We start from the raw sequence: 576,716 nt of genomic DNA on the forward strand, positions 1-576,716 counted from the left end.
CCAGCCTTTTCCACGCCGCCCCCTCTCCCTCTATCATCCACTTGTGGATCATCGCCACATTGGCGGTCCAGTAATAGTCGCCCAAGTTCGGCAACGGCAGTCCCTTTCTGTCCCTGCTACGTTGCAGGAACTCCCTCCTTACCCTCGGGGCCTTCCCTGCCCACACAAAGCTCATGATGCTCCTATCTATTTTCTTGAAAAAGGCCTTAGTGATCAATATGGGGAGACATTGAAACACAAATAGAAACCTCGGGAGGACCATCATCTTAATCGCCTGCACACTGCCCGCCAGTGACAGCGGCAGCATATCCCACCTTTTGGAATCCTCTTCCATTTGCTCCACCAGCCGAGTCAGATTGAGTTTGTGTAAGGTTCCCCAGCTCCTGGCTATCTGAATCCTCAGATATCGGAAGTTTCTTTCCACTCTCCTTAGCGGCAGGCCATCTATCCCTCTACTCTGGTCCCCAGGGTGTATTACGAAAATCTCACTCTTTCCCATGTTAAGCCTATATCCCGAGAACTCTCCAAACTCCCTCAATATCTGCATAACCTCTGTCATCCCCCCCACTGGATCCGCCACATACAGCAGTAGGTCATCTGCGTAGAGTGACACTCGGTGTTCCTCTCCCCCTCTAACCACCCCTCTCCATTTCCTGGAGTCTCTCAGCGCTATGGCCAGTGGTTCAATTGCCAGCGCGAACAGTAATGGGGACAGAGGGCACCCCTGCCTTGTTCCCCTATGTAACCGAAAATACTCCGATCTTTGCCGATTTGTGACTACACTTGCCATTGGGGCCCCATAGAGGAGTTTAACCCAGCTGACAAATCCCTCCCTGAACCCAAACCTCCTCAGCACCTCCCATAAATACTCCCACTCTACCCTATCAAATGCCTTCTCTGCATCCATTACCGCCACTATCTCTGCCTCCCCCTCTGCTGGGGGCATCATTATCACCCCCAAAAGCCGTCGCACGTTGACATTCAATTGTCTCCCCTTTACAAACCCTGTCTGATCTTCGTGCACCACTCACGGGACACAATCCTCTATCCTCATTGTCAGCACTTTCGCCAACAACTTGGCGTCCACATTCAGGAGCGAGATAGGCCTATAAGACCCGCTTTGCAGCGGATCTTTATCTCGCTTCAGGATTAGTGATATCGTCGCCTCCGACATTGTCAGGGGTAAAGTCCCCACTTCTCTGGCCTCGTTAAAGGTTCTTACCAGCAACGGGGCCAACAAGTCCACGTATTTCCTGTAAAATTCCACCGGGAACCCGTCAGGTCCCGGGGTCTTCCCTGCCTGCATGTTCCCCAGCCCTTTGACCACCTCGTCCATCCCAATTGGCGCCCCCAGGCCTGCCACCTCCTGCTCCTCCACCCTCGGGAACCTTAGTTGGTCCAGAAACTGCTGCATCCCCTCTTTTCCCTCCGGGGGTTGGGAACTATATAACCTCTCATAAAAGGTCTTAAACGCCTCATTTACCTTCCCTGCTCTCCGCACCGTAGTTCCCGTTTCATCCTTAACTCCCCCTATTTCCCTCGCCGCTGTCCTCTTACGAGGCTGGTGGGCCAACAGGCGACTCGCCTTTTCCCCATATTCATATCTCATCCCCTGTGCCTTCCTCCACTGTGCCTCTGCCTTCCCTGTGGTCAGCAGGTCAAACTCCATCTGGAGTCTTCGCCTCTCCCTATATAGTCCATCGTCCGGGGCCTCCGCATATCTTTTATCCACACTCAAGATCTCCCCCAGTCATCTCTCCCTCTCTTTGGCCTCTGTTTTCCCCTTGTGAGCCCATTTGGAGATCAACTCTCCCCTGACCACCGCCTTCAGTGCTTCCCATACTACCCCCACTCGGACCTCCTCATCATCATTGGCCTCCAGGTACCTTTCGATACATCCCCACACCCTTCCGCAGACTCCCTCATCCGCCAATAATCCCACATCCAGTTGCCAGAGTGGGCGCTGTTCCCTCTCCTCTCCTAGTTCCCGATCCACCCAATGCGGGGCATGGTCTGAAACAGCTATGGCCGAGTACTCCGTTCCTTCCACCCTCGAAATCAATGACCTTCCCAAAACGAAGAAATCTATCCGGGAGTATACCTTATGGACATGGGAGAAAAAGGAGAACTCTTTGGCCAGCGGCCTAGCAAATCACCACGGATCCACTCCCCCCATTTGGTCCATAAACCCCCTAAGCACCTTGGCCGCTGCCGGCCTTCTTCCGGTCCTGGATCTAGATCTATCTAACCCTGGGTCTAGCACGGTATTGAAGTCCCCCCCCATTACCAGGTTTCCTACCTCCAGGTCCGGGATACGTCCCAGCATCCACTTCATAAATCCCGCATCATCCCAGTTCGGGGCATATACATTTACCAGCACGACCTCCATTCCCTGCAGTCTGCCACTCACCATCACATATCTGCCCCCGCTGTCCGCTACAATGTTCCTAGCCTCGAACGACACCCGTTTCCCCACCAATATGGCCACCTCTCTATTCTTTGCGTCCAGCCCTGAGTGGAACGCCTGTCCCACCCATCCTTTCCTTAACCTAACCTGGTCCGCCACCTTCAGATGCGTTTCTTGAAGCATGGCCACGTCTGCCTTCAGTCCCTTTAAGTGCGCGAACACTCGGGCCCTCTTAATCGGCCCATTTAGGCCTCTCACGTTCCACGTGATCAGCCGGACTGGGGGGCTGCCCACCCCCTCCCCTGTCGATTAGCCATCACCCTCTCTGGGCCAGTCCCACATCCAGGTCCCGTGCACCCACCAATCCCCCAGGCGGCGCATTCCCGCCCCGACCACCTCTTGTCTTACCAGCTCCCTTTCGATCCCAGCAGCAGCAACCCAGTCATCCCCCCCTCACCGCCGCCCCCCCCCCCCCCCCCCGCTAGATCCCCATCTAGCATGGTTACTCCCCCCATATTGCTTCCGAAAGTCAGCTGACTTCAACTGACCCCGGCTTCTCCTGCTCTCTCCTTGACCCCCCCAGTGTGTGGAACTCCCATCCTCCTTGCGCCTATCTTCCCGCCCCCTATGGCGCAGCTCCCCCTACAGCCCCATTCCCATTCCCCATCCCCCGCCTATGTCTCTTTTCCCCCCCCCCCCCCACCGGCACCCACATTTCTCAGTGTCATCCCCGTCAAAGACCGTCCCGATACAGTGAACCTCCCTTTCCCCAATTTACATTTCTATACATCGACATTGTCGTTTCCCCTCCAACATCAGTCCCTCAGTTCTGGTACAGTTTCTCTATTTGGATGAAGGTCCATGCTTCTTCCGACGTTTCAAAATAGTAACGTCTATCACGGTACGTGACCCATAATTGCGCCGGCTGCAACATCCCAAACTTTACTTTCTTCTTATGCAGCACCTCCTTGGCTCGATTGAAACTCGCTCTCCTTCTCGCCACCTCCGCGCTCCAGTCCTGATACACTCGTATCACCGCATTCTCCCACCTGCTACTCCGTACCTTCTTGGCCCAGCTCAAAACAACCTCTCTGTCGTTGAAGCGGTCATTGCTTCGCTGAGCATCGCCGCAACCAGATGACCCTTCTTGAGTACTGAGGATCCTCACTTCAATGGATGAAATATTCAATGGAAATTAGATAAGCCAGCTGCTCTAAATAGAGGAATGATTTGTACTAGGCGGGCGGGGTGAGGGGTGGCGGAGTGTCAACATACGGTTAAAAATATTCTTCAGAGCTGAAATGCTTTGAAAATGTTTTAATGTTAAGAGTGACAAGACAAACATTCAGCGATGGATGTTATGAGGCAAGCTGGCTCAGTGACAGAGTCATAAACGCTTTATCTTGGCCTACAGAGAGCTTGCTGAAAAGAAAATCTGTGCCATAGTTAGAATGCTGACTTCAGCATCTTGTTATAGCACAATAAGAACAAAGTCTTCAACACCGGGACCAGCTCTATTAATAGAATACTCTGAAGAAAATGGGAAACTTATTTTATGTCCTGTGTTATTTTTGGATGAGAAACAAAACAGCTACTATTCTCATTTTGATTCGGGGGAGAAACATAGGTTGGGCACGCAAAAGTGTATTTCCGGATATATTTATAATATTTAAAATAAAATTCAGTGTTATAATATATTTCTTCATTAAATTAGATGGGCATATCAGCATACTCACTACATGTGTACATATATCTAAAAAATGGAAATCTGTGGAAATCGCTTGTCAGCACAATTATTACCTGGTTCAGGCATTATCTTCATATTAAATATTGACATGGTTACATCTACAGTGCAACTAAGTGGTTCACTCAAACAACAGTAATATTGTTTACAGCGAGTTGGTGGGTATACTGACAGGGATTCTCCGGTTGTTGCAACTCACTTTTCCTGCCAGCAGCGCTCCCCCGCCCATGGGTTTCCCAAAGGCCGGCGATGTTTCGCTTGGAACCGTTTGCGTTCCACGTGGCGATGGTGCTAGCCCATTTAGAGTTGTTGAATCGGTGCACCTGTTACGCTGTTTTTGCTGGAGTAAAACACCACTGTTTCCACGCTGGCGTCAGCACTTAGTCTCAAAATCGGAGAATCCAGCCCTATGAGTTTGGAAGCCATTGGGGGAAGGAATCCTGAGGAAATGAGATGCTAACGGTGTTGGAGATAGTGGCTTGATGTTCAGTGGTCTGGTCATGGTCCAGGGGGAGGTAGGAGGAAGTATCTGAGAGTTGACGCTCCGCCTCTGCGAGGTAGAGGTCAAAGCGCCAGATGGCAACAGCACCCACTTTGTCGGCAGGTTTGATGACAAAGTCGGGGTTGGACCTGACGGAGTGAAGAGCAGAAAGTTTGGAAGGCTTTCGATGTCTTGCAAAGGAATCCACCAAACACCTTGACCAAACCAGGATCTTTATTGAATCACACGTGGTAAGATAGCAACCTGTTACAGAGCACGTTATCATGCCGTTTCTTTGTACTCCTCTGGAACTACACCTAGCAAGACTGTTCACCCTGTAAGTCTTTCAACCATTTCCTACAACGATCTTGTGATGACCGGATGTGCCCCACTTGTATTGGAATCACTTGTCACATGATCACTATCTTGAGACCGCATGGTATGTCTGCACTGCCACCTACTGGTTGGAGGTCGCACACCATCCATCTATGATATTGCTTACAGGCATATCACCACATTCCCCCTTCCTCCAGAAGTCTATGCTGACTGCTCAGTGCCAGGATTTGGGACATCTGCTTTAGGCTGCTGAGGAATTTGCAATGAGAGGGTCTGGATCTAGTTGTTGTGGTCTACGTTGGAACCAATGACATAGTTAGGACGAGGAAATAGGTACTGCTAGAGAATCTGAGCAGCTAAATTAAATTTAAAAAGCGCAGCCACAAATGTATCAATGGCATTAACAAATTAAAGTCGGGTAAAGGAGATTAGAGGGATCAATGCGTTGTTTAAAGATTGTTGAGGGAGAAATGGGCTTTGATTCATGGGGCAGTGCGAAGGTCATAGCTGTACCATTGGGATTGTCTTCACCTGAACTGCACTGGGACTAATGTACAAGTCACATAACTAGGATAGTAGAAAGTGTTTTAAATGAAATAGTGGGGGTGAGGAATCAGGTGATGAATCAAAGAAAGTGGACAAGGCAAGTGAAGAATTTGTAATAAGGGAATTGGCATGAAGGGACAGAGAATACAAACTTAAGAATGTGCCAGCACATAAGAGGTTATGAAATTCTAGAACTAGATTCTAATGACGTTCCATTCTAATCTCATTGTGAAGGAGTCTCTCGGGAAAGGTGACGATCATATTGTCATGGGAGTGTCCGTTTAAGAAAGGTTTTGTATAATTACATGGCTTTAGTGATGTCATTGGTGGAGCTGGGTTGTGGCTCTGTGAGCTGTTTTTGTTTCGCTTTCAGATTTGACTGCTGTGAACTCAGGGAGAAAAAAGTGTTTTGTTCCTGTCTCTCTATTTTCATTTTAAATGTCCGTTCCAGTAAAAATCCCATTGATTATAGCTACCTGCTGCTTTGGTAACTTAAAAGATATTGTTTGTTTTCCGGAAGGGTTTAAACCTGCTGGTGAGATGGGGTCAGAATCTCAGGAAAAGACAGTCTTATTCAAGTAAAAATGCAGTGTGCTGGGTTTTTTGGTTTATGAGATTTTGTTTTTGAATTGGAACAGTGAAGGGGGAATTCATTAAGTGTTATCCATAGATTACTGAAGCTCTGGTGTGTCTTTATGTTTGTAATTGATAAAAAGTCTTGCCGTGTGCTTATATAAATGTTAACTAAGTTCCTAGAATAAAGTTTATTTTGTTTAACGTGTCTAGGAAGTCTGATGAATCACACCTCAAGTGAAGGCTCTTGTGCCCTTCCTAGCCAAATTCAACAAAACGTTATAGGTCAGATGAACTCCATAATACACTTTGGAGTTTTTAAACCCTGGCCCATAACAATGCGATAGAAATTTACATTTAAATTGATAGTGATGCACTTCAATCCGAAATGAGGGTCTCGAGTCGAAACGAAGGAAAGTACAATGGTCTGGGGTAAGGAAAATTGGCTGTGGTAGGTTGGGGAACTACATTAAAAGGTATGACAGCAGTCAAGCAAAGGTTAGCATTGGAAGAATTAATACATAGATTCCAAAATCATATGAGAAATGCAAATTATTGTGAATGCTGGAATCTGAAACAAAAACAGGAAATGATACATAATCTCAACAGATCGGGCAGCATCTGTGGAGAGAGAACAGAGCTAACGTTTAGAGTCTGGAGGACTCTGTCAAAGTTGGGATCTAAAATAGCTTTGATGAAGAGTCATCCAGACTGGAAATGTTAACTCTGTTCTCTCTCCACAGATGCTGTCAGACCTGCTGAGATTTTTCAGCATTTTCTGTTTTTTCTCCCCAACTCTTTCATTCCTTTGAGGCACAAAACCCAGCAGGAAAGGTGATCCAACCATGGCTAACAAGATAAATTAAGGATGGTATTTAATCAAAGGAAGAGGCTTATAATGTTGCCATAAAAATAGTAATTGGGAGGAGAATAAGTTCCGATGCGAAAATCGCAGCGGGTGCCGATTTGACATCAAATTGCAATTCTCCGACACTTTAACAGCAGCATCAATGCATTCCGGAACGACGTACAGTACCACCATTTGCATATCATAAGCGGGCCTGACCCGGTATTCTCCGGGGTCTCCACGATTCTCCTCCTACGATGGGCCGAGTTCCTGATGGTGTGGTTCACTTGCGAATTTTAAAAACATGAAACTGATGTCGTGGCTGCTGAGGAAGAGGCAGGGGGTACGAGAAGTGTCCAACATGACCATAGTTTGCCGACAGTTGAGCCGCTGGCCGAGGGCTTCAGCCAGGGAGGGGGGAGTAGTTGCGGGTGGCCAGGAGGCGGGCTGTGGGGTAGGGGTGGACGGGCATGGAACATCATTGCTGCGCACGCCGCTGACAGCCCAGTGTGAACTTAGGGCCACGTGTCGTATGGGTGTACCACCCCCCCCCCAGGCAAGCCACCTAGATGCCCTCCGGCGCAAGCCGACCCATCAGCTGTATGGGCACACTCCAGCGCAACCAGTGCCACCTTGTTGGCTGGGATGAGTGGAGATTGTAACGTGTATGTGCGGCTGCAGCTTGTCAGCCTCCCGAGTGTCAATCATGGGCCCAGCGAATCCTGCACCATTTTTCATTGGAATCTATTGTGTTCCATGTGGCGCTAGTGCTAGCCTCTACACAGACGTGAACCGATCCAGGTTCGGCACCAGTTTTGCTGTTGTGAAAGTCCACGAATCCTCCACCGGCGACAACACTTAGTCTGAGGAACGGAGAATCCAACCCAATGGCAGCGATTTAATGTCCTTGTTAGCTGTGGCCGCAAATCCCGTAATGGCCACTAAATCTTGCGAGATGCCAAAAAGCTGAAGATTTTGCTTTGCGATCTTCCCAACCTCCCCTCTGATGACGCCCACAGGTTCTCACCCAGGAAAGGCGGGAACCTGATTTGCATGAATTATCATCTCATTAGCGGGTGTCACAATGGAACATCCACCCTCTTTGTAGCTTCCCACCCAGACTAAACAACATAACGGGCTACAAAGCGAAGCCGAGAAGTATCTCCGGCAGCAGTGCACCCCTCCCCGATGAACTCAATGCATTCTATGCTCGGTTCGAGCAGGTAACCAACAATCTGCTGTTGAGTGCCCTAGCAGCCCACAACTCACCCATACCCACCATCACAGCTTCCGAAGTCAGATCGGCCTTCCTGAAAGTGAACTCTCGGAAGGAGGCGGGCCCGGATGGGATCCCTGGTCGTGCACTCAGAGCCTGCGCGGACCAGCTGGCAGAGGTGTTCGCGGACATCTTTAACCTGTCCCTACTCCACCCCGAGGTCCCCACCTGCTTCAAGAAGACCACCATCATACCGGTGCCAAAGAAGAACCAGGCAATGTGCCTCAATGACTACCGTCCGGTAGCCCTGACTTCAGTCGTAATGAAGTGCTTCGAGAGGTTGATCATGAAGCACATCACCTCCATACTCCCAGAAAGCCTTGATCCACTGCAATTCGCATACCGTCGCAACCGGTCCACAGCAGACGCCATTACCCTGGCCCTACACTCATCCCGAGAACATCTCGACAACAAGGACTCCTACATCAGACTCCTATTTATTGACTACAGCTCTGCCTTCAACACCATAATCCAAGCCAACTCATATCAAAGCTCCCAAACCTAAGACTTGGCTCCCCACTCTGCACCTGGATCCTCGATTTTCTGACCAACAGACCACAATCAGTAAAAATGAACAACATCACCTCCTCCACAATAGTCCTCAATACCGGGGCCCCATACTTAGCCCCCTACTCTACTCCCTGTACACACACGACTGCGTGGCAAAATTTGGTTCCAACTCCATCTACACGTTTGCTGACGATACGACCATAGTGGGCCGGATCTCGAATAACGACGAGTCAGAATACAGGAGGGAGATAGAGAACCTAGTGGAGTGGTGCAGCGACAACAATCTCTCTCCCAATGCCAGCAAAACTAAAGAGCTGGTCATTGACTTCAAGAAGCAAAGTACTATACATACTCCTGTCAGCATCAATGGGGCTGAGGTAGAGATGGTTAACAGTTTCAAATTCCGAGGGGTGCACATCTCCAAAATTTTGTCCTGGTCCACCCACGTAGACGCTACCACCAAGAAAGCACAACAGCGCCTATACCTCCTCAGGAAACTGAGGATATCCGGCATGTCCACATTAACCCTTACCTTCATCAAGTAGCATTGCTGGTAGGGTATAGAAAGGAGGTGCTGCTAATTGCATATGAGGTACCAATGGGAGGTCATTTGGGAATAAGGAAAACTCAAGCTAAAATCCAGAAACATTTTTATTGGCCTGGACTACATAAAGATGTTGTTAAATTTTGTCAATCTTGTCACACATGTCAAGTGATAGGGAAACCTCAAGCAGTGATAAAACCAGTGCCCTTAATACCCATTCCAGCATTTGAGGAACATTTTACAAGGGTCCTAATCGATTGTGTAGGACCGCATCCTAAAAGAAAACGTGGGAATCAATATATTTTGACTGTAATGGATGTGTCTACTAGGTTTCCAGAGGCCATTCCAGTACATAATATTACAGCTAAAAGGATTGTGGAGGAGATACTTAAATTCTTTACTAGATATGGACTACCCACAGAAATTCAATCGGATCAAGGAACAAATTTTACTTCAAAGTTATTCAAAGAAGTTATGGATAGCTTAGGAATAAAACAATTTAAATCAATTGCGTACCATCCAGAATCGCTGGGAGCGTTAGAAAGGTGGCATCAGACATTAAAGACAATGTTGAGGGCGTATTGTCAAGATTATCCAGAGGATTGGGATAAAGGAATTCCATTCGTATTGTTTGCAATTAGGAATGCACCTAATGAGTCTACCAAATTTAGTCCTTTTGAACTAAGTTTTGGTCATGAGGTAAGAGGACCACTTAAATTGAATAAGGAGAAATTGGTGGGTGAGAAATCGGAAATTACACGATTGGATTACGTGTCAAATTTTAGGGAACGATTAAATAGAGCAGGTGAATTGGTTAGACATCATTTGAAAGTTGCACAAAATGTGATGAAACGGGTAGCGGACAAGAAATCCAAAGTTCGTAGTTTTGCCAGCGGAGATAAAGTTTTAGTGTTGTTACCAGTGGTAGAGGAGCCTTTAAAAGCTAGGTTTTGTGGACCGTATCAGATTGAAAGGAAATTAAGTGAGGTGAATTATGTGTTAAAAACACCAGATAGAAGGAAGACACCCCAAGTGTGTCATGTGAATATGCTTAAAAGGTACTTTGAAAGGGAAGGAGAGAAAAAGGAGGTTTTAATGATTCTAACTCAAAGTGATGAACCAAACCCAGATGACTGTGAATTTGACATACCTCAAATTAAATTGGAAATGAGGATGTTCTTAAAAATTAGGATGAATTGTTAAAATTGGCACAGGTTAACAAAGAGATTGAGAGTATGCTTAAAAATGGCATAATTGAAGTGGGTTGCAGCCAATGGAGCTCACCCATACTGATGGTACCTAAACCAGACGGTACCCAACGGTTGTGTGTGGACTATAGAAAGGTGAATGCAGTTACAAGAACGGACTCTTATCCTGTCCCACCATTGAAGGATTGCATGGAGAAAGTGGGACAATCTGCTTTTATTTCCAACTTCCAGGCATGGAAAGAACATTTAAACCATCGTATGGAGTTCTTCGATCGACTTCAGGTGGCGGGTTTGGTGATGAACCTAGCCAAAAATGAATTTGGAGAAGCCCAAATCACTTTCCTTGCAGAGTTTCCGTTATCCTCAAGACGAAGGGAGGCAATGCGATCTCTTAACATGAATGAATTTGATCGAACAGCTGTGCAAATGTTTTGTGGCGTGATTACTCCACTGATGGACCTGCTAAATAAACCTAAAATATTTCAATGGACAGCGGACTTTCAACAGGCATTTGACTGCCTGAAAACTGTGATCACCAATGTTCCTGTATTGGAGCATTGCAAGGGTCTCTGTGGTCAGATTGAACTAGAGTATCTGATTCTAAAGAGAATTGCCGAGGAGTACAGGACTGGATGGATCGTGCAAAGACTTTGTTCAAAGAGACTGTCAATCGAGAAGGATTTCGGTTGGAGGAAGAAGAGCAAAGAAAAATGGAGATATTATTATACCTGTTTGCATGTGTTGTTTTTTTTGAAAAACGAAAAGGTATATTTACTGTGTACATTTCTTAGTGGATGGTGCAAAAGTGAAAAATGAAACCATCTTGAAGTTGATGGTTTATTTTTTCTTCTTGGGGGGAGGTGTCATGCAAGAATGCCTTTAAGAAATGGATGTGTAAGCAATGTACCTTTAAGAAAACAGTGATGTCAGAGAGTGGGTGGGTCAGCCATTTTGGCAGGTTTTTAGTTTCAGTTTTGAAAAAGAGCTGGTGTGTGTTCTGTGTGTTTCCAGAGAGCTGCAGTTAGTTTGAAAATAGCTTGTGAGTGTCTGGATTTTGCTGAGAGCAGTTTAAAAGTGCCTGGCTGTTTTGCTGGAGCTGAAGGCTACCAAGCTAATATATCTTTGCCATTCTACAGAAACAATATATATCCTTTAACCTGATGTGATACTGTTTAAAGGTGTTAAGTCTCTTGGAAGTTTGAAGGAACATTTTAAGGAATTATTTGCTGTTGCAAGATTTTCTGAGTTATCTTTGAAGTAAGGGGTGTTAAGAGATCCAATGTTTATTTAAGATGTTAAGTTGAGTTTCTGGAATAAACAGTGTTTTGTGTTTAAAACCCCACGTGTCCATAATTGTAATACCACACCTCGGAAAAAGCCATGTGCTCGGAAAAGCAACAAATCCATCAAAGGGTGAGGTTGGTTGAACTCCATGATACATTTTGGGGTTCTGAAAGGCCTCGCCCATAACAGCAGTAAGGGAGAAAGTGTAAGGCAGAGAAGCCATAGTCAAAAATCTAAAAGGGCAACGGTACAAGGTACAGTGACTGAGGGGAGCTCAGTGAATAGTTCCAGTAATACTAAAAGGAATAAAACGGGAAGTAAAAACATCAATGGAAAGCGACGCGGCAGGTTGTTACATGAAGATATGGGTTCAACGACAAAGAAAATTAGGAGAAAATTTAAGAGAAAAAATAACTTAGGAGAGGTTACTGATCAAGGTGTTAAGATTCAAAACAGAGGTATAAAAGCCAACATAAGTGTACTTTACCTGAATGCTCGTAGTACTTCAGTCAATGAGTTGATGGCACAAATCATCGTGAATGACTATGATTTAGTGGCCATTACTGAAACATGGTTAAAGGATGATCACGACTGGGAGCTAAATATCCAAGGGTATCAAACTATTCAGAAGGACAGAGTGGACGGTAAGGGAGGTGGTGTAGCTCTGTTATTTAAGGATGACATCCGGGCAAAAGTAAGGGATGACATCGGTGCTATGAAGGATAAGGTTAATCCATTTTGGTGGAAATCAGGAATAGTAAGGTGAAAAAGTCACTGATAGGAGTAGTCTCTAGGCCACCAAATAGTAACATTATGGTGGGGCAGGCAATAAACAAAGAAATAACTGATGCATGTAGAAATGGTACAGCAGTTATCATGGGGGATTTCAATTTACATGTTGATTGGTTTAACCAGGTCGGTCAAGGCAGCCTTGAGGAGGAGTTTATAGAATGTATTCGCAATAGTTTCCTAGAACAGTATGTAATGGAACCTATGAGGGAACAAGCGGTCCTAGATCTGGTCCTGTGTAATGAGACAGGATTGATGAATGATTTCATAGTTAGCGATCCTCTCGGAAGGAGCGATCACAACATGGTGGAATTTAAAATACAGATGGAGGGTGAGAAGGTAAAATCAAGCACTAGTGTTTTGTGCTTAAACAAAGGCGATTACAATGGGATGAGAGACGAGCTAGCTAAGGTAGACTGCGAGCAAAGATTTTATGGTGAAACAATTGAGGAACAGTGGAGAACCTTCCAAGCGATTTTTCACAGTGCTCAGCAAAGGTTTATACAAACAAAAAGGAAGGACGGTAGAAAGAGGGAAAATCGACCGTGGATATCTAAGGAAATAAGAGAGAGTATCAAATTGAAGGAAAAAGTATACAAAGTAGCAAAGATTAGTGGGAGACTAGAGGACTGGGAAATCTTTAAGGGGCAACAGAAAGCTACTAAAAAAGCTATAAAGAAGAGTAAGATAGATTATGAGAGTAAATTTGCTCAGCATATAAAAACAGATAGTTAAAGTTTCTACAAATATATAAAACAAAAAAGAGTGGCTAAGGTAAATATTGGTCCTTTAGAGGATGAGAAGGGAGATTTAATAATGGGAGATGAGGAAATGGCTGAGGAACTAAACAGGTTTTTTGGGTTGGTCTTCACAATGGAAGACACAAATAACATGCCAGTGGCTGATGGAAATGTGGCTATGACAGGTGAGGACCTTGAGATGATTGTTATCACTAAGGAGGTAGTGACGGGCAAGCTAATGGGGCTAAAGGTAGACAAGTCTCCTGGCCCTGATAGAATGCATCCCAGAGTGCTAAAAGAGATGGCTAGGGAAATTGCAAATGCACTCGTGATAATTTACCAAAATTCGCTAGACTGTGGGGTGGTACCGGCAGATTGGAAATTAGCAAACGTGACACCACTGTTTAAAAAAGGAGGTAGGCAGAAAGCGGGTAATTATAGGCTAGTTTGCTTAACTTTGGTAGTAGGGAAGATGCTGGAATCTATCATCAAGGAAGAAATAGCGAGGCATCTGGATGGAAATTATCCCATTGGGCAGATGCAGCATGGGTTCATAAAGGGCAGGTCATGCCTAACTAATTTAGTGGAATTTTTTGAGGACGTTACCAGTGCGGTAGATAACGGGGAGTTAATGGATGTGGTACATCTGGATTTCCAGAAAGCTTTTGACAAGGTGCCACACAAAAGTTTGCTGCATAAGATAAAGATGCATGGCAGTATGGGTAAAGTAGTAGCATGGATAGAGGATTGGTTAATTAATAGAAAGCAAAGAGTGGGGCTTAATGGGTGTTTCTCTGGTTGGCAATCAGTAGCTAGTGGTGTCCCTTAAATGATAAAATATTACAACATGCTGCTGTGCAGAGAGACCTGGGTGTGCTAGTGCATGAGTCACAAAAAGTTGGTTTACAGGTGCAACAGGTGATTAAGAAGGCAAATGGAGTTTTGACCTTCATTGCAAGAGCGATGGAGTTTAAGACTAGGGAGGTTCTGCTGCAATTGTATAAGGTGTTAGTGAGGCCACACCTGGAGTATTGTGTTCAGTTTTGGTCTCCTTACCTGAGAAAGGACGTACTGGTGCTGGAGGGTGTGCAGAGGAGATTCACTAGGTTAATCCCAGAGCTGAAGGGGTTGGATTACGAGGAGAGGTTGAGTAGACTGGGACTGTACTCGTTGGAATTTAGAAGGATGCGGGGAGATCTTATAGAAACATATAAAATTATGAAGGGAATAGATAGGATAGATGCGGGTAGGTTGTTTCCACTGGTGGGTGAAAGCAGAACTAGGGGGCATAGCCTCAAAATAAGGGGAAGTAGATTTAGGACTGAGCTTAGGAGGAACGTCTTCACCCAAAGGGTTGTGAATCTATGGAATTCCTTGCCCAGTGAAGCAGTTGAGGCTCCTTCATTAAATGTTTTTAAGACAACGATAGATAGTTTTTTGAAGAATAAAGGGGTTAAGGTTTCGGGCAGGAATGTGGAGCTGAGTTCACAAAAGATCAGCCATGATCTCATTGAATGGCGGAGCAGGCTCGAGGGGCCAGTTGGCCTACTCCTGCTCCTAGTTCTTATGTTCTTTTGATGAGAGGAGATTCAGGGCAGTTGACGAAGCATGTGGGATTTTGAGTGGTGGAGCCAGCGAGGTGGCAGAAAGTAGGGTCCAAATGGCATAGTGAGGAGTGTGTGAGTGGGAGAGTGGTGAGATAAAACAAAAGGCACTTACCCTGACAGCACAGAGGAAGTCATTCATTTTGTTCTTGCACTTCACTCCCATCCACTTTTGAAGAGTTCCGGCACTACCAGCATGGCCACCATCGCCTTGCAAGGTTGGTCACCTTAATGGAGGGTCTCCTACCCACCTGCGCGTAGATGATTGCCCTCCTCTCCTCCTAAAATCCATGTCAGGGTACTCTTTGTGAACCTTGGAGCTGGCTTTCTTGCTGCCATCCACAGCTAGCAAGAACTGTGGAACTGCTCAGAAGACCCCGAGGCAGGCAAATCAAATCAGACAGAGCGCCATGAGCACGGCATTATTTGTATGACAATTTGTCTAACAATTCTGGTCGAGACGATGCCAACGGGGCCAACAAGATACACACCGGTTTTTGCACCGAAAATGACATTAGCCAAATATTGGGAAGGTTTTGGCCTTTGTGTCCGTCTTCACGCAGGAAGAGGCAAAATTACCTCCAAGGAATAGATAACCAAGGGCCTCGCTTGAATGAGGAACTGAAAGAATACAGATTTAGTAAAAAAGTAGTACTGGAGAGAATAATGGGATTTAAAGTTGATAAATCCCCAGGACCTGCCAATCTACATCCCAGATGTTGAAAGAAGTGGCTGGAGAGATTACAGATGCATTGGTGATAATCGAGCAAAATTTCATAGTTTCTGGAACAATTTCTGTTTTCTGGGATGTATCAAATGTAACCTCACTAGTTAAGATAGGAGGGTGAGAGAAAATGGGGAACGATGGATCTGTAAATCTGATGTCAATAGTACTGGAAATAACATCCTATAACAAGATACTTAGAAAATAATGGTAGGATTAGACAGAGTCACCGTGGAGTTATGAAAGGGAAATCATGTTTGACAAACTGGTTAGCATTTTTTAAGGATGTAACTAGCAAAATAGAGGAATGTGGTGCAATTTGATTTTCAGAGGTTTTTCAATAAGGTCCCAAAGAGGAAGCGCGGGATGCTCCGTCCCGCCACGCCACATTTCTGCTTCACCTCACCGGCGGGATGCTCCGTCCCGCCACGCCACATTTCTGCTTCACCCCGTCGGCGGGATGCACCGTCCCGCCACGCCACATTTCTGCTTCACCCCGTCGGCGGGATGCACCGTCCCGCCACACCACATTTCTGCTTCACCCTGCCGGCGGGATGCTCCGTCCCGCCACGCCACATTTCTGCTTCACCTCACCGGCGGGATGCTCCGTCCCGCCTCGCCACATTTCTGCTTCACCTCACCGGCGGGATGCTCCGTCCCGCCACGCCACATTTCTGCTTCACCTCACCGGCGGGATGCTCCGTCCCACCTCGCCACATTTCTGCTTCACCTCACCGGCGGGATGCTCCGTCCCGCCTCGCCACATTTCTGCTTCACTCCGTCGGTGGGATGCACCGTCCCGCCCCAACACATTTCTGCTTCACCCTGCCGGCGGGATGCTCCGTCCCACCACGCCACATTTCTGCTTCACCTCACCAGCGGGATGCATCGTCCCGCCACGCCACATTTCTGCTTCACCCCGCCGGCGGGATGCTCCGTCCCGCCAAGCCACATTTCTGCTTCACCCCGTCGGCGGGATGCTCTGTTATGCCGGCCAGTCAATGGGGTTGCCCATTGTGGGGCAGTCCCACGCCGTCGGGAAACCCCCGGGTTGCCGGCAAAACGGAGCATCCCGCCGGCGGAGAATCCCGTCCAAGGTTTGCAAAATTAGAGCACATGGGATTGGGGGTAAATTTCTGGCAAGATAGGATTTGGTTAATGGACAGAAAACAGAGAATAGAATGAAATGGGTCCTTCTCAGGTTAGCAGTCTGTGGGTATTGCAAAGCTCAGTGCTTGAGCCTTGATAGTAATCAACTATTCCCTGGTAGATCTGATAGGTAAAAGAAGGCTACTTAGTGTAAATATTAAGCCCCAATTTTAATACCCATTTTAAAATGAGGATTTCAGCACTCATAACCTCAGGTCATGATAAAACACATAGCTTCAACAGAGACACACAAAGCCTGACACATGCATAAACTAATTGGAGATATAAACATTTTCACTAAGCAAGATGAAAAAGCTATTGTTCGAATAAATATATTTTCAAAGACAGTTTGACATTAAGAAATGAGCTGGACCAGTGATCAGATCCAGGACGAAGCAGGCACCATAGCAACATGAAGGCACCATTGTTCATAATGTGGAGAAAGCAAAATCAGCAGAAAACCAGTAGAAAATTAAATTGTGTCCAAGTTACTTCCCTTTAAGTCCTTTTGCTAGCCGGACTTTATTGAGAATAGATTTAAGTTTCTCCTAATTATAATCAAATAGAGGCAATTAAGATACTTGTTTGCATACGAGAAGTTTAACTCAAATTTCTACTGAGTTTTAGTGTCGCAAGACCTCACTAATTCCGCAAGGTAGATCTCATCAGGCCTCAACTCTTCTCAATCTGTGTCAATGATTTGGATGTAGAAACCAAATTCAATATTTCCTAGTTTGCTGATGACACAATACTAGGTGGGAATATGAGTTGTCAGGAAGATACAAAGGGGTTCCATGGGGATTTAGACAGATTATGAGTCGGCGAGAACATTGCAGATGGAATATAATGTGGAGAAATGTGATGGTGTTGTGCGTTTTCTCTTTACTATGCTCTTTACTCTGGCTCTGTTCCAATTAGGGCAATCAGTGAATTTGCCTTCTTTCTATATTGTCTATGTCCGAATGCTTAGAGTCGCCAGGTATCGAATGATGCCACCACAAGTTTCAACCGGCTATCGATCAAAGAGCCAAACACCAGTTAGTTAGTTCAAGGTCAAGGGTACTTTATTTACACACAATCAATGATGCAACATAAACACTACTAGTTAACTACACCTATAACTAAGACAACCTGTACTTAACTTCGGGAACCCGGTTTAGGTCAGGAAACAGTGGCCGCTGTTCAGGATCTCTTGGGTTCAAAGTGGTAACTGCTGCTCGGCTGGGCTCGTCCTTCTGGTAGTGGGCGTTTAACTCGAACTTACTTCTGGTGTTGCTGCAGTTGGAAATGGCCGTGACCGGGGGACCAAGGCCAAAAGAGAGCGAGGATATGGCGAACTCTTCCTTTATACTTGGGGGCTTTCACGCTCTTTTGGGCGGTCCTTCGATTTGGGCCTCACTAATTGGGTGATCCCTGATCATTCCGTTCGAGTCCTTAGCCAATAAGTGGGCGGGAATCTGTATGATTGGGCGTGTCTCAAGTAGTCATTGACCCTGTTGTTTGTGTTTCCCTTGGACAGGGAGTGGTGCCGAAATGTCTGGGACTGTCCCGCTAGCTGGAGTACCAGCCCTTTGTGTTGGGGAGAAGGGCCATCACCTGCTAATCAGCCTGATTAACATACCAATGGGACGGGGTTTTGATACCGTCTGGGCTTTGCTGACGAATATGCATTTCAGGCTCTGAGCCTGCCTGACTCTTGGCTTGTCCATTTTACCCATCGGTCTTTGCGAGTTGCTCTGTGCTTAGTTGGAAGTGGCCATGTCAGATGGCTACAATGGTATCCACATCGAGATAAAAACAGAAATGCAAAATATTTCTTAAATGGTGAGCAGTGTTGATAGCCAATTCTTGGAAGTGCAGGTTCGGATTAGGACAAGTCAGCATGGATTTAGTAAGGGGAGGTCGTGCCTGACAAACCTGTTAGAGTTCTTTGAAGAGATAACAAATAGGTTAGACCAAGGAGAGCCAATGGATGTTATCTATCTTGACTTCCAAAAGGCCTTTGATAAGGTGCCTCACGGGAGACTGCTGAGTAAAATAAGGGCCCATGGTATTCGAGGCAAGGTACTAACATGGATTGATGATTGGCTGTCAGGCAGAAGGCAGAGAGTTGGGATAAAAGGTTCTTTTTCGGAATGGCAACCGGTGACTAGTGGTGTCCCGCAGGGTTCAGTGTTGGGGCCACAGCTGTTCTCTTTATATATTAACGATCTAGATGGCGGGACTGGGGGCATTCTGGCTAAGTTTGCCGATGATACAAAGATAGGTGGAGGGGCAGGTAGTATGGAGGAGATGGGGAGGCTGCAGAAAGATTTAGACAGTTTAGGAGAGTGGTCCAAGAAATGGCTGATGAAATTCAACGTGGGCAAGTGCGAGGTCTTGCACTTTGGAAAAAAGAATAGAGGCATGGACTATTTTCTAAACGGTGACAAAATTCATAATGCTGAAGTGCAAAGGGACTTGGGAGTCCTAGTCCAGGATTCTCTAAAGGTAAACTTGCAGGTTGAGTCCGTAATTAAGAAAGCAAATGCAATGTTGTCATTTATCACAAGAGGCTTGGAATATGAAGGCAGGGATGTACTTCTGAAGCTTTCTAAAGCATTAGTTAGGCCCCATTTAGAATACTGTGAGCAATTTTGGGCCCCACACCTCAGGAAGGACATACTGGCACTGGAGTGGGTCCAGCGGAGATTCACACGGATGATCCCAGGAATGGTAGGCCTAACATACGATGAACGTCTGAGGATCCTGGGATTATATTCATTGGAGTTTAGGAGGTTGAGGGGAGATCTAATAGAAACTTACAAGATAATGAATGGCTTAGATAGGGTGGACGTAGGGAAGTTGTTTCCATTAGCAGGGGAGACTAGGACCCAGGAGCACAGCCTTAGAATAAAAGGGAGTCACTTTAGAACAGAGATGAGGAGAAATTTCTTCAGCCAGAGAGTGGTGGGTCTGTGGAATTCATTGCCACAGAGGGCGGTGAAGGCCGGGACATTGAGTGTCTTTAAGACAGAAGTTGATAAAATTCTTGATTTCTCGAGGAATTAAGGGCTATGGAGAGAGAGCGGGTAAATGGAGTTGAAATCAGCCATGATTGAATGGTGGAGTGGACTCGATGGGCCGAATGGCCTTACTTCCGCTCCTATGTCTTATGGTCTTATGGACCGGGTATCCTTATTTATTAGTCACTGAAAGCTAACATACTGGTGCAGCAAGCAATTTGGAAGGCAATTGTTAGTCTTTCATTGCACAAGGATTTGAGACAGGAGTAAATAAGTCTTGCTGCATTGTGTAGAATCTTTGTGAGACCACACCTCAAGTGTTGTGTGCAATTTTGGTCTCCTTACCTCATGAAGCATATTCTTGCCAGAGAAGGAGTGAAATAAAGGTTCACCAGAATGACAAATGCAATGTTAACATTCATGTCAAGAGGGCTAGAATACAAGAGCAGGGATGTACTTCTGAGGCTGTATAAGGCTCAGGTCTGACTCCATTTGGAGTATTGTGAGCAGTATTGGGGCCCATATCTAAGGGAGGATGTGCTGGCCTTGGAAAGGGTCCAGAGGAGGTTCACAAGAATAATCCCTGAATGAAGAGCTTGTCATATGAAGAGCGGTTGTACTGAGTCTGTACTCATTGGAGTTTAACAGGATGAGTGGGGGACCTTATTGAAACTTACAGAATACTGAGAGGCCTAGGCAGAGTGGACATGGAGAGGATGTTTCCACTAGTAGGGAAAACTAGAACCCAAGGGCGCAGCCTCAGACTAAAGGGACAATCCTTTAAAAGAGAGGTGGTGAATCTGTGGAACTCTGCCACCGAAGGCTGTGGAGGCCAAATGACTGAGTGTCTTTAAAACAGAGAGAGGTTCTTGATTAATAAGGGGATCAGGGGTTATGGGGAGAAGGCAGGAGAATGGGGATGAGAAATATTCGCCATGATTGACTGGCGGTGCAGATTCGATGGGCCAAATGGCCTAATTTTACTCCTATGTCTTATGGTCTTATGGATTCCTGGGATGGTAGGTTTGTGCGATGAAGAGAGATTGAGGACACGGGCCTATATTCTCTAGAGTTTAGAAGAATGCAAGATGATCTCTTTGAAGCATACAAAATTCTGACAGGGCTCGACAAGAGTAGATGCAGTAAGGGTTTCTTCCCATGGCTGGGGTGGAGGCGGGGGCATGTCTAGAACCGGGGACAGAATAAAGGGTAGGCCATTTAGGACTGAGATGTAAGGGCATTTATTCAGTCAGAGGGTTGAGAACCTTTGGAATTCTCTATTCTAGACGGCTGTGGATGTTCAATCATTGAGTATGTTCAAGACAAAGATCAATAGATTCTAGCTATTAAAGATGTCAAGGGATACAGGGGTAGTATGGGAAAATGACATTGAAGTAGAAATCAGCCATGATTTAGCTGAATGATGGAATAGGCTTGAGGGCCTAAATGGCTCATCCTCGTTCCTGTTTCCTATTTTCCTTGTGCTCCCCTTTCACCCTCTGAGAAGAGGACCTCCCTTCACTCCCTCTCAGCCTCCAGTATTCGATTGAGGAGGCATTGATGAAGTAGCCCCACCTCAGGTGCAAGGCCTCTGGCTTCCTTGTGATGTCTCACTTCATTCTGGTGCCTAGATATCATCAGCTTTTTAATTTTAAAACAGTCAGCTGCCTGACTGTTGGCTGCCATAGGGAGTCAATTCAATCCCATACGTCATCTGATCCACCTCGCTTCCTGCTCCCACTGGCTTTGTGTGGACAGCAAATCCATCTCCATATCAATTAAGAGCTTACCCTCATGAAAATCTTAACTTTAATCAGCTCCTTCCACTTCCCCCAGAGGTAGGTTCCTGACTCAAAATCAAACCCAGCTTCTGTTTCCCTTTAATTTGCACTTATTAAGTCAATACGGGGTTTTATTGGATGATAAATTGGGATTTCCACTGATATATTTGCAATCAAAAATATCTATTTATTTATTACCAGCAGACCTCCTTTGCGTCAACCATGACTCTGAAGCATCACTCTCATCGCTGTGTCAGAAAGTGAGGATGCAGTCGGGGGCCCAACAATTGGTTTTACGCTGGTGTGAGTTTCCCACGGGATTTTCAGCTGGTGCCCGCCATGTCAGATTGGGAAACCCGCTGGTGGCCGATGTGAAACTGATCTGAATCCCGCTAATGTGATGCAGATGAAGGCCCAACTGAAATCTTTCCCCCCCCCACCCCCGATTCTCTGAAAACACAGGACACGTCTGGAACAATGTTGTTTGCAGAAGTCGGACCTTATCTGAAAAACGGCTGGGGATGCCTCCACGGTTCAGGATGGAGGCTGCCAGTGATACTGGCGCCTTGGACACCACAGCAGTGGATGGGGAGAGCATCTGTCAGGTGGCTCTTCCAGCCTCGGTGTCACCGAGGAGGCCCATCTTTCAGCCTCAGAGCATTCTTGGAGATCGGTCCCCTTTTTCAGGCGGTCCATCTTTTTCCTTCAACAGTTTGGCAGTGATGATGAGCACCTTTTAAATTTGGCGTCCTGGAACTGAGGAGGAAACCTGAATTGGGCAGCCTGTGGTGGGGTTGATCATAGTTTAGTTTGATAAATGTTTGCTCAATGAGGGCATTAAGTCAAATGTTTTTGACCTGAAAGTATGAACATCATAAGTAGCCATGTATTTCTGAAACATTTACCTGAAAAACTTACAGAATAATTATTACTTTGATTCATAAAGGACTTGCATTTATATAACTTTCACCACCACAAGGCGTCCTAAAGTGCAGCCAGTAATGTATTTGTGAGGTGTAGCCATTGTTGTACGGTCGGAAATGTGGCAGCCAATTTGCTCACAGCAAGCTGCCAATATGATGCTGATTAGATAACCTGTTCTACAATCTTGATTGAGTGATAAAGATTCCTTATTTTTGATTTGTTCCTGAGTTATTTTGAATCAATCACCAAAAGTATAACTCCAGAGCATCATATGTGGGAGAGGATTGTCCGTTTCAGAGACTCAGTGCTGATGCCGGGACTGAATCGTGTGGGTTCTACGGCCCCGAAAGTGGTGCCGGTCCCAGACCGATTCAGGACATTGAACAGCATAGAACATACAGTGCAGAAGGAGGTCATTCGGCCCATTGAGTCTGCACTGGCCCATTTAAGCAATCACTTCCACTTTATCCCCGTAACCCAATAACCGCTCCTTACCTTTTTGATCACTAAGGGCAATTTATCATGGCCAAACCACCTAACCTGCCCGTCTTTGGACTGTGGGAGGAAACCGGAGCACCCGGAGGAAACCCACACAGACACGGGGAAAACGAGCAGACTCCCACACAGACCCAGCAGGGAATCGAACCTGGGACCCTGACGCTGTGAAGCCACAGTGCTAGTCACTCGTGCTACCATGCTGCCCACATCCTAATGGACTAGCACAGGCACCACGTGGAACTAGTGCAATTCCAACGAACGCTGGGGTGTGATTCGCCAGGGTCAGGATTGGCATTCGAGAACCTGACAAGCAGAAGCTGTATTTAGTCACTCCGCTCCCCACATTCCCTCATCTCTTCCAAGAAAATGGCACTGGTTGGGCTAGGAGCACTCCCATCCTATTGGTGGGTTGGCTGGAGCCAGAGGGTACCTAAGGGGTGGCCTGCGGAGGCACCTAAACGCCCCGTGGTGCTAAGCGCAGGCTCAACATGCTTCTATTTTCTATGTTTAAGTTCACAGTGGGTAATAAACAGCATACGCAGGCTGCGGCAATGGTGTTCCAAGCCCATCCACCCCAACCACACTGCCTACCTCCTGGCCGCCCCCTCTACTCCCCCCGGCCTTGGCCGAAGCCCCCCAGCCACCGGCACAATTGTTAGCACATTATAATGATGTTGGACATTTTTTGTACCGCCTCCCTCTCCCTCAGCAGCCACAGCGCCTGATCCCTGATTTTAAATACCACAAGTGAACCTCACCGTCAGTAGTTCCTTTTGGTGGAGTTGGAGGCCTGGAAATTGACTGGTCGGACCCGGTAATGATATGCCAACGGCGTTTATTGTAAAATTTGTATGCCTACTCCGGCGTGTGGCGTGGAATGCATTCACACCATTGTCAAGGCGCTGGAGCACGGCATTCCGTTGGGCACCAGCCTCAATTTTCGGCTGATGCCCGATTCTCTGCCCGGTTGTGTTTCCTGATTTTAGCATCGCTGGCGGAGAATCCTGCCTGCTAAGATTGGAAGTGCAAGCAGGTGAACCAGTTTTATATGGGGTGGGGAGGGTTTGAATAGGTGAAAATGTGCGATTGGATATAAAAAATAAAAATACTGTTAGATCAGAAACCTACTAACTGCCCTGGCTTGAAACAATTCACACCTCGATTACCTGTGATTATCCCTCTCACCGCTCACACTCTCTGTTCCTGTAAAGATTTGTTTACCTGTTAAGACTCGCATTCCAACCATTCTTCACATTCCAATCTGTAATTATCTTGCAATTGTGTCTCTCCTCTCTCTGCTGTGATTGTGAATCTGCCTCCACTTCACCTGATGAAGGAGCAGGGCTCCGAAAGCTTGTGATTTCGAATAAACCTGTTGGACTTTAACCTGCTCTTGTGAGACGTCTTACCGAGATCAAAAATTGACAGAATATGAGGAATAAAAAGGCACCACATCTCTAAACGACATTATATTTTGGCAGTTACTATAATTATTTTCCTTTAAAAATGTAAAGGCAGTTATTAAAATATAAATCTCTCATTTCTTCCCTGCTCTTTTCTCCCACCGACCCTGGAGAGGTTGAATCTTTCTGGTGCACTCTTTTACAAGGGTTAACTGTTCTTTGTCACTTTACCCAGGCTGTCATTTCATTGTTTATGCATAAAGCACTGCCTGAATTTTGGCAGGCTAGTCAATCGCAGTAGTTATAACTGACCTATCTAAACCCCCCGTCACCTACAGCAATATTCCTTTCACCCCAATGTGTGAATACCATACTGAATTTTGCTCCATAGATCTCTGGAAAACTTGAGGCTGACTGGTTCACTCCTCTTGCCTCAGATTTAACATCCACAATGTCTACCTGCACACCCAAGAGCCATAAACATTTTCTCACAATGATATCTTCACCGCTTTCCTCCCGCAACCTCTGCACTTAGTGACTGATGATTTCAACCTTCATCTAAACTCATTGTGCTGTCTCTCTACTGCCTCCTCACCTTCCTTAATGCCATCCTCTACGTGAACTCCCAACCTATTTTCACAGCCACCCCCTTGATCTCACATGGTCTCAGTACTCCCATCATAGATGTCCCATCTCTGATCACTTCCTTGGATGGCCTTCAAAGACATCTCTCTTCCATGACTCAAATTTACTTCTTCTGTACCCCCCCAGTGGAAAATCTATCCCCCCATCAACTTACAGCTGCACTTTCAAAATCCCAGCCGGAATTCTCCGGATGTTTACTGGCGATGGAATTCTCTGGACCCGCCAGCAGCGCACCCTCAGCCGTGGGCTTCCCAGCAGCTTAGGGTGGCTTCAGTGGGAATTCCCATTGATAGTGGTGGGACCAGACAATCCCACCGCCAGTGAACAGTGAGCTGCCCCCTGTGGCTGGGAGGCCAGAGAATCCCACACCCCAACTGTCCAGCCTTTGGCCCTTCACTCACTATAATATTTCTGCAGCTACTGGTTTGCTCAACGTCACCTCTATCTTTGATGCCACGGTCCCCACTAAAGCCATGACTCTTTCTCACCCTGGTCAGTGCAGCCCTCGTTTCTGCTCACCTCAAGTTCAAGAGATGCAGGTTTGAAACAATAGGATGGAAAACTGTGTTCGCCATTGACTACCATATTTGGCTGGACCACATCAAGCATTATTGGGTCCTACCCTCATCTGGTAACCCTGCTCACTATTCCAGGATCACCCTGGAATACAAAAATAACCTCAGTTTATTTTCTGCAAATAAATTCTTAAACCCTCCATCATTGCCTCCAACAATAGGTGTTTGTCCCGTACTTCATCTAATCATAGAATGATCACAGATCAAGGCCATTTGACCCATCATGTATATACTAGTTTGCTGCGACAGTAATTAACCTAGTCCCATTCCCCTTCCTTTATCCCTTAGCCTTACAAATTATTCCTCTTCAGATAATGATCCAATTCTCTGATAAAGTCAATGGGAATTTGGAGAAAGTTCTCTGGTTGGAATCATACCAAGCATAAGGGAAGATGGTGGTGGTTTTTGGAGGCCAATCTTCTCAGTCCCAGGTTATCATTGAAGGAGTACCTCAGTGTAGTGTCCTAGGCCCAATGATCATCAGCTGCTTCATTAATGACCTTTCTTCCATTATAAGATCAGAAGTGAGGATGTTCACTGAAGATTGTACAATGTTCAGCACCATTCACAACACCTCAGATACTGAAGCAGGCCATGTACAAATGCACAAGATTTGAACAATGTACAGGCTTGGGCTGACAAGCGGAGAGTAATTTTCATGCCATCCAAGTGCCAGGCAATGACCATCTCCAACAAGGCAGAATTTAACCATCACCCGTTGACATTCAATGGCATTACCATCATTGAATCCCCCACTATCAGCACCCTGGGGATTATCATTGACCAGAAACTGAACTGGACCATATAAATACTGTGGCTACAAAAGCAGGTCAGATGTTCGAAATCTTGTAGTCAATAACTCACCTACTGACTCCCCAAAGCCTGTCCATCACCTACAAAGCATAAGTTAGCCGTGTTATAGAATACTCTCCACTCGCCTGGATGTGTCCAGCTCCAATGACATTCAAGAAGCTTGATACCAACCAGGAAAAAGCAACCATATGATTGGCACCCCATCCATTATCTTCAACATTCACTCCCTCCATCTTTAATGCACAGTGGCAACATTATGTACGATTGGCAAGATGCACGGCAGCAATTATCCAAGGGTCCTCTGACAGCACCTTCCAAATGCACAACCTCTACCATTGGCAAATCTAGAAGATGCATAGGAACACTACTACCTACAAGTACACCTCAAAGTTACAGCCCATCCTGACTTGGAACCAAATCTCTGTCGCTGGGTAAAAATACTGGAGCTCCATTCCTAACTCTGTGGGTGTACCTACACCATGTGGACTGTGGTGATTGAAGGCGGTTCAGCATCATCTTCTCAAGGGTAATTAGGGATGGGAAACAAAAATGGTGGTTTTGTCAGTGACGCTCGGATCCCATGAATGAATTCAATAAATTGAGAAACCACAGCACCTTTGAATATGGTAGTTCTTTGGTGCTTTCTCCAACAACCATTTTTCACAATCTTCACGAGATGTGGGGCAAAGGCAGGTTCATTGGGTTGTGGTATAGATCAGGCCTGCTCTGGTTGAATGGCGGAGCAGCCAGGGGATGAATAACTTACATCTGTTCCTAATATCTTGGTACCACAGTCTGAACCACTGGGGAATGCTTTGCTGATGCACTTTGAACAACCAGATTCCTTTACAATGATCACGCACAAGTCTGTCATTGTGGAATGAAAACAACAGTGTTCAGAGGAGAATAAAGCAATGAACAGACTGTACATTTTACAGTTCACAGAACTCCATTCTTTATTATCACAGCTTGCTCACAATGACATACATGAAAATACCACTAATGAAGATTAGAATAAGCAGGCAGCAACCTTCTTAGGTAATAACTTTGACAGATGGAACCAATTGCTAGGGTCTTGGGTGCTCTTAGTGACCTGACTTGGCACAATCCCCCCCTCCCTCAAAAAGACCAGTACAACGCCCTGCTCACAGATCAACGGGATTTGAACAAATAAAAAACAGACCCAGTTGCTTGAGAGTGAAGGGTCAAGGCCAGCGTGTGTTGTGGAATACAGAACATGGCAGTCCTGGGTTGACTTGTACGCAGAATTCACTAGCACCATTGACTATCTGACCTTGATATTCCTCAGGTTCTCCCTATATACTGATGAGTACAGAGCTTCCAAAGAACAGATCGAGCAAAGTTGTGTCAGTGAAAGGAGACAACATAAAGAACCTGTTGCAGGACGCAGTTAGATATGAAACAGCTTGTATCACGCCAGACTCAGATTGTTAACAAAAGAGTTGGTATTTACAAAACAAAGACCCAAGTTGTGTTTCCACATCAAGCAAATCATTTTGCAAATTGATTGGTTCACTTTTCTTTGTGTAATTTTTTTTAAACTAAAATTTTGATTATATTAATTGACTTATTGATTTTTCTTAAACCATGTCTTATGACACCCATACTAATGTATCACTATCCAGAATATACGGGCGGAAGGCTTTGTTCAGGATGATGAAACGCATCAGACATCAGCTCTCAGCCGGAGATCTCCTCCCGAAGTTCCTTGTTCCTGCGGACCTCTGTGGCATGCCTCTCCTGTGAGGGTAATGAGACATGTTTACAAAGTGCAATGCAAACCTGTATTAATGATAATAGTGCAACATGATCTTCGCCTGTCGAATGGGACACAGCAGCAGACATTACATCACCCTCCGCCGCCCTTATTATGAGGCAAATTGCATCCCAGGTGTAAGTAAAGTAATTACAGGGAAAAACGAGGCACAAACAAAAGAAATATCAGATAATAATAAATAACCCGAAGCAAAGAATGATCAATGAAGCTATAGAACACTACAGTGCAGTACAGGCCCTTCGGCCCTCGATGTTGCGCCAACCTGTGAAACCACTCTAAAGCCCATCTACACTATTCCCTTATCGTCCATATGTCTATCCAATGACCATTTGAATGCCCTTAGTGTTGGTGAGTCCACTACTGTTGCAGGCAGGCCATTCCACGCCCTTACTACTCTATGAGTAAAGAACCTACCTCTGACATCTGTCATATCTATCTCCCCTCAATTTAAAGCTATGTCCCCTCGTGCTAGACATCACCATCCGAGGAAGAAGGCTCTCACTGTCCACCCTATCCAATCCTCTGATCATCTTGTATGCTTCAATTAAGTCACCTCTTAACCTTCTTTTCTCTAATGAAAACAGCCTCAAGTCCCTCAGCCTTTCCTCATAAGATCTTCCCTCCATACCAGGCAACATTCTGGTAAATCTCCTCTGCACCCTTTCCAATGCTACCACATCCTTCCTATAATGCGGCGACCAGAATTGCATGCAATACTCCAAATGCGGCCGCACCAAAGTTTTGTACAGCTGCAACATGACCTCATGGCTCCGAAACTCAATCCCTCTACCAATAAAAGCTAACACACCGTACGCCTTCTTAATAACCCTCTCAACCTGGGTGGCAACTTTCAGGGATCTATGTACATGGACGCCGAGATCTCTCTGCTCATCCACACTGCCAAGAATCCTACCATTAGCCCAGTACTCTGTCTTCCTGTTATTCCTTCCAAAATGAATCACCTCACACTTTTCTGCATTAAACTCCATTTGCCACCTCTCAGCCCAGCGCTACAGCTTATCTATGTCCCTTTGTAACTTGTAACATCCGTCCGCACTGTCCACAACTCCACCGACTTTAGTGTCATCTGCAAATTTACTCACCCATCCTTCTACGCCCTCCTCCAGGTCATTTATAAAAATGACAAATAGCAGTGGCCCCAAAACAGATCCTTGTGGTACAGCACTAGTAACTGGACTCCAGTCTGAACATTTCCCATCAACCACCACCCTTTGTCTTCTTCCAGCTAGCCAATTTCTGATCCAAACTGCTAAATCATCCTGAATCCCATGCCTCCGTATTTTCTGCAGTAGCCTACCGTGGGGAACATTATAAAACGCTTTACTGAAATCCATATACACCACATCAACTGCTTTACCTCATCCACCTGTTTGGTCACCTTCTCAAAGAACTCTATAAGGTTTGTGAGGCACGACCTACCCTTCACAAAACTGTGTTGACTATCTCTAATCAAATTATTCCTTTCCAAATGATTATGCATCCTTTCTCTTATAAACCTTTCCAAGATTTGGCCCACAACAGAAGTAAGGCTCACTGGTCTATAGTTACCGGGGTTGTCTCTACTCCCCTTCTTGAACAAGGGGACAACATTTGCTATCCTCCAGTCTTCTGGCACTATTCCTGTAGACAAAGATGACTTAAAGATCAAAGCCAAAGGCTCAGCAATTTCCTCCCTAGCTTCCCAGAGAATCCTAGGATAAATCCCATCCGGCCCAGGGGACTTATCTATTTTCACACTTCCAGAATTGCTAACACCTCCTCCTTATGAACCTCAGGCCCTTCTAGTCTAGTAGCCTGAATCTCAGTATTCTCCTCGACAACATTGTCTTTTTCCTGTGAATACCGACGAAAAATATTCATTTAGCACCTCTCCTATCTCCTCGGACTCCAAGCACAACTTCCCACTACTGTCCTTGACGGGCCCTACTCTTACCCTAGTCATTCGTTTATTCCTGACATATCTATAGAAAGCTTTAGGGTTATCCTTGATCCTACCTGCTAAAGACTTCTCATGTCCCCTCCTGGCTCTTCTTAGCTCTCTCTTTAGGTCCTTCCTAGCTAACTTGTAACTCTCGAGTGCCCTAACTGAACCTTCATGTCTCATCTTTACATATGCCTCCTTCTTCCTCTTGACAAGTGTTTCGACTGCTTTAGTAAACCACGGTTCCCTTGCTCGACCACTTCCTCCCTGCCTGACAGGTACATACTTATCAAGGACACACAGCAGCTGTTCCTAGAACAAGCTCCACATTTCCATTGTGCCCATCCCCTGCAGTTTTCCTCGCTATCCGATGCATTCTAAGTCGTGCCTCACCGCATCATAATTGCCTTTCCCCCAGATATAACTCTTGGCACTGCGGTATATACCTATCCCTTTCCATCACTAAAGTAAACGTAATCGAATTGTGGTAACTGTCACCAAAGTGCTCACCTACCTCCAAATCTAACACCTGTCCTGGTTCATTACCCAGTACCAAATCCAATATGGCCTCGCCTCTCGTTGACCTATCTACATGCTGTGTCAGGAAACCCTCCTGCACACATTGGACAAAAACGGACCCATCTAAAGTACTCGAACTATCGCGTTTCCAGTCAATATTTGGAAAGTTAAAATCCCCCATAACAACTACCCTGTTGCTTTCGCTCCTATCCAGAATCATCTTTGCAATCCTTTCCTCTACATCTCTGGAACGTTTCGAAGGCCTATAGAAAACCCCTAACAGGGTGACCTCTCCTTTCCTGTTTCTAACCTCAGCCCATACTACCGCAGTAGACGAGTCCTCATCAAACGTCCTTTTTGCCACCGTAATACTGTCCTTGACTAACAATGCCACCCCTCCCCCTCTTTTACCACCTTCCCTGCGCTTACTGAAATATCTAAACCCCGGCACCTGCAACAACCATTCCTGACCCTGCTCTATCCATGTCTCCGAAATGGCCACAACATTGAAGTCCCAGGTACCAACCCATGCCGCAAGTTCACCCACCTTATTCCGGATGCTCCTGGCATTGAAGAAGACACACTTTAATCCACCTTCCTGCCTGCCGGTACACCTCCTGCAACTTTGAAACCTTACTCATGACCTCACTACTCTCAACCTCCTGTATACTGGAGCTACATCCTCCCGAAGAGCATTAGCAAATTTCCCTCCCAGGATATTGGTACCTCTCTGGTCCAGGTGTAGACCATCCCGTTTGTAGAGGTCCCACCGACCCCAGAATGAGCCCCAATTATCCAGAAATCTGAAACCCTCCCTCCTGCACCATCCCTGTAGCCATGTGTTCAACTCCTCTCTCTCCCTATTCCTCGTCTCGCTATCACGTGGCATGGGTAACAACCCAGAGATAATAACTCTGTTTCAAAGGAAGCTTAAATACATTCAGTCATATTTAAGAAGCCTTTTAGCTTAATTATGAAAATGAAATGAAATGAAAATCGCTTATTGTCACAAGGAGGCTTCAAATGAAGTTACTGTGAAAAGCCCCTAGTCGCCACATTCCGGCGCCTTTTCGGGGAGGCTGGTACGGGAATTGAACCGTGCAGCCTAATTATTTTATTGTCAGCAGGATTGCTAATATAGCCAGTTTGTAGATCTATTAAATCTTAAAAATAATAGGTGGAGCACAATATTCGATTTCAAAATGCATTGGAGAAGTCAGATGTGAACCTAGTCCTCTTGACATTTCAATGTAAAAATGGCCCTGATTTAACTGCAATATGCACTATACCTGTAGATGGCACTGTGATAGGGGTTTTGATGGGTTTTGTCAGTAAAACTGTGATTCCTTGGCCATGATTTAATGGCTTTGTCGCGTCAGACTTGGTGAGGCCCCTTGCGAGACTCACGATGCTCAAAACCTCTCGTGAGATTTAATGGAATCTCATGAGACGTCGGGATCTAGACCTCGCCCTCACTGGGTGTATGGAATTGGGAACAAAATTAGAATGGGAGCATCTTCTCAAGAATTTTGTCTGTTTCATCTCTTAGAGCATCTTGTTTTTTGTGTTTCAGGAGAGGGAAGAGATGCACCAGGAACAAGACCAACTGTGTGCCTGTTAGGCAGTATGGTGACAGTAACACAGGTTCAACCCATTATTCAACTCCTGACTGCCACTTCAGCTAATATTGAAGGAGGTGGATTGGCTCTGTCACCGATAGGCTGCAGAAATAAAAATACTTTGCAGAAGACTGAGAGCATATTCACAAGAGTTCTTTTAAAGAAAAGCCTTAAAATCGTCACCACCCCTGCCTGAGCCACGAAGACAGGCACAGAATCAGTTTTATATTCAGTTCTCCATTCTTTCTCTGTATCATGCTCCACCTAGTGGTGTGTTGTAAAGTAACACCACAGCCAAGCAGGTTGAGAGATAGCAGGCATTAAGAATATAAGGACAGACTAAATAGTAACAGGAGTAGGTTATTCAAGCCTCGAGCCTGCTCTGTCAATCCATTTCATCATAGCTGATTTGATCTTGGCCTCAACTCTACTTTCCTGCTGGCTTCCCACAATCCCGACACAAACAGATTGGACAGATAGGAAGATTTTTGGTCCAAAAATCTGTTTATCTCAGCCTTGAATTATTCAATGATTCAGCCTTTACAGCTCTGTGGGGAAGAGAATTCCAGAGATTCATAAGCTTTGGAGAAAAGAAACCTGATCACTGTATTAAATGGGAGATCCCAGACTTTGACACTGTGCTCTATGATCCTAAACTCCCCCAGGAGGGGAAACACCCTCTCAGCAGCCATCTTGTCAAGTGCCTTCATGGTCTTGTATATTGCAATTGGATCACCTTTCATTCTTCTAAACTCCAAGAGTAAAGGCCAAATCTGCTTAAACCTTTCCTCATAAGACAAACCCCTTCATCCCAAATGAAGCTTCTCTGAACTGCTTCCAATGCAAGTTTACCCATCCTTGAGTAAAGAGAACAAAACTGTACTGTAGGTGTGGAGTCACCAATGCCTTCTGCAGTTGTAGCAAGACTTTCCTATTTTTACATTACATCATCTTGCAATAAAGGCTAACCACAGATGCTGTTGGCTGCTGAGGTGGGTTGTTTAAAAAACCCAACTCGGCGCTGGGGGACTTTGTCCCAGTTCTAATAAAAAACAAAGTAAGGCCCTCGAGCCACACTCCCCTCTCAATGAAGAATGCATAATGAGGTTTGGCTAAGAGCCCAGGCAACCATTAAACTTTGAAACAGTCTAGGGAAAACATTGCTTGATTGGCAGCTAGGGCTGTCTGATACGTGCTGTCAATTGCACAATGTTTATTTACACAAGATGAAACAGTTTCAAGTGCTTGTAGTTTCTGGTATTGATATTTTAAATGATCTAGATGATTGACACTTTTATTGGCCTGCAGCGAATGGATTTTTATTTTTAAGGAAGTAAAAAGTAATGAATGAATTACTTTTAAAGCTTTATTTTCAAATACTTTCTTTCAGGTTCATTTGTTCTATGCAGTGCATAGTGGTGAATGGTCATAGAAGTGCCATAGGCTGACATGAGGGGCCATGGGCGGTGGGTGAAAGGCATAGCTTGCGATGGAGGTCATGGGGAGGCCCTTTTGAAATTACCTTTCAAAAACTTCCCTCATCCAGACTATGGTTCATGGCCTCTTGAGGTGCTGTGAAAAACTCTGAAAAGCTGGCCTAGCTCCATAAACATTGCAGGGAACTAGGACATGTCCATCTCTGCTATGGAGCTGGCCAAGTTGGGAGCAAGGTGCAGGCTTGCAGCCTGAACCAGCACACACCCATAAAAGGGCACTGGTGAAATCAGAAACCCCAAGAATGGGGTCAGGAATCCTTCCAAAGAGTCTCCCTGACTTCATGTAAATCCAGGCCTTTGTGTCTTCCTCATCAACTTGTTTTCCAACCTATCATTTGGTTATAATTCACTCGGTCCGTTCAACCAAGTCATTGACATAAATTGTAAATAGTTAAGGTCCCAGCACTGATCCTCATTATTGAACAAAAGCATCAGGCCAGCTCTCTGCATCTCATACAGGATTGTGTGGTTTGATTCCTGCATTAGTTGCATATTATATAAATACCTCTTTCTATAGATGGCATTTAAGGAGAGTTCTAATATGGGCAATGCCTGGGGAATTTTGATATATTCTGTTGGATCACTGCTCATTGTTGTTGCTTTTCAAAGAGAAAGATATAAGTTGGAATGGCTGCCTGGATAGAATACCTATTACCTTATGAATATAATGCTATCCTGTGAAATGACTATGCACTGGGAGTGGCATGACACAAAGGGGCAAGTTTAAACTACCCTGTCCAATGGGAGGTAACTGGATCGGATGAAATGCTGAACTTAAACCCAAATTGATTTAACTCTTCATTGGCCTCCATGCAATGCAATATTGGATGGGCTGTACACCTGCCTGCCGATTTCGGTTAAGATTGCCCCCAAGATTCTGCGCAGTGATCACATTAACAACCGATAAGACCTTGCTCCTCATAGAAATGGGCTTCTCGTCTATCATCAGCATTCTGATGAATTGCTTCATGGAAAAACATATAAACCAAATGAAATAGACACAACTATATTGAAAACAAACATTTTCACAGATGCAGGAAGAGAGTTTTAATTTCTCCACAATGCATTGTAATTGACAGGTGACCTTTTCGGTGCAGCTCACGAGAGCCACAGCCAAAAGTCACCTTCTGAATAAATCGCCAGAAGCAGGGCAGCATGGTAGCACAGTGGATAGCACTGTTGCTTCACAGCGGCAGGGTCCCAGGTTCGATTCCCAGCTTGGGTCACTATCTGTGCGGAGTCTGCACACTCTCCCTGTGTCTGCGTGGGTTTCCTCCGGGTGCTCCGGTTTCCTCCCACAAGTCCCGAAAGACGTGCTGTTAGGTGAATCGGACATTCTGAATTCTCCCTCTGTGTACCCGAACAAGCGACGGACTGTGGCGACTAGGGGCTTTTCACAGTAACTTCATTGCAGTGTTAATGTAAGCCTACTTTTGATAGATGATTATTAAAGGCGAGAAAGATTTTGAACAATGGTTTCCTCAATGTAATAGCCACCACTAGGACTGTTCTTACTGTCACGTATATGTTGCAGTATTTCTGATCCTGGTTTTGGTTGTGGAATGGGGCAAATTGTGAGCAAAGCCTATCCACATCCACCAATTTCCTTCCATTACAGTTAATGGTAATGGTGAATGGTGATGTTTCTGGCTGACAGATTTTGATGGCCATATGACGGAGACTGAATTGCACTGGATATTGCAGTAGCAATGATGCAAACTGTCAACAGTTGCTTTCATTAGACCATGGAAATGGGCAGCAACATCTGGAGACTGCATATGCGCCGAATAAGAAGAAAATCCAGAAGGTGCTGTCAGTCATTTTACACTTTTCCAGAGAAGGTGCTGCACACTGCAATCAATGGGATTGATGAGAACTTCCACTGTTGCAACAAAGAGGCGAGGATTTGGCAAAAACCATTGAAAAAGTTACAGCTAGTTGAATGAACTATAACTGGGTTTTTAACTGTGTACTAATTTCATAATTACTGATAAACACATTCACAGGCCCTGGAAATCTAATATTGTATTTGCACAATGTTAAATTATTCCATCATTATAAGCTGCCGTCTTAATCAATCATAATCATTTATTTTGTCTGAAATAAAAAATGAAGGATTTTAAGTGCTTTAACTGCCTTGTTAGTTGTGTGCGTTAGTTCTTGGTATGATTGGGTTGCATTGTTGTCGATATGATTAGTTATTATTTGCTGTCATCACTACCGTTGCATCCCCTTGACTCAGTGCTAGATATAAACTGCCATCAGGCAAGGGGAAATAAATCACATCACAGAGACAACCAAATTATTGTGGGCAGCTTTCTTTAGGGGCAATGGCAAGTGTCCATGTTTCACCACTGTCTGCAAAAACCCTTTGTCTTCTCTCTTCAGCACCACACAACCAGCCATTAAATAGGCAGTTTAGAAAAAGAAAATCCATACCTAGGTAATCTCCTTGAGCCCTATCTTCTAGATAATACCTTGTTTACTTCTGTGACATGTCCGCCCCCCCCCCATCCTTTCTTCTGCTCTGCCATTAATGAAAAACCTTCAGCCCTGTACTCTTTAAAAAAAAAATCAATCTATCTTATCTCCGTCTATCCCACCTACAAATCCTTGTCAACATTTTCCTCTTCTGTCATGACTGTGATCAGCTTCCATAATGGCTGCACTGCTCTGTTTCTTCCACTATTCTGTAAAGTGATTTGAAAGGTACTGTATAATGTAAATTGTTGGGCAAATGTGAATGTGGAGCAACATTGCATGACAACGCGATTGTGGGATGAATGACCTCCTGAAATTTATGAATACGTGCTAAAGTTTTCAAAAAAAAAGTGTTGAGAAGTATTTGAATTTAGATGTGAGCAAAATTAATATCAGGCAGAGTATGTGATACAGACAGGTAACTTTCAACTTCAGCAGCTGGGCTGTAATGTGGAAGAGGTGGATTGCCTTTTCACAATGGGATGAAGATTAGATGAGGTTGACAATAGTTGGTCGATGTAGTCTGCCACACTCCCTCCTAGGCAATGCAGCTGAACATGGCCCCACCATAAATGAAAGTATAGATGTAGATGGCATTAAACAATTCTCTGCTCAATATTTACCCTCTCGCGGAGACGTTCCATAAGAGCAGCTAAATGAGCCTCGCGGTTTTCCTTGTTCAGTTCCATCTTTATGATCAGTTTTTCCTCTGCAGTCCTGCTGAAATTATTATTCTCTTCCAAGGCCTTTTGCAAGACCTCTCGCTCATGTTCTCTCTTTTCTGCAAGCTGCTTAAGAACCTGGGCCTCCTGGGACTGCAGACAACAGAAAATATACAAAAATATAGCCACTCTGTTTGATCGCTTGCGCATGTGTGCATGTGATTGAAACGATACTGCAAAGTGCTAAAATTCTACTTTCCTTTTAAAATGATCACACCCATCTTCTGTGTGCTGTGATTTACTGAGCGATTTATTAAGTATTCTGATTATATAGCTTGATTTTGCAGAAACATCAGTGTACAGATGAAACAGCATTAATTTCATTACAAAACAATAGTTAATAGTTAGTGCAGGACACTATCATAGAGATGCTGCCACATTTATTTGGAAAAATGCAGCAAGCGAAAGAAGTCTCAATACTTTTTATGGATCTTTTTTAATCAAAATACACCATTTCATCCCTTGGGATGCAGTGATTACAATATAATTAGGTTCTTTGTGAGAACTGAAAAATAAAATGTCAAAGACTTTGATTTGTAAAAAGCAAATTACACAGCAATTAAAAAATAACCTTCCCCAGATGAAAGGGTAGGAAAATTGGTAAACAGGGCAGCAATGTGAGGTATCCAAAAAAGCAATTGGAAAGAGTGAAAATCATTAATATTCAGACAAGAAATGAAAAGGAATGTGGTGAAGGGGCTGGTGAGTAAGATGCTTATTGGGTAATACAATGGCAGGAAGGATGAAGTTTATATGACACTGTAAAAAGGAAATCTCTCAAGAGAGAGAAAAACCCAGAGGACAATAAAACTGCCCTTTATAGGAACATTAATAATAAGAGTGGTCAAGATAAAGCTAGGACTGTTAAAAATAAAGTGGGAAAGTTGTAACAGAGAGTGAGAGAAGTAGCAGAAAAACTAAATAAATACTGGAGGTGAATTTCCTCAGGGATTCTTCATCTGGATGAAGCAGGGAACTCCAGGAAAACAGCAGAAACACCATTACATTTGATACTCTCTTCAAAACAGAAGCCAGGGATAAATTGGGAAATTATAAGCCAGCTTTTACTTCATTGCTCCTGAGAGGAAAACCATGGACTGTGGGTACATTCCCTATATGCTATATTTTACTAATGCTAGCTTTGACATGGAAGCACTTGACTAAGCAGAATTGAAGAGAGGGAACTTTATTTTCTACCTAATCTGTGTCACATGGTGCTTGGGGCATTTGATGCAAGCTGTAGTGCTGTCGAATGATAGTTTGTCAGGAGGAATACCCAAACATTCTGGCTCTCTAAGACTAGTCGATCTCCTGTGGTATTCCTCAAGTAAGAAGTAGAATTAGCAGGTTAATGGGGGGGGGGGGGGTTGGGTGGGAACTGTTTTAAATTAAGTCATGGGATGTGGATATCGCTGACCTAGGCCAGAATTTATTGCCCATCACTAATTTCCATTTGCCTTTGAGAGGGCTTTAAGAGTCAACTGTGTGTCAGGGGGTCACATGCAGCAAGACTAGATATGGACGGCAGATTTCCTTGCCTAAAGGATATTAGTGAACCAGATGTGTTTTGACGACAATGGTTTCATGGTCATCATTAGATTTTAATTCCAAATTTTTTGTTGAATTCAAATTCCACCACCTGCAGTGGTGGGATTCAAAACCTATACCCCCCAGAGCATTAACATGGGTCTCTGGTTTACTAGTCCATCAATTGTGGGACACCACCACCTCCCCAGAACGGTATCATGATAAACATTGTGTTACAATGAGGGATATAGAATCCTTATTAACTATGTGTCACATTGAGCACCCTCTGCATTCTTATGAACAATATGTTACTGTATCCCGATGCTAACCTTGAATCACTGAAACTTAAAGTCAGACTGACAAAGTATGGCAGCATGTGTGAAGCTACCGATTTCTCGTCACTTACATAATAAATGCAGCATCATATTCCCAATGGTCGAGTCTATTTATTTTCAAGTATTCATGAAGGCTAATTATGACAAAAGCAGTCATTAAACATGTACTTACCTAATGTGCCAAATTGGAACAAAAACATTGTGAACCTAACCTAATAAGGTATTGAAGCTGTAATGTTCTACCAGTGTGCTATTCATCCTACTTAACATTTGGTGCACAGCTTCTTTTTATGAATACAAATCAAGCAAGTGAAAACACTGCCGATGTGAATTTTTCAGGAATTTGTTTTAGAAACCTTCCTGAAGGTTAATAGAATTCTGCATATTTCTGACAACTGGCTGAACAAAAATAAATTAAAATGTACATGACATGGGATTCAGGGTAGGAGGAATGGAGCCAAAATCATGTTATAGTGAGGGATATGTTGCAAATAAAGTGTTTATGTTTTGCATTAAAGAGATAATTATGACAAACATGTAGATTTGTGAAGGTGTCAGGATATGAATTGGTCTCATCTTCCTTGGCCTAAGGAGAATCGTCCTGACCGCTGGAAACAAGGTCCTCAAGGAAGAGGGAAGAACAAGTTAAAAATTGTAGGCAATGCCCCCATTATCGAGTTTACTTCCAAAACTCATTATTCAGGCACATAGATGAATAAAAAGGACCTTGCGTATTTTTCTTATCAGCAACATCGGAAACACAGATACACAGCAGAAACCATGTCGGATTTGGCAATAATTGGTACAAATTGAGCAGCTTCACTCAGACATCTACAGGGTAGTTTAAATCTAACTAACCCAGTGGAATCAGGGAGCGTTTCAGTCAGATGCCTGTTTTCTTTTACCTTGCCTGATTGTATGCTTCATGGAGTTTGGAATAATGAGGTCCATTTTACACTATCACTACAATAGGTAAATTGAATATTGGCTTCAATAGCATTCTGTCCTTGATGGCTTGCATCAAAGTTGTTGCCATTTTGACTTCTTTGAAAAAAAATTGATTTATGATTTTAATTAACAATGAGCTGGCATTAAATATTACATAGAAATATTGAACGTTTGGTCGCCTCACTTTGGGAATATAAAAGCATTGCTTTGCTATCAAAACAAATAAAGCATTGAGAATCATGGCTGTGTAGCACAGGCCCTTTCTTGTTACGGCATTGGACCTTCAGCGCCAAACTTTAATTTATGACGTTGGTTTCATTTTTTTCATTATATGTGATGCATGGTCTAATAACACATAGCTCTCAGTCAAAACATTAATCTGGAACTATGATATGCAATGTGATTCCCAAAACTGTTATATGTTGATGCACAATGGCAATTGGCATTTTTCTTCCTAAATTCACTATAATCGTAAACATTATTCAATGATGAATGGACCTGATATCTTCATAAATAGATTATGGGTACAGCTAAAGGCAAGGTCAGATTGGTTGAGAACTCATTTTACTGAGACTCAGGTTTTTTCCCCTTTGTTGTGTTAAAGTTGCATTTGACTGAGCAGCCTTAAGCACCAAAAGCAATTGAATATAAACATTTTAATGAAGATTTAAATGACAAACTGAAAGTACTACAGGTGGCAGTCATCGACTGGAAGGTGTGCAATTGACACCGACTTGCTTTATACACAGCACACATCGACTTGTCTTTCAGTACCTGAATCACGAGATTTAAATGAATTCTGTAGACTTTATAGATAAAATATAGAGTCTGATTGTTCCTGATTGGTGGCTCTTGCTAAGTTATACGATTAAATTTCAATTTGAGTTAACACAAAATATCACTTTTCTTAAATCCTTACTCCCCTCTCTCCATTCTCCTGAAGGCACAATCTCAGTAAAGAGACTGTTTCAAATTTCCAATGGTTGTCCTATATCTCATTCAAATAGTCATGTTGGAATCTGGATAGTGAGTATTGGTGAACTTCCAATCATGGGAATCATGTTAGGCCATGCACATCCTGACATCCACATATGTATACGGGTGATTGCAACAAACACATTGCTAGCTGGCTGAGATGAACTAACCCCGCACAGACTAGGGATTGAATTCTCATTCGTACCGCCACATGCAATCACCAAAAGAGGCCCTTCATTTTGTTTTGCAAGTTGAATTATATTTGCTCTGATCCAAAGCATTTTTTTTTTTACCTTCCTCCTGTCTTCAGCAGCCTCAAGCTTCTTCTGGATCTCATCCAAAGAGAGATCCTTCTTTGGAGGTGACAGAGGGCGATCCAGTGCTGGTGCTGCTTCTGGAGAAGGCGGCTTTAAGATCACCTCAAAGGACTGACCCGAGGCACGCTTGTTGATTTGTTTAACTTGCATGTCTGAAGAATATTTAATGTAATGTAAACATGTGCATTTCACAATAACTATTTTGCATTAATTGCTAACGATTAGAAAAAATAGACCCTGATGATTCCTGAGCACAGCCATAATGAATAGCAGCCAACAAAATGTCACCTTCTGAATTGAGTGAAACGTCAATTTATTTCTTACTTTGTCCTAATGAGCCCATTTTATTTTTATACAATTTAGTTGACTTTACTGTGCATATTTACCTTACACAATAACATTTTCCAGGCTTTATCACATTATTATACTGACAAGAGAAAGTGCTCTTTTTAGGAGTGTTGTTATCGTTACTGAATGATTACTTCTGAGAGCAAGTTAATTGGCAGAGGAACAATAACTTTAAGGGAAGTCAAAATGGCTCCATCTGAACTATCGTGAGAAACATAAAATGCATGTTACTGTAATTGGCTCGGTCATCTCTTTATAGCTGTTAGGAGTAACTGCTTCCGGTTACATTGATCAAACAGAGATTTCAAATCATGAAGAAAGACTCACCGTCATAGTTATAGAATGTGGCAGCATGTGGTTCAGAGTAGAAGCAGGAACATATCAGAGAGAGCATAGAGAGCTCCTTCATTTTCTCCTTGTATGCTGCAAGAAAACAAAAGCAGGTGAGATTAATTTGTGGTTTCTGTACATAATGCCACATAGATGGCTGGCAGAAGTTACATGGGTTGGAATTCTCCGGCCGTTGGAATTCTTGCGCGTTTCCTGGTGGTGTGGGGTGGCTTAAATGGGAAATCCCATTGTCAAGCGGTGGAAGATAGAATCCCACCACCAAAGAACAGCACGCGGCTCGGAAATATGCTGCTGGGGGACCGGAGAATCCCGTCCATGGTTAAACACAATGGAACTCATTGAGAAAGGACAGACTAAAATACAATTGTGTATCAGAATTACATACGTGGCTTTTTTAAAATGCATTCATGGATAGTGGACGGCGCTAGCTGGGCCAGCATTTATTGCCATTCTTGATTGCTCTCTGCTGTGGATCTGAAGACACATGAAGGTCAGACCAGATAGGATGGCCGATTTCCTTCCATAAAGGGGCATTTGTGAATCAACAATGATTTCATGGTCATCATTAGATTTTTAATACCAGTTTATTTCAAATTCCACCATCTGCTGTGGTGGGATTCGAAGATTTTCAGAGAATCACCCTGGGTCTCTGAACTAATGGCTCGCGAAAACACTACTGCGACACTGCCTTTCTCCTGTTATGACAACTGCAACAGACTAAGATTTGGTTCAATAAGAACTTTTGTATTACATGTCACTTAAACATTTATCTAGGGAAATATCTCATGCTTATCATACAATCATAGAATCCCTACAGTGCAGAAGGAGACCATTCAGCCCATTGAGTCTACACCGACCCTCTGAAAGAGCGCCCTACCTAGGCACATTCCCCCGCCCTATACCTGTAACTCCACCTAAACATTTTGGATACTAAGGGGTAATTTAGCATGACCAATCCACCTAACCCGTACATCTTTGGACTGTGGGAGGAAACCGGAGCACCTGGAGGAAACCTACACAGACACGGGGAGAAAGGTCATACTCCACACAGACAGTCTCCCAAGGCCAGAATTGAACCTAGGTCCCTGACGCTTTGAGGCAGCAGTGCTAACCACTGTGTCACCATGCCACCCCATATTTATTTAAAATCAACTTAGGCAGAATACTTCAACTGAAGTTGCCACTTTATAATCAGTACTGGGTGAGATTTTATGACCTCACCATGGCGTGTTTCTTGGCAACGTGAGGCAGCTCACCATTGGCCAGCTGGTCTTGCCGCTTTTAATGGGATTTTGCATTGAATCAACCCCATGCCAATGGGAAACCCAGAGCGGGGGTGCACCGTTAGCGGGACCGGAAGATCCCGCTGGTGTGAACAGCCGGAAAATCATGCCCAATATCTAAAAAAAATGTGAAGACCCAGATCCTCCTCATTGTGGCAAAAATATGGATGGGTTCGGAATCAGGCTGGGATATTCATACATGCATAGTTTATGGAGGCAGCTGGCCATTTAAATCACCAGCTTTCTCCACTGAAGTCAAATTTTGATAGGCTAGGAGTGTGAAACCTATGTGCAAATTACATCAGGTAAGAGCTGGTCTGAATTCAGTTTCAATGCTGGTGGAGATGAGTTTTGATACCAAACTTTGCAGGATCAATTTTTCATTCCTTAAAAATATGCACCCAACAGGTTATAAAGCTTTGCAGAATGCTGAAAGGGCTCAAGGCCCATAGTGCCAAATTTATGATGCGGGGCTTCAGTGGCCATTCTCTCCTGTTTCTAGCCTAATGGTTATATAAAGCTAATTTCTATGGATATTTTGCTCTACAATTAGAGAGGTTCTGTTCTATATTTAATAATCTAGCTTCATCCTGCAGTACTGCACTGATAAACATCTACCATTTTCAACAAAATTGGTTTCCTTTCCTTACTGTCAGTTTGGGAGGTATTAAGTTGCTCTACCACCTATAAGATCAGTCGGGATAACAAGCATAGAGTAACATACAGCGCAGACTTAGATGTAAATCTAATCAGCATACACAAGTAACAAAGTTCCCCCTTATTTAAAAGTGTACGGAGTTTTGGAAAGATTATGTAAACCTCACAACCTATAGCAGAAAATGAATGTGGTTGTTCAATTTCTCGTTCAGATAAAAACAGGGGGCTGAATTCTCCGCCGTCGTGATGCTCCTTTTGCCGGCAGCCCGGGGGTTTCCTGACAGCATGGGCTGCCCCACAATGGGAAACCCCATTGACCAACGGGCGAAACGGAGCATCCCGATGGTGTGCTAAACCAGAAATCTGGCGCGGCAGGACGGGGAAACCCGCCCAAGGTGTTGTCAGGGCCAGCCTGTTATAGGACTATTCTGTCGCAGAGTTGAGACAGTAGAGAGTGCTGTTCTATTCATGATAACCAAGTGGCGAGTACAACTGGCGTCTAATCTTTATGCACTTCTAAATTTTTATTTACAGAGACATAAATTACAAACATGCACCTCCAAACCCAACCACCACAGTTTCAATAATCTGATCCTAAAAAGAGGAACACAAGTGAATTCCCAGTTTATCACCAAAGGCTGAATACAATCAAACGTTCAATTCATATGCAATCAACAGATTTTAATTAAAATTAGACTTTCTATGTACAACCAAAAATTAAAAACAAAATCATTTCTCTCCAGCATTTGTTTAAAGTTAGCAAGATCAAACTGTAACCTTTTCTCACTCACCTTTTGCAGAGTGTACATTATCCCACAATGAACAATTATCGACACAGCATTCAATGGATCTTCAGTGTGCCCATTGTACAGAATATTACTTAAAATATTTGACAAATAGAATCTCAAATTCAGTGTCTCCACAAGAGTCTGTGCTTCAGCAGCCAGAGTACGCTCAACTACCCTTTTTACTTTCTGAACTTAACAAGCTAAAGATCTTTTACTCATCTATTAGAAATACCAGAGGCAGAATTCCCCCATGCTGGGATAGGTCCGGTGGTGGGTCCAGCAGGCTGGCTGGGAGACTCCCAACGGGTTTCACATTTTTGGCCTTACACACAATTCACCGGACCATTGGAATTCCCTCCACTGGCAAGTGGTCCTGGGGAATCCCAGCCATGGTCATAAAGTGGCCATGGCTGGGTCGTAAATATTAAAGGATACTTGACATTTCAAGAGGACAGGAAGGAAGGAGAAGGAGGTGGCAAAGCTCTGTTAATAAAGGATGAGATCAGTAGTGAGAAATAATTGTGGTTTGGAGAAGGGTGGAGATATGAAATAACAAAGGAAACAAGTCACTGGTGCGAGTGATTCATCGGCTCCCTGACATTATAGCTACACTATAGGATGGAATATAAATCTAGAAATAAAGGCCACTTATAAAAAGGTATTGAATAATTGTGGGAAGTACTAATCTTCATATAGATTGGACGAATATATTGGCAAAGAGGATGAGTTCATAGAGTATATTCAGAACAGGCTCTTGAAATAAATCTGTAGACAACCAGTGAAAATATTATGTTAGACCTGATAATATATAATGAGTAAAAATTAATTAATGATCTCATAGCAAAGGATATTCTAGGTGAGAGAATTTCATATTTTGTTTGAGGGTGAGAAACTTGGATCTGAAACTAGTGCTTTAAACCTAAATAAATAAAACTAAAATGGTGAGAAAACAGAGTTGACTAAAGTGGAATATGAAAATAGGTTAAAGTTAAGATGGAGTGTTTCTACAATCATGCCTTTAACTGGTAGTTTGATCCCTTCCAGGCCTATACTCTTTACGCAAAGAGTAGTGAGGCCGTGGAATGCCCTACCTGCTACAGTAGTGAACTCGCCAACATTGAGGGCATTTAAAAGTTTATTGGATAAACATATGGATGATAATGGTATAGTGTAGGTTAGATGGCTTTTGTTTCGGTGCAACATCGTGGGCCGAAGGGCCTGTACTGCGCTGTATTGTTCTATGTTCTATGTTCTATAATGGTGTGTTGGTTGTCCTCAGCCAGAAGTTGGCTAGCCATGGTTCTCTATTGGTCAGGACTGTCACACTTGCTCCAGTGCCTAATTAAAAATTAATGTGCTCATTAACCCATAATTTTGAATTCCAGAAGGCATATCTGAGATCTTTAATCTTGCCTCGGAAGGGTTCTTCTTCATCATCTTGGTGCGACTCTTTTATTTTGTTGATGGATTTTTGTGCAAAGATTTCCTGGTGATCCTCTATACGTTTAGAGGTTTTTGATCTGCACATTTCCCCAAATGTCCCAGTATTTACAGGGAAGCATTATGCTGTGCTTGCAGGATACTGTTCACGCCTCTGTTTACTGCCATCTGAGTTTTAATTGCATACGGTCTTCTTTTCCCCTGAGTGCCTTTCACATTTAGTTGTTTAATGAGCTGTATATCTTCCACTCTTAATAAGGATCTATTTTGCTGACAGTCCTCAGATTCACAGAAAATCTGTATCCTCGCCTCCAAAGTTAGAGCTTCTTTGATTGAAGCAGGTCAGGAAGGGTATTGTCAGTCACCCAACAATTTTGTGGTTTTGTATCAGCACAGAATAATGATAACCATATTCACAGTCTTCAGCCAACCGATACAAACCATTGATAAAAGTGACCACAGATTGCCCGGGGTTTGGACATTTTTGTTAAACTTTGCTCTTTCAAAATGTTGTTACTCTGAAGATTAACGTCACTCACTGTCAAAGGATTCTATGACCTCCTCAAATTTGTTAGATGATTCATTCATGCCTTTTCTGGCTATCACACTGTCAGCAATTGAACGAGTTGAATACAATAATATATTAACTTGCTCAGCCTCCGATTTATTACTTAATTCTGGTGCAATTCTGAATTTAAAATGTTTTACTTCTCCATCGTGCCCAGTTCTGAGTCTGATCTGGCCCTTCCATCTGCCCAAATCGTTCTGGCAAAGTAAATTTCGAATCTATTGCTGCTTTCATCTTAGGAAAAGCTTGCCTTAAATTTTTTGAATGGTGCTTGCAGTAATCAAATTTTCTTGCACTGATCTGGGTTTTTCAGATACCCACCACGGTTAGTGAGTCATTTCAAAAAAATTGATAAAAGCCTGGCTCCCTGTGTGTAAAACGTTCAAATGTGCAGAAACGATAAACTAATTGTAGGAACTCCTAGAACTGGAGGATTATCACACAACACAGAAGGCAACTTGGGATTTCACCCATAAGAATAATTGATGAAGACTATATCCTTAAATCATCTGTAGTGAATCCTTTGCAAGAATTGCCCATGCCAGAGCTGTTGTCAATCTATAGTCTAGTCGATGAGCTAAAATGTTTGGCACCATTTCATCGATCACAGCATGAATCCTTTCAGAAAGTGAAAGATGAAATTACTCTCAGTTTCTGCATTCAAAATAATATACTTGTTTTCAAAAGCATCTCTGAACTTATCGTTCACATTCACCTCCATTATCAGTCAGAACGTTTGATGGTGACTGAAGTACAGTCCCTATCCATTTATTCATTATTTTGTCTGTACTATCCCTCTATATATTATTGTAGAAATACAAAATCTTGTAATCAAGTCAGCAAAATATAGGATGAAAATATTTATTTGTTCTATACCTTCAAATCCAAGACAACCACTTGTTGAAGTCACACACAAATGGAAAGCTTACAAGAGGACATGGCCTCTGTAAGGGCGTTTCTTGTTTATTCCCTTATTTCTTATTTATTTAACTTTGTCGTTATCGTTTTTGGTCCATGGATCTTCAATGGAGAAGCACCTTTAAGTTGAGCAGGGTAAGTGAGGAACTCAAATGTCGCAAATTGGTACACTGTGCTATGAAGATTTAGATTAGAAGAACTCAGACTTTATGGCACCCGAAAGATTGGAGGGATTCAGTTCAATTGGTTGATTGGTGGCCAGTGGATTGGCCAGGGACCATATTCTGCCCGGCAACAGACACCAATTGGGTTCTGCCAGGTGGGGCTTTTTCAGAGGACCCAGCAGAAAGCTCCTGGACGTTGAGAGGTGAAGCTGTGTGTTGCTCTCTCTCCCTCTCTTTCTCCCAAATGTTTCCTGCCTGCTGTTTCTGAGTCTGCAGAGAAGTCTCGAGACCCTGCTGAGTCAACGGTGACAATCATTACATACGGAAAGCAAAGACACCCAACTGGAGGCCTAGACTGGAAGAATCTAACTGGAAGACATCTATCTGAAACAGAGACTCTTATCCTTTTACTTTTAGCATTATTTCCACCCCTCTTTCCCCTCTATATTTATCTGTCTTGTATGTGTGTGTGTGTAGAGGATGGGGTGAGTTAATGAGGGGTGGTTAGAAATTATATCATAGTTAACTAATTATATTTGCTGCCTATTTAATTGTAGTTACTGTTATTAATAAAAGTTAATTGTGTTTAAATTTACAAAGCTGGTGACTGCAGTTATTGGGCAGCCAAACCCCAAAGACGTTGGGTATTTTTAAAATGAAAGGGGGTGGGAGGATTTGAGCTCAAAGGTGATTTAAAAGCAACAGTTTAAATATTACGCTAAATGGGCATAAAAGACACATGACCCATAACAGAGTGAAAATTGTTTACTGGTTCCAGATTGGCCAAATGTATTGCAAAAGCAGAGGATGCGAATCTCCATGGCTGGTGGCGGCAGTCTCCTCAGAATGGTTTACAGGACCCAGATCAGACAAATGGGTGGTTGAAGCTGATCTCTATAGCTGGTGGTGGCAGCCCCTTCTGCTCCCAGTCTTCCTGAGCTGAAATGCAGTTCTTACTCGATTTTCCTCTGTCCGAAATAGACTAAGTAAGTCCCTCCCAGACACTTGTTTATTTGCTTTATTTCTACAGGTTGGTGGGTATCCCCCATCAATTAGTTGTTCAATCCCATTTATCCAATCACTGAGGGATAGGCATTCAAAGTAAACCCCTCCTCTGCCCATGAAGTCATCTTGTGACTTGCTGCTTACAAACCTTGACTCAGACACTGAGCAGAATCCTCTGTCCATTGGGATTCCCTTTACCTGCTGGCAGTGCAACCCCCGTGCCCCCCAGGCCCTGCCATGGGTTTCCCGGCAGCATGGGGTGGCTTCAGTGGGAAATCCCATTGATAAATGGCGGGAGGAGAGAATCCCACCGCAAAACGTGGAGTGCCGCCAAGAAACACTGTGGGACCAGATTCCTGCCCTTGGTTTAAATATGGGTCATGAGATCCAACCTTATTAAGTTTAGGGATGTTTTATTTCAGAGCCTGTGCTAGAGTCATATTCTTGAGAGATATGACTTGAGAGATACGCTGTCCTTTGCTTGTCAGCACAGCAGGCTGGTCACTCTCACTCCACTCACCTCTTTCGAAATGATATAATTCTGTACCCCCTTCCCAAGTACAGTAAAAAATTTAACAGCGAGATACCTTCACTGCTTTCCTCCTTCAGCCTCTGCGTCAAATGGCTTCTTGTCCTTGTGAGGTCAATCTCCATCTTAACTCATCAGGCTTTCTGTCCTCTGTGTTCACTGCCCTTGTTTCCTCCCTAAAATCTCTTTCATAATTAACTTACAATTACCCTATGTAACTTTTAGCCTTCTGTTCGCCATAACATTTCTGCAGCTACCTATTTATTCAACCGCATCCTTATCTTCATCTTTGATGTCCTGGTCCCCAATAAAACCATTACTCTCTCTCAGCTGGGCTTTTTGTCCTGGTACGGCCATCATCTCTGCTCCCTTAAGTCGAGAGAATGCAAACTTGAAAGAACATGCTGGACAACTGGTTTAGCCATCGTCAACCTGATATTGCCAGTCCATTCAATACTCTAACATATCTTACTCTTGTCTGTTAAAACTACTCACTATTCCAGGATGATCCTGGAATAGAAAGATAACTAGTGCCTTCTTTTCTCAACTACAAATTGTCTTCGTAAACCCCTCTCTCCTGTACCAATAGGTGTGAGGAAGCCTTGAACCTCTTTGTCGTTAAGATCGAGTTAATATGATTATCCGCCTCCTTTCCAGGAGCTACCTGGTCAAACTTCCTTTCATGCTCCTCAATTCCGAGCCCTGAACTCACAACTTTCTATTGTTTTTGCACTTTCTCCCTTCTTGCCCTCTCTGAGCTCATCTTGTCCAAAAGGCCCATCTCCTGCTCTCTTGATCATATTCTCACTAAACTGCTTATCACTCTGCTGCCCCTCATGGCCCTAATGATTGAAGACATTGTAAAAAGTTCTCTCTCTTCAGGTGTTGTCCCTCTCTCCTTTAAATCTGCCATCATCACTCCTCTCCTCAAAAGGCCAGTCCTTGACTCCACCAAGTTGAAAATTACATTCCATTTCCAATCTCCCTTTCCTCTCCAAAATTGTTGAATGTGTTAACACTCCAAATCCATTCCCATCTGTCCTGGAGCGCCATATTTGAAATCCTCTAATCAAGTTTTCACTTCTGCCACGCTCCTGAAACAACTCTTATCAAAGTCACAACTAAAATCCTATGTGACTGTGACAAAGATTAATTTTCCCTCTATGTCCTTCTCAACCTGCCTGCAGCCTTTGACATGGTTCACCATGCCCTCCTCCTCTAATATCTCTCCACTCTTGTCCAGCTGGACAGGACTGCTCTCACCTAGTTCCATTCTTGTCTACCTAATTGTATTTGGAGAATCACTTGCTTCTCCCTCTGCTCCTGCACCGTTACCTCTGGTGTCTCCCAAGGATCGATCTGTAGCCCCCTCCTATTTCTCATCTACCCTTGGCCTTGGCAGCATCATCTGAAGCCACAGTATTAGTTATCATATGTATGGTGACAACACCCAACTGTATCTCATCTCTCTCCCTTTTGATTCCTCCACTGTTGATAAATTATCAGACTGTTTATCTGACACCTATTGATGGATAAGCCAAAATTTCTTCCAATTCAACTTTGGGAAGACTGAAGCCATTGTCTTCAGAACCCCCTCCAAACTCTGTTGCCTCGCTACTGACTCCATCCCTTTTCCTGGCAAAAGTCTGAAAATTAAACAAGTCTGTTCTCAACTGTGATGTTACATTTGATACTGTGATACATTTGCTACTTCCGACCTCATATTCAGATCATCGCCAAGATTGCCTCTGTATACCTTTAACATTGCCTGACTTCAACCCTATCTCAGCTTATTTGCTGCCGGAACCCTCACTTTTGCTTTCGTTACCTCTAGTCTCAGCTATACATTGCATTCCATTCTGTCTCCTTTCTACCCTCTGTAAACTTGATGTCATCCAAAACTCTGCTGCCGTATCTTACCTCACAACAAGTCCCATTTCCCTATCACCCCTGCGCCTGACAATCTACATTGGTCCCGGTCAAGCAACATCTTGATTTTAAAAGTCTCTTGTTTTCAAATCTCTCCAATGCTTTACTTCTCTGTGTTCTCCTTCAATCTCACTACCCTCTGAGACTCTGAGATACCTGTGCTCAGAGTAGTAGCAATTAAACTTAATATACAGCATTGGATAAGGAAACAAAGGGAAGCTATGGCAGATATTGAGATATCAAAACAGCAGAAGCCCTAGAGGCGTATAGAATGTGCAAGAGGGAACTTAAAAAGGAAATTAGAAGAGCAAAAAGGGGACATGAAAGGATACTGGCAGGTAAAATAAAGTAAGGTGCACTTCTCTTTTTGGAGGCGAACTCCAACCTCCTGAAATTCCTTTAACACCCCTTCTAAGTTTGCTGGGTGCTCCAGTTATAAAGACATCGTCAAGGTATACTACAACCCATGGTAACCGCTGTAGCAAACACTCCATCGTCCTTTGAATATTGCACATGCCGAAGACACGGCAAAAGGTAGGCTCGTGTACTGGAATAGGCCTTTGTATGTGATTATTGTGACATACCCCTGGGAAGCATCATCTAATTTGAGTTGCTTGTAGATGTGACTCATATCCAGCTTTGTGCAAGATTGCCATCCTTGCAGATTTGCATGCAGATCTCCAATTTTCGGGATTGGAGATTTATCCAGCTTGGTGGCCTGATTAACTGTTATCTTATAATAACTGCAAATGCGGATGGTCTTGTACAGTTTCATTACAGAGTCAATAGGCGCTGCCCATTCCGAGAACTGAACCAAATGGATGATGCCCAGTTCTTCCAACCTCTTTAACTTTGTATCCACTTTCTCTCGTAAAGCTAATGGCACCGATCCTGCCCCCCAAAATTGGGGAGTTGCTTCTGGATCAATGCATAGCTTAGCTTCTAACACTTTGATTTTCTTTTCTAATTTGTCACTGTTAAGAGCCCCACTGATGTTGAATGCAAGGGTATTCGAAAACCCAGAATGGTAACTTGGAACACTGGTTCTTAGTGGTGTATATTTTCAATTCGGTATAATGTGAGGAAAGATATGCAAACCAGTGAGGAACAGTCAAGTCTTCTTGTATCAATTAATAAAGAATATTTACTAACTTACAAGAAATACAATACACAACTGCAATATACTTAACTCCACTAATGGCTATATGCACACAGTATTCCATGAAGGTAACCCTCGTTTCCAACTACCGATGTTTCCTGAACTCTGAGAAATGCCCTTTTTCCCAAACAACAGCCAACGTTATTGAACTCTATGAGCTAAATCCAGCAGATAGTTACCACCCACGATTTCCTAGTCTGGGAAAACCTTTCTTCAATTCAGTGCAGCGTTTCGTCTCTTTGGGAGTTTTTAAAACAGCAGCTTTTAGAAACGATTTTTTTTCGGTAGAGCGTGTGTTCTCTAGCTGGGCATAGCTGTGATAGTAGCTGCCCCTCTGCCTCCATATTCAGTTGTCCTGGTATAGAAATATGATTTCTCTCCTTTGATGTTCCCCTAACCAGATTACCCATGGATCAACCTTTTAGCATAAAGGTGCAAGTTATTTCCTTATCTCTCCACTTTGAACTCATCTCTTCTACAGTTCTAAAATTTATTTCTATACACCATTGTTCACCCCCTAGTCACTTAGGTGAACAATTGTTTTCCCACTGCTACGCTAAAACGCATATCAAAAACACCCCTTCAGCCAGCTGCACACATTGGTTCCCTGTCTATCCAATTCTTTGCTTTATTTTACCCAATTTTATTTTTAATCCCAATTTTACAAAGGTGTACAGGTTAGGTGTATTGACTGTGCTAAAATTGTCCCTTAGTGTTCAAAGTTTAGATGGGGTTACAGGGATAGGGTGGGGGAGTGGTCCTAGATAGAGTGCTCTTTCAGAGGGTTTGTGCAGAGCCGTTGGGCCAAATGGCCGCCTTCTGCAATGTAGGGATTCTATGAATTCTATACTCGTTTCTTGAATCTTCCTTGTATCTTTACAGTCACAGAAAATATTGTCATATTTTCTGAACAATTCTGGCAGTCTCCCTTCCTGCACTTGAAAAATCTCAGCCCAATTGAACTTGATTCCTTTAAGCCAATTATGGCTGAGAAGATTTGGTCCTTTACCCATCACTCTTATCACTGGGAGCAGGGTAGACTGCTATCAGAATTTACAGGTACCATTGTGGTGCCTATTATTTCTATTACTTCTCCTGTGTAATTCTTCAACTTGGCAGAAGTGCTCTCCAAGTACAATGGTTGGGCTCCCTGTCCTAGGTACTGAAATGGGCCACAGTGGCTGATGTCCCCGAATCCTTTCCTAACTTAAGAACTTCCCACTTACCCAGAGCATTGCAGCAGTAAGATATGGCTTGCCTGTTTTAGATTAAAAAGAGTGAATACCAGAATAACTGGTGGCAGCATCTTTCACATTGTATACTTGTGACATCTTGGTTGATCGATTAACCAGGGGATTTGGCTTAGCTCTGCACTGCTTTTCCAAATGCCCTCTTTTGTGACAAAACTCAGCTGCCTTAAACGACATGATTCAGGAGCACTGTTATCTCCACATCGCTAACAGTCCACTTCAAGCATTACTGTCTGATTGCCTGCACTGTAGATTTTTGTTTTGTTGGCGGCTGAAATTGTTTCCTGCTTTGTGGCTGCTTCAGGGGTTTTGCAGGTACAGCTGCCTCCAGATCCCTGCCCTAACTGGTAAACAGCCCTATTGTGTGCGCTCTTCAGCTCTTGTGCACCTTTTTCAGCACTTGCCAATGCTATCTCTGTTGCTCATTTAAAGATTATATCAACTTTGACTTACCTATCCCATAACATGTTGTTTAGAGTCACTCCAAAATCACAATGCTCCGATAACTGCTTCAGTTTCACAATGGAAGTTGCGATCAAGTCACCCGGGGCTTTCGCCCTTTAATTAAATTTTAATCTCTGGAGTATGACTGATGGTTGAGTTTGCAATTGAGCCTTCTCTAAATCCAAAAGCTCACTGAATGATTTGGAATCGGGTGCGCTTGGGGCTGGAAGACTGCGAATAAGGCTAAAGGTCTGACTTCCACAAACACTTAGGAGAATTGTTTTGCATTTTTCCTCCTCCCTATTTTGTTTGCTTGGAACTACTATCTGAGGTGTCCGATGTATTGTGTCCTGTCTTCCATGGAGGGGTCAAATGGGTCCATTTGGCCAAGCAAAGGCATTCTGGTGAGTATATTTCTTTCTTTTTCTCAAGACTTCAATTAAAATAGGGTACTCACAATTTATCCTCATTGCTAGATGTAATGATGCACTTTCAGAGACTTCATTAGTAAAGAAAAAGGGATTTATTTACAGAGATCTTCAAGAGCAGCATGTTTGTAGCTAATTTTAAAATATCTCTGCCCTAGGTGAACTCCTCCCACAGAGGTGATTCCTAATTCCAAGTCCCAATTGGTCACCCAGGTCAGGTTACCCTTACTCTGCTGTGTTGCCCTTTTACAGACAATCACTGATCTCACTTTTCCTTTATGACTTGGAAAAAATCTTTGTTTTGCAAAGCAATTGTGAAGTACCTTGGGATGTTTCACTTTGTTAAAGGTGCTGTAGAAAGATAAGCTGTTGTTATTATTTTTGTTGGATGCTCTCATAAATCTATAGACAAGTATAAGTGCAGCTCAGTACTTAAATACCTCTAACTGATATTAAGGTGGTGCTGCATGAGATGCTCAGGAGGAATGTTTTCCTCAGTGTCTTGCCACACCACAATCGCACAGATCTGTACTGCAGCAGATCTGCAAGAAAGTTCATCCAGGTTTTAGGCCATTGGTAGCCATTATTGTTCCTGCACAAAAGTGCAGGCACAGTATGAGGCATTTTAGTGGCAGATGTCTTTGCAGGCAGAAGGCAAAACTTGGCATCTTCCCAAAAGTTGATTCAGACTCCAAGAAGGTGGTCACCGGTCACCGTCTGTGGCAAAAAGGAAATGATAGTGAGGGGTGGGGTATGAGGGTCACTGGGAGGGAAAATAAAAAAACAAGAAAAGCCTTTAAAATGCCTAATGCGGTTACCATATTAGATGATGTGCCTTTGAAAGATCTATCTCAGATGTTGTTTTTACTAGGTTTCACTGGGGATTGTGGATAATGTACCTCCAGAAGAACATGCACCAGAAATAGTGTGGCACTCATTTCTGTATTGTTTCACATCCTATAAGAAGCTCCCATATGGATGAGAATTTCAGACTCCTGACCCAGGACTGATTGTAAGATAAAGCTGGGCCTCAAACTAGAAGGAATCTGGTGGGGAAAAATTCAGCTAGATTTTTAGCTCTCTGCTGTTTCACCAGCTCCTCAGATGGAACACAAGGAAGAGAAAAAATGGCCCCCTATTATCTAACTATCAAAGCAAACAATTATCTCTGAAATTTTTAATATCCTATCTGAAGGTACTTTCCAAATGTTAATTACTCTTTGAATGATCAGCTGGTTCCTGATCTCAGTCCTGCTCTTGCCATTTGCCAATATGCACCCGTATCGCCTTGGCTTTCAGCTGTGGTTCATCTTACAGAAAATCTGCAGCACAGGAATAGCTCATCATCCCAATATAGGCCACGCCTATTTTTATACCTCAAGAGCATTTCCAATTTAATAGATTCTCCTGCTCTTCCTTGGTATCCCTCTGTTCCATTCTTATTCATGTGTGCATTCAACCACTCTTTAAATTCAGCAGTGTAATTTGCTTCAGACATTCAATGTGCCAGTAAATTCCAGAACCCCAGGGCAATTGGTTTAACAGCTTCATCAATGAAGGGCCTGCACAAAGTTTGGAGTTAAAAGATGAAAATCCATATAAAACTGCCAATGCATGAGAACTGCATCTTTCCAATACTTTTGCATTATTGTGAAACACGAATGTCACAACCCTGTAAGAACTTCATATGAACTGTTAGACGTGACTACTGAGAATCAGATGGTTTACCTTTGACTGCAGTACAGATGTCATGACAAGAATAGGAGTTAAGAAGGTTGAAATTGTGGTTAATCAATTCTGCTGAGTGCTCTTTGTTTTTGCAACCCTATCTCGTAGATAAAGGGGTAAAAATTTGTTAAGGTCCATTTTTGGGCATGAGTGTTGCGAATCATGATTTGCCCATGTCCTCCAGTTGAGGTAGGCAGCATGCAAACTTGGTGCTGCTTCGGTGTACACATTAATAATGTTGGCCCGAGTGGGCTCTGCATTGTTGACTGCCTGCGCACTCAGCAGGGTGCTGAGTAGCGTACGCTAATATCACATGGTGCAGCCAGCCTGGTCCTCTCAAAGGCTGTCTGCCCTTCTTAAAGAGAGAAGGGAGCTGGTGCTGCCTGCCTCTACTGACACTAGTTGAATAAAAGAGTGAACAAATGAGCCCCCAGGATGAGTGGCCTCCTAGGCTTATGGATACAGTGGTGGAGGCCTTTCTGGTGCAGGTTGACAGCAGGCGAAAAATCATGTATTCTACAGGAGGCCCTCAAGGCAAACCCTAAGAAAGAAATGGAAGCAGGTGGCTAGGATCAATTCCCAGAGCCTGGCCCTGTTAACCTGGGAGCAATGTCACAAGATGTCCAATGGCCTCACTGGGATGGTCAAGACCAGTGAATATATCTTCATATGACATCTCCTCCCTACCACACCAGCAAACTCTCAAATTGCTCAATGTGTCACTCCCTCATTACTCACCCATTAGCTCGACAACGTGGAAAACATCCCAAATATATCCTGTCCAGTAAAAGCAGCACATATCAAATCTGGCCAATTACTGCTCCATTTGTCTACTCTCAATCATCGGCAAAGTAATGGAAGTTGCCATTGGCAGGGCTGAGCCACACTTAGTCAGGCCGAACATGTAGGTACTCCACCTCACACTCACATACATTCCAAAATGTCCCCAGATAACCTGAATGATATCAGATCATTAATGATCCAGCAGATGGTCGGAATGAAGTGTGTTCATAGATGGTTGATGCCCAGGAAATCTGTTGTCCTAGTGTAATTGACTGGTTGCTCTCCTACTGCTTGAGACATTGCAAGCTACATTTTTGCCTTCACTGCACTTAGGGACTAAATTAATCTTCTGATTTTATTATATCGAAATCAATGGAGTGAAAAGCGACAGGTTTTGTCATGAGTGGATGACCTGCTAATTCACATTACTGACCATGCAAAATGATGAAAGTTGATTGCAATAGATTTGAAGATCAGGTTCCATGTATAACCAGTGTCTGATCCATACCAACCGTTTAATGCCACTGCCCTAACCCAATCTCTACCAAAAGTGTCTCCTGGGTGCTTAGCTGCCTTTTGCGACCAGTTTCTGTTGCCACTTCATCATATTATGCCATTTTAGTTCAATTTGCTTTGAATTTTGCTTTAAAATATCAGCTGGATAGCCCTATCCTTCCCTTTTTAAAGTGAGCTTTTATTTATGCCCTTGTGGTGCCAAGCTTATCAGGTTCCAGGCTTGTATCTGTGGGAAATGCATGTTCACTGTTTTAGGTTTGAATAGAAACCTTTCATTTAAGACTTTATTTACAATTATTCTCAAATCTAGATATAATACATAAGGCACCATGTCATCTAATTGTAATTTCAGTTGCTCAAAAATACTGAAGAATTTGGTCAGGTGGAACTGGTCACTTTGGAAACTATACTGACTGCCATTTACTAGGGTCTCAAAAACAGAATCAATTATAATTGAATCCAGACCTTATAATGTACTGAACAAGGCCCTTTTCATTATCTGTTGTGTATAACACATCTCTACTTGTGAGTTTGAGAATTATACTTTGTTTGTTTCCATGAAATTCAATTTGCAGAGAGCTGCAGTTTTCTCTTGTTAGCCTCTTTAATGTTAGTCATTGTCCTCTTTTACCATTATGCCTCATGCACAATGTTAGCCATCTTTCCTATTCAGCAACATCCCGGCAGGAGTTCCTCAGTGTAGTGTTCTGAATCCAACCATCTTCTGCTGCTTTATCAATGACTTTCCATCCATTGTAAGGTCAGAAGTGGAGTTGTTTGCTAATGATTTCACAATGTTCAGCACAATTCGAGACCCCTCACAAATTGAAGTAGTCTGTGTCCATATGCAGCAAGACCTTGTCAACATTCAGACTTGGGCTGATAAGTAGCAAATAACATTTGTACCATACAAATGTCAAGCAATGACAATTTCTAACAGGAGTGAATCTAACCCTCTCTCCTTAATGCTCAACGGCATCACCATTGCCGAATCCTCACCATTAACATCCTGGGGGTGGGGGGTCACCATTGACCAGAAATGGAATTAGACCAGCCATATAAATACTGTGGCTATAAGAGCAGGTCAGAACCTGAGAATTCTGCAGCAAGTAACTAACACCCATCCTAACTCCCCAAAGCCTGTCCACCATCTATCTACAAGGCACAAGTCAGGGTTATGCTAGAATGCTCTCCTACTTGCCTGGATGAGTGTGGCTTCAACAGCGTTCAAGAAGCTCAGCATCATCCAGGACAAAGTGGCCCAATTGATCAGCACTCCATCCAGCACCTTAAATACTCACTCTTTCCCACCACATGGACTGAACGGTTCAAGAGGTTGGCCCACCCATCTTCTCAAGGGCAGTTAGCGGTGGGTACAAATGTTGGCCTTGCCAAAGATCCTCACACCCCATGAATGATTAAAAAGAATTAAAAACTGCATTTAGCACTATTGTTCCTTAAGTCCTTGCTTCATAAATAAAGGTATAAGAAAAATGTTATATTAAACCTTTGTAGAACTCTGGTTAGACATCCAGCTAGAACTGTGATACAAAACCTCATTATCACATATATACCTGCATACACACTGGACTGTATAAATGCACTGCCACACAATAACTTATATAATTTTTGTTGTGCAATTTTCCTTTTTTCTTGGCTTTAAATGTGAAAAAAAATGACACAGGCATTGTGTTCTCCATGGAGAAGCTATAAATAGCTTTGAATTTCAGTTCAAGTGTGTTAGTGCTGCACACTCGAGCCTTTTTCTCATGAGAAATTCTGGAAGCAGATGTGGCCATCTCATGTCGTGCAATTGAGCAATAAATGAAATATATAAAACTGCCTGTATCTGCTGCCTTGAGGACGGTCAGATTCGCCGATCAAAACGCAGGCTTTCCCAGAAGTATATTCAAACGTATGATTTCATTCCAAAGTCTAATGGGAGTTAAAATACATCTCAGTTTTGACAAACGGAATGCCAAATCACTAAAACACGCAATTATGTTTAGTTATTTATTATCTAAATGCTGCACTGACGTGTGTAATGCTTTTGCAGATCAGAAATCCTCATAACAATTCACTTCCTGAGAATTATTTTAATCACCTGCAGAAGAGACCTCAGAGATTTGAAAACTCTGAATAGACTAAGAAGAGTTTACATTTAGGGCTTTGTATATGATTAATGGTGCCACAATTTAATGATTACATCACATTACCTTCTGCTATATAATTGTTTATGGTGTACATGTAAAATCATTCAGCGCCATAGCTGAAGCTCCACTTTTACTCAAGAAGGGTTACCAGCACAATGGTGTAAAAAACGCAAACAGGTTTGACCGCAAGTACACTTATGTATGCAGACAATTTACAAATGGAATTGCTTCTAATTGTTAAAAAAAACTATTTTCAGTTATCTTTTAATGACCCAAATTTTATTTGGAAAATAATAGCAATTTTAATGTGCTTGCCGTTATTAGGGGATAAACTGTCCAGCAATTTATAGTGAAGAAGAAATATCTTGTGATTTGCAAATTGCAATAAATTGCTGGGTGATTTGTGCCACTGCGCTGTTAGCTTCACAGAACTTCTCTTTTGGCAATATCTTTTCTCTCTTTCGTCTTTTTCCCCCAATTCCCATATCTCCTTCTGTGCTTAATTTGCCTCTAATCCACACCATTTCTTTCTCTGTTTCTTTCTTTATTTCCAAATTTCAGTTTATGGAGATAGACTGTTTATTCTATTGTTCACCAAGATCCCTGTTTCCCTGCTGCATTTGACACACCTTTGGAAATTCGTACTTACAGCGGTTTATGGCGCAAAGAATCTTCAAGCTGAAGGATGAGGAATAAAGTCTAAATGTCAGGTGCACAGAGATGCCTTATGCCAGGAAACTCTGGATCAATCTATATCAGTGAAAGCCCATTTTATAATCTGTACCCTGCTTAAAGCTTTTGAACAAACCTGTGATTTAAAAAGAAGTTTCTCACACTATTTAATTTCTTCTTTATTGACGCTGCATTTTAATGTTGGCTTTTCAAAAAACAATTCTGAAATCAAAATAAATTCATTTATACAGGAGGCAGTGACTGCATCCCCCAGTGCAAATGTCAGGGGCAAGCCCATCTCTGTTGGACAATGACCCATTTTACAGCTGCCTCGCCTTTAAATGAATTCAGACAGTACTTCTGCCAGAAATGGCTGGCAGCTCTCTGGTCCCAGCAGCGCCACCAGGAGCAGTGGCCATTGCTGGGACTTCAATCTGCCCATAAAGAAGAGGTGCTGATGGAACCTGGATTAAGTCACGTCCTGCTTGGCAGGCCCCCAGTGAGGGGTTAAGGAGGGTGGGTTGGCAGGGCTGGGGGGGGGGGGGGGGTGTTGTAAACTCAAAGGAACACAGGAACATAAGAAAGAGGAGCTGGAGTAGGCCACTTGGCCCCAAAAGCCTTCTCTGCCATTCAAGACGACCATGATTTATCTGATTGTGATCTTAACTACACTTTCCTGCCTGGCTCCCAACACCTTGACATTTGGGTAGATCAAACATCTGTCTAAATCAGCCATGAATATATTAAATGACCCCACCGCCAGTGCTCTCTGGGGTTGTGAGTTCCAAAGAGGAATGATCCTTGATGTGTTGGGTGCTTTGAATCCGTGGAACACATAGTGGCTACGAACACTTAAAATAGAACAGCACTATTTTATTAAGCTAGAAACTGTTGAACATACTTTCACTGTGGGTTAACATGATGTCAGATTAAACTAAAGACCTATGCCTATCCTAACCAGCCTATGCATTCAGCACATGGTGAAGATCTGTGCTGTAAGCTGTAAGTTCTGTCCTTCTGTGAGGCTGCATCCCGAATGAGCGGGAAAACTGATGCCCTCTGTCTTTATAGTGAGTGTGCTCTAACTGGTGATTGGCTGCAGTGTTGTGTGTGTTGATTGGTTTTGCTGTGTGTCCATCAGTGTGTGTGTCTGCACCATGATATACTGGTGTATATTATGACAATCCTCTGAGAGAAGAAATTCAACCGCATCTCTGACTTAAATAAGAAACTCCTTTTTATTGGAATTAGGGGAATGGGGGGAATACCTTGTCCTAGGGTGGGGTGGCATCCAATTGAACACAGGGTCACACCAAGTTCCCAGCTCCGAATCCTGAACTCTCGGTGCCAGCCTCCCATCCACCCCGGGCAAAATCCTAGTTGCAGTGGGAGGGAGCCAGGATAAGCAACAGGCATGTATCGCCACCATGGAACCCAATTTTACCCTCCCCCGTTGCCAACCCAACCCCCTCCCCAGAAATCCCTGGCCATTATGCCCATTTCTTCTTTGTTTGTTGATTACATTTTTTACAAATATTTTTATTGCCATTTTTCAGTTTTTAAACAGCTCAATCTATGATGCGCCTGGTATTTAAATATAGAGTCGCTTCTTATTTATAGAGATTTTTTACATGTGTTTCCTCCATCTGCTCCCACCCCCCATTGATAGTCTGTTTTCCCCCGGTACTCACCTCTGCCCTGGTGTCACACACTGTGCTCTGCTCCTTTCTGTTGCGGTTTTAGTTGTTGTCCTTGCGGGATTGGGGGGAAGGGTCTTCCTGGCCCCCCCCTCCTCCCTTCTCCTCGTTTCATTCTGTGACTCCCTTGGGTTTTCGTTCTCTCCCCTTACCCCTCTACTCCTCTCCATTGTGTGTGCTCTTGTTTGTTTTTCTCCATCCCCCCCCCCCCCCCCCCCCCCCCCCAATCCCCCCACCCCGGTTCTCTTCCTAGTCACAATTGGCCTCGAACACGTCTTGGAACAGGTCGATGAATAGCCCCCACGCTTTGTGGAAGCCCTCATCCGATGCTCGGAGGGTGTACTTGATCTTTTCCAGATGGAGAAATTCCACCAGGTCTGCCAGCCAGTCTGCAGCTGTGGGTGGTGCTGCTGATTGCCAGATGAACAGGATTATCCGGCATGCGATTAAGGAAGCAAAAACAAGGGCATGGCTCTCTTCCCCATATGTAGTTTTGACTGGTACGATACGCCGAAGACTGCCACTCTCGGGCACAGCTCCACCCTCACCCCCACAACATTGGACATCGCCCCAAAGTAGACAGTCCAGAACCCAAGTCTGGGGTAGGCCCAGAACATGTGGCTGTGGTTGGCTGGGCTTCCCTGGCACCGTTCGCATTTATCCTCCACCTCCAGGAAGAACCTGTCATTCGGGTTCTAGTTAGGTGTGCTCTGTGCACCATTTTAAACTGCATAAGGCTTAGCCTAGTGCAAAAGGAGGTGGATTGGCCCTACTCAGTGCTTTGCTCCAGAGCCCCGAACCCACTTCTGTCCCCAGTTCATCCTCCCATTTTGGCCTGACTCCGTCTAGTGGTATTCTTGCCCTTTTCAGCAACCATCTGTAGATGTTCCCACAGTTCCCTCCCCCTCCTTACTGTCCGTGTTTATTAGCTCCTCCAGTAATGTGTCCCTTGGGCCCAAGGTACCTTGCTGTCTCCATGCGTTTTCCTGGAAATATAAATATTTAAATCTCCTGGGGCCTGGAACTAACGGCCTCGCCTCGGAGACCTCGCCAGGGTGCTGTTTAGTACTGGTCCCCACAACTTGGGCAAGGCTAATGGCACCATGGGGGGTCTTCCAGGCCACTAGAGATCCCCAGGTAGTCTGGCATTGATCAGTGTGTTACCCTGGCACTCCCGCTGATACCTGTGCACCTTGGCTCTGCCATCCTAGCACCATGGTGCCAGGCTGGTGGTGCCTAGGTGCCCGGGTAGCAGGTTGTCCATGTCAGGGATTGGGCTTGAGTGTGCCTTGCCCTTAAGAGATGGAGTGAGGGGGGCTCAAGGACTCCGTAAGAGGTCATTCGGGGCAGTGAGGTGATCTGGAGGCTGCGGTGAGGGGGCTGAGGGGGGGATTGAAAGATTGGGGCAAATACTCTTCCTGCGTGGCGAGCTGAGTTCCCCAGCAGGAAATTACTGTAATTGCGGCCTTGGCAGGTCACTCCTCGCTGAGACAATAAAAAGTGCAAAATGTCATTAAAGAGTGGTGTCATTTGCACCGAGAAACACCCCGCTAAATGTGCGCATAATGGGACTCTGTTTCTATCCCATTAAATCGAGCCCACAATATGGTAAGGTTAATGGTAAGCCACGGGATTGAGAAAGTTCTAAAAACCAACTAAGGTTGACCAAAAATAATAAAAAACTGGAGAAGATAAACTATGAGCGTAAACTAGCAAGTAATATAAAAATGGACAGTAAGAGTTTCTTTAAGTATATAAAATGAAGAGCAAGGCCAAAGTGAACATTAGCCCCTTAAGATAATGAGACTGGGGAAATAATAATGGGGAACCAGCAGTTGGCAGAGGAGTTCAATAAATATATTGCATCTGTCTTCATAATAGAATAGCATTCCAAAATTACAAAAAAATCAAGGGGCAAAAGGGGGGTGGGGGAAGGATATAAATACCAAAGCTATCACTGGAAAAAATGTACGAGAGAAACAAATATATATTAATGACTTGGTCAAGGGAAGTGAATGACTATTGCCAAGTTTTTTTAAATTAAGGGACAATTTAGCGTGGCCAATCCACCTGGCCTGCACATCTTTAGGTTGTGGGGGGCGAAACCCAGGCAAACATGGGGAGAATGTGCAAACTCAACACGGACTGTGATCCAGAAACGGGATCGAACCTGGGACCTTGGCACCGTGAGGCAGCAGTGCTATCCACTGCGCTACCGTGCTGCCCTCCAATTTTGACTATTGGCAAGTTGAAGATGACACATTGGGCAGGATTCTCCGGTTGCCGACGCCGAAATCGTGTTCGGCGATTGGCCGGAAAATCCATGTTTGCGCCAAAATGGGGGCGGCTCCGCCCCCTCAAAAAGGGCATACTCGAAGAGTGGGCTTCACGCCAATGAGGCGGCCTCGGGCATCACCTGAGGCCCTCCCCGATGCTCCACCCCTGATGGGCTGAGTTCCCGACGTCGTAGAAAACTTATGATTTATTTTCGGGAACCTTGCATGGCGGCTGCGGACTGAGTCCAGCGCCGCCACGGTCGCAGGGGGGGAGGGGGGGGGGGAGAGCCGTTTCGCTGGCAGGGGGCCCTTCATTGAGGGCTGTGGGGACTGATGTGGGGTGGTCCGGGGGTGGCAAGGCTGGTTTGAGGGAGGCAGCTTATGGCAGGCCAGGTCCATGCCCAGCTGGGGCAATATTGCAAGGCGTGCGCATGCGCGGCCATGGACCCGGAAATTCTCCGGCCGTATTTGCAGGTGCTTTACGCTGCGCGGCTGTTAGCCCCCACCAGGCGGAGGATTGGTGCAGCTTTTGTGCTGTAAAATGCCACTGTTCCCACGCTGCATCAGCACTTAGTCTGCAAATGAGAGAAACCAGCCCAAAGAGTCAACAGAGGAATATAGGCAGGTTAAGTGAATGGGCAAAAACTTGACAGATGGAACATAATTTAGGAAAATGTGAAGTTATGCACTTGCTGGAAGAATAAAAGAGCTGAATATTATTTAAATGGAGAAAGATGGCAGAAAGCTTTAACACAGAGGGATTTGGAGGTCCTCGTGCATAAATCACAAAGCTAGCATGCAAGTTCAGCAGGTATTAGGGAAGATAAATGGAACTTTGGCCTTTATTTCAAAGAGAATGGAATATAAAAATAGGGAAGTCTTGCTAAAACCATACAAGGCACTAGTTAGACTGCATCTGGCATTCTGTGAACAGTTTTGGTCTCCTATCTAAGGAAAGATATACTGGCATTGGTTGCAATCCAGTAAAGGTTCACGAGGTTGATCCCAGGTAAGGAGGGATTTTCTGATAAGGAGAGATTAAGTAGGTTGGGCCTATACTCAATAGAGTTTAGAAAAATGAGAGGCAATCTTTTTGAGACATATAGGATTCTCAGGGTAGATGCTAAGAAGATGTTTCCCCTTGTGGGAGAGTCCAGGACCAGAGTGCATCATCTCAAAATCAGGGGTCACCCACTTAAGACAAAGGTGAGGAGGAATTTCTTCTCTCAGAGGGTAGTGAATCTGTGGAGGTTTTGTGGTTAAGCATGTTCAATGCTGAGATAGACAGCTTTTTAATCAGTAAAGGAATCAAGGGTTGTGGGGATAAGGCAGGAAATTGCAGTTGAGGATTATCACATCAGATCAATAATGATCTCATTAAATGGCGGAGCAGACACAATTGGCCGAATGGCCTACTTCGCCTCCTATGTCTTCTGGTCTAACCGTAGATATGCCATGGGCGGAATTATCTGGTCCCCCAGCTGTGTGTTTCTCACTGTCGGGCCATTCACAGGCGGCAGGATTCTATCTTCCCGCCGCTTGCCAATGGGATTTCCCATTGAAACCACCCCATGCCGCCGCGAAACCGGTTGGCGGGGGTAAGCTGCCAGCGGGAAAAGTAAACCCCGACGGCCGGAGAATTCTGGCCTTTGCGTAAAGCAAGAACAGTAGCACTGAAAAGAATGATAAAAACAATCACAATTAAATGAATTTCCTGCTGGCTTAAGTTAATGTTTCATGCCTGGTGAGCTTGATGTGGAAGAAGTTTATCTTCACATAAGGAAGAGGAGAGCGGATACCAGGTGGAGCTTCCAGTTTGTGACTAATGGGCGGCCTGTTGGAGAGATCTGTTAATCCAATAACGGGTGTCTCAAAGGTTCTGGACCTCGGGTTAACAATGAATTGTCTTTAATGCATTGTTAACAGAACTAAAATAGAGAGTAGCACTGTAAAACATAAAATCCAACAACGATATTCCAACTACAACTGTAGTGCTATGGATATTGGGATGGATTTTCAATCTGAATTGGGACCCGATACCTGGAACATTTACCAGGTTCTATGTTCCCTCTAATTTTTTTCATCCAAGTGCAGAATTCATTTTGTTGTGTGCACCAACATCAAGGGAATGTGCAGATGTGCACATTAGGAAGTGGGAAGTAGGGAGAGAAAATCTACATACGTTTTTACAAAGTTACCAGAGGTATGGAAGAAGAAGAATACCACTTTCAGCCATTGACTAGGTAACGTGCTGGTCTACAAATGACCAGATTTACTGAATTCAATCTTACATTTACTGTGGTGGCATTTCAGCTCATGACCTCTTCGGTTTTAGGTTCAGTAGCATAACCACTGCAACAACTGTACATGAGAGGCTCATTTGTTAGTTTTTATATTGTAGCTTGTACTTCAGTCATTTGGCAGAAGGAAAGTTGAATTGATGGTGATAACTCAAGATGTTTCAATTTGACAAACTCAAAATAGAGAGAGCCAAGGAGGCTTGTCTTTTGAGTTGATAGAAAATGTGGAACAGACAACTTTTGTTCTTTCTGCTGACTGAGCATTTTCTTTACTTAAAACTGCTATGAATAGTGAAAATAGCTCAGCAATTTCTTCACATCAACAAATATAATCAGACCGAGGTAAAGTGTCTCTTGTGAACTGGAGGGTGAAGGTCAGAGAGAAACACCATCCCTGTAAATTCAGTGAACGTTGGAGGAGACTGGGAAGTGGGGAAGAGATTTGTGGTCAAGACAGAATGGAATCTTCCCCAGGGGGAAGAATGACAGTTGAGGTTGTTTTGGGGGAAATAGTGGCATTTATTCCACTTCAGATTTTTCTAGATTTAAAATCTATGAATTGTGAAGTAATAAACCGGTTCACGATTTTGAAAGTAAACTGTCCCTCACAATGCAAACAGAAGTGAATTGGGGGGTTGGGGGGGGAGGTAGTATTTGAAAGTGTGCATGTTTTGAAATGTCGAATAAGATAACCTCACAAGAACAATTGCATTATTATTTGGAGATCTGGGTTAGGAATCCAAAACGTTTCACAAACCCCCCTCTTTTTTTCAATGTGTCGCATGTCTTTGGAATGAATCTTTCCTTAATAGTTTAGCGGGATGTCTAGATGGGTGGTATCAAATGGCTTAGAAATCCTCTAGTTTACTTTCTACTTTCTCTTCTTGGCGGCCTGTCTTCCCCTCACCACCTCCCTTCTTGGGCCCTCCCCTTCACTGGCTCAGCACCTCCCCCCGCCCCCCCCCCCCCCCTCCGCTGTGTGGGTGCTTAAGACTTCAGGGGGATGTTTGCTGGCTATTTAATTTCAGGGAATCGGTTGGTGTGCATGAGTCAGTCAGGATGAGTGATAGCTTCAGGTACCAGGAACTGACAGGAGTGAATTCTGCCTGTTCATTCCACCTGATTAAACAGTCATGTCAGACTTGGCTCATATCCATTAACTTCCTGCTATGGGAGAGTTTACCAGATCTTTGCTCGTGGACTAGAGTGGCTGTAAATCTTATTTAAACATCAGGTTGCGTGTGGCTGCAATAATTAAGTGCACAGCCCTTAAATGGACAGTTACATGACCGTTCAGGCATGTAATCCAGAGGGAACACTGGTCCTGATCCCATGTCATGTCACTGTCGCAACATAATTTCCAACTGTAATGTGTCTAATTGACCCGTGGGCTGTCCATTAGCTCAGGAGATGGCACAGGAGGGTTTGCAAGATGCCAACATTGGCACGGGCAGTGTTCACAGCTGGCCCCAAGGACCACTGATGAATCAAGGCAGATGCTGAGATGTGAAAGGTAGTGTTCTGAGCATCAGATAGAAGAAATCTGCCAGCAACATGATGGAGGTGCTCACATAAATCAGCCATAGAGTTATGACCAGGAGGATGTGGAATCCAATGTTCTGAAAGATTCACCGATCTGATAAATGGACAGGGAGCTGGCAACTGACACCTGGGTGACAGCTGTCCAGCTCTATATAAACTAGCATGCACACGAGCTGAGCTGACAGAGTGCCCATTGATCTCCCAAACACTGACTGAACAAGTGGACAGTTGCATCTCTGAAAGAGTCAGCCACGCTCACATATGGGGTGTAATTGAGCGGGAGGCATCGCTGAGGAGTGCGACAGATCATGCCGATGACAAGCTGCAATAAGTGAGGGCGGCCAGACTACTCCAACTTGATTCTGCTGGAGAAACGGGCGCACAATAGTCGTGAGGTGTCTCAAAGTAGTGGGGGTGCAGCAGACCTGGATAACCTGAAGTTGATAATGGGGGTCAGCGTTGGACATTGAGGCATGTCGTCGGCAATGACAGGATTGGAGGCTGCAGAAAGCGGGATGAAGGGCATGAAGAAATCTCCGGCCTAGTGCATGTTGTAGCTCTTTGACTGCTGTCATCTATTGGGTTTGTTGAGCTGAGGCACCTGCTGAGTAGCCTGAGCTCTCTTCACCACCTTCTTGTGTTTCTCAAAGGGCGAGCAAAAAGGATGGAGCTGAATGTCTCACCACTTTGTTGCTGAGCACTGTGGGTGAGAGACTACACGGAGCCTGTACTGCCACATCATACGTCTGTACCGAGCGCCAGCGCAGACACCCTCAGCTCAGTTGTGCTTAAATCTACCTCAGAACGAGGAGCACTGAGAAAGCAGCATATCATAAAATGAGTTGGAGGAGAAGAATGAGATTGGTGCAATTTTATGGCTGCACTGCGCCTGAAAAGCAGCTCACTGCAGTGCAGTGTGGCCATCAGAAGCCAGGAGACCCTGATCCCGGGGTCAACGTGGTTCGCGATCTTGCAAGACGTCACGATGTAAATCCCATCGTGGGCGGGATCAGGGGCTGGTTTAGCACACTGGGCTAAATCGCTGGCCTTTAAAGCAGACCAACCAGGCCAGCAGCACGGTTCAATTCCCGTACAAGCCTCCCGAACAGGCGCCAGAATGTGGCGGCTAGGGGCTTTTCACAGTAACTTCATTGAAGCCGACTTGTGACAATAAGCGATTTTCATTTCATTTCATTTCATTTTTTAACAAATATGCATATTACAGTGAGACAGCAGTTTCCCGAGGTATTTGAGACATTAGGATCAAATCACTTTGCCTCAGAGGCCTTAGGCGAGTGTCGTTCAGTAATGGTCTCCACAAACATGACCGGACAAATGGTACTCGTGCGTGGGGGTTCCCCAGGCGATCCGAGGGACCCAGGTGCATGACCTTTGGGCAGGATGGTACCCCTGGCACTGCTTCTGCCACCTGGGAACCCTGGCATTGCCAGCCTTGCACCATGGCAGTGCCACCTGGGCGACAGCATGGCACTACCAGGTGCACTGCCAGACAGCAGAGGCACTGCCACCATGCCATGCTCGCATCTTTTGCACGGTGGTGATTGAGCGGGGTGTGCCCTGTGTGGGTGATGGTAGGGTGGCCGGGGACCCTCCCATCGAGCATTGGGGCTTGGGGGGTCGGAGGTCCAGTGTCTAATTGACCCGTGGGCTGTCCATTAGCTCAGCAGGTGGCACAGTGGCATCCTGATCTCTCGTTGCACAAAATGGGGCTATGTGTTGCCTTGGCTGCGTATTGTCTGCTGAGGCTCCTTACCTAATGCAAGTGCCATTTTATAACATTGTGTTTCGGGACGCTGCGAGCACAGGAAAACACGCGACTAAATGCGCTCGCTATGGGAAGTTGTTTCCATTTAGTTAAATATTGCCCAGAGTCAGCAGTGGGTCATCCCCTTCAAAGGACGGTGGACAGACACAGCCATGCTCTACTGGGCAAAGAAGCTGGCTTTGGTTTTCACTCACAAGTAGGGTCTTCCTGGAGCAAAGGCAGATGAGTTCCTAAATGTCAAAGATCCTGGCCGGCGGCATTGCAAGGCCGTGGGCAGACAATGGTGGAATCCATGCAGTGCTCGTGTACCTTATGAACTCCTCCATTGAGAGAGTAGCCAACCTCTTGGAGAGCCACCACTCTGTGTGAATGCAGGAGCAGCATGTTGAACTGCAAAGAAAGAGTAAGAATCTCTGTAACTTTGGTTGCTAAGTATCACTGATGGCACAAAGATGCTTGGAGTGAAAGCCAGCTGTGTCCCAGCCATTGACCTCATCCAGCATGTAGGGGCTGAGACAGTCAAAGAGGCTTGAGGTGACTACTCCTCATGGTGACCCTGCAATGACACAGTACAGCAGCCTTTTGAGGACCGCATCCTCAGCTGCAGTGTGTCGTGTAGGGTGTTCCGCTATACAAACGAACCAACACGGTTGTAGATGGTGCAATTCTGTTTTATTATTCTTGATAACATCTACTGTATACTTCTGGCTGTGGTTCGTTCTTTACCCTTTAACCTGTGGACCCAGCCCTAACACTATCTTAGAGAGGCACACAGCACATGGTGTATGTCTGAGTGGCACGCTGTGAGCTCTGTGCTCTGAGCTATCCCCTGCTGGAATGAGCGGGAACGGTGGTGTTCCCTGTTTTATAGTGCGTGTGCTCTCACTGGTGATTGGCTGTGATGTTGCATGTGTGTTGATTGGTCCGTCGATCTGTCCATCAGTGTGTGTGTGATTGCACCATGATATGTTAATATGAATATCATGACATCCCCCCTTTTCACAAGAATATGTGCCTATATGGTAATTAAAAAAAATGTTTTAAAATTGCTTATTGTCACAAGTAGGCTTCAGTGAAGTTACTGTGAAAAGCCCCTAGTCGCCATATTCCGGCACCTGTTCGGGGAGGCTGGTACAGGAATTGAACTGTGCTGCTGGCCTGCCTTGGTCTGCTTTCAAAGCCAGCTCTTTAGCCCTGTGCTAAATCAGCCCCAAATATTGGTGTGTAGTGAGTGCAGCTGAATATGTGTGCGCAATATCTACAACATGTACATGAGGCTAAACTATATACATAGGAAGGTGTCAGGTGCAACATAGCAACGAGGTTGTACCACAAACAAAACAAGTGCAATCATCAAATATCGAAAGAGAACTCCTGGAACAACAAAAAGAGAAAAACATTAACATTGTTGCACAACAATTCAGTGAGTCCAATGTGCAAACAGGCTCATAAGGCCAGCCTAGTGGGTGGGCGATGAATTCGGGTTGACCGCCTCAAGGGTGGGTCAGGATCCACCGGCTGAGGAATGGGCCTGGCCATGGGCGATAGAGGAATAGGCAGAGTGGCAGGCAGCTCCACGAAGTTGACATCAGGGACAACAGGAGGGCGTGGCAACGGTGCATGATCACGTAGCGAGCGCAGAAGCTGCCGAAGGGCCCGCCGATTACGCCGGCGAATGGAGCCATCAGGCATGCGAACCAGGAATGAACGAGGAGCCACGTGGCAGAGAACCTCGGCGGTTACCGACCAGCCACCCTCTGGTAGGTTTATGCGGACGTTGTCTCCAGGCGCAGGGCAGGAAGATCAGTTGCCCGAGTGTCATGTGCCACCTTCTGCTGAGCACGCTGCTGTCGCATCCTTTGCAGTACTGGAGCATGGTCGGGTTTAGGAACATGAATGGACAGCACAGTGGTCCTGAGGGCGCGACCAATCAACAGCTGTGCTGGTGAGAGGCCTGTGGACAGTGGGGCCGAGCGATAGGCCAGCAGGGCTAAATAAAAGTCAGATCCGGCATCAGCAGCCTTGCAGAGGAGCCGCTTCACGATATGGACGCCCTTTTCCGCCTTGCCATTCGACTGGGGATGCAGGGGGCTGGACGTCACGTGTGTGAAGCCATACGAAGCAGCAAAAGAAGACCATCCTTGGCTCGCAAAACAGGGCCCAATGTCCGACATGACGGTAAGCGGAATGCCATGGCGAGCGAAGGTTTCTTTACATGCTCTGATTACAGCTGATGATGTCAAGTCGTGCAGGCGTAAGACCTCCGGATAATTTGAAAAATAGTCAATTATGATGCCATTGTCCCTGCCGAGCGCATGAAAAAGGCCAAAACCCACCTTCGCCCAGGGGGACGTGACCAACTCATGGGGCTGAAGCGTCTCAGAGGGTTGCGCCAGCTGAAACCTTTGGCACGTGGGGCAGTTGAGCACCATGTTGGCGATGTCGTTGCTGATGCCCGGCCACTATACAGCTTCTCGGGCCCTCCGCCTGCACTTCTCAACCCCGAGATGGCCTTTGTGTAATTGTTCGAGGACCAGCCTGTGCATGCTGTGTGGAATCACAATCCGGTTCAACTTTAGGAGGATTCCGTCAATGACGGCCAAGCTGTCCCGGACATTGTAGAATTGTGGGCACTGTCCTTTGAGCCACCCTTCCATCATGTGACGCATCACACGTTGTAGAAGGGGGTCAGCCGCAGTCTCACGGCGAATACGGGCCAGACATGCATCATTAGCTGGCAGATTGGCCGATGTGAAGGCCACATGCGCTTCGACCTGACAGATGAACCCCCCCGATTCGGGCGGTGTGCTCACTGCTCTGGACAGGGCATCCGCGATGATGAGGTCCTTTCCCAGGGTGTAGACCAGTTGGAAGTCGTACCTCCGGAGCTTGAGCAGAATGCGCTGGAGGCGAGGGGTCATCTCATTAAGGTCCTTTTGTATGATGCCGACCAGGGGCGATGGTCAGTTTCCACGGTGAACTGAGGGAGACCATACACATAGTCGTGGAATTTATCTATGCCGGTTAACACACCCAGGCACTCCTTCTCAATCTGCGCATAGCGCTGTTCTGTGGGGGTCATGGCCCCCGAGGCATAGGCGACCGTGGCCCATGATGCAGTGTTGACCCGTTGCAGGAGTACCGCCCCAATGCCAGACTGGCTGGCATCAGTCGAGATCTTTGTATCTCGAGTAGTGTCGAAGAACGCCAATACCGGGGCTGTGGTGAGCTTAATTTTGAGCTCCTCCCATTCCTTCTGGTGTGCGGGCAGCCACTGGAACTCCGTAGTCTTCTTCACCAGGTGGCGAAGAGCCGTTGTGTGGGAGGCAAGGTTGGGAATGAACTTCCCCAGGAAGTTGACCATCCCGAGACAGCGTAGCACTGCCTTCTTGTCTGCCGGCTGCGGCATGGCTGTAATAGCTGTCACTTTGTCTGCATCCGGACGCACCCCTGACCGGGATATGTGGTCCCCCAGAAACTTCAGCTCTGTTTGGCCAAAAGAACACTTGGCTCGGTTGAGGCGCAGGCCGTGTTCTCGTATCCGAGCAAAGACGCGTTGGAGACGACTGATGTGCTCCTGTGGTGTGGTGGTCCAGATGATGACGTCGCCAACATAGATGCACACCACTTCGATGCCCTCCATCATCTGTTCCATGATTCGATGAAACACCTCCGATGCCGAGATGATGCCAAATGTCATCCTATTGCAGCAATACCTGCCAAAGGGAGTGTTGAAGGTGCACAGCTTCCTGCTGGACTGATCCAGTTGAATCTGCCAAAAACCCTTTGAGTCATCAAGCTTTGTAAAAATTTTAGCCCGGGCCATTTCGCTCGTGATCTCTTCCCGTTTGGGTATGGGGTTATGTTTCCTCATGATGTTATTGTTCAGGTCTTTCGGGTCGATGCAGATCCGGAGTTCGCCAGAGGGCTTTTTTACGCACACCATGGAGCTGACCCATGGCGTGGGCTCCGTGACCCGGGAAAGCATTCCTTGGTCCTGGAGATCCTGCAGCTGCTGCTTGAGGCGGTCCTGGAGTGGTGCTGGGACTCTACGAGGTGCGTGAATGACCGGGGTGGCGTTCGGTTTGAGCCGTATTCTGTAAGTGTAGGGCAGTGTGCCCAAGCCCTCGGAAACCTCCTGGTTGTGGGCGAGGAGCGAGTGGAGCTGTGCCCTAAAGTCTGCATCCGGGAAGTCGGACGTGCCTTCTGGATCCAGAGTGTGTACCCGCTGAATGAGGTGGAGGATCTTGCACACCTGTGCGCCTAGCAGGGAGTCCTTCGATGATCCAACTATCTCAAAGGACAGTGTGGCTGTGTATGAATTGTGTGTAACCTCGAGCTGGCAGGATCCCATGGCCGGGATAACATTACCGTTGTAATCGACCACCTGACAGCGGGATGGCCGAATCGGTGGTTTGACCTTCAAAGCGTAGAAGGCTGACCATGCAATGAGATTGGCAGAGGCACCAGTGTCTAAACGAAATGTGATTGGTGATCGGTTGACCATTAGGGTGGCACACCATTCATCACCCGGATTAACGCTGTGCACTGGCATTGGCTGGTGGGTCCTACTGGGGGACATCCGATTTCTGTCAATTACTGCAACGCGGAAGGCTTCCTGGTTGTCGGTGTCACCCGTCTGTACGTCGTCAGGGTATGACTCGGTGTATGGAGGCTGAATGTCCCGCACGTCCCTGCGAGGCTGGCGGAATTGGGAGCGTTGGCAGATTGAGCTGCTCGACAGCAGGCAGCATAGTGGCCCATCTTGCCACAGCGGAGGCATTGTCGATTGTTCGCTGGACATTGCCGCTTTAAATGTGCGAATCCACAGTTGACGCACGTCGTGACGTCATGGCGTTCGTTGCGCCACGGCGCATGCGCAGTTCGGTCCTGCGTAGAGCGCGCCTGCGCGTCACGTCCCTCTGCGTCGATGTCTCTTTTGGCGCGTACAAGCGCGGGAGGCCGCGGAAAGCGCGTGAAATGGCCGCCCTCGTCCGGGCCGCGGGCCAGGAGGAACTTGATGGAGTGGACCCGCTCGGCCTCGTGGGATCCCTGCCATGCCGATTCGGCCGCCTGGAATTGGGAGTACCGGCTGGTCACGTTTTCGTGGAGGACGCAGGTTTCGATGGCGGTGGCTAGGGTGAGGCCCATTATTTTGAGGAGATGCTGGTGTAGGGTGCCCGAGGTGACCCTAAAAACTATCTGGTCCCGAATCATGGAATGGGAGGTGGCCTCATAGCCGCAGGATTGCGCGAGGATACAGAGGTGTGTCAAAAAGGATTGAAAAGGCTCATCCTTACCCTGCAGGTGCTGCTGGAAGAGGTACCTCTCGAAGCTCTCATTCACTTCGACACTGTAGTGTTGCTCAAGTTTTAGAAGGACCGTCTTGTACTTCATCTTGTCCTCGCCTTCCGCGAATGCCAGGGAGTTGTAGATGTGGACGGCGTGTTGCCCCGCCGTGGAGAGGAGGAGGGCGATCTTCCTGGTGTCCGATGCATTCTCCCTGTCTGTGGCTTCTAGGAAGAGCTGGAAGTGCTGTTTAAACAGCTTCCAGTTGACGCCGAGATTTCCAGCGATTTGGAGCAGCTGCGGCGGGCTGATGGTGTCCATGGCGCAGGATGGCGGATCTCTGAAGATGTGCAGGTAGGTCTGACAGTTGCTGGGTTCCAATCCTGGTACTATGTCGTGTTGGGTGTTCCGCGATACAAATGAACCAACACGGTTGTAGATGGTACAACTCTGTTTTATTATTCTTGATAACATCTACTGTATACTTCTGGCTGTGGTTCGTACTTTACCAGTTAACCTGTGGACCCAGCCCTAACACTATCTTAGAGAGGCACTCAGCACATGGTGTATGTCTGAGTGGCTTGCTGTGAGCTCTGTGCTCTGAGCTATCTCCTGCTGGCATGAGCGGGAACTGTGGTGTTCCCTGTTTTATAGTGTGTGTGCTCTCACTGGTGATTGGCTGTGATGTTGCGTGTGTGTTGATTGGTCCGTCGATCTGTCCATCAGTGTGTGTGTGTGATTGCACCATGATATGTTAATATGGATATCCTGACCCAATGAGAGCACAGCTTAGCTGTAGGTGAGTGTGCAAGGAACCATGCTGTTAGTTACAATTAATGAATCACCTGAATGAAGCTCTCTATATTTGTTGGGCCATTCATTTCTCGGATAGTAATTATAATTGATGATGAAATCAAATCAGGTTTATGTGTTTTTGGGGCTTGAGATTAAAAGTGAGATGAGGGTTGAGGGACAGTGGGGGTGGAGTAGGGGGAGGGTTCCTGGGCTTGATGTAGTTCCACGTTCTGTGATGTGAAACGACTGTGGCAGTGGAAACTCCAATCTCAAAGTTTTTGGGTGGCCTCGGAATTATTTGAATGTTATGTGCTTGTTGGAGGTTCTCTTCCTGATGGAAGAGGAGTTACAGTATCATCTCTCATAAGTACTGAGAGTCGTTCTCAAGTGAATATTTGCTGAATCATTGTGGCCCTTGTGGCCATGCCAGCCGTCTGGTCACTCTGAGGCTTGGGAGAGCCACGGTTGTTTCCCTCCAGTGTCTGGCACTGGATTACTCGACAGCAATAACTTTATCTTCCTCTTTCTCTTCTTTTCCTTGGAAGAGGTTAGGGAGCAGGAAGGAGTGGTGTTGAGGTCCTATCCTCATCCAGCTCCTGACCCCTTTGCACATACAAAGAGACCACAGTGTGCAGGTGACTACAATACATGACACACTGGAGTGCACCACACAACCAGTGAAAGCAACTTAAGAGTATCCTCAAAATGCCAATTGTCTGTTCAGTGTCGGCCCTGTTAGTAGATGGCTTCAGTTGTCACTGTATAAGTACTGGATGGTGTCAACAGCTAGGGATAACCCTCATTCCACAACAGCCACCCAGAGTCTGGATGTTGGCAGAAAGTGTTGTGAAATCTGGGACTCCTGCAGGGCAACATCTCATCACAACTGCCTGGGAACCAAGCACAGACCAGCAATGCGGTCTTCTTGTAGTCACAGACCAGCACAGACCAGCAATGCGGTCTTCTTATAGTCACAGACTAGCACAGACCAGCAATGCGGTCTTCTTATAGCCACAGAGCAGCAATGCGGTCTTCTTGTAGTCACAAACTAGCACAGACCAGCAATGCGGTCTTCTTGTAGTCACAAACTAGCACAGACCAGCAATGCGGTCTTCTTATAGTCACAGACCAACACAGACCAGCAATGCGGTCTCCTTATAGTCACAAACTAGCACAGACCAGCAATGCGGTCTTCTTATAGTCACAGACCAACACAGACCAGCAATGCGATCTCCTTATAGTCACAGACTAGCAAAGACCAGCAATGCAGTCTTCTCATAGTCACAGACCAGCACAGACCAGCAATGCGGTCTTCTTATAGTCACAGACCAACACAGACCAGCAATGCGGTCTTCTTACAGTCACAGAGCAGCACAGACCAGCAATGCGGTCTTCTTATAGTCACAGACCAACACAGACCAGCAATGCGGTCTTCTCATAGTCACAGACCAGCACAGACCAGCAATGCAGTCTTCTTGTAGTCACAGACCAGCACAGACCAGCAATGCAGTCTTCTTATAGTCACAGACGAGCAATGCAGTCTTCTTATAGTCAGAGACTAGCACAGACCAGCAATGCGGTCTTCTTATAGTCACAGACCAGCAATGCAGTCTTCTTATAGTCACAGACAAGCACAGACCAGCAATGCAGTCTTCTTATAGTCACACACTAGCACAGACCAGCAATGCAGTCTTCTTATAGTCACAGACTAGCACAGACCAGCAATGCGGTCTTCTTATAGCCACAGAGCAGCAATGCGGTCTTCTTGTAGTCACACACTAGCACAGACCAGCAATGCAGTCTTCTTATAGTCACAGGCCAGCACAGACCAGCAATGCGGTCTTCTCATAGTCACAGACCAGCACAGACCAGCAATGCAGTCTTCTTGTAGTCACAGACCAGCAATGCGGTCTTCTTATAGTCACAGACTAGCACAGACCAGCAATGCAGTCTTCTTATAGTCACAGACTAGCACAGACCAGCAATGCGATCTCCTTATAGTCACAGGCCAGCACAGACCAGCAATGCGGTCTTCTCATAGTCACAGACCAGCAATGCAGTCTTCTTATAGTCACAGGCCAGCACAGACCAGCAATGCGGTCTTCTCATAGTCACAGACCAGCACAGACCAGCAATGCGGTCTTCTTATAGTCACAGACTAGCACAGACCAGCAATGCGGTCTTCTTATAGCCACAGAGCAGCAATGCAGTCTTCTTGGAGTCACAGAGCAGCAAGAGCAGCAATGCGGTCTTCTCATAGTCACAGACCAGCACAGACCAGCAATGCGATCTTCTTATAGTCACAGACTAGCACAGACCAGCAATGTGATCTCCTTATAGTCACAGACTAGCACAGACCAGCAATGCAGTCTTCTTATAGTCACAGACTAGCACAGACCAGCAATGCGATCTCCTTATAGTCACAGGCCAGCACAGACCAGCAATGCGGTCTTCTCATAGTCACAGACCAGCACAGACCAGCAATGCAGTCTTCTTGTAGTCACAGACTAGCACAGACCAGCAATGCGGTCTTCTTATAGTCACAGACTAGCACAGACCAGCAATGCGGTCTTCTTATAGTCACAGAGCAGCAATGCAGTCTTCTTGGAGTCACAGAGCAGCAAGAGCAGCAATGCGGTCTTCTCGTAGTCACAGACCAGCACAGACCAGCAATGCGATCTCCTTATAGTCACAGACTAGCACAGACCAGCAATGCGGTCTCCTTACAGTCACAGACTAACACAGACCAGCAATGCGGTCTCCTTATAGTCACAGACTAGCACAGACCAGCAATGCGGTCTCCTTATAGTCACAGACTAACACAGACCAGCAATGCGGTCTCCTTATAGTCACAGACTAACACAGACCAGCAATGCGGTCTCCTTATAGTCACAGACTAGCACAGACCAGCAATGCGGTCTCCTTATAGTCACAGACTAACACAGACCAGCAATGCGGTCTCCTTATAGTCACAGACTAACACAGACCAGCAATGCGGTCTCCTTATAGTCACAGACTAACACAGACCAGCAATGCGGTCTCCTTATAGTCACAGAGCAGCACAGACCAGCAATGCGGTCTTCTTATAATCACAGACTAGCACAGACCAGCAATGCGGTCTTCTTATAATCACAGACTAGCACAGACCAGCATTGCGGTCTTCTTATAGTCACAGACTAACACAGACCAGCAATGCGGTCTTCTTATAATCACAGACTAGCACAGACCAGCAATGCGGTCTTCTTGTAGTCACAGACTAACACAGTCCAGCAATGCGATCTCCTTATAGTCACAGAGCAGCACAGACCAGCAATGCGATCTCCTTATAGTCACAGACTAACACAGACCAGCAATGCGATCTCCTTATAGTCACAGAGCAGCACAGACCAGCAATGCGATCTCCTTATAGTCACAGACTAACACAGTCCAGCAATGCGATCTCCTTATAGTCACAGAGCAGCACAGACCAGCAATGCGGTCTTCGTATAGTCACAGACTAGCACAGGCCAGCAATGCGGTCTCCTTATAGTCACAGACTAGCACAGGCCAGCAATGCGGTCTTCTTGTAGTCACAGACTAGCACAGACCAGCAATGCGGTCTCCTTATAGTCACAGACTAGCACAGACCAGCAACGCGGTTTTCTTGTAGTCACAGACCAGCAATGCGATCTTCTTATAGTCACAGACTAGCTCAGACCAGTAATGCAGTCTTCTTATAGTCACAGACTAGCACAGACCAGCAATGCGGTCTTCTTATAGTCACAGACTAACACAGACCAGCAATGCGGTCTCCTTATAGTCACAGACTTGCACAGACCAGCAATGCGGTCTCCTTATAGTCACAGACTAGCACAGACCAGCAATGCGGTCTCCTTATAGTCACAGACCAACACAGACCAGCAATGCGGTCTTCTTACAGTCACAGAGCAGCACAGACCAGCAATGCGGTCTTCTTATAGTCACAGACCAGCACAGACCAGCAATGCGGTCTTCTTATAGTCACAGACCAGCACAGACCAGCAATGCAGTCTTCTTGTAGTCACAGACCAGCACTGACCAGCAATGCAGTCTTCTTATAGTCACAGACGAGCAATGCAGTCTTCTTATAGTCAGAGACTAGCACAGACCAGCAATGCGGTCTTCTTATAGTCACAGACCAGCAATGCAGTCTTCTTATAGTCACAGACAAGCACAGACCAGCAATGCAGTCTTCTTATAGTCACACACTAGCACAGACCAGCAATGCAGTCTTCTTATAGTCACAGACTAGCACAGACCAGCAATGCGGTCTTCTTATAGCCACAGAGCAGCAATGCGGTCTTCTTGTAGTCACACACTAGCACAGACCAGCAATGCAGTCTTCTTATAGTCAAAGGCCAGCACAGACCAGCAATGCGGTCTTCTCATAGTCACAGACCAGCACAGACCAGCAATGCAGTCTTCTTGTAGTCACAGACCAGCAACGCGGTCTTCTTATAGTCACAGACTAGCACAGACCAGCAATGCAGTCTTCTTATAGTCACAGACTAGCACAGACCAGCAATGCGATCTCCTTATAGTCACAGGCCAGCACAGACCAGCAATGCGGTCTTCTCATAGTCACAGACCAGCACAGACCAGCAATGCAGTCTTCTTATAGTCACAGGCCAGCACAGACCAGCAATGCGGTCTTCTCATAGTCACAGACCAGCACAGACCAGCAATGCGGTCTTCTTATAGTCACAGACTAGCACAGACCAGCAATGCGGTCTTCTTATAGCCACAGAGCAGCAATGCAGTCTTCTTGGAGTCACAGAGCAGCAAGAGCAGCAATGCGGTCTTCTCATAGTCACAGACCAGCACAGACCAGCAATGCGATCTTCTTATAGTCACAGACTAGCACAGACCAGCAATGCGATCTCCTTATAGTCACAGACTAGCACAGACCAGCAATGCAGTCTTCTTATAGTCACAGACTAGCACAGACCAGCAATGCGATCTCCTTATAGTCACAGGCCAGCACAGACCAGCAATGCGGTCTTCTCATAGTCACAGACCAGCACAGACCAGCAATGCAGTCTTCTTGTAGTCACAGACTAGCACAGACCAGCAATGCGGTCTTCTTATAGTCACAGACTAGCACAGACCAGCAATGCGGTCTTCTTATAGTCACAGAGCAGCAATGCAGTCTTCTTGGAGTCACAGAGCAGCAAGAGCAGCAATGCGGTCTTCTCGTAGTCACAGACCAGCACAGACCAGCAATGCGATCTCCTTATAGTCACAGACCAACACAGACCAGCAATGCGGTCTTCTTACAGTCACAGAGCAGCACAGACCAGCAATGCGGTCTTCTTATAGTCACAGACCAGCACAGACCAGCAATGCGGTCTTCTTATAGTCACAGACCAGCACAGACCAGCAATGCAGTCTTCTTGTAGTCACAGACCAGCACAGACCAGCAATGCAGTCTTCTTATAGTCACAGACGAGCAATGCAGTCTTCTTATAGTCAGAGACTAGCACAGACCAGCAATGCGGTCTTCTTATAGTCACAGACCAGCAATGCAGTCTTCTTATAGTCACAGACAAGCACAGACCAGCAATGCAGTCTTCTTATAGTCACACACTAGCACAGACCAGCAATGCAGTCTTCTTATAGTCACAGACTAGCACAGACCAGCAATGCGGTCTTCTTATAGCCACAGAGCAGCAATGCGGTCTTTTTGTAGTCACACACTAGCACAGACCAGCAATGCAGTCTTCTTATAGTCAAAGGCCAGCACAGACCAGCAATGCGGTCTTCTCATAGTCACAGACCAGCACAGACCAGCAATGCAGTCTTCTTGTAGTCACAGACCAGCAATGCGGTCTTCTTATAGTCACAGACTAGCACAGACCAGCAATGCAGTCTTCTTATAGTCACAGACTAGCACAGACCAGCAATGCGATCTCCTTATAGTCACAGGCCAGCACAGACCAGCAATGCGGTCTTCTCATAGTCACAGACCAGCACAGACCAGCAATGCAGTCTTCTTATAGTCACAGGCCAGCACAGACCAGCAATGCGGTCTTCTCATAGTCACAGACCAGCACAGACCAGCAATGCGGTCTTCTTATAGTCACAGACTAGCACAGACCAGCAATGCGGTCTTCTTATAGCCACAGAGCAGCAATGCAGTCTTCTTGGAGTCACAGAGCAGCAAGAGCAGCAATGCGGTCTTCTCATAGTCACAGACCAGCACAGACCAGCAATGCGATCTTCTTATAGTCACAGACTAGCACAGACCAGCAATGCGATCTCCTTATAGTCACAGACTAGCACAGACCAGCAATGCAGTCTTCTTATAGTCACAGACTAGCACAGACCAGCAATGCGATCTCCTTATAGTCACAGGCCAGCACAGACCAGCAATGCGGTCTTCTCATAGTCACAGACCAGCACAGACCAGCAATGCAGTCTTCTTGTAGTCACAGACTAGCACAGACCAGCAATGCGGTCTTCTTATAGTCACAGACTAGCACAGACCAGCAATGCGGTCTTCTTATAGTCACAGAGCAGCAATGCAGTCTTCTTGGAGTCACAGAGCAGCAAGAGCAGCAATGCGGTCTTCTCGTAGTCACAGACCAGCACAGACCAGCAATGCGATCTCCTTATAGTCACAGACTAGCACAGACCAGCAATGCGGTCTCCTTACAGTCACAGACTAACACAGACCAGCAATGCGGTCTCCTTATAGTCACAGACTAGCACAGACCAGCAATGCGGTCTCCTTATAGTCACAGACTAACACAGACCAGCAATGCGGTCTCCTTATAGTCACAGACTAACACAGACCAGCAATGCGGTCTCCTTATAGTCACAGACTAGCACAGACCAGCAATGCGGTCTCCTTATAGTCACAGACTAACACAGACCAGCAATGCGGTCTCCTTATAGTCACAGACTAACACAGACCAGCAATGCGGTCTCCTTATAGTCACAGACTAACACAGACCAGCAATGCGGTCTCCTTATAGTCACAGAGCAGCACAGACCAGCAATGCGGTCTTATTATAATCACAGACTAGCACAGACCAGCAATGCGGTCTTCTTATAATCACAGACTAGCACAGACCAGCATTGCGGTCTTCTTATAGTCACAGACTAGCACAGACCAGCAATGCGGTCTTCTTATAATCACAGACTAGCACAGACCAGCAATGCGGTCTTCTTGTAGTCACAGACTTACACAGTCCAGCAATGCGATCTCCTTATAGTCACAGAGCAGCACAGACCAGCAATGCGATCTCCTTATAGTCACAGACTAACACAGACCAGCAATGCGATCTCCTTATAGTCACAGAGCAGCACAGACCAGCAATGCGATCTCCTTATAGTCACAGACTAACACAGTCCAGCAATGCGATCTCCTTATAGTCACAGAGCAGCACAGACCAGCAATGCGGTCTTCGTATAGTCACAGACTAGCACAGACCAGCAATGCGGTCTCCTTATAGTCACAGACTAGCACAGACCAGCAACGCGGTTTTCTTGTAGTCACAGACCAGCAATGCGGTCTTCTTGTAGTCACAGACTAGCACAGACCAGCAATGCGGTCTTCTTGTAGTCACAGACTAGCACAGGCCAGCAATGCGGTCTTCTTGTAGTCACAGACTAGCACAGACCAGCAATGCGGTCTCCTTATAGTCACAGACTAGCACAGACCAGCAACGCGGTTTTCTTGTAGTCACAGACCAGCAATGCGATCTTCTTATAGTCACAGACTAGCTCAGACCAGCAATGCGATCTCCTTATAGTCACAGACTTGCACAGACCAGCAATGCGGTCTCCTTATAGTCACAGACTAGCACAGACCAGCAATGCGGTCTCCTTATAGTCACAGACTAGCACAGGCCAGCAATGCGGTCTTCTTGTAGTCACAGACTAGCACAGACCAGCAATGCGGTCTCCTTATAGTCACAGACTAGCACAGACCAGCAACGCGGTTTTCTTGTAGTCACAGACCAGCAATGCGATCTTCTTATAGTCACAGACTAGCTCAGACCAGTAATGCAGTCTTCTTATAGTCACAGACTAGCACAGACCAGCAATGCGGTCTTCTTATAGTCACAGACTAACACAGACCAGCAATGCGGTCTCCTTATAGTCACAGACTTGCACAGACCAGCAATGCGGTCTCCTTATAGTCACAGACTAGCACAGACCAGCAATGCGGTCTCCTTATAGTCACAGACTAGCTCAGACCAGCAATGCGGTTTGCTTATAGTCACAGACTAGCACAGACCAGCAACGCTGTTTTCTTGTAGTCACAGACCAGCAATGCGGTCTTCTTGTAGTCACAGACTAGCACAGACCAGCAATGCGGTCTTCTTGTAGTCACAGACTAGCACAGACCAGCAATGCAGTCTCCTTATAGTCACAGACTAGCACAGACCAGCAATGCGGTCTTCTTGTAGTCACAGGCTAGCACAGACCAGCAATGCGGTTTCCTTATAGTCACAGACTAGCACAGACCAGCAACGCGGTTTTCTTGTAGTCACAGACCAGCAATGCGGTCTTCTTGTAGTTACAGACTAGCACAGACCAGCAATGCAGTCTTCCTGTAGTCACAGACTAGCACAGACCAGCAATGCAGTCTCCTTATAGTCACAGACTAGCACAGACCAGCAATGTGGTCTTCTTGTAGTCACAGACTAGCACAGACCAGCAATGCGGTCTTCTTGTAGTCACAGACTAACACAGACCAGCAATGCGGTCTTCTTATAGTCACAGACCAGCAATGCGATCTCCTTATAGTCACAGACTAGCACAGACCAGCAATGCGATCTTCGTATAGTCACAGACCATCACAGACCAGCAATGCGATCTCCTTATAGTCACAGACCAGCACAGACCAGCAATGCGGTCTTCTTGTAGTCACAGAGCAGCACAGACCAGCAATGCGATCTCCTTATAGTCACAGACTAGCACAGACCAGCAACGCGGTTTTCTTGTAGTCAAAGACCAGCTGCCGATTCACTGAGTGGAAGTGGTTTTGTTGACAAATCTGTCTGTCTGGTCTGTTGCCAACTTGATGGCTATGTGGGTGCAACTGATGCCCCCCTGTATCTGAGGGAATCCATAGATGCTGGCAACATCTATTGTCCTCTGTGCCTGTTCCGACCCTTCAGCTTCAAAATGGATGCTGCCCCCCACTCTCAAGAATAAGGCAATCGTGACATGCCTGAGGATGTGATGATTTGCTAACTGCAAGATGTCACCCATAAATGACCCAGGAGCATACAAATTCGGTACTATGGTGATATTGATGGCTTCAGGCAGGACGCTGCCTTCTGGGGCCTACCAGGTCATTGCACGCCGCAGCACAAATGTCCAAGACCAACTGCCTGGACAAGCACAGCCTCCAATGGCACTGGGGCTCAGCTGCTGTTAGCCAATGATTGGGTGGTGTACCCGATGTCTTGGTTAATGTCATTTTTCACTTTGAGCCCCTCACTGTACTCCTCTGGTCCTCCCCTGACTAGGAGGATGTCCCCACTGAAACTCCTCACTTCTCTGTCATAGTAACATGCTGCCATTTGCACTCTCTCAGCTGTTGGCCATTTATTTACCAGGGATTCTTATACCAACCCCGGCTGCCCAATTGCTGCTGGTAACCTAACATCTCTCTCAGGAGTCCCACTAATTACTGTTCAGAAACACAAGCCTCTCAGTACCTGCAATGGGACTTCTCTGCCACTGATTGAGCAGCTCAACATTATTCCCTGCTTATTAAATACGCTGACCGACGAATACATTAAGCCTCATGGCTCCCATCTGCATCCATGACGCTGCACCTTGATGCATCCCGGACCCTCCATTTTCTTGCACCTCCTGATTAAAAATAAAAAGGCCTCAGAAGAACCAAGTCACAAGAGATTGTCAACGAGTTTGCCAGCCAGCTAATTAGAGTCATGTAGATGGCTGGTTGTCCCCCTTCTGACATCAAGACATTGACCTGAAATGTTAACTCTGGCCAGAATTTTCTGTCCCCACCATGACAGGCTCCCCCGTGGAGGATGTGGCAAACAATCAAATGCGAGGGGCTGGAAAATTTAGTCGATGTTTCTCTCTCTGCAGATATGATGGGCTGAATGGCCCCCTTCTGCACTATAAAGGTCTGTGATTCAGAGGCTGCGAGAACTGCTGAGTATGTTTTTAATTCAGATTTCTAGCATCTGCAGAACTTTGTTCTTGTACGAAGGAGGTTTTGGAATGGGGGAGTTGACCTGAAGTGTGGTCAAAGAGTTTTAAAGCTTACAAGTAAAACAAAAGAAACGGCAGGAGGTGGAGTGCAGGCAGATTTGGAAGAGATGCAAAGCGGGTGCAGAATGATACACATCACAATGGGGGACTCTCACCTTCAGCCAAAGGCATGTACGGTCTTCAGCATGTGTAAGTGGAGCAGTGAAAGTTGTGCAGAAAGTCTCTGTGGTATTTATTCCCTCGGAGCACAGGATAATTAATTTAACTCACTTCACTCAAAACGCAGGTTTTTAAACACACAAGCCTACTATTGGAAGCTTAAGGGGTTTAACAAAAAAATGAGTCCCGTTTTGGGCATTATTAGTGGGGTGGTGCAAATAACCTTGCACAGTAAAACTTGCTATTAGTTTTTCGGGCCTCAGCAGGTCGCATTTCCTGCACTGAGGATCTCTGATCGCCAGTGCAGAAGAGATTGAGGCGCCATTTTAAAATGGCGGCCTGATCTCTCGAACCTCCGATCTGCCCCCACGCCCAATGCCCCTGTTGGGGGGGGGGTCTTCGAGCCTGCCCGCATCTACCTCAGGTGGGCAGGGCACCCCCGAGCCTGATCCACAGCATGGGCAAATTTCCATCTGAGCACCTTGGCACTGTCAGGCTGGCATATGGGTGGCACTGTCAGGGTGTCCAGGTGGCTCTGCCAGGGTGCCAGGCTGGCAGTGTCACAGTGCCTAGGTGGGATAAGCAGTGCCAAGGTCCCACCCTACCCAGAGGCCAACCACCCTGGTGCCTCCGATTGCCTGGGAGACCCCCCCACCAAGTGCTGTTCTGAATGATTCCTGATTGTGGAAACAAGTGAAAAACGGCGCCCGTCTGAGGTCTCCTCAGTGAGGTAGATAGATCCCGGGGACTGGTTAGTTCTGGCGTAGGCATAGTTAACTGAGCACTGAACTATGCAAGTCTGGATCCTGTAACATCTCGTGGGATCTCATTAGATTTCACAAGGCGTAATGACCGTCAGGAGTCCTGGAAGAGGCCTCTCGAGGGATTTACCGGCCACGGCCCGTCTCAATTCCGGCGGGAAATCGCGCTGGTCTCAGTTTGAATCTGGATGTGGGGGTGCCACACAGTTATGAATTAAATAGATATTTTTGTTGCAATGTGTTTTCTTTGCTGCACAGTGGTTGGATAGAATTTTTTAATGCAATACAATCGGAGAGAAAATTGAAGGGAAAAGATGTGTGAGTAATGAAAGTCGAAAATCACCAATTAGAAAGGGGAAAATCGGGGAGCTAACCATTGAAGCAGAACATTGACTGCCACTTGATGTAGGCAACATACTCAGTCGCTCAGTAGCTGTGATATATATATGACACACTCAATATAGATGATGACTCTAGGCATGTTACAAAGGTATTAGGAACAGGCTGAGAAATCGAAACTAACTCATTCATTTGATTAATGCAAAGTTAGGAAAACATATCAGCTGAACTAGCTATCAATATATTTGATAGCATTTCACATTTAGTATGATTGTTTTTCCAATAAGTAGTAGCTAACAGAAAAAGAACTACATATGGCAGCTAGTCAGTCTTTGAGCCCAAAATGATGAAATCAATATTTTTCAATGGGAGACTATGTGGGAAACTTGTCATGGTGGACATCTGTGGTTTCACAACGTACCAACATTGGCCATATTTCACACATGGAAAAAAATTCCGACCTTTTTAATGCAAGCAAAAATTACCCCAGTCTTTAAAATGTTTAACTACCACTAATACGATAAAGCTCACCATAATTCAATTGGATTCCTTATCTAAGCAGTTTCCAATTTTTGTAAAAGCAGATATGGATTTTTCAGAGTAGATAAATTGTCACAGTAAGCAATAAAACGTCCTAGTGTGAGCTTTTGGAACTGGAGTTTATTTATTTAGGTACAATGTTGTTACGTACAGAGATTGGTAAAAAAAACATTCCTTCGCTTAAACCAGATAGGTCAGCTCAAATCTTGTCATTTTATAAGCTTAACTGTCTATGTAGCTATAAATGTCTTTAATAAAAAACCTGTTGCCTTTAATTAACAGGATGAATATGCAACGGGGAGACTGTAGCAGTTATCTAAAAAAGACACAAGTACGCACAATATTTATTTTTTGAGTTTAGTACAAATTAGATTCTGGAAAAGTTATACAACATTCTGTGCATTTAAATGATTTATACATCCTTTTGAGAATGTAATATTGTTTAATTCTTTTCCAATCAAAATTTGAAAGATATCCATTTATCTTCTCAATAGAAGTTAGATTCCTTTAGTCAAGTGGGGGAAGGCTTTTTTTTCCCTGGTACAACAGGTTTTATGTTGAAGATTTATATCCTATACAGTGGCAAGCTCATTTTGAGAAGGGTCATAAACTCTAATATGCTGAAACATTGTGAGAGAATGCTTTTCAAATATTAACATGTCAATACAGAAAATGGTCAGGTAGAGCAAAGAAAATTTATTTGCAAAACTTCTGAGGAAGGAAAATATAAGTCAATGACTGGCCTCTGACAGGATGGCTGAATGGCTCTGGTCGCTATTATTTTTTAAAATTTATTCATAACATATGCAATAATGTTTCCACATCTGAAAACCCAGTTTACTATTTAGGAAATGGGAACAAAGATCTATTCTGATTTTTTTTTATGTGGAATTACTGATGAAGTGGGTAGTATTCCATTATGTAAGTTCAGGTTAGAGAATCCAGTGAAAAGTGGAGAAGTGGTGGTATGAGTAATAGAGAAATTACCTTTTTCAGTGATACAGTTAGACCTGGGTAATGATATACCTGTATCATAGGTGGGAGTGATGCCTATTGTGGTTGAAAATCTGGTGGAAAGTAAAAGCATTGAGGTGTTCCAATAAGCATATCCTGGGGTATTTCCAGATCGTGTGGTAACAAGATCACAAAACCACAGGTTGAGACAGGAGGAAAAGAAATCAAAGAGCAAAGATAGGGAGGCTGAGGTTCAGTTATCAGAAAAAATCTTTGACCAGATGGTTGATAAAAAACAAGAGCTGATATCTTTAGTTTAGGAAAACTGGTAGAATTATAACAGAAGGATTCAGAGATAAAGCAGTTGTATCAGAAAGCATACACAGAAGTAGAATCTGAGAGTAACGGGAGTGTTATTACATTAGGAATAATATATTAATGAGGAAGTGGAGACCTTTACATATTCAGGCAAATGAGAAATGGGACGAAGTTCATCAAGTTATATTGCCATATAGAAAGGAGATTTTGCGGGTAGTGCATGAGGTTCCAGTAGGGGATCATTTAGGAGTAAGGAAAATTCAAGCAAAAATACAAAAGCATTTTTATTGGCCTGGATTGAATAAGGGTGTAGCTGAATTTTGCCACACATGTCATACATGCTCGGTAATAGGAAAACCTCAAGCGGCAATCAAACCAGCACCTTTAAAACCTATTCTGATATTTGAGTAATCATTTACTGGGGCCCTAATTGATTGCCTGGGACCCCTTCCTAAGACAAAAAGTGGAAATCAGTATTTGTTAGCCATAATAGATGTGCCTACTAGATTTCATTCTACTAGAGGCCATTCAATTGCAAAATATTCCAGCTAAGAGGGTTGCAGAGGAGTTAACTATTTTGTTTACCAGATATGGACTACCTAAAGAAATCCAATCAGATCAGGGATCCAATTTTATGTTGAAGTCATTCAGGGAAGTTATGGATAGCTGGGGATTAAAGTGATTTAAATAAACTGCATGTCATCTACAATCACAGGGGTCTTAGAAAGGTAGCATCAATCTTTAAAGACAATGTTGAGGGCCTATAGTCAGGATTATCCAGAGGATTTGGATAAAGCAATTCCATTTGTATTATTTGCAATTAAGGATGCACCTAATGAATCAACTAAATTTAATCTGTTTGAATTGATTTTTGGTCAAGAGATAAGAGGACCACTTAAATTGATTGAAGAGAAATTGGCGAGTCAGCATTCTGAGACTACCTTGTTGGACTAAGTTGCACTCGAGCAAGAGCACAACGTGACCAGTGAATCCCGGAGAGCCCTCCTGTGGGCTTCCCGGCAGCCTCCATCCTTCACGGGATTCACCCAAGTCCCGCGAGGTGTCAGAATCGGAACTCCGCTCAAAAGGGGCGGGACTAAACAATGCATGCTGAAGTAGGTCTTAAATCTACTTAAGGCCTACCTACCCAGGATCTATCGGCCTCCCTCGATTCACTGGCCTCCCCAGGAAGGCTATAGCCAGCTGCTGACCAATGATGGTCCACGAGAACCTGGGTGGTCAGGGTCAGTGCAGAGTGGCTTCCCGATCCTTTTCCTGGAATGTGGGTATCTTCGTACTGCCAAGCTGGCAGAAGTACTGCCTGATACCAGGGTGACTGTGCAAGGGGTCTCATGTACCAGGGTGGCACTGCCAGGGGTCCAGGCATGAGGGGGGCCATGCCCATGAAGGGAGGGTGAAGGGGGAGCTTGAAGGTTGAGGGGGGTGAGTGCCGGGCATGTAAGCAGGGGCCTCCAGGAGGTTGGGGAGGTGACGTGTCGGAGTCCTGGAAGGGAGGGTGATGTTGGGCCTGAAGAAGGGGGCTCCCTGGGGCCCCATAGCTGGATGTCCACACTTGGGGGGGTGTGGTGTAGCGCCCATGTGTGTGGGTGATAACATTGCCCATGGGTGGGGGTGTGGGGGACCCACAAGCTCACTTAGAGATCAGGGCACCCTTTCAAAATGGCAGTCTGATCTCTGAGTTCAGCTCCCAGCGCTGAAACAAATTCTAAGTGTGGGCTAAACTGGTGAGAAACTCCCCAGTGTTTCAAATAAAGTGATTAAATGTCATTGGATAGGGGTGGGGAACTCACCAGTAGAGCTTGCGGGAAACTCCCTGAAAAACCCACCACAAATGAACTTAGAAATGTTTTCGGAGTATCGCGCCCTATATGTCAACCTTTAGGGAGAGATTAAATAACGCTGATGAGTTGGCTAGAAAGCATTTAAAATTGTCACGGCATGTGATAAAAAAGAGGCAGTTAAGAAATCAAAAACTTACAGTTTTGTTAGTGGTGAGAAAGTATCAGTATTGTTACCAGTGGTTGGTGAACCATTAAAAGCAAGATTTCGTTGGCCTCATCAAATTGAAAGGAAATTGAGTGAGGTAAATTATTTGATAAGAATGCCAGATAGAAGGAAAGCTCACAGAGTGTGTCATATCAATATGCTCAAAATGTATTTTGATAGGGAAGGAAAGAAAGAGGATATGTTTGTGGTTATAATTCAGAGAGAAGAAAAAATTCCAGATGACTCTGAATGTGAAATTCCTCAAATTAGATTGGACAATGAAGAAGTAATAAGAAATTTGGATAAATTACTGACTACCTTCTGGAGGAAAATCAGAGTGACCTAAAAGAGTTATTATAGTAACACAGAACTATATGGGAACAAATTAGGCAGCACAAAAGTAATTAAACATGATGTTGATGGAGGAAATTCTATTCTAATTAGCAACATCAACATTGATTCAATGCAAAGTTGGAACAATTACAAAAGGAGATCGAAAGCATGCTTAAGCATTATATCATTGAAGTGAGTTGCAGCAATTGGAGCCCACCTACAGTGATGGTACCAAAACCAACTGGAACACAATGATTGGGTGTGGACTAAAGGAAAGTCAATGCAGTTACGAAGTACATACATATCCTATTTCTCGCTTGGAAGACTATTGAAAAGGTGGGACAAATAATGTTTATTACCAAATTGACTGACATAAAGGATACTGGCACGTACGTTAAGTAGAAAGGGTGAAGGAAGTTTCAGCTTTTGTAACACCAAATGGTCTGTCCCAGTTTAAAGTTGTGCCATTTGGAATGAAGAATGCGGCCAAAGATTAACCAAAGACTAACCAACAAGGTCATTTATGGACTAAAGAATTGTGCAGTGTACACAAATGATCTGGTGGTGGACAGTCAAACATGGAAGAAGCATTTGGAACATTTAACGGAATTGTTCAATCAACTACAGGAGGCTGGCTCAGTGGAATACTTGTCTAAAAGTGAATTTCAGAAAGCCCAAGTCACATTCTCAGGCCATACTATTGGGCATGATTAGATGACCTCACGGAATGTGAAAATTAAAGCAATTGGGGAGTTCCCAATACCATCAACGAGAATAGAAGTTCTGAGATTTCTGGGCATGAGTGGTTGTTACAGAAAATTCATGCCAAGTTCCAGTAGTGTGGTTGCTCCACTGACTAAACTTTTAAAACAGAACCAGAAATTTAATTGGATGTCAGAATGTCACCAGGCATTTGATAATCTGAAAACTAATAACAATTGCACCAGTTTTGATGAATAATGAAAGTGATGTGGGCATTGGTGGTGTAATGTTACAAGAAGATGACCAAGTATAGAAAGACCTGTTGGTTATTTTCCCCAAAAACTAAATACTCATCAAAAGTATTCAACCATTGAGAAGGAGACATTAGTGTTGGCGTGGACATTTATGTTGGCAACAATTCAACCATAATCCATTAAATTTTTTGGAAAAGTTTAAGGATCGAAATTGAAGACTGTTTAGATGGAGTTTATTAGTAAAACCATTAAACTTGAAAATTATACATGTAGCAGGAAGAGAAAACGTGATTGCTGATGGTTTATCACGACTTTGAGATGTAAGAAGAGTGGGATGTTCAAAATAGGGAAAGAAAGACTGAAATGGACTATGCTGATGTTTAAATATGCATGCATAAATATGATGAGATATGTATCATATAATGTAATAGTAAGTGTTTAGGGTCATTAATAGTGTTTAACATTTTCCTATTGCTGGTTTATTTTTCTGAAGGGGGAGCTGTGATGAATGTAAGAAATTTAAATATATTAATATTTCATATTTGTGGCAATAATGTTATTAAAAACCCTGGTTTGAAATACTACAGTAGTATATCTGCTCAACCTGTAATTAAAGAGTCATAAAAGGTGGGATAATGATTGATTCCATCCACTTGCTTGGTTGCAGACAAAGAACTAATGAAATCATGATTTGATTGTTTGAAATTCCCTGGAGTGTAGATAATTTATGAGGGAGTGGTGTTTAGTCCTAGCTAAGCAGGTCATGGAACTGAGTGGAATACACATGATGTAATTAATGGGAGGAGCCAGGTCTGTCTGTAGTTTTGCAGTCTGCTATACGATCTTTAAGTTGAACAGCAGTTTTTCCAAATGCTGTTAGGTTGAGCAGAGGTGTACTGGATCTGCTCTCGAAAGGAACTATTTCCAAAGGTCTGCACAGCTAAGCAGGTAACCTGTTTTGTTAACTTTGTTTATAAGTGGCATTTGAACTACATTGGGTTGCTTAATTCGAGTTAGTAGCATGTGTAGATAGTAAGTTCAAACTTTTCCTTTTATTAATAACTGTTTAACTGATAATTGAGAAGCTATTTCTTCGATATTAATGCGTTAATTCTATGTGTAAATTTGTTTTAACATAAAAGATACCTATTGGTCAGAGTCATCACTCCTGGTGTGATGTATCCTTTCCTCATAGTTTTACAAATAGAAAAATTGTTCAGGGTTCTCATCTGGCATCCTAACAAACATTGGGATCTGGTCCGTTATCTTACAAAGTTAAATCATAAATGCTCTATGTTATTGCTTTCTCTTTTACATCTGGAGAGACTGTTTACCTATTGTGGGACCTAGTGTGCAAACTAGCTGCCACATCTGCCGAAATAGGAACAATCTTCACTTCAAGGTAGATCACAACATGTGAAGTGCTCACAGATGTTTTTAACTAGACAAGGTACTCCATGAAAATGAGTGTGTCTTTCTTTAAAACCTAACAATTCAAATGACATAGTTGATGGGTAGCTAGAAGTCTTAAAATCAACAGATGCTCAATCGAAGTAGCAGTTGATTTCTGAAACGTTTTACACAATTTATTAGTAGTCAAGGAAACAGGGATATTGTAGAGATCTCAGGAAGAAGAACGATGACAACTTCAGGAAGGATAATAATGGCAGTGGCAAGAAGAATAAATATTGCACATTCACGAAAAAAAAAATGATGGCAGTTTTGGGCAGGATGATAATAGCAGCCTCAATAATGATAAACTGAAAAGTTCCTGAACGATTTTGCCCAAAGCCTGTAGGAAGATAGAATCAACATCTTGGGGCAGATGTTGATGGCAATCTACAGAAATAATTGCTGCAGTTGTCTACAAAAAGGAAAGAACAGATTGGCGATGGGATCAGGTATGCCAGAAATGGGCCAGAAATTTTAGAATCAAGATAGGAGAATGTTATGGTGAAACTAATTATAATGGCTTAAACTAGAATTCAGAGCATTTTTCAGTGTCCTTAAGCCACAACATAAAATATGCTGCTTTCAAAGACAGCTTCCTTCTTGGTGCTTACATTGGTGAATCACCATTATCATAACGTATCCCACTTCAGTACGGGTTTTAAAATGAAAATATTTAGAGAGAAACATTATGACTCCGAGTAGCCGTGGGTTCCATGGGGATGAGCTTTTTCAATATATAAGAACAGCAAGATGTGACTTGTCTGTTGAGCAGGTACTAATCCATAATAAAGTTCCCGCATACTATGAATATAACTAAAAGTTCAATAACATATAGAAGAGAAATATGAAGGGATTTTGTAGCTTGAATTGTAATAAACAACCTAAAGGAGAACATATCAAGTTGTATAGAAATATTAAATAATGCCAGGTGTATCCCCTTGTGTGTTAATTAGATTTATGTCCTCCATTCCAACATGGAATCTGTGCTTCCCAAGATTGTACCAAGATCAAACAGGATACTAAACCAAACATTTTAAGAGGAGCTCTGAAACAATATTCTGAAATCTATATGCCATTATTTTTCATAGTAACTATTAATTCTTGTCAATTATAATAATCTTTTAGACCATAGTCCGACTCTGAAACAGGATCCTGTATAATATATGGGGTAAGAATCTCCACCATGCTAACAAATTTCTGTCTGGATTTCTGATAAATCTTGTCAATATTGTGAGAACCTTCAATTTTCTTTTTTTTAAGCAATGCACATTTATTGATTTCTCTCTCTTCTTGAAAGCATCAGATGACGAGAATAAAATTACTGTTAGCTATCAGTCAAAGATCATTGCAGTTTTCCATTGTCTTATTCCAGTGGAATCTTCTAGAAGATCAGCAAACTATCACTTGTGTAATAAACTCCAGCAATTGACCAACATACAGAAACAAGCATTTTTTGCATCCCCCCCCCCCCCCCCCAACCCACTGTTTTCCTCACTGTGGACAGTTTAATTATTTGATGTTTAAAATCACTGAATTTAATGCTGACAACAAAACTTGAATTGACAGAACTCTTCAAACCTTTTTGTCCAATTCCCCTCCGTGTTGAGTATTTTCTTTGCTGATAAAGGTTGCCTGCAGAACGGAATGATTTAAAATCAAAACGGTGGGTAATGGAAAACAAATTGCTGTTTTCAGGGCTTGGCAGCGCCACTCGTAATCTGTTGATTCAGGGAGACGCAGCTGAGTTGACTTTACTTTTCCATTTCTTTCCTTGATGTGAAATACTGTAGAAATGTGATTTGCGAACTTACCTCATGGGGAATCTCAGGTGCAAGGATAAATCCTGGCACCCTGAGGCATAGCGCATTTGAGAAGCGACTTGCTGTTCCACAAGCCTGCTCCTTTTGTACTTGCTTCCAAATAAATGCAGAAAAAAGAACTGCAGTTTTAAGAAAAATACAGTATTGGACACATTAAAAAAACATTGCTTTTATTCCTGCCTCCCACAGCCACTTCCAGCCATTGTCTTTTCTGCTGTTCTGAGAGTAGTGATTTGTGATTATATTCTGGATGCTGGTTAAGCCTAGGAGCCTGCCAATCTCAGCATGCCATTTAACCAATGGCAATCTCATATCTGAACACACCTCTGTCCAATTGCTCACACTTATGCATTTCCCGACAGGCGATCACAATAGGGTTGTCAACTTTGGTTAGACACAGTCCAAGAGGTTTCATCACATAACCTCATACATCCAGTTGTCTCACCATCTACCTATGCCATATAAACATTTGTGGCAAATGTAGTGGAATTACCCGACTATTGCAAGTCCCATCCGAAACACAGCACATTCCATTTTCATGGGGGTGCGGGGGGGGGGGGGGGGGGGGGGGGAGGCGGTGGTTGGTGTGGTGCACAAACACAATTTACGGAGTGGGTGGCTATTTCAAACACCAGCTGCCTCCACTGGAGTAGATTTTGTTACCCTTGGCGTGTAAAGCCCCAAGTGTTCAGATAAGACCAGGTGAAAGCAGACCTGAACTGTGTGGATTCATTTGGATAGCCAGGGTACTCATTTGCAGAGGTAAGGTATCCCTTTTGGGTGGTCTCCCAGGATACCTTTGGTGGAGGTCAGATGCCCTTTGGGTAGGTAAGGTGATCTTTGGAATTGTTAAATGTTGGCATAAAAGTGCGTAAAATTGCATAAACCAATTATTGTCCACTTCATTGGAACTGTCAACCAACTGTCAAAACCAACTGTCAAAACCATCAGGGACACTTAAATTGTGAAAAGGACCTGTGAGAAACACCTTTAAAAGGGAACTCTTTGAGTGTTTAAAAGTCCTGCCCTTTAAATCTTTGCAAAAATATTTGGATTGTTAAAATACATGGTTGCTATTTCACTATGATGACATAAACTGGTTTCCATTACAGAATTAGTGCTGCATGATTGATATCACAGCCATCCATTATCACAGTTGGGTGCCTGTCATTTCATAGTTTGGTTGACAGCTTCAAGGGGTGTGACTATGAATTCCAATGTTTGTTGTTATAAGTGATTGTGCACTTGAATTAAATGTTTGTTGTTATGGGGCTTTATTTAGCTGAAGGAATGTTAATGTAAATGACTTTTTATGGACGGAATATTTTCAAAATAGTGAAGTCTGCAATAGACACTTAGAACTTTATTCTATCTCATCTCTGCATGGTCCATGAGGTCTGCCAATGATGGATACCAGCTGAGGTGGCACAGTCTGAGTAAGGGCAAATGTTGGTGGCACAAGCTGGCAAAATGTAAAGGGCCATAGAAGGTGGGTTGAATGCCATGGGGGGGATAAAAGGCCATGGATGGGCTGGGAGGAGGGACATAGTTTAGCTTTGTAACTATGAAGAATCATGGGGAGGGTTGGGGAATAGGTTGGTATGAGGGACATGAGGAGCAATTGGGATTGTTTAGGGTGCATAACGTGGTAGCTTGTGTTGGGGCCACAGGAGTTGTTTTCAGGGCATATCTTGGAATGGGGGATATGACAGACCATAAGGGGTACATGAGGGCATAGCTTGACATAGGGGCAATAAAGGACCATGGGAGTGGAGGTGGAGGGTATAGCTTGGCAGAGAGGTTATGAGGACCAATGGGGATTGGTGGGGGTGCATAGCTTGGCTTGGAACATGAGTGCCATAGGATTGTTTGGTGGGGCATAGCTTGGCATGGGGGCATGAGATTGGGTTGCGTACATAGCTTGGCAAAGGGCCATGAGCTGAAATGGATTGGTATACATAGATAGAAGATAGGCGCAGGAGGAGGCCTTTTGGCCCTTCGAGCCTGCTCCGCCATTCATCACGATCATGGCTGATCATCCAACTCAATAGCCTAATCCTGCTTTCTCCCCATAGCCTAGGCATGGATAAGTTGGGGCGAGTGTGAGGGATGAGAGCTGTTTTACTTTGTAAATTATATTTTAGACATAGTGCTGGATATCTGAGGCAGACCTTCCACCCAGCTGGAATCCACCTCAGTTCTTCTGGGATCATCTGCCCTAACTTCCAACCTAGCCCCTTCCCCGGCCTGAAAATCCAATGTCTTGGCAGCCATTTTTAAAGGTCAGATTCGAGGTGTCAGGAATTCTCCCTTCTCTGTACACCCAACCCGCAAGTGGAAAATGGAAAGTCTTTGTTACCCACACATGATTACATGTCAGTCTTTTTGCACCCCCCGCCCCCCCCCCACCATTTATAAACAAATAAATTAAAATGTTAAAAGAAAAAGAAAAAACACGGTATTCCTTTCTGTCACTTTCGTTTTTTGGGATTTTGCAGCAGTTTACCAGGAGCTTCATTTTAAATTTCTGAAAGCTTCAGGATAAACCTGGAGATTTCCCAACCTGAGGTCACAACTTCATTTGTTACGGCTCTACTGCAGTGATCCTACTGTCATACTTGCTGAACTGTGTTATCACAGCACAGACCAGGGATTAGCACTTGGATCTTCCTGGACAGTATGACATTGCATCACACTGTGCTATACACAAGCTATAACACTTTGCTATATTTTACTGTAATCATTTTAATAACAAAGAAGGTGAAAGTGGCAAATAGAGAACAACATAATTGAAAATCATTTTAAATGTAAGATAAACAACTCTTTGCATTATAATGTAAATATAATTCACGTTTGTATCAAATATCAGTGAATTTCCTGATAGTTGTAATAACTCACCCTGTACTGACTGGTAAGATCAGGTCCTACATTCTCTGTTCAGGGGCTCAGATCAATTTTGATGAGGGGAAAATGACAGGTAATTGATTTAAAATTTCCCCATATATATTCTTTGTGAGAACCTCACCCTCCAAGGAATGGCAGACCACAGAATTGAGCCTGGATTTGAATGGTTTATTTACAATTTACATTTTCTAATCATTACAACTAACCTTTACTATTTGGTTTCCAAGGTTAGATCTATTGGATTGCCAAATAATTGTAATTTCTATAAATGTAGTTACTGAGCTCTCTCAATCATCCCTGTATGTAAGCAGATGTTTTATGTAGAAGACCTTCTATGTGACCCAATGAAATTCCACTCCAGATTATATTCCTGGCCATAGTCCCGCCATGCCATCAATGGAAAAGAACTTTCAGGCTGTTATACAAGATGGAACTCATTATGAAAAGATACTTTTCTCAATGCATGCTTCGAGCACAGAGCATAGCAACATTAGGAAGTCACAGATATACCTCCTGTGTGGTTGGAAAATTGTGGGAAGTGCATCCTTATAACTTATATCTAGAAACCTCAGCAAGAAGCGTGAATATACAGTTGAATCAGTCCTAAAATGTCTGTCTCCAGGCTAGCTCCAACTAGAAGTTCGAAAGCAGAGAAGAGAATTATGAAGGTGTGCTGGTTAACAGTCAGGTTTATGGGGCAATCAGAATTGACTACATGTCTGCAATTTGTTGAACTGAAAGTAATTCTGTTCAGTTTCTATCATAGAAGTCCATAGAATCCCTACAGTGCAGAAGGAGGCCATTCAGCCCATCAAGCCTGTTCCGACCCACTGAAAGAGTACCCTACCTAGGCCCACTCCCCTGACGTTTTCCCATAACCCCACCTAACCTGCACATCTTTGGACACAATGGGGAATTTTTTAGCATGGATAATCTGCCTAACCTGCATACCTTTGGACTGTGGGAGGAAACTGGAGCATCCGGAGGAATCCCACGCAAACACGGGAAGAACATGCAATCTCAACACAGACAGTTACCCAAGGCCTGAATTGAACCATGGTCCCTGGTGCTGTGAGGCATCACCTTCCAGCTCTCCATTCTTACTTTACTCGATCGTTGGTGGAAAAGCATATAGCCTCTTTCTCCCCACATTTCAGAACTTTTTGCTAAAGCTACCTGCCGTACACATCTCTTGCTACTTTAAAAAGCCACCTTAATATGTACCTACTGCTTCAGCCATGCTGTCTACCAAATTTCCCCCTCCCCCCACCTGCCCCATAGTTTCTTGCTGTTCCTGCTGGAGGTGGACCTACAGCAGTGAAGCATCTTGGAACATTTTCTCAAGCTAAAGCCACCCAAGAACTGATGAAGTAATTGACCTAATATATTTCCTCTCCACAGATGCTGCCTGATCTGCTAGTTATTTCCAGCAGTTCTTGTTCTTATTTCAGATTTCCAGCATCCAGAGCATTTTGCTTTTGTTCTACATAAATGTAGTTACTTATTGATTTTGTCATGAAACATATTTTACCTTTTTTTTCCTTTCAGTCATAACATTAAAAAAAATGTATCAATGCTTTACTTCCTACTCTGTAATTTCCTTTGGTGAAATTAGTGACAGAATTATCTTCACGGAGAACATCAAATAAATTAAAAACTTACTTTCATTAAGGCAGAAATATTATGTTAAATATTTAATATTTCTTAATGTTGCACATTACTATGTTCCATCTAAATCACTCTTGCCTTATTCATGAGAACTAAACTCATTGCTTCCTATATATATTTACTTACAAAATGCCTCAGAAGAGAATTGTGTCTATGTCAATAGCTATATACTCCTGAATCCCATCACAAGAATGATTTCATCCCTATATTTTAATTCATGATGTCACTGAGGAGGAGTAATAAGATATCGGTTTCATTGCTACTATGGAGCTGGAGGTAATAAGGGAAGTCAGAGACAAGGCACTTCAAAATGTTTGAGATTATGTGGCAATTTAAATGAATCCAGTTCTCTGTTAAGGTTTGATGACTAAAATAAGGAATTAATTCTCACGGTCTGGGCATTGTTTGCAAGATGAACAGCTATTGCTCATCCCTCATTGTTCTGAGAATGTAATGGATTCACCCACAGAAGTTTGATGCATTTGATTGACTTACTAAATCACAAAATTTTCAGGGCAATAAAGAGTCAACCATATTGGAAGGGAAGTATTTGACACAGAAATGCAGTGTGGGAGTACATTGATATGTATACATATACAATATTCTCAGATTAATGTCCCAACAACAAAATGGCAAGTGCATTGATCAATCCGTGGCAAACTATATGTGGCCCTCAAGTTTTACATCAGCAGATGTGTTTAGGCATTGACTGATCAATAGTATTCCTGAAACATTCTTTGATATTTCATTATTTAAGTTCCAGCAGAGATTGCGATTTCTGGAGCAATATTTCTGAATTGCAGTCCAATAAATCTGGCTTTCTTTTTCTGAATTACCATCAATAATTTCATTTTGTACCTGAAATGAGTGCAATGCAAATGGGATCCAATTCCTCCCTTATCATTTTAGTATTCATGACATGCAAATAACTAAAATAAATTACCCCAACATTGATTATTTTGAGTAAACATAAATGAATGTGTTGACAACATTGTGATAATAGAGAAAATGGGAACTTGGGAGGTGAGGACTAAACTGTGAAACGGAGTCAGATTTGAATTATGCGCTTAAAAACGACGACCTCTTTCCAAGGTCATACCAATGAATACGAAAATGTCAAATGTGCAAGAATTGGTGCAGAAATCTGCTTTTTAAAACACTGATCAAAATTAGATTCCAATTTATACTAGTCCAGGGATTGATTTACAGCCAAAAGGTGAGCGTTTCAGTCAAGGGGCTGCCTACCATTTGAAATCACCTTCCTCAACTAGATGAATTTTGCCCACTAGCAGCCAGTGCTGAAGAGTGAACACCATGTGGAAGGCTGGTGTCCTGTCTTGAATGAGGGGAGGGTTCATTTGAGTCTGTATTGCTTATCAGGCTTAAATTGCACTGCCTGGTGGATGGCCATGGTAAGACATGGCAGTGATATTTTAAAAATCAATACCCCAGTTCACTTTGCCCTCCTAGTTAAATGAGGGTCTAGGGTTTGTAAGGAAAGGTAAATAAATGAATGATGGTATATTGAAATTGTGTAAATTGCATTTAATGTACAACTTTGTTAATAGGATACATTCTTCTGCTCCATGTCAGGAAGCAATCTAATGTAAAGACTTGTATGTTTTAATTTAGTATGATTACAATATGATATGTTTTGGATTTATATATTGTATTCTCTGAAATTAAACTGGTAAATACAGAACATGGTAATAACACAGGAAGGAGGAATAGAATTAATTACTTTCCAGAAAATAAAATCTTCAGAATGCCTGCAATGTTGTTACACTAATGAGTTGGCAAAAATTATAGTTGAATGTAAAGATTAAAGTTCAACTGAGCCAAAGGTATTACACTGAGGGAAGTGGGAGGAAGATTTAATTCCTGTCAAACTGTACCTATAATAGCGATGTAAACAATATACAAAGTGATAATGATGGGGTTATATAACCCTGTGACTTCTTTCCTCCTAGACACCACCTGAGGCTTGTTGTGGCTATCAAAATACAAAACATGTCTGGTGTTTCTGTTGCTTTGAACTTTGATTCACATTGGTGGCCTTCTTTCGTTTCTGGTCCCAGCAGCCTTGTCTTTAGCCAAAACGTATGTTTGTCACGTATGAATTGCTCATTAATCAATTGAAGGAGGGCTTTCCATGGCAACAGTATTAATAGGGCTTTCTGCAGTGATCAGTCTTTCAACACCCAAAATTTATCAATACTGGTTACTAGATTGGTGCAGTGTGTGTGTGTGTGTGTGTGTGGTGGTGGGGGTGGGGTGGGTTGTTATTGTAAGCACTGCAGGGCTGGCCGGTCTCCCAGAGTTTAGTCTCCATGCATTTGCATGCAGCTTCATTTTAGATTAAGCACCCCACCCTTTCCACCTTGTTCTTTGCTATTCACTGTATACTTGATTCCCTCCTTTCCGCATCTACATTCACTGAACAAGCTTAGATGGAGACATCTGTCTCTAAAGAGGGAACTAATTCCAGAGATGAGTTCATATTATTGAAAATCCCAGATGGTAGTATTTAATAATAGCAGAGAACCTTCTCATTAGCATCTGGTAGTTTTCTAACACAATGTCTCTCTGCATCTTTTGCCCTTTGAGTTCCAAGCCATTGCTAATTTGAATAACAAGAGAATTGCAGCATTTGGATAATTTGATCTTTGTCTTTCATACAGTTTCTCACTTATTAAATGGTGGTCCACTAATTTTGCAGACACTTGTTCACCTTTATTAATCTGAAATTTCATGTTGTTCGGTCCTCACAACTTATTTTTATTTTGGTAAAATCTGCAATCTCTATAATATTGGTCCTCATCCCTCCCACATGAAACCTCAGCCAGGTAGCATTAAAACTGATGAATTTTAAATGGTATCTCAACGCTGAAAGAATAGCCACATGGGTGGGGTCTGCCTGCATTGTGCTGTGTTCTGTCAAAAAAACGTAGCAAGCACACAACTGCAAATGCCCAAATGTACTTTTATTCTCTGAAGACGTGAGGATTTTACAACCATTAAGGAATAAAACATAAACCAATCTTACAAAAGAATAAGACAGACATTGCATAAGGTTAATCTTTTGTTAGACTGATCTCTTACATCTAATTGAGCCTTTAGAACCTCAAAAGGTTTTCTTTATGGGTGATAGAAATATATATTTAAAATTTACAACTAGAACAGTTACCACAAATTACAAATAATAGAACTAATTGCAATAATTTTCAAGGTGCTACTCTCATGCCTTGTCTGGGTAATTTTGAATGCACTTTACTACGAGAACAGATATTTCAGAAGAAAAACTGAAAATAGATTCATTTAACCAGTGATAGATTTAATAAGTTACATAATCTTTATCAAAATAATATAAGCCCACCATAAAAGTAGAGATTTGATTATTATTTTTAAAAATGGATATATTTTGAATACGCTACATTTTCTGCTGAGAAAAAAAAATCGCCGTGTATTACAAAAGTAAGGAATTCTTACCGATTGCTGTTTTAGACATGGTGGAGGATGCAAATGCTCAGAAGCTGGAAGGGAAAGGGGTCCAGCTACAGCAGCGTAGAGAGAAATGACTGAATAAGGCACTGAGTCAGCAGTGTGGAGCTCTGGAAAGGAAAGAATACAGGCGACTTCTATGAATAATAATCACCTGCCACGCAAAGCAGATTGGCTGAAGAGGTCCCTTGACATGACTGGTGCATTCTCTGGATCTCCAGGCGTTAAATATTGATCCACCAATGATGCTAAAGCACAAAGTGCCAGTATGCAGTTTGAAATGCAAATCAATATTGAGCCACCCCTCTTTATCTAGTGGCACATTCCATGCAAAATGTTAAATGTCTTTCAATAATTGATGTTTTGGAAGCAGCAAATTTTATAATACCTGAGAATTCTTCTAAGTGTTTTGTCCCCCTATGCGCTGTCCTTGGTGCTGAACCGCAATTGTCGAAAATCGGACATTTTCAATAGGTTTGCTGCAATGTTCCAGCTCACAGGGGGAGAGGGGGAGCGACAGCCGCGCCCTTAGTTACATGCATTAGATTCTGCCTTAAAATCAAAGTCCAAAGAAACACTTCGATTTTCAGTGAATCCATTGTGAGTACAGCTATTAATTGTAATTGCATTCATTGTAATAATGGCTTGGTTCTGCAGGTCAACCTGAAACACTGGCAGATGCTTCAAACGAGACTTTCATTCAGCTAATTTACTTTTATCATTAAAAAAAAGTGGCGTCAGCAGATTGAAAGCACAGAGAAATGAACAAGAAAGCCTCATGGGTGCTGGCAGGTGGCAAATGGAAAGCCCTGGCAAATTCTAAGCAGCAATTTTGTGCTGTAATGATTGGTAACTGTATGTGGAGACACTTCCTCTTAGTTTCAGCTAATTTGCTTCACTGCCTCTAGCTTTCAAATATTAATGGAGCCAGGAGGCTAAAACCTAGGTCTGCCTTCCTTTTAGCTGCTTATCCACTATTTGATGTAAAGCTTCCATCGATCATTTGCTTAAGACCTTATTTATTGCAAAATGTACATTTTATCTATTTAACCCTGGGTTTGAAAGTGTGTCCAAGAATCTCACAGGATGACTGAACTCACCATCACCACCACTTTCATCACCGCCATCAGTCGTTTGCTCTCCTCTTACCACAGAAACTGCTTGCATTGCCACAGTAAATACTGTTGAATATGATTATTCAAAGAGCACTTGGCTCCCTATTGCAGTTGACACAGCATAAAAGCAGATAATGTCATTCGTCCAGTCCAACCAAAACCAATTTGAACTGGATTCCTAGAAATCCCACACATATTTTACAAAATATGAATGCAACCTTAATAGATTCAAATACTGGTCTGCATTTATTTCTTTACACACTCACCTTAATGTAAAAATAAATTGGTACTTTCACCATTCTAGGATCTGACTACTCAAATCTAACTGAACTGCAGTTAGATGAACATGTCTTGCTATTATGCTAAAGCCTTTTTATTGATCCAGTTGGTTTAGACATTAAGTGAGTATCATTTATTCCTATAATTAACATGAGTATTAGTATTTGAGAGAAAAGTTACCACAGTGTAACCCAGTTAATCATGACGCTGGTAGAGGTAATATGAAGTGCTAAGATTTTAAAACTGGGTTTTAGCTGCAGTGCTGCTGTTTGTGGGTGGAGTAGTGTGATTGCAGTCTTGACTCGGAGAAGCTGGAGCAGTTGATGTTGCTTTTAGTGTCTCTGAGGTGCCTGTGAATCTGTGCTTCAGGGGCTTCATCACCCATAGTTCTGGTATAGGGAATGATTTCCCACCTGTCACAGCATAAAGCTAGCTTTAGGATTTAATCATAACTGAAAATTTGAGTTGAATTAAATACAGAAACAAAATTATTCTGCAATACTGAATATACAAAGGCTAAAATAAATCTACATGGCAACAATACATTTGTGCACCACAACTTTCATTAAATCAATGGATATTGATTTTTGTTTGACTCCTTATCCCACTGCAAGCTTGACTAACATAATATAATCATTATCATATTGAAGCTACTAACTTCTACACAGCATATATTTATTTAACATTTCCCTCAGAACTGCATTCCTCCAGCCATTTATAAATGAGCTCAAGTCTGAATTGGTGTTTTAAATCAATTGTCAATTTGAATCATATTTCACCAAGAACTGTTTGTAATATATCATGATCCATTAATAAAATATTTTTTATTTGCTCAAATGAAGAGCTAAATGTATGAATTGTCTTCACTAAAACAATTATATCCTATCATAATTTACAGCTAAAGTCACACATATCAGCTTGGCAAAAATGGTGTTTGTCATTGTTTTTTGATATAATTGGGAAAACAATGCAAATGTTGGCAATTTGTACCAAAATCTGAAATACCTGGAATGTTTGGATGCGGCCCGTACAGGAAAATGTTGGATCTAATTTAAATGGGATTTCTTTGTGTTAAATGAGTAGTTAGTTGTACCACTGTCCATTTCACTGTATTTTGAAATGGTAGGTCCTAATATTTTTTTAAAATTACAGTAAAAACATTAAATTCTCAGTATGTGCTGGTTAAGGTATTGATTAAATTGTATTGTACCACAATATATATTATACAAAATTGGAACGCATCAAGAATGAAGCTAAACGCCAATGAGCAAGAAAATACGATCATTTGAACTCAATTTTGTTTGGGTTCTATGATTGCCCTTAGAACATCGCAATTTCAAATGGAGGGTGAATATATATATTATTTTGGTAAATCACATTGCTGATGATAGTGTTAATGTGTGCAATGTGAAAACTCCCTGGAAATATGCAAAGTGGACGGATCATGATGTCAAGCAGTGTGCAACACTGAATTGACACCAGCAGTGCTGTTTTAGCATCAGCTAACACCCTCTCTTAACCTCACACAGCTGAACATGCATTCAGCAGCAGGAAGAAACCAGCCCCAATAATATTTTATGGAAACATCAACTGCTTGCAGGTTAGTTACAAATTTCACAGGGAGTAGCGTGTCAGATGTTCCAGGAGTTTTTGCTGATATCAAAGATTCTACATATGCTGGGTGCTTCCAGACATGGTTGCACTATTAGGCATTAACCTTGGATTCAGCATGACTTGTAAATCAACAGAAAGCACGCAGAGCAGGACAGTCTGCTGAAAGAAGGAGGAGGAAGAGGGGAGGAAGATTCTCCATGGGAGGCCATACCCATTTAAAGTATCAGGGAACAATTCTCTCAGCTAAAGCTCAGCAGGGAGGAATCTATGAGCTTAGCAAAGATGGCCACATTGAAGTCTACCAACTGCTGCAGTAGCAAGTAGAACTCCAAAGTAGGACAAGAACTGCATTGCCAGTGGCTGTGAGGCGACCCAGACAATAGACTTTTATGTGCCTGGGTTAACCCAGGTTGCAGTTGGAGATATTTTCAACATCTGGCACTCTGCCGTCACTGAGGCTACATACTCAGTGAGAGTTATATTTCATTGTCTCTTGCCAGAAAGCAGCAGGTAGAGCAAGCATATGGATTTTCTAGGAACGGAGGCCTCCCAAAGGTGCAGAGTGTCACAGATTGCACACATTGTAAACTCCGCCCCATACTGGGACCAAAAGGGATTCCACTCCTTCAATGTCCCTTTGCTGTGTGGCCATATCCAGTGAACCATTCAGGTTAATGCCACATGTCCTTCATTTTGTGGCGGTACACTGTGGCAGCTTCCTTTGCGCCATCATGGCAAAATAGAAAATGGCTGCTCGGTAACAAAAGCTATCAGATGACTGACGGCTCTGGTGCACAAACTGCGCTCATGTGCACTACATGCATACCAGAAAGCCAACCTGGCACATCAACTGTGATAGGGCAGACGATTGGTGTTCTAAAATAATGTTTCCACTGCTTGGACTGTTCTGGGTATGCAATATTCCGCAGAGTGGGTGTCAAGATTTGTTACCTGCTGTATACTATACAACCTTGCCTGTGTGAGTAGATAGCTCTTGCCACCAATTATAGGCCAGGAGAAGGAGGAAGAGTGGAGGCATCCAAGACAGCCCCTTTCTGGCTTCTCTTGAAGAACTCTTGAGTGCTGTAACAGTAACTGAAGGCTCAATTTACCCATTCTCCAAAAGTTGCGTACCTTACCTCCTGCCTGTCACTGACCATCACAACATCGACTTGGACACAATACAAAATTGAAAACCAGCACAAATAAACATTTCCAACCAAATTTATGACTGAAATCATGCCATATTGCATACAAAAGTCAATAATGACACTTGTCCATTTCTCTAGTACCTGTAACAGGCCTTTGCCTGTCCCAGTACTCCTATATAGTGCTAATCCAGTTCCGCAGCTTGGGGTGCAAGGCCACTGATTTTAAGTGGGAAGCTACAGATAGATGTGAAGGACAGCCTCGAAGGCCCAGATGCGGACTGCACAATCTCAGCACAGGTAGCAGCAGTCTCAACTGGCTGGTGACCTGCAACAGTAAGTGCACCGGTAGAGTGGCAAAGGTGGAAGAATAAGCGCTATTTTTCTGAGAGAAAACCTCAGGTACATGCTCCTGGGAACCACTGCCACTGTCCCAGGGTGTGCCTCAGCGATCCAAGTAATCTGTTGGAACATATATCGCTGGACTGCTGTGAAATCCTGCAAGTCTGTTCGCACATTCTAATCCATAGCTCGGCTGGCAACAATCTGAGCTTTCCAGGCTGCAAACTGACCTAGAGGGTGGCATGGTGGCACAGTGGTTAGCACTGTTGCCTCACAATGCCAGAGACCCAGGTTTGATTCCAGCCTCGGGTGACTGCCTGTGTGAACTTTACATGTTCTCCCCTTGTCTGTGTGGGTTTTCTCTGGGTGCTTTGGTTTCCTCCCAGAGTCCAAAGATGTGCAGGTTAGGTGGATTGGCCATGCTAAATTGCTCTTTTGTGTCCAAAGATGTGCAGGTTAGGTGGGTTGGCCATGCTAAATTGCTCTTTTGTGTCCAAAGATGTGCAGGTTAGGTGGGTTGGCCATTCTAAACTGCTCTTTTGTGTCCAAAGATGTGCAGATTAGGTGGCGTTGTGGAGTTAGGGTGGGGGAGTGGATCTAGGTAGAGTGCTCTTTCAGGGGGTGGGTGCAGACTTAATGGTCTGGGTGGCCTCCTTCTGCACTATAGGGATTCTATGGATAGTTTCTATTGCAGCACTTGGAGGTGGTATCTTGGGCGTGATTCAATGGGCAAAAGTTAAAGTCCGGTTTTGGGCGCCTGTATTCAACGGCAATTAGAGCCTAAATTAGCCTCCACCGAGAATCCCAACATTACTGGCTCCCTCGCCGCCTGATACACCTCTGAGTCGCCCTCTGGCACCCAACAGCACAGCCCTTTCATGTCTAGGTGCAGTGCCCAAACATGCCACCTGTTATAGACCCCACTGACCTCTCTTTGTCCCCACTGGAGAAGATAGCCCATAATAAGCAGGAAAGGGCCAAGACAGGGGGAGGAGTCCCAGAGATTCGAGTCCTCGCCCTCTGTGAGGAAAGGGCCCTGGAAATTGTGGGGTTGCCCGGGGAAAGAGCAGTCACCGTCAGTGAGGTTGGCCTGTGCTAGAGAGGTGAAGATCCATTGCCCCTTCACCCAAATGAGCTGTCGTTAGTTGTTCACGTCTGACAAAATGATCCTTCCCTCTCACTGACTACTTGTCCATTGTCTTGCAAGATCACCACCTTATTTTTTAAATTCGTTCATGGGACGTGGGCGTCGCAGGCTGAGCCAGCATTTAATGCCCATCCTAACTGCCCTTGAGGAGGCAGTTAAGGGTCAACCACATTGTTGTGGATCTGGAGTCACATGTAGGCCAGACCAGGCAGATTTCCTTCCCTAAAGGACACAAGTGAACCCGATGGATTTTTACGACAATGGTTTCATGGTCATCATTAGATGTTTCATTCCAGATATTTATTAAATTCAAATTTATCTATCTGCAGTGGCGGATTTGAACCTCGGTCCACAGAGTGTTACCCTGGGTCTCTGGCCTATTAGTCTAATACCACTATGCCACCGCCTCCCCATATGAGGTGGGGCCATCCAGAGTCATGCCCCCCAACCCGCTACCTCAGAGAACACCTTGGAGGAGAGCTCTGAGAGAACCACAGGTGATGCGTCACTGCATTCACCTGCATCTTCCACCAGCGCAGAGGCACCTCGATGGGCGACATTAATGGTCAGGCTTCGGGGGCACAATCTGGTGAGCACCACACAGCTGCTGATGCACATCAGGTAGAGGTAGAAACATCCAAGGGAGACAGCAGTCTGTGATGACCATGGCTGAGGGCCTCAACATCATGTTCCAGTCGATGAAGGACATGTCCCAGATGCAGGAGGACATTGCTGAGGCACTTGAGAGCACAGCCCAGTCACTGAGGAACATTACCGAGGGCGTCGACACCATGATGCAGACAATGGGGAGCCTCTAGGACTGGCAGAGCAAGATGACTTAGAGGCTTCAGAAGCTGACTCTAAGCTGTCCCTCTGTCCCATGGTGTTCTCCAAGGGCTCTACGTGGGGGGGGGGGGGGGGAGTCCTAGAGGCCAACACGGGGACTTCCACCAAGCACATCTCATGGGCAGCGGGCAGAGCAGTGTGGCTTGGCGATGCCAGTGGTACCGATAAATCAACCAGGGCCCTCCAGCTCCTGGCCTCCAGAGGACGTTCGGCAAGGACATCAAAGGCCACAGGGCATGGAAAACAGCAGGCTGCCTCCACCTCTGAAGTCCATCCTTGGGACCATGGAATGTCAAAAGAGTGAGGAGCACTGAGTGGGCACTGGTGAGAGGTCCTGAGGAGCATCAGAGCTTTCCTCACAGTGAGTGATCATCACTCTCCTGCCTTGTATCGGGACCCGCTGACAGTGCCAACACAGGCCCATCACCCTGGAATGATGTGACACAGACCTTCGCATGGGGGAACATTGTGGTCAGGAAGCGGGAGATGTGATGTTGATGGATGCGGCCTCGTTCTAGTAGAATCTGGAGACCATGAGGGTCTCGCTGGTCCTCCCCACATGTCCGACCCTCGCCGCAGTCTGGCCTCTGCACCAGCACCATCAACCATGTCCTCAGCGGGTACCCCTTATTCCCAAGAGCCAACCTATCATCTTGGGGTGGTTCTTGAAGACACTGGGGATCTCTGAGTGCCCCAGGCTGTAGTTGCCATCCACACTCCCAGGGTAGCGAGCACATATGCATGATCCCGAGGCGGTGGTCGCACACAATCTGAACATTCAGGGAATAGAACCCCTGTTAATATAGGGAATGCCCTGATGCCCCCGTGCTCGCAAGGCGGCATGTGTGCCATCGATCGGCCCCTGGATCTGGGGCATCCGGGCAATGGCAGCAAATCCTGCAGCCCGGGCATCCTGGTGGGCCTGGTTCAGATCAAAGTTAATATATTCTGATGCCTGGGCATACAGGACATCCATCACCTCCCGGCTGCACCACTGGGCGGAAGATTGGGATATACAACACATGTCCCTGCTCGAGCAGTTTTTCTGAATGGAAGGCTGTGACTAGTGGTGTTCCACAGGGATCTGTGCTGTTGTTTGTAGTATACGTAAATAATTTGCAGGAAAATGTAGCTGCTCTGATTAGAAAATTTGCGGATGACACCAAGGTTGGTGGAGTGGCAAATAGTGTTGAGGATTGTCAGAGGATACCGAGGACATAGATAGGTTAGAGACTTGGTCAGAGAAATGGCAAATAGAGTTTAATCCCGACAAATGTGAGGTAATGCATTTTGGTAGGTCTAACATAAAGGAGAAATATACGGTAAATGGCAAAACGCTTAGGAATATAGAAAGTCAGAGAGATCTGGTGTGCAGGTCCACAGATCTTTGAAAATGGCAACACAAGTGGAAAAGGTAGACAAGAAAGCATACGGAATGCTTGCCTTCATTGGACGGGGCAACGAGTATAAACACTGACAAGTCATGTTGCAGTTGTATAGAACCTTGGCAAGGCCGCACTTGGAATATTGCGCACAATTCTGGTCGCCACACTACCAGAAGGATGTGGAGGCTTTGGAGAGGATGCAGAGGAGGTTTACCAGGATGTTGCCTGGTCTGGAGGGCAGCACGGTAGCATTGTGGATAGCACAATTGCTTCACAGCGCCAGGGTCCCAGGTTCGATTCCGGCTTGGGTCTCTGTCTGTGCGGAGTCTGCACATCCTCCCCGTGTGTGCGTGGGTTTCCTCCGGGTGCTCCGGTTTCCTCCCACAGTCCAAAGATGTGCAGGTTAGGTGGATTGGCCATGGTAAATTGCCCTTAGTGTCCAAAATTGCCCTTAGTGTTGGGTGGGGTTTACTGGGTTATGGGGATAGGGTGGAGGTGTTGACCTTGGGTAGGGCGCTCTTTCCAAGAGCCGGTGCAGACTCGATGGGCCGAATGGCCTCCTTCTGCACTGTAAATTCTGTGTGAAATCTGTTAGCTATGCGGAGAGGCTGAATAGACTTGGACAGTTTTCATTCGAACAACGGAAGTTGAGGGGTGAGCTGATAGAGGTCTGCAAGATTATGAGGGGTATGGTTCGAGTGGATGTGCAGGCACTCTTTCCTCTGGTGGAGGGGTCAGTCACCAGGGGCCATAGGTTTAAGGTCCGTGGGGCAAAGTTTAGAGGAGATGTGTGAGGCAGGTTTTTACGGGTGGTGAGTGCCTGGAACTCTTTGCCAGGGGAGGTTGTGGAAGCAGAAACATTAACGCCGTTCAAAAGGCATCTTGACTAATACATGGATAGGATGGGTATAGAGGGAAACGGCACAAGGAAGTGCTGAGGGTTTTGGCCAAGGTTAGTATCATGACCGGTACAGGCTTGGAGGGCCGAAGGGCCTGTTCCTGTGCTGTATTGTTCTTTGTTCTTCAAGCCCTAGAATAACCCGGTGGCATCAATGTTTAGGGTTGCAGTGCCTTTCATGGCCACCTCCTCCACCATGTGCCATGTCCACGAAGACATGGAATAGGTGCTGCACTGTCTCTCTGCTGAGATGCAGTCTTCTGTGGCATATGCTGTCTGTCAGCTCAAGAAATGACCAACGACACCTGTACACCATGGGCCATGGCTGGCCTCCCCTTCTGGCTCCCTCCTCAGCCTCAAGGACGGCTAGGTATTCAGGGTGTGTGGCGGCCCCCTACACATGGGGTGGCGCCTCCAGCCTCTGTTGGCATTGCTGCTGTCTCCGGCATCTGCCCACCTCACCTGCCCCAAGCACGGCGTGGGCAACCTCCGTGGGATCCACACCAGTAAACATTGTTGATCGGGAAACAATTGGAGAAGGAGAGAAACCGACAATCAGTTAGGGCTTCCATCCCGGGATCTTCATATCCCCCAAGCGTCCCCCACCCTTACCATGACTGTCCCGCCTTCTCTCAGAGTGCCATCCAGCGAGCCAGTTATGACGGCAAACCTTGATCTGCACACTCACCCCTGGCCACATCAATAGTCCCTGGACCCCAGATCTCTGCTGGGAACTTTAGGGAGGCCAGGTTCAGCTGCCCTCAGCTCATCCTCACACTTCTCCTTCGGGCGTTAAGAGGGTCCTCAGTGGTGAAGCCCAGCTCTTTACTGTTTGATTGTTGCCAGCTGGCTTTATGGTGCTGACACTCCTAGAGTTCAGGCTCAATGTTCAGTCATAAAAGGTTGCAGGACGTGGAGTGCAATCATCATCCTCTGAGACATGCCTTTGAGGAGACACTTGAGAGTTGAGAATATTTTGTTTATTAAACATTCAACAGTAACAAAGATTTGAAAATCAACAACGTACCATTCCACATATCACTCTAACCAGTAAACAACGAGGAGACATCACCGTTCCATATTGCAACCAATTCAAAGCTATAGCAGCTCATTTTCACAAAAAAAACAAACACACGATATCACCCCTCACAGGTTCTTCAACAGAAACAGAGAATATGTTATCATGTCCAGAACCTAGTCGTAAAAATGATGTGTCCAGCAATATGTGACATGTTACAGTGCAATTTTCCATCTAGAAGCTGCGGCTGTGCAGGCCCGCCCACACGGCCCAACCTCACCGGAACCAAATCCTGGCATCCACATATTCCACTGGCACTCAGGATGCAGATGAACATCCTTGACTTCCAGTATGTTTAACCCGTGGTGACGTGCTGGTTACATGCAGCACTCAACACACCAGCACCAAAAGCATTAACAATCTGCAAAAGCATTTCTTCAACGGCATCATCAGGTGGTCCATTTGGAACAATGTCACGCACCAGGTCCCACAGCGTCATCTTGCTTCAAATCGGGTTGCCTTTTGGACTCACACGTCCTCGTGAGCCCGGTGTTCCAGGACCCAGGTATCTTAAAAAAATGTTGTCCTTCTTTCCGGCTACAGAAAAGGAGGGAAACAGCAACAGCAGCTGGCTCCAGGCATCTGCCGCCACCAGCAGGAGCAGCAGCAAACACAACCTGCAGCTGTGAAGTGCTCTCCCAACTAACAAGGCCAATTCCTCATTTGAAATAGCCTTCAGCTGTGAAGCTAGAGGCTGCTCACAGTCAGAGAGGATGAACTTGACTTTCAGGCGAGAAGCAGCAGGGCTCTGTCTGGAAGAGTTTAGCAGGACAGACAGGCTGCAGCTGTGGATCATAATGACCCATTTCCATCTATTCAGCGGGCCCGGCGCCCTGTCCTCTGGCCTCCCATGATTCTCCGGTCCCCACAGCCAGGAATCACGTGGGTGTGGGTACCTTGTGGTTTTTACCAGCATGGCCCTGGTGTGGTGGACCCCGCGGTGGACCTCACGGTGTCATTGGCTGAACTGCGGTCTTTGGGCCAAGCCCACCTGTTTTTGAAAACTCACCACTATTCTTAGAAGTCCCCCTATACCAAAAAGGGCCGACATTCTAAATGGTGATCAGGGATTCTCACTCCCCGACTCCGATGCAAGCTTCAGTGGGTGCTATTAGGTCAAACTATATTTTCAAGTTATCCCCCGGTATAACCCATACCTTCACCGAAGATTTCATCTACTTACCACTTAGTAGCATCGATCCCGCATTGCTAAGTAAGTAAAGTAGACTAATACCCACTGTTTCAGGTTAAAACTTTAAACTTATTTTATTATTATATATTTTTTCCTCTTTTTAAAAGATGCAATCACTGTCTTTACTGAAAAGTAAAAAGATCTTGCTTCTGGATCCTTCTGGTTGGTTGAAGGGACCTTCAGGCCCAACTTGACAATCAATCTTCTTTTTAAAATCTGGTCTTCCTTAGATGTATTAGCTATTTTAGCTCGGCTGCTTTGCCCTGTACCTTTCCCATGGCCAAGCTGAATGTAATCTGTCTCTGCTTCTCCCCTCTCTCTCTCTCTCTCTCTCTAAGTTCTGTTTCTGTTTATGGTTCAACTTCTGCCTGCTATCCCCTTTCTTCGGGTTTATATTCTCTTTCTAACAATTACGTTTTTATGACGTTATTGTAAAGTAACTCTTATTTTCTTTGATTGTAAAAAGTATCTTTAATCTAAACCTTTTGATCCAACTAAGTATTCATTTTGACATGACTTCATCTCATAGATCTGATTACATTGTTTCCTTTGTGGTGTTCAAAATGTTTTGGTTTCAATAGAGGTGTGAATTTTAATTCCTGTCATTCCTATAGTTTTATTTTCCAATTGTGTCCTCAGCTCAATTTTGACTTTGATTTTGGCTTTGAATTATGTTTCTCGTAGACTGATAGTCTCCAGTTTTCTTTAATTTACCTGGTATTAGCAAATTTTCACACCTAGAATTCTCACCAAATTCAACTGAACCTCATCCATTCTTTTCCAGATCCTTACTAAGATAGTTACTTTCAATGAAGGTGTGAGCCATTGTTGTTGGCTTCATTCAAAATCCTGTTTGTCTTGTTTGCTAAGTCTGCTTGACCAAGGATATCTGCATTTTACAATCCTTCCCTGACAGCTGCTGTTAACCCTTTGTGGGATCTTTCCCTGTATTCTCTCATGTTTCTCTCAGACCAGATATTGCCAGGCTTCCATGTTTCAAATGACACATCTTTCCATATTTTGAATAACACACCCTTGCACCCTTCTGACAAAGCACCGAGGCAGGTCATGACATTGTACACATGTTTTTAGTGTGTAAAAATATATACAGATTTGTGCCCGAGCCCCTATCGCTACACTGTGCTCTGCACCCGTGCCAACTTAACTAATGTCTAATTTTCTGGCCTTAGGGGCCCTAACGCTATGCCTAGGTGGATCCCCAGATGGTACATCAGGAGTGGAGGTGGCCTGCTATGATTCCCGCCCTGTGACCTGGGTCCTCTGAGGCAGCCGTCTTCTAGGGCGACAGGGCCTGGATGGGCGTGGCAGCTGTTTGGGTGTCCCAGGTGGTGGGGTGCTGCCCTGATCTTTTTTAAAAATAAATTTAGAGTACCCAATTCTTTTTTTTTCCAATTAAGGGGCAGTTTAGCATGCCCAATCCACCTAACCTGCACATCTTTGGGTTGTGGGGGTGAAACCCACTCAGACATGGGGAGAATGTGCAAACTCCACATGGGCAGTGACCCAGGGCCGGGATTCGAACCCGGGTCGTCAGCGCCGTAGGCAGCAATGCTAACCACTGTGCCATGTGCCGCCCCATGCTGCCCTGATCTGCCGCTGCCCATCTGATGCAGCAGGGACAGGGGTGGGGGAGTCCGAGGTGCTGCGGTGTCCAGGCACCACCCCTGTGAGAGTCACCGGCACAGACCCCATCACCTCCTCCATCGGGGTGCCCAATGGCCCGGGCTACTCCATGGGATGGGGTTGCGAGCGGAGCTATCCCCTGAGTCACCCCCGCCACCTGGTGCTGCCAGTTCTGGAAGCCCACTGCCGTCTTGACCAGGATCTGTATGCTCGCAGCCATGTAGCACAGGGAGTGGACCACCTGTGTCTGGGACAACGCCACCTCACGCTGTGACTTTTCCCCCACCTTGTGGGTCTGTACCACACCTGCCAGTGACTGTGCCATCTCCCTCTGGGCCTAGTGATCCAAGCCGTCGGGAAGTTGGCCCATCGGGGGTGGACCACCGGGGGAGGGCCTTCAGGCATACTGCCCCCAATTTCGGCGTCAAAAGGGAATTTGGAGGTGCTACCCCCAATTTCGGCGTCAAAAGGGATTTTCCGGCCAATCGCCAAATGCGATATTGGCATCGGCCATCGGAGAAGCCCGCCCGTAGCCTTGGGAATTGAGAATCCGGCCCATAGTCTCCCAAAACCGAGAATCCAGCCCGAGGCCTTTTTTTTCTGGGGGGGGATGTGAGAATTTGGATCTCTCTTCTTTAAAAGATGATTGAGCAGAGACTTTGAAAAACCTTAAGGCAGAAGTAGATTGATTATTGGTCAGTAATGGGGTGAAAGGTTATCAGGGATAGAAAGCAATGTGAATTTGAGGTTATAATTAGATCAGCCATGATCTTATTGAATGGTGGAGCAGGATCGAGGGGCTGAGTGATCTCCTCCTGCTCCGAGCTCGTATGTTCGTAGTAACAGCAAAATTATCCAAACACAAAACAAGACATCTGTGATTTAAATGTATCACAGACAATTGGATCATTCAATAAAATTGTTTTTTTTCAGTAATAAAATGTTAAAAAATGTGAATATTTAGGGGCTTCCAGTGACGGCGGGTGGGAGGCAGCCGCACATTGGAGGGCTCCCGTTCGGGAACGGCATTTTCGGAGAGTAACGCCCGGTCCTAGGGCCAGCGACGGCAGTAAAAGTCGGGAGATAGCGCAAGGAGAAGAAGGATGTCGAAAAACATCAAAAAAACGGCCGGGAAAAAAACGGCTGAAAGTCCGTTGGCAAGGGGAAAGGTCACCGCGGGGTCAACAAAGAAAATGGAGGCTGGAGCACCAGGGGAGGCCGCAGTGCTTACGGCTGAAGAACTAACTAAGGTGATGGCTGCGGAATTCCAAAAGCAGTTGGCGCAGATTGAGAAATGTATGGAGATGGTGAGGAAGGAGATGAGGGAGGTTTTGAATGTGCTGGTGGAGGAGGCGATTTCCCCGGTGATGACGGCGGTGGCGAGCGCAGTGGCGGAGGTGCGAGAGCAAGGGGAGGCGCTGAAGGAAGTGGAGGAGACGGTATTGCAGCACGGTGATCAACTTGCCTCTATGGGGAAGGAGATGCGGAAGGTGATGGACACGAACAAGAATCTGCGAGGAAAAATGGAAGATCTGGAAAACAGATCCAGGCGACAGAATTTGAGGGTCGAGGGGCTGCCCGAAGGAGTTGAAGGACCGAAGCCGACTGAGTATTTTGCCGCGATGCTGGCAAAACTACTGGGGGAGGGGGAGGACCCCTCCCGATATGAACTGGATCGGGCTCATCGGTCATGGAGGCCTGTACCAAAGGCGAGTGAGCCGCCAAGGGCAGTGACTTTGTGCTTCCGTAGGTACAGTGTGAAGGAGAAGGGCCTGAGCTGGGCCAAGCAGAAGCGGGTGGTGCAGTGGGCTGGAGCTGGTATACATGTATACCAGGACTTTACGGTGGAGCTGGTGAGGAGGCGGGCTGCCTTCAACCGGGTGAAGAGGGCACTGTACATTGGCAAGGTGTAGTGCAGCATTGTATATCCAGCGAAGCTGAGGGTGACTTACAAGCTCAGGGACTTTTATTTTGGAACGGCGGAAACAGCGGAGGAGTTTGCGAAGGCAGAAGGACTGTGGCAGAACTGACAAATTGAGGAATGGCCATGTGCCGATGTAACCTCATGACTGTATTTTCTTCTTTTTTTGTATCACTGCGCGCGGGTGTAGAGGCTAAAGGAGCCAATGTTGCATATATTTGGACAAGGGAAGGGATGGGACTTTCACTCGAAAGGAGGGCTCTTTGGGGTGTAGGTGGATATGCGGGGTTTGTGTGCTAAAAGGGGATCTTTGGGCTTTCCCAGGGTCGGGCAAGGGGGAAAGGGACCCGGGCGGGGGCCTCCACGCTGGCCGGTTTAAGCCGGCCAGTGAACGGGAGTGAGGTGAGGGGAGGGGCTGCGGCCATCGGAGCCTGGCAGAACAGGCTAGTACCATGACACCTGACCATGGTCAACTGCATCGTAATTATGGTCAACCAAACTGCTTGAACATTCTGATACCAAATATTCACTTTTTTTTTTTTTAATTTATTCTCCTTTTTCACGTTTTCTCCCACATTTACACCCATCAACAATAAACAGTAATCAACAAGATATGTCAATCCCCATAATAACAATGATCCCATCCGCCCACCAACCCCCAAACAGGGTATCATGTACGGTACTCTCTTAGAGGCTGGATGGCGTTGGTTGGGGGATGGGTGGGGGTGGGGGGGGGGGGGGGGGGGGGTGGAGAGCCGTGTACATTAAGGGTGACTACGGGTAATCCCTGATTCCTTTTTGTCATTTGTTTATGTAAACATGCGGGCTGATGTTTGGGGGTTGGTGGGCGGATGGGATCGTTGTTATTATAGGGATTGACATATCTTGCTGATTATTGTTTATTGTTGATGGGTGTAAATGTGGGAGAAAACGTGAAAAAGGAGGAGAATTAAAATTAAAAAAAAAATAAAACAAAAAAAACCAAGTGAATATTTGGTATCAGAATGTTCAAGCAGTTTGGTTGACCATAATTACGATGCAGTTAACCATGGTCAGGTGTCATGGTACTAACACTCATTCCTTCATTAATAGCTGAACAGACTGCTTTATCGTTCTTATAACCAGAAGCACATTAACCATTGTTGTTTGAAACAGAATTTTTTGCAATTTTATTCAATGATTGAAAGTATCTGAAAGATAAGCAATACAGCCTGGGGAGTGCCCACCAAAATAACCACAGGAAGAGCAATTCTGATACCAAATATTCACTTGTTTAAGGAACTTATCGCTTTTAACATTTTATCACTGAAAAAAAAAGCAATTTTATTGAATGATCCATTGTCTGCGATATATTCAAATCGCAATCGTCAGCTGTCACTACTTGTATTGACCTACTACATTTCATTTAATTGTACCAAGTCATAAACATTTAGACTGTGTTGTAGTTTTTTTTCCATAATTAATTTTTTCAGAGTGTAAGCTATTCCTTTTAGATGTATAGATAGCTATAAAGCTACAAAATACATTTTTGGATTTTAGCACCATGTTATGGCCTGAGAAGTAATTGTGTATTTGTGAAGAGCACTAATCTATTAGAAATGATATAATCACCGTCTACAAAAGCCTCCTATCATAGAACCCTACAGTGCAGAAGTAGTCCATTCGGCCCATCGGGTCTGCACCGGCCCTTGGAAAGAGCACCCTACTTAAGCCCGCGCCTCCACCCTATCCCCATACATTAACACCATGCCTGTAATTTCTTTGTCCTGCCATATTTCCTACCTGCCATGCTATGTTGGGCCCTACTCTGCCTTCAGTGCAAGTTTGAATGTGTATTTCTGAGAAGCAGTATGACAGCACTGGAATGCATTCTACAAAATTTTGTTCATTTTACTGGTTCTTTCTGTGACTGCCACAGGGTAAAATCTGTAGACTCTAATCAAAGCAAAATAGTGCATCAATACTTAGTGCTGGTCTGTTTTTGATTTTTGCTGTGAATACATTCCTTTCTTTTCCCAGATTTTCCCCCCTTTCAAGCCCTCCTTAGATTTATAAGTTCTGGTTCAGGGAGTGGCGAGGTATTTAACATGCTGTTAGCTGCTAACAGAAGAACTATTAAATTGACCCAGTAGGACACCTCCACCTCTGCATTGCCCACACGTTTTATTTTTCCACGATGCATAATTTCATAAATTTCTGTCACAGACTCCCAGTAGTCAGATGTTCCAAAAAGCTTCAGTAATTTGTTTTTCTGCCCCGTTTCAGTTCTGTACGATGTGCTGATTATCCTTTGCTTCTAGTAGATGGAAAGAAATCGCCATTCTGTTTTTCCTCACACACTGTGTGACCACATTGTTCTCTGTGACAAGTGAAATTGTGGAACAGCAATGCTAAAGCATGTCAAAAATAAGTTGGAGTTTATTTGGTGGCAGGAACCGGTGCTTCGACTGAATAAAACATAATTTCCACAGCACAGATGGACTAAAACGCACAGAAAGCCGATTTAGCCCTTAAAATGATTGAGTCTGCAGCTATCTAGTACATTACATGTGGGCTTCATTAATGTATTGAAAAGTGCATGAATAGATTCCTGATTTAATAGAACATAAGGAATGGGATCTGTGCCAAGGCAACAAATATATGCAAATGGATCAAATAGATTGTCTACAAAGAGCTGACTGATTAAATGGTTGGTTAAACGACTATCCTCTTACATTTTCCATTTCACTCAGGCACCCATTTCCATCCAATTCTATCTTATTTCCCTACTATTCTTCCCAACTTCCCACTCTCCATCCTGCTTGAGTAGCAATCTTTCCCTTGCCAGTTAGACATTGGCTTTCACCTTCCCTTCTCTGTCTGATCTCTTTGGTCCACCCTGCAATATCTATCATCAGGTCTCTTTCTTTCTGTCCTCCTTATCTACATTCTGACTTACAGTTCTTCAGGATTAATTCCCCTTCATATTATGTCCCTGTGCCTCCCATCTTTTCTCTATGACAATGAAAACTGGGACCAAGGCCTGATGCCAGCTGTACTACAGGACTGCACAGTTATTTTAAGTCTGCACTAATCCATTACATTTCAACGAATTGACACAATGTGTAGGATAAAATATATGGGCCGGGATTCTCCGACACTGCGGTCCCCCGGGGGAAGGCACAAATCCCGCCCCGCCGCCGGCTTCCTTAATCTTCGGCAACGTTTTTCAGGGGCCGGCAGGATTTCCGCCATGCCGGTCGGGGGCCGTTGACAGCGGCCCCTCCGGCGATTCTCCGGGCCCCGTGGGCCGAGTGGCTGCCACGTTTTGCCCAGTCCTGCCGGCGTGAATCTCTCACTTCACGCACGGCGGGACCTAGCAGGTAAGTGTGCAGGGGCCGTCCTGGGGGGGTGGCGGTGGGTTTCGACCCCCGGGGGGGCCCCCACGGTGGCCTGGCCCGCGATCGGGGCCTACCAATCTGCGGGCAGGCTGGTGCCGTGGGGGCCTTCTTTCCTCTGCGTCGGGCCCCTGTAGGGCTCCACCATATTGCCCGGGGGCCGGCGCGGAGAAGGGAGTCCCCGCACATGCGCGGAAATACGCCGACCGTTCTGCGCATGCGCAGACATACGCGGGCCAGTCCGTGCATGCACGAGGTCACGCCGGCTGTTCTGTGCATGCAGGAACTCGCGCCGGCCCTTCAGCACCGGCTGGAGCTGCGGGAACCACTCCGGCAGCAACCTAGCCCCCGGGAAAGTGGAGAATTCCTCACTTTCGGAAGCTGTTGACGCCGGAGTGGTTGGCGCCGGTTTTCACGGCAGGGTGGGAACATAGCCCCATTATTGCAGAATCCCATCCATGATTTCAATGTCAAGAAAGTATTTACATAGGACTGAATTTTCATTCCCAGGTCGGAAAAATTTCCAACTCCGCAAGTTAGGGAGAATGTGTCCTGAATCGATGAATTTTGTTATGGTGTGCTAACAGAGGTTGGGTCCAGCGACCGGGAAAGAGTTTGGAAGTAGCCACAAGGGATGCCGGCTGCTGAGGTGGGCTGTTTAAAAATCCCACTTTGGTGTGCTGGGACTTTGTTCTCGGTATAATAAAAACAACAAAACAAAATCAGAACTGTAGCCTCACCCCGCACCCCTTCTCACACTCCCCATGCTCCATCCAAGCCAATTAATAACACCTCATGATCCCAACCACCCCATGGTCCCTCATACCTTCCATGCTGACCTATATTGTACACTCATCTTCGTGTCCCTCAATAATCGCAATGCTACCTCAGTGCCAACTCATACCAACCCTTTCTCCCCATCGTCATCCTTTGCTCTTACACCTGCCATGCCAACTTACCCATCGGGAAACCCACAGGCGTGAGTGTGCTGCTGGTGGACCGGAGGCTCCCGTCGACAGAGAATTCCACTGCATATTTATCAATAACATTTAAATCTCTTTATGTATTTAATCCTTTTTGAAAACACACATTTATATTCATAGCCCCAAATAAAAGACAGTTAATCTCTTTATAACTTCTCGGATCAGGTGACATTTCCAGGCTTGGAGGGACACTGCCAGGGTACCAGGCTGGCAGTGCCAATGTGCCCAGGTGGCATCATGCTCGTGCTGGGGATCGGGTCCAGGACTGCCCATGTGAGGTGTGGTGCAGGGGGCTTGATGACCCCCTTATTGGTGAGTTGGGATGTTGGGGGCTGCGGTGGAGGGGTCTAGAGATTGGCACACCATTTAAAAATGGTGCCCAATCTCTTCCTGCAGTGACGAGCGGAGCTACATTTTGGCCCCCTATCCGTAGGTAGGAAGGGAATTTAGAACTTAAGATCTTGGCAGCTGAAGGCATGACCACCAAAAGTGAAGCGATTAAAATCAGGGATTCTCAGGGATTCTCAAGAGGCTGGGAATGGGGGAGTGCAGATATCTTGGAGGGAGGTCGGGCTGGGGGAAATTACAAAGAAAGGGAGGAGCAAAGTCTTGGAGAGATTTGAGAAGAGAGTTGTGGAGAAAGTCACCACAAAGAGTGTAAATTACATCATCTACTCACCCTTTGGATCACCACATTTTGTGGCCCACTGTTCTCTTCAGGTTCCTTGTTCCATAAATCATTGCTTCTCTGTCATTTATCCTCTGTTTTACGATGTATCCCTCCTCATTCAATTTAATTGGAGCTTTTATCATGCATTGTTTGAAAAATAATTTTTTGCAAGGTTGAGATACCACAAAAGCTTTTAGATTTGATAGTTCTAATTGCCCAGGGAGCAATAAAACATAAGCCTCTTTAATTCCGCACTCTTGGTGGGACAATTTTGACGTGAGGTTTCAGGATGGCCTTGGGGGTTCGCTGCACTATTAGGAAAAACAGAGGAGAATATAACTGGCTGTAAAAGAAAGTAACATCTATTGAAGGCTGCCACATATATCATGTATTTAGGCACTTACAACATTACGTAGAACTAAAAAGCAGAGACATTATGTTGCACTTTGATTAGTTAATATTTAAGGGTGCTGTAAATATTCTGGTCTCCATATAATAGGAAAGATATGAAGAAGGTGCAAAACATAGGAACAGGAGTAGGCAATTCAGCCCCTTGAGCCTGCACCGCCATTCAATTAGATCATGGCTAATCTGTGGCCTAACTCCATACACCTGCCTTTAGCCCATATCCCTTAATAATTTGCTTGACAAAAATCTATCTATCCCTGATTTAAAATTAACAACTGATCTGGCATCACTTGCCAGTTGTGGAAGAGGGGCAGCAAAGTAGCACAGTGGTTAGCACTGTTGCTTCACAGTGCCAAGGTCCCAGGTTCGATTCCCGGCTTGGGTCACTGTCTGTGCGGAGTTTGCACATTCTCCCCGTGTCTGCGTGGGATTCCTCTGGGTGCTATGATTTCCTCCCACAGTCCAAAGATGTGCGATTAGGTGGATTGGCCATGATAAATTGCCTTTAGTGTCCAAAACGATTAGGTGGGGTTACAGGGATAGGGTGGTGGTGTGGGCTTGGGTAGGGTGCTGTTTCCAAGGGCTGGTGCAGACTCAATGGGCCAAATGGCCTCCTTTTGCACTGTAGATTCTATGATTGGCCAGGAGTCTCCAGGAATTGAAGGTCAATCAATCTCCAGGGCACTGCCGTGTGCGATCCTGGAGAAAGAATCATCAGTACATTAAAGAGAATTCCAAACCTCTACCAACCTGTGTGTGTTGAAGTGCTTCCTAATATCTCTCCTGAATGGTCAGGCCCTAATTTTTAGACTATGCCCCTAGTTCTAGAACCTTCGACCAGTTAAAGACTTCAATGAGATCATCCCTTAACCGTCTAAATTCGAGAAAAAGGAGGCCTAATTTGTATAATCTCTCCTCGTAACTTAACCCCTGACGTCCAGGTATCATTCTTGTAAACCTTCGTTGCACTCCCTCCAAGACTAAAATATCCTTCCTAAAGTGTGGTGCCCAGATTTGCTCACAGTACTCCAAGTAGAGTCTAACCAAGGTTTTGAAAAGCTGCAGCATAACATCTGTGTCCTTATACTTCATCTCTCTAGATATAAAGGCCAGCATTCCATTAGCCTTCTTGATTACTTTCTGCACTTATTCGTGGCATTTTACAGATCCACACACCTGAACCCCTCTTTGGACATCCATTGTATTTAGCTTAATACCATCTAGAAAGTACTCTGATCTATCCTTTTTTGGTCCAAAATGAATAACCTCACACTTGGTTATATTGAAATCCATCTGTCACAGTTTTGCCCATTCACCTCGTCTATCAATATCTCTATAACTTTATGCTGTCATCTATGCTATCTACAATGCCACCAACTTTGTGTCAGCAGCAAATTTGTATATATGACTTTCTATGCCATTATCCAAGTTATTCATGAATAATGTGAACACTTGAGACCCCAACACAGATTCTTGTGGGACACCACGAGTCACACTGCCAATTTGAGGACCTACCCATTACCCTTACTTTCTGTTGACTGTCACTCAACCAATTTCCCAGCCACGTCAGTAATTTATCCTCAATTCTGTAGGTTTCTACCTTATTTAACAGTCTCTTTTGTGGGATTTTATTAAATACCCTCCGGAAATCCATATGAACAACATCCATAGACATTCCCCTGTCCACTATCTTAGGCACCTCTTCAAAACATTCAATGAAGTTTGTCAGGCATGACCTACCTGTCATGAATCCATGCTGGCACATCCCTGATTAACTGAAAATGTCCTAAGTGTTCAGTTACCCTATACTTGATTATAAACTCCAACAATTTACCCAGCACAAATGTTAGGCTAACTGGTCTGTAATTCCCTGGTTTTCCTGTTTTGCCCTTCTTTAAAAATGGAGTGACTTGAGAAATTTTCCAATCCCGAGGGATTACTCCAGAATCTAGGCAACTCTGAATGATTATAGTTCGGGCCCCGACAATGTGCTCCTCTACTTCCTTTAACACCCTCAGTTGGAAACTGTCAGGACCTAGGAATTTGTCAATTTCTTCAAAATTATGAGAGGGCATTACAGGATAAATGAAAAGTAGATGTTTCTACTGGTGGGCGAGACGAGAGCCAAGGGGCAATAACTTTAAGGTATTCACTAAGACATCCAATTGGAAAATTAGGAGAACCTTGTTTTCTCAGAGGGTGGTTAGAACACGGCACTCACCTTGTCAGAGAGTGGTTCAGGCGAATAACACAGAAGCATTTAAAAGGATGTCAGATAAGTACATAAGGGAGAAAAGGATAGAAGGTAGGATGGTAGAGTAAGATAATGAGCAGGGGGAGTCTCATGTGGAGCATCAGGATCATGGATCTGTTGGGCTGAATAGCCTGTTTCTGTGCTGTAAATACATACTTTATAATTCCATGGAGTCCTGTCATTAAATTTGGTAGGATGTCTGTGCCTCTGGCCTTGGCATGTTTCCTGGTCATTTTTGCCCTCGCTGCTACCCTGTCATTCTTGGGCCCAAGAATTGTTTATTCTGTCTTGCGCTACTCAAAGATACTTTTGACTTCACTTAGAGGGCTGCCTTTCCTTTTATGCTACCTTTTACTGACTAGGGCATCTGCGATGGGCACCCTATTCAAAAGTCCCTTAAAAATCCCTTTGGGCAGCACGGTAGCACAAGTGGATAGCACTATGGCTTTATAGCGCCAGGGTCCCAGGTTCAGTTCCCCGCTGGGTCACTGTCTGTGCGGAGTCTGCACGTTCTCCCCGTGTCTGCGTGGGTTTCCTCCGGGTGCTCCGGTTTCCTCCCACAGTCCAAAGACGTGCAGGTTAGGTGGATTGGCCATGCTAAATTGCCTTTAGTGGCCAAAAAGGTTAGGAGGGGTTATTGGGTTATGGAGATAGGGTGGAAGTGAGGGCTTAAGTGGGTTGGTGCAGACACGATGGGCCGAATGGCCTCCTTCTGCACTGCATGTTCTATGTTCTATGTGTTCTATGTTCTAAAATGCCACCATGATCCTAATGACATCCAAAGTACCTAATTGGAATGTACAAATGAGCTTGCTATCTGATTCAGGTAGATCAACTACAAACAACACGGTCCCAATTTAGATAGCGGCAGTCAGGAATCTAGTCTTCACAATAAGTGACAGGCACGGTAGAAGTGACAGAATACGGGCAGCACGATAGCAATGGTGGCTAGCACTGTGGCTTCACAGCGTCAGGGACCCAGGTTCGATTCCCTGCTGGGTCACTGTCTGTGCGGAGTCTGGTCTGCACTTTCTCCCGTGTCTTCGTGGGTTTCCTCCGGGTGCTCCGGTTTCCTCCCACAGTCCAAAGACATGCAGGGTAGGTGGATTGGCCATACTAAATTGCCCTTAGTGTCCAAAAAGGTTAGAAGGGGTTATTGGGTTACGGAGATGGGGTGGAAGTGAGGTCTTAAGTGGGTCGGTGCAGACTCGATGGGCCGAATGGCCTCCTTCTGCACTGTATGTTCTATGTTCTTTAAGTCTTCACAAAGAAATTTACTCATTGAAAATCCTATTCTTATCCCTGGTCACGATAGTGCAACAAAGAACAGTACAGCCCAGGAACAGGCCCTTCGGCCCTCCAAGTCTCCGCTGATCACGTGTCCGATCTAGACCAACCGCCTATATCCTTCTATACCCCGTCAGCTCATGTGTTTATCTTGATAAGTCCTAAAAGTCGCTAATGGAACTGCCTCAACCACCTCACTTGGCAGTGCATTCCAGACCACCACCCTTTGTGTAAAAAACTTCCCCCGCATATCTCCACTGAATCTATCCCCCCTCACCTTGAACTTGTGCCTCTTGTAATTGTCATTTCCGCCCTGGGATAAAGCCTCCAACTGTTTACCCTTATCTATCTATACCCCTCATAATTTTATAAATTTCTATCAGGTCACCCCTCAGCCTCTGTCTCGCTAGGGAGAACAATCTCAGTTTATTCAATCTCTCCTCATAGCTAATACCCTCCATACCAGGCAACATCCTGGTGAATCTTTTCTGTACTCTCTCCAAAGTCTCCACGTTCTTCTGGTAGTTTTGGATCAGAATTGGACACAGTATTCCAAATGTGGCCTAACCAACGTTCTATATAAATGTAACATAATTTGCGAGCTTTTATACTCGATGAAGGCAAGCATGCCATATGCTTTCTTCACCATCATTTCCATCTGTACTTCCACTTTTAAGGATCTGTGGACCTGTATGCCCAGATCTCTGTGCGTCTATGCTCCTGATGGTTCTGCCATTTATTTTATAGTTCACACCTGAATTGGATCTACCAAAATGCATCACCTCGCATTTGTCCGGGTTAAATTCCATCTGCCATTTCTCCGCCCAATTTTGCAGCCTATCTATATCCTGCTGTATTCTCTGATAATCTTCATCGCTATCTGCAGCTCCTGCAATCTTAGTATCATCTGCAAACCTGCTAATCAGACCAAGTCATTTATATATATTACAAACAGCAGAGGTCCCAGTACCGATCCCTGCGGTACTAGTTACAGCCCTCCATTCGGAAAAACACCCTTCCATTGCTACCCTCTGTCTTCTATGGCCAAGCCAGTTCTGAATCCATCTAGCTAGTTCACCCCTGACCCCATGTGATTTAATCTTTTGCACCAGCCTGCCATGAGGGACCTTGTCAAATGCCTTACTAAAGTCCATGTAGACAACATCCACAGCCCTTCCCTCGTCAATCGTTTTTGTCACCTCTTCATAAAACTCAATTAAATTAATGAGACATGACCTCCCTCGTACAAAACCATGCTGTCTGTTGCTAATCAGACCACTCACTTCCAAATGTGCATAGATCATATCTCTGAGAATCTTTTCCCACAATTCCCTATCACTGACGTCAAACACACTGACCTGTAATTACCCGGGTTATCCTTGCTACTCTTCTTAAATAACGGGACAACATTGGCTATCCTCTGGGATTTCACCTGTGGCCAACGCGGAAACAAAGATTTCTGTTAGAGGCCCAGCAATTTCATCTCTTGTCTCTCTCAGTAATCTGGGATAGATGCCATCTGGCCCTGGGGATTTATCTATCTTAATGCTTTTTAACACACCTAACACTTCCTCCCTCGTAATAACGACCTGTTCTAAAGTATTTACAAATCCCTCTGAGACACCACCAAACAACGTGTCCCTCTCATTTTTGAATACCGATGCAAAATACTCATTAAGGATCTCCATTACTTCCTTTGGCTCTACGCATAATTTCCCTCCTTTGTCCTTAAGTGGACCAACTCTTTCTCTAGCTACCCTCTTGTTCCTAATATATGTGTAAAATGCCTTGGGATTCTGCTTAATCCTGTCTGCCAAGGACATTTCGTGACCCCTTTTTGCCCTCCTAACTCCCTGCTTGGGCTCTTTTCCACATTTCTTGTATTCTTTAAGTGCTTCATCTGTTTTTAGTTGGTTATACCTCACATATGCATTCTTTTTCTTTTTGACTAGACTCGCAATTTCCCTGGTCATCCACGGTTTCTGAATCCTGCCTTTCCTGTCTTTCCTTTTCATCGGCACATGCCTGTCCTGCACTCCCATCAACTGCTCCTTAAAAGACTCCCACATGCCAAATGTGGATTTACCCTCAAACAGCCTCTCTCAAACAACAGCCTCCAAATCCTGCCTAATCTGGTTGTAGTTAGCCTTCCCCCAATTTAGCACCTTAACCCTAAGACAACAATCGTCCTTTTCCATGAGTACCCGAAAGCTTTCGGAATTGTGGTCACTGTTTGCCACATGTTCCCCCACTGCAACCTTGATGACATGGCCGGGCTCATTCCCTAGTGCTAGGTCCAATATAGCCCCCTCTCTAGTTGGACTATCCACACATTGTTCCAAAAAACTTTCCTGGACACACTTAACAAATTCCTCACCATCCAGACCCCTAGCCCTAAGGGATTTCCAGTCGATATGAGGAAAATTAAAGTCTCCCAATACAACACCCCTATTATTTCTACATCTATCCAGAATGTGCTTCCATATTTGTTCATCAACTTCGCATTTTTATCTTAATTTCATTTTGCCTTGTGTGGGATCTATTTTGATTAGTTCAGTAGCAAGTAGATGTGGGTGTCCTGTCACCAGTTTCTTAAGCTTTAAGGCAATTGGCATTTGCACTTATTTCTTAAGTTCCTTGGTATCTGGGTTTCACAGCTGTTAGTCCTATGGAAATGCGAGATTCACTTGTACTATATATCTATTCATTACAACCACTGTGTCAACTCATTACATCCAGAACTCACTAGTAAATCTCATAAAGGAGAAGTAAGGGCAGCTGGTTTCAAAGCGGCATCACCTTTCCTCCCCCTCCTTTCTTTGACAATCAGCGTACTGTACAATACAAAGGGAAAACCACAGATTCCTGACATGCACGGAAACCCATCATCAATCTTAAGGGTCACCAAACCTTCCAAACGACTGAGAAATTCACTTATGAAGATATTCCATTTGCCTGATATAGAGTACAAACTGACTGCAGGGACACATTCTATTGACTAAGCTGCAATATTCTTAGCTGCAGGTTGTAAAGAGATAAATCTTAGCAAATTCAAAGATTGCTGAGGGGTATTGTTGGAATTTGACTTGCTAAAAATGGGCAGTGACATGCTAACTGCTACATTCTCTCTAGAATCACCTTATCTATTATTACATCGGCCTCCAAAGTTATCTTGAGCCAAAAGAGAAGAATCACAGTCCCAAATATTACTTCAACCTTTCAGGTTCAACCAATATGGCAAACTGCCTGATCAATTATCAAACTCACCCATGTATCCTGTGGACTTGTTTGGCTAAGGTATCATTGAGGCTGCCCCAGAAGATTGATCCAGCTACAGGGGCGTCATTCTCCGACCCCCCACCGTTGGCCGCCGTGAATCCCGCCCCCGCCCCCGCCGAAGTCTCCGCTCCCGGAGATTGGGCGGGGGCGGGAATCCAGCTGCGCCGGTTGGCGGGACCCCCCGCTGGATTCTCCGGCCCGGATGGGCCGAAGTCCCGCCCAGGAATTGCCTGTCCCGCCGACGTAAATCAAACCTGGTATTTACCGGCGGGACCAGGCAGCGTGGGCGGGCTCCGGGGTCCTGGGGGGTGGCGCGTGGCGATCTGACCCCGGGGGGTGCCCCCACGGTGGCCTGGCCCGCGATCGGGGCCCACCGATCCGCGGGCGGGCCTGTGCCGTGGGGGCACTCTTTCCCTTCCGCCTCCGCTACGGCCTCCACCATGGCGGAGGCGGAAGAGACTCTCCCCACTGCGCATGCGCGGGAAACTTTCAGCGGCCGCTGACGCTCCCGCGCATGCGCGGGGAAACTGACAGCGGCCGCTGACGCTCCCGCGCATGCGCCGCATTTCCGCGCCAGCTGGCGGGGCAACAAACGCCATTTCCGCCAGCTGGCGGGGCGGAAATCCCTCCGGCGTCGGCCTAGCCCCTCAATGTTGGGGCTAGGCCGCCAAAGATGCGGAGACTTCCGCACCTTTTTGCCGGCGCGATGCCCGTCTGATTTGCGCCGGCTTTGGCGCCAGTCGGCGGGCATCCCGCCGTTGGGGGAGAATTTCGCCCCAGATTCCCTTAGTTGTGTCAGCCATGGCCCATTTGGTGACAATCTGACCTTTGATTCAAAAGGTTGTTGGTTCAAGTCTCAGTTGTCCAGGGCTTCAGCACAAGATAATCAAGGTTAGCACTCCAGTGCGGTACCAAGGAAGTGCTGCATTATTGGAGGCACTGGCCTGCAACTTCCTGCTAGTGGCAGGAAGTCACGGGCCGCCGATTTTAAAAGTGAAATCTGCACACTTAACTGCGCTCCGATGATGCATCCAACCTTCCTTTCTCTTCGGCAGCCTCGGTCTGCACAGGCTCCAATGCAGCACAGGATAAATGCAGCCCTGCGCCCTTATGGCGTGGCCAGCTTGGGAATGCCCATTGAGGGCAGGTATTTAAATAGTAGATTTAGATAAAAAAAACAACAGGCAACTATTTTAACAAGTGTTTTGAAGTTTTGTGGACTTTTTAAAACATTTTTTTTTGCTCTTTTAAACAGGCATTATTATTGTTGTTGATTCTTTTAAAATAATTTTTAAAAATATGACTAAAGATGATTATTTATAAGTGAACATCGGTTTGGTTATTTGTTTTAAATCTGTGAAACTATATTATTATATAATTTTACATATGGCATGATTAAAAATGTTTGTTTGTTTTAATTTAGATTATGGTTCTAAGATTTTAAAATTGCCCCAGGGCTTTTTGCTATCACTGTCCTTGTAACATCTGATTTTTTAAAAATTAGTGTTTGTAGAAGAAAGCCATTCGGCCCATCAACTCTGCACTGACTCACAGAAAGTGTACCCTACCCAGGCCCATCCCCCTGCCCTATCCCCAAAACCTAATCTGTACATCCCTGGATACTAAGGGGCAATTTAGCAAGGCTAATGCACCTAACCTACACAGACACAGTCCAAAGATGTGCAGGTTAGGTGGGCTGGCCATGTTAAGTTGTCCCTTAGTGTCCAGGGATGTACAGGTTAGGTTTTGGGGATAAGGTGGGGGAGTGGACCCAGGTAGGGTACTCTTTCAGAGGTTCGGTGCAGACTTGATGAGCTGAACGGTTTCCTTCTGTGCTGTAGGAATTCTATGGTTCTATTCCATGGTTCTAGGAAACCCATGCAGACACGGGGAGAATGTACAAACACCACACAGTGACCTGAGGTCCGAATTGAACACAGATCCCTGGTGTTGTGAGGCAGCAGTGCTAACCAGTGTGCCACCGTGTTAAAATATGTTTCTGCATTGTTTACTTAAATTATCTTATTTGTTTATAAGTATCTCAATTAAATGTTGTGTTCTGATTTTTCAGTGAGACATTTGTAGAAACTTGTAAAGTTTAATGGAAAACATTTACGAACAAAAATAATTTTATAAACACGAAACTTTGAAACCGGTTTACATTTAACTTTAACTTTATCAGCTGAACAATAACATAAAACTGCCTCAACGTTTACAAATTTCTTGCAATAAAATATATTTTCTCGCTTAAACACAATAATCCTGTCTGTTTGTAAACGGGAGGGAGGGGAGGGGGTGGGGGAAAGGGAGTGTTCTGACAATTGTTAATTGACAAGCTCAACCCCTTCCCTCCCTCCCCTTTACAAATAGACAGGATCATTGTGTTGAGGCAGTTTTATGTTATTGTCTCTACTTTTTTTGTAATAGGTATCATCTAATCATCAATTCCTACTAAATATATCACTCTTTCCATTGTGAACAGTCAATAGTTGACTATTGGATAATTAACAAGTGTACTATGGGCCTCTGTCAGACCACTATAGCTCCAGATGCCAATTGAAAGCTTTCTTTGTGCATACACAAAATGTATGCATGTGACATCATCAAAATAACATAATCAAAATATGCCTGTAAGCCAAAACTCCTCTTTGCTGGAACTAGTTTGAAAACCCACCTCTGCCTGCATGCAGTGATGTTCTCATGTACAGGTGGTTGCACGGTGACAGCATCACGTTCCGATGTTTGTTCGGTCCCATCACTTCCCAAGGTTGTTTTAGCTTCTCCTGTCTACATCTTGGATATACACTCTACAACATCCAACAGTGACTCCATCAGTTGGAGTTGTGAAGCATCAGTGAGAGCAGCTTATCCCTCTACATCTTTATATCATACACACTAAACAGTAGATATACCAATGTGCGATTATTATACCTAGCCTTGAATACACTTTAGAATAATAATAATCTTTATTGTCACAAGTAGACTTACATTAACACTGCAATGAGGTTACTGTGAAAATCCCTGAGTCGCCACACTCCAAGCAACTGTGCTAACCTTTTCAACTTTCTTTAGTTTCTTAATCTCTATCCAACCATCCTCGCAGTTCAGACTTCTTCCAATGCCTGTGCTGCGATGAAGCCTCTATCCATTTCAGAAAACCTTTGTTTGGAACATCCTCTCTCAGTCTTGGATAATTATATCTGTAGTTAATAGATTAGAGGAGTAGTCATAGTCAAGGTGTGAGTGTGTGACCTAAAAAATATAACATCACTTGAATGAATGGCTGAAACAGTGGGTCACTTTACTCCTAAATGAAGACTATAAGACGTAGGAGCAGAACTAGGCCATTCAGCCCATCGAGTCTGCTCTACCATTCAATGAGACCATGGTGGATCTGATAGAGGGCGCGATTCTCTGGAAAGAATTCTAAGTGTGGTATCGAGTGGGAACTGCCGTGAGCTTTCCGGTCCTTGGCTCGGTAAGGCCGGCAATGCAATTCAACGTTAATTTGTGCACATAATGAGGGCCAAGGGCTTCACGTCGCAAATGAAGGCTCGCCAGCCAATTTGCCGGGACCGTGCTCCCCAGCCCCTCGCTAACAAGGTTGAACAGCACTTAAACAGTACGTGCACAGCGGACCCCACTCAGCTCGCAGCCATGGCGCCGAATTGATAGGCCCCAAAGTTTGGAGACAAGGACCTGGGGAGGCTTTTAGAAGTGGTCGAGTGCAGAAGGGATGTCCTGTTCCCCCGAGAGCCGCTGAGGGTGAGCCACAGGGCAGACAGTGCCGTCTGGGTTGAAGTGGTATTGGCCGTCAGCTCGGGAAGGGTGAACAGAAGGAGTAGCCTCCAGTGCCGCACGATGGTCATGTGCCTACACCGGCAGCATGGGTGAGTTGGCACCGCCCCTCAAAATCCCCTGCGCCCCCAAAGTGACCAGCCGCCCCAATCCATCATTTGCATCCCCACCCTTCATCATTCCCCTTCACCCCTCAACCCACCTTTATCCCGCCCATCCCTTCACCCCCCTCCCTCCACCCCCTCCCATCACCCCTCTCCCTACACCCCCTCACCCCAACACTCCCTTCACCCCCCTCCATTTCCCCTCACCCCAACCCTCCTATCACCCCAACCCTCCCTTCACCCACCTCCATTCCCCCCTCACCACAACCCTCCTATCACCCAATCCTCCTATCACCCTCCCCTCACCCCAACCCTCCCAGCACTCCAACCCTCCCTTCACACCATCTCTGTGAACCGCACATGTGGCTAATGATGCTGTCTCTGTCTCCCCGCAGCAGAAGCTCTCCCACAATCGCCGGGAGAGAGCCGAGACTGGCTGAGGGTTGCCAGACCGAGGAATCCTCATGACCTTCGAGGAACAGGCCCTGGAGGTTACGAGGGTGGCCGAGGACAGAGCGGTCACCAATGCAGAGATCGGCGCACACCGCAGAGGTGAGGATCCACCGAGCCCCACCCGGATGGACTGTCACACGTGAGTTGTTATCGCCACTCAGACTGATCCATCCCTCCCACTGACCAAGCGTTCATTCTCCTGCAGGTCCACCAGCCGACGGCGCTGGCCCATCCATGGTGGCCCCCTCCCCTGCCTCCCATGAGACCACCTCAGAGGCGAGCTCCTAGGATGCCATCGTTGATGTGTCACAGCTGTCATCCCCACCCTCCACCAGCGCAGAGACACGCACCTCGGTGAGCAACGTTAGTGAACAGGCTTATGGGGCACAATCTAGTGAGCACCACACAGTCGCTGATGTACATCAAGTAGAGGCAGTAATGCCCAGGCGAGACAGCAGTCAGAAGGCTGCTGTATCCCAGGACCAATCTGGCCTGATGCTGAGCCTGTGGAGGAGGTCATCCCGGAGCTGATGGAGACGTTAGAGTGCAGCCGGGATATTCAGAGGGAGATGTCAGCGACACTCCAGCAGGTCCATAACAAATTGGAGGAATCCCAGAGGTATAGGTGCAGGAAGTGTCGCCGGCAATGCGTGGCACCGAGGCCAACACTGCTCGGGTGGCGACCGCAGTGGAGAGCCTGGTGCACAACGTCGGCAGCATGAGTGAAGATGTCTATGGTGTTGTGCAGTCGGTGACGGCCATGGCGGAGGGCCTTGGTAGACTGACAACTCAATGGGGGATGTCTCCCAGTACCAGGCTGACCTTGATAAGGTGCTGCAGGCCATGTCCCGGTCTCAGATGGGAATGGCCGAGGCACTGCGGAGCTTGTCCCAGTCGCAGATGGACATTATCGAGTCATTGCAAAGCATGACCCAATCACTGAGGAACATCGCCGAGAGCCTTAACACCATAGAGCAGATATTGGGGAGCCGCCAGGGCTGGCAGAGCCAGATGATGCAGGGGCAGCCGGGGCTCGAACCAGCTGCCTCTCCATCCCGAGGTGAACCCCAGGACCCTATGGGCACCGATCGGGAGATGGGGGTACTGGGTGGCAACCCGGACCCATCCTATGGCCTGGCGACAGTGGCCACCAGCTCCCTTGAGTTCCACCCCTCTGATGATGACGCGCCTCGCAGCCAGCACACGGAACTGGGCGGCATGGCTGTGCGTGTAAATCTGAGAAACTATTTCCTCAGGTGGGGAATCAAGAATGAGAGGCGATAACCTCAGGATTAGAGCTCGGCCATGCAGGAGCAAAATCAGGATGCACTTTCTCACACAATGAGAACTGGAAACTTGAATTTATCTCCTTAAAAAACTATTAACCCTCGGATAATTGGAGCTTTCAAGTCAGAGACTGACCAGATTTTTGTTGGGTAAGGGTTTCAAGGAATATGGAGCAAATGTGGATAAATGGAGTTGAGTTAAAGATCTGTCATATGATCTAATTGAATGGTGGAGCAGGCTTGGAGTGCTAAATGGCTTCCTCCTGTTCCTATGTTGTCATGGGAGTATTACTGTGTGCAAATTGTTTTCAGCATTTCCTATATTACCACAATGGCTACACTTCAAAAATACATGAGTGGCTAAACAGCATTTTGGGTCATCCTGAGGTCATGATAAGTGCAATGTGAATACAATTCTTTATTTCTATTTTCTTATATGAAGTAAAATGTACACTAGATGACAAACACTATAGCAAATGTTCTATCAAACACAACTTTGCGTAGGTTGCAGGAGTTGCTCTGTACTAAAGCTACAATTAGACTAAGCTTTAAATCCACTTTTGGATGGCTTAAATTCTTTTCTGTAACATTACAAGCAGCCATGTCTGGGCTGTTTGTGCCAATTGGATTGGCAGTGAAAGCAAAATAGCAACTGAAACTATAATCGCTGGAGACAAAATAATATTTTCCAAAATGAGTTACTTTATAGCAAAGCAATTGGCTGTGTTAAAATACTGACTGTATCTGTCTCTCACACTGCAATGCTAAATGTAATTAGCTTTGATGTGTATCTACCCAGAATGTACTGCATACAGTGTGGCAGAGTTCCTGACATGAAGATCTTTTGCATACAGGAATTGTTAACATCATTTTTGCATTCCATCAGCTCATAGATTGTCTTGGCAGGAATCCGAATTGATATTGCCTTGGTTTCATGCACTCCACGTGGGAAACAGGTCTGGGAGATCATTTTGCATAACCATTAGGATATCAATGATGTGGGGGTGGGGGTAATGCCGGGGGGGGGGGGGAGCAGGATGGCATGGCTTGCTCTTTCAATAAGTAATCAATTTTAGAAGCAAAAACCTTTTATTGCACAGGAGATAAATGCAATTTATGGCTTTCACAAAGATTGTGTCAGAGGATTGGGTGTGCAATATTTCAGAAGCTTGTTGTCTCACCTCTGGGACTTGGGTTCAGATGCGACAAGGATCTTGTTTCTCTGATCACTCTCAAGGCTTCTCGGATGAATCTGGTCAATTTTAATGCAATTCCCTGCGGATGTAAATCTATGGCGCAAAGCTATCTTCATCACTCATACTAATTGGTAAGAAGCGCAGCCACACAGACAAACAGACGTATCCAAAATAGTTGGGCGTGATCAGTTCAGAGAAAATGCTAAGATTTTTGCTCATTTAATTTGGAATAAAATACATTTAAGATTTATTTTGGAGAGTCGCAGAAGATTTGATTTTTCAATATAAAATTGCTTTCTCATTAAAGTTGGTGAAATGCATTGAGGAATACATGAGATTTAGGCTTTATTTACATTGGGCAAGTTAGTAACTTATGCAACCTTGTATGGTTGAATTCTTTTGGTTAAACCTTCATATAAACACATTTGAATCTGCCTGAAGACAGATTATTGAGAGAAATGGGGCGCGATTCTCTGATGCCGCGCCGTTTGGGAGAATCGCCTGGGGCGCCATTTTTTCCCGCGATGCCGGTCTGACGCCCTCCCTCGATGCACCCAAGTGGCGAGATCCGCACTATGTAGTTCTGCGCGGCACAGTCTGGTGAATCGCCCGAGACACCCAAAATGGCGATTCTCCGACACCCCCGCTATTCTCAGGCCCGGATGGGCCGAGCGGCCTGCCCAAAACGACAGCTTCTCGCCGGCGCCATCCACACCTGGTCGCTGCAGGCGGGAACAGCGCGGGAACGCTGTGGGGGCGGCCTGTGGGCGGGCGAGGGGGGTTCTTTCACCGGGGTAGGACTCAAAAGGGGTCTGACCCATGATCGGTGCCCACCATTCGGCGGGCCGGCCTCTATGAAGGAGGACCTCCTTTCCTCCACGCCCCGCAAGATCCATCCGACATCTTCTTGCGGGGCAGCCTTGGGGAGGACGGCAACCACGCATGCGTGGGTTGGTGCTGGCTGGCGCCGGCCAACCCGCGCATGCGCAGGTGATGCCAGTTAGACGACGATTTACACGGCGCCGCTTTTATGCGGTGCCAATGCCTGGCGCGTGCTGACGACGCTGCTTTAGCGACACGGCCCCCGAGTTTCTCGCGGCCCCGATCCTATCCCATTTTCAGGCCCTGAATCGGTCGAGATCGGGGCCGTTTCGCGCCATCGTGAACCTCGACGGCGTTCATGATGGAGTGGGCACTTAGTCGCGGGAGCGGAGAATCGCGCCCATGATCTCTAATTGCTTATAAGCAATTGAGTTCTATTCAGCTCTGTGTTTGAAGCCCAGGGATTTTTTTTCATACACAATATGCTGAATGTGCTAATTTCTGTAACTTACAGGGCTCTTTTCCAAGCTGCTTTCTCTTCCTTAGTTAAAAGGACACTCGGCAGTGGGGACTACACCATGGAGTGTAGGATGGGCCTTGCTGTAAATCAAGTTCCTGGTCTCCACTGTACCAGCAGGGTACATACCAAGGGTTACAGAGGCTATTGCATCAAGAAAATTAGAATACTTTGAGATAAATCACCTTCACCGGGTAGCTATTGTGCAGCTCTGAATGCTTAGTTAGAGCTGTATTAATAAAGGCTTGGGCACAAAATTCATTCCATTATTTGACATGATTTTGAAGTAAAACTAATACATCTGCAGTTTCCTGTTTCAGATTTGTCACCTCTTATGAAACAGAGCACCAAATCAGCCTGTTTCCAATCAAATGATCAGTGACTACATTATCATAACACTCAATGCCTTACAAATCTCATCTTTCTGTACTAGAATAAATGCTGCCTATCCCACGACTGTTTAACCCTTTTAGCCTGTAAAGTATTTCATCTCGAGATGATCAACCTGAGGAAAATACATCTCAGCTCCATAAACATAGCTGTCAGCTGCAATAAAAAGGTTTTTTTTAAGATAATGAAGGGACTAGAATCTGTGTGTGTCGATGGTCTATTTGAATTAGGTATGTTGGGGAAAATTAAAGGAGTTGTGAATAAATTACATAAGTATAGAACTAGGTTAGATTCAGGAGATTCTTTGTTTTTGTGGAGAGTCATTGACCTTTGGAACAGGTTGCCATGAGTGTGGATTCATTGCCAGTGTCCAAAAGGGAGTTGGATGGGTTCCTGACTATAGCTAACATCGCACAGAACAAATGTTAGTGGATATTGCATGATGTTTGGGTTGTGAAATGTAAATAGTTTAACTGACATCTCAGGCTTTCGGTAGTCATGTGACCATGCCATGAGTCTGCCTCTGGAGGCAGACATCTTAAGCTCAGTTCAATAAAAGCCTCTCACAGAAACACACTAATGAAGACTGCTGTCCTTATACTTGCAATATGGTGTCAGCCAGTGGACAAAAATAGATTTTTAAACTCTGCGAAAGGAGCAGAGACGACACTGAGAACCCAGAAACTCAGAAAGGTTCAAAATCTGCAAAAGAGCTCTTGAAAAGAATAAAGGAAAACAAACAATGGCTGCAATAGATAAAAGAAAAACACACATAGGCTGCAAATGAAGTTACTGGCTGCAGAGAAAAAGGGAACACAGGCAAAGGTTGCAAGTAAATTACTGAGTGATTAAAAATGACTGCAATAAATTTTCCAATCCCATCTCCAGTAACATTGGATGGTGATGCATGGTAAACCTAGCTGTTTTTACATTTACAATGGCAAAACTATAAGATTGCAACAGACTTAATGAACAAGCCTGAACCGATGAGTAGCCACGCTGTTAACATTGCTGGGGAGGAACAACTACAAAGTGTATACCAATCTAAATCTAACAGACGAGCAAAGAAAAAAGATGACAGAGATTTTTGAAAGCCTTGAATACTCATTTTGAACCCTGAATTAATGTTACATGTGGAAAATATGTATTCAACACTAAAGTTCAGCGTGAACACAAGACAATTAAATGTTACGTCACAGTGGTAATGCAGCTGGCAGAATCATGTGAATTTGGACAGCTTAAAGATGATCTGATGAAATGTAGATTGGTCCTGGGAGTGAGAGACCCCATAGTGAGAACAAGTCTACTGAAAGATGATAAACTGATCCTAAAGAAACTGATGATGTGTGTCAAAATGCAAAAATTGTGAAACAACTGCTAGAACATATATATATGGCTGAGCAGACCAGGAGATACATTATGCTGAGACACAGTCCAAACCAAAAGTGCTTAGAAATCACAGAGAGGATTTAAATTTTGTAGAATACAGCATATCCAGGAGAAAAAGAATTGCCCAGCATTGAGAAAGCAATGTTTTAACTGCAAGAAGCCAATTCATTTTGCACACAAGTGTTTGACCAGATAAAAAGCAAAACAAGCTGATGCAGATGACCACTGGCGCAGATGAGTCTGATGAGGAACTATCTACCAGACAGCAGGTTAATTCAGTCAAATCTCTAGGCAACAAGCAGTTGATGACTGTTCCTATGAGGATTGCAGAGGGCAATTTTCAAATGAACAAGAAAAGTCAGAGAGACACTGATGTGTCATGCAACATAATGACATTCACAGTTCTGTGGTTATCTAAAAATAAAACTGGGCAAATAAGATTGAGGCTACATGATAGCACAGATGAATACTGAGAAGATAAATTGGTCTGATAGTTCAATGCAATGGCAAGAAGGAAGATCTGGAGTTCCCCAGATCATAGATTGGACACAACTGCCACTCCTCTCAGTTGGAGAAAATCTGAAGCTTGGGCTGGTAATTCTGAATGTCCTGTCATGATATTTAGATCAGCATATCATGGTGCAATCAAACACACACTGATGGACATGCAGTAGGACCAACCAACACACACATAATATGAGAGCACACGCACTATAAAAACAGGGGACACGACAGTTCCCGCTCATTCCAGCAGCAGCCAGCTCAGAGCACCGAGCTCAGAGCCTGCCACTCAGACATTCACCATGTGCTGAGTGCCTCACCCAGATAGTAATAGGACAGGGTCCACAGATTAGCTGGTAATGCATGTACCCAAGTTAGCAGTGTGCTGTTGCAGTTAAGTAGTTAATAAAATTGAGTTACACCATCTCCAGCCGTGTTGGATCGTTTGTACATCAGAACACCCAACACGACATATCCCAACAGAGAAAGGGCAGATAAAGACTCCAGAGAGAGAGAGCTGGAAGACCCCAGAGAGGGAGATAGACACCCCAGAGTGGGAGGGACAATATTCCAGTAAACGACAAGATGGTTGTTGACCATGTCAGTGCAATGACATGCACGAGCCAAAAGTAAATGTTCTGCAGGAAAATGTTCACTCTGGAGCTGAACTGGAAGAGTCGACAGGCAGATTCCAGCTGAGTATATACCTTTTGAAAATGCAAAATATACTGAAGTCTTCAATTAACCAAGCTGTGTGAGATCTGGCCAAACAAATTTCATGGACAACTCAAAGGTGCCAGGAGGAAAGAATGATCCACAATTGGCTACTCGAAGCAGGAGTTGAAAAAGCCCAACCAGATACATAGGCACAACCACAGGCATATTTGCTCAACTAGAGAAGCTACTGCTTCACAGCAATCGGACAGACAGGGAAAGGGGATCTCACCAGCAGTACTGAGGATCTAACTACCTTCAATCCCAGAAGTCTATGTGTCCCAACAACTGCAATCGAACAACAGCAGTCACCAATGAAACAATGGCCATGGGAACAACACTCTCCTGAAAAAAAACATAATCTAGAAGAACAGTCAACATGCACTCATTTCATTATTAGACCTGCATGTTTTAAAGATTATGGGCGGGATTCTCCCATAATCGCCCGGCGACCTGAGATCCCATCTGAGGTCAATGGAGTTCTCCATTGTCCGCCTCTCGCCCGAGGCAATCTTGCGACAGGCGGGGTGGAAAAATCCCGCCCTGCGGGTGGGATGTTCCACATACCACACAACATGTTTCACGCCGGGGAGGCAGCCGCCTTTGACCAACCCGCCAGCAGGAAATCACTCTAGGTGCAGCCTCCGTGAAGAGGAACTCCCTGAGGCTAGGTGCCGTTGAAACACTCCGCTAAATGCGCCCGGCAGTGGACGTAGTTTGAATTCCGCTGAATCATGCCAGCTATGTTAGTTGTGTAAAGCTCTGGTTAGACCATCTGGATCCTATTTTCAGTTCTTCTAACAGCAACTCAGTAAAGATACATTAGTCCTGGAAGAGGTGCGGCACATATCTTCCAGAATGATACCAGTTACATTTAAAAAAAAATTATTTACTGGAGGTGGTCCTCGCTTTTTTTGAACAGCATTTATTGCCCATCCGAGTTGCTCTTCAGAAGGTGGTGGTGAGCTGCCTTATTGAACTGATGCAGTCCTTGTGGTGTAGGTACACTTATTGTGCTGTTAGGGAGGGAATTCCAGGGTTTTGACTCAGCTACAGTGAAGGAATGGTAATGTATTTCCAAGTCAGGATGGTGAGTGACTTGGAGGGGAACCTACAGATGATGGTGTTCCGAGGTATCTACTGCTCTTGTCCTTCAAGGTGGTAGTGATCATCGATTTGGAAGGTACTGCTGAAGGAGATTTTGTGAGTTCCTACCGTGTATCTTGTTAGATGGCACACATGGCTGCTACTGTGTGCCGGGAGTGGAGGAGGTGAATGTTTGTGGAAGGGGTAGCAAGCAAGCGGGTTGCTTTGTCCTGGATGGTGTCAAATTTCTTGAGTGTTGTTGGAGCTTCACTTATCCAGGAAAGTGGAGAGTATTCCATTACATTCCTGCCTTGTGCCTTAAATGGTGAACAGGCTTTGGGCAGTCAGGAGGTGAGTTACTCGCCACAGAAATCTTCGTCTTTGAACTGCTCTGGTAGCCACAGTATTTATATGGCTAGCCCAGTTCAGTTTCTGATCATTCATAACCACAGGATATTGATTGTGGGGGACTCTGCGATGGTCATGCCATTGAATAGAAGGGTCAATGGTTCATAGAATCCCTATAGTGTAGAAGGAGGCCATTCGATCCATTGCGTCTGCAGTGACCATTTGAAAGATCACCTGACACAGATCTAATCCCAGCCCTATCCCTGTAACTCTACCTAACCTTTGGACACCATGGGTCAATTTAGCATGACCAATCCACCTACCCTGCACATCTTTGGACTGTGGGACGAAACCGGAGCACCCGAAGGAAACTCACGCAGACACGGAGAGAATGTGCAAACTCCATACAGTCACCTTAGGTTGGAATCAAACCTGATCCCGGGCGTGTGAGGCAGTAGTGCTAACCACTGTGCTACCCCAGGTTAGATCTTCTGGAGATGGTCATTGCCTGGCACTTGTGTGGCACGAATGTTACTTGCCACAAGTCTAGATATTGTCCAGCTCTTGTTGCATTTGAACATGGACTGCTTCAGTGTCTGAGGAGTCATGAATGGTGCTGAACATTGTGCAGTCATCAGCAAATATCCCCACTTTTGATCTTATGATACAATGAAGGTTATTGATGAAGCAGCTCAAGATAGTGGAGCCAAGGACACTACCCTGAGGAACTCCTTGCAGTGATGTCCCGGAGCTGAGATGTTTGACCTCCAACCACCACAACCAGGTATGTAACTAGGTTTGTGCTAGGTATGACTCCAACCAGTGGAGGGTTTTCACATGATTCCCATTGATTCCAGTTTTGCTAGGGCTTCTTGATGCCATGATCGGTCAATCCAAACTGATGGACGGAACCCAAACTGAACGTCCATTATGTGGGCCGATGGCATTGAGTAGGCATGTTTTCCCTTGAGTGCAGAAGACAAAGGGATGATCTAATTGAGGTTTTTATGATGATTAAAGGATGTGATAATTTCTTTCTGCCTGCCCTATTTATTCACAATCAGTTGTAAACAGTTCAGATGTATTATCATAAATTACTTCTTCACACAAAAGGTAGTGGAAATTTGGAACTCATCCAACAAAAAGCTCCTGTGACTTGGGCAATTACAAATGTTAAAACTGAGATTGATGATTTTGTTTTGTGAGGTAAGGATATTAAGGAGTACGGAGCAGGTACCAGGGGTTATGCTCCAAATCAGCTATGATCTAATTAAATGGTGGAATAGGCTCGAGGGGCTAACTGGTTCACTCCTGTGCCTGTGATGTCCTTTGCTGATTCTGTTTTTCATTTTGAGCTCTGCCAAGAATTTACGAAGCAGTCACCAAAAATGCATTCACTTAAGAGAAAGGCAGCGAATACTTAGCTGTGGACAGACAGATAACTGCATGTTGAATGAATGTACGCCGGGACTTTTTACAAGCACGGTGCCTGGAAAGCTCTGGGCAGATTTCCATGGATTGAACGAAAGAAGATGAAAAAACAGCTGTTAACTCCCTCGATTTTATTGCAACTCTTGTCGGTTTAATAAATTTAGTTGGCATTATTGTTGCAACCAACGCTGAGCTAGAAGGCAGCTGGCAAAAATATTACACATTATTATATATCCATTAATCCTTGCCCAATAATTCATATACAAAATAAAGCAGGCTCTCGGGCACCTAATATTGAACTAATGACAGAGTATGACCCATTTTAAAGGAATATTTGTTGCTGCTATAGGATGACACAAATCTTAGAAATGGTCAGTGTATTTTTTCCCACTGATGTCACATGCAAATGAAGCAATATAATTTATTTGCTGAGATGTTTTGATGGTGTGAGCAACTGTTCTTTTGGCACAAATGATGTCACAAAGTCAGAGAGAAAAAACTTTATTTATAATTTTATGAGACAACATTGCCCAATAAGAGTTCTTTATGAAAGGAAAACTTGTCTCCTAAGTGGCTGTGTAAATGTAGGGAATTAATTCTCCTGTTGGCACTGGCTACTTGAATATGCTGCTAACTCAGTGGTCTTTCCTCTTGGGCCCTCATTAGCCATATATAATGGTTAGGAGAGGTCATATCACTTTTGACCGGGTTACCATCACTAGTTGGGGGAGTGGTGGGCAGAAACAGGATGGAAACTAAGTACTGCTGGAGGCCATAAAAAGCTGCACCTATTGAATGGAAGTCATGACTTTAACTGCAAGAAATATAACCACACAATAAGAGACAATGGCTGGAAAAAAGAAAATGGTTGAAAGATCTTGGGCTGGATTCTCCCAAAATGGGGCTACGCCCCCATGCCGGCTTAAAAACACTGGCGCTGCACTCCTCAGTTTCCTGCAAAAAATAAAAGTCAATTCACTTACCTTCTGGGGACTAGCAGGAGCCCTGGGAGCTTCACGCAACTTTGGCTACAGATACAGGCCCCCCCACTTGTAGTTCCGAGTCTGCGCATGTGCACGGCGGCGGCCTCCAGCGGCCGCACCGACCGTCATGGCGGACTCGGACTGCAGACCAACACCAACAAACTAGGCCCTCCGGATCGGCCACGCGTGCGAGGATCCTTCCGGCCTGATTGGCCGACTCAGTCTGCAGCCGCCACGCAAATCTCGGCCGGCCGGGCGCGGAGAATCGCTCGGAGGGCCTCTGGCAATGGCCCCCCCCAGCCGCACGGAGTAATTTTGTGTAGGGTTGCTTGAGGGCTCCCAGGAAGGGAGGCGTGGTTCTCTTGTTCGATGGCACTCATTGGTTGCTATTTAATGCAGCCAATAGGCCTCTTGCTCGCCTGCTGGAGAGCGCCACCTCTTTTAGGCATACTAAGTGCCCCTCATGCACTTAACTGGATAGTGGTGGGTTTTCCCTGGTATCATGGACATAAAGGGCTCTCAGATAGGCTGGCAGCTCTCATTTGGCAGACTTCTGACTCCTTGATCCTTAATCCTGGGGCAGGCCCTCCGCTGTTCAGTTAAGTGCCTGAGTGTCACTTAACACAACAGACCTTTCCTAAAAGAGGTGACAGGGGGCTCCCATCAGCTCTCTAGCTGATGGATGGGATCCTGATTGCCTCCACTTAATATTACCCTTGCTTCTTATATTCTGCATCAGATTGCTGAATGGATAAACTGAAAGGAAATTATAATTGTTATGGGCGGGGCATGTTCAGAACCCCAAAATGTATCATGGAGTTCAACCAACCTCTCCCTTTAATGGATTTGTTGCTTTTCCTCGCACACGGCTTTTTCCCTCGGTGTGGGATTACAATTATGGACACGTGGGTTTTTAAACACAAAACACTGTTTATTCCATGAACTCAACTTAACATCTTAAATAAACATTGGCTCTCTTAACACCCCTTACTTCAAAGATAACTCAGAAAATATTACAACAGCAAATAACTCCTTAAACGGTTTCTTTAAACTTCCAAGAGACTTAACACCATTAAACAAGATCACATCAGGTTAAAGGCTTTACTTTAAATCACCCAAATGATCCAGAGATAGTCTTTCATGGTAGAGATCCAGCTCACTGCAAAAAACAGACACTCCCCAAGCTCTTTTCAAAACTTGCAGCTCTCTGGAAACACACAGACATACACACTGCTTTCTCAAACTGGCTTTCTACTTTTAATCTGCTCTCAGCAAAACCAGCCAGGCACTTTTTAGCTGCTCTCAGCAAAACCAGCCAGGCACTTTTCAAACTGCTTTTTAAACTGAAATTAAAAACCTGCAAAATTTCTGACCTAAAGCCCAGCTCCACCCACTCTCTGACATCACTGTTTTCTTAAAGGTACATTGCTTAGGCATCCATGTCTTAAATGTACCCTTACATGACACCTCCCTCCAAGAAAAAAAACCCATCAACTTCAAGATGGTTTCATTTTTCACTTTTGCACCATCCACTAAGAAATGTACACAGTAAATAAATTTTTTTCTTTTAAAAAAAAAACGTCACATGCAAACAGGTATAATAATATAGTCCATTTTTCTTTGTTCTGCCTCCAATCAAAATCCTTCTTGATTGACAGCCTCTTTGAACAAAGTCTCTGCACGATCCATCCATTCCTCTACTCCTCGGCATTTCTCTTTAGAATCAGATACTTTAGTTCAATCTGACCACAGAGTCCCTTGCAATTCTCCAATTGAGGAGCATTGGTGATCACAGCTTTCAGGCAGTCAAATGCCTGTTGAAAGTCCGCTGTCCATTGAATATTTTTACGTTTCTTCAGCAATTCCATCAGTGGCGTAATCACGCCACAGCTGTTCGATCAAATCCACTCATGCTAAGAAATCGCATTATTTCCCTTTGTCTTGAGGGTATTGGAAACTCCACAAGGAAAGTGATTCGGGCTTCTCCAAATTCACTTTCGGCTAGGTTCACCACCAAACCCGCCTCCTGAAGTCGACCGAAGAACTCCATACGATGTTTTAAATGTTCTTTCAATGTCTGTAAGTTGGAAATAAAATCAGGTTGTTCCACTTTCTCAATGCAATCCTTTAAACGTGGGATAGGATAAGAGTCCATTCTTGTAACTGCATTCACCTTTCGATAGTCCACACACAACCGTTAGGTACTGTCTGTTTTAGGTACCATTACTATGGGTGAGTTCCATTGGCTGCAATCCACTTCAATTATGCCATTCTTCAGCATACTCTCAATCTCTCTGTTAACCTGTGCCAATTTTAAAGGTTAAGTCTATATGGATGTTGTTTGATAGGAACAGCATTTCCCACATCTACATCATGAATAGCCATTTTAGTACTTCCCAATTTATCTCTACAAACTTGCCCATTTGATATCAATAACTCTTTCAGGTAAGTTTGTTTTTCCTCTGGAAGGTAAATTAACAATTCATCTCAATTTTTAAGAACATCCTCATTTTCCAATTTAATTTGAGGTATGTCAAATTCACAGTCATCTGGATTTGGTTTGTCACTTTGAGTTAGAATCATTAAAACCTCCTTTTTCGCTCCTTCCCTTTCAAAGTACTTTTTAAGCATATTCACAGGACACACTCGGTGAGTCTTCCTTCGACCTGGCGTTTTTACCACATAATTCACCTCACTTAATTTCCTTTCAATCTGATACGGTGCACAAAACCTATCTTTTAAAGGCTGCCCTACCACTGGTAACAACACTAAAACTTTATCCCCACTGGCTAAACTACGAACTTTGGATTTCTTGTCCGCTACCCGTTTCATCACATTTTGTGCAACTTTCAAATATTGTCTAGCCAATTCACCTGCTCTATTTAATTGTTCCCTAAAATTTGCCACGTAATCCAACAGTGTAATTTCCGATTTATCACCCACCAATTTTTCCTCAATCAATTTAAGTGGTCCTCTTACCTCATGACCACAAATTAGTTCAAAAGGACTAAATTTGGTAGACTCATTAGGTGCATCCCTAATTGCAAACAATACGAATGGGATTCCTTTATCCCAATCCTCTGGATAATCTTGACAATACGTCCTCAACATTGTCCTTAATGTCTGATACCACCTTTCTAATGCTCCCTGCGATTCTAGATGATACGCAGTTGATTTAAATTGTTTTATTCCTAAACTACCCATAACTTCTTTGAAGTAAAATTTGTTCCTTGATCTGATTGAATTTCTGTGGGTAGTCCATATCTAGTAAAGAATTTAAGTAACTCCTCCACAATCCTTTTAGCTGTAATATTACATACTGGAATGGCCTCTGGAAACCTAGTAGACACATCCATTACAGTCAAAAAATATTGATTCCCGCTTTTTGTTTTAGGAAGCGGTCCTACATAATCGAGTTCCTCAACTGATGGAATGGGTTTTAAGGGCGCTGGTTTTATCACTGCTTGAGGTTTCCCTATCACTTGACATGTGTGATTTGATTGACAAAATTTAACTACATCTTTATGGAGTCCAGGCCAATAAAAATGTTTCTGGATTTTAACTTGAGTTTTCCTTATTCCCAAAAGACCTCCAACTGGTATCTCATGTGCAACTCGCAACACCTCCTTTCTATACCCTACCGACAATACTACTTGATGAACTTCTGCCCACTTTTCATCCGCCTGCATATGTACAGGTCTCCATTTTATAACATAGAACAGAGAACATTACAGCGCAGTAAGGCCATTCGGCCCTCGATGTTGCGCCGACCTGTGAAACCACTCTCAAGGCCATCTGCGCTATTCCCTTATCGTCCATATGTCTATCCAATGATCATTTGAATGCCCTTAGTTTTGGCGAGTCCACTACTGTTGCAGGCAGGGCATTCCACGCCCTTACTACTCTGAGTAAAGAACCTACCTCTGACATCTGTCCTATATCTATCTCCCCTCAATTTAAAGCTATAACCCCTCGTGCTAGACATCATCATCTGAGGAAAAAGGCTCTCATTGTCCACCCTATCCAATCCTCTGATCATCTTGTATGCCTCAATTAAGTCACCTCTTAACCTTCTTCTCTTTAACGAAAACAGCCTCAAGTCCCTCAGCCTTTCCTCATAAGATCTTCCCTCCATACCAGGCAACATTCTGGTAAATCGCCTCTGCACCCTTTCCAATGCTTCCACATCCTTCCTATAATGCGGCGACCAGAATTGAAAATGAAAAATGAAATGAAAATCGCTTATTGTCACGAGTAGGCTTCAATGAAGTTACTGTGAAAAGCCCCTGTGAATTGCACGTAATACTCCAAATGCGGCCGCACCAGAGTTTTGTACAGCTGCAACATGACCTCATGGCTCCGAAACTCAATCCGTCTACCAATAAAAGCTAACACACCGTAAGCCTTCTTAACAACCCTCTCAACCTGGGTGGCAACTTTCAGGGATCGATGTACATGGACACCGAGATCTCTCTGCTCATCCACAATGCCAAGAATCTTACCATTAGCCCAGTACTCTGTCTTCCTGTTATTCCTTCCAAAATAATCACCTCACACTTTTCTGCAATAAACTCCATTTGCCACCTCTCAGCCCAGCATTGCAGCTTATCTTTGTCCCTCTGTAATTTGTAACATCCTTCCGCACTGTCCACAACTCCACCGACTTTAGTGTCATCTGCAAATTTACTCACCCATCCTTCTACACCCTCCTCCAGGTCATTTATAAAAATGACAAACAGTAGTGGCCCCAAAACAGATCCTTGTGGTACACCACTAGTAACTGGACTCCAGTCTGAACATTTCCCATCAATCACCACCCTTTGTCTTCTTCCAGCTAGCCAATTTCTGATCCAAACTGCTAAATCACCCTGAATCCCTTGTCTCCGTATTTTCTGCAGTAGCCTACAGTGGGGAACCTTATCAAACACTTTACTGAAATCCATATATGCCACATCAACTGCTTTACCCTCATCCACCTGTTTGGTCACCTTCTCAAAGAACTCAATAAGGTTTGTGAGGCACGACCTACCCTTCACAAAACCGTGTTGACTATCTCTAATCAAATTATTCCTTTCCAGATGATTATACATCCTATCTCTGATAAATCTTTCCAAGATTTTGCCCACAACAGAAGTATGGCTCACTGGTCTATAGTTACCGGGGTTGTCTCTACTCTCCTTGAACAAGGGGACAACATTTGTTATCCTCCAGTCTTCTGGCACTATTCCTGGAGACAGAGATGACTTAAAGATCAAAGCCAAAGGTTCAGCAATCTCCTCCCTAGCTTTCCAGGGAATCCCAGGATAAATCCCATCTGGCCCAGGTGACTTCCTATTTTCACACTTTCCAGAATTGCTAACACCTCTTCCTTATGAACCTCAAGCCCTTCTAGTCTAGTAGCCTGAATCTCTGTATTCTCCTCAACAACATTGCCTTTTTCCTGTGTGAATACTGACGAAAAATATTCATTTAGCACCTCTCCTATCTCCCCGGACTCCAAGCACAACTTACCACTACTGTCCTTGACTGGCCCTACTCTTACCCTTGTCATTCTTTTATTCCTGACATATCTATAGAAAGCTTTAGCGTTATCCTTGATCCTACCTGCCAAAGACTTCTCATGTCCCCTCCTGGCTCTTCTTAGCTCTCTCTTTAGGTCCTTCCGAGCTAACTTGTAACTCTCGAGCGCCCTAACTGAATCTTCATGACTCATCTTTACATAAGCCTCCTTCTTCCTCTTGACAAGTGTTTTGACTGCTTTAGTAAACCACGGTTCCCTTGCTCGACCACTTCCTCCCTGCCTGACAGGTACATACTTATCAAGGACACGCAGTAGCTGTTCCTTGAACAAGCTCCACATTTCCATTGTGCCCATCCCCTGCGGTTTTCCTCTCCATCCGATGCATCCTAAGTCTTGCCTCATCGCATCATAATTGCCTTTCCCCCAGATATAACTCTTGCCCTGCGGTATATACCTATCCCTTTCCGTCACTAAAGTAAACGTAATCGAATTGTGGTCACTATCACCAAAGTGCTCCCCTACCTCCAAATCTAACACCTATGCTGGTTCATTACCCAGTACCAAATCCAATATGGCCTCGCCTCTCGTTGGCCTATCTACATACTGTGTCAGGAAACCCTCCTGCACACATTGGACAAAAACGGACCCATCTAAAGTACTCAAACTATAGCGTTTCCAGTCAATATTTGGAAATTTAAAGTCCCCCATAACAACTACCCTGTTGCTTTCGCTCCTATCCAGAATCATCTTTGCAATCCTTTCCTCTACATCTCTGGAACTTTTCGGAGGCCTATAGAAAACCCCTAACAGGGTGACCTCTCCTTTCCTATTTCTGACCTCAACCCATACTACCTCAGTAGACGAGTCCTCATCAAACGTCCCTTCTGCCACCGTAATACTGTCCTTGACTAACAATGCCACCATTTCCCCTCTTTTACCACCTTCCCTGAGCTTACTGAAATATCTAAACCCGGGCACCTGGAACAACCATTCCTGTCCCTGCTCTATCCATGTCTCCGAAATTGTCACAACATCGAAGTCCCAGGTACCAACCCATGCAGCAAGTTCACCCACCTTATTCCGGATGCTCCTGGCATTGAAGAAGACTCACTTTAAACCACCTTCCTGCCTGCCAGTACACTCCTGCAACTTTGAAACCTTACTCATGACCTCACTACTCTCAACCTCCTGCACTGGAGCTACAATTCAGGTTCCCAAGCCCCTGCTGAACTAGTTTAAACCCTCCCGAAGAGCATTAGCAAATTTCCCCCCCCCAGGATATTGGTACCACTCTGGTCCAGATGTAGACCATCCCATTTGTAGAGGTCCCACCGACCCCAGAATGAGCCCCAATTATCCAGAAATCTGACACCCTCCCCACTGCACCATCCCTGTAACCACGTGTTCAACTCCTCTCTCTCCCTATTCCTCGTCTCACTAGCATGTGGCACGGGTAACAACCCAGAGATAATAACTCTGTTTGTCCTAGATCTCAGTTTCCACCCTAGCGCCCTGAATTCCTGCCTTACATCCCTATCCCTTTTCCTACCTATGTCGTTGGTACCTATGTGGACCATGACTTGGGGCTGCTCCCCCTCCCCCTTAAGGATCCCGAAAACACGATCCGAGACATCACGCACCCTGGCACCTGGGGGGCAACATGATGATTTTCTCATCAAGACATCATTTTTACGGTAATACCACTCTGGTATACTCTCAGATTCCTCTTCCGAATATTCTTTCTGATATATCCGTTTTATTTCTACATCTTTCTGTTGTAACTCCGCCAATTTTCCTGAACTAAAAATATCCGCCTCATCCTCCACCTGTTCTTGTTCTTTTTCAAACATCTGATCAAAAATCGTTTCTGATAATTGCACTTCAACTTCATCTTCACTCTTTGATTTCTCCTCTTGTCTTAACCTGTGACTTTGCAACCTTGTTACTACACAATCCAGAAAAATCCCAGGATATTCGTCCTTCAACACTTCAGTTGACTGATTTTCCAATGGCTTATCAACCACAGTAGGCATCACTCCCACCTGCGATCCAGCTATATCATTACCCAAGATAAACTGTATTCCTGGACAAGATAGTTTATCTATTACTCTTACTACCACTTCACCACTCTATAATGGACTTTCCAACCTTACCTTATATAATGGAACGCTACTCTTCTCACCCTGAATTCCACATATCACCACCTTTTCTGGCAACATTCTTCCCAAACTACATAAGTCCTCATCTCTTACCATTAAAGATTGACTAGCCCCTGTATCTCTTAAAATTGTGACTTCTTTACCTGCTCCTCCTGATACACATGAGTAAACTTTACCCACACAAGTAAATTCTTTAAAGACATCTGGCACCTTCTTAACAATTACTTCTTGAACAGGCTGTACAATCATTTGCACCTCCTTCGCTTCCCTTGGGCTTTCCTTTACCACTCTAACAAACCCCATTGGCTTATCCTGTTTTACTACATCAGCCTTCCCAGTGCCTTTCTTCAACCACCAACACTGTGACTTTACATGGCCTAGTTTATTACAGTGAAAACATTTGAAACTTTTCATTTCTTTTCCACCCTCCTGGATTTCTTTGTTAATCTGAGGTACACTCTCTTTATTGTCTCCCATCAGATCACCTTTACCTTTACCACTTGAGTATTTCTCATGTCCCCAGTTTCTATCCCTCACTGGCTGAAACTGATGTTGGAAACCAATCTTTGATTTATGAACTAATTCATAATCATCTGCCATTTCCGCTGCTAATCTCGCAGTTTTAACCCTCTGTTCTTCTACATGAGTTCTCACTACATCAGGAATTGAATTTTTAAACTGCTGCAAAAGTATAATTTCTCTGAGAGCTTCATACATTTGGTGTATTTTCAAAGCCCTTATCCACCTATCAAAATTACTCTGTTTGAGCCTTTCAAACTCCATGTATGTTTGACCAAATTCTTTCCTTAAATTTCTAAACATTTGTCTGTAAGCTTCAGGCATTAGCTCATATGCACTTAAGATGGATTTCTTCACCTCCTCATACATTCCAGATACCTCCTCCGGTAGTGATGCAAACACTTCACTAGCTCTACCTACCAGCTTTGTTTGAATCAGTAACACCCACATGTCCTGTGGCCATTTCATTTGTTTAGCTACCTTCTCAAATGAAATGAAAAAGGCATCCACTTCCTTCTCATCAAACCTTGGCAATGCTTAGGCATATTTAAATAGATCCTCACCACATCTTCGACTACGACGCTCTGTCTCATTATCCTCATCCATCTCCTCCAAATGTACGTGTCCCTTTACGTCTGCCAATTTTAACTGATTGTCATGTTTCATGGACATTTTTTGAAGTTCAAACTCCCTCTCTTTATCTTTTTCTCATCTGTATCTCCCTTTCGTTTTCTTTTTGTTCTGCTAGGGCTATTCTCTCTTTACTCCTTTCTTCTCTCTCCTTTTCTTTTTCCTCTCTCTCTCTTTCTCTTTCTTTTTCCTCTCTCTCACGCTCGTATGCAAGCCGCTTTAATTCTTTCTCATGTTCCATTTGTTTAATTTGCAACTGAATTTTTGCCATTTCCAATGAGTCAAACTCTATTTCAGGCAACTTTAAATGCTTAACCACCGCCATAATGTCCTCATCTTTACGCATTTTGTCAGGTAAGGTTAACTGCAATGGTTTTGCCAAATCTAACAGTCTGCGTTTCGTTTCTGTCCGTAAAGTAGTACGTGTGACATTCTCCACCCTCAAAAACTTCTGAGCCTTTGAAAGAGCCATTGTTCACAACACTCTCCCCACTTAAATTAAAATACCACACCGGAAAAGCAACAATCCTTCACTGTCTTTAATTTCACAAAGGCCAATCCAATAGATAGACTTTTATCCCCCTCGAGCCCCCAATTGTTATGGGCGAGGCGTGTTTAGAGCCCTAAAATGTACCACGGAGTTGAACCAACCTCACCCTTTAATGTATTTGTTGCTTTTCCGAGCACACGGCTTTTTCCCTAGGTGTGGGATTACAATTATGGACACGTGGGTTTTAAAACACAAAACACTGTTTATTCCATGAACTCAACTTAACATCTTAAATAAACATTGGATCTCTTAACACCCCTTACTTCAAAGATAACTCAGAAAATATTGCAACAGCAAATAACTCCTTAAACTGTTCCTTCAAACTTCCAAGAGACTTAACACCTTTAAACAAAATCACATCAGGTTAAAGGCTTTACTTTAAATCACCCAAATGATCCAGAGATAGTCTTTCATGGTAGAGATCCAGCTCACTGCAAAAAACAGACACTCCCCAAGCTCTTTTCAAAACTTGCAGCTCTCTGGAAACACACAGACATACACACTGCTTTCTACTTTTAAACTGCTCTCAGCAAAACCAGCCAGGCACTTTTTAGCTGCTCTCAGCAAAACCAGCCAGGCACTTTTCAAACTGCTTTTTAAACTGAAACTAAAAACCTGCAAAATGGCTGACCTAAAGCTCAGCTCCACCCACTCTCTGACATCACTGTTTTCTTAAAGGTACATTGCTTAAACATCCATGTCTTAAAGGTACCCTCACATGACATAATGGTCTAGAAATTCGATCACACTGTGACCATTTTGCAGCTGTAATATAGGTACATATGTATCCAATAAGGTGTGTGGTTCATTACCTTCCTCAATGTAAAATGTTCTATATATAGCTCCCACATTGCATTTTGCGCTCTCTGTCACAGTCCTGTCACCTTTCATAAAAGAAAGCCTTTTCATTCCTTCACTGTCTATCTTGTTTGAGATCACAGGTTACCCGGAACCCTGACTACTCCTGCAGAGCCAGCCTACAATGAGGGCCATGCCACTGTCAGAAACATGACTAAGGAAACAGCCAGCAACAGTCCAAAATCGCTGCTGTTGTTTGAACGAGTGGGAAGTACCATTGCAGCACAGCCCCGAGTGGTTGTGTGAATGGTGCAAAGTATTCTCATCATGGGTGCGCAGCTTTTCCCACCCACTAGTTGGGGAAATGAGAAATTCCAGAGAAAGAGGAGCAGGAAAAGGTGGGGCAGCATGAACAGTTATATGGAGAGCCTTGAGAAACTAGAGTTGTTTTTCTTAGAGCAGCAATGTGGAGATTGAATAGAGATGTTCAAAATCATGACATATTTTGGCAGAGTAAATAAGTCGAAACTGTTTCCTGTGACAAAGGTTTGGTAACCAGAGGAGGAGATGAGGAGAACCTTTCTCTTTAAACACAGCGAGTAGTGATCTGGGATGCATTGCCCGAAAGGCTGGTGAAAGCAGAATCGTTAGTAACTTCCAAATGGAATTGAAGAAATATTGAAGAAACAGAATTCTGAGTCATATCATCAAACGATATTTAATGAAAACTCAAACAGAACAAACATCACCCAGGTGATCCATTAAGTACAGCTATCAGTGAGGTACCTTGTACTCACACCCACTCCTCCACAGTGCTGTGGCTGAGGATGATGTACAGACAGCTTCTTCCATTGTACTTCCAGCTGAGATGCCTGTGGTTTGCATCCTTGTCTCGGTTGTCAATAGGGATTCCTCCACAGGCTGCTGTGCATGCGTCATTGCCTCTGTCACTGGGCCTTATGGCATGCTGGTTTCTGATTTGGAGGGGTTGAGGAGGTGAGGGACGTTACCAGTGCCCCTGAGGGATGGTTCCTTCATCAGCCTCAGTCCTTTTATTTTGCCATTGGTATCTTGACGAGATGTATCTACTTCTGCTATCTCTGCGCCATCAAGGCCACTAAGCGTTCAGTGCAACAAAGAATGTCACTATTTCTGTGCATATCATTTCTGTGACTCAAAACCCTGAGTCATCATGGAGAACATACACTGCATGGACTCCTCCGTCGGGTGAATCATTCCAAAGTTCATCATAGGGGGCAATTTGCGACTACGTCTGCCGTCGCGTAAACAGCAACATGGGCACAAAATTCCACGGGAACCCGGAAATGAGATTCTCGCTGGCGAGATCCCGTTTCCCGATTTTCCATACTCTCGCCAGTGACACAATGAGGTTCCCGCCCCTAAAAGGTGGGGACCTCATTTAAATATCGATGCACGATCAATGACTACGAAAGCGAGGTTGTGGTCCAACTGAAGGCTTTAATAAGCTAGATGTTTCCCCCAGCAGCTCAGATACAGAAAGAAAGCTGCTGGGGCGGCACGGGCTCTTATACCCCGCCTTGCAGGGCGGAGCTACCATACAGCTTGACCAATGGGGAACATACATTATCTACCAATGGTGTTCCAGCATTACTAGGTACTGTAATACCTCTACACAGACTACATTCACCCCGTTAAAAAAGAGTCCGGCGGGGGTGGTGGCCTGATATTACAACATGGTAACGTGGTAGAAGTTATAGTAATACCTCCGCACAGCGTTTTGTCTTATTATCGTAACTATTTACAATTTCACAATTAACTATATACACTTTAAAATGAACCAATCAGTCGATCCAATCCTGGTCGTCCTCTGTGATCGTCGAAGCTTTGGTGGTGACGCCGGTGGAGGTTTGGGCGCCTGTGACTCTGGGAGCGTGGTTTCCATCTCTGTGGCAGCTTCAACACCCCTAGACGGCGATGGTGAGGACGCCGATTGACCTGGAAGGGAGCGTCTGCGGGGTGCGTCGGTGGGCGGGGGGGTCTAGACGGGGCCGGCAGAAGAACCGATCCTCCTGGGAAGGGGGTGGCTGTAAGGTGCACCGGTGAGAGGGAGGGTGGGACTGGTGGCTGGGATGTGCGTGGGGATCCGGCGGGCGCCAGGTCTCGTAGGGAGACCGTATCTTGTCGGCCATCGGGGTACGCCACGTAGGCGTACTGGGGGTTAGCGTGGAGAAGATGGACCCTCTTGACCAACGGGTCCGACTTGTGCGCCCGCACGTGTTTTCGGAGCAGGATGGGTCCGGGAGCTGCCAGCCAGGTCGGGAGCGAGGTCCCAGAGGAGGACTTCCTGGGGAAGACAAGGAGACATTCGTGAGGTGTTTGGTTGGTCTTGGTACACAGCAGTGACTGGATGGAGTGGAGGGCATCTGGTAGGACTTCTGCCAGCGGGAGACTGGGAGATTCCTGGACCGTAGAGCCAGTAGGACGGTCTTCCAGACCGTTCCGTTCTCCCTCTCTACCTGTCCGTTTCCCCGGGGGTTGTAACTGGTCATCCTGCTCGAGGCAATGTCCTTGCTGAGCAGGAATTGACGCAGTTCGTCGCCCACAAAAGAGGACCCCCCTATCACTATGTATGTAAGCGGGGAACCCGAACAGCGTAAAGATGCTATGGAGGGCCTTGATGACGGTGGTTGCGGTCATGTCGGGGCAGGGGATGGCGAATAGGAATCGGGAGTACTCGTCAATCACATTCAGGAAGTACGTGATGCGGTCGGTGCAAGGGGAGGGGGCCTTTGAAGTCCATACTGAGGCGTTCAAAGGGACGGGAAGCCTTTATCATGTGCACGTTCTCTGGCCTGTAGAAGTGCGGTTTGCACTCCGCGTAGATTTGGCAATTCCTGGCGGCTGTCCTGACCTCCTCGATGGAGTAGGGCAGGTTGCGGGTCTTGATAAGATGGAAGATGCGAGTGACCCCCTTGTGGCAGAGGTCCTCGTGGAGGGCTCGGTGGCGGTCCACTTGTGCATTGGCACATGTGCCGAGGGGCAGGACATCAGGAGGCTTCCCGGGATGATACAAGATCTCATAGTTATAGGTGGAGAGTTCGATCCTCCACCGCAAGAGCTTATTGTTTTTTATCTTGCCCCGCTGTGCATTATCGAACATGAAGGCGACCGACCGTTGGTCAGTGAGGAGAGTGAATCTCCTGCCGGCCAGGTAATGCCTTCAATGTCGCACAGCTTCTACTACTGGCGGGCCTCTATCGACAGGAGAAAAACTGTGGATTGGATCAGGGGACGGGCCTTGTCAGCATAGTTGGGGACCCACTGGGCATAGTAAGAAAAAAAGCCTAGGCAGCGCTTCAGGGCCTTGGAGCAGTGAGGGAGGGGGAACTCCATAAGGGGCGCATGCGTTCAGGGTCGGGTCCTATAACTCCATTTCGCATTACGTAGCCGAGGATGGCTAAGCGGTCGGTGCGAAACACGCATGTATCCTTGTTATACGTAAGGTTAAGGATCTTTGCGGTCTGGAGGAATTTTCGGAGGTTGGTGTTGTGATCCTGCTGGTCGTGGCCGCAGATGGTGACAGTATCGAGATACGGGAATGTTGCCCGTAAACCGTACCGGTCAACCATTCGGTCCGTCTTGCACTGGAAGACCGAGACCCCGTTGGTGACACCGAAGGGAACCCTTAAAAAGTGGTAGAGCCGCCCATCTGCCTCGAAGGCAGTGCACTTGCGGTCACTAGTGCGGATGGGGAGCTGATGGTAGGTGGACTTAAGATCCTCCGAGGAAAAGACCTTGTAATGCGCGATCCTGTTTACCAGGTCGGATATACGGGGGAGAGGGTACGTGCCCAGCTGTGTAAACCTGTTGATGGTCTGACTGTAGTCGATGACCATCCTATGCTTCTCCCCAGTCTTTACCACCACTACTTGAGCTCTCCAGGGACTGTTGCTAGCTTCAATGACTCCTTTCCTCAGTAGCCATTGGACCTCTGACCTAATAAAGATCCGATCCTGGGCATTGTACCATCTGCTCCTGGTGGCGACGGGTTTGCAAACCGGGGTGAGGTTCACAAACAGGGAAGGCGGGTCGACCTTGAGGGTCACGAGGCTGCAGACAGTGAGAGGGGGTATAGGGCCGCCGAATTTGAAAGTTAGACTTTGGAGGTTGCACAGGAAGTCTAACCCTCGGAGTGTGGCCGCGCAGAGGTGGGGAAAGACGTAGAGCCGGTAATTTTTAAACTCCGTTCCCTGGACCATGAGGTTTGCTACACAAAACCCCATTACTGAGTGGGAACCGGAGGCCAGGGAGATTTTTTGATTAACGGGGTGGACGGGAAGAGAAGAGCGCCTTACCGAGTCGGGGTGAATGAAGCTCTCCGTGCTCCCAGAGTCGATTAAGCACGACGTCTTGTGCCCGTTTATTAGTACCGTTGTTGTAGCAGTTGAGAGTGTTCGAGGCCGAGACTGGTCCAGGGTCACCGAGGCTAATCACGGCAGCAGCTGGGTGTCCTCGCCGGCCGGTGTGTGGTCATCGGCACCGAGGTCCTGGGAGTCCATCCAAAATGGCGGCGCCCACTGGTCGCACATGGCTGTGGGTGCACAAAATGGCGGCGCCCATCTATCACACATGGCATCAGCGGGACACGATGGCGGCGCCCGGAGGCCACACGTGGCCCTGGGGGAGAGAGATGGCGGCGCTCGCTGGCCGCACCGGATCCGTGTGGAGGGTTGTGGTGGCGGCCCGCATTCGCTTCTGGAGACCTCAGCGACCGCCCGGGCCTGGCATACCGCCACAAAATGGCCCTTTTTGCCACACCCTTTACATGTGGACGAACGGGCTGGGCAGCGCTGTCAGGGGTGTTTGGCTAGCCCGCAAAAATAGCAGCGGAGCCCCCGGTGTTGCCGGGCCGTCTTGCAGCGCAAGCTTGTGGGGGGATGTGGGATGCCTCGGAGTTGGCTGCAGGGGGGTTCCATGCTGCCCAGGGGGCTGCCGCGGGCCCGTGCCTCCTTGAGGCCTAGAGTCTCTTTCTCCAGCAAATGCTGGCGGATTTGAGAGGACAGCATACCCGCAACGAAAGAGTCCCGAATCAACAGTTCAGTGTGGTCGTTTGCTGAAACTTGCGGGCAGCTTCAGTTTCTCCCAAACACCAGGAGCGCACGGTAGAATTCTTCCAGTGACTCATCGGGAATTTGTCGCCTCGTCGCTAGTAGATGCCGGGCGTAGACCTGATTTACAGGGCGAATGTAGTGTCCTTTCAGCAACTCCATCGCGGTATCGAACTCGTCCGTGTCCTCGATGATGGTGTAGACTTCTGGGCTCACCCTCAAGTGCAGGATCTGCAGTTTCTGTTCTCCTGTGGGTGTGTTTTCTGCCGTTCTGAGGTAGCAGTTGAAGCACGCCAGCCAGTGCTTGAAAGTCGCCGTCGAGTTTACTGCGTGGGGGCTGAGTTGCAGACACTCCGGCTTGATTCGGAGCTCCATTCTTTAAATCTAGCTTATTAAATTGATGCACGATCCATGACTACTAAAGCGAGGTTGTAGTCCAACTGAAGGCTTTAATAATTTAGATGTTTCCCCCAGCAGCTCAGGTACAGAAAGAAAGCTGCTGGGGCGGCACGGGCTCTTATACCCCGCCTTGCAGGGCGGAACTACCATACAGCTTGACCAATAGGAAACATACATTATCTACCAATGGTGTTCCAGCATTACGAGGTACCGTAATACTTCTACACAGACTACCACAAATATATTTTAATAAATTTCAATATAATTAACAGACCTCCCTGCCAAATGATACCCACTTACTAAACATTCAAACCTTACCAATGCGATGTCACGTCAGCGAGGTTCACACAGGTATTTAAAGATGGGATTCATTTCAGGGGATCCTGCCCGGGGCATTAATGTATGTGTAGTTCCCTAGGGGAGCGATACATGCCTGGACAGTGCCCTGGCACTGCGCCCTGGCACAGGGTGACAGTGCTGACATGGCAGTGCTGACCTGGCAGTGCCAACCTGACAGTGCCAACCTATCACTGCCAACCTTTGCAGGGAGCTGTCCTGGGACAGGCCCACTAGGGAGCCCCATTAGGCGGGTATCCCTTATGTGTGGTTGCAGGGGAGGGCCAATGCTATTGAAGGGCAGGGGAATTGCCATTGAAAGGGAGGGAACCTGCGAGTGAAGTGGGGAGGGGGGCTTGCCATTGTTGGGGAGGGTGAGACTTGCCTGTGAGAGGAAAGTGCTTGTGATACTGTGGGGGGCGGGGAAGAGAGCCTCCGATTCTTGTGCGGTTAGGAGAGGAGTGGGAGAGCATGGTATCTTTGTGGTGAGGGTAGGATCTCCCCAATGCTCTTTGGAGGGTCCTCTGTGTCCATGGTGGGTATGTGGGGAGTTTAAGTTCATTGCTGATTGGGGTGCCTTTTAAAGATGGTGCCCCGATTATGTGGGGCCGGCTCTGTCAGATCTTGCCCCACCAGACTGAATGTGGAAACCATACCCCCAGATTTATTTTGTCAGAGTGGCTGAAAATCATGGTGCAGACCATGGAGGACCTCTAGGACTGGCAGCACCAGATGGTGTAGAGGCTTCTGGAGCTCAGTCCAGCTGCCCCTCCATCCCATGGAGTAATCCAGGGGCCTACGAGCCCCAGGAGAGAGGAAGAAGTGCTGGAGCACATTCCAGGGTCTTCCATCCAGTAGAACCTGGGAATGATCAGTCTTTCTGAATCCCCCCTTCCTGTTACCGACCCATCTCAAGGGCAGCAGGCAGAATAGGTTGATGTGACAACATCAGTATCACCCAAAATTAGGCTGGGGCCCTCCAAATCCGGGCCCACCGGAGGACACCTACCAAAGGCATCTCAGGCAACAGGGCGGGAAGGCAGCACGCTGCCTCTACCTCGCATGTACACCCTGGGAATACATCACGACGTAGTTGGAGGGTTCATAAGAGTAAGGAGCGGCAGGGGCACAGAATGGTCACGAGTAAAGTAAGATAATTGGAGGTCATAGTGAAATGTCACAAATGCACTTGTTACTTTATTAAAACCTCTTGTTGTTCACAACATGAAGGCCTCACTCTCTTTGACCCTCCTTCCACTGGGCTATGGGACAATAGGATGTGGCCCTGACCTCGCTTGTACATGAGCCGGTGAGTCAGTGTGCTGGCAGCAGACAGGCGGGAGTCAAACTCTGAGGGGCATCAGAGATTCCCTCACTGTGAGTTTTTGTCACCCTCCTGCATTGACAGGCTCAGCAGGCACAAGGACTTCCCCAGGCCCAGGAACCTGAACACTTGTTTTCATGTGGACATTCCCCCTTGGTCGCGCAGGGATTATGAGATTCGGGGTGGGGGCCGGGGGTCTTTTAGAGCTGTCACACAACATTATGCTGTTATTGAACGAAGTGGGAAGGGGTCAAGGCATCCCTGGATCGCCTGACCATGCGAACCCTCAACTCCACCTGGCCTCTATTCTCTGGCTCTTCTCTCACCTCTCCCTCCACTCCCTCCTGGACTTTCTTCTCATCAGAGAAGACATTCCGCTCCTCCTGGTCATCATCTAGGATGTTGCCCCTCCGATGAGCCAAGTTATGAAGGGCAATAATGTGGGAGAGCCTCTGGTAATTGTCCTGCATGGCCCCACCAGATCTGTCCAGACAGCTGAAGTGCATCTTAAGCTGCCCGCTGCACCACTCAACCACAGACTGGGTGAAACTTTGAGCCCCGTTGTAACAGGCCTCTGATTCGGTCTCAGACCTCTGCACTGGAGTCATCAGTCAAGACCTCAGTGGATATTCCTTGTCCTCAACAAGCCATCCCTGTAGCCTGGGGTGACCCTCAAGTATCCCAGAGATTTGAGATCACCCAAGGATGAAGTTATCATTCATTCTGCCTGGAAAACTTGCACACTGTTGCATGATCCTCATCAGGTGGTTACAGACCATTTGGACATCAAGGGAGTGGAACTCCTTCCTGTTTGTGAAGGGAACTTCCTGAATCTACAGGGCATGTAGAGCCACATGAGTGCAGTCGATCATCCCCTGCACCCGTGGCAGACCAGTGATGGGAATGAATCGCAAAGCCCTCTTGTCCTGATGGGCCTGGTCTGGGTCAAAATTTATGTAGTCCGATGCCCTGCCATGACTTCGCGGATGCATTTGTAGATGGAGGACTGCGAGATATCACGCAGGTCACCCATTGAGCCCTGGACCAATCCCGTGGCATACAAATTTAGGGCTGCCATGACCTCCACGACCACAGGGAGTCGGTGACCTCTTCCTTCACGTGGTGCTAAGTTGGCTACAATGTCACACAGGTGCCGCACTGTCTCCCTGTTGAGGCGGAGTCTCCTGCGGCAAATGTTGCCTGACAGCTCCATGAAAGACACCCGGGCCCTGTAAACCCTCGGTCTCTTCGTTTGCCTTCGAGTCCTCTGGTTGACTTGTGCTGTGTCGGGCCTTGAGCCTGCCCTCTGGCCCACTGGCCTCCAGGCACTGGGCCCTCCTTGATTGTTCCTGTTGGAATCTGTGCTCTTCCAGTACTGTTATGAGAGGAATTGTCAGCTACACTGGTTCCACTCTGAGATATCTCAGAAAGCTGCGAGGGATGAGAGAGTCAGGCTGGTGCCCCAGCTGGTTAACCTGAGACCTTTTCCTCACCCATTGTCCTCCAGATCCTGGAAGCAGCCATTCCTATACTTTATCCAGCAGCTAGCACTCACTCACATGTCTGTTGCCCTTCCCACTTCATTGCTTGACCGGCTCCGATCAATGCCCTCGCCCCTTCAGAATCGCCTGAGGCCTCCCATCTGGCTCCCCCCTCCCTCAATAGATAAATCACTAGGGGTTTTGACAGGCAGCTTAACTGTTCACCTATCCCTCTTGGCAGGGTCAACTGGACACATATGTAAACCTTGATGGCTAATGGGTCCGCTGTGGAAACGCTGGAGTTCTGCAATTATGCTTACACATTTCCCTCTCGATCCCCTGCACTCAACCTTTTGATCTTGAAACATGAGTTTTCACCCATATTCTTGGCTTTGAGAGTGTGAGCACCTGACATTGTTAAGGGTTATCTCATGATGGCCAATTAGTTTGATGAGTAATGTTAGAGGGCATAATTCCTTTCCAAATCCGCACGACTAAGAGCCACCGTTCTTCCTCAGGCTGCATCTTCCCGAGATCTCACTGCTATCAGGCCTGTATACTAAAGACTCCTAGACAGTCACTGCATGACATTTAAATCCTTGCCCCCACCCTCCGCCCCCCGTACTCAAAGATGCCCCGTTTAACATGGATAAGTGTGAGGTCATCCACTGTGGTTGGAAAAATGGGAAGGCAACTTATTATCTAAATGGGGAGAGACTTTGGGGTGCTCCGATGCAGAGGGATCTGGGTGTCCTCATGCATGAGTTGCAGAAAACTAGCATGCAGTTGCAGCAGATAATAAAGAGAGCGAATGGAATGTTAGTGTTATAATCTGCCTGTTTACCACTAGCTGGGGACTAATGGCAATCCCACAATCCTTTGGGAGGATGAGCTTCCCCAACGAGGGGATGCAGATTCCCTGCATAAATAGAGCTGGCCAGTTTGGAACCAGCTAGAGAGGAGTGAGCAGCAAGGGAGTTACCGCTGCTGTTGTGTATATATATGTTATTGCAAATAAATGTTATTTCTTTCTATCCTTCAACTCGTGCTGGATTCTTCGTGGCCCTCACAAAACTGGCGATGAGGGTTAAAGTGGATAGCTGTCTACGCTGCTGAAGCCACCTCCCTGGATTTTTGTTTTTCCTGTTACACCATGCTTCTGTACGGACATTTGGATGTTTTTGATGCTGCGCTGGATAGTTGGAACCAGCACCCACAACGGATGTGTTACTATTTCCGGGCAAACAACATCACCGTAAACGAGTGCCAGGTGGTCGTTTTGCTCACCGCCTGTGGCCCGCATATGTTTGGGGTGATTAGGAGCCTTACGTACCCAGCTGCGCTGGACACCAAGGCGTTTGATGAACATGTGAACTTAGTGGGGCAACATTTTCACCCAACCCTGTCCACGATAGCCCAGCGTTACCAGTTTAATACCGCTGAGAGGACCCCAGGAGAATCCTTTGCAGAGTTTCTATCCAGGCTACGCAGGATTGCGGAGTACTGTGACTATGGTGAGACCTTGTCAGAAATGTTACTCGACCGTTTGGTTTGCGGCATTAACAATGTGGCCACCCAGAGAAGGTTGTTAGCTGAGCCAACATTGACTTTTCAACAGGCCATTCAAATAGCATTGTCCCGAGAGAGCGTGGAATGGGGAGTGCAGGAGCTACAGGGAATGGAGGTGCACGCCTTGGGGCACAACCCCTTCTGTCCAAAAGCATCTCCCCGCACCCCTGCGGTACCTTGGGCGAGGCTACATCCGGGTCGACGCCAGTGGGCGCCGGACGTTCCTCCCCGAAGGGAGCCTTCTCCAGAACCAATGGATGAGGAGCCATGTCCATGCAAGACTTGTAGGCGCCGACCCCGTCGTGGACGGCGGTCCTGGGGGCGCCAGAGGCGCCAACATTCTGACAGAAACTGGGGCCAGTCCAGGGGCCGTACCTTCCATTTGGATGAACGTGCGGCGACTACTCCCGAGGACGCGGAGACGGAGGACGACTACCTGCAGCTGCATTGTGTGGCAGCTCCCCATGTGGCCCCCATTAAGGTGACAGTACGGGTCAATGGTCACCCGCTTGAGATGGAGTTGGACACTGGCACAGCGGTCTCCGTGATCGCCCAGAGGACATTCGACTGCATCAAGCAGGGTATACAGACCCTTACATTAACCGACAGGCCAGGTTGGCCACCTACACGGGGGAACCATTGGACATTGCAGGAACTACAATGACTCCTGCTGTTTATGGACGCCAGGAGGGGCGTTTCCCACTTATCGTGGTGCGCGGCCACGGGCCTAGCCTGTTGGGTCGGGACTGGTTGCGCCATTTGCGGCTGCAGTGGCAGCACATCCTCCAAACAAGTTCTGGAGGGTTGACTGAGGTGCTAGGACGGTACCCAGATGTATTCCAGCCCGGGTTGGGGAAAATAAAAGGGGCCGTAGCCCGTATCCCAGTCAAACCAGGAGCCACGCCACGCTATTTCCAGGCGCGCCCGGTGCCTTACGCCTTGTTTGAGAGGGTAGAAGGGAAGCTCACTCATTTGGAGACCTTGGGTATTATCAGGCCCGTCCGTTTCGCTGACTGGGCAGAGCCAATTGTACCTGTAATGAAGCCAGATGCCACAGTTCGCTTGTGCGATGACTATAAACTTACAGTGAATACGGCTTCCCGGCTCGACCGATGTCCAATGCTTCGCATAGAGGATCTCTACGCGAAGCTTGCAGACAGACTCTCGTTCACAAAATTAGATATGAGTCACGCCTGTCATGATATTCAGGTAAACATCATGGTACAAATATACATAGATACTGATGGACAGATCAACGGACCAATCAACACACACACAACACCACAGCCAATCACAGGCAAGAGCATACACAGTACAAAACAGGGAACACGACACTTCCCGGGCATTCCAGCAGGAGACAGCTCAGGGCACAGAGTTCACAGCAAGCCAGTCAGACATCCACCATGTGCTGAGTGCCACTCCAATATAGTATTAGGGATAGGTCCACAGATTCTAGGGTTATGATCGAACCTCAGTAACCAGTTTACCACTGTTAATAAATGTTAGTAATAAAACTGAGTTGTACCATTCGCAACCGTGTTGGTTCATCTGTGTAGCAGAGCACCCAACACATCAACGCCTACTTACAGTTGGAGCTGAACCCTGCCTCCCGGCCATATGTAAACTATCAATACACACCGGAGCCTGTATGAATATACACGATAGCTCTTTGGAGTATCCTCTGCCTGCGCTATTTTTCAACGAGTCATGGAGGGCATCTTGAGAGGCTAACTGCGTGTCGCTGCCTACTTAGACGATGTTTTGATTACAGGGACATCGGAGCAGGAACATTTGGAAAATTTGGAGGCTGTCCTTAGACGCTTTTCAGATGCTGGAGTCCATTTACGTCGCACAAAGTGTGTCTTTCAGGCAAAGGAAGTAGTCTACCTGAGTTATCGGGTGGACCGCGAAGGTTTGCACCCCGTCGCAGAGAAGGTGCACGCAATTCAACAGGCCCCTGCCCCGACTGACACTTCGCATCTTCGTTCTTTTCTTGGGCTCGTAAACTATTACGGGAAGTTCCTCCCCAATCTGGCAACTACGCTGGCCCTGTTGCACCTTCTGCTGAAGAAGAATCACACCTGGGTTTGGGGTCAGCCGCAAGAAACCATTTTCCGGCAGGTAAAACAACAATTGTCGTCGCCTGGGTTACTAACCCACTATGATCCTGGAAAGCCTTTGCTCATCACATGTGATGCATCCCCGTATTGGGGCCGTCCTGTCCCACAAGATGGAGAACGGGGCCGAGCGGCCGATAGCTTTCGCCTCCCGCACATTGACTGCAGCGGAAAAGAAGTACGCGCAGATCGAGAAGGAGGGCCTGGCAGTGGTCTTTGCAGTGAAACGCTTCCACCAGTACGTGTATGGCCGCCACTTCACCATCGTGACTGATCATAAGCCTCTGCTGGGACTTTTCCGAGAGGATAAGCCAATACCGCCCATTGCTTCCGCACGGATCCAGCGCTGGGCTTTGTTGCTCACTGCCTACGAGTATTCTCTGGAGTACAAACCAGGAACCGAGATAGCGAATGCCGACGCACTGAACCGATTGCCTTTATCGACCGGCCCCATGTCGATCCCCACGACCGGTGAGGTGGTTGCAACCCTAAATTTTATGGACTCCTTGCCTGTCACGGCATCACAGATCCGTGAGTGGACCCAGAAGGAGCAAGTCCTGTCAAAGGTTCGGCACATAGTCCTGTATGGTGGGCAGCATAGACAGCTCCCAGGTGAGTTTCGGGCATTTTCCTCCAAGCTGTCAGAATTTAACGTGGAAGACGGTATCCTCTTGTGGGGGACGCGTGTGATTGTCCCGGAAAAAGGACAGGAGCTGATACTAAGAGACTTGCACAATTGGCAGCCAGGTGTGACCAAAATGAAAATGTTGGCCCGGAGTTATGTCTGGTGGCCAGGCCTCGACACCGACATTGAGAAGGTGGCCCAAAACCTCTCCATTTGCCAGGAGCATCAGAAACTTCCGCCGGCCGGGCCCCTATATCGCTGGGAATGGCCAGGGCGGCCTTGGGCATGCTTGCATGCGGATTTCACCGGCCCTTTTCAAGGATCCATATTCCTTCTATTAATTGATGCCCAGTCTAAATGGTTAGAGGTGCATAAGATGGTAGGCACAACGTCCTGCGCAACAATCGAGAAGATGCGTTTGTCTTTCAGTACGCATGGCCTCCCTTAGGTGCTGGTCACGGATAACGGCACTCCATTCACAAGTGAGGAGTTTGCGAGATTCATGAAGATGAACGGCATACTCCATATCCACACCGTTCCATACCACCCGGCTTCCAATGGGTTGGCGGAGCGCGCAGTGCAGACATTCAAACGGGGCCTAAAGAAGCAGTCTTCCGGGTCAATGGACACGAGACTGGCTCGTTTTTTGTTTTCATATAGGACCACCCCACATGCGGTGACTGGAGTAGCTCCCGCGGAACTCCTAATGGGCCGGACACATCGCACCCGCCTTAGCATGGTTTTCCCGGACATTGGCGCAAATGTACGTCGCACTCAAGAACGGCAGGGACATGGTTTTTCTCGGCATCGGCCGATTCGGCAGTTTGCCCCCGGTGACCCAGTGTTCATTTGAAATTTTGCTGGTGGTGCCCAGTGGGTCCCTGCCATTATCTTTCGCTGAATGGGCCCTGTCTTTTACCAGGTGCAAGCCCAGAGTCGTCTCCAGCGCAAGCATGTAGACCACGTTCAGTCCAGAAGACCATCTCTTCCAAAGATTCCCCGCCCCCGGAACTCATTTCTACAGGCATAGAGACCAGACACAGTGGAGAGTATTCCTCACAATCTTCCTCTAGTGCCGCAATCAAAGCCTGCGCAGGTCGTTGCAGAACCACGTGGAGATAGAGACGCCGAGATGACGGAGGCGTTGGACTCCGACTCCGGGATGGAGACTGATATGCCATCAATAAACACACGACGAGTGGTGAACGTAACTGAAGCTTTAATACACTAAACTGGCCTCTGATCCTGAACTGGATCTGAGGTGGAGACCAGCCACCTTTATTCCGGGCCTGAGGGGGCGGAGCCATCGGGCAGTGGTTTACCATAATACAGTAGCCATCTGCCACAATCTACATAATATACAATACAGTGGTTTACCACATTCACCCCCTGTTTAAAAAAAGTGTCCAGCGGGGGTGAAGTGGACTTAGAGATCAAGTCTGTTGGGGGCCTTGACATTCCGCCTTGATCGCCTCAGTCCCGGCTGTGGTGTGGACACCGATGTTGAGACCTGCGCGTCCGGGAGCGTGTTGTCCTCTTCTTCACCCAGTTGTTGAGTTGGTGGAGAGGGGGGGGCGGTATATGGGCGGGGGTGGTGGTGATGGTCGCTGGGGAACCTGCAGGTGCCAAATCCCGGAGGGAGACTGTGTCCTGTCGCCCATCATGATGTGCTACGTAGGTATATTGTGGATTGGCATGGAGGAGGAGCAGGACCTTCTCGACAAGGGGATCTGACGTATGGCTCCTCGCATGCTTCCGGAGGAGGACACGCCCTGGGACTGTCAGCCAGGATGGGAGCGAGACCCCGGAGGTGGACTTCCTGGGGAAGGCAAACATACGTTCATGAGGGGGTCTCGTTGGTGGCAGTGCACAGAAGCGACTGGACTGGAGAGCATTGGGAAGGACCTCCTGCCAGCGGGGGACTGGGAGACTTCTAGACTGTATGGCCAGAAGGACGGCCTTCCAGACCATCGGGTTCTCCCTCTCCACCTGTCCGTTGCCCTGGGGGTTGTAGCTGGTCGTCCTGAACTGGTGCAACTCGTCGCTCATGAAGGAGGAGCCCCGGTCGCTGTGGATGTAGGTGGGGAACCCGAACAGGGTGAAAAGACTGTGCAGGGCCTTGATGACAGTGGCAGAGGTCATGTCAGGGTACGGGATGGCAAAGGGGAATCTTGCGTATTCGTCAACAATGTTGAGGAAGTACACGTTACGGTCAGTGGAGGGGAGGGGCCCTTTGAAGTCGATGCTGAGGCGCTCAAAGGGGCGGGAGGCCTTTACCAGGTGCACCCTGTCTGGCCGATAGAAGTGCGGTTTGCACTCCGCGCAGACCTGGCAGTCCCTGGTCACGGTCCTGACCTCCTCGATGGAGTAAGGCAGGTTGCGAGCCTTGATAAAGTGAAAGAAACGGGTGACCCCCGGGTGACAGAGGTCATTGTGGAGGGCCCAAACCCAGTCTACTTGTGCACTGGCACATGTACCGCGGGATAGGGCATCTGGGGGCTCATTGAGCTTCCCGGGTCGATACAAGATATCGTAGTTGTAGGTGGAGAGCTCGATCCTCCACCTCAGAAGCTTGTCGTTCTTGATTTTGCCCCGCTGTGTATTGTGAAACATGAAGGCAACCGACCGTTAGTCAGTGAAGAGAGTGAATTGCCTATCGGCCAGGTAATGCCTCCAATGTTGCACAGCTTCTACGATGGCTTTGGCTTCCTTTTCGATGGAGGAGTGTCGAATTTCTGAGGCATGGAGGGTACGGGAGAAGAAAGCCACGGGCCTGCCCGCCTGGTTGAGGGTAGCGGCCAGAGCAAAGTCCGACGCATCGCTTTCCATCTGGAACGGAATGGACTCGTCCACAGCGTGCATTGCGACTTCGGCAATATCTGCCTTGATGCGGTTGAAGGCCTGGCGGGCCTCAGCCGTCAGGGGAAAAATGGTCACTTTAATAAGTGGACGGGCCTTGTCCGCATAATTGGGGACCCACTGGGCATAGTAGGAGAAGAACCCCAGGCATTTCTTCAGGGCCTTGGGGCAGTGGGGGAGGGGGAGTTCCATGAGGGGGCGCATGCGGTTGGGGTCGGGCCCTAGGACTCCGGTTTCCACAACGTAGCCGAGGATGGCCAGGCGGGTTGTGCAGGAAATGCATTTTTCCTTATTGTAAGTGAGGTTCAGGAGTTTAGCAGTGTGGAGGAAGTGCCAAAGATTTTCGTCATGGTCCTGCTGGTCATGGCCGCAGATGGTGACATTATCTAAGTACGGGAACGTGGCCCGCAGCCTGTACTGGTCAACCATTTGGTCCATTTTTCATTGGAAGACCGAGACCCCATTGGTGACGTCGAAGGCGGTCCTCCGGGCGGATAGGGAGCTGGTGGTACGCGGACTTCAAGTCAATTGTGGAGAAGACTCGATACTGCGCAATCTGATTGACCATGTCAGATATGCGGGGGAGGAGTTACGCATCAAGCTGCTTGTACCGGTTGATGGTCTGACTGTAGTCAATGACCATCCGATGCTTCTCCCCAGTCGTGACGACCACCACTTGGGCTCTCCAGGGGCTGTTACTAGCCTCAACGATCCCCTCTCGCAGGAGTCCCTGGACCTCCGACCTGATAAAGGTTCTATCCCGGGCACTGTATCACCTGCTCCTAGTAGCGACGGGCTTACAGTCCGGGGTGAGGTTAGCGAAGAGCGAGGGTGGGGCGACCTTAAGGGTCGCGAGGCTACAGACGGTGAGGGGGGGGCAGGGGTCCGCCAAACTTTAAAGTAAGGCTTTGGAGGTGGCACTGGAAGTCGAGCCCCAGTAATAGGACAGCGCAGAGATGGGGAAGGACGTAGTTCTTAAAGTTAGTGTACTCTACGCCTTGTACAGTAAGGGTCGCGACACCGTATCCCCGGATTGCTACTGAATGTGCTCCGGAAGCCAGGGAGATTTTCTGAGTCGCCGGTAAGATAGTGAGGGAGCAGCGCCTTACCGTATCTGGGTGTATGAAGCTGTCTGTGCTCCCCAAGTCGAAAAGACATGCTGTCTCGTGCCCGTTGATCCGGACGGTCATCATCGATTTTGTGAGGTGATGAGGCCGGGACTGGTCGAGTGTGATGGAGGCGAGCGTCGGAAAACGGTTCGTAGGTTGGTCGGAGGTAGCGGTGGCCAGCGTACGACCGGGTGAGCAGGGCCCCCGGGAGGCTGTGGAGTGGTCCCAAGATGGCGGCCCCCGTGGATCGCGGGTGGCGGGTGGCATCGAAGATGGCGCATAAGATGCCAGCCCTCATGGGTCGCACGTGGCGGCTGAAATCGAAGATGGCGGTGCCCACGGGTCGTACATGGCGGGTGGAGCGGCAGCTGGGGGCGACCCCGACAGGTAGCAGGCAGCGCTGCTGGGCTTGGAAGCTTTAGGGAGAGATCGGGCCTGGCAGGCTTTTGCAATGTGGCCCTTCCTCCCGCACCCGTTGCAAGTCGCCTTCCGTGCAGGGCAGCGTTGTCTAGGATGATAACCCTGGCCGCAAAAGTAGCACTTCTGGCTTCCGGCATTGGCGGGCTGCTTCGCGGTACAGGCTTGCGCCATACCCGGGTCGGGTGATGGCGGTGCCCACGAGGACCACGAGGGTGCCACGCGGTCGGAGGTGTAGGCCTCCATGTTCTGGTAGGCCACCTCCAGCGAGTTAGAGAGCTGCACTGTCTCTGGGAGGCCGAGTGTATCCCCTTCTAGCAATCGCTGGCGGATGTAGTTTGATCTCATGCCTGCGACATAGGCGTCCGTGATCAACAGCTCCGCATGTTGGGTAGTCGATACCGCCTGGCAGTCACAGTTCCTGCAGAGTACCCGCAAGGCACGCAGGAATTCTGCTAGTGATTCCCCCTGGCACTGTCGTCTCGTGGCAAGAAGGTGCCTAGCATACACCTTGCTCACAGACTTAACATAGTGTCCCTTCAGCAGCATTATTGCCTCCGTATACGAGGGGGCGTCCCTGACGAGGAGAAAGACTCTTGGGCTCACCTGTGCGTGGAGGATCTGCTTCTTTTGGAGGTCGGTGAAGTCTTCGGTGAAGGATCCGAGGTACGCTTCGAAGCAGCTTAGCCAGTGCTCGAATGTTGCCATGGCGTCGGCTGCCTGTGGGTCCAGCTCCAGGCGATCCGGCTTGAGTGATGAATTCATACTAGAAGTTTATGTATTAATTTCATATGCCATCAATAAACACACGGCGAGTGGTGAACGTAACTGAGGCTTTAATACACTAAACTGTAAGCCGCCTGGCCTCTGATCCTGAACTGGATCAGAGACAGAGACCAGCCACCTTTACACCGGGCTCGGGGAGGGGGAGGCAGAGCCATCGGGCAGTGGTTTACCACATTCCACTATAAGACAGTGGCCGTCTGCCACAATACACATAATATACAGTACAGTGGTTTACCACAGAGGCACAGGATGCCTCAGAGGGGGAATCATCAGGCCCACTGGCCGTGGATGTACAACCGCTACGCCGTTCATCATGGAAGCGCCGTTCTCCGTCTCGTTACACACCGCCCGATCCAGCACCTCGTGCAAATGGTGTCCGGCCTGTGGCAAAACGAGTCCGATGCCCTCCTTCGCCAGGGTCTTCGGTGGATTCCTTGGACTTTGGGGGGGAGGGATGTTATAACCTGCCTGCTTACCACTGGCTGGGGACTAATGACAATCCCACAATCCTTTGGGAGTATGAGTTTACCCAATGAGGGGGGGCGGAGAAATCATTAGCAGATTCCCTGCATAAATAAAGCTGGCCAGTTTGGAACCAGCTAGAGAGGAGTGAGCAGCAAGGGAGTTACTGCTGTTGTATATATATATATATGTTATTGTAAATAAATGTTATTTCTTTCTATCCTTCAACTTGTGCTGGATTCTTCGTGGCCCTCACAAAAGTTAGCATTTATAACTATAGGACTAGAGTATAAAGGTAAGGAAGTGTTCTTGCAACAATGCAAGGCATTGGTGAGACTGCACCTGAAGTATTGTGCACAGTTTGGGTCCCCTTATTTGAGGAAAGATATAGTGGCATTGGAGGCAGCTCAGAGCAGGTTCACTGGATTGATTCCAGAGATGAGGGGTTTGTCTTGTGAAGAGAGATTAAGTAGGTCAGGCCTACACGTCTAGAGTTTAGAAGAATGAGGGGAGATCAAATTAAGGTAGATAAGATGATATAGGTATGGATAAAGTAGATGTGGAGCAGAGGCTTCCTCTTGTGGGGCATTCTAGAACAAGAGATCATCGTTTCAGGATATGGGGTAGCAAATTAAAACGGAGATGAGGGCCATGAATCTGTGGAATTCGCAACCCCAGAGTGCCGTGGATGCTGGGACAGTGAGTAAATTTAAGGAGGAATGAGACAGATTTTTAAGTAATAATGGGTTGAAGGGTTATGGAGAATGGGCAGGTCGGTGGAGAGGAGGCCATGGTGAGATCAGCCATGATCATATTGAACGGTGGAACAGGCTCGAGAGGCTAAATTGCCGACTCCTGCTCCTGGTTCTAAGAAAAAATTATTCTGTCTAATTCCATCTTCTAGCTCTTGGTCTGTAGCCCTGTAGGTAACAGCACCTCTAGCACAAATCTGGGGCGGGATTCTCTCAGCCTGGGGCGTGGTTGGCGCGGTTGGCGCGGTGCCATTCGGGGGCTGCTCTACGGGGCCCCCCCCCCCCCAGCGACCTCTGCCCGGAATGGACCGAGCGGCCGTACCGAAAAACCCGAGACCCGCCGGCGCCATTCTAACCTGGTCTTACTCAGCGGGACCTCGGCGTGGAAGGGTCCGGGCGCGGCCTGTGGGGGGGGGGGGGGGGGGGGGGGGTGGAGGGTGGGTCTGACCCCAGGGTGGGGCCTCCGCTGTGGCCTCGCCCGCGATCGGGGCCCACCAATCGGCGGGCCGGCCTCTCGGGCTGGGGGCCTCCTTTGTTCCGTGCCGGCTCCTGTAGCCCTACGCCATGTTGCTTCAGGGCCAGCGCGGGGAAGGGAGACACCGCGCATGCGCGGAAATCGCGACGGTCCCACCGCGCATGCGCGGACCGGGGGCTCCCACTTGACGCTGGGATCGGCAGCTGGAGCGGCGTGGGTCGCTCCAGTGCTGTGCTGGCCCCCTGTAGGGGCCAGAATTGCTGATCCTGAGGCCATGTTGACGCCGTCGGGAAACGTTTCGGTGTTTACGACGGCGTCAACACTTAGCCTCAGGATCAGAGAATCCCGCCCCTCATGTTCTTCATTAACAAAGGGATTCCTTGATTAATAAGGGGATCAAGGGTTATGGGGAAAAGGCAGGAGAATGTGATGAGGAACATATCAGCCAGAATTGAATGGCGGAGCAGACTCAATGGGCCGAATGAACTCATTCTGCTCCTGTACCTTTTGGTCTTATGGCACACCCATGTCACTAACAGCTGTAAACTAAGTGCTCATTTTCATTTCCTATCAGCGCAGCCTGCAGACTGACACAGCACTCTGATGTCCCCCAAACCCCCAACACTCTTGAAGCACCCACTTTTGGAACTGGTCAGTGGAATCTGTCCCCTTGTACACCCTAGTACAAAGTGGAGAGGGGGACTCACCTACTTCTTCCCTGTCGGAGGTCATGGCGCCTGGTCCCCGTTGTAAAAAAACAATAGTAATTGTGCCTGCGTGACTTCATGCTGGTGGGTGGGAAGATTCAATAGGTTTCTGGATGCCAGGGTGGCACTGCCAAGGGTTAGAGTTTGAGGGGGGGCCTTGCCCATGAAAGGAGCGGATGAGGGGATCTGAAGGGTGGGGGGTGGGGGTGATGGGCGGGTCTGAAGGGGCCTCCAGAAGGTTGGGGGTATGAAGGTTCAGGGTTCTGAAGGGGGGGGGCAGAAAGGGGGTGTTTGAAGGCCTGAAAAGGGGGCCTCTCAGCGACCCCATAGTGGAACGTTCTCACTGGGTGTATGTGGGGTAATGCTCATGTGTGTGGGGGTGACATTTCCCATGTGTAGGGAGTGTGGGGGACCTCAAGCTCACTTAGAGATTAGGGCACCCTTTCAAAATGGTGGACGATCTCTGAGGAGCCGGTCTGGCCAGAGGGTCCAATTCTACAGTGACGAAAATAATTGTAAGTGTGGACTAGCCCGGTGAGAAACTCCCTAGGGCCCAAAAAGGTGATTTGTGAACATGGACACCTAAATGCCTTTGCTTGTCCACAGCACGGTAGCCTTGTGGATAGCACAATTGCTTCACAGCTCCAGGGTCCCAGGTTCGATTCCGGCTTGGGTCACTGTCTGTGCGGAGTCTGCACATCCTCCCCGTGTGTGCGTGGGTTTCCTCCGGGTGCTCCAGTTTCCTCCCACAGTCCAAAGATGTGCGGGTTAGGTGGATTGGCCATGATAAATTGCCCTTAGTGTCCAAAATTGCCCGTGGGGTTACTGGGTTATGGGGATAGGGTGGCGGTGTTGACCTTGCGTGGGGTGCTCTTTCCAAGAGCCGGTGCAGACTCGATGGGCCGAATGGCCTCCTTCTGCACTGTAAATTCTATGAAATCTATAAGTGTGGTTAGATAGCGGTGGGGAAATCACCTACAGAGCTGGGGAGAAACTCCCAGCCAAACCCGTCTGAAATGACACTTAGAAACAGTATGTTAAATAGCACCTATTGAGAAAATTTAAATGAGCACTTTGAAGTCATTTCCCACCTGTAGCTTTGGCTTTTGTTCTGGCGAGGGCAACATTTACTTTCTTGCAATGAGGCGTTTAAAAATTTCATTATCTCCGGCATGAGACCAGAGAGAGCCATAATTAAATTAAAGATGGTCTTTGTTCCCCTGAAAGATAGACACAATCTGATCCACAAATCTGTCTAGTAGCTTGGAGCCATTTTCATATTCAGCCTTCTTAAAATCAGTTCAAGGTTTTTAAATGTAACCTTAAAATACAGTTTTTAAAACATAATAATCCTCATACCTGCATGGGCTCAACCGTATCTTCAATACTGAAATGTAAAATGGGGCCTGACCAAAGCTCTAAACAATGAAGTGGTAATTCCTCATTTTTACATTCTAATCTCGAGTAAAAGTACAAAAACCAGCAGCGTTGGGTTGTTTGAGAATTGTGAACATGGACACCTAAATGCCTTTGCTTGTCCACAGCTACTATAGTCTCTCATCAGTAAGAATATATTCTGATTTATCTTTCTCAGATCCTGAGTAAATTACATTACACCTCCACATTTTATTCCAGCTGTTATTGCTTTGCCTCCTCACGCAGTATGTCTATCTCCATTTATAACCTTCAGCTCCTATATACATCGTTTACTGTGTATCCTAACTTTGGATCATCTGCAAAGCTGGATATGCAACACCATCCCTTCATCTGTCATTAATAGATGTGATGTGGGCAGCACGTCAGCACAGTGGTTAGCACAGTTGCTTCACAGCTCCAGGGTCCCAGGTTCGATTCCGATTTTGGTCACTGTCTGTGCAGAGTCTGCACGTTCTCCCTGTGTCTGCGTGGGTTTCCTCCGGGTGCTCCGGTTTCCTCCCACAGCCCAAAGATGTGCAGGTTAGGTGGGTTGACCATAGTAAATTGCCCTTAGTGTCCAAAAAGTTTCGGTGGAGCTACTGGGTTACAGGGATGGAGTGGAGGTGCGGGTTTAAGTGGATGGTCTTTCCAAGGGCCGGTGCAAATTCGATGGGCCGAATGGCCTCCTTCTGCGCTGGAAATTCTAAGTAAAGTTTAGGACCCAAATCAGCTCCATGGTAAACAAAAGCAACAGTGATGGTCTGGCTGCAAGTGGCTTTTTTAAATTTAAATTTAAACGGTTCGAGAGAGGGCACCTCCATTTTGAAGCACCCTCTCCCATACTTACCCACTGTAACAGCCTGCTGTTCCTGTCAAGATGAAAGGTCTCCAATTGCCCATCCAAATTTGAAAGCCCTCTCATCATTCTGAAGTGGATAGTGAGACAAGCTTCTGGTGCACCTTTGAGCTTGACAGCAAGGTTCAGAAGCCCGCAGGGAAGGTCCAGCTCTATTTATCACATCCTGTTAATCAAACAATAAACTCTTTATTAGCACCGCAACCTCACATCCAATTACCAGTGCATGTTACAAGATTAGACAATCTCGTCTAGTCTCATTTTTGCTAATTATCTCATGTGCGGAACCTTATGAAATGTTTTCTGGAAGTCCATATAGATACGGTCCCTAGACACTTCCTTGTGCTACATGCTAGTATCCTCAAAATATTCAACCAGATTAGACATGACCTAACATTCACAAATCTTAAATCATCTCTTTCAGATCTCAATACTTAGTCACCGATCTTTGATGGTAGATTCAAACAACCTTCCCACAATTGATGTCAAACTGACAGCCCTGTAGTTACTTAGTTTCCCCTTTTTCCTGCCAAATGTAACTCATGTTGTTCCACAAACAAAAATGGTTTTTGACCACAGAGCGCATTATAACTTTGCCGTGTTCTGTTTTTATGTGGATGATACACACTGTCAAACAGGGATTACTGGATACTGGTCAGGAGCAGGAACGCTGGCTAATTTGACCCTCCTCCTTTAGCTCCAGGCTATATTTCAGCCAAATTATAGAAGAGTTCCACGCTGCTCTGACATCAGTCAGCTGAGTACAAGTCAAGGTCGCAGAAATTAACTTTATGCAGTTTTAAGTAAATCTGAATTCCTTAACATTTTCAAAGCACTTATTTGTGCAATTACTGCTACCATCAGCTAATTGTGATCCATTTTATGTGACAGAGTAAATGGCTTCTGTATCATAAGAACACTGGATGGTAATCAAGTTATTTTCATTAATTATTAAAAAGATAAAAAATGCCTTTTTCCATCTATAACGCCAGAAAGCAGATGCTGCAGGGAATAGGGTGCATTGAAAGGAGCCATGGACTGCAATAGCTTTGAAAGAAATTGATATTTCTGCTTTATTAGTTCGATAACAAGTCTCTTGTGGCACTGACACCCTCCATATTAGCTACAAGGGCCAGTGTCCAAGAATGTTACAGGGTCATTGTGGGGGGGGGAAGAAATAACATCCGCAAATGGCATTACTGAATTGTAAATGTTATAACATTAGCCATTGTGTTTACTCCAAATTGGTCTTTTGCTATGCATAACAGAAAGTGGATTCCTGTAGATAACATGCTTCAGTATGGCTAAAGTGACCCTTGCTTAAAATTAAATGCAGTGGGTGTGGGTAGTCGTTCTAATATGCAAGATTGTTTGATTTGCTCTCTTGCAGAGTGCCATACCATAATTCCATGTATTTCCTCAGGTTACACTGGGAAAACAGTATTATGATGCACACCTTCCATTTATTGCGTTGTGTGGAGATACTGGGGTTGGGAAGGGCAGTGGCAGGGGAGAAATTACATTGTTCCTTTATTTTTACCACCTGTTCTTCATGTGCAATGTGCATTTGTCCTTACAGTATTATATAAGACATGTGCAACTAATAATAATCCTGCTCGACTGCGCTTATTGATTTATGAACCCTGAATTCCAGAATTGAATCTTGATTTGAAAAACAGTGATTGCCTTCTTTTCCTTTGTGTTGATGATGGATCCTTCAAACCAAGCTTGTCCAACCTTTGTGTGTGTGGGTCGGGATGTGGTGTTGGGGGGGGGGGGGGGGGGGAGACACATTCCATGGACTTGAATTATTTTCAAGTTTAGATATTTTAAATTAACCTTCATTCACTCGAGGGACCATTGAGCACATTTTGGAAAGAAAAGGTTTGGCACAACATTAAACATGAATTCAAGTAAAGCTGAGGTATAAAAAGCAACAATTTACTGAGCAAAAACACAATGTCAATGCAATTCATTTTTTAAAAGAGTAATAAATAAAGATGACCACATTGGAGTGTAAGAGGGCGAAAGGTTGTACGCGCGGCTTACTCCCCGTCTCAGGGTGCTCAATCACTCGTCCTCACCCACTGTGAGATTGGGTATAATAATAATCTTTATTGTCACAAGTAGGATTACATTAACACTGCAATGAAGTTACTGTGAAAAGCCCCTAGTCGCCACACTCCGGCGCCTGTTTGGGTACACTGAGGGAGAATTCAGAATGGCCAAATTACCGAACAACACGTCTTTCGGGACTTGTGGGAGGGAAACCGGTAAGAGTGTGTGCAGGATGAGAGTGAACGAGAAACCAGAGACTGTCAGCAGAATTCTCCATCAGCGGGATCCTCTGCTTCTCTGGCAGAGCACCCACGCCCGCAGGTTTCACAACGGCACGGAATGGGAAACCAATTGGCCGGCTGTCGGAACGGTGGATCCCTCTGCTGGAAAGGGCGCACCGCGCTGGGAAACAGGGCTCTCTCTGTCTCCCTCGTCATTACGATCCCAGACCCCCAACAGTGGCTGGAATACTGGACCGAAATCCCAATATTTTAGACCGTGAGGAGAGGATACCTCGCTCCAGGAGTGATTGCACAAAGAAATAGGGATATGGTAAATTAAAACAAAACCTTATTACTGAACAGGATTAAAATCTTTAACACCACACCCAAAAATAGTTTACAATTACTCCTTAAACAATACTACTAGACACAGTGAATACAATACCCTTCCTTTCGATCTTTATTCTCACTTAAACAACAAGAAAATAGCTCATCTCAGCTCTCGATCCCTCTATTTGCCAATGGCACAGAAGAATACTTGCTTTACAGAGTTATTCTTTAAGAAATAGATCTCTTGACACTGCTTTACAGGACAGATCTGACTCTGACTGAACCCCTGCAGAAACTCTGGCTTGATGTCTTCTGGGGCAGCATGGTAGCACAGTGGTTAGCACAGTTGCTTCACAGCTCCAGGTCCCAGGTTCGATTCCCGGCTTGGGTCACTGTCTGTGAGGAGTCTGCACATTCTCCCCGTGTCAGCATGGGTTTCCTCTGGGTGCTCGGGTTTCCTCCCACATTCCAAAGATGTGCAGATTAGGTGGATTGACCGTGCTAAAATTGCCCTTCGTGTCCAAAAAGGTGAGTTGGGGTTACTGAGTTAGAAGTGTGGGCTTAAATGGGGTGCTCTTTCCACAAGCCGATGCAGACTCGATGGGCCGAATGGCCTCCTTCTGCACTGTAAATTCTATGAAAAAAAGAAGCTGTTTTCAATTGACTTGTTTCAGCTCCTCATTGTCTTCAGACAAGTCTGTACTGCTTTAAATGCTGTTAATCTAATTTAGTTAATGTATAGTGAGAGCAGAACTGTTTCACTCTACACACCTTTAACTAGATCAGACCTCAACTGAAAATTGCTTTCTCAAAAGGCCTGATGCCGTAGCTCCACCCAGTAACGACTTCATCTCACCAAGCTGGAAACTAATTAATTCTCCAGGGAATCCCCTTAATCAAAACAAATTGCATTAGCCCAAGCTTTTATGATGGTTAATTACATATCAGGCTTCTAAACGCTTTGTTATCTTTCAAGCTTAGATTCTTTTCAAAACATGACTGCAGCAGTCAAACATACTATAACCCAGGCTTTTAACCCTAACTTCACCAAATACTTATAATCCAATATATCTAAAATCCTACATTCATCACAATCATACACACAAACAGCCAGAGACTCACACTCTCCCCCCTTTCTCTCTCTCATCATCTCTCGCCCTCACGCACACAGGCACACACTTGCACATACTCTCACACTTTGGTGGGTCACACTCTCGATCTGGAGGTCCCGTGGCACCCCTGATGCCCCATGTCATCCAGCCCCTCTCTCGCCCTGGACCTCCATAGCCCTGAGTCCACACAACCCTGCTCTCGCCTGGCCCCCACTCTTGCCCTAGCCCCACTCTGCCTCTAGCTTTCTTGGCTCTGCTCTGCCTCCGGTCCTACTCTAGCTCAGGATGGGGCCTTAGAACTTACCTTGAAAATTTACCTTCCCACTGTTTGATGCTCGTCTCATCGCAGCAATTTCAGGGACAAACTAGTCTGTGATTAGATGAGCAGCTTTACAGAATTTTAAAATTTTAAGTCAGTTGTATGTTCAATACGTGTGGTGCGCCAAACCCAGAGGGGCCGTGCGCCTCCAGTCTGTCAGTTGGACAAGCCTGCTCGAAACGCTTCGGAGATTTGATCATCAAGCTATGAAATATAATGTTGGAGTCAACGAACTACTGGATTACATAGAACATACAGTGCAGAAGGAGGCCATTCGGCCCATCAGTCTGCACCGACCCACTTAAACCCTCACTTCCACCCTATCACCGTAACCCAATAACACCTCCTAACATTTTGGTCGCTAAGGGCAATTTATCATGGCCAATCCACCTAACCTGCATGGGAACGGTAAAGGCACCAACAATAAAGCCCTCAAACACATATCCCTACACAATGCCACCTCCACCCGCTGCCACCGACCCCTCTCCAACGGCTCATTTCCTTACCATTGCAATGTTCACCGCCCAGTAATAATTCATCATGTTCGGCAGCAACAGCTCCCACCCCCCCCCCCCCCCCCCCCACCCCGCCCCCGCTCCAAACAAGCCCGCCGCAGGGGGCTTCCCCATCCACACAAACCCAGAGATCAGCCCATTGACCTTCCTAAAAACGACTTGGGGACAAAGATTGGGAGGTTCTGAAACACAAACAGAAACCTTGGCAGCACCGTCATTTTCACTGTCTGCACCCACCCTGCCAGCGACAGCGGCAGCACATCCCACCTCTTAAAGTTCGCCTTCATCTGCTCCACCAACCAAGCCAAGTTCAGTTTATGCAACTGCGCGCAACTGTGCGGCGCCTGGGCATCATTTGGGAACACCTCACTCTTTCCTACATTCAATTTGTATCCCGAAAACCAGCAAATGCCTCCCAAATCTCCATAAAACTCCCAATGCTGCCCACCGGGTGTGAGATAATGGGTTGTCTGAATATAGTGAGATCCTATGTTCGGTGCACCCCCCCCCCCCCCCCCCCCCCGCCCCCCCCCCCCCCCCCCCCCCCCCCCCTCCCCCCCCATCAATCCTCCCCATCACCTGCCCCATAAAATCCATGTCATCCCAATTGGGGAGATAAACTTTTAACAGAACCACCGGCATCCCCTCAAGCTTCCCGCTAGCCATCACATATCTCCCCCCGGATCGGCCACAATGATCCCCACCTTGAACATAACCTTCTTATTGACCAACACCATCACCCCGCCCTCGTCTTCACATCCAGCCCTGAATGGAACACCAACCCCACCCATCCCGTTCTCAGTCTCGTCAGATCGCCCAACTTCAGGTGTGCCACCTGCAAAAAAGCCAAGTCCGCCCTCAAACTCCTCAGATGCGTGAGCACACCTGGCCGTTTAACTAGCCCATTCAACCCTCTCACATTCCAGGTGACCAGCCTGACGGGGGGGTTTCCCCAATGCATCCAAAACTTGCACAGCATCCAAGATGATAGGTGCGATTTTCCAGCTGCAATGCGCCTGCCGTTGATCCTGCTATTCCTGGTGAGAAGTGGGAGAGCCCAAAAAAGGATTTCATGCCAGGCGCCGAGCCGGTTGCAATGTTCCCGAAGTGCTGCGCCTGACCCGATCTGGATCATGCCCTCACTGGCCGTGATCCAGATCAGCATATTTAAATGAATCTTTAAACTTACTTTAATATGTACTTCCCATTCGAGACCGGAGTCTCCCGGCTCCTCGGAATCATGGCTCCTGAGGCTGGCACCAATTAGGGTCACTCGACTCCAGACCTCATTACTGTCTTGGCCCAACTGTTGCTCTTTTTAGCCTTAGTTTATTACCTCTAATTCTGTCACCTTTGCTCACGAGTCGCCAGGTATCTTTCTGATACCGCCACGTGGTTCAAGTCCAAGTAATGATTAATAATGCAACACACCGCTTAGTAAGAATTAAATCAACGGTCATTTATTATATACAGCAATTAATACTTATACAATAATACTACTTCTAGACTAATACCTACAACTAAAAGGCCAATACTTAACTTTAGGAATGGCCCACCAGGTCAGGGAAACAAATGGTTTTTCGAATTGGCCCTGAGCCCGCGGGATTCAAAGGCTGCTAAAGGTCGATGGTTAGGAGTGTCTATCGGGGTAGCGATCGCTGGAGTCAAACTTACAGTTTTCTTTATCAAAGGTTCTTGCGAAGGTTGCGAGCAGGAAGAGAAGGGTCGATCTGAACTTGGCCCCTTACTCTTATAGTTCCCAGGGGCTTCCCGCCTCTTGGGGCGGACCTTGACCCTGGTTCCAAGTGATTGGACTTGGTCCCAATCACTTGGTTCGATATGCTCCAATAATGGGGCGATTCCTTGATCGGGAGGTGGTCGCCCACCTTTCTTTGTGTTAGCCTCTCCTGGTGCCGAGAGGTCTGGAGTAGCTTTATGTTGCTAATGTGTAGCAATTGTTCCCGGGGAGGGCTGTTTACTATGCAGATGGCTGGGTTGTTCTGGTGTTAATGGCTGCAGGTTTCGATCTGTCTGGATTCCCCCAGAGGCGAATACACTGTTTTACCTGCAGCTGTCCGTTTGAGTCCTGTTGGCTGATTTTCCCATCAGCCTCTGCCGTTCGCCATTTTGGATCGGGGTTTGACCAATTTAATCGGGAAGCAGCCATTTAACATGGCTACACAACCATGGACAAAAGAACTGATTTTCAGAGACGGGTTGCATCTAAACCGGAGAGGCATAAATATCCTGGCCGCGAGGTTTGCTAGTGTCACACGGGAGGGTTTAAACTAGTATGGCAGGCGGGTGGGCACGGGAGCAATAGGTCAGAAGGTGAGAGCATTGAGGGAGAACTAGGGAATAGGGACAGTGGGGCTCTGAGGCAGAGCAGACAGGGAGAAGTTGCTGAACACAGCGGGTCTGGTGGCCTGAAGTGCATATGTTTTAATGCAAGAAGTATTACGGGTAAGGTAGATGAACTTAGAGCTTGGATTAGTACTTGGAACTATGATGTTGTTGCCATTACAGAGACCTGGTTGAGGGAAGGGCAGGATTGGCAGCTAAACGTTCCAGGATTTAGATGTTTCAGGCGGGATAGAGGGGGATGTAAAAGGGGAGGCGGAGTTGCGCTACTGGTTCGGGAGAATATCACAGCTGTACTGCGGGAGGACACCTCAGAGGGCAGTGAGGCTATATGGGTAGAGATCAGGAATAAGAAGGGTGCAGTCACAATGTTGGGGGTTTACTACAGGCCTCCCAACAGGCAGCGGGGAGATAGAGGAGCAGATAGGTAGACAGATTTTGGAAAAGAGTAAAAACAACAGGGTTGTGGTGATGGGAGACTCCAACTTCCCCAATATTGACTGGGACTCACTTAGTGCCAGGGGCTTAGACGGGGCGGAGTTTGTAAGGAGCATCCAGGAGGGCTTCTTAAAACAATATGTAGACAGTCCAACTAGGGAAGGGGCGGTACTGGACCTGGTATTGGGGAATGAGCCCGGCCAGGTAGTAGATGTTTCAGTAGGGGAGCATTTCGGTAACAGTGACCACAATTCAGTAAGTTTTAAAGTACTGGTGGACAAGGATAAGAGTGGTCCGAGGATGAATGTGCTAAATTGGGGGAAGGCTAATTATAACAATATTAGGCGGGAACTGAAGAACATAGATTGGGGGCGGATGTTTGAGGGCAAATCAACATCTGACATGTGGGAGGCTTTCAAGTGTTAGTTGAAAGGAATTCAGGACCGGCATGTTCCTGTGAAGAAGAAGGATAAATACGGCAATTTTCGGGAACCTTGGATAACGAGAGATATTGTAGGCCTTGTCAAAAAGAAAAAGGAGGCATTTGTCAGGGCTAAAAGGCTGGGAACAGACAAAGCCTGCGTGGAATATAAGGAAAGTAGGAAGGAACTTAAGCAAGGAGTCAGGAGGGCTAGAAGGGATCACGAAAAGTCATTGGCAAATCGGGTTAAGGAAAATCCCAAGGCTTTTTACACGCACATAAAAAGCAAGAGGGCAGCCAGGGAAAGGGTTGGCCCACTGAAGGATAGGCAAGGGAATCTATGTGTGGAGCCAGAGGAAATGGGCGAGGTACTAAATGAATACTTTGCATCAGTATTCACCAAAGAGAAGAAATTGGTAGATGTTGAGTCTGGGGAAGGGTGTGTAGATAGCCTGGGTCACATTGAGATCCAAAAAGACGAGGTGTTGGGTGTCTTAAAAAATATTAAGGTAGATAGAAAAGCTGTCACGGTGCAGGAAGCGCTATTGATTCAAGGGGAAATGTCACTGAGCTGAAGAGGTTTGTCTGCTTTTCACGACATAAAGGCTACCTTGGAGGAAGAAGTCAGCCATCCCGAAGATCATCGAGACATTCCTAGATCCACAATTCCTACCATGTCCTCACCAATTCAGACATGGTGGGCGGGATGTACCGCACAGCTTACTGCGTGTTTCGCTGCAACGGGAGGCAGCCTGCCAGTGGCCCACAGCAGGGTCTTTTGGTCCCACCATTGTCAATGGGGTTTCCCGTTGAATGCACCCCTTGCCATCAGGAAACCTGCGGCATGAGTGCGCCATCGGAGGGACCGAAAGATCTCGCCGCCGTGAACAACTGGTAAGTTCTGGCCGATACCGCACCAGCCCAGAAGTACTTACTTGAGATGAAATAGTTAGATAACTTTCATGTCATGGGAAGAAGAACCAAATATGAACATAAGGGGCGAAATTTTCCGGAAACGGCGCGATGTCCGCCGACTGGCGCCCAAAACGGCGCATCTTTGGGGGCCGAGCCCCAACATTGAGGGGCTAGGCCGACGCCGGAGGAATTTCCGCCGCGCCAACTGGCGGAAACGGCCTTTGTTGCCCCGCCAGCTGGCGCGGAAATGACATCTCCGGGCGGCGCATGTGCAGGAGCGTCAGCGGCCGCTGACATTTTCCCACGCATGCGCAGTGGAGACCGTGGCGGAGGCGGTAGGGAAAGAGTGCCCCTACGGCACAGGCCCGCCCGCGGATCGTGGGCTCCGATCGCGGGCCAGGCCACCGTGGGGGCACCCCCCCGGGGTCAGATCGGCACGCGCCCCCCCCAGGACCCCGGAGCCCGCCCACGCCACCTTGTCCCGCCGGTAAGGTAGGTGATTTAATTTACGCCGGCGGGACAGGCAATTTCTCGGCGGGACATCGGCCCATCCGGGCCGGAGAATCGAGCGGGGGGGCCCGCCAACCAGCGCGGCGCGATTCCCGCCCCCGCCGAATACCCGGTGCCAGAGTACTTCGGCAACCGGCGGGGGCGGGATTCACGCCAGCCCCCGGCGATTCTCCGACCTGGCGGGGGGTCGGAGAATGTCGCCCAAGGACCTGAAACACAGAAGGAGGCCTTTCAGCCCATCTTGCTGATGCCAACTAAAGGAGAATGGTCCAGCCTAATCCCACTTTACATCTCTTGGTGCCTGGCCCTATCCAGATGTGGTTTCCCTGTGAAAAAGGGTTTCTACCTCTACCACCCTTTCAGGCAGTGAGCTCTTGGGCCTCACCAATCTCTGGGTGAAAAACATTTCCGCTCAATTCTCCTCAATCTTCAACCAATTACTTTAAACTGATGCCCCCTCTTTGCTGGGAGAAATAGGTCCTTCCTACTCACTCTCTCTTGGCCTCTCATAATTTTCTGCAACTCAATTGAATCTCCCAGAGACCCCAGATGTCAGTGACTCAGTCCATCAAAATGACAATGATTAGCAAGCATTGATCTCATGTGCTGAGCGTATTCATGCACTTAGTGAAGATGAGGGAGAAGAGGGAGGACTCTATACATCTGTAACACACTGCAGGGCATTTCTCACAATATATATAACTGTTACAGCCATGTGAGGAGGGTAGAATGACTCCCCTATTCCCCTGCTCCAGCACTGTCTATAACAGGGTTTTATTTTGTGAATCTAGAGAGAATGTGCTTTGCCAACTCTGTAGGAGACACACAATTTACATTTTCAGATTGTAAATAATTAGTCAGGCAGGTTTTCTTAGGTTAAATAAACAACAAGATAAGTTTATTGAAAATATTTACTGAATTTAAAAAAAGACCAGGTAAATCACAACCACCATTCATAGACATCACCCATTCACCTGGGCACACACACACTAACACAGATGACAGAATAAGAAGTTCGGCGTAAGAATGTGTTCAAGGAATGTGGGCGTCGCTGGCTGGGTCAGCATTAATTGCCCATCCCTGAGGGCATTTACTGTGGGCCTGGGTTCAAGTGTAGGCCAGACCAGGTAAAGATGAGATTTCCTTCCCCAAAAGGGCATTAGTGAACCAGATAGGTTTTACGACAATCGAAAATGGTTTCATGGTCATCATTAGTCCTTTAGTTCCAGATTTTTATTGAATTCAAATTCCACCATCTGTCCTGGTAGGGTTTGAATGCGGATCCCCAGAGCATTGCTCTGGGTCTCTGGATTATTAGTCCAGTGACAATACCCCTATGCCACTGCCTTCCCAGTTTGTGAAGTAAAACAACGGTGTACACTGTTAGGTTTTCTTCCATATGGTGATTCCACATCACAACCATTTTGTTCAATTGTCTTCCAGGGCATAGTTATATGGAGCAGATTTTCAAATTTATTCCCATAAAATCTTGGTTTGTAGTAGATTTGGCTTCTTGGAATGTTTACTTTGCAAATCCAGGCACAATACTTTTAAGAGAGAGAGAGACAGAGACAGAGAAGGCAAACAGTTGGTAAACTGTCCCTTAAAGTACCCTGCTGGCTGTATATTCCAGAGAAATGCTATTCATCCATGTCTGCTGTAGTCATTGAGCGGAATTTTCCGTCCCCATGGCGTGTTTTGCGGTGGGGGAGCCGGCCCACCATTGGCTGGCGGCGATCATCTGGTCCTGCCGCTGTTAACGGGTTTTCTCGTTGTTCAGACCGGAAGGTCTTGCTAGCGGGAATGGCTGGAAAATCCCGGCCATTGTTTCAAAACAAGTAATTGTATTTTGTGTCTCATCTCAGAAACATTTGAGAAGTTTCAGGATAGTGTAAAGCCAACAGGAAATGGGAGGCTGAATTCTCCGCCTTGCGCCGCCGGTAGCGGAGTTCCCGATGTAGCGGAGAATCCAACGTCAGGGAACAAATGGGATCAGTGCTGGGCACTGACCTGTTTTTGATGCTCTGGCCTCCCGCTGTGGTCGGGATCGAGGTTTGCGTCCCACGCCAACAAGAGGATGCCATTAAGGGTCATTAAGACCGATTTGCATTCTATTAACGGGCCTGGCACCATATTTTCTGAGCTCTTGTAATTTTCCGGTCCTCTGGGCTGGATATCATGTGGGCAAGAATTGATGCTGGTCCTGACAAGCTTGAACCTGCCGTGGTGATCCTTGCAGTGGGCCAATGGGGTTACATTTTAAGGGAGTCCGCCCAAAGTTTATCGGAGGGCCACCCTTGCCCCACAATGCAAGACCTGCCCACCCCACCAGACCCCCCACCGCCCCCCCACCAGAGACTCCCTAATTAAAGTGATCCCTTCACAGACTCCCTAAATAAAGAGACTCTCTAGAGACAACCTAAATATAGAGACCGCCCCCACAGACCCCCGCCCAGAAGAGAGATCCCTGTCAGGAAGACCCCCAGAAGAAAGATCCCTGCCAGGGAGCCAGAGATCTGTCCAGACAGAGGCTGTGAAAATAAATCACTGTTTTAACACTCAGCTGGGCATACATTTGCTGGCTCAGACACAGGAAGTTGTACCTGTCAATTCCTGGAAAGAGAAAACCCGTCAACTGGGTTTAAACCCCCTCAGATTTTCCATATGCAAATCATTCATTCATTTCTTTTTGCTACTAATTTTACAAGGCTGTGGGTGACAGCTTCCACACACCCCCAGCTGTCAGCATTGCTCCATTCATCTCCCTTCACGGTTGAGTAACTTTGAAGTGGTCAGTTGTGAAACTAGCCACAATGTTTATAAACATCAAGCTTTGATTGACAGCTTCTGGACCACTTCAAGCAGAGTTAAATGCTGTTAGTTTCACAGTTGTCTACTTCAAAGGCACTCAACTGTGAAGGGAGATGATTGTAAACCACTTAATTGGAAAGTACATCTCATAGCGTTAACACTTTGGAAAGTGATGGTCCAGCATGGTGATCCAACCACCAAGGATATTGTGGCTGTCCAAAGAAATGTGGTGGATCCAGAGCATCAACTACCATTTCTTCAATAGTTACCATGAATCAGCCTGAAAGCCACAGTTTCTAAAATTCAGTAATCCCTCTCAGCCGGTGCATTGATGATGTGCGCTGCCACGAGCAGTCACAGATGCCAGTGCCTCTCCAGAATGTAACAACAAGTTCGCTTCCCTAAGGCCCTTTCCAGCATCTACGTGTGAGGGAGCTTCAGACATGAACCCTTCAACTGTTGTCACAGCATGTACAGCAGGAGTTGTCCTGTCAAAATACCAACAAGGGATCACAGAACCGTGTTTCTAAAATTGTTTAATTCCCATCAGGCTGTTTGCAGACATACATGTGAAAGTGGAGCTCATGCTCTCTCAGCATTTTTCTATTCTGCTTGTTGTGGGTTAGCTGAAAGCTACCAGTGTAGCTATTTTTAAAAAATGGTTTTAGTACAGTTGGGTGCTGCTTTCAATGTCAAAAAGTGCCAGTAGCCCATTCTGATTTGCAACTCAGAAGAATACTACAGTTGCCGTACAGTAGTGCCTCCAACAGCAGCCCTGGTGTTGGCAGTAGCACAACAGAGTAATTGAGACATCACTATTGTGCCCAACAGTGCTAAGGCCCACCTGAAGTTTTGGCATTTCTAAAGGCAATGGTGCTGGAGCAGCATTGAAAACAGCCGTCAACTTTTAATTGCTTGCTGACTGACTTCGCACCATATTGCACGCGATATTGATTTGGTTTCCTGAATACTGGGACCATTCTCAACCAGCCCCAGCCACCAGGGAACAGAAAGTTGAAACAATTCTCAAACAGCTGCCCCCACTCTGGGATATTACAGAATCCCATATCTATTTTTATAATAGATGGCAATGTGAAAATAACTTTACAAGCGTACTGTAATATCTTCCTCTGTTATTTTCTGAGGGAATTTTCTCACATCAATTTTCCTGATTTGTTTTCCATACCCAGACTTTGTTCATTTGTTCCCAAACGGTTTATGCTTCTGATGCCAGGCACTTTCCCCAATAAACAGGTTTTAAAATAATCGCTGTAATATTGCAACTGATCAGCTTGTCTGTGAATATAATTGAGGAACAGCTGTTACTTATTCAGTTGAAGGTGGTGATAATAAAGTATTATCAGACAACATCTGTAACCTGGACATAATTAATATGGCATCAGGGTGGGAGGTTGCATTCTGCCGGGGGGGGGGGGCGGTGTGAATCCCGCCCCCGCCGGCCGCCGAATTCTCCGGCACCGAAAATTCGGCGGGGGCGGGAATCGCGCCGCGCCGGTTGGCGGGTCACACACCCCCCCCGGCGATTTTCCGGCCCGCAATGGGCCGAAGTCCCACTGCTGTCATGCCAGTCCCGCCGACGTGAATCAAACCACCTACCTTATCGGCGGGACTGGCGGCGCGGGCCGGCTCCGGGGTCCTGGCGGGGGCGCGGGGCGATCTGTCCCCGGGGGGTGCCCCCACGGTGGCCTGGCCCGCGATTGGGGCCCACCGATTCTGAACCACACACTAGTCATCTAGCCAACTGAGCTAACCAGCTCAAGGTTTATGTGCACCTCTTTCAATTTAATGTATTGTATTCACTGATCACAGTGCAGTCGCCCAACACCAAATTCAGATTGGGTGGCCATTATGTGGAACTTCTCTGTTCAGTGCATAGCATGATCCTGAACTTCCTGTCACTTGTCATTTTAATTCTCCACCCTGTTCTCATGCTGCCCTCTCTGCCCTTGGCCTCCTGCAGTGTTCCGGTGAAGTTCAACTTAAGCTTGAGGAACAACACTTCATCTTTCGATTAGACACTTTACAACTTTCTGGACTCAACACTGAGTTCAACAATTTCAGTCCCTCATTTTGTTTCCATTTGCTTTGCAGGTTTCGGATTTAATGTTGTTTTTCCATTGTGTTTATCTTTGGACAGCTGCTGATCACCATTCTACCATTCGCACCTCCTCTAGACAAATCTTTTCAATGGGATTCTCCATTCTTGAGACTAAAGGCTAGAGCGGGATTCTCCCATACTGTGGCTACGTGTCGGCACCGGCGTAAAAACGGTAGTGTTTTACTCCAGCATCGGCGCCCATTCCGGGACCCCATTCTCCGGCCCATAGGGGGCTAGCACGGCGCTGGAGCGGCCCACACCGTTCCAGCTGCCGATCCCGGCGTGAACCCGGCGCCGCAGGGTCCGCGCATGCGCAGTTGGGCCGGCGCCAATGAGGGCCTGCGCAGTGGCCTTCTTCCCCGCCCCAGCCCTGTGCTAAATGGAGCAGGGCTACAGGAGCCGGTGCGGAGGAAAGGAGGCCCCCAGCCAGAGAGGCCGGCCCGCCGATCGGTCGGCCCCGATCGCGGGCCACGCCACTATGGAGCACCCCCCCCCGGGGTCGGACCCCCCTTCCTCCCCCACAGGCCGCCCCCGGACACTTCAACGCCGAGGTCCAGCTGGCTCAGAGGATGTTAGAACGGCGCCGGCGGCACTCAGATTTTTTGTGACGGCCGCTCGGTCCATACGGGCCGGAGAATCGGCGCGCCGGCCAGTGCCGGAGAGTCGGCACATGTCCCGACTGGTGCCGTGCCAACCATGCCGGCACCGAAGCGTCCCGGCGTCGGGGCGGCGTGGCGCAATTCGTGCGGTGCCGCGCCGATTCTCTGATCCGGCGGGATGTCGGAGAATTCCGCCCTGGATTCTCTGATTTGGAGAGTATGAGCGGGATTCTCCGACCTCCCCGCCGGTCGGAGAATCTCCGGGGGGCGGCGCGAATCCCGCCCCGCTGCCGGCTGCCGTATACTCCGGCGCTGTTTTTCGGGCGGGGACGGGATTCCTGCCACGCCGGTCGGGGGCCGTTGGCAGCGGCACCCCCAGCGATTCTCCGGGCCCCGATGGGCCGAATGGCTGTCCGTTTGTGCCCAGTCCCGCCGGCATGGGTTATGCATGGTCCCACACGGCGGGGCCTGGCAGGTAAGTTGGCTGGGGTGGTACTCGGGTGGGCGCGGGAGGATCCAGCCCTGGGGGGCGGGCCCGCACGTTGGCCTGGCCCGCGATCGGGGCCCACAAATCTGCGGGTGGGCCTGTTCTGTGGGGGCACTTCTTCCTTCCGAGCCGGGCCCCTATAGGCCTCCACCATGGCCAGCGCGGAGAAGAGAACCCCTCGTGCATGCGGCAAAATATAACGGCTGGTCTGCGCATGCGTGGAATCACGCCGGCGGTTCCGTTCATACGCGAACTCGCGTAGTCCCTTCGGTGCAGGCTGGAGTGGCGCCAAATCATCCGGCGTCCACCTAGCCCCCAAGACAGGTGAGAATTCCTCACGATGGGGTCCCGTTGACGCCGGATGCGTTGGCGCCGGTTTTCCCACCGGCGTGGTGACTTAGTCCCCGGAAGGGAGAATCCCGGCCCATGTCCCACGCCGGCGTGTGAACAGCGATAAAACTGGCGCAAAACAGCTACCGGTTCTCTGTTTTGCTGGGGGCTAGCAGGGAGGCCGCATAGAGCACCCAACTCTAGCTGCCGATACGGCCTGGAGAATTGCCGGGTCCGTGGCCGCGCATGAGCACGGTGGTGGCCTGCAGCGGCTGCGCCGTGATTTATGGTGGATGCTGCTCGCTCGCCCCGGACCACCGCACCACAGAGCCCCCAGCCGGGTGAGACCACACGTGTCCCACGCCTTCGGGAACTTGGCCAGTCAGGGATGGGGCAGGCCTCAGCCAATGTACGGAGGCTGTGGATATAGCATGCGGGAGTACGCCGCTTTTCAGGGAGCGGAGCATCGTGAAAGTGGCGCCACCCCCGATTTCGCCGTCATCGGGGATTCTCAGCCCCGTCGCTGAACGCAATTTTGGCGCCAGGGATCGGAGAATCCAGCTCTAAGTGTGAACACCAGGGCGGGATTCATGAATGTCTATGACAGCCAAGCCGACGCCGCACCTGGACTGATTCAGCGACCGTTGAGGCGCTAGCACCGGTCCATGTGGAATCAATTCCAATGAGATAAGGTGCGGGATTCGCCGTATTCGCGATTGACACTCAGGAGGCTGACAAGCTGCAGCCGCATATACACACATCACACCCCACACACACCATCCCACACAACAAGATGGCAGCAAGACGCGCGGCCCCGAGGTCCACCGACGTGACTGGAGACCTCGATACAGGCCGTGGAGAAGAGACAGACGCCCCTGTACCCCGAGGTGGGAAGGAGGTTGTCAGTCACCACCCTCCGCCGGGCCTGGACGTGGCACAGGTGGTCGGTGCTGTGGGCAACACCATCCGGACTGGCCTGCAATGCCGGAAAAAACTGCACGACTCCACAGGGTGGCCAGGGTGAGCAGGCAGTACTGTGCTCCTGGCACTAATTCCTGTCCCACACACCCGTAACCCCACTCCCCACCCTGCACCACAAGTCGGCGCCCTTACCGGGTTCCCTGGCCACTGGAGCTACCAGTCACCCACCCCCTAGGTGTCAGACTGTCTGTCACTGTGTGTTTTCAGTTAACCCCCCCACTTTCTCCCAGGAGAAGGCCGTCCATAACCGCTGGGAGCGGGGGAGGACTAGAGGGGAACAGCCGAACCTGCAGCCCCTCACTGCAGCAGAGCAGAGGGCCCTGGACGTGGTTGGCGGGTCCGAGGAAAGGGCAGTCGCCGAGGTGAAGGTCGGTATCGGGCAGGGAGGTGAAACCTCACTGAGTTGCAGTTCCCTATAGAATGCGTGTCACCCCCGACCCACCACCACTCTCACACCCCACCACCCTCACACCCACCACCACCCCCACACCACCCTCACACCCACCACCACCCCCACACCCACCACCACCCCCACATCACCCTCACACCACCCTCACACCACCCTCACACCCACACCACCCCCACACCCACCACCACCCCCACACCACCCTCACACCACCCCCACACCACCCTCACAACACACCACCCCCACACCACCCTCACACCCACACCACCCCCACACCACCCTCACACCACCCCCACACCACCCTCACAACACACCACCCCCACACCACCCTCACACCCACACCACCCACCACCACCCCCACACCACCCTCACACCCACACCACCCCCACACCACCCGCACACCACCCCCACACCACCCTCACAACACACCACCCCCACACCACCCTCACACCCACACCACCCCCACAACCACCACCACCCCCACACCACCCTCACAGCACACTACCCCCACACCACCCTCACACCCACCACCACCCTCACACCCACCACCACCCCCACACCCACCACCACCCCCACACCCCACCACCCTCACACCCACCAACACCCTCACACCCACTACCACCCCCACACCCACCACCCTCACACCCCACCACCCTCACCCCCACACCACCCTCACCCACACCCTACCACCCTCACCCCCACACCACCCCCACACCCACACCACACTAACCCCCACACCACCCCCACACCACCTTCACACCACCCTCACACCACCACCACCTCCAAACCACCCTCACACCACCACCACCCCCACACCCTCCCCCCACACCCCCCCCCACACCACGCCCACACCACCTTCACACCACCCTCACAACACCCTCACACCACCTCCTACAACACCCCCACAACACCCCCACACCACCCCCACACCACCTTCACACCACCCTCACACCACCCTCACACCACCTCCCACAACACCACCACACCACCTCCCACAACACCCCCACAACACCCCCACACCACCCTCACACCACCCTCACACCACCTCCCACACCACCCCCAAAACACCCCCACAACACCCCCACACCACCCTCACCCCACCCCCTCACCACCCCCACGCCACCATCACCCCACAGCACCATACCCCCACACCACCGTCACACCCACACCACCTCCCACACCAGCCCCACCCCCCCCACCCCCCCATACCACCATCATCCACACCACCCTCACCCCCCACCAACCCCACACCACCTTCACCCCCCCCACCCCCCCACCACCCCCACACCACTATCACCCCCACACCACCCTCAGCCTAACACCCCCGCTCCACCATCACCACCAGCCCTACAACCCCCTCCCCGACCCCAGCCACAGCCAGAATCCCAGGTGCCGACCAGCGGCGAGGACAACACCGACGGGAGCCATCAGCCGAAATCCCAGAACACCCCGGAGCCCGATACCGGAATAACACTGATTTTCCATCACAACTGTCACCAACACCCTCCACCATCCCAGGGTCACTCACGTCGGTTGGGCATGTTGGTAAAGAGGCTCCTGGGACACTATCTGGTCGGCACCGCACACATGCTCCAGTACATCAGGTACATCAGGTGGAGGAAGGAACCCCCGAGGGGGCGGATGGTCGGAGGGCAGGCCGTCAAGACGGGTTTCGAGCTTCTGGAACGGACAGTCCCATCAATCGTGGAGATACAGTCGCACAGCCAGGGACTACGTGAGGGGTTGTCAGTGAGCATCCAGTACCTGCAGATGCAGTTGAAGGAGTCCAACCACGTGCAGGAGCAGGTGGTGGTGCTGACACTGAATGGGTGGCGCCCACAGTGAAGGCCTTTAGGGGGGGGCGGTGGTGGCGGCGACAAGGAGTTTGGCCATGGACCAACATGTCCATGGCCTGGGCACTCTGTGCAGGCGCTGGCCGAGACCCAGGACAGGCTGCCCTATCACAGGCAGCCATGTGCCAGCACCACCTGGACATTGCAGCGGCGCTCCTGAGCGTGGCCCAGTCACAGCAGCCCATGGCTGAGAGTGTCGGTGACATTGCCCAGGTGCTGGTCGACGTGGCACAGACGCAGGGGTAGGTGGCCCAGTCCCAAAGGGAGATGGTGCAGTCACTGGCTGATGTGGCACAGGCTCAGAAGGTGGTGGCACAATCGCAGCGTGATGTGCCGCAGTCCCAGACGGAGGTGGTCCACTCCCTGTGCTCCAGGGCAGCGGGCATGCAAACCCTGGTCGTGATGGCAGCGGGCCTCCAGGACTGGCAGCGCCAGGTGGCAGGGAGCCTCAGGGGTTAGCTCCGCTCACACACCCCGTCCCATGGAGTAGCCTGGGAGCCATCGGGCATCCCGAGGGAGGAGAGGTGATGGGGCCCGCGCCGGTGATAACGACAGTGGAGGTGCCCAAACACCTTAGCACCTCGGACTATCACCCACCTGTCCCTAGCGCATCACATGGGCAGTAGGCAGAACAGGGTGGCACCGCGCCACCTGAGACACCCGAGCAGCAGCCCCAGAGGATGGCCGCAGGTCGCAGGGCGGGAATCACAGCAGACCACCTCCACTCCTGATGTACCATCTGGGGAACTACTTATGTGCAGTGTTAGGACCCCTAAGGCTGGAAAATTAGACTCCATTTAACTTGACACGGGTGCTGGGCACAGTTTAGCGATAGGGGCTAGGTCACAATTCTGTATATATGTTTTCAGATTAAACACTTGTGCACAACGTTACTATCTGCCTTGGTGTTCTGTCAGAAGGGTGTGAGGGGTGGGCTGGACTTGGCTGGCGACAGAGAGGGGGAAAGGGGGGAATGGACAGACGTTGGGGTGGGCTCGGCTCAGGGAATGCAGTTCAGCCAGCGCTCCCTGCTCCCGTGTCCCCCCCCCCCCCCCCCCCCGCCACCGTATGATGGAATGGCCAGCTTGCATGCAGGGATCACCCAGGTAAGTGCTACCGTGAACAAGAGTCAGACGTTGTCCAATGATGCAGAGCACCAGAGCACATCGCAGGGCGGGTTGTCATCATCTATCCCATGGATCATACCCATTGTTAATGCCAACCCAGGGCCCGAATCTGAAAGTGCTGCAGGTATGTATCCCGGGGGGAGGGTGGGGGCGCGGTTTGCAGGCGGGTAGGGGGAGGGTTGTGGGAGTGGGATGTGATGTCTGTGACCCTGGCCTATTCCCCCACTATCCCCAGCCGGTGAACTTGGAGGCGATCAGAGCATCCCATGCGCGAAGGCCCCGGCGCCTGTTGTGCGGCCTCCCACGTCTGCCTAGGACCCATGTCCTGCCCATCCTCAGCCTCCCCCGTATCCTCCTCATCAGTTGAGGACTGCCGTTCATCCTCCTCCTCAAGCACGTCACCCCTCTGCTGCGCGATGTGGAGGACGCAGCAGGCTACCACGATGCAGACAACCCTCTCAGAGCTATACTGGACAGCCCCTCCAGATCAGTCCATTCATCTGAACTGCACCTTCAGGATGCCGAAGCACTGCTCGATCATGCCCCTGGTTGAGGCATAGGTATCATTGTAGAGGGTCTCTGCATCGGTCTGTGGCCTCCGGTTAGGCACCATCAGCCACGACCGCCAAGGGTAACCCCTGTCGCCCAGAAGCCAACGCCCCCAGACAGGGGTGCGCCTTGAAGAGGCCGTGGACCACCTCATATGCCAGGATGAAGGCGTCGTGCACACTGCCTGGGTATTAGTGGCGGACGTGCATAATCCACATCACACTGTCACGCAGAAGCTGCACATTCATTGAGTGGAACCTGTGGTAGTCACCACTAGTGGTATATTGTGTGTATTACTGCACTGCCCGTATATTACTGGTACAATGGTAAATCCCTGCCTGCTGGCTCTGCCCAGCAGGCGGCGTATAAAAGTGTGTGCTCTCCTGCGCTGCAGCCATTCTGATTCCAGCTACAAGAGGCACACCATCTTGTGCAATAAAGCCTCGATTGTTCCACCACTCTCGTCTCGTGGTAATTGACGGTACATCAATTTATTGAACAAGATTTTAAACAATGGATTTCCCCATCAAGCCTGATCGCCTGCAGCTGAGCCCTCAAGCAGCCAACGCCACGCCCACCTTTGACCACTGGCTAGCCTGCTTTGAAGTCTACCTCAGAGCAGCCCCTGAAGAATCCTTGGACTCACACAAGCTCCAAGTCCTCTATTCACAGGTGAGCCCTGAAATTTTCCCCCTCATCCGGGATGCGCCCACCTACGCCGAAGCGATGACGCTCCTGAAGGGACATTACGTTAAACTGGTGAATCAAGCGTATGCCAGGCACCTCCTGGCCACGAAACAGCAACTCCCCGGGGAGAGTTTGGACGATTTCTTGCGGTCCCTGCAGATCCTAGGTAGGAACTGTGACTGCCAGGCAGTTTTCGCAGTCCAACACACTGATCATTTAATTAGAAACGCTTACGTCACGGGCATGATGTCTGCGTACGTCCGCCAGCGGCTACTGGAAGTGGGTACGCTCGATCTTGCGGGGACCAGGCAGCTCGCTAATTCATTTGAAGTGGCCTCCCGTAACGTGCAGTCCTACGCCCCCGACTGCGCGGTATCCTCGTGGGCATCGTGGGCCCCACCAGCTGCCGACTCCAGCCCACCGCAAACCTGCGCCGCGCGGCACCCAGCCAACTCTGAGGGGCCAAAGTGTTATTTTTGCGGACAAAACAAACACCCCAGGCAGCGCTGCCCGGCGCGGAGCGCGACCTGCAACGGGTGTGGGAAGAAAGGACACTTTGTTTCTGTTTCCCAGGCCCGGTCGGTTGTCGTAGTTTCCAGGCCCGGCATTTCTACACCCCCCACGTGTGGCCCTTGGGCACCGCCATCTTCCCCACCGCAAGCCACGTGCGGCCCGTGGGCGCTGCCATCTTTGATGCCGCCCATCATGTGCACCCCATGGGCGCCGCCATCTTCGGCGCCACTTTGGACCACGCCTCAGGACTTCTGCTCATCTGATCGTTTGCCGCCTACCGCTACCTCCACCACCGCTGATCAGCCCGGGACCTCCCAGCATCTTCCGCAGCTCGCCTCCATCACCCTGGATCAGTCTCGGCCCCGCAACCTCGCGACCGCTACGACGACGGTGAAGATCAACGGGCACGAGACGACCTGCCTCTTTGACTCCGGGAGCACAGAGAGTTTCATCCACCCCACTACGGTAAGGCGCTGCTCCCTCCCGGTACTCCCCGTTACCCAGAAAATCTCCCTGGCCTCCGGATCCCATTCTGTTGAAATCCGGGGGTACTGTATCGCAACCCTCACCGTCCAGGGCGTAGAGTTCAGCAACTTCCGGCTCTACGTCCTCCCCCACCTCTGCGCTGATCTGTTGCTCGGCCTGGATTTTCAATGCCATCTCCAAAGCCTGACTTAAAAATTCGACGAACCCCTACCCCCCCTCTCCGTCTGCAGCCTCACGACCCTTAAGGTTGATCCACCTTCCCTGCTTGCAAACCTCACCCCGAATTGCAAACCTGTCGCCACTAGAAGCAGATGGTACCATGCCCAGGACAGGACCTTCATCAGGTCGGAGGTCCAACGGATTCTGCGGGAGGGGGTCATTGAGGCCAGCAACAGCCCCTGGAGAGCTCAAATAGTGGTAGTGAAGACTGGGAAGAAGCACAGGATGGTCATTGACTACAGTCAGACCATCAATCGGTACATGCAGCTCGACGCGTACCCCCTCCCATGCATATCTGACATGGTCAATCAGATTGCGTAGTATCAAGTCCTTTCCACAGTAGACTTGAAGTCCGCTGACCACCAGCTCCCCATCTGCCCGGAGGACCACCAATACACTGCATTCGGAGCAGATGGCCGCCTCTAACATTTCCTTAGGGTTCCCTTCGGAGTCACCAATGGGGTCTCGATCTTCCAGCGAGAGATGGACCGAATGGTTGACCAGTACGGACTGCGGGCCACCTTCCCGTACCTAGATATCTTCTGCGGCCACAATCAGCAGGACCACAACGCAAACTTCCAAAAATTCCTCCATACCGCCAAACTCCTTAACCTCACATACAATAAGGAGAAATGCGAGTTCCGCACCAACCGCTTAGCCATCCTTGGCTACGTAGTGGAAAATGGAATCCTAGGGACCGACCCTGACCGCATGCGCCCCCTCCTGGAACTCCCTCTCCCCCACTGCCCCAAGGCCCTGAAACGATGCCTGGGGTTTTTCTCCTATTACACCCAGTGGGTCCCTAATTATGCGGACAAGGCCCACCCACTCATTCAGTCCACAGTTTTTCCCCTGACGGCTGAGGCCCGCCAGGCCTTCAACCGCATCAAGTCAGACATCGCCAAGGCCACGATGCACGCGGTTGACGAGTCCCTCCCCTTCCAGGTGGAGAGCGTCGCTCTGGCCGGCACACTCAAACGGGCGGGCAGACCCGTGGCCTTCTATTCCCGCACCCTCCATGCCTCCGAAATTTGGTACTCCTCTGTCGAAAAGGAGGCCCAACCCATTGTGGAAGCTGTGTGACATTGGAAGCATTACCTGGTCGGCAGGAGATTTACTCTCCTCACTGACCAACGGTCGGTTGCCTTCATGTTTAATAATACACAGCGGGGCAAGATCAAAAATGACAAGAGCTTGAGGTGGAGGACCGAGCTCTCCACCTATAATTATGAGATCTTGTATCGCCCGGGGAAGCTCAACAAGCCCCCTGATGACCTATCCCGCGGTACATGTGCCAGCGCACAAGTGGACCGATTCCGGGCTCTCCACTATGACCTCTGCCACCCGGGGTCACCCGGTTCTTCCATTTTGTCAAGGCCCGCAACCTGCCCTACTCCATTGAGGAGGTCAGGACCATCACCAGAGACTGTCAAGTCTGCACAGAGTGCAAGTCGCACTTCTACCGGCCAGAGAGAGCGCACCTGGTGAAGGCCTCCCGCCCCTTTGAACGCCTCAGCGTGGACTTCAATGGGCCCCTCTCCTCCACCGACCGCAACGTGTACTTCCTCAACGTGATTGACGAGTACTCCCGGTTCCCTTTCGCCATCCCATGCCCCCACATGACTTCTGCCACGGTAATTAAAGCCCTGCACAGCATCTTCACTCTGTTCGGTTTCCCCACCTATATCCACAGCGATCGGGGATCCTCCTTCATGAGCGATGAGCTGCGTCAGTTCCTGCTCAGCAAGGGCATCGCCTCGAGCAGAACGACCAGCTACAACCCCCGGGGAAATGGGCAGGTGGAGAGGGAGAACGGGACGGTCTGGAAGGTCGTCCTGCTGGCCCTGCGTTCTAAAAGTCTCCCAGTCTCCCGCTGGCAGGAGGTCCTCCCCAACGCGCTCCACTCCATCCGGTCGCACCTCTGCACCGCGACAAACGAGACCCCTCAGGAACGTGTGTTTGCCTTCCCCAGGAAGTCCACCTTTGGGGTCTCGCTCCCAACATGGCTGACAATTCCTGGACCCGTCCTCCTCCGGAAGCATGTGGAAGCCATAAGTCGGACTCCTTGGTCGAAAGAGTCCACCTCCTACATGCAAACCTGCAGTATGCCTACGTGGCACACCCCGATGGGTGCCAAGACACAGTCTCCCTCTGGGACCTGGCACCCGCGGGATCCCCACCCACGACCCCTGACCTGAAAGCGCTCCTCCCCCCCCCCCGGTTGCCTCATTCACCCCGGCGCCACTCACCCTCCCTCCAGCGAACCTCACCGCATCCCCCACCCCAGCAGGATCCGTCCTCCCACTGGAACCACTCAGGGGTGATGAAGATGAGGACAACATGCTCCCGGAGTCGCAGGTGACCAAGTCGGCACCCACATCACCACCAGGACTGAGCCGATCGCGGCGGAGGGTCAAAGCCCCTGCCAGATTTAATTTGTAATGGTACCATCACCCCCGCCAGACTCTTCTTTTAACAGGGGGTGAATGTGGTAGTCACCACTAGTGGTATAGTGTGTGTATTACGGCACTGCCCGTATATTACTGGTACGACGGTAAATCCAGCAGGCAGCGTATAAATGTGTGTGCTCTCCTGCGCTGCAGCCATTCTGGTTCCAGCTACAGGAGGCACAACATCTTGTTCAATAAAGCCTCGATTGTTCCACCATTCTCGTCTCGTGGTGATTGACAGTACATCAGAACCCCCTTCGGTTTGTGAAGATCAGCCTGTCATCTGCAGCTGCTCGCAGGGCGACGTGCATCCTGTTGATCACCCCCTGGACCCGGGGTATCTCGACGATGGCAGCGAAACCTGCAGCCCGGGCATCCTCGTGGGCTTGGTCGACATTGAAATTAATGTATTGTGCTGACTGGACACATAGGGCCTCTGTGTCAGCCTGGACCTGTGCACCGAGCTCTATGACAGGTCCCCACTCAGTGCCTGGAAGAAACCCATGGCATAAAAGTTCAGGGCAAGCGTTACCTTGATGACCACCGGGAGTGGTATCCTCCCTCATTCCCCGTGGTGCCAAGTACACACGAGGCCTCATGCAGTGCCTACTTTGCACCTCCTCTTCCTCCTCCTTGGCCTGTTGGGCGACCAGCTCTCCAGCCTCACCGGCTGCTTCCTGTGCCTCTGGGCAGGCTCCACTGCTGCAACGTCCTCCTCCTCGAGCAGCTCCAGCTCGTACAGCCACAGTGTGTCTCCCAGGGTTGCGGCGACCAGAAGGAAGGCCACCATTGCTGGTTGAATTCCAATATCCATTGTCCGCAGGGGCTGAAAGGCCAATATGTTAACGTGGTGCACATTCGCGTGCCCAACCAGGTCCAAAGGGCTACACGGTGGTCCCAGTTGACACTGTGGACCATGTCCCCACCCGTCCCCCAGTCCGGCAGTGTAGGGGCCTCTGGCCCTGGTGCCTGTCCCTGCTGCCAGGGGTGCCATCGGCTGGCACTGCCCTTGCCAGCAGTATGCGCTGCGGCCCAGGTACGGCACCACCTTGCTGATGTGGACGTTGACCTTGGGTAGGCCACGTGATTCTCTGCCGGCAGGTGCGCCGGCCCTGGTAGGGCCCCCCACCATCCCAGCCAGCCCGGCCATTGCCCGCATTAAAACCGTTCTCCGTCCAATCGTATTTTGCGATCCCGGCGTTGGCCGATGGAAAATCCCACTCTTTGTTTTTCTACTTGTCCCATTACCGCTCCCTTGGATCCTGCACCCCTAATTCTGTAGTCAACCCTGTCGTTCACTCTATCACAGACCCTTACTTTTGATCTTTTCAACTGTCTCCCCTTTCACTTGCTTAAAACCTATTGGGCGGGATTCTCCGCTGCCCCACACTGATATCGTAATCGGGCGGAGAATCCCTTCTGACACTCAAATCGGGGGCGGCGCCAGTTTGACACTGGTTTTCGAGTCTCTGCCGCCTCAGAATTGGCGTCATGTGCTGCACGGGTTGGCGCGTCATCGGGAGGCCCTCCACCAGAACCCGGTGTGGCGGCTGCGGGCTGTGTCCAGCGCCGCCACACTGGGCCGGGAGCCGTGCCGCTGGCCGGGGGGGGGGGTGCTTCTGCGAGCGCTGGGGGACTGGTGGGGGGTGGACAGGGGGTGGCGTGTGGGGCTGTATTTGGCAGGTCGGGTCTGCACACAGCCGGCGCCATGTTGTACAGCACGATCGCGGCCACGGCCCCGGCCATTCTCCAGCCGTTTTTGGTGCGAGAGCCGGGTGTTTTACCCAACGCTGTTGCTAGCCCCTCACCGGCCCTAGAATCGGTGAGGGTTCGGTGCCAATTTTGGTGTTGTAAAACGCCCGCGAATTCTCCGTTTCAGCCGGCACTTAGCCACAGAAAAGGAGAATCCAGCCCATTGTATTTCCAACTTCTCCAGTTCTGATAAAAGATTACTTACTTGAAATGCTAACTCTCCTCCTGTCTGCACAAATGCTGCCAGACCTGCTGCATATTTCTAGCATTTCCATTTTCTGTCAAACAAGCTACCAACAAAACACCAAAAATACCATCAAATGGCGCAAAATTCAATCAAACCAATAACTCCCACAAAAAGGTACTTTATCCCATTGGATTGATCACGGTGATTGAATAGTCATTGGATTAATATTGGATGGATTGATTTGAGTGATTGATTGAATTGATTAGAACGATTGCATGGATCCCAAACAAACAAAAAAGGAACAAAAATAAAATTTAAGCAATCATAGATCCAATAATCATTCATTTCCAGCTTTAAATATTAAAATGTTGTTTGAAACACATTGATATCGGACAAGCAAATGCAGATTGAAAAAAAGTGGCCTGGAAAAGCCAACTCAATGAATATTTTGTTCAGTGTTTAATGTGGTTATCAGCCTGTAAAACAGAGGAGCGAATAGGATGGTTAGCTCCATATAGCTTTCTAGGCTCTCACAACAACTACAATAAAGTGGTGGAGTAGTGCGCCCACACCACTCGATGTGTATCGAACCTTGGAATAGCTTGCTCCACAATACAGCTTGACTATCCAAGTCATCTTCAGAGCACTTTGATTGTAAAACGAGTCCCATTATGCCGATATAATCAAATGATTTGCAAAAGGATGAGATTAACAAATATTTTTGATACTTGTTTTCCATTGTGATGACTAAATATTGCGAATTTGTATCTAAAACAGGAGCTATGTTTAATTGTTTGGTAAACAGGAGTCCGTTGAAAGCTTCATCACAGGATTGATTTTTAGGCTTCTGACAGAACGCTTTAGGGCAATGTCCCCAGAGCTACTATGCAAACTTTATTGGCTGATGAACATCTTTATGTAATGCATCAGAAATGTGCTGATATAGTGTAAGGAATACAGAGATATTTGCTTACAGGGAAATCATCAGCTGAGTTTATAGAAATATTGAAAACATTTTGTCTCCTATTTCACTGACAGTTACGGAGACAAATTAAGAAGCACCACCTTTTCACTGTGGAAATATTCTATATTGTTTGTCAGTTATTGTACTGCATAATAATAAACATAAGAAAACTGAAATCTAAACAAAAATACATTTGCAGAGTTGTTAATATCGCAATCAAATCAAATCAAAGCAATAATAGCGCATTAATGAAAATTGCAAGACCAAATACGGCAGCACGATAGCACAGTAGTTAGCACTGTTGCTTCACAGCTCCAAGGTCCCAGGTTCGACCTCCAGCTTGGGTCACTGTCTGTGCGGAGTCTGCACATCCTCCCCGTGTGTGCGTGGGTTTCCTCCGGGTGCTCCGGTTTCCTCCCACAGTCCAAAGATGTGCAGGTTAGGTGGATTGGCCTTGCTAAATTGCCCTTAGTGTCCAAAAGGGTTGGGTGGGGTTACTGGGTTGCGGAGATGGGTTGGAGGTGTGGGCTTGGATGGCGTGCTCTTTCCAAGGGCCGGTGCAGACTCGATGGGCCGAATGGCCTCCTTCTGCAATGTGGATTCTATGAAATATTCTTTGCCCGACGTCGAAAACGGGAATGGCGATCGGCCGGAGAATGGCTTCCGATGGGGCAGGTGCCAGTTTGACGCCAGTTCGAGATGCTCCGCCCCCTCCAAATCGGCGTCATCGGGATTGCATCACGTGCAGTCGCAACGTCGTTGACGCGTCATCAGCCAGCCCATGGCCGAGTTCCCGACAGTGCGGGCCGCGTATGGTCCCAGCAGCCATGAGCCTGCATGCCGGCTGCGTACAGTGTCCAGCACCGCCACACACGGCCGAGATCAGTGCCGCTGACAGGGCTGAGGGGAGTGGTAGGGGTGACCAGGGTGTGGGCTGTGGGGTCGTGGTGGGTGGGCATGCGGCCCACCAGCACGGCCGGAGCCATGTTTCCCGGCGTGACCGGTGGGGGTGTAGGCATGCACAGCTGCAGCTTGTCACCCCTGCGCATGCACGGCACTCGGCAATTCTCCAGCCATTCTCCGTGCGATCCGCGGGTGTTCCACGCAGCGCTGCTGCTAGCCCCTCACCGGTACCGGATTCGGTGAGGGATTAACACCGACTTTCCATTTACGGAGCACCACGGCATCTTAGCATAAGAAACGGAGAAACCAGCCCATAATGTTTCCTTTTCCTATAACATTTAAAATAGCTGCATCCCGCATTCCTACTATTCCAGTTACTGACAGCTTTTCTGGAATTGGACATGGAAAATATTACTGAAACACAATAATTGGAAATGCAGTTAAATGCATCTTAAAAGCCATGCTTGCTTTTAGCCCCATTGCTCCCTGCCTCTTGCTGAAGTGCCCATAATAAAGTGGTCTTAAGAGGAACTTGTTCCACCTCTATTCTTTGTAGTAATTTGCATGAAATCCTGGGCGGGATTCTCCCTTCTGGGGACTAAGGCCCCACGCCCGCTGGTAAATGGGCGGGAATCACTCCGGACTTTTTCATCCAAAGCCCGGGGTGATTCTCCGTCCTCAGGGGGGCCAGCAAGGCCACGGCGTGCATCCCACAGTTCCGACTACCGATGGGGCTATGCAGTTCCGCCCGCATGGCCGCACATGCGCATGCTGGCTGGCTGCGGGTCCACCCATGCGCGCAGCGGCCGTCTTCACGCCGGCCCCCGCGAAACATGGCGGGGCCCTACAGGGGTCCGGCACGGAGGAACATAGGCCTCCCCGGAATGAGTGCGCCTGCCAATCGGTAGCCACCGATCGCGGGCCTGGCCACCGTGGAAGCCCCCCCCGGAGTCGGGTCCACCCGCCCCCCACCTGGACGGCCCCCGCAGACAGAACGCCGAGGTCCCGCCGGGTGGGACCACATGTGAATCACGCCGGCGGGACTCGATGGAACTTGGCGGGCACTCGGCCCGTCGAGCGCGGAGGATCGCTGTAGGGGCCGCTTTCAACGGCCCCTGACCGGCGCCGCGTCGATTGTGCGTGCGCGCGATTGCCAGCAATTCTCCTGTCGTCGGAGAGTCGCGTGCCGGCGTTGTTGTGTTGGGTGCTCTGGATCCGTGGAAAACATACAGGCCACCAACACTTAAAATAGTACAACACTATTTTATTAAGTTAGAAACTGTTGAACATACTTTCACTGTGAGTTAACACGATGTTAGATTAAACTAAAGACCTATGCCTGTCCTAACCAGTCTATGCACTCAGCACATGGTGAAGATCTGTGCTGTAAGCTCTGTCCTTCTGAGAAGCTGCATCCCGAATGAGCGGGAACTCTGATGCCCCCTGTCTTTATAGTGAGTGTGCTCTAACTGGGGAATGGCTGCGGTGTTGTGTGCGTTGATTGGTCTTGCTGTGTGTCCATCAGTGTGTGTGTCTGCCCCATGATATACTGGTGTATATTATGACATCCCCCCTTTTATAAAGAAACGTATGTGTGTGGCAATAAATAATGTGTGGTGAGAATGTTCCTAACTACGTGTGGGGTGCGAAGACATATTTACAGGACTACTTACATGAGAACTAAGCTCTTTACATGGGAAGGTGCCTGGTGCAGAGAAGCAGTATGCAACAAGAGTAACGAGATCAACACTATATACAAACCAGGGAAACAATCAAACAAAGCAACAAAACAATTCAGAGAGTCCATAAGTTCGAAAAGTTCATAAATTTAGTCTCTGAGGTGGGCGACGAATTCTGGTTGACCGCCTCAAGGGTGGGTCGAGAGCCGCCGGTTCAGGAGCGGGCTGGACTGCGCCAAAGTCAGGGGGAGGCAGAGTGACAGGAAGCTCTGCATAGTCCGTGGCAGGGTCAGCAGAAGGGCGAGGTGACACTGGAGGATCATGTGGCGAGCGTGGAACAAGACGAAGGGCGCGTCGATTGCGGCGTAGAATAGAACCACCCGGTAGACGAACCAGGAACGAGCGGGGGCCACCTGCCGAAGGACAACAGCAGTTGCAGACCAGCCACCATCCGGAAGATGGACGCGGACGTTGTCATCTGGAGCCAGAGCAGGGAGATCAGCTGCACGGGAGTCATGAGCCGCCTTGTGCTGTGCACGAGACAGCTGCATCCGGCGAAGGACCGGAACGTGGTCGAGGTCTGGGACATGGATGAACGGCACCGTCATCCTCAGGGTGCAACCCATGAGTAACTGGGCTGGGGACAGGCCAGTGGACAGTGGGGTGGAGCGATAGGCCAGCAGGGCATGGTACAAATCGGACCCAGCATCGGCAGCCTTGCAGAGGAGCCGTTTGACGATATGTACTCCCTTCTCCGCTTTGCCATTGGATTGGGGGTACATGGGCAATATTGTACCGCCTGGCAATGTTGGACCATTCTTGGCTGGCAAAGCAGGGGCCATTGTCCGACATAACCGTGAGCGGGATGCCGTGTCGAGCAAAGGTTTCTTTACATGCACGAATGACTGCAGACGAGGTGAGGTCGTGCAACGGTATCACCTCCGGGTAATTCGAAAAGTAGTCCACGATCAGGACATAGTCCCTACCCAGCGCATGGAACAGGTCGATGCCCATCTTGGTCCATGGTGACGTGACTGTCATAATATACATCAGTACATTATGGTGCCATCACATACACACACTGATGGACATGCAGTAGGACCAAACAGCATACATAACACCGCAGCTTTATAGAGCACAAGTACTATAAAGACAGGGGACAGGGCAGTTCCCGCTCATTCTAGCAGCAGCCAGCTCAGAGCACAGAGCTCACAGCCTGCATCACAGACATTCACCATGTGCTGAGTGCCTCACCATAGCTAGTGATAGGAAAGAGTCCACAGTTAAGTTGGTATTGCTTATACCCATGTTTACAGTATGTTAGCATAGTTGAACAGTTAATAAAATAGCGTTACACCACTTCCAGCATTGTTGGCTTGTTTGTGAACCAGAACACCCAACACAACATGGTACAAGGAGTGGCCGCAATCTAGCACTTGTGAGACCTACCTGCAACTTCTCAGCATTCCGGTGTCCTACAGCATGGAGAACATCATCCCGCCGCTGCCGCTCCGCATCGCTGGCAATCTCGGGGTAAATTGGAAGATATTTAAACAGCACTTCCAGCTCTTCCTCGAGTCCACGGACAGGGAGAATGCATCAGACACCAGGAAGATAGCCCTTCTTCTCTCCACGGCTGGGCAACATGCCATCCACATCTTTAACTCCCTGACATTCGCGGATGACAAGGACGAGACCAAGAACAAGACGGTGCTCCTCAAATTCGACACACACTTCAGTGTTGAAGTCAACGAAAGCTTCGAAAGGAACCTGTTCCAGCAGCTCTTGCAGGGTAAGGACGAGCCTTTCCAATCCTATTTAACACACCTCCGCATCCTCGCGCAATCCTGCGGCTACAGACCCACCTCCGACTCCATTGTACGCAACCGGATTGTTTTTGGGGTCATGTCGGACACCCTGGGCGTCATTCTCCGACCCCCCGCCGGGTCGGAGAATGGCCGTTGGCCGCCGTGAATCCCGCCCCCGCCCCCGTCCCCGCCGAAGTCTCCGCTTCCGGAGATTGGGCGGGGGCGGGAATCCGGCCGCGCCGGTTGGCGGGACCCCCCGCTGGATTCTCCGGCCCAGATGGGCCGAAGTCCCGCCCAGGAATTGCCTGTCCCGCCGACGTAAATCAAACCTGGTATTTACTGGCGGGACCAGGCGGCGTGGGCGGGCTCCGGGGTCCTGGGGGGGGGGGCGCGGGGCGATCTGACCCCGGGGGGTGCCCCCACGGTGGCCTGGCCCGCGATCGGGGCCCACCGATCCGCGGGCGGGCCTGTGCCATGGGGGCACTCTTTCCCTTCCGCCTCCGCCACGGCCTCCACCATGGCGGAGGCGGAAGAGACTCTCCCCACTGCGCATGCGCGGGAAACTGACAGCGGCCGCTGACGCTCCCGCGCATGCGCTGGGAAACTGACAGCGGCCGCTGACGCTCCCGCGCATGCGCCGCATTTCTGCGCCAGCTTTGCAACGCCATTTCCGCCAGCTGGCGGGGCGGAAATCCCTCCGGCGTCGGCCTAGCCCCTCAATGTTGGGGCTAGGCCGCCAAAGATGCGGAGCCTTCCGCACCTTTGGGCCGGCGCGATGCCCGTCTGATTGGCGCCGGCTTTGGCGCCAGTCGGCGGGCATCCCGCCGTTGGGGGAGAATTTCGCCCCCTGTGTCAGCAGCTCCTTAAAGGTAAGCAACTGACCCTAGCGACTGCCATCGAGACCTGTGTCCTGCATGAGAATGCCACCAGCTGGTACTACTACATACAGGCAGCTGAAACGGCGCGGCAAGGGCCCCATGAGGTGAAACAGGTCCAAATGATCGAACACCTCCCAGGCCGCCGTCTGGAGGAGGGTGGCCATTTTGCGCGTTTGCCGAGGCCTCCCGCGCTTGTACGCGCCAAACGAGGGGACGGTGACGTGGAGGAACGTGATGCGCAGGCCCGCACCACGCAAAACCGTACCGCGTATGCGCGGTGGCACAACGAACGCACTGACGTCACGATGTGCGGCAACTGTGGCTCCGCCCACCTAAAGCGGCAATGCTCTGCAAAATCGCGACAGCGCCTACGCTGTGGCAGGCTTGGTCACTATGCTGCCTGCTGTCGAGCAGCCCAGCCTGCCAACTCGCAATAGTTTAACCAGTCTAGCAGGAATGTTCGGGCAATCCAACCCACCTTCACCGAGTCCGATCCTGACTTCATGCAGACCAGTGACACCGAGGACATGGAGCCTTTTCGAGTCGCTGTCATAACCAAGAACAGGCTGTCCCCGAATCGAAAGCACCAGCCGCTGTTGGTGCACAGCATTGATCCGGACGACGAGTGGTGTGCCACCCTAACGGTCAACCAAACAATTCTACCATCAACTATAATGGTAACGTCATCCCCGCCACCAGGTCATGCCAACTCGAGGTGACGCACAACTCGCGAAAAGTCACCCTACCCTTCAAGGTCGTTGGCTCCTCAAAGGACTCCCTGCTAGACGCACAGGCGTGCAAGCTCCTCAACCTCGTGCAGCGCGTACATTCCCTCTCTCCAGAGGACACGTCTGACTTCCAAGATGCGGACTTCAGGGCGCAACTAAGTGCCGTCATCACTCAACACCGAGATGTCTTCGAAGGCATGGTCACACTTCCCTACACATACAAAATCCTGCTCAAACAGGACGGCACGCCTGTGGTTCATGCACCTCGCAGAGTCCCAACACCCCTCAAGGACTGGCTCAAGCAGCAGCTGCAGGACCTCCAGGACCAAGGAGTGCTTTCCAGAGTGACGGAACCAACCGACTCGGTCAGTTCCATGGTGTGCGTCAAGAAGCCTTCCGGCGAGCTCCGGATCTGTATCGACCGAAGGATTTAAATCGTAACATCGTAGCATTACCCTATCCCCAAGCGTGAGGAGATCACGTGCGAGATGGCTCGAGCCAACATATTCACCAAGCTGGATGCCTCAAAGGGCTTCTGGCAGATTCAATTGGACAAGTCCAGCAGAAAGCTGTGTACTTTCAACACCCCATTTGGCAGGTACTGCTACAACAGAATGCCATTTGGAATCATATCAGCATCTGAAGTGTTCCACCGCATCATGGAGCAGATGATGGAGGGCATTGAGGGTGTGCGCGTCTATGTGGACGACATCATCATCTGGTCCACCACCCCGCAGGAGCATATCAGTCGCCTCCAACATGTTTTTAAGCGAATATGGAACCAAGGCCTGCGCCTCAACAGAGCCAAATGTCCTTTCGGCCAGACTGAACTCAAGTTTTTAGGAGACCACATCTCCCAGTTGGGTGTGCGGCCGGATGCTGACAAGGTGGCAGCCATCACGGCCATGCAGAAGCCGGTGGATAAGAAGGCGGTGCTCCGGTTCTTAGGAATGGTCAACTTCCTAGGAAAGTTCATCCCTAACCTCGCTTCCCACACCACGGCTCTCCGCAACCTAGTTAGGGAGACGACGGACTTCCAGTGGCTTCCCGCCCACCAGCGTGAATGGGAGGAGCTCAGGGTCAAGCTGACCACCGCCCCGGTATTGCCGTTTTTCGATCCTGCAAGGGAGACGAAAATATCAACGGACGCCAGCCAATCTGGCATAGGGGCGGTGCTCCTGCAACGAGATGACGCCTTGTCATGGGCGTCTGTTGCCTATGCGTCACGGGCCATGACCCCCACAGAGCAGTGCTGTGCGCAAATCGAGAAGGAGTGCCTGGGCCTGTTGACCGGTGTCGACAAGTTCCATGACTACGTGTATGGCCTTCCCCAGTTCACTGTGGAGACCGACCATCGCCCGCTGGTCGGCATCATCCAAAAAGACCTCAATGACATGACCCCTCACCTACAACACATTCTGCTCAAGCTCCGAAGATACGATTTCCAGCTCGTGTACACACCGGGTAAGGACCTAATCATAGCCGACGCTCTGTCCAGGGCAGTCACCACTCCGTCCGACCCAGTGGGGTTCGTTTGCCAAGTCAACGCCCATGTGGCCTTCACGGCCGCCAATCTGCCGGCCACGGATGAACGCCTAACCCACATTCGCGGCTGACCCCCTGCTACAACGTGTGATGCGCCACATGACTGACGGATGGCTCAAGGGACAATGCCCGCAGTTCTATAATATTCGAGACGATCTGGCAGTCGTTGATGGCGTCCTCCTGAAGCTGGACCGCATCGTGATCCCACACAGCATGCATCACCTGGTTTTAGAGCAGCTGCACGAGGGCCATCTCGGCCTAGAGAAGTGCCGACAGAGGGCCCGAGAGGCTGTCTACTGGCCTGGTATAAATGAGGACATTGCCAACACTGTGCTGAATTGCCCCACCTGTCAGCGGTCCCAGACCCTTCAGCCCCATGAGTTGGTCACGTCCCCTTGGTCTAAGGTAGGAGTGGACCTGTTCCATGCGCTCAGCAGGGACTATGTTCTCATAGTTGATTATTTTTCCAGCTATCCCGAGGTCGTGCGCCTGCATGACATCACGTCATCGGCTGTTATCCATGCCTGCTAAGAGACCTTTGCTCGTCACGGCATCCCACTCACTGTGATGTCGGACAATGGCCCCTGCTTCGCGAGCCAGGAATGGTCTAACTTCGCCAGCAGGTCCAATTTTGTACACGTGACGTCCAGTCCCCTGCACCCCCAGTCAAATGGCAAAGCAGAAAAGGGCGTCCACATCGTAAAGAGGCTCCTCTGTAAGGCTGCTGATGCAGGATCCGACTTCTGCTTTGCCTTGCTGGCCTATCGCTCGGCTCCACTGTCCACGGGCCTGTCACCATCCCAGCTGCTGATGGGTCACACCCTCAGGACCACCGTGCTGTCCATTCACATCCCAGACCTCGACCATGCTCCGGTCCTTCAGAGGATGCAACAGTCTCGCACGCAGCACAAGGCGGCGCATGACGCACGAGCGACTGATCTTCCTGCTCTGGTGCCAGGTGACAACGTCCGAATCCATCTTCCCGAGGGTGGCTGGTCTGCGACTGCTGTGGTTCTTCGGCTGGTGGCTCCCCGCTCATTCCTGGTTCGTCTGCCTGATGGCTCCATTCGCCGCCGCAATCGGCGTGCCCTTCGTCTGGTTTCACGCTAGCTACGCGATCCTCCACCGGTGCCACGCCCTCCTGTTGTCCCCAACCTGGACTTTGTAGAGCTTCCGGATACTCTGCATCCTCCTCACTTGGCCGTGGCCCGGCCCGATCCTCAGCCGGTGGCTCCTGACCCACCCTTGAGGCAGTCAACCAGAATTCGTCGCCCACCTCAGAGACTTGATTTATGAGCCTTACAATGTTGGACTCAATGCTTTGTTCTTTCATCCTGTTTCAGCATTTCACTAGTTTGTTTATAGCATTCATTATTAGTTTTGTTGTTGGTGTAACACCTTGTTTTTCTTTTCTCTGCACCAGGCACCTTCCCGTGTATATAGACTAGCCTCATGTACATAGTTATGTAAATACTGCACACACATGGTCAGATACACTCATTACATGTTATTTATTCTCACATAGGCACATGTTCGTTGTAAAAAGGGGGGAATGTCATAATATACATCAGTACATTATGGTGCAATCACATACACACACTGATGGACATGCAGTAGGACCAAACAGCATACATAACACCGCAGCCAATCACCAGTGAGAGCACACGCACTATAAAGACAGGGGACAGGAGAGTTCCCGCTCATTCTAGCAGCAGCCAGCTCAGAGCACAGAGCTCACAGCCTGCATCACAGACATTCACCATGTGCTGAGTGCCTCACCATAGCTAGTGATAGGAAAGGGTCCACAGTTAAGCTGGTATTGCTTATACCCATGTTTACAGTATGTTAGCATAGTTGAACAGTTAATAAAATAGCGTTACACCATATCCAGCATTGTTGGCTTGTTTGTGAACCAGAACACACAACACGACAGCGACCAACTCATGGGGCTGCAGGGTCTCACGTGATTGGGCCGGCTGGAAGTGCTGACAAGTGGGGCAGTTGAGCACTGTGTTGGCTATGTCCTCATTAATGCCGGGCCAGTACACTGCCTCTCGGGCCCGTCGGCGGCACTTTTCCATGCCAAGGTGGCCCTCGTGTAGTTGTTCCAGGACAAGCTGGCGCATGCTATGTGGGATGACAATGTGGTCCAGTTTTAGAAGAACCCCGTCTACTACTGCCAGATCATCTCTGATGTTATAGAATTGAGGGCATTGGCCCTTGAGCCACCCGTCCATTAGGTGGCGCATGACACGCTGTAGCAAGGGGTCAGCCGCCGTATCGCGGCGAATCTGGACAAGGCGTTCATCCGAGGCAGGTAGATTGGAGGCCGCGAATGCCACATGGGCGTCAACCTGGCAGACAAATCCCGCTGGGTCACATGGAGTGTTGACTGACCTGGAGAGAGCATCAGCAATGATGAGGTCCTTGCCTGGGGTGTATACCAGCAGGAAGTCGTATCGCCGGAGCTTGAGAAGAATACGCTGGAGGCGAGGCGTCATGTCGTTCAAGTCTTTCAGTATTATATTGACCAGCGGGCGATGGTCGGTCTCGACGGTGAATTGAGGAAGTCCGTAGACATAATCGTGAAACTTAACCACACCGGTCAGAAGGCCCAGGCACTCCTTTTCTATCTGCGCGTAGCGCTGTTCCATGGGGGTCATCGCACGTGACGCATATGCAACGGGGGCCCATGATGAGACCTCACCACGTTGAAGGAGCACTGCCCCAATGCCGGGTTGACTGGCATCGGTCTAAATTTTGGTCTCCTTTGCTGAATCAGAGAAAGCTAAGACCGGGGCCGTGGTCAGTTTTGCTTTGAGTTCTCTCCATTCGTGCTCGTGGGCAGGGAGCCATTGGAAGTCTGTCGTCTTCCTGACCAGGTTCCTGAGAGCCGTGGTATGAGAGGCGAGGTTAGGGATGAATTTCCCTAAAAAATTGACCATGCCCAGCAATCGGAGGACCGCCTTCTTGTCCTCTGGTGTTTTCATAGCTGTGATGGCAGCTACCTTGTCCACATCCGGCTGCACACCCAATTGGGAGATGTGGTCCCCGAGGAACTTGAATTCCGTCTGACCAAAAGAGCATTTGGCCCTATTGAGGCGGAGGCCATGCTCATGTATACGTCTGAATATGCGCTGGAGGCGACTAACATGCTCCTGCGGGGTGGTGGACCAAACGATTATGTCATCGACATAGACGCGAACACCTTCAATACCTTCCATCATTTGTTCCAGAATCCTATGGAACACTTCTGATGCAGAGATGATCCCAAACGGCATCCTGTTGTAACAATATCTTCCAAAGAGGGTGTTAAATGTGCAGAGTTTCCTGCTGGATTTATCGAGCTGGATTTGCCAGAATCATTTTGAGGCGTCGAGTTTGGTAAAGAGCTTGGCGCGAGCCATCTCACATGTGAGCTCTTCGCGCTTGGGAATTGTATAGTGCTCTCTCATAATATTGCGATTTAGAATTCTCAATTCGCCGGAAGGCTTTTTTACACATACCATGGAGCTGACCCAGTCGGTCGGTTCCGTGACTTTGGAAATCACTCCTTGGTTCTGGAGATCCTGCAGCTGTTGCTTGAGGCGGTCCTTAAGGGGTGCTGGGACCCTGCGAGGTGCATGCACCACAGGCGTGGCATTCGATTTTAATAAAATCTTGTAGGTGTACGGGAGCGTGCCCATGCCCTCAAAGACGTCGTGGTACTGGTTTATAATGGCGTCGAGCTGCGCTCTGAAGTTGGTGTCCTGAAAGGCAGACGCGTCAGCAGGAGAGAGAGAATGAACTCTCTGAACTAGGTTCAACAGCTTGCAGGCCTGCGCACCAAGCAGGGAGACTTTCGAGGAGCCCACGATTTCAAAGGGAAGGATGGCTTTGCGTGACCTGTGCATCATTTCAAGTTGGCATGAGGCGCTGACAGCAATGGCATTGCCCTTATAATCTAATAGCTGGCAGGCTGATGAGAGAATGGCTGGTTTGACATGAAGGCTTTGCAGGTCAGACCGCGCAATGAGATTGGCGGAGGCACCAGTGTCCAGGTGGAATCGTATTTGGGACCGGTTGACCGTAAGGGTGGCACACCGCTCATCGTCTGGATCGATGCTGTATACCTATAGAGGCTGGATTCTTTGCTTCGGGGACACCCTGTTTTTTGTAACGATACCGACTTGTAAAGGCGCCTTCGGGTCCTCGGTGTCAATATCGGGTAGCAGGTCTGAATCGGACTCGGTGACCCTGGGTTGAATGGCCCGGACATTCCTGCGAGGCTGGCTGGAGCGACAAGAGTTGGCAGGCTGAGCTGATCTGCATAAAGCAGCATAGTGGCCAAGTTTGCCACATCTCAGAGGACCGTCTTGAATTTTGATTTATTTGATTTATCTTCACCATCAGCAAAGGTGAGAGAATTGAAAATGTGGATGGCATGTTCCCCGGCCATGGATAGGAAGAGAGCAATCTTCCTGGTGTCTGAGGCAGTTTCCCAGTCTGTGGCTTCAAGGTAGAGCTGGAAGCGTTGTTTGAATATCTTCCAGTTGGCCCCCCAGGTTACCGGTGATGCAGAGCGGCGGCAACGGGCGGACGCTGTCCATTTTGCAGGATGACTGTATGCTGGTGGAAGGCAGATCTCTTGCAGGTAGGTCTAAGAAGTTCTAACATCCCTCAACTCCTGGTATCATGTTGTGTTGGGTGCTCTGGATCCGTGGAACACATACAGGCCACCAACACTTAAAATAGTACAACACTATTTTATTAAGTTAGAAACTGTTGAACATACTTTCACTGTGGGTTAACACGATGTTAGATTAAACTAAAGACCTATGCCTGTCCTAACCAGTCTATGCACTCAGCACATGGTGAAGATCTGTGCTGTAAGCTGTAAGCTCTGTCCTTCTGAGAGGCTGCATCCCGAATGAGCAGGAACTCTGATGCCCTCTGTCTATATAGTGAGTGTGCTCTAACTGGTGATTGGCTGCGGTGTTGTGTGTGTTGATTGGTCCCAGTGTGTGTCCATCAGTGTGTGTGTCTGCACCATGATATACTGGTGTATATTATGACAGGCGTGGGAGCCTATTTTGAGTAATTCTCCCGAGCGCGATTTTGGCGCGGAGTGTCGGACAATCCCGCCCCCTATCTATCATTTTGCTGATGAGCATCTGATACTACGTACTGTATGTTGTGCTCTGAACATCATGGCCAGCAGACACGTTAGTCTGCCTTACTCCAGTCTCAGTCTCTCTGACATTCTCTTGCACAACTCAGACACATCCACTCTATTGTCACCACCATATTTTCAGTAATTTCCTATTTGCCAAAATCTGGTGAGCTGCAGCGTGGTGTCAGTTTTCTCCCTGTAGTTAGCAACTAGCATTTCCCTGAGGGCTAAATCGTAAAAAAAACTTTATTTCCAAATGCTATCTGTCATAACCTGGGCTTAAGCAGGTCCTGGAACGCAAATGAAACATTAAAGCAGGTCATGGGACAATTATGAGACTGGGGTATTGATATTCCCCAAAACTATGGGGAATAACACTCCCCAACAGAGGGGCGGGCACCCCTTTTTACATCCTGTATAAAACTGGAGGGCATGAATTGTGAGCTGGCCTCTGTAGTAGAGTAACTGCTCTGTACTCTTGTGTTGCATTAAACCTTTTTCCTTTAACTCAACCTGTTTGGCTCGGTGTGGATCCTTTCCGGATCTTATAATAATATCAGGGGTGTGTGTATCTTTCTCAGTCTGACAAATAGCAACTCAGTTTGGAACAGAGTAAGAAAGGAGGAACCTTGCTCACTGCCATCATATGCCAATTCCTCATAAGTGTTGCTCATAATTGGACATTGGAAAATTTCGGCCTGGTTAAATGCGACCAAAGAGCACGATAACTGGTAACTAATGTCGTTTAGGGAAGGGAATCTTCCACCCTTACTCGGTCTTGCCTACATGTGTCTCCAGACCGACAACAATGTGGATAACTCTTATTTGCCCTATGAAATGGTGGAGCAAGCTATTCAATTCATTGGCAATTAGCGGTGGGCAAGAAATGGCCATGCCAGTGACACCCACATACCATGAAAGAATAAAGAAAAGTAAATCAGCTTGTTAGAACTGGAACAGGTTTCTTTACAACTGGTATCAAAGCATTGATACCAAAAATTGAAGCAGAAATGCGGATCAGTTAAGGTACTAGGAAAAAATACCATCTGGTGTATATCTCAGATGGTTAAATAATTTCACTGGAATAGATGCACTGTGCTTTGAGGGTTTCTGTCTTTGTCATTGTTGCAAGGGGTCGAGGTACTCTAAATATTGACTAAACCAGTAATTAATGTGAATTTGCATAATATTCATGTTTAACTATATGTTACTACAATATCATGTTAATTTGTTAGGATAAGAATAGAATTCTAAACAACAATTCTCAACCTATAGAATATTAATCAGTGTTGAGGAATTAATCAGGAAAATGCTGCAATAGCAGGGTTATATTGGAGTGGCTGTTTGTCTTAATATCAGTGCTATGGTGTCCTCATTGAGAGCTCAGGGGTGACAACACATAAACACCATGAAGGCCTCCCTTTGTGCTGTAAACCTCAATGTGAGAGGGTATATCTATTTTGTGGAACAGCGAGTGATTATGAATGAAATGAAATGAAAATCGCTTATTGTCATGAGTAGGCTTCAATGAAGTTACTGTGAAAAGCCCCTAGTCGCCACATTCCGGCGCCTGTTCGGGGAGGCTGGTACGGGAATTGAACCATGCTGCTGGCCTACCTTGGTCTGCTTTAAAAGCCAGCGATTTAGCCCAGTGAGCTAAACCAGCCCCTGTGAGCTAAACCAGCCCCTTCAGCTGAATCAGCAGCATGTTGTACATCTCCCCCGATCTTTATTTACATTGACATAAAGATTATCCCAGTGAATCTAACTGCTGTGTTGTTTATAAGTCACAGTTGAGATTTTTAGATCCTTGTTATGATATTGGGCAGGCCAACATCTGATAAAGCAATCAGAAATTGGCAGTGTGCGGTCCTGTTGTGTTTATGTTTATTGTCATTGTGGCACAGGGAAAGTCACCTTGTGACATCTACTGATTGGTATGAGAAGCACTGGTGCTACCTTATGCCACCTGAGATGATACTGCCACTGTTGTAAATGCATCAATAGGCCCCCCTTTCTCTGGAAAGAAATAATTGCACTCGCATACTCTAAATTCATTTTGTCTGCGATTTGATCACCTTACAAAAATCATGTATTTCTACAAAGAAAGTAATTTCACAATTTTCAGTTAATTAATTAAAATCCTTTTGAGTATGTGGGCTAGTGGTTTAAAGCTCAGCAGGTCTCCAAATGAACTAAGATGTGGAGCAAATTCAACCACAGATCAAGTAAACACTTTGTGAAACTCAGGACAGAATTCTAGCCTTGATTTGGCAGCGAGAATGGGTGCACAATTTTGGGCTGTTGACCGGTATGCCAATTTGTGGACCAAGACACCTGTTACAACCCCCACGGAGGTTATGGGGTGTGGACCATCTGGCTCCCCATAACCTCTACGGAGTATGAATTTCCCCGGTAACATGGCAGGGCTTCCCCTTAACAAGGGGAGCCTGTGCAGTATAGAAACGCCGATCGAAGTGAAGGTCTGAGTGTGATAGCCCTCCAGGGAGTGGAGTAATCTAGTTTACGTATGTTAATAAACCCAGTTTGCATTCTACCCATCATTTCCTTGTGGTCACTCGATGCGGATTCTACACTGGTGACGAGGACTGGATGAAGTTAGATACCGGGCAGCAGTCTCCAACATCAGCTGCCGCACAGTTGACCAGATCATAGCGGGAGTCCAGGCCCTGGTTTTGCAAGATACAGATGCCCGGCTGGCCACGTAAACTGTGAAGCCATTGGCCATCACAGGTACCTCGGTGGTCTGGTCAATTATATACAGCAGTCGGCCACTCTACCCCTGGCAATGGTACGCGGAGGCAGGCTGAGCTTACTGGGTCACGATTGGCTGCAGCATCTCCGCCTCGACTAGCAGCGAGTCTGCTACATGTATCCATATGGACCAGAGGGCATCTTGGCTAAGTACCCATAGGTATTCCCGGAGGGTCTGGGGAGCATCAAAGGAGCAGCGGCGAAGATCAGTGTCAACCTGTCGGGGGAACCACGCTATTTTCGTGACCCACCAGTTCCAAATGCTTTAAGGCAAAAGGTGGGCACAGAACTTGACCGCTTGGAGCACTTGGGCATAATCCGCCCCGCACAGTTCTCCGATTGGGCGGCCCCGGTCAGACCCATAATGAAGCCTGACGTCTCCGTTTGCCTCTGCGACGACCATAAGATGACCATGAACAGAGTGTCTCGCTTGAATCGTTATCCCATCCTGTGAATAGAGGACCTCTACACAAAGCTCAGTGGCAGCCAAACATTTACGAAGCTGGATAGAACCACGAGTACCTCCAACTGATTTTTGACCTAGGGTCCAAACATTTACTACGGTGAATACACACCGGGGACTATACAAATACACGCTGGGGACTATACGAATACACACCGGGGACTATACAAATACACACCGGGGACTATACGAATACACACCGGGGACTATACAAATACACACCGGGGACTATACAAATACACACCAGGGACTATACGAATACACACCGGGGACTATACGAATACACAACGGGGACTATACGAATACACACCGGGGACTATACAAATACACAACGGGGACTATACAAATACACACCGGGGACTATACGAATACACACCGGGAACTATACAAATACACATCGGGGACTATATAAATACACACCGGGGACTACACAAATACACACCGGGGACTATACGAATACACACCGGGGACTATACAAATACACATCGGGGACTATATAAATACACACCGGGGACTATACGAATACACACCGGGGACTATACAAATACACACCGGGGACTATACGAATACACACCGGGGTCTATACGAATACACACCAGGGACTGTACGAATACACACCGGGGACTATACAAATACACACCGGGGACTATACGAATACACAACGGGGACTATACGAATACACACCGGGGACTATACGAATACACACCGGGAACTATACGAATACACAACGGGGACTATACGAATACACACCAGGGACTATACGAATACACACCGGGGCCTAAACGAATACACACCGGGGACTATACGAATACACACCGGGAACTATACGAATACACACCGGGGACTAAACGAATACACACCAGGGACTATACGAATAAACACCGGGAACTATACAAATAGACACCGGGGACTAAACGAATACACACCAGGGACTATACGAATACACACCGGGGACTTTGTGAATACACGCCAGGGACTATACGAATACACAACGGGGACTATACGAATACACACCGGGGACTAAACGAATACACACCGGGAACTATACGAATACACAACGGGGACTATACGAATACACACCAGGGACTATACGAATACACACCGGGAACTATACAAATACACACCGGGGACTAAACGAATACACACCGGGAACTATACGAATACACAACGGGGACTATACGAATACACACCAGGGACTATACGAATACACACCGGGAACTATACGAATAGACACCGGGGCCTAAACGAATACACACCGGGGACTACACGAATACACACCGGGGCCGAAACGAATACACACCGGGGACTATACGAATACACACCGGGAACTATACGAATACACACCGGGGACTATACGAATACACACCGGGAACTATACGAATACACATCGGGGACTATACGAATACACAACGGGGACTATACGAATACACACCAGGGACTATACGAATAGACACCGGGGCCTAAACGAAAACACACCGGGGACTATACGAATACACACCGGGAACTATACGAATACACACCGGGGACTATACGAATAGACACCGGGGCCTAAACGAATACACACCGGGGACTATACGAATGCACACCGGGGCCTAAACGAATATACACCGGGGACTATACGAATAGACACCGGGGCCTAAACGAATACACACCGGGGACTATCCGAATACACACCGGGAACTGTACGAATACACACCGGGGTCTATACGAATACACACCGGGGACTATACGAATACACATCTGAGACTATATGAATACACACCGGGGACTATACGAATACACACCGGGGACTATACGAATAGACACCGGGCCCTAAACGAATATACACCGGGGACGATACGAATACACACCGGGGACTATACAAATACACACCGGGGACTAGACGAATACACACCAGAGACTATATGAGTACACACCGGGGACGATACGAATACATACCGGGGACTATACGAATAGACACCGGGGCCTAAACGAATATACAACGGGGACTATACGAATACACACCGGGGCCTAAACGAATATACACCGGGGACTATACGAATACACACCTGAGACTATATGAATACACACCGGGGACTATACGAATACACACCGGGCCCTAAACGAATATACACCGGGGACTATACGAATACACACCGGGGCCTAAACGAATACACACCGGGAGTATACGAATACACACCGGGGACTATACAATGCACACTGGGGCCTATACAAATACACACCGGGGACTATACAAATACGCACCGGGGCTATACGAATATACACCGGGGACTATATGAATACACACCGGGGACTTTACGAATACACACCGTGGACTATACGAATACACACCGGGGACTATACGAATATACACCGGGGACTATACGAATACACACCGGGGACTATACGAATACACATCGGGGACTATATAAATACACATCGGGGACTGTACGAATACACACCGGGGACTATACAAATACACACCGGGGACTATACGAATACACAACGGGGACTATACGAATACACAACGGGGACTATACGAATACACACCGGGGACTATACGAATACACACCGGGAACTATACGAATACACAACGGGGACTATACGAATACACACCAGGGACTATACGAATACACACCGGGGCCTAAACGAATACACACCGGGGACTATACGAATACACACCGGGAACTATACAAATACACATCGGGGACTATATAAATACACACCGGGGACTACACAAATACACACCGGGGACTATACGAATACACACCGGGGACTATACAAATACACATCGGGGACTATATAAATACACACCGGGGACTATACGAATACACACCGGGGACTATACAAATACACACCGGGGACTATACGAATACACACCAGGGACTATACGAATACACACCGGGGACTGTACGAATACACACCGGGGACTATACAAATACACACCGGGGACTATACGAATACACAACGGGGACTATACGAATACACACCGGGGACTATACGAATACACACCGGGAACTATACGAATACACAACGGGGACTATACGAATACACACCAGGGACTATACGAATACACACCGGGGCCTAAACGAATACACACCGGGGACTATACGAATACACACCGGGAACTATACGAATACACACCGGGGACTAAACGAATACACACCAGGGACTATACGAATAAACACCGGGAACTATACGAATAGACACCGGGGACTAAACGAATACACACCAGGGACTATACGAATACACACCGGGGACTTTGTGAATACACGCCAGGGACTATACGAATACACAACGGGGACTATACGAATACACACCGGGGACTATACGAATACACACCGGGAACTATACGAATACACAACGGGGACTATACGAATACACACCAGGGACTATACGAATACACACCGGGAACTATACAAATACACACCGGGGACTAAACGAATACACACCGGGAACTATACGAATACACACCGGGGACTATACGAATACACACCAGGGACTATACGAATACACACCGGGAACTATACGAATAGACACCGGGGCCTAAACGAATACACACCGGGGACTACACGAATACACACCGGGGCCTAAACGAATACACACCGGGGACTATACGAATACATACCGGGAACTATACGAATACACACCGGGGACTATACGAATACACACCGGGAACTATACGAATACACATCGGGGACTATACGAATACACAACGGGGACTATACGAATACACACCAGGGACTATACGAATAGACACCGGGGCCTAAACGAAAACACACCGGGGACCATACGAATACACACCGGGAACTATACGAATACACACCGGGGACTATACGAATAGACACCGGGGACTATACGAATACACACCGGGGCCTAAACGAATATACACCGGGGACTATACGAATACACATCTGAGACTATATGAATACACACCGGGGACTATACGAATACACACCGGGGACTATACGAATAGACACCGGACCCTAAACGAATATACACCGGGGACTATACGAATACACACCGGGGACTATACAAATACACACCGGGGACTATACGAATACACACCAGAGACTATATGAGTACACACCGGGGACTATACGAATACATACCGGGGACTATACGAATAGACACCGGGGCCTAAACAAATATACAACGGGGACTATACGAATACACACCGGGGCCTAAATGAATATACACCAGGGGACTATACGAATACACACCTGAGACTATATGAATACACACCGGGGACTATACGAATACACACCGGGCCCTAAACGAATATACACCGGGGACTATACGAATACACACCGGGGCCTAAACGAATACACACCGGGAGTATACGAATACACACCGGGGACTATACAATGCACACTGGGGCCTATACAAATACACACCGGGGACTATACAAATGCGCACCGGGGCTATACGAATATACACCGGGGACTATATGAATACACACCGGGGACTTTACGAATACACACCGGGGACTATACGAATACACACCGGGGACTATACGAATATACACCGGGGACTATACGAATACACACCGGGGACTATACGAATACACACCGGGGACTATACGAATATACACCGGGGACTATACGAATACACACCGGGGACTATACGAATACATACCGGGAACTATACGAATACACACTGGGGACTATACGAATACACACCGGGGACTTTGTGAATACACACCAGGGCCAAAACGAATATACACCGGGGACTATACGAATACACACCGGGGACTATACGAATATACAACGGGGCCTAAACGAATACACACCGGGGACTATATGAATACACACCGGAGACTATACGAATACACACCAGGGACTATACGAATACACACCGGGGACTGTACGAATACACACCGGGGACTATACGAATATACACCGGGGACTACACAAATACACACCGGGAGTATACGAATACACACCGGGGACTATAGGAATACACACCGGGGACTATACGAATACACACCGGGGACTATACGAATATACACCGGGAACTACACAAATACACACCAGGAGTATACGAATACACACCGGGGACTATATGAATGCACACCGGAGACTATACGAATACACACCAGGGACTATACGAATACACACCGGGGACTGTACGAATACACACCGGGGACTATACGAATATACACCGGGGACTACACAAATACACACCGGACTACACAAATACACACCGGGAGTATACGAATACACACCGGGGACTATACGAATATACACCGGGGACTACACAAATACACACCGGGAGTATACAAATACACACCGGTGCCTAAACGAATACACACCGGGGACCATATGAATACACCCCGGGGACGCTACGAATACACACCGGTGTGTGGTACCCTCAATAACGACGCTTAGAGTGTGAACGGTAAAGAAGGCTTTAATAAACTAAGAACTAGACTGGTGCCGAGACGTGTGCTAACAGCTACGCCGCCCACAAGGCGGCCCCTTATCTCCGGCTCCCAGACGGGTGAAGCCTTGAAGCATCGGAGCCAGTATTTAAAAATGTCCTTTGCCTCCGGTGTCCTTGCTTCCAGGTTGAGCTTCTCTGGTTTAAGGCCTGCGTCCATCCTGATATAGTTTAGTTTATTAAATTGTGGTATCCTCAATAACGACGCTTAGAGTGTGAACGGTAAAGAAGGCTTTAATAAACTAAGAACTAGACTGGTGCCGAGACGTGTGCTAACAGCTATGCCGCCCACAAGGCGACCCCTTATCTCCGGCTCCCCGACGGGTGGAGCCGGAGGCGGAGTTCCCCAGGGTTCCAAGCCCGGTCTTAAAGGGGACATCACCTTATATGATGACAAGGGTACAATGTTACAGTAACCGTTCATCACATTCACCCCCTGTTTAAAAAAGAGTCCGGCGGGGGTGAAGTGCCATCATAAGTCCATCCGTCTCGGTGGCCGGATCATCCTCATCGACCTCCTCAGTTCGGGCGGTGGTGCGGCGGACACGGACGTCTTGGTTGAGGGTACGTCCGGGAGCATGGCAGTCGGAGCTTCGGTCCGGGTCGGGGCAGGGGAACGGGGTGCAGGGAGAATAGGTGGGGCCGGGGGTAGCGGTGCCGGCGCTGGCGGGGTGTGTAAAGGTGGGGCGCTAGGGGGCGCGCGCGGTAGGTGCTCACCAACGGGGGTAGGGCCGGGAGGGGGTGTGTTGTAGGAGGTGCCAGGTCCTGCAGGGGAGCGGCGCAGGAAGGGGTGTCTGTAGTGGGGGATCCAGCGGGTGCCAGATCCCGGAGGGAAACCGTATCTTGCCTGCCGTCGGGGTACTCGTCGTAGGCGTAACTGGGGTTGGCGTGGAGTAATCGGACCTTTTCGACCAGGGGATCCGTTTTATGGCTCCTCATGTGCCTTCGGGGAAAAACAGGTCCTGGAGCCATCAGCCAAGGTGTAAGCGAGATCCCGGAGGTAGACTTCCTGGGGAAGACAAACAATCGGTGATGAGGGGTCTCATTCGTGGCCGTGCAGAGGAGCGACCTAATGGAGTGTAGGGCATTGGGCAGGACCTCCTGCCAACGGGTAGTTGGGAGACTTCTCGACCGTAGGGCCAGAAGGGCAGCCTTCCACACTGTCGCGTTCTCCCTCTCCACTTGCCCGTTTCCCCGTGGGTTATAACTGGTCGTTCTACTCGAGGCGATGCCTTTGCTGAGCAGATACTGATGCAGTTCGTCACTCATGAATGATGTACCCCGGTCGCTGTGGAAATTAGCGGGGAAACCGAACAGAGTGAAGATGCTGTGCAGTGCATTAATCATGGTGGCTGAGGTCATGTCGGGGCAGGGAATGGCGAAAGGGAAGCGGGAGAACTCATCGATAACGGTGAGGAAATAGGCATTACGAGTGGTGGACGGGAGGGACCCCTTGAAGTCCACGCTCAGTCGCTCAAAGGGCCCCGAGGCCTTCACGAGCCGAACCTTGTCTGGCCGGCAGAAGTGCGGTTTGCACTCCGCACAGATCTGGCAGGCCCTGATCATGGCCTTGACCTCCTTGGTTGAGTAAGGTAGGTTGCGAGACTTGATAAAATGGACGAGCCGGGTAACCCCCAGATGGCAGAGGTCATTGTGGATGGCTTGCAGGCGGTCGTCCTGCGCGTTGGCGCATGTGCCGAGGGACAGGGCATCTGGGGTCTCGTTGAACTCCCCTGGACGATACTTGATATCGTACGTGTAGGTGGAGAGTTCGATCCTCCACATCAAAATTTTATAGTTTTTGATTTTGCCCCGTTGCGTGTTATCGAACATATAGGCGACCGACCTTTGGTCGGTGACGAGGGTGAACCTCCTACCGGCTAGGTAGTGCCTCCAGCGCCGCACAGCCTCCACAATGGCTTGTGCCTCCTTCTCGACTGTAGAGTGTCGAACCTCGGAGGCGGTGAGGGTCTGGGAGAAGAACGCTACTGGTCTGCCTGCCTGATTGAGGGTAGCAGCCAGGGCGATGTCTGATGCATCGCTCTCTACCTGGAAGGGGATAGTTTTGTCCACTGCACGAATAGTGGCCTTGACGATATCGGCCTTGATGCGGTTGAAGGCCAATCGAGCCTCAGCCGAGAGGGGAAAAGTGGTGGTCTTTATGAATGGGCGGGCTTTGTCCGCATAGGGGCTGTTTAGCACAGGGCTAAATCGCTGGCTTTTAAAGCAGACCAAGGCAGGCCAGCAGCATGGTTCAATTCCCGTAACAGTCTCCCTGAACAGGCGCCGGAATGTGGCGACTAGGGGCTTTTCACAGTAACTTCATTTGAAGCCTACTTGTGACAATAAGTGATTTTCATTTCATTTCATACTTGGGGACCCACTGGGCATAGTAGGAGAAGAGCCCCAAGCACCGTTTGAGGGCCTTGAGGCTGCGGGGGAGGGGGAGTTCCTTAAGGGGGCGCATGCGGTCGGGGTCGGGACCTAGGACCCCGTTTTCCACGACATGGCCGAGGATGGCTAGCCGGGTTGTGTGGAAAACGCATTTTTCCTCATTATAGGTCAGGTTAAGGGCTCGGGGGGTCTGGAGGAACTTTTCGAGGTTTGCGTCATGGTCCTGCTGGTCATGGCCGCAGATGGTGACATTGTCCAAGTACGGGTATGTAGCCCACAAACTGTACTGGTCCACCATTTGATCCATCGCCCTTTGAAAGACGGAGACCCCATTTGTGACACCGAAGGGGACCCTGAGGAAGTGGAAGAGCCGGCCGGCTGCTTTGAAGGCAGTATAGGGGCGGTCTTTTGGTCGGATGGGGAGCTGGTGGTAGGCGGATTTGAGGTCGACCGTGAAAATACTCGGTATTGGGCAATCAGATTGACCATTTCCGCGATGCGAGGACGGGGGTACGCATCAAGCTGCGTGAATCGGTTTATGGTGTGACTATAATCCACGACCATCCGTTTCTTATCCCCGGACCGGACTACAACCACTTGTGCTCTCCAAGGGCTGTTGCTAGCCTCGATGACCCCCTCTCCCAGTAAACGCTGGACCTCTGAATAGATAAAAGTCATATCTTGGGCACTGTAGCGCCGGCTCCTGGTGGCGACTGGCTTACAGTCGGGTGTGAGGTTAGCGAATAGCGAGGGAGGAGCGACTTTCAGTGTCGGAAGGCTGCATACCGCGAGGGGGGGCAAGGGTCCGCCAAACATCAGTGTCATGCTTCGGTGGCTGCACTGGAAATCCAGTCTGAGCAGCAGGGGGGCACAGAGGTGGGGAAGGATATAAAATTCAAAATAGGTGTACTTGGCTCCCTGGATCGAGAGATCCGCGATACGGTACCCTTGATTTGTACCGAGTGGGACCCGGATGCGAGGGCTATTGTTTGGGACGCGGGATGGGTGCGCAGGGAGCAGTGCCTTACCGTTTCAGGATGGATAAAGCTCTCCGTGCTCCCGGGGTCGAAGAGGCATGCAGTGATGCGCCCGTTGAACTGGACCTGCATCATAGAGTTCTGCAGGTGTTTTGGCCGAGTTTGGTCGAGGGTGATCGCTCCCACTCGCAGGTAGTTGGAGTCCTCAGCCGAGTCGCACTCGTAAAATGGCCGCCGCCGTCGGCTGCGCGTGTCGGGTCGAGAAGATGGCCGCCGACAAGATGGCCGCTCCCATGATTCGCACGAGACTGATGACGCGTCAGATGGGGGCTTGTCGGGTCGGTGTGCAGCCGCATTGCGAGGCCTGCGGGCCTGAGAGCCTGATTTTCAGGCCGGCTGTTCTTTGTTCTTCCGGCCCCTGGGTCTGGCCAGGCAGACCCTCCTCGCAAAATGCCCCTTCGTCCCGCAGTCGCTGCAGATCGCGGAGCGGGCTGGGCAGCGTGGGTGTGGGTGCTGGCCCTGCCCGTAGAAGTAGCACGGTGTGCCCCCATGATGAACGGGTCGCCGTGTGGCGCAGGCCTGTAATATGGCTGAGGCTCAGGAAGTCCGGGGGGGGGCTCGCAGAGTCCGCGGGGTACGTACCCAAGTTATGTCGGGCCACCTCCAGCGAGGAAGCGAGCGTTAGCATGTCCTGGAGGTGTTTTGCCCCGTTTTCGAGCAGCCGCTGCCGGATGTAGGTCGAGCGGATGCCGGACACAAAAGCATCTCTGATGTGCAGGTTCATATGGACTTCCCCTGTCACATCTTGGTGGTCACAGTCCCTGGCAAGCTCGGTGAGTTTTTCAACGAATTCGTCTAGCGATTCCCCCGAGCGCTGCCGGCAGGTAGAGAGCAGATCCTGGCGTGCACCTCGTTGATAGGCTTGACGAACCGCTTGCGGAGTAGCTCGACCGCCTCTTCATAAGTCGTCGCCTTTTCAAGCGTGGCGGGGATTCTGTGAGTCACCCGGGCGTGGAGTAGTCGCAGCTTGCGAGGCCCCAGGATGGGAGTCTCTGAGGAGTCAGGTAAGCCTTGAAGCATCGGAGCCAGTATTTAAAAATGTCCTTTGCCTCCGGTGTCCTTGCTTCCAGGTTGAGCTTCTCTGGTTTAAGGCCTGCGTCCATCCTGATATAGTTTAGTTTATTAAATTGTGGTATCCTCAATAACGACGCTTCGAGTGTGAACAGTAAAGAAGGCTTTAATAAACTAAGAACTAGACTGGTGCCGAGACGTGTGCTAACAGCTACGCCGCCCACAAGGCGGCCCCTTATATACGGCTCCCAGATGGGCGGAGCCGGAGGTGGAGTTCCCCAGGGTTCCAAGCCCGGTCTTAAAGGGGACATCACCTTACATGATGACAAGGGTACAGTGTTACAGTAACCGTTCATCACACGGTGCCTAAATGAATACACACCGGGACTATGCGAATACACTGGGGACTAAACAAATACACACTGTGGCGTTTTAATTGTAAAGTTTTGAACGTGTTGTGAGTGCGCCTCAAGATGGAGTCACTTTCTCTCTCCCTGACTTGTCACAGCAGGTTGCAACTCCTTTCATGTTCGAGGGCTTCCTACTGCCTCCCACACATTGAAGGGCCAGGACCCAGACTTGACTCTGATGATAAGGTCTTGACCCAAAACCCCAGATCCTGCCCTCAGTTTTAAAGGCTCATTTAATAATTCAGCTGCAGACGTGAGTAACATCATTTTCCAACCCTTGCTGGAACAATATATGACAGGGGAGTCTTCAACCCAACTGTAAGAAATTGGGCAGTGCCGTTCCTCAGCACAACAGCACTCTCCTGGGGTCTTTCTAACAGCCTGAGCAAAAGCATGAACGACCAGATTCTGCCTACAAAGCATTCCCCCTTTGGCTTCCTGCCTCCAGACTGTCGCAGCAGCAGGTCAAACAGCTGTAGTCTCTCCTGAAATTTGAGCAAAGCCCATCACATTAACGTGAACTTAAAACTAGCTAGTTGCAAGAAGGAAACATTTTTTCAAAATGGCAGATGGCCATACTTTTCAAAACTAAAATGATTCTGACCCTAATTCTGCTTCAGGATAATCTCCTGGCAGATTCTCTCATTGTATGACTCTCCTTTGCCTTTCCTCTCAGGCCATCTCATCTTTGCCTGGTGCAACCGTTTGCTTACATTTCCAGGACATATACGTTTTTTGAATTATTAACATGTGTAGAGAGGCAAGTAGATTATACTGCATGATTTGAAATAGCTGCAAAAACATAATTTGTATGTTAATACCGCATCCTTTAATATTCTATTCCGGCTCATTTGGAAATCATTTTTATCTGTGCTTGCAGTAAATAAATACCAAAAATGCCACTTCTAGAAGAGATAGGCAGATCCCTGAAGGTTTGAAAGGAGCTAGAGGAGGTGCATAGTGGCGGCTCCATTTGTGTTATTCACTGTAATTATGGAAAATCATACAAGTCAAAAATTAAGTGGTGTAATTGTTGGGTTTCTTATAATGGCTCGTCCAAAACCTGGAGGAATGAATTTTGATATTTGGCCTCAGTGCAAACATTAGTCCTCGTCAGTTTTACAAAACAGAGCATCTTGCCGCAAACAACCCGAAGCGCTCAGGGATTTTATTTAATGGCTAGAACTTCACATTACATTGAAATAGGAGATATAATTTTTAGGCCTCATTACTCTCGCCGTACAGTTATTAATTGTAAATTTTCTGCTTGATTTGTCACAGTAGATCCTGGGTATTGTCCATAACAGCAAAAATAACTGGGAACTGTGGGCAGCGCAGTGGCGCAGTGGGTTAGCCCTGTTGCCTCACAGCGCTGAGGTCCCAGGTTCGATTCTGGGTCACTGTCAGTGAGGAGTTTGCACATTCTCCCCGTATTTGCGTGGGTTTCGCCCCCACAACCCAAAAATGTCCAGGATAGGTGGATTGGCCACGCTAAATTGCCCCTTAATTGGAAAAAAATAATTGGGTATTCTAAATTTTTAAAAAATATAACTGTTGTGACACAGCAGCGGGAGTTAGTTAAGGTGGAGTGAAAGAGGGTTCAGAACAAATAGCGTCCCACAAAGAACAAAATGGTGGGAATCACAAATGCAGCCTCCACCCTCCCACCCCCACCCCAGATTTGAGAGCTTTGCTGCATAAGATGAGGCAGAAAACAAAAGCTGAATGTACAGTCAAGAACTGGGAAACCAATTCCCAGATCTGTGGACCCACCCTGCATTATAGAAACACAGTTAATAGGAGCAGGAGTAGGTTATTCAGCCCCTTCAGCCTGCCGCGCCATTCAATATGATCACCGCTGATCCTCTATCTCAAAGTCATACTTCCACAATGTCCCCAGACCGCTTGATGCCTTGAGACTATTTCTTCTACTCCCTTCTTAAACGTAGGGATAAATTCTCCGCCTCATGCTGCCTGTAGTGGAGTTCCTGTGAGGCAGAGAATGCAGCATCAGGGAGAAAATGGCACTGATCTGTTTCTGATGCTCTGGCCTCCTCGCTGGCAGCGGGATTGAAGTTTGCGCCAGCACGCCAGTGGAAGGCCCGTTTGCATCCACTTAGCGGACCGGACAGTATATTCTCTGGGCCCTCGTGATTCTTCGGTCCGGGAATCACATGGGCGAGAATTACCACAGGTATGGACAAACATGGCCCTGACGTGGTGGACCTCGTGGTGAGCCGAGGGGGTAACTCCAGAGTTACCCCCAAACACACACACAACTATCAGCTTTGCTTAATTCATCTTCCTTTACGGTTGAGTAACTCTGGAGTGCTTTAACGGCAATATTTATAAACATCAACCTTTGATTGACAGGTCCTGGCCCACTTCAAACATTATTAAAAGCTTTCCAATCACCTTCCTTCACGCTAGAGTGATTCTGAAGTGGTCAGCTGGAAATTGACAACACTTAATTCTGTTTGAAGTGGTTGATATTTATAAACAATGGAGCAAAGCTGACTACTGTGTGTGTGTGGAAGCTGACAATCATGGACTAGTAAGGGCAATGAATGAATAGTTTGAAGCTCAAGGATTTGAGGGATTTAAACACAGCTGACTGGTTTCTCTTTCCAGGAATTGACCGTTCGTGCTTCCTGTGTCTGAGCCAGTGGGTGTTCGGGGAAAGGGGTGAGGAACCCAGATAATCCGGGGGCAGGGGGCTGAATTGCGATGCAGGGGAGCGTGGCCAGCCGCGGGACCTCACTATCGAGCTGCCCACTAAAAATGATGGCCTGATAGCAGGATTCCCTCGGGAATCTCTTGCAATCATCACCATGCATAAATTTTGCAAGGGGAAGGATTGAGAATCACTTCTTGTGGGAGTGCAAATCAGCTCTGGAGGGAGTCGTCCAAACAGACAATTTTGCCCATATTTAGTGAAAGCTGTGGCAGAGAATTTCACAGGTTCACCACCCTCGGAGTGAAGAGATTTCTCCTCATCTCAGTCCGAAATTGCTTATCCCGTATCCAGAGACTGTGACTTCTTGTTTTAACCCCCACAGCCAGAGGAAACACCATCCCTTACCCAGTCTGTCCAGCCCTGTCAGAATGTTAAACGTTTCAATGAAATCCCCTCTCATTCGCCTAAGTTCCAGTGAAAACCAGCCCAGTCAACCCAATCTCTCCTCATACGACCATCCTGCCATCCCAGCATCAGTAATGTGATATGTTTTTCAGATGTAAAGCTCTCCATTGGCCTAGAGGTTAGTTTGAGCCCAATTAGCTGTGTTGGCAGGAGCCTGTAGGCGGGATCTAGCAATGGAGGGCCATTAAAAGGCAAATGACAATGGGACTGGCCCCTGCTAGTCACTGAAGCTATGGAGCAGCAGGGAGCTCAAATGGGCAGCACTGGTCTGGGTAAGTGTCCCCAGGCAGACGCACGCTTTTCAGATGCCACGCATGAGATTTTAATGGATGCAGTGTTATGGGCCAGGGTTTAGAGAACCCCAAAGTGTATCTTGCAGTTCACCTGACCCACAACTTTTAATAGATTGTGGTATGGGGAGCACACGGCTCACTCTACAGGTGTGGTACAGCAGAAATGGAAAAGTACTTTTTTAAAAGCAAAACAATGTTTATTCTGTGAACTCAAGTTAACCTTTTTAAAACATACAGTGAACATCTTAGCAACCATCAATTCAAATACAACCCCCAAAGAATAAAACACTAAGTAATGATTAAGCTGTCCTTTTCACATCCATAAGACTTAAAAAACCTTCAAAACAGAAAGACATCAGGTTTCACTTCACTACTGAGAACAGTTATCCCGTTGAAATCAGCAAATGAACATGCATAAGCTTGCAGAGATTCATACACATCCTGCTGTGATTGCAGCTTCTCCAAAACTAAAATGAAACCAAACCCACCCTGCAGCAAAAGCCTAAAGCGAAAGTAAAAAGCTGACAGACAGCCCAGTTCCACCCACTCTCTGACATCACTGCAGTAATAAACACCCATTTCTTAAAGGTACTCTAACTACAGATGTTTATAGACACACCCATTTATAAACACCCATTTCTTAAAGGTACTCTCACATGACAGCAGTCACTGGAGAAGTGAGTGGCAAGCAACGTCCAGGTGATGGGTCGCTAACTCAATATAAACCAGTACACATATGAGCTGAGGAAACTGAGTGCCTGCATATCTCCTTAACTCTGCCAAAGCAAATGGCTAATGACATCGCTGAGGAGTCAGTGACCCTAACATATGTCGCCCCCAGAAAAGAAACCCCTTCAAAAGAGAACCAAGCACGCTGCTCTGAGGTTTAGCGACACCGCACTGGGGCCACTCCTCCAGGCAGTGGAGGACTAAAAGAACATTCTTCTCCCTGTGATTGGAGCCAGAGGTCCAGCAAACTCACTACCAAGGCTTGGGAGCAGGTTGCCAGTGCGGTCAGCGCTAATACATCCCAGAATAGACCCGCCATCCAGTGCAGGAAGAGGCTGAATGATCTCATCTACTCCACCAGGGTAAGTCCACCTTCTCCTGACTCACAACTCCCACTCACTAATTGGCATTCGCAGGGTTACATTCCACAAGAAACACTACCAGCACAAGGGACATCGTCACTGACTCTCACACATGCACACACAGTAACATCTACATCTCTTGTCATATCCCGTGCAGCTCAGCTCTTACAAAGGTCCACTCAGTACACACAGAAGGCAGGCATGCTTCGCACCTTCTGTGGCATCTGTCCTGCTCACAGCATGCCCATATGGTCTTATGCAGGAGAAGATCGGCCACAACAACAGGGACAGATCCCAGACAGGGGGTTGGATTTCTGAGTAACTACTGACAACGTTTGAAGAGTAGGCGACAGAGCTGGCTGGCGAGGACTTGGACGTTGTCAGTGCTGAGGGTCTTCTATCCCAGATCGGTGTCTCCCAAGCCAATGAGGACCCATTAACAGCTCCTCAGAAGCTGAGTGCTTTGTAATCTTGATCACTATGCAGCCAATGACTCATTATCACCTCTCTTTAACAGGCACCAGTCAGGAAGAGGAAGAGGGCCACGAGCAGCCAACCCATCAGCCCTCAGCCCCATATCCTCAGGTGAGGATCCGAAGGACCCATTAGATGTAGAACGGTCCCTGTGTTATCCCACACCCTCCACCAGCACAGAGACACACAGCTCGGGTGGACCAGGTTTTAGAGCAGGCTCGGGGTCATCACCTGTGAGCACAGCACAGATTCTGGTCTGCAGCAGGTGGAGGCAGTGACAGTCAAGGTCACTGACACTCAGAGGACTGCTGGAGGTCATGCTCCTGCTGAGTCAGAATCAGATGACAAGTCTGTGGACCCGGCCCTCACAGATATGTTGGAGCTGCAAGGACAGACGCAGGAACATCAGGCAAGATTGTCAAAGGCGAACAGCAGATTAGAACAGAGGATGAGGAGTCCATCTCCATTCAGTCTGATGTTGTAGCGCCGACATGGCAGCGCACTGAGGTAACTTTAATAGGCTGGCGACCGCAATGGAGGTCTTGGTCCAGATCTGTGAAAGGGCCTGCAGACCATCTCTTTAGCCATAGGTGGGATCAATCAGTGGCTAGGTAAGAGGGGGACGAGGCACCTCAATCGCATTCCGTTTGCTCCTTCTCCTCAATACGCCAGACTGGAGCCCTCAGGAACCCGATGACACCTCCAGGTCATCCAAACAGGTAACTCTGAGAGTGCCCAGCCGATCACAATCACATCTGCCTGTGACTCGATCAGCTCCTGCTCCACAGGCTGAGGAGAATACACCCCACAGCAGGAGACTCAAAGCAGGCAGGGCTCTCCAGGGGATACCTATCAAAGTCATCGCAGAGGACAGGACATTGCAGTCAGCAGGCTGCCTCCACCTCTGGTGAAGCACCTAGATGTAGTGATAGGATAAGAAAAATTATCGTTCACAATATAATTTGTACATATTGCTATGGGCCAGGGTTTAGAGAACCCCAAAGTGTATCATGGAGTTCACCTGACCTACAACTTTTAATAGGTTGTGGTATGGGGAGCACACGGCCCACTCTACAGGTGTGGTACAGCAGAAATGGAAAAGTATTTTATAAAGCAAAACAATGTTTATTCTATGAACTCAAGTTAATCTTTTTAAAACATACAGTGAACATCTTAGCAACCATTAATTCAAATACAACCCCCAAAGAATACAACACTAAGTAATCCTTAATAACTTCCCAAACACCATCCAGAAGACAAAAGAAGCACCTTTTAAGAGAAGCACATCAGGTTTACATTCACTACTGAAAACATTTATAATTCTGAATTCACCAAATGATCAGGAGATAGTCTTTTCATGGCAGAGGGATCAACAGTACACCTGCTTTGTCTGGCTTCAGCTCCAACACTGAAAGCAAAAACACAGACACACCCAAGCTTTTCTCAAAGTGAAACTAAAAAGCAGAGCCAGAGCGCAGCTCCATCCACACTCTGACATCACTGCAGTAACATGAGCAGCCAAACATTTCTTAAAGCGACATTCTCGTGACAATATATAAATAGAATTTGTTACTGTAAACTTTACATCTAGTGTGTGTCTCTCTATCTATTGACACGCTCCATGGTCAGCCTGGTGTAACAGGTGCCCCCACCCCTGCTCACAGATGCCCTATTGCATTCCTCATACCTACAGAACAATCAACATCCACACTCATCCTCAGCCTATTACCCTCTTGTACCCGTGCCTCACAGTCACCCTCCACAAATTGTGTTCTTTTCTCTCCACACAAGCCACTATGAACACTCAAATCTCTCTGCTATCTTTCCTTACAGGGCGAGAAGCATACTTACAACCAGCTGATCTCAATGCTCAGACCATCCGCCTATGGAGGAGCAGGTGGCTGAGGAGAAAGTAGCTGGTGCTGCTGTGAGTGTTACTCCTGTTACTGCAGCTGCAGCAGTAAATGGCGGCTTCTGCTCTTGCTCATCAGCAGAGGTGGAAGTTGGAGCCACAGAAACTTCTTCCATGCCATGTTGAAGGCTGACTGCAGGAAAGTGTAGCTGAAATTGAGTGAATGTCTGGACAGGTGAAGTGTCTTCAAAGATCTGAGCAATCATCTGTCAAGCAGTGATCGAACTCCTTGAGAGAACAAGAGCTTCGGAAAACAATTTCTCAATGGCCATGACTGGAGCTCTTCACTTTCACTGATCAAAGCTTCACAGTTTCACTAAAAAATCTATTTTCATTGTGAACATGCCTTGTTGGCCTTGGATCATTGGAAAAGAAGAAACTCATGGTTATAAAATTCTCACTTGCATTTGTAATCATATAACATGCTTCCCCATCAGGTCACGGGGATTCCTCACTGGACTTACGACCTGCCCCAGTGAAAGCTGGGAGAGGGGCGGCAGGGTGGCACAGTGGTTAGCACTGTTGCCTCACAGCTCCAGGGACCCAGGTTCAATTCGGGTCTTGGGTGACTGTATGTGTGGAGTTTGCACTTTGTCCCCGTGTCTGCGTGGGTTTCCTCCGGGTGCTCCGGTTTTCTCCCACAGTCCAAAGGTGTGCAGGTTGGGTTGATTGGCCATGCTAAATTGCCTCTTAGTGTCCAGTGATTAGATGAGGTTACGGGGGTAGGGCGGGAGAGTGGGCCTAGGGTCAGAGGGCCTTTCAGAGGATCAGTGCAGAATCAATGGGCTGAATGGCTTCCTTCTGCACTGTAGGGATTCTCGGGCAATATCTTGACCCAATGTTATTTTCCGAAGCTTTCCCACCATCTACGTTCCAGAATCCATCTTCACGGGCTAGAAAAACTCTACCCAAAGTCTAGAAATGACCCATGATTCGTGACATGATTGAAAACACAAACAAATAGAAAATAACATGATTAAATTTACCTGCATAATGAAATTTACTGGCCCCTAATTTCTTGGCTCCCGAACGTTGGATTTGGTGGGATACCCCAAAGATGCACTGGGGAATCTCTCTTGGAGATACTCAGGTAAGGATTGATCCGGCAATTGTCCAGAGGGGCTAACGTCTCATGGACAATTAGGTTGTGCTAGGAACCATTCGACAAAGTGATTTAAAACGCTAACTTTGGATGGCTCACCCAGGGTTATACTAATAATTACTTATGAAAAGGTTAGGCAAAATAAAACCTCTTTTAAGTTCTGCGTAACTATTTTAAACACCCAGACCAATTCCCACACGGGACACTCCCTATACCACCGATCCCCCAAGTGACTCTCCCACCCCCCACAACTAATCACCCTCCACCAAGGTATTTCCCCCCCCCTGACCCCCCACCCCCGATTGGATTCCCCCCACTCCCTGACCCACCATCTGCACAGGACCGCCCCTCCCCCAACCTCCATGCCTTGCTGTCAACCCCAACCCAAACCCTGGCCCAGCTACAATCACCAACCTGAGCCGACCCACTTGACCAGACCCCATCTGGCTGGACTGTCCTCCACTCCCCCCTCCCCCCCCACCAACTCAACCACTAACCCTTGGACCCCACCTGACCCTCCCACCCTTGACCTCTGACCCCCCCCCCACCTGCACCCCTGACCTCCAAACCCACCCCACCGCCTCCAACCTTCAATTCACCTCTAAACACTGCCCTCCAAGCCCCCCACCCTGAACTTAATTCTCCCTGGCCTGCCAATTTTCTCTGGGCCCTTTAAACTTACCTGTTTTACAGCAGCCTGTGCACTAAAACAAGGGGACGTGACCTCATTGAATCCCACGATGCTGAACTAGGCTGGCGCCTGCAGGAACTTTTTCGACGCAGGCCCCAAGCAGCTTCGGCCATCGGAGGTTTCAATGCAGTTTTTAAGAGTAGGTAAGTGCGCATTAAGGCTTTGTAGTTCCAGTCGGCCATCGCTTCCCAGCGGCAGTACAATGTTTGTGATATTTTTTACTATTGAACATCTATGTTCATGAAGAATCCTAAATATGCTTTTAGCTGGAGAAGCAGCAAGTTTTATGCTGCCGTTCACTGCGTGCATGTGTTTGCAATCTGCAGATTTGTGTTTATGATTGGCAGCCACATAACTGCCACACTTGCAGGCTGTGCTCCTCTGTGATAAAGGAAAACTACTGCAGACAGAATTCCCCAGGGAAGTTATTATAGAGTCAGTTTCAGTAATTTGATCGTATTTTTGTCGAAAGCTTCAAATGCAGGAATAAACAAGAACTCTGAATTTTCTGAGACCCTTGAAAAAATAATTGTCTATAGTCAATAATAGCTGACTCACTGTGAAATGCCTGCATGATACATAAATGATCGAAATGTAAAATAGATAGAATATTGTAAATGTCTTATATGCGGGCAAGATATGTTGCATCATATGTACATACGCCTGTCAACATGCACTGTTGCACGTGTGAGTATAATTTTCATTTGGGGAAATCTGCATTGATCAGAAATGGTGAAGAAGGCTCTGTCACTCCATTAACCCCAACAATTAACTCACTGAGACTTTCCTAAGAAAGCTGAACTGGATTAGCCATAACAATACTGTGGCTACAAGAGCAGGTCAGAGGCTAGGAATCCTGCAGTGCACCTTACTAGCAAGCAGGAATTGCTAATGAATCGGAATGGAATGGGGGAGGGGCTGTGACTCATCAGGCCAGTGGGTCTAGTTGTTTATTTGTTTGGGGGAGGGTGGGGTTAGCCGAGGCAGCAGACAGTCTGAAGGGGGGGGGGGGGGGGCCGGAGAGCTAATAATGACAAAGGGATTTTCTTTGTCTCATCCTGGGGGTGGGGCCGGTGGCCATCTTAGGTGCGCCTGGGACCCAGGAATTTGTAAGAAGGAGATGATTTATCACAGTGGAAATAGCTGACATGAGGGTGATGGAGGGTGAGGGACCTCCGGCAAGGTTAGTCACCTGGAATATGTGGGGCCTTGGGGGGCCGATGAAATGGGCAGGACTTTTCTCCCATTTAAAAGGGGACCAGTGTGGTGTTCTGACAGGAGACTCACTTGCAGCTGCGGGACCAGGCCAGGCTGCGGAAGGCTTGGGTGAGCCAGGTTTTTCATTCAGGCTTTGATAGCAGGGCCCAGGGATTCTAGTTAATAAAAGGGTCCCTTGCCAGGCGGGGAAGGTCTTGGCTGATCAGTGGGGTCAGTAATTGATTGTTACAGGCTCACTGGCAGGGAAGGCGGTGGTGTTAGTGAATGGATACCATCTGAATTGGGATGATATGAAGTTTATAACGTGGTTGTTGGTTGCAATACCGGATTTAGATACGCACCAACTAATTTTGGATGGGAGATTTCAACTGTGTGCTGGCCTCGAAGCAGGATCGCTTCAGGCCAAAGTCGCTGGCCTCTTTGGGGTTGGCGAGGGTGTTAGCTGCATGCATTGAAGAGACAGGAATGGCGAACCAGTGGTGGTTTATGCACCCTGGAAGAAAGGAGTTCTCGTTTTATCCTGCGGTACACAAGGTGTATTTGAGGATAGACTTCTTTGTCATGGGTAGGACTCTTCTACCCGGTGTGAAAAAGGCAGAATATTCAGCAGTGCTTATTTCGGACCATGCTCCGCACCTGGAGTTTTGGAGGGAAGAAATGCTCAGAGTCCGCTTGCGACCGCGTGGTGTTGGTAAAAATGTTGTTTATTTGATGAATGGCTGTGTGCACAATAGAGAACCAGAAGCCAGCACGAGTCTTTGCTAATTTTTACAGGGGTTTCATGCATATATATTTAAAATTCGTTCACAGTTACAGATAAGCATTGATGTCATCGATCAATTTCATACAATACAATCTGATCAGGAGGTGTCGGTAGAGATGTTTCCTGAGCCCCTTAATGGGAAGCCGATTTACTCATACAATGGGTTTTTGCAAGTTACCAGATCATGTTCAGAATGTTCCCCTTAACCTGAAATAATGCCTTTAGTCCTTGATAAGGCGTTAATGGGTTTATATTCCCTGCTCTGGGTAGAACAATGAATCTCCTGCAGACAAGCTGGGGCCATAGTCTTGTGACGTGGGTTCCCCATTATTATTATAATGCCCTGTAAGGTGGTTAAATTATCCTGAGTGCAGGTTTTCTTAAGGTTTCTGGCTGATCCAACAATTTAACCCTTTGCCTACAGGTTTTCCACTGTGCTGCTTTTAACCTGGAGCATCCTTTTATTAATATATATACATTTTCTCGCTAACATGAAAGATCCCGGGCAGGATTCTCTCATCCCGGGGCCGGGCCGGAGAATCGCCGGGACAGGCGTGAATCGCGCCATGCCGCCCCGACGCTGGTCCGCCGATTCGCCGGAGAGCAGAGAATCGGCACCATTGGTGCTGGCGCGGCGCCAGTTGGGGGCCGCTCTATGGGGCCCCCCCTGGCGATTCTCCGCCCAGGATGGGCTGAGCAGCCACGCAAAAAGAGCCGAGTCCTGCCAGCGCCCTTCACACCTGCTCTTACCCGGCAGGATCTCGGTGTGGCCTGGCCTCCAACTGGGGGTGTCCTGGTGGGGGGGGGGGGGAGGAGGGGGATCCGAACCCGGGGGTCCTCCGCTGTGGCCTGGCCCGCGATCGGATCCAAAGATCGGCAGGCTGGCCTCTCGGGCTGGGGGCCTCTTTTGTTCCGCGCTGGCCCCTGTAGCCCTACGCCATGTTGCGTCGGGGCCGGCGCGGAGAAGGGAGCCACTGCACATGCATGCATTGGTGCCAGTCCCACTGCGCATGCGTGCATTGGTGCCGGTCCCACTGCGCATGCGTGCATTGGCGCCGGTCCCACTGTGCATGCGCATACCTGCAGCGCTTGTTTGACTCCGGGGATCAGCAGCTGGAGTGGCGTGGGTTGCTCCAGTGCTGCGCCTGCCCCCTGTAGGGGTCAGAATCGCTGCTCCTGAGGCCATGGTGACGCTGTCGAGAAAAGCGACAACTTTGGGTTGTGGGGGCGAAACCCACGCAAACACGGGGAGAATGTGCAAACTTCACATGGACAGTGACTCAGAGCCGGGATCGAACCTGGGACCTCAGCGGCGTGAGGAAGCAGTGCTAACCACTGTGCCGCCGTGCTGCCCTACTGGGCAATCTCAGCAGGCCTGACAGCATCTGTGGAGAGAGAAGGGAGCTAACGTTTTGAGTCTTGATGACTCTTTGTCAAAGCTGAAGGAATATATAGAAGGGACACATAGAAGGAATCTATAGGGCACGATTCTCTGAAAAGATTTCTAAGTGTTGTAGCGAGCAGGAATTGCCACGAGCTTCCCCGAGCTCGGCCCAGTGAGGCCAGCAACGCTATTCAATGTTAATTGGTCCACTTAACAAGATTTCACGGGCTTCTCGCCGCAAATGAAGGCTCGCCAGCTAATTCGCCGGGACTGCGCTCGCCAGCCCCCCACTAACAAGGTCAAGCAGCATTTGAGCTGCACTTGCTCAGCCAATCCCAGCCAGCTCACAACAATGTTGCCGAGGAGACCGGCCCCAAGATTCAGGGACGCCAACCTGGGGAGGCTGCTAGACGCTGTGGGAGGCCAGGGGAGATGACCTGTTCACCCAAAGGTCCAGGAGGGTCAGCCACAAGGCAGCCAGTGCTGCCTGGGATGAGGTGGCGGCGGCTGTGAGCACCAGGAGTGTGACCAGGAGGACTGGCCTCCAGTGCAGCAAGAAAGTCAATGCCCTACACTGGGTCGCACGAGTGAGTAGACACCAACGCCACCACCGACTTCCCTCCTCCCACCTCCTCACCCCCTCTCCGTGTGGATACCAATACATTCTCTGTGTCACCTCAGGAAAAGTTCTCCCACAATTGCCGGGAGAGGGCCCAGACTGGCAGTGGTGTGTCATACATCAGGATCGTCACCACCCTCGAGGGGTGGGCCCTGGAGGTGACCGGAGTGGCCGAGGACAGAGGGACCAAAGCAGAGGCTGGCGGATGCCGCAGTGGTGAGGAACCGCCGGGTTCCACCCGGATGTCCTATCAAACGTGAGTTATTATTGCCTTACTGACTGACCCATCCCTCCCACTGACCATATGTCCATTCTCCCGCAGGTCCTCCAGCTGATGCGGTACCCTCCCCAGCCTCCCAGGAGACCACCTCGGAGGAGAGCTTCAAGGATACCACCATAATAGTCGCGTCACATCTGTCACCCCCACCTATCACCATCACAGATACATGCACCTCATTGGGAAATGTTCGTGGACAGGCTTCTGGGGCACAATCTGGCGAGCACCTCGCCGCTGCTGATGTACATCAGGTGGATGCAGGAACCCCAAGGTGATACAGCAGTCGGCGATCTGCTGGATCCTAGGACCCAGCTGGGTCCCAGTCTGATGCTGAGCCTGTGGAAGAAGTCCATCCGGAGCTGATTGGGATGTTCGAATGCGGCTGGGACATTCAGAGGGAGATGTCAGTGGCACTCCAGCAGGTCCAGAGGCGCTTCGAGGGGTCCCAGAGGCTATGGGCGTAGGAGATGTCGCCGGCAATGCGTGGTACCGAGGCCTCACTGCTAGGGTGATGACCGCAGTGGAGAGCCTGGTGCACGATGTTGGCACCATTAGTGAAGGTGTCCAAGACGGCCATGATTGAGGGTCTCGGCAGTATGTCCACCTCACTGGGGGATTTCACCCAATGCCAGGCTGTCTTTGATGAGGTTCTGTGGGACATGTCTCGCTCTCAGATGAGAATGGCTGAGGAGCTGCGGAGCTTGTCCCAGTCACAGGGTGGCATTGCCAAGTCACTGCAGAGCATGTGCCAGTCATTGAGGAGCATTGCTGAGGGCATCGACAAGATGGTGCAGACCATGGGGAACCGCTAGGGTTGGCAGCTCCAGATGATGCAGGGGCAGCCAGGGCTCGAACCAGGTTCCTATGGGCACCGAGCAGGAAGAAGGGGCACTGGGTCCATCCTATGGAGTGGCGATGGTGGCCACCAGCCCCTTGGGTTGAGGACGCGTCTCACAGCTAGCACACGGCACAGGGCTGCTTGGCTGTGCATGTGCTGCTGACACGTTAGCCGGGGCCCTCCGGCCTCCGAGGTCCCAGACGATGCTAGCCAGGGGCTTCGAAGGCCATGGGATGAGGCAAGGAGCTGGCGGCCTCCAACTCAGATGTGCATCCTGGGGACATACCTAGACGTAGTAGAGCTCGGAGGGCAAAGCACATCGAAGATCACTGAGGGCATCGGGGGACAGGGAGGAGGGCGTTGGGGGGGTAAGCCGGGGGTGAGGGGGCTGGAAGTTGGGAAGGGGTAGCATGATCAGGAGGTTGGGCAATTGTCAAACACAATAAACACCTTTGTGCACAAACAGTAAGATGTCTCTGTCACCTTCTTTCGCAATGCGGCCGACCTATGAACCCTTGGCACATCTCTCCAGTCATCTCCCCCTCCCCATGGCACTCACGCTCCAGATGTGGACATGTCCTGGAGCTGTGTCCCATCCCCTGGGTGTTCGGATGTTGGCTGCTATGTGTGTGATGTTGCCTCCCGCAGTGTCCAGGCATCATGGTGTGAATGGCATTCTAGGCAATGACCTCCACATGCTACATGGCCCGCCCACCCACGGGAATCCACTTGGGTTGTGTGAAGTGCTCACTTAACCATGATTGCCAATTCCCCATGAGCAATAACCTTCAGCCGCACGGCCAGAGGCCTCGGCAGTCATTGGGGGTTATGGGTGGTTGGTGGGGCAGACAGGCCGGGACAAGGGTTGCCAAAGAACGGATACATGCGATTCAGACATTGGCATGGTGGTGCCACGTGCAGTTGACCCCTGGTTACCACTTCAGCACGCCTCCCACCCCCAAGCCGAAGGTCCACCAGGTCTAGCACTGGGGTGGCAAGCCCAGCACCCCCGGGCTCTTTGCCTGTGAGCAAATATGGCTACTCACCTCTGTGGCGCCCCACTGAAATTCTTCCTTCAGGTTCATGTTTTGAAAAAGGAGTACTAATCGGCTCCAGTGTGAGCACTTGCTGGTTAAGGCCGCTGAATGACAGGAAGCTGTTGGATATGGGGTCGCTCCTGTTAATTGTATGGAAATTGGGCTTAAGTGGCGATAATTGGTTTCCCGCCATGCTATGGTGAAATCCCGATTTTGCCTATGGGAGCTGGTCGGTTGCATCGCAAACTGTTTGGCGCCGGACGCATTTCTCGTTTTTGCCTCTCCCGGTATTCACCAGCCTTGTTTCACTTGAGAAAGAGCGCAGCGAGGCTGGAGAATCACGCCCGAGTTTAATGGGAATGGATGGTCTCGCCCTCAACTCTGTGGGAGGAGTTGAAGGTGGTGATTAGAGGGGAGATCATATTGTAGAAAGCCCATATGGATGGGGAGGCCAATAAGGAGCGACAGAGGTTAGTGGATAATAATAATATTCATTGTTACAAGTAGGCTTACATTAACACTGCAATGAAGTTACTGTGAAAAGCCCCTCCTCGCCACACTCCAGCGCCTGTTCGGGTACATAGAGGGAGAATTCAGAATGTCCAAATTACCTAGCAGCAAGTCTTTCAGGACTTGTGGGAAGAAACCGGAGCACCCGGAGGAAACACACGCAGACACGGGGAGAACATGCAGACTCCACACAGCCAGAACCAAGCTGGGAGTCGAATCTGGAACCCTGGTACTGTGAAGCAACAGTGCTATCCACCGTGCAACCATGGAACTCCGGAACTGGGTACGCACGAAAAAGCTGCAAATACAGTTTGATCTGATGTCCACGGACAGGTGGTGCACCAAACAAGGTGGTTGAAGGGGGGGTATATGCGTATGGGGAGAAGGCCAGTCGTCTCTTGGCTCACCAGATAAGGCGGCAGGAGGCTGCCAGAGAGATCGTTCAGGTTAGGCATCTGGAGGATCGGCTGGCCTCTGCCCCGAACAAGGTGAATGAGGCATTTTGAGCCTTTTGTGGGAGGCTTTGTAGGTTTCAGCCACCAGGGACGAGCAGGAAATGGCAGAGTTCTTACAGGGTCTGGAATCTCCTGAGGTGGGGGAGGAATTGTGGGAGGAGCTGGAGCCCCACTGTGATTGGAGAAGGTTTGAACAGCCCTGGGAAAGATGCCGATGAGGAATGCACCGGGGCCAGATGGGTTCCCGGTAGAATCTTAGAAGAAGTTTGCTCATCATTTGGTTCCGTTACTGATGGGGATGTATAATGATTCCCTGGAGAGAGATTCTCTCCCTGAGACATTGAGACAGACATCCATCTCCCTTCTCCTGAAAAAGGATAAGGATCCCATAGAGTGTGGGTCTTATCACTCGGTTTTACTGTTCAATGCGGCCACAAAGCTTTTGGCAGGAGGATCGCGCCCGTTTTTTGTTATTAGAGACCAATCATCCCAGCCCTAGGACACAGGAGCTCCTCGGGGAAGTGCCCTAGCCCAGTCCAGCTGCTTCATCAATAACTTTCCCTCCATCGTTGGGTCAGAAATGGGGATGTTTAGTTCTATTCACAACTCCTGAAATAAGTAATTCAAAACAGAAAATGCTGAAACTACTCAGCAGGTCAGGCAGCATGCTTAGATAGGCTTTTTGGTTGGCATGGACCAGGTTGGGCCAAAGGGCCTGTCCCCATGCCGTAGATTCTATGATCTGTGGAGAGAAAAACAGTTAGTGGTTCAGATCATCAGAACTGGAAGGTCATCGACATGAAACCTGTGACCTGGAGCCTCACAGCATTCTCAATCACCCACTCCTACAGTATCAACCATTAGCACAGATACATTTACTTGTTAGAGTCAGTCTTTCAGTTACATGATAGGTGAAGCACAGAACAAAAAAGCTGCCGGGCGACCTGTAATTTTGGAGCGTCCATGAATAAGTCAAACAACTTTGGTTTGTGCAGTACTGACTAAACTACAGACCATCGGAGAGAGCAATATCCTGCTCACTCATCAACCTTGTCTTCATTGATCTCTCCTGCCTCTCGCTCTTTAATTGTCTAATGTTTTTAAAGTGTATTTAATTGTCCTCATCTTCAAATGTCTCCCTGACCTTGTCTCATCTTAGCCCAGCAGTCTCTTCTAACCTTATATCTTCTTCAGCTCCATAATTCTGTAATAATGAGTCACTGCAGTACTGCTTAGAATTTATAAATGAATTATGGGACCAGTAGATCAATAATATAATTTGGGGACCTTAATGAGCTTAGTGAATGATGGAGCCCATGCAATCAGTATCGTAGGCACTTCAAGACTACATTAGACACCACTACAGTGGGTGTTTACCAATTTACTTAATTTGAAGAGATTACATAGCTTTTAATTTAACTTGGGGTGAGCGTGGGACCGCCATTTCATCCAGCCATGTTAACATGTAGCCCAGACCCCTCAACTCCCAGATTTTAATTAAAAAGACCAGCCCCAACTTCTGGCAGAAGCTAGTGTCAATGATAAAGAGCCGGCAGGTGGAGGTCAGGCGGGTGTGGCAGGTGGTCACAGACCAGACTCTGCGGGAGTGGTCCCCGACATGTCTGCTGAAAGGCGAGGGTCTCCTACTCGACCACAAGAAGCTTGAGACTCAGAGGTCAAAGGTTTCCTTGTGGAACTGTTTCTGGCCACCAAGGAAAGATTTAAGCAATATTTCTGACATTTCTGGCCTCTTTTGGACCTGCACCGAACTCTGACCTGACCTCAATGCAGGTGGTTACAACATTGCCTGGCCTGAGTGACATTATTCATTCCCGACTTTTGAATACCAAGCCTGTGCTTGTTTAAACGTCATGGTGCATGTGTCAGCTTGGTTGCGAAGAGGAGCTGATATTTGAACCTCAGCATATGAGCCGTGCTGCTGGTCATTGAGTGGGGGATGGAGTGGGTGGGTTAAAATTGGTGCGTATGTATTTAGCTGTTACTATGGTAGCTATTGGACTGGGAGTTGACACAAGGTGACTGTAATAATAGTTTAATAGTTGTCCTGTGAGTATTACACACTTAAAATGATCTTGAGTGAAATCAGGAATAAACAAATGACTGCAGTAAAATACATCTAATTCGGAAATGTCTTCAGCAGAAATGATTATTGTGCTGTAAGTCGGGCCAATGCCCTTTGATTTTCTAGTCATCAATACAAAGCTGCAAAAATCTCGGAAAATGGATCAGTTTCCCTTACACTGGTCTGGGCATATGGGAGGAGCTCGGAGATTCTTCTTCCTTTGTTCATTAGACCCTGTGTCATCTGGGAATTATTGCAGTTTATAAGGTTTTTAAGGTTGATATCAGGATGTCATTGTTAAAGTGTGGCCCAGATTTTGCATAGATGGCTTGGAGTTCTTTTTATTCTTGTGCAGTAAAATGACTTTCAAACTTCAGACATTTTATCCTCTTGTACTAGTAGCTACTGGTGTTAATTGTAACACTGCAGTGTATACTGTTGATGTGTGTTAAGGGTAACTGAGATTATTAAGATTCCACTTTTTGTGTGCGTGAAGACAAATACACCCCAAGGTTTGTTTTAATTCTATAACATTGAGCTTTATAAAAGGACCCATCTGTTTGTAGCACAGCTAGAATCCTATTCTCAAGGGGAAGGGTTCCTGCAGTGTGCAAGTGGCATGCTGGGGGTGGGGAGATGTACAAAAATCTTTTTGTTTCTGCAACCCAGCTCCCAGCTAGTTGCTAAGCTTAATGTTCTGCCCTTTAACCTCTCCTAATTGCCAACAGTGGCTACAATTCGGGCTAAAAACCATTAGAACATCCACAGGACAACCATTTACACATCTTAATTTGATTGCTTCTACCAGTGGTTTGAAATGGGATCATGCAATATGTGAAATTGCAATGGGTGGAAATCCTTTAAACCCTCACTGGAGGAAAACAGACCGTTTACTAATTTTAGCAATAGAAATTTTCTGTGCAAAGTGTTGCTTTGCACATGACAGAGCTGATTTCTCAGTAATGAAAACACTGCAGACAGGATAGTGGTGGATGTACTAGCATATCAAAGCAAGAGATAAAAAAATACATTTTCCTGAGCAGGTTCCATACCGAGGAAAGGAACGGAAAAGAAAGGGGGGGGGGGGCTGACAGATAAGTTACATCTGCTGCTCAAAAGCTAGGCTTTATTCTGTGGGGGATAGGCAGCTAAATGCCACCAGCTGTTACATATTATAGATTAGTTTAGACGCTGCCATTTAAAAACGTATTATTGTCGATTTAATTTAAAGGATGTCAATGTTGGGCATGCCTTACTTCTGACCATGGTAGAAATCTCGCCTTATCCAACATTTTTGCTGCCCTGAAAAATTGTGATCTATTTTGAGGATGTGCATCCAAGCCATATAAGTGAACCATACAACGCAGACCTTTCTTCCCATTATGCCTGTGCCATTGTATATACATTTTTTAATTAAAAAAAATAAATTTAGAATTCTCAATTATTCTTTTCCAATTAAGGGGCAATTTAGCACGGCCAATCCACCTAACCTGCACATCTTTGGGTTGTGTGGGTGTAGCCATCTGAGATGGCCGCTTACAACAAGAAACATGGATGTTCGCAAAGCCCAAAGGGAAATATGGACAATGTAAGATTCAGGCAGGCACGGAGCCTGCATGTATATTCGTGAGCAGCGAATCCAGACAGCATCGAAACCCCCAACCGATTAGCATTTTAATGGCCCATCTCCGTAAGACAAAGGATTGATACTCAGGTAACCGATACAACTCCAGACACATCGGCGCCACTCCCTGTACTCAGGAAGCATCAACAACAGGGTCAATGACTGCTTAGGACACGCCCAGCCATCAAGGCACCCGCCCCTTTATTGGCTCAGATCGAAGGCAGTGATCGAGAACTGCCCAATTAATTGGGTCCAAACCTAAGGACCGCCCAAAAGAGCGCGAAACCCCCCCCAGGATAAAGAGAGACACTGCCATGTGTTCGATCTCTTTTGGACCTGGCGCTCCGGCAACGTCCATCTCCAACTGCAGTACCATGACCAGAAGCAAGTCCAAGTTCGACGCTCGCTACCAGATGGGTGAACCCAGCTGAACAGCAGTTACTTCTCCAGACCCAGTAGATCCAGATTCGAACAAAGGCCACTGTTCCTCTGACCTAAGCCGGGTGCCTGAAGTTAAGTACAGGTTGTCATAATTGTTAGGTGTAGTTTAACTAGTAGTGCTTATGTTGCATGTGTAAGATAATCTTGGGTGTAAATAAAGTACCATTGATCTTGAACTAACTAACTGGTTGTTTGGCATTTGATCGATACCCGGTCGAACCTTGTGGTGGTATCATTTGATACCTGGCGACTCTGAGACCATATCACTATCTAGATAAAAGAAGGGCAACCTTATTGACTGCCATATTTATAACAAGCAAGAAAAGGCAACACGGGCGAAACCCACACAGGCACAGAGAGAATGTGCGAACTCCACACGGACAGTGACCTAGGGCCGGGTTTGAAACCGGGTCCTCAGCGCCGTAGACAACAGTGCTAACCACTGTGCCACCATGCCTCCCGTATATATATATATATATATATCTTTATAGAAATTGGAAAACATTTACAAACAGTGCTTACAGGGAAAGGAATGATATCCCATATAAAAAGCAATTCTTACCGCACTAATCCAGCACTGATAGCAATTAAACTGAAACGGGCTCATGTAGTTATCAAACAACATCCTCCCACCCCACCCCCCACCCCCAACTCTAGCAGGCCATCAGTATATTTGATGAAGGTTGAAAGGACATTCCAGGTGTAACCTTCAGCTGAAACATGGGTACTGCCTCACAGGATGTGAGACAAATAGGCATTGCACCTTCGCTTAGCTTTGATCACCAATCACTTGCAAAAAGCAAACACTTTTGTTTGTGCAAGATCTTCATAAGATGTGGAGCAAATATTCTTTCCATAACGTAGTTGAACCAGCAGCCCATGCTATTGCTGTTTAATGTTAAAATGTCTGGATGCTCCTGCTTACTTCGAATATCTCAAAATAGGTAACACCTTCAGCCAGGCTGTCTGTACCGAGAAAGAAACTGCCTCAAAGCCGGAAAACACAGTCCTGATAAGATATTTGTTTGCTCTGTTTCTCCAAAATAATTAAAATGAGAATTTTCTGGCCTCTATTTAATCCTAATATACCAATCAATGTAGATTTTAAAAGCACACTGCAGATTTATATCAGAGCATAGCTTCCCTGTGCTGGTTCTCGAACAAAGGAAGAATTCAAACAACATCCAACATATTTAAAGTCAAGGCCAGAGACTGCGGGTGGTGTCAAGTGCTTATCTCATGCTTTAAGATTACTGGTATCTTCCAAATCTAATGTCGACTTTGCCTGTTCGGCTGATCATTGTTGCCATGGTTACTTCAATTTCCTTCAGTTTTTCATTTGAAGCGAAGACATTTGCTAATCACAAATGTGACTACAGTAACAACTTCAATAAAACAAACATGAACTCTGACTTCAACATCAGTTCCAGCGAGGAAGAACCTTATAATTCTTGGACAGCCTGAAGACAGACTCTGTAATCCCCATGGATGTCAGTACAGACAAGATTCTGCTGGGTAATATAAATGAAGGTCTTTACGGTCTGGCACAATGGTTCCATGAATTATGAAACCATCAGCCCCTGTCTGATCTTCCTTAAACTACTCATATCCGTAATTTTATAACTTTGGCATGTTGTGCTAGGTACACTGGTATAACATTGGCTGCAACTGGATGCAGCTTAGATCAGAAAGATACTCCAGACCTTGAAGTCAGTTCAATCGGGTTTATTGAACTAATAGCACAGTTAGCACAGTTCTCTGTGAGTTCGACTCTCTGCTACCTTAAGAGCGGTTACTCTGTCTGACTGAACCAGACTAGCTCTTAGCCCCGGGTAGAAGTGTGAGATTGTAACAACACCCTTGACTGACTCTCTAGATGTTCATCAGTAGAAAGAGGCGGAGTGTCAGTGCCTCGTGTCTTTTATAGTCAGATCCCACCCCTGAGTGTCCTGCCTGCTCATTGGTCATGTCCTGTTCTCTGTGTCCATTAGCTGCTTGTCTGTGCCTGTCTGTTTATCATTATGTGTGTGTCTGCATATCATGACATCTTCCCTTTTTTTTTTATGTTTGGATGACATATGTGAATGTATTTACAAGAATAGGCCAATATTAACATAGATACATGCAGTGGATGCGAACATATGTACATGTAAAAACAGCTGTCTAATGTGAGAACACAGAACAAAGCAAACAGAACAAATGTTCATAAGTTCAGTCTCTGTGGAATGTGCCTGATCCTGGTCGACCGCCGGAGAGGTGGTGGTGGGGACGACAATGCCTTGATGAGCGGGATTGAAGCCTGACTGGTGGCCTCGTGAGTCGAGGTATCAGGATGTGGCAAAACAACAGAAGGAAACGGAGAAGAATGTGGTCACGGGCAGGCAACTTTGCGCAGTGCCCGTCTGTTTCGTCACACAACAGAACCATCAGCCAGACGTACAACATATGAGGGGGGGCAGCCAATCGAACAACGACAGCTGGAGCTGACCAGCCTCCATCAGGGATAGAACAAGAACAAAGAACAAAGAAAAGTACAGCACAGGAACAGGCCCTTCGGCCCTCCAAGCCTGTGCCAACCATGCTGCCCGTCTAAACTAAAATCTTCTTCACTTCCTGGGTCCGTATCCCTCTATTTCCATCCTATTCATGTATTTGTCAAGATGCCCCTTAAATGTCACTATCGTCCCTACTTCCACCACCTCCTCCGGCAGTGAGTTCCAGGCACCCACTACCCTCTGTGTAAAAAACTTGCCTCGTACATCTCCTCTAAACCTTGGCCCTTGCAGCTTAAACCTATGCCCCCTAGTAATTGACTCCTTTACCCGGGGAAAAAGTCTCTGATTATCCACTCTGTCTATGCCCCTCATAATTTTGTAGACCGCTATCAGGTCACCCCTCAACCTCCGTCATTCCAGTGAGAACAAACCGAGTTTATTCAACCGCTCCTCATAGCTAATGCCCTCCATACCAGGCAACATACTGGTAAACCTCTTCTGCACCCTCTCTAAAGCCTTCACATCCTTCTGGTAGTGTGGCGACCAGAATTGAACACGATACTCCAAGTGTGGCCTAACTAAGGTTCTATACAGCTGCAACATGACTTGCCAATTCTTATACTCAATGCCCCGGTCAATGAAGGCAAGCATGCCGTATGCCTTCTTGATTACCTTCTCCACCTGTGTTGCCCCTTTCAGTGATCTGTGGACCTGATCTTTCTGACTGTCAATACTCTTGAGGGTTCTACCATTCACTGCATATTCCCTACCTGCATTAGACCTTCCAAAATGCATTACCTCACATTTGTCCGGATTAAACTCCATCTGCCATCTCTCCGCCCAAGTCTCCAAACGATCTACATCCTGCTGTATCCTCTGACAGTCCTCATCGCTATCCGCAATTCCACCAACCTTTGTGTCGTCTGCAAACTTACTAATCAGACCAGTTACATTTTCCTCCAAATCATTTATATATACTATAAACAGCAAAGGTCCCAGCACTGATCCCTGCGGAACACCACTAGTCACAGCCCTCCAATTAGAAAAGCACCCTTCCATTGCTACTCTCTGCCTTCTATGACCTAGCCAGTTCTGTATCCACCTTGCCAGCTCACCCCTGATCCCGTGTGACTTCATCTTTTGTACCAGTCTGCCATGAGGGTCTTGTCAAAGGCCTTACTGAAGTCCATATAGACAATATCCACTGCCCTACCTTCATCAATCATCTTTGTGACCTCTTTGAAAAGCTCTATCATAGATTATCATGGAACTTACAGTGCAGAAGGAGGCCATTCGGCCCATCGAGTCTGCACCGACTCTTGGAAAGAGCACCCTACCCAAGGTCAACACCTCCACCCTATCCCCATAACCTAGTAACCCCACCCAACTCTAAGGGCAATTTTGGACACTAAGGGCAATTTAGCATGGCCAATCCACCTAACCAGCACATCTTTGGACTGTGGGAGGAAACCGGAGCACCCGGAGGAAACCCACGCACACACGGGAAGGATGTGCAGACTCCGCACAGACAGTTACCCAAACCGGAATCGAACCTGGGACCCTGGAGCTGTGAAACAATTGTGCTATCCACAATGCTACCGTGCTGCCCTATCAAGTCAGTGAGACACGACCTCCCCTTCACAAAACCATGCTGCCTCTCACTAATACGTCCATTTGCTTCCAAATGGGAGTAGATCCTGTCTCGAAGAATTGTCTCCAGTAATTTCCCGACCACTGACGTAAGGCTCACCGGCCTGTAGTTCCCTGGATTATCCTTGCTACCCTTCTTAAACAAAGGAACAACATTGGCTATTCTCCAGTCCTCCGGGACATCACCTGAAGACAGTGAGGATCCAAAGATTTCTGTCAAAAATCTGGACCCGAACAGTGTCTGATGGGGATAACACAGGCAAATCGGTGGCATGAGCATCATAGCCCTGTTTTTGCCGGTCTCGGAGCTGCTGCACCTTCTGCAGCACCGGAAGGTGATCCAGGTTGGGCACGTGTATGGCTGGAAGTGTCGTTCGCAGATCCCTGTTCATCAGGAGTTGAGCCGGCAACATGCCAGTCGACAGTGGGGTCGCCCTGTACGCAAGCAGCGCAAGGTGAATGTCAGACACAGAATCCGCGGCCTAGCAGATGAGCTGCTTCACTATGTGCGCCCCTTTCACAACTTTTCCGTTTGACTGCGGATAGTGTGGGCTGGAAGTGACGTGTTTGAACTGATACGACTGGGCAAACAGAGACCACTCATGGCTGCTGAAGCACGGGCCATTGTCACTCATGACAGGGAGTGGGATATCATGCCTGGAGAACGTCTCCTTACAGGCCTTGATGACGGTCCGAGATGTGAGGTCTGAGAGCTTCACGACTTCAGGGTAATTGGAAAAATAACCAATGATTAACACGTAATAACGACCATTTGCATGAAAGAGGTCGATGCCAACCTTGGACCACGGAGAGGTTTTGATTTCATGCTGCTGAAGTGACTCCTTACTCTGCGCTGGCTGGAAGCGTTGACAGGTCGCACAGTTAAGGACCATGTTCGCGATGTCCTGGCTAATCCCGGGCCAGTAGACAGCCTGCCTGGCTCTGCATCTGCACTTTTCCACACCCAGGTGGCCCTCATGGATTTGACGGAGCACCAAGCTCTGGAGACTGAGTGGAATGACAATCCGGTCCAGTTTGAGGAGGATACCATCAATCACCGTCAGGTCGTCCTTTACATTGAAAAATTGAGGGCACTGCCCTTTTTGCCAGCCATTGGCTAGGTGTTGCATAATACGCTGCAAGAGGGGGTCTTTGGCTGTCTCCTCACGGATACGAATCACCTTCTCATCAGATGCCGGGAGGGTGCTAACACACAGCTGCACCTGTGACTGAACCTGTGACTCAATGTGCCGGATGACATTCAGTGGTTCACTAGGCACGGTGATGGACCGGGACAGTGTATCGGCAATGATGAGCTCCTTGCCAGGTGTGTAGACCAGGTCAAAGTCATACCTTCTGAGTTTGAGGAGGATGCGCTGCAACTGAGGCGTCATATCATGAAGGTCCTTGTGGATAATGTGGACCAGGGGCCTGTGATCCATCTCGACTGAATGTCGGCAGGCCGTAGACATAGTTGTGAAACTTGAGAATGCCAGTGAGGAGGCCGAGGCATTCCTTCTCTATTTGTGCATACCTTGTTTCGGTGGGCGTCATTGCCCTTGATGCGTAGGCAACCGATGCCCAGGATGAGGTGTCATCGCGTTGCAGCAGGACCGCACCAATGCCATCCTGGCTCGCATCTGTCGAGATTTTCGTTTCACTGTCTGGGTCGAAAAATGCCAATACGGGTGCAGTGGTGAGCTTGGCTTTCAGCTCCAATCACTCTGCCTGATGGGCTGCCTGCCACCCGAAGGCAGTGGCCTTCTTCACTAGGTTATATAGGGCCGTGGTGCGTAAGGCCATGTTTGGGATGAACTTGCCTAGAAAATTGACCATGCCCAGTAAGCTCAATATCTCCTTCTTGTCTTCCAGGTCCTTCATGGCTGCGATGGCCTTGACCTTGTCTGTGTCGGGGCACACGCCCTGCTGAGAGATCTGGTCTCCTAGGAGCTTGAGTGTCGACATGCCAAAGCAACATTTGGCCCTGTTCAGCTTCAGGTCATTGGCGTGGACACGGCGGAATAACTTGCTGGAGACAGGAAACATGCACCTCAGGGGTCGTGAACCATATGATGACATCGTCCACGTACACACGAACCCCTTCGATGCCCTCCATCATCTGCTCCATGATGCGATGAAATATCTCCGATGCTGAGACGATGCCGAACGGCATAGAGTTATAGCAGTACCTGCCAAACGGTGTGTTGAAGGTGCAGAGCCTTCTCATAGAATCATAGAATCATAGACGTTTACAGCATGGAAACAGGCCCTTCGGCCCAACCAGTCCATGCCGCCCAGTTTTTACCATTAAGCTAGTCCCAGTTGCCCGCACGTGGCCCATAACCCTCTATACCCATCTTACCCTAAGCCTCCTACGCTCCATGGAAAAAAGTCCCAGTCTATCCAGCCTCTCCTTATAACTCAAACCATCAAGTCCCGGCAACATCCTAGTAAATCTTTTCTGCACTCTTTCCAGTTTAATAATATCCTTTCTATAATAGGGTGACCAGAACTGCACACAGTATTCCAAGTGTGGCCGTACCAATGTCTTGTACAACTTCAACAAGACGTCCCAACTCCTGTATTCAATGTTCTGACCAATGAAACCAAGCATGCCGAATGCCTTCTTCACCACCATGTCCACCTGCGACTCCACCTTCAAGGAGCTATGAACCTGTACTCCTAGATCTCTTTGTTCTATAACTCTCCCCAACGCCATACCATTAACTGAGTAGGTCCTGGCCTGATTCGATCTGCCAAAATGCATCACCTCACATTTATCTAAATTAAACTCCATCTGCCATTCGTCGGCCCACTGGCCTAATTGATCAAGATCCTGTTGCAATCCTAGATAACCTTCTTCACTATCCACTGTGCCACCAATCTTGGTGTCATCTGCAAACTTACTAACCATGCCTCCTAAATTCTTATCCAAATCATTAATATAAATCACAAATAACAGTGGACCCAGCACCGATCCCTGAGGCACACCACTGGTCACAGGCCTCCAGTTTGAAAAACAACCCTATACAACCACCCTCTGCCTTCTGTCGTCCAGCCAATTTTGAATCCAATTGGCAACCTCACCCTGGATCCCGTGAGCTTTAACCTTCTGCAACAACCTACCATACGGTACCTTGTCAAAGGCTTTGCTAAAGTCCATGTAGACAACGTCTACTGCACTGCCCTCATCTACCTTCTTGGTCACCCCCTCAAAAAACTCAATCAAATTTGTGAGGCATGATTTTCCACGCACAAAGCCATGCTGACTGCCCCGAATCAGTCCTTGCCTCTCTAAATGCTTGTAGATCCTGTCTCTCAGAATACCTTCTAGCAACTTACCTACTACAGACGTTAGGCTCACCGGTCTGTAGTTCCCAGGCTTTTCCCTGCTGCCCTTCTTAAACAAGGGCACAACATTCGCCACTCTCCAATCTTCAGGCACCTCACCTGTGGCTGCCAATGATTCAAATATCTCTGTTAGGGGACCTGCAATTTCCTCCCTAGCCTCCCACAACATCCTGGGATACATTTCATCAGGTCCCGGGGATTTATCTACCTTGATGCGCTTTAAGACTTCCAGCACCTCCTCCTCTGTAATATGCACACTTCTCAAGACATCACTATTTATTTCCCTTAGTTTCCAAACATCCATGCCTTTCTCCACCGTGAATACCGATGAGAAATATGCATTCAGGATCTCACCCAACTCTTGTGGCTCTGCACATAGATGTCCTTGTTGATCCTTAAGAGGCCCTACTCTGTCCCTAGTTACTCTTTTCCCCTTTATGTATCTGTAGAATCTCTTTGGATTCTCCCTTGCATTATTTGCCAAAGCAATTTCATGTCCCCTTTTTGCCCTCCTGATTTCCCTCTTAACTCTATTTCGACAATCTCTATACTCTTCAAGGGATCCACTTGATCCCAGTTGCTTATGTACGTCATATGCCTCCTTCTTCTTTTTGACCAGAGTCTCAATATCTCGAGTCATCCAGGGTTCCCTACTTCTACCAGCCTTGCCCTTCACTCTAAAGGGAATGTGCTTACCCTGCACCCTGGTTAACACATTTTTAAAAGCCTCCCATTTACCAGCCGTCCCTTTGCCTGCCAACAGTCTCCCCCAATCTACCTCTGCAAGTTCCTGTCTGATACCATCAAAATTGGCCTTGCCCCAATTAAGAATTTTAACTATTGGGCCAGACCTATCATTCTCCATAGCTATCTTAAAACTAATGGAGTTATGGTCACTTGTCCCAAAGTGATCCCTCACTAGCACTTCTGTCACTTGCCCTTCCTTATTTCCCAAGACGAGGTCAAGTTTTGCCCCCTCTCTAGTCGGTCCATCCACATACTGAATGAGAAATTCCTCCTGAATACACTCAACAAATTTCCCTCCATCCAAGCCCCTAATGCTATGGCTGTCCCAGTCAATGTTGGGAAAGTTAAAGTCCCCTACTACTACCACCCTATTATTCTTGCAGCTATCTGTAATCTCCTTACATATTTGCTCCTCAATTTCCCGCTGACTATTTGGGGGCCTGTAGTACAGTCCTACCAAGGTGATCTCTCCCTTCTTATTTTTCAGTTCCACCCATATCGACTCAGTGGGCGAACCCTCGGATATATCCCCTCTAAGTACTGCCGTGATGTTCTCCCTAATCAAAAACGCCACTCCCCCTCCTCTCTTACCTCCTGTTCTATCCTTTCTATAGCATCTGTACCCCGGAACATTGAGCTGTCAGTCCTGCCCCTCCCTTAGCCATGTTTCAGTCATAGCTATAATATCCCAGTCCCATGTGCCCGTCCATGCCCTGAGTTCATCCGCTTTGCCCGTCAGGCCCCATGCATTGAAATAAATGCAGTTTAATGTAGACCTTCCTTGCTCTCTGCCCTGCTTTCTCTGGTCATGCTTTACACACTCTCCCTTCCTGCCTTTTGTTTCTGCCCCCACTGACTTCCTACATCGGTTCCCATCCCCCTGCCACATTAGTTTAATCCCTCCCCAACTGCACTAGCAAACACACCCCCGAGAACATTGGTTCCGGTCCCACCCAGATGCAGACCGTCCGATTTGTACAGGTCCCACCTCCCCCAGAACCGGTCCCAATGTCCCAGGAATTTGAAACCCTCCCTCTTGCACCATCTCTCAAGCCATGTATTCATCCTAGCTATCCTGTCATTCCTACTCTGACTATCACGTGGTGGACTCATCCAGCTGGATTTGCCAGAATCCATGTGCTGCATCTAACTTCGTAAAAAACCGTGCATGTGCCACCTCTCTTATGAGTTCCTCCTGCTTCGGGATGGGGTAGTGTTCCCGCATTATATTCCGGTTGAGATCCTTGGGATCAATACATATGCGCAGGTTCCCAGAGGGTTTTTTAACACACACCATCGGGCTGACCCAGTCAGTCAGTTCGGTTACCCTGTAAATGATCCGCTGCTGCAGCTCCATGAGCAGTTCCTTCAGGCGCTCCTTCAATGGAACCGGAACCCGGCGTGGTGCATGGACCACTGGCTTGGCATCAGGCCGCAGTAGGCACTTGTACCGATAAGGCAAAGTGCCCATCCCGTCAAACACATCTGGATATTGAGCGAAGATGTCGTCAATGCCAGCTTGAAGATCCACGTTGGAGGATGTCGTTGAATAAACCTGCTGCACCAGGTTTAGCTTTTTGCAGACATGCCCGCCCAGTAGGGATGCCCTGTCCAGCTTGACAATTTCAAACCTTAGCCGTGCATGGGTGCTCCGGTTGGAGACGAGTAGATGGCAGGAACCCAGTGCCGTGATGGCATTACCGTTATAGTCCAGGAGCTGGAAGGCTGCTGGAAGGACCTTGGGGGCTTCTTGATGCGTTTGACGTCTGCCTGTGAGAGGAGGTTCGCAGAGGCACCTGTGTCCAGCTTGAACTGGATGGAGCAGTGGTTGACCTGCATCACCGCTCGCCATTCGTCCTCCGAATCCACAGCGAGGATGGACTGAATGCGAGATGAGTTAGGTGTGGCATGTTCATGTGTGGTAATGATGCCCACTCGGTAGGCAGACTCCAGGAACTCGTCCTCTGGATCCGTTGTACTGCCAGGATCAGAATCCTGTAATCGTCGTTGCACATTATGGACGCACCGTCGTCGGAAATGGGAGTGCTGGCCTCTGACTGGTAATGCAGACCTGCACAAGCCTGCATAGTGTCCAGGTTTCCCGCAGTTTAAATATCGCCTGCCTCTTGCGGGGCAGTGTTTCATTAAGTGGGCGTTGCTGCAGTTCGGGCACGTCATGATGTCGGCATCGTGACGCGGTGTACGTCAACGCACATGCGCAGTGCGGTCGGCAGACGTCTGCACCTGCGCAGTGTCGGTGTCGGCCGGTTCGTTATCCCGTTCGCATCACGCATGCGTGGGGCTCCGGGTAAAGCGCGCGAGATGGCCGCTGCCTTCAATGCTGAGGCGCTGCATCCGGGAGATGGCCTGCACACTCTCTGCCTCGTGGGAGGCAAGTTTCTCATTTTCAGCTGATTTGTATTGAGAATACCAATTTTTTGTATGCTCATCCACTGTACATGTTTCAATCGCGACTGGCAGGGTCATATGCTTGATTTTAAAGAGCTGCTCTCTCAGAGGATCAGAGTGAACTCCAAACACGATTTGGTCTCTGATCATGGAGTCAGCAATATCTCCAAAGTTGCAGGCCAGCACTAGCAGGCGGAGGTTAATTAAGAAGGCTTGAAAGCTTCATCTTTACCTTGAAGACGTTGTTTGAATATGTAGCGCTTGAAGATTTCATTGGTGTCCATTTCACAGTGACTATTGAACTTGTCCAGGATGGTCTGAAACTTTGCCTTGGCCTTCGGTGAAGTTAAACGAGTTGAAGAGTTCGATGGCTTGATCTCCCGCTGTTGAGAGGAGAAGCGCAATCTTTTTTGTATCAGACGCACCCTCGAGGTCTGAGCCTGCAATGTACAGCAGAAACGTTTGCTTGAATGTCCGCCAGTTGGCACTGAGATTGCCGGAGGTCCTGAGCTGGTGAGGAGCCTGAATCTTCTCCATGATGCCGGGATACAGTTGCTGGTCATCACGGAACGGACTGAGGTACGCCACCTTAAATTAGTAGTCTCCTGGTATCATGTCGTGATAGGTACACTGGTATAACACTAGCTGCAACTGGATGCAGCTTAGATCAAAAAGATACTCCAGATCTGGAAATTAGTTCAATCAGGTTTATTGAACTAATAGCACAGTTAGCACAGTTCTCTGCGAGTTCGACTCTCATAGAATAGATCATAGAATTTACAGTGCAGAAGGAGGCCATTTGGCCCATCGAGTCTGCACCAGCTCTTGGACAGAGCACCCCGCCCAAACTCAACACCTCCACCCTATCCCCATAACCCAGTAACCTCACCCAACACTAAGGGCAATTTTGGACACTAAGGGCAATTTATCATGGCCAATCCACCTAACCTGGACATCTTTGGACTGTGGGAGGAAACCGGAGCACCCGGAGGAAACCCACGCACACACGAGGAGGATGTGCAGACTCCGCACAGACAGTGACCCAAGCCGGAATCGAACCTGTGACCCTGGAGCTGTGAAGCAATTGTGCTATCCACAATGCTACCGTGCTGCCCCTCTGCTAACTTAAGTGTGGTTAATCTGTCTGACTGCACCACGCTAGCTCTTAGCCACGTGGTGGAGGTTGAGATTGTAACAACACTCTTGACTGACTCTCTAGATGTTCATCAGTGGAAAGAGGCGGAGTGTGAGTGCCTCGTGTTTTTTATAGTCAGATCCCACCCCTGAGTGTCCTGCCTGCTTATTGTCATGTCCTGTTCTCTGTGTCCATTAGCTGCTTGTCTGTGCCATTATGTGTTTGTCTGCATATCATGACATGGCAGGAACTGGAAAATGAATACTGATTAGTAATATTTAGAGGCCTTTTGTGTCTGTTGAAATCAAAACATATTAGTGGCAGAAACATCTGGCAGGTGACATTAGGCAGCCAGAAGGGAGATGGAGCAGGGTTTCTTCCTGTGGATGTAACCCTGCTGTAACTGGCAGGCTCGGCCATTTTAAATATGCACGCGGAGGCTGCCTGAATCCAACTTACTGCTCTTCAAATGCACTGCGGGAGGAGGCAGCAAACTGGGGAAGATGTGGGGTTAGGCTCCAAATGGCTACAGTTGATAAAGTCTACAGGGAGTAGTGCTGCATTTGGAGAAGGTCTTTGTTTTGACTACAAGAGTTCTGGTCAGAGCACCCAGTTATGGATCATAGATCATAGAATTTACAGTGCAGAAGGAGGCCATTCAGCCCATCGAGTCTTCACCGGCTCTTGGAAAGAGCACCCTACCCAAGGTCAACACCTCCAACTTATCACCATAACCCAGTAACCCCACCCCTAAGGGCAATTTTGGACACCAAGGGCAATTTATCATGGCCAATCCAACTAACCTGCACATCCTTGGACTGTGGGAGGAAACCGGAGCACCCGGAGGAAACCCACGCACACACGGGGAGGACGTGCAGACTCTGCACAGACAGCGAACCAAGCCGGAATCGAACCTGGGACCCCGGAGCTGTGAAGCAATTGTACTATCCACAATGCTACCGTGCTGCCCCACTGTCTCCATCCATCTCCTCAACTATATAATTCTTTACATTTCTATCCCTTTTCAGTCCTGTAGAAGAGCCATATAGACTCAAAACGTAACTCTTGTTTCTCACTCCACAAATGCTGCTGGACCTGCTACATTTATCCAGTATTCGGTTTTTATTTCAGATTTCGAGCATCTGCAGTATTTTGCTTCTATTTCTGGTTTGTTTGCAAATCCCTGAGGGTTGCAACGTGAGCGGGAACTAGAACAGAGGCAGCAAAGAAGAGAAGTTGCTCACAGGGGGAAAGGGTGGCACAGTGGTTAACATTGCTGCTTCACAACGACGGGGACCCGGGTTCAATTCTGGCCTTCGGTAACTGTCTGTGGAGTCTGCACATTCTCCCCGTGTCTACCTGGGTTTCCTCCTGGTACTCCGGGTCCTCCCACAGTCCATTGCCCTTTGGTGTCCAAAGATGTGCAGGTCAGATGGGGTTACGAGGATAGGATGGGGAATGGGCCTTGGGTGTGTGCTCTTTCAGAGGGTCAGCAGACTTGATGGGCTGGATGATCTCCTGCACTGTAGAGATTCTAGGGACGGGGGTGTGTGAAGGGATTGCAGCAGGAGGCCTTATTCACCCAGTGTCCTCTGGGATAATTTCTCTTGCTTCCAGTTCAGCAGAGATCTGTGCTTTATAAAGGAGGTACTCACAGAATTCTGTCACCTCTTGCAGCCACGCCTGCAGGACAGGGGAAGGATGGCACTACCAGGGATCATACGTAGTCTGAATTTCTCGGTGTTTGGACCGTTATAGACTGGACCAGACCAACTGCATATTATGTGATTTATCTACCATCTTTCAGTTTACCATCCACTACCGCATCAGAGAGGTGACAAACATCCTTTATGGCCAGGAGCGGGGAGTTCATTCTCTTCTGCCTGAACAGAGAGAAGCAGACAGACAACACTGCTTTTCCATGATAATGGCTTCACGGTGCAAGGAGCCATCAACAGCACACTGTACAGGCATCATATCTGCTGAAATGTACTGCCACTGCAATGATTATCACTCATGGAATGTGCATTTAGTGTGTGATGATACCCAACGTATCATGCTGGTGAATGTTTGTTATCTTGGTAGCTATCATGCCATCTCAGGTAGAACCGCTCCACCAACCCCCTAACGATGTACTTGACCTTTTCCCGATACAAAAATTCCATGAGGTCACCCAGCAGGCCGAGGCACTGGGCGGATCGGAAGATCTCCATCCCAGCAGAACCCGCCTCCGAGCTGTCAGCGAGGCAAAGGCAAGAACATCCGCCTTCACCCAATCTGCAGCCCAGGTGAGTCCGATACCCTGAAAATGGCCACCAGAGGCCAAGGCTCCAGATTAATATTAAGGATCACTGACATACGCCAAATCTTACCATCTGAACACATGGGTATGGTTAGCGGGCCCACAAGAGAACCACTCACACTTGTCCTCCACTCCCACGGAGAACCCACTTATCCTAGCCTTAGTTAGGTGAGCCCTATGTACCACATTAAGCTTAATCAGGCTGAGCTGTGCTCAGGAGGAGGTGGAGTTAACCCTATGAAGGGCCTCACCCCACACGTCCTCATCCAAAATAGGCTTCAGCTCCCCCTCCCACTTCTCTCTCACCTGGTCCAGCAAGACAGCTTCTATTGACATAATCTGCCCAGAAATATTTGAAATGCTCATCCCCTCGGCCCCCCCACCCGCAGACCCCGCCAGCAAAAAGCTTCTCCCCAGCAGGGAGGGCTGCGGCACTAAGGGAAATGTAGGTCAGACCTTCCGGACAAAATTGCATAACTGGAAGTAGTGGAACAAATGTGCACCTGTGTTGCTAACTTTTGGTTGGCTCTTAAATGTTGCTCGTTGTGTCTTTATTTAATTTGCTCTGTTTCTGTAACCTTTGCTCCAGAGTCACCAGGTATCTTTATGATACCACCACAAGGTTCAAGTTCAAGTGCTGATCAATAACTCAATACACCAATTAGTAAGATTCAAATCAAAACACATTTATTATACACAGTCAATCACTCCTCATGCATAAAACTCTATTTACTAAACTATCTCTAACACTATAGGCCTTGACTTAGCTTCGGAACTGGCCCACCAGGTCAGGGGAACAAATGGCCTTTCGTTCGATTCTGAGTCTGCAGGATTCAAAGCTGCTTTAGACTGGTAGCTAGGAGCGCCTATCTCGTAGCGTGCATTGACTGGAGACTTACTTGGTTGGGGCAGCGGCTAGGCAGGTCACTGTCAAGGGTTGTTTCGAGCTGCTGAGTGACCCTGCCAAGAAGGACGAATTCAACTTGGGGACTCTATTTTATAGTCCCCAGGGGCTCCGCGCCATTCGGGGCGGACCCCGTACCTGGTTCCGAGTGACTGGACTACGTTCTGATCACTTGGATCGATTTCTTCAATACTGGAGCCGTTCCCCGATCGCTGGGTGGTTCCTAAGTGTCCGTTGGCCTTCCTTTGTCTTGGCTCCTGCTGGCGCCGAGGAGTCTGGCTTGGCCTTGTTTACCTTAACTGTTTCCAATTGTTCCCGGGGATCGCTCATCGATATGTAGATGGTTGTTTGTTTCAGTGCTGTCTGGGTTCCTGCAAGTTCTAATACACAGGAAACTTTGCACCTGATTGTTTTTCCTGGCTTGACTGAATTTCCCTGCATTCTTTGCGGATCTCCATTTTAAGTCGGGAAGTGGTCAACCCAGGTGGCTACACCTGGCAATTGAAATTACACCAAAACCTCCTCCCAATTAGCAAACCATCCCTCCATGAACAGATCCCCACAATAGACATTCTTCCCAAGTCCTAAACGTCGCATCCAGCCCCAACAACACAAACAAATGGTCGGCACAGATAGGGGCCAACAATGGCATGGGTTCAGTTTGTAATGGTGCCTGAACTGCTTCCATATCCTTAACGTAGAGATCAACACTGGGTTTGAGGAACATCTTGCTGGGGAGAACGGGAGAGCACCACATTCAGCTGACACCACATAACTGCTGCCCCTTAACAAAGTCTGTCTGGTCTTCTGCAATTACTTCTGGGACACAGGCCTCCAATCGCAGCGCCAGCACCTTGGCCAGTATTTTGACATCCACATTCAAAAGAGATGGGCCTATATGATCCACATTCCATGGGGTTATTATCCTTTTTCAAGATGAGGGAGATAGAGGCCTGCAAAAGCGTGTCGGGCAATGAACCCCAACCAAACGATCATTGAACCTATCTACTATCAAGTGGCACCAACTGCCAGGCAAATGTCTTGCAAAATTCAACAGGAAACCTAACTTGACCAGGGGCCTTACATGTTTGCATCAGCTCAATGCCCTTCAGTACATCCTCAGAGAATAACGCAGCCTCCAACTCCTCCCTTCACTCTCCGCCACCGGGAAGGAAAACCCATCTTGGAACTCCAACATGTCCTCTCCACTCTTCGATGGGCTCTGATCTATAGAGATCCCTGTCAAAAACCTCGAACGCCGCATTGACGTCCCTCGGGGCAGAGACCAAGTTTCCGTCCGAGTCCCTAATCTGTACGATGTCCCAGGAGATCTCCCGGGAAGCCGCCTGCCACCTCAGCTGGTGAGTCAAAAGACGGCCTGCCTCCTCCCTGTACTCATAAACCACCCCCCTCAAGCGCCACAACTTGCCCATCGCTTTCCCCGTGGACACCAGATCAACTGCGTTTGCAGCTGCTTCCTAGGTGCCAGCAACTCCAGAGCAGGGTCCTCCGAAGAGCGGCAATCCGTCTCCAAGATGGCAATCACCAGTCGCTACCATTTCACTCTCACCGTTCTATTCAGATGCGCCTTATAGGAGATTACCTCCCCTCTTACAATCAACATCAGGGCTTCCCACACTGTGGAGGGAGAGACCGAGTCGTTCCTGTTCAACCTAATATATTCCTTGATGGTCACAGACACACGCTCACAAAACCCCTTCTCTGCTAGTAATGCACATCTGGGGCGTCATTCTCCGACCCCCCGCCGGGTCGGAGAATGGCCGTTGGCCGCCGTGAATCTCGCCCCCGCCCCCGCCGAAGTCTCCGAAGGGAGAAAAGTCGGCGGGGCGTTAATGGCGCCGCTGCCGCGGAGAATGTCACGGGTCTGCGCAAGGCAGCCGATTTTCGGCCTGCCGATATTCTCCCTTCCGGATGGGCCGAAGTCCCGTCGACGTGATGACCGTTCACGTCGACGTGAATCAAACCTCCTTTTCATCGGCGCGACCCTGGGCTCCAGGCTCACGCCGACCAGCGAGGAGGTGAGTGACGGCCTGGGGGGTTGGCTCTGGGCAGGAAATGGCGTGGCCGCAGACTGATTGCGTGAGGAGAGGTGTGTCTCGGCTTGTGTGTGTGTGCGGCGGGGGGGGGGGGGGGGGGGTGGTTAGAGTAGGCTGGGCTCCGGGGGAGTGCCGGGAGGGGGTCCGTGCCGGGGTGGAGGTTGGGGGGGGGGTCCGTGCTGGGGTGGAGGTTGGGGAGGGGGTCCGTGCTGGGGTGGAGGTTGGGGAGGGGGTCCGTGCCGGGGTGGAGGTTGGGGGGGGGTCCGTGCTGGGGTGGAGGTTGGGGAGGGGGTCCGTGCCGGCTGGAGGTTGGGGGGGGGGTCCGTGCTGGGGTGGAGGTTGGGGGTTGGGGAGGGGGTCCGTGCCGGGGTGGAGGTTGGGGGGGGGTCCGTGCTGGGGTGGAGGTTGGGGAGGGGGTCCGTGCTGGGGTGGAGGTTGGGGGTTGGGGAGGGGGTCCGTGCCGGGGTGGAGGTTGATGGGGGGGTCCGTGCTGGGGTGGAGGTTGGGGAGGGGGTCCGTGCCGGGGTGGAGGTTGGGGGGGGGTCCGTGCTGGGGTGGAGGTTGGGGAGGGGGTCCGTGCCGGGGTGGAGGTTGGGGGGGGGGGTCCGTGCTGGGGTGGAGGTTGGGGGTTGGGGAGGGGGTCCGTGCCGGGGTGGAGGTTGGGGGGGGGGGTCCGTGCTGGGGTGGAGGTTGGGGGTTGGGGAGGGGGTCCGTGCCGGGGTGGAGGTTGGGGGGGGGTCCGTGCTGGGGTGGAGGTTGGGGGTTGGGGAGGGGGTCCGTGCCGGGGTGGAGGTTGGGTGGGGGGGTCCGTGCTGGGGTGGAGGTTGGGGAGGGGGTCCGTGCCGGGGTGGAGGTTGGGGGGGGGGTCCGTGCTGGGGTGGAGGTTGGGGAGGGGGTCCGTGCCGGGGTGGAGGTTGGGGGGGGGGTCTGTGCTGGGGTGGAGGTTGGGGGTTGGGGAGGGGGTCCGTGCCGGGGTGGAGGTTGGGGGGGGGGTCCGTGCTGGTGTGGAGGTTGGGGGGGGGGGGTCCGTGCTGGGGTGGAGGTTGGAGGGGGGGGGTCCGTGCTGGGGTGGAGGTTGGGGGTTGGGGAGGGGGTCCGTGCCGGGGTGGGTGATGGGAGGGCAAATGAGTTGGTCCACCTGGCCAGGTGCCAGCCTCCAACAGTTGGACCCATGCGGTCCATGTCACCTGGCTGGGGGGAGGAGGGGATATGGGCAATGATGACATGTCGTCGTTCCCCTCCCCCCCACCAGGCCGTCATGTTTTCAGACCATCCAGCGATGTTGGCCGCCGTGGTGGCAGCCGCTCATGTCTATGTTGCCCTGGATGAGGAGGAGGAGGAGGAGGAGGAGGAGCGTGCCAGAGAGGCGGCGCAGGCTGCCGCAGAGGGGCAGGCGGCAGCCGCCCAGGCTGGAGGGACACCTGACCGACAGGACGAGGAGGGGGAGGAGGACGTCGTGGCCCCACGGCAACGGAGGCACCCGAGGGCGCCCCGTGTGTACCGGCCCCGGCAGTCATACCAGGACCTCACGGACCGGGAATGCAGGAGGAGACTCCGGATGAGCCGGGAAACCGTGGCACACATCTGCCACCTGCTGGCACACCTGTCACCGCGTGGCACTGGCGGGGGACACCCTCTCCCCGTGTCCGTCAAGGTTACGGTGGCCCTGAACTTTTATGCAACGGGGTCATTCCAGGCACCGAGTGGGGACCTGTCCGGCATATCGCAGACATCGGTGCATCGGTGCATCCGGGCAGTGACAGATGCCCTTTATGCCATGACGCACCGCTACATCCGCTTCCCCGTGGACCGGGCCAGCCAAGATGCCCGGGCCGTGGGCTTCTCTGCCGTTGCCGGGTTCCCCATGGTCCAGGGCGCGATCGATGGGATGCACGTCGCCGTGCGGCCACCTGCAGAGAACAGGGCCGTGTTCACTAATAGGAAGGGGACCTATTCAATGAACTTACAGGTGGTCTGCGACCACCGCATGATGATCCTGCACGTCTGCGCCCGTCACCCAGGCAGTGTACACGACTCATTCGTGTTGTCGCGGTCATCCATCCCCGGCATGTACGAGGGACGCCATCCCCGGCTGAGGGGCTGGTTGCTGGGCGACAGGGGCTACCCATTGCGATCGTGGCTGATGACGCCTATACGGAGGTCACGCAATGAGGCGGAGAACCGCTACAATGATGCCCATGTAGCGACAAGGGGAGTGATGGAGAGGTGCTTTGGCGTGCTGAAGATGCGTTTCAGGTGCCTGGACCTCTCTGGGGGCGCCCTCCAGTATCGGTCAGATAGGGTCGGCCGCATCATTGTGGTGTGCTGCGTCCTGCACAACATAGCCCAGCAGAGGGGCGATGTGCCGCAGGCAGAGGAGGGCGGAGTGGAGGAGCAGCAGGAAGAGGCCCAGTCCTCCCCAGATGAGGGGGATGGGGGCAATGGTCAGGGCAGACGGGGTAGACACAGGCGGGTGGCTGTCCACCGTTACCGGCTGGACCAGCGTGCACGGGACAGACTGATAGACGCCCGCTTCACTGACTAGATGGGCGTGGGAATCGGGTAGTATGGCCACAGACCGCACACCATGACAACAGCCGACCACCCACACCCCCCACCCATCCACCCACCCAGCACCCTCACCCCCCTCCCCAACCCCACACACCCCACCCGCATGCACACCACCCCCCCACCCCCAATTGCCGATCCACCGGCGGCACAACGGGCCGGGCTCACCCAGTTGCGGGTGGACGCGTGTCTATCGCAGGCCATGGAGGATGATGACAACCCGCCTCCGATGAGCTCCTGGCTCTACATCGTTGGACTATGTCTGACCCATGGCCACAGTACCACCATCCACCCGGACCATCCCTGCATGCGGCTGTGACACTGCAGCGCACGGTCCCGTCCTCTGCCCGGGGGATGTTGATGGCGGCCCAGGGGGAAGGGAGCAGACTCACCTGGGGCTGAGGTAAGACCACCTGTCACACACACACTTGCGCTCAACGTACGTGACACGCCCGCACACTTTGGACAGAGCACAAAGGCAGCTTCGGTAGGTTTAACATTGACTTTAATAACCAAAGGAGTTCATGCACGTGCCCTAGCCCCTAAAACTCATCTGTGCCCTGCACCCGTGCCAACTTACTCAGTGTCTAATTGTTTGGCCTTACGGGCCCTTTGACTACGTCTACATGGTTCCCCAGACGGTACAGCAGAACTGGAGGTGGACTCCTGTGATTCCTGCCCTCTGACACCGGATCCCTTTGGCGGCCGTTTCCTGGGGCGTCCTGGCCTAGATGGGCCAGGCTGTGGCCCGGGCGACTGGGATGGCGAGCTGCCAGCCTGTCCTGCCCGTTGCCCACCCGATGCACCTGGGACGGAAGGGGGGGAGTCCAAGGTGTCGCGGTGTACCGGGACGTTCCCTACAGAGGGAGCCGGGACGGACCACACCACCTCCTCCTCCCTCGGTCTGCCCGATGGCCCCCAGGCCTCTACATGGGTGGGGGATGCGAACGGACTGGCCATCCGACGCGCCCCCGACATCTGGCGCTGCCAGTCCTGGAGGCCCGTGCTGGTATCGACAGGGGTCTGCAGGTTTGCAGCCATGGAGCCCAGGGGGTTGTCGAACCCTGTCTGCGACCGTGCGACGCCAGCTCGCATATGGCCACTGGCGCCGATGCCCTCAGCGATGGCCTGCTGAGACTGGGCCATGGCCTGCAGAGACTGGGCCATGGCCTGCAGAGACTGGGCTATGGCCTGCTGAGACTGGGCCATGGCCTGCTGAGACTGGGCCATGGCCTGCTGAGACTGGGCTATGGCGTTGAGCGCCTCTGCCATCTGGCGCTGGCACTGGCTCATGGCCTCCTGTGAGAGGGCAGCCATTTCCTGGGCCACAGACGCCGCCTGCACGGAAGGCCCCAGGCCTCGCAAACCGTTCCCCATGTCTGACACCGTCGCACCCATTGCCTCCACCGCGGACGCCACCCGTGCGGTGTCAGCCTGGGTGGCACGCATGACCGGGACCACTCCCAGCTCCTGGACGCGGGTGGACTCCTCCACCTGCGACCGCAGCCGCCGCAAGCCACCCGTCACCCTATTCGCTCGTCTCCGTGTCGGTGGTTGCATCGGATCTATGTGTGGGTGTGGTAACTGCAGGAACCCGGGATCCATCTGGGCGGCAGATGTTCGCTTGGCCTGGGCTGCCCTCCGACTGCCCGGTCCCTCTGCTGCTCCTACCTCCACCTGCTGTACCGGGACGGCTGTGTTGTGCGCACCAGTGAGTGTACCAGACGCCTCATCACTAAAGTGCCCAACCGTGGTGAGTGTTTCTGCGATGGTGGAGGGTGTTGGTGACAGCAGTGGCGTTGTGTCGTGCTCTTCGTCCCACTCTGAGTCCATGGCACTTTGGGGTGGGGGTTCGTCTCCACCCATCCACTCTGAGTCACTGTCCGGTATTTCGTCTTCCCGGGTAGGGGTGTCCTGGGTAGTGCTGTCCCGGGTAGTGCTGTCCCGGGTAGGGGTGTCCTGGGTAGTGGTGTCCCGGGTAGGGGTGTCCTGGATAGTGGTGTCCTGGGTAGTGGTGTCCTGGCTCGGATGTGACGGGGGCCTGTGGCTGCCCCCCTCATCGCTGGGTGGTCGCTCCCGCACGTGACGGGGGTGTCGTCTCCCTGTTGCTCCAGGTATCTCCGTCTCCCGTGGTGTGCGAGGGGCATCCTGCGGGCGTCGCATGCTGGAGGGTGCGGGTCTCTCCGTCTCCCGTGGTCTCCGAGGGGCATCCTGCGGGCGTCGCATGCTGGAGGGTGCGGGTCTCTCCGTCTCCCGTGGTCTCCGAGGGGCATCCTGCGGGCGTCGCATGCTGGAGGGTGCGGGTCTCTCCGTCTCCCGTGGTCTCCGAGGGGCATCCTGCGGGCGTCGCATGCTGGAGGGTGCGGGTCTCTCCGTCTCCTGTGGTCTCCGAGGGGCATCCTGCGGGCGGTCTGCATCTGCGGGGATGGGTGCCTGGACGTTTGGTCCTGCGATACACAATGAAGCATGCATGGTTAGACATCAGGCAGTGATCAGGTGATACGGGGGAGGGGGATATAGGGGAGGGGGGATATGGGGACGGGCTGTTGGTGGCTCAGTTGCTCGTGGGGCCCCGACCTCTGCATCAGCAACCTCCCGGTCCTCAGGTCCGCCAGCCAGTTCCAGGGCCCTTTCCTCGTGTACGGTCAGTGGCCTCTCATCAGCGGGCCCTCCTCCAGTCCTCACATGCTCCCTATTGTTGTGTGCGCGCTTCTCCTGTGGGGGGGGGGGGGTGGTGGCAGGGGTAAAAGGCAACAGTGTTAGGCAGGTATATGAATGCACGCCATCGGTTGCGCGTGCATTGCAGAGGTTAAGGTTAGGGCTGGATTCACTTGGGGATATGGGGGATATGGGGTAGGGGGATATGGGGGAGGGGGGATATGGGGGAGGGGGGGATATGGGGGAGGGGGGGATGTGGGGGAGGGGGGATATGGGGGAGGGGGGATATGGGGAGGGGGGGATATGGGGGAGGGGGGATATGGGGAGGGGGGATATGGGGGAGGGGGGATATGGGGGAGGGGGGATATGGGGGATATGGGGGAGGGGGGATATGGGGGAGGGGGATATGGGGAGGGGGGATATGGGGGAGGGGGGATATGGGGAGGGGGGAGGGGGGGATATGGGGGAGGGGGGGATATGGGGGAGGGGGGATATGGGGGAGGGGGGATATGGGGGAGGGGGGATATGGGGAGGGGGGATATGGGGGAGGGGGCATATGGGGGAGGGGGGATATGGGGGAGGGGGGATATGGGGGAGGGGGGATATGGGGGAGGGAGGGATATGGGGGAGGGGGGATATGGGGGAGGGGGGAATATGGGGGAGGGGGGATATGGGGGAGGGGGGATATGGGGGAGGGGGGATATGGGGGAGGGGGGATATGGGGGATATGGGGAGGGGGGGATATGGGGGATATGGGGGAGGCTCACCCTGCCTGCTCTGACGAGGTCGTTCACCTTCTTGTGGCACTGGGTGCCTGTCCGTGGTGTTAGGGCCACAGCGGTGACGGCCTCTGCCACCTCCCTCCACAGACGCCGGCTGTGGCGTGGGGCAACTCTGCGGCCGTGCCCGGGATACAGGGCGTCCCTCCTCTGCTCCACCGCATCCAGGAGCGCCTCCACATCGCGTGACTCGAACCTCGGGGCTGCGCGACGGCCAGCCATCAAGTCGGGTGTTGCGGTCGGGTGTTCCGGTCGGGTGGAGGGGAGCTGCGCGGCCTTATGAGCCGTCACGCCGTGCAGCGCGTATGACGCTGCACGGCGTGAACCACTGCGCAAGCGCGGATCCCGTTACGTCGCTGCTAGCCCATTTCGGGCCGCAGACTATCGGCCCATTTTTATGACGTGACGCAAGTGGGATTTGCGCCGTTTTTTGCGCCGATCGGCGGAGTTTCCGCCGATAACGGAGAATTTCGCCCCTAATCTCCACGGCGAGCGCTGAATGGGATCCAGCACCAGGTCCACAAAATGTGGAGCATAGTCAGAGATTACCATTGCCGAATATTCCACCTTTTTAACCCACGGGAGCAGGGGCCTACCCAGTAGAAAGAAATCAATCCTGGAATAGACCTTATGCACATTGGAAAAGACCAAAAATTCCTTATCGCTTGGGTGGAGAAATCTCGACAGTCTGCCCTCCCTTCTGCTCTGTAAGGGCCAGAAGTGCCTTCATCACTCTGATAGAACCAATGATTTAGGCCTGGATCCAGTACACTATTAAAGTCCCCTCCCAGAACCAACTGGTGTGCATCTAGATGGGGAATGGAAGCCAACAGATTCGTAATAAAAGCCAAATCATCGCAGTTGGGGGCATTGACATTTACCATTACTGCCAATGTACCCACCAGAGACCCACTGACCACTACGTACATACCGTTAGGATATGCCACAATCCTGATGATGGTCAAGGGGACCCGCTTATTAACCAAATTTGCCGCACCTCAGGCCCTGTCATCAAAGCTGAGTGAAACACATGTCCCACCCACCCTCCACAGTCTAGTCTGATCTCTTAACCTGCAAGTAAGTCTCCTGCAAAAACACCACATCAGCATGTAGATCCCTTAGGTAACCAAAAAATCTTGATGCCTTCACTGAATCACTCAACCCCCTTACATTCTAAGCGAGCAACCGAATTGGGGGTCCCCCGTCCCACCTCAGCCTGGAATCAGCCATTCCCACCATTAGGCGCTACCAGGTAAATGTTCACCAAGTACAGGCCAGAGGCTCTCCCAAGGTGGCCACCAAACTGACCCCCAGAGTTAAAAAAAGAAAGTCCTAACATCACCATCAGCAAACTAACCCTTCCCCCCACTCCCACCTAACACCCAGCCCAAATACACAAACTGAAACCTAAATCCCTCCCCCAAGCCCCAATCCAGACCCTAAGCCCGCCAAACCTCACCAAACCTGTTCAACGGCTGTAACTCTTCCCCCCCATCTCACTCCCGTTCACTAGCCTTGTTTATTGCAAGTGGGACAGTCCCCTCCTACCAGGACAAAGAAAAATGACATTGCCCACCTCAGGATAAAACTCCTCACAGTACAGTTCCCATCATAAAAATCCCCCCATCGACCCCATAACCAGAAAAACAAATTTCATCCACAAATAACAAGTACATACAGGATACCCCAATACCCTTCCCAACCTGCATACAACAAAGATCTTTTACAACACATTGAACTAACCCCAAGTCCATGCTTTTTAATGAAGGTGTTTGCTTCCTCCGGTTCCTCAAAGTAGTGGTCCTTCAACTTATATGTGACCTGCAATCTTGTTGGTGCACCACCCCAAAGTGAACTGCTTTGTTATACAGCACGGCCTTAACCTTATTAAAGGCCGCCTGCTTCCTCGCCATCTCAGCCCCCATGTCCTGGTAAATCCTCACGAGATTTCCTTCCCACTTCGAGTCACGGTGTTCTTTGGCCACTTGAGGACCCTCTCCATCTCCCTAAAGCTGTGGAAGCAAATAATGGCCGCTTGAGGTGGCTCGTTCAGCCGAGGCTTCTCTGGAAGTGACCGATGAGCTCTGTCTAACTCCGGCAGGATGCAAGACCATCCTCGCCCATCCGTGAGAGACATTCCATGGGATTCGGGCCCTCCAGCAGCTCAGGACTCTGAGGTTTTGCCTCCTCGACCAATTTTCAAGATCATTGACATTAACCTTCAATCTGTTACTCTCCTCGGCCACCACCCACATCTTGGCTTCCAATGATGCAAACTGCTCACCTTTCCTCATCAGTGCCTTCTCCATACCCTCTAGCATCTCGCCATGCTTCTTTACTGCCTCAGCGGTCTTATCAAGTTTCATCTGGACAGAGCCTCAATCAATTTTTGGAGACTCTCCAACACCAACTTCCTTTGCTTGTCGAAGTGTTTTTCAAGCTCCTTTGTGAGCACATCCAAGAGCACGTCTGCAGTTATCGGGGCAACCAGCATTGACAACGCTGCTGCTGCCGTTTTGTTTGCTGGTGAAAGCCTCTAAGTCCGCAGGAGAATTATCTTCTGTGGGTTTTTTGCTTCCTTTTCCTTTTCATTTTGGCATATGTTTGGTGCGGGAACATTATTATCGATCCAGAATGCTTTCCTGCAAAAACCTCCTGAAACATTGGGCAAAAAGACCTAAAAAATACAGATCCTGGTCGGAGCCACCTAGTGACTTAGTGCGTGACGTCCCTGTCATGATATTCAGGTAAACATCATGGTGCAAACATACATACACACTGATGGACAGATCAACGGACCAATCAATACACACACAACACCACAGCCAATCACAGGCAAGAGCATACACACTATAAAACGGGTAACACGACACTTCCCGCGGATTCCAGCAGGAGACAGCTCAGGGCACAGAGCTCACAGCAAGCCACTCAGACATCCACCAAGATAGTGTTAGGGATAGGTCCACAGATTCAAGGGTAATGAACGAACCACAGTAACCAGTTTACCATTGTAAATATTGTTAGTAATAAAACTGAGTTGTACCATCTGCAACCGTGTTGGTTCGTCTGTGTAGCAGAGCACCCAACACGACACTCCCCTCACATGTTGCCACCAGACGTCCCCATGAGATGAAGTTGACTGCTCGTGTGAGGCCAGTGAACTTTATGTGGCACTGCATCCAAGTGTTTGAAGCTACACTGCTGCCATTGACTCTGATGGCTATCTGCTCCCACTGCCTTCGCAGTATCTGTCTGGAAGGTCTCCTCGTCCACTGAGCAAAGAGGACATCTCTCCTCCAGGCCACCTCCTGCACTAAGACCTCAGTTCTGTATCTGAGATCATTCCACTTATCTTTCTGCTCAGTTGCTCTTTTTGAACCAGTTCCAGCTGCTGTTCTAGCCAAACTGCACTTGATCTTTAAAAGGCGGAGGCAGACTTTCATGACAATGGGAAAGGGGCTGGTGTAGCACAGTGGGCTAAACAGCTGACTTGTAATGCAGAATAAGACCAGCAGCACGGTTTCAATTCCCGTACCAGCCTCCTGTGGTGAATGTATTATACCAATAATCCACCACTGTATCAGTACCATGCTTTACCTTTGTATTTGCATCTGTGCTATGTTGTTGCCCTTGTGGGCTCCACCTATGGGCCATTGTATGGCATCGTCCATAGGGGAACATGTTGGGACATGTATGGGCTCCGCCCATGGCTCCTCCTCTTGAGGGGGGGTTATAAAGCGCAGTCGACCTGTAGGCGGCGCACAGTATTGTATCAGTCGCAAGCAGGCACTGTTCTGAGTTGATTAAAGCCACGGTTTACTTTTACTCTTTTCTCGAGTGAATTGATGGTCGCATCAATTTAATCAACTTAAACGCAACTATGGAATCGGCCCTCAAACCTGACCGACTGGAACTCGATCCGCAGGCCGCGGAGGCAAAATAAATGTTTTCGCACTGGCTCCGCTGCTTCAAGGCCTATCTCGCAGCCTCCTCCACGTCTTCCGTCACTGACGAACAGAAGCTGAGCCTCCTCCACGCACGGGTGAGCCATCGGATCTCTGTTCAACTCGACGAAGCCTCCTCCTACGCAGATGCCCTCGCGATGCTTGAACGCCTCTATGTACGGCCTACGAGGTCTATGCGCGACACATCCTCACCACTCACCGCCAGCATCCCGGGGAGTCGCTAGATGACTATCTACGCGACCTCAAAGCCCTCGCATGCAACTGCAATTACCAGGCCGTTACAGCCACTCGGCATATAGAACTCGCCGTCCGAGACGTCTACGTGGTGGGAGTCCAGTCTAACTACGTGCAACAGCGCGTACTCGGAAAGGGGACCCTGGACCTGGATGAGACGGTAAAATTAGCCTCCTCTCTGGAAGCAGCGTTCCAGAGCCTTACCACGTTCCCGGCTGACCACACGCCCCCCTTGTGGACCCCCCACCACAGACTACCCCAGGCCTGTGCCCCGCGGTCGTCCGCCCACCATGGGGGGCTACCCTGCTATTTCTGCGACCAGTCCCAACACTCTCGGCAGCTCTGCCTGGCCCGTAACGTGAACTGCTATAGCTGCGGGAGAAAATGACATTTCGCCAAAGTCTGCCTGGCCAGGTCTAAGAACTCTAACTCACAGGCCCGATCCTCAGACTCACAGGCCCGCAGACCCCGCAGCGTGGCAGCGTGTCTGCCGACTCTGCCCCCCTCATCAGCCTCGTGCTATCCGTGGGAGCAGCCATCTTCCAGTCCTCACAGCTCGTGTGACTTATGGGGGCCGCCATCTTGGTCATCCTCCCCCACGCGGCCGGTCACGTACGATCCATGGGGGCTGCCATCTTGGACGCCATCTTCCTCGCTCCCCGCCACGCTCGACCAACGGGGGCCGCCATCTTGGCCGTCATCTGCTACGCCGCTCGACGCGTACAATCAACATGGGCAGCCATTGCGGAGCCGCCCCAACACCTCCGACCACGTCGACTACCCGCAACTCAGCGCGGTCACCCTGGACCAGTTGCAAGCACCTCCAGAGCTCCATGACCACACGCCCCCCTTGTGGACCCCCCACCACAGACTACCCCAGGCCTGTGCCCCGCGGTCGTCCGCCCACCATGGGGGGCTACCCTGCTATTTCTGCGACCAGTCCCAACACTCTCGGCAGCTCTGCCTGGCCCGTAACGTGAACTGCTATAGCTGCGGGAGAAAATGACATTTCGCCAAAGTCCATGACCGTCTGGGTAAACGGGCACGAGACGCCTTGCCTCTTCGACTCCGGGAGCACAGAGAGTTTCATTCACCCGGACTTGGTAAGACGCTGCTCGCTCTCAATTTTCCCGGCGCACCAAACCGTCTCCCTCGCCTCTGGGTCGCACTCGGTGCAAATCCAAGTGTGCACTACCGCAACCCTAGCAATACAGGGCGCCGTGTACAAAACTTTTAAATTATATGAGCTCCCAGACCTCTGCGCTTTACTCCTAGTGGGACTAGATTTCCAGTGCAACTCAGGAGCCTAACCCTGAAGTTCAGGGGGCCCCTGCCCCCACTCACCATATGCAGCCTCGCGACCCTAAAAGTGGACCCTCCCTCACTATTCGCGAACCTCACCGCCGACTGCAAACCAGTCGCCACCAGAAGCAGGCGGTATAGCATACAGGACAGGACTTTTATCAGGTCCGAGGTCCTGCGTCTCTTGCTGGAGGGGGTCAGAGAGGCCAGCAATAGCCCCTGGAGAGCTCATGTGGTGGTCGTCAAGACCGGGGAAAAGTTCCGGATGGTTGTTGATTACAGCCAAACCATAAACTGGTACACGCAACTCGATGCGTACCCCCTTACCCGGATTGCAGACATGGTAAACCAGATCGCACACTACCGGGTGTTCTCCATGGTGGACCTGAAGTCTGCATACCACCAACTCCCAATCCGCCCGGAGGACCGCCACTACACAGCTTTTGATTCAGACGGCCGCCTTTTCCACTTCCTCCGGGTCCCCTTTGGCGTCACGAACGGGGTTTTGGTGTTCCAACGAGCGATGGACCAATTGGTGGACCAGTATGGGCTGCGGGCCACATTTCTGTACTTGGACAATGTCACAATCTGCGGCCATGATCAGCAGGACCACGACGCCAACCTCCACCGATTTCTCCAAACCGCCCAAAAACTCAACCTCACTTATAACAAGGAGAAATGCGTTTTCCACACGACCAGACTAGCCATCCTCGGCTACGTCATGGTGAACGGGGTCCTAGGACCCGACCCTGACTGTATGCGCCCCCTCCTGCAACTCCCCCTCCCTCACAGCCCCAAGGCCCTGAAGAGGTGCCTCGGGTTCTTTTCATATTATGCCCAGTGGGTCCCCAACTATGTCCCTGCCCTTTGAGCGCCTCAGTATCAATTTCAAAGGGCCCCTCCCCTCCAATAACCGCAATACATATTTCCTCAATATTATTGACGAGTTCTCCCACTTCCCCTTTGCAATCCCTTGCCCCGATATGACCACGTCCACCGTCATTAAAGCCCTACATAGTGTCTTCACCCTGTTTGGTTTCCCCAATTATGTCCACAGTGACCGGGGCTCGTCGTTCATGAGCGACGAACTGCGTCAGTACCTGCTCACTAAGGGCATCACCTCGAGCAGGACTACCAGTTATAACCCCAGGGGAAACGGGCAGGTGGAGAGGGAGAACGCGACGGTCTGGAAGACCGTCCTACTGACCCTGAAGAGACGTTCCTGGAGTCCCCATCTGTGCCCGCACTGGCGCCCCCACTACCGATGCCAGCATGGATGAGCTCGACGCCCAGGCCAGCAGCAACGCCAGAGCTTCGGCAATCACAGCGCACGATCCTTGCGCCGGACCGGTTGAACTTATGAACCTGTCCCCCCGCCGGACTCCATTTTTTAAACAGGGGGTGAATGTGGTGAATGTATTATACCAATAATCCACCACTGTATCAGTACCATGCTTTGCCTTTGTATTTGCATCTATGCTATGTTGTTGCCCTTGTGGGCTCCACCTATGGACCATTGTATGGCATCGTCCAGAGGGGAACATGTTGGAACATGTATGGGCTCCGCCCATGGCTCCTCCCCTTGAGGGGGGTATAAAGAGCAGTCGACCTGTAGGCGGCACACAGTATTGTAACAGTCGCAGGCAGGCACTGTTCTAAGTTGATTAAAACTACGGTTTACCTTTACTCTTGTCTCGAGTGAATTGATGGTCGCATCACCTCCCCGAACAGGCGCCGGAATGCGGCGACTAGGGGCTTTTCACAGTAACTTCATTGAAGCCTACTTGTGACAATAAGTGATTGTTATTATTATTAAATTGTGAGTGAGCACTACCTATAACTTCACCAGTTAACCAAAAATATATTGAATGGTTTACAGAGGACCTGTTTTTTCAAAAATACAAACAAAGGCACTGACAATAGATGGCTATCATGATGTTTGATGTCTGATATTGTACGTAGACCACTTTTTTGGAATTTTCCTATATAGATTTACTACATGCTTGCCCTGACATGTTGCATGGAAATTTACACCGGAGGAACATCAAGATCCACTTCAAAAAGGGACTTTGAAAGGAAGGAATTAAAAATGAAAAGTGCTGGACTTTGATTAACTGTAATTCTGTCAAGACAATGTGCGTTAGCTAGCCAGGATACAACCAACACACACTCAATCCCTACCCTCCCCCCTCCTCATGCTGGGTGAAATAATCCCATCCCCTGTTGGTTTCTAGAAACTTGAAATGTGTCAATAGTTCCTGAAATGACTTGTTCTGCAAAAATGACTGTAACACATGTTAATCAAATTCCTTTCTTGGAATATGCAGACAGGAGGTTTTTTTTAAAGAACTGTTTTTGCCAAGCCAGAAACAGGGAGAATTCTTCTGAAAAAACTGATGATGGCAACGGATAGGAATCTCTCTCTCTCTGAAACTAAAAAAAGCACCATCTCTTGTAAATCCAAAAATCATTCATAGAGTATTTGAATCAGAAATAACCTCAGGAGAAACTCATTGATTTCTGGGAGACCGGTCATGGAATTAAAAGGAAGGACATTTCCTGGGTTTCCAGGAATTTAAAGGAAACCAGCAAACTTCAAACAGCCGCAACAATCTACATCTTAAGGACAAGCAAAAGATTTAATTTTATGTTCTTTTAACTTTGATTTGGACTCTAACTTTTCTTACTTCTTGTGTGTGTGTGCCATCGTGTCTCATTTTTTCCTTGAGATTAGTAACCAATAAATTTGCTTTCTCGTTGACTCAAGAAAACCTGGTTTGAGTGGCTCCTTATTAAAACATAAATACATTTGGATTTGGAAAGGTATCCATGGGGATACCTTTGTTTTTATAAGATCTCTGTTGCAATCAACTGAGGAGACTGAATGAAAGGGAGCTTGTTCGCCCTTTCTCATCCAGTCATAAGGAGGCTTTAAGTAGTTCAGACTGGCAATCACTCATTGGCAAATTTAGCAAGGACTGGGCACCACTTTCATTTAAACTGACAGATAGCGAAATGTTAGTGTGCTGTCTGTATTGTGCAGGGGTGTCGGTTAATTGTAAATTATAATGCCTGATTACCAATCTAATCTAATTTTTTCCAACAGAGTCCTGTATTTCGTTTCATGTTTACTTGCAACATTTTGGTGCTGGCTGCTGGAGGAGAAAACGTAACCTTCTGTTTTATGAAGCAACTACAGTGAAGTATTTGACAGTGAGTGGCTTAGTGAACATGGCAGAGAAGAATAGGGAGGTGTAAAGTGGCTTAGTAATAATAATCTTTATTAGTGTCACATGTAGGCTTACATTAACACTGCAATGAAGTTACTGTGAAAATCTCCTAGTTCTCACATTCCGGCGCCTGTTTGGGTACACCGAGGAAGAATTCAGAATTTCCAATTCACCTAACAAGCACATCTTTTGGGACTTGCGGGAGGAAGAAACCCATGCACACATGGGGAGAAGGTGCAGACTCCGCACAGACAGTGACCTAAGCCGGAAATCGAACCCGGGTCCCTGGCGCTGTGAAGCAACAGTGCTAACCACTGTGCTACTGTGCTGACTTAATGCTATGTGCCAATTTCTATTAACTAAAGACATTGGATAATACATTGTGTGCTTATTTCTCTGGCTGTTGGTTATCCAATTCCATGTGCCCCTGTTCATGTACCCCTTCCTGTTACTTCCTTATCTTCACCTTTGGCTTTTGGAAGCAGCAAAACTTTAATCATTGCAACATTATGTGATATGCTGCAGCGAACAATAAATGTGGATTTGCCTGTTGTTGGTGAATTGCATGTTTAGGCCAGGTTTTCCCATGTACTTAAAACAACGCTTCAGAACACCAATTACAGAGCATCTTTGAGAATGTTAGTGACCTTGTTTAAGCAATTGTATTCATCTGCTTTATTAATATGACAAAGACTATTACAAGTTGCTGGGAACAATCCAGTTGCAAGGAAATTCAAGTGTCTTTCGTTGGCACTGAAAATGCAGTTCTCCATGCAAATATAGGGCCCTTTCTTCCCTGTCCATTGTTGATTAGGTTGTGCACTTTAATTGCGTTTCAAATTAATTTGGAAAATATTTTTCTTTCCTGCACTGTACTCCCCGTGCACTTATTTTTTCCTATATACATTGTACATTTTTGCCTCTTTTTGGTGGACCTGTTGATCCTGAATGGATGGCTTGGCACATTGCTATAAAGATGCACAAGATGCACAAGTTGAAGCACTAGGCGTAGCTGCATTGACCTGGACACATCTGGATTTGTGAGGTCAGCTCATTTGTATGATCTGACCTACGCCGGCGACAGGCTCTCGCTCCTTGGCAGCAGCCAATGCTCAAAATTGGGAATGGGAAACCAACCAAATAAGTGAAGGCAGGCTGCTGTTCAAAAACAGAAGGCAGGAATCTCCAAGAATCCAATGGGTCTCTGAGAAAAACGGCCACTTGGATTTTCTGATTATTCTGTCTTCCCTTCTCAGACCACTCAATCTAATCGGTACCAGGATGTAAAGGACACTGGCAGCTTCTTTGACACTCCTCCAAATACAGGCATTCTGAAAAAGGAAGATATATATGTAAATGGTGCTATTGATATGCTTTGAGATAGCCTTCTTCATCTTCATTAAAGTTTAGCTGACACGTGCCATAACTGAAAATCGAATGAGGAGTCTCAAGGAATTTTTGGAAATGGATAAGGATACCACAAAAACTGTTTTGGGAATGGAATGCTCCACCAATAAACATAACTACCAATGGAAAAAAAGTTGCAAAAACTATCACTTAAAATTATTATATTCAAATGTATTGATGAAACTTGCTACTTAGTCTGCGACTGGAATTCTTACTACACAGAAATAGTTTGGCATTTTCTACTTTCCCATGGGAATATTTTACAGTCCTACTGCAAATTGTACAGCTGAGACCAAAAAGATTGACATCTTCTTTTCCAAAATGAGGAATATGTTGTCCATTATTTCTGGTTCCTTCAGACTTCCCATATATGAAATATCAGCTATTAGAATTTATTTTCTTTGTATAATGTATTCACCCTGACATTTTAAAAAGTAATTGTCTAAAATTGTGTGAAGAAGTGAGAAAGTTATTAATAAAACAGTCTGGGGAAAACTCTTAAATTCAGCACGACCAGTTGCAGTAGAAACAGAGTGAAGGAAAGTGACAGTGTTATCTTCACACCTAACGGAGTGTTTTATTGAGGAACTCAAGTATCTTGGCCCTATTATAGCAGCCATTGCAAGAACAAGAACAATTTTTTATTTTAATTGGGAAAAGCGAGTCATCACAAGTTCAGCATAGAAAATATGAGTACTGCAATCTGAAAGTCAGCTTTTTACAATTAATATTTGGGATATGGTATTACTGACAGGGCAGTCATTTATTATCAATCCCTAATTACTCTGGAGAAAGTGATGGTCAGCTCTCTTCGTGAACTGGTGAAGGTACTTCCATAGTTCTGTAAGGTAGGGAGCTCCAGGATTTTGACCCAGTGATAATAAAGGAATGAGTGGCAATATATATCCACGTTGCATGACCTAGAGAGGAGTCAGGAGGCAATGGTGTTCCCATGCACCTGCTGCCTTAGTCCTTCTAGATGGTAGATGCTATGGATTTGGAAGATCATAGAATCATAGAATCCCTGCAATGCAGAAGGAGGCCATTCGGCCCTTTGAGTCTGCACCAACCCATCGAAAGGGCACTTTACCCATGTTCACTCCACCATATCCCCATAATCCCAGAACATATCCTGCATATCCCAAGACACCAAGGGTCAATTTACCATGGCCAATCCACCTAACCTGCACGTCTTTGTGGGAGGAAACTGGAGCACCCGGAGGAAACCTACGCAAACAAGGGGAGAACAGACAATGACCTAAGGCCGGAATTGAACCCAGGTCCCTGGCATGTGAAGCAGCAGTGCTAACCACTGTGCCACCGCGCTGCCCTTGATGCTGCTCAAGATGCCTTAGCAACCTGTTCCGCATCCTGTAGGTAATCTACATTGTGACCACACAGCGCTGATGGCAGAGAAAGTGTGTAACCTGGTGGAGGGGATCAAGCAGGTTGCTTTGCCCTGGATGTTGTGAATTTCTTGAGTATTGTTACATTTGCTCCCATCCAGGTGAGTGGAGAACATTCTATCACACTCCTGACTTGTGTCTAGTAAGTGGAGAGGCTTTGGGGTATCAAGAGGTGAATCATATGGCACAGAATAGAGTGGACGTGGAGAGGATGTAGGAAAAACTAGAACCAGTGAACACCTTCTCAGACTAAAGGGGCGATCCTTTAAAACAGAGATGAACATAGAACATAGAACATAGGGAGGAATTTCTTCAGAATCTGTGGAACTCTTTGCCGCAGAAGGCTGTGGAGGCCAAATCACTGAGTGTCTTTAAGACAGAGATAGAGGGACTTCCGGTTGGAGCTATGCCGAGGTAGGTCACACGGTCGGCAGCTCCCGCCGATAACGGACTTTTGGGCCCTTTTAAGGAACCCCAGCGGCACTTTGATGAAGATTCCCGGTGTGGGAAGGAAACAGTGAGGGTCCCCCAGCGCTGTATGGAGTGGACCAGGAGTGGGGCGGTCAAAAAAGTGGCTTTAGAGAAGAGAGGAGAACAGGCGCGAAAAAGCAAGATGGCAGCTGGCGGGGATCAGGCAGCGTGGGCCCAGTGGTCCCGGGAGCAGCAGGAGTTTTTAAGAAGCTGCTTTGCTGACTTGAGGGCGGGGATGTTAGCCCCTATGAAGGCGTCGATTGAAAGGCTGGTGGAGATCCAGAAGATGCAGGGGATGGCGATCACGGAGGTGCAGCAGAAGGCCTCTGATAATGAGGATGAGATTCTGGGCCTGGCGGTTAGAGTGGAGGCGCACGAGGCGCTGCACAAAAAATGGCAGGAGAAGCTGGAGGACCTGAAGAATAGGTCGAGGAGGCAGAACCTGCGGATTCTGGGTCTCCCTGAAGGCGTGGAGGGGTCGGATGCTGGGGCGTATGTGACCACGATGCTGAGTACGCTGATGGGCGTGGGTGCTTTCCCGTGGCCCCTGGAGCTGGATGGGGTGCACAGAGTCCTGGAAAGGAGGCCGAGGGCGAACGAGTTGCCGAGAGCTATGGTGGTAAGGTTCCACCGCTTCACCGACAAGGAGTGTGTCCTGCGATGGGCGAAGAAGGAGCGGAGCAGCAGGTGGGAGAACACCGAGATCCGGATTTATCAGGACTGGAGTGCAGAGCTGGCCAAGAAGCGTGCGGGATTCAACCAGGCCAAGGCGGTCCTCCACGGGAAGGGGGTGAAGTTCGGGCTGCTATAGCCGGCGAGGCTGTGGGTCACATATCAGGACCGGCACCACTATTTCGACACGTCGGACGAGGCGTGGACTTTCATCAAGAATGCCAAACGCACAATGTGCGCCACTCTCTTCACACCCACGGACCACGCGCAGCCAGTGGGCGCCGCCATTTTCTACCCCTCAGTCCACGTGCGGCCCATGGGCGCCGCCATCTTGTCCTGCTCCACCAACGTGCGTCCCATGGGCGCCGCCATTTTGTCCCGCCCCCGCAACGGGCGCCCAATGGGCGCCGCCATTTTGTTCCCCGCAGGATCTCCTGCCGCCCCAATCTTGCCTTCCCCACGGGGCATGGACGCCAACGACCTTCCACAACCTGGGCCCCCAACGCTCTTCGTCTGAAACCAGTGATGATCACCCGCAGCTCGCCTCGATGACGCTGGACCAGTCTCGTTCACACAACCTGGCCACCGCTTCGACAACGGTGAAAATCAACGGCCACATGACCTCTTGCCTGCTGGACTCCGGGAACACCGAAAGCTTCATACACCCGGATACGGTAAGGCGCTGCTCCCTCGCGGTCCACCCCGCCAACCAACGGATCTCCCTGGCCTCCGGGTCCCACTCTGTCCCGATCCAAGGGTTCTGCACAGTCACTCTCACAGTCCAGGGCATAGCGTTCAGCGGCTTTCGACTCTACGTCCTTCCTAACCTCTGCACTGCACTATTGCTAGGCCTGGATTTTCAGTGCAATCCCCTGAGCCTCACCCTCAAATTCGGCGGGCCCCTTCCACTCCTCACTGTGTGCGACCTCGCGACCCTAATGGTTGACCCCCCCCTCCCTCTTTGCCAATCTTACTTAAGATTGCAAGCCCGTCGCCACCAGGAGCAGATGGTACAGCACCCAGGACAAGACCTTCATCAGGTCCGAGGTCCAGCGGCTGCTTCGTGAGGGTGTCATCGAGGACAGCCCCTGGAGAGCCCAAGTGGTAGTCGTTAAAACTGGGGAGAAACACTGAATGGTCGTGGACTACTGCCAGACCATCAATCGGTACACGAAGCTCGACGCGTACACCCTCCCATGCATATCTGATATGGTCAATCAGATTGCGCAGTTCCGGGTCGTCTCAACGATAGACCTGAAATCCACCTACCACCAGCTCCCCATCCGTAAATCTGACCGCCCACACACTGCATTTGAGGCAGACGGTCATCTCTACCATTTTCTTAGGGTTCCCCTTGGCGTCACAAATGGGGTCTCGGTCTTCCAAAGGGAGATGGACAGAATGGTCGACCGGTATGGTTTGTGGGCCACGTTCCCGTACCTAGACAATGTCACCATCTGCGGCCATGATCAGCAGGACCACGATGCCAACCTCGCTAAATTTCTCCGCACCGCCACTCTCCTTAATCTTACTTATAACAAAGAGAAGTGTGTGTTCAGCACGGCCCGCTTCGCCATCCTCGGCTATGTGGTCCAGAACGGAGTTCTGGGGCCCGATCCCGACCGCATGCGCCCCCTCATGGAGCTTTTTCTCCCCCACTGCCCCAAGCCCTCAAACGCTGCCTGGGGTTCTTTTCGTACTAAGCTCAGTGGGTCCCAAGCTACGCGGACAAGGCCCGCCCACTCATACAGTCCACCCAGTTCCCCCTCACGGCCGAGGCACAACAGGCCTTCGCCCATATCAGAGCTGATATAGCCAAGGCAGGGATGCACGCAGTAGACGAGACGCTGCTCTTTCAAGTAGAAAGCGACGCATCAGATGTTGCCCTTGCCGCCACCCTCAATCAGGCAGGCAGACCTGTGGCATTCTTTTCCCGCACCCTTCATGCCTCTGAAATTCGGCACTCATCCATCGAAAAAGAGGCCCAGGCTAACATTGAAGCTGTGCGGCATTGGAGGCATTACCTGGCTGGCAGGAGATTCACTCTCCTCACTGACTAATGGTCGGTAGCCTTCATGTTCAACAACACGCAGCGGGGCAATATCAAAAATGATAAAATCTTGCAAGAATTGAGCTCTCCACCTATGACTATGAGATTTTGTATCGCCCCGGCAAACTCAATGAGCCCCCAGACGCCCTCTCCTGAGGTACATGTGCTAGCGCACAAGTAGACCAACTCCGGGCCCTACACGACAGCCTTTGTCAGCTGGGGATCACACGACTGTACATCTCATCAAGGCTCGCAACCTGCCCTACTCCGTCGAAGAGGTACGGACAGTCACCTGGGACTGCCAGGACTGTGTGGAGTGCAAGCCGCACTTCTACCGGCCGGACCGTGCGTGCCTGGTGAAGGCTTCCCGCCCCTTTGAACGCCTCAGCGTGGATTTCAAAGGGTCCCTCCCCTCCACCGACCGTAACACGTACATTCTCAGTGTGGCTGATGAGTACTCCAGGTTCCCCTTCGCCATCCCATGCCCGGATATGACGTCCGCCACCGTCATCAATCCCTCAACACAATCTTCGCTCTGTTCGGTTTCCCCGCCTACATCCACAGTGAAGGGGATCCTCATTCATGAGCGATGAGTTCCTGCTCAGCAGGGGTATCACCTCCAGCAGAACGACCAGCTACAAAACCCGGGGAAATGGGCAGGTAGAAAGGGAGAACGGGACAGTTTGGAGGGCCATCCAGCTGGCCCTAAGGTCCAGGAACCTTCCAGCCTCTCGCTGGCAGGAGGTCCTCCCTGATGCACTGTACTCCATCCAGTCACTAATGTGCACTGCTACGAATAACACACCCCATGAACGTCTTTTTACCTCCCGACTTGGCTCGCAGCTCCAGGACCGGTCCTGCTCCGTAGGCACATCCGACTCCACAATGCGGACCCGTTGGTGGATAGGGTACTCTTGCTCCATGCCAACCCCCAGTATGCCTACGTTGCGTACCCCGACGGCCGCCAAGATACTGTCTCCCTCAGGGACCTGGCACCGTCAGGCTCCAACCAAACACACTGCCCCGTCCTGGCGCCATCCTCCCCCTCCCCGGCGCTCCCATCATTGTCCCCACCAGGCCCATCCCTCCTTCCCCTGCCCACGCAAGAGGACGACGAAGATTTCGGCATGCTCCCGGAGTCATCTAACAGCAGGCCAGCGCCGCTGTCGCCGCCACCGTTACGCCGCTCCCAGCGGAACACCAAGGCTCCAGACAGATTGAACCTTTAACTGGACCTTTAAAATGGACAATTTATTTTTCCTCTCTCTCTTCATGTTGTTTCTACGACAGTGTAAATAATATTCAACACTGTATGTAGTTCCACACCACCCCCGTCGGACTCATTTTTAACAGGGGGTGAATGTGGTGAACCACTGTACACCTGTATTCGGGGATGTAAGGTAGGACTTGTACTACAGGTTTGCCGGTAGCCCCTGCCGGCTGGCTCCGCCCAGTACGAGGAGTATAAATATGCGTGTCCTCTATTCAGCTGCCATTTCGCCAGCTGCAGCAAGAGGCCACGCATCTGACTGCAAGAAAGCATCGTGTTTCACTGCATGCGGATGGCCTGCTCCTGTACATTGCGGATCCGGTGGAGGGGATGGGGGAGGTCATGCAGATTCTTGGGGATTTTGGAGACTTTTTGGGGTATAAGCTGAATGTTGGAAAAAGCGAGCTTTTTGTGATACATGCGAGGGGCCAGGAAAAGAGACTGGGAGAGCTACCGCTTAAGATGGCGGAGAGGAGCTTTCGCTACTTGGGCATTCAGGTGGCTAAGAGCTGGGGTGTTCTGCACAAGCTCAATTTAGCGTGGCTGGTGGATCAGATGGAGGAGGACTTTAAGAGGTGGGCCATGCTGCCGCTTTCCCTGGCGGGCAGGGTGCAGTCCGTGAAGATGACGGTCCTCCCAGGTTCTTGTTCGCCTTCCAGTGCCTTCCCATTCTCATCCCCAAGTCCTTTTTCAAGTGGGTAAATAAGATTATTAAGGGATTTGTGTGGGCAAACAAGACCCCGCGTGTTAAGAGACTGTTCTTGGAGCGCAGTCGGGGGGTGGGGGGGGGGGGGGGTGGCGCTGCCAAATTTCTGCAGCTATTACTGGGCAGCGAATATATCCATGATTCGGAAATGGGTAATGGAGGGAGAGGGGGCGGCGTGGAAACAGTTGGAAGCAGCGTCTTGTCAAGATACTAGCTTGGGGGCACTGATAACGGCACCGCTTCCGCCGACGCGGTATACCACGAGCCCGGTGCTGGCGACGACATTGAGGATCTGGGGGCTTTGGAGACAGCAGAGGGGGGAGGCAGAGGCTTCAGTCTGGGCCCCGATACGGAACAATCACAGGTTTGTTCCGGGTAGAATAGACGGGGGGTTCCGAAGCTGGCACAGGGCGGGTATCAAAAGTATGGGGGACTTGTTCATTGATGGGACTTTTGCTAGTCTGAGGGCGTTGGAGGAGAAATTTGGGCTACCTCCAGGGAATACCTTTAGGTACATGCAGGTTCGGGCATTCATGAAAAAGCAGGTGGGGGAATTTCCGCTGCTGCCTGCCCGGAGGATACAGGACAGGGTGGTCTCGGGGGTGGGGTGGGGGATGGCAAGATATCGGAAATATATCAGGAGCTGCAGGAAGCGGAGGAAGCCTCAGTGGAGGAGCTGAAGGGCAAGTGGAGGAGGAGCTGGGTGAGGAGCTGGATGAGGGTCTGTGGGCTGACGCCCAGGGCAGGGCCAATTCCTCCTCATCTTGCGCCAGGCTTAACCTGATTCAGTTTAAAGTGGTGCACCGGGCGCATATGACAGGAGCGAGAATGAGTAAGTTCTTTGGTGTGGAGGACAGGTGTGTGAGATGTTCAGGGAGCCCAGCAAATCATGTCCATATGTTCTGGGCATGCCCGGCACTTACAAGATTTTGGAAAGGCTTTGCAAAGGCTATGTCAAAGGTGCTGGATACTCGGGTAAAACCGAGCTGGGGGATAGCGATATTTGGGGTATCGGACGATCCGGGATTGCAGGAGTCGAAAGAGGCCGGAGTTCTGGCCTTCGTCTCCTTGGTAGCCCGGAGAAGGCTCTTGTTAATGTGGAGGGACGCGAAACCCCAACGTGTAGAGGCCTGGGTCAGTGACATGGCGGGGTTTCTCAGGTTAGAGAGGATAAAGTTTGCCTTGCGAGGGTCCTTGCAGGGGTTCTCCGGGCGGTGGCAACCGTTCCTTGATTTTCTCGTGGAACGTTAGGTGGAGGTCAGCAGCAGCAGCAAATCGGGGGGGTGGGGGGGGGAGGGGGGGGGGGGGAGGGAGAGGTGGGGGGTAGTTTGGACGGTGGATGGATTTCATTTGTAAAGGACAGATACCCCACCTTGTTTTGTTAAATTGTTAAATGGTTAAGTTGTTTTCTGTTTCATTGCTATGTTTTCTTTTTGTAGTGGTTTGTAAAAATTATTGAAAAATTTTGAATAAAAACAAATTTAAAAAAAAAGACAGCGATAGATAGGTTCTTGATTAATAAGGGGATCAGAAGATATGGGGAGAAGGCAGGAGAATGGGGATGAGAAAATATCAGCCATGATTGAATGCGGAGCAGACTCGATGGGTCGTGTGGCCTAATTCTGCTCCTCTGTCTTATGGTCTTATGGAATACCCAGTCTCTAACTGTAGGAGCCATGGGATTTAGTTGGTTGGTCCAGATAGGTTTCTGGTCAATGTGGGGTGTGGGGGGTTGGGGTGTGGGGTGAGGGGGGTTGGGGTGTGTGGTGAGGAGGGGTGGGGTGTGGGATGAGGGGGATTGAGGTGTGGGGTGAGGGGGGGGGTGTGGTGAGGGGGGTGGGGGGGTTGGGGTGTGGGGTGTGGGGGGTTGGGGTGTGGGGTGAGGGGGGTTGGGGTGTGTGGTGAGGAGGGGTGGGGTGTGGGATGAGGGGGATTGAGGTGTGGGGTGAGGGGGGTGTGAGGGGGTGGGGGGGTTGGGGTGTGGGGTGAGGGGGGTTGAGGTGTGGGGTGAGGGGAGGTTGGGGTATGGGGTGAGGGGGGTTGGGGTGTGGGGGGTTGGGGTGGGCACCCAATTGTCGTGAGGACCCGCAACCAGGCAGGGGAGGTCTCACTTCGTGGCACGCTGCTGACCTCCGTGTCGGCGACCTCTCTCTCCTCTGGCCCGCCGACAATGTCGAGTGCCCTCTGCTCGTGCATGGTGAGGGGACGCTGGTCTGGTAGTTCCCCCTCCGATCTTCTCCCGCTCCTGGCGGTTGTATGCAGCCTTGTCCTGGGGGGGCAAACACAAACAGCAACAGTGTTAGACAGTCCGGTGCATGCAGCCCAGGGGTTGGGTATCTATTGGCATCGGTGGCCAGGGCACCTGGCCATTGCAGCTGGCATGGGTGCAGCCATGTGGGTCAGGGTGGGGGTCCGACCGTCCCCCTGGGGGGGAGTGTGGGGGGAGGGGGGTTAGTGCCAGGGGCACAGCGCTGGGTACTCACCCAAGCTGCCCTGAGGAGGTCGTGCAGTTTTGTTCTGCACTGGTCTCCAGTCCGGGCCACCACCCCGATGGCGCCGACGGTGGCTCCCAACTCCGTCCAGGCATGGCGAACCACGGCGCATGAGGGCCTCCGGCCTGGCCCGGGGTACAGCACCAGCCTCCTCTCCTCCACGGAGTCCAGGAGGGCCTCGAGTTCGGCGTCCCGGAATTGCGCCGCTGCTCTCCCTGCGGCCATGGCGGCTGCGACGCTCCGTGTGTGAGGGGAGAATGCATTCGGTGCAGCCGCGGTGGGGCATCAATCATGGGATCGGCAAATCGGACGCTAGTCCGTTAACAGCATGTTGTGGTTCCCGATCCGCCCATGCTAGCCCCTTTGCAGACTGTGAATAGCTTCACCTGTGGACCCGATCACACCATCGTGAAACTCCACCGTTTTCACGACGGCGTCAACACTTAAGTCTCCAGAATGGAGAATTGACCCCGAGTATTTTCAATCCTTCGTTTGTATTCATATCTCCCCACCTGCCCTCGGATGTTACTGTAGTTTACAGAAAGCACATTCTTGTTTTGGATACCTCCATCATTCTATCTCTGCAGACCCACGTCATTCACTGAGAAACAGTATATTATGGATTGCACAATCCGGAGGGGTGGGAGTCATTAGTTACGTCCCTGCCCTGACAGGGGCAGAGAACCAGGGAGGGTTCCAAAGGCCATGGTGCAGGTGTCCCCTGGTTGGGGTGAGCTCTGCTAATCCCCTGCTTCCTCTGCAGTGGGGCAGTGCTTCTGGGTAGTGCCAACATCTGGTGGGCCGCTGATTGAGCTCGGCCACGCCCATCCTCTTGATGAAACAGCTGGGGTATGAGGTTGTCCAGAGGGGTGGCCTGGGTGGGCTCCCAGATGACCAGAGGTTCTCTGAGCATTCACTTGACACAGGCAGCACTCAGCAGTGTGAACAGCCAGGAACCTGTAAGTAGCACCAAAGGGGTGCATTTAAAAGCCAGACTTCAGCAATGGCGGTCTGAACCAGGCTACCACAATCCCAAGTGGGATACCCCAAGATCATCAACCTGGCACCAAGTTGTTCCTAGCTACTGCCCCCAGCCCGGGCTGCCACCCCCAGCAAGCCTGACAGATTTTGAGGTTTTGTGAGAGACCTTTTAGACTCCTGTTCCCCCTTCGCAGCCCTGGCGTCAAGGACCCTCTTGTAAATACTTGCAGCAAGTTACACCCGCGGGACTTGCGCCCAAGAGGGGTGGAGAATCACGATAGGGTGGAGCATTAAGTATCCAACCTGCTAATGGTATTAAAATCCGTACAAATGACGGTTTTGCCTGGATCCACTGGCGCGGGGCACAAACATCGCTGTCGCGCCAGTGAGGGACTGGAACATGACGTCGGAATCCGCGCCAGGCGCAAAATTAAATTTTTCACTTTTGTGCAATTCTCCGCCCGATTACGATTCGCGTTTCCAGCATCACAAAGCGGAGAATTCAGCCCAATGTTCAAATGGGAGAAATGCAAAATGTTGCAAAGATTTTAGATTGAGATAAAATGATTGTAATGCAATGGGACAGAAACTATGCACAGTAAACTCGGCAAATGTGCTAATGGGTAAAAAGGAAATCAAAATCAGTGGGTGGTCTTCAAAAAAGAAATGGGGCGAAATTCTCCGTTATCGGCGGAAAGTCCGCCGATCGGCGCAAAAAACGGCGCAAATCCGACTTGCGTCACGTCGGAAAAATGGGTCGAAAGTCTCCGGCCCGAAATGGGCTAGCAGCGACGTAACGGGATCCGCGCTTGCGCAGTGGTTCACGCCGTGCAGCGTCATACGCGCTGCACGGCGTGACGGCTCATAAGGCCACGCTGCTCCCCCCCACCCGACCGGAACACCCGACTGGATGGCTGGCCGCCGCTCAGCCCCGAGGTTCGAGTCACGGGATGTGGAGGCGCTCCTGGACGCGGTGGAGCAGAGGAGGGACGCCCTGTATCCCGGGCACGGCCACAGAGTTGCCCCACGCCACAGCCGGCGTCTGTGGAGGGAAGTGGCAGAGGCCGTCACCGCTGCGGCCCTGACACCACGGACAGGCACCCAGTGCCACAAGAAGGTGAACGACCTCGTCAGAGCAGGCAGGGTGAGCCTCCCCATATCCCCCCCCTCCCCATATCCCCCTCCCCATATCCCCCCTCCCCATATACCCCCTCCCCCATATCCCCCCTCCCCCATATCCCCCCCCTCCCCATATCCCCCCTCCCCATATGTCCCCTCCCCCATATGTCCCCTCCCCCATATCCCCCCTCCTCCATATCCCCCCTCCCCCATATCCCCCTCCTCCATATCCCCCCTCCCCCATATCCCCCTCAACCATATCCCCCCTCCCCATATCCCCCCCTTCCCCCATATCCCCCCTCCCCGATATCCCCCTCCCCCATATCCCCCCTCCTCATATCCCCCCCCCATATCCCCCTCCCCCATATCCCCCCTCCCCATATCCCCGTCCCCCATATCCCCCCTTCCCCCATACCCCCTCCCCCATATCCCCCCTCCCCCATATCCCCCCTCCCCAATATCCCCCTCCCCCATATCCCCCCTCCCCATATCCCCCCTCCCCCATAGCCCCGCATACCCCCCTCCCCCATATCCCCCTCCCCATATCCCCCATATCCCCCTTCCCCCATATCCCCTCCTCCCCATATCCCCCCTTCCCCCATATCCCCCTCCCCATAGCCCCCCTCCCCCATATCCCCCCATCCCCCATATCCCCAAGTGAATCCAGCCCTAACCTTAACCTCTGCAATGCACGCGCAACCGATGGCGTGCATTCATATACCTGCCTAACAGTGTTGCCTTTTACCCCTGCCACCCCCCCCCCCCAAAGAGAAGCGCGCACACAACAATAGGGAGCATGTGAGGACTGGAGGAGGCCCGCTGATGAGAGGCCACTGACCGAACACTAGGAAAGGGCCCTGGAACTGGCAAGTGAGCCACCGACAGCCCGTCCCCATATCCCCCCTCCCCTATATCCCCCTCCCCATATCACCTGATCACTGCATGATGTCTAACCATGCATGCTTCATTGTGTATCGCAGGACCAAACGTCCAGGCACCCATCCCCGCAGATGCAGACCGCCCGCAGGATGCCCCTCGGAGGCCATGGGAGACGGAGAGACACGGGACCCTCCAGCATGCGGAAGCCTGCAGGATGCCCCTCGCACACCACGGGACACGGAGAGACCACGGACCCTCCAGCATGCGACGCTCGCAGGATGCCCCTCGCACACCACGGTACACGGAGAGACACGGACCCTCCAACATGCGACGCCCGCAGGATGCCCCTCGCATACCACGGGACACGGAGAGACACGGACCCTCCAGCATGCGACGCCCGCAGGAAGCCCCTTGCACACCACGGGACACAGAGAGATACGGACCCTCCAGCATGCGAGGCCCGCAGGATGCCCCTCGGAGGCCACGGGAGATGGAGAGACCCGGACCCTCCAGCATGCGACGCCCGCAGGATGCCCCTCGCACACCACGGGACACGGAGAAACCTGGAGCAACAGGGAGACGACACCCCCGTCACGTGCGGGAGCGACCACCCAGCGACGAGGGGGGCAGCCACAGGCCCCCGTCACATCCGAGCCAGGACACCACTACCCAGGACACCACTACCCAGGACACCACTACCCAGGACACCACTACCCGGACACCACTACCCGGGACAGCACTGCCCAGGACACCCCTACCCGGGACAGCACTACCCCAGGAAGACGAAATACCGGACAGTGACTCAGAGTGGATGGGTGGAGACGAACCCCCCACCCCAAAGTGCCATGGACTCAGAGTGGGATGAAGAGCACGACACAACGCCACTGCTGTCACCAACACCCACCACCATTGCAGAAACACTCACCTCGGTTGGCACTTTAGTGATGAGGCGTCTGCTACACTCACTGGTGCGCACAACACCAGCCGTCCCGGTACAGCAGGCGGAGGTAGGAGCAGCAGAGGGGCCGGGCGGGTCGGAGGGCAGCCCAGCCCAAGCGAACATCTGCCGCCCAGATGGATCCCGGGTTCCTGGAGTTACCACACCCACACATAGATCTGATGCAACACCGACCCGGAGACGAGCGAAGAGGGTGACGGGCGGCTTGCGGCGGCTGCAGTCGCAGGTGGAGGAGTCCACCCGTGTCCAGGAGCTGGGAGTGGTGCCGGTCATGCGTGCCACCCAGTCCGACACCGCACGGGTGGCGTCCGCGGTGGAGGCAATGGGTGCGACGGTGTCAGACATGGGGAACGGTTTGCGAGGCCTGGGGCTTTCCGTGCAGGCGGCGTCTGTGGCCCAGGACATGGCTGCCCTCTCACAGGAGGCCATGAGCCAGTGCCAGCGCCAGATAGCAGAGGCGCTCAACGCCATAGCCCAGTCTCTGCAGGCCATGGCCCAGTCTCAGCAGACCATGGCCCAGGTCTCAGCAGGCCATGGCCCAGTCTCTACAGGCCATCGCTGAGGGCATCGCGCCAGTGGCCATGTGCGAGCCGGGCGTCGCACTGTCACAGACAGGGTTTGCCAACCCCCTGGGCTCCATGGCTGCAAACCTGCAGAACCCTGTCGATACCAGCACGGGCCTCCAGGACTGGCAGCACCAGATGTCGGGGGGGCGTCGGATGGCCAGTCCGTTCGCATCCCCCACCCATGTAGAGGCCTGGGGGCCATCGGGCACCCCGAGGGAGGAGGAGGTGGTGTGGTCCGTCCTGGCTCCCCCTGTAGGGGAGGTCCCGGAACACCGCGACACCTCGGACTCCCCCCCTTCCGTCCCAGGTGCATCGGGTGGGCAACGGGCAGGACAGGCTGGTAGCTCGCCATCCCAGTCGCCCGGGCCGCAGCCTGGCCCATCTAGGCCAGGACGCCCCAGGAAACGGCCGCCAAAGGGATCCAGTGTCAGAGGGCAGGAATCACAGGAGTCCACCTCCAGTTCTGCTGTACCGTCTGGGGAACCACGTAGACGTAGTCAAAGGGCCCGTAAGGCCAAACAATTAGACACTGAGTAAGTTGGCACGGGTGCAGGGCACAAATGAGTTTTAGGGGCTAGGGCACGTGCATGAACTCGTTTGGTTATTAAAGTCAATGTTACACCTACAGAAGCTGCCCTTTGTGCTCTGTCCAAAGCGTGCGGGGGTGTCATGTACGTTGAGCGCAAGTGTGTGAGTGAGGGGTGGTCTTACCTCAGCCCAGCTGAGTCTGCCCCCTTCCCCCTGGGCCGCCATCAACATCCCCCGGGCAGAGGACGGGACCGTGCGCTGCAGTGTCACAGCCGCATGCAGGGATGGTCCGGGTGGATGGTGGTACTGTGGCCATGGGTCAGACATAGTCCCAACGATGTGGAGCCAGGAGCTCACCGCAGGGCGGGTTGTCATCATCCTCCATGGCCTGCAATAGACACGCGTCCACCCGCAACTGTGTGAGCCTGGCCCGTTGTGCCGCAGGTGGATCGGCAATGGGGGGGGGGGGGGGTGGTGTGCATGCGGGTGGGGGTGGGTGGGGTTGGGGAGGGGGGTGAGGGTGCTGGGTGGGGTGGATGGGTGGGGGGTGTGGGTGGTCGGCTGTTGCCATGGTGTGCGGTCTGTGGCCATACTACCCGATTCCCACGCCCATCTAGTCAGTGAAGCGGGCGGCTATCAGTCTGTCCCGTGCCCGCTGGGCCAGCCGGTAACGGTGGACAGCCACCCACCTGTGTCTACCCCGTCTGCCCTGACCATTACCCCAATCCCCCTCATCTGGGAGGACTGCGCCTCTTCCTGCTGCTCCTCCACTCCGCCCTCCTCTGCCTGCGGCACATCGCCCCTCTGCTGGGCTGTGTTGTGCAGGACGCAGCACACCACCTGTATGTTCATCGAATAGGTCCCCTTCCTATTGGTGAACACGGCCCTGTTATCTGCAGGTGGCCGCACGGCGAAGTGCATCCCATCGATCGCGCCCTGGGCCATGGGGAACCCGGCCATGGCAGAGAAGCCCACGGCCCGGTCATCTTGGCTGACCCGGTCCACAGGGAAGCGGATGTAGCGGTGCGCCATGGCATATAGGGCATCTGTCACTGCCCGGATGCACCGATGCACCGATGCCTACGATATGCCGGACAGGTCCCCACTCGGTGCCTGGAATGACCCCTTTGCATAAATGTTCAGGGCCACCGTAACCTTGACGGACAAGGGGAGAGGGTGTCCCCCGCCAGTGCCACGCGGTGACAGGTGTGCCAGCAGGTGGCAGATGTGTGCCACGGTTTCCCGGCTCATCCGGAGTCTCCCCCTGCATTCCCGGTCCGTGTGGTCCTGGTATGACTGCCGGGGCCAGTACACACGGGGCGCCCTCGGGTGCCTCCGTTGCCGTGGGGCCGCGACGTCCTCCTCCCCCTCCTCGTCCTGTCGGTCAGGTGTCCCTCCAGCCTGGACGGCTGCCACCTGCCCCTCTGCGGCAGCCTGCGCCGCCTCTCTGGCACGCTCCTCCTCCTCCTCCTCCTCCTCATCCAGGGCAACATAGACATTAGCGGCTGCCGCCACGGCGGCCAACATCGCTGGATGATCGGAAAACATGACGGCCTGGTGGGGGGAGGGGAACGACGACATGTCATCATTGCCTGTATCCCATCCTCCCCCCAGCCAGGTGGCATGGACCGCATGGGTCCAACTGTTGGAGGCTGGCACCTGGCCAGGTGGACCAACTCACTTGCCCTCGCATCCCCCTCCCCGGCACGGACCCCCCATCCCCCCTCCCCGGCACGGACCCCCCCCAACCACCTCCCCAGCACGGACCCCCCCCAAACTCCTCCCCGGCACGGACCGCCCCCAACCTCCTCCCCGGCACGAATCCCCCATCCCCCTCCCCGCACGGACCCCCCCCCCAACCTCCTCCCCGGCACGGACCCCAACCTCCTCCCCGGCACGGACCCCCCATCCCCCTCCCCGGCACGGACCCCCCCCAACCTCCTCCCCGACACGGACCCCCCCAACCTCCTCCCCGGCACGGACCCCCCCAACCTCCTCCCCGGCACGGACCCCCCAACCTCCTCCCCGGCACAGACCCCAACCTCCTCCTCGGCACGGACCCCCCATCCCCCTCCCCGGCACGGACAACCCCCCAACCTCCTCCCCGGCACGGACCCCAACCTCCTCCCCAGCACGGACCCCCCATCCCCCTCCCCGGCACGGACCCCCCTCCAACCTCCTCCCCGGCACGGACCCCCCCAACCTCCTCCCCGGCACGGACACCCCCCCAACCTCCTCCCCGGCACGGACCCCAACCTCCTCCCTGGCACGGACCCCCCATCCCCTCCCCGGCACGGACCCCCCCCAACCTCCTCCCCGGCACGGACCCCCCATCCCCCTCCCCGGCACGGACCCCCCCCAACCTCCTCCCTGGCACAGACCCCATCCCCCTCCCCGGCACGGACCCCCCCCAACCTCCTCCCCGGCACGGACCCCATCCCCCTCCCCGCACGGACCCCCCTCCCGGCACTCCCCCGGAGCCCAGCCCACTCTAACCCCCCCCCCCCCCCCCCCCCCCCCCGCCGCACACACACACACACAACCCGAGACACACCTCTCCTCACACATTCAGACTGCGGCCACACCATCGCCTGCCCAGAGCCAACCCCCCAGGCCGTCACTTACCTCCACGCTGGTCGGCGTGAACCTGGAGCACAGAGTCACGCCGATGAAAAGGAGGTTTAATTTACGTCGACGTGAACGGTCATCACGTCGACGGGACTTCGGCCCATACGGAAGGGAGAATGTCGGCAGGGCGAAAATCGTCTGCCTTGCGCAGACCCGTGCCATTCTCCGACGGCAGTGGCGACATTAACGCCCCGCCGACTTTTCTCCCTTCGGAGACTTCGGCAACCGGCGGGGGCGGGATTCACGGCGGCCAACGGCCATTCTCTGACCCGCTGGGGGGTCGGAGAATGACGCCCATGTAATGAGATGTAGAGCCATTTTTATACCCTGAAGGTTAAGAGCTGCTCTTGCCAAAAAAAGGCCAAGGATATGAAAGTGGTAGGGACAACATCAAACTAAAAGAAGAAAGTATATAAAATGCAGATTAAAAACTGCACAGATCTTGGCAAGGGAGAGAAAGGAGAATAGAAGGGAAGAGCTTCAAAAAAGGATCTCAAAACAATTGTATTTTTTAACAATTATATTCATAAACTTATTTTTTAAAAATATAACTTTAGTGTACCCAATTCATTATTTCCAATTAAGGGGCAATTTAGAGTGGCCAATCCACCTACCCTGCACATCTTTGGGTTGTGGGGGCGAAACCCACGCAAACACGGAGAGAATGTGCAAACTCCACATGAACAGTGACCCAGAGCCAGGATCGAACCTGGGACCTCGGCGGCGTGAGGCAGCCATGCTAACCACTGTGCCACCGTGCTGCCCTTTATTCATAAATTTATGATGGGGATTTTGTCAATTAAAATAAAGAAATGGTGGTCATGTGGAATAATTAATTAGGGTCAGATTTTGGCTACTGAAGCAAGAGATTCCCTGACTTGCTGGACGTGCCTCAGTAAGACGCTGCTCCAAAACACATCTTTTGCTCTGGGGGTACTGGGATAGGTGCCAGATGGAGTTGGACCCACTGACTCTGGAATCAGAGGAGCAGCCATGGGGATCGGCAAGTGTGATGGAGGTGGCAAGGCAGGCATAGAAGGGGCTTGGGGTGATGGTAAGACCTTTCAAATTTACCTTTCAAAAGGTTTCCAAATCAATATTATAGTTGATGACTCCTCTGAGGGGCCATGGAGCATGAGACATGGAGAGACTCGCCTGATTCCACGGAAATTGCAGGGGTTGAGAGGTGCCTCTCTCTGCATTGGAGCATGCCAGAGGCACGTGATAAAACCTCTCATCAGAAACTTGCCTGGATTCTCCACTGCCAGCGTTCCCAATGCGTCGGCGAATAGGATGTCCAGCAAAAAACCATGATCGACGCCGGGTGCCGGTGGGCGGCGACATGTTTGTGATGCTCCGGCCCACCGCTGGTGGCGGGATTGGGGTTTGCGCCCACATGCCAGCGTGAGGATGCAAATGAATGACCAATTTCCATCCAGTTAGCAGGCTGGGCACCAGAATTTCCAGGCCCGTGTGATTCTCCAGTCCTCTGGGCCAGGAATCATATGGCAGGATTCACTACAAGTATCACCAAACGTGTACCTGATGTTGTGGTCCTCGCAGTGGGCCAAGGGGATAACTCCTTAAGGGACAAAAACAGGAAATACTGGACAATGTCAGCAGGCCTGACAGCATCTGTGGAGAGGAAAGGGAACTAGCGCTTCGGGTCTGGATGACTGTTTGTCAAAGCTAGAGATAATTGGAAATAATAATAATCTTTATTGTCACAAGTAGGCCCACATTAACACTGCAATGAAGTTACTGTGAAAATCCCCTAGTCGCCACACTCCAGCGCCTGTTTGGGTACACTGAGGGAGAATTCAGAATGTCCAATTCACCTAACAGCACATCTTTCGGGATTTGTGGGAGGAAACTGGAGCACCCAGAGGAAACCAACGCAGACACGGGGAGAAAGTGCAGACTCCGCACAGACAGTGACCCAAGCTGGGGATCAAACCTGGGACACTGGTGTTGTGAAGCAACAATGCTAACCATTCTGGTACCATGCTGCCCAATGGGAACAAATGGGAACAGATTTATACTGTAGTGGGAGGGACGGGGGACGTGGAGCAGTGGGGCTGGATAAGGGGCTAGCGATAGGTGGAGATTGACAAAGATGTCAAGGGCAGAAGACTAAAGGAATGTAAACGGAGGTGATTAAGGCTAGGAAGAGTGCTGATAGTGGCTTATAAAGAGATTAGAATGTGCGAATGGCAGAACAAATGCGAGCAGTGTATCAAAGGGCAACTAGGAGCAGTGTGCCCCACCCCCTTCACTCCATGAGGGAGTTGCTCTCAAAATCTATCCGAGGGCCACCCTCCCCCTCATAATGCAACGCCCTGCCTGCCTCTCCCCTACCAGACCGTCTCATCATCCCCCTGAGACCTCCTAAAATGGGATACCCCACCAGAGACACCCTAAATAGGGAGAGACCGCCCCCTCCCACACAAAGACCCCTAACTAAAGGGACTCCCCACAGATCCCGCCAGAAAAGAGACCCCTGTCTGGAAGCTAGAGAGCAGTCCAGACAGGGCAGTGAAACAAATTACTGTTGTAACACTCACCTGGGCAATACCCCAGCTGGCTCAGACACAGGAAGCACCATGTGTCAATTCCTGGAAAGAGAAAAACAGTGATTTGTGTTCAAACCCTCAGATCCTACACCTGCAAACCGTTCATTCATTGCTCTTGGTGGGCCTTGATTGACAGCGTCCATACACACAGCTGTTAGCCTTGCTTTTTTCATCTCACTTCATGGATGAGTATACATATCAGATCAGCCATGATCGTATAAGAACTAGGAGCAGGAGTAGGCCATCTGGCCCCTCGAGCCTGCTCCGCCATTCAATGAGATCATGGCTGATATTTTGTGGACTCAGCTCCACTTTCCAGCCCAAACACCATAACCCTTAATCCCTTTATTCTTCAAAAAACTATCTCTCTTTATCTTAAAAACATTTAATGAAGGAGCCTGAACTGCTTCACTGGGCAAGGAATTCCATAGATTCACAACCCTTTGGGTGAAGAAGTTCCTCCTAAACTCAGTCCTAAATCTACTTCTCCTTATTTTGAGGCTATGCTCCCTAGTTCTGCTTTCACCCGCCAGTGGAAACAACCTGCCCGCATCTATCCTATCTATTCCCTTCATAATTTTATATGATTCTATAAGAACCCCCCTCATCCTTCTAAACTCCAACGAGTACAGTCCCAGTCTACTCAACCTCTCCTCGTAATCCAACCCTTTCAGCTCTGGGATTAACCTAGTGAATCTCCTCTGCACACCCTCCAACGCCAGCACGTCCTTTCTCAGGTAAGGAGACCAAAACTGAACACAATACTCAAGGTGTGGCCTCACTAACACCTTATTCAATTGCAGCAAAACCTCCCTAGTCTTAAACTCCATCCCTCTAGCAATGAAGGACAAAATTCCATTTGCCTTCTTAATCACAGCAGCATGGTGGCATAGTGGTTAGCACAATTACTTCACAGCTCCAGGGTCCCAGGTTCGATTCCCGGCTTGGGTCACTGTCTGTGCGGAGTCTGCACATCCTCCCCGTGTGTGCGTGGGTTTACTCCGGGTGCTCCGGTTTCCTCCCACAGTCCAAAGATGTGCAGGTTAGGTGGATTGGCCATGCTAAATTGCCCTTAGTGTCCAAAATTGCCCTTAGTGTTGGGTGGGGTTATTGGGTTATGGACTACGGTGGTGGTGTGGGCTTGGGTAGGGTGCTCTTTCCAAGAGCCAGTGCAGACTCGATGGGCTGAATGGCCTCCTTCTGCACTGTAAATTCTATGAAATCACCTGTTGCACCTGTAAACCAACTTTTTGCAACTCATGCACTGCTCATGCAACTAGCACACCCAGGTCTCTCTGCACAGCAGCATGTTTTAATATTTTATCATTTAAATAATAATCCCTTTTGCTGTTATTCCTACCAACATGGATAACCTCACAGTTGTCAACATTGTATTCCATTTGCCAGACCCTAGCCCATTCACTTAGCCTATCCAAATCGCTCTGCAGACTTCCAGTATCCTCTGCACTTTTTGCTTTACCACTCATCTTAGTGTCGTCTGCAAACTTGGACACATTGCCCTTGGTCCCCAACTCCAAATCATCTATGTAAATTGAACAATTGTGGGCCCAACACTGATCCCTGATTGCCAACCAGAGAAACACCCATTAATCCCCACTCTTTGCTTTCTATTAATTAACCAATCCTCTATCCATGCTACTACTTTACCCTTAATGCCATGCATCTTTATCTTATGCAGCAACCTTTTGTGTGGCACTTTGTGAAAGGCTTTGTGGAAATCCAGATATACCACATCCATTTGCTCCCCGTTATCTACCGCGCTGGTAATGTCCTCATAAAATTCCACTAAATTAGTTAGGCACGACCTGCCCTTTATTGGATTGGATTGGATTTGTTTATTGTCACGTGTACCGAGGTACAGCGAAAAGTATTTTTCTGCGAGCAGCTCAACAGATCATTAAGTACATGAGAAGAAAAGGGAATAAAATAAAATACATAATAGGGTCTGCCCAATGGGACAATTTCCATCCAGATGCCTTGCTATTTCTTCCTTGATGATAGATTCCAGCATCTTCCCTACTACCGAAGTTAAGGGGCGGGATTCTCCCCTACCTGGCGGGGCGGGGGGTCCCGGCAGGTTGGAGTGGCGTGAAACCACTCCGGCATTGGGCCGCCGCAAATGTGCGGATTTCTCTGCACCTTTAGGGGCCAAGCCCTCACCGTGAGGGGTTAGGCGCGCGCCGGATTGGTGGGCCTTGATCGCGGGCCAGGCCACCGCGGGGGCAGCCCCCGGGGCCAGAACGTCCCGCGCTCCCCCCAGGACCCCGGAGCCCGCCCACACCACCTAGTCCCGCCGGGAAGAGAGGTGGTTTGATCCTCGCCGGCTGAACAGGCATTCCAACAGCGGGACTTCGGCCCATCGCGTGCCGGAGAATCGCCGGGGGGGGGGCCCGCCGACCGGTGCAGCGCGCCCCCACCAAATATCCGGTGCCGGAGATTCACGCCAGCTCTCGGCGATTCTCCGACCCGGCGGGGGGTCGGAGAATCCCGCCCCAGCTCACTGGTCTATAATTACCCGCTTTCTGTCTACCTCCTTTTTTAAACAGTGGTGTCATGTTTGCTAATTTCCAATCCGCCAGGATCACCCCAGAGTCTAGTGAATTTTGGTAAATTATCACGAGTGCATTTGCAATTTCTTTAGCCATCTCTTTTGGCACTCTGGGATGCATTCTATCAGGGCCAGGATACTTGTCTACCTTTAGCCCCATTAGCTTGCCCATCACTACCTCCTTAGTGATAACAATCATCTCAAGGTCCTCACCTGTCATAGCCTCATTTCTATCAGTCACTGGCATGTTATTTCACTGTGAAGACCGACCCAAAAAACCTGTTCAGTTCCTCAGCCATTTCCTCATCTCCCATTATTAAATCTCCCTTCACAGCCTCTAAAGGACCAATATTTACCTTAGCCACTCTTTTTTGTTTTATATATTTGTAGAAACCTTTACTATCTGTTTTTATATGCTGAGCAAGTTTACTCTCATAATCTATCTTACTCTTCTTTATAGCTTTTTTAGTAGCTTTCTGTTGCCCCCCTAAAGATTTCCCAGTCCTCTAGTCTCCCACTAATTTTGCCACTTTGTATGCTTTTTCCTTCAATTTGATACTCTCCCTTATTTCCTTAGATATCCACGGTCGATTTTCCCTCTTTCTACCGTCCTTCCTTTTTGTTGGTATAAACCTTTGTTGAGCACTGTGAAAAATTGCTTGGAAGGTTCTCCACTGTTCCTCAACTGTTTCACCATAAAGTATTTGTTCCCAGTCTACCTTAGCTAGTTCTTCTCTCATCCTATTGTAATCTCCTTTGTTTAAGCACAAAACACTAGTGTTTGATTTTACCTTCTCACCCTCCATCTGTATTTTAAATTCCACCATATTTTGATCGCTCCTTCCGAGAGATCATTAATCAATCCTGTCTCATTACACAGGACCAGATCTAGGACCGCTTGTTTCCTCGTAGGTTTCATTCCATACTGTTCTAGGAAACTATTGTGGATACATTCTATAAACTCCTCCTCAAGGCTGCCTTGACCGACCTGGTTAAACCAATTGACATGTAGATTAAAATCTCCCATTATAACTGCTGTACCATTTCAACATGCATCAGTTATTTCTTTGTTTATTGCCTGCCCCACCATAATGTTACTATTTGGTGGCCTATAGACTACTCCTATCAGTGACTTTTTCGCCGTACTATTCCTGATTTCCACCCAAATGGATTCAACCTTATCCTCCATAGCACCGATGTCATCCCTTACTATTGCCCGGATGTCATCCTTATATAACAGAGCTCCACCACCTCCCTTACCATCCACTCTGTCCTTCCGAATAGTTTGATATCCTTGGATATTTAACTCCCAGTCGTGACCATCCTTTAACCATGTTTCAGTAATGGCCACTAAATCATAGTCATTCACGATGATTTGCGCCATCAACTTATTTACCTTATTCCGAACACTACGAGCATTCAGGTAAAGTACACTTATGCTGGCTTTCATACCTCTGTTTTGAATCTTAACACCTTGATCAGTAACCTCTCCTAAGTTATATTTCCTCTTAACTTTTCTCCTAATTTTCCTTGTCGTTGAACCCATATCTTCATGTAACAACCTGCTGCGTCGCTTACCATTAATGTTTTTACTTCCCATTTTATTCCTTTTAGTATTACTGGGCCTATTCACTGAGCTCCCCTGTCACTGTACCTTGTACTGTCACCCTTTTTGATTTTTGACTATGGCTTCTCTGCCTTACACTTTCCCCCTTACTGCCTTTTGGTTCTGTCCGTTTTACTACCTTCCAACTTCCTGCATCGGTTCCCACCCCCCCACATTAGTTTAAACCCTCCCCAACAGCTCTAGCAAACACCCCCCTAGGACATCAGTTCCAGTCCTGCCCAGGTGCAGACCGTCCAGTTTGTACTGGTCCCACCTCCCCCAGAACCGGTTCCAATGCCCCAGGAATTTGAATCCCTCCCTCTTGCATCATCTCTCGAGCCACGCATTCATCCTGTCTATCCTGACATTCCTACTCTGACTAGCTCATGGCACTGATCGCAATCCTGAGATTACTACCTTTGAGGTCCTACTTTTTAGTTTAACTCCTAACTCCCTGAATTCAGCTTGTAGAACCTCATCCCGTTTTTTTACCTACATCATTGGTACCTATGTGCATCACGACAGCTGGCTGTTCACCCCCCCCCCCCCCCCCCCCCGAATGTCCTGCAGCCGCTCCGAGACATCCTTGACCCTTGCACCAGGGAGGCAACATACCATCCTGGAGTCTCGATTGCGTCCGCAGAACCGCCTGTCTATTCCCCTTACGATTGAGTCCCCTATCACTATAGCCCTACCATTCTTCTTCCTGCCCAGCTGCGCAGCAGAGCCAGCCACGGTGCCATGAACCTGGCTGCTGCTGCCTTCCCCTGGTGAGCCATCTCCCTCAACAGTGTCCAAAGCGGTATATCTGTTTTACAGGGAGATGACCGCAGGGGACACCTGCACTGCCTTCCTACTCTTGCTCTGTCTTTTGGTCACCCATTTTCTATCTCCCTCATTAACTTTCACCTGCGGTGTGACCAACTCGCTAAACGTGCTATCCACGACGTCCTCAGCATCACGAATGCTCCAAAGTGAGTCCATCCGCAGCTCCAGAGCCATCATGCGGTCTAACAGGAGCTGCAACTGGACACAAGCCTTGCACGTGAAGGAGCCAGGGATAGTGGATATGTCCCTGAGCTCCCACATCGCACACGAGAAGCATGACATGGGTCTGGTATCTCCTGCCATGTCTTAAACCTTAGGTTAACTTTCACAACTACAATTCCAAAAAACGAAAGAAAAAGTAAATAAATAAATTAGACAATGAAAAGAAAAACTACTTACCAGTCACTTACCAGGGATAAAAAGCACCTCCTCCCCACCCAGCTTCGAATTATCACCTAGCTTCAAATTCTCAAACTCACTCTTTGCTGTCTCCCTCTGGCTGTGTCTTTTCTGGCTCACTGGGAGAACTCACTGGGAGTGAGTTACAAGTTGCTCTTTTCAATTGGCCGAAGTTGACCCCCCCCCCACCTGCTTTTAGATCAAAGTAGATTAAGGTGACTGACACTTAACTGCCAACCAGTTATGTGAGTGGGTGGGGCAGCCCTTGTTAACCTTCACTGCACAATTCTAGATTAATTTAAACTCCTGAAATTTAAAAAGGAACAGGCTTACTGATTGGATTCAATTCCCACCTAACTTCAAATTCCCAAACTCACTCTTTGCTGTCTCACTCTGGCTGTGTCTTCTCTGGCTCACTGGGAGAACTCACTGAATGGTGGAGCAGGTTTGAGGGGCCGAGTGGCCTTCCCCTGCTCCTAATTTGTATGTTCATGTGTAAGCTCATGGAATTGAAGACAAATTAGTGACCTGGTTATGAAATGGAGCAGCAGGAAAAAAACTGTAGGGAAAAAGGACAAGTGCTCTAATTGGCAGGATGTGACTGGGGGTGTCTTGAAGGGATCTGTATTGGAACTTCAACTAAATTCATGACTTAGATGACAGGATAGAAGCTTATTGCTGGCACAAAGATAGGCAACATTCAAAGCAGTATAGATAGAAGCATAATTTAAAAAAAAACAAAATAATAGATCAGTGAATGTGCAAAATGCGGCAAATGGATTTCAATGTAGACAAATGTGAGCTCATCCATTTTAGACCAAAATGGGACTGAACTGCAACATCCCACACAGAACCGAAGGGGTGGGAATGCTTGTCTTCCCCGTGCCCCTTGTGTAGCACGAGCTCTCCCGCTCTGGGTGGGGTATCATAATTACCCAGTGTATATACAGTCGGCTAGTAAAGCACCGACCAGAAGGAACCTGGTAGGGGTTTACCGGGAAGTGTATATATATTGTTTGTAAATAAAACTTAGTTCTTATTTTTACTTGGTGTGGACTGCCCGTGTCCTTATTAAAGGAACAATATACCTCCTAAACAGTGAAAAGCTCGGAATGGTGGAAGCCCAAAGCGACTTGGGTCTCCATGTTTATATATCATTAAAATTCCATATACAGAAAATAATCAAAAAGGTTAATGAAATTCTGACCTTTCTTTCTATTGAACTAGAACACAAGCAGTAAGATTGCTCTAACTATCTGATACTCTGGTTTAACCACACATGGAGTGTTGTGAGCATCTCTGGCCATCCCACCTTAGGAAGGAATATTTGACCTTGAAAGGAATGTAATGTAGAATTACGAAACCTTCATGGGTTGGATTCTCCGCCCAGTCCCGCAGCGCCACATTTCTGCTTCACCCCGCCGGCGGGATGCTCCGTTATGCCGGCTAGTCAATGTGGTTTCCCATTGTGGGGCAGCCCCACGCCGTCGGAAAACCCCCGGGCTGCCGGCAAAACGGAGCCCTCTGCCGGTGAAGAATCCAGCACCATGGGTTAAAATTGCACATACAGTTTATATTCCCTGATTTTAGAAGACGAAGGGGTGATTTAATTGAAGTTTTCAAGATATTAATTGGAATAGATAGGATAGATGGAGAGGAACCATTACCACTGGTTGTTGAGTTTCGGACTAGGGGGCATGGTCTGACAATTAGAGTAAGATCTTTCAGGAGTGTAGCTAGGGACCATGTGCACAAACAAATTGTGGCTGATGTTTGGAATACTCTTCCAAAGCGACAATACCTGCCATTAATTTAAAACTGAGATTAGTAGCTTCTTTATAACCAAATTTATTCTGCAAATTATTAGATAACAGATCATCCATGCATGACAGAACAGGCTCAAGGGAATAGATGGCCAATGCCTGTTCCTGTATTCTAATGGACTGTTTCAGTAGCCGAGGAGTTGAGTATACTACACAATCATCAACAAATAATGCTATTCTGACCTTACGATGGCGGGAAGGACTGATGGTTGGATTTAGTGTGTTATCACGAGGAACCCCAGACACAGTGTCCTGAGTCTGAGAGCATTAGTCTCCAAGAGCTGAAACCATCAACCTTTATGCTAGGTTTAGTGGCCACAGAGGAGTCCACACGAGAGGCATAAAGCGAACTGTTTTGAAAAGTAAACTATATACACAGCACATTTCAGGTCCGAGCCGGGACTACGCATGCTCGGCTCTCATTTGGGCCGACTTTTATGCAAGAGTCCATTTACTCCACTGGTGGGCCCCCGCCTCTCAGCGGAGAAGCTCGTATTCAATGAGGCTCACGGGGAGGTCCACCCCATAGGTATCTTCTGGGTTATAACACTAGGTATAACTCCAGCAACTATACAACTTTTACCTTTCTCCATAACTTCAGTTTTGCTGGGGCTCCCCTTGGTGCCACACTTGGGAGAATGCTGCTTGATTTCAAACGTAATCACTCTCATCCCACATCTGGAATATTTGCATTAATATTAGACCAAGGCTGGAATGTGGTCCTGGTGGAACCCTAATTAAGCATTGTGATAAGCGCTGAGGACCCGGGTTCGATCCCGGCCCCGGGCCACAGTCCGTGTGGGGTTTGCACATTCTCCCTGCATCTGCGGGGGTCTCACCCCCACAACCCAAAAGATGTGCAGGGTAGGTGGATTGGCCACGCCAAATTGCCCCTGAATTGGAAAAGGAAATAATTGGGTACTCTAAATTTATTTTAAGAAAGCATTGTGGTAAGTGCATTTGTGGATTCTGGTAAGTATAACATGATTACTCACTCCAACCAATTTTGTGATTTTGATTAGCTGGCACTCCATCTTTTTTAGCATTTAGAATTTAATTTTATGCTTAAATTTTTACATTATAAACTGAATCCACAGCAGTTGGCATGTGTCACGCAGATTATCCCACTCATTAGTAAAACCTTCAACATCTTATCCTTTTACACTTGGAGCAAATGCAAACCCCAATATGTGTCTCTTGTAAATATGTCATTTTATTGGATCACTGTAAAATGGAAAGCTTAACGTTAATCTCTTCATAACTCTTTTACCCTGCACATCAAACTTGGTACAAACAGACCAATTTAAAGGAGATTAACACAACTGTATTCTACTGTTAGCACTGCTGTCTCACAGCACCAGGGACCCGGGTTGATTCAGGCTTTGGGTGACTGTGTGGAATTTGCACGTTCTCCCCGTGTGTGCGTGGGTTTTCTCCGGATGCTCCAATTTCCTCCCACAGTCCAAAGATGTGTAGGTTAGGTGGATTGGCCACGCTAAATTGCCCCTCAGAGTCCATGGATGTGCAAGTAGGTGGGGTTGCAGGGATTGGGCAAGGGGATGGGTGTAGGCACAGTGCTCTTTCAGAGGGAGGTGCAGACTCCAATGGCCAATTAGCCTCCTGCTGCACTGTTGGGACTCTACGGATTAAATCTTAGCACAAGCAAATATCTCAATCCTGCTGAATACCTTGACACTTTGAAAAACAAATTACACCTATTTCTGAATGTTGGCATTCAATCAGAGACCCACCAGTATGGCTTCTACTGTGAAACTAGCAATTTTGAAGCAAACAAACGAATAACCTTCCTGATAATTTAACAAATACTAAGTTTTATTTAGCATATTTCTGTTGCGTAATTTTCCAAATGCATTGAATCTGTTTGCAACTTATTTTAATTAGTCAGGATCATAAATAAGAGACAGTAATCTGATGATGCATTGCAGTAATGTTTGACCTTCACTTGTGCTATGGGTTCAATATGGTTTCACTTTGCAGTATCACAGAATGACAGAATGGTTACAGCACAGAATGAGACCATTCGGCCCATTGTTACTGTCCCAACTCTCCAAATGAACAATGCACCTTGTGCCATCCCTCCGTCTGCTCCTCTTAATCGTCCACATCATTCTTTTTATTTCAGAAAATAATCGAATTCCCTTTTGAAATGTCTCAATTGAACCTGCCTTCACCACATTCTCAGGCAGTGCGTTGCAAATCTTAACCAATCACTCATCATGATTCCATTGCTTCTTTTGCCAATGATCTTAAATCTGTGCCCTCGCATTCTCGATTCTTCCACCAATGAGAATTGATATTCCCTATCTGCTTGGTCCAGACTTCTCATAATTCTGAATGCCTCTACCAAATCTCCTCTCAACTTTCTCTTCTCCGAGGAACACAGTCCCAATTTCTCCAATCTATCTATCTTCGGAACCAAAGTTGCACATTCTTAGAACCATGCTTGGGAATCTTTACTGCACCTTTTCTAATGCCTTCACATCTTCCCTAAAGTGTGGCATCCAGAACTGGACATAATACTTCAGTTGAGGCTGAACCAATGTTTTATACAAGTTCAACATAACCTCCTTGCTCTTGTACACTACGCCCCAATTAATAAAGCCTAGGATACTGTATGCTTTGTTCACCTCACTCTCAACATGTCTTGCCATCTTCAATGACTTATGCACTTGGACACTTAGGCCCCTCTGCTCCTGTCCCCCCTGAAGAGTTGTACCTATTCTTATATTGTCTCTCCATGTTCTTCCCACCAAAATGAATCACTTCACACTTTTCCACAATGATTTTCATCTGCCATTTGCCTGCCAATTTGACCAACTCGTCCGTACCCAGATAAAGTTCTACACTAACCTCATCATATTTCACGTTTCTTGTCACGTGCCAGTACACCAAGTTTTAGCTCATTGATATGTATCAGAAAAGTCAAGGGTGCGAACACCAACCCTTGGGGAACTCGACTGGAAACCTTCCTCCAGTCTGAAAAATACCTATTAACCACTACTCACTGTTTCCTGTTGTTCAGCCAATTTTGTATCTATGCCACTGCTGTCCCTTTTATCCCATCCCGAACAGGCGCCAGAATGTGGCAACTAGGGGCTTTTAACAGTAACTTCATTTGAAGCCGACTTGTGACAACAAGCGATTTTTATTTTCATTTTTCATTTCATCCGAACTTTGCTCACAGGCCTGTTGTGAGGCACCTTATCAAATGCCTTTTGGAGGTCCATGCGCAGTACAGCAACAGTATTACCCGATCACCCCAAAACAGAATAAAATGCACCTGCTGGACCATCCACCAGCAGTGCCCCACCTTCCACCCTCAACACCACCTTGGAAGAGATCTCGGAGGACACAGCAGAGGGGTCACACCTATCACCCGCATCAGCCACCACCTCAGAGACACATCTCAGTGGGCAAACGTAGCAGACAGGCTTCTGGGTCGCTATCTGGTGAGCACCACGCAGCTTCTGATACACATTAGGTAGAGGTAGGAAAATCCCAGGGATCAGACAGTCGGAGATCTGCTGGATCCCAGAACTCAGCTGTGCTCCAGACAGCCTCTGGACACGTTCATCCCTGAAAAACTGGAGGAGAAAAAGGCTGATCTGGGAATACTAAGAGGGAATGTCAGTGACATTCCTGTGACTGCAAGGCCGAATGGGGAAGTCCCAAAGCCTTCTGTCGCAGGAGACGTTGCCGGCGATACGTGACATGACACTGAGGTCAAACTGCAAGGGCAGTGGCCACAGTGGAAAGCCATGAGAGGGGAACTCCAAAGCATGGCTCAGGACCATGGTGAGGGGTTGAACTGCATGATGCAGACCATGGCAGAATCCAGCTCTGGCAGTGCAACCGGAGGGAGGAGGATCCACTGGATCACCTTCCAGGGCCTTCCATCCAGGAGATGTTGGGAGAACCCAGCCAATCTGAATCCCCCTGACTGAGACCGGTGCAACTCAGGCGCAGTGGGCAGAACAAGGTGACGTGACAACAGTGCCAGCTGAAAGTAGGCCGGGGCCCCCCAGGTCCCAGCCCACCAGAGGGTGGCCCACCAAGAGCATTTCAGGCAACAGGGCGTGAAAGGCAGAAGTCCGCCTCCACCTCTGCTGTGCATCCTGGGTATACCACTAGGCATAGTGGGAGGGTTTGCAAGGCTCAGGGGCGGGATTCTGCGCAAATCGTCGGGGCGGGAAAAAACGGCGCGATCCCTGGCGGGAACCACTCCGGCGTCGAGCCGCCCCAAAGGTGCGGAATCCCCCGCACCTTCTTGGGGCTACGACGGCGCTGAAGGGCCTCCGCCAGCCGGCACGTGTTGGAGCATGTGCGGGAGCGCCAGTGTCTGCTGGCGTCATCCCCGCACATGCGCAGAGGGAGTTCATTTCCGCGTCGGCCATCGCGGATCGGTACAAGGTTGGCGCGGAGGAATAGAGTGCCCCGCGGCACAGGCCGGCCCGTGGATCGGTGGTCCCTGATCGCGGACCAGGCCACCGTGGGGGCACCCCCCAGGACCCAGATCGGCCCGCGCCCCCCCGAGCACCCCAGAGTCCCCCCATGGAGCTGGGTGTGGTGAATGTAAATACAGTTAATTCACCAGTTATGTTCTATGTTATTAACCCTGTGGTTTTATCTGTGGGCCATTGTATGGCTTCACCCACAGGAGGAGATGTTGGAGGATGTTGGAGCATGTACGGGCTCAGCCCATGGCTCCGCCCTTTGAGGGAGTATAAGAGTAGCTGGCCGGTGGGACTGTCCTCAGTATGTTCCAGTCGCAGGCAGGCAAAGTTGATAGTTAATTAAAATCACTGTTTTACTCCGACACGAGTCCTTGAGTGAATTGATGGTCGCACCACTGGGTCCCGCCGGTAGGGACCAACCTAGATTTACGCCGTCGGGACCCTCGTTAAATGGGCGGGACTTCGGCCCATCGCCAGCCGGAGAATTCGGGTGGCCTCGGGGCCCATTGCGTCACGCCGGTCCCCGCCATTCTCTGAGGCGGGCGGCGCGATTCATGCCGGGGCGATTTTTGAGCGGCCGGAGAATTCGGAGAACGGCGGGGGTGGGATTCACGCCGACCCCCGGCGATTCTCCGACCCGGTGGGGGGTCGGAGAATCCCGCCCCAGGAGTTGTCGGTGCACATGTGAAGTTAGGCACAGATAGTGGGGATAATTATCAATTGTTACATCTGCACTTGTTAAATAAATGTTATTGTTGAGGGCAGCACGGTGGCGCAGTGGTTAGCACTGCTGCCTCATGGTGCCGAGGTCCCAGGTTCGATCCCAGCCCTAGGTCACTGTGAGTGTGAAGTTTGCACATTCGCGCCGTGTTTGCATGGGTTTCGTCCCCACAACCCAAAGATGTGCAGGCTAGGTGGATTGGTCACGCTAAATTTCCCCTTAATTGGAAAAAATGAATTGGTTACTCGAAATGTATTTATTTTTTGAATGTTATTGTTGCTCACCACCTTAATGCCTCACATTTTTGAACTCCCTCCCAGTGGAAGAGCATTTCTCCCCATCAGGGCAAAACAAAGTTCTTCTCACTGGCCATCAATATACGGCAGACGGCCCACTCATTGCAAATATTTTGGTCGCAGTGATAGGACTCAGGCATGATTCAGTGAACCTTTGCCGCATATTCCCCTCTAGAGCAAAGGAATGTAGCACTGAACCTCACTCAGACATGAGTTGGGGAATCAGGGTGCAGGCAGCAAATAGACAAGAGTCAGATATAAACAGTAACTGAGGGGAATCACAGACCATTCCTCACTGTGAGTCGTCATCACCCTCCTGCAATAACCTGCAGTTGCTGGATGCTTGGCGACAACTCCACATGTAGAGTTCTCTCTGTATCTCTGCAATTCCAAAGGCCCAAAATCCATCTAGACAGCAGCTAGTGCCTGGGGTCGACCTGCCCTCTAACCGTCCGCCCCCTCGGGAGTTCCTACCTCCACCGGGTGTACCGGAGCAGCTGTCTGGTGCACACTAGAGGTGCCCCAGGAGCCTCTTCACTAAAGTGCCTGACTGAGCTGAGTGTACCTGGGATGGTGGAGGGTGTTGGAGACGGCTGTGACGTGGTGCTAACTTTGGTTGGCTCTTAATTTGTTGCTCGTTGTGTCTTTACTTAATTTGCTCTGTTTCTATAACCTTTGCTCTCGAGTCGCCAGGTTTCTTTATGATACCGCCACGAGGTTCAAGTTCAAGTACTGATCAATAACTCGACACACCAATTAGTAAGATTCAAATCAAAACACATTTATTATACACATGCAGTCACTACTCATGCATAAACTCTACTTACTAGACTATCTCTAACACTAAAAGGCCTATACTTAGCTTTGGGACTGGCCCACCAGGTCAGGGGAACAAATGGCCTTTCATTCGATTCTGAGTCTGCAGGATTCAAAGCTCGTATGGACTGGTAGCTAGGAGCGCCTATCTCGTAGTGAGCGTTGACTGGAGACTTATTTGGTTGGTGCGGCAGCTAGGCAGGTCACTGTCAAGGGTTGGTTCGAGCTGCTGAGTGACCCTGCCAAGAAGGACGAATTGAACTTGGGGACTGTAGTTTATAGTCCCCAGGGGCTTTGCGCCATTCGGGGCGGACCCCGTATCTGGTTCCAAGTGATTGGACTAGGTTCCGATCACTTGGATCGATTTCTCCAATACTGGAGCTGTTCCCTGATCGCTGGGCGGTCCCTGAGTGTCCGTTGGCCTTCCTTTGTCTTGGCTCCTGCTGGCGCCGAGGAGTCTGGCTTGGCCTTCTTCACCTTAAATGTTTCAATTGTTCCCGGTGATCGCTCATTAGAACATAGAACATAGAACATTACAGCGCAGTACAGGCCCTTCGGCCCTCGATGTTGCGCCGACCTGTGAAACCACTCTAAAGCCCATCTACACTATTCCCTTATCGTCCATATGTCTATCCAATGACCATTTGAATGCCCTTAGTGTTGGCGAGTCCACTACTGTTGCAGGCAGGGCATTCCACACCCTTACTACACTCTGAGTAAAGAACCTACCTCTGACATCTGTCTTATATCTATCTCCCCTCAATTTAAAGGTATGTCCCCTCGTGCTAGACATCACCATCCGAGGAAAATGGCTCTCACTGTCCACCCTATCCAATCCTCTGATTGTATGCAGTATGCATTATTATGCAGATGGCTGTGAGTTTCAGTGCTGTCTAGGTTTCTGCAAGTTTTAACACACAGGAACTTTGCAACTGCTGTTTTTCCTGGCTTGACTGAATTTCCATGCATTCTTTGCAGATCTCCGTTTTAAGTCGGGAAGTGGCCAACCCAGGTGGCTACAGACGGGAAATCAGTGTTAACGCTGGACTCAAGCTCCGGGGTGTCTGGGGTCACAGGCATCATATGGCACTTGTCCGTGTTGGTGGCCTCATCGCTGGTCAGCACACGGGGTGGAGGGGCGGAGGGGCGGTGCTCAGGTTGTGGTACTGGCTGGGGGCGGAGGACATCGGATGGACCCGCCCCCAATCCCAGCAGGTCCTGCAAGACATAAAACAAGATGGATGATTAGACCAAGGGCCGCGAGAGAGTGGGGCTGGGGTGACGATGGTGTGCGGTTGCGGCTGGAAGTGAGGGTGGCGGTGGGGGTGAAGGTGGGGGTGAGGGTGAGGGTGGGGCTGAGTGTGAGATGGTGGTGGAGTGGAGGTGAGGGTGAGGGTAAGGGTGGGGGTGAAGGCAGTGGGTGTGATGTTGGGGGGCTTGGCACACGTGTCACAGGGAACGGCAACAAAGCAGGGTCTCACTTCCTTGACCGCGGCTGACCTCCTGCCCGGTGACTTCCCTTTCCACAGGGCCGCCAACCATGCCCAGGGCACACTACCCTGCCTGGTGAGGGGCCGAAGGTCCGGTGGTGCCCTTCCAATTTTCCCCTGCTCCCAGCAGTTAGGGCGGCCTTCTTCTGGGAGCGAGGGCGAGAGGCGGAGAAGTAGAAAATGGTAGTGTTAGACAGTCAGACGCATGCAGCCCAGGGGTGGGTAGCTGCTGGCTTCAGTGGCCAGAATGGGGATTCAGCCGTCCTTCTGGTGGGCAGGGGGTGGTCACGGGTGTGTGGGGCGGGGGTTAATGCCAAGGGCACAGTGACCCTGGCCACTTTGTTCCTGTACTGCAGGCCGGTCCGGATGGTTTTACTGATGCCGCTGACGGCCTCTGCCACCTCAGGCACGGCGAACGGCGGCGTCTGGCAGCCACCTTCCTGGACTGGGGTACTGAGTGGCTCGCCTCTCCTCCACGGCATCCAGATGGGTCTCTAGCTCGGCATCCGTGAAGCATCATTCCGCTTTCTTCGCTGCCATCTTGTTGTGTGGGATGGTGTGTGTGGGGAGTGCAATGTGTATATGCGGTTGCAGTTTGTCAGCCTCCTGAATGTTAATCACGAATCCGGCGAATCCCGCACCGTTTCCCATTGGAATCAATTGTGTTCCATGTGGCGCTGGTGCTAGCCCTTAAACGGTCGCTGAAATAGTCCAGGTGTGGTACCAGTTTTGCTGTCGTTGACGTCCACGAATCCTGCGCTGGCGTCAACGCTTGGTCTCAGGAATGGTGAATCCAGCAGAGGATCTTCAGACGAGACAGGTGAGGGTGTAAAAGAGGAGGTGGTGTTGCTTTATTAATTAAGGAGCCAGTTACTGCAGTAAGGAGGGGCGATACATTGGAAAGGCCTTCAAATGAGGCTTTATGGGCAGAGTTTAGGAATAAAAAGGGTGCAGTCATATTGTTGGGAGTGTATGATGGGCTTCCAAACAGTCAGCAGACAATAGAGGAGCAGATATGTAAACAGTTCACTGAGATGTGTAATTATAATAATAATAGGGTAATTATATCAGGTGATTTCAACTTTCCCAACGTTAATTCAGATAGTCATAGCATGAAGGGATTAGAGGGGACAGATTTCTTAAAATGTATCTTTTTATGTCAATATGTAGAAGATCCAGCAGTGTTGGTTCTAATTCTGGGGAACGAAGCCGGACAGGCAGCGAGGGAGCATTTTAGTGATAGCGACCACAACAGTACGATTTAAGCTTGTAATGGAAAAGGAAAAAGATGGCCTGCAAAAAACAGTCTTGGATTGGGGGAAGGCAAATCTTATTAGAATGAGGTAGAATCTGACCAAAGTAGACTGGGAACACCTTCTGGTGGGGAAACCTGCAGCAGAGCCGTGGGGAGTGTTCAAAAAGGAAATGGGGAGAGTACAATGGGCGGAATTCTCCCCCCCCCCCCCACGCCGGGTGGGAGAATCGCCCGGGCGCCGCGCGAGTCTCGCCACGCTGCCCCGACGCCCACACGCGATACTCCCATCCCCCCCAAACCGGCACGGCGCGAATCACGGCTGGTCGCTGGGAGAATCGGCACTTGCCGTTGGTAATGGGCGAGCAGCAATTCTCCGGCCCGGATGGGCCGAGCGGCCTGCCCAACACGACAGGTTCCCGCCGGCGCCATCCACACCTGGTCGCTGCCGGCGGGAACAGCTTGGGAACGCTGAGGGGACAGCCTGTGGGGGGCAAGGGGGGTTCCTGCATCGGGGGGGGGGGGGGGTTCAAAAGGAGTGTGGCCCGCGATCGGTGCCCACCGATCGGCGGGCCGGCCTCTCTGAAGGAGGACCTCCTTTCCTCCGCTGCCCCACAAGATCCGTCGGACATCTTCTTGCGGGGCAGCCGCGGGGTGGACGGTAACCGCGCATGCGCGGGTGACGTCATTTACGCGGTGCCGGTCACGTCATTTACGCGGCGCCGCTTTTACGCGGCGCCAAGGCCTGGCGGGCATAAATGACACGGCGCCGCTCCTAGCCCCCCTGGGGCGGGAGAATAGGGGGCTGGGAACGGCCTCCGACGCCGGAGTGAAACACTCCGGGTTTCACTCCGGCGTCGGGACTTAGTCTCCCGATGGGGGAATTGCGCCCAACATATTCCTTCAGGGTGAAATGTAGGAGCAACAAGCCTAGAGAACCCTGGATGTCTGGCAATATTCAGGAGCAGATAAGAAAGAAAAGAGGAGCTTTTAGTAGGTACAAAGGGAGCAAACCAGCAGAAGCCTGAGTGGAGGATAGAAAGTGGAGGGGAAACTTAAGAAAGTAATGAGGAGAGCAAAGAGGGGGCATGAGAAACACTGGCAGGTAGGATTAGGGAGAATCCCACGATACTCAATAAGCATATTAAGGGGAAGAGATAACCAAGGAAAGAGTAGGGCCCATTAAGGATGAAGGAGGCAATCTGTGAGTGGAGCCGTAGGGTGTTAAACAAATACTTCGCACTTGTCTTCACTCGGAAGAAGGGGGATATAGGTACAGAATTCAGGAGAGGGATTGTGAGTTTCTTGAACAGTTTGGCAGAGGGAGTGAGGAGGCATTATAGGTTTTGGCAGGCTTAAAAGTGGACAAATCCCGAAGGCCAGTTGTATCCCAGGCCAGAGGATGCGAGGACAACCAATGTGGTTTCACTTTTGAATCAGGACGATAGAGATAAACCAGGGAATTACAGACCAGTGAGTCTCACATCAGTGTTAAGGAAGCTATTGTAGAACATGTAGAAGGAGGTAATCGATCTCTGCTTGGAGAGGCAAGATTTGATCAGGAACAGTCAGCATGGTTTTATCAGAGGGGGGCCATGCCTAACGAATTTGATTTAATTTTTCGAAGAGGTGATCAGGTGTGTAGATAAGGGTAGTGCAGCTGGTACAGTTTATATAGATTTCAGCAAAGTCTTTGACAAGGTCCCACATGGGAGGCTGATAAAGAAGGTAAAAGCACATGGAATCCAGCGTAACGTGGCAAGTTGGATCCAAAATTGGTGCAGAGATAGAAGGCAGAGGGTGGAGGTAAAAGGCTGTTTGTGTGACTGGAGGCTGGTGTCCAGTGGCGAACTACAGGGATCATTGCTCAGTCCCTTATTGTTTGTGGTATATGTAAACGATATAGATGAGAATGTTGTGGGAATGATAAGTGAGGTTACGGATTACACAATGATTGGCAGGATGGTTAATATCGAGGAAGAAGATCTTCTGGTTCAGGAAGATATAGAATTTAATCCTGAACAGTGCGAGGTGATGCGCTTTGGAAGGAGTAACAAGATAACTGAGTACTCAACGGAATGGCAGGACACTAGGAAGCTCAGAGATCAGAGGGATCTTGGGGTGCTCGTCCACTGATCCCTGAAGGTGGCAGGACAGGTTAATAGGATAGTTAAGAAGGCACACGAGACGGGTGCCTTTATCAGTTATGGCATACATTTTCATAGAGTCATGGAATGCAGAAGGAAGCCTGGTTAGGGTACTCCGAAAGTGCACCCTCACCAGGCTCCCACCCCCGCCCTATCCCCATAACCCTATAACCACACTTAACCCGCATGTTCCTGGATACTAAGGGGCAATTTAGCATGGCCTATCCACCTAATCTGCACATTTTTTGACTGTGGGAGAAAACTGGAGCACCCGGAGGAAACCCATGCAGACATGGGGAGAACATGCAGAATCCGCACAAAGAACAAAGAGCAAAGAAAAGTACAGCACAGGAACAGGCCCTTGGGCCCTCCAAGCCCGTGCTGACCATGCTGCCCAACTAAACTACAATCTTCTACACTTCCTGGGTCCGTATCCCTCTATTCCCATCCTATTCATATATTTGTCAAGATATTCGTCCCTGCTTCCACCACCTCCTCCGGCAGCGAGTTCCAGGCATCCACTACCCTCTGTGTAAAGAAACTTGCCTCGTACACCTACTCTAAACCTTGCCCCTCGCACCTTAAACCTATGCCCCCTAGTAATTGACCCCTCTACCCTGGGGAAAAGCCTCTGACTATCCACTCTGTCTGTGCCCCTCCTAATTTTGTAGACCTCTATCAGGTCGCCGCTCAACCTCCGTCGTTCCAGTGAGAACAAGCCGAGTTTATTCAACCGTTCCTCATAGCTAATGCCCTCCATACCAGGCAACATACTGGTAAATCTCTTCTGCACCCTCTCTAAAACCTCCACATCCTTCTGGTAGTGTGGCGACCAGAATTGAACACTATACTCCAAGTGTGGCCTAACTAAGGTCTATACAGCTGCAACATGACTTGCCAATTCTTATACTCAATGCCCCGGCCAATGAAGGCAAGCATGCCGTATGCCTTCTTGACTACCTTCTCCACCTGTGTTGCCCCTTTCAGTGACCTGTGGACCTGTAGACCTAGATCTCTCTGACTTTCAATACTCTTGAGGGTTCTACCATTCACTATATATTCCCTACCTGCATTAGACCTTCCAAAATGCATTACCTCACATTTGTCCGGATTAAACTCCATCTGCCATCTCTCCGCCCAAGTCTCCAAACGATCTAAATCCTGCTGTATCGTCTGACAGTCCTCATCGCTATCCGCAATTCCACCAACCTTTGTGTCGTCTGCAAACTTACTAATCAGACCAGTTACATTTTCCTCCAAATCATTTATATATACTACAAACAGCAAAGGTCCCAGCACTGATCCCTGGGGAACACCACTAGTCACAGCCCTCCAATTAGAAAAGCACCCTTCCATTGCTACTCTCTGCCTTCTATGACCTAGCCAGTTCTGTATCCACCTTGCCAGCTCACCCCTGATCCTGTATGACTTCACCTTTTGTACCAGTCTACCATGAGGGACCTTGTCAAAGGCCTTACTGAAGTCCATATAGACAACATCCACTGCCCTACCTGCATCAATCATCTTTGTGACCTCTTCGAAAATCTCTATCAAGTTAGTGAGACACGACTTCCCCTTTACAAAACCATGCTGCCTCTCACTGATACATCCATTTGCTTCCAAATGGGAGTAGACCCTGTCTCGAAGAATTCTCTCCAGTAATTTCCCTACCACTGACGTAAGGCTCACTGATCTGTAGATCCCTGGATTATCCTTGCTACCCTTCTTAAACAAAGGAACAACATTGGCTATTCTGCAGTCCTCCGGGACATCACCTGAAGACAGTGAGGATCCAAAGATTTCTGTCAAGGCCTCAGCAATTTCCTCTCTAGCCTCCTTCAGTATTCTGGGGTAGATCCCATCAGGCCCTGGGGAGTTACCTACCTTAATATTTTTCAAGACACCCAACACCTTGTCTTTTTGGATCTCAATGTGACCCAGGCTATCTACACACCCTTCTCCAGACTCAACATCCACCAATTCCTTCTCTTTGGTGAATACTGGTGCAAAGCATTCATTTAAAACTGGCTCCACACATAGATTCCCTTGCCTATCCTTCAGTGGGCCAACCCTTTCCCTGGTACCCTCTTGCATTTTATGTATGTGTAAAAAGCCTTGGGATTTTCCTTAATCCTATTTGCCAATGACTTTTCGTGACCCCTTCTAGCCCTCCTGACTCCTTGATTAAGTTCCTTCCTACTTTCCTTATATTCCACACAGGCTTCGTCTGTTCTGTCATGTGAGAGTGTCTTTAAGACATGGATGTTTCAGCAATGTACCTTTAAGAAAACAGTGATGTCAGAGAGTGGGTGGAGCTGAGGTCAGGTCAGCCATTTTGCAGTTTAGTTTTGCAGTTTGAAAAGAGAGTGTGAGTGTCTGTGTTTTGCTGGGAGCTGGATTTGCTATGATGTCTGCCATAAAAGACCATCTCTGGATCATTTGGTTGATTTAAACTTATAATAGTGAAGCCTTTAACCTGATGTGATTTTGTTTAAAGGTGTTAAGTCTCTTGGAAGTTTGAAGGAACATTTTAAGGAATTATTTACTGTTGCAATATTTTCTGAGTTATCTTTGAAGTAAGGGGTGTTAAGAGAGCCAATGTTTATTTCAGATGTTAAGTTGAGTTCATGGAATAAACAGTGTTTTGTGTTTAAAAACCCACCTGTCCATAATTGTAATCCCACACCTAGGGAAAAAGCCGTGTGCTAGGAAAAGCAACAAATCCATTAAAGGGAGAGGTTGGTTGAACTCCATGATACATTTTGGGGTTCTGAAAACACCTCGCCCATAACAGTTCCCAGCCTTTTACCCCTGAAAAATGCCTCCTTTTTCTTTTTGACGAGGCCTACAATATCTCTCATTATCCAAGGTTCCCGAAATTTGCCGTATTTATCCTTCTTCCTCACAGGAATATGCCGGTCCTGAATTCCTTTCAACTGACACTTGAAAGCCTCCCACATGTCAGATGTTGATTTACCCTCAAACATCTGCCCCCAATTTAGGTTCTTCAGTTCCCGCCTAATATTGTTATAATTAGCCTTCCCCCAAATTTAGCACATTCACCCTAGGACCACTCTTATCCTTGTCCACCAGCACTTTAAAACCTACTGAATTGTGGTCACTGTTGCCGAAATGCTCCCCTACTGAAGCTTCCAGTCACCCAAGACTGGAATTGAACACGGGTCCCTGGCGCAGTGAGGCAGTAGTGCTAACCACTGTGCCACCTTGCCACGCTTTTACAAACAGGCTGATTATGTTGGATAAAAGCAAATTACTGTGGATGCTGGAATCTGAAACAAAAACAGAAAATATTGGACAATCTCAGCAGGTCAGGCAGCATCTGTGGAGAGAGAAGGGAGCTAATGTTTCGAGTCTGGATGACTCTTTGGCAAAGCTCAGTAGTTAATAGACCTCAGCACCCTGACTCCTCCAAACCTGCCTCAGGATCTGAAAACCGAACTCTGCTCGTCCACATCTGCAGGAGACAGAAGTATGGTGAGTATGGACACAGGTTTCCAAACTCAGGAAATGGTCTGACTCACATTTCCTGCGTCCAATGCGAAGATCCAACTCCAAAGTGATGCAAAGGTCCAGATTTTCACCATGCAGGGGGGAAACTTGGGTTCAGAAATATCCTGGCTTCTCAGACCCATCCCAATGGAAACCATCCCTGCACACACAATTATGTTATGCGGGGGGGGGGGGGGGGGGGGGGGGGGCGGTGAGGCTGGCCAGAGCACGGTCAAGTGAGGCCGACCACCTCCAGATACAGCTCGGAGCCATCCACAGAAGCCGCTGAGTGCTGTGGTGGGTGATACACGATCAATTACTATTAAAATGAGGTAGTAACATAACTGAAGGCTTTAATAGACGAGAACTGTTCCCCAGCAGCTTCGGTACAGAATGAGGGCTGCTGGGACGGCACCGGTTCTTATACCCCACCTGTCAGGGCGGAGCTACATACAAAACAGCCAACGGTAAACTCCTAGGTTTAACCAATGGTCTTCAGCCTCTCGGGGGCTGCAATACCTGATAATACCACCTACACCCCTGTTAAAAAAGAGTCCGCGGGGGTGGTGGCCAGCGGCTACAACTGTATTCAACACGGTATGATCAGATATGGAGGTACCGTGATACCTCCTTACAGGGTTGTAGAGAATATTTACAATCGTGGAAGAGATATACATTCAGTGTTTATTTACAGTTACAGATCGGTTATACTGAAGCAATCAGTCGGTCGGGTGGCCTGGTCGTCCTCCTGGATCGTCTGAGCCTCAGTGGTGATTCCGGTGGGGGTCCGGGCGTCTGCGATTCCGGGAGCGTGGCTTCGGCCTCCATGGCAGCTTCGTCACCCCTAGACGGCGCTGGTGGGGCAAACGGTTGACAAGAGAGGGGGGCGCTTGTAGGGGGCGTCGGTGGTGGGAGGGCCTAGGCAGCGGCGGCGGGAGGACTGACCCTCCTGTGAGGTGCTGTGGAAGGGGGGGGGTGGTGATTCGGGTGCGCGTGGGATTCTGGCGGGCGCCAGGTCCCATAGGGGACACGTAGGCGTACTGGGGGTTAGCGTGCAGCAGGTGGACCCTCTCGACCAACGGGTCCGACTTGTGCACCCGCACATGTTTTTGGAGCAGGATGGGTCCGGGTGTTGCTAGCCAAGCCGGGAGCGAGGTCCCGGAGGAGGACTTCCTGGGGAAAACAAGCAGACGTTCGTGAGGTGTCTGGTTGGTAGTTGTACAGAGCAGTGACCGGATGGTGTGGAGGGCCTCCGGGAGGACTTCTTGCCAGCGGGAGACTGGGAGGGCCCTGGGCCGTAGGGCCAGTAGGATGGTCTTCCAGACCGTTCCATTCTCCCTCTCTACCTGCCCATTTCCCCAGGGGTTGTAACTGGTCGTCCTGCTTGAGGCGATGACCCTGTTGAGCAGGAATTGACTCAGTTCGTTGCTCATAAATGAGGACCCCCTATCACTGTGTATGTACGCGGGGAAACCGAACAGTGTAAAGATACCCTGGAGGGCCTTGATGATGGTGGTTGCGGTCATGTCCGGGCAGGGGATGGTGAATGGGAACCGGGAGTACTCGTCAATCACGTTCAGGAAGTACGTGTTGCGGTCGGTGGAGGGGAGGGGGCCTTTGAAGTCCATGCTGAGGCGTTCAAAGGGACGGGAAGCCTTTATCAGGTGCGCCCTCTCTGGCCGGTAGAAGTGCGGTTTGCACTCCGCGTAGATTTGGCAGTCCCTGGTGGCTGGCCTGACCTCCTCGATGGAGTAGGGCAGGTTGCGGGTCTTAATAAAGTGGAAAAAGTGAGTGACCCCCGGGTGGCAGAGGTCCTCGTGGAGGGCTCGGAGGCGGTCCACTTGTGCGGTGGCACATGTGCCGCGGGACGGGGCATCAGGAGGCTCGTTTAGCTTCCCGGGACGATACAAAATCTCGTAGTTGTAGGTGGAGAGTTTGATCCTCCACCGCAACATCTTGTCATTTTCCATCTTGCCCCGCTGTGCATTATCGAACATGAACGCCACCGACCGTTGGTCAGTGAGGAGAGTGAATCTCCTGCCGGCCAGGTAACGCCTCCAATGTCGCACAGCTTCTACTATGGCTTGTGCCTCTTTTTCGACCGAGGAATGGTGATTTTCGGAAACATGGAGGGTACGGGAGTAGAAGGCCACGGGTCTGCCCGCTTGGTTGAGGGTGGCGGCCAGAGCTACGTCGGACGCGTCGCTCTCGACCTGGAAGGAGAGGGACTCGTCGATGACACGCATCGTGGCCTTTGCAATGTCTGCTTTGATGTGGCTGAAGGCCTGGCGGGCCTCCATCGACAGGGGGAAGGTTGTGGACTGGATCAGGGGACGGGCTTTGTCTGCGTAATTAGGGACCCACTGGGCGTAATAACTGAAAAACCCGAGGCAGCGCTTCAGGGCCTTGGGGCAATGAGGGAGGGGGAACTCCATGAGGGGGCGCATGCGTTCAGGGTCGGGGCCTACAACTCCATTTCGCACTACGTAGCTGAGAATGGCTAGACGGTCGGTGCTAAATACGCATTTATCCTTATTATACGTTAAGTTAAGGATTTTAGCGGTCTGGAGACATTTGCGGAGGTTAGTGTCGTGGCCCTGCTGGTCATGGCCGCAGATGGTGAGGTTATTAAGATACGGAAACGTTGCGCGCAAGCCGTACCGGTCAACCATTTGGTCCATCTCGCGTTGGAAGACTGAGACTCCGTTAGTGACACCAAAGCGAACCCTTAAAAAATGATAGAGCCGCCCAACTGCTTCGAAGGCAGTGTATTTGCGGTCACTAGTACGGAGGGGTAGTTTTTTTTCTTCTACAAAATGAAAATTACAAATCAAAAACATCATTTCCACCCCCCCCCCAAACACAATGTTATTTTGGCATGACAAATCGAAAGGGATTAGTTGCATTCTAACTCAATTCTGTAACTGTTTCTAATTATCGTGGCCCACAACCATTATGATAGTGGTACCTGGCACACATAGGAAATAATTTTTATTTATTCAACTAATTCGACCGACTTGCCACTTTCCAAAAAGAAATCTATCCCTGAACTAAAACATTAACATTGGCAGCAATTTCAAAATTCAGTACTATTCTGACAAAGATAAAATTATTTTTAAGACCAGAACGTTTGAAAAGTATTTTAAAGTGCGCAGGAGGTGGTGTTTCATTCAAATTTCAGTATTTTCCACAAATGCGACAAGGCAAAAGGGTTACATCTCCTAATGAAATCTAGGAAAACCCAATTTTTTGCTCCATATTAAATCTTAAATTTCCAACTTCAATAACAGAAATTTAAGGTTAGGTTAGTGTGACTGCACTACAAGCAATTCAGTGTAAAATACTGATTTTTTTTGTGATCCTTGATAACATTCTACACCTTCACCACCTTCCACATCCTCACCCTCAGTTTTCATAACTTCAAAAAATCCCATAAAGTACAAGGGAATAGTGGGAAAAAATGTACCTCCCTATTGGATCTGAGACAGCAATTTGTATTTACACAGCACATTTAACATAGCTAACCATATCTTGGCACGTCATGAAACAAAAATTTGATTCGGGGAGATTAGGGCAAATGAACAGAAGCTTCAGACGTAGATTTTAATGAGCGTCTGAAAAGGAGAGAAAAAGAGAAGCAGATATTTTTCAGGAGGGAATTCCAGAGTTATAATCTTGGCAGCTGAGGCATGGCTGCCAATAGAGGCGCACTTACAAACAGGGGAAGCTCAAGAGGTCAGATTGGAGCTCAGGGAAGAATGAGATCATGGAGGGACTGGAAGAGATGCAGGAGTATTAAAAAAATTAAGTTATTGCTTAAGCAGAAGGGAATGTAGGTCAGCCAGAGGAGGTACGGAGGGGTAGTTGATGGTAGGCGGACTTGAGATCCACCGTGGAGAAGACCTTATATTGCGAGATCCTGTTTACCAGGTCGGATATGCGGGGGAGAGGGTACGCGTCCAGCTGCAAAACCTGTTGATGGTCTGACTGTAGTCATTGACCAGCCTATGTTTCTCCCTGGTCTTTACCACCACTACTTGAGCTCTCCAGGGACTGTTGCTAGCTTCAATCACCCCTTCCCTCAGTAGCCTTTGGACCTCTGACCTAATGAAGGTCCGGTCCTAGGCATTGTACCGTCTGCTCCTGGTGGCGACGGGTTTGCAATCCGGGGTGAGGTTCGCAAACAGGGAAGGCGGGTCGACCTTAAGGGTCGTGAGGCCGCAGACAGTAAGGGGGGGGGGGTATAGGGCCACCAAATTTGAAGGTCAGGCTTTGCAAGTTACATTGGAAGTCCAACCCCAGGAGCGTAGCCGTGCAGAGGTGCGGCAGGACATAAAGGCGGAAATTGTTGAATTTCCTGCCTTGGACCGTGAGGTTTGCTGGGCAGAACCCCTTTATCTCCCCTGAGTGTGAACCGGAGGCCAGGGAGATTCTTTGGTTTACAGGGTGGGCAACAAGTGAACAGCGCCTTACCGTGTCGGGGTGTATAAAGCTATCCGTGCTCCCAGAGTCGATCAGGCAGGACGTCTCGTGGCCATTGATGAAGACCGTTGTCGTTGCTGTTGAGAGTGTCCGACGTCGATTTTGGTCCAGAGTCACCGAGGCCAGATGAAGTAGTTGCGGGTTTTGATCGGGCAGCGTGTAGTCGGCCGTGCTGGGGTCCTGGGGTCCCATCCAAGATGGCGTCTCCCATGGGTCGCACATGGTGGTCGGGGATGGACAAAATGGCGGCGCCCATCTGTCCAGCGTGGTGTCCGAGGAACAAGATGGCCGCGTCCGTGGGCCGCACGTGGCCCTAGGGTAGGGGGGTGGTGGTGAATGCTGGCCGCCTGGGGCCCGAAGAGAAGACTGCTGCGGCGGTCCGGAGTCGCCGCTGGAGACCGCGGCCACCGCTCGTGTCTGGCACCCCCCCACAAAATGGCCCTTCTTGCCGCACCCTTTGCAGGTGGAGGTGAGGGCCGGGCAGTGCTGGCGGGGGTGTTTTGCCTGCCCGCAGAAGAAACAGCGGGGCCCGACGGAGTTAGCGGGCCGTCTTACTGCGCAGGCCTGCGGGGACACGGGGAAAGTCTGTGGGGCTGCCGCTGCGGGATGCCACGCTGCCCAGGGGGCCGCCGCGCGGTCGGGCACATAGAATTGCGCGTTTCTGGAGGCAATGTCCATGGACGCTGCCAGGGCCCATGCCTCTCTTTTTCTAAGAGCAGCTGGCGGATCTCTGAGGAGCTCATACCTGCTACAAAGGCATCCCGGATTAGGCGTTCCGTGTGCTCGCTCCCCGAAACCTGCGGGCAGCCACAGTTTCTGCCCAGCACCAGTAGCGCGCGGTTGAACTCCTCCAACGATTCCCTGGGGCTTTGCCGTCTTGTTGCAAGCAGGTAACGTGCGTAGACCTGATTTACAGGGCGGATATAATGCCCTTTTAACAGTTCGATCGCTGCATCAAAGTCCTGCGCCTCCTCGATGAGGGTGTAGATCCCAGGGCTTACCCTTGAGTGCAGGAGATGCAGTTTCTGTTCTCCTGAGGGTGTGCCTCCGGCCATCTCGAGGTAGCCTTTAAAGCACGCCAGCCAGTGCTTGAAGATCGCCGCCGAGTTCTCCGCGTGGGGGCTGCGTTGCCGACACTCCGGTTTGATTCGGAGATCCATCCTTTCAGCTTAAGTAGGAGTCTATTAAATTGATGCACGATCAATTACTATTATAACGAGGTAGTAACATAACTGAAGGCTTTAATAGACTAGAACTGTTCGGTACAGAATGAGGGCTGTTGGGAAGGCACCGGTTCTTATACCCCGCCTATCAGGGCGGAGCTACATAAAAAACAGCCAATGGTAAACTCCTAGGTTTAACCAATGGTCTTCAGCCTCTCGGGTACTGCAATACCTGATAATACCACAGTGGGATAGTTAAAAGGTGCACCTCAGTGTTTCAGTCTGCCTCGGCCCTCGAGCCCTCACCCCCCCGCACCCATTCTCCATGCTACCATCCAACTGAAGGCTGCAGTTTATTTTTTTCATGTTTTAAAGGCTAAAGATTTAAGTAATTACGGATCATGATGCTTTAACACATATTATCCGCTCTTCAAAAGTGTTTACGTCTCCTCCATCATTGCGATCCATTGCAAGTCCCACAGTGCAGGTTAAGACACTTGAAACTGCAAGAATGGGGTCTGTTTGAGCATAGCACTAAATTCAAATGGCCTTGCTGAGTTTGGGCTTCTTAAAGGAGTGACTCATGCCCTTTCCCTTTGCTGGAATAATTGTGACCTACTGGAAATGAGCATAAGACGTCCGCATCTTGTCATTTTTGACCATCTCGCTAGTCACTTACTCTGCGAAGGTCCAGCCCAACTTTTAGTAGTGTCATGATATTCAAACACACACATCATGATAGACACACCAACAGACAAATCAGAACACACAACACCACAACCAATGACAGAAAGATATAAAAGCACAGACACGACCCCCGGTGGTCAGTATTAGCTGCAGAGGAGGACCAGGACAGATCTGTTACCAAACACACTCAGGGAGACAGCACGTGCAGAGTATCCAGAACGAACTGTATTATAAGAGTTAAAATAAAATAGAGTTGTACCACATACAACTGTGTTGGCTCATCTGTGCACCAGAGCACCCAACACCACATGGTACAGGAGTGGATCGATACCTGCCGGCATACCTCAGTGTCCAGAGACAACCAGCAGTGCCCAGGCAAAATGATAGAGCTCCCGGTTCCGCAGCCGCTCCAGTGCTACGGCGATCTCCGCGAAAACTGGCGGGGATTCCGGAAATGGTTCGAATTGTTCCTGGTGGCAGCTGAACTCCAAGACCTGGATGATAGCGAAAAAATTGAATTTCTCCTCACCATCGCCGGTGCAAGGGCAAGAGAAATATTCACAAGGTTCAGGTTCTTCAGGAGGCAGCAAAGGTACGATTACCAGGCAGTCCTGGACAAATTCTCCAAGTACTGTGAAGAAAACGCAATCCAATCGGCAAGTAAAGGTAAGAAAAGCTGCAGTACTCACCTCGTGGCTGGGATCCCGGAGCCCGAATTCCCAGAGGCCGAAATCCCGGGCCTGAGAGAGGGCTGGGTCGAGGTTGGCGGCCATCTTGCTAAAGGTATCACGCTAGCACAGTTGCGCGAGCAGTGCGCAGAACCGGAAGTTTCGTTTGCGCATGCGCGAGATGCTGCGCATGCGCAGTCAAGAAAACGGCCATCGGTAAAGGAACAGCGATCTGAGCATGCGCAGTTGCTTCCTACGTGCTACATACCGAGCGTCAGGATGTCAGAGGCCCCAGACTGCACCCATTTAAAGGGGAAATGTCCCAAATCCAATTTAAAAGGGAAACGTCCCAAATCAAAAAAACAAAAATCTGTTAAAGCTGTAAAACAACCTTCCCTCACCTGGAATGACAGCACATTGCCGCAAATTGACCCAGGAGATGAAGTTGACCTCCGAAGAACCCTCCGACAAGCAGTTACCTACGCACAAGCCGATGATTCCGACCTCGAATACTTCGATGACGATCTTTACAGTGTTTCCGGACCTCGCGAGCCCGATGATAGCTCCGTGGTCCTCTACGACTATGACTCGGACGAACCTTTCGTGTTGCACATTGAATCCGACGCAGATGCGGATTCATTTTTCGGATTTGAGGATCTTCAATCCAGCAGATATGACGTTCCAACTTATCAGTACCGGATGATGCTGCAGCCTGACATTAACAGACAGGGAGCGGTGCAAGCACACGGAGAGCGCCCTGCTGCCACACAGAGCGTGGTCCACGTCCCGCTCAACGTTCCCGACTCTACGAAAGAAGACATGCAAGACTCCAGAGTGCAGTCCTCGCATGAACCAGAAGTGACTCCAGTGTCACAAGCTTCCACAGCAAGCTCGTGGACAGACTCCACAATTGCAGAAATGCAAGACTCCAGAGCGCAGTCCTTGCACGGACAAGAAGTGACTCCAGTGTCACAAGCCTCCACAGAGAGCTCGTGGACAGCCTCCACGATAGAAGCAACGCAAGACTCCAGAGCGCAGTCCTTGCACGAACAAGAAGTGACTCCAGTGTCACAAGCCTCCACAGAGAGCTCGTGGACAGCCTCCACGATAGAAGCAACGCAAGACTCCAGAGCGCAGTCCTTGCACGAACAAGAAGTGACTCCAGTGTCACAAGCCTCCACAGAGAGCTCGTGGACAGCCTCCACGATAGAAGCAACGCAAGACTCCAATGTGCAGTCCTTGCAGGAACAAGACCATGAGGGTCTAGCAACCTCTCCTGACCAACCAGCAGCAGACGATGCAAGTCTGCCATGCTCACGTGAACAGCAAGAAGGCTATAACAGCCTGCCATGCTCCACTACACAGCAGCATGACCATGACGGTCTCTCATGCTACAATGAAGGGCACAGCGCTGAAGACTGTTCAAGCCCAACTGAAGACAAGCCAAAGGAATCGCCTCGTCCAAGCCCGAAGAAAAAAGGTTTATGCGCTGACCTTCAGGATCATTATAGCCGAACAGAGATTAATAATGCTGCACGGCCACAGAAGGATGCTGAGGATTTGCTAACGAAATTAATTGAATGTTTAACTTGCAAGGAGCAGACTGAGAATTGCCAGTGTTTTAGTACGGATCGAAAAAATGGACAAGACATTGATCCTCAGGTAATGGAAATAACACAACCTGAATCATATCTACAGCAGGGACAAATGTCTCCCTTCAACAAAACGCCGCAAAATCCCAACTTCGGAGACCAGCAGTTAGTCAGTAATGACTCTTCAAACCTTGAGGGGAACATTAATTGCATTGAACCTATACACACTCCACTGATTATTGAGCAGAACATTGGAGCAAGAATCCTGAGGACACCGACATCGAGTAGCCAGATAACGAATTTAACACCCACAGCAGTTTCAAGTGAACCAAGTGTGCTTTCCACTAATGGTGAAGATGCAGATAAGGTCGACCCGATTATCCATTGTACCACACTAACCCCAGTGATTAAGCAGTTATGTATGGGGAGTATAATGTGGGCAATTGAGAACAGTAAAAGAGAGACTGTGACCATGCCAGTCCCAGCAAAATCAGACCCAGAGACCATGAAGGCATGTACATTAGACAAAGATACATATGAGGTACCTGAGAAGAAAAGTGAAACGGAATGTTCTTTGGAAAATAGTACAATGTCGATAGAAACATTGGATCCTATATTCGAGACCATACATATGGGAGAATTTGGGGGTAATAAACAAGGTTCTGCAATGTCTGGGGGAAGATTTAAAATTCCAAAGAAGAAAAGCCCAAATGAAGGACAACGGCAAGACAATGACAGTCCACCGACATGGTGTGCACCACCAGATGAAAACTCTGACAATTTACCCAACCCTAGTGAACAGCAAGCTGCTAATGAGGATCTATCCACGGGATGTGAGACGAGTGACGACAGCATCGCACTTCCCATGCAAAAGGTGCAAGGTGACAGACCTCGCCTAGTGCGTACCGAGGCACTCGACGATCACGGTGGGACCACTGACGACTGCGGTGGCGGCGCACCGCTTCCACCCTCGATGGCTCGACCCTCTCCACTGGTTGGTGCATTCCTGCATGTTCCGACTCCAGAAGTGCAGCTTCAGGGAATCTCGGCTGCCTCCAGTGAACCTGTTGGGACTCCGGACGGGGGGCATCGACGGAAGGCAGACCGGACTCCAGATGGGGAGCAGCCAAGCGCCGACTCTGATTTGCGCACGCCAGACCTTGCTCCGGACGGGCGGTGTCGCGGCCTCGGTGATGGCACGCTCAGGGTGACGGCGGATGCCACGGCGACAGGGAATGGATCGCGTGGCAGTCCCACTGGGTCGGCAGTGGCAACCAGCACCGGCGGTCCAAGATGGACACACCAATTCGCGCCATCGCCAGACGTTGATGCGAGCAACAATTCTCTCTCCAAGGCGACATGCTTCGACGTTTCTCTGCGGAGTCGCCCTTCCGGCACAGCAGGTGGCCGGAACCAGCGTGCACGGTCTCGGCCAACTTCCACATCTGGCACAGTCATCGCCTTGCATGATATTAGTGATGGTGCTACTTCAATGGCAACGACCCATCGGCTACGAGATGCCGTCCACCACAAACATAAAAAGAAAAAGACTCCACCTTGTTCCTGGCATGCAGGGCGGATGGATTGGTGCGTAGGCGCAATCAGCGAGCTTTGCGCCGCCTTCCACGCTCGCAACTGAACCGTACGCACACGCCGGATCCTCCACTGGTTCCCAAGGATGACTTCGTGGAGATGCCACGGATCATGCCCCTTCCATCGCCACCAGAACCAAACCACAGCCAAGGCACCACTAACAAAGATGTTGAATGTTATATTTGCACGAATGAAAAAACCAAGCACTGCACGAAGTACAACAAATGGTAAAGTAGAGACTTCGGCAACAGCATCACCTCCAACAGTCCAAGGTGAACCAGTGTGACCCCAAATCTCCACAGCTGAACCGGCTTGAGGACCAGCCCATTCTTGAGGCGGTCACCCATTAGACTGGACTTATAACGCTGTTCATACGTTCAAAAAGTCAAACACTTCTGTATTATAACCTGTTGTTGTTTATTGTTCCAGATATCGTCTGACCAGACCAATGTTCAAGTTTTTTTTTCTCTCGCATCCAAGTTTTGTTATGGTACAACCTTGTTAGTGTGACGCACCCGACATCGCCCCATGTAAATAGTTACGTCATATACACACGCTGTACACAACACACACACACACTCTTAGATGCACTCACGACACAATTATATTTATAACCACGTAGGCACATATCTTTGTAAAAAGGGGGGATGTCATGATATTCAAACACACACATCATGATAGACACACCAACAGACAAATCAGAACACACAACACCACAACCAATGACAGAAAGATATAAAAGCACAGACACGACCCCCGGTGGTCAGTATTAGCTGCAGAGGAGGACCAGGACAGATCTGTTACCAAACACACTCAGGGAGACAGCACGTGCAGAGTATCCAGAACGAACTGTATTATAAGAGTTAAAATAAAATAGAGTTGTACCACATACAACTGTGTTGGCTCATCTGTGCACCAGAGCACCCAACACCACACCAACACCACAAGTAGCAGCACAGAAAAGAGCTCCTCAATGTGATATTCACTTCAGACAGAGCTTAGAACATACAGTGCAGAAGGAGGCCATTCGGCCCATCGAGTCTGCACCAACCCACTTAAGCCCTCACTTCCACCCTATCCCTGGAACCCAATAACCCCTCCTAACCTTTTTGGACACTAAGGGCAATTTATCATGGCCAATCCACCTAACCTGCACATCTTTGGACTGTGGGAGGAAACCGGAGCACCCGGAGGAAACCCACACAGACACGGGGAAAACGTGCAGATGCCGCACAGACAGTGACCCAATGGGGAATCGAACCTCGGACCCTGGCGCTGTGAAGCCACAGTGTGCTACTGTGCTGCCCACTGTTTACTGCAGCTCTTCCTGCTAGTCACATAGCAGTGATAATTATTTGGTTGAAATGGGTCAACAGGCTTAGCCATTTCTCTGAAAGCTATTTGCATGTAAATTACATCTAGCACAGATGCAGACTTACACTTTTGGAGGCCCCGTGCTCTCCCTCTTTGCGAGGGTCCCACGACAACCCCCACCTCTGATGACGTGGCGGCCCACTCTCAGTGATGTCGAGCCCTGCTTCAATGAAGTTAAACCTCGCCCCAATGACGTCAAGCTCTGCCCACTTTGATGTCGCGCCCCACCCCGAATGACCCCGCCCACCCTCAGCTCACACAATGCAAGGCACAGAAACCCAAAATCTTGCCCTCGCTGCCTAGTCTGGTTGCTGCCCAGCCCTCTCACTCTCAGCCCTGCTGCCTGGCTGGCCTTTGGCTCAGGCCGGGTCGCCCCGCTGGCAGCTGCTTCCCCATTCCCCGAGACACAACACCGGCGCTTGCCTGGCCTTCTTCGCACCTCCTGACTGCTGCTCTGCTCATCTCTCGGCTCTCACTCAGGTGGCCGGGCCTCACCCCTCGGCAGCCAGTTGTGCTCCTGGCTGACTGGTTGCTGCTGGCTATCTGGCCTGGTGGCCTCTATTCTTTTTAGTTGGTTGCCTGCTTGCCCTCCTCAGCCCTGGCCTGGAGGTTTAGTTGCTCCTGTCCACCTGCTCCCCTCGTTGACCAGCGCCTCCTCCTCGCCCCGCTGAAGGCTTTGCAGCAGAGGCAGGTGTACACTTTTGGGGGCACACACAGCCACCTTTCAGTATGGGACCCCCTTTTGCCCAGCATCCTGAGCTGCAGCGTTGCGTGTTTTATTGTAAGTCTATCTCTCATCCAGCAGGTTTTGGAAGGAACGGGTGATTTTTGTTTTGGTAGAATAATTCAGACGTTTAGCAAATGATTAGGCAGCCTCTAGGAATCTTTTTTTTGTTTATTTCCCTCCGTCGTCTCCCACTAGAGTGTTTTCATGGGAGGTTCGCAGTGAGTACAGTTGATTGTTGCATTAGTTAAAAAAGTTCAAGTTTCCCCAATTTAGAGGAAAGATCTTTCAATCAGGGTTTTAACTGCTGATTCCAGTGCTGAATCAGACTGAGAACTACCCACTTTCCTAGATAAGTTTAAATAGGCCAGACATCCAATCCTCAATGCAGAAGAACTCCCTCAGCGCAAAACTCCACGCAGAGAGCATTGCAGAGAGTCAGTGCAGAAGATACCACCCCTTCAACTAGGAAAAAGATAATGTTGTGGAGGAGGATGCTGAGCTCCAGGTAAATAGATTAGATGGCATTGAGGTACGTAGGGAAGAGGTGTTGGCAATTCTGGACAGGCTAAAAATAGATAAGTCCCCAGGACCTGATGGGATTTATCCTAGGATTCTCTGGGAGGCCAGGGAAGAGATTGCTGGACCATTGGCTTTGATTTTTATGTCATCACTGGCTACAGGAATAGTGCCAGAGGACTGGAGGATAGCAAATGTGGTCCCTTTGTTCAAAAAGGGGAGCAGAGACAACCCCGGCAACTATAGACCGGTGAGCCTCACGTCTGTAGTGCCAGAGGACTGGAGGATAGCAAAATGTGGTCCCTTTGTTCAAAAAGGGGAGCAGAGACAACCCCGGCAACTATAGACCGGTGAGCCTCACGTCTGTAGTGGGTAAAGTCTTGGAGGGGATTATAAGAGACAAGATTTATAATCATCTAGATAGGAATAATATGATCAGGGATAGTCAGCATGGCTTTGTGAAGGGTAGGTCATGCCTCACAAACCTTATCGAGTTCTTTGAGAAGGTGACTGAACAGGTAGACGAGGGTAGAGCAGTTGATGTGGTATATATGGATTTCAGCAAAGCGTTTGATAAGGTTCCCCAGGGTAGGCTATTGCAGAAAATACGAAGGCTGGGGATTGATGGTGATTTAGAGATGTGGATCAGAAATTGGCTAGCTGAAAGAAGACAGAGGGTGGTGGTTGATGGGAAATGTTCAGAATGGAGTTCAGTCACAAGTGGAGTACCACAAGGATCTGTTCTGGGGCCGTTGCTGTTTGTCATTTTTATCAATGACCTAGAGGAAGGCGCAGAAGGGTGGGTGAGTAAATTTGCAGACGATACTAAAGTCGGTGGTGTTGTCGATAGTGTGGAAGGAAGTAGCAGGTTACAGAGGGATATAGATAAGCTGCAGAGCTGGCCTGAGAGGTGGCAAATGGAGTTTAATGTAGAGAAGTGTGAGGTGATTCACTTTGGAAGGAATAACAGGAATGCGGAATATTTGGCTAATGGTAAAGTTCTTGGAAGTGTGGATGAGCAGAGGGATCTAGGTGTCCATGTACATAGATCCCTGAAAGTTGCCACCCAGGTTGATAGGGTGGTGAAGAAGGCCTCTGGAGTGTTGGCCTTTATTGGTAGAGGGATTGAGTTCCGGAGTCAGGAGGTCATGTTGCAGCTGTACAGAACTCTGGTACGGCCGCATTTGGAGTATTGCGTACAGTTCTGGTCACCGCATTATAGGAAGGACGTGGAGGCTTTGGAGCGGGTGCAGAGGAGATTTACCAGGATGTTGCCTGGTATGGAGGGAAAATCTTATGAGGAAAGGCTGATGGACTTGAGGTTGTTTTCGTTGGAGAGAAGAAGGTTAAGAGGAGACTTAATAGAGGCATACAAAATGATCAGGGGGTTGGATAGGGTGGACAGTGAGAGCCTTCTCCCGCGGATGGAAATGGCTGGCACGAGGGGACATAACTTTAAACTGAGGGGTAATAGATATAGGACAGAGGTCAGAGGTAGGTTCTTTACGCAAAGAGTAGTGAGGCCGTGGAATGCCCTACCTGCTACAGTAGTGAACTCGCCAACATTGAGGGCATTTAAAAGTTTATTGGATAAACATATGGATGATAATGGTATAGTGTAGGTTAGATGGCTTTTGTTTCGGTGCAACATCGTGGGCCGAAGGGCCTGTACTGCGCTGTATTGTTCTATATGTTCTATATGTTCTTACTGGACTAGTTGTCGTAAATTAAGTGTAAATGTCCAGTGTGAATGTGGGTGATGTGGATGAATGAGTGAATGGGTGAGGCGGTCGGGTGGATAGGTGTATAGGGTTGCAGATGGAAAGAGTAGCAGTTTGGCAGTGTGGTAGGTGGGCAGGGTGGCAGGTGGTTCAAGTGGGTGAGCTGTATAGGTGAGTGAATGACTAGGTAGGTTGGGGTAGTCGGCTCAGTTTGGGGGAAGTCAGGTGGTGGGGGCTGGTCAGGTATGGTCGGGAGGATAGCTGGAGTTCAGGGTGTATTTGGGAGTTAGAGGGGTTGGGGAGGTCAGGCTGAATGTTTGGGAGGTAAATTGTATTGTTATTCATGAGTTAGACTAGACTTTATCTGTCCAACATTTCCTGGGTAACTATCCAGGTAAGTAAGTCGGAACTTTCCGAAATCTCTGACGCTAGCTCAGAGTCAGAGACTTACTTGGAGGGCCCCGGGGAGCAGGGGTACTTCCCATCAGAACTTCAAACATCCCAGGCAATTACCACAAAGTCAGCACAGCAAGATTTCTGCGGGATCCCAATGCACATCTTGGGTCATGTGTCCAGTCTCTGACGGAAGATCTGGGAATCTTTTTCCAAGTAAACATTGACATCTGTTGAAGGTTGGAATTCCTGCTCCCCCATTTAAAATGAATGAGAAGAATTCTACCCATTATTTGTAGTTAGCTTTACAATCCCAATAGTTTGGATATCACGAAAGAGTTTTCAGAGCATTCTACTGAATTAACTTGTGTTATGTCTGGGATGGGAGAGTACACAGTTTATCTAGCCCCACTATTCCACAGGCTGCACCGTAAGTGTAAATGTTTAGTTCACTCACCAAAATGGCCAACTGTGTGCCCTCACTACTGTTAGACCCAGAATAAAAGAGATTTTAACTGGGCTTCTTTCAATAAACTCAGGATGATTTAGTTATTATAATACAAATCTTATTTTGTAAAGCAGGTTGAAACAACTGTTCAACACATAATTTGTAATCAGGAAGTATAACTAGCTATCTCTTTTAAAAAGCACATACACATAAACAAAAGACAAATAAATAAGGGGCGGGATTCTCTGATCCTGAGGCTAAGTGTTCAAGTCGTCGTAATCACCGTGGCATTTCACGACGGCGTCAACATGCCCTCAGGAGCAGCGATTCTGACCCCTACAGGTGGCCAGAATGGCACTGGAGCGACCCACGTTGCTCCAGCTGCCGATACCGGCCTCAAATGGGCACCGCGGGACTGCGCATGCACACTGCGACCGGCGCGATTGCACGCCCTAAGCCCCAGAGGCCGGCCTGCCGATCGGTAGGCCCCGATCGCGGGCCAGGCCACAGCGGAGACCCCCCCCGCCCCGGTTCGGACCCCCCCCCTCCCCACCAGGCCACCCCCGAAAGGATGCGTGCCGAGGTCCCGCCGCATAAGACCACACGTGGACGACGCCAGCGGGACTCAAGATTTTTTTGCAGCCACTCGGCCCATCCCGGGCGGAGAATCACGGAGGGAGCCGCGTAGAGCAGCCCCCGACCAGCGCCGCGCCGACTGCGCTGGCGCCGATTCTCCGGCGAGCGGAGGACCCAGAAGATGTCTGGAGGTTCTCACCAACCGAGCCTCAGTGTTGAGGACAATAGAGCCGGATCAATCCGTGGGTTCTCCTTCACATCCCAGCCCCTCAGGTTTCCAAAAACTGACAAGTTGTACTGAGATGAAGATTCCTAGCTGAATACTGATAAACACACTGTTTTTCCAGCAAGGCAAGGAAAGCGCGAGTTGAGCAGCTTTTCCCATCTCGTTTTTTCCCAACTGAGTTGATAAGTAAGTTCCAAACATGAAACTAATCTTTGTCAGGTGATCTCCAATAAATGACCAGGGCCTTCGCCTTTAAAACATTTTCTTTTCAGCCATTAAAGCAATTACAGTTCAAATAAACAAACAGCTCTCCTTTTCAAGTGGTCATTTAACTAAAATCATGTGATTTCTTGGAATAAGCAAGCTTGTTCACAGTCCAAAGTGAACTTACAATGACCTTTTAAAAAAACAATCCATGTCAGTTCCCAAGTGTCCCAAGTAATGGTCCTTCCAAATTTTAAAAGAAAATATTGGGGGGGATTCTCTGACCCCCGCCGGGCCGACGAATCGCCGGGGTGCAGCGTGTATGCCGCCCCGACGTCGGCTGCCGGATTCTCTGGCGCCGGTTTTTCGGCGCGGGCGGGAATCACGTCGCGCCGGTCGGGGGCCGTTGGCAGTGGCCCCCCGGCGATTCTCCGCTCTGCGATGGGTCGAAGGGCCGCCCGTTTTCGGCCAGTCCCACCGGCGTAAATCAAACAACGTCGGGGGTGCGGGGGGATCTGGCCCCAGGGGGGCCCCCCACGGTGGCCTGGCCCGTGATCGGGGCCCACCGATATACGGGCGGGCCTGTGCCGTGGGATCACTCTTTCCCTCTGTGCTGACCGCTGTAACGGTCCACCATGGTCGGCGCGGAGAAGAACCCCCCTGCGCATGCGCTGGGATCACGCCGGAACACGCTGGCGCTCCCGCACATGCGCCAACTCATGCCGGCCAGCGGAGGCCCTTCGGCGCCGGTGGGCACGCGCCAACCCTGCCGGCGCTGGCCTATCCCCTGAATGTGCGGAGGATTCCGCACCTACCGAGCAGCCCGGCTTCGGAGTGGTTCACGCCACTCCTTGGCGCTGGTACGGCCCGCCCCGCCGAATAGCGGAGAACCCCGGCCATTGTTCTTGAAGATATAGGGCGGGATTCTCCGACTCCCCGCCGGGCCGGAGAATCACCGAGGGCGGCGTGAATCCCGCCCCGCATCCATGATGCTGGCTGCCGGATTCTCCGGCACCAGTTTTTCGGCGGGGGGGGGGGGGAATCGCGTTGCGCCGTCGGAGACCGTTGGCAGTGGCACACTCGGCGATTCTCCGCTCCGCGATGGGCCGAGTGGCTGCCCGTTTTCGGCCAGTCCCGCCGGCGTAAATCAAACAAGGTCATTACTGGCGGGACCTGGCTCTGCGGGTGGCCTGCGGAGTTCTCACGGGGACACAAGGGGGATCTGGCCCCTAGGGGGGCCCCCACGGTGTCCTGGCCCGCGATCAGGGCCCACCGATCTGCAGGCGGGCCTCTGCCGTGGGGGCACTCTTTCCCTCCGCAGCGGTCGCTGTAATGGTCCGACATGGCCGGCGCGGAGAAGAACACCCCTGCACATGCGCTGGGATCACGCCAGAACACGCTGGTGCTCTCGCGCATGCGCCAACTCGCGCCTGACGGCGGAGGCCCCTCGGGTCCGGTTGGCGCGGCGCCTACCCTGCTGGCGCCGGCCTAGCCCCTGAAGATGCGGAGGATTCTGCACCTTCCAGGCGGCCCGGCGCCGGAGTGGTTCACGCCACTCCTCGGCGCTGGTACGTCCCGCCCCGCCGGATAAGGGAGAATCCTGACCATAGTTCCCAACATTTGTTGATCAGGTGTCTAGTTATCAAAACACAGAAAAACAATTTCAACCAGAATTAAATGGCAGAATTCTGTTACACAATTCCAAGAACTAGTGTTAAAAATAACCATCAAAATGCAGTTTGCCGAAGTATTATTGATTGAGCCCCCAACAATGTACAAAATAATTGAAGGGATTAGTCTCCTTTAAGGAGAGTCACATTCTTTGTACTGCTCCAAAAGCTGATTTGAATTCCTGATGTGTAACTGCAAAGATTAGATTGCTTTCCAACTTCCTTTCATTTATCTTGCCAGATGATTAGCAGAATCAATCTCGCTGCTATTTAACAGATCAAATGGCTAAATTTGGTCTCCAGGTTCAGTGAAGGTTTGAGGTCTTTTCATGGGGACTATAAAGAGTTAGTCATTTGCAGGTTGTATGTCATTTATTAGAATTATCCTCAACAAAGGCAATTGAGAGGTGGGAAGAAAGAAAACTGAGAATGAGAAGCTTTATAATTTGACTGGAATTGCATTGAACTACATTGTCATTCCAGTTGCATGTGGTAACATAACAATTCTTTCATGCCTGCGAACCGAGACGTAAATTTATGGAGACTCTGTCACTTCTAAGAGGTTGGCAGTACGTAGGTAAGTGAATCGACAAAAATTTACAATTTTCTGATGCCACGCTGATATCACTTAATAACAATTAACTGTTCAGGTTATAGACTATAATATATGGGACATGACTGGACCTGTTTTGTTGACTAATTTCACAGGTCTAGGCCTGAGAAACTTCCAGCATCTGTTTACAGGCTCCTCAGGGAATTTGAGTTGCAAACACCAGGGGTGGGATTCTCCTCTACCCGGCGGGGCGAGGGGTCCCGGCGGGAGGGAGTGGCGGGAACCACTCTGGCGTCGGGCCGCCCCAAAAGGTGCGGATTTCTCTGCACCTTTAGGGGCCAAGCCCTCACCTTGAGGGGCTAGCCCCGCGCCGGAGTGGTTGGCGCGCCGCCAGCCGGCGGGATAGGCCTTTGGCGCCACGACAGCCGGGGCCGAAAGGATTTTGTCGGGCGGCGGAAATCCACGCATGCGCGGGAGCGTCAGCGGCTGCTGAGGTCATCCCCGCGTATGCGCAGGGAGAGGGGCGTCTCTTCCATGTCGGCCATGGTGAAGACTGTGGCCAAGGCGGAGGGAAAAGAGTGCCCCCAAGGCACAGGCCCGCCCACGGATCGGTGTGCCCCGATCATGGGCCAGGCCACCGTGGTGGCACCCCCCTGGGGCCAGATCGCCCCGCGCCCCCCCCCAGGACCCCGGAGCCCACCCGCGCCGCCTAGTCCCGCCGGGAAGAGAGGTGGTTTGATCCTCCCCGGCAGGACAGGCATTCCAGCAGCGGGACTTCGGCCCATCGCGGGCCGGAGAATTGCTGGGGGGGGGGGGGGGGCTCGCCGACCGGCGCGGCGCGATTCCCGCCCCGGACGAATATCCAGTGCCGGAGAATTTGGCAACAGACAGGGGCGGGATTCACGGCAGCCCCCGGCGATTCTCCGACCCGGCCGGGGGCGGGGGGGGGAATCCGCCCCAGGTTTTCCAGGCATTTTCCAGGCTTAACAAGCAGGTTTCACCAGAAGATACAATTTATTTCTTAAATTCACGCATAGCCAGGAAATGTTCTGAGGCTGTCCTGATTGCTGCTGTCAACTTTCCTCCTCACCGCCAACAAAGCAAGCAGCTTGATATATTGGTTGTCTGAAAGACAAACTGCCTGCAAGGTGTGACTTGCATCAGCAGCTTCACGGGATCTACCGACATGTCCTTTATCTCATACTTTTTCTCTGGCACATTCCCAAACTAAGATATTGACCTTCATTAGGCTAATCCCAATTTAGTGGTGTATCCCATGTACTGTAGCCCATTATTTCTATATATACATAGAACAATAATGCAGTACAGTCCGATTTATGAAATATATAGATGTAACATCTAATAAAAAATAAAACACGTGTCTCATCAAGTACTTTGCAAACGAAGAATTACTTTAAAGTGCAGTGATATACACAAATGTGATAGCTACTTTGTGTGCAGCAATGTTCTGAGATGAGTGCTTCTACCTTGGATCCTTGGCATGAGACTTGGTTCTTAGACAGACTGTAGACACACTCTGGTATCTGTTTAACACTTGTTTATTAAATGGGTTACAGAATTGGAAGGTTGCTTCAAGGCATGATTCAAACGTTTCTCTCGAGTTTCTAACACCCAACTGACTGATGTCAGTAGTACATCATCACCTACGCCATACATTAGCACATTCCATCTGTTAACCTGAACTCAGGCAAAACATTCTCTGTGGAAGATTTTTCATGGACAGCAGGAGATAAAGTAGGCAATACCTTGGTGGATTCAATGTTACTAAGATCTGAATGCTGCTCACAACTGATTCTTCAAAAAAGACAACAGACCCGTCATCCCAGCGCTTGCGCAGGGGGGGATCTTCTCCACATCGGCCATGGCGGAGGGCCATTGCAGCCGACGCGGAGGAATTGAGTGCCCCCACGGCACAGGCCCGCCCGCGGATCGGTGGGCCCCAATCGCAGGCCAGGCCACCGTGGGGCCATCTCCTGGGCCCAGATCCCCTCGAGGACCCCGGAGGATGCCCGCGCCACCAGGTCCTGCCGGTAAGGACCTTCTCTAATTTACGCCGGCGGGACCAGCCGAAAACAAGTGGCCAGTCGGCCCATCGCAGGCCAAAGAATCGCCGGGGGGGGGGGACACTGCCAGCGGCCGCTGGCAAGCCCGGCGCGATTCCCGCCCCTGCCAAATCCCCGGCGCCGGGGAATTTGGCAGCCGGCGGGGGCGGTATTCACGCTGGCCTCTGGCGATTCTCTGACCCGGCGGGGGGGTCGGAGAATCCCGCCTCTGGAGTGCGCAGAATAGAACAAGCAAGAGGCGGTCTGAACTTTGTGGATTTGTTTGGAAACCAGGGTACCCATTTGGAGAGGTAAGATATCCCTTCGGGGGCGTCTTTGGGAGTGGCAAGGCACCCTATCAGAGAGATAAGGCAGCCTTTAGAATAGTTAAAAGTGAACATGATTATGCACTTTCTACTCACAAAAGAATTGGAATTGTCAAGCTGTCAAAGAGCTGTCCAATTGTCAAGAATCTTTAAAGAGCTGTCCAACGTTCAAAGAATTATCCAGTATCAAGAAACATTCAAAGAGCTATCCAGCCGTCAAACCTGTCAAAGCTATCCAGAAGTGTGAAACCTGACAATGAACTGTTCAAGGGTACTATGTGAGTTGGCATGGAGGAGACAAGACAAATGGTAGTGGCTGGGGTGGGGGTGGGGGTGGGGGGGGGGGGGGGGGGTTGGAGGGGTGGGGACATGGGTTGGAATAGGTTGCCACTAAATAGAGATGGGGGTTTGGGGACCATGGGTGGTGGGCTCGGGTACATGGATTGACATCGGGCGGATAGGGGCCATAAGCGTGAGTGGGGGTCATGGGTTGTCATAGGTTGGCATGGGTGGGGATTAGGGAATATTTGTGGCAGGTGGAAAGTATTTTGTTTCATCATTTTTTATTTACTTAAAGACAGTGCCAGGGCACAGCAGCAGTCCTTGCGCACAGCCCGTCTCTGCAGCCGACTCGTGTGCATTCCCCTGCTGCCACCCAGCGCGACTCATGTTTAAGCCTGGCTCCCCAGTACCCGACCAGAATGCCAACCTGTGAATTGGTATTTTTAAAGGCGGTGGGGGGGGGGGGGGGTGGGGGGGTGGGGGGGCGGTGAAAATCTGCACCACAGTTCTCATATCAGCCTGAGAAACTTAATGGGTGAAACATTCTTTCCGGGGCTGATTATATTACTCATGTACAGTTGCCTACTGCACATTTTAATACATTCTATGGTATATGTATAACATATTGAAGTTCGATTTGATGCAATTTAAAAAAAAAATCAGTGATGGATATATTGAGTAAATCTGTGGTCTCAGTTGCAACAAGTTCATCTCCCATTTCCCTTAGGCCTGGATTTTTGCAGAGTTGTAATGAACCTGGAGCCACTTAAATATGGTGGGTAGGAACTGATTCCAGGAATCCCTGTCTGCCATTCCCAGTCTCCCCTCCCCCCCAATTTTCACTGGTGCGGGAAAATGCTGCACGGAGTGAGCCCACAGCATACACTCCCCATCTGGCTAGCTCCGTGCTTGGCTGGGACCCCAGACTCAAAATAGATTCATCAGGGTATTTTGACAACTGAAGAGGGCTGTTGACTTTGCTTGATTTACGGCGGGGCAACACGCCATCCACATCTTTAACTCCCTTACATTTGCAGACGGCGAGGACAAAACCAAATACAAGATGGTGCTCCTGAGGTTTGACGAACACTTCAACGTTGAAGTGAACGAAAGCTTCGAAAGGTACCTGTTCCAGCAGCGCCTGCAGGGTAAGGACGAACCTTTCCAGTCTTATTTAACACACCTCCGCATCCTCGCGCAGTCCTGCGGCTACGGGACCACCTCTGACTCCATGATACATGACCAGATAGTTTCGGAGTCATGTCGGACACCCTGTGCCAGCAGCTCCTTCGGGTCAAGCAACTCACCCTGGCGACTGCCGTCGAGACCTGCGTTCTGCATGAGAACGCCACCAGCCGGTACTCACACATCCAGGCGGCCGAAACGGCGCGGCACGGGCCCCACGAGGCAGAGCGGGTCCAGACGATCGAGTACCACCCTGGTCGCGGCCTGGAGGTGGCCGGCCATTTTGCGCGCTTTCCGAGGCCTCCCGTGCTTTTACGCGCCTAAAGAGCGGACACTGACGCAGAGGAAGGCGATGCGCAGGTGCGCACTACGCAAGACCGCACCGCGCATGCACAGTGGCGCAACGAACGCACTGACGTCACGACGTGCGGCAACTGTGGCTCCGCCCATTTAAAGAGGCAATGTCCTGCCAAAGCGCGACAATGCCTACGCTGTGGCAGGTCGGGCCACTACGCTGCCTGCTGTCGAGCAGCTCAGCCTGCCAACTCGTACACGTTTAACCAGCCTCGCAGAAACATTTGGGTAATTCAACCCACGATTACCGAGTCCGATCCCGACATCACACAGACCAGTGACACTGAGGACAGGGAGCCCTTCCGCGTTGCTGTCATCAACAAGAACAAGGTGTCCCTGAGTCGAAAGCACCACCAGTCAGTGCACAGCATTGATCCGGATGACGAGTGGTGTGCCACCCTGACGGTCAACCGATCCCAGATCAGATTCCGCCTGGACACTGGTGCCTGCGCCAATCTCCTCGCATGGTCAGCATTCCAGACCCTGAAGGTTTAACCACCTATTCTGCCATCCAACTGTCAACTCGTTGACTATAATGGCAACGGCATCCCCACCACGGGGTCGTGCCAGCTTGAAGTGACACACAACTCACGTAAAGCCATACTACCATTCAAAATCGTGGGCTCCTCAAAGGACTCTCTGCTAGGCGCACAGGCGTGCAAAATCCTCCACCTCGTTCGGCGTGTACACTCTCTCTCTCTCCAGAAGGCACGTCCAATTTCCCAGATGCAGACTTTAGGGCGCAGCTCAACTCAATCCTCAAGCACAACCAGGATGTTTTCGAGGGCATGGGCACACTGCCCTACACGTACAAACTCCGGCTTAAACAGGATGCCACCCCAGTAGTTCACGCACCTCGCAGGGTACCAGAACCCCTCAAGGACCGCCTCAGGCAGCAGCTGCAGGACCTTCAGGACCAAGGAGTGCTTTCCCGGTCAGTTCCATGGTGTGCGTCAAGATGCCTTCCGGCGAGCTCCGGATCTGTATAGACCCAAATGACAAATTGCAACATAATGAGGGAACACGTGCGAGATGGCTCGGGCAAAAAATATTTACCAAGCTTGATGCCTCAAAGGGCTGTTGCTCGTTTTAGCCTTAGTTTACTTTATTCTTATTCTGTCACCTTTGCTCATGAGTCAGCAGGTATCTTTCTGATACCGCCACGTGGTTCAAGTCCAAGTAATGATTAATAATGCAACACACCGCTTAGTAAGAGTTAAATCAACGCTCATTTATTATATACAGCAATTAATACTTATACAATAATCCTACTTCTAGACTACTACCTACCACTAAAGGCCAATACTTATCTTTGGAAATGGCCCACCAGGTCAGGGAAACAAATGGTCTTTCGAATTGGTTCTGAGCCTGCTGAATTCAAAAGCTGGTACAAGTTGATAGTCAGGAGCGCCTATCTGGTAGCGATCGCTGGAGTAAGACTTACAGTTTCTTGTGGAAGGGTCTCGAAGGTTGAGAGCAGGAAGAGAAGGGTCGATTTGAACTTGGCCCCTATACTTATAGTCCCCAGGGGCTTCCCACCTCTCGGGGCGGACCTGGTTCCAAGTGATTGGACTTGGTCCCCATCACTTGGTTCGATATGCTCCAATAAGTGGGCGATTCCTTGATCTGGGGGTGGTCGTTTACCTTCCTTTGTCACAGCCCCTGCTGGCGCCGAAAGGTCTGGGTTGGCTTTAAATTGCTAATTTGTAGCAATTGTTCCTGGGGATGGCTGATTAAAATGCAGATGGCTGGGTTGTTGTGATGTTGATGGCTGCAGGTATCGGTCTGGGCTGACTTCCCCAGAGGCGAATACACTGTTTTACCTGCAGCTGTCCGTTTGAGTCCTGTTGGCTGATTTTCCCATCAACCTCTTCCGTTCGCCATTTTAAATCGGGTTTTGACCATTTTAATCGGGAATCAGCCATTTTAAGTGGCTTCTGGCAGATTCAATTGGATCAGTGCAGCAGGAAGCTGTGCATTTTCAACACTCCATTTGGCAGATACTGCTACAATAGGATGCCATTTGGCATCATATCAACCATCAACCTCGGAAGTGTTCCATCGCATCATGGAACAGATGATGGAGGGCAGCGAAGGGGTGCGCGTCTATGTAGACAACATCATTATTTGGTCCACCACACCACAGGAGCACATCAGTCGCCTCCAGCGCGTCTTTAAACGGATACGGGACCAGGGCCTGCGTCTTAACTGAGCCAAATGCTCTTTTGGATAAACCGAGCTTAAGTTCCTTGGGGACCACATCTCCCAGTTGGGGGTGGGGCCGGATGCCGACAAGGTGGCAGCCATCACGGCCATGCAGAAGCCCACAGACAAGAAGGCGGTGCTACGCTTTCTCGGAATGGTCAACTTCCTGGGGAAGTTCATCCCTAACCTTGCTTCCCACACTACAGCTCTCCGGCACCTTGTCAGAAAGACAACTGAATTCCAGTGGCTTCCCACCCACCAGCGTGAATGGGAGGAGTTCAAGGTGAAGCTCACCACCGCCCCGGTACTGGCGTTGTTCGATCCTGCAAGGGAGACGGAAATCTCGACTGACGCCAGCCAGTCCGGCATTGGGGTGGTCCTCCTGCAACGGGATGACGCCTCATCATGGGCCCCAGTTGCCTATGCATCACGGGCCACGCGCAGATTGAAAAGGAGTGCCTAAGCCTGTTGACTGGCGTTGACAAGTTCCACGATTATGTGTATGGCCTTCCCCAGTTCACTGTGGAGACCGACCATCGCCCGCTGGTTGGCATCATTCAAAAGGACCTCAATGATATGACCCCTCGCCTCCAGTGCATTCTGCTCAAACTCCGGAGGTACGACTTCCAACTTGTCTACATCCCGGGTAAGGACCTGATCATAGCAGACGCTCTGTCCAGGGCAGTCGACACTCCGTCCGACCCTGAGGGGTTCGTTTGCCAAGTCGACGCCCATGTAGCCTTCACTTCTGCCAGTCTTCCGGCCACTGATGCACGCCTGGCCCACATTTGATGTGAGACTGCGGCCGACCCCCTTCTGCAACGTGTGATGCGCCACATGACAGACGGGTGGCTCAAGGGACAATGTCCACAGTTTTACAACGTTCGGGACGACTTGGCAGTTGTTGATGGTATCCTCCTGAAACTGGACCGCATCGTGATCCCACACAGCATGCACCGGCTTGTTTTAGAACAACTGCACAAAGGCCATCTCGGCGTTGAGGAGTGCCAGTGGAGGGCCCGAGAGGCTGTGTACTGGCCGGGAATAAGTGAGGACATTGCTAACACTTTGCTCAATTGCCCCACCTGTCAGCGGTTTCAGCCGGCACAACCCCGTGAGACCCTTCAGCCCCATGAGTTGGTCACGTCCCCCTGGTCGAAGGTGGGCGTGGACCTGTTACATGCGCTCGGCAGGGACTACATCATCATCGACTACTTTTCCAGCTATCCAGAGGTCATACGCCTACACGACACCATGTCATCGGCTGTCATCCGGGCCTGTAAGGAGACCTTTGCTCGCCACGGCATTCCGCTCACCGTGATGTCACACAATGGCCCCTGCTTTGCGAGTCAGGAATGGTCTTCCTTCGCCAGCTCATACAACTTCACACACGTGACGTCCAGTCCTCTGCATCCTCAGTCGAATGGCAAAGCAGAAAAGGGCATCCACATCGTTAAAAGGCTCCTCCGCAAGGCTGCTGATGCAGGATCTGACTTCTGCCTCGCCTTGCTGGCCTATCGCTCTGCCCCACTGTCCATGGGCCTATCGCCGGCCCAGCTGCTCATGGGTCGCACCCTCAGGACCACTGTGCCATCCATTCCCGTGCCAGACCTCGACCATGCTCCGGTACTTCGGCGGATGCAGCAACAGCGTGAGCAACAAAAGGCGACACATGATGCTCGGGCGACTGATCTTCCTGCCCTGGCGCCTGGAAATAATGTCCACATACACCTTCCGGAGGGCGGCTGGTCGGCAACCGCTGAGGTTCTCCGGCAGATATCACCCTGCCTGATGGCTCTATTCGCCGCCGCAATTGGCGTGCCCTTCGTCTGGTTCCGCGCTCGCTACGTGATCCTGCACCGGTGCCACGCCCTCCTGTTGTCCCTGCAATGGACTTTGTTGATCTTCCGGACACCCTGCATCCTCCTCACTCAACCATGGCCTGGCCCGTTCCTCAGCCGGTGGATCCTGACCCACCCTTGAGGCGGTCAACCCGAATTCGTCGCCCACCTGAGAGACTTAATTTATGAACCTTTTCATATTGGACTCACTGACTTGTTCTGACATACTGTTTTTGACTTTTTGCCATACTGTTTAAGATTTTGTTATTGTTTGTTAATAACATTGGTTTCGTTCTTGGTGTAACATAGTTAGTTTCTGCACCTGGCACCTTCCTGTGTATATAGTGTAGCCACATGTACATATTGTTGTAACTATTGTACACACATGAGTAGATGCACTCACTACACTTCTTTATTATCATGTAGGCACATATTCTTTGCGAAAAGGGGGGATGTCATGATACTTAGATCAGCATATCATGGTGCAATCACACACACACTGATGGACATGCAGTAGGACCAACCAACACACACACAACATCGCAGCCAATCACCAGTGAGAGCACACGCACTATAAAAACAGGGAACACTACAGCTCCCGCTCATTCCAGCAGCAGCCAGCTCAGAGCACCGAGCTCCGAGCCTGCCACTCAGACATTCACCATGTGCTGAGTGCCTCACCCAGATAGTGATAGGACAGGGTCCACTGATTAGCTGGTAATGCATGTCCCCAAGTTAGCAGTGTGCTGTTACAGTTGAGTAGTTAATAAAATTGAGTTACACCATCTCCAGCCGTGTTGGATCGTTTGTACATCAGAACACCCAACACGACAAGAACTACTGTGCCGTCGTGTCACCCCACTGTCTCACTGAGTCAGGTCTTCATTAACAATCAATGTCCTTGTGAATCAGTCACAAAAATCTGGCCCGCTCAGCTGCCTCAGTTTTTTGCACTGTTGGATGGGATGGTGTACCTACAAACCAGCCTTGAACTTACATTCAATTGCAAGGAATGCCTGATGTCTGTCCCAAAAATATTTCTTCAGGTTTTATTTTACAAGGAAGCCTAAAAACCAGAACCTTAGCAAAACATGGGAGCAATGTCTATTCCAGAAATGTGTTCCTTATTACACAGTAATGAGAGAAGGACGAGCGGTAACAATGACAAACTGGGCAATGTGGAAGCCGTGATTGCACCAGCAGATGACAAAGCAAGGCTGATAGCTAATTAGAATTCTCAAAAGACATGAATAGACCCTGTGACATCACTTACTGAGACTGTGCAAGGCAGGATCATCAGGCACTTTCTAACCATTCAGTCTGATCTGACAAGATAATTCTGGGAAGAAGAAATGAGTCAAGCTGACAGGGAATAACATTAGTCTAGAAAGTGCAAAACAGGCAATGTACAAGCCCTGTGAATTCACTTCAGAAAATCCCTGGGGAATGTAGAAAACCTTAACCTGGAATTTTCTGTTTCACTGGCCAGTACAATTGTTAGAGCATGCATTTCTGGATAATGACTATGGTATTTGTGATAATAAAGTAATGTAAAATTGCAGAACCTAGATATTTAATTCCCTGCAGAGACATGGCAAAATGAACTGTGTGTGGTGGTCACCACCAGTAGTATATTACATGTATTACGGCACTGCCCGTATTTTAGAGGTACAAGGGTAAATCCCTGCCTGCTGGCTCCGCCCAGTAGGCGGCGTTTAAATATGTGTGCTCTCCTGTGCTGCAGCCATTCTGGTTCCAGCTACAGGAGGCACAACATCTTTGCTCAATAAAGCCTTGATTATTCCACTACGCTTGTCTTTGTGGTAATTGATAGTGCATCAATTTATTGAGCAAAGTTTTTTCTTTTTAAACGATGGACCTCCGCATCAACCCTGATCGCCTGCAACTGAGCCCTAAAACAGCCAACGCCTTTGACCACTGGCTAGCCTGCTTCAAAAGCTACCTCAGAACAGCCGCTGAGGAAACCTTGGACTTGCAGAAGTTCCAAGTCCTCTATTCACGGGTGAGCCCTGACATTTTTCCTCTCATCCGGGATGAGCCCACATACTCCGAAGCGATGGAGCTCCTGAAGGGACATTACGTTCGATAAGTCAATCAAGTATACGCCAGATTGACTGGCCACAAGACAGCAATTCCCGGGGAGTCTCTGGATGATTTCTGGCGTGCCCTGCACACCCTAGGGGGAACTGTGACTGCCAGGCAGTTTTGGAAGTCTAGCACACCAAACTTTTAATTCGAGACGCTTACGTTACGCGCATGAAGTCTGTGTACGTCTGCCAGCGGCTACTGGAAGGGGGCACGCTCGATCTTGCGGGAACTAGGCAGCTCGCTAATTCGTTAGAAGTGGCCTCCCTTAACATTCAATCCTACGCCCCCGATCATGCAGCACCCTCGTGGGCATCGTGGGCCCCACCAGCTGCCGACTCCAGCTCACTGCAAGCCAGCGCCGCGCGGCAGCCAGCCAACTCTGGGGGGCCCAAGTGCTAATTTTGCAGGCAAAACAAACACCCCAGGCAACGCTGCCTGGCGTGGAGCCCGACCAGCAATGGGTGTGGAAAGAAGGGACACTTTGTTTCTGTTTGCCAGGCCCAGTCGGTCGCTGCTGTTTCCAGGCCCGGCGTTCCTACACCTCCCACGTGCGACCCAGGGGCGCCGCCATTTTCCCCTTCGCAAGCCACGTGCGGCCCGTGAGCACCGCCATCTTTGATGCAGCCTGCCATGGGCGCCGCCATCTTCGGCGCCATTTTGGACGGCGCCTCAGGATCCCCGTTTGTCTGGCCATTAATCACCTGCCGCTACCTCCACCACCGCTGACCAGCCCGGGACCTTCCAGCATCTGCCACAGCTCGCCTCTATCACCCTGGATGAGTCCCGGCTCCACAATATCGCAACCGCAACGACGACGGTGAAGATCGATGGGCACGAGACGATCTGCCTTTTTGACTCCGGGAGCACAGAGAGCTTCATCCACCCCACTACGGTAAGGCGCTGCTCCCTCCCAGTACACCCCGTCACCCAGAAAATCTCCCTGGCCTCTGGATCCCATTCCGTGGAAATCCGGGGGTACTGCATCGTGACCCTCACCATTCAAGGCGTAGAGTTCAGCAACTTCTGGCTCTACGTCCTCCCCCACCTCTGCGCTGCCCTGTCACTCGGCCTGGACTTTCAGTGCCATCTCCAAAGCCTAACTTTAAAATTCGGCGGACCCCTACCCCCCTCACCGTCTGCAGCCTCACGACCTTAAGGTCGATCCACCTCCCCTGTTTGCGAACCTCACCCCGGATTGCAAACCCGTCGCCACTAGGAGCAGACGGTACAGTGCCCAGGACAGGACCTTCATCAGGTCGGAGGTTCAACGGCTTCTGCGGGAGGGGGTCATCGAGGCCAGCAACAGCCTCTGGAGAGCTCAAGTGGTCGTAGTGAAGACTGGGGAGAAGCACAGGATGGTCATCGACTACAATCAGACCATCAATCGGTACACGCAGCTCGACGCGTACCCCCTCCCACGCACATCTGATATGGTCAATCAGATTGCGCAGTATCGGGTCTTTTCCACAGTGGACCTGAAGTCCGCCTACCACCACCACCACCGGAGGACCGCCAATACACTGCGTTCGAAGCAGATGGCCGCCTCTATCACTTCCTTAGGGTTCCCTTCGGCGTCACTCATGGGGTCTTGGTCTTCCAGCGAGAGATGGATCGAATGGTTGACCGGTACGGACTGCGGGCCACCTTCCCGTACCTAGGTAACGTCACCATCTGCAGCCACGATCAGCAGGACCATGACGCAAACCTCCAAAAATTCCTCCAGACCGCCAAACTCCTTAACCTCACGTACGATAAGGAGAAACGCATGTTCTGCACCAACCGCTTAGCCATCCTTGGCTGTGTCGTGGAAAATGGAGTCCTAGAGCCCAACCTCGGCCGCATGTGCCCCCTCATGGAACTCCCCCACTGCCCCAAGGCCCTGAAACGATGCCTGGGGTTTTTCTCCTATTACGCTCAGTGGGTCCCTAATTATGCGGACAAGGCCCGCCCACTCATTGAAAATGAAATGAAAATGAAAATCGCTTGTCACAAGTAGGCTTCAAATTAAGTTACTGTGAAAAGCCCCTAGTCGCTACATTCCGGCGCCTGACAGTTTTCCCCCTGGCGGCTGAGGCCCGCCAGGCCTTCAACCTCTTCAAGTCAGACATCGCCAAGGCCACGATGCACGCGGTCGACGAGTCCCTCCCCTTCCAGGTGGAGAGCGATGCATCGGACGTAGCTCTGGCCGCCACCCTCAACCAGGCGGGCAGGCCCGTGGCCTTCTTTTCCCGCACACTCCATGCCTCCGAAATTCGGCACTCCTCTGTCGAAAAGGAGGCCCAGGCCATTGTGGAAGCTGTGAGACATTGGAGGCATTACCTGGCCGGCAGGAGATTCACTCTCCTCACTGACCAACGGTCGGTTGCCTTCATGTTTAATAATACACAGCGGGGCAAGATCAAAAATGGCAAGATCTTGAAGTGGAGGATCGAGCTCTCCAGCTATAATTATGAGATTTTGTATCGCCCGGGGAAGCTCAACGAGCCCCCTGATGCCCTATCCTTGTGCCAGCGCACAAGTGGACCGACTCCGGGCTCTCCACTATGACCTCTGCCACTCGGGGGTCACCCGGTTCGTCCATTTCATCAAGGCCTGCAACCTGCCCTACTCCATTGAGGAGGTCAGGACCGTCACCAGAGACTGCCAAGTCTGCGCAGAGTGCAAGCCGCACTTCTACCGGCCAGATCGAGCGCATCTGGTGAAGGCCTCCCGCCCTTTGAGCGCCTCAGTGTGGACTTCAAAGGAATCCTCTCCTCCACCGACCGCAACACGTACTTTCTGAACGTGATTGATGAGTACTCCCGATTTCCTTTTGCCATCCCATGCCCCGATATGACTTCTGCCACGGTAATTAAAGCCCTGCACAGCATTTTCACTCTGTTCGGTTTCCCCACCTATATCCACAGCGATCGGGAATCCTCTTTCATGAGCGATGAGCTGCGTCAGTTCCTGCTCAGCAAGGGCATCGCCTCGAGGAGGATGACCAGCTACAACCCCCAGGGAAACGGGCAGGTGGAGAGGGAGAAGGGATTAGTCTGGAAGGCTGTCCCGCTGGCCCTGCGGTCTAAAAATCTCCCGGTCTCCTTCTGGCAGGAGGTCCTCCCCGACACGCTCCACTCCATCCGATCGCTCCTCTGCACCGCGACTAATGAGACCCCTCACGAACGTGTGTTTGCCTTCCCCAGGAAGTCCACCTCCGGGGTCTCGCTCCCAACATGGCTGACAATTCCTGGACCCGTCCTCCTTCGGGAGCATGTGCGGACCCAGAAGTCGGACCCCTTGGTCGAAAAAGTCCACCACTTATACGCTAACCCGCAGTACGCCTACGTGGCACACCCCGACGGGCGCCAGGACACAGTCTCCCTCCGGGACCTGGCACCCGCTGGATCCCCACCCACGACTCTTGACCTGACACCTCCCCCCCTCCCCCCGGTTGCCTCTTTCACCCCTGCGCCACTCATCCTCCCTCCAGCGAACCTCACCGCAGCCCCCACCCCAGCAGGATGTGTCCTCCCACTGGTTCCACTCAGGGGTGACGAAGACGAGGACAACACGCTCCCGGAGTCGCAGGTGACCAAGTCGACAACCACATCACCACCAGGATTGAGGCGACCGCAGAGGAGGGTCAAGGCCCCCGACAGACTTAACTTGTAATATTTTCCACCACCCCCGCCGGACTCTTTTTTTAACAGGGGGTGAATGTGGTGGTCAACACCAGTAGTATATTACATGTATTACAGCACTGCCCGTATAGTAGAGGTACATGGGTAAATCCCTGCCTGCTGGCTCCGCCCAGTAGGCGGCGTATAAATGTGTGTGCTCTCCTGTGCTGCAGCCATTCTGGTTCCAGCTACAGGAGGCACAACATCTTTGCTCAATAAAGCCTCTATTATTTCACTACTCTCGTCTTTGTGGTAATTGATAGTGCATCACTGTGTGCCCCAGCAGAGTGGCTTAACAAGTATGCCTGACTTCATTAACCTGCTGCTGACCGAATGCCCAAACAAAATGGTCGGAAAGTCAGCAGAAAACAGTCGGATAACCACTGCAATCGGATGGCAGGACCGATGGGAAAGTTCACTGGTGAAACATCAGTGTTCCAGGACTGGAATCCTGTTGGCGAAGGAGGGGTAGTCAGAGGTGGCCTGAGAGTTTCCTGATTTCCTGACCCCAAAAGGAAACTGAATGCAATTTTCTTGGCCTTTTCTCGCTCTGCCTCCTGCTTCCAGGAGGTTTGGATATAGGAAGGAAGCCAGTCACGCCAACCCTTTGACCTCAGGTTACAACAGCCTATTGGCCTGGATGACATCACTGGAGCCACACGTGCATATTTAAAGAGGACATTGCTGGCTTTGAGTAGCTGCCCTTTTCTTCTGCTTTAAAAGTGCAATTGTCAGATTGGTGTGGGAGTGAGTGTGGTATTATCAGGTATTGCGGTACCTAAGAGGCTGATGACCATTGGTTAAACCTAGGAGTTTACCATTGGCTGTTGATACATAGCTCCGCCTTGACACGTGGAGTATAAGAACTGGTGTCGTCCCAGCAGCCTTCACTTTCTGTACCGAAGCTGCTGGGGAACAGGTTCTAGTCGATTAAAGCCTTCAGTTATGAAATCACTTCGTCTTGAGTGTAATTGATCGTGCATCAATTTAATCGACTAAACTTAAGCCGGAAGGATGGATCTCCGAATCGAACTGGAGTGCCTACAACTCAGCCCCCACGTGGAAAACTCGGCTGCAATATTTAAACACTGGCTGGCGTGCTTTAAAGGCTACCTCGAGACGGCCGGAGGCACCCCTCAGAAGGACAGAAAATGCATCTCCTGCACTCAAGGGTCTGCCCTGGGATCTACACTCTTATCGAGGAGGCAGAGGACTATGATGCCGCGATTGAACTGTTAAAAGGACATTATATCCGCCCTGTAAATCAGGTCTACGCACGTCACCTGCTTGCAACTAGACGGCAAAGCCCCGGGGAATCGTTGGAGGATTTCTACCAGGCGCTACTGGTGCTGGGCAGGAACTGTGGCTGCCCGCAAGTTTCGGGGAGCGAGCACACAGAACTTTTAATCAGGGATGCTTTCGTAGCAGGTATGAGCTCCTCAGTGATCCGCCAAAGACTCCTAGAAAAGGACACCCTGGGACTTAGAGAGGCACGGGCCCTGGCAGGGTCCATGGGCGTAGCCTCCCAAAACGCGCAGTCCTATGCGCCCGACCGCGCAGCGGCCCCCTGGGCTGCGTGGCACCCCGCAGCAGCAGCCCCACAGACCTTCCCCCTGACTCCGCAGGCCTGTGCGGCGAGACGGCCCGCTAGCGCCGCCGGGCCCCGCTGTTTCTTCTGCAGGCAGGCGAATCATCCCCGCCCGTGGTGCCCAGCCCGCACCGCCACCTGCAAAGGGTGCGGCAAGAAGGGCCACTTTGTGGGGGTCAGCCAGGCCCGCGCCGTGGCCGTGGTCTCCGGACCACTGCGGAACCCCCCCTTCAGGCCCCGACCGGCCAGCGCTCACCGCCACCCCACTATCCTATGGCCACGTGCGACCCACGGGCACGGCCATCTTGCCCCCCGGACACCACGCTGGACGGGTGGGCGCCGCCATTTTGTCCATCCCCGCCGCCATCTTGTCCATCCCCGGCCACCATGTGCGACTCATGGGAGATGCCATCTTGGATGAGGCCCCAGGCCCCCAGCATGGCCGACTACACGCTGCCCGATCAGAACTCACAACTGTTTCATCTGGCCTCGGTGACACTGGGCCAATGTCGACCTCGGACACTCGCAACAGCAACAACGACGGTCTTCGTCAACGGCCATGAGACGTCTTGCCTGATTGACTCTGGGAGCACGGAAAGCTTTGTTCACCCCGGGTAAGGCGCTGTTCACTTGTTACCCACCCTGTAAACCAAAGAATCTCCCTGGCCTCCGGGTCGCACTCGGTGGAGATAAAGGGGTTCTGCCTAGCGAACCTCACTGTCCAAGGCAGGAGATTCAACAATTTCCGCCTTTATGTCCTGCCGCACCTCTGCGTGGCTACCCTCCTGGGGTTGGACTTCCAATGTAACTTGCAAAGCCTGACCTTTAAATTTGGCGGCCCTATACCCCCCTTACTGTCTGCGGCCTCGCGACCCTTAAGGTCGACCTGCCTTCCCTGTTTGCGAACCTCACCCCGGATTGCAAACCCGTCGCCACCAGGAGCAGACGGTACAGTGCCCAGGACCGGACCTTCATCAGGTCAGAGGTCCAAAGGCTGCTGAGGGAAGGGGTCATCGAAGCGAGCAACAGCCCCTGGAGAGCTCAAGTAGTGGTGGTAAAAACGGGGAGAAATATAGGATGGTCATTGACTACAGTCAGACCATCAACAGGTTTACGCAGCTGGACGCGTACCCTCTCCCCCGTATAGCCGACCTGGTAAACAGGATCGCGCAATACAAGGGCTTCTCCATGGTGGATCTCAAGTCCGCCTACCAGCAGCTACCCCTCCGTAATAGTGACCGCAAGTACACTGCCTTCGAAGCAGATGGGCGGCTCTATCAATTTTTAAGAGTTCCCTTTGGTGTCACCAGTACGGCTTACGCGCAACGTTTCCATATCTGGATAACGTCACCATCTGCGGCCATGACCAGCAGGACCACGACACCAACCTCCGCAAATTTCTCCAGACCGCAAAAATCCTTACCTTAACGTACAATAAGGATAAATGCGTATTTAGCACCGACCGTCTAGCCATTCTAGGCTACGTAGTGCGAAATGGAGTTATAGGCCCCGACCCTGAGCGCATGCGCCCCCTTATGGAGTTCCCCCTCCCTCACTGCCCCAAGGCCCTGAAGCGCTGCCGAGGGTTTTTCAGTTACTATGCACAGTGCGTCCCCAACTACGCAGACAAAGCCTGACCCCTAATCCAGTCCACAACCTTCCCCCTGTCGACGGAGGCCCGCCAGGCCTTCAGCCGCATCAAAGCAGACATTGCAAAGGCCACGATGTGTGCCATCGACGGGTCCCTCCCCTTCCAGGTCGAGAGCGATGCGTCCGACGTAGCTCGGCCACCCTCAACCAAGCGGGCAGGCCCGTGGCCTTCTTCGCCCGTACCCTCCATGCTTCCGAAATTCGCCATTCCTAGGTCGAAAAAGGGGCACAAGCCATAGTAGAAGCTGTGCGACTTTGGAGGCGTTACCTGGCCAGCAGGAGATTCACTCTCCTCACGGAACAACGGTCGGTTGCTTTCATGTTCTATAATGCACAGCAGGGCAAGATTAAAAACGACAAGATCTTGCGGTGGAGGGTAGAACTCTCCACCTTCAACTACGAGATCTTGTACCGTCCGGGGAAGCTAAACGAGCCTCCTGATGCCCTGTCCCGCGGCACTTGTGCCACTGCACAAGTGGACCGCCTCCGAGCCCTCCACGAGGACCTCTGCCACCCGGGGGTCACTCGTTTCTTCCACTTCATCAAGACCCGCAACCTGCCCTACTCCATCGAGGAGGTCAGGACAGTCACCAGGGACTGCCAAATCTGCGCGGAGTGCAAACCGCACTTCTACCGGCCAGAGAGGGCACACCTGATAAAGGCTTCCCGTCCCTTTGAACGGCTCAACATGGATTTCAAAGGCCCCCTCCCCTCCACCGACCGCAACACATATTTCCTGAACGTGATTGACGAGTACTCCCGGTTCCCATTCGCCATCCCCTGCCCAGACATGACCGCAACCACCGTCATCAAGGCCCTCCAGGGTATCTTTACACTGTTCGGTTTCCCCACGTACATACACAGTGGTAGGGGGTCCTCCTTTATGAGTGACGAACTGCGTCAATTCCTGCTCAGCAGGGGCATTGCCTCAAGCAGGACGACCAGTTACAACCCACGGGGAAACGGATAGGTGGAGAGGGAGAACGGAACGGTCTGGAAGACTTCTACTGGCCCTATGGTCCAGGAATCTCCCAGTCTCCCACTGGCAGGAAGTCCTCCCGATGGCCCTCCACGCCATCCGGTCGCTGCTCTGTACAACTACCAACCAGACACCTCATGAACGTCTCCTTGTCTTCCCCAGGAAGTCCTCCTCCGGGACCTCGCTCCCAACCTGGCTAGCGACACCCGGACCCATCCTGCTTCGGAAGGACGTGCGGGCGCACAAGTCGGACCCATTGGTCGAGAGGGTCCACCTGCTGCACGCTAACCCCCAGTACACCTACGTGGCATTCCCTGACGCCGGCAAGATACGGTCTCCCTACGGGACCTGGTGCCCGCCGGAACCCCCGCGCACCCGAACCATTACCCCCACCCCCCCCACAGCACCTCACTGGAGGGTCAGTACTCCCGCCGCTCCTGCCTAGGCCCACCCACCCACCGACGCCCCCTACAGGCCCCCCCCCCCGTGTCAACTGTTTGCCCCAACAGCGCCGCCTAGGGGTGACGAAGCTGCCAGGGAGGCCGAAGTCACGCTCCCGGAGTCGCAACCACCTGCACCCCCACCAGAATCACCACCGAAGCCCAGACGATCCAGAAGGACGACCAGGCCACCCGATCGACTGATTGCTTCGCTGTGACTTTAACCGTGAACGAACACGTTGTAAATATTCTCGACAACCCTGTAAGGAGGTATCACGGTACCTCCATATCTGATCATACCACGTTAAAGGCGACTGTATCCACTGGCCACCACCCCCGCCGGACTCTTTTTTAACAGGGGGTGAATGTGGTATTATCAGGTATTGCGGTACCTAAGAGGCTGATGACCATTGGTTAAACCTAGGAGATTACCATTGGCTGTTGATACGTAGCTCCGCCGTATAAGAACCTGTGCCGTCCCAGCAGCCTTCACTTTCTGTACCAAAGCTGCTGGGGAACAAGTTCTCGTCGATTAAAGCCTTCAGTTATGAAATCACTTTGTCTTGAGTGTAATTGATCGTGCATCAGTGAGCAAGTCCTCTTCTTTATAAAAGCGAATTACTGCGGATGCTGGAATCTGAAAACAAAGAGAAAATGCTGGAAAATCTCAGCAGGCCTGGCAGCATCTGTAGGGAGAGAAAAGAGCTAACGTTTCAAGTCCAGCTTTGACAAAGGGTCATCTGGACTCGAAACGTTAGCTCTTTTCTCTACCTCTTTAACTGCCTTCCCTGCCTTGTCTTCTGTCAAGTGGTGGAGCAGGGGGGAGTTAAAATCTACTCTATCGAACCTACAGCACAGAAAGAGAACATTTAGCCCAACTAGTCGACTCCAATATTTATACTTCACACAATCCTCTTCCCATTCCATCACTCCTCATTCTGCCTCTAGTCCTTTCTCCCTTGCATACTCAAGCTTCCCCTTAAATCCTTCAATGTTTTCTGATTTAACCATTTGGTTTGGCATTGGAGAATTCCACATTGTCACCAGGTTGTGGAAAGAAATTCTCTCTACAATCTCTATTTGCTCTAATGTCTATCTTATATTTATGTCTCTTTATTCTGGACTCATCCAAAAGTGTAAATCGCTTGTCCATGTTTACAGTATTTGAAGGGGTTAGAAGAAATTTGAACAGCAAGCAGGACAGAGGAGTGGGTGGGGCTAACTACAGCTAGTCACACGCTACAATGTCTCCATGCCTTGGTAGTGATTGGACAATGTAGTGTTAACAGTGATTGATAATATAATTGTCTCTGTAGCTGTGGAGGGGCCTGGATCTTCTCCATGCCGCAGGTCGTCACGGAATCACTCGAGGTAAACAACTTAGAGTTAGTAGACTACTGGTACCATGTTGTGTTAATCACTCTGGGGTAACACGGACAGCAACTGGATGTAGTTGTACTTGAAAGTAGACTCCAAACTGTGATGTTAGTTCAATATGCTTTATTGAACTTGTTAAGCAGTGCACACAGTTTGCCGTGGGTTTGACACTCTACTAATCTAAGCGTGCTTACTATAACTAGACTAGACTAGCTCTGAGCCACGTGTAGAAGGTGCTAACTGATATATACACCCTGACTGTCACTACAGTTGTCACCAGTGGAAAGAGGCAGAGTGTTGATGCCTCGTGTGTTTTATAGTGCGAGATCACCTTCTAGTGTTCTGCCTGGTGATTGGTTGTGTTCTGTCCTGTGTGTTGACTGGCTGTACTGGGTGTCTGTCACTGCCTGTCTGTATCTCATTATGTGCCTGAGTGCCTATCATGTCATTAATCACATGTACTCACTTGGAATGTAATGAAGTGATTGATCTAGTTTGTAGACGTAATTAGGCTCAGATAGCCGAACACCATTGTATAACTTGCTGATTGGTAAAAATTAAAAATATTGCTGTCTGTACATCGGCATAAAATTATTAGTGTGCTCCAGCTTAGATGGGTACGAATTCCCTCGCATATGCCTGTATCAATAAACCGGTTTGAACAAGGCCGTGATTTAACCACCGCATTGCGCCTGACGCAAATTGAGTCACACTGGGTGAATAGAGGGAAAGGACAAAATTGAGATTTGCGCAAGGTGTGAACCATTTTGCAATTCAGCTGGCCCAGTCCCGATGGCAAGTTCAGGATCTTTCCCCAAAATGGCGAGAGTATCATTGACCCTCATTTGCATTCACTTCAATCTCATTGGTGAGAATGAAGTCGAATGCTGCGGACTTCTGGGAGTTACCCGACACCCCAGTGAGAAATCACATGGTCTGGGGCCTGGGTCTAAAGGCTGATGTGGCCAGGTGTGAGTGCGCAGAGCAATGTTTGCCAGCACAACTGGCTTGCTGGTTGGCATTCTGAGAGAAGGCATGACACATGAGGCTGGGGTGGCTTGTTTGAGGGTCCCAGGATGGAAGCCCTAACTGATTGTCAGTGTCTCTCTCTCCTTCTCCAATTCCTTCCATATCAAAAACTGTTTGCTGGTGCCGATTCTGCTGAGGCTGCTGTTATAACCTGCCTACTGACGATTGGCTGGGGACTAATGACTATCCCACAATCCTATGGGAGTATGAACTTCCCCAATGAGGGGGGCGGAGAAACTCCTACTATAAATAAGCTGGCCAGTCCAGGAACCAGGAGGAAGGAAGCAAGGGAAGTTACTGCTTCTGCTATGTATATATTGTTATAGTAAATAAACTTTATTATTTTGTATCCTTAAAACTCGTGCTGGATTCTTCGGGGCCCTTACAAATCTGGCGACGAAGGTAAAAGTGAATAGCTGTCTACACTGCTGAAGCCACCTCCCTGGATTTTTGTTGGATACAGGTTGGAAGTTGTTTTCTATTACACCATGCCTCTGTACGGACGTTTGGATGTTTTTGATGCTGCGCTGGAAAGCTGGAACCAGTACACGCAACGGATGTGTTACTATTTCCGGGCAAACAATATCACTGAAAACGAGCGTCAGGTGGTCATATTGCTCACCGCCTGCGGGCCGCATACGTTTGGGGTGATTAGGAGCCTTACGTACCCAGCTGCGCCGGACACCAAAACGTTTGACGAACTTGTGAATATAGTGGGGCAACACTTTAACCCAACCCCGTCCACGCTAGTCCAGCGTTACCGGTTTAATACCGCTGAGAGGACCCCTGGAGAATCCCTTGCCGATTTTTTATCCAGGCTACGCGGGATTGCGGAATACTGTGACTATGGTGAGACCTTGTCAGAAATGTTACGCGACCGTTTGGTTTTCGGTATTAACAATGCGGCCACCCAGAGAAAGTTGTTAGCGGAGCCAACATTGACTTTTCAACAGGCAATACAAATAGTCTTGTCCCGAGAGAGCGCAGAGCGAGGAGTACAGGAGCTACAGGGAATGGAAGTGCATGCCTTGGGGCGAAACCCTTTCCGCCCAAAAACGTCCCCCCGCACTCCTGCGGTACCTTGGGCGAGGCAACGACCAAACCGACGCCAGTGGCCATCGGACATTCCTCCCCGAAGGGAGCCTTCTCCAGAGCCAATGGATGAGGAGCCATGTCCGTGTCAGACTTGTAGGCGCCGACCCCGTCGCGGACGGCGGTCCTGGGGACGCCAGAGGCGCCGTCGTTCCGACCGAAACTGGGACCAGCCCAGGGGCCGTAACTGGGACCAGCCCAGAGGCCGTACCTTCCATGTGGATGAACCTGCGGCGACCACGCCTGAGGACGTGGAGACGGAGGACGACTGCCTGCAGCTGCATTGTGTGGCAGCTCCCCGTGTGGCCCCCATTAAGGTGACAGTACGGGTCAATGGCCACCCGCTGGAGATGGAGTTGGATACTGGCGCAGCAGTCTCCATGATCGCCCAGAGGACATTCGACCGCATCAAGCAGGGTATACAGACCCTTACACTAACTGACTCACAGGCCAGGTTGGCCACCTACACGGGGGAACCACTGGACATTGCAGGAACTACAATGACCCCTGTTGTCTATGGACGCCAGGAGGGGCGTTTCCCACTTATCGTAGTGCGTGGCCATGGGCCCAGCCTGTTGGGTCGGGACTGGTTGCGCCATTTGCGGTTGCAATGGCAGCACATCCTCCAAACAGTTTCTGGAGGGTTGACTGAGGTGCTAGGACGATACCCAGAGGTATTCCAGCCTGGTCTGGGGAAAATAAAAGGGGCCGTAGCCCGTATCCAAGTTGAACCAGGAGCCACACCGCGCTATTTCCGGGCGCGCCCAGTGCCTTACGCTTTGCTCGAGAAGGTAGAAGGGGAGCTCACTCGTTTGGAGAGTTTGGGTATTATCAGGCCCGTCCGTTTTGCTGACTGGGCAGCACCAATTGTGCCAGTAATGAAGCCAGATGCCACAGTTCGCTTGTGTGGCGACTACAAACTTACAGTGAATACAGTTTCCTGACTCGACCGATACCCAATGCCTCGCATAGAGGATCTCTACGCGAAACTTGCAGGCGGACTCTCATTCACAAAATTAGATATGAGTCACGCCTACCTGCAGTTAGAGCTGGACCCTGCCTCCCGACCATATGTAACAATTAACACACACCGGGGCCTGTATGAATATACACGGTTGCCCTTTGGAGTATCCTCTGCCTGCGCAATTTTTCAACGTGTTATGGAGGGCATTTTGAGAGGTTTACCACGTGTGGCTGTCTACCTAGATGACGTGTTGATTACAGGGACTTCGGAGCAAGAGCATTTGGAAAATCTGGAGGCTGTCCTTAAACGCCTTTCGGAGGCTGGAGTCCGTTTACGTCACACAAAGTGCGTATTTCAGGCAAAAGAAGTAGTCTACCTAGGTTATCGGGTGGACCGCGAGGGTCTGCACCCCGTCGCAGAGAAGGTGCGTGCAATTCAACATGCCCCCACCCCGACTGACACTTCGCATCTTCGTTCTTTTCTCGGTCTCGTAAACTATTACGGGAAGTTCCTCCCCAATCTGGCAACTACGCTGGCCCCCTTACACCTGCTGCTAAAGAAAAATCACACCTGGGTTTGGGGTCAGCCGCAAGAAACCGCTTTCCGGCGGGTAAAGCAACAATTGTCGTCGTCTGGGTTACTAACCCACTATGATCCGGGAAAGCCTTTGCTCGTCACATGTGATGCATCCCCGTATGGTATTGGGGCTGTCCTGTCCCACAAGATGGAGAACGGGGCCGAGCGACCGATAGCTTTCGCCTCCCGCACATTGACTGCAGCGGAGAAGAAGTACGCGCAGATCGAGAAGGAGGGCCTGGCAGTGGTTTTCGCGGTGAAACGCTTCCACCAGTATGTGTACGGCCGCCATTTCACTATCGTGACTGATCATAAGCCCCTGCTGGGACTCTTCAGAGAGGATAAGCCGATACCGCCCATTGCTTCTGCACGGATCCAGCGCTGGGCTTTGTTGCTTGCTGCATATGAGTATTCTCTGGAGCACAAACCAGGTACGCAGATAGCAAATGCCGACGCACTGAGCCGATTGCCTTTATCGACCGGCCCCATTTCGACCCCCACGACCGGTGAGGTGGTCGCAACCCTAAATTTTATGGACACCTTGCCTGTCACGGCATCACAGATCCGTGAGTGGACCCAGACGGAGCCAGTCCTGTCAAAGGTTCGGCACATAGTCCTGTATGGTGGGCAGCATAGACAGCTCCCAGGCGAGTTGCGGGCATTTTCCTCCAAGCTGTCAGAGTTCAGCGTGGAAGACGGCATCCTCTTGTGGGGGACACGTGTGGTTGTCCCGGAAAAAGGCCAGGAGCTGATATTATCAGACTTGCACAATGGGCATCCGGGCGTGACCAAGATGAAAATGTTGGCCCGGGGTTATGTCTGGTGGCCAGGCCTCGACACCGACATTGAGAAGGTGGCCCAAAACTGCTCCATTTGCCAGGAGCATCAAAAGCTTCCGCCGGCCGCGCCCCTACATCACTGGAAATGGCCAGGGCGGCCTTGGGCACGCTTACATGCAGATTTCGCAGGCCCTTTTCAGGGATCCATGTTCCTTCTACTAATTGACGCCCAGTCCAAATGGCTGGAGGTGCATAAGATGCAGGGGACAACGTCCTGCGCAACAATTGAAAAAATGCGTTTATCATTTCGCACGCATGGCCTCCCCGAGGTGCTGGTCACGGATAATGGCACTCCATTCACGAGTGAGGAGTTTGCTAGGTTTACAAAGATGAACGGCATCCGCCATATCCGCACTGCCCCTTACCACCCGGCTTCAAATGGGTTGGCAGAGCGTGCAGTGCAAACATTCAAAAGAGGCCTAAAGAAGCAGTCTTCCGGATCAATGGACACAAGACTGGCTCGGTTTTTGTTTACGTACAGGACCACCCCCCATACAGTGACAGGGGTAGCTCCCGCAGAACTCCTAATGGGCCGGAGACTTCGCACCCGCCTTAGTATGGTCTTCCCGGACATTGGCGCAAAAGTACGCCGCACACAAGAACGGCAGGGATCGGGATTGTCTCAGCATCGTCCGATTCGGCAGTTTGCGCCCGGTGACCCAGTATTCGTGCGGAATTTTGCTGGTGGTGCCCAATGGGTTCCTGGGGTAATCTTTCGCCAAACGGGCCCTATATCGTACCAAGTGCAAGCCCAGGGTCGTCTCCAGCGAAAACATGTAGACCACGTCCGGTCCAGAAGATCATCCCCGCAAAAGATTCCCCGCCGCCGGAGCTCAGTTCAACAGCGGCAAAGACCAGAAACAAGGGAAGGTAGTCCTCCAAATCTTCCACTGGTGCCTCACTCAAAGCCTGCGCAGGTCATGACGGGACCGAATGGGGACAGAGACGCTGACATGACGGAGGCAGCAGATTCTGACTCCGAGATGGAGACACAGGATGAATCAGAGGGGGAATCCTCGGGTCCACAGGCCGTGGATGTACAACCGCGCCGTTCATCACGGAAGCGCCGGTCTCCGTCTTGTTATACGCTGCCTGATCCAGCGCCGCGTGCAAATGGCGTCCGGCCTGCGGCCAAACGAGTTCGACGCCTTCCTTCGCCAGGGCCTACGGTGGATTCCTTGGACTTTGTGGGGGAGGGATGTTATAACCTGCCTACTGACGATTGGCTGGGGACTAATGACTATCCTACAATCCTATGGGAGTATTAACTTCCCCAATGAGGGGGGCGGAGAAACTCCTACTATAAATAAGCTGGCCAGTCCAGGAACCAGGAGGAAGGAGAAGGTAGCAAGGGAAGTTACTGCTGCTGCTATGTATATATTGTTATCGTAAATAAACTTTATTATTTTGTATCCTTAAAACTCGTGCTGGATTCTTCGGGGCCCTTACAAAAGCTGCCCTTGCGTTACTGCTGGCAGCCAAGGCGAGCAGATGCCGGAGAAGGCAGCAGCGACAACACAGGCTGAAATCGGCACCCAATGAGTAGGGGCCCACCTCACACCCTGAAGTCCCAGCCGACCAGCAGGCTGAAGAGGGTCTCAGAAAGGGAGGCGAGTGATGGGCTCAAGGTGTACAGGTGTTGTTGGTCATTCAATGAGATGGCGGACCCCATGTGCTGCAGAAGACTCTGCCTCAACAGGGAGACAATGCAGTACCTTTGTCGCGCTCTGGCGGATGTGGTACTCCGTGGAGTGCCCAGGCATCCAATGATATCACCTTCCAGCTGGAGCAGGTCCACCAAGATGCCCGTTCCAGAAGATTTGCTGCCATCACCCAGACGCCTCAGGTCCAGGAGGCGATCGATGGCACGCATGTTGCCCTGCGAGCACTGGGGCTTCAGGGAGTGCCCTGTATTAACAGGAAGCGGTTCCAGTCCCAGAATGCTCAGATTGTTTGCAACCACTGTGCCCGTATCATGCACCCGCTACCCAGGGAGCATGCATGAGAGCTACATCCTGGGGCACTCGGCGAACCCCGGTGCCTGCGAGGACGACCCCAAGAAGAATGATTGGCTTGTGGGGGACAAGGAATATCCACTGAGTTCATGGCTGATGACACTGGTGCAGAGGTCAGCGCCGAAGGAGGAGACCTGAAATACCGAGGCCCACGGTGCCACCTGTGCTGTCATTGAGCAGTGCATCAGACTGCTGAAAATGCTGTTCTGGTGGTGCCCTGCCGTATACCCCACAGAGGGTCTCCCACTTTGTGGTGGTGTGCTGTGCCCTCCACACCAGGCACAGCAGTGGGGCGGCACACTGAAGGAGGAGGGACATTTGTCCGAGGAGGATGAAGTGGACCAGGAGGGGCTGGAGTTCACGACCGCGCGGTTCACTTCTGGTCTCAGCCGTGCAGGAACCCAGCGTGCCGGCTGCGGGCTGTGTCCTACGCCACCACAGTAGGGAGGGAGCTGTGCTGCTGGCCGGGGGGGGGGGCTTCTGCGAGGGCTGGGATTCCTGATCACAGTGGCAGAGAATGGAGAAACCCGGCCACTGAGGTTGTAGCATTGTAGCTGGAGCAGCATCCACTGCAGGAGCGATGATGCGGTGTGAAGAGGCGGTTTTAGGATAGCGACAAGCAGCTGCTGATCAGTTTCAACATTGGCAGGGTGGCAAGGATGACGTTGCTAACATGTGAAGGTCATGTGCAGGGGATTCCTTCTCGACCTGGGCAGAATGAATTTCAGTGTCAGTGAGAGCCCTTGATGCGAAGGTTACTGGTCTGCCATTCTGAATACAGACTGCACCCAGTCCGTGATGGGAGGCAACATCTGATAAGAGCACAGGTGCTCAAACGTCAAAGTATTGTCACACTGGAGGGGCTGAGAGCAGATTCTTGAGTTTGTTGAGTGCAGCAGTATTATGCTCTTGACACCATTTGACATCCTGGTGAAGATGCTGATGGAGGGGTCCAAGCACCTCACCCTAACAGGGAATAAACTTAGATAAGTAATTCATCACACACAGGAAGTGCTGCAGTCATGCTTGTCCTCCGAGATGGCTATTTGCCATATAGCCATTGTCTTGCCCAGACCTGGATTCACACCATCGGCTGTGAGCAGGTGGCCCACATAAGGAACCTCGTTGACCTGAAATCTGCATTTACCAAGGTTGAGTTTAATCTGGGTAGTCCTGACCCTGTCGAAGAGCAAACACAAACGTGCATGTTCTTACCTTGTACAACCCCAGGCCAGGATGTCAGCAACGATGGTTTCTCAGGGTCGTCCTACAAAGAGCTGTTCCATAGACCGCATGGAAGATCTCACTGCCAGTGGAGATCCCACAGGGAATACGGAGGAATCTATATCTGCCCACCGGAGACACGAATGTAGCGAGCATCGAAGATTCTTCATCCAGCCGGGATTTGCCAAATTCCACACTTTGCGTCCAGGATGCTGAAAATCTTAGCATTGGGCATGTTGGCTATGACCTGTTCAACCACCTTCATGAGATTGTGGGGACTCAGCAGTGTCTTATATAGGTGAACTGGGTCAATGCAGATCCTGACCTCTCAGTCTTTCATTACCGCAGCTACCATCACAGAAACCCACTCTGTGACCTCATGTGGGCTATAACATCCAGTCTTGGCAGTTGATCCAATTTGTCGACTACTTTCTGTTCATAGGATGGTATAATCTTCTTGGAGCACAGTCAACAGGCATTACTGAGTCATCCAGCCTCATGTGATATAAGACAGACAGCTTCCCAGTAATATCACAGTCTAGCACTGTAGCGCACAAAGACTCACGAGAGACGAATAGAGATGAAGTCGATGAGGCTTTATTAAGCGTGACTTGTTCCCCGCAGTTCAGTAGCAGACTGGCCTGCGGGGGAGAACTCCTGGTTCTTATACTCCGCCTTCAGGGCGGAGCTAGAGGTCAACAGCCAACCAGGACCTGGGATCTGTCAGCCAATGACATCACGGCTTCACAGTCCCACATGACCCCTAATGCATACTACCACATTCACCCCTTGTTAAAAATGAACCCGGCGGGGTGGTGCTTCGTATGGTGGTAAGGGTTTACAAGGCTGGCCCTGGGAGGAAAACTTTTGCATGTCATCACAGCATGTACAGAGGTTTTTTTTGTTTTGAACTATTTACAGTAAAAGGGGGAAAAAGGAAAAACGTTCTCGTTACAGTCCACAATATAGTAGTGTTACATCGATGCCACGAGTCGGTCGGGCGGTCTGGTCGTCCTCGTCGATCGCCTCGGCCCCGGTGGTGGTGCTTGTTCCCGTGTTGTCGTCTCCGGGAGCCTTACGGTTTCTGCTTCCGCTTCACTTCTGGTCGGACCTGGGAGGAGGACCGATCCCCCCGGGAAGGGGGCGCTCGCGGGGTGCGCCGGTGGCAGGGAGGGGGTGATTGGTGTCGGGGGGGTGTGCGTGTTGCCGGCGGGCGCCAGATCTCGCAGGGAGACCGTGTCCTGTCGGCCGTCGGGGTACTCCACGTAAGCGTACTGCGGGTTCGCGTGGAGGAGGCGAACCCTCTCGACCAACGGGTCCGACTTGTGCGCCCGCACATGTTTTCGGAGCAGGATGGGTCCTGGGACCGCCAGCCAGGTCGGCAGCGACGTTCCAGAGGAGGACTTCCTGGGGAAGACAAGGAGGCGCTCATGAGGCGTTTGGTTAGTGCTAGTACACAGTAGCGACCGGATGGAGTGGAGAGCGTCCGGGAGGACCTCCTGCCACTGTGAAACTGGGAGGTCCCTGGACCGTAGGGCCAGTAGGACGGTCTTCCAGACCGTGCCGTTCTCCCTCTCTACTTGCCCGTTCCCCCGGGGGTTGTAGCTGGTCGTCCTGCTCGAGGCTATACCGTTGCTGAGCAGGAACTGGCGCAGCTCGTCACTCATAAAGGAGGACCCCCTGTCGCTGTGGACATATGCGGGGCAACCGAACAGTGTGAATATGGTGTTAAGGGCTTTAATGACTGTGGCCGCTGTCATGTCAGGGCAGGGGATGGCGAAGGGGAAACGGGAGTACTCGTCCACCACGTTCAGGAAGTATATGTTGCGGTCGGTGGAGGGGAGGGGCCCTTTGAAATCCAGACTAAGGTGTTCAAAGGGACGGGAAGCCTTGATCAGGTGCGCACCATCCGGCCTGAAAGTGCAGTTTGCACTCTGCGCAGATGTGGCAGTTCCTTGTGACTGTACGGACCTCCTCCACAGAGTAGGGGAGGTTGCGGGACTTTATAAAGTGGTAGAACCGAGTGACCCCCGGGTGGCAGAGGTCCTCGTGGAGGGTTTGGAGGCGGTTAATTTGTGCGTTGGCACATGTGCCGCGGGATAGGGCGTCGGACGGCTCGTTCAGCTTTCCGGGACGGTAAGGTGGAGAGCTCGATCCTCCACCTTAAGATCTTGTCGTTCTTAATTTTGCCCCGCTGTGCATTATCGAACATGAAGGCTACCGACCGTTGGTCCGTGAGGGGAGTGAATCTCCTGCCGGCCAGGTAATGCCTCCAATGTCGCACAGCTTCCACTATGGCTTGGGCTTCCTTTTCCACTGAGGAGTGGCGGATTTCTGAAGCGTGGAGGGTTCGGGAGAAAAAGGCCACGGGCCTGCCCGCTTGGTTAAGGGTGGCCGCTAGAGCTACATCGGAGGCGTCGCTCTCGACCTGGAAGGAAGGGACTCGTCGATGGCGCGCATCGTGGCCTTTGCGATATCCGCTTTGATGCGGCTGAAGGCCTGGCAAGCCTCTGTCGACAGAGGGAAGGTCGTGGTCTGTATTAGGGGGCGGGCCTTGTCTGCGTACTGGGGGACCCACTGGGCGTAATATGAAAAAAAACCCAGGCAGCGTTTTAGGGCTTTTGAGCAGTGCGGGAGGGGCAATTCCATGAGGGGGCGCATGCGTTCGGGGTCGGGGCCTATTATCCCATTGCGCACTACATATCCCAAGATGGCTAGCCGGTTTGTGCTAAACACGCACTTGTCCTCGTTGTATGTGAGGTTCAAGGCTTTAGCGGTCTGGAGGAATTTTTGGAGGTTGGCGTCGTGGTCCTGCTGATCGTGGCCGCAGATGGTTATGTTGTCGAGGCACGGGAACGTGGCCTGCAACCCGTGTTGATCAACCATTCGGTCCATCTCTCGTTGGAAGACCGAGACCCCGTTTGTGATGCCAAATGGGACCCTTAGGAAGTGGTATAATCGCCCGTCTGCCTCGAAGGCTGTGTACTTGCAGTCACTTGGGCGGATGGGGAGCTGATGGTAGGCGGATTTGAGGTCCACGGTGGAGAAGACCTTATATTGGGCAATCCGATTGACCATGTCGGATATGCGGGGGAGAGGGTACGCATCTAGCTGTGTGTACCTGTTGATGGTCTGGCTATAATCTATGACCATCCTTTGCTTCTCCCCTGTCTTTACTACTACCACCTGTGCTCTCCAGGGACTGTTGCTGGCCTGGATTATGCCTTCCTTCAGTAGCCGCTGGACTTCGGACCGAATGAATGTCCGGTCCTGGGCGCTGTACCGTCTGCTCCTAGTGGCGATGGGTTTGCAATCCGGGGTGAGGTTTGCAAACAAGGATGGGGGCTCAACCTTGAGGGTTGTGAGGCCGCAGATAGTGAGTGGGGGTATTGGGCCGCCGAATTGAAACGTTAGGCTCTGCAGGTTGCACTGGAAATCTAATCCCAGTAATGTGGGCGCGCAGAGTTGGGGAAGGACGTAGAGCCTGTAGTTTTTAAACTCCCTCCCTTGCACCGTTAGGGTCACTATGCAGAAGCCTTTAATCTGTACGGAGTGGGATCCTGCAGCTAGGGAAATCTTTTGCGCACTGGGATGGATGGTCAAAAAACAGCGTCTTACCGTGTCGGGGCGGATGAAGCTTTCCGTGCTCCCGGAGTCGACCAGGCATGATGTCTCGTGCCCGTTTATCAGCACCGTTGTTGTCGTCGTCTGGAGCGTCCGGGGCCGTGCTTGGTCCAGCGTCATTGAGGCCAGACGTGATCGTAGTGTTTGAGCGTCTTCCTCGAACCCCGTGGAGCCGTCGACACTGGGGTCCGTTGTTGCCGTCCAAGATGTCGGCGGGGGTGAACAAAATGGCCGCCCCCATGCATCGCACATGGCTGGGGGTCACAAGATGGCGGCGGGGGTGGACAAAATGGCCATCCCCATGCGTCGCACAGGTCTGGGGGATCCCAAGATGGCGGCGCCCCTCCTCCCCTCGTGGTGGCCGGGACCCAAAATGGCGGCGCCTGCGGGTCGCACATGGGGCGCTGGGGGGGTTGGGGAGCGTCAGAAATGCGCAGATCGCCTTGTTCTCTGGGGACAGCGGTAGTCGGGACCCAAACTGGTTGCGCCTGCGGGTCGTACATGGGGCGCTGGACAGCGGTGGCCGGGACCCAAACTGGTTGCGCCTGCGGGTCGTACATGGGGCGCTGGGGGGGTTGGGGAGCGTTAGAAGCGCGCAGGAATCCTTGTTCGCCGGGGACAGCGGCGACCTCCCGGGACCGGCACACAGCCGCGAAATGGCCCTTTTTCCCGCAGCTCTCACAAATCGCTGCGCGGGCCGGGCAGCGCTGCCGGGGGTGTTTCGCCTGGCCGCAGAAATAGTAGCGGGCTCCCCCAGGACGACTTGGCGTCTGAACCGCGCAAGCCTGTGGGGTGGGGGGAGGGGGGGTTTGTCGCGACGGGGGTCCACGGAGCCCAAGGGGCTGCCGCGCAGTCGGGGCCGTAGGCGCGGGCGTTTCGCGCGGCCACATCTAGTGAGGCTGCAAGGGCCCGTGCCTCTGAGAGTCCTAGCGACTCTTTTTCTAAAAGTCTTTGGCGGATTTGGGAAGAGTTCATACCAGCCACAAAAGCATCACGCATCAACATGTCCGTGTGTTCCATCGCGTTTACCGGCGGGCAGCTGCAGGCCCGTCCCAAAATTAGTAGCACGGCGTAGAAATCATCTATCGATTCTCCGGGACTTTGCCGTCTCGTTGCGAGTTGGTAGCGTGCGTAGATCTGGTTCACTGGGCGAACATAGATGCTTTTTAGTGCTGCGAACGCCGTCTGGTAATCCTCTGCGTCTTTGATGAGAGGGAAAATTTCCAGGCTTACCCTCGAGTGCAGGACCTGTAGTTTCTGGTCTTCTGTGACCCGGCCGGGGGCCGTTCTGAGGTAGGCCTCGAAACAAGTCTGCCAGTGTTTGAAAACTGCTGCTGAGTTCACTGCGTTGGGGCTGATCCTCAGGCATTCCGGGATGATCCTGAGCTCCATAGTTCTTTTAAGCACGCTTAATAAATTGTAGCGTACAAAGACTCACGAGAGACGAATAGAGATGAAGTCGATGAGGCTTTATTAAGCGTGACTTGTTCCCCGCAGTTCAGTAGCAGACTGGCCTGCGGGGGAGAACTCCTGGTTCTTATACTCCGCCTTCAGGGCGGAGCTAGAGGTCAACAGCCAACCAGGACCCGGGATCTGTCAGCCAATGACATCACGGCTTCACAGTCCCACATGACCCCTAATGCATACTACCACAAGCACCTCTGGGGCTTGATGCTACAGAGTGTGCACATCCGGCCCAAGGTGGATTAGCTCCAGTGCAATCCTGTCCTGGAGACCCGGCAGCAGTTTTATATCTTGGTCAACATGGAATTGAATCTTTCCTTGTGTGTGGTGCAAGATGGCCACGCCTTCTGTACGTATGGTTTGTCTGCCATATGTGACGAGACTTTTTTTGGTGGTGGAATCTAATGGAGCACAGGGATCGATTTCCCGCGGAAGCAGCTTCGCTGAACATTGCATTTTGCTCCGGTGTCAATTTTGAGTTTAAGTTTAGCATTGCTCTGAGAAATGTTTAACATTGTAAATATTTCACCTTTCCCCATGATAAAGTCGTCCCTTTTCCAGTTGAATGTTTTGGGAGGCTCAGTGCACAGGTTGCTCTGATTGACCTCCAGCTCATTCACTTGGTTGGTGGTCCGAACCTTGGAGGAGAAGCCAGTTGCAATGTGGCTAGTGGGAGTGGTAACTTGGACCTGCAACACTTGGCTTAATAGTTCCCCTTGCCACAGTTGTTGCAATGTCTATTAAATGCGAAGCACGGGTTTCTGTTATGTGGATGATGGTTGCAACTATATGGGCAGGGTGTACTCTCTACCGTGAAAACTTGTTTACTTCGTTAGTTCCTTGGTGCTTCTCTCCGACTGCTCATTTAGCATGCAGATACTGATGGCGGACTCTAATGTGAGGTTTCTTTCTCAGGTTTGCTCTCAGCATTATTGTATATTCCACAGACGATGCAGTATCTCAAGTCCAGTGATGATGGCAGCGAACATGCACTTCTTTGCTTGGATTTTCAAAGTTGTGGTATATAAGTTGCAATCCAAAGACATGCAGGTTAGCTGGATTGGCCATGCTAAATAGCCCTTAGTGTCCAAAAAGGTTAGGAGGGGTTATTGGGTTACGGAGATAGGGTGGAAGTTGTCATGATATTTAGATCAGCATATCATGGTGCAATCAAACACACACTGATGGACATGCAGTAGGACCAACCAACACACACACAACATCGCAGCCAATCAACAGAGAGAGCACACGCACTATAAAAACAGGGGACACTACAGTTCCCGCTCACTCCAGCAGCAGTCAGCTCAGAGCACCGAGCTCAGAGCCTGCCACTCAGACATTCACCAGGTGCTGAGTGCCTCACCCAGATAGTAATAGGACAGGGTCCACAGATTAGCTGGTAATGCATGTCCCCAAGTTAGCATTGCGCTGTTATAGTTAAGTAGTAAATAAAATTGAGTTACACCATCTTGGCATTGAGAAGTGCCGGCGGAGGGCCCGAGAGGCTGTGTACTGTCCGGGAATAAGTGAGGACATTGCTAACACTTTGCTCAATTGCCCCACCTGTCAGCGGTTTCAGCCGGCACAACCCCGTGAGACCCTTCAGCCCCATGAGTTGGTCATGTCCCCCTGGTCGAAGGTGGGCGTGGACCTGTTACATGCGCTCGGCAGGGACTACATCATCATGGGGGCAGCACGGTAGCATTGTGGATAGCACAATTGCTTCACAGCTCCAGGGTCACAGGTTCGATTCCGGCTTGGGTCACGGTCTGTGTGGAGTCTGCACATCCTCCCCGTGTGTGCGTGGGTTTCCTCCGGGTGCTCCGGTTTCCTCCCACAGTCCAAAGATGTGCAGGTTAGGTGGATTGGCCATTATAAATTTCCCTTCGTGTCCAAAATTGCCCTTAGTGTTGGGTGGGGTTACTGGGTTATGGGGATAAGGTGGAGGTGTTGTCCTTGGGTAGGGTGCTCTTTCCAGGAGCCGGTGCAGACTCGATGGGCTGAATAGCCTCCTTCTGCACTGTAAATTCTATGATAATCTATGATCATCATCGACTACTGTTCCAGCTATCCAGAGGTCATACGCCTGCACGACACCATGTCATCGGCTGTCATCCGGGCTTGCAAAGAGACCTTTGCTCGCCACGGCATTCCGCTCACCGTGATGTCAGACAATGGCCCCTGCTTTGCGAGTCAGGAATGGTCTTCCTTCGCCAGCTCATACAACATCATACACGTGACGTCCAGTCCTCTGCATCCTCAGTCGAATGGCAAAGCAGAAAAGGGCGTCCACATCGTTAAAAGGCTCCTCTGCCAGGCTGCAGGATCTGACTTCTGCCTCGCCTTGCTGGCCTATCGCTCGACCCCACTGTCCACGGGTCTATCGCCAGCCCAGCTGCTCATGGGTCGCACCCTCAGGACCACTATGCCATCCATTCACGTCCCAGACCTCGACCATGCTCCGGTACTTCGGCGGATGCAGCAACAGCGTGAGCAACAAAAGGCAACACATGATGCTCGGGCGACTGATCTTCCTGCCCTGGTACCTGAAGATAATGTCCACATACACCTTCCGGAGGGCGGCTGGTCGACAACCGCTGAGGTTCTCTGACAGATAGCCCCCCACTTGTTCCTGGTTCATCTGCCTGATGGCTCTATTCGCCGCCGCAATCGGCGTGCCCTTCGTCTGGTTCCGCGCTCGCTACGTGATCCTGCACCGGTGCCATGCCCTCCTGTTGTCCCTGCAATGGACTTTGTTGACCTTCCGGACACCCTGCATCCTCCTCACTCGACCGTGGCCCGGCCCGTTCCTCAGCCGGTGGATCCTGACCCACCCTTGACGCGGTCAACCCGAATTCGTCGCCCACCTGAGAGACTTAATTTATGAACCTTTTTCATATTGGACTCACTGACTTGTTCTGACATACTGTTTTTGACTTTTTGCCATACTGTTTATGATTTTGACTTTTTGCCATACTGTTTAAGATTTTGTTATTGTTTGTTAATGGCATTGGTTTCGTTCTTGGTGTAACATAGTTAGTTTCTGCACCTGGCACCTTCCTGTGTATATGGTATAGCCTCATGTACATATCGTTGTAAATATTGCTCACACATGATTAGATGCACTCACCACACTTTTTTATTTATTGTCATGTATGCACATATTCTTTGTGAAAAGAGGGGATGTCATGATATTTAGATCAGCATATCATGGTGCAATCACACACACACTGATGGACATGCAGTAGGACCAGCCAACACACACATAACATCGCAGCCAATCACCAGTGAGAGCACACGCACTGTAAAAACAGGGGACTCTACAGTTCCCGCTCACTCCAGCAGCAGCCAGCTCAGAGCACTGAGTTCAGAGTCTGCCACTCAGACATTCACCATGTGCTGAGTGCCTCACCCAGATAGTAATAGGACAGGGTCCACTGATTAGCTGGTAATACACGTCCCCAAGTTAGCAGTGTGCTGTTATAGTTAAGTAGTAAATAAAATTGAGTTTCACCATCTCCAGCCGTGTTGGATCGTTTGTACACCAGAACACCCAACACGACAGAAGTGAGGGCTTAAGTGGGTGGGTGCAGACTCGATGGGCCGAATGGCCTCCTTCAGCACTGTATGTTCTATGTTCTATAGCTACACAGACTTATCAAGTTTCTGGTTAGTGGAGGTAAATCATATCTGAACAGGATGATATTTTTTACCGGTGCACACATCTGTTTCTTTAACAGAACCTCCGAGTCCTCTTGTTCTTCTTCCCCGTGAAAGACAAAGAATTAAAATTTTTCAACTGTCTCCGGGTCTGCTAGGTTCAACAGTATGTAGGCTTGTACCTTCTTCGACTTACCAGAGACCGGCACAACAGTAAATGTGCTATTCTTTTTCAAATCAGTTATCAGTGATGTTTTCGTCGGAAATGAGTGGGTCGATGCAGCAAAGTCCTTGTGCCATCTCGGCCAGCTCCTGACACCATGTAAAGTTGTTGGGTTGTATGGAAATGATGCCAAAGGACTAACATTCACTGAGAGATGTTAGTATCTCTTACATGCTGTCTGTCCTGCGAGAACTCCCGTGTTACTGACACATCACTTCCTGTGTACACGTCATCCCAATGTACACATGACAACTCAGTCTCCAATAATGATGCCATATTCTTAGCACAATCCTCATTTATTTAAATTGTTTTCCTCGTCAAAGCTGAAGAAATTTAATTTGGGTAACTAATGAAAACTTGCACACAAATACCAAAAATTTGGCAGATATTTAGCAAGCCAAAATGGAGGGCAATTCTGTTTAAATGAAGATGGCATCTGTCATGCAGTGAAATGTCCTGGGTTAAATGCCATTTCAACATTTAATAGCCCACGGTTTAAGGTAGCAAAGGGCAATTAAATGTCAAGATGTGTAACAAGAAATTTAACAGCAAGGTTACCAAAGCTAATGTAATGCCTGGACCCCTGTAAAATTAACCCACAGCTGCAATGTTTGATCGGGCTACCAGGCTAACAGGTCTGCCAATAAAATGCTGATAAAATAATGTTTGGTTCCTTTGTCTTGTTTAACATTTGCTATGGATCACAACCTAACTGTGCTGGTACCGCTTAGCTTTAAAACAAACATGATCACTTAAAATGTGGAACAGTTCATTTCATCTGTGAAATTTATCCTGATTGCTTCAAATGGCTTTAGTACGACAAAAATGTTGTACATTAATTAGTTTGCCTGGAACATTTCCTTGTCCAAGTTAGCCCACAGCATGTAGACTGATGTTTAGTATGATTGCCGCAATGTTTGTGTTTTGCGTTGGCTTCAAGAGTGAATTCACTAGAAAGGATGTTACAGTTCAGGATTTTTGGCAATATCTTTATTTTGTCCACAGCTGGACTTTAGTTTCAGAATCAGGTCCAATCTCTTATGAAGGGAAATCATCCTTTTTATTGCATGAAGCATATGAGTTAATGTTAATCCAAATCGAACAGTTAATCCTAAAGTGTGTGACATTTTCCACCAGAAAAGATCAGCCTGGATCGAATTGAATGTGAAACACGGTTGAGAAATTGAATGGCCTACGCCTGTTCCTAGTTTTCTACATCCCTATTCTCCTGATCTCTAAAGGCAGAAAAACGACACAGAGCCAAAGAGGAGATATTAGGAGCGAGACCAGGGGCGGGATTCTCCCCTACCCGGCGGGGCGGGCCGTACCGGCGCCGAGGAGTGGCGTGAACCACTCCGCCGTTGGGCCGCCTGGAAGGTGCAGAATCCTCCGCACCTTCAGGAGCTAGGCCGGCGGCAGCGGGGTTAGCGCCGCGCCAGCCAGCGCCGAAGGGCTTGGCGCCGCACCAACCGGTGCCGAAGGGCCTCTGCCGGTTGGCGTCGGGGCGGGATTCACGCCACCCCCCCCAGCGATTCTCCGACCCGGCGGGGGTCGGAGAATCCCGCCCCTGAAAATGCTGGCAACGCTTGCCAGCTCAGGGAACATCTGTCGATAGGGGAATGGGGCTATAACTTTCCGATTGGCTTGAGACCCTGATGTCAGGACATTTCCAGATCACACAGCTGTATGGGCAGATGATGGAACTTCTGTAGAAATCTTCCATATGCAGTCATTAATGCCAGTGTTGTGGGGCACAAGCGGTGGGCAGGAGTTAGTGCCTCCCAGGAGCTTGATGGTGCTAATTTTAAAGGGGAGTCTTTAAAATTACTCACATCGAAGGCTGTAGAAAGGAAAGGATGGAGGTATTGTTCCCAAAGGACAGGAGTAGGATGGCCAGGCCTCACAAGGAAGGTGTGATGTTAAAGATTTTAATACTGTGTTAGGAATAAAGTTTGTTTTAATATACCATATCCCTATTTCTTAGTGTAATCAGTCCTGGAGCGAAGTATCCTTTCCTCACAGTCTTTCAAAATTAAAATAAAATATTGGGGTTTCTGTCCAGTATCCTAGTTATTGTTGGGGTCTGGTCTGGGATCGCAATAATGAATACACACAACAAATATCCAGTAACCTTGAAACTGGCACAGCCTTATAAGGGAGTTGGATCACCCTCTGAGTAGTTGTACAAGAGAGTTCATAATGCAGGGGAGTGCCCCTTCGTAGAAGCATAGAAGATATGAGCAGGAGGAGGCCTTTTGGCCCTTTGAGTCTGCTCCGCTATTTATCACGATCTTGGCTGATCATCCAATTCAATAGCCTAATCCTGCTTTCTACCCATAGCCTTTAATCCCATTCTCCCCAAGTACTATATCTAGCCGCCTCTTGAATATATTCAATGTTTTAGCATCAACTACTTCCTGTGATAATGAATTCCCCAGGCTCACTACTTTTGGGTGAAGAAATGTCTCCTCATCTCTGTCCGAAATGGTTTACCCTGAATCCTCAGACTGTGACTCCTGGTTATGGACACATCCACCATGGGGAACATCTTTCCTGCATCTACCCTGTATGCTATCGTAGTGTTGTTGGAAGAGGAAAAGATTGATATTGGCACGATGACAGCAGGCTAGGCTGTAGCAGTGGGCAATGGTCTGTTCTGTTGTTGCTACCCATTTTTATACCACTTGGACACCATGAAGCAGTCTTGTTGAAATTACAAAGAAGTCTTTATTATCAGCACTGAACTATGTGCATATTTACAGCACAGGGTGAAAGTATGGAGATGATCCCATAGTAGGTCCTTACATGTTGCCACCTCTCTCTAGACTAACCTTAGTTCTAGGTCATGCACTGTCTTACATCACCATGTGGGCGGTACTGTGCTCAGTCCTATGTTAACCATTTAGGTACCAGATTTCTTTTGCTACAGGTTAGGTGGGCGTAGATAATGGGAAATGTGATGAAACTAGATGAAAATCATTTCCAGTTGTCTTTTTAATCTCCCCTCTAAGCTCCTTGGTGACAATGTGTAGCTCATGATCATCAACAGCCAGGAGGAAGAATTGCATAGAAGGATGTCACTAACATTGTTTTTCTACTTCCAACAGGTTAATTGGTGGAGGCAACACAGCAGAGGGCATCAGATCCAGCAGAGTCCTCGGATGAAGAGGTGCCATCTGAGAATTCACTGTCATGTCAGTCCAACACACCTTCCACCAGCTCGGATACTTCCACGTGGGTGGGATATGAAGCATGGTTAGAATAGGTGGTACCAGCTGGTAAGCACATCACACAAGCACAGGAGCAGATGATGGAAGGTGTGAAACTTACAGCCAGTCCTCATTGGAGGATTGAAAACTGGCTCAGAAAAGTTCAGCTCCACATGGGTACTGAACCTTGGAGCTATTAACAACGCAGAGGTTGATTAGAGTGACAGTGCGAAATGTGCCACACGCTCTTCGCTCCCCTGCACAGATGATGTAGGAATCTATCCATTCCATGAGTGGATCATGTCACTGTCATATGAGTGCATGGCCTCCTCCATTAAGAGAGTGGTGGGGTTTATGGAGATCCACATGTGGATGGCCAACAAGTGAATGCAGGAAGCAGGCACCAGCCACAAAAGTCAGTCTTGAGTAGAGTTGTCATGGGTTGGCGTGATGGCACAGAGAAAAATGGACCCATTTCTAGACTCATTTCAGAGAGCTGCTCATAAACAGGACAGTGCAGTTAGGCCATGAAAGAGTTGTGGAATGAATGTCTGATCATGATGGGGACTCTACTCAAATCATTTCCGGCATCCATCGGCTGTTTTGTGCAATGTATACAGCAGATTGTGAGGTCCCACAATTGTCCCCAGTCATTCTTCTATTTAAATCATTGTCCTGTCTTACTGTCCCTACATGCCCTCTATGCATGGTGCCAGCGCAGTGTCATATCCCTGGTGCCTCTGCCTGCTGTAGACCATTCCCATGTGACTGCTGACGTTCCTCTCTCACTCTTCTTCTAACTAGAGGAGGTGATCTCTGAGTGTAGGGCAGCCATCTCCCTCTGCAACCTTACCCTTAATGAGTGTCACTCCCCATGCCTTGCCTGCGGGCCCCTCTCAAGGGCTACAGACCAAGAGCTGGAAGGTAAAATCAGACAGAACAGCTCTTTCTTAGAACATAAGAACTAGGAGCAGGAGTTGGCAATTTAGCCTCTCGAGCCTGCTTCACCGTTCAATACGATCATGGCGGATCTCATCATGGCATCAACTCCACCGACCTGCCCATTCTCCATAACCCTTCAACCCATTATTAATTCAAAATCTATCATATTCCTCCTTAAATTTACTCACTGTCCCAGCATCCTCTGCACTCTGGTGTAGCGAATTCCACAGATTCACGACTCTTTGGGAGAAGTAGGTTCTCCTCAACTCGGTTTTAAATTTGCTACCCAATTATCCTGAGACTATGACCTCTCATTCTAGAATGCCCCACAAGAGGAAGCATCCGCTCCATGGCTACTTTAGCCATACCTTTTATCATCGTATATACCTCAATTTGATCACCCCTCATTCTTCTAAATTCTAGAGAGTATAGGTCTAAACTGCTCAAATCTCTTTTCATAAGACAAACCCCATATGACTTCTTAACCACTGTATCCGCCTGCTCTGCTACTCTTCAACTTGACCTGAGTGCTTTTTCCGAGTATTATAAATGTCGCTCGTCGACGTAGTGGCTTCTTTTTGAAAAATATTTTTATTCTCCATTTTCACATTTTCTTCAGAGTTTACACCCCAGCAACAAACAGTAAATGGTAACAAATACAATGACAATCTACTTATCAACAACAACGATCCCACCCTCCCACCATCCCAAACAATGACCCGCCTGACAATATAAGCATCAAATAAAACAAAACCTCCCAAGGTGGGAAAAAGAAAAAGGAATCAGGAATCGCCCCTGGTCACCGTTGACATATATAGTCCACCCACCCAACTCCCCCCTAATATTCAATGCCATCCAATCCCTGAAAGAGTACCGTGAATGACACCCATGAATTGTAGACACCCCCCCACCCCCACTCCCAGACTCCTCCCTTCCACTTCCTCTTGTAAACTCCTCCCCCCAGCCTCGGTTCCTTCCCCCAACTTTTCACCCCGGCTAGACTCACCAAAACTTTTTCTACCAGGCTCCGATGGCCGCAGCCCCTCCTCCCACCTCACTCCCGTTCACTGGCCGGCTTAAACCGGCCAGCGTGGAGGCCCCTGCCTGGGTCTCCTTCCCCCTTGCCCGGTCCCAGGAAAACCAAGAAATCCCCTTTAGCACACAAACCCTGCATACACACCCAAGCCCCAAAGAACCATCATTGCAAATGAAAATTCCAACTCTTTCCTTGTCCAAATATACAGCGTCGACTCATTTAGTACATACACCAACACGCAGTGAAAAAATAAAGTTACATGAGGCTACATCGGTACATGACCCGCTCTCAGTCCCATTTCTCAATTCTACCAGTGTCCTTCTACCATCGCAAACTCCTCCGCTTTCCGCCGTCCCAAAATAAAAGTCCTTGGATTTGTAGGTCACCCTCAACTTAGCTGGATATACTATGCCGCACTGCACCTTGCTGATGTTCAGTGCCTTCTTCACCCGGCTAAAGGCAGCCCACCTCCTCGCCAGCTCCACCGTAAAGTCCTGGTATATGCATATACCAGCTCCAGCCCACTGCACCACCCGCTTCTGCTTTGCCCAGCACAGGACCTTCTCCTTCACGCTGTACCTACGGAAACACACAGTTACTACTCTTGGCGGCTCACTCGCCTTTGGTATAGGCCTCCACGACTGATGAGCCCGATCCAGTTCGTATCGGGAGGGATCATCCCCCTCCCCCAATAGCTCCGCCAACATCGTGGCAAAATACCCCGTCGGCCTCGGGCCTTCCACCCCTTCGGGCAGACCCACAATCCTCAGATTCTGCCGCCTGGATCTGTTTTCCAGGTCTTCCATTTTGGCTCGCAGACCCTTGTTGGTCTCTGTCACCTTCCGCAACACCCTCCCCATCGAGGTGAGTTGATCACTGCGCTGCGATAATACCTCTTCCACTTCCTTTAGTGTCTCACCTTGCTCCCGCACCTCCGCCGCTGCGCTTGATACCGCCGCCCTCACCGGGGCAATCGCCTCCTCCACCAGCACTTTCAATACCATCCCCATCTCCTTCATCATCGTTTCCATGTGCTTTGTGAACTGTTTTTCAAGTTCCACAACCATCACTTTGGTCATTTCTTCTGCTGTGAGCGATGCGGCCTCCCCCGGTGCTCCAGCCTCCGCTTTCCTTACAGTTCCTGAGCTGACTTTTCCACTCACCGGCGGACTTTCATTAACCCCCTTTTTCACGGCCGTTTTTTTCCCAAGCTTGGACATTTCTCCTCCCTGTGCCTTCTTACAGCTTTTTCAGCCTCCGTTGCCCCTGGGACCGGGCGTTAAAACCCCAACATTTCTATTCCCAAGCGGGAGCCCTCCAGTGTGTGGCTGCCTCCCGCCCGCTGTCACCGGAAGTTTGTGACGTAGTGGTTACCTCTAGCTAGCCACACCAAGCGGTACACAGATGTTATGTGAGAAGAGTAGAGAGTCATGATGTGTCTCCGGGTAGGGCTGACCTTAATTGGGCTTCCTCATATTCTTCTGAGGACACATGGCGATATTGATATGTTGCGTACGATTACCTATCGCTAAAAATACACATAATTTTTAACGTATGGGAGATCGTCAATCATGATAGTCCTTGGGCGATAGATCGGTATCTTGATATGTTCAGGAAATTGAGCAGAGAGTTAAGGTCGAGCCACTTGCCTCGAGCGTCCATCACGAAGCCAAAATGCTTCACAACCGAACCACCAATCAATTTCTTAATTTCCAAATCCAGATGTTGATATTTGAGCATTTTAACTTGCCAGGCCTTCTCTAAAGACATGCCGTTGTCCTCATAGCAGATGGTGACATCGGCTACCGCTACCTTCTGTTCATTTTTGAAGATTATATCGGGCTTCCATAAGGAGCCATCCTGGATCAAAAGCCGAGGTTCTAGGTAGGAAGTCCATCCGTATTTGGATACGTGCATGCATTGACAGTCCAGAATCTTGTTGTGCCTTTTGATTCTGGCCATCCTCACAAATAGACACCATCCGGAAATATGTGCGAGTGTTTCATTCGACGCATCGCACCTTCTACAGGTTTCTATTGCATTTGGCTGCCCCCTTGACAGGGTTGTCCGTGTTAGGTAAAGGTTAGTGCGGAGCAGAAGGTTATTAATAAAACAATGAGACTTGATGTGGAAATATGATTTTATCCAAGTGCTTGAGATTTTATCTTCGTGATAGTATGCTATGCCAGAACCCTGGCTGATCAATGTTCTCCATTTTTCGAACTCCCACTCCCTCCAGGCCGCATATTGATTCATCGGCTTATCTTTGGGCCGGCCTTGGTCTCTCTCAAAGGGTAATGCCTCCATAATAGATTCTCAGGGTCTTCACCTTCCTGGCTATCCGACATGTTTGGAAGGAAGTCATCAATTTCCCTCAGGACTTGGAGTGTAAGTAGTCGCTTAATGGTTTCAGCGTTGTTCTCATCCCGGAACAGAAAAGGTGCCCTGATAACTTTGTCGGTGGATCTCTCAAGTCCGACGCGTTTACGGATAATCGTGGCTGGTATCTGGACTTCCAATTCTGGCATACCCAGCCCCCCGCTCCTGTTGTTTGAATATAGGAGTCCGTTGGTTACGTGCGGGGGGAGGTGCAGGATTTCCTTCGTGGATTAACGAATGATAACGCCGAGGTTGCGGAGTGTGTTCTGCGACACCTCGGCAAGAATTAAATGAAAATAAGTCCTTGGAATGTTTTGTGCAGGTCGGAGAGCAGCCGCCTGTAATGATGTAATCCAGGCTTTGATTTTCTCAGGCCACTCACCTTCCGTAACTCCAGCCCATGGATCTATGCGGGCACCCAGGTACTTTTCAGTATCCCCTGGGGGGATGCAGGCGATTCTGTCCTTCCCAAGTTTCCAGTTTTCGTAGTGATTGTAGAGAAAGCTCTTTGACTTACAGGTAAAGTGAAAACCCTTCGTTTTGGAGGTGTTGACACTCAACCCCAGGTATGAACAAAAGGACTGGAGTAACTTGAGATTTGTATTCATCCCGGCATGCGAATCACTCAGAAGGGCAATATCATTGGCAGAAGCCAGCGCCGAGCAGGCTTCCGCCAATCCGCATGGCGACCCCCGAGTTGGCTTTCTCCAAGGAACAGATCAACCGGTCCAAGGCTATGTTGAACAGTATAGGTGAGAGCGTGTCGCCTTGTTTGACTCCTCTCTCGATTTTAATTTCTCCTGTCTTAGTTTTGTTGCTCTCAATGATGGTGGTGTTATTTGTGTATAAATCGGTAACAATTAATATGAATTCTTTGGGACGCCGCATTCGTTGCAATGCGTTTATAATGTGTTGATGCCCAACCGAGTCGAACACCTTTGCCAAGTCGATGAAGACAACTGCGAAGCCCTGCTGGTTTTTCTTAGCGCCCTTGATGATATTTTGCAGGACTGCGATGTTTTTGTTGCAGCCTGGGGTTGCTGCCAGGAAGCCCTTCTGACGTGGGTCTATCCAAACAGCCTCACTGAGGCATTGCACCATGATTTTTGTAAATAAGCGAGGCAGCATGGAGCCGATGGTAATGGGTCTCCAGTTATTGATATCCTTAAGGCGTTCCTGATCCTCGCACTTCGGGATCAGGACCGTTCGGCTCTTTTTGAGTACGTCGGGTATTGTCGTCGATTTCAGCCATAGGGAGAAGAGCCGGGCTAGTCTTGAATCTTCCTCCTCATGGATCCTCTGGACGTCATCCAGATTCATTCCATCGGGGCCGGGCGTGCTCTTCTCATTGATGTCTTTGTAACCTCTTCCTCCACGATTGGCTTCATCAGCTTGCCCGCGTCATCGCTGCCATCGTATGTGGCGAACTCCCTCAAATTCGCCTTATTGTTCGATTTTGATAGTTTGTCTCGAAAACTCTGTTCTAGTTCCTCTTTTGAAAGAGGGCATGTAGTTGATGATGGGGCGTCCATAATTTGTCTTGCCAGCTGGCGCCGGTTTTTTTAATAGAGAAATTGTGTTGCCCTAAAGACGGATTTCCAGGCAGCCAATCTTCTGCGCGCGCCGTTGTTGGTGTCGTGCTTCTCCGCCTTGAACCATCTTTTCTGACCTTTTTAGGCCCTTTAACATTGAGTGGGGTATTTGCCCTTACCAGCAACAAGTCAGTTGAGCTCTCAACTATCCCGATGCCCAGAGCCCAGCTGTCACGGTCATTTCTCGAGTCCAGTAACTGCTCTGCTTTAGAGAGCTGTCCATTGAAATCCCGATGATGTGGGACAGCGGTCAGAGGTCGTATCCTTCTCTCTGGATGTGGAATTGGCATAGTCAGGTTGCTCGCCTCCCCCTCAGGATCGGGTTCTGGTAAATCTTCCGAGAGATTGCCCGCAGATGTTACTTGGGCCTCCGGCGGGGTTTTCTGCTGTATCCTGCGTTTGTCCGACACTTGTTTTGCGGACTTGGTTCTTAGAACGGTGGCATAATATTGATATACCGACTTCCCTGGAATCTAACTACAAGCTCTCTCAGGAGCGCAACCTCCTCCTCGGACCACTTGTAGTCTCTCCTCCCGGGCTTGGAAGTGGCTTTAGGTGGGCCGAGCCGTTTCTCATTCCTGAGAGCAGGGTGCTCATGTCTTTCGTGTTGCCCGAGCCCACTTTGGATGGAGAACCTCTTCTCGCATAAGCTGCAACCAAAGGCACCTGTAGAAACTGGTTGCCTTATTCCTTTGCATTTCGCAAAGTGGCAGGCGATAGAGTGGTATTCGCCTGCTTTGCAGCATTTCGAGCGATCGGTCAGGATGTTTTTCACCTGGTGTTCTTTTGCCACCTGACTGTGAAACAGTCCCATGTTGGGGAGGAGGGTGTTACACAGTGTGCAGTAAAATGCGTCGGTGGGATAATGGATAATAACATGCTTAGTTGCTGTTCTGTCGCAACTGGGTTCGATCACGATCTGTTCAATATAGGCTGCCGAATCGGCTGTTTCTTCGGTTGTTGTTACCATGCCCAGTTGGATTCCGATCTGGTTACGAACTTTCCCTTTATATATTCTTTGTTGTAGAAGATCTGAGTTGTCAGAGTGGCCAATTGTTCCGTCGGGTGGGACGTCCGCACGGTTTCTTCTACAACAGTATTGGTGTCATCGACTACTGGGGCTGCTGTTCTTTTTGGTCTGGCACCCGGATCGAGCTCCCAGTAGGGAAGGAGAATTTGTCTAGTAGGTCTCGCTGCCTCTTCTACAGTTTGAGTCGAGGCAGACGTTGTCGTCAGTCTAATAGGCTGGGAACAAGTGGGGCATTGTTTTTTGACACAGAGCGCTGCCGCTGACGCATCTGCGGGGAGGTTTCTTCTCCGGGACGCTTCCCAACCGGTCTGGTCTATCAAAAATAGATTTTCCATAATATATCTTTTCTCGGGATGATATCAATTGATATCCGATCTACGCAGATCTATGGACGTCTCACGATTTTTCGAGCCGTTTAGTCCCTCAGCAGTTAGATATTAACTGCAGAGTTTACCAGCGGGGGCGACGAGGAGGCACGGCATTCAATGTGGTGATAAAATTGTGTCAAAACACCACAAGGGTAACTATCCAGAACTGGCTCGCCTGGGAGACCCGTCCAAGAGAGTCATAGTTACTCCCGCCGGGACTATACATTACTCCATGTAAGTCAACAAGATCCTCACCAACTATAGGTAGACAGAAATGCATTCAGTGAGTTGTAATAAATCTCTTGGAGTGGAAGGCACTCCGCAAATGATTGTGGGTTGTGCTGAAAGCACAATTCGTTCTTTAGTATTGATCATGAAGTAATCAGCCAGGGTCGGCAGTGCAGATGTGATGACGTCTAGGTATTTGGACTTTGCGTTGATTAGGACTGAGAAATAATTTTGTGGGATATTTTCTCAGTAAATTAAGTGGATAACGTCCCTCCTGCTTGTTTGGGAGAACTGGGCTGAATGGTGTTTTCTTATTCTGCTTTCTTGCATTCTTAGTATACAAGCTAGGGAATATGTTAATTTGAAATGGATTCAATAACTGTGAATGACTGGACTAAATCTTTTGTGTGCAGCATGTGCCTGGCTTCCCAATTGGGTAATTCTCTGAATCCACAGATAGAACTGTACTCCGAGTGTTCATGATGAAAATTCACCCTCTTCTCACTGTCATCACAGGACATTTTGAGCAGTTGTTTGTTTCGTTTCAGTGTAAGAAAGTTGTAACCAAGTCATTTTGTTTCTAAAATTATTTTTGCTGTATTTCACATCTCTGCAAATCTGACAGAGATTAAAATGCAAATTACTTGTAACATGAAAGTTGAAGACGCCTTTATTTGTTTCATTTATTAACTGAACAATAATAATGCTAGGCTATAAACTCCTTTCTGTTGTTAGATGAACTTTGCCTACTTTCAGGGCAGCACGGTGGCGCAGTGGGTTAGCACTGCAGCCTCACGGCGCCGAGGTCCTAGGTTCGATCCCGGCTCTGGGTCACTGTCCGTGTGGAGTTTGCACATTCTCCCCGTGTTTGCGTGGGTTTCGCCCCCACAACCCAAAGATGTGCAGGCTAGGTGGATTGGCCATGCTAAATTGCCCCTTAATTGGAAAAAATGGGGCAGCACGGTGGCACAGTGGTTAGTGCTGCTGCCTCACGGCGTTGAGGTCCCAGGTTTGATCCTGGGTCTGGGTCACTGTCCGTGTGGAGTTTGCACATTCTCCCCGTGTTTTCGTGGGTTTCGCCCCCACAACCCAAAAGATGTGCAGGGTAGGTGGATTGGCCACGCTAAATTGCCTCTTAATTGGAAAAAAATGAATTGGGTATTCTAAATTTTTTTTTTTTTAATTGAAAAATTGGAAAAAATGAATTAGGTACTCTAAATTTATAAAAAACAAACTTTGCCTACTTTTTGGAAACAAGTTTTCTGACAATAGCGACGGTTAATTGATAGTAAATTTAATAGCAGCACAGAGGTTACAAGGAACCTTTTACATTCATTTGTGATTCAAGATTTCAATGACCCTGTAGCACAGTGGTTAGCATTGTTGTTTCACAGTGCCAGGCACCAGGTTCGATTCACGCTTGGGTCACTGTCTGTGGGGAGTCTGCACGTTCTCCTCCCACAGGTACCGAAGGACCTGCTTGTTTTGTGAATTTGATATGCTGAATTCTCCCTCAGTGAACCCGAACAGGTGCCCGAGTGTGGCGACTAGGGGATTTTCACAGTAACTTCATTGCAATGTTAATGTAAGCATACTTGTGACACTAATAAAGATTATTATTATTACAATTAATAAATTATCTGAAGTCATTCAAATCTATAAATTTGGAAAAGAGTAGTTTCTTCAAAGGTAGGCACATGTGAAATTGCACTTAACTAGTGAAAAGAAAATTTAAAACTTAATTTTCAGGATGATATTTCGCGTTGTGAATGACATTTGATGTTGTCCGAGGGCCATGGACTCTGATGAAAGGTCATTTCCACATGAAACAATTCCCTCTCCAGATACTATTTGATCTGCTGAATATTTCCAGCATTCTTTGGTTTTATTTCAGGCCTCCAGCACCAACAATATTTTGCTTTTTAATGAGTGTTCCAGGGTTGTTCTGGAAGTTCCAGTGTCTATCTGAGGCTGGTATGCTTATCTTGAGTGAGGGAAATGAGAATTCTCAGTGTAGTTTAATCTCAGCGTTCTGGTTCTGTCCCCTTTGCATCATCGATGTTTTAAGGAACGGGCAGCCGTTCTGCTTCTCAGAAGACCAAATAGACATCCTTGGCACAACCGGTCCCCTTTCTTTCTAATGGGTTTATGGGATTTCTCTCAAAGTTAGGACATGAATGCAACACAGCCCTTGAATAAATTCTGGGCCTATAGAGTTTGCAGAAATAAGCAGCACAGTGGCACTATGGTTAGCACTGCTGCCTCACAGCACCAGGGACCCAGGTTCAGTTCCGGCATTGGGGCACTGTGAGGAGTTTGCACTTTCTCCCCATGCCGGCGTGGGTTTCCTCTGGGTGCTGTGGTTTCCTCCCACAGTCCAAAAATGTGCAGCTTTCATGGATTGGCCGTTATAAATTGCCCCTTGGATTTCAAAACATTGTGTAGGTTAGAGTAAGGTGTTAATGGGATAGGGCGGGGCAGTGAGCTTGGGTAAGGTACTCTTTCAGAGGGTCGGTGCAACCATGATGGGCCGAATAGCCTCCTTCTGCACTGCAGAGATTCTGTGAATCGTAAGATTTGCTTGCAAGTTACATTGACCTCAGTACAACAGCACAAACATTGAACCTGAATCGGGACCACATTCTCTTCAGTGCTAACTTTAATGAAGTTGGGTAAAATTCCTTGCTTCACTATTTTAAAAAATCGTAAAATATGAAGATTAAGCAGCAAAAGGACGAAAATATTTATATTAAGGTCGCAGCCAGTTTTCTTCGGCAGCAGCACTCTCAGGAAAAGCTGAGTGGTGCAGGCCTGGTGCCCAATCTTCTCAGCACTGACCAAAGCTGCTGCTTAAACAGGCACTAAGCACCTCACAAACATATGCAAGGGGACTTGGGCATTTTTTTTTAGCTGTCCCTGTCGCCTGGAAATTGGAAGCAACAAGCATCAATTTTAGCTTCTGACTTTGAATATCAAACCTACCTTCAACTTCAACTGTTGCTGTACGGAATTAACCCTCTGTCCAGCTGAGGCATCACACAGCATAACAATGGAAAGTCTTTTAATATGCTTCTGAAGGTGATCAGAGACAAACAAAACAGAGCTGAATAAAGATTTTCTGAAGAGAAAGAATAAAGGAATTAATAAATTATCTACTGTACAAGTTGAACAAATTATCTACTGTACAAGCGTGTGCTATTTTATTTCGGCAACCCGGCATGGCAGCTGCGGACTAAGTCCGTGGGCTGGGGGAGGGGGCTTTGGAGGGGCTGGGGGCATTGGAGGGGGGTGGTCCAGGGGTGGCGAGCCTGGCCAAAGAGGGGCACTATTTGGTAGGCCGGATCCATGTGCGGCTGGCACCATGTTGCATGGCACAGCTGCTGCAGGCTGCCGCCATGTTGCACAGCGCGGCCGCTGCAGGCCGCCGCCGTGAGGATGCCCGGCCACGGACCCGCCAAATCTCTGGCCGTATCGCAGCTGAAGCCGGGGGCTTTACGTGCCTGCTAGCCCCCCCACCAGACGGTGGATCGGTGGAGGTTTTGTGCCATTTATTTGAGGCGTAAAACACCACCGTTCCCACGCCGGGGGCAGCACATAGTCTCCCAATCGGAGAATCCAGCCTCATGTCTGTCATCCTCCAGTCTGAAAAATAACCATTTACCACGATTCACCTTTTCTCTCCCTTACGATAAGAAGGCTAGCCAATTTATGAATATACGTTTTTTCAGTGTTTTTTTAGCCTCCTGCTCCCCCTCCACAGCCATGCCGCAAATGCAAATACTTATTTGCAAATACTTGTAGTAATTTGCGCCCGTGAGACTTTCGCCTGAGAGGGACATAGCATCGTGGAAAGGAGGAGTGTGTTGTGTCCAAGGCACTAATCACAATTAAATGCATGCAAATACCGGTTTTGCATGCCCCCGCCAATCAAGAGAGAAAACCTCGTTTTCGCTGCCGGGGAGGAACCAGAGCATGGCGTCTGAATCGGTGCCAGGTGCAAACCTCGATCTTTGCTGGATTCTCGATTCTCCACCTGATTGCTATTCGCGTTTCTGGCGTCGTGTGGTGGAGAATCCAGCTCAGTGTCTTGTATCGTTGGAGTAAGATTTCCCTATTTTTATACTCCATTCCCTTCAAAATACAGGCCAAAATAAAATTCCTCCTTCCCTACCAGTTGCTGGTTTACAGCTATTTCTGGGATATTACCTGTATCCTCTGCCATCTCCTCATTTTCCATTATTAATTCCCCAGACTCACCTTCCATAGGACTCACTTATTTTAACTCTTTGCTATTTTAAATATCTACAGAATCCTTTACTATAAATCTAGCGAGCTTTCTCTTGTACCCTTCAGTAGCTCTGGCATCTCCAACACTCCAAAAATTGCCACTAGTGGGCATGTTTCCACCTTCACCCCTACAATCTCTGACAATGCCCCAAAGATCGATATCCAAAACTCTACTCGCTTCGGGCAGGACCAGGACATTTATACGTGATTCGCCAGCCCCTGCACACCTCTCGCACTTATTCTCCACCTCTGGTAAGAACCTATTCATCAGAGCCCATGTCACATGAGCTCTGTGGACCACCTTGAACTATATCAGTCTGATCCTGGCACACAAGGAAGCCAAGTTCACCCAATACAGAATTTCACCCCAGGCCCAGCTCCACCCCCAGTTCCTGCTTCCACTTTTCCTTTATTTCTTCTAATGGCCCCTTCCCCGTTTCCAGTAGTCACCCATAAATATCCACAATCCTCCCTTCCCCCAACTCATCATCTGATACTCTGTCCAGCAGGATCTGATTCGGCAGCTGAGGGAAAGAAGGGAGCTCCTTTCGCGCAAAGACCCACACCTGCAAGTGTCTGAATACATTTACCCTTGGCAACTGGTATCGCTCTCGCAATTCGTCCAACCCCGCGAACCTCCCTTCCACGAACAAGTCCCTAATCCATTCAACCCCTTCCCTACTCCAACTTCTATATGTGGCATCCATCTTTGCTGGTGCACACCTATGATTCCCACATAACAGGGCCAGTACTGTCATTCCTCCCCACTCCAAAAGTGTCACCTAAGCTTATTCCAGATGTTACAGGATGCCACCACCACCGGGCTTGCTGTGTACCTGGCTGGCGAAGACTGGAGAGGGGCTGTTGCTAAAGTCCTTAAGCACACCCCACACAGGGGGCCTCCGTCTGTACCCATTCTGACCCGACCCCTCCTGCCACCACCGCCACACCTTCTCTACATTCGCCGCCCAGTAATAATATAACAACTTTGGAAGCGCCAGCCCCACCTGCATGTTTCCACCTCTGCAAGAAAGCCCTCCCAATCCTGGGTGTCTTGGCTGCCCACACGAAGGCCATGATTAGCTTATCTACCTTCCAAAGCTTTTACAGTCAGTTTTTATGTTCCCTGCAAGTTTACTCTCGTACTCTAGTTTCCCCTGCTTAATCAATCCCTTGGTCCTTCTTTGCTAAATTCTAAATTGCTCCCAATCCTCAGACCTGCTGTTTTTCTTGGCCAATTTGTATGCTTCTTCCTTGGATCGAATACTATCTCTAATTTCCATTGTGAGCCATAGATTGGCCATTCATTCCCGTTTTACTTTTGTGCCAGACAGGAATAAACAGTTGCAGTTCCCCCCCTGCGCTTATTGAATGTTTGCCTATCGACTGTCATCCCATTCCTCCTCCCTAACCTTTGCCCTTCGGACAGTCTCTGCCCTGGCCACCTCTCTCCCACCGGAGCCCCTTCCCTCCCAATCTCCTGCTGGAGAAGAAAAAACCCAGGACTCTGAACCATTCCCCCATCGACCATAACAAAATAAAGCATATGAAACAATAACACTTCCAACCATTCACATTGCAAACAAATCAAAACCATGAAATCCTACCATTAGTCCTCCCCCAACCATGCTTCCTGACAAAGTGATTTGCCTCTCCCAACAATGCCTCCAGCTTCACTAGCCGATCACTATGGTGAGACACCACCCTTTCCGCCTTGCGGATCGTCGCGCCCAATGACTCCAACAGCTGCTCCACCCTCTCCAGAGACCCATGAAGAGGGGCTACTGCTCCCTCAATCGCCTTAGACCTTAGGTCTTCCTGCAACTCCTGAATTTCCCCTTGATGAACTTGATGAACCAATACCCTCCAATTATTCTGCACTTTTTCCCAACAAAGCGCCCGTTAACCCGGTAGAAAGGGTCAAGACCTGAACCTCCCAATGGGAGCTACCTTGTGTGCGACCAATCAGCTCATGACCACCACCAGGATTCCTTTTCCCTCTTTATTAATCTTTCAGTCATTCTTTTCTGTTTTTGTATGCTGTCCAATCTTCTGACATGCGATCGATCTTTGCACAATTATATGCTTTTTCTTTAAGTTTGACATTCAGTTTAAAATGATCAATCATCCATTAAAATGTAGCCAATGACCCCCCTATTCCATAAGCCTCAATTTTGTAAATCAGACTTTTATATGGTACTTTATCAAACATTTTTAAAAAATCCAGATAGATAACAACCTCTGCATTCCTTTCATTAACCGCCTCTATTGCTTTTGAGTTAAATTAATGACGATGTGAATAATTGACAGGGGGCGGGATTCTCCGACCCCCCCGCTGGGTCGGAGAATCGTCGGGGGTCGGCGTGAATCCCGCCCCCGCTGTCCTCCAAATTCTCCGGCCCCCCAAAAATAGGCCCGGCGTGAATCGCGCCGCCCACCTCGGAGAATGGCGGGGACCGGCGAGACTCAATGGGCCCCGGGGCTGCCCGAATTCTCCAGCCTGCGATGGGCCGAAGTCCCGCCCGTTTCTTGCATGTCCTGCCGGCGTAAATTGGAGTAGGTCCTTACCGGCGGGACCTGGCGGCACGGGCGGCCTCTGGGGTTCTTGGGGGGGGGGCGCGGGGGGATCTGGCCCCGGGATTGCCCCCACGGTGGCCTGGTCCGCGATCGGGGCCCACTGATCCGCGGGCGAGCCTGTGCCGTGGGGGCACTCTATTCTTCCGCACCTGGTGGCTGTAGCAGTCCACCATTGCCGGTGTGGAAACGAAGCCCTCTGCGCATGCGCGGGGATGATGCCAGCACACGCTGGTGCTCCCGCGCATGCGCCAACTCGCGCCGGCCGGTGGAGGCCCTTCGGCGCCGGTTGGCGTGGCGCCAAGCCCCTTTCCCACCGGCCGGCAAGGCACAAACCACTCCGGGACGGGCCTAGCCCCTGAAGGTGCGGAGGATTCTGCACCTTTGGGGCGGCCCGACGCCGGAGTGGTTTACTCCACTCCGTCCCGCCGGAGACGATTACGGCAGAATCCCACCCGTCTAGATTTCTTGATTTGGGGAGAAGTCTCGTGATTATTAATCACTTCCCGTGTCTGTGTGGGTCTCAGTCCCACAACCCAAAGGTGTGCAGGGTAGGTGGATTAGCCATGCTGAATTGCCCCTTAATTGGAAACATAAAAAAATAATTTAAAAATAATTATCAATCTCTTTTGCTGCCTCAGAGGAATGATGATAACATTCTTATGAGGAAGTAAATGACTAGTTGAAAGTGTCTTGCCATTTAACTTTGAGAGTGTAATAACTACATTGAAGAGTTACATTTTGAGTTATATGTTAACCAACACTGCACAATCATCTAACATAGTTTTTCTCCAAGTAACCACAATGACTAATACAATTTGACTTCATTATCAATGCACATTATGTACAACTTCTTATTTATTATATAAATACATTTAACATGTAGCCCTCACCCTGCCCGTTTAACTGTCCAAAACCCACCTGTTTCGATCGTAGTTTTCAGTGTTCAAACATTAAATGCTTCGAGAATGTTCTTCACTTTGCTCCTAAAACTACAAAAGAAAAAGATGCTTAGGTTTTTTTACTGCTCAAAAATACGTGGATGAGCAGAGTCCGTCCTGATTCCTCCGTTGGCTTAAATGGGACAGGGGCTGAGTTAATATTGAGAGCAATAAACATCCAAAAAGAGCAACAGCAATACAATCACAGTCTCTGATGCAGTATCCCATTGAACCTGCCACTGTACCTCAATATTTAATGGATTAAGGGAAGGGGTTATATATATAAGCCAGAGCAATCACACACTACATGCCAGTGGATTTGGCCACAGGCTTGAAATCTCCTTGCCACCTACTGCATGATATTGTTTCTCCTGCAGTGAAGTATACATTTATAATTTATATCATCGACTCAGTTTCAAATGATCAATCATCCATTAAAATGTACACAACCAAGCGTAGTGGTTTTTTGTTTTAGATTTGTACCAGATAAACCTCTTTGTATTCACTGACTAAACAACGTTTGCGGTGTTTATGCTAACTGTGTTCAGTCTACACATCAAAGATGTAATAAACTTCCATTCCTGAAGGACTACTCATTATATACGGGAAGCATTGTGGTTAGCACAATTGCTTCACAGCTCCAGGGTCCCAGGTTCGATTCCGGCTTGGGTCACTGTGCGGAGTCTGCACATCCTCCCCGTGTGTGCGTGGGTTTCCGCCGGGTGCTCCGGTTTCCTCCCACAGTCCAAAGATGTGCAGGTTAGGTGGATCGACCATGCTAAATTGCCCTTAGTGTCCAAAATTGCCCTTAGTGTTGGGTGGGGTTACTGGGTAATGGGGATAGGGTGGAGGTTTGGGTAGGGTGCTCTTTCCAAGAGCCGGTGCAGACTCGAAGGGCCGAATGGCCTCCTTCTGCACTGTAAATTCTATGAATTCTATGATATACACTGAATAGGAAAAAAATGCATCAATCTCAATGTCTACCTTCCAGACACACACTCTCTTTGAGCCATACAGCTTGTTATCTTTTGAGTGGCATTCAAAATTTTCTAAAAATTCATTTACGGAATGTGGGCATCGCTGGGTAGGCCAGCATTTATTACCCATCCCTAGTTGCCCTTCAGAAGGTGGTGGTAAGTTGCCTCCTTGAACCGATGCAGTCCTTCAGGTGTAGGCACATCCACTGTGCTGTTAGGGAGTGAGTTTCAGGATTATGTTGCAGCGACAGTGAAGGAACGTCGATAAATTTCCAAGTCAGGGTTGTGAGTGACTTGGAGCGGAACCTCCAGGTGGTGGGGTTTCCAGGTATCTGCTACTTCTAGATGGTAGTGGCCATGGGTTTGCAAGGTGCTGTCTAAGGAATCTTGGTGAGTTACTGCAGTGCATCTTGTAGATGGTATGCACGGCTGCCACTGTTTGTCAGTGGTGGAGGGTTTGAATGTTTGTGGAAGGTGGAGCAATTAAGTGGGCTGCTTTGTCCTGGATGATGTTGAGGGTCTTGAGTGTTGTTGGAGCTGCACTCATCGAGGCAAGTGGAGAGTATTTCATTACACTCCTGACTTGTGCCTTGTAGATGGTGGATAGGCTTTGTCGGGTCAGGAGGTGAGTTACTCGCCGCAGGATTCCTAACCTTTGACCTACCCTGGTAGCCACAGTATTAATGTGGCTAGTCCAGTTCAGCTTGTGGTCAATGATAACGCCCAGGATGTTGATTATGGGGGATCCAGCGATGGTAATGCCATTGAATGTCACTGGGCGATGGTTAGATCCTCTCTTGTAAGAGATGGTCATTGACTGGCACTTATGTGGCGCGAATGTCAGCTCAAGCCTGGATATTGTCCAGGTCTAGCTGTATTTGGACATGGACTGCTTCATTATCTGGGGAGTTGTGAATGGTGCTGAACATTGTGCAGTATCCGCAAACATCCCCACTTCTGAAGGCAGGTCATTGATGAAGCAGCTGAAGATGTTTGGGCCTAGGACACTACCCTGAGGAACTCCTGCAGTGATGTGCTGGAGCTGAAATGATTGACTTCCAACCGCCACAACCATCTGCTTTTCTGTCAGGTATGTCGACCTTAGTCGATTTCGGCGGGAGAATCAGCTGGTGAGTCAGTTTCAGCGGGAGCATTACGGAAGTGGCTGCTGGGAGGCAAGTCAACCTTTAAAAGCACTTGTCTTTGCAGGGGCAGGCCAGTCGATTTCGGCATGAGAACAGCTGGTGAGTCAGTTTCAGCGGGAGGATTGCGGAAGTGGCTGCTGGGAGGTAAGTCTGTCCTTTAAAAGCACTTGTCTTTGCAGGGGCAGGCCAGTCGATTTCGGCGGGAGAATCAGCTGGTGAGTCAGTTTCAGCGGGAGCATTACGGAAGTGGCTGCTGGGAGGTAAGTCAACCTTTAAAAGCACTTGTCTTTGCAGGGGCAGGCCAGTCGATTTCGGCGTGAGAACAGCTGGTGAGTCAGTTTCAGCGGGAGCATTGCGGAAGTGGCTGCTGGGAGGTAAGTCAACCTTTAAAAGCACTTGTCTTTGCAGGGGCAGGCCAGTCGATTTCGGTTGAGAAACAAGTATACCGCTTTGGATACTTGTGGGGGGGACGACTTACCAGGGGTAAGCCATGGGGTACGGGCCTCTGGCACGGAGTCTGTCCCTGTTGCTCAGAAGGGAAGGGGGGAGAGGAGCAGAGCATTAGTAATTGGGGACTCTATAGTCAGGGACACAGATAGGAGATTTTGTGGGAGCGTGAGAGACTCACGTTTGGTATGTTGCCTCCCAGGTGCAAGGGTACGTGATGTCTCGGATCGTGTTTTCCGGGTCCTTAGGGGGAGGGGGAGCAGCCCCAAGTCGTGGTCCACATTGGCACTAACGACATAGGTAGGAAAGGGGACAAGGATGTCAGGCAGGCTTTCAGGGAGCTAGGATGGAAGCTCAGAACTAGAACAAACAGAGTTGTTATCTCTGGGTTGTTGCCCGTGCCACGTGATAGTGAGATGAGGAATAGGGAGAGAGAGCATTTAAACACGTGGCTACAGGGATGGTGCAGGCGGGAGGGATTCAGATTTCTGGATAACTGGGGCTCTTTCTGGGGAAGGTGGGACCTCTACAGACAGGATGGTCTACATCTGAACCTGAGGGGCACAAATATCCTGGGGGGGAGATTTGTTAGTGCTCTTTGGGGGGGGTTAAACTAATGCAGCAGGGGCATGGGAACCTGGATTGTAGTTTTAGGGTAAGGGAGAATGAGAGTATAGAGGTCAGGAGCACAGATTTGACGTCGCAGGAGGGGGCCAGTGTTCAGGTAGGTGGTTTGAAGTGTGTCTACTTCAATGCCAGGAGTATACGAAGCAAGGTAGGGGAACTGGCAGCGTGGGTTGGTACCTGGGACTTCGATGTTGTGGCCATTTCGGAGACATGGATAGAGCAGGGACAGGAATGGATGTTGCAGGTTCCGGGGTTTAGGTGTTTTAGTAAGCTCAGAGAAGGAGGCAAAAGAGGGGGAGGTGTGGCGCTGCTAGTCAAGAGCAGTATTACGGTGGCGGAGAGGATGCTAGATGGGGACTCTTCTTCCGAGGTAGTATGGGCTGAAGTTAGAAACAGGAAAGGAGAGGTCACCCTGTTGGGAGTTTTTTATAGGCCTCCTAATAGTTCTAGGGATGTAGAGGAAAGGATGGCGAAGATGATTCTGGATATGAGCGAAAGTAACAGGGTAGTTATTATGGGAGATTTTAACTTTCCAAATATTGACTGGAAAAGATATAGTTCGAGTACAATAGATGGGTCGTTTTTTGTACAGTGTGTGCAGGACGGTTTCCTGAAACAATATGTTGACAGGCCAACAAGAGGCGAGGCCACGTTGGATTTGGTTTTGGGTAATGAACCAGGCCAGGTGTTGGATTTGGAGGTAGGAGAGCACTTTGGGGACAGTGACCACAATTCGGTGACATTTACGTTAATGTTGGAAAGGGATAAGTATACACCGCAGGGCAAGAGTTATAGCTGGGGGAAGGGCAATTATGATGCCATTAGACGTGACTTGGGGGGGATAAGGTGGAGAAGTAGGCTGCAAGTGTTGGGCACACTGGATAAGTGGGGCTTGTTCAAGGATCAGCTACTGCGTGTTCTTGATAAGTATGTACCGGTCAGACAGGGAGGAAGGCGTCGAACGAGGGAACCGTGGTTTACCAAGGAAGTGGAATCTCTTGTTAAGAGGAAGAAGGAGGCCTATGTGAAGATGAAGTGTGAAGTTTCGGTTGGGGCGATGGATAGTTACAAGGTAGCGAGGAAGGATCTAAAGAGAGCTAAGACGAGCAAGGAGGGGACATGAGAAGTATTTGGCAGGAAGGATCAAGGAAAACCCAAAAGCTTTCTATAGGTATGTCAGGAATAAGCGAATGACTAGGGAAAGAGTAGGACCAGTCAAGGACAGGGATGGGAAATTGTGTGTGGAGTCTGAAGAGATAGGCGAGACACTAAATGAATATTTTTCGTCAGTATTCACTCAGGAAAAAGATAATGTTGTGGAGGAGAATGCTGAGCCCCAGGCTAATAGAATAGATGGCATTGAGGTACGTAGGGAAGAGGTGTTGGCAATTCTGGACAGGCTGAAAATAGATAAGTCCCCGGGACCTGATGGGATTTATCCTAGGATTCTCTGGGAGGCCAGGGAAGAGATTGCTGGACCTTTGGCTTTGATTTTTATGTCATCATTGGCTACAGGAATAGTGCCAGAGGACTGGAGGACAGCAAATGTGGTCCCTTTGTTCAAAAAGGGGAGCAGAGACAACCCCGGCAATTATAGACCGGTGAGCCTCACATCTGTAGTGGGTAAAGTCTTGGAGGGGATTATAAGAGACAAGATTTATAATCATCTAGATAGGAATAATATGATCAGGGATAGTCAGCATGGCTTTGTGAAGGGTAGGTCATGCCTCACAAACCTTATTGAGTTCTTTGAGAAGGTGACTGAACAGGTAGACGAGGGTAGAGCAGTTGATGTGGTGTATCTGGATTTCAGCAAAGCGTTTGATAAGGTTCCCCACGGTAGGCTATTGCAAAAAATACGGAGGCTGGGGATTGAGGGTGATTTAGAGATGTGGATCAGAAATTGGCTAGCTGAAAGAAGACAGAGGGTGGTGGTTGATGGGAAATGTTCAGAATGGAGTACAGTCACAAGTGGAGTACCACAAGGATCTGTTCTGGGGCCGTTGCTGTTTGTCATTTTTATCAATGACCTAGAGGAAGGCGCAGAAGGGTGGGTGAGTAAATTTGCAGACGATACTAAAGTCGGTGGTGTTGTCGATAGTGTGGAAGGATGTAGCAGGTTACAGAGGGATATAGATAAGCTGCAGAGCTGGGCTGAGAGGTGGCAAATGGAGTTTAATGTAGAGAAGTGTGAGGTGATTCACTTTGGAAGGAATAACAGGAATGCGGAATATTTGGCTAATGGTAAAGTTCTTGAAAGTGTGGATGAGCAGAGGGATCTAGGTGTCCATGTACATAGATCCCTGAAAGTTGCCACCCAGGTTGATAGGGTTGTGAAGAAGGCCTATGGAGTGTTGGCCTTTATTGGTAGAGGGATTGAGTTCCGGAGTCGGGAGGTCATGTTGCAGCTGTACAGAACTCTGGTACGGCCGCATTTGGAGTATTGCGTACAGTTCTGGTCACCGCATTATAGGAAGGACGTGGAGGCTTTGGAGCGGGTGCAGAGGAGATTTACCAGGATGTTGCCTGGTATGGAGGGAAAATCTTATGAGGAAAGGCTGATGGACTTGATGTTGTTTTCGTTGGAGAGAAGAAGGTTAAGAGGAGACTTAATAGAGGCATACAAAATGATCAGGGGGTTAGATAGGGTGGACAGTGAGAGCCTTCCCCCGCGGATGGAAATGGCTGGCACGAGGGGACATAACTTTAAACTGAGGGGTAATAGATATAGGACAGAGGTCAGAGGTAGGTTCTTTACGCAAAGAGTCGTGAGGCCGTGGAATGCCCTACCTGCTACAGTAGTGAACTCGCCAACATTGAGGGCATTTAAAAGTTTATTGGATAAACATATGGATGATAATGGCATAGTGTAGGTTAGATGGCTTTTGTTTCGGTGCAACATCGTGGGCCGAAGGGCCTGTACTGCGCTGTATTGTTCTATGTTCTATGTTCTATGTTCTATGACTCCAACTAGCGGAGAGTTTCCCCCCTGATTTCCATTGACTCCAGTTTAGCTCGGGCTCCTTGATGCCACAATCGGTCAAATGCTGCCTTGATGTCAAGGGCAGTCACTCTCACCTCACCCCTGGCATTCAGCTCTTTTGTCCATGTTTGACCCAAGGCTGTAATGAGGTCAGGAGCTGAGTGACCCACGTCATCGGGAACTCGGCCGCTTTGGAGGGGTCGGAGCGTCGTGAAAGGGGCGCCACCCTCGATTTGGTCGGAAACTTGGATTCTCCGGCCGGTCGCCGAACACGACTTCGGCATTGGTGACCAGAGAATCGAGCCCCAGTTGGTCTTTTGGAATGCAAACTGGTAAGGGAAAACATTATTAAGAGAGAAGGTTTTAAAGCGTGTTTTTGGGAGTGGAGTTTGGAAACTCTCATGTAACAATCATCTGGGGGGTTTCTGAGGAGAAATCCACAGACACTAACTTGGGTTCGGAGCGGAATGTGTATTTGACCACAATCATCTTGTGTGCTTAAAAGAGGCTTTGTGGCTAATGAGACCACTGGAGCTTAAGATGTACTTTGTAATTTGTGTCAATCCTAAAACCTGTATGTATTTGTTAAGCTAAGGAGGAGTAAAGGCGTATTGGATCATAATCCAATTTTTAAATGTTTAATAAATGTTCTTTTCTTATTAAAACTAATGAGTGACCCTATGACTCTGTTCCTCTGTGTTTTCTAAAAGAAAAGTAAAAGTTACGGTCATTTGAGCCAGGGTTCCTTCCTGTGATCTTCCAGTTACAACAGCAACTGGGATTTATGCACTCCATATATTTGCCCCATAAATTCTATTGTATGCGCTATAGCATACACAAGACTGCGGACCAAGTGCTGGGAAATGGGGTTAGAATAGATTAGTGCTTTATGGCTAGCACAGACATGATGGACCACAGGGCTTATTTTTGTTCTGTAAAACTCTATGACTCCACGGGTGGGATTCTCCGAACCCCGGCGGGTGGGAGAATAGCCAGGGGGCGGCGTAAATCCCACCTGGCCGCCAGTGGTATTCTCCGGCCCCCCAAAAATCCCGTCGACATGAATCACGCCACGCGCTTCGGAGAATGTCGAGGACTGGTGCGACGCAATGGGCCCCGGGCCCGCCCCAATTCTCCGGGCAGGATGGGCCGAAGCGTGAAACAAACCACCTATTTAATGGCGTCAACAGCGAGGAGGTAGGGGTCGGCGTGGGGCGGCCGCCGGAGAAGTGACGGCACGGCCGCAGGTGGTGGGGGGAGGTCGCAGGAGCCGTTGGAGTGTGCGTGCCGGGGGGGGGGAGGAGCTGGGGAGGGGGGAGAGCAGCTGTGGGGGGGAGGAGCTGGTGGGGGAGGAGCTGGGGGAGGGGCTGGGGGGGAGGAGCAGGGGTAGGAGTGGGGGGGAGGAGCTGGGGTGAGGGAGGATCTGGGGTGGGGGAGCAGCCAGGGCGGGAGGAGCTGGGGGGAGGAGGGGGAGGTGGGAAGAATGGGGGGGGAGGAGTCAGGGGGAAGAGCGGGGGCCAGGGAGGGATGAGCGGGGGGCGAGGAGCGGGGGGGATGAGGAGCAGGGGGGTGAGGAGGAGGGTGGGGAAGAGCCGGGGGAGAAGGAGCGGGAAGGGGGAGGAGCGGGGGGGGGGCGAGGAGCGGGGGGAGGAGGAGCAGGGTGGGGAAGAGCGAGGGGAGAGGACCGGGGGGGGGGAGGACCGGTGGGGGGGGGGAGAGGGGGGCGAGGAGCAGGGGGGAGGAGGAGCAGGGTGGGGAAGAGCAAGTGGGGAGGAGCGGGGGGGGGAGGAGCGGGGTGGAGGAGCGGGGGGAGAGGAGCGAGGGGAGGAGGAGCGAGGGAGGGAGGAGCGGGTTGGGGGGGAGGAGGAGCAGGGTGGGGAAGAGCGAGATGAGAGGACCGGGGGGGGGGAGCGGGGGGGGGGAACAGGGGGGCAGAGGAGCGGGGGGGAGGAGGAGCAGGGTGGGGAAGAGCGAGTGGGGAGGAGCGGGGGGAAAGGAGCGGGGGGAGAGGAGCGGGGGAGATGGGGGGGTTTGGGGTCGGGGAGGGCTGGCAACAGTCGCGGCCATGCAGCCCATGGCGGAGGGTGGTCTGGGCAATGATGTCGTCTATCCCCCCCACCCCCACCCCCACCCCCCACCCCCTGCAGGCCGTTATATTTCGTCATCACCCAGCAATGTTGGCCGCTGTGGTGGGAGCCGCACTTCTACATGTTGCCCTGGGGGAGCTGGAGCAGGAGCCTGCCAGGGAGGCGGCGGAGGCTGCCGCAGAGGAGCGTGCCGCAGGGAAGCAGTGGCATTGGATTTGTTTATTGTCACGTGTACCGAGGTACAGTGAAAAGTATTTTTCTGCGAGCAGCTCAACAGATCATTAAGTACATGGGAAGAAAAGGGAATAAAAGAAAATACATAATAGGGCAACACAACATAATACAACGTAACTACATAAGCACTGGCATCGGATGAAGCATACAGGGTGTCGTGTTAATGAGGTCAGTCCATAAGAGGGTCATTCAGGAGTCTGGTAACAGTGGGGAAGAAGCTGTTTTTGAGTCTGTTCGTGCGTGTTCTCAGACTTCTGTATCTCCTGCTCGATGAAAGAAGTCTGCTGCGTCCTGCACAACACAGCCCAGCAGAGGGGCGATGTGCTGCAGGCAGAGGAGGGGGAAGGGGAGGAGCAGCAAGACGAGGCGCAGTCCTCCCCAGATGAGGAGGATGGGGGCAATGGTCAGGACAGACGGGCTGGAGATGGACGGGAGGCTGCCCACCGTTACCGGCTGGGCCAGCGGGCACAGGACAGGCTGATAGCCACCTGGTTCATGGACTAGGGGGGCGTGGCAATCGCAGAGTAGGTGGTTCCCCAGACGGTACAGCAGTACTGGAGGTGGACTCCTGTGATTCCTGCCCTGTGACTAGGGACCCCTTTGGCGGTCGTTTCCTGGGGTGGCCCGGTCTAGATGGGCCAGGCTGCGGCTCGGGCGACAGGGATGGCGAGCTGCCAGCCTATCCTGCCCGTTGCCCACCAGATGCACCTGGGACGGAAGGGGGATGTCCGAGATGTCGCGGTGTTCCGGGATCTGCCCCACAGGGGGACCCGGAACGGGCCCCAGCACCTCCTCCTCCCTCAGGGTGCCCGATAGCTCCCGGGTCTCTACATGGGTTGGGGATGTGAACGGACCGAGCACCCGATGCCTCCCCGACACTTGGCGCTGCCAGTCCTGGAGGCCCGCCCTGGTATCAACAAGGGTCTGCAAGTTTGCAGCCATGGAGCTCAGGGAGTTGGCCATCCCTGTCTGTGTCTGGGCGACGCCGGCCAGCACCTGGGCAATGGCGCCGATGCCCTCAGCGAAGGCCTGCATCGACTGGGCCATTGCCTGCTGAGACTGGGCCACGGTGTTGATCGCCTCTGCAATCTGCTGCTGGCTCTGGCTCATGGCTGCCTGTGAGAGGGCAGCCATGTCCTGGGTCACGGACGCCGCCTGCACGGAATGCCCCAAGCCTTGCATACTGCGCCCCATGTCTGACACCGTCGCACCCATTGCCTCCACCGCGGTCGCCACCCGTGCGGTGTCAGCCTGGGTGGCACGCATGACCGGCACCACTACCTGCTCCTGCACACGGGTGGACTCCTCCACCTTCGTCTGCAGCTGCCACATGCCGGCGGTCACCCCCTTCGGTCGTCCCTTGGTCTGTGACTTAATCGGATCTATGGGTGGGTGTGGTAACTCCAGAAACCCGGGACCCGTCTGGGCGGCAGATGGTTGCCTTCGCCGGGCTGCCCTCCGACCGCCCAACCCCTCGGCTGCTTCTTCCTCCACCTGCTGTACCGGGACGGCTGTGTTGTGTGCACCAGTTAGTGTCTCAGACGCCTCATCGCTAAAGTGCCCAACCGAGGTGAGTGTCTCTGTGATGGTGGAGGGTGTAGGAGATAGCAGTGGAGTAATGGCGTGCTCCTCATCCGACCTGAAGTCCGGGGTCCCCTGGAGTGGTGATTCCTGTCCATCCATCCCCTGTGTGTGGGTGTCGTGTGCGTCAGTGTCCTGTGTGTTAGGGTCCTGTGTGTTAGGGTCCTGTGTGTTGGTGTCCTGTGTGTTAGGGTCCTGTGTGTTAGGGTCCTGTGTGTTGGTGTCCTGTGTGTTAGGGTCCTGTGTGTTGGTGTCCTGTGTGTTAGGGTCCTGTGTGTTAGGGTCCTGTGTGTTGGTGTCCTGTGTGTTAGGGTCCTGTGTGTTAGGGTCCTGTGTGTTAGGGTCCTGTGTGTTGGTGTCCTGTGTGTTAGGGTCCTGTGTGTTAGGGTCCTGTGTGTTGGTGTCCTGTGTGTTAGGGTCCTGTGTGTTAGGGTCCTGTGTGTTAGGGTCCTGTGTGTTGGTGTCCTGTGTGTTAGGGTCCTGTGTGTTAGGGTCCTGTGTGTTGGTGTCCTGTGTGTTGGTGTCCTGTGTGTTAGGGTCCTGTGTGTTGGTGTCCTGTGTGTTAGGGTCCTGTGTGTTAGGGTCCTGTGTGTTAGGGTCCTGTGTGTTGGTGTCCTGTGTGTTAGGGTCCTGTGTGTTAGGGTCCTGTGTGTTGGTGTCCTGTGTGTTAGGGTCCTGTGTGTTAGGGTCCTGTGTGTTAGGGTCCTGTGTGTTGGTGTCCTGTGTGTTAGGGTCCTGTGTGTCGGTGTCCTGTGCGTCAGTGTCCTGTGTGTTAGGGTCCTGTGTGTTGGTGTCCTGTGTGTTAGGGTCCTGTGTGTCAGTATCCTGTGCGTCAGTGTCCTGTGTGTTAGGGTCCTGTGTGTTGGTGTCCTGTGTGTTAGGGTCCTGTGTGTCAGTGTACTGTGTGTTAGGGTCCTGTGTGTTGGTGTCCTGTGTGTTAGGGTCCTGTGTGTCAGTGTCCTGTGTGTTAGGGTCCTGTGTGTTGGTGCCCTGTGTGTTAGGGTCCTGTGTGTCAGTATCCTGTGCGTCAGTGTCCTGTGTGTTAGGGTCCTGTGTGTTGGTGTCCTGTGTGTTAGGGTCCTGTGTGTCAGTGTCCTGTGCGTCAGTGTCCTGTGCGTCCGTGTCCTGTGTGTTAGGGTCCTGTGTGTTGGTGTCCTGTGTGTTAGGGTCCTGTGTGTCGGTGTCCTGTGCATCAGTGTCCTGTGCGTCAGTGTCCTGGGTCGGCTGCGATGGGGCCCTGTTGCTGTGGCTGCCCTCCTCGTCGCTGGGTGTGGCCCACCGGCGTCGCCGCAATCGCACTAGATGAGGGCGGCGTCCGCCTGGTGCTCCGGGTCTGTCCTTGGCTCGTGCCTGCCCTGGAACTTCCTGGGGCGGCGTATGCCTGATGGGCCAGGTCTGTCCCCCCTTCCCCCATATCCCCCTTCCCCCATAACCCCCCTTCCCCCATAACCCCCCTTCCCCCATATCACCCTTCCCCCATATCCCCCACATCCCCTTTCCCCCATATCTCCTTCCCCCATATCCCCTTCCCCCATAACCCCCCTTCCCCCTTATCACCCATATCCCCTTCCCCATATCCCCCTTATCCCCCCTTCCCCCATAACACCTTCCCCATATCCCCTTCCCCCATATTCCCCTTCCCCCATATCACCCATATCCCCCTTCCCCCATATCCCCCTTATCCCTCCATCGGTGGATATGGGGGAAGGGGATATGAGAGAAGGAGGATATGGGGGAAGGGGGATATGGGAGAAGAGTGATATGGGTGATATGGGGGAAGGGGGATATGGGGAAGGGGGGATGGGGGAATGGGATATGGGGGAAGGGGATATGGGGGATATGGGGGAAGGGGGTTATGGGGAAATGGGGGGCGGGGATATGGGGGATATGGGGAAGGGGATATGGGGAAGGGGTGGATATGGGGAAGAGGGATATGGGGATATGGGGGAAGGTGATATGGGGAAGGGGGATATGGGGGATATGGGGGAAGGGGGATATGTGGGAAGGGGGATATGGGGGATGGGAATAAGGGGGATATGGGGATGGGGGGATATGGTGGAAGGGGGAAAAGGGGAAGTGGGTTATGGGGGTATGGGGAAAGGGGGATATGGAGGCAAGGGAGAAGAGGGAAGGGGAATATGGGAAAGGGAGACCTGGGGGAAGGGGATATGAGGGAAGGGGGATACGGGGGAAGGGAGGATATGGGGAAAGGGGGATATGGGGGAAGAGGGATATGGGGGAAGGGGATATGGGGAATGGGGGATATGGGGAATGGGGGGATATGGGGGATATGGGGGAAGGGTGATATGGGGGAAGGGGGTATATGGGGGAAGGGGGTATATGGGGGAAGGGGGATAAGGGGGATATGGGGAAGATGTTTATTGGGGAAGGGGAGATATGGGGGAAGGGGGTATATGGGGGAAGGGGGGATATGGGGAAAGGGTATATGGGGAAGGGGATATGGGGAAGGGGGTATATAGGGAAGGGGGGATATGGGGGAAGGGGTATATGGGGAAAGGGGGGATATGGGGAAAAGGGGTTTATGGGGAAGGGGGATATAGGGGAAGGGGGTATGGGGGATATGGGGGAAGGGGGATATGGGGAATTGGGATATGTGGAATGGGGATATGGGGGAAGGGGGTATATGAGGGAAAGGGGGGATATGGGGAAAGGGTATATGGAGAAGGGGGTATATGGGGAAGAGGGGATCTGGGGGATATGGGGAAGGGTACATGGGGAAAGGGGGGATATGGGGGAAAGGGGTATATGGGGAAGGGGGATATAGGGGAAGGGGGGTATGGGGATATGGGGGAAGGGAGATATGGGGAATTGGGATATGTGGAAGGGGGATATGGGGGAAGGGGATATGTGGAATGGGGGATATGAGAGAAGGCAGCCATTTTGCCGGGTCTCCGGGGGAGGGGGCGTCTTTTGTGCAGTGACACTACGCGGTGTCAGTGACGGCCGCGCGTCCGTGACAGGTGATGCCGCCGCGAATGGCGTCACGCCGCTACTAGCCCATTCCCGGCTGGAGAATCCGCGACGTTTCGGGGGGCCCGACGCCGGAGTGATTCGCAACGTTTTTGGTGCTGGGTTCAGGCCATTGCGCCCATTCATGGAGAATCCCGCCCACATATCAGTTGCCATTTAGTGCAGTGGGCTGAATAGCTGGCTTGCAATGCAGAACAATGCCAGCAGCGCGGGTTCAATTCCCGTACCGGCCTCCCCGAACAGGGGCCGGAATGTGGCGACTAGGGACTTTTCACAGTAACTTCATTGAAGCCTATTTGTGACAATAAGTGATTATTATTATTAGGGCAGCACGGTAGCACAAATGGATAGCACTGTGGCTTCACAGCGCCAGGGTCCCAGGTTCGATTCCCCGCTGGGCCACTGTCTGTGCAGAGTCTGCACATTCTCCCCGTGTCTGCGTGGGTTTCCTCCGGGTGCTCCGGTTTCCTCCCATAGTCCAAAGACATGCAGGTTAGGTGGATTGGCCATGATAAATTCCCTTAGTGACCAAAAAGGTTCGGAGGGGTTGCTGGGTTACGGGGATAGGGTGAAAGTGAGGGCTTAAGTGGGTTGGTGCAGACTCGATGGGCTGAATGGCCTCCTTCTGCACTGTATGTTCTATGTTCTATAGGCATTACATTTCTCAGCTAGATTGGGCTGCAATGGCTGAATTGTACATTAAGTGGCCGGGTAGCTCGTTGTACAGTACTTCTGCAGGTGCTTTCTCAGTTGCCCACTCAGTTATATATTACTTTTTTAAGGTAAGCTAATGTATGCAACTTGAAGAATGTGCACAGCATAAAAACTGCATTCCTGTGAATGCATGAAAAGAGCACAATCAGGCTTCCGCCCACATTAAAACATTAAGTAGCTCGTTGAAACCTGCAGGATACTAGCATTAAATTGTTCATTGATTGCTGTTGGCAGAAGCATCAACTGCCACGAAAAAAAATGTTTGAAAAAAGATGTATTCCTGTGGATCTGGAAAGAACACAACTTTTACCCTCAGGAGTACTGGCTCTACAGTACTCCTGAGGGTAAAAGTTGGCAAAAGACTTCCTGCTTGGTGGCCTGTTTCATGTCCCCATAGACTTACCTAAAATGCACTGTTGGCAAGGTAGGCCGCTCAAATATTGGAATGCTGGTAACGTGCAAACTGCCTCTGTGATGTGACTAGTGCCAGAAGCTCTCCCAAATTATTGAAATAAGGCCCGAGGCCCAATTCCTGGTCAGCCTCTATCCTCCCGGTTGGAGCACAGATGTATCCAAAAATAGGCTCTACTCAATTTCTGCCTCAACAAGTTTTGAAGGAATCAAGCCAACTTAAATGGAAAAAATAAAGTTAGCTTTGAACCTCCAACATTCACTATTAATTACAACTGCTGCAGGATGAAACATACAAAGTAAAACTGTTTCCCACATTTACTGGGAGAAATTGGACCCCAGCGGCTAAGAGGCATGAAAGCAATAACTCGTTGATGATACACACCTGAAGAGAGAGGACTTAGGCCTTGAGCCACATCGCCACAAATTCAGTTGGGTGTCCTAATGCAACTCACCAGGCCACAGGTAAGTCCTGGGGAGGGGGGAGTGGAACAAAAGCAAAAGGAGAGAGGCCAAAACTCAAAATAACTCAAACACTGAGCATTAAGATCCTGTAAGACTTTTTAAAAAATATTTTTATTCCAGGCATTTTCATCCATAGAAAGAGAATCAGAACAACAACCAAACAACTCAATAAACAACCCACTCCCCCCTGCTCCCCTGACGCCGACCCCTCCTCACATCCCCCCTTCCCCATTTTAACCCGCTACCAACCCCACCCCCTGCTGACCTCTCAAACTTCCTTAAAGAAATCAATAAACAACTTCCATCTCCGAGTGAACCTATCTGCCGACTCCCTCAAGTCGAACCTAGCCTTCTCCAACCTCAGGGATTCCGCCAGGTCGCTCATGCACACCCCAGCGGCTCCGGGTCCCGCCGTCCGAACAAGATCTGCCTCCGGGCTATCAGGGAGGCAAAGGCCAAAACACGGCCTCTCTCACCCCCTGGACCCCCCGGTCTTCCAACACCCCAAATATCGCCACCTCGACTAGGGACCAGCTCCACACCCAGAACCTCTGACATCACATCCGAGAACCCCTGCCAGAACCCCCTCAGCCTTGGACACGCCCCAAACATGTGGACGTGATTCACGGCCCCCTTGCGTACCGCCCACATCTATCCTCCACTCCCTCAAAGTGCCAACTCATCCTCGCCACAGATATATGCACCCTATGTACCAATTTGAACTGGATGACGCATAGCCTCGCACACGGCGAGGACGAGTTCACCCTCCGCAAGGCCTCTGCCCACATCTCGCTCCTACTTCCCCTCCTAGCTCCTTCTCCCACTTGCGCTTAATGTCCCCATCAGGGCTCCCTCCCATTCCATCAACTCCTTATAGATATCTGACACCACCTCCCCTCCCCCTGTTATTTTGTCCCGAAACAGTATCTTGTCCTGCAACCCCAGGGGCGACTGCCCAGGAAAGGATGGCATCTCTCTCCTTACAAAGTCCCGAACCTGCAGGTACCTAAAACCATTTCCCCTATGCAACTCATACACTTCTTCCAGGTCCTCCAACTTCGCAAATTTGTCCCCTACAAACAGATTGCCAAAGCCCTCCAACCCTGCCTGTCACCAGACCCCAAACCTTGCATCTATCCCCGCCAGAGCAAACCTCTGGTAATCGTAGATCAGTGCTCACACCGAGGCACCCTCCAGCCCCAAATGCTGCCTCCACTGTCCCCACACCCTTAGGGCCGACACCACCACTGGGCGCATGGAGTATCTGGCCGGTGAGAGTCGAATGCCCCAGCAGCCGAGCACAGAATGCATTGAGTTCATCGGGGAGGGTGCGCTGCTGCCGGAGATACTGTTCGGCTTTGCTTTGTATCCCGTTATGTTGGTTAGTCCTTACCGCAACCGCTGAGAGTCTGTCTGTGACTCTAGCTTGGTTTGATATTCTCTCTTGGCATCTTGGATGGCTTTGCAGAGGTCGTACCTGGATTTCTTGTATAGGTCAGGGTCGTCTGACTTGAATGTCTCAGATCTGTCTTTCAGTAGGGAGTCAATCTCGCGATTGAACCATGGTTTCTGGTTGGGGAATGTAAGTACTGCTTTCTTTGGCACGCAGTCGTCCATACATTTGCTGATGAAGTCTGTGATGGTGGTGGCATACTCATTTAAGTTGGTCGCTGTTCATTGTCCCTCATAAATTCCATCGCCTCCTCTGGCCTGTCGAAATAAAGAGGGCAGCCTTAATCCAGTTAAACCTGGTCCTCCTCTTCGCCAGCTCCGCACCTAATCCTGATACACCCGCAGCTCGTTCCCTTCCCAGAAACATTTCCTGGTCTGCCTCACTCATCGAAGAATTTTCTCCTTATCCAGAAAGTGGTGCAACCGCACCATCGACCCCAGCGGCTCGCCTGCATGCGGCCTTCTCCTCAGCATCCTGTGAGCCCGGTCCACCTCCAGGGGCCGATCAAAGGCCCCCTCCCCCATCAACTTCTCCAGCATACTTGCCACATACACCGCAGCCTCCACACCTTCAAAGGCTTCAGGAATCCTAACAATCCTTAGGTTTAGCCTTCTGGAGTGGTTCTCCACATCCTCCACCTTCTCCCTCAGCCTTCTCTGGCTCTCCCGCATCACTCCCATCTCAGCCACCATCAAGGCCAAGTGCTCCTCGTGCACCCCAACCAGCTCCTCCACTTTCTTCATCGCCAGGCCCTGGGACTCCAGCCTCTGTCCAACTTGCTCGATGCCAGACCTCAGCGGCTCCACCACCTTGGCCAAGTTTTTCCTCTGCTGCTGAAACATAGCATTCCACCAACTGCTCCGTCAACCACTGGGCAGACAGCACAGCCCCCTTACCCTCCACCATCTTTCCCTGTGGTGCACCACGAAAAGTCTCTTGCTCCAATACTTTCTCGTGATGTTCCTCATCCGCTGATCCATGTACTGGCCACACCAGAGGAGTATTACCTTCCCCAGGCACTCCTGTACTTTTTGCCCTCAAAAACTTTGCCCTTTGGGTGGGGAAAAGACCAAAAAAATCTGACTTGAGCGGGAGTCACCAAATGTGTGACTGCTCATTCCATGGCCGCCACTGGAAGTCAAGATGCTGTAATAGCCATGACCTTTGATTACTAATTTCTCTTTGAGGTGGATGCCTGTAGCGCACAAAGACTCCATGAGACGAATAGAGTGAAGTCGATGAGGCTTTATTAAGCGTGTCTGTTCCCCCGCAGCTCGATAGTAAACTGGCCTGCGGGGGAAGACTCCGGCTTCTTATACTCCGCCTTCAGGGCGGAGCTTGAGGTCAACGGCCAACCAGGACCCGGGATCTGTCAGCCAATGACATTAGGGCTTCCAGTCCCACATGACCCCCAATACATACTACCACATTCACCCCTTGTCAAAAATGAACCCGGCGGGGTGATGCTTCGTATGGTGGTAAGGGTTTTCAGGGCTGGTCCTGGGAGGATAAAACATTCACATGGCAATACAGTATTGGACATTTTCGTCCTGTTGCAACTATGTACAGAGGGTATAGGAAGAAAAGCAAAATGTTCTTTGAACAGTCCATCTTTGTTTTACATCGACGCCACGAGTCGGTCGGGCGGTCTGGTCGTCCGTGTCGATCGCCTCTGCCCCGGCGGTGGTGGTGGTGCTTGTACCAGTGTTGTCGCCTCCAGGAGCCATACGGTTTCAGCTGTCGGTGCAAAGGGGAGGGGGACCGATCCTCCTGGGAAGGGGGCGATCGCGGGGTGCGGCGGTGGCAGGAAGGGGGGGGGGGGTTGTGTTGATGGTGTCGGGGGGGTGTGCGTTTTGCCGGCGGGCGCCAGATCCCGCAGGGAGACCATGTCCTGTCGGCCGTCGGGGTACTCCACGTAGGCGTACTGGGGGTTTGCGTGGAGGAGGTGAACCCTTTCGACCAACGGGTCCGCCTTATGTGCCCGCACATGCTTTCGGAGCAGGATGGGTCCTGGGGCCGCCAGCCAGGTCGGCAGCGACGTTCCAGAGGAGGATCTCCTAGGGAAGACGAGGAGACGCTCGTGAGGCGTTTGATTAGTGCTCGTACATAACAACGACCGGATGGAATGGAGAGCGTCCGGGAGGACCTCCTGCCACCGTGAAACTGGGAGATCCCTGGACCGTAGGGCCAGTAGGACGGCCTTCCAGACCTTGCCGTTCTCCCTTTCTACTTGACCGTTCCCCCGGGGGTTGTAGCTGGTCGTCCTGCTTGAGGCTATGCCCTTGCTGAGCAGGAACTGGCGCAGCTCGTCACTCATGAAAGAGGACCCCCTGTCGCTGTGGACGTATGCGGGGTAACCGAACAGTGTGAAGATGCTGTTCAGGGCTTTAATGACTGTGGCCGCGGTCATGTCAGAGCAGGGAATGGCAAAAGGGAAGCGGGAGTATTCGTCCACTACATTAAGAAAATATGCGTTGCGGTCGGTGGAGGGGAGGGGCCCTTTGAAATCGAGACTGAGGCGTTCAAAGGGGCGGGAAGCCTTAATCAGGTGCGCTCCATCTGGCCTGAATAAATGCGGCTTGCATTCCGCGCAGATGTGGCAGTCCCTTGTGACTGTACGGACCTCCTCTAAAGAGTATGGGAGATTGCGGGACTTGATGAAGTGGTAAAACCGAGTGACCCCCGGGTGGCAGAGGTCCTCGTGGAGGGTTTGGAGGCGGTTAATTTGTGCGTTGGCACATGCGCCGCGGGATAGGGCATCGGATGGCTCGTTCAGCTTTCCGGGACGGTACAAGATCTCATAGTTGAAGGTGGAGAGCTCGATCCTCCACCTTAAGATCTTGTCATTTTTAATTTTGTCCCGCTGTGCATTATCGAACATGAAGGCTACCGACCGTTGGTCAGTGAGGAGAGTGAATCTCCTGCCGGCCAGGTAATGCCTCCAATGTTGCACAGCTTCCACTATGGCTTGGGCTTCCTTTTCCACTGAGGAGTGGCGGATTTCTGAGGCGTGGAGGGTTCGGGAGAAAAAGGCCACGGGTCTGCCCGCTTGGTTAAGGGTGGCTGCTAGAGCTACGTCGGAGGCGTCGCTCTCGACCTGGAAGGGGAGGGACTCGTCGATGGCGCGCATCGTGGCCTTTGCGATATCCGCTTTGATGCGGCTGAAGGCCTGGCAAGCCTCTGTCGACAGAGGGAAGGTCGTGGTCTGTATTCGGTGGCGGGCCTTGTCTGCGTACTGGGGGACCCACTGGGCGTAGTACGAAAAGAACCCCAAGCAGCGTTTCAGGGCTTTTGGGCAGTGCGGGAGGGGAAATTCCATGAGTGCGCGCATACGTTCGGGGTCGGGGCCTATTATCCCATTGCGTGCTATGTAGCCCAGAATGGCTAGCCGGTCGGTGCTAAAAACGCACTTGTCCTCGTTGTACGTGAGGTTCAAGGCTTTGGCGGTCTGGAGGAATTTCTGGAGGTTGGCGTCCTGGTCCTGCTGATCGTGGCCGCAGATGGTTACATTGTCGAGATACGGGAACGTGGCCCGCAACCCATGTTGATCAACCATTCGGTCCATCTCCCGTTGGAAGACCGAGACCCCGTTTGTGACGCCAAAAGGGACCCGTAGGAAATGGTATAATCGCCCGTCTGCCTCGAAGGCTGTGTACTTGCGGTCACTTGGGCGGATGGGGAGCTGATGGTAGGCAGACTTGAGGTCTACGGTGGAGAAGACTTTATATTGGGCAATCCGATTGACCATGTCGGATATGCGGGGGAGAGGGTACGCGTCTAGTTGTGTGTACCTGTTGATGGTCTGGCTATAGTCAATGACCATCCTTTGTTTCTCCCCTGTCTTCACTACTACCACCTGCACTCTCCAGGGACTAGTGCTGGCCTGGATTATGCCCTCCTTTAGTAGCCGCTGGACTTCGGACCGAATGAAGGTCCGGTCCTGGGCGCTGTACCGTCTGCTCCTAGTGGCGACGGGTTTGCAATCCGGGGTGAGGTTTCCAAACAAGGACGGGGGTTGCACTTTGAGGGTTGCGAGGCCGCAGATAGTGAGTGGGGGTATGGGGCCGCCGAATTTGAACGTAAGGCTCTGTAGATTACATTGGAAATCTAATCCCAGCAAGGTGGGGGCACAGAGTTGGGGAAGGACGTTAAGTTTGTAGTTTTTAAACTCCCGAACTCCCTCCCCTGCACCGTAAGGGTAACTATGCAGAATCCCTGGATCTGTACGGAGTGGGATCCTGCAGCTAGGCAAATCTTTTGTGCGCTGGGATAGGTGGTCAAGGAACAGCGTCTTACCGTGTCGGGGTGTATAAAGCTTTCCGTGCTCCCGGAGTCGACTAGGCATGGCGTCTCGTGGCCGTTTATTAGGACCGTTATCGTCGTCGTCTGGAGTGACCGGGGCCGAGCGTAATCGAAGCGAGCCGTGGTTGTAGTAGTGGAGTGGGGTCCGTTGTTGCCATCCAAGATGGCGTCGGGGATGAACAAAATGGCCGCCCCCATACATCGCACGTGGCTGGGGGGTCACAAGATGGCGGCGGGGTGGACAAAATGGCCACCCCCATGCATCGTACAGGTCCGGGGCGGTCCAAGATGGCGGCGCCCCTCCTCCCCTCGTTATGGTCGGGACCCAAAATGGCGGCGTCTGCGGGTCGCACATGGTGTGCTGGGGGGGCTGGGGAGCGCTAGGACCGCGAGCGCTAGGACCGCGCGGAGCTCCCTCACCGCGAGCGCTAGGACCGCGAGCGCTGGGACCGCGAGGAGCTCCCTCACCGGGGACAGCGGTGGTCGGGGTCCAAGTAGGTGGCGCCGGCGGGTCAGGCGTGGGGCGCGGGACGGGGGTTAGGGTGGCGTTAGGGACGTGAAAAACTCCCTCCTCTCCGTGGAGAGTGTTGGCCGGGACCCAAAGCGGTAGCGCCGGCGGCGGGTCATACATGGGCTGCAGGGAGGGGGGTTGGGGAGTGTAGGCGGCGTGCAGGGCTCCCAGTTTTCCCGGGACCGCGGTGGTCGGGACGCAGAGCGGCTGCGCCTGCGTGTCGTACATGGCGTGCTGGGGGGGTTGGGGCGCGTAAACTGCTTGCAGGGCTCCCTGTGCTCCCGGGACGGCGGCGACCTCGCAGGACCGGCACACAACTGCATAATGACCCTTTTTCCCGCAGCTTTTGCAGATAGCTGCGCGGGCCGGACAGCGCTGTCGGGGGTGTTTCGCCTGGCCGCAGAAATAACAGCGGGCGCCCCCGGTGCGACTCGGCGTTTGGACCGCGCAAGCCTGTGGGGTGTCCGGGGGGGGGGGGTAGGGGGTTTGCCGCGACGGGTACGTACGGGGCCCAATGGCCTGCCGCGCGGTCGGGGCCGTAGGCGCGGGTATTACGTGCGGCCACGTCTAGGGAGGCTGCTAGGGCCCGGGCCTCTGAGAGTCCTAGCGACTCTTTTTCTAGAAGTCTTTGGCGGATTTGGGAGGATTGCATACCTGCCACAAAAGCATCGCGCATTAACATGTCCGTGTGTTCGTTTGCGTTCACCGACGGGTAGCTGCAGGCTCGTCCCAAAATCAGCAGCGCGGCGTAGAACTCGTCCATCGATTCTCCGGGAGCTTGCCGTCTCGTCGCGAGCTGGTAGCGAGCGTAGATTTGGTTAACTGGGCGAATGTAGAGACTTCTGAGTGCTGCGAACGCCGTCTGGAAATCGTCGGTGTCTTCAATGAGGGTGAAAATCTCGGTGCTCACCCTCGAGTGCAGGATCTGCAGTTTTTGTTCGTCTGAGACTCGGCCGGTGGTCGTTCTGAGGTAGGCCTCGAAGCAAGTCTGCCAGTGTTTGAAGGCTGCTGCCGCGTTCACTGCGTGGGGGCTGATCCTCAGGCATTCTGGAATGACCCTGAGCTCCATAGTCCTTTTTAGGCACGCTTAATAAATTGTAGCGCACAAAGACTCCATGAGACGAATAGAGTGAAGTCGATGAGGCTTTATTAAGGTGTCTGTTCCCCCGCAGCTCGATAGTAAACTGGCCTACGGGGGAAGACTCCGGCTTCTTATACTTGAGGTCAATGGCCAACCAGGACCCGGGATCTGTCAGCCAATGACATTAGGGCTTCCAGTCCCACATGACCCCCAATACATACTACCACAATGCCCAAGACGGTTAAAAATTGTCTGGCCCTAAGTAGCAGCTGGCAAACATCAGGTGCAGATCTTGACATGATTATCCCTAGTTTTACCCATGTAAAGTGGGCAAAATAAGTTGCATTTGTTTCCCTTCTACTGTTAATGCTGTTTTACATTTTACTACATTCCTGTATTAATTCATAATGCAACTTAAAGAGTTGGATTTTTTTGCCATGATTAATGATGACTGAGATGTCAGTTTAACGGCCAACAAAATTAGACGGTTTCCAATTAAATAGTTCTCTTGGGCTGGTCAGCAAAAATAAAATCTAGTCCTTCTCGGATTTATACATTTGAGAAAAATGGTTTGTCATTTGGCTGCTGGAAGATATTTTTGCCTCCAGCTCTGTTGTTACAGATCACAATATTTCAAATAATTATGTTCAAAGAGAGTCCTTGCTCCACTTGGTGAACTAACCTATAAATTGTGACCAGTCGTTTGTTTCACAATAAAAATATTATGCAAACTTTTCCTGTCACAAAACATGGTGGATTGCCAAGGCGATGAGTTTTGATGTGGTGGGAAACTGAAGAACTTTTGTGACTCACTGGATCCACCTCAGATGAGTATCACAAATGACTCGAGCTATCCTCCGGGGAGGGATGTGAAGTTGGCTCCCCAGAACTAGAAGAGCAGAGGCAATCATGAGGGGGGCAGCCAAGGAAGGCCCCATTCAATTTTTTGGACTTTGTCCTGTTGCTAACTTTTGCCTTAGTTTAATTGCTCTGTTTTATCACCTTTGCTCTTGAGTCGCCAGGTATCTTTATGATACCGCCACGTGGTTCAAGTCCGAGTAATGAGCAATAATCCCGACCCTCCCGACACCCGCCCGCGACCCACCCGCGGGTCGCGCCCTTGAGTTTGACAATGCCTGCCCTGCAGGGACAAAACTTGTACAATATCTGATTCCCCTGCTACAAATATTTTAAGTTTATTGACAACTCAAGAATACAATAGAATCAGCAACATGCTAAAAACAATCACGGAAATCAATGTATTCCTGATATTCCGTGCCTGTCCTGTGCCGTACGCACTTCGCGGATAGACCGGGAATTAGACTGTTTGGAGCAGATGGGTATATTTGCCTCTCCCATTATGCTAAAAGCATTTACAAGACAAAGAACAAAACCACCAGCTTTCAAGACAGCACACAATCACCCCCCCCCCCCCCCACCCCACCCGCCACCCCCAGCCCCAATGGTAGCACCACAGACCACTGGAAAAGGACACACTGGCGCAGGGCACAGTGTGAGAGTGAGAGCGAGAGAACACCCCCCTCTCCCAATAGGCACAGTTCAACCCAAAACAGTTCCTTTAAAAAAAGCGCCAGCTGCAAAGCCAGCATACGGCCACCTCTCCCCCCCCGCCCCTCCCCAACGGAAGCCCCGCATTGGTGCAAAGGCGCCCAGCCAAGCAGCACAGACCACCACGAAAGGACACGACGATATGGGGCATGGCGGAAGAGAGAGAAAGAGAGAAGGAATTCCTTTTACAAAATGAAAGACAAAATACAGAGTGACCACAAGAAACTGAACAACACTGAAGTACAAGGCAAAGCTGCCAGCGGACACGCCCTCCACTCCTTGACCCCACCACCACCACCCTCCCCCGGCTCCAGCAACAGCCCCACGTCGGTGGAGAGGCGCCTGCAAGCAGCTCAGTTCACCGGAAAAGGACAGGCAGCGCACGGTTGTGGTGAGAGAGCCTTTTGACGCCGACTCGGATGATTGGGCCCAATACGTCGAAAGCCATCACCAATGACGAGCAACAGACCGTCACCTTACTGACTGCCGTTGGTGGACCAGCTTATGCACCAGGTGGGCTTAAATCCACAGCCCCTGATTATGGTCTGATGGTACCGCTTCCATCCCACTTCACAGACGCCGGCAGGGTCCATCGGGGAATACTTGGTGCGCTTATGGGTCTCGCTCCCCCCTGCAAATTCGGAGCTGCCCTGGCTGACTCACTACTGGATCGCCTTGTTTGCGGACTTCGGGTCAGGGAATTGCAGTGGAAGTTACAAATGGAGACACCCCTGACCCCTGGCAGGGCTGTCGACATAGCTTTCACCTGGGAAAGCACCGACCGCCGTCTCCAAGAACACCAGGGGCCTGGCGGTCTTTAACATTGGATGTCATCAAGGCCGCTGGCCAACAGCCACCAGACGGGAGGTGCCGGGTCTGTCCCAGGTCAGAAGTCACCGCAGATCGCGTAACCGCCGCCACGACTCACCCCGGAGCGACCGTGGAACTTCCCCTGACTCAGCGTTCCCGGATGGCGGCCTCCAGTATCGAGCGGGACATCAGGCCAAGAACAAGGCTCCGGGCAATCACGTGAGGCTGCCATTCCCTGGCAACTGACCAGTCGGCATTTCCCTTCAAGAGGCCATACGCATTTCCTGGAGGACTTCGGATCTGAGGAGCCAACCTTACCGCTGCTCTGTGTGACTGTTCCCAGAACGGCACCTATCCGGGTGACACTGCTGCTAAACGGACGCACGATCGAGATGGAACTGGACATGGGAGCGGCAGCTTCGGTGTTAGTTCTCGCACATTTACGGCCACCTGGGCGAATCTTCAGCCTCGGGTGCTTTGCGACATTGGGGCCCCAAATGACCGGGGAGCCCTTAGAAATCGAGGGCACCACCCACATGCTCGTGGCACAGGGAGACAAGTCCGTGTGCCTACTATTGGTGGTGCAATTGGCTGCATCACCTACATTGGTTTGGCAACACGGGTGCCAAATGTACCCCCATGGAATGGTTGGAGTTCTGTCCAAATTCCCTTCGGTTTCCGCTGATAGCCTCGGGATATTAAATGAGCAATGGTCATGATCCCATGTGGAAGAGAATGCCCAGCCCTGATATTCCGTGCCTGTCCTGTGCCGTACACACTTCGTACCAAGGTAGACCGGGAATTAGACTGTTTGGAGCAGATGGGTATATTTGCCCCTCCCACTATGCCGATTGGGCCGCACCTGTAGTCCACGTGTTGAAGCAAGACAGGTCGGTACGGCTTTGTGGGGGGGTATAAAATGACCGCAAAATGGATATCCCACCTCGACTGTTACCCGGTCCCTCGGATCAAGGATCCACCCAGTTCGGCGGCGGAAAAATGTTCACTAAGCTGGACATAAGTCACGCGTACTTGCAGCTGTTGCTTGAGCCAAGTTCCCGGAAATACATGACGATCATACCCATCAGGGATTGTACGAATCAGGGGTTGCTATTCAGAGTCTCCTCGGTTTGTGCGATATTTCAGAGGGTTGTGGAGAACATCTTGCGAGAGTTGCCAAGGGTGGCCCTCTACCTGGATGATGTTCTCATGACCGGGACCTTGTATCAGGAACACATGGAGAACCTGACCTGATCCTCGAGCAGTTTGCTCAGGCCGGTATCCGCCTCTGGGGGAAGAAGTGCCTTTTCCACGTGCCGGAGGTCCCATATCTCAGCTACGGAATGGACACCAGCGGCCTCTATCCAGTGGCAGAAAAGGTGCGGGAGATTCACCAGGCCCCCATCCCTCATGACCAAATGGAACTTTGCTCTTTCCTAGGCCTGGTGAACTACTATGGGAAGTTCATACCCAGGATGGCCACACTGCTCAGCCCGCTCCACCAACTACTGAAGAGACAGAAGTGGGACTGGGGCCCCCTGCATCAGAGGGCATTTCAAGAGGGAAACTCTGCCTCACCTCTTGAAATGCCTTCTGATGCAGGGGAAGCTACGACCAGGACAAACCCTGCTCCCCCCGTGCGGCGCCGTGCCATACGGCGTAGGGGCAGTGCTGGCACACCGCATGCCAGACTGCTCAGGGCGACTTATAGCTTTTGCGTCCCACACGCTGGCAGACGCCAAGCGAAACTACGTCCAGGTAGAAAAGAAAAACTTGGCAGTGGTGTATGCGGTTAGGAAATTCCACCAGGATGTTTATGGGCGGACATTCACGGTTTATACTGGCCACAATCCCCTGCTGGGATTATTCAAGGAAAACCGGGTGGTTCCACCGATAGTATTCTTCCTGGGTTCTGCGGTGGACCTATGAATATACTTTAGAGCAACGCCCGGGCACAAGAATCCCGCACGCGGACACGTTGAGCCGCCTGCCCCTACCCACAAAGCCGCCAGCTCCTGCCGCAGCCACGGAGGTGACAGCCACCCTCCATTTCATGGACACTTTTCCAGTAGCAGCAGCTCATATCTGAGAAAGGACCCAGACCGACCACGAGTTGTCGAGGGTCCAACGACATATGGTCCAATACGGGGCCCGACACTGGGCTGTATCAGACTGGCTGAGGGCCTACATCTCCAAGCTGTCCGAAATGAGTGTTGAAGACGGTGTCCTCCTGTGGGGCACGCGGGCGGTCGTACCGAACGCGGGCGTGTGTCCTGTTAAAGGAACTCCATAACAGACACCCCCGGATGGCCAAAATGAAAATGTTGGTGCACAGCTACGTTTGATGGCCGGGACTGGGTGCCGAGATCGAGCAGGCAGCCCGCAATTCCACCCCCTGCCAGGAACACCAGAGCCCCACCCGCAGCCTCAATGCATCCCTGGGAGAGGCCGGGTAGCCGTGGTCCCCCATACACATCGACTTTGCCGGTCCTTTCAGGGGGTCACATTCCTTATATTAGTGAACACCCACTCAAAGTGGCTTGAAGTACACTGGGTCCCCATTACGACCACATGAGCAACTACTGACAGACTGCGGTATTTTTAGCGCGCGTGAACTGCTCGAGGTCCTGGTGTCCGACAATGGGGCAGCATTTACAAGCCAGGAGTTTGCATCGTTCATGGCCACGACTGGCATCAGGCGCGTGCGGACGGCCCGTACCATCCGCCTCCAACGGGTTAGTCAAACGAGCGGTGCAAACATTCAAGCGGGCCATGAGGAAGCTAACCTTGGGATCGTGGGAAATGCAGTTGGCACGGTTTCTCTTGAGGTTTCGTGCGACGCTCCAGGCCACAACCGGCATCGCACCGACAGAGTTGCTCATGGGCGCTGACTCCAGACATGGCTCAGTCTTGTCCTCCCAGACATCAGGGCTGCTCGGAGACGGACTCTCACCGTTGCCCACAAGCGGCACCTTCACGACGGGTGACACGGTTTACATGAGGTACTTTGGGACTGGAGCCACATGGATCCCTGGGGCTGGCCTGCACATCTCCTATGCAATTCAGGTACAGGGCACAGAGACACACCGCCAGCTGGACCACATACCATGATGCGATCAGGAACCACCGGCGCGAGGCCTGGAGGCCCCACGCAGGACCAAGACTCCATTCCCCGTAAGGAAGAGCCCCGAGGCCAGAGGGGAACCAGAACATGCCCGTTCTGCCTCCTGTTGTACATCAAGACGCCAGGGAACTGGATCCATGGATCCGGCCGGCGACATCATAGACAATGACACAGATTTCGATATGGATATTAGACCACCCGACAACAGTATGCTGGCACCGATTGTACCGGCAACCTTGCCGGTGGTGCCTTGCCATGATCATCACGGAAGCGACCAATCTCCGGTGCGCTACACTCTTCCCGGGCCGGCTGTACTATCCCGGGACCTCAGCCCACAACCCAGGCAGCCACAGGACCCTCCACCTGAGGACATGGACATTTTTCTGGACTTGTGGGGGGAGGGGTGGCACGACCCTCTACTGGGATGAAAGGAAAGTTGTAAAACATCCGGAAACACGGTTACAGCCAGAATCAGCAGGAGCTCAGAGAAACACCGCTTGCATGTGCCTTAGAGTATGAGCTACTCAGCTGACTAGGGGGTGGAGCTTCCTCCCAATTGGAGGAGCTCTCCACAGGAATAAACACTGAACTGGAAGCAGTTTGGGAAAGGAGACTCTGTGGGGAGTGGAGAGGAGAGATTATTTTGACCAGTGTTGCTCGTTTTAGCCTTAGTTTAATTGCTCTTATTCTATCACCTTTGCTCTTGAGTCGCCAGGTATCTTTCTGATACCGCCACGTGGTTCAAGTCCAAGTAATGATCAATAATCCAACACACCGCTTAGTAAGAGTTAAATCAACGTACATTTATTATATATAGTAATCAATACTTATACATTAATTCTACTTCTAAGCTACTTTCTACACCTAACAGGCCAATACTTAACTTTGGAAATGGCCCACCAGGTCAGGGAAACGAATGGCCTTTTGTATGGGTTCTGAGCCTGCGGGATTCAAAGCTGGTACAGGTCGATAGCCAGGAGCGTCTATCTCGTAGCGAGCGTTGAAGTAAGACTTACGATTTTAGTGGCTGTTGCAGAAGGTCAGCAGAAGGGTCTCGAAGGGTGCGGAAGGATGGAGAGAGGGGAAGGGCTTGAACTTGGACTCTATTCTTATAGTCCCCAGGGGCTTTCAGTCTTTCGGGGCGGACCCTGTAGCTGGTTCCAAGTGATTGGACTTCGTCCCAATCACTTGGTTCGATATTCTCCAATGCTGGAACGATTCCTTGATCGATGGGCGGTTTTGGGGTGGTCGTTCACCTCTCTTTGTGTAGGCTCCTGCTAGCGCCGAAAAGTCTGGCTTGGCTTTGTGTGTCTAATTTGTTGCACATTGTTCCCGGGGATTGCTAATTAGTATTCAGATGGCTGGTGTGTTGTTATGCTGATGGCTGCAGGTATCGGTCCTGTCTGGCCTCCCCAGAGGCGAATACACAGTTTTACCTGCAGCTGCTTGTTTTTAGCCCTGTTGGCTGATTTTCCCATCAGCCTTTTCCGTTCGCCATTTTAAATCGGGATTGGCCATTCTAAATCGGGAGTTAGCCATTTTAATTGGCTACACCAGTGAGGAATGAAGAGAGTTGTACCCTGTCTGCCTGGCCTCTTGTGGAATCTTTTGCCTCTGTTTACAACAGGCTTGATTCTCCGGAAAGAGTCCAAAGTGTGGTAGCGAGCGGGAACTGCCATGAACTCCCAGCGCTCGGAGCGACAAGGCCGGCAACGCTATTCAACGTTAATTGGTCCACTTAACGAGGCCTCACAGGCTTCATGCCGCAAATGAAGGCTCGCCAGCTGATTCGCCAGGACTGCGCTTGCCAGCCCTCCGTTAACAAAGACGAGCAGCACTTAAACAGCACTTGCTCAGCCAACCCCAATCAGCTAGCAGCCATGGTGCTGAGACGACGGGCCACAATATTAAGAGTCCCGGATCTAGGGAGGCTCCCAGATGCGGTGGAGGCCAGGAGGGATGTCCAGTTCTCCCGAGGGTCAGGGAGGGTGAGCCTTAGGGCAGCCACTGCTGCCTGGGATGAAGTGTCAGTGGCCATCAGCTTGGGCAGCGTGACCAGGAGGACTGGCCTCCATTGCCACAAGATTGTCAATGACGTGGACCGGGCAGCATGACATATATCACTCCCCCTCCCTTCACTCTCACACTCTCATCACCCCAAACCTCCCTTCAACACTGGCATGATATTCAGGTAAACATCATAGCACAAACATACATACATACTGATGGACAGATCAACGGACCAATCAACACACACACAACACCACAGCCAATCACAGGCAAGACATTACACAGTACAAAACAGGGAACACGACACTTCCTGAGCATTCCAGCAGGAGATGGCCCAGGGCACAGAGCTCATAGCAAGCCACTCAGACATCCACCATGTGCTGAGTGCCACTACAAGATAGTATTAGGAATAGGTCCACAGATTCTAGGGTTATGAGCGAACCTCAGTAACCAGTTTACCACTGTAAATATATGTTAGTAATAAAACTGAGTTGTACCATTCGCAACCGTGTTGGTTCATCTGTGTAGCAGAGTACCCAACACATCATAGTACCAGGAGTAACTGTGGGACCTACCTACGAATCCTCCGGAATCTGCCATCCTGCACCATGGACACCGTCAGCACGCCGCAGCCACTACAAGTCGCTGGAAACCTCGGCGTCAATTGGAAGCTGTTCAAACAGCGCTTCCAGCTCTTCCTGGAAGCCAACGAAAAGGAGAGCGCTTCGGACACCAGAAAGATCACCAACCTCCTCTCCACGGCAGGTCAACACGCCATCCATGTCTACAACTCCCTGGTGTTCACGGAAGGTGAGGACAAGACCAAGTACGGTCCTTCTCAAACTCGACCAACACTTCAACGTCGAGGTCAACGAGAGTTTTGAGAGGTTTCTCTTCCAGCAGCGCCTGCAGGGTAAGGATGAGCCCTTTCAATCCTTCCTTACACACCTCCGTATCCTCGCGCAGTCCTGCGGTTACGACACCACCTCCGATTCCATGATTCGGGACCAGATCATTTTTGGGGTCACCTCGGGCACCCTACGCCAGCAGCTCTTAAAAATTAAAGGCCTCACCCTAGCCTCCGCAATTGAAGCCTGGGTCCTGCATGAAAACGCGACTAGCCGCTATTCCCAATTTCAGGCGGCCGAATCGGCACAGCAGGGGTCCTACGCGGCCGGATTGGCGAGGCAGGGGTCCTACGAGGCCGAATGGGTCCAGGCGATCGAGTTCCTCCCGGCCCGCGGCCCGGACGAGGGCGGCCATTTCGCGTGCTTTTTGAGGCGTCCCGCGTTTGTGCGCACCAAAAATGACGTTGACACAGAAGGACGTGATGCGCAGGCGCGCTTGACGCAAGACCGAACTGCGCATGCGCGGTGGCGCAACGAACGCCATGACTTCACGACGTGCGGCAACTGTGGAGCCGCACATTTAAAGCGGCAATGTCCCGCAAGAAACCGACAATGCCTCCGCTGTGGCACGATGGGCCACTACGCTGCCTGCTGTCGAGCAGCTCAACCTGCCAATGTTCCCCAATTCCGACAACCTCGCAGGGACGTGCGGACCATTCAGCCTCCTGACTACGAGTCGTGCGCAGACGATATCCAGACCAGTGACAGACAACCGGGACGCCTTCCGTGTTGCGGTCATTGATGGGAACCGAATGTCTCCAGCCAGGACCCACCAGCCGTTGCAAGTGAACACTGTCAATCCGGGTGATGAATGGTGTGCCACCCTAACGGTCAACCGATCACCGATAACATTCCGTCTGGACACTGGCGCCTCCGCCAACCTCATAGCATGGTCAGTCTTCTACGCCATGAAGATCAGACCACCAATTCGGCAATCCCGTTGCAAGATGGTCGACTACAATGGGAACGTTATCTCGGCTATGGGATCCTGCCAGCTCCAGGTGACACACAACACACACACAGCCACATTCTCATTCGAAATAGTCGGATCATCAAAGGACTCCCTGCTAGGCGCACAGGCATGCAAGGATCTCCACCTCGTGCAACGGGTCTACGCTCTGTCTCCAGAAGGCACATCTGACTTCCCGGATGCAGAATTCAGGGCACTGCTCCAGTCGCTCCTCGCTCACAACCAGGAGGCATTCGAGGGCATGGGCACACTGCCCTACACCTACAGAATTTGGCTCAAACCGTACGCCACCCCGGTCATTCACGCACCTCGCAAGGTCCAAACGCCACTCAAAGACCACCTCAAGCAGCAGCTGCAAGATCTCCAGGACCAAGGGGTGCTATCTCGGGTCACGGAGCCCACGCCATGGGTCAGCTCCATGGTGTGTGTTAAGAAGCCCTCCAGCGAGCTACGGATCTGCATTGATCCAAAAGACCTCAACAACAACATAATGAGGGAGCACTACCGCATACCCAAACGGGAAGAGATCACGAGCGAAATGGCCCGGGCTAAAATCTTCACAAAACTGGATGCCTCGAAAGGTTCTTGGAAGATCCAACTGGATCAGTCCAGCCGAAAGCTGTGCACCTTCAACACCCCTTTCGGCAGGTTCTGCTATAACAGAATGCCATTTGGCATCATCTCGGCATCCAAGGTCTTTCACAGGATCATGGAGCAGCTGATGGAGGGCATCAAAGCGGTGCGCGTCTACGTGGACGACGTCATCATCTGGTCCACCACACCACAGGAGCACATCAATCGTCTCCAGTGCATCTTTGTGCGCATACGGGAAAACGGCCTGCGCCTCAACCGAGCCAAGTGTTCTTTCGGCCAAACCGAGCTGAAGTTCCTGGGGGACCGCATTTCCCGGTCAGGGGTCCGTCCGGATGCAGACAAGGTGAGCGCCATTACAGCCATGCCGCAGCCGGCAGACAAGAAAGCAGTGCTACGCTTCTTAGGCATGGTCAACTTCCTGGGGAAGTTCATTCCCAACCTTGCCTCCCACACGACGGCTCTGCGCCACCTCGTCAAGAAGTCCACAGAGTTCCAGTGGCTGCCCACACACCAGAAGGAATGGGAGGAGCTCAAAATTAAGCTCACCACAGCCCCGGTATTGGCGTTTTTCGACACATCTCGTGACACTAACATTTCGACTGATGTCAGCCAGTCCGGCATTGGGGCGGTACTCCTCCAGCGGGATGACACTGCGTCATGGGCCCCGTCGCCTATGCCTCGCGGGCCATGACCCCCACAGAACAGCACTACGTGCAGATCGAGAAGGAGTGCCTGGGTTTGCTGACCGGAATAGACAAGTTCCATGACCACGTGTATGGTCTCCCCCAGTTTACCGTTGAGACTGACCATCGCCCCCTGGTCAGCATCATACATAAGGACCTGAACGAGATGACCCCTCGCCTCCAGCGCATCCTACATAAACTCAGGAGGTATGACTTCCAACTGGTCTGCACCCCGGGAAAGGACCTTGTCATTGCGGATGCCCTATCTAGAGCAGTGAGCACACCGCCCGATTCGAGGGGTTCGTCTGTCAGGTCGAAGCGCAGGTGGCCTTCACATCGGCAAATCTGCCAGCTGACGACTCCAGTCTGGCCCGTATTCGCCGGGAGACTGCACTGACCCCCTTCTACAATGGGTGATGCGTCACATGATGGGAGGGTGGCTCAAAGGACAGTGCCCGCAGTTCTATAATGTCCGAGACGACTTGGCCGTCATTGATGGTGTCCTTCTAAAGCTGGACCGGATTGTGATTCCGCACAGCATGCACAAGCTGGTCCTCGACCAACTACGCAAAGGCATCTGGGGGTCGAGATGTGCAGACCGACGGCCCGAGAAGCGGTATACTGGCCAGGCATCAGTGATGACATTGCCAATATGGTGCTCAACTGCCCCACCTGCCAAAGGTTTCAACCGGCGCAACCTCCTGAGACGCTTCATCCCCATGAGCTGGTGACGTCCCCCTGGGCGAAGGTGGGAGTGGACCTTTTCACGCGCTTGGCAGGGACTATGTAATTGTCATTGATTACTTTTCAAACTATCCAGAGGTCATACGCCTGCACGATTTGACATCGTCCGCTGTCATAAGGGCCTGCAAAGACACTTTCTCTCGCCACGGCATTCTGATGACTGTCATGTCGGACAATGGGCCCTGTTTTGCCAGCCAGGAATGGTCGTCCTTTGCTGCTTCGTATGGCTTCACACACGTGACGTCCAACCCTCTGCATCCCCAGTCCAATGGAAAGGCGGAGAAGGGCGTTCACATCGTCAAGCGGCTCCTCTGCAAGGCTGCTGCTGCCGGATCGGATTTCTGCCTAGCTCTGCTGGCCTATCGCTCGGCCCCATTAGCCACTGGCCTCTCACCAGCCCAGCTGTTGATGGGTCGCGCCCTCAGGACCACTGTGCCATTCATTCTGGTACCCACAACCAACCATGTTCAACACATTGAACTCATAATACACAGAATGCAACAGCAGCGCGTTCGCCAGAAGAGGGCATACGACACACGGGCAACTGATCTTCCCGCCCTGGCGCCTGGAGACAACGTCCGCATCCACCTATCAGAAGGTGGCTGGTCAGCACCTGCCGAAGTTCTCCGATGCGTGGCTCCCCGCTCGTTCCTGGTTCGCATGCCTGATGGATCCATTCATAGGTGCAATCGCCGGGCTCTTCGCCTACTTCCACGCTCGCTACAGGAACTTACACCGACACCGCGCCCTCTTGTTGTTCCTGATATCAACTTCGTGGAGCTTCCTGCCACCATGCCCCTTCCGTCGTCGCCCGTGGCCAGGCCCATTCCTCAGCCGGTGGATCCAGACCCACCCTTGAGGTGGTCAACCCGAATTCGTCACCCACCTACTAGACTGGACTTATGAGCCTGTTTGTACATTGAACTCATAATACCACTGTGTTAATATGTTTCTGTTCTTCCTTGTCGTTACAGGAGTTTGTTTTGTCGTTCAACATTTCCCCATTCTTTGTTCATGTACAACCTCGTTGTTATGTCGCACCCGACATCACCCCTTGTATATAGTTTAGCCCCATGTACATGCTGTAGATATTGCACACACACACATTCAGCTGCACTCAGTGCACATCTCTATTTATAACCACATAGGCACATGTTCTTGTAAAAAAAGGGGGATGTCATGATATTCAGGTAAACATCATAGAACAAACATACATACATACTGATGGACAGATCAACGGACCAATCAACACACACAAAACACCACAGCCAATCACAGGCAAGAGCATACACAGTACAAAACAGGGAACACGACACTTCCCGGGCATTCCAACAGGAGACAGCTCAGAGCACAGAGATCACAGCAAGCCACTCAGACATCCACCATGTGCTGAGTGCCACTACAAGATCGTATTAGGAATAGGTCCACAGATTCTAGGGTTATGATCGAACCTCAGTAACCAGTTTACCACTGTAAATAAATGTTAGTAATAAAACTGAGTTCTACCATTCGCAACCTGTGTAGCAGAGTACCCAACACATCAAACACCACTCCCCCACCAATGTGAAACGCTAGTGTGGCTAATGATGCCCTCTCTGTGTCTCCGAAGAAGAAGCTCTCCCACAATCGCTGGGAGAGGGCCCAGACTGGTCGAGGGGTGCCGGATGTAAGAATCCTCATGACCTTCGAGGATTGGGCCCTGGAACTGTCGGGGGTGGCTGAGGACAGAGCGGTCACCAATGCGGAGGTCGGAGCACGCAGCAGAGTGAGGTTCCACCAGGCCTCACGCGGATAGACTGCCACGCATGAGTTGTTATTGCCGTACAGACTGATCCATCCCTCCCACTGACCACGTGTTCAGTCTCCCACAGGTCCCCCAGCCGATGGCGCCGGTTCATCGGGGTGGCCCCTCCCTTGCCTCCCATGAGACGAGCTCAGAGGAGAGCTCCGAGGATGCCATAGTTGATGTGTCACAGCTGTCATCCCCACCCCCCACCAGCGCAGAGACACGCACCTCGGTGAGCAACGTTAGTGAACAGGCTTATGGGGCACAATCTAGTGAGCAGAGCCAGATGGCGCAAGGGCAGCCGGGGCTCAAACCAACTGCCTGTCCGTCCTGAGGTAAACCACAGGGGCGTATGGGCACTGACCTGGAGGAGAGGGGATGGGCGGACCAGCCCCGTGGAGTGAGGATGGTGGCCATCAGCTCCCCCTTGTTCCACCCGTCTAATGGGACCGTGTCTTGCAGCCAGCACCTGGAAGAAGACAACACGTCTGTGCATGTGCCGCCGACAAGTGCCGGGGTCCTCCGGACCCAGAGCCCCCAGAGGATGTCGCCAGGGGTATCGAAGGTCATGGGATGTGGTAAGCAGCTGACTACCTCCACCTCTGGCGTGCATCCTGGGGATACACCTAGACTTAACGGTAGAGCAAGGAAGGCCAAGCACATTGAGGATCACAGAGAGTACGGGGGGGGGGGGGGGGGGGGGGGCTAGATGGGGGGTAAAGTGTGGAGGGTACGCTGGGGAGGGGGTATTGTGGGTGTTTGGGGGGGGGAGAGCGATGGATAGTGGGGCGGCACCATCGGGATAATGGGACAGTGGTGTACACTTATACGAGGAACATTAAAATACCCTCAACACGATCAGTATGGTGCCAATGGCTCTTTGTTCCATGATGCGGCCGACTACCAATCCCATGCCCCATCCCCCCCCTGCCCCCCCACCTGCCCCCCAACTGACACGCGCTGCCCACACACCCGGGCACAGCCATGTGCCCGGCGCTGGGACTATCCCCTGGGTGATCGAAGGTTGCCTCCCGTGGTGGTCAGGAGTGGTGTCCAGGCCTCAAGGTGTGATTGGGATGCTGGGCAATGAGCCCGACATGCTATATGGCCTGCCCACCCATGGGGATCCACTTGGGATGTGTGAAGTGCTCACTTAACCAATTGGCAAATGATTGCCAATTCCCTATTCACAATAGCCTTCAGCCGCATGGCCTGAGGCCTCCGTGGTCAGTGAGGGTTATGGGTTGTCGTTGGGCAGACAGGCAGTGGCTCGGGTTGCCCCCGGTACGGAAACACACAGTCCAGGGGTTAGCGTGGTAGACCCGCACATGTCCACCCCCCCACAGAACTGCCTTGATACCGCCAGCACCCCCCATGGTGGCCCACACCCAACCAGGACTGCACCCTCCCTTTGGTTGCTCCCTCAGCCCCCCCCCCCCACCGAGCACAAGAGCAGGGTGCCCAGTGCCCCCCGGTCTCATTGCCTGTGAGCGAAGATGGCTGTTCATCTCCTCGGCTCCCCACAGCAATACATCCGCCAGGTTCATGTTTTTGAAAAGGAGTACTAATCGGCGCCAGCGTGACCACTTGATGGGGAGGCGGCTGGATCATGGAAGGCTGTTGGCTATCGGGTGGTTCCCGTTAATTATATGGAAATAGGGCTTAAATGGTTTCTCGCCAAGCTATAGCGCGATCCCAATTTCGCCTAAGGGAGCGGTCTGGTTGCATTGCAAATGGTTTGGTGACTGCCGCGTTTCCTGTTTTCTGTCTCTCCCTCTACTCACTGGCCTCCTTTCGCTCGAGCGAGAACGCAACGAGGCCGGAGAATCGCAACCTTAATCCCTCATGCTATCCATCCTATCAGAGATCTTCTCCTTCTCCAAGAGCCGGTGCAGACTTGATGGGCCGATTGGCCTCCTTCTGCACTGTAGATTCTATGATTCTTCTGCCTTTCCCTGTCTTTGTACTTGCTTACCTTTTTCCAGTTCTGGTGAAAGGTTATTGATCTGCAATGTTAATGCTGTTTCTGTCTCCACAGATGCTACCTGACTTTGCTGAGTGTTCCCAGCATTTGCTGTCCTTATTTTAAATTTACAGCATTCATAATATTTTGCTTTTTTGATACAGTTCAGGAATTGCTTCTATCATATATTGAAGCCCGGAGCTACGTGCATCCTAAAGAGCTATGTTGGAGGTATTGTGGCACAGCGATAGAATCCCTTCTCTGAAACAGAAGCTCCTGGTTCCAGTCCCACCCCACGACGCGATGGCCCAGAAACATACGTTCATAACGTGGTCAAACAGGTTGAGTCTCAATCTGCAAATCCTTCCAACATGCCAGTGGCTGGTAGTAAGAGCAGGAGAGACTCCTAGTTACCCTCCCTTGATGTGGAGCAGCACCCCTCAAGCGATAAGCCCCTGGAACTGTTGCGGGAATTACCGGCAATGGGAATGGACGGAAGCCTGCCTTAGTGCACACCACTAGGTGTGGGGCGAGAATTGTAATGAAAGAGTTCTGATAGTTGCATACCAGTTGGTTTTCCATTCTTGAGTTTCCGCATTTGTGAAATGCATTCACCTGAGGAAGGAGCTGCGCTCCGAAAGCTAGTGATTCGAAACAAACCTGCTCGACTTTAACCTGGTGTTGTAAGACTTCTTACTGTCCCCGAACTATGACAGAGTCCCTCTTGTCCTCACTTTTCACCCCACCAGCCTCTGCATTCAAATGATCATCCTCTGTCATTTCTGCCAACTCCTGTATCATGCCACAATGCAGGCCCGACTCCATTCCAAACCCCCCCCCCCGCCTCGGAGACCCGAGATAGGTCTTCTAACCAGCCCACTTCAGCACTTACCCATCCCCATCGCCGCCGAGGGTCTGCTTCCAGAGTCAGTGGGTCAGATTCAATCCTGCCCCCACTCCTCTGGAGTGAACATTTTGAATGATGGGGTGCTTTCAACCAAAATCAGTCTGCTGGGCTTCCTGACCCGAGCTACCCCCCTTGGTAACAAAAATCCGGCCCTGGGAATCTGAGGGCAGAAAGACCAACTGCCCCTCTTTTCTGTCCAAGTTATGAAACTTGAGACTTGATTTTCGATAGGTTTTGGTCTGGGCAGTTTTCCTCATGACAACCAAATCACGTGGGCCTGTCTCCAGGCAGAACTTAGTAAGGTCTCAGCAGTCTCCATTCCTGGATATTCTATTTTATCTTACATTAACCGAGACAATTTAAAATATAATTGCCTTATAAAATCTTGCATTCGAAACAGTAAGATTACCATTTGAATAATATATCGGAGACATGGAGTTCAAGTAACAACAGACCCAGAAACCGCACTGGAATTTTAGAGTACTTGAGCAAATGAAGACCAAAGCTTTTGATTTCCCTATTTTTGTATAACCTCGGTGGGTGGATGACTGGAGAAGTCATTGTACCATCAAATAAACCAACCAAACATATTAAAAAAACAACCCTTAAGGCACATCAGCTTTCTACCATTTGAATTTCCCCTTATTCCTGTTTGTCAGTTCAGTCTTCATTCATTGATTCTAAACACTGCGAGGTGCAAATAGTTTTGTGAAAGCATATCTGTAGAAATATGATCCGATTAATAATGCTTCCACCAAAGTAGGTGTGATTCTGGTATTTGTGTGCAACAACAGAGAGATTAAGTAGCATCTCATTGCAATGGGTTTTCTCTTTTGCCATTGGTCCCACGTCCTCTGATTCACTTTTATGTTTGTTGAGGAAAATTCCAATGAGTTCTTCACTGGAAGATTCCTTAGAGTTTAACTCATTATGTTTGTTGCCAATGTCACAGTTGCAGAAAATACCCGGCCAGCTATCTCTGGAACCCAAGGCGTACGGTAAGGCTGATTTCCCCACCCACTCAGATGGAGCTTCTAGCTGAATCTCACATCTCGGATTTCTTACATTGCATTACATGCCTATTCCATTAATCCACAGTGGCTCTGTTTTGTGGGCAGTGAACCAATCCTTCTGCGGAAACAATTCCCCATCGATAGCGACAAATTAAGATTGGTGCCCAAAAGGTAAAACCAGTTTGAAATGTTCGGAAACCAGTGCGACTGCGGTGCCAATTTTAGGAACACGAGATCATTTAGACGCTTCCAAGTTTTCCTGGTTTTCCACCATCAGCAGTAAAGCAATGGTGTGCATCGCTGCCCTTGAAGAAAGCTCCCAAAACCCATAGCGTGGATTCCCTCTTTCCTAATCTTCAGTTTGAACTTGGTTACAGGTCAAGGGCATTTCCAGGTGTTCAACAGCAATGATGCCATGAAGCTACTTTAGCAGCCAATCACATTGAAGTTTTCATACTCTCAGAAAACCTTGGAGTAAAATTCACTGATCGTTTCACCTGAGTTTCACCTGAGGAAGGAGCTGCGCTCCGAAAGCTAGTGTTTGAAACAGACCTGTTGGACTTTAACCTGGTGTTTTAAGACTTCTTACTGTGCTCACTGATTGTCATTCACTTTGAAGTAGATTTTACTGAAAACAAAATAAATGGTTGGGAAAAAGGAATGGGGTTAATGTAGAAACTGAATTAGCATAAACTAATTATAAAAATACATGCATTTTTATCAGAAAGGAGATATTTGACATTACAGAATATAAAATCATGGGCGGAATTCGCTGACCCCGGGCCGGGTCGGAGAATCGGCGGGGGGGGCGCGATTCACGCGACGACGCCAGTCCGCCGATTCTCCGGTGACCGTCCACGTTGTCCATCCTGCGGGGGACGGCCTGGTGGAGGGGAGGTGTGGTCTGATCCCGGGGGGGCCTCCACCGTGGCCTGGCCCGCGATCGGGCCAACCGATTGGCAGGCCGGCTTCTCCTGATGGGGCCTCTTTTACTCCGCGCCGGGCCCCTGTAGCTCTACGTCATGTTGCGCTGGGGCCGGCGCGGAGAAGGGAACTAGCGTGCGTGCGCGAGTTCGCGCCAGTCGCAGCCCGCATGCGCAGACCCATGGCGCCCGTTTGACGCCGGGATCAGGAGCTGGAGCTGCGTGAGTCGCTCCAATGCTGTGCTGGCCCCCTGTAGGGCGCAGGATCACTGATCCTGGGGCCCTGTTGACGCCATCGTAAAACGCGACGGCGTCAACACTTAGCCTCAGGATCAGAGAATCCCGCCCCATATTTTCAACACCAGAGAGGTTTTTCATCAGTAATTCTGAACTTAATATTCCGTTAGGAACTCATTTACACCTCATTCAATGAAGTGTAACTCTTTCAAGGAATTTTACAGTGAGACTAATAATAGCATAAAAGGACAAATTCTCCATTCATTTCAATGATTTGGATTTGATTCTGTGGGGACTTCAACTATGGACCTTTAGAGTAGGGTCACTGAAAACCACATCTGGATTTTTGTGCTTAATTGCACGAGTGCGGATCCCAGAAGTTTCTGTCAGTTTCAGAGGAGCAATAATGGTGAACGTGAGACAATGTCACTGTCATTACTACCACAAAATCAGATCATGGATATTATCAGATGAATATAAAGGTGCAAAGTGAAAACAAAAAAATGGTTTTACACAGAGGGTAGTGGGTGCCTGGAACTCGCTACTGGAAGTGGTGGTGGAAGCAGGGACGATAGTGACATTTAAGGGGCATCTTGACAAATACATGCATGGGATGGGAATAGAGGGATACGGACCCCGGTAATGAGGAAGATTTTAGTTTAGACGGGCAGCATGGTTGGCGCAGGCTTGGAGGGCCGAAGGGCCAGTTCTTGTGCTGTACATTTCTTTGTTCTTTGTTCTTTGTTTCAGGCAGACAGTGGGGCAACTAGTGAAGAAGTGAAGAAATAACATTTCATTTCATTACATGCCAGAGTTTGCTCTTTCTCGAAGATATTATTTGAATGGATAACAGCATCAGAGAGACTGCTCAGTCCAATGCTAAACAGCTTTTCATCCATGCTACCTCATCAACCACTACTCCATATGTTGCATGCGTGCATTAGACAGTTAATCCTCATAACCAGATGGCATGCTCATGTTGTTATGTTCAAAACACACAAAAATAGTAATGGGAGCTGGCAGTAACAAAGGAAAGAGATCCAGGTGCCTGCCGTGAAGTAGTGCACATTCACTGAAGCGAGAAAATACTGCAACTACCTTTCTGCTGAACAGACACCAAGATTCAATCTTGCACCAAAGACAGTAAAATAAAGCAGAGAGCTTCTCTCCATCTAAGGTAAAAGCAAATTCCTGCGGATGCTGGAATATGAAACAAAAACAGAAAATGCTGTAAAATCTCAGCAGGTCTGTCAGCATCTGTGGAGAGAGAATAGGGCTGATGTTTTGAGTCTGGATAACTCTTTGTCAAAGCCAGAGAAAACTGGAAATTGGGCAAGATAAATACTGCGTTGGGGTGGGGGAAGTGGAGTAGTAAGGGCTGGAGAGAGGGTCAATGATAAGTGGAGGCTAGGGAAGGTTTGACAAAGGTCCCCTGGACAAAAGGACAAAGGGAATGTAAATGGTGGTGATTGTGGCTACAAAGGGTGCTGATAGTGGCACAGTAAGAGTTCAGAATGTGTTAATGGCAGAGCAAAGGTGAGCAGTGTGACAAAGGGCAACCTGGAACAAGGAACAGCTGGTCCTAGTGGGGTGGGGTTGGGGAGGGGAGACAGTGGTAAGGGGAAAACAAGATGGAAAGCAGGATGTAAGTGGGATGGAAAATGATATCTACGGAAGAAATGAAAATAAATTGATATAAATAAAAATGGGGTGAAGGTGGAGGAGAGAGTTCACAGTCTGAAGTTGTTGAACTCAATCTTAAATCAGGAGGGCTATAACATGCCTAATTGTGGTGCCATTTTTCCAGTTTGCATTGGACTTCTCTGGAACATTGCAACAGGCCAAGGACGGACATGTGGACATGAGAGCAGGATGGTGTTAAAATGTAAGTGACTGGTCTGGGTCCTGCTTATGGGCAGACTGAAGGTGTTCTGCAATATGGTCACCCAGTCTGCATTTAGTCTCTCTGATGTAGAGTAGACTGCATTGGGAGCAGCAAATGCAATAGACCAGTTTGAAGGAGGTGGACGTGAAGAGGTGCTTCATCTGAAAAGAGTGTTTTGGTCCTTGGATGGAGGTAATGGCAAAGGTGTTGCACCTTCTGTGATTGCACACAAAGGTGCCATGGGAAAAGGTGAGGTGTTGGGGATGATGGAGGAGTGGAGCAGGGTATCCGAGAGGGAATGGATCCTGTCGAATATTGACAGGGGGTGTGAGGGGAAGATGTGTTTGGTGTTAGCATAATGCCGGAGTTGGCAGAACTGGCGGAGGATAATGCTTTGAATGCGGAGGCTGGTGGGGTGAAAAGTGAGGACAAGTGGGACCCTTTCCTGGTTCTAAGAGGGAGGAGGAGGGGTAAGAGCAGAGGTGGGGGAGATGGGTTGGACACGGTTGAGAGCTGTGCCAACCACAACGGAGGGGAAACCACGATTAAGGAAAAATTACGCCATGTCAGCAGCAACATTTTGGAAAGAGGCATCATCGGAACAGGTGAGACGGAGGCAAAGGAACTGGAAAAATGGGATAGAGTCCTTACAGGATGTGGGGTGTGAAGAGCTGTAGTCGAGGTAGCTGTGGGAGTCGGTAGGTTTATAATGGATACTGTTGTGTTTGGTCCCTTGTACTATTATGAAGAACTCACCAAACACTTTGATCTGTCCAAACCAGGATCCTTTTATTGTGTCTCGTGTGGTGAGATGGCAATCTGATACAGAGCACGTGATCATAGAGTCTTGCTACTCCTCTGGAACTTACACCCATCAGTGACCAATTACATGTACGCCTTATTACCCTCTTTATCTTCTTCTGAAGATGGCCGGATGTGCCTCCCTTTATATTCGGGTCCCAAGTCACATGACCTTGGTCTGGAGACCGCATGGTGTGCATGTACCTCTACCTGCTGGTTGGAAGTCGCACACCATCCAACTATGATATACCCCATAGGAATATCACCACATATGCTAGTGAACAGACTTTCCCTTTATTGAGATATAGAGGTCAAGGAAGGGAAGGGAAATGTCGGAGATGGACCATGTGGAGGTGATAGAGGGGTGGAAATTGGAAGCGAATTGGTGGATTTTTCCAGATCCAGATGAGGACATGAAGCACACAAAGTCACAGTTGTCGCTGTACCAATAAAAGAGTTGTGGGAGGGGGGTGGTAGGACTGGAACAAGGAATGCTCCAGATACTCCATAAATAGACAAACAAAACTGGGACCCATGCAGGTACCCATAGCCACACCTTTTGTTTGGAGGAAGTGAGACATGTTAAAGGAGAAATTGGTCAGTGAGAGAACAAGTTCAGCCAGACAGAGGAGAGTGGTGGTGGATGGGCATTATTCAGGCCTCTGTTCGAGGAAGAAGCGGAGAGGTCTCAGACCATCATGGTGGGGAATGGAGGTATAGGGGGATTGGACATCCATGATAAAGAGGGGGCGGTTAGGGCCGGGGACCTGGAGGTTGTTGATATGATGTCGGGCATCGGAGGAATCTTTGATCTTGGTGGGAAGTGAATGGACAAGAGGAGAGAGGATGGAGTGAAGATAGGAGGAAATGAGTTCAGTGGGGCAGGAACAAGCTGACATGATAGGTCTACCAGGACAGCCCTGTTTGTGAATTTTGGGGAGGAGGTAGAAGCGGGCTGTTGGGGGTTGGGAGTCTAAGAGGTTGGAAGCTGTGGAAGAAAGATGAGGTCTGGAAACGATGGCTTGTGCTTGGTGGTGGGGGTCATGATCTGGGGAGGGAAGAGGATGTGTCTGAGAGTTGCCGCTCAGCCTCTGCGAGGCAGAGGTCAGTGCGCCAGCCAACACTAAATCCACCCTTGTCAGTGGATTTGATGACAATGTCAGGGTTCGACCTGAGAGAGCGGAGTGCAGTAAATTCAGAAGGAAACAGATTGGAGTGGGTGAGAGGAGCAGAAAAATTGAGACGGTCAATGTCACACTGACAGTTCTCAATGAAAAGGTCAAGAGTAATCGATTTGATCACCACCATTTACATTCCCTTTGCCTTTTTGTTCACGCCACCTATGTAAATTTCACCCCAGCCTCCACTTATCACTGATCCTCTATCCAGCCCTTACTGCCCAATTCCCCCATCCCCCCATCACAGTATAGATCTCACCCTGTTTCCAGTTGTCCCTAGCTCTGGCGAAGAGTCATCCAGACTCGAAACGTTAGCTCTGTTCTCTCTCCACAGATGCTGTCAGTCCTGCTGAGATTTTCCACCATTTTCTCTTTTTGTCTCTCCAACTAAGATTGTTCCTGCAGCAGCTAATTTGGATTTATTACTTTAACTATATATAAAATGCATCATATTTTGTGCAATATCTAGGAATACAGCTTGCACCTGCAGCTTGTGGGATAACCAGTTCATGCTTCTTGAAGTCCAAAAAGCCTTTTCAGCAATCTATCAGTTTAACTAAATAAGATACATGTCGAGACACACCCTAGCCTTGATCGGGCAGGAAGACGACGGGAACTGGACCAGAGCAAAAAAGGCACCTTTCCAAACTCTACTGTGCTCAGTGTGTGTGCAGTTTTGGATCAGCATAAACCCAGGGAGCTCCCAATGTGAAGACTACCTGTACTTGGCAGTCATCTTGTTGCTGGGTGGGCACTGACAAGCTTTAATGTTCTTCAGCAGCTGATACAAAACTGTTTTGCCTCTACATAGCTAGATCTGGCCAGAGCACACCAGGTACTATCCGTCCTCATTTATCAAGGCTACCGTGACTCCAAGAGCATCTTCGAGAGCACTTTTTGTGTGAAAATTGAATGAAGTAGTTTTCACACAATGAAACCGTTGATGCAAAGTGCAAAGTTTGAAATGGTATCTCGCCAAGTATTGGGGAGTTTAAGTCATACTGATGGGCTTCTGAAGAAATTTGTGTTAAGGTGTACTCATCTTCAATTTCCACTAAGAGTAAGGCACATCTTCCTCATTTATAGCCATATATCTCCCAAAATCACCCACCCCTGTCATCTTCTCAATCGCTCCTAACAGCAAACATAACGAGTGGGAATCTCCGTCCCGCCACACCCGCAGCGGGATCTTCCGTTCAGCCAGCCAGCCAGTGAGGTTTCCCATTGTGGGCACCCCCACATCGTCAGGAAACCCCCGGGCTTGAGTGCGCTGCCGGCGCAACGGAGAATCCTGACAGTGGAGAATCCCACCTAAGGAGTTTGTGGCCAGCTTCATCACGAAGATTGAGATAATCAGTTTGACCGTTTTTACCTCATCATTCTTTCTCTCGCCTACTGTGGCAAAATAGACAGCAGCCCGAATTTTGGCCCCGATATCTAAATTAAAATTGGCATTTTAATCAAATCACAGTCAGTTCCAGGACTGGCCAGATGGGAATTCAAACTTGGTCAAGTTCGAATATATTGACTACAGACCAACTGCCAGGACATGGAAGAAAGCAACGGGCGAGATCCACCTTCCCGGACGAAGCTCCTGAGGAATCGAGACTCAGAGAATTGGACCCATAGCTGACGGAGTCCATAGGCTCTGGTAGTATTAAGAATCGTGGGATCATCAAGGCGGCACGGTAGCACAGTGGTTAGCACTGTTGCTTCACAGCGCCAGGGTCCCGCGTTCAATTCCTGGCTTGGGTCACTGTCTGTGTGGAGTCTGCACGTTCCCTCCGTGTCTGCGTGGGTTTGCTCCGGGTGCTCCGGTTTCCTCCCACAAGTCCTGAAAGACATGCTGTTAGGTGAATTGGACATTCTGAATTCTCCCTCCGTGCACCCGAACAGGCGCCGAATGTGGCGACTAGGGGATTTTCACAGTAACTTCATTGCAGTGTTAATGTAAGCCTATTTGTGACAATAAAGATTATTATTCTTTAAGATCTGGGTGTCTCTGACAAGACCGGCATTCATTGCCCATCCAAAACAGCATTTGAGAAGGTGATGGCAGAACTCCTTCATTAGGTGAAGAATTTCAGAATTTAAACCCAGCAAAAATGATGGAATGACAATATGTCTGGATGGTGAAGGGAAACTTGTTCCTCGATGTTCCCTTGCTCCTACTGGCATTGCCCTTTAGTGTTTCAAGGGGCAGAAATGCACTGAAAATCGCACTAAATGCCTTGACTGAAATCAAACTCTTCGGAAGTTAAGTAACAGCCTGTATGGAGGGAGTGGAATCTACTAGAAGGTACTTGCTCCCTCCATTTGGGTATTCATAGCGGCTTTTTCAGGCTTCTATCAGTTTCTACATGTTGGCTCCAGGGTGTGAAGAAAAATGTAGCAGAGACCATCAAATTCTGCAGCGACACAACCGTCACCCAAATTTGACTCCCCTTACCACCACCACTGCCCCCCACCCTCACTGACTCCCCTCACCACCACAACTCCTCAACCCCACCCTCACTGACTATCCTCACTGCCCCTCCATCCCCACCGACTCCCCTCACCACCACCGCCCCTTCCCCACCCTCACTGACTACCCTCACCATCACCACTCCTATCCACATCCTCACTGACTACCCTCACCACCACCACCACCACCCCACCCTCACTGACTCCTCTCACCACCACAACTCCTCACCCCCACCCTCACTGACTATCCTCACTGCCCCTCCATCCCCACCGACTCCCCTCACCACCACCGCCCCTTCCCCACCCTCACTGACTACCCTCACCACCACCACTCCTATCCACATCCTCACTGACTACCCTCACCACCACCACCACCACCCCACCCTCACTGACTCCTCTCACCACCACAACTCCTCACCCCCACCCTCACTGACTATCCTCACTGCCCCTCCATCCCCACCGACTCCCCTCACCACCACCGCCCCTTCCCCACCCTCACTGACTACCCTCACCACCACCACTCCTATCCACATCCTCACTGACTACCCTCACCACCACCACCACCACCCCACCACCACTGGCTCGCCCCCACCCCTAGTGACTCCCCTGACCACTACCAGTGCATTACCATTGCCATTCACATTGCAGTGTGTGGAGAAGGTGCTGGAAGTGGAAGTCTTGACAAGGGTAGTAAGGTGGTGGTAGGTCCCAACACTCGCGTTTTCTGGCATACCCTGCTGTGAAGCCACCATGTGTGGGATGGTGGAGAAGAGTTCCTTGATGCCTATCATTCACAAGCATGGTCGTTGCCCCAGCAGACAAGGACCTCAGGCTGGCAGTATGAACGTATGTTTGCCATTCCACATCTGCAGTGAATTCCACAAATTCACCATCCTCTGCGAGAAGTAGTTCCTCCTCATCTCAGTTCTAAATCTACCGACTCTCAACCTATATCTGTGATCTCTCATCCTAGATTGCCCCGCAACGGGGAACATTTGGTCTACGTTTAATTTATTAATCCCTTTTAGTATTTTATATACCTCGGCCTGATTCCCTTTCATCCTTCTAAACTCCAGCATATATAAGCCCAAACTGTTTAATCTCTCCTCAGACGTCAACCCTTTCATCCTTGCAATCAATCTGTGAACCTCCTCTGAACTGCCTCCAATGTCACCACATCCTTCCTCAAATAAGGAGACCAAAACTGGACACAATACTCCAGATGTGGTCTCACCAACATCCTACACAATTTGAGCAACACTTCTCTATTTATATACTCCAGTCCTTTTGCAATAAACGCTAACATTCATTTACCTTTTCAATTACATGCTGTACCTACATACCGACTTTCTGTGATTCATGAACAAAGACACCCAGATCCCTCTGCGCAGATACTTTTCTAATCTGTTTTCCATTTAGATAATAATTTGCCTTTCTATTTTATCGGCCAAAATGGATAATCTCACACTTATGCACATTAAACTCCATCTGCCAAATTTTGGCCCAATCTCCTAGCCTATCTATATCCATTTGTAAACTCTTTATCTTCTCTTCACTGCCCGCTTACCCACCTAATTTAATAGCATCTGCAAATTTTGCTGCATTACACTCTGTCCCTGCTTGCAGATCATTTATTTAGATTGTAAACCATTGAGATACGAGGACTGATCCCTGTGGCACCCCACTGGTTACAGTTCGCCACCCAGAGAAGGACCCATCTATCCCAACCCTCTGCTTTTTGTCAGTCAACCAATCCTCAATCCAATCAAGTACTCTATCCCCAACCCCTGCGATCTCACCTTCTGGGTCAGTCTTTTTTGCAGCACCTTGTCAAAACCGTCAGGAAGTTTTTCCAAAATCCACCGGGACCCTTCCAGAATCCAGGGATTTCTGAAATATTATAACCAATGCATCCACTATCTCTGCTGCCATCTCCCTAAATACCCTAGAGTGCAGGCCATCTGGTCCCGGAGACCTATCTGCCTTTAATCCCATCAATTTATTCAATACAATCTCCCTAGTGGTGGTTATTGCACCACCTTCCTCTGCATTAACTGTAGTTTTTGGAAATATTTTCTTATCTCCTACCATGAAGACAGAGGCAAAATATTGGTTCAGTGCTTCTGCTAGGTCTGTGTTCCCCATTATTACCTCACAGTATTGTCCTCTAAAGGACCAACATTTACTTTCGCTATTCTCTTCCTCCTTATAGAAGCTTTTGATTTCAATGATTATGTTTTTTGCTAGTCTCCTTTCTTAGTTCATCTTAGCTCTTTTGATTTTATTTTTAGTAGCCTTTTGCTGAAACTCAAATTTCTCCCAATCCTCCAGTTTACCTTCAGCTTTTGCAGTATGAGATGCTCTAGTTTTTGCCTTTATGTCTTCCTTGACTTCCTTGTTTAGCTATGGAATGTTTTTCACCCTTTTACAATTCCTCTTCCTCTCAGGAATATACTTTAATTGAGAGGTGTTTGATATCTCCCTGGACATCCGCCATTGTTCCTCAACTGTCCTACCCTCAATTATTTGTGCCCAGTCTACTTGGGCCAACTCTTTCCTCAGGCCTGTATAATTATCTCTGCCCAACGCAAACACTCTAGTGTAAAAGAGTTTTAAATGGTACCTTCTTGAGAATTCTTCTATGCTTGATGGGAGTCCCAAAGGTCATAGATCTTTATAGTACAGAAATAGGCCGTTTGGCCCAGCATGTCTGTGCCGGCCATTAAGCACCCATTTATTCAGATCCCATTTTCCAGCACTTGGTCTTCGAGTGCTCACCTGAATGCTTCTTAAATGTTGTGAGGGTTCCCATCTCTACCACCCTTTCAGGAAGTGAGCTCCAGTTTCTGACCACCCTTTGAGTGAAAAAGTAGGTGGATAGCTGAAGCCTACTCAGCTTCTCCTTTCCATTGTGAGCAGGACACAACTTCCTCTATTCTCACCAGGTACCTTCCTCCACGCAGCTGGTAACTTTGCTTCTGTTGGAGGAAGGTCGACAGGCCCATTTAGACCTCCTCTGGTACACTTGCCTCTAACTGTCAGGATTAAAGAGGATGGTGCTCAGACTGGACTATTGTACTATCGTGAGCAATAAGTAACTTTTATGACAATACCTAACTGAGAGTTCACAGAAGCGGTCACACAGGAAGTGCAAGGAACGAAAGATTTATTTACAGAAAAACAAAGACTGTATATACACTGGTCACAGGAGAGACTACCCACACCCGGACGGGGTTTTTATACTCCGGTTTGCCCTCCTGCTGATGTGGGGAAGCTCGTACGACACAAGACTAACGGGGACCCCAACCTTCCCAGCCCCATGGGTCACGTGTAGGTTACACCACTAACTCTCATTATTATAGTGAGCCACAACCCTTTAAGAGTTGCCCACATGGCCAGTTTGATCACCAGCCAGGGTTGCAGGCCATGGTTCCTCTACAATCCATGTAAAATAGGGAAAGTTTATATAAAAAAATTGGGTACATCTGACCTTCCCCCCCATGACTTTGACTTAATTGCAGATTCAGGACAAGCCCATTTTTACACAATCAGAATATTAGGCCCTTAAAATATCACAAGGTGCAGTCTTTTGATTACCTGCTCCCAATGTGCCATTTATGCACTGGGAATTTATATCAGGAATCTGGGCACATGCTATTCAGGAATTTTTGACCAATTAATGGACATTGCATATAGTACGTTCTTGCCTGAAGGGTGGGTTTGGAGGGTACATTCAAGCATTTTAACAGCATCATTATTTATGCTCCTGGAACACTTGACGTAAGTAGATTCAGTGCGTTCCATGATGAACAGGTTTGAGGCGCTGAATGGTCTAGAGGATAGTTTGTGCAGATCCAGCTCTTATGATTTTATTAAGGGTTGCCATGGGCAACAGAAGAGGCTCTATAAAATCTAAAGGAATGGATTCTCCATCGTCCGACACCGGAATCACGAACTGTAGTTGGACAGAGAATCACGCGCAAGCCGAATATCGAGGCTGGCACCGGAAACCCAACGGACCACCATGCTCAGGTGCCTCAACACCGCCGTAAAAGCGTGGGTATACAAATTGGACAGTAAAGTCCTTTGGCATATCATTAACTGGCTGACCCAGCATTCTCCAGGCTCCCCGCGATGCTCTGCCTCCGCCAATGGTTCACTTGAGGCATTTAAAATCGGGAAATAGGCGCCATGGCTGATGAGGATGAAAGAGGAGGTAAGCCATGTTCCCAAAGGCGCATACGTGGGCTGCCGGTCCTGCCGCTGGCTGGGGGGCGTCAGCTAGGGCTAGGCGGGGATGGAGTAGCAGGGGGTTACCAGGGGATGGACTGTGGTCACAGGACTGTGGTCACATCCCGCCCCCCCCCGATGCCAGGCGCTGACGGGGCCACAGGTGCGACACGGAGGGCAACGAGTCAGGGGAAATGGTCGGGGGTGGGGATGTTTTGAGGGGTGATGTGTTGGGTGTTCTGGATCACATACAGGTCACCAACACTTGAAGTAGTGCAACACTATTTTATTAAAAGGTTAACTATTTAAACATACTTGAACTGTGGGTAAATACGATACCAGCTTTAACTAAAGACCTTTGCCTTGTCCGAACCAGTCGATGCACTCAGCACATGGTGAATGTCTGTGTTGCAGGCTGTGAGCTCTGTGCTCCTAGCTAGCTGCTACTCGAATGAGCGGGAACTCTGATGCCCCCTGTCTTTATAGTGCGTGTGCTCTCACTGGTGATCGGCTGCGGTGTTGTGTATGTTGATTGGCCCCACTGTGTGTCCATCAGTGTGTGTGTGTGTGTCTGCACCATGATATACTGGTGTATATTATGACATCCCCCCTTTTATATGAAAAAATGTGCCTGCGTGAAAATAGTGTGTGGTGAATGTTCCTGACTACGTGTGTGCGAAATATTTACAGGACTATGTACATAAAACTAAGCTATTTACATGGGAAGGTGCCTGGTGCAGAAAAAACAGTGTGTCACACAAATAACGAGATGAACACTATACAAACCACTTGAACGATTAAACGGAAGAACAGAACAGACCAGAGAGTCCATTAGTGCACAAAGCTCACAAATTAAGTCTCTGAGGTGGGCGACGAATTCTGGTTGACGCCTCAAGGGTGGGTCAGGAGCCACCAGCTGAGGAGCGGGCTGGACTGCGTCAGAGTGAGGAGGATGCAGAGTAACCGGAATCTCCGCATAGTCCATGTCAGGGTCAACAGGAGGGCATGGCACTGGCGGAGGATCACGTAGCAAGCGCGGAACGAGATGAAGGGCACGTCGATTACGGCGCAGAATGGAACCATCTGGTAGATGAACCAGGAACGAGCCGGGAGCCACCTGCCGAAGAACCACAGCAGTTGCAGACCAGCCACCATCCGGAAGATGGATGTGGACGTTGTCATCTGGAGCCAGAACAGGGAGATCAGCTGCACGGGAGTCATGAGCCGCCTCGTGCTGTGCACGAGACAGTTGCATTCGTTGAGGGACCGGAACGTGGTTGAGGTCTGGGACGTGAATGGACGGCACCGTCGTCCTCAGGGTGCGACCCATGAGCAGCTGGGCTGGCGACAGGCCAGTGGACAGTGGGGCCGAGCGATAGGCCTGCAGGGCGAGGTAGATGTCGGATCCCGCATCGGCAGCCTTGCAGAGGAGCCGTTTGACTATGTGGGCGCCCTTCTCCGCTTTGCCATTGGATTGGGGGTACAGGGGACTGGATGTCACATGCACAAAGTTGTACCTCCTGGCAAAGTTGGACCATTACTGGCTTGCGAAGCAGGGGCCCTTGTCCGACATCACAGTGAGTGGGATGCTGTGATGAGCAAAGGTGTCCTTACAGGCACGGATGACTGCAGACGATGTGATGTCATGCCAACGTACCACCTCCGGATAGTTTGAAAAATAGTCTACAATCAGGACATAGTCCCTGCCCAGCGCGTGGAACAGGTCGATGCCGACCTTGGACCAAGGGGACGTGACCAACTCATGGGGCTGTAGGGTCTCACGTGGTGGGCCGGCTGGAACCGCTGACAGGTGGGGCAGTTGAGCACTGTGTTGGCGATGTCGTCATTGATGCCGGGCCAGTACATTGCCTCTCGGGCCCATCGGCGGCACTTCTCCACGCCAAGGTGGCTCTCGTGTAGCTGTTCCAAGACAAGCTGGCACATGCTGTGCGGGATGACAATGCGGTCCAGCTTCAGGAGGAAACCATCGGCTACCGCCAGATCGTCTCTGATGTTGTAGAACTGCAGGCATTGGCCCTTGAGCCACCCGTCTGTTAGGTGGCGCACGACACGCTGTAGCAGGGGGTAAGTCGCAGTCTCGCGGCGAATTTGGACGAGGCGTTCATCCGTGGCTGGTAGATTGGAGGCCACGAAGGCCACATGGGCGTCAACCTGGCAGACGAATCCCGCTGGGTCACACGGGGCGTTGACTGCCCTGGGCAGAGCGTCAGCTATGATCAGGTCTTTGCCCGGGGTGTATACGAGCTGGAAGTCGTATCACCGGAGTTTGAGCAGAATGCGCTGGAGGCGAGGCGTCATGTCGTTCAAGTCTTTTTGTATTATATTGACCAGCGGGCGATGGTCGGTCTCGACGGTGAATTGGGGAAGGCCGTACACATAATCATGAAACTTGACGACACCGGTCAAAAGGCCCAGGCACTCCTTCTCTATCTGCGCGTAGCGCTGTTCCGTGGGGGTCATGGCGTGTGACGCATATGCAACGGGGGCCCATGATGAGGCCTCATCGCGTTTCAGGAGAACTGCCCCAATGCCAGATTGGCTGGCATCGGTCAAAATTTTTGTCTCTTTCGCTGGGTCAAAAAAGGCCAATACCGGGGTCGTGGTAAGTTTGGTTTTAAGTTCTGTCCATTTGCGCTCATGGGCAGGAAGCTATTGGAAGTCTGTCGTCTTCCTGACCAGGTTCCTGAGAGCTGTGGTATGAGAGGCGAGGTTAGGGATGAACTTCCCTAGGAAGTTGACCATGCCCAGAAATCGGAGGACCGCCTTCTTGTCCTCTGGCTTTTTCATGGCTGTGATGGCAGCCACCTTGTCCGCATCCGGCTGCACACCCAACTGGGAGATGTGGTCCCCTAGGAACTTGAGTTCCGTCTGACCGAAGGAGCATTTGGCTCTGTTGAGGTTTAGGCCCTGCTCCCGTATACGTTTGAACACGCGCTGGAGGCGACTGATATGCTCCTGCGGGGTGGTGGACCGAATGATTATGTCGTCGACATAGACGCGAACACCTTCAATGCCTTCCATCATTTGTTCTATGATCCTGTGGAACACTTCTGATGCCGATATGATCCCAAACAGCATCCTGTTGTAACAATATCTGCCAAAAGGGGTGTTAAAGGTACACAGTTTCCTGCTGGATCTGTCTCGTTGAATTTGCCAGAATCCTTTTGAGGCGTCAAGTTTGGTGAAAAGCTTGGCCCGAGCCATCTCGCATGTGATCTCTTTGCGCTTGGGGATTGGGTAATGCTCCCTCATTATGTTGCGATTCAGATCCTTTGGATCAATGCAGATTCTGAGCTCGCCGGAAGGCTTTTTTACGCACACCATGGAACTGACCCAGTCGGTTGGTTCCGTAACTCTGGAGATCACTCCTTGGTCTTGGAGGTCCTGCAGCTGCTGCTTGAGGCAGTCCTTGAGGAGTGCTGGGACTCTGCGAGGTGCATGCACCACAGGCGTGGCGTTCTGTTTGAGTAGGATCTTGTAAGTATATGGGAGCATGCCCATGCCTTCGAAGACGTCGCGGTGCTGGTCGATGATGGCGTTGAGTTGCGCCCTGAAGTCAGCATCCTGGAAGGCAGGCGTGTCATCAGGAGAGAGAGAGTGAACTCTTTGAACCAGGTTTAGCAGCTTGCATGCCTGTGCGCCAAGCAGAGGGTCCTTCGAGGAGCCCACGATCTCGAAAGGAAGGATGGCTTTTCGTGACTTGTGCGTCACTTCGAGTTGGCATGAGCCGGAAGCAGGAATGATGTTGCCATTGTAGTCCAATAGCTGGCAGGCCGATGGAAGAATGGTTGGTTTGACACGAAGGCTTTGGAAAGCAGACCACGCCATGAGATTGGCAGAGGCACCAGTGTCCAGGCGGAATTGTATTTGGGACCGGTTGACCGTCAGGGTGGCACACCACTCATTGTCTGGATCGATGTTGTATACCGACAGCGGCTGGTGTCTTTGCTTCGGGGCAGCCTGTTTTTCGTTACGACACCGACTCGAAAAGGCGCCTTCGGGTCCTCGGTGTCACTGCTGTGTGGGAGGACGGAATCGGACTCGGTGATCGTGGGTTGAAATGCCTGAACATTCCTGCGAGGCTGGCTGAAGCGATATGAATTGGAAGGCTGAGCTGCTCGACAGCAGGCCAGCACGTCGTGACGTCAGCATGTTCGCTGCGCCACCGCGCATGCGTGGTGCAGTCATGCGTGGTGCGCGCCTGCTCATTACGTTCCTCCACGTCGCCGTCCCCTCGTTTAGTGCGTACAAGCGCGGGAGTCCGCGAAAAGTACGCAAAATGGCCGCCCTCATCCAGGCTGAGGCCCTGGAGGTGCTCAATCACTTGGACCCGTTCCACCTCGTGGGGACCTTGCCACGCCGTTTCAGCCGCTTGTATATGGGAGTACCGACTGGTGGCATTTTCATGTCGGACACAGGGCTCGATGGCGGTCGCTAGGTTGAGTTGCTTTACTTTGAGGAGCTGCTGACGTAGGGGGTCCGACTGAACAACGAAAACGATCTGGTCGCATATCATGGAGTCGGAGGTGGGCCCGTAGCTGCAAGATTGCGCAAGGATGTGGAGGTGCATTAGAAAGGATTGGAAAGGTTCGTCCTTACCCTGCAAACGCTGGGTGGAGGTGGCGGGGTGGGGTACCGGGACAGTGTGTGGTGGTGGGGTATGCTCTGGTTAGTGCACGTGGCGCCCCACATTTCTAGCCCCATCCCCTGCCACCACCAGGGTGCTAGCCCATTAGGATGTCCTTGAATTGCTCCGGGATTGGCGCCGCTATCGGGATTGTGGAATCCCACCGATTCATTCATGGTGTCAGCATTTAGGGCGGGTTTCTCCGGGAATCGGCGCAATGGCACGAATTCTCCAGCCGGGAATGGGCTAACAGCGACGTGACGCCATTCGTGACAGCGTCACCCGTCACTGATGCACACGGCATCAATGATGCCGCGCGGCGTCGCAGCACAAAAATCGCCCCCCCGGAGACCCGGCAAAATGGCCACCTGCCGCACAGCTCCGAGGTTCCAGGAGCGTGACATCGAAGCGCTCCTGAATGCAGTGGAGCAGAGGAGGGAGGCCCAGTACCATGGACACGGCCACAGTGTCGCACCACATCTCAGCTGGCGCCTGTGGAGGGAGGTGGCAGAGGCCGTCAGCGCCAGGGCCGTAACAGCCAGGACATGCATCCAGTGCCACAAGAAGGTCAATGACCTAGTCAGGGCAGCCAGGGTGAGTACCCCCCCCCCCCCCCACCCCCCCTTCTCGGATGTGCGGCACAGCCCGAGGCGAAACCGACATGGCTGCACCCACCCATGCAGGCTGCAGTGGCAGGATGGGTTGTGAACCTCTGCCAACATACACACAACCGCTGGTCCGCATGTATATGTCTGCCTAACACTGTTGCCCTTTATCCCTGCCACCCTCCCGCCCCCCACAGGAGAAACGCGCTCACAACCACCGGGAGCGTGAGAGGACCGGAGGGGGTCCACCCGAATTGCAACCACTCACCATTCATGAAGAGAGGGCCCTGGACCTTGCAGGGGGACCAGAGGACCGGTAGGTTGCGGATGCAGACGTCAGGGGCGCACCACCAAGTGAGACCCCCCACTGCTTGCCCACCTTTCCCCCACGTCCCCCCTTCCCCATATCCCCCCTTCCCCCATATCCCCCTTGCCACCTATCCCTGTCTGCGTGTCTAACCATGCATGCTGTATTGTGTATTGCAGACCAAACATCGACCCACCCGTCCCCGCGGATGCCGACCGCCCCCAGGATGTGCCAGTGCGGCCACAAGCCAGGGACAGACCAGGCCCACCAGGCATACGAAACCCCCAGGACGTGCCCAGGCGCCCATGAGCCAGGGACAGACCCGGAGCACCAAGGAAACGACGCCCCCAAGATGTGCCCGGGCACCCACGAGACAGGGACAGGCCCGCAGTACCAGACGGACGCCGCCCCCATCTAGTGCGAGTGCGGCGTTGCCGGCGGGCCACACCCAGCGATGAGGCGGCCAGCCACAGCAACAGGGCCCCCGCTGCAGCCGACCCAGGACACTGACGCACAGGACAGTCACGCCCAGGATATTGACGCACAGGACACTGACGCACAGGGTATTGACGCACAGGACACTGACGCACAGGACACTGATGCACAGGACACTGACGCACAGGACACTGACGCACAGGACACTGACGCACAGGACACTGATGCACAGGACACTGACGCACAGCATATTGACGCACAGGATATTGACGCACAGGATACTGATGCACAGGACACTTATGCCCAGGACACTGATGCCCAGGACACTGATGCACAGGACACTGATGTACAGGATATTGACGCACAGGACACAGACGCCCAGGACACTGACGTACAGGACACTGACGCCCAGGACACTGACGCACAGGACACTGACGCACAGGACACTGACGCCCAGGATGCTGATGCACAGGATATTGACGCACAGGACACTGACGCACAGGACACTGACGCACAGGATATTGACGCTCAGGACACTGACGCCCAGGACACTGATGCACAGGATATTGACGCACAGGACACTGACGCCCAGGATGCTGATGCACAGGATATTGACGCACAGGACACTGATGCACAGGACACTGACGCACAGGATATTGACGCTCAGGACACTGACGCCCAGGACACTGATGCACAGGATATTGACGCACAGGACATTGACGCACAGGACACTGACGCACAGGATATTGACGCACAGGACACTGATGCACAGGACACTGACGCACAGAATATTGACGCCCAGGACACTGATGCACAGGACACTGACGCCCAGGACACTGACGCCCAGGACACTGATGCACAGGATATTGATGCACAGGACACTGATGCACAGGACACTGACGCCCAGGACACTGACGCCCAGGACACTGATGCACAGGATATTGACGCACAGGACACTGACGCACAGGACACTGACGCACAGGGTATTGACGCACAGGACACTGATGCACAGGACACTGACGCACAGGATATTGACGCACAGGACACTGATGCACAGGACACTGACGCCCAGGACACTGACGCCCAGGACACTGATGCACAGGATATTGACGCACAGGACACTGATGCACAGGACACTGACGCCCAGGACACTGACACCCAGGACACTGACGCACAGTACACTGACGCACAGGACACTGACGCACAGGACACTGATGCACAGGACACTGATGCCCAGGACACTGACGTCCAGGACACTGACGCACAGGACCCTAACGCACAGGACACTGATGCACAGGACACTGACGCACACGACACTGACGCACAGGACACAGACGCACAGGATACTGACACACAGGACCCTAACACACAGGACACTGACGCACAGGACACCAACGCACAGGACACTGACGCACAGGACACTGACACACAGGACACTGATGCCCAGGACACTGACGCCCAGGACACTGACGCACAGGACACTGACACCCAGGACACTGACGCACAGGACACTGACGCCCAGGACACTGACGCACAGGACACTGACGGCGAGGACACTGACGCACAGGACACCGACGCACAGGTCACTGACGCCCAGGACACCCACACACAGGGAACGGATGGACAGGAATCACCACTCCAGGGGACCTGGACTTCGGGTTGGATGAGGAATACGACACTATGCCACTGCTATCTCCTACACCCTCCACCATCGCAGAGACACTCACCTCGGTTGGGCACTTTAGCGATGAGGATGCTGGGACACTAACTGGTGCGCACAACACAGCCACCCCAGTACAGCAGGTGGAGGTAAGAGCAGCCGAGGGCCGGGCGGTCGGAGGGCAGCCCAACCCCAGCAACCATCTGCCGCCCAGACGGTTCCAGGTTCCTGGAGTTACCACACCCACCCATAGACCCGATGCAGGCACGGACCAAGGGACGACCGAAGGGAGTGACGGCCGGCTTGCGGCAGCTGCAGACGAAGGTGGAGGAGTCCACCCGCGTGCAGGAGCAGGTAGTGGTGCCGGTCATGCGTGCCACCCAGGCTGACACCGCACGGGTGGCGACCGCGGTGGAGGCAATGGGTGCGACGGTGTCAGACATGGGGAGCAGTATGCAAGGTGTGGGGCTTTCCGTGCAGGCGGCGTCCGTGACCCAGGACATGGCTGCCCTCTCACAGGCAGCCATGAGCCAGAGCCAGCATCAGATCGCAGAGGCGCTCAGCGTCGTGGCCCAGTCTCAGTAGGCCATAGGCCAGTCTCTGCAGGCCATCGCTGAGGGCATTGGCGCCATTGCCCAGGTGCTGACCGACGTCGCCCAGACACAGACAGGGATGGTCAACTCCCTGAGCTCCATGGCTGCAAACTTGCAGACCCTTGTTGATACCAGGGTGGGCCTCCAGGACTGGCAGCGTCAGGTGTCGGGGGGGGCATAAAATGCTCGGTCTGTTCGCATCCCCGACGTATGTAGTGGCCCGGGGGCCATCGGGCACCCCGAGGGAGGAGGAGGTGCGGGGGCCCATTCCGGGTCCCCATGTAGGGGAGGCCCCAGAACACCGCGACACCTCGGACTCCCCCCCCCCCTTCCGTCCCAGGTGCATCTGGTGGGCAACGGGCAGGACAGGCTGGCAGCTTGGCATTCCAGTTGCCCGGGCAGCAGCCAGGCCCATCCAGGCTGGGCCGCCCCAGGAAGCTGCCGCCAAAGAGGTCCCTAGTCACAGGGCAGGAATCACAGGAGTCCACCTCCAGTTCCGCTGCACCGTCTGGGGAACCACCTGGACGTGGTCATAGGGCCTATAAGGCCAGAAAGTTAGACACTGAGTAAGTTGGCACGGGTGCAGGGCAAAGATTAGTTCTGGGGCTGGGGCACGTGTATGAACAGTTTATTATTAAAATCACTTTCACACCTACAGAAGCAGCCTTTGTGCTCTGTCTGATTTGTGCGGGGGGGGGGGGTGGTGTGAGGTGAGCGCCAGTGGGTGTGTGAGGGGTGATAGAACGTTGGCCTCAGGTGAGTGTGTGCCCCACCCCCCGGGGTCACCTTCGCCATGCCCCCGGCCGACGACGGGACCGTGTGCTTCAGTGTATAGGCCGTATGCAGGGACGGTCCGGGTGGAGGGTGGTACTGTGGCCATGGGTCAGACATTGTCCAACGATGTAGAGCCCAGAGCTCATCGCAGAGCGTGTTGTCATCATCCTCCATGGCCTGCAATAGACACGCTTCCACCGGCGACCGTGTGAGCCCGGTCCGTTGTGCCGCAGATGGATGTGCAATGGAGGGGTGCTGTGCATGTGGGTGGGGTGCAGGTGGTTGGTGTTGGGTGGGCGGGGTGAGGCTGGTTGGTGTTGGGTGGGTGGGGTGAGGGTGTTTGGTGTTGGGTGGGCGGGGTGAGGCTGGTTGGTGTTGGGTGGGTGGGGTGAGGGTGTTTGGTGTTGGGTGGGTGAGGTGAGGGTGGTTGGTGTTGGGTGGGTGGGGTGAGGGGGGTAGGCTGGTGCCATAGTGTGCAGTCTGTGCCCATACTCCGTGATTCCCACACCCCCCCTAGTCCGTGAACAGGGCGGCTATCAGCCTGTCCCGTGCCCGCTGGCCCAGCCGGTAACGGTGGGCAGCCTCCCGTCCATCTCCAGCCCGTCTGTCCTGTTTCTCCCCTTCCCCCTCCTCTGCCTGCGGCACATCGCCCCTCTGCTGGGTTATGTTGTGCAGGACGCAGCAGACCACAACGATGCGGCCGACCCTATCTGACGGGCACTGGAGGGCCCCTCCAGAGCAGTCCAGGCACCTGAAGCACATCTTCAGCAGCCCAAAGCACCTCTCTATCACACCCTGGTCGCTGCATGGGCATCGTTGAAGCCGTTCTCCGCATCAGCCTGTGGCCTCCGTAAAGGCGTCATCAGCCACGACCGCAACGGGTAACCCCTGTCGCCCAGCAACCAGCCCCTCATCCGTGGAGGGCGTTCCTCGAACATGGTGGGGATGAAAGATTGCGCCAATACAAATGAGTCATGTCCACTGCCCAGGTACCGGGCGCAGACGTGGAGAATACTCATGCGGTGGTCACAGACCAGCTGCACGTTCATGGAATAGGTCCCCTTCCGATTCGTGAACACGGCCCTGTTATCAGCAGGTGGCCGCATGGCGATGCGCATCCCATCAATCACCCCCTGGACCATCGGCATCCTGACCATGGCAGCGAAGCCCGCTGCCCGGGCATCCTGGCTGGCCCGGTGCACAGGGAACTGGATGCAGTGGTCCGCAATGGCATACAGGGCGTCTGTCACTGCCCGGATGCACCGGTGCACCGATGCCTGTGAGATGCCGGACAGGTCCCCACTCGGCGCCTGGAATGACCCCGTGGCATAAAAGTTCTTGGCCACCGTAACCTTGACGGCCATGGGGAGAGGGTGTCCTCCCCCAGTGCCACGCGGGGTGTGCCATCAGGTGGCTATTATGGGCGACAGTTTCCCGGCTCATCCGGAGTCTCCTCCTGCATGCCGGGTCCATGAGGTCCTGGTACAACATGCGGGGCTGGTACACACGGGGCCTGATCGGGCGTCTCCGTCGCCGTGGCACCACCACCACCTCCTCCTCCTCCTCGTCCAGTCGTGCGGGAAACCCTCCAGCCTTGGCGGCTGCCACCTGCCTCCCTGCGGCACGCTCCTCTGCGGCAGCCTCCGCCGCCTCCCTGGCACGCTCCTGCTCCAGCTCCCCCAGGGCAACATGTAGAAGTGCGGCTCCCGCCACGGCGGCCAACATCGCTGGGTGATGACCAAACATAACGGCCTGCAGGGGGTGGGGGTGGGGGGCTGGGGGTGGGGGATAGATGACACGTCATCATTGCCCCTACCTCACACTGCAGCCAGGTGACATGAGCTGCATGGTCGCGACTGTTTCCAGCTGGCACCTGGCCAGGCGGACCCACCCCCCCACCTCTCCTCCCCGGCAACCCCCCCGGCACGCACCCTCCCCAACCCCCCCTCCTCCCCAAACCCCCACCCCTCCTCCCCACCTCCCCAACCCCCCGTCCTCCCCAAACCCCCACCACTCCTCCCCAAACCCTCCCCCTTCCTCCCCAAACCCTCCCCCCCTCCTCCCCGGCATGCACACTCCCCAAACCACCCCCCCGCCACGCACCTTCCCCAACCCCCCCACCCTCCCCAACCCCCCCTACCCCTCCCCAACCCCCCCTCCCACTCCCCTCCCAGCACGCACCCTCCCCGGCGGGGGGTCGGAGAATGGCGCCTCATGTCTCCAGAGCGGAGGATCCAGCCCAAAGTGACAGTTATTGATTGCTTAGGCTAAAGACAATTTTTTAAAAAATGTTTACATATCCCTGCTTATCTTAGGAGTCCAAGGATCAATCTCAGTTATTTCTCATTTTGCGTTCGGTAAAGAGCTATGGATAGGTGTGATGAAGAAAATGTTATTGGAAGTTAGGGATGAATTTCAAATTTCAGAGGGGTTTGCTCATATCTCTGTAAATTGAGGGGAAGAGCAGTGGAAATCAATGTTCCTTTACAGCTGTGAGCTGTTAGAATAAATGTGTTGCACAGGGAAAGAACAAGCTGCACGCAAGCTGACAATAACCTTTCAGGTTGTTGACCTTTCACCAGAACAAGGTCGTTGACCTGAAACGGGTTAACTTTGTTTCTCTCAGCACAGTTACTGCCTGATCTGCTGAGTATTTGTGGCACCTGCAGTATTTTTCTTCTGTCATGCCCCCTGTCAGATGTGTGAGTCAATTTTAAAGGGACTATGCAGTGCAACATGTCGGCCGGCATTGCAATCAAAAGTTAAAGCGAAGAATGGTGGAAACCCTGGAAAAACGGTGTGTGAGGTGTCGGTGTATCTTTTGGTGTTTTGAAGGCTCTTAAAGTCAGGAAGAATTAACTGGAAATACAGCCCCCCCGCCCCCCCCCCCCCGCCCCACCCTATCCCCCAGGCAACAGAAACACATCCCCTAAATGTAGTATTAGGGAAGTGTAGGTTATACCCAGATACATAGAGATTCCTTGAGGAAAGAATGTTCCGATAGATTGCTTTAACTTCAGCAGAAGGTTAGGGAAAATTCTAGGTGCTGGGATAAATTTTACAGTGACCAATCATCTTCCGAGGATATTCCTGACAAAAACATTTACAGGCGGTAATTTTCATTGGCAAATCGAATGCCCTGCTGAATTGTAAAAATTATGCTCCTAATATTACATACAATAGATTAGACCTAGATGGCACATTTTCTTTGCAATAGCTCTCCCAAATATCCAGTGGTTAACGGGTTACATCCTCTTTCCAGTGTAAGATAAACATTCACACTGTGTGCTCACTTCAATGGTGGTATTCATCACTAGACAGTTATAAAACAGCTGAGGATGGAATAACTTTCAAAGGGTATAGTGTGTGTTGCCTAGCAACATGTCTATGTGCCTGCACCACTTGGAAGATTTACACAAAAATAGGTCATGCATTGACCTAACCTGAAGAATCGAGACAAAAATTTGAGCTTTACTGCCTGAATCCAAAATCATTACAAATGTTTGACAGTGATGAAGGCTTTTCTATTCATGAGGTGAAGTCACTGGGGGAAGGGGGAGGAGAAATGAATATCACATAAGGAAAATGCAGGGTTGACTGTAGAATTTTAGCTGAACATGGTTTCACAATACTGAAGCTGGCATGAAGTAGTGGAATTAATTATAACATGAGCTAAATTTCCACGGGGTTTTTCCTGCATATTCATCGTGATTTTGGTGGAAAAGATGCCGTAGATAAATGGAGTCTATGGGTCAACTTGTGGCCTTATCAACCAGGTCACTGGACTCCTCATGTAATGGTTTGGATACCTGGACAGGTCCAGTCGCATCCTGTAATAGGCATGAAATGTTTATTTTGATCCATGCTAGTTGTGTTCATTTGAATATAAAATAATTGAACTGAACAGCCATAAAAATATCACCATTTGTCATTTTGTAATTAAATATATTTGCTCACTGTTATGCCAAAAACTTATTTCAAATCCTTTCTTGACTGGGTGCCAGGCCTCATTTCAACCCAGCAATGATTTGTGCAAATCTGAAGTGATGGTCAAAATAGCTCCCGTGAAGAAACAGCACAACACCAACAAAGAATTGTGGGAGTCAAATTCGGCTAAAGGAAGCCCTATTGTGCTTTGAGAAGCAAAGTCTTCAGGATTTACTTCACCATCTGTAAGTTTTCAATAGGTACTAACTCGCTTCAGACGTTTTATTACCATGTAGAATTAAAATGATTTGACGTAATCATAAGCTGCAGGAAGCTCCATCAATGTGACAGGCTCATGTCATGTTCATGTAAGAGTAATGGCATTCACAGAGCAATGAAGGGTCTGTTGAAGAACATAATTATTCTGTCAGTCTTCCATCTTTTCCAGCATGGCTGTCTTACTAGTTTCATGTCTCATTATTTGTGTGTCATAGAAGATGTTCGTACCATTTTAGTTTTAGAGTTTTAAGACAGATTGAAATTATTTCTCAAGTTGAAGTATCATTAATTGCCCCCTCTCAGGTATTAATAGCAGATTGGATAAAAATATGTAATTCCTGATAAACAATCAAATGGAAAGGAACATGAATTAGAGGGACCAAACTCTTTTCTTTAGGTGTGATTGTTGTTCATTGTCCAGGAAACAATGTAGAGTTTAGAAATGGGATTTTCATTCCCCTTGTACTCTTTGCCTTTGTTAATGCTCCTCTAGCTGCTGTTTGAACTCTAATTCCAAAAGGGAAAAATCAACCCATCAGCAGGCCAATTTTGTTGGTATCTCTTAATTGATTTAACCACCATAATAAAATAATAATCTTTATTGGCACAAGTAGGCTTACATTAACACTGCAATTAAGTTACTGTGAAAAGCCTCTAGTCACCACATTCCAGCGCCTGTTCGGGGACACAGAATATCCAATTCACCAACAGCACATCTTTCGGGACTTGTGAGAGAAAACCGGAGCACCCGGAGGCAACCTACGCAGACACGGGGAGAACATGCAGACTCCAGACAGACAGTGACCCAAGCCCTGGAGCTGTGAGGCAACAGTGCTACCCACTATGCTACCGTGCTGCATAAATAATTAAATCAAAATGGCTTTTTGCAAAATTAATTTACAGGATGTGGGCATTGCTGGCTCGGCCAGCATTTATTTGCCATCTCTAATTGCCCTTGCGAAGGTGATGGTGAGCTGCCTTCCTGAACCGTTGCAGTCCCTGAAGTGTAGGCACACCCACAGTGCTGTTAGAGAGGTCGTTCCAGGATTTTGACCAAGTGACAGTGAAGAAACGGCGATATATTTCTGAGTCTGGATTGAGAATTAATTGGAGGGGAACTTCCAGGTGGTGGCATTCCCAGGTATCTGATGCCCTAGTCCTTCTAGGTTGTAACAATCATGGGTTTTGGAGGTGCTATCTAAGGAGCTTTGGTAAATTCTTGCAGTGCATCTTGTAGATGGTGCACACTGCTGCCACTGAGGTAGTGAATGTTTGTGGAAGGGGTGCCAATCAAGTGGGCTGCTCTATACTGGACTGCTTGGTGATGCATCTTTGATAGCCTGAACATCCAATTAAAAGGAAAGTATGAAAGGGAAAAATAGTCCTCAGATAGAGACTGTGGACATGATGGAACAATGTTCAGTGGTTCAACTTAATTGCTGCAACCACCTTGTACACCATCTCTGGGCACAATACAATGCACATTTGGAGTAACCCAGGTGCCAAATATTCCAAACTGGTCAGTTGGGATGTGTAATCAGCTTCATTGCACTCCCCCTTTGCTCTGTTAGTTGCCATAATGAGTAGTGGCATCGAGGGAGGTTGCTCCCTGGAGCCATCTATCCAGAATGTTTGATTCCTACAGCGCGTAACTATCATGACCACTTCCTTTCTCTCCACAGATGCTGTCAGCCATGCTGAGATTGTCCAGTATTTTGTGTTTTTGTTTCAGATTCCAGCATCCGCAGCAATTTGCTTTTATCTTTGTGTTGAAACCCGGAGGATGCGTATCAATGAGTCTGTACATCTGTTGATCTGTATTTCTATTCATGACGGAACCTAAATGGCTGTGTGCGTGTGCAATCAATAATGTCCTGTATTTGTGGGAATATTACAAGGCCAGCAGTGTGAATTCAATTCCCGTACCAGCCTCCCCGAACAGGCACTGGAATGTGGCGACTAGAGGCTTTTCACAGTAACTTCATTTGAAGCCTACTTGTGTCAATAAGCGATTTTCATTTTCATTTCACTTCATTTTCATTTCATTTCATTGCAATTCCAGAGAAAGCTTGCAGTCTTGATAGAAACTGCCGAGGCTCGGTGCTTAAAGGCACAGATAATGGTGCATTCCTTAGCAGAGGCTCAGTGACATTGCAGTGAGGCGACTGTCTCATGTTGGGTTCCCCTTTAACATCCTTCAAAGTCACTGAAGCATAATAGTCTTGCGTTGTTGTTTTAAATACCATATGCAGATTTGTGCTGATGTTGAATAGCCTTTCCAGCTCGGGTCACGCACTGGTGTAATTTAATCGTCATAGAGAGCTGTATGCAGCACTCTGCAGTTGTCTCCAGATACTTCGTCTTAAGGTTGTGGAAATAGCCTTGTGGAGTGTGATGCCAGGAGAAGTCAGATTCGACAGAACCTGGATTCTTCTTCCAACCTTCCTTCACCGAAACAATAAACACATTTACTTTGCTGCTCATCCTAGAAGTCTTGCTGTCTTTGTTACAACACTGTTCTTTTATTTCCATTTCAAACATGAGAGGTAGAAAGACTGGAAATTTACAGTACAGATAGGCTGAGGCCAGTGATGTGGTTTTGCAATAGATGGGGCTTAATTGGTTTGAACAAATCTGGTACAACAAAAAAATTATTCAGAAATTTCTCTTCCAATTGAAAGTGGGCACAGAACTCTGACTCTCACCTGCATTGACAGATGCCAAGATTGAACCAAACTTCATTGTAACCAACAAGGCTTTTGTGACACTGGCAGTGATCACTAGTCTGAATGGGGGATGGAGCCCATATGCTTGGGCTCAATTAAGAGCGCAATTTATTACAGGGGGCGGGATTCTCCGGTCAGCGATGCCGAGGTCACGTTCGGAGATCAGCCGGCGAATCCCCGTTCACGACCGAATCGAGGGCGGCGCCGCTTTCACGATGCTCCCCCCTCCAAAGCGGCGTACTCTCCAAGTATGCTGCGCACCGTACCAATGGACTCAGGACATTACCTGAGGCCCACCCCCCGATGCTGCGCCCCCGACCGGCCGAGTTCCCGATGGCGTCGGTCGCGTGTGGTCTCATCTGTTAGGAATTCGATTTGGCAGCTGTGGACTCAGTCCAGCGCTGCCACAGTCGGGGGAGGGCCAATCCCCGGCAGGGAAGACTTTGCCAGGGGCTGGGGGCACTGTTGGGGTGGTCCGGGGTGTATGCGCCAGCCAAAGGGGGAGCACTATGTGGTAGTCACCACTGATGTATTATACTGCATATATATAGGTTTTATGGTTAGGCCCCTGTACTATAGGTACGGGGGTAGATCCCTGCCTAAATATGTATAAATATGTGTGCTCTCCGTACAGCAGCCATTTTGTCAGCTGCTGTAGGAGGCCACACATCTCTGTGTAATAAAGCCTCGATTACATTCTACTCTCGTCTCGTCGTGCTTGATAGTGCATCAATTTATTACACAGAGATTTTCAGAGATGGACCTCCGCATCAAGCCGGATAGCCTGCAGCTGCATCCTCAAGCAGACAACGCCAATAAAGACTTCGAACATTGGCTAGCCTGTTTGAAGCTTACATTGGGTTTGCACCAGACGCAATCTCAGAAGCACAGAAGCTCCAGATTCTGTACACGCGGCTGAGCTCCAACGTTTTTCCCCTCGTCCAAGACGCGCCGACCTACGCAGAAGCCATGGCGCTACCGAAGGAAACTTACGCTCAGCGGACCAACAAAATCTATGCCAGGCATCTCCTCTCCACGCGGCGCCAACTTCCCGGTGACTCTGTGGAAGATTTCTGGTGTGCCCTGCTCGCCCTAGTGACTGTGAGTGTCAGGCCATTTCGGCCACTGAACGCTCAAACCTACTGATGAGAGACGCGTTCATTACAGGCATAGGGTCTGACCACATTCGGCAGCGCCTCTTAGAAGGGGCCACGCTTGACCTCCCAGCGACCAAAAAACTAGCGCTCTCGCTTACGGTCGCATCACGCCACGTTCAGGCCTATGCCCCCGACCGCGCGGTCCACCCACCCTGTGCATTGTGGACCCCGCCGACGGCCACCCCATCATGGAGCTCATCAGCAACAGCCCCCAGCTAACCCCACGCCAGCGCCGCGTGGCAGCCTACCAACCCCGGGGGACACAAATGCTACTTCTGTGGACAGTCAAAACACCCCCGGCAGCGCTGCCCGGCGCGGAGCGCGCTCTGCAAGGCTTGTGGCAAGAAGGGACATTTCGCTGCAGTGTACCAGGCCCGCTCAATCACCGTTATTGTCCCGGCACCCCCCACGTGCGGCCAGTGGGCGCTGCCATCTTTCCTCCCGCAGGACACGTGCGGCCCTTGGGCACCGCTACCTTGCCTCCCGCAGGACACGTGCGGCCCTTGGGCACCGCCATCTTACCCGCCTCAGGACCACGGCGGCCCGTGGGCGCCGCCACCTTGCTCTACTCACAACAAATGCGGCCCGTGGGCGCCGCCATCTTGCCTCCCGCAGGACACATGCGGCCCTTGGGCACCGCCATCTTACCATGGCGGTCCGGGGGTACTGCATCGCCACACTCACTGTCCAGGGCGTGGAGTTCAGCGGCTTCCACCTCTACGTCCTCCCCAACCTCTGCGCTGCCTTGCTACTCAGCCTGGACTTCCAGTGCAACATCCAGAGCCTAACCCTGAAATTTGGCGGGCCCTCACCAGCCCTTACCGTTTGCGGCCTCGCGACCCTTAAGGTCGACCCGCCTTCCCTTTTTGCAAACCTAACCTCGAATTGCAAACCAGTCGCCACCAGGAGCAGACGGTACAGTGCCCAGGACAGGACCTTCATCAGGTCTGAGGTCCAACGGCTGCTGCGGGAAGGTATCATTGAGGCCAGCAACAGCCTGTGGAGAGCCCAAGTGGTAGGGGTGAAAACCGGGGAGAAAAACAGGATGGTCGTTGACTACAATCAGACCATCAATCGGTACACGCAGCTCGACGCGTACCCCATCCCACGCATATCTGATATGATCAATCAGATTGCACAGTACAGGGTCTTCTCGACAGTGGACCTGAAATCTGCCTACCACCAGCTCCCTATTCGCAAGGCAGACCACCCATACACTGCGTTCGAAGCAGACGGTCGCCTTTACCACTTTCTTAGGGTTCCCTTCGGCGTCACCAACGGGGTCTCAGTCTTCCAATGGGAGATGGACCGAATGATTGACTGGTATGGACTGCGGGTCACCTTCCCGTACCTGGACAACATCACCATCTGCGGCCACGACCAGCAGGACCATGACGCTAACCTTTCCAAATTTCTCCACACCGCCACTCTCCTCAACCTCACGTATAACAAGGAGAAGTGCGTGTTCAGCACAAACCTATTAGCCATCCTCGGCTATGTGGTCCAGAATCGAGTTCTGGGGCCCGACCCCGACCGCGTGCACCCCCTCATGGATCTCCCCTCCCCCACTGCCCCAAGGTCCTCAAACGATGCCTGGCGTTCTTTTCGTATTACGCCCAGTGGGTCCCAAACCATGCGGACAAGGCCCGCCCACTCATCCAGTCCACCCTTTTCCCCCTGACGGCCGAGGCTCACCAGGTCTTCAACCGCATCAAGGCCGACATCGCCAAGGCACGCGGTCGACGAGACGCTCCTCTTCCAAGTCGGGAGCGCTGCATCAGACATCATCTGGCCGCCACCCTCAACCAGGCAGGCAGGCCCGTTGCATTCTTTTCCCGCACCCTCCATGCCTTCTAAATTCGGCACTTTTCTGTCGAAAAGGAGGCCCAAGCCATCTTTGAAGCTGTGCGGCATTGGAGGCACATGTGCCAGCGCACAAGTGGACCGACTCCGGACCCTGCACGACAATCTCTGTCACCCAGGAGTCACCCGTTTTTACAACTTCATTAAGGCCTGCAATCTGCCCTACTCCATCGAGGATGTCAGGGCTTTCACCAGAGACTGCCAGGTCTGCGCGGAGTGTAAACCGCACTTCTTCCGGCCAGGCCTGGTGAAAGCCTCCCGCCCCTTTGAACGCCTCTGCGTGGACTTCAAAGGGCCCCTCCCCTCCACCGACCGCAACACGTACTTCCTCAGTGTGGTAGACGAATATTCCCCATTCCCCTTTGCCGTCCCATGCCCCGATATGACGTCTGCCACCGTCATCAAAGCCCTCAACACCATCTTCGCTCTGTCCGGTTTCCCCGCCTCCATCCTCAGCGACCGGGGATCCTCATTTATGAGCGATGAGCTGCGCCAGTACCTGCTCAACAGGGGCATTGCCTCGAGCAGGACGACCAGCTACAACCCCCGGGGAAACGGGCAGGTGGAGCGGGGGAATGGGACGGTCTGGACGGCCGTCCAGCTGGCCCTATGGTCCAGAAATCTCCCGGCCTCCCATTGGCAGGAGGTCCTCCCCAACGCACTTCACTCCATTCGGTCGCTCCTGTGCACCGCGACTAACTAAACCCCCATGAACGTCTCTTTGTGTTCCACAGGAAGTCCACCTCTGGGGTTTCACTCCCAACATGGCTGGCAACTCCAGGACCCGTTCTGCTCCATAGACACGTGCGACTCCACAAGGTGGACCCGTTGGTTGAGAGGGTGCAGCTACTTCACGTCAACCCCCAGTATGCCTACATAGCGTACCCCGACGGCCGCCAAGACACAGTCTCCCTCAGGGACCGGGCACCAGCTGGGTCCCCCCTCGCCCCCCCGGTGCCACCCTCCCCTCCCGCGGCGCACCCCACCGAGCCCCCGCTCCAGGACAATCCGTCCTCCCCTTGCTCCCACCCAGGGATGAAGAGGATTTCGACATGCTCCCAGAGTCACCGAAGACCAAGCCGACGCTTGAGTCGCCACCAGCACTATGGCGCTCTTGATGACAGATCAAGGCGCCAGGCCGCCTAAAATTGTAATATTTTCTGTGATTTTTAAAAGCAACTTGTCTGTATATAGTTCTCCACCACCCCCGCTAGACTCATTTTTAACAGGGGGTGAATGTGGTAGTCACCACTGATGTATTATACTGTATGTATATATGGGTTTTACGGTAAGGCTCCTGTACTATAGGTACGGGGGTAGATCCCTGCCTGCTGGTTCCGCCCAGTAGGCGGGGTATAAATATGTGTGCTCTCCGTACAGCAGCCATTTTGTCAGCTGCTGTAGGAGGCCACACATCTCTCTGTAATAAAACCTCGATTACATTCTACTCTCATCTCGTCGTGATTGATAGTGCATCACACTATTGCACAGGGCCGTGTCTGCGAGCGGCCGGCGCCATGTTGCACGCCGCACCTGCTGCAGTCCGCCGCTATGCGCATGCACGGCCATGGACCCAGCAATTCTCCGGTATCTGCAGCTGGAGCCGGGTGCTCTGTGCTGCCTTGATGCTAGCCCCCAGCCAAACAGGGGATCGGTGGCCGTTTTACACCATTTCTTTTGTCGTAAAACGCCACCGTTTGCAGGCCGGGGTGGGGAGATAGCCTCAGAATAGGTGAATCCAGGGTTTTAGGTGACATTTCTCTGGGCGCACGTTGTTCTCCGGTTCTCTGGGCCATTTATATCATTTGTTTGGCTTTTCCATGGATTTTTTACTGAGGGTACAGTAATGGATGAAGAGAATACCTGTGGAAATTCTGCCCATGGGACATAGAATGCAGAAGGAGGCCATTCGGCCCATCGAGTCTGCACCGACCCACTTAAGCCCTCACTTCCATGCTATCCCCGTAACCCAATAACCCCTATAACCTTTTTTTTGGACACTAAGGGCAATTTATCATGGCCAATCCACCTAACCTGCACGTCTTTGGACTGTAGGAGGAAACCGGAGCACCCGGAGGAAACCTACGCAGAAACAGGGAGAACGTGCAGACTCCGCACAGACAGTGACCCAGCGACGAATCAAACCTGGGGTCCTGGCACTGTGAAGCAATAGTGCTAGCCACTTGTGCTAACGTGCTGCCCCAGGACCTTGCAAATGTAGGTAACATTCTTAAAACCATTGGCCTACCAATCAAAAAGAAAACACTTTGATATCCTCTTTTTGAAATAATACCCTCAGTTTATGACATACACCTCAATGTGCATGCATATAATACTTCCAGTATGGATTTATTATTATTTGCTTAAGGTACAAAACTTTTTATTGACGTGTATTTCTATCTCTAAATTCTGGAATATGCCACGGAGTTGTTCCTCGTACCAAAGGTCAAGAGGGGTGAATCGTGAAAGGAGTGGCGCCGGCCGCTCGCAGACACGGCCCTGTGCAATAGTGTGATGCACTATCAATCACGACGAGATGAGAGTACATCGTGCAGAATCCACTGATGGAGAATTCCGCTGCAGGGTGATGTCAGTGGAATGCAACCTTGATGAAGAATTTTGAACTAATAGTGCTGGTTGTAGGGTTGGAACACCAAACTAGGTTTGACCGCTTTCGACAGGAAAGGACAGTAAGAGATGAAGCACTAGATGCTGAGGCTTGATGCTGCTTAGCATAGGTATGGTTTGGTGCAGACTTGCCTAGCATCTGAACACCCTCAACCACATGGGCAAATAGCCAGAGGAAATATGAAAGCCGAGGCCTAGTCAGTGGCAGGATTTGCCAGAAGATGGTTGCGTGAAGGAAGCATCAACACCTCACAGGACTGACTATAGATTTTGTGTTGAGTTTACTCCCTTTAACTCTCGATGTTGCTGTTAAAGATGGCGTCCAGCACAGTCCAGGTCACCACAAATGGAGATATGAGTAAAAAGGAATGCAATACCAATAGAAATCAGCCTCTTGAGGCAGTTCCAGGCAACAGGCCAGGAGTAAATAAGAACCCACAACACCTGTAATCATTTCATATGTAGCAATTGTGAAAGAATCTACCTCTCATGGATTGGTCCCATTAGCTAAAGTGCACCAAAATTGCACTGTCCCATTTCTGGCTGACTTGATTTGCTCCATGTCCATCATCTGATGCAAATGAACAGATGTCGTCGACAATGAAAAGATTTGATGGACAAACTGCTGTCTTGTTTGGGTTGCAGTCTGTTAAGTAATTGTCCAAAACCATAATGTAGATTATACATAGGCAATATCGCGAGGGTCTATTAATATGACAAATAGCGGCAGTGATGATACATGTGGTCAGTACTCCCAGAAAACCATTGCCGTGTATGTATGTATTTTACCATTGAGTGTGGAAGTTTACCCAACAAAGAAAATACACTACAATCTCACATAGCTCATAGTAAACTGCTACTCATAGAATCAGGTTGAGTGCAGAGGTCATTGTTGACTGGTTTAGCACAGGGCTAAAGAGCTGGCTTTTAAAGCAGACCAAGGCAGGCCAGCAGAACGGTTCAATTCCCGTACTTGCCTCCCCGAACAGGCGCCGGAATGTGGCGACTCGGGGCTTTTCACAGTAACTTCATTTGAAGCCCACTTGTGACAATAAGTGATTTTCATTTCATTTGTTTTTCACAGGCCTGTGTGAGAATAGGCCAGAATTGCCACTTTGCTGATAGGGTACAGTAGCAAGGTGACTGTGACCGTTGATGATTAATCCAGAGATCGCCAGTTCAACTTCCTCAATTGTAATTTATTGACTTTTAATGCATTATATCTGGTCATTTTTTTCCAACACTGAAAAATAACCTCAAAACTTGCTGGATTGCTTTAAAAAGCCAATTAATACCTTTTAGAGAGGGAAAGCTGTTATCTTCCTCTTCTGGTTTACACATGACTCTGGTCCCACACTGTGAGGTTTTTTTTAAAGACAGAAATTCCGCTCCCAGTATCTCAATGGCTGTGCCACCAGAACACAAAGGGGATATATGAGATTGCTTTATTAAGATGTGGCAATTGTGCTCTCAGGGCAGCATGGTAGCACAAGTGATTAGTGTCATGTTGGGTGTTCTGATGCACAAATGATCCAACACGGCTGTAGATGGTACAACTCTGTTTTATTGTCTAATCAACGGTAACAACTAACTGCTGGCTTGGGTACGTGCTTCACCAGCTAATCTGTGGACCCAGCCCTATCACTATCTTAGTGAGGCACACAGCACATGGTCTATGTCTGAGTGGCGCGCTGTGAGCTCTGTGCTCTGAGCTACCTCCTGGTAGAATGAGCGGGAACTGTGGTGTTCCCTGTTTTATAGTGCGTGTGCTCTCACTGGTGATTGGCTGCAATGTTATGTGTGTGCTGGTTGGTCCAACTGCCTGTCCATCAGTGTGTGTGTGATTGCACCATGATATGCTGATCTGGATATCATGACAATTAGCACTGTGGCTTCACAGCACCAGGGTCCCAGGTTCGATTCCCGGCATGGGTCACTGTCTGTGCGGAGTCTGCACGTTCTCCCCGTGTCTGCGTGGGTTTCCTCCGGGTGCTCTGGTTTCCTCCCACAGTCCAAAGAAGTGGCCATGCTAAATTGCCCTTAGTGACCAAACAAAAGGTTAGGAGGGGTTATTGGGTTACGGGGATAGAGTGGAAGTGAGGGCTTAGGTGGGTCGGTGCAGACTCGATGGGCCGAATGGCCACCTTCTGCCTCCCAACCCTCACCTTGAACTTGTGTCCCCGCATAACTGACCCTTCAACGAAGGGGAACAGCAGATGCCTATCCACCCATCCATGCCCCTCATAATCTTGTACATCTCTCTATTTCTTTCTCCATTTTCTGTTTTTATGTTCACAGTAAAGCTTTGTACTTTTCAGCCAATTCTTTTAATTCCCCTGTTCTATATCACAAGGAGTACGGAGGGCAGGGTCTGGAGATCTTGTACAGAGTTGTCTGTCAAAAGGCCTTTCATCATGATTCAGAATGAAGCTAAAGTTCTAGCAAGTTCCGTGTGTCTCTCGTCCTTAATTCCCTGAATCATGCCAATGCTAGTTATGCACATCAAATCGCCATGCTTTGTCACATTCAATATAATTTTATTTTATTCTCCTTTCATATTGCAGTTAGTAATAATTATTCACGCTGTTCTCTTTTACAATAAATTAAAACACAAAAGGGATGCAGGAAACAGAATACTAATGCAGCCCTTCTTGAGGCAGTGATGAGGGCCAAGATTCTAATCAGCACTCAGCTGTCTTAAACGATCAAATCTCATTCAGTCTCACTGGGACGTGGACAATTTAAACCGGCTGAGTGCTGATTAGTATCTACCCCTAGGTGTTTAAGATTGTGGTGCAACAATGTACTTATTCCATGTGATAATCTCAGGAAAATATACTGTCAGTGTTAAAATACTCACACTGCGACTGACGCAATGTTCAAGGCACATAACTGCTGAAAAGAATTTTTACTGCTCTTGAGAAGGAGGCATTCAAGGGGTGGCAACAACAACAATTTCATTTATATAGTGCCTTTAATATTGTAAAACACTCCAAGGCACTATGGAGGAGCATCATCAAACAATATTTGACACCAAGCCACATTAGGTGATATCGGATGGGTAAAGGATAGGTCAAAGAGGTGGGTTGAAGGAGTGTCTACAAGAGGGAGTGGGAGGTGGAGTAGTGGAAAAGTTCAGGGGGCAATTCCAGAGTTTACAGTTCAGGCAGCTGAAGGTGCAGCTCTCCATGGTGGAGCGATTAAAATCAGTGACATGAGGGAGATGAGAATTGGAAGAGTGCAGAGTTTTAGGAGGGTTGTAGGCCTGGGGGAGGACAAAGGGATAGGGAAGGGCATTGCCATGGAGGGATTTGAAAACAAGAATGTGAAGTTTAAAATCAAGAGGCTGGATTCTCCGTTGCACGATGCCGATATCGGAATCGGTGATCGGGCAAAGAATCGACTCCAACGCCGAAATCCAGGCTGGCACCGGTTTGACGCTGGTCAGCAAAGCTGCGCCCCCCCCTCGGAAATGGCGTAATCGCATCATGCACTGCACGCCGTTGCAACGGCGTTGGTGCCTCATCGGCAAGCCCTCCCACGATGCTCCACCCCCCGTTGGCCAAGTTCCCGATGACGTGGGACACGTATGGTCTCAGCGGGCGGGAACCCGGCATGGCGGCTGTGGACTGTGTCCAGCGGCACCACACTCGGCCGGGATCGATGCCACTGGCTGGAGGAGCTTCCGCGAGGGCGAGGGAGACTGGTGGGGGGTGGCCAGGGGATGGCCTGTGGGGTCGCGGATGGCAAGTCGTGTCCGCACACGGCCAAGCCATGTTGTACGGCTCGACCGCTGCAGGTCGTCAGCAGTGCGCATGCGCGGCCAGGGTCCCGGCCGTTTTTGGCGCGGGAGCCGGGAGTTTCACCCGGCGCCGCTGCTAGCCCCTCACTGATCCCAGAATGGGTGAGGGGTCGGCACCGATATTTTGGTCATAAACCTCCCGCGAATTCTCTGTTCGAGCCGGCACTTACCAGGCAGGCAGGCCCGTGGCCTTCTTTTCCCGTACCCTCAACACCTCCGAGATTCGACACTCCTCTGTCGAAAAGGAAGCTCAAGCCATTGTGGAAGCTGTGTGGCATTGGAGGCACTACCTGGCCAGTAGGAGGTTTAACCTCGTCACCGACCAACGGTTGGTAGCCTTTATGTTCAACAACACACAGCGGGGTATAAGAGTCTGTGTTTCCCTAGCTACTGCATTCTGTAGCTGTGCTGCTGGGGGAAACATCTAGTTCAATAAAGCCTTCAATTCTCCTACAATCTTTCTTCGGGAGTTATTGGTTGTGCATCAGTCACCATCTGCGGCCATGATCAGCAGGACCACGACACTAACCACCAAACCGCCCAAGCGCTCAATCTCACCTACAACAAGGAGAAATGCGTTTTCCACACAACCCAACTAGCCATCCTCGGCTATGTCGTGGAAAACGGAGTCCTAGGGCCCGACCCCAACCGCATGCGCCCCCTCCTGCAACTTCCCCATCCTCACTGCCCCAAGGACCTGAAAAGATGCCTGGGGTTCTTCTCATATTATGCCCAGTGGGTCCCCAACTATGCGGACAAAGCCCGCCCACTTATCAAAGCGACCATCTTTCCCCTGACGTCTGAGGCCCGCCTGGCCTTCAGCCGCATCAAGGCAGACATTACCAAGGCCACGATGCATGCGGTGGACGAGTCCATCCCCTTCCAGCTGGAGAGCGACACCTCGGATGTTGCCCTGGCCGCTACCCTTAACCAGGCAGGCAGGCCCGTGGCCTTCTTTTCCCGTACCCTCAACACCTCCGAGATGCAACACTCCTCTGTCGAAAAGGAAGCTCAAGCCATTGTGGAAGCTGTGTGGCATTGGAGGCACTACCTGGCCGGTAGGAGGTTTAGCCTCGTCACCGACCAACGGTTGGTAGCCTTTATGTTCAACAACACACAGCGGGGCAAGATCAAGAATGATAAAATCTTGAGGTGGAGAATCAAACTCTCCACCTATAATTACGATATTGTGTATCGTTCTGGGAAGCTCAATGAGGCCCCAGATGCCCTGTCCCGCGGCACATGCGCCAGCGGGCAAGGTGACCGACTTCGGGCCATCCACAATGACCTCTGTCACCCGGCTTCTCCACTTCATCAAGGCCCGCAACCTGACCTACTCCAGCGAGTCTGCGCGGAGTGCAAGCCGCACTTCTATCGGCCAGACAAGGCCTACCTGGTGAAGGCATCCCGCCCCTTTGAGCGCCTCAGCGTCGATTTCAAAGGGCCCCTCCCCTCCACTGACCGCGACGTGTATTTTCTTGATGTCATTGACGAGTACTCCCATTTCCCCTTTGCCATCCCATACCTCGACATGACCGCGGCCACTGTCATCAAGGCCCTGCACAGCATCTTCACCCTGTTCGGTTTCCCCACTTATGTCCACAGTGACCGGGGCTCCTCATTTATGAGCGATGAACTGCGTCAGTATCTGCTTGATAAGGGCATTGCCTCGAGCAGGGCATTGCCCCAGGGAAACGGACAGGTGGAGAGGGAGAACGCAACAGTATGGAAGGCCATCCTTCTGGCCCTACGGTCTAGAAGTCTCCCGGTTTCCCGTTGGCAGGAGGCCCTCCCCGACGCGCTCCACTCCATTCGGTCGCTCCTCTGCACAGACACGATCGAGACCCCTCACGGCCGTCTATTGGTCTTCCACAGAAAATCCACCTCCGGGGTCTCGCTTCCTTCCTGGCTGACAACACTGGGGCCTGTCCTCCTCTGGAAGCACGTGAGGAGCCCATAGGTCCGACCGCCTGGTCTAGAGGGTCCAGCTCCTACATGCCAACCCTCAGTATGCCTACATGTGATGGCCGACAAGATACAGTCTCCCTCTGGGATCTGGCACCCGTCGGTTCTACAGCAACCATCACCCCACCCCCCCTACACCGAACACTGCCCCCACCCCTACACGGCCTACACCCCCCCTCTCCCCATCACCGACCCACCTTGATGAAGCTCCAGACGACACGCTCCCGGAGTCAGCGAGCCCAACACCCGTGCCCACAGCGAAGTCGGAGCTGAGGCGATCACAGAGAACGATCAAGGCACCGGACAGACTCGGTCTGTGAGCCCACTTCACCCCCGCTGGACTTCAATTTTTTAACAGGGGGTGAATGTGGTGAATGTATTGCTGCTACAGTTCACCACTGTATTGTATTGTATTATGTTGATGCCCTTGTGGGCTCCACCTATGGCTCTGCCCCTCGGGGGTGGTATATAGATCTGCAGCCCGTAGGCGGCACTCAGTACATTTAAAACCACTGTTCACTTCTACTAATCGTCTCGTGTGAATTTATGGTCGCATCACTGGTATGGTGAGAGGTGTGTTCTTTGGCCTTTAATAGCCTCTAGCAACTGAGAACAATCACTGCTAGTTGCTGCCTGTGGGAGGGGGAGGGGGGAGGGGGGGTGGGTGGAGACAGGATGTACCTACTGAAAACTCGAGCAGCATGGGCTGCACATCAATGTTGTAAGATTTAGCAGAAATGTTGAGCGGAATTTTCCTGGTGCCTCCACTCCGAGATTGGAATTTCCTGCACGAGGTTAATGGACCTTTCAATGGTCTGTCAGATTTTCCATCCTGCCCACTGGAAAATTTACCCTGCCGTGTTATTTTGTAAGAATGTTTTCATTCTGGGCGTGTGGTGCAGTGGGTTAGCACTCCTGCCTCACAGCGCCGAGGTCCCAGGTTCAATCCGGGGTCTGGGTCACTATCTGTGTGGAGTTTGCACATTCTCCCCGTGTTTGCATGGGTTTCGCCCCCACAACCCAAAGGATGTGCCGGGTAGGTGGATTGGCCACGCTAAATTGCCCCTTAATTGGAAAAAATGAATTGGGTACACTAAATGTATATAAAAAAAGAATGTTTTCATTCTTAAAAACAATCAGAGGGATCTAAAAGAGTTCAGTCCAACAACAACAAACTTGCATTTGCATATGACCTCTGTCATAATAGAACACCCCAAGGCACTTGGCAGAAGCATTATAAAGTAAAGTTTGATTCTCGGCCACTAAAGTGATAGTAAAGCAGATGCCAAGCTTTGGTCAAAATGGTAGGTTTTAAGGGGCATATTGAAGGAAGAAAGAGAGGTAATGAGGTTTAGGGAGGAAATTTCAGCAAAGAGAGAGCAGGTTTTCTTTCATCCATCAATCCATCTGTGGCTGGAATTATATCCACCTCTGGGGTGAAATGAGAGTGCAGTAATACAGTGTGCCACCGAGCTCCCATTTCTTATGTTCTGCCCTGTGGCAATGCCGTCTGCTGGGATGTATAGAGGGATATTGCATATAGCTCTGTCGAATTGTCTAGGCTCAGTTATTTTTTTCATGATGGGATCACATATTTTACGAGATTTTCTGCACATCCGAATCTTTACTATGAGCAACACATCAGCTTTGTCATTACCTATGTCTTACCTAAGTTAAATCAAGGAATCATTTAAGGAACGATTGGATACCATGATGGGAGATTAGTGGATCTTATGCATGAATGAACTGCAATAGAACTGAAGGCCATCATCACCTTACTCTACGTTGTGACCATGTGATATTTTGATCATATTGAGAAGAGACTCTTCCTTTTGGTTAACGTTCGGATTGTGTTAATTTATGGGCCAGATGTTGCTGTCAAACTAACAGTAAGGAATCACCATTATTTATGCAGAAATGGTTCAGCAATTCAATGTGGGGGGGGGGGGGGGGCAGATGTGAGGCAATATGTAAAATTCTGAAAGTTGCTGTCTGAAGTGTGCGGCCGAAATCAGTGAAAACAGCATCTTGTTGTCTGCCTCACCATTGAAACGCTGTGAAGTCGCTATATTTGCAGAATATACTAAATTCACCACAGAAAAACATGTTATTTCAGACCTATCACCTTTTTAAATAAGTGATAAGTTCATTGTTGTAAATTGACACCTTTGGCACTGAAATTAACCATTAGCAAATGTGCTGCCAGATTCCTTCATTGTTTTGGGAGATTATAAAAAAATTTAAATTTACATTAATTTAAAAACAAATTTCCATTCTCTCTTTTAAACCAACATCTCTTCGCCTTTCTCTTTCTCTTTCTGCACTTGATTTGTCATTGAATTCACCTTTCTAAATGGCACTTGCTCCTCAGTTGTTGCTCTGGTCACTTTACATCCCTCTGATCAGTTTGATGAAGGAAATACACAATTACTTTCCTTCTTCACATGGACCCCAGATGCGTTTCCTCACTACAGTGTATTCCAAAGAATTTCAATTCCAAAGATACAAGGGCAAGCCGAGCTAATAGTGTGGTAATCTGCAGCAGAAAGTCAGAGATCATTAAAATTAATTGGAAAACAGATGAAGATTATTTGCCAAAATTTGGATTAAAAGACAAGTTAGCAATTAATTACAAACAGATTCAGCTCTGATTTTGGAAGAGTCTGTATCACTAAAGGCCTTTCTGCTTTTTGTTTATTCATTCTATATGCTCAGCTATTTTTGAAGATTTAATTGATTTGATTTATTTTCACGTGTACTGAGGTACAGTGAAAAGTCTTCTTCTGCATACAGTTCAGGCAGCTCGCTCCACACATGAATACATAGAACATACTATAAATACAATGTAAGTACATAATTATAAGATATTGGGTGCAGCATATGGAATGTAGCGCTACAACAGTAGAGAAGATGCGTAGAAAGATCTGTTCAGTGCATAAGAGGGCCATTAAGGAGTCTGGTAACAGCGGCAAAGTTTTTGAATCTATTGGTTCGTGTTCTCAAACTTTCTTTCTCCTGCCCGATGGAAGAGGTTGGAAGAGAGAATAACCCAGGTGGGAGGGATCTTTGATTATGCTGATTAATTGCCAAGGCACTGGGAGGTTTAGGCAGAGTCACTGGATGGGAGGCGGGTTCGTGTGATGGACTGGGCTATCTTCACAACTCTCTTCAATTTCTTACGGTCTTGGGCCGAGCAGTTGCCTTACTAGGCTGTAATGCAGCCAGATAGGATTCTTTCTATGGTGCACCTGTAAAAGTTGGTAAGAGTTAATGTGTACATGCCGAATTTCCTTAGTTTCCTGAGGAAGCAAAGGGCCATTGTACTTTCTTGGTGTTTCACACATCGGAGATAATCGGCTCATGCCTACCACTCAATTAAAGCTGGATTCCTTGGTTATACTGTAATTTTGTACAGTTTGGTAAGTTAGCTCTTTCACAGAAAGCAAGATTCAGCCTTGATATAAACAAGGCCAGAAGAACTAAAATGTAAAATGCAGAGGTACAGTGAGAGTGACAGCCCTTGACAGCAAGACAGCATTTGATTTCCATTTCCATTTAGTTTCCTTTCATCTTCTGTCCTCGTCATCTTTGTCTATTTCCACCTATCGCTGGCCCCCTAGGGCAGCACGGCAGCATAGTGGTTAGCACAATTGCTTCACAGCTCCAGGGTCCCAGGTTCGATTCCCAGCTTGGGTCACTGCCTGTGCGGAGTCTGCACGTTCTTCCCGTGTGTGCGTGGGTTTCCTCCGGGTGCTCCGGTTTCCTCCCACCGTCCAAAGATGTGCAGGTTAGGTGGCTTGGCCATGCCAAATTGCCCTTAATGTCCACAATTGCCCGTAGTGTTGGGTGGGGTTACTGGGTTATGGGGTTATGGGGATAGGGTGGGGGTGTGGGCTTTGGTGGGGTGCCGGTGCAGCCTTGATGGGCCGAATGGCCTCCTTCTGCACTGTAGCTTTTATGTCTATCCAGCCCCACAGCTCCACCCCCCCCCCCCCCCCACACACACACACTGCAGTATAAATCTGACTCCATTTACAATTCTCTCTAGCTTTGGCAAAGAGTCATCCAGACTCAAAACGTTAGCTCCTTTTTCTCTTCTCAGATGTTGTCAGACCTGCTGAGATTGTCCAGTATTTTCTGTTTTAGTTTCTGGGCCAAAGTGAACCTGTTGCTGGGGCATTATGGTAAGTACTGCCCCCCATGGGGAGAGAGATATGTCTGGGGATAGTGTCGGGGAGCTTCCTTTGGCGAGGTCTATGGGGGGGTCTCCAGTTTCAGTGGGGGGGGGGGGTCTCCATGACTGTGGTGGGTCTTTGATTTTATATTAGTTCTGTTGGATTGTGCGCCCCGATCTCTGGAAGGCCGATTCTGCTGGCTGACCGGGCTGTTTAAGGGCCTGCCCTACCAGTGCGATGGCGTGGGATCTGCCTCCGGCAATTTATTTTACAAGAGTTTAAAAATTCTGTGGCAAAAGCCAGCAATGCTTTTCCCACCTGAGGTAACACTTTGAAAACCCCCCCAGAAAATTCCATCCCATAAATGTGAATGTTCATTGATGATTGCAGCATTCAGTACCATTCACAATTTGTCAGATACTGAAGCAATCTGTGCCCGCAAGAAGCAAAACATGGATAACATTCAGTGAGGGCTAATATGTGGTAAGTAACATTTATGCCAGGCAAGTGCCAGGCGATGACCATCCCCAACAAGAAAAAAATCTAATCATCTCTCCCTTGATACTTAATTACATTACTGTGGTGATATACATCACTGTAAGTACACAAAGGGTTAATGTACATACACGACACCTGGCTAGACACTAGAGGGAACACCAGAGACATGACACACAGACAGTCAACCAATAGGTCAGTAAGATAGGACATGACCAATGGGCAGTCACGATACACTACCACAGGAGGGCATTACACCAACCCATATAAAAGGACACATCACACATGCTCAGTCTCTTTCCAGTGGAGACACTCAGTGAGTACAGGCACAGGGTTGATTGAACATCACACACCCACCACGTGGATTGTAGCAGACTGGTTTGTCAGTCTGAGTAGCTATAGAAGGATTAACAGTAGCGTCGAATCCAAGTAGGAGAATTGTTAATAGTTTAATAAACGTGTTAAAGCTATCTCCAAGTCTGAACCTTCCTTTGTCAGTGTGCACCTCAAGGAAGCAGCTTATGCTACGTCAAGAGCATAACAAAACATGGAACCAGGAGTGACTGTCAAATCCATATAGTTTCAACTCAGCGAACAGTGACAACCAGCCACAACAGCCAGGCAAGATGATGTTCGTGATTCCGGTTCCACAGCAGCTCAGGTACCACGGCAATCTCAGTGAAAACAGGCGTTGGTTCAGGCAGAGAATCGAGATCTACCTGGTAGCGTCCGGCTTAGATGGCGTGGCGGATGCAGAGAAAATAAAGCTTCTACTTACCATCGCGGGTCCAGAAGCAGATTAAATATTCCAGACCTTCAAATGCTCAAAGGGGCAAAACAAGAGCGACTTCCAGGCAGTCCTGGACAAATTCCAAGAATTCTGCAAGGAACATGGAAGAAGAAAAGGTGAATGAGGTGCCAGAACTCACCACGAGGTAGGCTTGCAGCAACGAATGGCAGTTTTGAATTGCAGCCATCTTGGAAAAGGTGCTGCACATGTGCAGTGGCGCGAAGAGCGCACAGAACGGGAAGGTCCGTTTGCGGATGCGCGAGAGGCCGCACATGTGCAATTGCGAAAAAGGCCCCAAGTAAAGGAACAGCGATCTGCGCATGCGCAATCGCTTCCTACACACTACGTCACACACTTTGTGACGTCAGAGGCCCCGGACCACTTAAAAGGGAAATGCTCCAAAACACAAAATAAAAATTTTTAGGCCGTAAAACCCGATTCTTTCACCTGGAACGACAGCACAATGCCTGAAATTTGACCAGTAGTTGAAAGTAACCTCTGCAGAACCCTGCAACAAGCAGTTAGCACCGCCCAAAGAGATGATACAGTCTTTGAAGACTATGACTCAGACTTTGAATTCTTCTTTGGATATCGCGAGCCCAATGCCAGCTCCGACACAAAACGTGATGTTATGGTCCTAGAAGACAATGAATCAGACAAACATTTCATCTTGGGTGGCTACCCCAGTACCAAATCCGAACCGCAACTAGACGTGTTGCACATTGACGACCCCGACGACGAGTTCTTCGGATTGGGGAATCTTCAGCCCAGCATATACGACATCCCGACTCGTGAGTGCAGGATGATGCTGCGGCCTGACACCAAGAGACAGAGAGCGGTACAAGCCCACAGAGAGCGGCCTGCTGCCACACAGAGAGTGGTCCACGCACCGTGAAGGGTTCCTAACTCCACACAGAGAATGGTCCGTGCGCCACAAAAGGTTCAAGCCTCCACAGCGAGCTCCTGGACAGCCTCCACGATAGAAGCAACGCATGACTCCAGAGCGCAGTCTTTGCATGAACAAGAAGTGATGACAGTCCCCACAGCGAGACCAATGCACGATTCCACACAGGGAACGCTGCAAGCCTCCACAGCAAGCTCGTGGACAGCCTCCATGATAGAAGCAATGCAAGAGTCCAAAGCGCAGTCCTTGCATGAACAAGACCATGAGGGTCTAGCAACCTCCTCTGAACAACCAGCAGCAGACAATGCAAGTCTGCCATGCTCAAGTGAACAACAGAAAGACTATGACAGTCTGCCATGCTCAACTGTACAGCAAGCAGACTATGACAGTCTACCACGCTCCAGTGAACAAGAAGAAGACTCTGACAGTCTACCCAGCTCAAGTGAACGACAAGAAGACACTGAGGCTCTACCCACTGTATGTGAGACAAGTGACGACGGCATCCTACTTCCCATACCAGATGTGCAACGTGACAGACCTCAGCTAGAATGTACAGAGGCACCCGACAATCACAGTGAGACTACTGGTGACTCCGGTGACACCACGTTTCTTCAAACCTCATTCGCACGAGCCTCTCCACAAACAAATGCATTCCTGAATGTTTTGACTCCGGACGGGGAGCATCACGAAACCTCAGAAGATGCAAGTGAACCTGAAATGACTCCGGACTGGGAGCATCAAGAAATCTCAGCTGACTCAAGTGAACCTGCAGTGACTCCGGACGGGGAGCATCAAGAAACCAAAGCTGATTCAGGTGAACCAGACCAGACTCCAGAGGGGGAGCATCGGCAAGCCAAAACTGACTCAGATGAAACAGACCGGACGGGGAGCATCGACAAGCCAAAGCTGATTCAAGTAAGCCGGACATGATTCCAGATGGGGAGCGCCGCAAACTCAGTGACGGCACGCTCAAGGAAACAGCAGATGCCACAAAGGATGCTGACACGAGTAACTGTGTGAAGGACTCGTATTATCCACAGAATGTGGTCCTTGAGAGCAGCAAACACGACAACAAAACCAACCAACACAACCACAACATCAAAGACAACATCCAGAAGCTTACCAGAGGCAACAACGTCAACAACAAGCATGGCAAAAACAACACCAATGGAACTACGACTGGTACGACATGGTACAACTCTGCAAATGAGGGACATTATTACTGCTCAGCTCAGTACAATGATATGCCATGGCAGGACGATGCATCTTACCAATTCACGTTTGCTGCACTACCAACAGGCAACCTGGCTTTCAGGACAAATGCCATCAAGAATTCCCACCACGAGCATCGAAAAAACAAAAAGTGTCCAAATCCGACAACAAAGTGATTTGACCACTTCTTGGTTCCTTCAGCACAGGGACACTGATGGCATTTACAATGCAATGCCACCATCAACATCACCAACTCACCAACCAAACAAGAAAGCCACTCGACCATAATAATTAATGAACTTTGGACTCATGCATATGATTTGGACTTATTGTTTAATGATCACTGTTATCATAACTTATACAGAGTATCACTCATCTACTACTTTGTTCAATTTTCTTTAACACTGTACAGAAAATATGTAACATGAAAAAAGGGGGGATGTGGTGATATACATCACTGTAAGTACACAAAGGGTTAATGTACATACACTACACCTAGCTAGACACTAGAGGGAACACCAGAGACATGACACACAGACAGTCAACCAATAGGTCAATAAGATAGGACACGACCAATGGGCAGTCACGATACACACTGAAGTGACACTACCACAGGAGGGCATTATACCAACCCATATAAAAGGACACATCACACATGCTCAGTCTCTTTCCAGTGGAGACACTCAGTGAGTACAGACACAGGGTTGATTGAACATCACACCCACCACGTGGATTGTAGCAGACTGGTTCGTCAGTCTGAGTAGCTATAGAAGGATTAACAGTAGCGTCAAATTCAAGTAGGAGAATTGTTAATAGTTTAATAAATGTGTTAAAGCTATCTCCAAGTCTGAACCTTCCTTTGTCAGAGTGCACATCAAGGAAGCAGCTTATGCTACATCAAGAGCATAACAAAACAATTACTATTGCTGAATTCCTCACCATTAATACCCTATGGGTACTATTGACCAGAATCGGAACTGAACCAGCCACATAAATATTACAAGAGGAGCTAAGAGGCTAGGAATTCTGCTGTGAGTAACTCACTTCTTAACTACCCAAAGTTTGTCCACCAAACACAAATGCACAATCAGGAGTGTGGTCGAATACTCACCACTTGTCTGGATGTGTGCAGCCCCAACAACACTCAAGTACTTAAACACCATCCAGAACAAAGTACCCCATTTGATCTGCACCCCATCCCTCATCTTAAATATTCACTTCCTCCACCAACAGCACACAATGGCAGCAGTGTGTATCACCTATAATTTGCACTGCAGTAACTGCCTTCAACTGCAATTTACAAACTCTTGACCTCTACCACTTAGAAGGACAAAGGCAGCAGGCACATGGGAACACCACCAACTTCAAGTTCCCCTCCAGGCCCCACACCGTTTCCTCACTGTTATTGGGTCAAAATCCTGGAACGCCATCCCCAACAGCACTATTCATGTACAAATCCCACATGGACTGTGTGGATCACCATCATCTTCCCAATGGTAATTAAAGGTGAACAATAAATATTGTCCTCACCAATGACGCCCACTTCCCAAGAACAATTTTTAAAAAATATTTTGCTTTCAACCTTTCAATATTAAAATATCAATATTTAGAGATCAGGATCAGACTAATTAATAACACTTCCCAGTAAATATAAAGTTGGAGGAAACTGTAGCTTTTAGATATAACAACATTATATTGAAAGTTTGAGAACAAAAATGACACTTTACATATTTACACATCATTGACACTCAAAGGTGTTTGTGTTAAACAAAACCTGAAGTGGCTATATTTTCTAATTAAGCTATGTTTTATCCTTATGTAGTTCTTTGGGGATCAAGGAAAGCGTGCGTCCAATCCAGTTTGATGGATTCTGAGATGCCTGATAAGACAAATGCACCATCTGCAGACTTTGCCAGATGTGGGGAGGATGGTTCTTGAAGTTATGCATGCATTATGGCTACTCAAACTTACATTTGTATTCCAACTACTAAGTCAAGATTGCAAACTGCATTTTTCTTCACATGCTTTAGATTGTAATATCAAGGAGAGAGATATTACTTTCAGTTCAATTTTTGGTAATAAATCATTTTAACAATAAGAGCCTGTAGTCTTCATGGACTGTATCATCTCTTTGGGCGGTGCTAACTGCTTGTTGCAGGGTTCTGCAGAGGTTACTTTCAACTACTGGTCAAATTTCAGGCATTGTGCTGTTGTTCCAGGTGAAAGAACTGTACATAACAAGTGGTGAGAATATGCAAATCTGCACATTGTAAAAATGATAAAAGTAATACAGAAACAATTAAGTGTGTTGTGAGTCCATCGTGAGAAATGTCCATATTCCTCTTGTGCGTGTGTTGAAGTGTCGTTACAAATCTAGCCGGTTGGGTGCCTTACGGCTTCTGCTGGAGCATCTTAACGATGGCAGTAGGGATGATGGTCGATGTCATCAAGAGTACTGTCTGGCGTTGTGTGGCGATGAACGTCATGTGGACAAATGGACTCGGTCAAGTCCAGTGTGTGGAATACTGGCGTTGTAGATCGAATCTCTAATAGATCCCGGCGAAAAAGTACTCCCGCAGATGATTTGACAATGTAGGTCTGCGGTGCCTCCTGCCTGATCACTGTGGCTGACTCAGACCATCCGTCTTCTGGGTCCCTGATTCTGATGATGTCACCTACTGTCAGTGGTTTGAGTGGGATCGCATGTTGATCGTAGTATAGTTTTTGTTTGGAGCATAGTGCCCACATGTCGTCGAGAACCGGTGCATTGCCGGGGTCTCGGAATTGCTTTGCCGGTAGGGTTGTCCGGATGTCTCTGCCGAAGAGCATTTGCGCTGGCGACCGTCCTAAGCTCAATGGGGTTGCTCGGTACGATAACAGAGCTAGGTTGATGTCGGAACATGACTCGGCTGCCTTGCTGATGAGTCGTTTAATGATGTGGACACCTTTTTCCCGTGTTCCATTTGATTGTGGGTAGCGATTCTGTGTTGCACTGTTGTCTGACCTCAACTTTTTCCTGTGTTTGTGGTATTGATTCTGTATGTCATCGTTCGTGAAAGCTGTTTTGTTTGTTTGTTCTGGAGCAGATGTGAATTTGTGAGATTCTTTATCATGCCATGGCATGTTTGTAGCCTTGTCATTGTTTCGCAGTGTGCTGTGGCATTATCCTTCACGTGCAGAGTTGTACCATGTTGTACAGGTCGTTGTTTCATTGTTGTTGTTTCTGTCGTTTCTGTTTTTGTTGTCGTTCTTGTTGTTGTTTTTGTCATTTCTGTCTTGGTTTTTTTCGTTGGCAGTCTTGTTGTTCTTTTTGTCACGCTTGTTGATTCTGTTTTCATTGTTTTCGCTTTTATTCTTGTTCTTTTTCTTGTCGTGCTTGTTGTTTCTGGGATACTTCTTGTTGCTTCTGTCGTTCTTGTTGTGTTGCATGTTGTTTTTGTTGTTGTTCTTGTTTCTGCTGTGCTTCTTGTGGTTTTTGTTGTTCTTGTTGCGCTCAATGAGTGTGCCATGTGGATGATTTGAGTCATTGTCACAGTTATTGGTGTCAGTGTCCTTTGTGGTATCTGCTACATTGAGCGTTTCTTCTTGAGAATTGTGAGAATGATCTGATGTTGCATTGATGTTGGTGACATCAGTCATTTGTGGTGAATTCGATTCCTCTTCTTTGCTTACTTGGTACTCCTCTTCTAGAGTCATTTCTGGTTCACTTGAATCATCATTGATTTCTAGGTGCTCCTCTTTTGGAGTCATTTCAGGTTCATTTGAATTATCATTGAGTTCTTGGTGCTCCTCTTTTTCAGTCATTTCAGGTTCATTTGAATCATCTGTGATCTCTTTCTGCTCCTCTTCTGGAGTCAAAATCTTCAGGATTTCTATTGACGTGGTCTCTCTGGACTCTTGGTGCTCCTCTTCTGGAGTCAAAATCTTCAGGATTTCTATTGATGTGGTCTCTCTGGACTCATTGCTGGCCGTCCTCTGATTATTGAGTGTTTCTGTGCAGACGAACTGAGATATGTCAGTCTCGCTGTGATCCTGCACATCCTGTTTGGGAATTGTGATTTCTTCGTCACTTGTCTCACATACAGTGGGTAGACATTCAGTGTCTTCTTCTGGTGGCTCACATAAGCTTGATAGATCTTCATGGTCTTGTACATGCATGGCGTTCGCTGTGGAGTATTTGCTTGCTTCTATTTTTGAGTCTGTCACTGAGCTGTCTGTGGAGGCTTGCGTCGCTCTCTTTGTGGAGTCCTTCATTGCTCTCTCTGTGGAGTCCTTCATCGCTCTCTCTGTGGAGTTGTGCAGTGTTATCGCTGTAGAGTCAATCTGTGCTCTCTCAGCGGAGTCGTTCTGTGCTCTCTGTGTGGCGTCGTCTTCGTCTTGGGTATTGCTGTCATCCAATGCACCGACGATCTGTCATGGCACCCTGGTATTGGATTAATCTACCATGAGAAGAGTCCTATTGAGCTTTTCAACCGTGTTGCTGATGCAGTGATCAGAATCTCCAAATAACTCAGCCATGTCTGAGCAGTATTGTGTGTATTGTTCGTTGGACAAATCATCGCTTTTTGCTTTGGAGTTGTGATCGTTCTCTTCATGTTCAATGAACAAATCATCCTCTTGTGTGGCGGCTGGGACCCTTCGTGGTGCTTGGACCACTCTCTGTTTCTTGGCGTCAGGCCGCAGCATAATCCTGCACTCACGAGTCGGGGTGTCATATATCGTCGGGGTCATCACGGTACAACACCTCGAGTTGCGGTTTGGATTTGGTACTGGGGTAGCCATTTCCCAAGATGAAATCTTCGTCTGAGTCGTAGTCTACAAGGACCATATCATCTTCTAGGGCAGTGCAATTGCTTGTCCAAGGGTGTTGTGAAAGTTATTTTCAACTGCTCGTGTAGGTTTGGGCATTGTTCTGCCTTTTGAGGCAAGAAATTGGGGTTTGCAACTTGAAATTTATTTTCGTTCATTTCTGTGCATTTCCCTTTTAAGTGGGCGCAGTCCTGGTCCTCTGACGTCATGACGCTCGTGACGTCATGCGTAGGACTCGATTGCCCATGCGCACACCGAGTTTCCTGTACTGTGCCCTCTTTTCGCAACTGAGCATGTGTGGCTCCTTTCTCAAGATGGCTGCTGCTCACAACCTCAGTCTTTCTCCAATTCCCTGTGTGTGCGTGGGTTTCCTCCGGGTGCTCCGGTTTCCTCCCACAGTCCAAAGATGTGCAGGTTAGGTGGATTGGGCATGATAAATTGCCCTTAGTGTCCAAAATTGCCCTTAGTGTTGGGTGGGGTTACTGGGTTATGGGGATAGGGTGGAGGTGTCGACCGTGGGTGGGGTGTTCTTTCCAAGAGTCGGTGCAGACTCGATGGGCCGAATGGCCTCCTTCTGCACTGTAAATTCTATGAAAACTATGAAACCCTGCCTCCACCTCGTGGTGAGTGTTTGCGCCATTTTTACCGATTTTGTTTTCTAAATGATGATTCTGTGTTTGTAGAGACTCAAAGTACTGATTTTGTTTTTGTTCATAAGCAAGGCATTTTTGTATTGCGATTTCTAGAGTTAGATACTTATTTTGTGAAAGTTCTTCCCTCAAATTTTTATCAGGTAGTCCAGGAATTAATTGATGCATTATCACAGTGTCTCTGAAATCAGCATAATCACAGCCTTGTGGTATTAACTTGAGATTTGTAATAAAATCAGAGATGGGCACTCCGTTTCGCTGACAAGAGTTAAATCTTTCCAGCATCTCACCGGACTGACTGTTACAGCGTTCAACAAATCTTTTGAGTATAACATCTACTTTGGTGTTGTCCTCACCTTCTAAGTAATTAAAGCAATTATAGATTTCTCTAGCGTCATGCCCTCCTGTTGAGAGTAGTAGGGTTATTTTCATTGCATCAGAGGCAGTGCTTAAATCATTAGCTGTGATAAATATTTGGAACAGCTGTTCAAACATTTTCCAGTTATAACTTAAATTACCGGTTGTTTTCAGCTGCCATGGAGTTCCAACAAGTTCCATCAAATCAGTTAGTCGTCGAGGATCCATTTTCTGGGAAGTCTTCCACAGTCTAATATCCAGTTTAAGTTTTTATTCTCTTGCTGGTGCCTAGCTAGCTTTCTGAAATCACTCCTGGTATCATATGTTATGCTCTAAGTCTGAATAAAGATTGTAGACTTCCAGTTAACACAAATACATTATTCAATGGGTTTGTTCTGTTTCCAGAGCTTAACTAGATACAATGCAGTCAAGAGGTATGACCAGTGAAGCTAAGGTAAACTGCCTATGCTGAGCTGTCTCTGTCTGCTGCTGCTCACTAGCCTGTGCTTCTGAAAGAGGCGGATCCTCCCTTGGGCTGGACCCTTTATACCCATCTCTGATGCTGCCCTCTAGTGATGCTGTGGCTGTTACATCTGTCTGTATTCCCTGGTGTATGCACAGATGTATGGACAGATGTACAGATCACTACATCCCCCTCCCCCTGTGTTTCTGGCAAAATACCAAAAGGTGGGAAGTCACCATTAATTGCACACTTTAGGGCATAAGGGCTCCTGAGGGGTACAAAATCTGCGAGCTTTTTCAACACTGGTCAAATGCCACCCGGCAGGAAGATATCGAGCATGCTTTCTGGCACCTTCTTTCACCCTTTTGCCAACATTTCATCCTCCCAGTCTGTCACCAAGGGGCTGATAGGTTCTGACCTGTGTTACGGTCTGGACTGAGTACCCAACCAGCTCAACTAACCAATAAAGTTTTGCAATTGCTCTGTCTCTTCTTTTGCTATATACATCACCTTTCTCTGGTGACCTAGCATGATTAACCAGAACAGGAATAACTCTCACTAGGGTGGGACTGGAAAGATACGGACTCCGTAAGTGCAGACGGTTTTAGTTTAGGCAGGTACCATGATCGGCGCAGGCTTTGAGGGCTGAAGGGCCTGTTCCTGTGCTGTATTGTTCTTTCTTCTTTGTAAATAGGATTGCTGTTACAATGCAGATTGCCCATTTTCCATGTTATTTTAAAGAAAAATGAAGTGTTCATTTTACTTTTATACTTTTACATGTCTCATTGAAAAATACTACAGTCTGAAAGTATAACTTGGGCCAGGGCCACCTTTGTTTACTTTCTGTGGTTTACTCTCTGCAGTTACTACCTCTTTAGCTCTTGGTGACCCATATTTTGTTGACTCATATCTGGTGCTTCAGAATAAATTCCAAACTCTCCAATATCTAATTATCTTTTTTTTAACAGTTCAGTTATTGTTATTAGCTTATACTTAAGTTTAGTGGCAGCCACCAAAACATCAAGTTCATGAGAACATCTGTTTCTAGTTCTGAATGTTCTGTGACCTTTATTTCATTGTCTAACCTATTCAAGCTATGGCCTCTATTTGTACTTTCTATCTGTCAGGACTATGACTGAGAGATCTCTCTCTTGCATTATTAGTCTTACAACACCAGGTTAAAGTCCAACAGGTTTGTTTCGAAGCACTAGCTTTCTGAGCACAGCTCCTTCCTCCGGTGAATGAAGAGGTGGGTTCCAGAAACATACGTATAGACAAAGTCAAAGATGCAAGACGATACTTTGAATGCGAGTCTTTGCAGGCAATTAAGTCTTTACAGGTCCAGACAGAGCGACTGGAGAGAGGGATAATCACAGGTTAAAGAGGAGTGAATTGTCTCAAGCGAGGACAGTTGGTAGGATTTCGCAAGCCCAGGTCAGAGGGTGGGGGGTGAATGACTTTTCCCTGGTGTTGTAAGACTTCTCACCCCAGTCCAACGTCAGCATCTCCATATCTTGCATTATTGTTGGCTTTTTTCTGGTACTTCTTTGTCTTTTAAGAATTTTTTTTTTTAGAATGCCCAATTCTTTTTTGTCAATTAAGGGGCAATTTGGCATGGCCAATCCACCGACCCTGCACATCTTTGGGTTGTGGGGGCGAGACCCATGCAGACGCGGGGTGAATGTACAAACTCCACACGGACAGCGGCCCGGGGCCGGGTTGGAGCCCGGATCCTCGGCGCCATGAGGCAGCAGTGCTAACCACTGCCCCACCGTTCCACCCTTACTCCTTTGTTGCTGATGCATGGGCCACTTCAAGATCCATTAAAGTACTTGCACTGCACTTTCCTACTCTCGACTCTTTCCCCCCATCCTGCCAGACCACTGACCTCATTTAGAATCCATAGAATCCCTACAGTACAGAAGGAGGCCATTTGGCCCATCAAGTCTGCACCGATCCTCCTGAAGAGCACATTACCTCAGTTCACTCCCCCGCCCTATCCCCGTAACCCCACCCAACCTGCGCATCTTTGGACTGTGGGAGGAAGCCAGAGCATCTGAAGGATACCTAAGCAGACATGGGGACAACGTGCAAACTCCACGCAGACAGTCACTCAAGGCCAGGGTCTCTGGCGCTATGAGGCAGCAATGCTAACCACATTTCTTGGCCATCATCCTGGTGATTTACCTAACATTTGAACTGGTCAATGAACTTTCTGAACGACATGCAATTGTTGCATTCTTCCATTCACTACCTACATGATAGCACACATCACTCATATTACCACTATCTAGTCCTTGATCTGCCCTATTTTGTTTCTGAGGATCTTCATCAGAAAACACATGCGAATTTGAGGTACAAGGTGCTTAACTTACTTATATCAGGGGCTGGTTTAGCACAGTGGGCTAAACAGCTGGCTTGTAATGCAGAACAAGGCCAGCAGCGTGGGTTCCATTCTTGTAATGGCCTCCCCGAACAGGCGCTGGAATGTGGCGACTAGGGGCTTTTCACAGCAACTTCATTGACGCCTACTTGTGACAATAAGCGATTATTATTATGATCAACTGTTCCGAGTACAATATTTTATATTTGATTTTGGTTTATGTTGGGCATGAGCCTTTAAAGTTCGATTGCCATACTTGCTAAGTGCTGTTTTGCCATCATAACCTATAACCTTACCAGGGCCTTTTCATTCCCCTTCACCCTCTCTTTTATAAGACACCAAATATCCTGAATTAAACCTGGTCTTATGAGATGCATCAGAACTCTCCGAACATACTGCTACACTTCAACAATGCATTTAAATATGCAGAAAAAATGCAACTAATTGTAGTTCCTTCTAAAGCAGGCAAACTATCACATAGCACAAAAGGCAATTTTGGATTTGACCCATTGACTAATTGATAGGAATTCTATCCATTCATTTGGAGTGAATTCTTCGCATCAACCACCCTTGCACCACTTTGTTGCTCACTGCATGATTTCTTTCCGTGTCTATTGCTGAAAGAATTTCAGCTGTGTTATTCATAGCCAAGGTGTGACTATTTTCACAGGTGTCTCTAAACTCATCATTGCAAATTTCCCTCTATTATCGGTCAGAAACTTTGTTGAAGCCCATGTCATGACCCAATCCATTTCTCCATGATTTTGTCAATAATAACCTTTCTGTCCTTACAAAGTATTATTGTAGACAGACAAATCTGGTCGCCAGGTTTTTAAAATGTAGAATGAATATATTTCTGTCTTTACCCCAAACCTTTGGGAAACTACCTTGTTAAAGTCACATGCCAGTGGAAGGCTTACAATAGGATGTGGAAGAGTCCTCTGATACTTTGTATAGGTTTTTTGCTCCTCAATATTCTCTTCTATTAGCTTGTATCACAGACGTATCCTTTAGCAGGATGTTTAACCATTGACAAGTAGGATAAGCAACTTGTCCATGTAACTTTAAGATCATTTGCTTTTTGGCTCTCTGATTCTTCTCATCTGATGCTATTAATACTTTTCTAACACTCTGATGAGAAAAATCAGTTTTTGCTAAGGTGATACAATAATATCCCGATCAGGTAAACTGCACATCAACTGACTTTCCAAAAATAATGACCTTGTCATGCTCCATGCTAAGTTTCATTTGTGCCTTTCTCATAGAAGGTTTATTCAATAGCATAGATACGTCATTAGAGGCTTTGACGGTACTTATAGAAGTACTACATTCTTTAGGTTTGGTGCTACCAACATTGTGAGGTCTGTAAAATTACTTACTCCAGCTATTTTACATACGATTAAAACTCTCTTTCATGGTGTTGGCATCACCAAACCTGAAGCATATAGTAATTTTATATTTGTTGACCTGTGTTGATCTTTGGGCAGCAGGGTAGCACAAGTGACTAGCACTGTGGCTTCACAGCGTCAGGGTCCCGCTGGGTCACTGTCTGTGCGGAGTCTGCATGTTCTCCCCGTGTCTGTGTGGGTTTCCTCTGGATGCTCCAGTTTCCTCCCACAGTCCACAGCTGGCAATGATTGAGTTCTCTATTCTTTGTGTCACAGTGGAATGTCCCATTTGTTCCATGAAGGATGAAGGAAATAATTGCTACCCCAGGAATTTTTTCAAGGCAGCAAACATCTGATCTAACAGGGTCTCTCTGTCCCTCTCTGAGAACGGAATGCCAGTTCAGAAAAAGCAGCAAATCCATAAGAAACACCTTAGCACAATTCAGTAATTTAAACATTAGAATTGACCCAGGGATCAAAAATTGAATTTTGTCAATCTTTTATCCAATCTGTTACAGTCCATGATATATTGTTCTATGGAATGCCCATCTGTTTTTTTAAAATCTATCAAAGTCAGACCATTCATTTAACAGATCACTTTCTCATAAATTCTCATCCATGAACTCTAATAGAATGTCCAAACCTTCATCACTGTCCAAATGACGGGCATCCAGCTCACAAGATGCTTTACTTCAATCGTTTCTTCTTACAGGAAATGACACTGCCAAGGCTATACCTTGTTTTCTCTTTGGCAAGGACATAAACCTTGTCCACACATACACTTTGTATTTTCACTCGTCATATGGTTCAGGATTCAAGAACATCAGTGGGTAAGCATACTTTGATAGTTTATACTTGCCAACTACCATTTTCCACAATAACTACAGAGATTTTGTTTTCATTTCCAACCTTCATCTTTAGGCAACTATTCTCTGCAACCATTGCCCCTCCTCATTCACTGCCAATTCAGCAAATACATCAAGCTGACATCCCGAGTGGACAATATATTTTTCAAACTGCCTAAACGTTTCATTAGCAGCGTGTTTGGAAGCAATATTAATTTTTTCAGAACTATCTAATTCCATATTTGTCTGTGACAGACATCTTTTGCCTTATTTCACTAATTGAAGGAGTAACCGGTAAACAACTCAGTGGGTGAAGAATAGAACTGGAGACAATCTTCACAACCTTTATATTCATTTGTCAAATTACACATTACAAGTCCTAATCCACCTTCTAATCCAATAGCCACAGTTTCAATCTATAGGTGGAATTTGACATCCCCGTTTGCAGCCAGGGAAGAGCCATAAAATACAGTGACCCATTGACTTGAAAGGGACTGAAAGAGGTGCAAAATTGCCCTCATTGTCTATTTATAGGGCTGCAATGAATCCCCAGTTAATGCCCACTGCCTGCATGTAACTAAACACAATCAATATACAATTAACATCCATCTCCAAGAATTTCCAAACCAATTTGCTGTTTTTAAAATTAATATGGGGGATGATCTACCTCTGCTTTGTAACTGTGTGAATAGAAATAGATTTCTTTCATCCGACTTTGAGATGCTGACAGCAAACATGAATTTATGATTATCACAAAAATAATTCAAGGGAGGCTAGAAAAGAACATTTACACAGAGGGTGGTTTGAATGTGAAATTTCATGCCACAAACTGCTCTTGAAGCAGACATATTTGCATGAAAAAGGTTATTAAAGGACATGGACCACAAACAAAAAGAATGGGATTAGACCAGATGATATATGTAGAAAAAACACAAGTACAGAATTACTGAACTAAATAGATCCTTTCTCCACTATGATGTTGTATCGCTCTATGACTATTTTCATACTATCAATAGGAAAACCATTAGGTCTCACAACCCTTGGGCGAGATTCTCCGCCGGCGTGATTCTCCGTTTTGAAGTGCCCGGGGGTTTCCCCGATGGCGTGGGGGCTGCCCCACAATGGGAAACTCCATTGACCCGCTGGCATAACGGAACATCCCGCCGGCGGTTCGGGGTAGCAATGTGGCATGGCGGGGCGGTGAATCCAGCCCCTTATTTGGCATTGTTTATGTAAAAATTATTATTTATCTGTACTTTTTAAAGATAATTGGTGGAAGCTTGAGGCCTCCCTCGCCGCTCACGGGATCAGCAGCAAGGGCAGAAAATCTCACGAGAATCGGGATATGCCATAGTTACTGGAGTCATTGTGTTTCCCAATTTTCACCGCCCCTCACAGGTGACATGATGGGTTTCACACCCAGAAAGGGTGTGAATCTCATTTAAAATAATTTCAATGTGTCAAGCGGCGCACCCCCCTCCCTCCCACCCGCCAAATGATCCCCTCACGGAATATTAAAACTTTGCTGGCGTGACTTCAAGTAGGCAAGGTTTACAATGGGTTGGGCCAGGCATGAAGCAGTCGAGGGGATCCCTCTGGGGACACAGAGGGAAGCATAACCCCAAAGGGAGGTAGAGGGACATCCTCAGGCACTGCCCTAGCACTGCCCCATGGTACAGACTGGCACTTCCAGATTGGCAAAGGCAGGTTGGCACTGCCTGGTACTGCCAACCTGGCAGTGACAACCTGTTCCAGGGTGAAGTGCCGGAGGTGGACCCTAGTGGGAGACCCATGGGTGCGGGGAGTGCTTTGCTGTTTGGTTGCCGGGCGGGGGGGTGGGGATAGGCGGGGATTGAGGAGAGTTGCTGGCGATGAATGTTGGGGGAGGGGTGCCGGGAATGAATGTCTGGGCAGGGGGGGTGGCAGGTTGTGGGAATGAATATCAGAGGGGAGGAGGCCAATCCCTGAGAACTCCTTATGTGCGCTGGGGGCCATTGCATTGCAGCACTGGTGGGTGCGCTCTTTAATGATAGCACTTGATTTGCGTGGAGCCGGATCCCACATATCAAGCATAAATCATGCCCACTCACTTTGTTGGGGCAAAAACACTCAAGATTCAGTGAGAAAACTGGGGTGGGATTCTCCATTAGCCAACGGCGAAATCGGGAAAGGCGAATGGGTGGAGAATCGGTTCCGACGCCAAAACAGCGGCAGCCGCCAATTTGACACCAAATCGCAATGCTTCAGTACCTCGACGGTGGCGTCAATGCGTTCCGGAACACATACAGTAAACACCGTTTGCATTTCATCAGGGGGGCCCAACCTGGTATTCTTCAGGGCCTCCGTGATTCTCCGACTCCAATGGGCCAAGTTCCCGACGGGGAGGTTCACTTGTGCTTTTAAAAATCGTGAAACCGACGTGGCGGCTATTGAGGGAGAGGGAGGGTGTACGGAAAGCGTCCAACATCGCTATAGTTTGCTGACAGTTGTGTCACTGGCTGGGGGACATCTGCCAGGGCCAGGGAGAGTAGCTGGAGGGTGGCCAGGAGGTGGGCTGTAGGGTCGGGGTGGACGGGCACGGAACGCCATTGCTGCAGCCGGCAAGGCAGCCTTGCAGCTGCGCATGCTGCTAACAGCCCACTTTGAACTTAGTGCCATGGACCCGGCGAATCTCGCACCATTTTTCATTGGAATCTATTGAGTTCCACATGGCACCAGTGCTCGCCTCTCCATAGTGACGGAATCAGTCCAGGTGTGACGCCAGTTTTTCTGTTGTGAAAGTCCACAAATTTTGTGTTGGCGTCAACACTTAGTCTCAGAAACGGAGAATCCCACTCCTGGTCTGAGGAACGGAGTAGTTCCATGCCAGTTTTCTGTGAGCGCCTGACACTTTACCAAATTCTGGTAAGATTCCCCCCAGATTTCTAGCGCCGTCTGCAATATTTTTTACATTGGTCTGGAAAGATTGTGACAGGACATAAATTAGAATTGTTTGCATTCAAAATTGACAGTGGGTCCATTACATATGCTTTGTTTCAGGGTGTCTTGGCTAAATTCGAATGCACATGGCCACAGCATGAATCTTACTCATAGGGGCATAGATTCATAATGTTACAGAATAGAAGGAGGCCCTTCGGCCCTTCATGACTGTGATGACCATCAAGCACCTATCTATTCTAATCCCATTTTCCAGCACTTGGTCCATAGCCTTGTGTGATATGGCGCTTCATGTGCTCATCTACTTGAAATTTAATTCCAATGTTGCTGTTCCTTTCATGATTCTTCAGTGGTGGCTGCTGTCTAAATGACAACTACCACCAAAATATAAGTTTCATGTGGAAAGTTTGTTTCTGCACAGCCACGAGTGCTTCTCCTTGACTCCATGGTATTCATGTTTGGCTCTTCCCATGCACCCTACCAGTGCAAAACCTAACATCCAAATGACCCTGAGGCTTAGCCTTGGATGCTGCTGTCAAGACAAGCACCAAAATGTATTTAAAAAATGTATTTGATCAGCCCGTGGAGGCTGCTGCCCAGATTGAGGCCTGCGCCTAAGTTTGGGTTTTCCTCAGGCCACCTGCATTGATTGCACATGCGACTGCATCATTCCCAGAATGGACAAACTATAAACTATAAACACTGGGAAATGAGAATACTGGTTCCAACTGTTTTTTTACTTCTGGGTTATATTCCCACCTGAAACTGGGGTAGATTGGAGAAGTTGGAACTGTTCTCCTCAGAGGTTAGTACATCGAAACAAACCTGTTGGACTTTAACCCGGTGTTGTAAAACTTCTTACTGTGCTCACCCCAGTCCAACGCCGGCATCTCCACCTCAGAGGTTAATAAGAGGTTAGATAGCGATATTCAAAATCATGAGGGGGCTGGACAGAGTAGATAAGGAAAAACTGCTCACGCTCATGAAAGGATCAAGAACGAGTGGGCACAGAATTAAAGTGATTTGCAAGAGAAGCAAAACGTTTTCACACAATGTGTGGTTTTGAGTCTGGATGCGCTGCCTGGAATTGTGGTGGAGGCAGGTTCAATTGAGGCATTCAAGAGGGCATGAGATGATTACTTGAACAGAAACAAATGCAAGGGTACAAGTAAAGGCAGAGGAATAGCACTGAGCCATGATGTTGGTTTGAAGAATCAGTGCAGATATGACAGGCCAAATGTCCTCCTTCTGCGCTATAACAATTCTGTGATTCTGTGGGTAGTGATTGATTTTCTTTCTTTTTTTTTTATTGTCCAGACTGGCTTTTGTTTTTTGTTTTTTCAAATGCATTTTATTCAAACTTGTATCAAAGTAGGTTACAGCAAATAAACACCCCGGGAAACATTCTTCCCAACAATCAACAGTTTGTACAGATTTTCATCCTTGTTAACCGCCGCCCCCCCCCCCCCCCCACTCCCCATCACCCACCCCCCTGCGACGAACAGCTCCTCAAACACGGTCACAAACATCCCCCACCTTTTCTCAAACACCCCTGCTGAGCCCCTTAACTCATACTTTATCTTCTCTAACCACAGGTCACCCAACCATGCTGCTACCCCTGGTGGCGATGCCAACCGCCACTCCAGCAAAATTTGTCGCTGTGCATTCAGAGAGTCGAAGGCCATGACATTAGCCTTCCTCCTCTCCATGAGCTCTGGCTTCTCTGAAACCCCAAATATCGCCACCAAAGGGTCCGGGTCCACTCCCTCCTCCACTATCCTGGCTAAGACCGCGAACACTCCCGCCCAGAATCTTCCCAATTTTTCACAACCCCAAAACATGTGCACATGATTCGCTGGCCCCCACCCACACTTCTCACACTCATCTGCTACCCCCTGACAGAACCCACTCATTCGCGCCCGAGACATATGCACCATGTGCACCACCTTAAACTGTATCAGGCTCATTCTTGCACAAGAGGAGGTCCTGTTTACCCTTCGCAGTGCCTCACTCCATACTCACCAATTGATCTCCATTCCCAACTCCGCTTCCCATTTCTGATTGATCTTCACCACCCGCTCGCCTCCCTGCTCCCCCAGCCACTTATATATATCCCCAATTCTTCCCTCCCCTTCCACATCCGGAAGCAGCAGTCGCTCCAGCAGAGTGTATCCCGGCAATCTAGGGAACCCCTTCCAGTCCTTTCGTGCAAAGTCTCTAACCTGTAGATACCTGAACTCACTACCTCTCGGCAGCCCTACCCTCTCCCTTAGCTCCTCCAGACTGGTGAACCCTTCCTCCAAATAGAGATCCTTCACCTTGACCATCCCCACTTCCCTCCACCTCCTGTATACACTATCCAACCCCCCCCCCACCCCGGCTCAAACCCATGATTCTCGCACAGCGGCGTTAGCACCGACATCCCTTCCACCCTAAATGCCTCCTCAGCTGATTCCATATCTTCACCGTGGCCTGCACCACTGGGCTCCCTGAATACCTACTTGGAGCCATTGGCAATGCTGCCGTCACCATAGCCCTCATCCAGCAGAGCGCAGTAGAGTGGAGCTGCTGATTGGCTGTTGCGGGGAAAATCTGCATACGTCCGGTGCGGTCACTCGAACTTGAAGGTGTACCTGTGCAAGAGACCCTAGCTGTTCAAGTGAAGACAAGCATCCAGCAGAGGGCAGTAGAGCAGAGCTGCTGATTGGCTGTTGCGGGGAAAATTTGCATACGTCTGGAGCGGTCACTCTAACTTGAAGGTGGTTTGTGGAGGAGCTGTTGTCAAGTGACACTTAAACCCGAAACACTTCTTCAGTGTTTCCCTCCCCACCCCCTCCTCTAACCAAAAAAAACCCCCAACCGCTGTAAAGATCAAGAGGAAGGCTCGAGGGCAGGTAGAAGTAGAAAGACGTTGAACCGTGACATCACAGCCTGCAGGTAAGTGATTGGCTGGTGACTGGTAAGTAGTTTTTCTATTATTTTCCCTCAGGTGTTATCGTGCGGGGCGCAGAGGTTGCTGAGTGAGTGCTTGCTGAGAAGGGGAGTGAATAACAGGTAAGCTCTTTCTTTCTTTTTCTTTTTTCAGCTAGAGGGGATGGCAGGGAAGGTAGTGCAATGTTCCTCCTGCAGAATGTTTGAGGTGAGGAAGCCATCAGTGTCCCTGCTGATCTCATCTGTGGGAAGTGCACCATCTCCAGCTCCTCGGAGACCACATTAGGGAACTGGAGCTGGAGCTGGATGAACTTCGGATCATTTGGGAGGCAGAGGTGGTCATAGATAGAAGCTTCAGGGATGTAGTTACTCAGAAGAATAAAGATAGATGGGTGACGGTGAGAGGGGCTGGGAGGAAGCAGTCAGTATAGGGATCCCCTGTGGTCGTTCCCCTTAGTAACAAGTATACCGCTTTGGATACTGTTGGCGGGGGGGATTTACCAGGGGTAAGCCATGGGGTACAGGTCTCTGGCACAGAGTCTGTCCCTGTTGCTCAGAAGGGCAGGGGCGAGAGGAGCAGAGCATTAGTCATTGGAGACTCCATAGTCAGGGGGATAGATAGGAGATTCTGTGGGAACGAGAGAGAGTCGCGGTTGGTGTGTTGCCTCCCAGGTGCCAGGGTCCGTGATGTCTCGGATCGTGTTTTCGGGATCCTTAAGGGGGAGGGGGAGCAGCCCCAAGTCGTGGTCCACGTAGGTACCAACGATATAGGTAGGCAAAGGGATAGGGATGTAAGGCAGGAATTCATGGAGCTAGGGTGGAAACTTAGATCTAGGACAAACAGAGTTATTATCTCTGGGTTGTTACCCGTGCCACATGCTAGCGAGACGAGGAATAGGGAGAGAGAGGAGTTGAACACGTGGCTACAGGGATGGTGCAGGAGGGAGGGTTTCAGATTTCTGGATAATTGGGGCACATTCTGGGGTCGGTGGGACCTCTACAAACGGGATGGTCTACACTTGGACCAGAGGGGTACCAATATCCTGCGAGGGAAATTTGCTAATGCTCTTCGGGAGGGTTTAAACTAGTTCAGCAGGGGCTTGGGAACCTGAATTGTAGCTCCAGTATACAGGAGGTTGAGAGTAGTGAGGTCATGAGCAAGGTTTCAAAGTTGCAGGAGTGTGCCGGTAGGCAGGAAGGTGTTTGAAGTGTGTCTTCTGCAATGCCAGGAGCATCCGGAATAAGGTGGGTGAACTTGTGGCATGGGTTGGTACATGGGACGTCGATGTTGTGGCCATTTCGGAGACATGGATAGAGCAGGGTCAGGAATGGTTGTTGCAGGTGCCGGGGTTTAGATATTTCAGTAAGCTCAGGAAAGGTGGTAAAAGAGGGGGAGGGGTAGCATTGTTAGTCAAGGACAGTATTACGGTGGCAGAAAGGACGTTCGATGAGGACTCGTCTACTGAGGTGGTATGGGCTGAGGTTAGAAACAGGAAAGGAGAGGTCACCCTGTTAGGGGTTTTCTATTGGCCTCTGAAAAGTTCCAGAGATGTAGAGGAAAGGATTGCAAAGATGCTTCTGGATAGGAGCGAAAGCAACAGCATAGTTGTTATGGGGGACTTTAACTTTCTAAATATTGACTGGAAGTGCTATAGTTCGAGTACTTTAGATGGGTCCGTTTTTGCCCAATGTGTGCAGGAGGGTTTCCTGACACAGTATGTAGATAGGCCAACGAGAGGCGAGGCCATATTGGATTTGGTACTGGGTAATGAACCAGGACAGGTGTTAGATTTGGAGGTATGTAAGCACTTTGGTGATAGTGACCACAATTCGATTACGTTTACTTTAGTGATGGAAAGGGATAGGTATATACCGCAGGGCAAGAGTTATATCTGGGGGAAAGGCAATTATGATGCAATGAGGCAAGACTTAGGGTGCATCGGATGGAGAGGAAAACCGCAGGGGATGGGCACAATGAAAATGTGGAGCTTGTTCAAGGAACAGCTACTGCGTGTCCTTGATAAGTATGTACCTGTCAGGCAGGGAGGAAGTGGTCGAGCAAGGGAACCACGGTTTACTAAAGCAGTTGAAGCACTTGTCAAGAGGAAGAAGGAGGCTTATGTAAAGATGAGACATGAAGATTCAGTTAGGGCGCTCGAGAGTTACAAATTAGCTAGGAAGGACCTAAAGAGAGAGCTAAGAAGAGCCAGGAGGGGACATGAGAAGTCTTTGGCAGGTAGGATCAAGGATAACCCTAAAGCTTTCTATAGATATGTCAGGAATAAACGAATGACTAGGGTAAGAGTAGGGCCAGTCAAGGACAGTAGCGGGAAGTTGTGCGTGGAGTCCGAGGAGATAGGAGAGGTGCTAAATGAATATTTTTCGTCAGTACTCACAGAGGAAAAAGATAGTGTTGTCGAGGAGAATACTGAGATTCAGGCTACTAGACTAGAAGGACTTGAGGTTCACAAGGAGGAGGTGTTAGCAATTCTGGAAAGTGTGAAAATAGATAAGTCTCCTGGGCCGGAAGAAGACAAAGGGTGGTGGTTGATGGGAAATGTTCAGACTGGAGTCCAGTTACTATTGGTGTACCACAAGGATCTGTTTTGGGGCCACTGCTGTTTGTCATTTTTATAAATGACATGGAGGAGGGCGTAGAAGGATGGGTGAGTAAATCTGCAGATGATACTAAAGTCGGTGGAGTTGTGGACAGTGCGGAAGGATGTTACAAGTTACAGAGGGACATAGATAAGCTGCAGCGCTGGGCTGAGAGGTGGTAAATGGAGTTTAATGCAGAAAAGTGTGAGGTGATTCATTTTGGAAGGAATAACAGGAAGACAGAGTACTGGGCTAATGGCAAGATTCTTGGCAGTGTGGATGAGCAGAGAGATCTCGGTGTCCATGTACATAGATCCCTGAAAGTTGCCACCCAGGTTGAGAGGGTTGTTAAGAAGGCGTATGGTGTGTTAGCCTTTATTGGTAGAGGGATTGAGTTTCGGAGCCATGAGGTCATGTTGCAGCTGTACAAAACTCTGGTGCGGCTGCATTTGGAGTATTGCGTGCAATTCTGGTCACCGCATTATAGGAAGGATGTGGAAGCATTGGAAAGGGTGCAGAGGAGATTTACCAGAATGTTGGTTGCCTGGTGTGGAGGAAAGATCTTATGAGGAAAGGCTGAGGGACTTGAGGCTGTTTTCATTAGGGAGAAGAAGGTTAAGAGGTGACTTAATTGAGGCATACAAGATGATCAGAGGATTGGATAGGGTGGACAGTGAGAGCCTTTTTCCTCGGAGAGTGATGTCTAGCACGAGGGGACGTAGCTTTAAATTGAGGGGAGATAGATATAGGACAGATGTCAGAGGTAGGTTCTTTACTCAGAGGGTAGTAAGGGCGTGGAATGCCCTGCCTGCAACAGTAGTGGACTCGCCAACACTAAAGGCATTCAAATGGTCATTGGATAGACATATGGATGATAAGGGAATAGTGTAGATGGGCTTGTGGTTTCACAGGTTGGTGCAACATCGAGGGCCGAAGGGCCTGTACTGCGCTGTAATGTTCTATGTTCTATGTTCTAACTAGACCCCTTACAAGATTCCTCCTCCATCCTAACCCACTCTACCCCTTCTCCTTCCCAACACCGCCGCACCTCGTCCACATTCGCCGCCCAATAATAATGAAGCAGGTTTGGCAACGCCAACCCTCCCTGCTGCCTCTGCCTCTGTAGCAGGGTCCTCCCCACCCTCGGCACCTTCCCCGCCCATACAAAGTCAGAGATGATTGTGTCCACTTTCCGAAAAACGGCCTTTGGTATAAAGATCGGGAGAGCCTGAAAGATAAACAAGAACCTCGGCAGAGTATTCATTTTCACGACTTGGACCCTCCCCTTCAACGTTAAGTGCAGTGTATCCCACCTCTTCAGATCCTCCCTGGCCTCCTCCACCAGCTTCGTTAAGTTCCACTTATGGAGCCCTGTCCATTCCCTTGCTACCTGAATCCCCAAGTACCTAAACGTATCCCTCGCTACCGTAAATGGCATCCCCCCCTAAATTAGCCCGCTGTGCCAGCTCATTCACCTGGAATACCTCGCTTTTCCCTACATTCAGCTTGTATCCAGAGAGCCCTCCAAACCTCCCCAACAGGCCCATAATCCTTCCCATATTCTCCAACGGATCTGAAACATACAGCAAGAGGTTATCGGCATAGAGCGACAAGTGATTGAATTTCTACCCATATTTATCGAAATGTAGGTTTCAGATTTTAATTAAAAAAAAATCTTTATTATTGTGTTATGGGCCAGGGTTTAGAGAATCCCAAAGTGTATCATGGAGTTCACCTGACCCACAACTTTTAATAGATTGTGGTATGGGGAGCACACGGCTTACTCTACAGGTATGGTACAGCAGAAAATGGACCAGTGATTTTTAAAACAAAACAATGTTTATTCTATGAACTCAAGTTAACCTTTTTAAAACAAACAGTGAATATCTTAGCACCCAGTAAATCAAATACACCCCTCAAAGAATACAACACTATGTAATCTGTATGCCGTCCTTTTAACATCCAAAAGGCTTAACAAACCTTCAAACAGGAGCACATTAGGGTTTACATTCATGACTGAAAACATTTATAACTCTTCTGAATTCACCAAATGATTAAGAGATAGTCCTTCATGGCAGAGATCAACAGCAGTGCAGCTCACTTTTAACTTCAGATTCAGCTCACTGAAAAACACAGACACACCCAAGCTTTCTCAAACTGAAACTAAAAAAGCAGAAGTGGAGCTCAGCTCCACCCACACTCTGACATCACTCCAGTAACATGAGCAGCTCCATTTCTTAAAGGTACATTTCTTAAACACTCATTTCTTAAAGGATACTCTCACATGACAATTGTCACAAGTAGGCTCACATTAACACTGTAATGAAGTTACTGTGAAAATCCCCTCGTCGCTACATTCCGGCGCCTGTTCGGGTACACAGAGGGAGAATTCAGAATGTCCAAATTACCTAACAGCACGTCTTTCGGGACTTGTGGGAGGAAACTGGAGCGCCAGGAGGAAACCCAAGCAGACACGTGCAGCCTCCGCAGACAGTGACCCAAGCCAGGAAACGTTGTCAGCAGTACTTTGATCATTTGTAGTTATTGAGGTGTGAAGCAACAGTGCTAACCACTCTGCTACCGTGCCACCCATAATATAGATAAATAGAAAGCTTTATTTCACTGATGTTCTTTGGGTTGTAATCAAACAATTTTCATCCCCAAAATAGGGGTCAATTCCCTAAACTCAATACAATTTGGCAGGTGATTTAATCAGACCTCTTTTATGCATTCTTCTGATGATATGGAAACTCTTGATTTATTATTCATATTGCCCTTTCTCTTTCACTGGCAATTCAGCAAATAAACCAAGCAGATAACCCGATTGAAAATTCTTTTAAACCGCCAAAATGTTTCATTAACAGTGTATTTTTCAGAACGATCTCATTCCATAGCTGTGTATGACAGACATTTTTTGCCTCGTCTCACTAATTGAAGGAGTAACAAACACACAATAATTCTCAAATAGCTTCCTGCATTATTATCTTCCAGTGGATGCAGCCAACTGCATGTTGTAATATTGTCCAAATAATATACACTGAGATACTGAGATACTGCAACCCTTACAGATTTAGAGGATGAAAATGCCTTCAGCTGGAACTTAACACTGAGCTTGCTTCACAACACTGTTGTTTTAAAGTTACAAGTTAAAGTTAAAAATTACTGTCTGCAAACATGAAAAGGTTATTCATCAAAATGTCTTGAGATCAAGAAACAGTTATTGAGACCTGGAGCCTAGCTGAATTCAGTTCCTTTTTTATGATTTTGCTTTATCAGCCTTCAGTAGAATGTACATTGCTATTCAAAAACTCAGCAACCGAATGTTTTACTGTTTTATCTTTAGCATATCTAATCAGTTTTGTTTCATAATGTGCAAAATGATTAAACATTGAAAATGAGAGAAGTAAATCAATAGCAGACTGTACACATACAAAACCATAGTAACCACAGTTCCATCAATCAAATATTTGGGCATTATCACTTGAGTGCATCTCGACTCACCAAACCTTCAAATCTCACAGCAGCTATTGATGGATGTGTCATTAAAATGTAACATAATAAGAGAAACCATAAGAGTTAACAGCTTCTCATGTAACAACTCGCTGAATCGCAGTGATATTGAACATGGCTGCCTGGAAGCTTATTCTAAATTCAATTAAGTCCTGTCTGTGATTCAAGAGTAAAAGTTGCAGGACATACCAATCGTCTACGATGTTTTAATTTCAGAGCTCAAATTTAGTCATGTTGTCAGCAGTACTTTGATCATTTGTAGTTATTGAGGTGTTATGCAATAGGTTCTTACTGCGATTGAATGTCAAATCTGAGCTTTTGTTCACAACTGTTTCCAGAATCATTTGAGGTGTTGGATTTCAGATAGTAAGTATGCATCTTGATCAGAAAGATCGCTGCTTTATACTGAATTAACTGATCTCAGCTGGGACAAATGTAGTGCAGTGTAATTGGCCTCAGTTCCCCTAGGATGAGAAGGAAGGCATCCAGGGTTCTTATTACTGTCTCTTGCTGTAAACTGTGTGTGTGAGTGTGCAAACAGACATGTGTACTCATCTGTTTGAGTGTATGTGTGTACATGAAGCTGTCAGCTAAGAGCCCAGGCTATAATAATAATAATCACTTATTGCCACAAGTAGGCTTCAATGAAGTTACTGTGAAAAGCCCCTAGTTGCCACATTCCAGCACCTGTTCAGCTGCTGGCCTTGTTCTGCATTACAAGCCAGATGTTTAGCCCACTGTGCTAAACCAGCTCCTGAGCTATTCTGCTCACCATGAGCAAACAGGTTAGTGACAATCAGTGTCTTAGGTCAGACATCAAAAATTGTCAATTGGATAAGTGTGGAATGGTATCTTTGCATTCTTCAGTCCCTTCAGAAGAGCAAGAAAGGAAAAAGGGAATAAATAAGACCAGAATGTTACCAGCCCTTTGGAGATGGCCTTGGAGATGGGAGGGGTGGCAAAATGCGACAGAAGGTCATCAATCGCTGCTGTGAGTCGGATGTGTTCCCACGATCAGGGGATATTCCTTTTTTTAAACTTAATTCAAGAGATGTCCGCTTCATTACCTAGGCCAGCATTTATTGCCCAACCCTATTGCCCTTGAGAAGGTCATGCTGAGCTGCCTTCATGAACCATTGCAGATCCCAATAGCAATTTAGTGGCCACTGACCAGAGGCAGGCAGCAAATTAAGTCAATTAATTGGCATGTTGAAGGCCATTTTACTATTCCTCCATATTTTACTGGTATCAGGGCAACCCAATCGCACCAGCTGAGGAGTCCACCAGCTGCATCAAGGTGACATCCTAGCAGTTTTCCAGGGGGCCATCCTCCCCAGAGTTTTCATGACCCACAAAGGGACTCACCAGTTGCAATGGCCAACCTGTTGATCTGCCACAGCAGCTGGCACATCAATATATTTTCCTGCCAGCCCTTCAGGAATGTCTCGTTATGAAGGTGCCCTCTCCTTCGCTTTGCAGCTCGGCAGTGGTCACCTCTATCGGTGGCATTACTGAGGCTTCTGAGTTCCTAGCCCTCTGATTGGGCCAGCAGCTTGGAGGGGCAGCGCTCTGTCCTTAATTGGACAGCAATTCTGGTGGTGGCCACTTAAGTGCCCCAAACCAGTTAAAACATCACTGGGGTACAGCTGTTTGGCCACACTTGGGACAAGCAATTGGTCCAGATATCAGGATTCAAGGCATGCGGATTAAGTTAGATGTTTTGCATCACAAAATTCAAAAAGGCCCTCAATAACCATCTTTGCCATGCAATCATTGTTCTTTATTTTCCTCTGAGAAACAATTTGCAGCCACTGCTGTCAAAAGAACTGTCATTGCTTTACATTGAGATGTTTGAAATCTATGATGTGCAGTGACTGTCTAGACTTAACCTTGTTCAACAATATTGTGTCAATTTATTACTTTCACTTCACAATCATGTCTTCTTTGGGTTACTTTGAAGAATGACATTGAATGTTTCACTCCTATTGCCAAATTGTTGCCGCAAGATTTACATGCTGGAAATCCCTTAAAAAGTACCAGACACAACACAAAAGCAAAATAAATCTCTTACCTTTGATATGGGCAGCACGGCAGCATTGTGAATAGCACACTTGCTTCACAGCTCCAGGGTCACAGGTTCGATTCCGGCTTGGGTCACTGTCTGTGCGGAGTCTGCACATCCTCCCCGTGTGTGCGTGGGTTTCCTCCGGGTGCTCCGGTTTCCTCCCACAGTCCAAAGATGTGCAGGTTAGGTGGATTGGCTGTGATAAATTGCCCTTAGTGTCCAAAATTGCCCTTAGTGTTGGGTGGGGTTACTGGGTTGTGGGGATAGGGTGGAGGTGTTGACCTTGGGTAGGGTACTCTTTCCAGGAGCCGGTGCAGACTCGATGGGCCAGGTGGCCTCCTTCTGCTCTGTAAATTCTATGATAATTCTATGATCATCTATGATATATTTTCTGGCTCTAAATTCCAGAGACCGAAGTTCCATTCTTGTCCAGGATTTGCCTAGAATTTGAAGCAGAATCGGGTTAAGCTGCTCCAAAGTAATTGGATTCTGCCCCATTTATACTTGTTCTTTAAATTCAGAATGGATCTCCCTCAACAACCCCCCTCCTCCCCATATGTTAAATGAAATGAAAATCACTATTGTCACAAGTAGGCTTCAAATGAAGTGACTGTGAAAAGACCCTAGTCGCCACATTCCAACGCCTGTTCAGGGAGGCTGGTATGGGAATTGAACCGTGTTGCTGGCCTGCCTTAAAAACCAGCGATTTAGCCCTGTGCTAAACCAGCCCCTGAGTTTGTGAGTTTGTCAGGGAGTTTGTGACAGAATGAGTTCCCCAGTCGATGGGCTCAACACAATTTGTTGAGCTCAGAGCTGGTGAGAGTATCGCGATGAAACTTGGTTGGATTGATCCTTCCCAAAGACATCAATTTGCTCCTTTGAGAGCGGTATAACCAGACAGGATCATATTCTCCAGGTCTCAATAGACGTTTGCTCCATTGAAATTGCATGGCACGGTGTTAGTATTCTGGTTGACACTCCTGGACAAGCACCATTGACATATCATTTAAGTGACCCTCTCCCCAATATTTGAGAAGGGGAGAAAATTGGGGCTAGCACAAGCAGGAAAGCGCCCTAGGAACTTTAAGGGTAGTGAATAATCGAGGCTATATTGAGCAAAGATGTGTGGCTTCCTGTAGCTGCTACCAGAATGGGAGCAGCTCCGGTGAGCACACACATTTATACACCGCCTACTGGGCGGAGCTAGCAGGCAGGGATCCACCCCCGTACCTGTAGTACAGGGGCCTTACCGTAATACCCTCGTATGCAGTGCAGTATATACAAAATAATACAACAGTGGTGACTACCACAATAGCCAAGGATGGCTAAGCGGTTGGTGTGGAACACGCACTTCTCCTTATTGTACGTGAGATTAAGGGGTTTGGCGGTGTGGAGAAATTTATGAAGGTTAGCGTCGTGGTCCTGCTGATCGTGGCCGCAGATGGTGATGTTGTCTAGGTACGGAAAGGTGGCCCACAGTCTGTACGGTCAACCATTCGGTCCATCTCACGTTGGAAGCCCGAGACCCCGTTAGTGACGCCAAAGGGAACCCTAAGGAAGTGATAGATGCAGCCATCTGCTTCGAACGCAGTGTATTGGCGATCCTCCTTGTGGATGGGGAACTGGTGGTAGGCAGATTTCAGGTCCACTGTGGAAAAGACCCGGTACTGTGCAATCTGATTGACCATATCAGATATGTATGGGAGGGGGTACGCGTCGAGCTGCATGTACCGATTGATGGTCTGACTGTAGTCAATGACCATCCTGTGTTTCTCCCCAGTCTTTACTACTACCACTTGGGCTCTCCAGTCCAGGGGCTGCTGCTGGTCTCAATGATGCCTTCCCGCAGAAGCCGGTGGACCTCCGACCTGATAAAGGTCCTGTCCTGGGCGCTGTACCGTCTGCTCCTGGTGGTGACGGGTTTGCAATTCGGGGTGAGGTTTGCAAACAAGGAATGTGGATCGACCTTGAGGGTCGTGAGGCCGCATACGGTGAGGGGGGTAGGGGTCCGCCGAATTTTTAAGTTAAGCTTTGGAGGTTGCATTGGAAGTCCAGACCGAGTAACAGGGCAGAGCAGAGGTTGGGGAGGACGTAGAGCTGGAAGTTGCTAAATTCTAAGCCCTGGACGGTGAGGGTCGCGATGCAGTACCCCCGGATTTCCACGGAATGGGACCCGGAGGCCAGGGAGAGTCTCTGAGTAACTGTGTGTACTGCGAGGGAGCAGTGCCTTACCATATCGGGGTGGATGAAGCTTTCCGTGCTCCCAGAGACAAAAAGGCGGGAAGTCTTGTGCCCATCGATTTTCACCGTTGTCGTTGCGGTTGCGAGGTTGTGTGACCGGGACCGGTTGTGTGGTCGAGGGTGATCGAGGCGAGCTGCGGCTGATGCTGGTTGGCCCCGGGCTGGTCAGCGGTGGTGGCAGCCGATGAGTACCCGACCAACCTCCCGACGAGCAAGCATCCTGAGGCGCCGTCGAAAATGGCGTCGTCGAAAATGGCTCCAAAGATGGCGGTGCCCACGGGGCGCACGTAGCCTGCGGGGAAGAAGATGGCGGCACCCATGGGCCGCACGTGGTCTGCAGAGAAGAAGATGGCGGCGCCCACGGGCCGTACGTGGTCTGCGGGGACGAAGATGGCAGCGCTGTTAGCGAGTTCGCGAGCTGCCTGGTTCCCGCAAGGTCAAGCGTACCCCCTTCCAATAGGCGCTGGCGAATGTATGCCGACCCCATGCCCGTGGCAAAAGCGTCTCTGATTAAAAGTTATGTATGCTCGACTGCGAAAACTGCCTGGCAGTCACAGTTCCTCGCCAGGATGTGCAGGGCACACCAGAAATCGTCTGGGCACTCACCGGGGAGTTGGCTGTCCTGTGGACGGGAGGTTTCTGGCGTTGAGTTTGTTAACCGGCCAAACGTAATGTCCTTTCAGGAGCTCCATTGCTTCAGAGTAGGTGGGCTCATCCCGGATGAGAGGAAAAATATCAGGGCTCACCCATGAATAAAGAGCTTCTGTGCGTCCGAGGATTGTTCAGCCGATGTTCAGAGGCAGCTTTCGAAGCAGGCTAGCCAGTGGTCAAAGGCGGTTGTGACATTGGCTGCTTAAGGGTGCAGCATGTTGCTCGTTTTAGCCTTAGTTTATTTTATTCCAATTCTGTCACCTTTGCTCATGAGTCGCCAGGTATCTTTCTGATACCGCCACGTGGTTCAAGTCCAAGTAATGATTAATAATGCAACACACCGCTTAGTAAGAATTAAATCAACGCTCATTTATTATATACAGCAATAAATACTTGTACAATAATCCTACTTCTATACTACTACCTACCACTAAAGGCCAATACTTAACTTTGGAAATGGCCCACCAGGGCAGGGAAACGAATGGTCTTTCCAATTGGTTCTGGCCTGCAGGATTCAAAAGCTGGTACAAGTCGATAGTCAGGAGCGCCTATCTGGTAGCAATCGCTGGAGTAAGACTTACGGTTTTCTTTGTCGAAGGGTCTCGAAGGTTGCGAGCAGGAAGAGAAGGGTCGAGTTGAACTTGGCCCCTATTCTTATAATTCCCAGGGGCTTCCCGCCTCTCGGGGCGGACCTCGTATCTGGTTCCAAGTGATTGGACTTGGTCCCAATCACTTGGTTCGATATGCTCCAATAATGGGGCGATTCCTTGATCGGGGGGTGGTCGTTTACCTTCCTTTGTGTCAGTCCCTGCTGGCGCCGAAAGGTCTGGACCGGCTTTATGTTGCTAATGTGTAGCAATTGTTCCCGGGGATGGCTGCTTAATATGCAGATGGCTGGGTTGTTGTGATGTTGATGGCTGCAGGTATCGGTCTGGGCTGACTTCCCCAGAGCCGAATACACTGTTTTACCTGCAGCTGTCTGTTTGAGTCCTGTTGGCTGATTTTCCCATCAGCCTCTTTCGTTTGCCATTTTAGATCGGGGTTTGACCATTCTAATCGGGAATCAGCCATTTTAGGTGGCTACAAGCTGTAGGCGATCAGGCTTGATGCAAAGTTCCATCACTTTAAAATCTTTGCTCAATAAATTGATGCACTATCAATTACTACAAAGACGAGAGTAGTGAATAATCGAGGCTTTATTGAGCAAAGATGTGTGGCCTCCTGTAGCTGCTACCAGAATGGGAGCAGCTCCGTTGAGCACACACATTTATACGCCGCCTATTGGGCGGAGCCAGCAGGCAGGGATTTACCCATGTACCTCTAGTACAGGAGCCTTACGGTACTACATCTAATGTACAGTTAGTGGCGACTACCACACCTTGGCTACCTGCCAGATGCAATGTGCAACTTTCTTTACAGGTATTGTAACTGTTTTACAGAGTGAGTGAATTTTCTATTCACTACAAGTGTCATTTATAGGGAGGATGAGAATGCACCATGACAGCAGTGAGCTTTTGCTCCTGTCTATACTTGACCAAATCATATGGCTGTATGAGACAATTAGAAAAATCTGAGGCATTTTGTAAAATATTTTCATTCTCCATTTTCACATTTTCTCCAGAATTTACACCCCACCCACAAGCAGTAAATGGTAACAAATAAAAAGTCAATTTCCTTATCAACAACAACGATCCCATCCTCCCACCACTCCAAGCAACGACCCACCTGACAGTATAAACATCAAATAGAACAAACCCTTCCACGGTGGGACAAACAAAGGAGAAATAAAAGAGAAAGGAATTAGGAATCGCCTATGGTCACCATTAACTTATAGAGTCTCTCCCATCCCCCGCCCCCCCCCCCCCCCTAACATTCAATGTCATCCAATTCCCAAAAGAGTGCCGGCTTAAACCGGCCAGCGTGGAGGCCTCCGCCCAGGTCTCTTTCCCCCTTGCCCGGCCCAGGAAAACCAAGAAATCCCCCTTTAGCACACAAACCCCGCATACACACCCAAGCTCCAAAGAACCATCATTGCAAGTGAAAGTCCCCTCTCTTCCCTTGTCCAAGTATATACAACGTTGGCTCATTTAGCACATACACCCACCGCAGTGAAACAATACAGTTCCATCAGGCTCCGTCAGTACATGACCACTTCTCAATTCAGCCACAGTCCTTCTGCCTTCGCAAACTCCTCCGCTGCTGCCGCCGTCCCGAAATAAAAGTCCTTTGATTTGTAGGTCACCCTCAACTTAGCTGGGTATACTATGCCGCACCGTACCTTACTGATGTACAGTGCCTTCTTCACCCGGCTGAAGGCAGCCCGCCTCCTCGCCAGTTCCACCGTAAAGTCCTGATATATGTGTATACCAGCTCCAGCCCACTGCACCACCCGCTTCTGCTTTGCCCAGCACAGGACCTTCTCCTTCACGCTGTACCTACGGAAACACAGAGTCACTACTCTTGGCGGCTCACCCTCCTTTGGTACAGGCCTCCACGACCGATAAACCCGATCTAGTTCATATCGTGAGGGATCATCACCCTCCCCCAATAGCTTCGCCAACATCGTGGCAAAACACTCAGTCGGCCTTGGGCCTTCCACCCCTTCGGGAAGACCCACAATCCTCAGATTCTGTCGCCTGGATCTGTTTTCCAAGTCGTCCATTTTGGCTCGCAGACCCTTGTTGATCTCTATCACCTTCCGCATCTCCTTCCCCATCGAGGATGATCGCTGTGCTGTAACAACGTCTCTTCCATTTCCTTCAGTGCCTCGCCTTGCTCCCGTACCTCCGCCACTGCGTTCAATACCGCCGCCCTCACCGGGACAATTGCCTCCTCCACCAGCACTTTCAATACCGCCCCCATCTCCTTCCTCATCGCCTCCATGTGTTTTGTGAACTGCCTTTCAAGTTCCGCGGCCATCACCTTAGTCATTTCTTCAGCCGTGGGCAATGCGGCCTCCCCTGGTGCCCCAGCCTCCATTTTTCTTGCCCCCCCCCCCCCCCCCCCCACCTTTCCACTCCCCGACGGACTTTCAGCTGTTTCTTTCACGGCTGCTTTTTTTACTTGTTCTCGACATCCTTATTCACTGTGCCTTCTTCCTGCTTTTGCTGCCTCTGTTACCCCTGGGACCGTGCCTTAGACCCCGAAAATGCCGTTTCCGAGCGGGTGGATACCCTCCAATGTGCGGCCGCCTCCCTCCCGCCGTCACTGGAAGTCCCAAAAATCTGAGGCATTTAAAGAAGATTGTATTCTCACCACAAGAGTTTTCTGCCTGGACTACTCTCATGATCATTGCCTGTTCTTGGCCGGTTCTGGACTGGGACATAGAAGAAAATGAGGAAGGAGCACTTTGAATTAATCGCCAAATGCCCACGTGGAATTTTTTAAAATGTGTTCACAAATGTGGGCATTGTTGGCTGGGCCAGCATTTATTGCCCATTCCTAATTGCCCTTGAACTAACGAGCTTTCTCAGACATATCAGAGGGCATTTAAGAGTCAACCACATTGCTGTGGATCTGGAGTCACATGTCGGTCAGCCCGGGTAAGGATGACAGATTTTCTCCTCTGAAGGACATTAGTGAACCAGATGGATTTTATTACAATCAACAATGGTTCCATGATGAAGGGGGGGGGGGCGCGGTGAGAGACCCCCAGTTAGGATAGTCACGTGTAGCGTGAGGGGGTTAGGAGACCCAGTCAAGAGGTCAAGGGTGCTTGCGCATCTTAAAAGTTTGAAGGCCGATGTAGCAATGCTGCAGGAGACTCACCTGAGGGTAAAGGACCAAATGAGACTTAAAAAGGGCTGGGTTAGTCAGGTGTTTCACTCTGAATTTGATGGAAGAGCTCAAGCGGTAGTGGTAATGGTCAGCAAAAGGGTGCGGTTCCAGATGGAGAAGGTGGTTGCAGATCAGGGGGGTAGGTATGTGATTGTGACAGGGGTGCTGGAGGGGAGGCTAGTGACGCTGGTAAGTATATATAGTCTCAATTGGGATAATGCGGGATTCGCAAAGAAGGTGTTTGGGGCCATCCCCGACTTGGACACACACAACTGATAGTGGGGGGCACTGGAACTTGGTGCAGGAGCCAAAATTGGACAGATCACGGCCGCGCTTGCTGGTCCCATCAGGGGGGGGCGAAGGCGCTAGCTGGGCTAATGGTGGAAATGGGAGGGGTGGACCCTTGGAGATTTCTGCACCCGAGGGAGCGGGAGTACTCGATTTTCTCAGCGGTCCATAAGGTGTACTCACGGATTGGCTTTTCCATGGTGGGGAAGATGTTGCTGGCTGGGGTTAAAGGGTCGGAGTACTCCGCAATTGCAATATCAGATCATGCTCCGCATTGGGTGGATATGGTACTTGAGAAGGGGATGGTACAGAGACCAGGGTGGAAGTTAGATGTGGGACTGTTGGGGGACCGAGGGCTCTGTAACAAAATTTAAAAAGGAATCGAGGAATATGCAGGTTTTAACTGCACGGGTGAAGTGTCAAAGGCGATTGTTGTAGTGATCTCTGTAGGTGCATGCACACAGGGGGTTAATGGGTAGATAGCAGCACCACATGATCACTGGAGGGCTGGACCAACAGGTGTATAAAAGGCAGCCACACGGGGTCTCTCATTCTCTCTCGTGGGTGTGCTGTGAACAGGGTAACATCAGAATCACATAGATAGTTAGTGGAGTTACGTTTAGTTATAATTGTTAAATCTTGTTAACCAATTCCTAGTTTCCATGTTAAGGTAAAGAGCTCATGCATTAATAGTTATAGTTACTCATTAAATCTTTGTTGTTACTGGACGAGTTCGAGTCTTCTTCAACAAGATTCAGAGGACCTCACCATCAACCAAGGATTGAGTAACACGTGTTATCGACCACGCAGGTAATACCACATGGTACCAAAGAGTGTTGGCCTTAACAACAAAAACAGAAACTAGCTAGATTAGGTTCGACAGACAAGACAAGAAAAAAGAAACAAACTCGGATAAGATATTCGGCCAAGAAAGGCATCGCTGCACTCGGATCTCTCGGGCACAAACCGGTAAGATGGAATCACTTCCAGCTCCAGAACACCTCAGAACCTCTGGTAATCTCCAGTATAATTGGAAGATTTTCCTGCAACAATTTAATTTGTTTCTGGAAATTAAGGACATGACCGCTGCGCCAGATTCCCAAACAATTGCATACCTCTTAGCTGCGGCAGGGAAACTGGCCATGGAGATATATAACTCATTTACCTGCGCCGAAGGGGAGGACAAGGATAATTGGGACACAATTATAAAAAAATTCAATACCCACTGCAAATCGGAGGTGAATGAAACATTTGAACACTTCAAGTTCACCAGGCGCATACAAAGACCAGAAGAATCGTTCAGCAGCTTTCTCACTGACTTAAAGCTGCTGGCCCAATCCTGTAATTATGAGACCCTCCGTGACTCCCTCATCAGAGACCAAATTGTCAGTGGCATCTCTGATGAGGGACTCAGAAAATCTCTCCTGAAGCACAAAAATCTTAATCTTGGAATGGCTACACAACTATGTTCTGCTCATGAAATCACTGAAGCACAATATCAACAGTTTACTTACCGGGACCAAGGTCTCCACCACAAGGTTGAAGCAGTCAAAATGGAGGCCCAGGCTTCTCGAAGGCGCTCCTCCACCGGCAATCCCGCACGTGCAATTCTGTAAGTGGCCCACCCACATGCGCAGTTCGCATGGAGACTGGAACCGGCTGAGAACGCTACTGCGCATGCACGAACGTGGCAGGACGGCGTCATGACGTGTCATAGCTGCAGACACGCCCACTTAAAAGGGCAATGTCCAGCTTATGGCAAACCGTGCCTGAGGTGTGGAAAGTACAACCACTATGCCTTCAAATGTTGAGCTGTGCTACAGATGACTTCCACGGGACAACAACTAAGACCCTGCGACGTTCGGAACGTGGCATCTATGGACCGCCAACCAATAATCAGTGATTACCTGTCCGAAAATGATGACCTTGCCTATGATGACTACTACGGTGTGGATGCGGTTACAGTAACTGAGGAACCTTACATCACCACGCCTCATCCAAAATGCCCAAGAGTGAAGAAAAAGGGGTTTAAAGTCTCAAAACAAAAAATTATTTTCCCCAGCGACAGAATGAAGCTCGAGCCTCCACTCACAGTTAAAGATCACTGCCGCAGCACCCTGAAACATACCATTTGCAACACCCAAAGAGAAGAGCACAATGACAAATCCATAGCAAAAGATTTGTTCATTGACGATGATTACTCAGGAGATGAGTTCCTCATTGGACAAATAGAGCACCATGACACATCCTTGACAAGAAGCGATGATTTGCTCGCTGACTAATGCCACTCAGCAATGGATCAGTTCTCTGGATCTGATGGTCATCGCAGCAGCAACATGGGTGCCAAGTTCCATACCAGTCACATGGTGGGAGAATCCAGTACCATGACGACATGGCAGCTCGTCGACAAAATGGATGACAACCACATGTCACATATCCTAGCAGAAGGCGACGGCACGCAGAGAGCACAGATTGACTCCACTGAGGGAGTGATACCGGCCTCCATAGCGAGCTTGTTGACAGGCTCCAGAATGGCCACAAGCGACGACTCCGGAGCGACAGCCGTGAACGAGGAAGACTATGACGGTCTATCTGCCTTGTCTGAGCAGCCAGCAGCAGACATTAAATGTCTACCCACTGTTGATAAAAGCAGCGAACAAAAACACAACAACAGATCTCGTGATTGTGTGTCTGCGCCGCAGCAATCACCCAACCCAGCTTGCAAAAAAGATGACATACAGGGTCAACACTGCAAGCACAAAAGAAAGTCCGCTACTAACGTCAACTTCGACCATTTCGATGTCTCATGATGTCCCCATGGACACACATAAACACTGACAGTCACAATGACATGGCGACATCAACACTGCCACCTCAATGACAGGCGAAGAGATCAACCCACCTGATCAAACTCATACAGTCTGGACTCACAAAGTTTTTCGTTAGGATTGGACTTTTTAAACGTTGATTGACTTTGTACAGTCAAAATACCATCCCATTCTGTACACAGCGTTACTTGTTTTATCTGTTCCCAGTTGACTTCATTCATTATGTTTGTTTAGTTTTCGTTACACCATACAGAAAATCTGCAACACATTAAAAAGGGGGAGATGTGGTGATCTCTGTCGGTGCATGCACATAAGGGGTTAATGGGTAGATAGCAGCACCACATGATCACCAGAGGGCTGGACCACCAGGGGTATAAAGGGCAGCCACACGGGGTCTCTGTCTCTCTCTCGGGTGTGCTGTGAACAGGGAAACATCAGAATCTCATAGATAGTTGGTGGAGTTACGTTTAGTTATAATTGTGATATCTTGTTAACCAATTCCTAGTTTCCATGTTAAGGTAAAGAGCTCATGCACGAATAGTTATAGTTACTCAATAAATCTTTGTTGTTACTGGACGAGTTCGAGTCTTCTTCAACAAGGTTCAGAGGACCTCACCATCAACCAAGGATTGAGTAACACATGTTATCGACCACGCAGGTAACACCACAGTTGTCTGGGAGGCTTTAATGGTGGTGGTCAGGGGTGAGGTGATCTTGTTCAAGGCTAGGCTTGACAGAGAGGAGAGGTTGGAATGTCAGAGGGTAATAGATGAGATGTTGGAGGTAGACAGGAGGTATGCAGAAGATAGTGATCCAGCGAAGTTGGATAAGAGGAAGGAACTCCAGGCGAGCTTTGACCGACTATCTACCAGGAAGGCGGTTCGCCAATTGAGGCGAGCAAGGGGGGCAGTTTACGAGTATGGAGAGAAGGCAGGCCGTATGTTGGCAGGTCAGCTCCGTAGGGAGGCTGCGGCAAGGGAAACTGTCCAGGTGCGGGACAGGGCAAGGAAGTTGGTGGTAGCTCCAGATCAGATTAACAACGTCTTTAAGGAATTTTATGAGATGTTGTATAGGTCAGAGCCACCTGGAGGAGGCCAGGAGATGCAGGAATTTCTAGATGGGCTAGAGTACCCCAGGTTAGGGGAGGGGGACAGGGCTACATTAGAGGGGGCAATAGTGGAGCAGGAGATGAAAGGTGCGATTGGGAGGACGCAGTCGGGGAAGGTGGCAGGGCCGGATGGGTTTCCGGTGGAACATTATAAAAAATTCAAAAATAAGCTGGTACTGCTGATGTTGGGGATGTTTGAGGAGGCGATAGGGAAGGGGGTGTTACCACAAACTTTGGGGCAGGCATTGATTTCCCTGTTATTTAAAAAAAGATAAGGATCCGACGGAGTGTGGGTCGTATAGTCCCATATCACTTTTAAACGTGGATACAAAGATATTAGCGAAGGTACGGGCAGGTAGGCTGGAGGAGTTCCTCCCGAAGGCACTAGGTGAAGATCAGACGGGGTTTGTGAGAGGGAGGCAGCTCTTTTTGAACATGAGGAGGGTATTTAACGTGGTTATTGTACCAGCGGAGGGGAAGGAAACATAGGTGGCATTGGATGCCGAGAAAGCGTTTGACCGGGTAGAATGGGGGTACTTGATGGCAGTTCTCGAGCGGTTTGGAATTGGACCAAGATTTGTGGACTGGGTAAAGCTATTATATAAGGAGCCGAGGGCCAGTGTCCACACTAATAACGTCAGCTCAGAATGCTTTCCTCTACACCGTGGGACTTGGCAGGGATGTGGGCTGCCATTCCAGAGGGCAGGGACTCACTTTAGATACCTGGGGGTTCACGTTGTTCGAGATTGGGGGTGGCTCCGTAGGTACAACATTTCTAGTTTGGTGGGGAGGGTGACAGCTGATCTGGCAAGGTGTGATGGTCTCCCTCAGTCGTTGGCGGGTCGGGTACTGATGGTTAAAATGAATGTGCTGCCGCGATTCCTGTTTATTTTTCAATGCCTGCCAATTTTCCTGCCAAAGGCATTTTTTAGAGAGATTGAAGGGATGATTATCTCGTTCATATGGGGAGGGAAGGTGGCCAGAATTAAAAAGATGCGACTACAGAGAGGAAGGCAGGCAGGGGGTTTGGGTCTTCCGAACCTGGTGTATTATTACTGGGCGGTGAATGTGGAGGGGGTACGGAGCTGGGTCAGAGGGGTTGACTCCCAATGGGTCAGAATGGAGGAGAGTTTGTGTCGGGGGTCGGGATTGAAGGCGCGAGTGACAGCGCCGCTCTCGATGGCCCGGGGAGATACTCAGGGAGTCGGTAGTAATAGCTTCGTTGAGAATTTGGGGGCAGTTTCGACAGCACTTCGGGTTGGGGGCAAGGTCAAGGGAAATGCCGATTCGGGGGAACCATAGATTTGAGTCAGGGAAGTGGGATGGAAATTTTTGGAGATGGGAGGAGAAAGGAATTAGGACACTAAAAGATTTGTTTCTTGTGGATCGTTTTGCGGGATTGAAGAGGCTGGGAGCGAAGTATGGGCTGGAGCAGGGAGAAATATTTAGATACATGCAGGTTTGAGACTTTGCCAGAAATTGGATACAGAGCTTCCCAGTAGAACCAGCTTCCACATTGCTGGAGGAGGTGCTGACGACAGGGGGACTGGAGAAGGGGGTCGTATTGGCAGTTTACGGGGCTATTTTGGAGGAGAAGGCGCCGCCAGAAGGGATCAAGGCAAAGTGGGAGTAAGAGTTAGGAGAGGGTATGGAGGAAGGGGTCTGGACTGAGGTGCTCCAGAGGGTGAATCCCTTCACCTCGTGTCCGAGGTTGGGCTGATAGAGCTGAAGGTGGTGAATAGATGTCACGTGAGAGTACCTTTAAGAAATGGGTGTTTAAAAAATGTACCTTTAAGAAATAGGTGTTTATCAGTGATGTCAGAGTGTGGGTGGAGCTGGGCTGTCTGTCAGCTTTTTACTTTCGTTTTAGGCTGTTTGCTGCAGGGTGTGTTTTCGTTTTGTTTTCAGTGTTGGAGCTGAAGCCAGACCAAGCAGGTGTACTGCTGTTCTCTCTGCCATCAAAAGACTATCTCTTGATCATTTGGTGAATTCAGAATTATAAATGTTCTCAGTAATGAATGTAAACCTAATGTGTTTCTGTTAAAAGGTGTTTCTTTTGTCTTCTGGATGTTGTTTGGGAAGTTATTAAGCATTACTTAGTGTTGGATTCTTTGGGGGTTGTATTTGAATTAATGGTTGCTAAGATGTTCACTGTATATTTTAAAAAGGTTAACTTGAGTTCATAGAATGAACATTGTTTTGCTTTAAAAAATACTTTTCCATTTCTGCTATACCACACCTGTACAGTTGGCCGTGTGCTCCCCATACCACAATCTATTAAAATTTGTGCGTCAGGTGAACTCCATGATACACTTTGGAGTTCTCTAAACGCTGGCCCATAACAAATTGGCGGCTCGAGGGGGATAAAAGTCTATCTATTGGATTGGCTTAATGAACTTAAAGACAGTGAGGGGTGAGCATATTGTGGTTGCTTTTCAGGTGTGGTATTTCAGTTTAAGTAGGGAGTGTGTTGTGGACAATGGCTCTTTCAGAGGCTCAGAAGTTTTTTGGGGTGGAGACGGTCACACGCAGTACCTTACGGACAGAGACTAAAAGCAGACTGTTAGATTTGGCAAAAACATTGCAGTTAACATTACCTGACATAATGCGAAAAGATGAGGTAATTATGGCGGTGGCTAAGCATTTAAAGTTGCCTGAGATACAGTTTGACTCATTGGAAATGGCAAAAGTTCAGTTACAAACTAAACAAATGGAACATGAGAAAGAATGAAAGCAACTTGAATACGAAAGAGAGGCAAAAGAAAGAGAGAGAGTTGAAAAAGAAAAGGAGAGAGAAGAAAGGAGAAAAGTAAGAATAGCCCTAACAGAACAAAAAGAAAGAGAAAGGGTGATACAGATCAGGGAAAAAGATAAAGAGAGAGAGTTTGAACTTCGGAAAAGGGCCATGAAACATGACAATCAGTTAAAATTGGCAGACGTAAAGGGAAACGTACAGTTGGATGATAGTGATGAGGATAGTGAGAAAGAGCGTCATAGTCGAAGGCTTGGTGGGGATCCATTTAAATATGTCCAAGCATTGCCAAGGTTTGACGAGAAGGAGGAGGAAGCCTTTTTCATTTCATTTGAGAAGGTGGCTAAACAAATGAAATGGCCACAGGGCATGTGGGTATTACTGATTCAAACAAAGCTGATAGGTAGGGCTAGTGAAGTGTTTACAGCACTGCCGGGGGAGGTATCTGGGACGTATGAGGAGGTGAAAAAATCCATCTTAGGTGCATATGAACTAGTGCCTGAAGCCTGCAGACAAAGGTTTAGAAATTTAAGGAAAGAATTTGGTCAAACATACATGGAGTTTGAAAGGCTCAAACAGAGTAATTTTGAGAGGTGGATAAGGGCTTTGAAAATAGACCAAACGTATGAAGCTCTCAGACAAATTATACTTTTGGAGGAGTTTAAAAATTCAATTCCTGATGCAGTAAGAACTCATGTGGAAGAGCAGAGGGTTAAAACTGCCTGATTAGCAGCAGAAATGGCAGATGATTATGAATTAGTTCATAAATCAAAGCTTGGTTTCCGACATCAGTTTCAGTCTGTGAGGGATAGAAACTGGGGACATGAGAAATACTCAAGTGGTAAAAGTAAAGGTGATCTGATGGGCGATAATAAGGAGAGTGTACCTCAGATTAAAAAATAAATCCAGGAGGTTGGAAGAGACATGAAAAGTTTCAAATGTTTTCACTGTGATAAACTAGGCCATGTAAAGTCACAAGTGTTGGTGGTTGAAGAAAAGCACTGGGAAGGCTGATGTGGTAAAACAGGATAAGACAATGGGGTTTGTTAAAGTGGTAAAGGAAAGCCCAAGTGAAGCGAAGGAAGTGCAAAAGATTGTACAGCCTGATCAAGAGGTGATTGATAAGACGGTGCCAGATGTCTTTAAAGAATTTACTTGTGTGGGTAAAGTTTACTCATGTGTATCAGGAGGAGCAGGTAAAGAAGTAACAATTTTAAGAGATACGGGAGCTAGTCAATCTTTAATGGTAAGAGATGAGGAGTTATGTAGTTTGGGAAGAATGTTGCCAGAAAAGGAGGTAATATGTGGAATTCAGGGTGAGAGGAGTAGTGTTCCATTATATAAGGTAAGGTTGGAAAGTCCAGTGAAGAATGGTGAAGTGGTAGTAGGAGTAATCGAGAAAATATCTTGTCCAGGAATACAGTTTATCTTGGGTAATGATATAGCTGGATTGCAGGCGGGAGTGATGCCTACTGTGGTTGATAAGCCAGTAGAACATCAGACAACTGAAGTGTTGAAGGACGAATATGCTGGGATTTTTCCAGATTGTGTAGTAAGAAGATCGCAAAATCCCAGGTTGAGACAAGAGGAGAAATCAAAGAGTGAAGATGACATTGAAGTGCAATTATTTTTGATCAGATGGTTGAAAAACAAGAACAGGTGGAGGATGAGGTGAATATTTTTAGTTCAGGAAAATTGGCGGAGTTACAATAGAAAGATGTAGAAATAAAACGGATGTATCAGAAAGCATACACGGAAGAGGAATCTGAGTGTATACCAGAGTGTTATTACCGTAAAAGTAAAGTCTTGATGAGAAAATGGAGACCTGTACATATGCAGGCGGAAGAAAAGTGGGCAGGAGTTCATCAAGTAGTATTGCCGGTAGGGTATAGAAAGGAAGTGTTGCGAGTTGCACATGAGGTACCAGTGGGAGGTCATTTGGGAATAAGGAAAACGCAAGCTAAAATCCAGAAACATTTTTATTGGCCTGGACTACATAAAGATGTAGTTCAATTTTGTCAATCATGTCACACATGTCAAGTGATAGGGGAACCTCAAGCAGTGATAAAACCAGTGCCCTTAATACTCATTCCAGCATTTGAGGAACCTTTTACATGGGTCCTAATTGATTGCGGGACCGCTTCCTAAAACAAAAAGTGGGAATCAATATCTTTTGACGATAATGGATGTGTCTACTAGGTTTCCAGAGGCCATTCCAGTACGTAATATTACAGCTAAAATGATTGTGGAGGAGTTACTTAAATTCTTTACTAATATGGACTACCCACAGAAATACAATCAGATCAAAGATCCAATGTTACCTCAAAGTTATTCAAAGAAGTTATGGATAGCTTAGGAATAAAACAATTTAAATCAACTGCGTCCCATACAGAATCGCAGGGAGCGTTAGAAAGGTGGCATCAGCCATTAAAGACAATGTTGAGGTCGTATTGTCAAGATTATCCAGAGGATTGGGATAAAGGAATTCCATTCGTACTGTTTGCAATTAGGGATGCACCTAATGAGTCAACCAAATTCAGTCCTTTGAACTAATTTCTGGTCATGTGGTAAGAGGACCACTTAAATTGATTAAGGAAAAATTGGTGAGTGAGAAATCGGAAACTACATTATTGGATTACGTGTCAAATTTTAGGGAACAATAAAATAGAGCAGGTGAATTGGCTCCTCAACATTTAAAGGCTGCACAACATGTGATGAAACGGGTAGCGGACAAGAAATCCAAAGTTCGCAGTTTTTCCTGTGGAGATAAAGTTTTAGTATTGTTACTAGTGGTAGGTGAACTTTAAAAGCTAGGTTTTGTGGACCTTATCAGATTGAAAGGAAATTAAGTGAGGTGAATTATGTGATAAAAATACCAGATAGTAGAAAGACTCACCGAGTGTGTCATGTGAATATGCTTAAAAGGTACTTTGAAAGGGAAGGAGAGGAAAAGGAGGTTTTAATGATTCAATTCAAAGTGACGAACCAAAACCAGATGACTGTGAATTTGACATACCTCAAATTAAATTGGAAAACGAGGATGTTCTTTAAAATTGGGATAAATTGTTGAGTTACCTTCCAGAGGAAAACCGGACTGATCTGAAAGAGTTATTGATATCACAGGGGCAAGTTTGCAGAGATAAATTGGGAAGTACTAAAATGGCTATACATGATGTAGATGTGGGAAATGCTGTTCCAATCAAACAACATCCATATAGACTTAACCCTTTAAAATTGGCACAGGTTAAACCAGAGATTGAGAGTATGCTTAAAAATGGCGTAATTGAAGTGGGTTGCAGCCAATGGAGCAAACCCATAGTGATGGTGCCTAAAGCAGACGGTACCTAACGGTTGTGTGTGGACTATAGAAAGGTTAATGCAGTTCCAAGAACGGACTCTTATCCTATCCCACGTTTGGAGGATTGCATTGAGAAAGTGGGACAATCAGCTTTTATTTCCAAACTGGATTTACTTAAAGGTTACTGGCAGGTACTTTTATCCGAAAGGGCGAAGGACATTTCAGCTTTTGTGACTCCACATGGTATATACCAATTCAAAGTTATGTCATTTGGCATGAAAAACGCTCCAGCCACATTTCAACGGTTAACTAACAAAGTTGTTTCAGGATTACCCAATTGTGCGGTATACATCGACCATCTGGTAATTTTCAGCCAGACATGGAAAGAACATTGAAAACATCTGATGGAGTTATTCGATCGACTTCACGAAAGCGGGTTTGGTGATGAACCTAGTCAAAAGTAAATTTGGAAAGCCCAAGTCACTTTCCTTGGCCATACAATTCGACATGTTCGAATGATCACACGGGATGTGAAACCAACAGTTATTGAGGAGTTTTCAATACCCTCGACGCGACGGGAAATAATGCGATTTGTTGGTATGAGTGGATTTTACCGAAAATTTGTACCGAATGTTAGCAGTGTGGTCGCTCCACTGACGGATTTGCTCAAGGAGCGTAACAAATTCCAGTGGACAGCAGAGTGTCAACCGGCATTTGATGGCTTGAAGGCTGTGTTAACCACTGCTCCTGTGTTAGTCATCCCAAATTATACCAAACCATTCAAAGTGGTGATTGATGCGAGCGATGTGGGCGTAGGTGCAGTGCTTTTACAAGACGACGACGAAGGGCTAGAGTGGCCTGTTGGTTATTTTTCAAAGAAATTGAATTCTCACCAGAAAAACTATTCCACGATTGAGAAGGAGATTTTGAGTTTGGTGCTGGCTTTGCAACATTTTCACATTTATGTGACCAATCCATCTGATACCGTTGTATATACTGATCATAATCCTTTGACGTTTTTGGAGCGATTCCAGAATAACAATGCAAGGCTGTTTCGCTGGAGTTTATTGCTACAGTCATTTCATTTAAAAATAGTACATGTGGCAGGACGAGAAAACGTGATAGCCGATGCTTTGACGTGAATGTGATGAACGGAAGCAGTTTCAGTTGGAGGAAGAAGAACAACAAAAAAAGGACTATATTATTTTACCTGTTTGCGTGTGTTGTTTTTTGAAACGAAAAAGTATATTTACTGTGTGCATTTGCTAAAGGATAGTGAAAAGTTGAAAAATGAAACCACCTTGAAGTTGATGGTTTATTTTTTTTCTTGGGGGGAGGTGTCATGTGAGAGTACCTTTAAGAAATGGGTATTTAAGAAATGTACCTTTAAGAAATGGGTGTTTATCAGTGATGACAGAGTGTGGGTGGAGCTGGGCTGTCTGTCAGCTTTTTACTTTCGTTTTAGGCTGTTTACTGCAGGGTGTGTTTTAGTTTCATTTTCAGTGTTGGAACTGAAGCCAGACCAAGCAGATGTACTGTTGTTTTCTCTGCCATCAAAAGACTATCTCTTGATCATTTGGTGAATTCAGAATTATAAATGTTCTCAGTAATGAATGTAAACCTAATGTGCTTCTGTTAATAGGTGTTTCTTTTGTCTTCTGGATGTTGTTTGGGAAGCTATTAAGCATTACTTAGTGTTGTATTCTTTGGGGATTGTATTTGAATTGATGGTTGCTAAAATGTTCACTGTATGTTTTAAAAAGGTTAACTTGAGTTCATAGAATAAACATTGTTTTGCTTTAAAAAATACTTTTCCATTTCTGCTGTACCACACCTGTAGAGTGGGCCATGTGTTCCCCATACCACAATCTATTGAAAGTTGTGGGTCAGGTGAACTCCATGATACATTTTGGGGTTCTCTAAGTCCTGGCCCATAACATACAGCACACCTGTCAAGGGCGATGATGAGCCGGCTCTTTGAGGAGGTAGAAGATGTATGTAAACATTGCGGGTGGGGGCCCTGCAAACCACGTTCATATGTTTTGGTCCTGTCCAAAGCTGGAGGATTACTGTAAGGAGGTGTTTCGGGTAATCTCTAAAGTGGTGCACGTGAAACTGGACCCGGGCCCTCGGGAGGCCATATTCGGGATGTTGGACCAGCCGGGGTTGGAAACGGATGCAGAGGCAGATGTTGTAGCTTTTGCCTCTTTGATCGCCCGAAGGTTTGGGTGTTAGGGTGGTGATCAACCTCTCCACCCTGTGCCCTGGAGTGGCGGGGGGACCTGCTGGAATTCTTGACGTTTGAAAAGGTCAAATTTGAACTGAGGGGAAGGATGGAGGGGTTCTACAATTCATGGGCATTATTCATTATGCACTTTCGAGTATTGGATCACATCGAACATTAGGGGAGTTGGGAGCTGGGAGGGTTGATGAGAGGGGTACCATATGTGTTAATGGTGACTATGGGTGATTCCTGATTCCTCTTTGTAATTTGTTTTTGTTAACATGCGGGCTAATGATTTGGGGTTTGGTAGGAGGATGGGATCGTTGATATTGATATGGGGATTGACATTATATTCGTTACTGATTATTGTTTATTGTTGGGTGTAAATTTGGGAGGAAATGTGAAAAAGGAGTAGAATAAAAAAATATTTTTTAAAAAACAATGGTTCCGTGGTCATCATTCATTCCAGATTTCCATTTCATTCAAATTTCACCATCAGCCGTGGTGGGATTCGAACCTAGATTCCCAGACCATTGCCTTGGGTCTCTGGATGATTAGTCCAGTAACACCCTCTACACTCTCATGGGGTCGGAGATGATCTCATTGGCTATGTATTGTTCATTCTACCAATTGTAAGTGGTGGAGAATGGATGGGGTCTAGATTCTGTGAGATTTCGCTCCACTTCTCTTCTTCACGGGAAGAACCTTACTATTAAAAATGCCTTTTTCATCTCAGAGTGGGGACCAGGCATCATGAAAGACTTTTAAGGAGTTTTATATTTTGCCTGGACTCTTCTTCCACTTTCAGTCACGGCGTCTCATCATTTTTTGTATCACCAAGGGAGACTGTTTAATTCCGTTGCATTGTTGGCCAATCTCTTTTGAACAACTGTAGTGAATTAAACCCTGCAGCAGCATTTGGATTTCTCTCTGAGATAAACTCCCCAACAAGAAGCATTATTGAAATGGGAGCTTACCCAGAAAAGATTACTAATTTTTCCTGAGGAAAATGGAATGGTGTTTAGAAGGCTTGCTCCATTTTCTGCTCGTAACCCTAGCAATGAGAAAATCAAGAAAAATCTATGTTTTATATTGTTGTCTATTAAATGTTTCTAGCACCTTTGTCTTAATCTATTTTCAGGAACTTCCAATGGAATGACAGAGGCATTGAATCACAATTCATGTTGCCCAAATGTCTTTTCATTATTAGTGACCCATCTGAGATTATTAAAACACATCTCATGTATACGGAATACCAGTTAGTGAGAACATAACTGTGAAGGAGGAGTTGTTAAGAAATAGGCACAGTATCTATGTTCTCTCTGCACTGAAAATCAATGCACCCCCTAGAGAAATATTCTGTTACAGCAATTTAATTCTATGTGCCAATAATTTTGAGATCAAGTAGAAATATTGGAGAACAAAATCCCTTCCGTTGAAGCAATTTCAGTCAAAGAAAGCTTTTTGGGTTGAAAAACATACCTGTTGCAAAGAGTTAATTTATTTTTCGACAATAATGAGGTTTGAGGTGGGAAATATTGTGTTATTTGATTCAAGTCTGTATAATCCGTGCAAAACAACAGAAAACCCTTTGACTACCAATCAGATGGTGAGTGCTGCTTTAGACCCAACAAGAAAACTCAGACCTCCCCTGCCCGAGGCTTGTCTCCCCTTATTCCAATAATTATATCTTTATTCTACCATACAAAATTCAACTGCCCCCACCATCAGACAGGTTGACAACCCTTCAGAATTGTTCTGAAGTCTCCAAGATTTCAAAATTAATCATGAAGCCTCCACTGTGAGGAACCGGAGAAAATAAAAATCCAGAGAAGGTAAGTCCAGCATTATAAAGAATTGTGGGGGCAAAATTCAATAATCCATCAAAGTGGGCACACGGATCACAACATGTGCAGCATTGGGCAGCATGGTAGCATAGTGGTTAGCACAGTTTCTTCACAGCTCCAGGGTCCCAGGTTCGATTCCCGGCTTGGATCACTGTCTGTGTGGAGTCTGCATGTTCTCCCCGTGTCTGCGTGGGTTTCCTCCGGGTGTTCCCGTTTCCTCCCACAGTCCAAAGATGTGCAGGTTAGGTGGATTGGCTATGATAAATTGCCCTTAGTGTCCAAAAAACGGTTAGGTGGGGTTACTGGGTTACGGGGATAGAGTGGAGGCAGGGGCTTAAGTAGGGCACTGTTTCCAAGAGCCGGTATAGACTCAATGGCTGAACGGCCTTCTTCTGCACTGTAAATTCTCTGATTCTATGATGTGATTAACCCTATCATGGTTTCTTCCAGTGCAGGCAGCACAAAAGAGTATGAGCTGGATGTCCACTTTTCCCTAACTTAGGAATGTAAAAGTTTCCAGATAGCTTAAAATATGTTTTTTCACCCGACTGAGTTATGCGTTCACAGGTTTGCTATATATTTTAGGCATCTAATTTATCTCATGGCAATGCACGGATGACATTAGTCCCAAAATCTATAACAGATTTATTGACAGTACTTCAAAATATTTCAGAACTTGCAGGATTTCCTGCACACATGGGCCAGACTTTTCTGGCCGTTCCTGGTAGTGGAATCTTCTGGTCCCGCCAATAGCAAATTCCCACCATGGGTTTCCCTACACCCCATTGACAGGAAACCCCATTGATAGTGGCTGGACCAGAAGATCCCACCACTGGCCAATGGCAGGTTGCCTCCACCATCATGAAATACGCTGCGGGGGACATGGAAAGTCCCACCCATGGTCTTTGCTCACAACTCAGACCCTTTCTGGAACATTTTCTGTGGTGTCAGTTCATAACTGTCTCCACCCATAGGGTCTAATTAACAAGAATAAGTTATCAGAATAACATAATCAAACATAGATCAATCAAGCCATTGAACACAACAGACTGCATTTATGTTACAGCCCAGCCTGTGTGAAACTGAGACTGCGTGAGGCCACCAGTTAGAAGAGATTTATCATCTCTTGATCTGGCTTGATAAATCCGCCTGCAGACCAAATGCATTGTTCATTTGAATAATTTGCAAACACAATTTCTAATATTGACTTTAACTGCACACATTTTGTCCTATTTTCCAAATAATCATCTGTGGAAAGGTATCTGCCCTCTCCCCATCCACCCATCATTTGTGTAGGTTGGAAAATGTTAATTGTTCTGACTGAAATATTTCAGTTTGTGCTCACGGTGTACTGAGAATTCAGAAAGTCTATGTTTTATGTGGACTGTTCTTGCTTCCCCATTTCATGCTTTAGGTGTATATTGTCACAATTATTAGAGTTTTAAAATTGTTATGATTTGGGACTGTGTCTATATTTCAAAGTAAAATGAAGGGAGTTGATTCGAATGCACAATTCATATGGCCTACAGGCTGAAGTCAAAAGATGTGAAACCTCTTCTAAATGGTAGCTCGTCTCGTGGTTTGAGTTTTCGAGTTTAAATTGAGCCCATATTGTTTTACTGGGAAGAAGGTCCAAGGTGTTTACACTTGGAGACAATGGCAGCAGCCTTTGTGCTAACAGTAGATAAATTGTGGGTTTTCAAAGTGCCAGAAAAATGTGGAGAATGTCAGCATGGAAACAGTTGTACTTTAAATTGTTCATCAGCATTTCTATCTCGATACAAGGCCCATGTGATGCATATTGCTTTGGAGGTCAATTTTGAGATAGGAAGAGTCTAGGCTGCCCTGGAAAACTGCCAGGATCCTGGGTGGGATCTTGCAATTAGAGCAAAAAATGAATTCATGAGGAGTTAAAACAAGACTGAGAGATTTGCTTAGCTTGTGCTAGAGGAAGAATCTCCAGTGGAAAAAAACCTCAATGTGAAAGACAGTTCTGAGATTAAAAGTTCAGAAAAGCTGGGTAAGCAAAGGAAAGCTGCATATTTCCCTCCTACCCACACCCCCAGTGGAAATGTTGGTTGGCAGCCTGCCCACTTTATAGGACTTCCCCACAGTCATAATATGCTGGACGCAGCTTTACCAAGGTGAGAGTGGGACTTCTGTCCCTTGAGAGCTGCTGGCAAATCTGATTTGCCGGCAGCTGAGTGGACTCAGCAGCACAAGAATGCTATAGTGGCCACTCCTAGGAAGGAAGTCCCAAGAAGAAGATTCATGGACACATGTATCAGAAAGTTGGAATAACTTGAAGACTGAAGAATTGGTGAAAAGGAAACTGCTAGGAATTCAGCTGTACTGAGGACTTTTGATATGCTGATTACTCCAATAGCAAGGTGAACAGATATTTACTGAAGAGAACAATACGCCATAGAATTGCAGGAATTAAAGGTACAGAGGACAGGGGTTCAAAAGGAGAAATAAGAACGAATGTTGCACTTACATGCTGTAAGAGTGACCTCTGAGACTAGTTGTTCAGATAAGACAAGAGCAGAAGGGTTAAACCATATATCAGTGGCAGGGTTATTCATTTACTGGAGGAGAACAGCTGACGGGCAACCAAGATTACATTCATGTCTAGCTGGAAGCAAACTTTGACCTGAAAACTGCTGTTTTAAACCTAGAGGTTCTACTCTGAACAAGAAGAATACGTTTCCTAAGATAAAGTCACATGTTGTGTGAGGTAATTATTGCTGGATTTGGCTCATGGTGTTAAAACCTATGGGATGTTGTTTTGGGGAAGGTACATTCTCAGACTTTAGGAAAGTAGATGGATTTGTAACGTGGTTAATTAAAATATTTTGTGTATTTAGCAATTATTGTAGTTATTTGTAATGTTTTCTGTATTGTTGCCATTCTGGTGTTTTACAGTTTAATAAATGTTTTTCCATTTGAATAATTACAAGACTGGACCTTTTGTCACTGGTTTTCATCTATTTCCTTACAATACATCGAATTGCAAAACAAACGGGTAAGAACCGACGTTTCAGGTTTCCCTTCTTGGATTTGCGATACCCCCACATTTCACATCAGTGGGGTTTTTAAAACAGGATAGAAAGGTAAGTCCAGGATATTTGGTTGGGGGAGGGATTAGGAACCGTAACTTGGGGGGTGGGGATGGGGGGGGGGGGGGGGGGGTTAGGGTGAAGGGGTTGAAGGTAGTGTTCCCAGATGGAGGCACAAGTGGGGGTTACCAACTTGGGAGGTACCTATGATCGGGATAAAGGAGCTACCCCACTTCCATCTCACCTTTTATCCAGAATTGGAAAAGTTATCTGGTTAGCTATTTTCCCCTTAACCGCTAACCACCCCCTCCCCCCCACTGTATTATGTCAGCAGAGGTAGAAAGAGGACCTGTAGAGACAATTAATTGGCAATTTATAATTTCTAGGTCTACTGGTGGGCAGACTGATTGATGTGTCACCTTCCCCCTGTAATATGGGGGACCACTTGGGGTTGTGCAGGAAGGCAGTGGACTAGCCACCCGTTTTATATGCACTGATGAAGGCCATGAAATTCCCCCTCTCCCTCATACCCCTGACTGTTTCGGTTGGCACTGGGACAGACAGTGTCAGCTTAATATGACCTGGGTAAGTGGGCTTTGCAAAGTTGTGCGTGTGACATTGCAGCTACATTGTCTCTCACCATGCAAATTAGTACAGTTCTGGATTTACAATTGTCCATTTACTTCCAGCCATTCACTTTATGTGTTCCCGCCTGTTGAATGACAAAGACCGATATATCATAAGAGCAATCTCTCAGCTTTTTATTGTTCAGTCATATAAATGGAATGCAAACATTAGTTGCTGCCCCCAAGGTGTCTTAAAGCCCTGTTTAAAAGTATCTAATATTCGGTTTGCTTAATCCATTCATTTAGAATAAAATTGAAGATAATTTGTATTCTGATCTCTTGGGGAATTAAAACTGTAAAGCTGATCAGCAATATAATGCCAAGTACAAGACATTGCTTTAATTTTATTATTTTACAATTTCAGTTTTCATTTGCAATAAACATTAGGCATCAGCAAACCTAATCAGAGCTTTCAATGAAATATTACAGAAAGACACTGGATGTTGCAACATATACTTTTTGTACAATAATAAAGTGAGGTGGCAAGCGAGGAGTTTTCTGTGGAATTATTTTGACTGGAATGCAATGAATTTGTGTAGTTATTTTCAAATAATTCTCACAACTGGTCGCCTGTCAGTATTCTAATGTGAAAACGTTGATTATTCCAAAGAGCAGATTACACAAATGAAAAATGTTTTATCTTCAAAATGCCTCTTTATAAATTTAAGCAACACACAAAAGTGGAATAAGATTTGAGCTGTAAAATTCATTGATCAGGTAAACTGCTCTTTGTTTCTTGTCTGATCATGTTTAATGTCTGAGGGCTTGATTTGACACTTATGCTTTCCACAAGGTGTGAATTATTGACGAGGATGTCACTTTGAATGCTAGGTTTCCACTTTGGTTTTCATTATCTTGCTGATGTTTATTTCTGTAATGGAAAGATTAAGGTGAATATATTGCCACATATTTATGATGCAGGCTAAGCATTCAATGTACTTTTTGCTCCTGATACATTTCAAATTTAAGTTTGCTTTATTTAATTGTCAATTAATTTTTGAATAGATTGGTTTCTGATTGAATGATCAGTATTTTGTTCTGCATTAAAAGTGCAATGGTTGTAGTATAAGAGCCTGGCAAATATGGGGTTAATGGGGCATTGAGTACAGTATCACCTGCACAGTGGTGCAAGAACATATGGCCTGTACCTAAGGGTCAGTATAGGGTTGGACAGAAAGGCCTGCACAAGCAAGCATGGAGCCAGCTTCTAGCTTAAACCTTTACTGAATATATGGACAACGTTCCTGTAGTTAATAATTGATGTGTTGGGTGTTTTGGATCACAAACAGGTCATCAACACTGGAAGTGGTGCAACTCTATTTTATTATAAGGTTAACTATATTAACATACTTGAATTGTGGGGAAATGCAATACCAGCTTTAACTGTTGACCCTTGCCTAGTCCTAACCAGGTGATGCACTCAGCACATGGTGAATGTCCGTGTTGCAGGCTGTGAGCTCTGTGCTCCGAGCTGACTGCTACTAGAATGAGCGGGAACTCTCCTGTCCCCTGTCTTTATAGTGCGTGTGCTCTCACTGGTGATTGGCTGCGGTGTTGTGTATGCTGATTGGCCCCACTGCATGTCCATCAGTGTGTGTGTGTGTGTCTGCACCATGATATACTGGTGGATATTATGACAATAATTACATACAGTTCACCTACTTCAGACTAAAAAGACTACATTAAGACAGCCCACTCACTGAGGACCATCACTGAGGGCGTTGACACCATGGGGAGCCGCCAGGACTGGCACACCCAGATGACCAGAGGCCTCTGGAGCTCACTCCAGCTGCCCCTACATCCCATGGAGACCCGCAGGGCACTACGGACACCATCAGGGAGGAGAAAGCACCAGGCATCAACGTGGCGCCTGTCACCAAGGAGACGAAAGCAGTCGCCAGTTATCCTGAATCTCCCCCTCCTGACACCAACGCACCTCAAGGGCAGTGGGCATACAGGGTGTCAGGGCGATGCCAAGCCAGGGCCCTTTGGCTCCAGGCACTCCAAAGGGCACCCCCCAAGGGCATCAAAGGCCACAGGGCACACCTCTGGTGTGCCTCCAGGCTGCCTCCACCTCTGATCTGCATCCTGGGAACACACGTACACATTGTTGGGGAGAGAGGGATGAGGGTAATGTGTGGGAGATTGTCCCTGGGAGGGGACAGAGGGATGGGGGAGAGGAAGGTTGGTGAAGTAGGGATGTGGGGAGTGGGGGGATTGGGGGAAGGAAGGATTGGGAGAGAGGGGATTGAGTGGGAAGGACGGGAATGCGGGGGAAAGGGAAGAAGGAATAAGGAATGGGGGTTAAGATGATGGACAAAGCCTTGTCCTATGAGATATACGGTGAGGATGAGGGTCTCCCTCCGGGCATGCCGGGAACTTGCTTGTCCTCCATCCTCCGACTCTTCCGTAGACCCTCCCCGGGCTCGTCTTACATCCCCTCCTGGATGCTTCCTCCACTTCCTCCTTCTTCTCAGCCATGGCCACACGTCCCTCCAGCATGTCACCCAGTTGCTATGCCAGGTTGTGGAGGGCAAATCAGACCACCACAAGGTGGAAGACTCTTTGGGGCGAGGGGGTGCTGCAGGGCATCCCAGAGCGGTACAGACATTGGAACTGCATTTTGAGCAGCCTGATGCACCGCACAATGACAGCACAGGTGGCAACATGGGCCTTGTTATATTGGGTCTCCTATCAGTCTCTGGCCTCCGCACTGGCGTCATCTGCCAGGACTTCAGCGGGTACACCTTATCCCCCGGAGCCAACCTGTCATCCTGGGATAGTCCTCGAAGACACTGGGGATCTCTCAGTGTCCCAGGATGTAGCTGTCTTGCACACTCCCAGGGTAGCAGTCACATACATGCATGATCCGGAGATGGTGGTCGTAAATGTGTTGAACATTCAGGGAGTAGAATCCCTTCCTGTTAATGAAGGGCACTCCCTGATGCCCTGGTTAGCGCAAGGTGACATGCGTGCCATCTATAACAACCTAAATGCATGACCTCAAATATCTACATCTTGAAATCCATCTGACACTTTATTGCCCACTCCACCAAACCATCTATATCATTTTGGAGATTATTGCTATCGTCTACACTATCCAGTATCCGGGTGGCCACCCTGGACCTGGAGCATCCCCGTGATGGCAGAGAATCCTGCAACCTGGGCATCTTGGTAGGCCTGGGCCAGCTCAAAGTTGATAAATTCTGATGCCAGGGCATACAGGGCACCTGTGACCTCACGGATGCACTTGTGGGCTGTAGCTTGGGAAATGCAGCACAAGTCCTGGAGTCCTGGAATGAACCGATGCACAGAAGTTCAGGGCTGCAGTGACCTTCATGGCCACTGGGAGCGGGTGTCCTCCTGGATGGTGGATCGTGTAGACGATAGCAATAATCTCCAAAATGGTATATTTGGTGGAGTGGGCAATAAAGTGTCAGATGGATTTCAAGACATAGAAGTTTGAGGTCATGCATTTAGTTGGACAAGCAGTTTCGGGAATATTTGAAATATATTAAGAGGGGCAGGTGAAGTGAGAGATCTTGGCAGACAAATGTACAGGTCCCGACAGGCAGCGGTTCAAGTAGACAAGGTAAGAAAGCATATGGAATGCTCTCCTTCATTGGCAGAGGTACAGATTATAAACATAAGGATATAATGTTGGAATTGTATAAAACACTGGTGAGATCACAACTGGAGAATTGTGTGCAATTCTGGCCACCATAATACAGGAAGGACATTATTGCTCTGGAGAGAGTGCACAGGAGGTTTAGAGAATGTTGCCAGAGCTCGAAAAATGGAACTAAGAGGAGAGAATGGATAGATTGGGGTTATTTTCCTTGGAACAAAGAAGGCTGAGGGGTGACTTAATTGAGGAGTAGAAAACTATGAGGGAAAGAGTTAGAGTGAAAAGAATAAATTGGGCTGGAACTCCGATCCTCGACGGCAAAATTGCGTTCGACGACGGGGTGGAGAATCCCCGACGATGACAAAATCGGGGGGCGATGCCGCTTTCGGATGCTCCGCCTCCTGAAAAGCAGAGTGCGTCGTGCGCCATATCCACTGTCTCGGGCCATTCCCTGAGGCCTGCCCTGCGATGCCCGTTCCCGGCCGGCCGAGTTCCCGACGCCGTGGGACACGTGTGGTCTCATCTGTCAGGAACTCCGCATGGCGGCTGCTGACTCAGTCCAACGCCGCCACAGTCGGGGGAGGGCTGATCCGCAGGCAGGGGGTGCGTTATTCGGGGCTGGGGGCATTGTGGGGGGGGGGCAGTCAAGGGCATGAGAGCCGGCAAGGGGGGGACTATTTTTGCGGTCATGGTCCACGGGCTGCGGCCACCTTGAAGCACGGCGCCGCCCCTGCAGGCCACCGGCGTGCGCCTGCGCAGACACGGACCCAGCAATGCTTCGGGCCATACCGGCAACTAGAGCTGGGAGCTCTACGCTGCCTGACTGCTGTTCAGTAATGGGCTAAGAGACATTGCAATTAGTTGTCTCATTTATGTTAAGTATCCATTAATTGACACTGATATGTAAAGGGGCTTCAGGTGGCCTCTGTCAGGTGGTGTGTTGTTAACAGTTTAGTGCAGAGGCTGTGGAAGTGAAATAAATGGTGTTTGGTGAAAAGGAACAAGAACTTTAGACTCTTCATATCACAACAACTAAAACGTATAACAATTGGTAGCAGAGGATGGTTGCTGTGTAAATGTGAAGGGTTGAAAGATACAACTTTTCCAGATCAAACCAAGGAGTGAGTGAGAAAAGAAAAAAAAAAAAAGGATATATGGCTGAACCGAGGATAAAGATGGCTGGATATGACTATCCCCCTTATTTTCTGAAAGGGAATCATACGACCAATGGAGAAGTGCAGTAGTTATGTGGACTAAGGTAACTGCTTTGGGAAAGAGAAAACAAGGTATGGCATTGGCTCTTTCTCTATCATATTGCAGTAAAATCCGAAACAAAGTGCTTTCTGAGCTGGAATTGGAAGAGTTAGACTCAGAAGAAGGTCTGGAGACATTATTACATTATATGGATAAGATTTACAAGAAGATGACTTGTTAAGTGCGTATGAAGCATGGTCGGATTTTGATAAGTTCTGGAAAATGGAGGATATCACCATGGAAGACTATGGAATTTGGCAGGCTATATAAAAGGCTGCAGAAACACAATCTGGAATTTCCACAGTCTGTGTTGGCCTTTAAATTACTTGACTGTGCTAGAGTGAGCAACATGGATAGGCTCCTGGTTTTGACAGGAGTTCAGTTTACTGATAAGGATACCTTATTCGAACAAATGACAAAACCTTTACAAAAGTTTCTGGGGAAACATTCGATTCCGATGGCTCTGATGACCCAAATCGGTCAGCCTGCAATAAGGCAGAATATGGAAGATACACTCGTAACAGGATGGCGAAATCGTATGGCTACGAACAGGGTTCAAGACTATAGACGGAGACCGAGACAAGGAAATTATGAAGACCGAAACCCAGTTAGAACCTACAATCGGAAGATGAACCCCAGAAATGCACGGGGCATGATAAATCGATGTTTTCGATGTGACTCTCACATTATGCTTTCAACTGGCCAACTCGTTATGATAGAATGTTTGAAGTGACATATGACATGGGAGAGTCAGAAGAGGAAAAAGATAGTGACCAGAAAGAAGGAATTGTCCTATTGACGAGCAGTTTTACGCCGGTAATGAGGGTGTTGGTTGCAGAATCCTTCAACTGTGCTGTATTGGACAGTGGCTGCACATCTACTGTGTGTGGAATTGACTGGTTAAAATGTTACCTGGACTCTTTGACTGATGAAAATTGTAACAAGGTTAAGGAATTTGAAAGTTCCACAAGTTTCAAATTTGGGGATGATAATACTCTGAAGTCGCTGAAAAGAGTGGTGATCCCTTGCAATATTGCCGGAGTGAATCATTTCATTAGCACGGATGTTGTATCAAGTGAGATACCTTTGCTTCTGAGCAGACCGTCGATGAAGAAAGCACAAATGAAACTGGATATGGAACAGGATAAGGCAACAGTTTTTGGAAAGACTGTGGACTTACAATTTACACAGTCGGGACACTATTGTATTCCATTACTGACAAATCATTTTTCAAGTAGAGTGGATAAGGATGTGTTAATGGCAGTTGAAAATGAGACTTTAGCTGATAAAAAGCTTGTGGTATTAAAACTGCATAGGCAATTTGCACATCCGTCTCCTCGGAGGCTGAAAATGTTATCAAAGGATGCAGGGGTAAGGGATGACGACTATACTAAACTGATAGGACAGGTTAGTGACCACTGTGAAGTTTGTAGGAAGTACAGAAGAACACCAGTACGACCGATAGTAACCCTACCTTTGGCCAGGGATTTTAACAACATTGTGGCCATGGACCTTACGATCTGGGATAAAGCAAATAATATATTTATTTTGCATTTTGTAGATTTAGCGACCAGATTTAGTCAATCAACGATTGTACGAAGTAAAGAAAAGAGAGTAATTCTGGATCAAATCGTGGAAAAATGGATAGGGACAGGAATGGGTCCACCGGCAAAATTCCTTACGCACAATGGGGGAGAATTTGCTAATGATGAGTTTCGGGATATGTGTGAAAACACAAATATCAGAGTTATGAATACGGCTGCGGAAAGCCCATTTAATGATGGTGTCTGTGAAAGAAATCATGCTGTCATCGATGGCATGCTTCGGAAAAGTTTGGCAGATCGACCAAATTTCAGGCTAAATTCAGCTTTAGTATGGGCAGTACATGCAAAGAATTAATTGCAGATGGTTGGGGGCTATCATCCTTATCAATTAGTATTTGGTAGAGATCCTAAAATTCCGTCCATTTTGGATGACCAGCCTCCAGCTTGGGAGGGGACTACAATTAGCTCTGGTTTTGCTGAACATTTAAATGCATTACATAGCAGTAGAAAAGCTTTTTTGGAAGCAGAAGTCTCTGAAAGAATTTGCAGAGCTTTAAGACATAACGTACGGCCATCAGATGCCGTTTTTCAGCAAGGAGGCATGGTATACTATAAGAGAGACAATTCTAATGAATGGAAAAGTCCAGGGAAGATCATAGGCATAGATGGCAAAACAATTATTTAGCAGCATGGTAATCAAACTGTTAGGGTACATTCATCAAGGATAATGGGTACAGATTACAAATTTTCACATTTAGACAGAGCAGACAGACATGACGAGGAACCAGAGTCATCTGGTATGCATGTGTTACAGAACTATGAGGACCAATTAACTGATATAGACAGGGTTTCTGTGGAGGAACACAACACTTCTGGTGAATTAGAACAGGCCATTTTTCCGAAAGGGCAACTGCCAAAAGTTGGTACAAAAGTGACATACTTGCCTGAAGGGTCTAGTCAATGGAAGGATGCAACTGTTATTAGTAGAGCAGGGAAGGCCACTGGAAAGTATAAACATTGGTTGAATGTACAGCATTCAGGGGAAGACAATGGGTTGGGAAAACGAAGTTCAAAAATGGAGGGCTCAGAAACGCAGTGCCAGTTCAGACAGTACATCGGATAATGAACAGGTCCGCAGGAAAAGGTCGAGAACGATTGAAAGGACATCCCACAGCAGAAGGGAAAGATCAAGCAGTAGCAGTACAGAACGAGATACCTGGCGGGAGAGGGGACGTAGTTTGTCAAGATCTCGGAACATGAGTAAGACTACGAATACTAATAGGAGTAGAAGCCCACATGCACGTGAGATTTTGGTGTCTTCAAATAAATTAGATGAAAAAGTTATTAAACAAGCTATACAGCAAGAATTGCATAGTTGGAGTGAATTTGGGGTATACACGGAAGTACCGGATAGGGGACAAAGAGCTCTATCCCACAGATGGATTTGCACGGAACAGGTCCTTCCGGATGGAACTTATAAGGCAAAGGCCAGGCTTGTGGCAAGGGGATTTGAAGAAAACTTAGAAGATCAGGATTTAAGGGTAGATTCACCTACAGCAGGAAAGGTTATTTTAAAGATCTCCTTGGCTCTATTAACCACAAAGGCATGGGAATGCAGATCTATAGATATAAAAGCTGCCTTTTTGCAGGGTCATCAGCTCCAGAGAGACATTTTTCTCCGTCCTCCTAAAGAAGCAGCTAACACAGAAGGGGTACTCGGGAAGTTGAACAAATGTGTATATGGATTAAATGATGCATCTAGAGTCTGGTATTTTTCGGTAAGGTCAGTTTTGTTAAAGTTAGGCTGTTGCCAGTTGAAAGCAGATCCTGCAATGTTTCACTGGCATTATAAAGGAAATCTTTCTGGCATTTTTATGATGCATGTCGATGATTTTTTTGTGGGGTGGGACTAGTGATTTTGAAGCTATTGTAATCTCTGGTTTGAGGAAAGAATTCAGGGTTGGAAGTCAGGCTTCCGGTGCATTTAAATATATTGGACTGGAAATTGGAGAGACTACGTTGGGGGCAACTTTACGTCAGCAATCTTATTTGGAAAGCATCACCCCAATAGCAATTACTCGTGGCCGAGTTTCACAAAAAGACGCAATGGTTTCAAAGATAGAAAAAGAGCAACTGCGAAGTTTAATTGGGCAACTGAATTGGTTAGGTAGACAGACTAGACCGGACGTGAGTTTTGATGTCTTAGAGTTGAGTACAAAAATGAATGATCCCAAAATGGAAGACATAATAAGAGCAAATAAAGCGTTGGCCAAACTAAAAATGCAGGAGTGTGCTTTGAAGTTCCCGGTTTTAGGTGACCTTAAGCACTTGGAACTCATAGTTTATAGTGATGCTTCCTACCCAAATTTATGTCATGGGGTTTCAAGCGCAGGAGGTTTTATAATTTTCCTTTTGGGGAACAATGGTAAATGTTGCCCGCTTGTGTGGGAAACAAAGAAAATAAGGAGAGTGGTAAAAAGCACTTTGGCTGCTGAGACGTTAAGCTTTGTAGAGGCGGTGGATATGGCCTTTTATATAAGTATAATATTGACAGAAATTTTGGGATTAGGGGATTTGGGTAATATACCTATTGACTGTCACGCTGACAATAAATCCCTGTGGGAAAATGTGCACTCTACAAAAAGTGTCAATGAAAAGAGGTTGCGGATAGACATCGCAAGTTTGAAGCAGATGTTGGACAGAGGGGAAATAACAAAAATTAAATGGGTCGAGAGGAGCTATCAACTGTCAGACTGTTTTACGAAAAGAGGGGCAAGTTCACAGAAACTTTTGGATATTGTTAATGAAGAGCACTTATTTCTATGACTGTTTTTTTTCTTTCTCGTCCAAACAAAAAAAAAAGGGGGGGAAATCATGTGTGTGTTTTTGAGTTTCTTGAAATTTTGTTTTCATGTAATTATTTTTTTTCTCCAAGGAAGGGGAGACTGTTAAGTAATGGGTTAAGAGACATTGCAATTAGTTGTCTCATTTATGTTAAGTATCCATTAATTGACATGATATGTAAAGGGGCTTCAGGTGGCCTCTGTCAGGTGGTGTGTTGTTAAGAGTTTTGTGCAGAGGCTGTGGAAGTGAAATAAATGGTGTTTGGTGAAAAGGAACAAGAACTTTAGACTCTTCATTTCACAGCAACTAAAACGGCTAACAACTGCTAGACCCTCCCGGAGCAGGGAAACGGTGGCCGTTTTGCGCTAGTTTTCCTGGTGTAAGACACCACCGTTTTCACGCTGGCGTGGGGACTTAGTCTCCCAAACGGAGAATCCAGCCCGTTGTTTTCATTGGTGGAGAATTCTAGGAACAGGGGACATAGATTCAAGGGGCGGGATTCTCCGACCCCCCCCTCCCCCCGGGTCAGAGAATCACCGGGTGGCGGCGTGAATCCCGCCCCGCCACCGGCTGCCGAATTCTCCGGCGCCCCTGAAGGTGCGGAGCATTTGCACCTTCCGTGCGGCCCGACGCCGGAGTGGTTCACGCCACTCCTCAGCGCCGGTACGGCCCGCCCCGCCGGGTAGGGGAGAATCCCGCCCAAGGTATTTGGCAGAATGTGTAAAGGGGATATTTTTACACAGAAGAACCTTTGTACACAGAGGGTAGTGGGTGTCTGGAATTCATTGCCTGGGTTTATGGTACAGGCAGAGATTCTATGTTATTATAAAAAGTACCTGATCTGCACCTTAAGTGGGCTACAGACCGGGTGCATGAAGGTGGGATTAGAAAGGACACCTGGATTTCCTCGGGCTGGCATGGCCATGATGGGCCGAATGGCCTCCTTCTGTGCTGTAACTTTTCTATGGTTTCATGATTCCTCCGTGAGGTGCTGCACTGTCTCCTTGGTAAAACGGAGCCTCATCCGACGCCTGCAGTCTGCCATCTCCTCGCAAGAATAGCGACACCTTACATCTTGGGTCATCGCTGGCATCCCCCTCTGGGTTCCTCCTCGGCCTGGTGGACGACCGGGTCTTCAAGGTGTGCGGCGACTCCCGGCACGTGGGGTGCCGCCTCCAGCCTGTGTCAACACTGCTGCTGCCTTCTCTGGTGTCTGCCTACCTTGGCAGCCACCAGCACCGCACGGGCAGCCTTTGCGAGACCGACATAACATTGTTATATCTGTAAGGAATTGGAGAGGAAGAGAGATTGACAATCAGTTAGGACCATCAAATTCTCCAAGCTGCCCCCACCCTTACGTGTTCCACCTTCTTTCAGAGTGCCTTCCACCGAGCCAGCTGTGGAAACCTCGCTATGCATACTCACCCCCGGCCACAAGAGAAGTCTTTAGACCCTAGGCCCCTCTCTGGAACATCAGGGAGATCGTACTCAGGTGCTGGCCCCGCTCCGCACACATACTCTATGGGTCGTGAGGATATCCCCAGTGCTGAAGCCCGTTCTTGAGTGTTTGATTGTTGGCTGTGGCCTCTATGGTGCTGACACTTCTAGAGTTCGGGCAAACTGTTCAGGCTTCAAAGTTTGATTGAAATGCGATGCAATAATCATCGTCAGAGACATGGTAAGTGTACACTGAGAGCTGTGAAGTGATCTCACAACCAACAAGGCCACTTCCTTATTAGCAATAGGTAATAGTCAAAGGGAGTAAAAGTGATCTTCAGCATATAACTAAGAACAGGGCTCTGTCCTGGAAGTGTTTGGTTGGACAGGCAGGCAGCAGCTGTACTTGCTCCTGTTATGGGTATCCACAACATTTACAGATGGTTTGATGTAGTCACAGATGAAAATCCCCTCACCACCACCACCAACCTCTGACCCCCCCCGCCCCCCCACCCCCAGCTTCAGTCCCCCGACCAAGTCCGACCTCCCTGAGGGGTTCCCCTCCATCCCCATCTCCGAGCACTGGGACAGCAGCTCTATTGCCTTCGTGTTTCATGTCGGAAAATGGAAATGGCTACTCACCTCCCCAGTTCCCCTCAGCGGCCTTTGTGCCAGCTTCATGTTTTTAAAAAGGAGCACTAAACGATGCCCGCGTGATTTCTCACTGGGGAGCAGGTTAATTACCGGGAGGCCGCTGCATTCGACTTCAACCTTGCTAATGAGATGGGATATAACGGAATGAGGGTTAATGATATGCTCGCTATATTTGGGTGTGACCTGAAACTCGTCATCGGGGGTGGGCTGGTGAGATATCAAACTGATTCCAGCTATTTAACTGGTTCACCTAGGTCCATGCTGGGCGCAATGCTGTGGTTAAATCGTGTCCAACATATCTAAAATTCCTACATTCATCACACTGGGTTGATTGAAAACACATACAAGATCACATTGAGGGAGGATGCTAAACTTGTCTCCCATTTTACATCACAACAGATTCCCCACCCACTCATGAAACAAGTGCAGCTGCAGCTGGACGAGATGACAACATAGGAATGTCTTCCCAGTCACACTGTGCATGGTGTTCTGGGATGGCCCCAGTCTCAAAACTGAATGGTTATATCTTTATTTGCATTGACCTGACACAGCTCAGTAAAGCTGTAGCTAGCGACGTACATCCCATGTCCTCAGTGGACGACAGCCTGGCTAAACTCTCGAACAGCACGATATTTTCAAAGCTGGACACCAAGAGCAGATTTTGGCAACTTCCCCTTGATGAAGAGTCCAGGCGGCTAAGCACATTTGTTACCCACTTTGGAAGATTCAACATTAGCCGCCTGCCATTTGGAATCACTTCAGTACGAGAAATATTTCAACATGGGCATTGTACAAGGCCGACAGTGGCTCATTTCCCAAGTGGACAATGTGATGGCTCAGGGTTCAGCAGTGAAGGAATGTGAAAAGAGACTCACAGCACTTTCAGAAAGCAGGACTGACACTGAATAAGAAATGCGAGTTCTCCAAAACATCAATCTGTTTCCTGGGCCACATCGTCAGCAATAAGATGTTATGGTGGACCCACAGAAAACTAAAGATGTTAGCAATTTCCCGATCCCTTTCTCGATTCCAGACCTCCAGCAATTCTTGGACATGGTGAAGCAGCTGGTTACTTTTTGTTTCACAAAATTTGGTTCAAGTCACATAACCTTTGAGACATCTGCTTAAGAAAGAAATAGGCATGGTGCTGGAACTCACATCAAGAGCAAGCATTCACTCGCATCAAGACAGTGCTGCTCTCCACTGATGTTCTGGTCCACTGTGACCCAACCCTGTCCACCACTATAGCAGTGGGTGCTTCATCCACGGGCCTTGGAGAGGAGTCTAATTTCAGGAACAACTGGATGGAAGTGGCCAACCTGTTTACTATGCTTCCAAAGGGTCATTGGACACGGATACAAGATACACTGTCAAAGAAAGGAGGTGCCTCACAGCTTCCACCACAGTACGCATAGTCAAACGCAATGTTTGAAAGAGAGGTTTGCACTGTAAAAACCCTCCTAAAAAAGAATGAGAACTTTTCCCCAGTCTTGCCAACCTGCAGGTCCACCCCATTACAATGAAGCTTGACTCCACCTGAGCTCCAGGTGGAAAGGAAACCTTGCACACAATTTCTAACCCTGCTTAAAAAACTAAAACTAAAAACTGTTGGATTAGTTACAGGATATCCATGAGAAACAAGAAGGTCTCCTCCTCATCCCGATAATCCACCCATTCCCACAACAAAGTGGGAAGACATCGCGGAAGATATCCTGTTGACAGAACAACGTCCAAGTCAACAGAGTTTTCTTCCAACAGTAGTGCAAATGAGGTATGGGATATAAATACAAGTGGTAACTAGAATAAGTTGAAATTCATTGAAGAAAGACTTATGAGGAGGTGTAACATAACGGTCTGGCACATATAGGGTTAACATGAGCCTGAAAACATAATTTAATATTCCTCATTTTGAAATAATGGTCAAATTCCTTTATGAAAGAGTTGATGAACTCAACCCCAGCAATGATTTGTGACATAGCATAGGAAGAAAACGAGAAAGTGGGACTTTCAAAGAGATGGCACATACACATGAAACTAGTCTCTGCCTTTGCTGGAAGATTCTACTCTAAGAATTCATTGCAAACTTCTGCAGGATTTTCCCAGTGAGCACAGGCAGCTGTTTTGATGGCATTTCCCTCTGGCTTCTGCTCACCTCCTATCAAGTTTACAAGCAATAATACGAGTGGCAGGCTTTTTTTTACGGGAAGTGTGGAGGGGTGAAAGTCAGTCTGGCGGAGGACTGGACCAATTGAGTCGTAAGACAACAGGAACATTTATATGGGTTTCTGTAGTGAATTGACTGATGAAAACACTGTGGCGGGTGATATAATGGATGACATGTAGTTGGAATTTGTTGATATTTATGTTGGAGACTATATGTGGGTTGGAAGCTGTGATGAACATAAGCAATTGTCATACTTTATAGTTGGTATTTTTGCAGTAATATTATTAAAACCTAGGTTAAAATGCTTACAGACAGTTTGTCTGCTGGAGCTGTGATTACAAGTGAGGTCATCAGCAGGGCAAATGTTTTGCTGATAGATATTAAAAACCATTTCACTTGTTTGCAGATAGAGAGCTAATGTAATGTAACAGTATGAACAAAGAACAAAGAAAATTACAGCACAGGAACAGGCCCTTCGGCCCTCCCAGCCAGTGCCGATCCAGATTCTTTATCTAAACCTGTCGCCTATTTTCCAAGGATCTACTTCCCTCTGTTCCCCGCCCGTTCATATATCTGTCTAGATGCATCTTGAATGATGCTATCATGCCCGCCTCTACCACCTCCGCTGGCAAAGTGTTCCAGGGACCCACCACCATCTGCGTAAAAAACTTTCCATGCACATCTCCCTTAAACTTTCCCCCTCTCACCTTGAAATCGTGACCGCTTGTAATTGACACCCCCACTCTTGGAAAAAGTTTGTTGCTATCCACCCTGTCCATACCTCTCATAATTTTGTAGACCTCAATCAGGTCCCCCCTCAACCTCCGTCTTTCCAATGAAAACAATCCTAATCTACTCAACCTTTCTTCATAGCTAGCACCCTCCATACCAGGCAACATCCTGGTGAACTTCCTCTGCACCCTCTCTAAAGCATCCACATCCTTCTGGTAATGTGGCGACCAGAACTGCACGCAGTATTCCAAATGTGGCCTAACCAAAGTACTATACAACTGTAACATGACCTGCCGACTCTTGTACTCAATACCCCGTCCAATGAAGGCAAGCATGCTGTATGCCTTCTTGACCACTCTATCGACCTGCGTTGCCACCTTCAGGGTACAATGGACCTGAACTCCCAGATCTCTCTTTACATCAATTTTCCCCTGGACTCTTCCATTGACCGTATAGTCCGCTCTTGAATTAGATCTTCCAAAATGCATCACCTCGCATTTGCCTGGATTGAACTCCATCTGCCATTTCTCTGCCCAACTCTCCAATCTATCTATATTTTGCTGTATTCTCGGACAGTCCTCCTCGCTATCTGCAACTCCACCAATCTTAGTATCATCTGCAAACTTGCTAATCAGACCACCTATACCTTCGTCCAGATCATTTATGTATATCACAAACAACAGTGGTCCGAGCACGGATCCCTGTGGAACACCACTAGTCACCCTTCTCCATTTTGAGACACTCCCTTCCACCACTACGCTCTGTCTCCTGTTTCCCAGCCAGTTCTTTATCCATCTAGCTAGTACACCCTGAACCCCATGCGACTTCACTTTTTGCATCAACCTGCCATGGGAAACTTTACCAAGTGCCTTACTGAAGTCCATGTATATGACATCTACAGCCCTTCCGTCATCAATTAACTTTGTCACTTCCTCAAAGAATTCTATTAGGTTTGTAAGACATGACCTTCCCTGCACAAAACCATGCTGCCTATCACTGATAAGTCCATTTTCTTCCAAATATGAATAGATCCTATCCCTCAGTATCTTCTCTAACAGTTTGCCTACCACTGACGTCAAGCTCACAGGTCTATAATTCCCTGGATTATCCCTGCTACCTTTCTTAAACAAAGGGATAACATTAGCAATTCTCCAGTCCTCTGGGACCTCACCCGTGCTCAAGGATGCTGCAAAGATGTCTGTTAAGGCCCCAGCTATTTCATCCCTCGCTTCCCTCAGTAACGAGGGATAGATCCCATCCGGACCTGGGGACTTGTCCACCTTAATGCCTTTTAGAATACCCAAAACTTCCCCCTTCCTTATGCCGACTTGACCTAGAGTATTTAAACATCCATCCCTAACCTCAATATCCGTCATGTCCCTCTCCTTGATGAATACCGATGCAAAGTACTCATTAAGGATCTCACCCATTTCCTCTGAGTCCATGCATAAATTCCCTCATTTGTCTTTGAGTGGACCAATCCTTTCTCTAGTTACCCTCTTGCTCCTTACATACGAATAAAAGACTTTAGGATTTTCCTTAACCCTGTTAGCCAAAGATATTTCATGACCCCTTTTAGCCCTCTTTATTGCGCGTTTGAGATTTGTCCTACTTTCCCGATATTCCTCCAAAGCTTCATCAGTTTTAAGTCGCCTAGATCTTATGTATGCTTCCTTTTTCATCTTAGCAAGTCTCACAATCCACCCGTCATCCATGGTTCCCTAATCTTGCCATTTCTATCCCTCATTTTCACAGGGACATGTCTGTCCTGCACTTTAATCAACCTTTCCTTAAAAGTCTCCCACATTTCAAGTGTGGATTTACCCTTAAACAGCTGCTCCCAATCCACATTCCCTAGCTCCTGCCGAATTGTGTTATACTTGGCCTTTCCCCAATTTAGCACTCTTCCTTTCTGACCACTCTCGTCTTTGTCCCTAAGTATTCTAAAACTTACGGAATTGTGATCGCTATTCCCAAAGTAATCACCGACTGAAACTTCAACCACCTGGCCGGGATCATTCCCCAATACCAGGTCCAGTATGGCCCCTTCCCGAGTTGGACTATTTACATACTGCTCTAAAAAACTCTCCTAGACGCTCCTTATAAATTCTGCTCCATCTACGCCTCCAACATTACATGAGTCCCATTCAATGTTGGGGAAGTTAAAATCTCCCATCACGACCACCCTATTGCTCCTACATTTTTCTATAATCTGTCGACATATTTGTACCTCACTTCACGCTCGCTTTTGGGAGGCCTGTAGTAAAGTCCCAACAATGTTACTGCACCCTTCCTATTTCTTATCTCTACCCATATTGCCTCAGTGCTGGAATCCTCCATAGTGCCCTCCTTAATCACAGCTGTGATATCATCTCTGACCAGTTATGCAACTCCTCCACCCCTTTTACCTCCCTCTCTATCCCTCCTGAAGCATCTATACCCTGGGATATTTAGTTGCCAATCTTGCCCTTCCCTCAACCAAGTCTCAGTAATACCAATAACATCATATTCCCAGGTACTAATCCAAGCCCTAAATTCATCTGCCTTACCTGCTACACTTCTCGCATTAAAACAAAGGCACCTCAGACACCTGTCCCTTTGCGTTCATTATCTCTTCCCTGTCTACTCTTCCCCTTAGTCACAATGAGTTTATTATCTAGTACCTTACAGGCTTTAGTTGCTGCCTCTTTACTGACCTCTAACTTCCTAATCTGGTTCCCATCCCCCTGCCACATTAGTTTAAAACCTCCCTAACAGTGTTAGCAAAAGCACCCCCTAGGACATTGGTTCCAGTCCTGCTCAGGTGTAGACCACCTGATTTGTAATGGTCCCACCGCCCCCAGAACCGGTTCCAATGTCCCAAAAATCTGAACCCCTCCCTCCTGCACCATCTCTCAAGCCACGTATTTATTCTGACTATTCTTGAATTTCTACTCTGACTGTCTCGTGGCAATCCTGAGATTACTACCTTTGAGGTCCTACTTTTTAACTTATCTCCTAACTCCCTAAATTCTGATTGTAGGACCTCATCCCATTTTTTACCTACATCGTCGGATATTGAGGTTAGGGATGGATGTTTGAATACTCTAGGTCAAGTCGGCATATGCACCATGACAACTGGCTGTTCACTCTCCCCCTTCAGTATGTCCTGCAGCCGATCTGAGACATCCCTGACCCGTGCACCCGGGAGACAACATACCATTCGGGAGTCTCGTTTTCGACCACAGAAATGCCTGTCTCCTCCCCTTACGATTGAATCCCCTATGACTATAGCCCTGCCAGTCTATTCCCCGCCCTTCTGTGCAGCAGAGGCAGCCATGGTGCCATGAGCCTGGCTACTACTGCCTTCCCCTGATGAGTCATCTCCCCCAACAGTATCCAAAATGGTATACCTGTTTGAAAAATTAAAATCGCTTATTGTCACAAATAGGCTTCAAATGAAGTTACTGTGAAAAGCCCCTAGTCGCCACATTCCGGCGCCTGTTCGGGGAGGCTGTTACGGGAATTGAACCGTGCTGCTGGCCTGCCTTGGTCTGTTTTCAAAGCCAGCGATTTAGCCCTGTGCTAAACAGCCTCAGTTTTGGAGGGAGATGACCGCAGGGGACACCTGCACTGCCTTCCTGCTCTTTCTCTGCCTTTTGGTCACCCATTCCCTGTCTCCCTCACCAATCCTAATCTGCGGTGTGACCAACTCACTGAACGTGCTATCCACGACCTCCTCAGCATCGCGGATGCTCCAAAAGTGAGTCCATCTGCAACTCCAGAGCAGTCATGCGGTCTAACAGGAACTGCACCTGGACACACTTCCCGCACATGAGGCTGGCTAAACAAATCAAGGCACATGTTGTAACAATAGACAAAAGAATGCTGTGTGCTTTGGGTACAGATGGTGTAGATAATGGGAGGGGCCAGGTCTGTCTGGACAAATGAGTTTATTCCAGGGCTTTAAGCTGAGCAGAAGGTTTTCAGCTTGGTCCTAAAAAAAAAAGGTTTATCTCTCCAAGGATTCTGCACGAAGGTAAGAAAGTAAAACCTGGTTGTTAACTTTCGACTTAAGTGGTATCTGAAGTATTTAGGTTGCTTAATTGGAATGGAGGGGCAGGTTTCAGAAAGCAATTTAAGATGTTGTACCTGTTAACTGTAAAGCTATTTCTTTGTTGCTGATGTGCCTAAATTATTATTTTTTTTTAATATAAAAGCTGTCTGCTGGTCAGTGTTATCACTCCTGTGGTGCAGTGACATTTCCTCACAGTTTTACCAAATAATTAGGTTCTAATTATTTGTTAGGTTCTAACTGGGATCTTAACCAAAATTGCTGTTCTGGTCCAGACCCTTAACAAAGCCCAGCTTAGGGTTAACCACAATGCAAAGGATGCTAAGAGTTCAACAGGGAAAGGGACACTGACCAGGAACAGGGATGGAGACAGTAGCAAAGGTGCAGACCTTGTAGCAGAATTTAAAGACAATGGGCGGAATTGTTCCTTCCTGCCAATAACAGAAATCATGATGGGTGGGAAAGGAGGATGTGGTGACAGTCAAAAAATCAGTTTCCCAACTCCCGGAAATGATATTGGGATCTTGTTCTACCACCTTTCATGGTGTGTTAATAGTGGGTTGACCTTCCCACTGACGTACATTGGGTACCACTTTTGCATCTCATGAATGCTCATTAAAACCCCAATAGTCCGGAATCTTGCTGCCCCATTGAATTTTCCACCCTACCAATGGCAATTTAGACTGTTCTATTTCCTGGCTCAATATAAATGACGTGCATCCAGAGATGGAGACTATCAGGACTTACCGGGCGTTCAGTGCTTGCTGCATCTTTTCTGATGACCACTCCCGGGTGCTGGGAGGTGCAGGGGAGATGGGAAGGGGGAGCTCTGGGCACAAGCAGGGAGGTAAAGTCTGCAAAGAGTGGTGCAGGGCACGATAGGGGGGTGGAGGTCTGAGCGGGAGGGCTCGTAGGCACGAAAGAGAGGCGGAGGATATGAAGTTGGGTGGAAAGGGGATGGAAAGCTGGAAGGAAGGTGCAGTGACTGTAGAAGAGGGGCAGAGTGTTTTAAAGGGCGCGGTTCATTGAGTCTATGGTGGTGTCCTGTGGGGAGAACTGAGTGTACTGTCGGTAGGAGACATAGGTTAGTTTGAGAGGGGAAGGAGGATGCGGTCGGATGGGAGGGTCAGGTTGTGTGTTTGATGGGTGTTCTTCGCATCTGGAGGGTCATGGAGGTGACCAAGAAATGTGACGCGGATAATGGGAGTGGGAAGAGACAGGGTGGGAATGGGCATGGGAACGGGTGTGGACTCCATGGAGAGGGGAGACATGTGGTTGGTGATGTGGTCTGGGATAACAGGCGAAAGTTCAAAGGTTGCATCGTGGAGAGTGCCGGTTGCATTGTGTGGTCAATGGTGATGAGGAAAAGTTGGTGATGGACATGGGGAGGGTAAAAGGTGGTGGTGCCGATCTGGAAGGAGGTACATACCATCACTGCAGCAAGGCTGCCCTCGATGTCCAACTGCAATACATCACGGTGGAAAGAGGGTCCGCTTGCCAGGGTGAATTGCCAGGTCAGCACAACTAAAGGGACGTCATCATAACCATGGGGGAACTTTAGGAGAGGGCATGGTCATTTGAAATTCTCACAGAATCGTGCAGGTGTGAGGGAGAGGGTGGTGTGGGGGTGGTATTGAGGTGGTGTGAGGGTGAGGGTGGGGGTGATGGGGTGAGCGTGTGGGTGGCGGATGGTGGGGGTGAGTGTGTGGGTGGGAGTGGTATTGAGGTGGTGTGAGGGAGAGGGTGGTGTGGGGGTGGTGTTGAGGTGGTGTGAGGGTGAGGGTGGGGGTGATGGGGTGAGCGTGTGGGTGGCGGAGAGTGTGTGGGTGGGGGTGGTATTGAGGTGGTGTGAGGGTGAGGGTGGTGTGTGGGTGGTATTGAGGTGGTGTGAGGGTGAGGGTGGGGGTGGTGGGGTGAGCGTGTAGGTGGGGGGTGTAGGGTGAGGGTGGTTTGGGGATGGTGTTGAGGTGGTGTGAGGGTGAGGGTGGTGTGTGGGTGGCATTGAGGTGGTGTGAGGGTGAGAGTGGTTTGGGGATGGTGTTGAGGTGGTGTGAGGGTGAGGGTGGGGGTGGTGGGGTGAGCGTGTGGGTGGGGGGTGTAGGGTGAGGGTGGTTTGGGGATGGTGTTGAGGTGGTGTGAGGGTGAGGATGGTGTGGGGGTGATATGGGGGTGTGGGTGGCAGATGGTGGGGGTGAAGGTGTTGGTGAGGGTGGTGTTGAGGGGATTGACACATGTGTCATGGTCATTTGCAACTCAGCAAGGTCTCACTGCTGCACGTTCCGCTGCTGATGCTTCCTCCTCCTCCAGCAGTTCCAGCTCGTACAGCCGCAGTGCATCCCCCCGGGGCTGTGGCGACTAGCAGGGAGTCCACCATTGCTGGTTGAATTCCAATGTACATTGTCTGCAGGGGGTGAAAGGCCGACATGTTAGTATAGTGCGTACCCCCGTGCACAACCAAGTCCAATGGGCTACTTGGTGTCCCCAGTTGGCACTGCGGGCTCTGCCCCGCATTGTCCGCACCCCTGGCCCCATGATTGGCTGGCACCGTGGGGGCCTCTGGCCCTGCCGCCTGGCCCTGATGCCAGGTGTACCGCCAGCTGGCACTGCTCTTTCCAGGGGTATGCTCCATGGCCCCCACCCCACGCTCCCATTGGGGCTACTGTGGGCATTGTCCTGGGTGGGCTACCAGCGGGTGGCAACCAGGTGGGGTTGGTGTGGCAGAAGGAAGGGTGGGGCTCCCAAACTGCTGGTGTCACTCTGCAGAACCACAGGCCAAGGTGGGTGGTCAGGGATGAGCAACAAGATGCCTGCCTTGCAGGCCCCGGTAATGGAGGTCCATGCCTGAGCACTGCCCCTGACCCGTTGGGGGTCACCCTGGCTACTTGGCCTGTTCCCCATCATTCCCCTTCCCCCGGCTCTGGTAAAGCACCCACCCCCCTCCCCTCACTCCAACCAGCCGGCCAGCGTCTGGCCCGGCAGACCACAATCGCTCCTCTCTGTATCCTACCTCCTCTCTCTCTCCCTCATCAACCACGACGCCGGTTTCACAATTTTTAAAAGCACAAGTGAACCTCGTCGTCGAAAACTCGGCCCATCGGAGGAGGAGAATCACGGAGGCCCCGGAGAATACCGGGTCAGACCCGCTCATGATACAGAAACGGTGTTTACTGTAGGTGCGTTCTGGAACGCGTTGAGGCTGCTGTCGAGGTGACGGAGAATTGCGATTTGGTGTCAAATTGGCTCCTGCCGCGATTTTGGCGTCGGAGCCTATCGATTTTGGTGTCGGCAAACGGAGAATCCCACCCATGATCCTTGGGTGACCTGCTCATCATTATTGTCACTCCTGTCATCATCCTCATCGCCATCGTCCACAAAGAAGAAGTTTCTTCTTATCTTCTCCTCCTTTTCTTTGCTATTCTCTGGTCTTGTTGATGCTCTGTATTGTGGGAGGGGAGGGCATAACCTAAGAATTCCTTGAGAACAGGAACTCGGAAAGGCAAAGAGGCTTCTGGCTGTCATGGGATTTCATAGAGATCTCACTAATCATATCACTCCCACAATTAAAACTATGACTTATTCATCATAAGGGATTAGTGCGCTAATGTATGTTACATCTACCTCTGGTCACCATCTTTTATGGGCATTGTGTTCAGGTTTCTCTGAGATTCATAAATTATGCAGCACAGAAGGAGGCCATAGGGCCCATTGTATCTATACTTGTCTCTTTGAAAGATATTTGCCATTAGTTTCAGGCCTTGCTCTTTCTCCGTAACACCGACCTTTATTTTATTTTCAAATATCCTCTGTAACAAGATTGAGTGAATAAAGCTCAGGCTATAATTTGACGATGTTTCCTAGTTGGCATCAGACAGCTGATGTAATAGATTTCCTGTTGCTGAGTATTGCAGTGAAGGAAAGGATTTTATAATTCTGCAGGCTGGTAACTCTACTCAGAGGAGTAAAATACTGAGTGGAACTTAGAGGGCTCATTATGGTTGCAAAATCCCGCAAAAGTATCATAATGGGATCTGCACCAGCGAGATCTTGGTTTGAGATATTCCCCGCCTCCTTCCCCGCGAGTGACACGATCAGGTTGATGGGCAGAAAGGACGTGAACCTGATTTCCATGAATTTTAGTGCATTTAACTGTACTTAAAACGGCTTTACGCCATAACATCCGCCCAAGCGTTATCCACCCACCCCGTCGGCATGATGTCACGCTGCTGCAAATTACTACTGCACTCCAAAAATGAGAACCATCATGGTGACCACACTGGGGGCGCAGATGTGAGGAAGGCCATGTGAGAGACATGACACTGCCTCTGGCACCATGGCACTGCTAACCTGACACTGCCGGGTTAATACTTTCATGTTGGCGCTGTCATGTTGGCACTTCCATGTTGGTACTACCAGGTTGGAACTGCCAGGTTGGCACTGCCACACCACCGCCACTGCCACAGTAGCACTTCCAGGGTGCCAGGGACAGTGTCATGTTGGCACTGCCTTGAGCAGGCACTCTGGGGAGCCCTATTAGTGCGGTTCCCCTTATGTGTGTTGAGGGGGAGACCGATGGTTGTTGTGGGGGGATTGTGTATGCATTGGGGTGGGGGGGGGTGCAGAGACTATGGAAGGGGGTGGGGTCAGTGCCAGTGACAGGCAGGTGGCAGCAGTGCCATTGAAGGGGGTGGGGGGTGTCCTGAAGCCAGTGGAAGAGTGGGGGGGGGGGCACCCCAATGCTTCCATTGTGTCAGGGGTGCCTGATATTTGTGTGGTGAGGGGGTTGCTGCCCTTCTGCATGTGGGGTTGGGGGGTGTTCCTCTTATCTGCCAGGAGGTCCCGATCTCCTTCGGGGAGGTCCCGATCTCAGTTGGTGGTGGGGGGAGGGGTCTTTAAAGTAACTTTGAGATCGGGGCACCCTCAGAATCCCATTGTTGCCGGCACGTTTAGGCCCCACCCTTCCAGCTGGCTGTGTGATCCTCGCAAACACTTTGAAAACACAAAATGCTATTTAATCAGGCGAGAAACTGTATCCGTGAAGCCAATGATTTTCACAGAGCTTTTCTCACCTGATCCAGCAATCTGAGAAATTTTGGGAAAATTCCACCTGCAGAGTTATAAACTTCTGAAAAAAAACACAGTGCAGAGTAAAGCAAGATTTGTCAGCGATTGATTTCAGTGAAGAAACAATATAGTAATGTCTTGGTATCCACGGAAAATAAGCTGCATTGGCCAATCCATTAACCTACTTGTCCTTGTCAAGCTGACTGAACTTTGTCTGACACTGTTCTGCTGTTCTGGGGGTGAGAGATGTGGCACTCAGTGACACTGACCTTTCTTCCCCTTGGAATGCCCAACAACTCATTTTTTATCGGACTTTTTTTCTCATGTCACTCAGCAGTCTATTCCTGTTTCACATCGTCCAAGAGTTTATGAAAGACAGCCTTATTCAAATGTTGGGCTATTATTCTCTTCGTTCTTCCAATTCCCATGCCCCTTCTTTGAAGGTTTTTTTCTGCCCTTGCATTTGAAGAAATTCTTTGAATGTATCGCAGTATCTCACACGAGCCTCCAATAAAGCTATTTGTCAATCATTTGTGATTCATTGCCCTCAGCCTACTGCTGAAGTTTTACCCCTGTCATGAGGCTACACCCTTTTATTTTTGAAATTATGGGGCACGATTCAACGGGAAACTTTCAAAGTGTCATTTTGGCGGGATGTTTTGCGTCGGCCACATTGGCAGGATCGCGGCCTGTATTCACCCGCACTTAGTTCCAAAAATGAGCCCCCATTTGAATCTCACCATCCCTGGCTCTCTCACCACTTGAATCGTCCAACTCGCACCTCCGCTGCTCACTGCTAACAAGAGTGAGTTGCTTTTCAAAGCTCCCTCACCACTCACTCCCAGTCAAGAAATGAGGATGGCAGCGTGCAGATTTGCTCCTCACTTTGGGGATTTCATTTTGGCCAGGCTTCTCGACGCCATCAATGAGTGGCGGGGCACCCTGTTCCCCTGAGGAGGTCAGAGAACCAGCAGCAGGGTCAACACTGCCACCTGGGAGGCAGTGGCAGTGGCTGTCAGTGTGAGCAGTATGACCAGGAGGACCACCATTCCAAAGTCGGAAGAAGACAAACAACCTCCAAAGACCTGCAAGGTTAAGTTGCCACCTCTCTCCTGGCATCAGTTCTGCCTGCCACCCCTCAATTTCCCAACCCTCCCCAATCCACTGGCTGACACCGTGCGCCCTCCCAAAATTCGATCTTCAAGCTTTTTCCTCAAAACCCCCTGGCACCCACCAGCACAATCCCTTCATGTCTAGTTGCAGTGCCCACACTTACCACGAACCATAGAACCCCCTGACCCATCAAGCATGCGGCTGACAATGCCCTCTCTTTGTCTCCATGGGAGAAGATAGCCCATAATTAGCGAGAAAGGGTGAAGACGGCGGGTGGCATGCCAGAGATCCAAATCCTCACGACCTATGAGGAATGCGCCCTGGAGCTCACAGGGTTGCTCGAGGAGAGAACAGTGACTGACAGCGAGGTCAGCCTGCGTCACAGAGGAGAGGGTCCACTGTTCTTTCATCCAGATGACCGGTCTCAGGTTAGTTGTTGATGGCCTAGACAAATATCCTTCCCTCTCACAGACCACATGTCCATGTCTTGCAGGATTACCATCTGATGAGGCCGGTCCCCCTGTAATTAAGTCTTTACAGGTCCAGGTGGAGCAACTGAAGAGAAGGATAATCACAGGTTAAAGAGGTGTGAATTGTCTCAAGCCAGGGTTGTTGGTAGGATTTTGCAAGCCCAGGCCAGATGATTCATGTAATGCGACATGAATCCCAGGTACCGGTTGAGGCCGCACTCATGTGTGCGGAACCTGGCTATAAGTTTCTGCTCGGCGATTCTGCGTTGTCGCGTCCTGAAGGCCGGCTTGGAGAACGCTTACCCGAAGATCAGAGGCTGAATGCCCTTGACTGCTGAAGTGTTCCCCGACTGGAAGGGAACATTCCTGCGTGATGGTTGTCGCGCGATGTCCGTTCATCCGTTGTCGCAGCGTCTGCATGGTCTCGCCAACGTACCACGCCTCAGGACATCCTTTCCTGCAGCGTATGAGGTGGACAGCATTGGGCAAGTCACACGTGTATGTACCGCGTACCTGGTGGGTGGTGTTCTCACCTGTAATGGTGGTACCTATGTCGATGATCTGGCATGTCTTGCAGAGGTTGCCATGGCAGGGTTGTGTGGTGTCGTGATCGCTGTTCTGAAGGCTAGGTAGTTTGTTGCAACAATGGTCTGTTTGAGATTGCACGGTTGTTTGAAGGCAAGTAATGGGGGTGTGGGGATGACCTTGGCAAGATCTTCATCTTCATCGATGACGTGTTGAAGGCTGCGAAGAAGATGTCGTAGTTTCTCCACTCAGGGAAATACTGGACGACGAAGGGTACTCCGTCGGTTGTGTCCCGTTTTTGTCTTCTGAGTTGGTGCGGTTTCTTGCTGTGGAGCGTTGGAACTGTCGATTGATGAGTCGAGCGCCATATCCCGTTCTTACGATGGCATCTTTCAGCATCTGTAGATGTCTGCTATGTTTCTCCTTGGCTGAGCAGTTCCTGTGTATACGGAGGGCTTATCCATAGGGGATGGCTTCTTTAATGGTTTTATGGTGCAAGCTAGAGAAATGGAACATCGTGAGGTTATCTGTGGGCTTGCGGTAAAATGAATTGCTGATGAGACCGTCCTTGATGGAGATGCGTGTGTCCAAGAATGCAACTGATTCTGGAGTGTAGTCCATGGTGAGTCTGATGGTGGGATGGAACTTATTGATGTCATCGTGCAGTCGTTTCAGTGATTCTTCACTGTGGGTCCAAAGGAAAAAAATGTCATCGATGTATAGCATCAGTTGGCGATTCTGTGCCGTGAGGAGGTCTTGTTCAAACTGCCAATCTCCAGACGCAATTCTACAACTCACCCGCTTCATCCTGGATCACAACATCTTCACCTTCGACAACACGTTATTCATCCAGACACACGGAACAGCCATGGGGACCAAATTCACACCTCAGTATGAAACATATTGAGGTGCGCATTTGGTCCCATGGCTGTTCCATGTTGTCCATGTTATCGAAGGTGAAGATGTTGTGATCCAGGACGAAGCGAGTGAGTTGTAGAATTGCATCTGGGGATTGGCAGTTGTTGGTGTGGAGTACTGAGACTGTTGCAGCAATGCCGCCGTCATGGGGGATTCTGGTGTAGAGTGCCAGACGTCCATTGTGACGAGGAATGTTCCTGGTTCAACTGGTCCATGGGTGCTGAGTTTCTGTAAGAAGTCCGTTGTGTCGCGACAGAAGCTTGTACAATGGGTTTCAAGATGCCCTCGATGTCGCCAGAGAGCTTCTCACACAGGGTCCCATTGCCTGATACAATAGGACGGCCTGGTGTGTTGGCCTTGTGTATTTTGGGGAGGCAGTAGAGATCTCCAACGTGGGATGAGAGCACGTAGGGTGCTCTGAAGGTCTGGATCGAAGGTCTTGATCAGTCTGTTGAGTTGACGGGTATGTTGTTTGGTCGGATTTACGGGTAAATGTCTGTAGTGTTCCTGATTGTTGAGTTGTCGGTATACTTCTTTGCAGTAGTCCGTTCTGTTCTGTATGACGGTGGCCCCTCCTTTGTCTGCTGGTTTGATGACAATGTTGCGGTGGTCTTGAGAACTCGGATGTCGTTGCGTTGTGCTTGGGTGACGTTCGGGGCTTCTTTGTGAATGCGACGCTCCGAAAGCTAGTGGTTCGAAACAAATCTGTTGGACTTTAACCTCGTGTTGTAAGACATCTTACTGTACCCACCCCAGTCCAATGCCGGCATCTCCACTTCATAGACAAGATGAGATAACTGTCAAGAGGTTAAAGGTACTGTCCTTGGAAGATTTGAAAGTTGTAGCTAAGCTTTTAGAGGCTGAGTTCTGCCCAAAAGCCAGACGCCACCTTCTACAGGCACCTCAGGGTCTCAGAGGGCGTCCACTAGCAATGTCATTGAAAGTGACCGCCGTGTTCAATTCCATTAGCAGTGGCTTGTTCCACAAGTGACCTGTGTGGAATCTCTCAAGCCTCCAGCCACAAATATGTCCAGGAGGTCCTGGATGTCACCTTCACCAAAACACGTAATTTTGTTAATTTTGACCAAGATCAGGCGAGCCAGGAAACAAGAGCGCTGGGATTTGCTGAGGTTTATGGTTTTTCACAGGTGCAGGGTGCCTCTGACTGCACTCACATGGCTCTAATATCTCTGGGGCAACAGGTAGTCCAGTATGTGAACTGCAAGGACTTCCAATTGCTTAATGTTCAGCTGGTCTGCCGCCAAAACAAATGGATCATGCAGGTCTACGCACGATACCCAGGGAGTATCCACGACTTCTACATCCTCATCAGACCTCGATAGCTGGCATGTTTCAGGGTCCACAGAAACTTCAGGGCTGACTCCTCTGGGACAAGGGCTACCCACAGAGGATATGGCCAATGACGCCCATCCAGCGGCCTGAAATTCCAACTGAGAGATCGTCTAATGAGGCTCCCATGTCTCAACAGGCCTGGCAGAGCCCTGAGGTACATACCTGCACCACCACCATCCACCCCTCTCCCTGCACAACCTAGCCATGCAGAGTAGGGAGGTGCTGGATTGTGAGGAGATGGAAGAGTTGCGCATCTCCAGTGAGGAGGAAGTGGAAGGGGAGGAGGGTGATGAGGTCCTGGAAGCTATGATTCAGGCAACAAGGCCTTTGCTCTGGCCAGATGTTATTAGGCACATGATTCTGCAAGGAGAATGACAAGATGCAGTGAGGAATCGCCTGACAGCATGAGATAAAAAGTGAGAGTGTCTGACACCAGTCAGGCAGTGGTCAGCAGGCTCACACTCTGTGACAAACCTTGCTGGAACAGTGGGAATATTAACTACAAAAGTATTTGATCATTTTGCTGCATAATCACCTGTGGCCTTTAGCATTACACCTTCATCTGTCCAGAATGCAGATGAAAAGGTTAGGAAGTGGGACGGGGAGGAAACAGCTTTTCCTCAAAGGTGCTCAGTACACACATAACACCACGTGACCCAACAATGCTAAGGCATGATATTCTTGCAGTAAACACAATATTGGGTGGCACGGTAGCACAGTGGTTAGCACTGTTGCTTTACAGCGCTAGGGTCCCAGGTTCGATTCCCACTTGGGTCACTGTCTGTGCAGAGTCTGCACGTTCTCCCCGTGTCTGCGTGGGTTTCCTCCGGGTGCTCCAGTTTCCTCCCAGAAGTCCCGAAAGATGTGCTGTTAGATGAATTGGGCATTCTGAATTCTCCCTCTGTGTACCTGAACAGGCGCCGGAGTGTAGCGACTAGGGGATTTTCACAGTAGCTTCATTGCAGTGTTAACGCAAGCCTACTTGCGGCAATAATAAAGATTCTCATTGTCAATGTACCTCAAGGTTCAAGAATTACTGATGTTGGCAGTAAATTTGGGATGGATAAATTACAGTGGTCACGGTTGTACGCACTGCACAAAGGAGAGCCCCTAGACTGTGACTCGAGACTTCATTTTGTGCAGGGACCAAGATTTTATTTCTGAATGACACAAACACGCCTGATCACAATATGGAGCCATAGACAAGAACTCCTGATCATGAGTGCATTTACTGGGCGGCATGTGGTGCAATGGTTAGCACTGGGACTATGGCGCTGAGGACCCGGGTTCAAATCCTGGCCCTGTCCGTGTGGAGTTTGCACATTCTCTCTGTATCTGCGTGGGTTTCATCCCCACAGCCCAAAGATGTGCATGTTAGGTGGATTGGCCATGCTAAATCGGCCCTTAACGGGAAAAAAAATTAATTGGGTACTCTAAATTTATTTTTTTAAATGAGTATATTTACATTTGGAAACATTGTATACATGTCATTAACACCCATCCACATTGTGCAACTACATCTTCTTGACTTTCCTAACCCTGCCACATGTCTTGGTGCATCCCTGACACCCACAGCGGAGGTGGAGGTAGCCTGATGGCGACTATCTCTGTATCTGCAATGACCTTGGTGGGTGTCCACTGGAGGGTTGAGACCTGGATCAACAACAGTCACCAAGGCAACAAGGGCCATGAGAATGTCACTCTCCAGACAAGGAACATCACCAGCCGAACAGCCAATGTCAAAGCGAGTGTGTTCCATGAAGAGACCTGCACGGTTTAATGCATGTGCAGAGATTGACCAGGAGAACAAGCACTTGTTTTTGTATGAACAGTGGGTTTATAGGGGGATAACTTGGGTAATTCCCAGTCATTCATATCGTGTGTGAAGATGTGTTTTTTGGTCACCAGGAAAAAGGGGATGTTTGTATCTATTTTTTATCTGAAAAAGGGGATGTTTGGGTTTTGGAAATGGGGTCTTGCACACCATGCCTAATTGGCATGCCATAGTCATGCGGCTTTGCCATGAGGCCAAGCACTGCAGACAGTCATTTCTAGTCAGTTCAATAAAGACCTCTGTCTTTATACGTGAAACAGTTATGAAGCATGGTGGATACAAATCGCTCCCTCCCCCCATGTGCTTCTTACCCCCTCCTCATTCCATTCTTTTCATCCCATCTGTGATCTCTTCTCAATCTCCACATTGCTCGCCATCTTTTAAAGCAGCTATCACAGCGAGTGACTATGCTTCAAGTTGATAACCATTGTATTTTGTAATAGAGGGCAGGATGTTTCAGTCCCATCAGCAGTGGGCAGCATGGCGGGCGGGAAGGGAAAATGTGGAGGGGGCCAAAAGTTGTTTTTTTTGCCGGTGGAAACATAGCTTCCAATGTCCATTCCGTACTCTCATGGTGGGTCGGGCAGCCTGCTGCGCCATGTCAGGAAATGCATTTAAGAGGGCAGCACGGTGGCGCAGTGGGTTAGCCTGCTGCCTCACGGCGCCGAGGTCCCAGGTTCGATCCCGGCTCTGGGTCACTGTCCGTGTGGAGTTTGCACATTCTTCCCGTGTTTGCGTGGGTTTCGCCCCCACAACCCAAAGATGTGCAGGGTAGGTGGATTGTCGACGCTAAATTGACCCTTAATTTGAAAAATTAATTGGGTACTCTAAATTTGTTTTTAAAAAAAAGGAAATGCATTTAAAAGTCATGAATGCTCATTATAACGGCAGCTGTCCAGAATCACACTCCCACTCCAGATCGTGGGGCCACACCGGTGAATAATTAGACCAGTGTGATTCACAACTGGACATATGTAACTTGCAGCGGGCGAGCACCACTTCATTTGTGACCTTGAGGTACGTTTGCCGAGCTTTCATTGGGTTCTGCTCACAGCTGCTCAGACTTGATGCCAGGCTGCACAGGCAAGACTGGTGGGGTGGCATGGGAATCTCTGAACTGACGTTTACCATTTTGACTGAGGAGAGGGGGAGTTGAGACAAGAGAGTAGAAGGGGCTGGAGGTCAAAGGCTTGACTGTCTGGTCATGGGAAGATTGCAGCAGGGTGCACACAGACACATGACTCGGAGGGGTGGCTGGGACAGGATGCACACAGACACATGACTCGGAGGGGCGGCTGGGACAGGGTGCACACAGACACATGACTCGGAGGGGAGACTGGGACAGGGTGCACACAGACACATGACTCGGAGGGTAGGCTGGGACAGGGTGCACACAGACACACGACTCGGAGGGGAGACTGGGACAGGGTGCACACAGACACATGACTCGGAGGGTAGGCTTGGTCAGGGTGCACACAGACACATGACTCGGAGGGTAGACTAGGACAGGGTGCACACAGACACATGACTCGGAGGGTAGGCTTGGTCAGGGTGCACACAGTCACATGACTCGGAGGGGAGACTGAGACAGGGTGCACACAGATACACGGCACATAGGGAAGATTGGGACAGGGTGCACACAGACACATGAGTCGGAGGGGAGACTGAGACAGGGTGCACACAGATACACGGCACATAGGGAAGATTGGGACAGGGTGCACACAGACACATGAGTCGGAGGGGAGACTGAGACAGGGTGCACACAGATACACGGCACATAGGGAAGATTGGGACAGAATGCACACCGACACATGAGTCGGAGGGGAGACTGAGACAGGGTGCACACAGACACATGACTCGGAGGGGAGACTGGGACAGGGTGCACACAGACACATGACTCGGAGGGGAGACTGGGACAGGGTGCACACAGACACATGAGTCGGAGGGGAGACTGAGACAGGGTGCACACAGATACACGGCACATAGGGAAGATTGGGACAGAATGCACACCGACACATGAGTCGGAGGGGAGATGAGACAGGGTGCACACAGACACATGACTCGGAGGGGAGACTGGGACAGGGTGCACACAGATACACGGCACATAGGGAAGATTGGGACGGAATGCACACAGACATGACTCGGAGGGGAGACTGGGATAGGGTGCGCACAGACACCTGATATGGAGGGGAGACTGGGATAGGGTGCGCACAGACACCTGACATGGAGGGGAGACTGGGACAGGGTGCACACAGACACATGACTCGGAGGGTAGGCTGGGACAGGGTGCACACAGACACCTGACATGGAGGGGAGACTGGGACAGGGTGCACACAGACACATGACTCGGAGGGTAGGCTGGGACCGGGTGCACACAGACACCTGACCCGGAAGGGCGACTGAGACAGGGTGCACACAGACACCTGACTCGGAGGGTAGACTAGGACAGGGTGCACACAGACACGTGTCGCGGAGGGTAGACTAGGACAGGGTGCACACAGACACATGTCGCGGAGGGTAGACTTGGACAGGGTGCACACAGACACGTGTCGCGGAGGGTAGACTAGGACAGGGTGCACACAGACACGTGACGCGGAGGGGAGACTGGGACAGGGTGCGCACAGACACATGACTGGCGAGGTGTTTGTTGAATGGAGTCGAGGCCAGTGATCTAAGGCAGTCCTGTGGATTTGCACCGCAATTTAGAGAGCTGTGCTTGACCTCCTTTCCTGATCTGAGTCTAGGGATGGGATGCCTGTCATTCCCTGACACATGTTGGGCCTGGGGTTGGTGTTGTCATACTGAGCCGCAAGTGACGCAGTCACAGTCAGCGAAGCATCTACAGTCGGTTTACAGGAAGGAGTAATGTAGGGGTGATCACTCGATGGTCTCATATGGGGGTTCTCTGTAAGTCACAGTACAATGGGCCTCAAGATGGGGAGAGGTCGAGATTCGCAATCGGGACATTAACATCAAACTGTTCATGGGGAATAGGGATATCAATGACGATGGGATTAAGGATTCAGGGTGGAGGAAGGAGAATGATTGGAGGGAGGGAAACCTGAACATGATCAGGGCTTGTGGCAGGAATCGACCAGTGGACCTGATGGCTGATTGAAGTGATACACTTAATTTTCACTTTAATTTTAGAAACATTTAAAAGCCAACTTTGGGAATGTGGCCCCTTAACTCTTGCAGTGCATTCAAGCAAGAGTACAAACTCAATTGGCATTGCAGGCAGACGAAACATATAACAGCTTGAAAGTTTAGTTCTGAAGTCAAGCACACCCAAGCCTGTCGGTAGGTACATGGAGGCCAATGAAACAAGCGGCAACTCCATGCGCGCCGCCATTAAATCCTCTGGTATACACATTGATCACTCTACACATTGATCACTCTACACATTGATCACTCTACAATGCAGAAGCATGGAGGGGACTAAAGCAGCCTGCAGGTTTTAGATTCATGAGGCACCGTGACATGAGGCTTTGAGGCTCTGAGGCAAGACTCTTTAATGCTCCAGCCAACCACAAAGTTCTTAGAGGCTGCCACTTTACTCAGGTCACGACTGAGCAGAGAATGGACAGACACTGCAATGAGATAGCTGTAGAGACCATAGAGCTGAGGAAGATGATGGAACATTTGGGAGGAAGGTGGGGGTACATCCATGACACCTGAGTGACCACAGAATATATCATCAGAAAGAAGTGGCATACACAATGTGAGAAGTGGAGCGAGTGGAAATATGTTTACATCTGTGCAAACAATATTCAAATAGTGGGCACTTTATGCTTCGAATACTCTTAATGTTTCAACCCTACCACTTCCCCGACATCCACAGCCGAGGTGGAGGAAGCATGGTGACTGCGACACTCTGTTGTCTGCAATAACTTTGGTGGCCATCCTCTGAAGGGCCTGGAGGGCCCCAGCCTACTTGGGGTTTCCATTTGTGAGTCAGATTCAATCTCCTCGGTCAGTGAAGCTGGAGCTGATCATGTCACGGGCAGGGGGGCTTGGAATCACCTGGGTAGATGGACCCGGGGTGTCCTGCTGCTGATCCTCATCTTTATCGGTGCCCATGGACCCCTGCCCGATGCCTTGAGGAGAAAGGGCATCTAGAGTAAGGTTGAGGTGCCTCGACCCTCTCTCATTTAGCCACTGATGGATACCACCTCTGCCTAGAGCAATGGAGTGCAGGTCCTGCTGTATATCAGACATAATATTCTACACCAAGGTCTCCACGGAAGTTCCTATCATACCAGTGTTGACCTCAATGCATTGGCATGTTGGAACAATGACATCAATAATAATAATAATCTTTATTGTCACAAGTAGGCTTACATTAACACTGCAATGAATTTACTGTGAAAGTCCCCTAGTCGCCACATTGCGGCGCATGCTCAGGTACACGGAGGGAGAATTCAGAATATCTAATTCACCTAACAAGCACGTCTTTTCGGGACTTGTGGAAACCGGAGCACCCGGAGGAAGCCCATGCAGACATGGGGAGAACGTGCAGACTCCGCACAGACAGTGACCCAAGCCAGGAATCGAACCTGCGCTGTGAAGCAGCAGTGCTAACCACTGTGCTACCATGCTGCCCACCGTGCAGGCAGAACACAGGCGGATTCCTCCATTGTATGTTGAAATCTGGTGCTATCTGGCATCTGACCAGCCTGCTTGATGTTCTTTACAGCTCCAACATCTGCGTTAGGGCCGAGTCCAGGGGCTCATCATCTGACTCGGACTCTGCAGGAGTTGGCGTCCAGTAGTTTTCCGATTGCTGGTGGCCTTGGATGTCCATGCCTCTGTCTGTTGTGGACCCGAATCTGTGCTGTGCTGACCAGGTTGTGACTCCGAGCCGATTCTAAAACCTGGTGCCATCGAGGTGGGCGTCTTTGCACTGGTGGAGGGTGCGGGTGAATGCTGTGACGGGGCTTCATCTATTGAGTCCTCTGGATCCTCATCTGAGGTGCAGTGGGGATTGGGGCTGATGGGCTGCCCGTGTGTCTTTTCCTCTTTGTGCTGGGGTCTGTCAAAGCGAGATGAGATTTTTAGTCATTGTCTACGTAGTAACCAACATAACAAAGCACTCACAGCATCAGTGGCTGAACGGCGAGATGGTGATGGGTCCTCACTCGGCTGGGAGATGCCAATCTCACCCTTGGTGCAGGCACGGTTCAGTTCCTCATTGGCCATCTCTGCCACCCGCTCCTCAAATTCCGTGAGAGGCCTCCCCACTCCAGTCTGGGATCTCTCCCTGTTGTTGTGGGCAATCTTGTCCTGTATAAAGACAGTTGGACAGACTGTGAGCAGGACAGATGTCAAGGCAGATGATAAGGATGCCTGTCTTTTGTAGTGCTGAATGGACCTCTGTAAGGGCTGAGGACTCAAGCTGCACAGAATATGAGAAAGGATGAAGATGTCAAATGTGCAAGAGAGTCCCCTGTGATTTCCCCTGTGATGGCAGTGTGTGATATCTCTGTGGACTGTAACGCTGCGATTGCCTGATGAGCTTGTGAGAGTTGCGAATGATGAGACGGTTGACTTACCCTGACAGAGTGAATGAGATCATTCATCGTTTTCCTGCACTGGGTGGCGGTTCTCCTATGCGCCTTGTGGGCACTGACTGCACTGCCGATCTCCTGCCAAGCCAGAGTGGTGAGGTTGGTGGACCTCTGTCTTCCATCACTGGGATCAGGGACGACCTGATGTGTCTCCACCTAATTCAGAAGTACCCCAGCACTTTGTCACTAGATTTGGAAGCAGTCAGCTGCTTTCATTTACTCGCCGTCACTTGCCACGATCAGTCCTGGACTGTAGAGATAGAATGATGTCCCGGGTGTGGCTTAAATATGATGATCTGATATGGTCAGGGTAGACAAGTCATAGCTCGACCTGTCATGAGGTCTGATGTGGATCATGTACATTCGAAAACAATAAGCTGAAAAGCAGACGATCTGTCACACAAACCTACAATTCCAGACGGTGCCCCCCAACCAACTTGGTCTCTGGAGCAGAAGACCCCACCCAGAAAGTATGAAGTCTGCAGTATGTTGTATAGCTCTTGTGCCACACTACCGTTCCTCTACGGAGACTGAGCGAATTGGTTAATTCAAAAGGCCACTTTTTCAATTTGGTGTTGTTTCATTTACTGCTTTTGGAAAGAAATCTCTTCCATACTCGATTCTGGAGTGTTGCCATGATTGGTTTGTGAGTATAATAATGGTGAATGCTGGCAGGCTCTGTCAAATTCTTTTGTATCTATTGTGACTGTATCAGTGATGCTGGACATACATACATTTTATTTGGGAGAATTACAGATGATTTCTTCAGGCTCATATAATGAACTTTGGGTCTAATCACTGTTTTTATGAAATGTCTGTCTTTCTGCAAGCTGCAATTCATCTCTTGGGGCGATTGTCAGCTTGCATTCGCCGTCGGGGAGAAGGGCCAAGGGGCAATGTCAGGGGGCATTGCCGGGGCCGGCCCTCATGAAGCCCCATGGGGTTGGGGGGGGGGGGGTGTAGGTTTCCAGTTATGTGTGGTGGGGGCAAGGGAAGAGTGGGCAGTGAGTGAGGAACCTGTAGGCACGGGGGGAGAGGGCAGTGCGGAGGGGGTGCCTGGGGGAATGTTGGCAATACTTTTGTGGTGATGGTGAAGGGGGGGAGGCCCCGATGATTGTCTGGGATTTGGGGAGGCAGTAGGGCGGGGAGAATCCCCAATACCTCCGTGGTGGGGGGAGGAGGGGCAAAATTCCACTTCAGTGCTGATCTGGGCACATTTTACAGATTCCACCCTGATCTCTGTGAAGTATGTTGAAGTAAGTAAGCTGAGTATATGGAGCATGTCCTGCCCCAGTAGAGTGGCAGAGTAAACCACGGCCATTCATTTTTATTTACTCAGAAGGCTCAACATCTGGAGAGAAGACTGGTCTGTGCAGCTGCAGAGATACATGCCGGTTTTCAGTCTGAGCCTGACACTGAAACAATATAGTCAGATTCCACCCAATATTTGTGGTTTTAGTTGGAAAATCTTTAGTTCCCGAAATAATTTTTATTCCAGGTCTACAATATTTCTGGTCTATCAGTTTGTATAGAAACAGATCACGTTCATTATGCGTGTTTCTCTTGTTAACCAAGGTGATATTGCTGTCTTTTCTGAAGTGTCCCTGCTGTCTCTCTCTTTCTGCCCTTTCCTATCTGCTGAGTGTTCCCACAACCCCTGGACTTTGATTTATAACAGCAAGAAGAGAATATGAGAAGATGTTGTTAAGGGCCAGGGTTTAAAGAACCCCAAAGTGTATCATGGAGTTCACCTGACCCACAGCTTTTAATAGATTGTGGTATGGGGAGCACATGGCCCACTCTACAGGTGTGGTACAGCAGAAATGGACAAGTATTTTTTAAAGCAAAACAATGTTTATTCTATGAACTCTAGTGAACCTTTTTAAGACATACAGTGAATATCTTAGCAACCATTAATTCAAATACAACCCCCAAAGAATACAACACTAAGAAATGCTTAATAACTTCCCAAACAACATCCAGAAGACAAAAGAAACACCTTTTAACAGAAGCACATTCGGTTTACATTCACTACTGAGAACATTTATAATTCTGAATTCACCAAATGATTAAGAGATAGTCTTTTGATGGCAGAGAGAACAGCAGTACACCTGCTTCAACACTGAAAACAAAACTAAAACATACCCTGCAGCAAACAGCCTAAAACGAAAGTAAAAAGCTGACAGACAGCCCAGCTCCACCCACACTCCGACATCACTGATAAACACCCATTTCTTAAAGGTATATTTCTTAAGCACCCATTTCTTAAAAGTGCTCACACATGACAATGTTCAATAGATGGGGATCATTTTCCACTGGGTAGGTGGTTAAGCAGCAGACAACAAGGTGGCTCAGCACTACAATGTGCTAAGAGGCTTGGAGATAATATCTAATCAGTCATCTAAATCTTATTTAATAATGAGTAAATGTGTCACTTCAATCTTGTGTGCTTGCCAACTCTGTTAAGATGCCAACTCTGCAACTATAATTTGGATATATAATTATCCAGCAACAGGATGACTTGAGCATAGTGAAGTGAGCTTTGTGTTCGTCAAAATTGCACGTGATATCTCAAAGTCGACGTAATTATCTAGTCTTAGGTAGCTTCCAACCATGATTGGGCCTGTTCCTTTATTTGTAGTGGGGATTAGGTACAGTTGCAGCTATTAAGGGGTGCTGACTACAACTTAAAAGGGTTTTTTAAATTTCCTGTTGAACAATGAAGTATTTGCTGGTTGGAAAGTTACGGTACAGAAAAGAACAATGGCAGAGTCAAATTGAATCTAAGGTCCACCCACCCAGGCTCCCTAACACTGAACTTGCACCTTTCTCCTGTATCTTCTGTTTTCCCTCAGACCTTCCTTGAGCTCATCTTATCCATAAGACACGCTCCCAATTTGCATTGCACTCCAGCACTGTAACCTCTTTTATCCCCCCAAGGTTCTATCATTGGCCCCCTCCTATTTCTCATCTGCTTTCTGTTCCTCAGCACCATGAACTGAAAACATGGTGCTAATTTTCACATGTAAGTTAACAACATTCATCCCCACCTCATCATCATCTCTCTCAACACCTCCAGTGTCTCGGAATTAGCAGACTGACCATCCAACATCCAGTTCTGGATGAACATAAATTTCTTCCAACTAAAGATTGACACCTTGGCCCCTGTCATAAACTTTGCTTTCCGCCACTGACCTCATCCGTCTCCCTGGCAACTGCTCGTGACTAACCAGCCTTTCACAACTTTGATATCATATTTGACTCCAAGATGAGATTCCGCCCATATCAGTGCCAAAAACTAAGACCATCTGTTTACACATTGCTCAGCTTGGCCCCTGCCTCATCTCTGTTGCTGAAACCCTCTTCATGCCTTTGTCACCGTTGTTACCCTATCCAATGCACTCTAGGCTCTCCTCCCATATTTTATAATTCAAAAACTTGAAATCATCTGGTATCTGTGTCCTAACTCCCCAACAAATCCTGTTCACCAATCATCCTCGAATTCATTGACCGACATTGGATCCCATTTATGGAACATCTTAATATTCTTATCCTTCTGTCACGGGCAGGAGGGGGAGTCAATTTAAACTGCCTTGATTTTCCCGCTCACTACCCGTCTGTAAACAGATTTCCTCCTTTCTTATAGGTGGCGTATTTTCCCGAACGTTTAAAATTTGAGAAGCTCCAATCCTCGATTGATAACTTGCACTGCAAATGTGAGAGAAGAGTAAATTAAAAAGGTTGGTTTATTTTTACACACACACACATACACACGCACACACATACAAATGCATGCACACATACAAAATACACACACAAACATGCACATACACACACACACACACACACACACACACACAAGGGGTTTTGCAACATCTACCCCCTTCTACACTCACACATTAAATGTTGGATAAGGAAAAAAGAAGAGGATTCAGTACACAACAACAATAAAGCTGGGGTCTTACATGTGTTCAGAGTCCAGGATCAGAAGCCAACTGAATGTTCCTTCTGAGGGGAGGTTGACTGAGTGGTCATCCTTTGCAGTGCGAGAATTCCGTGATGGGAGAAGGCACGAACTGTGAGTGAGTTTATAAGACTGAGATCCAAGGTTCCAGCAGTTTGCAGGTTTGATGAGAGGCAGAGTTCTTTCTGCAGCCACAGCTTGATGCTAGATGTAGAACCCGAATGGGAGAGACAGCAGGAACACACAGTAGGGTAGAAATGAATAACTGGTTTGTTACAGTATACACAGAAATAACAAAAGTGCCACTTCTCTCCACGAAGGGCCACCCTCCCTGACCTGCCCCCATATGATGTGCACGTATACAGCATCCCCCGGTTCGAACTCGCGCCGTGTTTGTCTCGGAGCGTCCCTGTCAGCGGCGTGAGTTCAAACCGCGGGACGCTGTATACGTGCACAATTTTGCCCCAGCGCCACATGGATTCCAGGCGTGGTACCCATGCCAGTGGCCCGGTTTCCTATTTGCTCCGGACACAGGGACAGGGACCTACGTCTGGGATGACCAGGCTGAGGCAGGTCCCGAGCGAATGTCCCATCAGCAACCTGTGGTGGCATGAGGGGTCGTCCGGAAACTGAATAGAAATCGGGCCAGTCATGTCTCCCAACTGAACCAGTGGTCAGTTTTCTCATTGTCCTTTTGAAAGTATGGACTGCCCTCTCGTCCAAACCGTTCGAGGCTGGGTGATGGGGGATGGCCCATACATGCCGGATTCCGTCTGAGGCCATGAACGCTTCAAACTCTTTGCTGCTGAATGCAGTGCTGTTTTCCGACACAAACACTTCGGGTATGCCATGGGTGCTGAATGTGTGCCACAGCCTATCTACTATTGTCTTTGTGGTCACGGTTCGCAGCTTGTGAACCTCGAGCCACTTCAAGTGGGCATCTGTCATCATGGGCCAGCAAAGTCTATGTGGACGCTGGACCATGGTTTTGCTGGCCATTCCCAAGAGTGTATTGGCGTATTTACGCAGCTAGTGGGGCCTTCTTGTTCTCCTGGCATGGGCCGCAGCGCTGGGCTTCCTTTTCAATGTCCGAGCCTATCCCGGGCCACCAGATGTAGTTGCGGGCAAGCGTCTTCATCTTGGATACACCCGGGAGTCCATTGCGGAGGTCTTGTAACAAGAGCGTGCAACAGCGTTAGCGGGACAACCACCGAGTCCCCAACAATAAGATGCCGTGCTCTACGCTCAGCTCTGGGACGTATAGGTCTGCAGGTTGTCGTGCAAAGCTTTGTGCTGGCCC

At 49.2% G+C, this 576,716-nt stretch overlaps 1 protein-coding gene and 2 long non-coding RNA genes across 3 annotated transcripts; 1 reads left to right on the forward strand and 2 right to left on the reverse strand.

Annotated features, from left to right (window-relative positions):
- Nucleotides 1–27,344: 27,344 nt before the first annotated feature.
- On the reverse strand, nt 27,345–103,974 carry stmn2b (stathmin 2b). Its single transcript, XM_072467504.1, has 5 exons — nt 103,808–103,974; nt 41,761–41,856; nt 41,062–41,237; nt 36,885–37,076; nt 27,345–28,167 (listed from the first exon to the last, which is right to left on the reverse strand). Exons 1-5 carry the CDS (start codon nt 103,824–103,826, stop codon nt 28,108–28,110), a joined length of 543 nt encoding a protein of 180 aa, XP_072323605.1. The 5' UTR covers nt 103,827–103,974; the 3' UTR covers nt 27,345–28,107.
- Nucleotides 103,975–104,239: 265 nt separating this feature from the next.
- LOC140385394 (uncharacterized) lies at nt 104,240–285,377 on the forward strand. The gene is made up of 2 exons (XR_011933356.1): nt 104,240–104,419; nt 284,202–285,377. It is a non-coding gene; the product is annotated as an uncharacterized lncRNA (long non-coding RNA).
- LOC140385393 (uncharacterized) lies at nt 284,641–450,539 on the reverse strand. Its single transcript, XR_011933355.1, has 5 exons — nt 450,269–450,539; nt 400,894–400,964; nt 396,094–396,229; nt 294,438–294,576; nt 284,641–285,656 (listed from the first exon to the last, which is right to left on the reverse strand). It is a non-coding gene; the product is annotated as an uncharacterized lncRNA (long non-coding RNA).
- Nucleotides 450,540–576,716: the final 126,177 nt, after the last annotated feature.

Source organism: Scyliorhinus torazame, chromosome 11, assembly GCF_047496885.1.
Source record: "Scyliorhinus torazame isolate Kashiwa2021f chromosome 11, sScyTor2.1, whole genome shotgun sequence".
NCBI classification, from domain to species: Eukaryota; Metazoa; Chordata; class Chondrichthyes; order Carcharhiniformes; family Scyliorhinidae; genus Scyliorhinus; species Scyliorhinus torazame.

Bases quoted from the DNA above. Each gene is read 5' to 3' on its own strand.
- stmn2b (XM_072467504.1), bottom strand. The intron at 41,238-41,760 runs GTGAGTCTTTCT...AATATTCTTCAG, and splicing joins CACATTCTATAACTATGACG to ACATGCAAGTTAAACAAATC. The intron at 28,168-36,884 runs GTAAATATTGAG...TTACCCTCACAG, and splicing joins TGGAACGTCTCCGCGAGAGG to GAGAGGCATGCCACAGAGGT.